The 560641-nt window shown below is 54.6% G+C and overlaps 6 protein-coding genes, 1 long non-coding RNA gene and 2 other non-coding genes across 29 annotated transcripts; 5 read left to right on the top strand and 4 right to left on the bottom strand.

Annotated features, from left to right (window-relative positions):
• Nucleotides 1-36333: 36333 nt before the first annotated feature.
• Nucleotides 36334-88529, top strand: KLHDC4 (kelch domain containing 4). 2 transcript variants are annotated; one of them, XM_045439941.1, is made up of 11 exons: nucleotides 36334-36516; nucleotides 40130-40221; nucleotides 44404-44482; nucleotides 45220-45318; nucleotides 58511-58647; nucleotides 77588-77680; nucleotides 80404-80563; nucleotides 83634-83709; nucleotides 85224-85432; nucleotides 85929-86331; nucleotides 88236-88529. In XM_045439941.1, exons 1-11 carry the CDS (start codon nucleotides 36418-36420, stop codon nucleotides 88427-88429), a joined length of 1641 nt encoding a protein of 546 aa, XP_045295897.1. In that variant the 5' UTR covers nucleotides 36334-36417; the 3' UTR covers nucleotides 88430-88529. The 2 variants fall into 2 exon arrangements, with proteins under 2 accessions (XP_045295897.1, XP_045295898.1); XM_045439942.1 differs by lacking the exon at nucleotides 77588-77680.
• Nucleotides 88530-96431: 7902 nt separating this feature from the next.
• JPH3 (junctophilin 3) lies at nucleotides 96432-262833 on the bottom strand. Of its 13 annotated transcripts, none has more exons than XM_045439936.1 (8): nucleotides 262816-262833; nucleotides 251882-251991; nucleotides 250395-250555; nucleotides 244495-244557; nucleotides 139090-139867; nucleotides 101889-102013; nucleotides 99522-100420; nucleotides 96432-97916 (listed from the first exon to the last, which is right to left on the bottom strand). In XM_045439936.1, the coding sequence occupies exons 3-8, from the start codon at nucleotides 250546-250548 to the stop codon at nucleotides 97836-97838; spliced, it is 2100 nt and encodes a 699-aa protein (XP_045295892.1). In that variant the 5' UTR covers nucleotides 250549-250555; nucleotides 251882-251991; nucleotides 262816-262833; the 3' UTR covers nucleotides 96432-97835. The 13 variants fall into 13 exon arrangements, with proteins under 13 accessions (XP_045295892.1, XP_045295888.1, XP_045295884.1 ...); XM_045439932.1 differs by lacking the exon at nucleotides 262816-262833 and adding an exon at nucleotides 256966-257327; XM_045439928.1 differs by lacking the exon at nucleotides 262816-262833 and adding an exon at nucleotides 252113-255404.
• On the bottom strand, nucleotides 191801-191885 carry TRNAW-CCA. Its single transcript has one exon. It is a non-coding gene; the product is annotated as a tRNA-Trp (tRNA).
• On the top strand, nucleotides 256111-313840 carry ZCCHC14 (zinc finger CCHC-type containing 14). 5 transcript variants are annotated; one of them, XR_006702061.1, is made up of 14 exons: nucleotides 256114-256736; nucleotides 279319-279442; nucleotides 290653-290726; nucleotides 299131-299202; nucleotides 301874-301983; nucleotides 302632-302726; nucleotides 302806-302860; nucleotides 303874-304153; nucleotides 305840-305931; nucleotides 306624-306751; nucleotides 307581-307721; nucleotides 307806-309278; nucleotides 309898-310343; nucleotides 310434-313840. XR_006702061.1 is itself a non-coding variant. In XM_045439925.1 (13 exons), exons 1-13 carry the CDS (start codon nucleotides 256167-256169, stop codon nucleotides 309951-309953), a joined length of 3270 nt encoding a protein of 1089 aa, XP_045295881.1. In that variant the 5' UTR covers nucleotides 256114-256166; the 3' UTR covers nucleotides 309954-313840. The 5 variants fall into 5 exon arrangements, 4 of the variants coding, with proteins under 4 accessions (XP_045295879.1, XP_045295878.1, XP_045295882.1 ...); XM_045439925.1 differs by having other exon boundaries at nucleotides 309898-313840; XM_045439922.1 differs by having other exon boundaries at nucleotides 256112-256736; nucleotides 307581-309278; nucleotides 309898-313840.
• A 1775-nt stretch (nucleotides 313841-315615) lies between these two features.
• MAP1LC3B (microtubule associated protein 1 light chain 3 beta) lies at nucleotides 315616-328460 on the bottom strand. The gene is made up of 4 exons (XM_045439943.1): nucleotides 328268-328460; nucleotides 321985-322040; nucleotides 318052-318158; nucleotides 315616-317412 (listed from the first exon to the last, which is right to left on the bottom strand). The coding sequence occupies exons 1-4, from the start codon at nucleotides 328305-328307 to the stop codon at nucleotides 317238-317240; spliced, it is 378 nt and encodes a 125-aa protein (XP_045295899.1). The 5' UTR covers nucleotides 328308-328460; the 3' UTR covers nucleotides 315616-317237.
• Nucleotides 328461-334771: 6311 nt separating this feature from the next.
• On the top strand, nucleotides 334772-380499 carry FBXO31 (F-box protein 31). Of its 4 annotated transcripts, XM_045439918.1 has the most exons (10): nucleotides 334772-335157; nucleotides 347945-348016; nucleotides 351042-351128; nucleotides 357915-357991; nucleotides 363094-363261; nucleotides 363922-363996; nucleotides 370474-370583; nucleotides 371590-371743; nucleotides 373032-373432; nucleotides 376102-380499. In XM_045439918.1, the coding sequence occupies exons 1-10, from the start codon at nucleotides 334809-334811 to the stop codon at nucleotides 376322-376324; spliced, it is 1716 nt and encodes a 571-aa protein (XP_045295874.1). In that variant the 5' UTR covers nucleotides 334772-334808; the 3' UTR covers nucleotides 376325-380499. The 4 variants fall into 4 exon arrangements, with proteins under 4 accessions (XP_045295874.1, XP_045295875.1, XP_045295876.1 ...); XM_045439919.1 differs by lacking the exon at nucleotides 351042-351128 and having other exon boundaries at nucleotides 334773-335157; XM_045439920.1 differs by lacking the exons at nucleotides 347945-348016; nucleotides 351042-351128 and having other exon boundaries at nucleotides 334773-335157.
• A 7333-nt stretch (nucleotides 380500-387832) lies between these two features.
• On the top strand, nucleotides 387833-402003 carry CE2H16orf95 (chromosome E2 C16orf95 homolog). The gene is made up of 7 exons (XM_045439917.1): nucleotides 387833-388033; nucleotides 389370-389421; nucleotides 389931-390068; nucleotides 395623-395769; nucleotides 396539-396575; nucleotides 399660-399870; nucleotides 401787-402003. Exons 3-7 carry the CDS (start codon nucleotides 389931-389933, stop codon nucleotides 401803-401805), a joined length of 552 nt encoding a protein of 183 aa, XP_045295873.1. The 5' UTR covers nucleotides 387833-388033; nucleotides 389370-389421; the 3' UTR covers nucleotides 401806-402003.
• Nucleotides 402004-478513: 76510 nt separating this feature from the next.
• Nucleotides 478514-478598, top strand: TRNAH-GUG. The gene has a single exon. It is a non-coding gene; the product is annotated as a tRNA-His (tRNA).
• A 62684-nt stretch (nucleotides 478599-541282) lies between these two features.
• LOC123577744 lies at nucleotides 541283-545962 on the bottom strand. The gene is made up of 2 exons (XR_006702060.1): nucleotides 544900-545962; nucleotides 541283-543390 (listed from the first exon to the last, which is right to left on the bottom strand). It is a non-coding gene; the product is annotated as an uncharacterized LOC123577744 (long non-coding RNA).
• Nucleotides 545963-560641: the final 14679 nt, after the last annotated feature.

Genomic DNA, 560641 nt, shown 5'->3' with positions numbered 1-560641 from the left:
GAAGCAGGAAACGGGCGCGGAGGCCGCCTGGTCTGTCCCCCGTGTCTTCAGTGCCGGTGGCCCCGCAGGCAGCAGGTTGTGGGAAGGGGAGCAGGATGCGCCAGGGACGTCAGACCCCCGGGGGGAGCCTGTCCTGACCCCCGCGGTGGCGGTGACGGCACAGCCAGGCGAGCGTGCCCGAAACGTGCGGCCTGCAAACAGTGCGAACCACTTCGCGGAGCCAGCAAGGTGCAAACCTTGGACAGGACGTGCCACTGTTTCACTGAAGGGGGGGGGGGGAGTGTACAAACGTATTTCCCTGAGGACAGAGCATCTCCGGGCGAGTCTTGTGGAGGTCAGTCACCTTGGGATCCTCTAGATCGGGAACCCCGGTACCTGGGGATGTGGCAGGAAAAGGGATTTTTGCTGTGTGCCCTTTTTTCCTTTTGTGTCTTGAATCGCAAGGACGACTCACTCGCTCACAAAAACGGTACTTTAAAATTTTTTTAATGTTTACTTTTGAGAGAGAGAGAGAGGGAGAGAGACAGCGAGTGGGGAGGGGCAGAGAGAGAGGGAGACACAGAATCCGAAGCAGGCTCCAGGCTCCGAGCTGTCAGCCCAGAGCCTGACGTGGGGCTTGAACCCACAGACTGTGAAATCATGACCTGAGCTGAAGTCGGACGCTCAACCGACTGAGCCACCCAGGCGCCCCACAGAAACAGTACTTTTTAAATTAGCTTTTACAAATCGCCAGGCCGTCTGGGACGTGCCGTGCCCCCAGGGTTTGTGCCCTTTTCGACATGGTTTTGCAGTGCACGCTGGGTGCTATGCTGCCTGGCATCCGCCTCGATCTTGCTGTGGGTTCTCCGTGTGGCCCGCCGACCGCAGGTCCCACCCCCCACGTGAGGACGGGGCATTGGCACCCCTTCCTCGCCAGCTCCCGCCGTGGGCTCCTCGCCCGTCGAGGGCTGGACCGTGATCCTCACGGGGCCCCAGTGTAATGCCGGGTAAGGGGCAAGGGACTCGTGAGAAACATGTCAGCAGTTACACATTTGCAGGGTCCCAGAAGTCACCGGCCGCCTGGAGCCATCCTCCTGCCTTCTGGGACCTGGTGCCTCAGCAGAGGCTCTGAGAGCCCATTAAGGGGCCAGGTGCGTCTGAGACATCAGTTGGTTGATGGTGCACCTCGGCCTCCGTCTGGACGAGGCCTCCTAGGGAGGAGGGTCAGGGGACCTCTCAGGACCTCACTACCGCCCCCAGGAGAGGGTTCTGAAACTCCCACTGGGATTATCTTTGGGGCGCCACACCCAGAGGCCGCACCTCCTGTCCCCGGGAGTCACCGGGGCAGACTCCTCCACCCTTTCCCTGCGGGGATTTCAGCCCTGACCCGGCTTGCTCCTGCAGGGCTGGGTCACTGGGATTTGATTTGATGTGATTTGATTTGATGGGCTTGTCAACATGACAAAGACAGCCCAAGGAACCAGCTGTGTCCCCAGGCTACTGTGAGTTAGGATCACAAAGGGCTGCACCGAGGCCATTTTACAGATGGCGAAACTGGGGCAGAGAGCGTGAGCACCGGAGTGGGAGCCCCTCAGTCTGCTGAGAGCATGAACCCCGTCAGGATTTTGTCCTCTCTACCAAACACAAACGATCTGATTGTTTTCGCTAATTACATGTTATTCACTAGGTGATATATGCAAATGTCCACGGCTCAAAGGGTCCCAGGTGTGTACAAAATCGCATGTCCTGCCCCCTCCCCGGTTCTCTTCCCGGGCTTCTGGGGTGGGGGGCGGGGAGGGGTGATAATGAACTGGTAGTGATTGATAAGGGAACACAGCACACCCCCTCCCCCCGCCCAGGGGAATATGTGAGATGCTCCTTGGACTCTCCCAGCTACCCCAGAACACAGGAAAGGGGTTTAAGGGCTTGCCATGGTGATGGGGGAGACTAAGGCAAATGAAAAATTAAATTCCCTTGCTGCCTACAGCCCACTGACGAGTCCTTGAAACCGGCAGTGACCTCCCTTTGGGAGCTCAGCTGCCTCCGTGATGACACTTTGCTGGGGGCAGAAGGGAATCTTAGCTTAACATCATCCAACCTCCCAACCTGAGGATCCTATAAGTCAACTTCTTTATCTCAACTGACCCAAGATACATGCTGGCAGTCCTACTCCAAGCTTATGGCCCCTGATATACATCGGAAGGTCTCGTGACTGAGGTTTTATTAAATGGTAATAAATGGCGTTTCCCTAGCAACAGCTAGCCCCTCAAGGTCCTGGAAACCTTGCTTCCAAAATTCCTTAGAGACTTACCCTATCCCTGGCCCACTCCCAACCTGAGGGGATATAATGAGTCACCCGTCACGACCCCAGGGCAGCTCTTCCCGCCCACGGGTCCTGTCCCCTGGGCTTTAATAAAATCACCTTTTTGCACCACGCATTCTTTCTTGGCCTTCTTGGCGTCAGCTCTGGTCCACACCCCCATCACCCCTAAACTTCATCAGTAATGGGCTTAAGCAGTGGGCTTAGATGGGCGCATTCGAGGGTACACGCAGAAAAAACTGGAAAGTGCTCTCACCTATGGAAGGCTGGAAGGAGAAGGGTGGGGACCACCCGAGTTGCTCTCTGGGAAAGGGGAGGCCTCACAAACCCCCGCAGGAAGTCGTCCAGGCCTGGGAAACCTCCAGAGCCCATTCTGGAAGGATAATGTGTGAGCTGTCACAAAGGGAGGTGACCACTGGGGCCGGAGGCTCTCTGGAAATACCCATCGGGCTGGCCTGGGTTTTTTGGGGGACCTGGGGGCCCGGGATCGGCTGGACTGGCAGAGCAGTGCAGGCGTCTGGTAAGGCTTCCTGGATCCTCGTGCCCCAAAGACGGAAAGACCGGCTGCGGGATGGTACGTTCGTGCCGCTGTGTGAGCCAGAGGCACCGCGCGCATCCCCGTCCGTGTTCGGGGCGCCGGCACCGGGGGCTCGGCCACAGGCTTCTGTCCTGAGCCCTGTTTGTTCACCGCCTCTACCCTCGACGCAAGTGAACATGTGCCAGGTTCCAGGAGCAAACACGTAAAGGACACAATGCAATGCCTGCTCCTCCCACCCCTTCAGGGTTCCCAGGACACATCTGCCACCCGCCTCCTTTTCCAAACTTTGTTGAACCGCCTCCCCCTTGCGTCCCGTCCTTGGTGGCCTTCTTCTTCTTTTTTTAATCTTTTAAGTTTATTTTATTTATTTTGAGAGAGAGAGAGAGGGAGAGGGAGAGAAAACAAGTGGGGGGAGGGGCCGAGAGAGGGAGAGAGAGGATCGGGGCTCAAACTCATGAACTGTGAGATCGTGACCTGAGCCGGGATCAGCAGGTTCAGCAGATTGCGGCACCCAGGTGCCCCCCGATGGCCTTCTTTTATTTCTAGAACATTCTGTGCCTGGGACACACCTCAGGGTTTCTGCACATGCTGTGTCCTCACTGAGCCACTCTTCCCTGCCTCCTCGCCTACTCACTGCCACTCCCCTCCCACCTGCGGGGCCTATTGTGGCTGCTCCCTGTACACAGAGCCCTCTCTCCACCCCTCGAGGTTGACGGGATCTTGTGAATTGCCTTTGGCTTCTTTTCCTTGCTCACCTGTAAGAACGTTTTCTGGAGATTCCTGGAGACACTTAACTGGAAGCGGGAGAGGGGGACGAGCTGTCCTGTCGGCCCTCCCGGGGTCTGAGAGGGTCCGGGCCCACCCCTCTCCAGCTATGCAACTCATTGCTCCCCTCTCAGAGCCTCAGTTTACCCACCTGTGATGTGGGTGTGCCAGGTGTATCCACCCGTCTCCTGGGTGGTAAGGGTTAAGGGAAGTGGCCCGTGCTGCATCCTTCCTCCCCCTGTCCACTCCAGGAACCCCTTCCCTTCCAGGAGCCCGAGGCCACTGCCAGCTGCAGGGGACACAGTGGCCCAGGGGCACACGCACACCCCTTCCCAGCACCTGCTTCAGGAGCGGTGTGCGCGTGGCTCGGTGAGCCCTGCGGGAGAAGCGCGGCGGCCCCGGGGAAGGCTCCTGGCAGAGGTGGTTCCCTTCCCCCGACGTGGCTGAGCACAGCAGGGCCGGGAGGCCAGCCCACACGCAGGGGGGGAGCCCAGGGGAGTGGAGGGTGGGGGGAGCCCTCCCTCTGGGCTCCAGTTGTGGTAGAAACCAACTGAGCTCCTCCTGAGGCTTCCCTGCTGGACGCGGCAGGGTCCCCAACCCAAGACCCCCGGGGGTGGCCTGCAGCACGCCGGCCATGCTGAGGGCACGAGGCAGGTGCACCGTCCTGTGTGAAAGCTCCCGCCGCCTCCAGGAGCCGCCCGGGATGACAGCGCTGGCGCCTGGCTCGGTCCCGGCTGCGGGAGTGGGCGCCGTCTGGCGTGGCCCAGGGGCCCCATCAGGCCTGGGTCTCGCCTTCCCAGGGTGGCTGCTGGCCGCTCCCCGCAGGGCTCCCCCAGACTTGCCCTTGGCCGGAGGGTCCACTTGCCTATCTGCAGGTGACCGGCGTCCGCTGCTGGCTGGACATGTGCCGAGGCCCGTCCGCCCCACCTTGGGACAATTCCTGCAGCCGTCCCAGCCCCAGGCTCCTGTGGGGTCGGCCGAGGCCTCTGTCATGACCGCACGCAGCCGGGTGTCCCCTCTGCCCAGTGGGGCCACCCCAGTCAGCCCCCACCTCACACCTCTGGCTCGGAGCCTGCCTTCGGGGAGACCACACCAGGCTGCGGGACAAAGGGGAGGTGGTCTGTCCCCTTGCCCCCTCTCTCCTCTCTGTCTTCACTAGAACTCTGGTTCCGTCGTGCCCGTGAGGAGTCCGAAGAAGCCCAGGGAGTCTGGGGGCTGATAAAACGGGGTTCCCAATACCACCCCCAGGGCAAAGCAGGAGGGCCGAGAACCCCTGGGCTCTCTGGACACTGGAGCTGGCCACTAGCTGACTCCTTTGGCCCCAGAGGAAACTGTCTCTCACCAAACGCGGGGAACTCAGGACCACCGCTGGGAACCTCCCAGACGACAGAACCCGCTTCCGCGGGCGTCCCGACACACGCGTTCCGCGAGGCCTGCGGGCCGGGGATCCGGGGGACCTCAGTGACTCTCGTGAGAGGAGCCACCCTCTGCCGTCCCAGCAATCGGGACTGTTTCAGCCCAGCTCTGCGTGGGCTTCTCACGGCTCCGCGGGCGGCGAAAACGCCGTGCAGAGACGTCTCCCCTGGGTCACCGTGCCTCCTGACCCCTCCCCGCCCCCTACTTTCTCTCCGTGGTCCTCATCGCTCTTGGCTAAGAGGACGCGAGGCGCCCACCATCCACGGCGTTCCTCATTTTCACGCTTTGCGCTGCGAAGGGGCGTAAACGAGTTCAGCCCCTCTGGAAACGTTCAGGCAGTGTTTCCCAGGGCCTGTGACTCAGCGGCCCCCCTCGTGGGTGTGTGTCCACCTGAGAGGCGTGTGCACACGCACCCCGGGGCGTGTGCGAGGATGTTGGCCGCCGTGCTGGTCCCAGCGACCCACACTGGGAACCGCCCGCAAGTCCGTGAATCCCGGAAAGGAGAAAGGTGGCCCCACGCTGGGGTAACAGACACTGGTGAGGGGGACGGGCCGTGGCCAAGCATGGCCACGTGGGGAGGTTCCACGGACCCGCGTCCGGGCGAGAGAAGGCTGCACCCAGACCCTCCTGCTGCCTGCTCCTGTTCTCGGGACGTCTGGAACTCGGGGCGTGATCAGTGAGTGTGCACGGCAGGTGGTAGTGATGCTTCGTGTCAGTGTCCTGGGGCCACAGGAACACGTCCACACAGACAGGGGCTTGAACAGCAGACATTTATCCCCTCGCTGTTCTGGAGGCCGAGGCGTCTGCAGGGCCGAGTGCCCCCCGAAGCTCCAGGGCGGGGTCCTTCCTGCCTCTTCCAGCTCCTGGCGGCTCCAGGTGTCCCTTGGCTGGTGGCCACGCCCCTCGAGTCCCCGCCTCTGTCTTCACGAGGTCTCTCCTGTGTGCGTCTGTGTCCAGATCGCCCTGTCCTCACGAGGACGGCAGCCACTGGATTTGTGGCCCACCCTTCTCCAGTATGGCCTCACTGGATCGCAGGTTCATCTGCAAAGCCCCTGTTTCCCAATGAGGCCACGTTCTGTGGTTCCAGTAGACGTGAACTGGGCAGGGGATGTCATTCACCTCTGCAGATGCTCAAAGCAGGGCTAAGACAGGCGAGTTCCGGAAGCAGCTTCGTGTGCAGGTGGCGTTCTGGTTCTGGTTCCATGGCAGCGACCTCGTGACAGCCATCGAGCCACGCACGCCGAGGATCTGAGCAGCGTACGGAGTGCACGTGACCCTTTCGTAACACGTTTACATTAACGAAGACGGTGGTGAGGACGCAAACAAGGACAATACAGACCTGTTCATTCCACGGCCACGAGCTCATCTCGTCGCCTTTCTGGGGCTGCTCTAACAAATGGTCCCCAAACCGGTGGCTTAGACAGAACTTTATCGTCTGGCAGTCCTGGAGACCAGAAGTCTGACACAGGGCTGCTGGGACTAACGTCCAGGTATCCGTAAAGCTGGTTCCTTCTGGAAGCCCTGTGTAGGATCCGTTTCTTGGCCTTCCCCAGCTTCTGGAAGGCACCTGCGTTCCTTGGCTTGTAGCCCCTCCTCCGTGTGCAAAGCCATCGGCGTGGCATCTTACTCCTCTGTGACCGACTGCCCCTCTCTTGTGAGGACACTGTGCCAGTGTGGATGCCCCAGGACCATCTCCGCCCCCTCAAGGTCCTGAACTGAATCACATCTGCAAAGTCCCTTTTGCTCTGTAACGTACTCACAACTTCCAGGGATTAGGATGTGGACATCCCGGGGGCTGTTAGTCTGCCGGCCTCTTACCTACCACGTGGCCTCAGACAGAGAAGGGGAGTCTGGATGGGTGAGCCACACCCAGGCCGAACCAGCAGCCCAAACTGACCCCCGAGCCCAAGGTGGGTCTTGGTGTTGAGGATATGTCACCCCACAAATCGTGGAGCCACCAAGGGCTTTAAAAGCCAGGATTTGGGGCACCTGGGTGGCTTGGTCAGTTAAGCGTCTGACTTCAGCTCAGATCTTGGTCTTGTGGTTTGTGGGTTTGAGCTCTGCGGCAGGCTCCGTGCTGACAGCTCAGAGCCTGGAGCCTGCTTCCGATTCTGGGTCTCCCTCTTTCTCTCTGCCCCTCCCCACTCACCCTTTGTCTCTCTCTATGTCAAAAATAAATAAACATTAAAAAAATTAAAAAAAAAAAAAAAAGAGGGGCGCCTGGGTGGCTCGGTCAGTTAAGCGTCGAACTTCGGCTCATGTCATGATCTCGCGGTTCGTGAGTTCGAGCCCCGCGTCGGGCTCTGTGCTGACGGCTCAGAGCCTGGAGCCTGCTTCACATTCTGCGTCTCCCTCTCTCTCTGCCCCTTTTCCCTGCTCACACGGTGTCTCTCTCTGTCTCTCAAAGATAAATGAACGGTAAACAATTTTCAAAAATTAAAAATAAAAGCCAGGATGCAGCATGGCGCTTGGTGGGACTGTTCCAGAACAGATTCAAACGCTGGACAAGGCCGTGGAGGGTTGGAGTGAAGCCTTTGCAAAGCGTGTAATGGTCCCTACGAGAAGACGAGAAGATATGTGATGTTGTGACGGCGAGAACATCCAGGGTCTCCTGCTTATAAATAAGTCTTTTTATTGGAACCGGGCCTCGGACTCGTCTTGACCCAGGGGCTCCCTGCCCCTCGGCACGGCTATGGGTGGAGTTGGCCTGGTGGAAAAGGCCGGGAAATGAATCCGCTATAAACAGACCTTTGCTTGAAAAGGGAGCCTGAGGAGGGGTGGCGTTTTTCCTCGTGTGCAACGGACCCTCCGGGAAGGGGCTCCGGGCAGGCCAACCCCCGCCCACCACAGACACTGTCCCCGTCAGGAGCTGCATTCCGCACGTGTGGTCAGGTGCATCAGCGAGACCGAGCAAGGTGCTTCTGTGCCCTCTGTGGAGAAAGGGTATGGCCCAAAGGTCTCTGTGTTCGCGCCCTCGGGCCGCGGTAACAAAGGACCGCAAACAGGAGGCGTAACCCCAGACAGAGCGTGTTGGCTCCTGCTCTGGAGGCAGAAGTCTGAGATGAAGGCGTCCACAGGGCCACCACCGCGCTCCCTCGGGAGGCTCCGGGGCGAGCCTTCCAGCCACCGTCGGCTGTGGTGGCTCCACGACCCTTGGCTCCCGGCCACGTCCTTCCACCCGTGGCCGCGGTCCTCCCGTGGCTCCTCCCGTGTTTCTGTGTCTCTGTGTGTGTTTCCTGTCTCTCTGATCAGGACGTCTCCTTGGATTTAGGGCCCATCTGAATCCAGAATCATCTCATCTTGAGATTCTTACCCGATTACACGGGCGATGTCCCCATTTTCAGATAAGGGTCGCATTCTGACGTCCCGAGTGGATGTGAACTTCTTCTCGGGAGGGCACCGGTCAAACCCCCGCCCCTCCCCCAGACTCCAGGGGACCCTTTGCCGACACCGACCCTGTCCTCTCCCCCAGAGTGAACACTTCCAAACTTGTCCACGAACATTCCCTGGCATTTGGTGAAATGTCCGCCGATGGGAGACGGGGCCCACCCAGAAACCGGAACCCGATGAGGCGTGTGTGTGGGGGGGGGAGCAGGGGGTGAAGCTGGGACGTCAGGAAACGTGACCACAAACCCCATCTAGACCAGGATCTTTAAACACTGGGGCCAGGTGACCCTCCCTGCAAACAGCCGCCAACGGGTGGTGGATAAAGCACACGGTCCCGGCCAGCGAGGAGGAGGAGGAGGCTGAGGACGAGACTGCGGGAGCCTCCTGTGCCCCAGACATGAGGGTGGCCTCCCGTGGGCTGACAAGTGTGGGAGCTCTAGGCTCCCTGCAGGGCTCACCTTGCTCCCCAAGTGACATTCCAGCAGCTTCCATTTCTGGATCAACATCGATCAGGTGATTTGGTTACAGAGCCACAGACCCACACAGAAACGGTGGGCCAGGCTGCCTCTGAGGGGGGCTCGTGTGCTGGACCACCTCGCGCTGTCACGGAGTGCCGGGTCCCACACCCCGCCCCAATGTCACACTTAAAATAAGCCCCCGGGTAAGCAAGGCCCCGGGGCGGGGGGTGGGGGGGCTGCCACCGGCAGGAGGCGGGAGCTCCGGCAAGTGGGGCAGAGCCGGCTCAGCTGGGGCTGCTCTGCCCCACCCCTCCCCGCACCTGTCGCCCCTCTTCACGCCGCGTGGGCCACACGTGCTCAGCGAGGCCTCTTTCTAAATGGACTTCTGACCCCGCAGAGTCACCCTCACCGCCGTTATCAGAGCGCAACGATCTCGCCCAGGTACTTTCCCTGTTCCGTCTGTAGAATAAACCGCTGGGAGCAGGGGGTCGGCGGGGGGAGCCCAGCGTGGAGCCGGCTCGAGGGGTGCGGATGGGCCTAACTCTTCCAGACGTGTGAGCGAGCGACCGTTCCGCCGTGGGGCCCTCGGCCTAGGGATGCCCGTCCAGCCACGCCCAGTGCTGTCCTGCTCTGTCCCGGCCCAGGCGCCTGTCACCCCAGAAGAGTCAGGGGTGCGGTTCCCATGCCACTGCCCTGTCCGTGGCTTGGAGTGGCTCGGCTCCTCTACAGTGGCTGTGGGCTGACCCGTGTCCCCCTGAAAGGTGGCCACGTCCTGACCCCCGATACCCGTGTATGGGGCCTTATTCGGAAATAGGGTCCTTGCAGGTGTCATCGAGTTCCGATGAACTCATGCTGGAGTAGGGTCGGGGCTCTGAGACACAGACCCCGAGGGCCGTGCGAGGTCAGGGGCAGAGGTGGAGGACGTGGCCACAGAAGAGGGTCACCTGGGGTCCCCAGGGGCTGGAAGAGGCAGGAAGGACCCCCCCCCCCCCCGGAGCCTTTGGAGGGAGTGTGGCCCTGCCATACCTTGCACTCAGACTCCGGCCTCCAGACTGGGAGAAAGTAATCTCTGTTGTTCTGAGCTGCCCTACCTGTGGCCCTTTGCCACAGTGGCCCCAGGACACTCCTGGAACGCTGCTCACTAGGTTCTGGAAAGCTGGTTGCCCCTTGCTTTAGCAGCTCTGCCGATCGGAGGGGGCCTCCCCGCGTTCTGGGGCTCCCTCAGCCCTGTGAGGTGCTGTGCTCGGAACGAGCCTGCCCTCGGCGTCCCCGTCACAGCCCTGGGGCCAGACAAGCTCCAGCTGCTTCCGTGATGAGGGATGAGGACCACGCTTCTCGTGGTCCATGGGCTCCGCGAGTCCCTGCTCGGTGCCGCCGTGGGATGTGGGGCTGCGGTGGCTGTCGGGAGGGGGCCGCACCTGTTGCTGCGTGGGCTGGAGGAAGCTGCGGGTTCCCACCCCCCCGAGCCGGCCTCTCCTCAGCAAACGGGTCTAGGAAGAACGCCACGCCGAGCCCGCCATCTCATGAGGTTGGAGGGTGCGGGGCATCTGTGTCCTGGGACCACTGCAAAAGTGACCACAGACTGGGGTCATAACAACAGAAATCTGTCCTCTGCCAGCTCTGGAGGCCAGAGTCCACAATGGAGGCGTCTCAGGGCCACGCTCCCTCCAAAGGCTCCGGGGGGTAGGTCCTTCCTGCCTCTCCCAGCTCTTGGTGGCCCCAGGCCCTTGGCCATGACCGAGTGCCTCCAGTCTCTGTCTTTGTCTCTAATATAATGAACTCCAGTCACTGGATTTGGGGCTGCTCTGATCCAGAATAACCTCACCTAAGCTTAACTAATCGCACCTGCAAAGACCCTCTTCCCAAATAAGGTTGCATCTGAGTTTCTGGTGGAGGGTACATTTTGGGAAGGGAGTCACTGTGTCACCCACAACCGGGGGCTACAGGTGACATTCGTAACCAGCTCCTCCTGGCGCATCTGTTCGCTGGGGTCACCAAGTCCCTCTTGAGCCCTGCACAACCCTGCGGGAGCCCATCGTGCGTGTGGACCAGCCCCCTGACCTTGTGGGGCCTGGCCCTCTCCTCATTTCCATGTGGGTGCCTTTTTCCAATGGGGATAATAATCTGTCCGGCAGGAGGATTAAGTGAGTGCCTGTATTCACAGGAGACAGCAGATGGCTGGTCAACTCGTTGATACAGTGGTTTTTGTAGGCGTCCGTGAGTCTGTCTCGGCTGGAGATGTGCTGACCCTTGCCCGCGGTGTCTTCAGCACGAGCCGCTGCTCAGAGGATGGGGGTGGGAAGTGGCAAAGACCGCCTGGCCCCAGGGCTCGCCCCCAAGTCCCCGGTGCTTCGCAAGGGTGAGGCGGGAGGGTTTCCTCGGGGAATTGGGTGCCGGGGCCTCAGGGACTCCCTGTCCTGCGTGTGCGCACTGCCCGTGCCCCCCTGAATCCAGCGCCTGTCACCTCGTGTAGACTGCTCCTGTCTGGGAGGGGATCGGGGCACCTGATGTTCCAGGGTCTGGGCTCAGCCTCAAGCATGAAGCCATCCCAGCCCCTTCTTCCCCGGTGTCTTTTTTTAAAGGATTGTTATTATTATCATTATTATTAATGTTTATTTTTGAGAGACAGAGAGACAGAGCACAACTGGGGGAGGGGCAGAGAGAGAGGGAGACACAGAATCCAAAGTAGGCTCCAGGCTCTGAGCCATCAGCACAGAGCCCGACGCAGGGCTCAAACCCACAGACCGCGAGATCGTGACCCGAGCCAAAGTCAGATGCTCAACTGACTGAGCCACCCAGGCGCCCCTAAAGGATTATTTTTTTTTAGTTGTGGTAAAATTTGCACAACATAAGTCCGACCACTTTATTTTTATTTATTTATTTATTTATTTATTTATTTTTCAACGTTTATTTATTTTTGGGACAGAGAGAGACAGAGCATGAACGGGGGAGGGGCAGAGAGAGAGGGAGACACAGAATCAGAAACAGGCTCCAGGCTCTGAGCCATCAGCCCAGAGCCTGACGCGGGGCTCGAACTCACGGACCGCGAGATCGTGACCTGGCTGAAGTCGGACGCCTAACCGACTGTGCCACCCAGGCGCCCCCCGACCACTTTAAAGTGTACGATTAGGTGGCATTTAGTAAATTCACAGTTGTGTACAACCACCACCTCTGTCTGGTTCCAGAACATTGTCCTCCCCAAGAAACATGCCCCGTAGCCATCAGCAGTCATGCCCGTGCCCTACCCCAGCCTGGGCAACACCGTCTAGTTCCTGTCTCCGTGGACCCGCCTGTCCTCGACACTTCATAGAATCCGATAGCATGCGGCCTCCGGTGACTGGCTTGTGTCACTGACCATGTTTTCGAGGTGGATCCCTGCGAATGCCAGCACTTTGTTCCTCTTCATGGCTGCATAGTGGTCCACGGTGCGGGTCTGCTGTCTTTTGGTCCATTTGTCCATGGACGGACATTGTCGTTTCCACTCTTAGCCGCTGTGAACAGCGCTGGTTTGAACACCAACTTTCCCCTCTTTGGGGTACACACCGGGGAGTGGAATCGCTGACTCATCCGACTTTCCTTTGACCCGACGGAAGGTTTCAACCCCCTCTCGGTGCCGGCTCACCTGAGCTGCTTCCTCAAGGCTCCCCCAGCCCATGACTTGCTGGGGAGGGCCTCATTCCCAGGCTAGCGGCCCGCGGTCAGTGGGGTGCAGGGCATCCTTGCTGAAGCACAGACCGGTGCCTCAGAGGTGATCCCCAGAGGCGACTCGGGATCACAGACCCTGTGTGAAATGACGCTGGATTGTGTAGCGAGAAGCTTCCGCCCCCATCAGGTGTGGACCCCCGTGATTTTCCTTCTCTCTGTCCATAGACCTGGTTCCCATCCTTTGACACTCAGAGAACCTGCTGGACCCCTGATGTGGTATTTTGTTACATTGTATTTGTTTTTACGCTTACCTTGGATTTGTGGCTGGTTTTCCCATTAGGTGAGTCTATTTAAAGAGAGATAGTGAGTACGAGAACAGTGATGGGGAGACCACGAGACGAAAGGTTTGAGACACCCCGGGCATCAGTCATACGGGACCAGGAGGCGGAGACGTGGGTGTTGCCTCAGCCTCCCTCTTCCTTTCCCTGTCTTCCTTCCTTTCCTTCTTTCTATAAAATTAAACACAATGAAGCAAGGCACTTGGTGAGTTCAGACAAACACATACACTTGGTAAACCAACACCCCATGAAGATAGAAAATGTTACTAGAAAGTGTTCTGGAGCACAGATTCCTGGTCAGACCTGCGGGATTCCGGTTTGGCAAAGCTTGGGCAGAATCCTGGGGTCCGGAGTTTAAGGGGCTCCTGGAAGGAGCCATGGGGGAGCCAGCTGGGAGGTGCCGGGTTGGGGTCAGGGTCTGAAAGCCCAACCTGGAACTCGTTCCCGGGTCCCGTCCCTCCCTCCTCGCCGGCCATGCTGTCTTCTGCCCCAGCCCCCTCGAGGGTGCATCCTTGGCCAGGTGGGCAGTGTGATGTCACTTGAGCAGGTGCACATCGTGACTTAGGGAGCTGGGCCCTGCCTGAGGCGCCACAGAGGGTGCACAAGGGACAGCTGGGGGCTGGCTGGACCCACTGACGCTTTATTTTCAAACAATTTGCATCCACATTTAAAAATGAGGGAATAGCAGATTTAAAAAAAAAAAAAACACCAAATTTCTGACTTCTCTTTAAAAAAAAAAAAAAAATTCAAAAATGTAGCAGTTTGAGGCTCTCAGTCTGCAGGCGCCGGAAGAGGCTGGAGCCTCCTGGCAGCTGCCCCGTCTCTCTAAGCCGCCCAGGCGCCGAACCATTGCCTCCACCTGCCCGTTCAAGTCCCTTCTCTTCTGGTCTGGCCCCTGGAGGCATGTGAGATTTCAACTCCTGCCCATATAAAAACCATCCCCAAGAAAACAGCAATCCGTGCAAGGCCACCGGGTTGATGAAACCCTAGGTTGTGTAACACGCGGCCCGGGTCCAAGCATCCCTTGTGGCCCCGGGCCCTCCTGGAGCCAGCAGCACAGAGACTGTGGGAGTAAAAGGTCCGGAGAGAAAGGGCGAGGGCAGGGGGATGCACCGGCTGCTTTCGGACGGTTTGCCCAGTGGGTCTGGGATCACAAGTGAACAGCCCAGGGGCCAAGGGCAGACGTGAGAAGCAGAAGGAACGGACGACAGCTCCTTTTGCCTCCAAGCCGGTTTCTCACGGGGGGCTGTGGACATCTGGGGCCAGGTCCTTCTTCGTGGATGTCTGTGTTAGGGGGCCCGACCTGTGCTTTGAAGGATGTTGGACAGTACCGCTGACCTGGACCCTCTAGAAGCCAGTAGCCGCCCCCCCTCCCCCCGCAAACTGCGATGAACAGAATGTCTCCAGACACCGCCAAGCGTCCTCCTGCTTGAGAACCAAGCCATTCGGGGGCCCGGCCGTTGACCAGAGCTGGCCTGGGGGGCGGGTGGCCTCTTTGCCGTCCCGGCCGGGGGCAGTGTCCCCGTTTGCACATTCCCGCTCTGACACAGTGACCCCAAGGCTGCGTCCTATCAACAGGCACGTGGCGGCACCTCACTCCCAGATCCCCTGCCCTCCCCGCCCCCCATCGGTGACTCACAGCCCCAGGTGAGGGCGGGGCAGTGTCAGAGCAACTGCTGGGAGCATCTGGCCAACCGCGACCCAACCGCCACCTCCACTTACGCAAGTGCCAGCCTGCGCGGAGAAGGCTGAGCGCCTTCTGTTGGGAAAGAAACCCCCGGGGCACGTTTGTTCGTTTCCTCGCCTCAGTGAACCCGGGAGCCAGGTGGACGCACCGACAGCCGCTCCGGCTGTCCTCACTCCACCCCTCATGCAAAACGGCTGATGCAAGAGGTTCCAGGATTGCTCTGCTCCCCGCAACTGGGAAATGCCACTTGAGGGGGAAGCAGGCCTGCAAACCGCAGGTGACTTGTTAAAAAAAAAAAAACCACCGCCAGCTTGTGGCAGAAGGGACCTAGTGGGGCTCTGCGGAGGGGGGGACTCGAGAGGGTCCCACAAAAACGGGACAAACGCTGTGGGCACAGAAGGCAGAAAGGAAAGTGAGTGCCCATGTCTTCCCACACCCACTGCGAGAGCCCGGTGGGGGGTGGGGGTGGGGCCTGCGACGAGGGACAATGGCCCCTAGAGGGACAGGAACGCATCCCCATTCTTCACAGGCCTGAGCAATGGGAGTTTTCTGGCCAGGGCTGCGGGGAGGCTCTGAGGCCTGGAACGCAGTTGGGGGAGGTGTGGGCGCATGGCGGCTGCCGACCAGGGGGCCCGGCGGCCTTGACACTGTGTTTGCCCAGCACCCTCCTCTCTGTGCTCAGCTTCACGTTGAGTAGGGGCTCGCCACCCCCAGGAGGAGGAGACGGTGACAGCGGTCAGGAAGCTGTGCCCTTTCTCGCAGGGTTTCACGTCACCACACAGACGACATTCAGGGCTGGTAATTCTCGGGGGTGGGGCGCAGGGCCTTTGCATCACTGATGCACGATGTTGGGCAGATCCGCCTGCCAGGTGCCCTGGTACCCCCTCTCCATACTGACAACCAAAAATGTCATCGAATGTCCCCAAGTGTCCCCTGGGGGGCACAGTTGACCCCAGTTGAGTGCCAGCCCCAGGGCCCCCATGCTGAGCGAATCCCCAGGAATTGTCCTCCCCTCCTCCTGTCCCTCCAGCCCCCAGCTCTGCCTTGGGCCCACCACGCCCACGCCTCCCTGTCCCTCGCCTCCTTGCAGGCCTCCCCGCCTCCACTTCTGTCCCACCTCTGCCGGGCTGGGCTCCAGGGAAGGCCTCTCACCTCAAGGTCCACAGGAACCGGGAACCCCCCCACCCCCCGCCCACTGTCCAGGGTGAACACAGAATCTCAAAACCGGAGGTTCATCTGGGTCCCCTCAGAGGTCTGCTGGGAGACCCCCAGGGTGGGAGAGAGGCCCCTGCTCAGGCATCCAGAACAGGGGTCTCCCTCCCGAAACTCAGGAGATTCATTCATCCACCGTGCGGGGTTCCACGAGTGGCTGCGTTGTTTGTGCCGAGGGAGCCACAGTCGGTGGAGACAAAGTGGAGAGGCAGACATGTTGGTGGGGGTGCCTAGGGACCGGAGCAGGGGTTGTGCGGCAGGGGGGAGACTTCGCCTGCCCTGAGGACGGTGTGGGGATGTAGAGCCCAGGGGTCTTCTGGGTCAGTAGATGCAAATCTCCAAGAGGAACTTGGGGTGAGGGACGTTCCTGCTAAACAGGCCCGACCAGACTCTTGCTGAAGTCGGCCTTGTGCCCTGGGGGACTGGGGGTGGGGGAACGCGATTGGCACCGAGGTGAGGTGACCAGATGTCCAACGTGGGGCTTCTGGCCTAACTGACTCAGCCGGGTTCCTGCTGAAACTGGCTCTTGAGGATGTGCCCCAGGCTGAGGCCTCCTCGAAAAGGTGCTCAGAGGAGCCCCGCTGGGCCGTGGTCAAGGAATCTTTGTCACAGCACGCGGGCACCATGGGGTCGTCTCTTGCCCTTGTTACACAGGAGGAAGCGGGGACGCAGAAAGCCCTGTCACTGGCCCAGGGCCCCCAGCACGTGGCCCGGCGGGCACTGGAGGCCAGCACAGCCACGCCAGACCCCCTGGGTTACCCCGGGCTGGAGTCTGGTGAGGGGGGCGAAGGGGCGAGCTTCTCCTTCCTGCTGCACAGATGGCCCCTGCCCCCATCGGACCCCAAAGCATGGGATACAGTGGACAACTGTCTTTGGCGGGGGGGGGGGGGGGGGTGTCCTGAGGTTCCTTCTGTCGGGGTTTTTCTGAGGCCGAGGGAGGACCGAGCCCTCACCGGTTGTGGAAGCCAGTTTGTTTCCCCTCTAATTCCACACCAGTGGGGTCCCAGTGGGACAGGCGGCCCCCGTGGAGCCGAGGAACTGGGCACCCAGACGAGGGGCCCTGGGGCCGCAGGAGTAGGAGCAGGGACGCCCACGCCAGGGGCCCCGGAGATTCCCGTGGCCGTGGGCGGGGCCGCCTGCCGAGTGCCCCTCGGCCCTCGGGAAGGGGACGGGGGCACATCCCTCCCTGGCCTCACTGTCCTTCCAGCACAGGCCTCCAGGCTCCCACAGTAGTACTCCCACTGGCCAAATCCGAGCGGCGGCCAGGGGGCAACAGGGCGGGCAGCTGCAGAGGGGATCCTGGAGGGGCCATGGGCGGCGGCCGCACAGATCCTCTCAGGCCTGGGCAGAGCAGGCTGGATTCCAGTGTCAGGTGGCTCCAGGCGGGCTGGGGTCACCGGGGAAGAGGCGGGAGACGCACATCCGCTTGGAGCAGAGGCGGCCAAGGATTAGAGGGGCGGGTGTGGGTGCTTGGTTCCGGATCAGGGCCCCTGTGATCATCCCCAGCAGCAGACTTCAAAAGAGCTCTTGTAGGGCCGCACAGGGCTGGACAAGCCCAGGAGGTGGGGTCAAGTCCCGATCAGAGAGCTGCAGAGCCTTGCTGGCACCTCCGCGGGCACCCTGCTCTGTGCTCTCCTGGCACCTGGAGCTGCTTCTGTCCAAATCCCTACTTGGCTGAGCTCCCCAGCCCCCAAGTAGGCTGGCACAAGGAAGGGGCCCCAGTGTGACTGACTGAGCGATGGACAGCCATATATAGACGTGGTGAGGAACAGCGATGGAGCACCCATCCGAAATGGACGCTTTCTACCACCTTCTGTTGGTAGTAAGGCCTCCATGCGGGGCTGTCATGTACACTTGCACAGTTTGTACACTGCACAAAGGCACATGGTGCTGGCCCATGCTCTGTGTGCATCCTGTGTACCCTCATCCGGGCGTCCTCCAGCTGGGAGACGGGGCATCTGCTTCTTTGCACAGAATGCCATCCACGGTGCCCACCCAGAGGAAGTGCTGCTGAACAGTGTATCCCCCGAAAGGGGAAGAGTTTTTCGTTCCCACCAAGCCACCTGCTCTAGCAATCGCCATGTAACAAATCAGCCCCAAAGTTCATGGCTTAAGACAATTCGTTATGACGGCTCCTGGCTCTGGGCCCTTGGGCTCGACTGGACGGTCCTTGCTTGGGGTCTCACACACAGCTGCGATCAGAGGACGGCTGGGTCTAGAGTCCTCGCACTGCCTCTGGGTCCACACGTCTGCCCCCTGCGCGGGACGGCTGGAACCGCGAGGGCTGCTCAGGCATCTCTCTCCACGCAGCCTGCCCACGGGACTGGCGCGAGGAACCCCACAGCCCGCCGGTCTCGCCGTGGTGGGACTGGTCACGTGGGGATTCTGGGCTCCAAGGACAACCCTTCCGAGAGACGGGAAGTGGAAGCCGCCGGCCAGAGCCGGCACCGTGTTGGGGTCGCAGACCCTACCCCCTGCTGCGAGGACCGAGGAAGGCTTTGTGGGTCCCTTGTGGACCCCGCACTGCACCACATGACCAGGTGGCGGGACCCAGCACTCGGAGCTGGAGGGACCCCGCGATGGATAAACCCCAGCCCTGCTTTCCGAGAGCCCCCGGCCTTGCCGGGCAGAAGAGTGTTTGTGGGCCGACCACAGGATCACACCCGGAGTGCGTCATCCTGTGAGGGGCCTGGCGGTCTGTGGCGGGAACCCCGTGGAGAATGAAGCGTCTGTCCTCCCTCTGGGGAAGCTGGGCTCCCCGCGCCTGTGTGGTCGGCCGGGGTGGGCTCTGGGCACTTGGGCTCGACCTCCCGCCTTCCCACGTGTCAAGGGAGGGCATGGCCGCGAGCTGCCTCCCGTGTGCGAGGCAGAGACGAGGTTCTGCGGCAGAGGAGGCTGGAGCCTCGGGGCGCCGCGGAGGTCAGCGTGTGACAGCGGCCGGTGCCGTGCAGAGCGGAGGATCAACACTGCCCGCGGTAGGGACGCGGGGCCCCCAGGTCTGGGGGATGGGCCTCCATCACCGGGAAGGTCCCCCTCCTGTCGACGTGTTGCTGCCCACGACCCCAAACAGGCAGCTGTGCTGTTTGCTGGAAGGTTCTCGGACTGAGAGGAGACAGCCACGAGAAGGTAGACTTCTGTCCTCTTAGACGTTTGGCCACCGGGGGTGTTGGGGTGTTGGGGGCCCCGCCTCCTCATCCACTGACGCAACTGGGGACTTTCCCAGGGGGCCACACGGACCCGGGAGCGGAAGATGCACACCCTGGCAGTCGCTAAGCTGTGACCTCCCGGGTCACACCTGGGGAAACCTCCGGACGTCTCCCTGCTTCCTGCTTGTTTCCAGGCCAGGCCGACCCGACCCGGGGCAGGCAGCCAGGGCATGCTGCCCCGTTTTCCTGTCGCAAGGCCCTGGCCTCGGGATCTGCCCAGGTGGGGAGTGGGCCTGTGACAGGTCCTTTCTCAAAGCTCTCATTTGAAAGGCAAAGAGGCCCGCGGGCCTTCCCTCCTGTTGGGCGGGAAGCAACTTGAGGCGGTTAGTCTGGCAAACAGTAGAGAAACCTGAAGCTGACAGTGAGGTACAGCCGTCCGGCCTCTCCCCTGCAGCCGGGGAGGGGTGAGCCCAAGCAGCCGGCCTTCTGCAGGACACGGGCTACGGGGTGAGCCTCCTCCCTCTGAGGGTCACCGGGGCACATGCGCAAGGCTGCGTTTCGGAGGAAGAGCGAGGTTCTAGATAATACATCACTAGGGAGCTGGGTGTGGCTTCCCTTTCAAGTTTGGTTCCGTGTTTTGGGAGCACCCTGGGGTTGTTACATGTTCCCACCAACCTGGGTTTAAAGCAACAGGAACGATGGGGCACCTACGTGGCTCAGTCGGTCGAGCGTCCGACCTCGGCTCACCGAAGTTTGTGGGTTCGAGCCCGGCGCTGGGCTCTGTGCTGACAGCTCGGAGCCTGGAGCCTGCTTCGGATTCTGGGTCTCCCTCCCTCTCTGCCCCTCCCCGGCTTGTGCTCTGTCTCTATCTCTCAAAAATGAATAAATGTTAAAAAAAAATTAAAAAAAATAAAATAAAGCAACAGAAATGAGGCACCAGAGGCTGGGCAGGGTGTGGGCAGGATCCTTCTGACCCTGAGCCGGATCCTTCAAGCTCCTCTGGAGACATGGCAGCCAGAGGACGTGTGCGGATGCGGGAAGAGATCGGTCTTAGAGAACGAACTCATGTTGTGGAGGCCGGCAGGGGCCAAGAGCCGCAGGGGGGCTGACAGCTGGGGCCCCGGGAACAACCCATGTGTCAGTTTCAGTTCAAAGGCCATCAAGCAGGAAGAAACCTCTCTTACTCCGAGGAGGGCCAACCTTCTGTTCCCTTCAGGCCTTCAACTGATTGGATGAGGCCCGCCCTCCTTACAGAAAAGCAAGTGCTTTTTAAAAAAATTTTTCGTTTAATATTTATTTATTTTGGACAGAGAGAGAGACAGAGCATGAGCAGGGGAGGGGCAGAGAGAGAGGGAGACCCAGAATCCGAAGCAGCTCCAGGCTCCGAGCTGTCAGCACAGAGCCTGACGCAGGGCTCGAAACCACAGACCGTGAGATCATGACCTGAGCCGAAGTTGGACGCTCAACCGACTGAGCCACCCAGGCGCCCTGAAAACCCAGTGCTTTACTCTATCGATTTAAACATTAATCTCATCCAAAACGGTCTTCCCAGAAACACTCAGAATAATGTTTGACCAAACACCAGTTGGCACAGGAACTTTTTCACCCACGTCTTGCTTCTTCTAGGTCCTGGCGGCTCCAGGAATCCCTGGGCTCGTGGTCACAGCCCTCCAGTCTCTGCCTCTATCCTCACATGACCTGTGTCCCCATGCCCCAAATCTCACTCTCCTATCTCTTTCAAGGAGGCCCGGTCTTGGATTCTGTAATCTAATCACATCTGCAAAGACCTATTTCCAAATAAGGTCGCGTTCACAGGGCGCAGGGGTGAGGACTCTTTTTAGGGGATGCTTTTCAACTCACTGCTTCACACTGGATAAAGGTGGCCCTACCCCCAACCACTCGTGCCTTTGAAGATGCAGGGAGGCCCCTTTGAAGACCAGCGGAGCCTGGCAGGAAGCCGCCACAGGCCAAGGAACAGCAGGGATCACTGGCCGCCACAAGCTTGAGAAAGGGTCCTCCCTAGAGCCTTCAGAGGGAGCCCAGCCCCAGAAACCCCTGGATTTTGGACTTTCGGCTTCCAGAGCTGTGAGACAGTTCTGTGTTTCAAACCCCCACTTTGTGGCCATTTGTAATGGTGGCCCCAGGACCCTCGCACACCCTGTTGGTTCTTATTTCTAATATATTTCTAATACATTGCCACTGTGCACCCACCTGCTTGTTCTGTATTTTCCTTACCATTTGTTTCTGCCATCTCCACCGCATCCTTGGCTGTGGCCCTCCCTCCATGTCCAGAGCCAGCAGCAGGGGGCCTTCCCAGCTCCCTCTGACTCTGACTCCCGCCCCCTGTTGTAAGGATCCCGTGATGGGCCAGTGTGATAGCCCAGGATGGTCTCTCACTTCAAGACTCCCACTTAGCCCCATCTGCGAAGTCCGCTTTGCCCCCAGACAATGTCACGTAGCCACAGATTCCTTCTGGGAATTGGGACACGGTTACCCTGTTGACCCCGTCACCATCCTTCCCTCAGCCCACGGGGGGGGGGGGGGGGCGGGCACAGTGCTCTCTCTCTAGAAGGTGGCTTCCCCCTTCATGTTACCACCCTGCTCACCACCTGCCAGCAGCTCCCATGGTGCTTAGGACAAAATCCAAACCCCTCCCCGTGCTGGCAGCCCCAGAGGAGGGGGCCCTGCCTCTTCACCCACCCTCGTCTACACCAGAGCAGCCCCTAACAGCCAGATCTCTCCGTCATCAGGCCCTCTCCCGAACGAACCCCCGTCCTCCCTGTTTCGTTCATTCACACGCCTGTCTTATTCCAAACCATCTGAGATTCCTGTCTGCCTCCTCCAGAAACCGGGTTCCGCGGCCAAGGGTCCCGTGAGCCTAGACAAGGCCCAGCACATGGCAGGCACTCGACAAATACTTGTAAAACGAGCGAGGCATTCCGGCAGCCGCTAAGGAGTTAAAGCCAGCCCTGTCGTCTGTGTCTTGGCATGGGATTGCTGTCCAGTTCCCGGCCAGTTATTCAGACACACAAAGCGCTCTTGGCCGCGGCTGGAGGAAACAGAGGGCACAGTGTGCTGTGGGGACGCCCGGGGCTCCGGGCTCTGGGGTGCTCATGGTGCTACTTGAACAGATGAAGTTCCCTCCAACGGTAACGAAATGACAGTGAATCAAGGAGCCGTGCTCGTCCGCTGGGCCTCCTCCGCTCCTGATCTGGAAATCTGGCTTATTTGACCCGCCACTTCCAAATCCGAGTTGGGCCTTGGCCGTGGGCTGCACGGGATACCATTCGTGGGCAGGGTGCCTCCGCTTGGCTGAGCTTTGCAAGCGTGAGATAAATGATAGCCTGTTTCTTGGCAGCAAGGGACGGTCCGTCCCTTCTGGGCGGGAGAGCCTCGGGGAGCCAGGAAGGTGGTGATGTTCAGAGACAAACAGCAGCCAAGCCCAGGAGGCAGAAAGCGCAGCCGGGCCTCAGCACGTCCGCCCTCCCGGCCCCGCACGGCAGGGTCGACCTCCGCTCGTTAATTCCAAGCTGCGCTTGTTAATTACAGGATCTACAGTTATCTCGGGAGCCTTAGAGCATTGCCCGATTTTGCCCAGGGCTGGAAAGATGTGTCCGCTAGCCAAGCAGACAGAAGGCCGGCGAAGCAAGAGTCTTCTCTGGGCTCCTAAAAAATGGCACACCTAATGTGACCTAACCCCTGTTAGTGCCAGAGGGAGGAGCCCTCTGGAGACCCCGGAGACCCCAGAGAACAGAGCGAAGAGGTCTGAAGCAAACACCCGGGGAGGGGGTAATGGAGGGTCTGAGGAGGCCACAGGGTCGCATGGAGCCTCTGCGGCTGGGGCCGTGGGCTGGCGGCTGCTGTAGGGAGCCCACCATCAGAAGCCTCCCCGCCCACAGCACCATTCACACAAGCCGTGTCAGGTCACACTTTGTCCAGTGAATTTCTGCATCCTTGTTAAGCGCGTGTTTGGATCAGGCAATGTAGAGTCATAGCAACCGCTGACTGTCTCGGGGGTGGAGGGACCTCGCGCGGCCGCTTGAGCCTCGTGTCCACGGGGCAGCACTCCCTTTGCCCCATACCCGGGCCTTTGGCCCTGGATGCCCGGGGCGTATCCCGTCCCCCTCTTCTGGGTTTGTTTGTTGAAACCTGCAGGATCCTGTGTGTTAATTCCCAAGGAATGAAGCACTTAGAGGGACCCAAGAATTGCCAGGCTCTTACTCCAACGGATTAATGGCTTCCCCAACACGATTAAACAAGTCTGGAGAGATGCTTTCCACCAACCTGACCTCCCTTCTGGTCTTTGGTTCGTGCTGTCATTTTTCAAGAGTTTGCCAAAGATTTCAGGCGGCGTGTGAGAGTCTTGGTTCAGAAGTCAGGGAAACTGCCAAGTGCAGACTCGCAGGCCATTCCGACAGCACCTCCCCTCAGCAAAGAACACCAGCAGCTCTGAGTTGCTCTGTGCCCCAAAGAGTCATTCGTCTTTTGTTTTGTTTTCAAATGAAAATGATACACAATAGCTAGTCCCCCATTTAAATTTTAGAATCAGCTGGTCAGTCTGTGAGTGCGCACACACGTACACACAGAAAGCCCTCTGCGATTTTGTTGGGGTGCTGTTGAATCTTTAGGTTGTTTGTGGGAAGATGGAAACCTTTCTCGCATTGAGTCTTTCCTCGTTACTCAGACCGATCCCTCCATATGCAGAACTACGTAGTTTTCTCCTCAGTGGTGCTTCATAGTCTCTAGTGTAGAGGCCTTGCACACCTCTGGCTCAGTCTTTTCCTAGGCATTTGGTGTTTTTTGATGCTCTTATAAATGGTAACTTTAAAGATTTTTTAAAGTTGTATTTGTTTGTTGCTAGTATAGACATATAAAACAACAACCAGTTTTGTATATTGATCTTGTATCCAGCAACCTAGCTAATTTTACCTCTTACTTTGAATAGGTTATTGGTAAATGCCTTTGGATTTTTACTCACCCACTATGTTGTGGGTGAGTAATGACAGTTTATCTCTTTCTCAAACCTTATGTCTTTTCTTTCTTTCTTCTTCCTTTCTTTCTTCTTTCTTTCTTTCTTTCTTTCTTTCTTTCTTTCCTTCTTCTTACCTCCTTCCCTCATCACAAAGTCTATGAAGGATTTTGGAGAGATGGCCGTGGCAGAATAGTGTTTGGATATTACAAAGGCTCCACGTAAAAGCAGATAGTACAACTAAAAACAAAAACAAAACTTTCAGGGACTCTCGTGAATGTACAGTGGAGTTTTCCAGAGGCCACAGGACATGCTCAGCCCAACAGATTAAATGCACAAGCACATCTAAGAATTCCATCAGTTGTCTATGAAGCCAGACAGTAAGACATTTGCAAAAACATAGAACAGAGCTCGGCTTCTCACTAAATGTGGTCACTTTTTATTAAAAAGAAATATAGTTGCTTTTCATTAAAAATAGGTGGTTTATGGTAACAGGTAATAACATTATTCTTGCTATTTAAAATGAATGAATAATGGGGTGCCTGGGTGGCTCAGCTGGATAAGTGTCTGACTTCAGCTCAGGTCATGAGCTCCCAGTTTGTGGAATTGAGCCCCACGTCGGGCTCTGTGCTGACACCTCAGAGCCCGGAGCCTGCTTCAGATTCTGTGTCTCCCTCTTTCATGGCCCCTCCCCTGCTTGTGCTGTCTCAAAAATAAATATTAAACAAATGTTTTTTGAAATGTCATGAAGCTGAGCCCCTAAACCCATAATCTCACTAGTGTGCTTGTAAGAGGAAATTTGTATCCACAGAGACGCTGGGATGTACATAGACGAAGGAAGGACCAGGTGAGGCCACCAGGGGAAGGCCAGCCAAGGACAGACCTGTCAGGAAACCAACGCTACCCACGTCTTGACCGCAGCCTTCCAGCCTCCAGCACTGGGAGAGAATGAGCATCTGTGGGCTGAGGCCCCATGCTGCGGTACTTGGCCGTGGCCGTCCAACAGACTCATACGGGGCGGGGGGTGGGCGCATCCTCCAAGGCCACAATGGCCGCATAGGCCCTGCCTGCACGTGGGGGCTGCAGGACCCCAGTGTGTCCCATAAACCAAGTCACCTGCCCAGTGGGTGCCGCTAGCAGGGGCCCCGTGGTGGACAGAGAGCAGCAGGGGCAGGGACATTTGGCCCAAGGGGACAGGAACCAGAGCCCACAGTGGGAAGAGTATCCGCCAAGCTACGGAGGCTTGCTTTTCTTTTTTTTGGTTTAAAGTAACTTCATTTGGGGGAGCAGTTTTCGGTTCACAGCAGAATGGAGCGGCAGGTGCAGAGAATCCCCACGCAGCCGTGCCCCCTCACACCTGCGGCCTCCCCACACGCAGTCCTGCACCACCGCGGTGCCCCTGCTGCTGTCAGGAGCCTGCACGGACACGTCACCGGTGCCCCGGGCACCCCATGTGCTACCAAGTTTATTCTCTCTCCGGGCTGAGTGCTGCCTGCTAGGAAGGTGTTTGTTCCGGCCTCACTGTCCAGCGTAGATGGAGGTGTGATGGACGTGGAGGTGGCCACAGGGAGAGCCGGAGGGGACGGCGGGCTCAGGGTCCAGGTACAGAATCTCCCTGGGCTGACGGGACCCAGCGGCCTAAGCAAGTCTGGTCAGTCTGGTCGGCCTCCCTGCACACCCGGGTTCTGGCAGCCGCCTACATCCCCCAGCCAGAGCTCAGTTTCTTTGTGCTGAGTTCCCTGATTTGCAAAATAAAGCGGGGGTATTCTGCAAGCCCAGCGTGCGGGGTGGGGGAGGAGGGGAACCAATGGCGCTCGGTCTAGAATGAACTGTGTCTCCGCAGGACCGGGGAGAGCTGGGAGCCGGCCTAGCCTGGCCGGGACAGGGACCAGAGGCCAGCTCCCTTCACCCCAGCGCCCGGCAGGGCTACGAGAGCTCACACCGGCAGCGAGTACCCTGCACCGGGGGCTCCTCCAGGACCTCACCCTGGTCACCCTCCCCAAGCTCTGCTCTCAAATCCGCAGGCTCTGCGGTCCGGTCGGTGACCCTGGGACCCTGCAGGGATTCCCATGCTTCTCCGAGCTGGTGTTGCTCAGCAGAAAGGAGGGGACTGGGGTCAGGAGGGTGTCGTTTCTCCAGTTCTGGCCACAGGGCTGGGTGATGCTGGGTGAGGGGACTCAGAGCTGCCCCCACAGTGGCATGTCCACGGATGGCCCCGCCGGGCATCCGCTTTTCCTGCGGACGCTGGTTCAGAGCAGCGGTGCCCCTCAGGTCCCAGCATAGCTCAGAGCCCTCAACGCTCTGGCCCCGAGTCACCGTGGTGACAAAACATGATGAGCCAGCCCTTCTGGCTCCTGTGTGCCCAGTGGCCCCCGAGCAGGAGAAACAAACACTCACTGTCCCCCTTGGCGCACTTCTGGGAGACATTTTGACTTCTGCACCTTACCCGGGGTTTGTTTTGAGTTTTCTGAGCTGAACCCGATGATTCGGGGGCAGTCGGACAAAGGCATCGGGGTGACTGGGACACAGGCCTTAAAGAGGGTCTGGCCTCAGTAAAGAGCCCATGCTGCCAGCCTCTGCCTGCAAGTGAGTCTCAAATGTCGTGTGTCAGCACTTTGTGGGATTTGGGGAAGAATCTGGGAGGCGGGGAGCAGAGCACAGGGGCTCTGTAGGTAGATGCTTTGAAACGCTATTCCGGGCATCCTGGGGGTCCGAAAAGGCCACAGTCATGGGGGTGAGGGGGCTCTGTCTAAATAACGAAACTCCCAAAGAGGCTTTAATCCCTACTTCTACCCCAGATTCTAGACGATTCTCATCCTAGAGGACTCTGCGTCTCTATTTCTCAGCAATGTGCAGCACTGCGGTCTGGTTTTTACTAAGTGGTGAATGACTGATACTTAGAATCTCCAGAGCAAGGCAACTGGACTGCTAAGGAGGTAGGTGGTTCCCTAAAAGGATGCACAAAGGTTATGTGGGGAGGGGGGAGGGAGAATGTCAAATGGATGCCCCCAGACATCTTCACCTGTAGCCCAAAGGCACCTAGGAGAGTCTGGGGATTACCACTCGTGGGTGTTTTCTCCCCAGAGCAGATGCCCTATGCTGGGTGGGACGGCTCAGGGTCTGGACTCTGAGAAGTGAGTTGTATCAAAATGCAGCGTCGTATCCCGCACGGGCTCCTGAATGAGACCAGACAAAGCACATTTGTGGAAAAGCCAGCAAAATCCACATGAAGCCTGGAGTTTAGCTAATAGTCACGCCCCACTGTGGGTTTCTCTGTCTTGACCAACCCCTCATCAGCATGGAAGATGAACACACCAGAGCTCTCGGAACTGTCTTTGCAACTTTTCTGCAAATCTAAAATTATTCCAAAAGGAAAGCGAATATGTCTGATTAAAAACACAAAGCAAAAAAAAAAAAAAAAAAAAAATCAAGTGACCACAGGTGAAAGTGCTAGGGGCCTGGGGCAGGTGGAGTGGCAGGCAGGTGGGCAGAGGGCGGAAGGTGCCGGAAAGCCCACCACAAGGCCGCTGGAGGAGGGCCTGTGGCTCTCTGCAGGAATCTTGGCCGTCAGGGCGGCGCTCCAGCGCACCGCGGCGCTTTGATGGCGGAGATGTTGGAGGTCAGGACCATGGGACCAACGGCCTTTGCCCTGAGCCCTTGGCCATCACTCTCCTCAGCTGTCAGGATGCTTTCTGCACACGGTTTGCTTTCAGGACAGTTGAGCAAACAGTAGTTTATGGGTTTCCATAGACACCGGGCCATGGTGACACCAGAGAGCGCAAACATCCTGGGACCTGGTTGGAGTCCTTTCCCCCAGACTCCACCTGGGTCCCAGGGCTGCCTGAGGTTCTATTGCCTCCCTCAGTTAATCCCGTGAAACTATTGTTGTTAAGCCTGCACCGAAGCCCCTCTTAAAACACAAAGGAAAACAAAAATGCAGCGTCTAACACATTATTCATCTGGGAGGACAGAGTGAATTCAGACAAGACACTCTGCCCCGCCAGCTTCCCCCCTACCCCCGTCCCCTCACCGCCAGCCTGCAGGTGCGGTCCCCGTCCACACCAAGGCCCTCTGGCATGAGCGCCACGGCAGGCCGTGTCTGTGCCCAGGAAGGCTGCAGGACACCTGACTTTGCGTGCAATGCCGGCATGCACGAGGGGATGATGCAATTTCCCCCGCATGTGGCCGTCCACGTAGCAGCACTGCCCTCTAGTGGCTGTGACTTTGCCAGCCCGGGACTCATGACCAACTTTGAAGCCCTGTCCTATCAGCCCCCGGGAGCCTGGGGAAACTGAGGCCAGGCTGGCTCCAGTCGCGTGCGACCCAGGCCACCGCCACCCCGCAAGTGCCTTTAAAGGCTGCTGGGTTGTGAGGTGTGGGTGATGGGGTGACGCTCCCCTCCCAGGCTCCTTTGTCATTGTTGTGCGCACTGTGTCCACGGTCCCATGGCCCTGGGCCTGGCCGAGGACCATGGGAGCTGGTGGCCCACTAGGACCACGGCCTGCTCGTCACCTCCAAGGAAGCTCTATCTGCCGTGGCTGCTGTATCTGAGCTGACCTTCCGTCACTCGGCCCTTTTTGCCCATGTCCTTGGCCCAGAACAGAGTCAGGTTGTGTCTGTGCTATGGCGCCCGGGCCGCAGACCAGAGTGGTCTGATGCCGGAGAGGAAATGAGACACCGCCTTCTACTTTCAAGAACGCTGGCACAAGAATTTCGGACCCCTGTGATTTCCCCGTGGGGATGGGAGGGGTCAGGTGGGGTCAAGGGTCAGAACTGGGGAGGGATGCCCAATTCAGAGTCCCTGGTAATTTTATTTTATTTTATTTTATTTTTAAAGATTATTTATTTTGAGAAGGGAGGGCATGTGAGCAGGAGAGGGACAGAGAAAGAGGGAGAGAGAGAGACAGGATCCCAAGTAGGCTCTACGCTGTCGGTCCAGAGCCTGAGGTGGGACTCAGACGTACGAACCAGGAGATCGTGACCTGAGCCAAAATCAAGAGTCAGACCTTAGCTGACTGAGGCACCCAGGTGCCCCAGTCCCTGGCTTTTTAAAGTGTGGTGACGCTTTTCTCTTTTTCGTTTGTTTCTTTATTTTTTGTTATTATGCTTATTAATGTAAATCAATGTGAACACTGCATGTGTGCCCGTGGGCAGAGCCGCTTTTCCCTGAGAGGGGTCATCAGCGCCCCCTGCTGGCCCCGAAGCCCGGCAGCGGGAATTTCCTCATCCGGCCGGGACTCAGGGGCATCCTGGAGACTGGCCTTGACAGCCAGGAAGCGATCTTTAAGACTCGAGGACGACAATGGGCCGGTGAGCAGCTTGTAAGGGCACCTTGCCTGCTCCCGTGAGAGCCTGTGGTGTGTGTCCCCTCACCCTGCTTTCCGGGAGGTGGGCCCTGGCTGCCGAGACCCCACCCCCTGCGGTCTGACTCCCAGCACTGGTCTTAAAGGCTTTTGCTACTTTTTTTTTTTTTTTTTTGAAGGTATTAAATAAATACACCCCGCCAGTATTTGGTGATTGTCGGTGTTCTGGATTTTGGCCGTTGTAATAGGGGTGAGATGGTGTCTTTTTGTTTTACTTTGCATTTCCAGGGTGACATCTGGCCGGGAGCAATCTACCTTAATTATAAACCCATTAGCTAACTGCCTCTTGGTAGAGAGGGGATATTTGAGAGACTAGGACATCGGGCACATTTTGAGGGCAAGTGAGGGGCCCGGGGGGAGTGGAGGCAAGCGGGACTGGGGCACCTGGGTGGCTCAGTCGGTTAAGCGTCTGACTCTTGATTTTGGCTCGGGTCATGATCTCACGCAACTTCACGGCAGCGTCACTGGCGTTGGGGTTTTGCCCTGGAGCAGCTTCACCCATTTCCCAGAAGAACCTACTTTGTGTTTTTGTCTTCAGTGTTAACTGACTCCTGTTCCTGCCCCCCTCTGCCCAAGAGAGGGCTTCCTCCCCAGGGAGCTGACCGCAGATCCGGTAAGGGGGGTAAGGGGCCGTAGAGGATCAGAATTAAAGGTTTGCAATGAGACCATCAAGCCTCATGCGGTCAGAGTCCATCCATAAGGAAGACAGGATTTGCGTCTTTCTCAAAATTCACCAGAATGGCTTGTCTCTCATCCCAGAAACTGTACATTTATCCATCAGTCCTATGTTCCTCTGCCGGACCTTTCTAAATCTTCACTCTCATCTCGGCGGGGTTTTCAAATGTGTGTGGTTCTTACTCTTTGGAAACGGATGATCCGTGTGTAGCGTCGCGTGCTGTCCTAAAACGCTTGCGCACGGAGACACTCCCCTTGTCTGTGCTAGATAGCGCTCTCTGCATCCCTTGTCAGCCCCTCGGGGACTTCATTCATTCATTGTTTACGCATTATTTGTTAGCATGTAACGAACGGTGTGACCTCTCTGGGGGTCCAAAAGTGAACCAGACATGGTGGAAGGGAGATTAAAATCTAGGGCAAGAGAGCAACGGCACACGTGTCATTCCAACACAATGCGTTTCCAGTGTATTCTCAGGACCATTAGAGGAAGTGCATTAGCGGGAAAATCTTGATTTACCTGGAAATCAGATACTATGAACGTTATTCCTGGCGTGTTATTGAAAACCTGGGCAACACTTAACCAACTCACCAGTCTCGGATTGTCTGAAAACGATCCGGCCCTCAGAGTCTGATGTGGTAGTCTTTCTCGCACACACTTTCTATAAATTGCATCATTCACAAGCATGTTCAAGAGGAGAATATGAGTGAGTTCTGTACCCAGAATGCGGTTTCACTACTGCTTCTGCAAAGGGTCAGCACCTTCAGAAGCTAAGAGCCACGTGGTTGCACAGTGACGGGAAAGCCCTTCTTGAGAAGCAGGCATTTTTAGCAGCGTGATGTAACTTCATGGCCGGGCATCTGGGACTTAAGGGGCTGCCACTAGTAACCTTCAGTGTAAGAGCACGGCCCGTGGCTTTACTGCAACCTGCTCGCGGACTCATTGCCATCCGTGCGACGTGCAAGGTTGCTTCCGCATCCAGCATGGCTCCCAGCTTCTGTTCCCTTTTCGGCATTATTTTCCGGGTTTTGGTGTTGCCTTCTCCCCAGTTTTTGTATCTGACAACCTCCGCACTGTCCTTGATCTTCATGTGATGCCTCTGAGATCCAGTGACAAAGAGGGACATGGCAACAGCAAGAGTGAGGGGGGTCCTGTGCAAGGAGCCGAGCAGATGAGGGAAATGGCAACACAGATTTTTGTTCATCATCGGTCGGCAGGAAAGTCCCACAAATGCTGAGAGTGGCTGCACGTGGGAGGGAAGCCTGTGGGCGGCCTTGAAGTTTCCTTCTTAGCCTTGTCTGTATTTTCCTGATTACATCCTGAAAACTACGATTTAAAACAGGAAGCTAGGCTGCAGTGTGGTAGATTGTGTTAACTAACGGACCAGTTGTCCATTCCAAGCAACCGAGAATGCTGGGCAAACGTCGAAACGAGTCTTCTCAAAGACATTGCAAAATGAACGAGGAGCAAAGTGTTACCAAATCAGCATCGAACAGAAACTAGAAGCAAAAACATTGGGTAGAAACTAGATTCTGCAAATGGCTTTTGATTCCAGGCATGAGCAAGTCTTGCCATGTTTGGCCTCAGTTTTGACAGCCTCAAAGGGCAGGGGAAAAAAGTCATCAAGCCCAAGGCTGACCCAGGTGGCACCTAAAACAAGTTAGAGGATCTCAGATTAAGCTGAGTTTCCTCAGAGTGAGCAACCCTGCCCCCCCCCCCAATGCTTTGGGGACCACAAGGACGTCACCTCAGTGCTGAGCAGGTGGGGAGGCAACGATCCTGAGGTGTTATAACCATATCCCTGCCCATCCTTGGATTTTTCAGCCTACATTTGCGTGGCCTGGGTTGTCAGAAAGAACTTAGGCTACGAATCTGGGCTCGGGATGTTGTGAACCAGCAGCGCCATGGTCCTCTGGCAGAAGCTAAGGCAATTCCCCTCTGGAGAAAGACGCTTTCGCTGAAATCTTTCAAAGGATACACACAAGCTGTGCTCTGAAGAAAATGAGCAGCATTACTGCAGCACAAACTGATTAATATACGTACTTTAAGGAAATAGAAGACAAGCTTTAAAATATCTGCAGAGAACAGAAAGCTATACACGTGACCTAGCGGCTTTGAGGAAAGAAATAGAACTTTGAGAATACACTAATCGTAATTAAAAATTATACGGACAGGTCAGATGGATTTGATGGAGCCGAGCAAAGAACCCATGAACTAGTAGATAAACCAGAAAGAATGATCCAGAATGTGGTACAAAGAGACAAAGAAATGGAAAATGTGGACAGGAGTTAAGAGACCGGAAACAAGGACTGGGAAAGGGGTGGCATGTGGTTAGCTGGAGCTCCAGGACAAGAGGAGCGAGAACAGACAGCATCCTCTGAAGAGAAAATGAGAGAGAAGTTTCTGGACACAATAAAGCCTCCGTCCCCAGCTTCAGGAAGACTACCGAACCCCAGGCAAGAGAAATAAAGAATTAGTATCTAAATATATCTTAGCGAAACTGCAGGATAATAAGGATGAAGATAAGATCATAAAAGCAGGTAGAGGGGGAAAAAACTTTCCAGAAAGATCTTTGGAAAATCTCTAAGTCTTTAGAAACTAAATAGCACACTTCTAAGTAACCCAGGGGTCTAAGAAGAGATCAAAAGACCAATTAGGCAGTATCTTGAACTGAATGGAAGTCAAACCATAACGCATTACAATTTGTAAGATGCACCTGAACCGTCATCAAAAGGAGACCGAGAACTCTTAAAGATTTCAAATAAATGGATTAAATTACAAAAAAAGGAGAAAAGGTCCCCAAATACTTGGAAATTGAGCAGCACATTTTAACCCCAGAGAGGAGAGAATTTTGCTGTCAGCCTCGATGGAGCAAGGAGACTGGGTCTACCCCTCCCCTTCAGGCTTCTAGAAAACCGGACAAATGTACACAGCAACGGGTTGATTTCACTCTCACCCCTTTCTCTCCTAACCCCTTCCTCCAACCCTCCTTATTCCTTGCTTCACTTCACAAAGCATTTGAGGAACATCTATGTTTCTCCGTCTTGTTAGAACCAAACTTCCTGGGGCGCCTGGGTGGCGCAGTCGGTTAAGCGTCCGACTTCAGTCAGGTCACGATCTCGCAGTCCAGCCAGGTCACGATCTCGCAGTCCGTGAGTTCGAGCCCTGCGTCAGGCTCTGGGCAGATGGCTCAGGGCCTGGAGCCTGTTTCTGATTCTGTGTCTCCCTACCTCTCTGCCCCTCCCCCGTTCATGCTCTGTCTCTCTCTGTCCCAAAAATAAATAAACGTTGAAAAAAAAAAAAAAAACTTCCTGGAAGCTGGTGGGCGTGACTTCTGTTTTGTATCTCCTATTCTGGTACAATGTTCACGCGCTGCAGTCCAGTTAATGTTGTTACATGAAATGATTGTCAGCCAGCTCTATTTCATGCTGTCATTTCACAGCACACAGAATCTCTTAAGTTTGCATTTTGCGAAAATTTCTAAGTTTTTTTGTTATTTCGCTTGATTCTCCCAAGACTTTTGTGTAGTAAGTGGGCTAGTTTAATATTCTCATTTTTCCCAGATGGGAAACATGCAAAGAACCACAACACCCATACCGCACTTGGGAGAGCTTTCCAACAACACCGATTATTTGCAACGAGGGTAATGAGGTCGAGCCATTGTTAATCAGTTTTCTCTTCTGGGTTTCAACTTGAAGACAGCAGAGGGCGCCTGTCCACACAAAAGATACACTCTAGCCATTAACGTTATATTAGATGTAAGATAACCCATTAAAGTTTAAAAAGTATGATTTCACTAAAATAGGACTATGTAGTTAATCTTGTCACCATTTTAGGATTCTGATCTCATTTTAAATGTTCTAGCCTCTCTGTGTCTGGGTAATGAGAATTTCAACCTCACGTAAATCACCATGACAAATATCGTCCAAGCACCTTCCAACTTGGCTTCAAGATTCTTTCGGATAATAAAAGCATTAAGCCCTACATCGACCAGACCCTTCTAAATCTTAAAAGGGAATATGCTCTCCCTTTCTCAGCCTTCAAGAGGGGAACACTGTAATGAATTTCCTACAGATGCGCTGGGACTCAAGGGTCATTTGGCTTCAAGTGCATTGCCTCAAGGTCACCCGATATTCTTAGAAAAGTACGAAAGGATTAGGTATGTTGTTAAAGTCATATTGCACTAGAAGGAAAGTGGGGCAATAGTAAGGACTTGGCCCTTTGTAGCTCATTGTTGGAGGTGATTATGTCTGGAGGCTCAGGAGCCAGCTCACTGTGAGATGCTGTAGCTCTTTTCGGATATACTTCTGTTTTTTCCCCCTTTTATCACACATGGTCTCCTAATCACCTACAGGCAGCGCTGGACGCAGTTCCAGCCGGAATCCTTCTCGACCTCTTCTTCCCATAGTTTCCCCAAACTTCATTTTTCTTTTTTTTTTTTTTTTAAATTTTTTTTTTTCAACGTTTATTTATTTTTGGGACAGAGAGAGACAGAGCATGAACGGGGGTGGGGCAGAGAGAGAGGGAGACACAGAATCGGAAACAGGCTCCAGGCTCCGAGCCATCAGCCCAGAGCCTGACGCGGGGCTCGAACTCACGGACCGCAAGATCGTGACCTGGCTGAAGTCGGACGCTTAACCGACTGCGCCACCCAGGCGCCCCATTCATTTTTCTTTTTAAATAAGTAGGTTTATGGACAAGGGTTGGGGTTGGTTGGAAAAGCATTTATCCCTGCCTTTTTGGTGATGAGTAATTGATCGGATCTGTTAATCTACCTGGGTGGCTTAGTCGGTTGAGCATCCAACTTTGGCTCAGGTCATGGTCTCACGGTTCACGATTCCAAGCCCCACAATGAGCTTGCTACCATCAGCACAGGGCCTGCTTTGGGTCCTCTGCCCCCCTCTCTCTCTGCCCCTCCCCGCTCATGGTCTCTCTCTCAAAAATAAATAAACATAAAAAAAAAAATAAACCAGTTTTACTAGCAAAAAGGGGTTTATTCAGCAATGGCAGAGGAATTGCAATTCAGGACACACAAGCTATGGCAAAACCGTATTTTATGGCGGAGGAAGCTGGGAGGGGTTGTTTTGAACAAAAGCCCATAGAAGAAAACCAGGAATCCAGGGTGATGATGACTTCTCACTGGCTGAGTTGCCGGGGTGGTCTATTTCTCGCAGAAAATACAAGTGTACATCTTTCCCTATGGGGCCTGTAACTGATGATCCTTTCCTCTTGATGATTCTTCTATCGGGGCCTATAATTGAGAATTCTTCCTGTAACTGACCTTGAGTGGTGTGGCTCCCCCGTCTAGCCTCCCCACTCCATTTTAGTGAGGTTTCCTTTTATTAATTTTCACAGATCCAAGGTAATTTCTTTGAGGCTGATCCCTGTGGCAGTTCACTGGCACAATAAGCAACGAGATCATTTCTTGACTTATGCTTTCTTTTTGCCAAATACTTGCTTGCTTTTGTCATTAATTTGCTCTATTTCCTTGATCACGAGCCCAAAAGATGGCATTTCCTTCTCTCTAAATTTATTTATTTTGAGGTGGGGAGGGGGAGAGAGAGAGAGAGAGAGAATGAATATCCCATGCAGGCTCTGAGCTGTCAGCACAGAGCCAGACATGGGGCTGGAACTCATGAACCCTGAGAGCATGACCTGAGCAGAAATCAAGAGTCAGATGCTTAATGGACTGAGCCACGTAGGAGCCCCAAAGATGGCATTTTCTAAGTAATGGTAAGAATTTTCATTGAACCCTGTCCAAGCCATAGTATTCCATGCCCTACAAATAAATTTCCCATTTATACGGGTATTTCAGTCCAATCCTAGAGCACAATTTCCTAGCAGGCAGTTTCAGTTTCTCAGGCTTGCTGAGCTGACTGCTCTTGGAGGGGGATCATCAGCCCTCCCCTACGGCTGAAGCAGCAAGTCCTCTATCGCGGGACATCTGAGGAAACTCGGTGGACAGCGGAGGGCAGGACGCGTTTCCTCGTTCAGCACGAGATCCTCAGCACCTAACCCCGTGCGGGAGGAGGGACTGTCTTCCCCGGAAATCCTTGCAAATGTATGAACATTTGCCTGGGGAGGGAAGTCGAAGTTATAATTAAACCCGCAAAAGGGTCCGTCCGAGGTTAGGAGCAAAACGTGGCTCCCGTCCCGAGTCACCCAACCGGGTCACTCTGCGAGGCTAAGTAATTTGGCCGCATCCAGTAAACACTCGCAGCCCAGGCCAGCTCGCTCGGCGGGGCCTCAGGGGGAGGGCAGGCGGGTCCTCCCACGGCCGGGCCGGCAGCTTTCCACCCAGGCGCCCCCCAGCCCGAGGGCGCCCAGCCTGTCCCCAGAGCCCCAGCGCCCAGGCTCCGGGAGTTTCGGCCGCCGGCCGGAAGCACGCGCGCAACGCGCCGGAAGTGACGCTTCCCCGCGCCCGCCCCCGCGAGTGCGTATTTTCGGTGCGCCGCGCCGCGCCGCGCTCTGCTTCGCTGCCCGCCCCTCTGGGAGTCCTGGTTCCACCTCGGACGGGCGCGATGGGCAAGAAGGGCAAGAAGGAGAAGAAGGGCCGCGGAGCGGAGAAGACGGCCGCCAAGATGGAGAAGAAGGTGTCCAAGCGCTCGCGGAAGGAGGAGGTGAGCGGGGCCGGCGGCCAGGCCCGGCGCCTTCTCCACGCGAGCCACCCGCCCCCTCCGTGCGCGCTGCTGGGGGGGTCCCGGGTCCCGGGTCCCGTCGGGCTTCCCTCGGCCGGGAGGCGAGAGGACCAGGCGAGGGCCTCCGCTTCTGAGCCTTGCCTTTCTTCCTTAAAAGTAGGGTGCATGCCCCTCACAGCCGCCCGGAGCCGTGAGCGTCAGTGGGAGCAAGTGCAACTGTGGGGATTCCAGAACGGTTGTTGGCAACAGTGCTGCCTTTTCTCTCCCGCTCTCTACTTCTCTTTGTCTCTCTCTCTCTGTCTCTGTCTCTGTCTCTCTCTCTCTCTCTCTCTCTCTCTCTCTCTCTCAAGCTCTCTCCTTTCTTTCTCTCTCCCTCTGGCCTCTCGCTGTATCTCCCTCTGTCTCCGCGCCGCCGGGTCTGCGAATGGATCAGTACTGAACTTAGCCTTGAGTATTCTGAGTATTCTGCTTTCCGTCGGCGGTTGCACACGGACTTCCCGACCTGGGTGATCTACGGTGGTTTGTGACAGTTTGCCGTGTGCCGGGTGCTCTGCTGCCTGGGCTCCGGTCCTCCCAACCGAGTGAGGCAGGCAGCTTTGGCATGCCCACCGGACAGTTAGGAAATCAGCAGCTAACAAGTTACAGAGCTGGGAAGCAGCACGGGGCTGTAATCTGACCAGATGTTCCCATTCCAGGGCTCTTAACCACGTTGCCCTTTTTCTTCCCGAGCCTTTCACGTCTCTGCTCTCTCCTCTGCCAGACAGTGGGATTGGGCTTTGATGCTCTCAGGCTCTTCACCGGTTAAGTCCTTGGGTCCTGCATCCACAGGTCCGGGTCTGAATCTCATCTTTTCCACAACGAGCCGGAAGACCTCAGAGGAGCATGGCCTGCCTGCGCAGCGTCTGTGCCTCAGTTTCTCGCGCGTGAAGTAGGGCTAGTGGCCGCGTGTGCCTGGGTAGGGTTGTGCACAGAAAGACGGTTAGTTTTGGGGGAATCTTTAGACCGGTGCTTGGCACGTAGTGGGCACTCGGTAACTGTTAACAGGTGTTCACTCATCGTCACACCTCTCTGCAGTGCCCAGTACTTAGATGGCTGTAGCAGCGGCTCCCCGGTGCAGAGAACCCGTCGGGCCTGGGGCCTGGGACTCTGCATGTTGCCTCCACTCATCCTCACAACAGACCTTCAGGATCACTGGTCATCTGATTAGGTCAGGCCCACAGAGGATAACCTCCCTTTCTTAAAGCCAGCTGTGTCATATAACGTAACCTCATGAGAGTGCGTCCCGTCCTTTCCTGGCGGGGGACTGAGGGGGGATCTTGGGGACAGCTTGGAATTCTGCCTGCCACAGAACTTGTGTCTCACATACCCGGTGGACAACTCCACTTGGGTGTCACGCAGATTCCTCCCCCTTCCACGCTGTCGGTATTGAAGCCCTTCTGCCTCCAGGAAGATAATTTCTCAGGTGAATGACATTGGACCAGGAGCCCTGAAGTGATTGTGACGCCCAACACTCCCTTCTCCACCCAGGTGTCTGTAAAGTTCCAGCGGGTCAGTTGTCTTGCGTAGCTAACACAGCGGTTTTGCGTTAGGGTTGTAGCCTTTAGGCCGCTGCTCACATAAAGTGGCAGGATAATGGGTGTTTTCGTGGGCCGCGTGAGGGTGAGAATTGGTAGAACCCCTCTGAATCCTAATTTGTCCTCGCGGAGAAAATTGGAAGGTGCCACGTGCGGTTACACACTGGAAGGCTTGCCTTGGAAAAACTCCCCAGCTGCACGAAGATGGGAACAAACGTGGCGCTAGGAGTATTGTTTGTGAAGACAGAACATTGGGATTGGCCCAGGCGTTGAGCAGCACGGTGGGTAGAGAAGCAGGGCGGAGTCGGAGCTCTGCCACGGCGGAAGCGAAGGGATTCAGCCTATCAGGCTGTGGCAGTGTTGAGCAGAAGGCAGGTGGCAAGAGAATACGCAGTACGACGTCAGTGGCGTGGAGGAATGACATGGGTCACTTAGGGAGATGTTTGTGTGGTGAAAGTATAAAGAAGGGCTCGATAGTAAGGCGCCCTCTGTTCCAGGTAGTGGCCGCTTCCTGGGGGCCCAGGGGTGCACGGTGGGGAGGCGGAGGGCTGCGGGTGGCTGTTCAGGCCAAGGACAGTGGCGTTCTGACGAAAGGAGCTGAGAGAAAGCCCTTGGAGCTTAGAGTGAGGAGGTGGGGTGGGAAATGAAGTGGGCAGAATGGTCTGGAAGTGTTTTTTTGTTTTTTTAATTTTTCTTTTTCGTTAATGCTTATTCACTTTTTAAGAGACAGAGACAGAGAGTGAGCAGGGCAGGGGGCAGAGAGAGAGGGAGACACAGAATCGGAAGCAGGCTCCAGGCTCTGAGCTGTGAGCGCAGAGCCTGACGTGGGATTCGAACCCACGAACCGTGAGATCATGACTTGAGCTGAAGTCGGACGCTTAACCGACTGAGTCACCCACACGCCCCTGGAAGCGTGTTCAAGCGCAGGAAGGACATCTGCCTACATTGCGGGATGAGGGCTGTGGGATGGGGAGGGAGAGAAGCGGGGAAGGAGGCGGGGACACATCTCAGATCCCAGCACAAGCAAGGTGAGGACAGTGAGCTTTCAAGAAGAGACAAGGACAGAAGGTAACTTTCCCCCGACACACCGGGGGTGTGCAATCACTAGTGAATGCAGGGATGCAGACTCTGGACTGGGAGGAGGAAGACCAGGATCCAGGGCCGCCCGGCTGTGCAGGTCAGTTGGCACCTTGACTTCCAAGTCTGTTTCTGCAGTTGTGAAAATAAACCCAGATTGGCTGCAGGTGATAATTGCAGAACCCCTGCCTGCAGGCGCCGTTCTGAACAGACTGACTGGTCTTACTTGGAGCTTATCGTGTTGGTGGAAAGGAGGAGGAAACAAATAAATGAGCGAGGGAAGTCTCAGAGCCTGCTGTGCAGACAGCGGAGCGTGCTGGCGGGCGGCCCCGGCCTGGCTTTCTGAGAAGCGGTGGAAAGTGCTGGCAGGAAGTCAGGGCCGGCTTGTCTGAATGGAGGGGAGGGCCCTCTGTGCGGAGTGTGAGGGTGTGAGGTGGGGTGCCGTGTGCAGCGTGCACACTAAGTATACTTGCGAGAAAACCGCCTCTAAGGTCGAGCTCTGAGTACTTTTGCAAATGTCAGATTCTGTGTCTTTAAAATGGGAGGAACACATTCATATTCTCAGATGTGACTGGCCCCCGGTCAGGGCAGACAGTGGGAAAGGTGGCCCAGGACTGACGGGCGCCTGGGGGCTCAGTCGGTTGAGCATCCGACTCTTGATTTAGGCTCCGGTCATGATCTCACAGTTGTGAGATCGAGCCCCGTGTGTCTCCCTCTCTGCCCCTCCCTCCCTCCCTCCCTCTCTCTCTCTCTCTCTCTCTCTCAATCTCCCCCTCCCCCCCTCCCTCCCTCCCTCTCTCCCCCCTCCCTCCCTCTCTCCCCCCTCCCCCTCCCCCTCTCTCCCCCTCCCCCCCCCTCTCCCTGTCTCTCTCTCTCTTAAAATAAATAAGCCTTAAGAAGAGTTTAAGAGCATGTCTCAGGTGTGACTGCTTATCTGCCTTTAGGAAGACCTGGAGGCTCTCCTCGCCCACTTCCAGGCCCTGGACGCCACAAAGACTCAGGTCGTGGAGACCCCGTGCCCCCCGCCTTCTCCAAGGTAAGTGAGCCAGGGCTCTTCGTTCTGGCTTCTGACGGTTTGTATACATTGGACAAGCACTTTAAGTTGGCGCCATGTTGGGGTGCCAGGGTGGCTCAGTCTGCTAAGCATCCGACTTCGGCTCGGGTCATGATCTCACGGTTTGTGAGTTCGAGCCCCGCGTCGGGCTCTGTGCTGTCCTCGTGGAGTCCACCTAGGATCCTCTGTCTCCCTCTCTGCCCCTCCCCCGCTTGTGCCTTCTCAAAAATAAACGTTTAAGAAAATAAGTAAGGGATGCCTGGGTGGCTCAGTCGGTTAAGGGGCCGACTTCGGCTCAGGTCATGATCTCGCGGTCCGTGAGTTCGAGCCCCGCGTCGGGCTCTGTGCTGACAGCTCAGAGCCTGGAGCCTGTTTTGGATTCTGTCTCCCTCTCTCTGACCCTCCCCCGTTCATGCTTTGTCTCTCTCTGTCTCAAAAATAAATAAACGTTAAAAAAAAAAAAAAATTAAAAAAAAAAAAAAGAAAATAAGTAAAGTGGCACCGTGTTGTCATGAATAACCAGGCACGTGGGATGTTTTCATCATGAAAACCCATTCCCGTTCCGGATAAGCTCCCACACAACGGTTTTTGACTTTTCTTCTGAAGAACGGGACTGAGGCTCTTCTGCCCGGTTGTCACAAGCAACATGAAGCTGGGTCCCCCAGCTCAGCTGCTCGGTGGGACCGTGCCGTTTGAGAGCTCTCCAGCTGGTCGCGGCTCTTGGACTAGAGTGTTACCCCAGCGAGCTCTCCGGTTCTTAAAACGTTTCAAAGCTGTGTGTCACAGGCACAGACCCCCAAATCCGTCTTCTGTTGCTGTTTGTTCCTGACGGCAAGTGGGACTTTCGGACGTCAATGTGTGTACGTCATTTTGAAAGAATTTGTGAATTACGTGAGGGACTCCGGTCTCGTAGGGTTTCAGGTACCTCTCGGATGAGCCGGGATGAGCAGGCTTTGGTTTTCCTCTGACTTCTTCCTCTTCTGTGCCAATCCCTGTCCCCTCGGCGTCCGAATTCGGGTTGTGTTATGATTTGATTTAGGGTTCCGCTCGCTGCCGACAGAGTAGGCGGAAAACATTGTCTGCGTTGAGCTGGGAACCGGGAAAGGCCAGGTGACCCTAGAAAAGGTCCCGCCTTGTTCAGAGAAGGGGAGAGATGCGTCAACTTCACAAGCACCCGAGAATGGTTGAGAAATGATTTGCTTGTTTTCCGTCAGGATCAAAACTACCCTTCCTCGCACTGTGGTTGCAACTGAGATGAGTTTTACCAGGGCTGTCGTCGGCCTGAGAGTGGAGGCCTGGGGGCCAGCTCTTCCGGAAGGGAGGTGCAGGTGACGGCTCTGACGCTCAGATCCCACCTGCCTGGGACACGGGGTTTAGTCCTCGGCTCCTCCGAGGTGGGGGGATGGCTCACCTGGCCCCGAGCAGAACGGCGTGACGCGGACGGCTACCCAGCAGCCCCCAGGGTTGCGGCTTGTTCCTGTCTTCGCGTGAGAAACGACGTTAGGAGTCCAGCTTGCTTTCCCGCGTATCGGCACGTTCCACGTGTGGTAGACGTGCGTTTTCCTTTGAATCGTTAAAGCAGAGGAGTCCTGGGAGTCCAAGGCTTCGTGTGCACAGCACCCAGGGGGAAGCCACTTTGAACGTGGATGGATTTTTCGTCCCCCTTTTGCTGACACTTTCAAACTTTTCCTCAAGTGATGTCGTCCCAAGAGCCAGGCTTAATGTTAGGATATAATTTGGAATGTTAGTGCTTCCCTGGTCCGCTGGGAACATTTTCTGGCAGAAGGGAGTGGTGCTTGGAGCTGAGATAGGAGGTCTTCCGGTCGGCAACCCCAGCGGCTTGTCACCTCCTCCTTCTCCATCATGTTCTAGGAAACACCGTGCAAACTACGGAGTTTCGTGAGCGCGTGTGCCCGCAGGGGTTTGCTGTGCTGTAGTTTAAGGGGGAAGGAAGGGCCATACACTCCTTTCCCTCAGAGCCGCAGCGCTCCGGACGCAGGCCCCAGGAGGCGGACGCGGCCCGGGGTGTGTGCCAGCGACCCTGTGACACTCCGGGCCTGCCCTGGGTGTTCTTTCCTGGGGGTGCTTGTTACTTTTCCACAGGGAAAAAAAAATTTTTTTTTTTTTTTTTTTAAGTTAGAGAGAGTGTGAGAGCGAGAATCTCAAGCAGGCTCCGTGCTGTCGGCGCAGAGCCTGACTTGGGCCTTGGTCGCACAAAGCGTGAGATCACGACCTGGGCCAAGCTCAAGAATCGGACGCTCAGCCACTGAGCCCCCCGGGCGCCCCCACCACAGAAAAGTGTAGTAGGTTAAGTGAAGAAAAGATTCTGCGTTAAAGAGCTTTGGGAACAACTGGTTTCCTTTTGAGATTAAAAAAAAATCGTTGTGAAACATAGCTAATGTGAAAGTTTCCATTTCCACCATTTTTAGCTCTACAGCTCACTGAGGTGACTTCCATTCACGGTGCTGCGCAATAATCCATTTCCGGAAATTTCCATCACCCCCGATGGGAGCACTGGACCTATTAGCAGTCACTCCCGTCCCCCTCCTCTCTGCCCATGGTGGCCTCCACTTTCTGGTTTTTTGGTTTGCCTGTTCTGGATGTTTCATACAAGTGCAATCAGTCTGTCCCTGTGCGTCTGGCTTCTCTCGCTCACTTAGCACAACGTCCTCGAGGCCCACCCACGCTGTCGCGGGAATCTGAGCTGCTTTCCTTTCGGAGAGCAGTAGTGTTCGATTCCGTGGAGGCACAGCATTGTGTGTGTCCGGTCAGCTCGTGACAGACTCTGCCATTGTTCACACCTCTTGGCTGTCGTGAGTGATCATGTATGAACGTCGCCATACAGGGGTCTGGGCGAGCCTGTTCTCGGTCTTCTTGGGCACATACCAAGGGGCGGAGTTGCTGGGTCCTGTGGTGATTTCGTGTTTAATTGTGAGGCCGTTTGCCACAGCAGTAGCACTATTTTAACACTGGTTTCTTTCCTGCAAACTTTCTCAGCGTCTAAAATGTTTTGTGGGGGCGCCTGGGTGGCGCAGTCGGTTAAGCGTCCGACTTCAGCCAGGTCACGATCTCGCGGTCCGTGAGTTCGAGCCCCGCATCAGGCTCTGGGCTGATGGCTCAGAGCCTGGAGCCTGTTTCCGATTCTGTGTCTCCCTCTCTCTCTGCCCCTCCCCCGTTCATGCTCTGTCTCTCTCTGTCCCAAAAATAAATAAACGTTGAAAAAAAAAAAATTTTAAATGTTTTGTGGACAGTAAATCCCTGAGGGAAGATAGAGTTGCCTCATTTCTCCAACTTATTTGACCTTGAAACCTTTGTTTTCCTTGATGAACTCCTTCGGAATTAGGTTGCCGTACGCACCCTGGGGACCCCGCTCGTGGGGATTTTGAGAGAAGCATTTTCCGCTGATGGTTCGTCCTGTCCTCTCACCCCCGTCACTGTGCTTCAGTATTTCCTACTGAGATGGTCTGGGGTGTTTACAGATTCCTTACCGCTGCTCCTTTGTTTTCAGGTGTAACGTAAGCACAAAGTTACTGACATTTAAATTTTTTGAATGTTTTAATTTGTTTTTGAGAGAGAGACAGAGACAGAGCTAACAGGGCAGGGGCAGAGAGAGAGGGCGAGAGAGAATCCCAAGCAGGCTCCACACTGTCAGCACGGAGCCCATTGTGAGTCTCAAACTCAAAAGCTGTGAGACCATGAGCTGAGCCGAAATCAAGAGTTGGGCGTCTAATGGACTGAGCCATCCAGGAGCCCCTTATTTGTATTTTTTCAGGTGGAAGGAGATACCGTATTGAAATGCTCAAACCCTGGACTTTTTAGAACGGTTTTGATTGTGATTCAAGGGCATAGACCCTTACGGTGTAGGTCTGCTCTGGAAATTTGGGCACTGAGGCGGGAGCTCCTAGACTTCTCACTGCCTGATGGTCTTTAGCCAAGTGCTATGTGAGTCACACAGGTCCAGGGCTGTCCTGGGAGACTGGTGTTGTGGCCGTGAGGTGGCATTTAAGGGTTGGGGCCTTCGCTTCCATTCAGAGTGCCGGGCTTCTCTTCCGCGGGATTTCGGGGAGGCGATAAAGGCCTCTGATGGGAAGGGAGGCGGGCTCTCAGCGGGGCTCTGCGTGGCCAGATTGCGCGCTGACCGGCCCCTGCTTCTGTCTCATGTAGGTTGCACGCCTCCTTGTCTGCACATCCTGACAAAGATGAATTAATCCTTTTCGGAGGTGAATATTTCAATGGCCAAAAAGTAAAGTATATATTTTTTTCTTTTCCCCTCAAATTTCCATGGGTCTCCTTTTGAGCAAAATTAATTTAAAGCAGCGATATCAAACACGCACCGGTCCCGCCTCATGTGCTTACGGGGCTGGCACGTGACCTTGTCCTGGACCAGCCACCAGGACCCTCTAGTGACCTCTAGGGTCACTCCTCGTATTGCCTGCTTGAGCTAGACCGGCACCCTGCTCACTCGGGCTGACGTTCGTGCCCGTGAGGCGTTTCCAGGGTTGTTTCCTACCCCTACCAGTGGGGTAGGAAAGTGCTCGTAAATTGTAGAGCTAATTTTCATTTCTGAGCGGGCCAAAAAGACCTGTATTTCAGAGTTGAGTATAAACAGTTAGAAAAGCAGGAGTTCCCCTTCCCTCCGTGCTGAGGACCCCTGTGAGTCTGACTTAACCTGTTCATCTTCCACTCTGAATTTTCATGCATTTTAAAAACGAGGCTTGACTTGAAGAGAAAGACCACTTGGGAGCAGCAAGGGATCTTGGTATCTTAGGCCCTAGTAGGGATGGTGGGAAGTCTTTTTCTTTGTTATTATCCCAAAGGCTCCCAAGGGACCAGCCCCAGGCCTCCTGCATCGGTGTGATTTGCATGGCTTTACGAAACCCGTTTCCCGGGGACAGCTAGTGATCGAGATCTCATGTTCCACCTACCGTCGCTTGTGTCGAGGCGTCCTTCGTGACACTAAATCCCTCTTCTTTTTCGCAGACATCTGTGTATAATGAACTCTACACCTACAGTATCAGGAAGGACGCCTGGACCAAAGTGGAGATCCCCAATCCGCCCCCGAGACGCTGTGCTCACCAGGTATGTTGGCATCGACCGTCAGCCCTCCCTCCTTCCCTGGGAGGGCCCTGTTATGTGCTTGGTGAGTTTGTAAGTGACAGGCCGCCCGGCACGGAGAGGCCGGGACCTGCACAGGGTCCTTGCTGGCCGTTCCTAACTTGGACTCGTGCCTGAGCTGCTTCCCTCACGATACGGGGCTGGACGCCTTCTGCAGGCGGCCTGAAGGTCGTGTGAAGAAATCCAGGCAAAGATGCCTAGTGCCGTGCTTGGCGTGTAGCGGCCACTTGGCGAAACGTCCTCCGTTCGAGCGAGAGGCTCCCGTGGGCCCAAGTCCTGGTGGCGAGAGAGAGGGATTCCTCAGGAGAAGCGGAACGTTCAGATGGTTGTTGGGGGACCAGATGGGTCGTAGCCAGAGGCAGCTAAGGCTAATGAAGTCAGCGTGCTGTCGGCTAGTTTCTGCTCACCCTAGGGGACCTCCAGGTGCTGTGACTCCACAGGGACAGACTCTCGGTCTTGCTCGTTATCATAGCCCCGTGCTCTGAGCAGCGTCAGGGCACAAAAAATAATTTGGGCGACACTTTTCCGGCGTGGAGAAGGATGCTTGTGTGAGTCTGCCGTGGTGAGAGTAAACCCCGTGCACGGGACGTGGGGGTCCCTTTTCTGGTTCTTGGCTTACAGGGAGCCTGCTGACCTGGGATTGAGTCGGGAGGAGGGCCTGCCTGCTGGGACTGCACGATCATCTTGTGCACGTAGAGACTTGAGGGCGTTTGGACTGGTGTGTCTTGTGAAAAGAAGAATGTACTTGGAGGGTTAATGGTCAGATCTCAGTAAGCTTGGGTTTTAGTACGTAACGGAGCTTGAGGAGTTTGATGCGTTCGCTGGAGCCGCCCCAGTTCCTGAGAATGCACCAGGCCTCCAGGCTGCGGAGTAGTCCTGTCCTGTCCCGGCCGTGGTCTCCCCAAGCCCCCAGCCCTCCCAGATGGCTCATCGGATTCCTGCACCCCAAGAGCACTCACGTTCTGATGGAGCGGTCCCATGCATGCCATGTCATGTGATGCGGGCTCGGGCTTCTTTGAAGTGTCTTTTTTTAAAAAATTGTTTTATTTTATTTTTATTTTTTAATTTTTGTTTATATTTTTTTAAAGTTTATTTTTTTATTTTATTTTTTTTTTTTTAATTTTTTTTTCAACGTTTATTTATTTTTGGGACAGAGAGAGACAGAGCATGAACGGGGGAGGGGCAGAGAGAGAGGGAGACACAGAATCGGAAACAGGCTCCAGGCTCTGAGCCATCAGCCCAGAGCCTGACGCGGGGCTCGAACTCACGGACCGCGAGATCGTGACCTGGCTGAAGTCGGACGCTTAACCGACTGCGCCACCCAGGCGCCCCTAAAGTTTATTTTTGAGACAGAGAGAGACAGAGCATGAACGGGGGAGGGGCAGAGAGAGAGGGAGACACAGAATCTGAAACAGGCTCCAGGCTCTGAACTGAGCCACCCAGGTGCCCCTAGGGAGTTTATTTTCTTATCCATTTTACTCACAGTTACTAACTATGTCCTTGAAGAATTAGGGTCGCAAAAGTCTTTGAGACGCTTAAATTCAGTTATTTTGCCAGGGTGCTCAGCAGGTTCTGATTCGTATGCCTTTCTTAGGAGGGATTAATAATATCCTTGCAGTTAAGGTTAGTTTGCTGTTTTCTCTGAATTTCACAATGAATCAGCAACGGGAAACAGAAAATTTGTTGTAAGGTCTTTTGCCTAAAGTTCCCTATAGTCCAAATTCTACTACATTAAATTCTGAGACATAGAACTTTCCTTCTGGAGCACCTGGGTGGCTTAGTTGGTTGAGCATCTGACCCTTGATTTCGGCTCAGGTCATGCTCCCAGGGTCGTGGGACCCAGGGTCTCCCTCCCTGTCTCCTCCTCTTCCCCTCTCCCCCTCTCTGCCACCCTCCCTCTCTCCCCCTCTTTCCCACCCTCGCCTCCCCCTCTCCCCCTCTCTCTCACCCTTTCTCCCTCCCTCTCCCCCTCTCTGCCACCCTCCCCCTCTCCCCCTCTTTCCCACCCTTGCCTCCCCTCTCCCCTTCTCCCACCCTCTCTCTCCCTCCCTCTTTCCCCTGCTCATGCTGTCTCTCTTTCTCAAATTAAAAAAACAACAAAAGAAACCCAAAACTTTTTACAGACTAATATGTTGGAAGTCACATTTTTTTTATCTTCTCTTTAACTGGGACTAAGAGAGTAGAAACGAAAGCTTATACGTACACCATTCTTTCTTTTCTCCTAGATTCTGGAGTTTTGGGGGGTGAGGTTTATTTTAGTGTGTAATTGAAGAGTTTAAATGGCTTTTTTAAGAGAATGCAGCCCATTGAGGGAGAGGGAAGGGCTGTAGCGCCTGCTGAACGTGTGGCCGGATGTGTGCAGGCTTCAGCTGCTCCGTTTCCCTGGAGAGAGAAGGGAGCATCCACACCCCTCCGCCTGGACCCTTGAGGACGCCGCCACCCGCGGGAGTGCGCCGTGGAGAAGTGGGGGAGGGTGACGAGGACGCGGCATTCGTGACATCATGTCTCCTTGATGGTTTCTCCCGAAGTAGTAACTAAGTCAAATGCATGTGAGACCAAAGGCATTCTCTCCTAAAACAGAGAACGGCTTGTGGCTGGATACACGTCACCCGTGTTCTCACTGGCCTGGTGCCTTAACGAGCAGGAGTGGTCTACGGAGAAGGGTTGGTCTATAGAAAATGCCCCCGAGGGCGCCTGGGTGGCGCAGTCGGTTAAGCGTCCGACTTCAGCCAGGTCACGATCTCACGGTCTGTGAGTTCGAGCCCCGCGTCGGGCTCTGGGCTGATGGCTCAGAGCCTGGAGACTGTTTCCGATTCTGTGTCTCCCTCTCTCTCTGCCCCTCCCCCGTTCATGCTCTGTCTCTCTCTGTCCCAAAAATAAATAAACGTTGAAAAAAAAAAAAAAAAAAAAAAAAAAAAAAAAGAAAATGCCCCTGCAATATCCACGATGGTCCATGTGAGCTGCAGAAAGTGTTAGCCTCCATCTAAATAATGGCTGCACTCCGGCCCATCTGAGCAGGCATGCAGGGGTCCTGGACGGCTCCCCCAGGAAATACGAGGCGTCTTTTACGCTCCAGGCACCCTCTGGGGCTTGGATATGGCGACCAAAGAGACAAATTTGCTTTTCCCGAAGACGTCCCGTGGTTTGTGTCTTCTCTGGTCCTGATGGCATCATGCTCTTTTAGGACTCAGCTTTCACGAAGCTGAAGCATGATGCTGGTGTCCGGTCCATTTCGAGTCTGTTAGTTTGGATTCCGATGGGCTTTTTTTTTTTTTTTTTTTGGCATTTGGAGGGAGACTGGGGAAACATGACTTTCTTCCAGTTAATGCAACAACAAATAGACCCAAGTGCCTGGGAGGCACACGGCCTTGTGGGACAGGTCAGAAAGTGGTGCTGTCCTGCCTCTTCCACGCGGTCACTGGGCGGCGCTTTGTCCTCGTGAGGTGCGGTTGTCCGTTTCAACGGTTATTCAAACCCACTGTGTGTACGTGTGTGTGACTATGCATACGCTTAAAGTTGTTTTATTATGGAAACTGGTCTGGATCACTCGGCAGAAGAACCAAGTGGCCCTCGGAGATCTTGGAAGGACGGAGGTTTATTTTACACTGGTGGGCTCAGAGAAGAGATCATTCTCCAGATATCTGAGCACTGAATGCAGGCGGGAAGGGTAATTTATAGCGCCCTCTTCCGCATTCGTGACGGCTTTTGCCCGCGTGCGGCAAACGGGGCAGGAAGAACCCAGAAGAGGAGTTTCTCGAAGCTGGGAATTAGAGCTTCAGTCCCATCGGCCACCGTAGGGTGCGGAACTTGACTTATTTTCCCAGCAGTAGTATTTTGGCGCCTGAGGCAAGCGGGGTGGGAACGAGAATCTGGAAGGGCAGTCTTCAGGCAGGGACGGAAATTCCCTTATCAGTCCTGCTGGCCATCATATAACAGATTTTTCCCTAACAGTTTGAACTTTATTGCTCTATATCCCAGATATAAAAATAATCACTCAGGGGGGCGCCTGTGTGGCTCTGCTGGTTAAGTGGCCGACTTAGGCCCGGGTCCTGATCTCACGGTTCATGAGTTCGAGCCCCGTGTCGGGCTGTGTGCTGACAGCTCAGAGCCTAGAGCCTGCTTCGGAATCTGTGTCTCCCTCTCTCTGTGCCCTCCCCTCCCACTCATGCTCTGTCTCTTTCTCAAAAACAAGTAAACATTAAAAAACAAAAAAATTTTGGGGGGGCGCCTGGGTGGCTCAGTGGGTTAAGTATCTGACTTCGGCTCAGGTTGTGATCTCACAGTTGGTGGGTTCGAGCCCTGCATCGGGCTCTGTGCTGACAGCTCGGAGCCTAGAGCCTGCTTCCGGCCTCCACCCCGGTGACCTCGCTCCCCTGTCCCGTCCAGCCAGGCCTCTCCTCTGAGCTGTCGGGTAGTCGAGCTCCTGCCTTGATGTCTTCTCCAGGAAGAGTCCTTACCTTAAGATACCTATCATAGGAAGTAATTTCGTTCGTGCTTAGACTTTTTTTTTTTTTTTTTAAAGGTTTTTAATTTTTTTTTTTTCAACGTTTATTTATTTTTGGGACAGAGAGAGATAGAGCATGAACGGGGGAGGGGCAGAGAGAGAGGGAGACACAGAATCGGAAACAGGCTCCAGGCTCTGAGCCATCAGCCCAGAGCCTGACACGGGGCTCGAACTCACGGACCGCAAGATCGTGACCTGGCTGAAGTCGGACGCTTAACCGACTGCGCCACCCAGGCGCCCCTCGTGCTTAGACTTTTAAAAAAGGAAATTTTGGGGGCAGCTGGAGGGTTCGGTCGGTTGAGCGTCCGACTTTGGCTCAGGTCACGATCTCAATGGTTCGTGAGTCCCAGCCCTACATCGGGTTCACTGCTGTCAAAGCACAGCCCACTTTGGATCCTCTGTCCCCCTCTCTCTGCCTCTCCCCTGCTTATGCGTGCTCACTCTCTCAAAAATAAACATTTGAATTAAAAAAAAGAAAGAAGAAGAAGGTAAACTCTCTGAGACCTCTTTATTGGGCCTGAACCTATTATTTTTGTGTAACGTTTTCAGGGGAGTGTGCATTTTGCAGGTATCTTTTAGGAAATACTTCTCTTTTTCCTTACGCTGCAGGACATCTTAGAGCTACTGTGTGTTTATTCTGAGATCAGTGACCTTGATAAAAATACATTTTTGGAGGAAATTTAGTATGGGTCAGTAACCTGGCCTAGATCCCTTCCTTACTGCGTTCCCTTCCATTCGCTTAACAGCTGCAAAATAGAATCCGAAACAGACTCTAGGCTCTGAGCTGTCAGCACAGAGCCCGACGCGGGGCTCGAACCCCCCAACTGCGAGATCACGACCCAAGCCAAAGTCGGTTGCCTAACCGACTAAGCCATCCAGGGGACCCGAAGAAACTAGACTTCTTTTTTTTTTTTTTTTTTTTTTTTTTTTGCAACTAGACTTTCAAAACCTACCTTATCGAAGGTGTGTTTTTATAGCGGCATGTGACTTCCTTGCTGTGCGTTTTGACACATGCCTGCAAACTAGCTTCCACAGACGCGACTGGTAAGATGCTTTCCTTTACACACCATCAGTAATGCTGCACAACAGCGCCTCCGGATGTGCAGTCATGTGCTGCTTTTGCAGAAGGGGAAAAGATGAATTTATTTTACCCTAAATTCCATTTTCTTCATCTTCAGGGGTGGCAAGTAAAGGGAGATTTTTTTAATCCTGTATTTCTTAAGAACCTAAAAAAAGCAGTTTAGTAGGAAGTGCAGATGTGATTTATCGTAATTTATCTTTAACTGATAGATTTTAAAGGCTTCTCTCCGGGATACTGGTTTGTGTTGCTGTGGATCCGAGGTGCTGAGCCCTGGGTACAGAGCCCCGGGTGGTAGCTGACATTGCCGTGAGCAGTGCGCGTGTGACTTGCCCTTTGCTTGATTTCTTTGACTTGAATTTCCTAATTTTATTGGATGACTGGGCTTGTGTTTGGTGGTTAAAGTGCCTTCCAATCTTTAAAAGATGGCCCTGGTTTGAAGTTGGTAGGAAAGTAATTTGCCTAGTGCTTCTCATTTAGCAGTTTTGAAATCATTCTTGTATTTGTTTATTTTTTTTGAGAGAGAGAGAAAAGAAGGAGCTCCTGTGCACAAGTGGAGGAGGGGCACAGAGGATCCGAAGCAGGCTCTGCTCTGACAGCAGACAGCCCGACCCGGGGCACGAGTCCATGAACTTTGAGATCGTGACCTGAGCCAAAGTTAGATGCTCAACTGACTGAGCCACCCAGGCGCCCCTTTTCTTAAAAGAAGGTAGAAAAAGTTCTTGGTGACTCAGAAATCTCAATACGAGATCCCATACAGGAGTTGTGTTTAGTTCAAGTAGATCTGTATCGTCTTTCCTGTTTTCTTGACGTTGGGTTCATTGATTTTCTTTTTTTCTCAATTTATACATTGTCTAAACGTATATTTTTTTCCCTTTTTAAAATGTTTATTTCGTGAGAGAGAGAGAGAGCATGAGCTGGGGAAAGGGCAGAGAGAGAGGGAGAAAGAGCATCCCAAGCAGGTTCTGTGCCGTCAGCACAGAGCCCTATGCAGGGCTCCTTCCCACGAACTGTAAGATCATGACCTGAGTCGAGGTCAGGAGTCTGATGCTCAACCGACTGAGTTAGGCGCCCAGGCGGTTGTTACTTTCTAATTGGTGTATTTGTCCATTACATCTCATGTGGTTATCGATGTGGCAGTCAATGATGGCTTTGATGCTGCTGTTTTCTACTTGTCCCATCTGTTCTGTATTCCTTTTTCTCTCTTTCCTGCTGCTCTTGGGTTGATTGTATTTTAAGATGCCTTTTTTATCTTCTCTGTTGGCTTCTTTGTTGCTCTTTCTTTCTGCCTTGTTTCCATGGTTGCTCTAGGGTTGCACTTACATCGTCTCCCTTCCAGCGACTTTGTGCCCCTCCTCATAAACTGTCAGAACCGTACAGGAGAACATCCACATTTTCTCCTTCTGTCCTTTGTGCTGTTGTCCCCACGATACAATGTGATTGGTTTTGCTTTAAGCAGCTATTACGTAAAGCAGTCTTAAAAGGAGAGAGAAAAATATCTCCTGTTGATGTACGAATTGACTGTTTCCGGGATACTTCGTTCCTCTGTGTTTTCACTCGCTAATGTTCTCCTTCGGCCTAAAACTTGGTTTACTGTTTCTTGAAGTGCAGGTCGGCTGGCATCAGCTTTTTTCCATCTTTTTTTCTAAGTGAAAATGTCTTCATTTTACATTCATTTTACAGTATATTTTTGCTAGATACACAGTTCTAGCCTGACAGCGCTTCAAAGCTGTTCCGTTTTCGGGCTTACATTGCTCTAACGAGAGGTGAGTGGTCGTTTTTATCTTTGTTCTCCTATATGTGACGGGTCTGTTTTCTCCTGTAAGGCTGCTTAAATGATTTTCTGTTTACCTTTGGCGTTTTAGCAGTTTGATTTTGAGGCACCTGCTCATTTTTCGGGAATCCAGTTATGTGTATGTTACACTGTTTCATATCGTCCAGCAGGCAAGGAGTCTTTACTTCTTTCTCCTCCTTCTTCTTCTTTCTTCTTTCTTCTTCTTCTTCTTCTTCTTCTTCTTCTTCTTCTTCTTCTTCTTCTTCTTCTTCTTCCTTCTTCTTCTTCCTTCTTCTTCTTCTTCTTCTTCTTCTTCTTCTTCTTCTTTCTTCTTTCTTCTTCCTCTTTTTCTTCTTTCTTCTTCCTCTTTTTCTTCTTCTTCCTTCTTCTTCTTCTTCTTCTTCTTCTTCTTTCTTCTTCTTTTTTCTTCTTCTTCTTCTTCTTCTTCTTCTTTCTTCTTTCTTCTTCTTCTTCTTCTTCTTCTTCTTCTTTCTTCTTCTTCCTTCTTCTTCTTCTTTCTTCTTCTTTCTTCCTCTTCTTCTTTCTTCTTCTTCTTTCTTCTTCTTCTTCTTCTTCTTCTTCTTCTTCTTTCTTCTTCTTCTTCTTCTTCTTCTTCTTCTTCTTCTTCTTCTTTCTTCTTCTTCTTTCTTCCTCTTCTTTCTTCTTCTTTCTTCTTCTTTCTTCTTTCTTCTTCTTTCTTCCTCTTCTTCTTCTTCTTCTTCTTCTTCTTCTTTCTTCTTCTTTCTTCTTCTTCTTCTTCTTCTTCTTCTTCTTCTTCTTCTTCTTTTTCTTTCTTTCTTTCTTTCTTTCTATCTTTCTTTTCTTTTCTTTTCTTTTCTTTTCTTTCTTTCTTTCTTTCTTTCTTTCTTTCTCTCTCTCTCTCTCTCTCTCTCTCTCTCTCTTTCTTTCTTTCTTCTTCCAGTCTTTTTTGTGTTTGGCTTCATTTCGGAAGTTTCTGTTGCCCGTTACGGTATACGTGCTGTGTACCTGTTTACTTCTTGTTTTACCAATGCTGTTTCTGACACACTGAGTTGTTCAGGTCTGATTGCTGTTCTCCCGTCTAGTTATCACATTCATATTTTCCTTTAAATCTTCGGGCGTATTTATAACTCTTCTCCAGTCCTCATGTGCTAGGTCTCTCATCTCAGGTCTGGGTCTCTTTCTGCCGACCTTTCTTCTGATGGGGCACATCTTCCCCCTAGCAACGTACGGTTAGGTGCCGGTCGGGTGGTGCTCCTGGCCGTCAGCAGCACCTGGCTAGATTTGTGAATGCTGCCTGTTGGATTTTGTTGTCTTCTCTCAGTGAATGATGAGTTTTGTCCTTGCAGGTGGTTCAGTCACTTGCAGATCATTGGGATCCTTTTGAGGCTTTCCCTTGGGATGGCTTAGCTCTAGGGTGTGGTCTTTCTGGGGTCTCCACTGAATGCCCTGGGTGTTCAGTGACACCTTCCACTCGGTCTAGTTGGAACTTGCTGGTTTCTGCACCAGCGCAACCTGGCCCTGGTGGGTGCTGACCCCGCCCCCGTGGTCTGGCCCCGCCCCCTGTGCAGCAGAGTGCTGAAAGGCTCCGGCAGGACTCCTGACTCCTGCGTGGATGGACGTCCAGGGTACGCACTCTCCATATCCTGCCCTGGCAAATTCTAGCAGTCCTCAGCCAGCGTCCCTGAACTCTGACCTCTGTCTCCTCAGCTCGGTAAGGCCACCTGCTCCGTTGGGCTCCTTTCTCTGCATCAGATGCAGGAACCGCCTCCAGCATTGAAGGGCCCACCCCACCCGTGCTCCTCCTGTTGTCCGATGGTAGTTGCTCCACGGATCTTGTCCGGTTTTGTCCGTGTTGGCAGAGGGAGGACTAGAGTGCGGCAGGGGTTCCCTCCTGCTCACAAGTGCGGGTTTTATGCCTCTCTCCTTAGGGTTAGCCTTCTCTTGACTAGTATGTTAACTTTTCTCTAGGCGTTCACGGTCGCTGGGGAGTAGGTCAGATGAAGCTCAAGGTCACTGACCGTGGACCCACCTTCCTACTGTCGCCGGGGTTCTCCCTGGGCCAGGCCTGCTGCTGCAGTGGAGTGGGGGGTGGGGTGTGGATGGTGAGCTCCTCCTCAGTCGTTGTCTCCTTCCTGGGGAGTGACTTTTTAAAAAAATTTTTTATGCATGAGTGGGGGAGGGGCAGAGAGAGGGGGAGACACAGAGTCCGAAGCAGCTCCAGGCTCAGAGCTGTCAGCACAGAACCCGACGCGGGGCTCGAATTCACAAACCGCGAGATCATGACCTGAGCCGAAGTTGGACACTCCGAAGTCGGAGCCACCCAGGCTTCTGAGTGACTTCGTTTTTATTTTTTTATGTATATTTTTTAATTTTTTTTTTTAATTCTTTTAATGTATTTTATTTTATTTTATTTTTGAGACAGAGAGAGACAGAGCATGAGCAGGGGAGGGGCATTGAGAGGGGGAGACACAGAATCTGGAGTGGGCTCCAGGCTCTGAGCTGTCAGCACAGAGCCTGACACAGGTCTCGAACTCACAGACTGTGAGATCATGACCTGAGCTGAAGTCGGACGCTCAATGGACTGAGTCACCCAGGCGCCTCATGACTTCGTTTTTAAAGAAAGCTTCCCAAAACTGATCATGTAAATAGTATTCATTGTCAAAAAAAAGACAAGAATTAAAAAGGGAAGTAAGTCCATTGTCCATTCTTCCGGAACTATTTCATATATTTGTATCTCTAAACACGTCCTTCTTCTTATTGTACGTTGGTATTTCTTATTAGCTGGAACATACACAAATCCGTGCGAGTGCACGTGTGCGCATGCGCGCGCGCGCACGCGCGCGTGGGTGTACGATGGCCTTCTGTAACGTGATGTCTCGGGACCCCATTATATTGCGTAGCTTGACTGTACCACCTGACCTCACTAAACTCCAAAAATCATCACATCTGCTTTCATGCCGTGAAATGATCAGTTTGTTTCCCGTAGACGGACTGGTGTTTTAGAGTGACGGGAAACTGACCTGTCCCGAGAGGGGAGGATCTGTGCAGAGACAGTGCATTCAAAACTGGTTACTAACGGGAGCGGAGAGGGCCGTGCTGCCCTAATATGCCACCGGGACCCTCCAGCTAGTCTAGCCAGGAGTGGCATCGGTGACGGAGCCACGTCCTGCCGTGTCCGAAGTGCCGGGCAGGGCCGAGAGCCCGCACTGCAGCGGAAGCCCTGGGGTGCTCAGAGGACAGTGCTTCCTGAGAACTGTGCAACCCACCCAGCGTGCACTCTTTCATGGAGGTTTGTGAGGGCCGGAAGCGCCTGCCCGGGTGCCCCCACCCCACCCACTTCCTGCCGCTGTGGTGACCGCTTCTGAGCTCTCTGGCCAGAGGACCCCTGTCGTGTTCCCGTCTCCCGCCCCCTGGTGTGAAGGACACGCCTGCGTTGTCTGCTTCGTTGCCTGGCACCCGTGGCTGGTGATCCCAGGGTGGGCCAGCGCGGCATCTGGTCTGTGCCGGCTGTTGCCCGAGTGAGCACCGCAGCCCGGGTTTGTGGGATGCTTGCAGAGGTTTTCGCCGTGGGGTCTGTCCCCTCAGACACGCGGTTTACGGGTCGCCGTAGCACCGGCCAGATGGCGACTGTCCACGAAACGGTGCCGTCGGCCGGGGGGTGTGTGTCACGGAGCGGGATGTCACGGGAGGCGGACTTGCAGCCACTGGGCGGCCTGTGAGGTGTGTGGCTGTGGTGGGGGTGGGTTCAGGCGATCGTGAACCACACGGGCGGTTCCCGTGTGTCCTGTGAGCCCCGGGTCTTCAGCCAGATCCTGGGCCAGGCATTCTGCAATGGGGTCCAGGCGCAGAGCCTGTGTGTCCTCAGGGTGACGAGGTTGGCGGGCTCTGGAGTTCTGGGCGGTGGTTCCGCTTTGATTTGTGTCGCCCTTCAGTCCGCACTGACGCTCCTGTTTGGAGAAGAGTTCTGCTTCCCCAAAATGTCCAGCCCGAAGCTCCAGAGCCCTGGACTAGATAGTCTAGAAATTGCCTTTAGAATTCTCCAAATCCAGGCTTCCTGTATTTGCATCTGTAAAGGTCTTTTTACGTGGAGTAGCATTCTCTCCTGTTTTGGCTTTCTGACATCCGTTTCCTTACGCGGTGCTTTGCCTTTTCGGGAAGGGCCTTTTTAATCACGTGCTTTGACTTGCTTTTTCCCCTCTGGTGGGGGTCTAGCACGGCGATCCCCGGCCTGGCGTCCAGAGCAGTGTCCTCACCCCCTGGAGATCGGTCTCAGTGGTGACGGGGAATTGTACCGCGTGCTCGCTTTAGGAGCCCCAGGACGGCTTGGAAAAGTCGTGTGTTTTCGCGCTTGTGTTTCTGGGGTGCTGGCTGTTCTTGCTTTATTTTCTTTTTCTTTTTTCTTTTTTTTAAGTTTATTTATTTATCTTGAAAGAGAGACGGCACGAATGGGGAAGGGACAGAGAGAGGGAGAGACAAAGAATCCCACGTGGGCTCTGCGCTGGCAGATCCCACGATGTGGGGCTCGAACCCGTGAACCGTTGAGATCGTGACCTGAGCCGAAACCAAGAGTCGGACACTTAACCGACCGAGCCCCCCCAGGCGCCCCTCTTGCTTCATTTTCATTCAGTGAGCGAGTAACCTTGGGTAGTGATGTGAGCCCCGGAGCTCCCGTCCTCACTCGCCTCCGCCTCACATGGGCCCGTTGGTTCACGAGATGTCCCCGTGGACTGTTGTTCTGAGAGCTCGGATACCCTGCTAGGCCCTGCAATACTCTGAAGTGTGCTCACGTCGGCCTGAGAAGCTTCGCGCTGCGAGGTGCCTGGTCGGCACAGCTCCCTCCTTTCCTGCGCCCACTGGTGTGAGCGTGCCAGGGCTCCTGGGCGTGCGGCCCAAGGGCACTTCCCTGCTTTTGCTTGCCGTTACTGTTGTGCTTATGTCTTTTATTTTTAACGCTTTTTAAAAAAAATTTTTTTTTTAACGTTTATTTATTTTTGAGACCGAGAGAGACAGAGCATGAGTGGGGGGAGGGTCAGAGAGAGAGGGAGACACAGAATCGGAAGCAGGCTCCAGGCTCCGAGCCATCAGCCCAGAGCCCGACGCGGGGCTCGAACTCACGGACCGCGAGATCGTGACCTGGCTGAAGTTGGACGCTTAACCGACTGCGCCACCCAGGCGCCCCTTAAAGATGAGTATGTAAACGTTACATACCACATGTGTGTTAGTGCAGTGTCAGGCGTGCGTGCCAGATAGCCAGGGAAGGGATTAACGAGGACAGGCATTTATACATACAAATATGTTAATATTTAATAAAAAGGAAGCCCTCTGTCAGTTTGTGTTAGATCTGACGTAAGCTTCTGACATAATTTTTTTTTTTTTTTTTCAACGTTTATTTATTTTTGGGACAGAGAGAGACAGAGCATGAACGGGGGAGGGGCAGAGAGAGAGGGAGACACAGAATCGGAAACAGGCTCCAGGCTCTGAGCCGTCAGCCCAGAGCCTGACGCGGGGCTCGAACTCACGGACCGTGAGATCGTGACCTGGCTGAAGTCGGACGCTTAACTGACTGCACCACCCAGGCGCCCCGGTTCTGACGTAATTTTGTCCATTTTAACGAGATGCGAGGTCATCTAGATATATTTTGCAACCTAGGAGTCCGTGGAAGCTTATTTGCCGGATGCAGGAGGTTTGAGGAATTTCCCCCTCAGACGCAGGGGAAGGTGGTGGCCGAGTGCGGGCGCCGGCCGCGGCTGCCGGGTGCACTGCTCTGGTGGACCTCGCGGACGCGGAGCCGGCCCTGACCTCTGCCTTCTTCCCGCAGGCTGTGGTGGTGCCCCAAGGTGGGGGTCAGCTGTGGATCTTCGGAGGGGAGTTTGCCTCTCCCGACGGAGAGCAGTTCTACCACTACAAGGATCTCTGGGTCCTGCATTTGGCCACCAAGACTTGGGAGCAAGTAAGGTAAGGTGCCGGGTGATGGGCCCGACCTCTGGCCTTGGCCGCTGTCCTGTGCCGGCGTTCCGCATGCGCAGTGACGCGGTCAGATCCCCGGGCTCCGCAGAGCACGATGTCAGAGCCCTGGGAGACCAGCCCCGCGGCCACCGAAGTGAAGGCAGAGCTTGTCTTTCCTCTCGCTCCTTCTCAACACCTGCCCGGCCCCGGACTCTGTTGAGGGTGTTGCAGGGGCCAGCGCCGCGTCCCTGCTTGCCGTCCTGTCCGCCCTCGGCGGCGCCTGCATGTGTCATTTGGGGCGCAGCTCTCATCCTGGGCCGTCGGAGGCAGCTCTGGGTTTCAGCTTGCTGCTGTTTCCCCCAAGGGCGTGCTCTGTCTGGGTCAAGTTGACATAGCAGAGCTGGAAAGAGGAGAGGAAAGCGGGCAGAGCCTTCCTGATGTTCTCAATAAACCAGGCTCTGCTCTCAATAAACCAGGCTCTGCCGTCGTCGGTGCTAGATTTCTGCCCCCGTCGGTGACGATGACGACGTGAGTGTCACGTCGTACTGCACGTTCTCCGCCAGTCAGAGCTGGAGCTGCATGTCGCAAGAATGACAGCGGAACGACGTGGAAAGTAGTGTTAGTTGGCTTTATCCTTCGGAGGTGCACGTGCCCAGTTACTGGGGCTGTGCACAGTCCAGGTGCGGGGTTCTGTCTCTGTCAGAGCAGCAGACCGGAGCTTCCTCAGCGGCCGGGGCTGGCGCCGGATTGCAGGGTTTGGGCGTGGGGCCGCACCCTTCTCAGGTCCTAGGCCCAAGGGAGGGTCTGTCACTCTGTCACTCTGGAGGCTGTGCTCACTCATGTGATGATGAGCCTCCTAGGAGGCTGTCGGGCCCGGCTCCCACCAGCTCCGACCAGCGTGGGGCCTGGGCGCTGATCCCGCGGAGGCCGCCGTGCCAGTTCAAGTGTAGACCGCAAGCCCCGCTAACCCTGCTGCAGGAGACGTGATCACTGGAGCGCCTCTGCGCACTTCACCCACCACCAACTTCGTTTCCTTTCTCTTACTTGCTTTGGGAAAGGATCCTGGTCTTGGTGGGCACAGCAGTCCAGTGGTTTTCGTATGAAAAATGGATTTTGTTACGTATTTGTTGAAAGTTCGTCTTTTAGCCTCCATTTCAAAGTATTTAGGCCCAGAGCACGCGCTCTTTGTCGCCTCTCTCGCTTTGCTTGTGTACTTTTAAAAACCCACTCGTTATTTGTTGCCTGTCCGTGTCTGGCGAATTGATTCAAGACATCTTCTTAGCATTTTTGTCCGTTTGAGTAGTTTTTTGTCCGTAATAATGGCCGGCCAGGGGACAGCGACGGGCTCCACAAGCACCCACGGCTCTCTGGCCGCGGCTCAGCGGGGCCCGTGCTGCCGGCGGTGCCGCCCCGAGCCGTTCGCTGGTGCGCACACCTCCCCGTGGCCCTCAGACTCTCCCGGTTGTGTGGCACGTGCCGCGGGTGTCTGTCACACGGAAGCGGGGGGGCACCGTGGACGTAGGGCCGCTAGGGGATGCGCCCTCGGAGGGGCTTGCCGTTGGCCGCCGTTGCCTTGATGCGGCCCGGGGCCCGCTGTCACCCCAGCACGCATGCACAGCATTCACGGCCTCTGTCCCGTGTTGGAAGTGGTCACTGAGAAAGCGGTCCCTCGGTGCTTGAACGCTTGCCGAAGTACGCAGTGTGTCGTAGAGCCTGTTCGGAACTAGCGGGAAACCGCGGAGGTGAGGCTTCCGGGCTTTAGTCTGGGTGGAGTGATGGGGCGGGAAAAGAGCATGTGCTTTCCTTTCCTTTGCGTCTAAGTTGTCCCTTTTCCGGCCTTCCTTCTGGGTGAGGACCTCAGCTCCGGTGGGTGAGGGACAGAGCGCCGCTGCGAACGGTCCTCGGGCCACGTGCAGGCATCCTCTGACTAGAAGGTGCAGCCCGTGGGCACAGACCTGGGAGTCACGAGGTGGAGGGTTGTCGCCAGCTCTGCCCCTGATTCTGTTTGCGAGGAGACTTAAATGACCAGCGGGCTTCTGGGCTCTGTTGCTTCGCGCGTTGATCGTAAGGAGGTGTCTTCTGTCTCGAGCCTGCTGGTGGAGCAGAAAGTCCCAAGTGGTGTCACAAGACAGTACCTGGTGACAGATGTCCATTTCCTCATCTTTGTTGTCCCCTACTCTTTTTTCTGATTAGATGGCAGAGCGCCAGAGACAGGTACTTGCTTTAATTATCTCTTTTTCAGATTTTCATTTAAGTTTTAGTTAACACATAGTGTAGTATTGGTTCCAGGAGTAGAATTCATCACTCACATACGGCACCCAGTGCTCATTGCTTCACGTGCCCTCCACCCCCACCCACCCCCTCCATCAGCCCTCAGCTTGTTCTTTATCGTTCAGAGTCTCTCGTGGTTTGCTTCCCTTGATACGTGCTGTCCCGTACGTTCCTGTGTTTTGTTAAATTCCACATAGGAGTGAAACACGTATGGTATCTTTCTCTCGCTGACGTGACTTCGCTCAGCATAACATCCTCCGGCTCCATCCATGTTGTTGCAAGTGGCGAGATTTCCTTCTTTTTGGTCTGTGAATAACGTTCCGTTGTCTATACATCTTCTTTATCCGTTTGTCAGTCAGTGGGCATTTGGGCTCTTTCCGTATCTTGGCTATTGTAGAGAATGCTGCTGTAAACATCAGGGTGCATGTGTCCCCTTGAGTTTGCATTTTTGTATCCTTTGGGTAAATACCTAGCAGGGCAGTTGCTGGGTTGTAGGGTAGTTCTAGTTTTAAATTTTTGAGAAATTTCCATACCGTTGCCCAGAGCGGCCGCACCAGTTTGCATTCCCACCAGCGAGGCAAGAGGGTTCCCCTTTCTCCACATCTGCACCAACATCTGTTGTTTCCTGAGTGGTTGGTTTCCACGATTCTGACAGGTGTGAGGTGGTATCTCAGTGTGTTTTGATTTGTATTTCCCTGATGATGAGTGATGCTGAGCATCTTTTCATGTGTCTGTGAGCCACCTGGATGTCTTCTTTGGAGAAGTGTCTGTTCAGGTCTTCTGCCCATTTCCTCGTGGATTACTTGTTTTGGGGGTGTTGAGTTTGGTAAGTTCTTTATCGATTTTGGACACGAACTCTTTATCAGGTAGCAAACATCCTCTCCCATTCCGACGGTCGCCCCTTAGTTTTGCTGGTTGTTTCCTTCACCGTGCAGGAGCTCTTTATCTTGATGAGGTCCCAGTACGTTTTTGCTCGAGTTTGCCCTGCCTCTGGCGTGTCGTCTCCCACCCTTAATCATCTCGGGCGCTGAGCCCCAGCCTTCCCAAAACTCTCGGTGCCTCGGCCCTCGGGGTGCGGCCCCGCCACCCACCCCGCCTGCCCCCGGGGTTGTCCCGAGACCAGTGAGGAAAGTGAGCAGGCGCGCCTGCAGACGGGTGTCCCGCCGCACCGGGAGCCGCGAGACGTGCGAAGTTTTTTGTGTGGGAGGCGGTGCCCCGAGGGCAGCCCGCGCTTCCTGTAAAGTGGCGAGCGGCATGACGGGAAACCGCGCCCAGGACGGGAGAAGGCGAGCCGCAGCTGGTGTCGCCTGCACCGTCCCTCCGCTGTCGCTTCGGCCCCGAGTGCACTGATGGGAGCGTGCCCCGGAGAAACGCTCCCTCTCGTTTTACGCGGAAACATCCGTGGAAAGCCCACGAAGCAGAACAGCACGTGCCTGAGAGGAAAGCCCGGGGCGTGTGCGCGCGCCCGTGCCCGCCAAGCGCGCTGGAGAACCTGTGCGCGCGCGGCCGGAGGTCCGGTGGGTCCGGGTGCTGTGCTGGCTCGCCGCCCCTCGCACCTGTTCAGCACCCCTCCGTTGCGCTCCCGCGGCCTGGGTCTTCTCCCCTCACGCATTTCTGGTGCATTTTCCTCACGTGAGTTCCAGAACCCGATTTTCAGGTTGTGTTTTTAAACATTCCAGTGGGACTTTGGTTGGGTTGCTTGCGTTTGTAGACTGCACTCCGGGAGAGTCGCCATCTCTCCGGTCTTGTCTTTCTGATCAGGAGGTCGTCCTTCTTGCCAGGTAGGCTTAATTCTCACCCTTCGGTAACATTGAGGTGCCTGGAAGGAGGGCTGCGGAGTCAGAGGGCACTTGTGTCTCTGAGCCCCTCACCTGGCGTCTGTTGCCCCACAGAGACTCCACCCGGCCCTCCGTCTCCGTCCCTGTCCCCGGCCATTTGCTGACGGTCCTCCCCCTCAGGGGCGGCAGTTCCCGCTGCCGCGGGGCGGTTTCCTGTCCTTACTGGCACTCGGGGAGGTTCCTCGGAGAAGGGTTGAGGCGGTCCCAGCAAGAGTCGGTGGTGTCGTGGCTGGGAGCCCTGGCAGCCTGGGGACGCGGCCCAGAGCTAATGCCTCTGTTCTTGACTCTTGGGCTTTCCTGCACCAGCGAGCACCCCGGGAGCTTCACAAACATGCCTCCCTGCCCTCACCCCAGACATCGAGTCTGGTTCAGAGCAGGTTTAAAACGGGGCTCAGGGGCGCCTGGGTGGCGCAGTCGGTTAAGCGTCTGACTTCAGCCAGGTCACGATCTCGCGGTCTGTGAGTTCGAGCCCCGCGTCAGGCTCTGGGTTGATGGCTCAGAGCCTGGAGCCTGTTTCCGATTCTGTGTCTCCCTCTCTCTCTGACCCTCCCCTGTTCATGCTCTGTCTCTCTCTGTCCCAAAAATAAATAAACATTGAAAAAAAAATTAAAAAAAAAAAAAAAAAACGGGGCTCAGGAATCTGCATTGTATTTAACCTCTACCCACCCCACTCAGTGACCCTGACGGCAGCGGGAGCCCCACTTACTTGTCCACTGGTCTCGGTCTCATGCCAGTTTTGAGCCTTGTTCACTGATGTGAGAACGCCTGCTGCCCTTTCGTAAGCAAGAGAGCTCGTTTAGATTCCTTAGATCCTCAACAAGTAAGGTCGTGTAGATAGTGCTTTTGTAATTGCACTGATTGTGGCAAAATGGAAGCACCACCCTGTTTCCTGGTGGGGCTGTGCTGGCCCGAGGGGCTGGGACATGCACCGCTGGCTCAAGCCTGCCATCCGTGGGCTTAGGCTGCGGCCGCTGCTCCTTGCTGCTCCTTGTGACGGGGTGTGGTCCCCGCCCTGGCGCAGTGGCTGCCGTTGGAAGAGGGCCGCTGTCCTCTGTGGTCTTGTCTTGCTGATCTATAAGAAGAGTAGGGAGAGGCATTCAAAACGCAGACTGAGCGTACTGTTTCTGGGGAAGGTCTCCGAGCTCAGGAGAACCCACGGGGCTGTGGGTTCGTATCGCTCAGGAGGAACAGGCAGAGCCCGCCGTGAGCTTGACTCTTCCAGGACTGGCCCGGCACCGTGCATTCATCTTTCAGTAAACGTTTCCCACTGCCGTGCGGGTAGTTTTACAGTCGGGAAGGCCTCGAGAGAAGGGTTGTGCGTTGGTAAAGGCCAGCATCAGCTGTACTAAATCGGCACGTAGATTTAGTCCCTCTCTCTTGGCTGCCAAACAGATTTCTCTGGTGGAAGGGCGGGGCGGATTCCCTCTCGCTGCCTGGTCGCTTCTCATTTCTTAACACAGCAAGCGTGTCCCACCCACCCTGGCATGCATGGGCCCGTCAGGGGAAAACGACTTCAGCTCGCCAGCGGGAAAAGTCAGGGCCTGCGGAGGGGGGCCAGGGAAGAGCCGCTCTTCTGAGATCTGAAGTCAGGTCACCGGAAGGGGGGACTTGATCCACCTGTGCCTGCGTGTGTCCCTGTTTCACAGCCCTGGACGCTTAGCGTGGCCCTGAGTCGCATCACACCGCATGCCTCGTTCTGCCACCCGGAGCTGTGTGACGTGAGCGGGTGCAGCCACTGCCCCGAGTAGTGTCGCAGTGCCCGGGTGGGTGTGACAGGTACCAAATGCAGTCCCCAGCGCCTGCGCCCTGTCCGGTGCCGTGCCTGGTGGGGAGCACCTCTGCAGCCACCAGAGTTACTGCAGGGTGGCCTCTCCACGTGGTGCTGATGGCCGAAAAGGGACCAGATGCCAGTTTGGTTTCTGTGAAAGCACTTTATTAAAAAGTAAACTCTGATGGGTGTACGTGGTCCTGGGCAGCTCAGTGAATTTTACAAAGGCAAACGCACCTGTGCGCTCAGATGCAGAAGAGAGTTCTCCCCGTCCCTCCAGCCCCCGTGTACCCCTTGCGGTCACTCCCCTGTGCCCGCCCTGAGCGCAGATGAGGTTTGTTTTGAACGTCCCGTAAACGGACTCTTGCCTCAGCGTTCGCACTGAGCACTGTTTTTGTGAGATTTGTCTGTGTTGCCTGTGGTCATGGTGTATTTGTCTTGGGGCTGTTTAATCTGTGCTGGAAATGGGACACCGCGTCCGGTCGGCGGCGGGCATCGCAGAGTCACCGGTTCCACGGTTATTGCAAGGGCAGGGGTGCCGCTGTCAGCATTCCCGGTGAGCGTGCGCACTCCTGTCGAGTGTGCGTCCAAGCGGAGTGAGGCCACGGGGCTGTGAGGCGTGTGTGCGTTCAGCCCTGGCATGCCCTGGCAAGCCGTCCTGCGTGCTGCTGGTACCGACTGGCCCAGCCCGTGGCCCCCCAGGTGAGCTCCAGCTGTTGCGCCGGGGCCGGGGCCGGGCATTCTCCGTCTCCGCTGGGGCCTCTGGGGCCCGTGTGACGCCAGACAGACCCTCAGCGGTCTTCTGTCGTCTCCACTTACGTTCTGGGTTGCAGCGACCGATGCTGGCTTGACATCACAGCGGTTTGAGAGCGAGAGGAGAGGTCAGGGGGTTACTGCGTCAGGAAGGCTGAAGTGCAGAGCCGGCACTGGCCGGCTGCCTCTGTGACGCTGCGCGTGCGCGCGAGTGACCAGCCTGCACGCGCGTGCTGAGATTTCCTTCGGTCTCCGTCTTCGCCGGGAGGCCCCAGCACAGCTGCCCTGGGTTTTTCTCCCTTGATGGGGGCTGCTGGTTCGGTCGATAGATTCTGACAGCGTTGGGTTTGTTTTTTCTAGAAAACGCAGTGTTTCCCCCTTCCCCAGCCGCATCTCCTCCAGGGGCAGGGACGGGGGCTGGTGTGTGTTCACATGCGGGTGCACCTGTGTGAAATTGAGGGCAGGTCACTCGTGGTGCAGGGCCCGTGTCGCGTTTAACGGCAGAAGAGAGGTGGAGGGGCCGCGATCGAGCAGTCGCCTCCTCCCCCCGGATCGTGGAAGGCTTGTCAGGTTCCTGGCCGGAGCAGACTCTCCAGAGACCGCGACCCACCGGACGGTTAGCGCCCTGGTCCGCTCAGGCGGCGGGCACGAGTGGCAACGGACCGGGGTTTTTCCCTGCAGAGGCCGACCTCACCACCCTGGAGGCTGGAAGTCCGCAGGTTCGCGGACGGGTGACGGCCTGCTTCCTGGGTCGCAGATAGCCACCTGCGTGTGGTGTCTTCCTGTGGCCTTTGCTCGTGGAGAGAGTTCTCTTCCTCCTCTCCAAAGGTTGAGGTTCCCATCGTGGGGCCCCACGCTCATGACCTCCTCGAACTCTCATCACTTCCCAGCGGCCTCTGCTCCCATCTGTTGCATCAGGGGTCAGGGTTCAACACAGGAATGGGGGGCAGGGGCGCAGACAGCCCATCACGGCTGGTGCGTGGTGTTTGCAGAGATCAGTGTGTATGAGGGTCTCCTCAGGTCAGCGTGATGGAAATTGGCCACCCCTTTGGTGGAGACGCCAGACCGGCGTGGGTCAGCAGGCAGGGCATTTGGGGACGGCCAGAGGACACCTCACACGGCCAGGCCGAGAGACGGGGGAGGTTCTGGGGCTCGGGGGCTGCCGTGGGGGAGGGGTGCGCCCTGAGCCTGCCTCTCGTCCCCGCACCCCGTTTCCCGTGGGCACTCCCTGCGCTGGGGGGCTTCTCCGCGGGAGCGAGCAGAGCAGGGGCTGGGGGAAGAGGAATGGCCGGGGCCACCGCACAGAGCCCTCGGGTGCTCTCGTCCCTTCCCCTGCCACAGCGGGTCGGGTCCACCTGCCACACTCAAGAGGCATTTCTAGAGGCCACCGCTGCCTTCCTCCGTACCACCAGGAGGCACGGTTGGGCACGGGGACAAAGATTTTGGTGCCTTCTCCGTCTGTTTCTGGATCTGGTGCCGCCATAGCCAGTTACCTGTGACTCAAAGACCACGCACAGGGAGGCCAGGCTGCTCACAGACTCTGCCTTTCCGGGTGCCGCCCGAGTACCGTGAAGTCACCCTCTCACAGCGTGAAGTTCCCCGGCCTTCCGCGTGTTCACAGACTGGTGCGGCCATCACTGCTGTCTCGGTTTAGAGCCTTGCCACCTCCCCCCAGAAGATGCTTCGTTCCCTCCATCCCCGGCCACCTCCAGCCTGCCTCTGTCAGAGCCACAGGCCCACGGCCTTTGCGCCCTTTGCGCCCTTTGCGCCCTTGTCACCGACTCTTCACTTCACACAGCCTTTAAGGTCATTCTGTATCAGTAGATGCTCCATACTGCGGATGGGTCACATTTGGTTCACCCATCCATTCGCTGATGGATATTTGGGTTGTTTCCACTTTTCCATCTCTGAGCAGTGCTGCCAGGAACGTTTGTGTACAACTAATATATTTTTATAGGCATCAGAGCAGTTAGGAGAGGCAATAAAAATTGGTTGAATGAAAAAATACACAGAAGCGTGTAAGAGAATGTGTATGTGCACATGTGCGCACGCACACTGTTTTCTCTTGATTTGAGAAAGGAGCCAGCATTTGGCCCTCAGCGAAACTCACACACTCCCTGTGTCTGTGTTCATGCGGTGTCTAAGAAAAACAAGCATCCCGGGGAAGAAGAATCGTTAGCAGAGGGGTCAGAGTTATTTGTCTGATCCTGTTGGAAGGACAGTGACGAGTCAGCTGAAATCAGACCACGCCTCATAACTTTAAAGTGTGAATTTGGGGACGTGAAACGCAGGTGAAAGTGGACACGCGCGTCCTGCCCTCCAGGTTCTGTGGTGAGCCGTGGGGCTCGTGGTCTGGGGGCTCCCTGGCCTCCCCCACAGCTGTGAGTGGAGCCAGTACCTGGAGAAGTGGGAGCAAGAGTGTGGGCAGACCCCCTGCTCCTTTCCTGCTGACTCACCATCACTCTACTGTCACCGTGCTTGGGGAGGAAGGGAGTCTGACACACACACACAGAGGGTGGGAGACTTTAAAACTGTCATTAGGTAAGTGGTCAGGTTTTGGTGCAAAGATTCCTGTCGTGCTCAGACTTCCAGCTTCATTCAGGATAGTTCAGCGTCTGAATCTGTGGTTGCAAGTGTGAGTTCTGGGGCCCGACTGTCTCATTTTCGTTCTGGCTCTGCCACTGACTAGCCTGGTGTGTTTCCTGACTTCCAGGTCTTGATGTTCTCATCTGTAAAATGGGATTAAAGATAGTATCTGCCAGGGTCTCCTGGGTGGCTCGGTCGGCTAAGTGTCTGACTTCGGCACAGGTCATGATCTCACGGTTTGTGGGTTCGAGCCCCGTGTCGGGCTCTGTGCTGACAGCGTGGAGCCTGGAGCCTGTTTTGGGTTGTGTGTCTCCCTTCCTCTCTGCCCCTCCCCTGGACGTGCTCGTGTGCGTGCATGCGCGCTCTCTCTCTCTCAAATATAAACAAACATTTAAAAAATTAAGAAAAGGTAACATCTGCTCATCTGGTCGATGTGAGGAACGAAAACCTGTAAGAGGAGCGCACCTAGTGGAGGATGGACGCCCACAGATAGTCGTTTTATTATCAGCCGTAGTGAAGTGAAACAAGGATGCAGCCCGATAGGCTGCCGGGGTTCTAGAGACTGCCACTTGTTTTTCCATACAGCGCGATTCAAGACCGTTAGACTTACTAAGCCCAAAATTTGTTGATCGGTTGAGTTGATCCGTGGAAAAGTGGGGCCGAATTCCAAAGGTACGTTGTTTGAAATGAAAAGGGAAATGCAATTGTACATGCTTCCTGCCCAGGCCGTGCTGCAGCCATTCTTGGGGAGGGGACCTTTTCTGTTCTGAGGATGCACCACTGGACTGAGTTCCCTGTTGGGTCCTCCTGTGTGACCTTGAATCTCAGGGATTAAGAGAGAAGTGGTTCCTTTGCTCACTAAATGTCTCCGGGCCGGCTGGCACGGGACCGTAGTGTGTAGTTTCGTCAGGTGTCAGCTTTCAGAGAGCTCACGGAAGCATTTGCGTACCAAGCGCTCAACACTGCGCGCTGAGCCGTGGAGCTAGCTGACGCTTCTGCATCTTCTGTAAATGTCCCCACAGAGGGGCCCGGGTGATGCCGAGTGGCACCTTGCCCTGTTGGAATGCCATTCTGCACGTAGCTCCAGTGCGCTTAAAAGCACTCACTCCCACAACGTTACACATGTATCTTTGTGCCACATATAGATCTGGCTGAGTAGGACTTGTTAATTTTCTAAGACTCCGTATTTAGGAGTGACGGCAATTGGAAAGAGCCTGTTGGGGATTCAGATATAAACAGGCTTTTTTGGTTGGCTTTATTTTTCTAAAGGGGTATATGGAGTCTTTTTATAGAAAATTTTTCCCGTTTTGGTTACCAAACAGTGATACTTGGCTGCTGCCAGAAAAAGGGAATTGAGTCTTTCGTGCCTGGCTCACCAGAGGACAGAACACCCTTCAGATTCGTGGACAGGAAGCACAGGAGGCCCTTAACCTGGAGCATCTTGGCCACGGGGAGGCGTGTAACGACGGCCTTTAGCCTCCCGGAGCATTCGGGCTCTCCTGCGTAACTTTTCTTGAAGTGGGATCAGAAGCGACCATGCTAGTTTAGTTGTTGAACCTGTTCCCCAGATTGTACTTTGAAAGAATTATATCAGAAGATTCCTCAAAAGGGAATTGGCTTGTTGCCAGCATGCATGGTGTTTTTCTTCTTACCCGGCCTCTCTAATGTGCAGTTTTGCGGCGTGGTCTCCTCGGCAGCTGGCACGGAGGGACGGAGTGTGGCCAGCCCCCAGGGCACCGCTGCCGCCGTGCAGAGCAGAGTGCCAGTTGAGGTCGGCGCCCAGCAATTGCGTGAACCTGTGGCGGGCCCAGACGCTCCTTCTGAGTCTTGCTCGTTTGGTACTTTTATCATGAATTTGGAGAAGAAAACGTGCTTACTAAATTTGTGGGTGATACAAAGCCGGGCGGGAGAGCAAATAAATTGGTTGACGAATCCAGCATCCAAAATTACCTTCGTGGGCCAAATCCAGCAAGATGTCATTGAAGTGGGAGAAGCGTCCCTCGTAGGTTGCATGCAAATACAGGGTTAAGAGAGCTGGCTGAAAACAGCTGTCCTTGCTAGTAGAAGAGGGATTTAGTAACTTGTAATCCTGGGCGGCATCAGCATGTGCTAGGCTGCCCAGAGGCCAGTGCTTAAAGGTTGGGTGACAGGACGTGGCGTCCGAGGACGGGTATCGCGTACCTTCGGTTGACTTGCTGCCACTGAGGAGGTGGTCCTTTTGAGTGACACGCTTTGGGTGGACGTTCCGAAACTGAGGGCCTTAGGGGAGAGAAACCAGGTGATGAAGCATTTGAGGAAAGGTGAGGAGAATGGAATTGGATCTGGGTTGGAAGAGGGAAGACCCTGGGGGTCCTCACAGCCATGTGTGACGAGCTGTTCACCAGGAATTTGCCAAGGAGGAGGCATTTGGTTGGGTAGTTCGAGCTCCGTTTTCTTCTGAGAGTCTGTGTGTGGATGTATTTTTTCAGGGCACCTGGTTTTGGGGGTAGCTCTGTAGAGTGCACAAGAGGAAATGAAACTAACGCGTTATAGAAAGAGTGCTGCGCGGCGTGGTTCGGGTTGTGGCCCTCCCCTGCAGCCGGGACTCGTTGGGGTCTTTGTGGAAGGTGGACTTGACGGAGGGCCGGGCCCTGAGAGCTGCCGAGGCAGCATGCGGGGAGCAGAGGCGCCTGGAGTACTTGGCTCCCATGTAGGAGTCGAGGCTTGTAATCCATAGGAATCTAGGAGGCGTGCCCAGATGCGTCGGCTCCTTTTAGAGCAGGTTGCTTGTTTTCTTGCTGTTGAGTTTTAAGACTTGTTTGTAGATTTTGGTCCTTTTTTGGATGTATCTTCTGAAAATACTTTTTCCCAGGCTGTGGCTTCTGATTCTCTTGATACTGTCTTTTGCAGAGCGGAAGGTTTAAATTTCAGTAAAGTCCAGCAAATCTGTTGCTTTACAGTTAGGTCTGTGATCCGTTTTTGTGAAGGATGTAAGGTCTGTGTCTAGATTAATTTTTTGGCACGTGGGTGTCGAGTAACTAGCACCGTGTGGTGGAGGGGCCGTCTTTGCGCCATTGTATTGCCTTTGCTCTTTTGCCAGAGATCAGTTGACCGTATTCGTGGGGATCTAATCCTGGGCTTTCTGTTTTGTCCCATCGATCTCTTTGCTTAATCTTTTTCCAACATCACACTGACTTGACTACTATGGCTTTGCGGGAAGTCTTGAGGTCAGATAGGTCTGTCTTCCCACTTTGTTCTTAAATATGGTGTTGGTGGTTCTGCATCTTTTTATCTCTCTCCATATAAACTTTGCAGTTAGTTTGTCCTTGCTGCTGGCATTGTGATTGTGATTGCATTGAAACCATTGATCAAGTTGGCAAGAACTGACGTCTTGAAATACTGAGTCTTTCTATCCGTGAACACAGAACGTTCCTCTGTTTATTTAGTTGTTTGATTTTTGTCCATCATAGTTTTGTGGTTTTCCCCAAACAGATCTTGTATATATTGTTATATTTACACTAAGTATTTCATTTCTGGGATGTTAATATAAGTAGTATTGTTTTTAATTGCAAATTTCATTTGTTCATTGCTGGTATCTAGGAGAGCAGTTGACTTTTATGTATTAACCTTGCTGCCTACAGCCTTGCTATAATCACTTATTGGTTCCAGGAAGTTTCTTGTCAGTTCTTTCAGATTTTCTACATAGATCATGTCAATTGCAAACAAAGACAGTTTTCTGTCTTCCTTCCCAATATTTATACCTTTTATTGCCTTTTCTTGCCTTGTTGCATTACCAAGGACTTCTACGACAATGTTGAAAGGGATGGTGAGAGGGGACATCTTGCTCTATACCTGACCTTAGCAGAAAGGCTTTCAGTTTCTCATTATTGTGTAGGATATTAGCCGTAGGTTTTTTGTAGACCTTTATCAAGTTCAGAAAGTTCCCCTCTGTTCCTAGTTTACTGAGAGAGTTTGTCATGAATGGTTGTTAGATTTTGACAAATAGTTTTTCTGCTTCTATCAGTATGATCCTGTGATTTTTCTTAATTAGTCTTGATATGATGGCTTATGTTAACTGATTTTAGAATGTGGAACTTGCCTTGTTGTAAACCCGGGATAAATCCCACTTGGTCATGGTATATAATTACTTTCATACTTTTTTTGACTCGATTTGTTAATATTGAGGGTTTTTACATCTCTGTTCCTGAAAGATACTGGTCTGTAGACTTTTTTTCGTGATGTCTTTGGTTTGGGTGTAGGGTAGTGCTGGATAGAGGACAGAAGCTATGTTTTGAAAGAGATTGTAGAGGATTGGTACAATTTTTTCCCTTAAATATTTGGTAGAATTCACCAATGAATGCCTCTGGGCCTGGTGCTTTCTGTTTTGGAAGATTATTAATATCTTTAATAGATGCAGGCCTGTTCAGATTGTCCACTTTTTAATGTGGAGTTTGGTAAATTCTGTCTTTTAAGGAATTAGTCCACCTTTTCCAGGTTATCGAATCTGTGGGCATGGAGTTGTTCGTGGTATTGCTTTTTTTGTTACTAATGTTTTTAATTTCTGTGGGATCTGTAGTGATGTCCCCTCTTTCATTTCTGATATTAGTAATTTGTGTTCTCTCCCTTTTTTCTTAGCTTGGCTAGAGGCTTATCAATGTTATCAGTCTTTTCAAAGACCTAGCTTTTGGTTTTGTTGATTTTTCTCTATTTTCAAAAATATTAATTTCTGCTCTAATTCCCTTTTTTAAGTATGTATTTATTTTGAGAGAGAGAGAAAGCGAGCGAGCAGGGAGAGGGAGAGAGTCTGAAGCAGGCTCCTTGCTGTCAGCATGGACCCTGGGATGTGGATGGAGCTCATTCCCACGAATCGTGAGATCATGACCTGAGCTGAAATCAAGAGTTGGATGTTTGGGGTACCAGGGTGTTCAGTTGGTTGAGTGTCCGTCTGACTGTGGCTCAGGTCATAGCCTCGCCGGTTGTGAGCTTGAGCCCCACATTGGGCTCGCTGCTATCAGCGTGGAGCCTGCTTTGGATCCTCTGTCTCCCTCTCTCTCTCTGTCCCTCCCTCACTCCTGCATGCTCGCTTGTGCTCTCTCAAAAATAAACATTTTTTTTTTAAAGGTAAAAAAAAAAAAAAGTTGGACGTTTGACTGAGCCACCCAGGTACTGCTGTGCTCTCTTATTATGTCTTCTTTTCTGTTTTGGGTTTAGTTTCCTCTTCTTTTTTCCAGTTTCCTGTGGTGGAAAATTAGATTATTGGCTTTAAATCCTTCTCTTCTAATATGTGCATTCAATCCTATACATTTCACTGTATCCCACAAATTTTGATAAATTGTATTTTTATTTTCATTTGGTTCAAAATATTTAAAATTTTCTCCTTATTTCTTCTTTGACCCACATGTTGTTTATAAATATGTTGTTTAATCTGTGTATTTTGTATTTCCCATCTATCTTTTTTTTTTTTTTTAAGTTTATTTATTTACTTTGAGCGAGAGTACGAGGCGGGGAGGTGCAGAGGCAGAGAGAGAGGGAGAATCTTAAGCAGGCTTTGCACTGTCAGCATGGAGCCTGATGTGGGGCTCGAACTCACAAGACTGTGAGACCACGACCTGAGGCGAAATCAAGAGTCAGACGCTTAACCTACTAAGCCACCCGGGCGCCCCTCCTGGCTCTCTTTCTGTTACTGGTTTCTAGTTTATTCTCACTGTGCTCTAAAAGCAGAAATTGTATGATTTCTGTTCTTTTCAATTTGTTAATGGTGTGTTTTCTGGCCCAGAATATGGTCTGTCATGGTGAGTGTTCTGTGTGAGCTTGAGAAGAATGTGTATTCTGCCCCTTCTTGGATGAAGTAGTCTGTAGATGGCCGTTATATCCAGTTGATTGATGGTGTTGTTGAGTTCGGCTCTGTCCTTGTAGATTTTTGCTGCTGTATCCAGTTTTGAGACAGGGGCGTTGAATTTTCTAACTGTGATAGCAGATGTCTCTTTTCTCCTTGCAATTCTGTTAATTTTTGCCTCACGTAGTTTGATGCTCTGTTGTCGGGTGTGTACATGTTAAGAACTGTTATGCCTTGTTAGAGAACTGACCCCTTTATGGTTATGTAATGGCAGTTTAAGTCCCGGGTGACTTTCCTTGTTTTGAAGTCTGCTCTGTCTGAAATGTAGTTACTCCTACTTTTCTTTGATTAGTTGTCAGCGAATCGAAGCTAATTATTAGTTCTCCTTGTGTTTACTTTTCATCTGCAGGTGTCTTTATGTTTAAAGTGGGTTACTTGTGGACAGCACATAGCTGGGTCTTGTGTTTTGATCTACTCTGACAACCTCTGTCATTTAATTGGTGTATTTAGAACATTAACGTTGAAAATGATTATTGATACGTTAGATTAATATCTACTGTATTTGTTACTGTTTTCTATTTGTTGCCCTTATTCCTTGTTCTTCTGTTTGTCTTTGACTTTTTTTGTTGTTTTTTTGTAGTTTTAATGCAGCATGTTATAAGATCCCAGTTTTTCTCCTTTCTTAGCATCAGTTATTTTTTTGCTACTTTTAGTGGCTTGCATTGACAGCTAGCTAATCTGAGTCCAATTTCAGATAACATTGTACCACTTCGTGAGTAGTGTGGATACCTTGAAATAGCAAAATAGTCCTAATTCCTTCTGTCGGCCCCTCCCTGTATGACTGCTGTCTTTCATTTCACTGACACCTACTCGTGCGTGAGAACGTGTGTGTGTGTGTGTGTGTGTGTGTGTGTAGTGAGGGACACACAGTCAAATACATTAGTGCTCCTGTTGTGAACAAATTGTTACTCGTTAGTTCAGTGAAGAATAAGAAAAATGAAATGTTTTTATTTTGACTTCACTAATTTCTTCATTTGTCTTCCTTCCTTCATGTAGATTCGAGTTTTTGACCCATATATGTATATATATATATATATATATATTTTTTTTTTTTTTTTTTTTTTTTTTCCTCTAAAAGACTTTAACATTTCTTGCAAGGCAGGTCTGCTGGGCCAGGTCCCTTAAGTTTGGTTCATTGGAGAAAATTTTCTTTCTCCTTTACTTTTGAAGGCTGATTTTGTGGAGCACAGAGTTCTCTCCCTGCTTTGAATATTTCTCTCCACTCTTCTTGCTGGCTCGGTTTCTGAGCAGGAGTTGGATGTAATTCTTATCTTTGTTTCTCGATAGGTAAGGCGTACTGTCCTGCGGCTTCTTCCAGGATTTTTCCTTTGTCTTTGGTTTTCTGCAACTTGAAAATGACACGTCTAGGTATCGTTTCCTGGCACCCGTCCTGCTCAGTGTTCTCCTGCCTTCCTGCATCTGTAGTTTGATGTCAGAGTTTAGTTTGGGGAAATTCTCATTGTTTCCTGTTTTTCTTCCATTCCTCTGTCTTCTCTTTCTGGCATTGCCGCTGTGCTTCTGTTACACCTTGTAGCGTAAGTGGCCCACGGTCCTCGGATATCCTGTTCTGTTTTTTGTTGTTTTTTTTTTCCCCCAGGCTTACTTCTCCTTGGTCTTTGGTTTTTGAGCTCTGTGTTGCCGTGTCCTGTGGCTCCAGGCTCTTAAACACGTCCAGCCTGCTCTCGAGCCCCTTGGAGGCGTGCTAGGTGGCCTTTGTTTCTGTTGCTGGTTTGATCTCTCTTTGTGGTTCTTTCTCAGGATTTCCGTCTCGCTCCTGACCTTGCCCGCCTATCCTGCTTGGTGTCTGCTTCAGCTGTTGCAGCCCTTAGCGCATGAATCACAGCTGGTAAATTCCTGGTCTCATAATTCCGGCGCCCCTGTCTGCTTCTGGTGCTTGCTGGGAACCTTCAGACTGTGCTTTTTGCCTTTTGGGGTGCTTTGTGTTTCTCACTAGCAGGACGTGATGGGCTGCTGTCCGTAGGTCAGGCCTGTGGCAGCGAGGCGCTGGAAGGGGCCCTCTCCAGCCCTGTGATGAGGTCTGTGTCCTTTGTGGAGCCCGGGCCGCTGCTCACTGCACAGGCCCGCCGCTTCTTGGGCGGGCCGGCATGCCCAGAGGGAGTTGGATTTGGGCAAACTCCCAGAGGGAGTTTGGAGTTTGGGAGTTGGATTTCCTCCAGGTCGACTTGGCTCTGATTGTACTCCCGCAGGGTACAGGGTGGGCTCCCCTTAGCTGGGTTTCCCTGAAGGCAGGCCTCGTTCAGGCACACTTCAGTGGTCCCTTCTCCCCTTCCTTGCCAGGAGCACGAGGGCATGTGTCTGGGATGTTTCCTGTGGGAACCCGCTCGAACTCCTAGGAGTACATCTCACAGTACCTTGGGGGCCCTGTCACTGGGTCGCGCTGGAGGTTTTCACTCTCTGAGCTGCTGCCCTGAGCCTCTGGCAGTTTGTCCAGGCTTTCCTGTCAAGCTGTGGTTCCTGCAGTTTCTGTTCATGAGCCTCTGCTTCTGGAAGTGTGACTTCCTGTACGCACCTGTCTGTCACTAATTTGGGGGCCACCAGTTTGACCTGCGTCCCTCCCTCTGTGGGAGTCTAAGAAGAGTTCTTGACTTTCCCAGTTACTTGTTGGGACACACTGGTGACTTCTAAGTCCCTTCCATGCCAAGCCAGAACTCAGAAGTCCCTTCTATTGGTTATTTATTGATACGTATTTTTTTATTTCAGTTTTAATGAGATAGAATCATGTTCAATAAAATGCCTGCCTTTTAGGTGGACGGTTAGAGGAGTTTCAGCTAATACACACACCTGCGTAACCACTACCACACCCGGGACAGACAAGGTGATCCTCACTCCAGAAGGTTCTCTCCTGCCCGCTTGCCGTCATTCCCCTTGTAATCTTTGGCCCCAGGCAGCTACTGTCATCACCATAGATTGATTTTGCCTGTTTAAGAATCTCCTACGTAGAAGCAGAATCATACAGTACGTGCCCTTCTGATGCCGCTTCTGTCGAGCGTGACGTTTACGAGACCTGTGCGTACCGTGTGTATCCTGCTTGTTGCCGACAGTCCTTCATCATGAGGATGTACCGCACTTTGACTCTATTCCCCCGTTGAAGCATCTCTTCGCTGCTTCCGGTTTTTTGACGGTGATGAATAAAACTTCTCTAAACGTGTGTGTGTGTGTGTGTGTGTGTGTCTGTCTGTCTTTCTGTGCCCTTGTGTTGTCACATCTGAGTCAGTATGTGGTGTCCTGTTGCTGGGCTGTGTGCCGGGAGCGTCTCACGGTGTGAGGAACAGTCCCGTGGTCGTGCTGTCTTACACCTGCTCGGCTTCGGTCCCGCCGTTTGCTTAGGGCCGCTGGCGGTGTTCTGCACGGGATGCGCTGAGCTTTGGGCTTGTTGACCGAAGACCGATGAGCGATGTACTCACCGTCTCTTTCTGTTTTTATTTCAATATTCTGCCCCAGTCTTTTGCCTATAATTTTATTGGGTTTATTTTACTCATGAGATAGTAAGAATTCTTTGTTTTCTGGACGCAAGCCATTGGTCAGGTGCGTGTTTGCAGAAATCTGCCTCCCCTTTGTCACTTGCTGTTTGATTGTACAGTGGTTTGTTTTGAAGAGCTGAGGTTTGCTGTCTTAATGGAGTCCGGTTTCTGTGTCCAAGTCCCTGCTGTCTCTGAGAAATCCTCACTCCAAGGTCGTGGGGCCTGGCTGTCCACATTTACAGCAGCTAGCTGGACTCGGGATGGCCTTGGTAGCCTGTGGTCCAATTAAATTGTACTCAGTAAGTGCTTGTGAAACACAAGTTGGTGTAAAAAGTGCTCTCTCTTTTTTCTTTTTTTTTTTTTTTTTCCATTTTAGGGCAACAGGAGGCCCTTCAGGTCGGAGTGGACATCGGATGGTAGCCTGGAAGAGACAGTTAATACTTTTCGGTGGCTTCCACGAGAGTACAAGGTTGGTCCCGATAGGAGGACCTCTCTGTTTCCTGAAGCAGAAAGGACTGGGTTTTTTGTGGGAAGAACCATTCTGAATACTCCTGGAAAATGCTGCCCATCCCCCAAAACCAGAGCCAGCTTCATGGATATGCAGCCGAGGCAGCCTTGAAATTCTCAATAGTTACTGAACCAGGGGCTCTGTGTTTTTATTTTACGCCATGCCATGCAAATGGTATGGCCAGACCTGTCTACCACAGGATTCTCAGCCTGGCACAGAATCCCCTGGGGGGCTTGTTAAAACTCTGATTTCCGAGCCCCACCCTCTGGTGGCTGACTCAGTAGGCCTGGGACAGGGTCTGCAAATTCGCAGGTGATGGTGATGTGGCTGGCCAGGGGGGCCCACAGCGAGAGCCTGTGTTCTGCAGTGGTGTCTAAACAGGGGCCTGTGTTGTGGCTGCATTGCTACGAGCTGCCACGTTCATTGTATCCCACGTGTATGCACTCCAGGTCGGGCCAGCAGGTTCCCTGATGGTTGAGAGCCTGTCGCCCACATGGTAGCCTCTGGAACGTCCTTAGTTCGGTCCCGAGAAACAAGACGCGTGGTGACAGGTTAGTGTGCCTGTCACCATCCTAATATGGTACTGTGTTGTGTCGACATCCGTCTGGGCTGTTGTCATGCCTGGTGAAGGCCATTCCTCTGAGTGGACCCCACGTGGAGGAGGGTGGATAGGGGTGTCTCTCTGGCCGTGTTTTACGCTTCCCTCTCCTAATCCTTCAAGAAATAATCAGTTTATTAGTTGTCATGGCACCGCTAACAGTTTTGTCACACTGTGGGTCCATTTGCACAATTTTTTTCTGGTAACTCCTGGCTCCTAAAGAAGTTGTTGTACATGGATACAAAGGGGGAGGTGAGTTAGGCCGAGTCTTGTTGTTTTTCATACCCCTCTCACCCTGGTCTTAGTTGAGGCGTTGTGGTGTAGATTTGGCTCAATTAAAGTTGCAGTTTCTCTTTGTGAAGAAAGGTATTTTATTAATTGACAAGGGGATATCAATTCTTACATGCTTTAGGAGAGGATTTTGAAAGCACAGTTGAAGTTAAACAGGGATGATTCTGTGTTGTTAAAGGTGTAACTCGGGTGTAGTCGCACTTTAATAGTATGTCTCAAAGACCATACTGTTGGCAGGCAGGTCGTGGTCCCATGTCCCGGATGAGGAAACCAGGTGAACGAATGCCCAGTGGATTGTGGCCTCCACGAAAGATCACTCATTTCCAGGGGGCCGCTTCCCGCCCTGCAGGTGTTCGGTTGATGATAGCCATTTTGGATGAGGAAGCCCCGACTGTTTTTAAAAGTTTATTCCTAAGGGATTGTTACCTATTATTTAGACTTCACACTTTTTTTTTTTTTTTTTTTAAACAGCCCCAAAACGGTTGGGGAGACCAACACAGGCCTTGCTCCTTGGAACTGATAGGTTATGGTGTATGTGCCGCTGAAGCACACACAGGTTATAAAGTGGATCAAGTTGTACGATGGTTGTGATTTGCAGCTTTTCCAAAATCAGAACTGTTCTCAAAGTATTACCTGTTAATCTTGCTTAAAATTATGAAGGTTTCAAACACACAGGACAACAAGAGATACAAGTAAAGAAACCTTCCATATTAAACAAGTTAGTTGGGCTTTTTAAAACCAAATAACGGTTGATATTTGTGTGCGGGATAGAATTTTTTTAGTGCACACCTGCAGTGTGAAATCCGAGGAGACGGGAGAATGTAACGAAGTCTTTTTAGAACTGAACACCTCCAAGTTCCTCAGTTCATGTATGAAAAGCCATCCTACAGAAGGCGCATCTCTGGGTGCCAGTCAGGGAGGCCACCCTGCAGGCGACTGGTCCCGTGTCCCACGCTGTGTGCAGCGTTCAAGTGAGCGGCGCAGCAAACCGGCCTTGTGCTGGCCCATCCGTGTGCTGGCTGCAGGGGGCCGGACTTGGGTTAGCTCTAGTAGGAGAGACAAAACTGCTCAGACTGTGGTAGAATTTCCCACCTGAAGCCTGGCTGTCTGTTTTGAGTACCTGGGGAGCACCTCTTCCTCTTCCCGTGTAATTCTGACCCGAGGCCCCTTGGCTTTGCCCCGGCTGTCCGTGAAATGGTACCAGGAGGCGGCATTCCCCCCTCGACTCGGGCCGGGCTGCTGCCGCCCCACGCACGGGGCCCCTTCTCGAGGCCCTCTGCATTTGAGTCCTTCGCAACTTAAGTCCCAGGGCCGCGTGCCCCCTTGCCGCTGTCCCGCTGCGGGGCGCCAGGGCCATGCCTCTGGCTTGTCAGTCTCCGCAACGCTCAGCTCAGCCCAGCTCGGCTTCCTGTCCGGCTCGGGGTCTCTTCACGGCCCTGACCCAGCTGCAGGAATCTCCGTTCTGAGGGTTCACTTGAATCTCTAATTCATGAGCTTAAGCTTATACACATGGTAACCTGATGCAATTACTTGTGAGACTGTGGTTTTGTAAACTGTGTAAGGAAGTATCACTTGCAGATTAGAAAGGCTTTCAGATCCAGGCAAATTAATGAATTTCTGTAAGCTAGCGTTATCTCTAGTTTCCAGATACAAACTCACATCTGCCTCCAGCCCTTTCATGTGGATTTCAACTTTCAACTGGGAACTTGTTTCAGATGGTACAAAGTTTACCTCGAAGTTAATCAGGTTCATATTTTAATGTTACTGCCTTTTTGTGTCACCATGTTATAACCAGAGATTACATCTACTACAATGACGTGTACGCCTTTGACCTGGACACGTTCACGTGGAGTAGACTGTGCCCTTCGGGGACTGGGCCCACCCCCAGATCGGGCTGCCAGATGTCTGTCACTCCCCAGGGCAGCATTGTCATCTACGGGGGCTACTCGAAGCAGGTAAGATGCGGCATGGATGGAAATAGACATACTCTGTTGTATTGCCTTTTTCACTTTCACCAAGAATGAAAACTTCCAAACAGGATTGCATGTTGGCTCAGTAGAAACGCTTTTTATTAGAGTAGAAATGGATGTGTGTTAATCTCCCCTGTGAACATACCAAGATTTTTGCAGCCTTATTATGTTCTAACCCATATGCCCTGAAAACGCGGGAGTGTGAATAATTCCGTATTGGGATGAGCCGCGTGGCGGGGCAGGGTCTTGATTCCTAACCACAGACCCCAAGTGCTATGGGGGGCTCGTGTGTAGAACAGGCCACTTCTTCCAGCCGTGCAGACACGCGGAAGTAAATGTTCTTGCACACCTGTCTGGGTGCCCTACGCCAGGGTGGCTCCTGCTGGCTCTGGGGTGTGTCGTCCACGCAGGGGCCACTCGCAGCGGCTGCAGCCTCCAGGCGGTATCGCTCCAGCTTGTACGCGTCAGTGAGCCCCAGAGGGATAAGGTCGTGTGTCCCTGCAGGCTCTTTCTTAGCCTCCGTATTTTGAAATTTTCCGCGACGTGACTGAAGAGTCAGCGAGCACTTACTGTACCCCCACCTGGATCCTTCTGGAGTCCCTGCTCTGCTGTCCCTGCTTCTGTGGTCGTTCACATCTGTGCTGCTCTCCACCCATATTTCTGGGCGTGTTTGAGAGAAAAGCACAGGCATCGCTTCAGCCTGCTTTCGAGATCCGTCCCCGTTGCATGTTTTAGCTGCTTTCGCTTCTTGGCGCCCAGCAGTTTTCCACTAGGACACCCCGGTTGGTTTCTCTAATTTCTGTTTGCAGACCCAGGGCTGTTTTCAGTTTCTGACCGTTACGAACCAAGCTGCGATGCGCATTCTCGTGCAGGCCACCGTCTGGCTCTACGTTCTCATTTCTCAGGAGGGACCCAGGAGTGATTCTGCTTGGGTCCCAGGGTGCAGTGTCACACCCCTTCCCGCAGTGGTTGCCCCACACCCTTGCCAGCCCTTGATCCCACCGGAGTTTTTTATTCTTGGCCTTGCTGGTGGATGTGTGGGGTCTCATTGGGATTTAAAAAAATAATCATCTTTATTTATTTTTGAGACTGAGCGCGAGTGGGGGAGGGGCAGGGAGAGGGGGAGAGAGAGCACCCCAGGCAGGCTCCGTGCTGTCAGCATAGAGCCTGACGCGGGGCTCGATCCCACAAACTGTGAGATCATGACCTGAGCTATCCCCTAGTTTTCATTTCCTGAGATTCAGGCTGCTCCCCACAATGTGGCCCATACGGAGCCTCCCTGGCCTTAGGATCTCCAGGGCACATGTCCAGTCCCGGGACAGCGGGATCGTGGGCTTTGTTTTCCAGAAGGAAACTAGCTCTCTGTCTCCAGTGAACACATGCCCGTGGCTGAGAGGAAAAGAAGCGTGTGTGTGTGTGTCTCCTGGTTCTGTCTGCCGGGTGGGCCCGGAGGTAAAGGCGCCCGGCGGCCGCGAGCACTGCCGGTGCCCAGATCTTGGCTTCTGACCCCACCTCTGGGGACAGGACCCGGGGCTCCTTGGGGAAATGGCTGAGTCTGGGGCTGGGGGTGTACAGGGCGAGGCTGGAGCATTTTGTCCAACCGGAGGAAGCACTTATGGGAAACCCTCACCGATGGGGTGCGTCAGAGGGACAGAGGAGCCGCTGGAAGGGTTTCCTATGGCCAAGGCTGGAACCAGGTTCCAGCAACCAAGTGAGTAAAGTGGATTGGATTGTAGCTCACAGTGTGACGTCAGAGTCCGTGAGTCTGTACGTTTAGATGCAAATGATTGAAAGCATAAATAGGTCGGGGAAAAGGGACAAGTCCCTGTGCAGAGTTCCACATAAATTGCGTAGCCACTCTGCCCTTGAGCTCTGGAGTATGACTCCCCACCGTACGTGGGGCTGTGCAGAGTGATGTCCTTCCAGGGAGGACTGTGGAGAGCTGGGCTGGGGTGGGGGGCGGTGACCTGACAGCCCTGTGGCCAAGGTCAGCAGCAGTGATAAGTCACAGTGACAGCATGCACCCCCGGTGTGATGGGTGAGAAGGGGCCACAACCCAGAACCCCATGTCCAGTCGTGAGAGAAGGTCAGACAAGTGTCCGTAGAGGGACAGCTGACCTGCACCTCACAGCCGCTGAAGGTCATCAGAGGGCGGGGCCTCTGGGCTCGTGACGACCACATGTGACACGGGGCCTTGGAACAGAGAAGGGACACTGGGGGAAACTGAGGAGATCTTAATCCACTGTGGACTTCCATTAATAAGGCTTAATCAGCATTTCATCCTTAATTAGCGGCAGATGTAACACACGGAGGGCGTTATTAGTAGGGAAACTGGGTGCTCAATTTGTCTGTAAACGTAAAACTCACCTGAAATTAAAATTTGTTAGAAATAGGGAGTTAAAGGGTAGATACAAAGATGAAATTAACGTTACCAAGCTTTCCCCGCAGGAAAGCCATTTTGCTGCACAGTTTTCCAGACACTGTAACCTGTAGGTAGGCGCAGGTGCCGCGTGAGCCCCGCAGGGCACCGCCGCAGAGAGTCCGGGGCCGGCCGGCTTCTGCTTAGAGCGTTAATTCGGTTCTTGCAGTGAAGCCTGAGCACACAAATTGGAACGTGAGGGGGTCGGGGATGTGGGGGTTGCCGATGGAAGATGGCTTTGTTACGGCCTCGGGAGAAGTCCCCATGGGCTCCGGTACAACCCCCCTGCCTAGACCAGGCTGGCTGCAGAGGCCATGGACTCGCCGGCAACAGAGTGCTGGAATGTTCCTGGCACGATGGCAGTCTTTAGGGCGGTGGGTTTTTTAATTTAAAATCTATTCTGAACAGTTAATAACTGATACCAACATTTTTTATTCTGTCTGCTCGGTGAGGTCAGAATTGACCTGGTCGTGGTTCATACTTTCTTTGAAGCTGCTGCAAAGGAAGGCTCCCGAGCCCTCCCCTGCCCCACCCGGCCTCCCAGCGAGAAGCGAGACCACTTGCCTGAGGGGACCGTGTGGGGCATTGTGGGTGGCGCCTGGCCAGTTCTTACGAGACTCCCGGTTCCTTCTGCAGAGAGTCAAGAAGGACGTGGACAGAGGCACGCAGCATTCCGACATGTTCCTGCTGCAGCCTGTGGATGGAAGGGAAGGTGCGTACACTGGGTGGAGAGTGGGTCCCGGCGGCCAGTGGTCTGCGGGGTCCTGCCCGAAAGCCTTGCCCGCCCCGTGGCTGGGGGATGGGGAAGAGAGGGTGGCGACAGGCCCCTGCACACTGGGCTGGGGTGTGGGTGTGTCCTCGCCTGAGCGGGCAGACCAGGCGTTCTGTGAGTAACCCTCGGTGACCGTCTATACAGCAGGGACAGCCGGAATATTCACCCTCTGGGGTGGTTGGGACGGCCTGATCTAAAAGCTCAAGCCAGGAGCCGGTGTCGAGCCAGGAGCCCCCCTGCTTGAGAGGGCGGGAGCCACTCGTTCCCTTGTGCTCGCCCAAGAGCACGCGGCTGCTAGGGTGTGGGCTTTGGGAAGGGTTTCACGGGTCCGGGAAAGTGAGAAAGGCGGTGGCCTGTTTGTGAGTCTTGGGACGAGCGGGCTGGGCTAGACCCAGAAGATCGGGTCTGGTGCCCGGTCTGCTCCGGGCCCTGCAGCAGGGCCTCCCCTCCCTGTGAGGCCGCCGTCCACTGTGGAAGGACGGGACCGCTCCGCGTGACCCTAGCCTCCACTAAGCCGGGCACTTCTCAGGAAGCCAGCCACACCACCCTGCAGTGACCGAGGAGGGCGCCTGCCTTTTCCCCAGCGGGAACCGAGGTCTGGTGCTGAGAGGTAACTTGCCCGGTTTACATGAGTGAACTGGAGCCGGAACCTACTGTGTTCCCGGCGGTGGGACCCCGCTGCTCAGCCCCTGCATCCGGCGTTGGGCCCGGATGGGCCCGGTGGGCTGACACACGCTTGAGCCTGTGTCCTGCAACCCAGGAAAGTATCTTCCCTGACTGTGTGCAGGGCCCTCGGGAGGTTTTCCTCCTCTCTTTCCTTCAAGCAGTAAAATGCTGGCCGTGACGGGTTGATCTTGTGGCCCAGCAGTGGGTGCCCCCCGACCCCCGGGCTGTGTGCTGAGGCTGGCACACCATGGCCATTTGTCGCTTCCGTTAAGCTTTTCTTAAACGTTCACTGTAGGAAAAAATCGCTGTTCCTTTCTCTAGACGCGGCGGGAGGACGTTCCCCCACGCCTCGCCCTAGGTCACGTCTTGAGGGTTTTACCATGTGAATCTGGCAGGTGCCGAGAGACGAGCGCGGTGTGGAGGTCTCCTGGGGAGAGCTGGGGCATCTGCGGCTCTGAGCAACGGCCCTGGGACAGCGGTCCTCACTGCGGGGAGGGCACGGCGTGAGGGTCTCCTGGCACGCGCCCCGTGCGCCAAGCTGGGAAGCGCTCGGCGGAGGTGGTGTCAGCGGGGCCCTGGGGACACCGCGCAGGACCTTCAGGGCAAGGGTCAACCTCTGGGGCGCGTTGAACCGTGTCAGGTGTCTGCAGAGGGATCAAAATCCGTAAACTCGGTGCGCTTTCGCCTGCAGTCCTGTGTTTCCACTCGTGTGCCGGTCACCGGAGGCTGGGGGACGCTGGGGGTGCCCGTGGCCAGAGCTCGCTTACCCCATGTCCTCTCTCCGACAGGCAAGTGGGGATGGACGCGTATTAACCCTGCGGGAGCCAAGCCCACCCCGAGGTCTGGCTTTTCGGTGGCTGTGACCCCGAATCATCAGACGCTGCTGTTTGGGGGCGTGTGTGACGAGGAAGAGGAGGAGAGCCTGGAGGGGGACTTCCTCAATGACCTGCACTTCTATGACGCCACCAGGAACCGCTGGTTTGCGGGGCAGCTGAAGGTAGAGCCGTGCTCCCGAGCACGTGCCAGGGCGGTCGTACGTCAGACACGCAGCCCTGTTGTGCTCCCCACCGCCCCACTTCCCCGTCCCTCTGTGGGGCTCTCAGTGTCTTTGCCGTCATTGTGGGCAGGGGCAGGCCGTCCGGCACTCGGGTCCCCCTGGGACTTCAGGTCTAGAGGAGTTGTTGGCGCCAGAGGCCTTGAGGCCTCAGGAGGTGGCCCACTCGGCCAGAGACCCCTCCCTGGTTGGAGAGCTTTGGCTCCTCTGCTGGGGATCAGGCAGATGTGCGGCTGGGGTCTGGACTCGTGGCCCCCCTGCCCTTTGCCCTGAGGGGTCCCAACAGGTAGAGACTCTGTGCGCGCAGCCTGAACGGGCAGATTAGGGCAGGGGGCTTCCGCCACGTGGCCCAGTCGCCCTTGCACCCCACGTCGCTCGAGGATGCTGCCCGCTCACCACCGGCCGCCCCTGAAGTGCACGGCCTTGCTTTTTCCGACAGGGACCTAAGTCAGAGAAGAGGAAGCGGAGGAGGGGCAGAAAAGCAGAGCCCGAAGGTGCCGACAAGCAGGAGCGCGGGGGGGCCGGTGCCCAGGAGCCCCTGGAGGTGGTCAGAGAGGTGGTCGCAGAGGACGGGACCGTGGTCACCATTAAACAGGTTCTTGCCGCCCCGGTCCCGGCGGGACAGCCACAGTCCGAGGAGGAGGACAGCCCTGACGAAGCCGGTGGCCCCGTGGTGGAGCCCAGTCCCCGCTCCAACGCCATGCTGGCCGTGAAGCACGGGCGGCTCTACCTGTACGGGGGCATGTTTGAGGCAGGGGACCGTCAGGTCACCCTCAGTGACCTGTACTGCCTGGATCTCCACAAGATGCAGGAGTGGACGGCCTTGGTGGAGGTGGACCCAGGTGAGCTGGGGTGGAGAGAAGATCTCTGCAGGTTGGGGCGGGAGCCCCATGAAAGCGGCTCTGTCCCATCTGTCCACGAGGGCCCACTCAGATCTGCCCTGTGCCACGGAGCCTGCAGTGAGCGAGCCCCACGTGCCCTCACCCGTGGCCACTCCCGGAGGGTGGGCCCTGGTCACGGCGAGGCGCCCCCTCCTGCGTACGTCCGCCCCTGCTCTGGGAGCTGAGGGGGTGGCCGCTTGCTTTGCGTGGGGGCGGGGGGGCGGGGCTCAGGCCCGTCCCAGTGCTTCTCGGGGGTGCGTCGTAGCAAAACCGATCTCACAGAGCCTCCTCGTCCGATGTCCGCAGCCTCTGTGAGCACGCGAGGGCAGACCAGGCATCTGGGGGACACCTTCCGGGGGAACCTCCAGGCCGCCTCTGCTCTGACCCGCACTGCTCAGTCCCTCGTGTCCACGTTGTACACAGGTGGCTGCTGGATGCCAGCCACCACTCCTTTCTTGGCCACTGGACACTGAACAGAGCTTGAGTCCACGCTTTTAGAGAAAGGCGCCGCGTGGCCCTGCGAGGTTCCTTAGTTTTCCAGAGAGGCTAGGTTAGAGCAGGGGCTGCAGGGTGAGACCGGGGCGTGGGTCTCGTACCTTTGCCTCTGCTCTCCATCCCCTCCTCTCCCCTCTCCGTCGTCCTCCCTCACCTCTGCTCTCAGTCAGTCTCCCCTCGCCTCTGCTCTCCATCCTCTCCCCTCACCTCTGCTCTCAGTTCTCTCCCTTCGCCTCTGCTCTCCTTCATCCCCCTCTCGCCTCTGCTCTCAGCCTCCCCTCGCCTCTGCTCTCTGTCGTCTCCCCTCGTCTCTACTCTCCGTTGTCTCCCCTCGCCTCCGCTCTCAGTTCTCTCCTCGCCTCTGCTTTCCTTTGTCCCCCCCTCGCCTCTGCTCTCAGTCTCCCCTCGCCTCTGCTCCCCATCCTCTCCCCTCCCCTCTGTGTTCTCTCCCCTTGCCTCCGCTCTGTCAGCCTCCCCTCGCCTCTGCTCTCCGTCGTCTCCCCTCGCCTCTGCTCTCCGTCGTCTCCCCTCGCCTCTGCTCTCCGTCGTCTCCCCTCGCCTCTGCTCTGCGTCGTCTCCCCTCGCCTCTGCTCTCCGTCGTCTCCCCTCGCCTCTGCTCTCCGTCGTCTCCCCTCGCCTCTGCTCTGCGTCGTCTCCCCTCGCCTCTGCTCTCCGTCGTCTCCCCTCGCCTCTGCTCTCCGTCGTCTCCCCTCGCCTCTGCTCTCCGTCGTCTCCCCTCGCCTCTGCTCTGCGTCGTCTCCCCTCGCCTCTGCTCTGCGTCGTCTCCCCTCGCCTCTGCTCTCCGTCGTCTCCCCTCGCCTCTGCTCTCCGTCGTCTCCCCTCGCCTCTGCTCTGCGTCGTCTCCCCTCGCCTCTGCTCTCCGTCGTCTCCCCTCGCCTCTGCTCTCCGTCGTCTCCCCTCGCCTCTGCTCTGCGTCGTCTCCCCTCGCCTCTGCTCTGCGTCGTCTCCCCTCGCCTCTGCTCTCTGTCGTCTCCTCTCGCCTCTGCTCAGAACTGGAGAAAACAACGTGTTTCCTTCCAGTGTCCAGAGGTACTGGGGCATAGGCTCACTTTGACAGCATGATTATTTAAAAAACAAATTTTTTTTTTAACGTTTATTTTGTTTTTGAGACAGAAATAGCGTGAGCAGGGGAGGGGCAAAGAGACACAGAATCCGAAGCAGGCTCCAGGCTACTAGCTGTCAGCACAGAGCCTGATGTGGGGCTTAAACTCACGAGCGTGAGATCATGACCTGAGCCGAAGTCGGATGCTCGACCGACTGAGCCCCCCGGGCGCCCCAGGGTGTGCTTCTTGATGAGAGGCTGGAAACTCCCTGCACTGAAGTTTTGAACGTTCGCTTTTGCTTTAAAGGAGCTCAGGAGTGGCTGGAGGAGACGGAGTCAGAAGAAGACAGTGACGAGGACGCCGAGGGCGCAAGTGACGACGAGGACAGTGGCGACAGCGGCGGGGAGGCTGGGGGTGAGTGTGGTGCGCATGCCGGCGCCGGGCGGCAGGAGACCCACGGCAGAGCAGCTCCGGAGCCAAGCACCCCCTGCCGGACCTAGAGCTCAGGGGTCGCTTTGCTCCCAAAGCCCCGATTTTTGCTGGTAATGAGAGACTTTCATGCTTCAGTAAAGTTCTATTAAAACGTGGCTTTACTTCGTAGACGTCCTCTCAAGGCGAGCCTAAGTTTTTGCGAGAACATTTGTATTTCGAGTACGTTTGGGCCGCGCCGGGTCGCTTTCTTTGATTGAGTGAAGAGCGCACTCGCTACATGGTTTCTGTAACTCCGGTGCTCACCCGGTTAGCCAGTGAGCTGTGGCCTCTGCGGCTGCCTGCCCGCCCTGCCTGCCTCCCCCTCTTCCCCACGGAAGAGCCCACGACCCTCGGTGGCACCTGCCCGGCTCGCCCTGGATGACGCTGGGCCCCACGCCCAGGCCATTGCCATCTGAAGACGGGGAGTGCCCCCCGCGCTGCAGGGCAAACTGCGTGGTGTGGCTCCTTCCGCGGTGGTGTCGTGGGCCGTGACGACGTAGAGCAGAGCTGCGGCAGGGGCGGTGTCGTGGAGGGCGAGGTCCCCGCGCTGCCGGCGGCGCCGTGAATACGAGGCAGAGAAGGCGCCTTATGCTTTGCGGGCGATCTCCCTTCCGCCGGACAAGGAGCCGGGGGGTTCCCACGTGGCGGTGCGTCGTCAGGCCGGAGGCCCCCGCTGTGATTTCCGGAACTTCTCGGTCGCAGCCCACCGGCCACCTTTCCATGCTTCGTGTCTCTGCCTGACTCTGAAGTAAAGTTCCGGTCGACTCTGTGGCTGTCGTGCCACCGGCTTTGCTCGGGGGTCTGTGAGCCCATGGACCCGACTCAGAGCCGCTCTGTTAGCATTTCCTGGGAAGAGATGGTGGGGCCACCCCTGCTCCTTTCCCGGTCAGCCCGGTCAGCCAGGTTGTCCTCGGCAAAGTGACCGGAGGAGGGGAAGCCAGAGGGCAGGGACTCCGCTGTCTGCACGCGGTGTCGCCATCCAGCGCCTCTGGAGCGAGAGTCCGTCGCGGGGGAGGCCTGCGGACTGCTCGCACGCCGTCTGGGGCCTGCTCCAGGGTTGATGGCCAGAGACCAGGTTTCATTGGTATAATTGGGGTCAGATGTGAGGCTTTGAATTCCTACTTGGTGCATTTTTTATCTTCAATATTTGCAGTAACGAGAAGGTAGTATTTTAGTGTCTAGTAACAGGATCAGCATCCCATTTGTGTCCTGGACCAGGCCATCCTGTTCATTGCTGGGACGCTCACAGACCAGTGTGGGAATGCCCCGGGTGGTGGAGCAGGGCCCGTCCGAGGAAGGCTTTCATGGAAGGAGGAGGGCTGACGTGCCCCAGCAGCAGCCCTCGCCCCACCTCGCCTCCTCACGGTGCCCGGTGCAACCGCTCTCGTCGGACTTGCACGCTGCTCTGTAGCAGGACCCGCAGGGGTGTGCTCTCACCAGCAGCTCAGAAGTGGGAAGCCTGCCTCTGGGGGGTGCCCACCGGAGCCCCGGCCATCGGAGAGAGGCCAGTGTGGCTGTCGGGCAGCACGGCACCCCTTGGCCAACGGGGGCTGGGTTTGCTAGAAAAGCTGGCACTCTGGCTCGGGTGGCGTATCGGTGGCACCCCTCTTGGCTGCCGGGGCGGTCTGGGCCTTCCTTGGACACTCTGGGTGGAATCTGGCTGGAGGATTCTCAGGTAGGGCTGGCGGAACGCCACGGCTGGTGCACGGACCTCCCGGGTCCTCCCGGGGCCCACGCTGCCCGCTCCTGGGACGTGCCCTCCAGCCCCCACCGTGCAGCTGCTGCTCTCCTGGCCGCTGCGTTAGGAGGAGGTTGTCGGAAAGGCTTGCCGGCTCTGCCTCAGGTTTCTGTTTCAGAGGCCGGTGTCTCATCGTCCTGGTTGAGGTGACACGGCAGGTTTGAGGGAAGAGGATGTTTTTGAATCCAACAGATTTCCCCGAAGAAGAAACCCCTTATACAGACAAGTCTGTTTCGCTGTCGTGTCCGTAGGGTTGTTGCTAGAAGCTCGGTTTGAGTTCACACGGGTGAACAGCTGCTCTCGCCTCTGCTGCCTCCTTGCTGTGATGGAGACACCGGGTAAGGTGCACCTTAGACGTTGAGCAGCAGGAGAGGGAAAGGATGCGTTCTAGGGCCGCGAGAGCCCCCAGGAGCGGGACCAGCACACCCCAGCTCTCTGTTGGCGACTGGTGTGCCCAGCTGGATGTTCTGGACCCCTGAGGGCCACCACGGGCACGAGTGGCCCGTCGGAAGCCAGGGGCCTCCATTGCCGGTGGTGCTGGAGCCGGAACAGCTGGAAACGGCTGTATTCGGGTCAGCGAGGGCCCCGCGATCATACACCTGTATCGTCTGCTCCTTGGTGGGCTGAGCTGTTGGTAAGCCCCGCACCACCCACCCCCTTCTCTTAGGCTGCGTCAGCTGGCCACGCCCCCCCCGCTCCCCCCCCCCCCCCCCCCCCCCCCGACTTGGCAGAGCTGCGTGGGCGGGGTCAGTGGGGGTTTGAGTGTGAGGAGTTCTCCATGTCCTCAAGTCCCAGGAGCGGTGGTGGTGCTCTGGGTCCTGCTGCCAGAGGGTAGTTGGTCAGAGGTGGGAGGTTTCTGGCCTTGGGTTGAATTGAACAAAAACCAAGGAAACCACCAATTAAGCCCGGAAATCCTCATCATTCAAAGCGCTTTCTGTTTGTTTCTAAGAGGCACAGTAGTGGTATTTATTGTAGTTTAACATGTTGTGGGTTTTTTGTTCTGTTTTGCTTTTTGTTTGTAAACCAAGTCGTACAAGCGAGGAGTCAGTGGCCGGCTGACAGGTTCATTGAAGGGCCAGAGGCTGGCCAGGCCCTGCCGGTGACAGATGATCTCCGCAGGGCCGTCCCTTGGGGCTAGAGGGACCCTCAGGCAGCCCCCCCGGGGGAGGTGAGGCTCGAGCTCAGGTTCAGAGCAGGTGACACAAGTGAGGTCACACTTGGGAACCAGCCCCCCCAAGTGTGTTGGGTTGAGGAGGTGGTGACACGGTGTTGCTCGGGAGCTGCAGAGGGGGCAGCCGCTCCCTAGCACGGGGGGGGGGGGGGTGGTTGGCTTCGGCTCGAGGGAGCATGAGATTCGTCTGTCCACTGCTAAGTTGCATGAGCACTGGGCTTTCTAGTAACTGCTCTTTTCCTGGATGTTTGAAAGCGGGAAGCAAGCTGTGTGCAGGCCTTTGGTCACCAGAGACCAGTGTTGTCTTACTTGGCCCAGGGAGCTCCTGAGTAGTAGGCCACAGGCACCTTCGTTGCTGTCTTGGGAGAGAGCTTTAGCAGTGCCGGGTTCCAGCTGGGTCTGGTCACCCACCGGCGGTGTGACCGCAGTGTGACCACGGTGTCCCGTGGGCAGCCGAGGCACCAACCAGCACAGCCAGGGGCCAAGGATATAAGCCGTCGGCGCGTGGGGAGCGCCACGGGCGCATCCGGTGCTGGGCCTGGTTTGCTGGTGTCGAGCGGGTGTGGGGCTGGGGCCTGTCGTCGTCCTCTGGACCGGACCTGAGCTGGGGTGTGGAGCTCAGGAGCCCTGTGCCTGAGTGTGGGGGCGGGCCTGGGAAGGCCCAGGTGTGTGTGTGGGGGGGGGGGGGGGGGGGATCCGGGGGTGGGGGAAACTCCAGTCGGAAAGAAAGGCCGGGGAAGCTCCCCACAAGAAGCGTGGATGTTGAAGGTTAAGAAAATCAAAACAGGTGGAATAAAACTATGCCGTGAGGCCCTGGTCAGCTAGCATGGGGGGGGGGGGCTGGGGGAGGTGGGGCTGCGCCCCACCCCTGCCCACAGCGCTCTCCCGCCAGAGCTCGGCCCCGAGCGGGATTTGCGTTTATCCATCTCAGAGTTTGGGCAGGAGAAGGACGCCGTGATAAAGACCCTGGCTTGTGAGGAGACGATGCAGAGAACCCACAGTTGTCAAACGATGATGTTTATTACTAAAAGGAGCAAAACGTTTTCAAACCTGGACAGCGGCCTTTGCTTTCAGAGAGCGAAATACAGAATAGTGGTAGGACTCAAACTGTTACATTCATTAAAGAAAAGTATTGAATTTTCATCTTGTAAGTAACCAAGCTATTTTTTCCAGCTAAAAGATAAAATGGCGAGGTAACATTTTTAGCTGCTTCGTCAGTAAGAAGAATCAGAACATAGTCGACATTCCCTTTTCGTCAATGCACAAATGATTGCACTGTGTTAACAAACAGTTTACATGCACCAGGGGAAAAGGTGGAAGAAAGAAAATGCAGATCGAGACCGGTTTCGGTTAGAACTCGCGAAAAGGCATCTGTGTCAGGGTCAGCGGCCTGCTGTCTGGCGTGAGGGCCGGGTTTCACACGCTGCTCACCCGGGCGGTGAGGGCGGTGTTTCTGTCAGGCTACATTACACCGGGTGGGCTTTCTTTGGACGTGGCGAATGGGGCACATAGGCAGGGTCGGCCGGAGAGGACGGTGGGGTTCAGCGGAGTGCACGGGACGCACCAGCGGCTCAGCGCTCATGGGCGAGCGCCGAGGGCTGGCCACCAGCCGCGGGTGTAGGGGCGGGAGAAGCAGGCCACGCCGCCCTGGTGGTGGCAGTGACCGTGCTGGCCAGCGCAGGGCCCACTCGGGGGTCGTGGGGCGCGCCCGCAGACCGGTCTCCTCCCTGAACCTGCCTCCCGCGGGGCAGCCCGGGCTGGGTGGACTGGAGACCAGCCCCCTTCCTGCCCTTTCCCGCCTTCCACAGGCCGCTGGCGGGCGTGCCTGTCCCTGAGCCACGCTCGGCTGCGTGGTGCGCCCCGCGGGGAGCCGATCGTGGTTGGGGAGGGAGACGCGGTTGAGGAGTGTCTGGTGGAAGGCCCTTCGTCTGTGACGTGTGTCCTCACGCGGGAAGCAGTGGGAGACGGGAACTCCGATCTTAAGGGACTAGCAGTCCTCACGCGTGCTCGAGCAGCTCGGGTGCCCATCTCTGTCCGACCTTCGATGCAGGCGTGGGGTGAGTCGCCGCGGCAGGTGCTACCGGCAAGGTGGAGGGGAGTGAGGGCCCGGCCGGGACCCGTCTCGCCATCCCCTGGGGCCTCCTGCCTCTCTGGGTTGGGGCTGCCGCGGTCCTCGTGGCACCAGCTGGAGGCCGCACGGCCAGAGGCCCGCACGCGCGTCTGTGGGGGCGGCGGGGAGGGCGTATGCACACACGGCGGGGGGGAGTGTTAGGGGCGGACGGAGATGAGGTAGGTGTGAGGTGTGCCGCTCCCCGCCGTCCCCGAAGCCCCAGGCGCGGGCCGCCGCACCCAGACCCGCCCTGGACTGCTCGCGGCCACATGTGGGTCTGCCCCTCCTGGCAGGGCTGCCTGCCCCTCTGAGGCCGAGGAACAGGCTGGAACGTGTCTGCCCACGTGTGCGTCAGGCCCCCTCCGCGTGGGTTCTCGGGCAGAGGCGCCCTCGGTTCCTGGCTCGCAGCCTCCGGGGGTGGAGAGCACGTGGCCGTCCCGCCGCGAGGTGCTTCTGCGCCCTTGGGGGCTTTCGCGGTCTGAGCGCCACCCGCGTGCAGCGCCTCCAGGTGCCCGCGCGTCCCCCGCCCTCTTCCGCAGCCTTCCGGTGACGGCCACCTGTGCTTCCCACAGCTTTCAGACCATCCCGGCGTATGGGAACATGGTAAAAATACAGCTTCGCAGTTTTGTTTTTCAACGAAGGCAACTGCACTTTTTCTTTTAAGGCTGAATTAGCGACACTTCTCAGGGACAGATCTTGAGGACACTTGGGGACGGGTCATTTTTCTAGTCTCTGCTTACGGACGGTATCGCGTGACACACGGTTCCCCAGGCAGGGAACAAAACTAAGAGAAACCTTGGTTTTCCGACAAGCGCACTTCACCCTTCTTCCCGTTTCTTGTCTGGAATCACTTTGACGCTTTACTGACACGAGCAGGTCCTGTCCAGGCAAGACCCAATGGAAACGTGAGACATCGTCGGCGGTCCTCAGTGCCGTCCGTTAATTGTAGGGTCCGCAGCACGTGCAGCTACGGACATAGAGGCCTTAAAATCTCGTAGGCACCTTGAAGTTTCTGAGACTGAAGGCAAGAAAACCTGGAAGACGAGACCTCTTTGAGCCGGAGAAAGCGGGGTTACTGATGCCGAGTGGAGGCCGGCCCTCCCCTCTCCTCCGTCTTCAGAGGTGTCGTCCTGTGCGTGTGGGGGCGAAGCGAGCACCTCTCCCGGAGGAGGCCGCTTTGGGCACCCGTCGTCCACCTACAGGTGTGAGATGCACCTCGGAGGGGACCCCTGCCCGCAGCGGCAGCACTGGTGCGGAGTCAGGGGGAGATGAGAGCAAGGTGGCCGAGATCCCATCTGAAAAATGTGAACACCACTTTATTTCCGTTAGTCCCCCAGATGTTCATCTGGGTCAAGCCCGTGATGCGTCTGCTCGGGGCCCTTGCTCACGTCATCTGGCTTTAAGTGGGGCGGCCGTGGAACCTACCGTCCAGACCGGGACTTGTGGATGGTACAAGAGGGAGCATTTCTAGGGCCAGGTTGGGACGTCAGGGGTTGGGTGCCCTGGGCCCCCAGCCTGGCACCGAGGGGCGTCCGGCCCGTGCTCTTCCTGCCCCGCTGGGGAGCCCGTCATCCTACAGTGTACGTGTTTGCTCAGCGCCTGTGTGGCAGTTGCAACACGGGAGTTCGTGGTCTGGTAAACGTGGTCGTGGACTTCTCGGGAGAGTGGTTTTGGCAGCAGGCATCGCACTGCCGTAGCTACCCGCAGGTTTTCCACGTCGACATCCTCTTTGCAAGTTCGCGGGCTCGTGTGTCACATCCCTGCTCTGTGCCTTTAGGAATCCTGGGTGCTGTTGATCAGGGAGCTTGGAAGAATGGATCGTTCTTCACGTGCCCGAAGTCACCCGAGCGCTTCGGGCATCAAGCACGTGCCCGGAAGCACAAGTAACCCAGTGTGCAAGTTTCCTCACGTTGGTGAAGGCGGACTGTGGGCACAGACGAGTCGCCTGAGGACCCTGGGGTGGGGGGTGGGGTGGAGGGTGTGAGTGCAGGTTTCCCAGCCTCGGGAGGGCAGCGCGAGGGGCGTGTGGAGCGGTGCCTCTCGGCCCCACCTACCCACAGGCCCTGGCTCAGCATCCCTGGCAATCATCTCTCTGCCTCTGGCTTTCACGTCCAGAGCGTGGAAGCAGCTGTCAGGGGAGGAAGGGACTCTCACGAGGTGGCTCTGGGACTAATTAAAACTTGTCACTTTGTACCCCCCTGGGGGCCAGCCCTCACCCACACGTCCCTCGTGGCCTGGTGTTGCTGTGTGTGCACGTCCACCGGGAGCGCGCGGGAGGAGGTCGGCTGCTCTGGCCCCGGCCCGGGACTGGCACAGCCGCTGGGAAAAGCTGGGCCTCTGGGCCGGTAGGACGAGCCCAGCCCGCCAGGTGAGCAGGAGCACTCCCCCGTGCTGAGCTGTCCCGCTCCTTAATTGGCTTCTAGACTCTCTCAGACCCAGAGCGGTGGTCTCGGTGGGATCCCTGGGATCCCTTGGGTGTGCAGTCTGGTTTTCACACCTGTGGTAGCAGGGGCCAGACGTGTGAGGGGACACGAGCCAGTCACCTGTGCGGGAGCCCCGGGCATGAAACCACTCTTGGCTTTCACTGGGCCACACACACTTCCCTCATCTCCTCCCAGGGCGGCACGTGCGTGTGTAACCTGCGGTCCGAGGTACCGTTTGGTGTCGTGCGGTTCCCGGAACGTACAAAAGGCTGTGGTCTTTACAAAGAGGTGCAAACAGTTAGAAACCACATGTCCCACATGGAGGGTTCTGAGCTGCAAGGAGCAGGAATCTTTATTTGGTTCACTTCAGGTCTGCAGCAACCACTCGATATTAAAAAAGAACGGAGAGTAAGATGTACAAAAGATGTAATATCCCTTTAGAAAGTAACGGCAGCAGAAACGCATTTCTTACGGACCCTCCCTCTCCTGTGCCCCACTCCCCGAAAAGACCCCAAACTAAGCCAAACTGTGAGAAGAAATGGGGAGAGAGAATGTAGAACGGAAAAAATAAAACTGGATTTAACTGGAACATGCTCTAATCTTTAGTTTATTTCTGGTTAAAAATATAGCAATCCAGTGCAGTGTAGTAAAGAAATCTGCTTGAAAGGTAGCAGAGAAACAGCTAAACATAAGCAAAGCAAGGCAGAGTCCATAGCGGGGCTGTGCCCAGGACGGCTGTGGAAGCTCACGGTCAGGGCCGTCCCGGGCGTGAGCGCAGGGGCCGGGGTATGGACGTGGCCATGCCCCACAGACACGTCCATACGCCCTGGCCGGGGCTGGCTCCAGCGCTAGGACCTCGGGGCGCCCGCACATTCTGGAACCTTGTTCTCTCGTTTGGATGATGGTGCAACATTGGTCGAGAAGGCAGAGTTGTGTCTTTTGGGGGAGAGGGGGCAGCAGCGAGTGCTCAGGGGTTTTGCAGCCACTGGGTTTTCACCCACATTCCTGTCCTGGGCCCAGACCAGCTCCGGGGTATGAACGAGGCATCTGGAAAGAGTGTGCATATCTGTGGGGGAAGTGGAGGCCGGCACAGGACAGAGACGTGAAAACCCATGTGCCCGGGGACCGCGAGAGGGAATGACGTCGCCGCGGGCCAGGTCACTGCCACGGACGTCTGACAGGGACAGGGGAGCCGGGATACACATCCTGCATGCCAAGTGGAGAAAGGCCACACACTCGGAGCCGGCCGTGGCAGCTAGGTGGCCCCACGGCACTCCCTGCCCTCTGTCCCGTCCGCACCACTGCTGCTGGGGGTGTGGGACGAAGGGGGGAGTGGTGGGGGAGGGGGCAGACCGGGGGGAAGGAGGACCTTGCTTTCAGACTCCATGGGGAGAGGCGGCAGATCCCTGCTTCCTCAGGTACACGGCACAGACTCAAAACAGGAAGCGGCCCTGGCTGCTGCCTGCTGGGAAGGCGCGCCCACTCCTCCCCACCCCCCCCCGCCCACCACACGCCCCTACTTGTCACCCGCTATTCTAGGACCCAGGGGAGCGGCTCAGGTAACAGACTTCCCGCATTCAGCCTCACAGCACAGCTGGACGCGCTGGGGTCTTCCTCCGGCCACCTCCTTTTCCAGTCCCAGATGGAGTGTGATGGCAGCGAGGACGGTGACCGTTTTGTTTTTTGGCCATTGATTTGCCGGGGTCCCTTTCCTTTCCACACCAAGCTGGAGGGTCGGCGTGCTGGCCTCCTTCTGCCATGCCACACAGCATCGTGTTATACAAGCAAAGAATTTTGGCTAAAATCCAAAAAACATTACCCAGAAAAAAAGGCAAACTGTGAGTAATACCCAATCACATTGTTCTGTGAAAAGTCTCAGAGGTGGTTGTCCGGCCGTCTGAGTTACCATCCTTTCCTTTCTGTCGTTTTTTTTTTTTTTTTTAACGTCCCCCTTTTGTACATCGACCACTGTTTTTGCTCACGCGACGTCTCCTCAGATGAAAAAGTTAATAAACAAGATGGCGACTCCGATGTTGAGCAAGATCACCATGGCCACCAGGATGGGGGCCGAGCCCTGCAACAGGACAGGAGAGGTGAGCCCGCGCCCAGCCTGCCCCTGTCCCCCCAAACCAGGAGCTCCCAGAGGACGACCGAAGTCTGGGAGAGGGTCCTCCTGCTCCCCGGGCTGCAGCGACTGGGCCCGGAATGCCCGGTGCCGACCTCCCTCCCAGCACGCCAGGTCGCTTTAAGTCAGCGTCCCCACACCAGTATTAACCTTCGTCCCCAGCCCCGCAACTGGGACGAGAGAACCCCGGCCCGGGATTTCAGATGTGGCCCACCCAGAAGCCCCAGCATTCAGCCCGAGAGCCCACACCACCCGGCAACGTCCGAGCCCTCGAGTGATCCTTTAAGCACACGCTCCTCAGCAACCGCCTCCTTCCCCGTCGCCGCTCAAGCTCTGTGCTAAGTGTTGTCCCTGCCCGGCCACCGGCCGCCTCCAGGCCTTTCCTGCCCCTGGAGCAGAGGTTCGGGTGAGCTGGGCATCCAGGTCTCAGCCTCCCCTTCCTGGGCCCGGCTCTCCTTGGAGCCTCCACGGTGATGGGTGCAGAGACCAGGGTATCGGACAGGGCACCGCGCTGACCCCAAGAGGACCTCGGAGGACACAGGACACCGGCTGTCTCAACGGAATAAATACAGGTGCCCGGCTGGAGGCCAGCCACTGGCTGGCACCTCACCCCAAGGGAGCTTCATTGGGAAGCACCAACGTGGTGAAGGAGGCCAAATCTGGAACCTCCTCCCACATCCCTTCCCCGGCCGTCATCTGGCTTGAAAAGTAACCACACGCACGCTGCACACGCTCCACATACAGATGCGTGCAGATGGTCCTGGCTGCTGGGACAGGGAACAGAGCAGCGAGCCCACGGGTGCTCCCAGTGCCGACCACAGGGCTGCTGTCTGGGGGGACCTGGGTGCGGGAAGGCAGGAGCACTAAGGAACCAGCCTGCTCACAAGATGCTCACGGTGGTCTCGGGGAGCACCTGTCCACAGAAAGCGTCTCTCTCAAGGAGCACGGGGCCCTGACCCGCCAGATGGTGTACCTCCTCCAGGGGCCGGCGGTGGACACAGACCCTGCCTCGCAGCAGGGTCCCAGAAGTGTCCCCGTGGGGCAGGTACGTGGCACTCGGCCAGGTGATCAGGCCCTGAGGGACTGGGGCTGTAGGTCCTGGCACAGAGACACACGGGGCATCAGTCCCGGGGTGGGTCTGAGAAGCCGGGGGAGGGGCAGGACACGTCTGCTCACAGGTAGAGGGTCCCAGGAAGTCCCTCCTGGGGGTGGGCCCACCCCGGCACCACGCAGTCCAGGCGCCTCCACGCTGCCTGCCGTGGGAGGAAGCAGGCGCGAGCCCCGGCCTCCTTACCAGAGCAGGGGCTGACCTTCCTGGACCGCGGGGGAGCCTAGGTGAGGATGGGGCTCCCGGGCTGCCTGGTTGGTTTGGGCGCCTCCAGAACCGCCCACGCACCTTGGCGGCCGGGGTCAGGCCTGGGGTCAGCCCTCTCTGAGACCTAAAGGGAGGGGGACCCCGTCGCCCGCCCCGGGGCTCCTGGAGGGAAGGAGCCAGCCGTCGGCTGGAGGCGGCCACGTGCTGACCGCGGGCCCAGGGCCGGCGCCGCCACTCACCGTGCTGGGTTTGAGCTCGTCCCCGTCCTCTCCGTCCGACTCCAGCGCTACCGGGGAGGACTTCTGGGGCGGGGAGAAGGCCAGGTCCCAGCGCAGCAGCCGCGGCTCAGCCCGCTCTCCCAGCCGCAGGCTCTCCAGCCTCTGCACCGCGGGCTCCGTGCACGAGGCCGGCCTGGCGCCGTCCTTGCTCTGGGGCTTGGACCGCAGCCTCTGCGCCCCGAAGCCCCGCTCCTCGGGGCGGTGGTCCTCGCCCAGGCCCCGGCAGGCGCCGCCCCTGCTGGAGCGCCTCTTCTGGGGGTGCGCCTCCTGCGCGCACGCGTCCATCCGCCGCAGCGGTTTCATCTCCGTCTCGTAGTTGCTCAACTTCTCCTCCTCCAGCTCCAGCAGCTTGGCGCCCGCCGAGCCGGGGTTGCCGGTCCGGTGGTGGGAAGTCCAGGAGAAGGTGGGGGGCGACTCCGTCCGCCGCTCCCGGGACTTGGGGTTGCCGGGCTGCCTGTGGCCCGAGCTCCGGGAGCGGAAGTCGTCTGCGGGTTGACCGCTGCGGAGGGCGCCGCCACGGACGCCCCTGGAGCTGCCGGCCTTCTCCTCGCCCCAGCTGTTGCGGGCATAGTCCCCTCCCCGGCCCTCCAGGAGCATCTGGATGTCCCCGCCTCGCTCCTCGTCCACAGAGACCTGCCGGGAGAAGTGGGCAACCTTGTTCCGTGAGGCAGGGGCCGGGGGCGGGGTGGCCGTGGGGCTGGCGGGGAAGCTCTGCAGGGGGCTGTCGTCGGGGGTCAGGTCCGAGGGGGTGGTGCCTTTGCGGTACAGCTCGGGGCTCTCCTGCTGCAGGGGCGTCCCCGTGGAGGCCACCTCGATGTCACTGCTGGAAATCGGGTGCTTCGGCCGCTGGTACTCGAGCCCTTTATGTGGGGGCAGGAAGCACACAGAGGTTGGGTTACTCGGACCCTCTGTGCCTCGTGAGGCCTGACCTCACCAGAGGGCTGTGGGGGAGCAAGACGGGGCCTGGGTCCAGGGCGACAGGCAACGGGGCACTCTCCACTGGGGGGTGGGCGCCACAGTTCTGGGAGCCCCGGACCCGACACCCACCGGGAGGGTGACCAGGTCTGGAAGGGCAGTGGCACGCAGAGATTCCGGTCCTGCCTCCTGGCTACAGGAGAGACCCAAGGCTCAGCAGGCGAGGGTGCCAGGCAAGGGCGAGGCCGGCCGGCTCCAGGCTTAGGCCGCACCTCCGACAGGTCCCTCCCGAAGGTGGAAGGAAGCCTCTCGTGCTAGGTGACCTTCTCCAGGGCCTCACGGCCTCCCTGGGTGCAGCGCGACAGGAGTGGTCTTCTCTCCAACTCCGTGCCAGAGTCTCTGAGCCTGGGCGGGAGGGGCCGCAGGGCACACAGCCCCCCACGGTCTGGTGGGGCTGGGCCCAGTCCCCATGCTGTCGGCCGCAGGCACAGTGGCCCCAGTCTCCTTTCTGGGGATTTGGAGGTGGGGCCAGCGGGCAGAACGAGGCAGAGCTGCAGCCACCTGACAGGGTGTCTCTTCCACAGAGGGTGACCGAGGGAGGCCCTACGGGGTCCTGGAGGCAGGGTCGGGGGTCCTCAGACCCGTGAGCACTGGGGTATGGAGTCAGCCCCCACCCCCTAGTCCGTGCATACCCCATCCATCACGTGACAGTGGGGCCAGGAAATGCTTCTGTGGCCGGGCACACGGGGCTGGGGCCACAGTGCACCGCCCAAGCGTAGGGTTCTGAAGCACCACACGGAGAGCCAACGCCTGCATGGGGGTCCCTAGAGCACCCTAGGACAGGACGCAGCGATCGAGACCCTGCCCTGCCCTGCCTGCGTTCAGGGTGTCCTCAGGGCAAAGGTCCTGCACCTCTAAGCCCAGGGGCCGGGTGAGCCCGGACACCAGGCCCAATGGACTCCACACAGCAGAGGGAGGCTGCCGGCTTCCCGAGGGACAGAGAAGGTCACGCGTCTGGCTGACACGCAGTGACTTCCAGCTTCTCCCGGAGGACAGGGCGGGAGCTCCCCTCACTGTTCTAGAGCCCCTCCGTCTGCCTCGACCCGCCTCCACGGGTCACACGGGGCGGTTCACAGCTCGTTAATACTGAAGCCCTACTTCCTCAACTGCCCTAGCAACGCTCCTACCTTCCTAGCAGCCACCTGGTCGGACCGAGTAGGTTCCAGAAGAAAGTTCTAGAACAACAGGAGTGGGAAGGGCAGGGAGAACAGGCAGACGGTGACCTCCGGGGAAGGCATCAGTAGCGCACTGAGACGCGGACACGGAACGTGCAGAAGCCTCACACCCTGACCGGCACGTCCGAGGCGTGTGCCGCGGCCCCACACCTATGCCCCTCGGGGAACGCACACTCACCGTTTTCCCGGTGCTGGAAGGAAGGGGAGAACTCTTTGGCAGTGATCCTGGCGACGCGCGCCTCCTCCTGGGCCTTCTGCGCTGCCGTGAGGGCGGCCTCAGCCTTGGCCCGGGAGTGCGACGTCCTGGCAGGGAGAGGCAGGGAGGGCAGTAAGGGCTTCAGAAGCAAGACGGGGAGGGCCATGGCCTCCGATCTCACGTATTCATTCGTTCACTCAGCAAACAGTGCCCCCCGCGTGGCCGGCGCCTTCGGGCACAGAGCACATCCCGGCGAGGGCAGGGCCTGGCCTGAAGCAGCGGTCAGCCTGCCTCAATGAGCCCCGGGCCCTGCTGCGGGAAGCTCCCCTCCTTCCCTGCGTCGTGTCCACATCCTAGATAGGGGCCCGAGCACACAGCCGACTCGGCTCTGGGCCTCCAGAGAGCAGCAGCTTGGCGAATGCCGGGCTGCCCGGGAAGGAATCAGAGGAGAGTTGTGCCCAGCCACACGTGTGCGCTGAGCAACTGGCTGGCCGGGCTCGGGGGCAGGGCCAGGCGGCTGTCAGGAGCAGGTCTGAGGGCAGAAAGAACAAAGCACACCTTCCCCTTCCCCAGGCCTGGCTCCGGGCCCAGGGAGGGCACCGGCTGGCCATTCTGGAGACCGCGTCGGAGCCAGACCTGCCTCCCAAGACAGCACCAACCTGGCAGCCGCCAGAGAAGCCCCCGCACGCTGCTGCCCCACCGCCCGGCCCTGCGTGCACCTGGCCTCCCTCTTCCCATCACCGGCACCTTCTGGGCTCTGAGGAGGGAGCCCCGGGGAGCCGAGGCTGGGTGTACCGTGGCAGGCCCCGGGACCACCCTGACCCTCGGCAGTCACCGCAGCCCATCGTCCCAGCCATCCTCTGGCACCTTCTGGAAGCACAATCACTAGCCCTCGATGTGTGGAAGAGACCAGATCAGAGAGTTTGAGAAACTTCTCTACGTCTGTATGAATTATGGTTTCCAGCTACTGAGAGAGAGCTGGTTTCCCACAGGCTCCGCCCAGAGGGGAGGCTCAGCTCCCATCAGCTCTAAACCTGGGGGTGACCGTCATGTGGAGCACAGGCACAGCCCTTCTGTGGAGGAGCTGAATTGCCCGGGGAGTCAAACGGACTCAGGCAGCACTGATTTCAGCCTCTAGGCACAGGCCTGACGTGGGGACTCCAGCAAAGGGGGTTTGCACTCAGGTGCGTGAACCTTCCATGCGCGCACACGTGCTGACAGCCCACACCGGACAATGCCACAGCCCAGCGTGGTTGCAGGGGCGGTGACGGGCCCCCAGCTGAGCTTGAGGACAGCGCCTTGTAGCTGTGAGCAGGACCTTCCCACCCAGCCGTCCCAGCGGCTCGGATTCAGGCCTGCACGGGGTCTCGGCGGCCGATCCCAAAGGAGACCCTCTTCCCTCGTAAAACAGGGCAGGATAACACCAGGGGTCCACGCGTCTCACCTGCCTCGTGTCCTGGCTCCGGGGCACTGCTTCCCAACCCCAGAGAAACCAACACACCGTGGCCTGTCCCCAGGACAGGCAGCCTGTTATCAGTAACAGATGAGTTGACAAATGATCACTGCTACCTGGGGACCTGTTCCCCACATGCCAGGGGCTTCCAGAAGCCCCAGAGAAGCCGTTTCTGCCACACGCTGCCCAGCAACCCTGACATGGGGCCTTCACATGGGCCCCCGTGTCCCCTGAAACAGAGACAGGCGCCTCAACACAGACGGAGAGAGGAGGCCCGGCCCCGGGAGAGAGAGGCGCTCTTGCCGATGGAGTGTTCTCGACGCCCCCCTCCCCGGAAGCAGAGCAGCCCCTGAGCCTGGCTCTGGGGAAATGATACAGCTTTTCCACAGAATGTTCCACGGGCTGATCTGGGATAATGACCATGTCATTAAGCTGTAACTCCAACCACACCGTTCACCCGTGTAAGACCTACGATGCAGTGGTTTTCAGCATCTTTATGGTCATTTTTAGGACACCTTCAGCGCCTCGAGACCCCGTGTCCTTCGTCATCAGTCACCCCCTCCCCACAGCCCGAGGTACCCACCCCACCGCTTCCCCCTCACCGGGCGGACCTGCTCTGGGTCCTCCCCACCCAACTGACTGTTCTGTAACTTATTTTAACTGAAGTGAAGTTCACATGACGAAACAGGTGCACAGCTGCGGCACTGTGTTCACTGAGCTGTGTGTCCACCATTTCCGCCTGGCTCCAGGACGCGTCCGTCACAGAGGGGTCCGGGCCTGTCCCACGGAGCACCGGCACAGCCCTTCTGTCACTCCCGCCCCCGCCTTGCCCCAGCGTGGGCAGTTCTGAGCCACCTGCTGGTGTGGACAAAGCACCCGCCACGGTCTCAGGGCCCGACAGCTTGTGGCTGCTGCATGCGACACTGGGTGTGGCCCTTACCCTGGGACCCGGGGTCATCGTCCGGCAAAGGAGCGTGAATTGTGGGACCCGAGCAGGCGACGGCCACCCTCGCCTCTCAGACACCCTCGTGCAACAAGTCTGGGAAGGCCTGGCCCTCGGGTGCATGGCAGGGCTGCCATCGGTGACAGAATGCTGAAAAGGGAGTATGTTATGGGGCCTGTAAACCGAGCCCCAGAGACAGTCATGTGAGGGGGCACAGGGGCTCCCAGACCCACCGGGAGGCACAGTGAAGTTTGGAAAGACTGAGGACAATGGCCGGGCCGATTCGTGGCTGCAGTCCCACGGACGGTGATACCGCTCACCGGGCCTGGCCCCCGGTACCTTCTAGTAAAAGGCCGACAGATAGGTTTGGGCACAAGGAGCCCGAACAAAGGAGAGCAGCTGAGCTGACAGTAACACACAGTACGTACCTGAGGGCTTGAGCTCCCTGGAGGCCAAGGCAAGCAGGGAACCGCAAGGATGCCATCTGGGGCACACGTCAGACAAAAACCCGTGGCTCGGCAAGGGCCAGGCTTGGGGCCTGGAAGAAGTTGCTCAGCCTCACAAGTTTAGGTTCGCACAAAGAGTTCGGGTCCCACAAAGAATTCGGCCAAACAACCAGAAGGGGCTGGAAGGACCCAAAGACCAGCAGCGGGAGTCTGGAACGGGGCTCCGTGCTATTCCACAGTAGCTCTTCCTCTTCCTCCAAGTTGAACTTGGACCTTAGGGCAGGCACACACCCCCTGCCCAGACTCCTCCCCGAGAACGTGGGAACGTCCTCTCCGACCTGATGCTCTCCGTTCCTAACAGTTACTGTTGCCGACCAGACAAATGTGGGTGGTCGTGGAGCCCACACAGCTCTGGACCAACAGATGGGACCAGCCACCCAGCAGAAACGGGTTACCGAGTGTGGCCACTAGAGGAAAGGCCACGGGAGGTAATGGGCAGCTACAGATGGTTGTTGAGGAGGAGAGGTTAGAGCCTTCGGAGCTACAGCCAAGCACAGCGTGATGGATTGGACGAGGCGGCTCACAGGCTGAGGTCGCAGGAAAACAAGAGTGAGGTTTTGTGTTGCTTAAAGCAGCGAGTTTGGGGGCCCCTCATTCCGAGGAGCAGCGTGCACGTGTGATCATACAGGCATCCTGCTCGAAGGACTCCACTTAAATACCCCCAAGAGTCGGGCTAACGGGGCACTGTTTGTAGGCGTTTCTGCACACACGTGCCCCGGCGACGCGCATGTAAACGTGGGTGCCTCCACCTGGGGTCCTGTGTCCCCAGTGGACGTGCGGCCTGGCCACAGCAGCCTCTCCCAGGCCGGGGGGGAGGGGGCTTGTCTGAAAAGCCAACAAGACTGCTGCTCTCTTCCGTTCCTGTCCCAGACCTTGGGAAGTCAAGTCACCCCCTCCCCCCCTCCCGGTGAGACCAGTGTGCCTCCAGGCAGGGCCGGTGGACACAGCATCTGCGGGCAGCGTCCACGCCTCACTCCTGTGGCCTGAGCCCCAGTGGACGGTGAGAGCCTGTCACTGCTTTCAGACTGCCCCGTGGGCGCCCGACCTCCAGGCCAGCATGGTGGGGTGCGGCCCCGTGACCCTGTGGACAGGGCCTCGCCCCCACCTCTGACCCTCCCGTGGCGGGCACACTCCCGGAGAGGAGGACACGTTGCGTCCCCGGCCCAGCACACGGCAGCCCTGGAGGGGCCACTGTTTGGTTTCCACCTCTCCGCTTAGTAAAAATACCACAAACGTTAATTCACCAACACTGTACGTGTATTTACATATATACGTTCACACATATAGAAGAAGAATCAGCCGTGCCAGCCCTAAAATAAAATCGAATCGAGAAGAGTGAGCGCGTTTAATAGAGAAGACCTCCCAGCGCATCACGAGGCTCGATGTTCCATGTGACCCTCGGGGCTGGGCTGGCCAGTCTGTCTCAGGGGGAGTAGTGAGAGCGACGCCCCAGGCCCCCACCCCCACAAGCAGGGCAGGGACCTGGAGAGCAGGCGGGAAGGAAGCGGGGTCCCCTCCCAATGCGCGACACCACCTCGCGTTGACCGCACGGGAAGGGCGTGGGGCAGACCGCGCAGACAGGACGCGGGATAGGCAGTGCAGGAGGGACATGGCGGGGGCGGGGGGGGGGGGACGCAGGGTAGGCAGCCTCGGGGGCTGCTTAAGACAAGGCGGCAGAATACGGTGACGTGACGTAGGGAGACCAGCCCGTGCCCGTCCCAACCGCCCAACCAGTTCCGCCGCTAGCGCCTGGACTGGACTGGCTTCCCGCCCCCACCCCCGTCCGTCCACAACCTGCGAATGTGACCGTATTGGGAAATGGGTCCTTTGTGAGGCGTGACACAGCCAGAGAGCCTGACTGCCCCAGAGTGTCGGCCTCGGAGGGTCTGGGCCCAGGCCCGGAAATCTACGTTGCTGGTCCCCGCTCAGGACCACCACGCCCAAGGCTAGAGCCCTCCAGCTGCCCCCGACCACAGTCCGCACCCCTGTGTGCCTTCTGCATCCAGCCCTCCCGGACGGCCCCCCGTCTTCTGGGCCCCTGCACCCGATCCAGACCCCACAGACAGCGGCCCCCTCCCACACCCTGGAACAGGGGCCTCCTGCCCCAGTGCCACCCCAGACCCGAAGAGGTGGGCCTGTGTCACCCTGTGATCGGCTCCCCTGCCCTCAGGTCTCCAGCCTCGCCAGACCCTCCCACCCAAATCAGAATTTGCCCGTCTTCACAGCACCCTGTTCCTGGTTACCCGAGGGCAGGTCTACTCGAAACGTAGGCCTCAGCGCTCAGGTCCCTGTGGGACATAGCTGCTGGGCACCCAGCTGTCACCAGTGCTGGTAACTGAGGGTCTCTGGTGGGACCAAGGGGCACCCAGGGAGGGTCCTTGCTGAGCATGCACAGGTGGGCCAAGGGGCCCCGTGCTGGAGGGACTCCCCCTTCACCAGCCCTTGATTCATTCCCAGCTGGCAGACACCCTGGCCTGAGGTCAGGGGACTTCCACAGAGGACTTGTTTGCACATCTGTGACAGAGGAGGAAACTGAGGCACAGAGGTGTGGGCTTTCGCATGCTTCACTGGTCTGGCCTGATGACACAAGTTCTCTTCCAGCTCAGAAAGGTGCCAGGAGTCTCTGGTAAGTGACTCAGGCCACCACCTTCCCAGGACATCTGCTTTGGGAAGGGCTTTGTAGGGGACGAACAGCATCCCCCGCCCTCAGATTCACATCCGTCTGGGACCTGGGACCTTGACTTTATCTGGAAGCGGGGTCTCTGAGAGGTACTTAGTTCAGTACTTAGTTGTGGGAGGGCCTAAATCCCCTGACTGGTGTCCTTACAAGTCGAGGGGACACAGACGCAGTGGAGGCAGCCACGGGGGCAGAGATGGAGGGGTGGGGCCACCAGACTCTGGAAGAGGCGGGAAGGACCCTCCCCTAGAGCCTTCCGAGGGCATGTGGCCCTGTGGCACCGGGACTTGGACTCCAGCTGGCAGAGGGCACATTCCTGTCGTTCAGAGGCTCCAGCTTATGATCCTTTGTCAGGGCAGCCCCAGGACACTGCTTCGGGCCAGGGGCACGGCCCAGGGGCACCGCTATAGGGCTGTAGCTGAAAGTGGTGCAAGACGCCGTCCTGGGCCACGTGAAGGAGCGTCTTTCCCAAGTGGAGACACGCTTTGGGCACATTTAGGAAGGCAGGCTGCCGGGCCACCGAGTCCCTCCTCTCCAGTGACCCCCCCCCCCCAAAAGCCGCAGGGCAATCGTGGGGAGCCTGGCCTCAGTGCAGAGGACACCTCTGTGACACTAGGGCACCTGCCCGGCGCCACACCTTCCCCTCCCACTGGGGGTGTCCACGTGCGTGATACCCCCACAGCCTATGGACAGAGGACACTGGCCTTGCCCTCGAGCTCACACAGCCTTCCTTCCCAGCAGTCTGCGAGGCGGACCCGGACGGCTCACGTGGAGATGGCATCTGGACACTGTAACTGTCACCTGCCCCGGTTTCGTGTAGCACACAGTTCACCCTCTTACGATCTGGGGCCTGGAGCGCATTCAGAGGGCTATGCGGCCACCGCCACTAGCTGTGGAACATCTCCACTCCCCCAAGAACCCCCGTCCCCGTCAGCGGTCACCCCCTCCCGTGATCAGGGTCCTGCGCCACACGGGCACCCAGCTCAGGTTCAGGGTCCGGGCCACGCACGCTCCACAGCTCACGTGTGTGCGGGTCACTGTTCAGCCCGTGGCCCGGCGGCAGAAGACGCCTTCCCTCTACCCGGGTCGTGGAGCAGAACCGGTGTGCAGCCCGCCCCGCGTGGGGCCCGGGCAGAGCCGCGAGCAGGCACTGGCAGGTCAAAGCCAGGATGCAGGTGTGGACGCTTACAGAACCATTACTTCCCAGGGGGCACGCTGGTGCCATTATCCTGTGTCTACGGTCGCTCACCTGCCGGGAGCTGCCTTCTGGCCCAGGCCACTGGGTCGTCCACCCGGCGCTGAGGAGGCCCCTCCTGCGGCCGAGGACACACCTCCCTCCCAAAAGGCCCCACTCCGCGCAGCTCCCCCCACCCCACGTTCCCATCGGGGGAGGGGCAGGAGCCGGTGCTCAGGGCACCCCGCGTGTGACTGTGCCCCACCACCGCCCGGGGGCTGGGCTGGCTTGAGCGTTTTCAAGTGAGAGCAGCCACGGCACCACCCGGGAGCTGGTTAGAAATGCGGGTTCTCAGGCCCCACCGACGTGCAGAATCACAGGAACCCAGCTCGGGAAAGGCCAAGCTGCCCCGGAGACCAGGACTCCATCCACGGTCAGTCAGGGGTGCCGGGAAGATGGGGCCTCCCCAGAGACCAGCACAGGGAGTCCTGGGTGTGGGTTACAGGCCTGGGCTCAGGGCCTGACCCCCTGCCTCTGTCCCCAAGCCCCGGCAGACCCCAGCTTCCCCGCGGGGGACCGTGGAGACCCCAGCACTAAAGCAGCAGGGAGCCCTGGACGGCAGCCCCACCCAACTGCGGGGAGGGGGCTATAGCTTGGAGGCAGCCCTGCTCCCTCTCCCAGCCCCTTCCCTGCTGCCCTCAGAATGCCCCACCCCTGCCCCTGGCCGGGGCCCGTGGACCTCTAGGCGCAGAGCTGACCCCCGCTACCAGGGGCCAGGCCCACCCAAGGGGAGGGGGTGCCTGGGTGGCTCATCCATTGAGCGTCTGCCTCTCGACCTGGGCTCAGGTCATGATCTCAGGTTCGTGAGATGGAACGAGCCCCCCCATCGCGCTCCGGGTGACAGTGTGGAGCCTGCTCCGCACTCTCTGCCCCTCCCCTGCTGGTGCTCTCTCAAAATAAACAAACATGAAAGACATAGGAGCAAGCTGCTTCAGTCAGAGGGGCCCCGGGTTGTGGCGGTGCTGGGTCCTCGCGTGGGGTCCCTCCCATCTACAGTGGAACGTCCCTTCCTGGCATAACCCCGAGGCTGATTACAGGAACCACATGGGCAACCTCGAAAGCAAATTAGGATTCAGGCCGGGGCTGCTCCCCCCACCCAGGGCAGGCATCTCCCAGCAGTCCCGGACTGCACTCTGCCCAGGGGCTTCTGGCCACAGTCCGGGAACCCTGTGTTCGGCCACCCCGACCAGCCATCAGAGTCCTCGGACAAGCTGAGAGCCAGGCGCCTTCCCCGGGCGTGCGGGTGTGCGTTTCCTCCCCGGCAGAAGCTCGTGGGGAACCCTGGCCACGTCTGTAGGTCCCAAAAGCACCGTAGACACCCGCCTAAAGGAACCGCTCGCCCTGCCTGTGCCCGGCCCCCGCCAGGATGGGACACACCAGCCGGAGGCCAGCACTCACCCGTGCTGCCCGCAGCGGGGTCCCGGGACCTGGAGCATCGGCATCACTTGGAGACAAACTCTCAGGCCCCCCCAGCCCGGCGGAGTCAGCAAGGCTGACCCAGTGCTCCCTGCTGTACCTCAGTCCCCATTAGGCTGCCAGCTGGGGGCACACGGGGGGGCCGGTGTTCCCTCAAACCTAGAAGGCGGGGCGGGGGAGCTTCCCTGAGACGGAGAATACAAACCGCCCGTGAGGATACACTGTCAAGGTGCAGCCGACAAGCCCTGTTAGTTCTGGGGACCCGCCTCTGGGGCCGGGGGGTGCAGGGGGCGCAGCAGGGCGGTGTATGGAAGGCAGGCACCCAGCGTGGGGGGGCCGCGCCTGCAGGAACACGCGGGGTGGAGGGAAGTCATCACGCTAATTCGATTTCTAGCAGCCCTCCCCTCGTCCAACAGAGAAACCCTCCCCCAGAGGTCCCTCCTTCCCTGGGGGAGGAGCCACCTGGTGGGGGGCGGGGGGCCAGGCGCTCTGTTCGGGGCTGCCAAACACAGCCCTGGGGCTCTTCTGGGAGCTGGGAGCCTGAGCCAGGGCCCCCAGCCCTGCGCCCCACGGGAAACATGCCACCCTGGGCACTGGCGGTCCACCATTTGTCACACGTGCTGTGTCACTGCATCATACGGGCCACCAGCCCTGAAGCCCAGCAGACAGGCTGGGAGTTCTCAGGTGTGCCAGCAGGGTGGGGGATCGGCGGGATTTTTAAGAGCTACTCAAGTCAAACACCAACTCGGAGCCGGATGGTATAATCTGAAAGCAAAGCGCCCCTCGCTGTATTTTAAGGGGGTTTTCTACCAGAGCCAGGATCTGGGGCAGGGGGAGGTCTCTGTGGAGCCTGAACCCCGCCGGGGTCTCTGCAAAGCAGATGTCACCTGGTCAGATACTGGAGCAGCCTGCAAAGCCAGAGAACATTCTAGATCAAGCCACAACAGCGGGCTTCTCTTTTGCCACATCTCTCCCTACCCCCATTTTTTTTTTCCTATTAAAAAGATCCTCGAAGAGAAAAATGCAAACTAATGAAGGAAATAGTGCCCGGTGCATCAGCCAGGTCGAGCAAGGCTGACTCACAAAGGCAGCCAGACACCAACGGGGGTCAAGGAGTGTTGTCGGAGACGGACGTCCAGCCGCCAGCGCTCCGGCTGCTGGCGGTCTGGGGACGGGGCTGAGGAGACCTGGGGTCAGGAGTGGCCTTTGCCTGACACCGAGACCCTGCCCCACGTGGGGGTGGGTGGGCTGGGGGCCGTGTCAATGTCCTGGGGAGAACAGCCGTGTTCTCTCCCAGCTCTGGGGGCCCGAAGTCACAACCGCGGTGCCGCAGGGCTGCTGGGGGACTCCGGTGTTGCTGTAATCCTCGGTGCTTGTAGACCTGGGTCCTTGTACACAGACATGCCACTCCCATCTCGGCTTCCATTCTCCCTGGCCTTCCCGTCTCTCCCTACGGACACCTGTCACTGCGTTCAGGGCCCACATCATCTAGGATGACCTCATCTGGCGATCCTTACCTTAATTACAGCCGCAGTCACGTTCCTTTATTCCAAATAAGGGTACAGTCTGAGGCCCGCCGTCCCACCTGCTACAGGGTGTGAGCGCTCTGCCCTTCGTGAACCTCCAACCCAGGCCAGGTTCACCCCAGGAAGTGGTCCTGACCCCGCCATACGCCCCCAGCGCCCCAGCTTCCTAGGATGACCGGGTCTGGCTTCTTGAGCCTCAGTTTCCCTCATCCGTAAGAAGAGACAGAATAAGGATCCTCGAAGGATCTCTCCAGAGGGTCAGGAAAACGGTGCACGGCCTGGTGGTTCTTGTTAGCGGGTATTTTGTGGGTTGTGTAGCACTAACAAGATACAGCTTGTACACCACAACGCTCCGCTGCCCGGAGGGGACAGCCCAGCGGTTTTCGATGCCACCAGCCCCATTAGCTAGTTTCACGATTCTGCCCTTAGAAGCAAGCTCACGCCCCGGCTCCCCAAGCTGTTTTCATTGCGGTGTTGAAAGTACGTCTCTTGGGCAGGAGCTGAGGACAAGAGGGCTGGGCTGGGCCGGCAGGTGGGGACACGACGTGCGCGGGAGGGCAGGACCCGGTGACGCCCGCTCCCCACTCCCCCACAGCACCCAGGCTGCCTCTCAACTTGCATTAGGGAGCTCCTGTTGGAGTAAAAGAAACTCTTTGCTACGAAAACAGAACTCTAGAAAGCCACCCTCCCGGAACGGCTAAGACAGAAGTGGTACAGACACACCCCAGGCACACAAGTGCCCCCACAGGCCACCAGCCTCCCCCCGACCAGGACGAGCGGGTCTGGTGACCTCAACGACCACAGGCTGGCACCAGAGACTCAAAGCACAGGGCGGGCCCTGCCCTGAGGAGGTAGCACTTTTGATGGCGACGACTGGCCTGGACAGAACCTCAGAGCGGCAGGTGGCAGCAGCATTCTGGGGTGGACACGGGCATCCCCGAGCTGCGGGTGACCGGGGGGGGGAGGTGGGCACGGCCAGGGGAAGAGTTCCAGGATGAAGGAACAGCAGGTGCAAAGGCCCAGGGGCAGGGGAGGCTTCGCAGGTCAGAAACAAGGAGGTGAAGTCCGGAGGGAGCGGGCGGTGTGGAAGCAGGCCTGAGGATCGCAGGTTTCAAACGTCCCCATCTACTCACGTCCCACAGGTAGCCACTCTGACTTCCAGTACGTTCTTCGGCGGCTCACTGTCCTTGTACTTAAAAGCACCCGTGCCTTATTTTCGAAATATGAACGAGGCCATACTCTGTTTTCTCCCGTCAGTTGTTTTTGCCGCTAATATGTCACGGACACCTGCTTACAAGTTTACGAAGGTATTTCTCATGGCTTTTAGCGCCTGCGTAACAGCGTGCCAAATGGCCAAGCAGCAACCTTCACACGGTCACGCGCGTCAGAAACTCCGAATGCAGACGTTTGCACGCCACTTGGTTCTGCCTTTTGCCTTTTCGTTGTTGGTTTTTTGTTTTGTTTTTTCTTTTTTTTAACCCAACACTGTATCCTGGAGACTGTTCCACACCAGCAAACACAGAGCTCTCTTGTTCTCTTTAGCGGGTTTTGTGCCGAAATCGAGCCCGCCCCTGCCGATCGACGCGGTCTGATGGCATCTCTGCACATTGGGTATTTCACACGCAAATCCACCTTCCAGGACACGCTTCCAGACTGCCTGCTTCCACACATCTGCGCTAATTTTAGGCAGACTGTCGATTTTTAAGAAATCTTTCCCAAGCGGACAGGTGAAACACCGCATTGTTTTAATTCGCGTTCTGGTTATTCGGAGCGAGGCGGGGTGCTTCCTCGGTAATTTGTGGGAGTTTACAAAGAAACTGGCAGGCTGCCACCGCCGACCCCATTTCACAGGTGAGAAAACCGAGGCTCCCGTAGGCAAGTCCGGCCTGGGGGCACAGCGGGCGCACTGACCGTCCGCGGGTGGAAGCCCAGAGAACAGGCCCATCGGGCCCAGCCTTCCTGCCGGGGGTGGGGGGGTGGGGAGGGGCTCATCCCAGTTGCCATGGCAACCCGCAGGCTCCTCTCCTCAGGCACCCGCTTTCTCAAGGAGCTGATTTTCCAGCATCATCTTGCCCTTCTCTCCGCCACCCCTCCCTGCCGCGGTCTATGTTTAGACGGAGCGCCCCCTCTTCTCCTCCCTCACCCCACACCCAAGCCCCCACGCGCCAGGAATAGCAGGCAAACCGCCACCCTGCGAGTAGCCTACACACCCATTGAGCAAGTGGAAAGAGGGCTAATTTGGGTGCCGCACCTCCACCCGCGGGCGGGCGCACCGGCCGGGGACGGGGCAGCGCTGTGTGGGGGAGGGGAAGGAGCCAGGCAGAGGCCCCGGCACATCCTGACCCCAGGGAGAGCCAAGTGGTGGGTGTGATCTTCCTCGGGCACAAAAGGCTGGGCTGGGCTGGGGAGGCCCCCCCCCCCCGACGGGACACACACATTTACCTAAAGGCCAGCTGGGGAAGCTCACGTCCGTGTCCTCTGTGGTTTGCCGACTCGACGTCCTGCCTGAAACCTCCTCTTTGGAAGAACCCCGTCGCGTTCAGTTAGGAAAGGAACCCGTCCGGACCGGGCCTAGGACCGCTGGCCTCGGTGGGTCGGAGAGGAAGGGCGCGCGCTCCAGAAAGCTCGGCAGGGCAGCACCGGGCGGGGGCCCAGCACGGTTCCCTCTGGGACCACGTCAACGGGGCAGCAAAGCGGAGGACACATCAGCCGTCACCGGCAGGAGACCCAGTGCAGGTGAAAGGTGGGCCTGGCGGTCAGTCTGCCCCTCCTGCCAGCGGGCAGGCCACCGGGAGGGCAACTCTCCGTGCGCTGATCTGCCACCGTCCGATGGGGCCGAACAAGGGGCTCCTGCCACGTGGCCCACCAGATGTGCCATGAGCCCCTCGGCTCAGGGTGGCCCTGAGCAGCCACGCCCTCCAGGCCCCCACTGGGGCAGCGGGTTATGGTGGAACGGGAGCTCCCTCACCAGCACAACCTGGTCACCGTCGTGGATGACGACGAGGATGCCAGGGGCCGGAGAGGCCAAGGGCTGGCAGCTGAGCGCCCGTCCCACGGGAGTCGAGACCACAGTTACGTGCCACGACGGCTGGGGTTGGGAACTGCGAGAAGGCCACGCTGAGCCCCGGATCCCCCGGTGCGGGGCCCTCCTAGGTGTGGGGTGGGGTGACCGCGCCGTCCGCCATCCCGTGAAACCTGTCCCGGATACCGCCTCGCCACTCTCTGGTGACCGTTATGCTGCCTGACTCAGGAAGAGCCCCAGTTAAATCCCACCAGCCCCTCAATCTCTGACCAAATAGCTCTCCTGGCAAGGTCCTCCTGGCCTGGTCCCCTCTCACTCTCCACCCTGCTGAGAAGCTCCCAGAGCCACGGGGACTTCGAGCTCAGTTTGTATTCCTGGTCAGCACGTGAGCTCCACGAGACCGTGGACCGTCGTCCCCTGCACCCAGAACGGTGGCTGGCACGGGGCAGGCCGCGGCACGGGCATTTGTTAAACTGACACATCAGGACACTTCTGCAGTTTTCCAGGAACGCCTCCTACCCGCAGGCCGTCGAAACAGCACGCCCGACCAGCGGCAGGCAGCGCGGGTGCACGGGGCCACCGGAAGGAAGGTCAGTGCGTGGAAAGGAGGAGACGACAGCATAAGCAAAGGCCAGGCGCCTCCTGGCGGGGGCGGGCAGACGCTCGCCTGTGCTCCCCCCACTTGGGTCCTGGTGCCTGCACAGCGGTGTTCACAGGTAGAATCAAGGAGCGTGTGTTTGCGGAACAAATGAAGTCAGGCCAGGCCCTAGGGGACCCTTGGCAGCATGGATGCCAGTCGGGGCCGTGCCCTGTGCTCTCACCTCTGCCCCCTGGAGCTTCCCCGTTAGCCTGCTTCTCCCAGGATCTCAGTTCTGGAACAGAGAGGCAAAGGTGCTATCTTTCCAGAACTTTCCCCCCAGGCCACTGCCCCTGCTGCCGGTTATCCCGCAACAGCCTCCCACCCGTGCCCGTCCAGACCCCTCCTTAGGGCCTGCCCTCCTTTCTGCGGGAGGCAGGGAGGGAGGGAGGGAGGCAGGCCAGTCTCCATCAGGGCCTTCCAGCAGCCAGGGGCTGCAGGGGTGGGCTCGGCTCGCTACCGACCCGCTGTGTCTGCAGCCCCGTGAGCTGGCCCCGCAGCAGTTCCCAGGCAGGTGGCTGGGCTCCCCGTGCAGCCGGACACTCCAGCCTCTCTGGGCCCAGAGCCCCGAAACCGCGGGGATCCGGGGAGCGTGCACACAGCCCTGCGGACAGGCCCTGGCGGTGTGGGCCGCTGCTGTTCTGGCTACAGCCCGGCCTCCTCTCCTCCCCGAGCCCACCCAGAGCCTTCGCCCCGGGCCACAGGCTGCAGCGGGACCACCACACTTTACTGAAAAGAACACCGAGGCACCGGACGTCCCACGACCCGCCCGAGGGGGAGACTGAGGCAGCGCGGGTCTGACCCCGGGGCCCGCTCTTCCCCATGATGATAGAGCACGTGTCAGGGCACCAGCGTTAGCCCCAAGGGACCCAAGTCCCCCTTTCTCCAGCCCCTCCCGAGTCAGGCGAGGAGGACATCGACCTCACCCGTCCACCCCTCCCGGCAGGTGGGCATCCCGGGTCCCAAACGGGTCACCCACCCACCTGACCTGGCAGGAGACGCCGGGAGCGGCCCGGGTTCCCTGAAGTCCTCCCCCAAGAAGCTGGGAGAGGTTTCAGCGCTGGTGTGCAGGCCTCCGAAGGCAGGAGGTAACCTCACGGGACCCGGACGGGATTAACGACGTGTTTGTCAAGTGCCTGCAGCTCCCCAGAGACCAGGTCTAGGCAAGTGCAGGCAGCCGGCGGGAGGAGCACGGGCTCGGTGGCTGGGGTCCCGGCCTCAAGGTGGAGGAGGGAGGGGGGTGGCCTCTGGAGCCCAGCCGCGGTCGGCAGCAGTGAGCACGTGACGGCCGGGCCACGAAAGGACCCCTCGGAGACCGACCATCCGGCCTAGAGGCCAGGGGCCTTGCTTCGTGGCAGAGGAAGAAGACGGGGCCTGACAGGTGAGCGTCACCCGGACCCCAGTCCACAACAGTGCCCCAGACACACGGCCGGCGGTGCCCCCCCAGCTTTACAGAGGAGGAAGCCGTCTGCCAGGAGGGATGTCGAGCCACATGTCGGGGGCACCCTGTGCCCCGCAATCCCTGGCCCCAGCCCTCTCTTCCGGCAGGATCTGCAGCGAGGGGCGGAAGGCCCAGCTTCCGAGAGCAGCGTTCAGGCGCCAGAAGCAGCAGGTCGGGGGTGGGGACACCGGGAGGACTTCCTGGAGGAAGCGCGGCAGGAGAAGAGGGCAGGGAGCAAAGGTCAGAGGTAGCCAGGGTGCTCTGGTGTCAGGTGCACAGTCCAAGACAGGGCACCCCGAGACCAGAGGGACGGAGCCTGGAAACCACACTTACGGACCAGGCCAGCGGGCCGCTACGGCCCAGGGGGCAAATGGGGCCCAAGGCCTGGATCCAGGGAGCAGTCTGGGCTCTGTATTTTAAGGGGCTGCAGAAAAGAGGTGGCTGTGTGACAGAGGCCCTGAGCCAGCAAAGCCCGAGAGGCATGCTGTCCCGTTCTCGACGGAAAGCGTGCGCACCTGCTCGAGGGGACTCTGGGGACCGGGGCCTAACCTCTTCATCTTTGAGGCTCCGAGACCCCTCAGCCGTCACCGTCGAGAACCAAAACCAGGTCTCCTGATGCCAGGCCCTGCCCGCGAGCCCGTCCTGTGCCCCCCATCTGCCCCAGGCCTCCAAAGATCGGAGGAGGGACCCACACACCCCCGACTTCAGCCCGGGGGGCCACTCTGCCTTCTTTCTGGGGTGAGGGGGACAGGCAGACAGCAAACGGAGGGATTTGAGATCAGATGTGACCTTCTCATCCTGCCACTGCTCAGCGGCTGACCTGGGGCCCCGCAGTGGGATGAGTGGTGACTCCAAAAAGGTTATGTCCCTGTCCCAGCGCCCAGAACCTGGGAACGTGACTATTTGGGAAGGGGGTCGTTGCAGACATGATTACATTAGGGGTGCTGGGTAGAAGACCATCCTGGACCATGGGGCGGGCTCCAGGTGCCATCAGGAGTGTCCCCAGAAGAGAGACAAAGGGGAAGGAGGCACAGAGGAGGGTGTGGCAGCCGGAGACGGCGTGAGCCCACGGTGCTTGGCTGCACTGGACGTGACGGAGGTGACAGGGACACACAGCCCGTCAGGGGCACACGCGGGCTGCGGCCAGACCACCCGGGCCCAATCCCAGCCGAGCCTCTGAGGGCCACGGTCCTCCTCGCCTCGGTTTCCCCACCCGTAGAATGGGAACACAGAGCCTCCTGCCTCCCAGGGTCACTGGGACAGTCGGGTGAGGATCACCACAGGGCACACTCACTTTAAAAATGATTGTTTATGGGGCACCTGGGGGGCTCAGTCGGTTGGGCGCCCGACTTCAGCTCAGGTCACGATCTCGCACTTCGTGGGTTCGAGCCCCGCGTCGGTCTCTGTGCTAACAGCTCGGAGCCGGGAGCCTGCTTCAGATTCTGTAACTCCCTCTCTCTTTCCCTCCCCTGCTTGCACTCTGTCTTCCAAGAAACAATAAACGTTAAAAAAAATTTTTTTTAAATAAGTAAAAATGGTTTGTGTGCAAGTCCCACACACCTGGGCGTCCTGGTTTGTCTTCGCCAGCTGTGCACCAACACCGCAGGATGGCAGGCGGCCGCCCGGGGTCAGGAGTCTACAACACGACCCGACTTCAGTGCAAAGGACAGAGTCACAAGGACCAGGGTCCCCCCATGTGCAACGAACCACAACTCCCATCTCGCTGGCCTGACAGGAGTAAGGGCGTGTGGCCACCCCTGGGCTTGAGGACTGCAGTCCCTTCTGTCCTGCTCATTCAGGGACAGCCATCCACCCACTAGGTGGCCCTTGGGACATAGGCCCGTCCAGCGGCGGGGGCCGGGGCGTCTGTGACCACGGCTGCGGGGACCAGTCTCCGCCCCTCCCTTCACAAGAATGTGCTGGTTTGCTCTTCACTGTGCCTTCAGGGGGGTGGGGGGGGGCACCAAGCCAGACACCTGGGCCCAGAAGTGGGAGGGGACCCAGCCTGGCCTTGGCTGTGCACCCACGTGTCTACCTCCTCGTCTGAGGTCAGTGATGGGATGAGAGGGTCATACACGTGAGCAGCTGCGACAGGACAAGCATTACACGTGGCCAGGACGACCATCAGCAGACCGTCAGGGGCCTCACGGCCAGGACAGGGCGGGGTGGGGGGGGCACCAGGCCCCACGAGCAGGTGCTGAGGGTGGTCGAGGGCCTACACGGGGCGGGCACGTGCCAGGGCCGTCCCTCGTGTCGTCCCCACCACGCCCGGGAGCACAAGGGCTTGTTTTCAGGAAGTTTACATACCGGTAAAGATGTTGAATCGCTACACATTTTAAGTGAGAGAGCAGATCTGGAGAAGAGAAGTCAGGAGAGACGGGACCCCGGGAGATGCCAGGAGGTGTGGGGTCTCTGCCCAGATTGCCCAAAGCCCGTTCGGGGCACTCTCCTCCCCAGGCACCGGGGACCCCGGCAGTGACCTGGGCCCCTGTGTCTTCACCTGCCCCCACTCCCTGCTGCGCCCCAGCCACCCTCAGGCTGGGGAGAGAGGTGCCGTCCAGGGCCGGGGAGAGATTATCTTCAGGCTTTAAATTCTTCAGCATTTCCTGAAAACAAGGGGGTCCCCTGGCGTAAACACAGCACAATCAGTGCTAGGACACAGCACACGTGTCCCTAAAGATCACCGTGCCGTGCAAGCTCCCACAGCAAAACCCGTGGGGCTTGTGGGGGAAACAGAGTTGGGGCACAAAACTCAAACACCGTGAGGGACACGTACAGACAGGAGCCTGATAAAGCTAGTCGGTTTCTAGTACATTCCGCGGTCACACGCATAAGGATCACGATGAACGCGGCCCTGGGCGGGTGGCCGTGGCAGGTGCTGGGGGGAGGGAGGCTCTCCAGCTCGGGGTGCACCCTGTCCGTTCACCCCGTGCTCCTGGCAGATGAAATCATGTGTAAAACACACAATTGACATGCAAACTGCCCCCTAATCTCTAACAAAGCTGTGGCACAAAAGCCACCTTGAAACTGTCCCACCACCTGGTCCGCAGACAGGATCACGCCTCACCTAATTGTCCCCTTTGTTCCCAGCGGCACAGCGTGACAGCAAGGCTGCTGAGCGCGGGGCCGGGAGGCTGGCAGGGCCTGAGGTGGGGCCCAGAGGCTGCAGAGGCCTGCCCTCACGTGACCCTGCCGGCGGCCGAGCCATCGTGGGTCCCAGGGCTGCCGTGAGGGCGGTTCCAGAGGGTCCCTCGGGTGGCAGGTGATAAAGGTCTGAGCAGCTTTTTTATGTAGGGACAAGTGGGGGAGGACCATCCAGCCGCCCCTGACCCCAAACCCTCAGCGAGTCTCGGCGGACTCGGAGCCCTGACCGGGGGCTGGCCGTGGAGGGGTCGAGGCTCACTTTCCACTGCTCTCCATTCATGTACCTCATAGGACCCTGACCCAAAACACCCCAAACAGAAGAGTCAGACACGGGAGACCAGGGTCTGACTCCACCAAAAACAGCCATAACCCAAGCCTGCTCGCTGATGGTCTCAAGAAGTCAGACACGACCCTGGCAAAACCAGGCGGCGGGGAATAAAATCCTCCTTTCTGTTTCATGGGGACCCAGTCTGCCATTGACAGAAATGACGGGCCCGCCAGGTCACAGGGTCCTCAAAGGTCCACGGGGCACCTCCCGGGCCAGGTGCTGCCCAAGGCGCCCCTGCCTCGACAACTGTGCTGTCCCAGTGCCGTGGGGAAGCTTAGTGGGGGGTGGCAGTCGGGCCCGTGGGCCCCCTGAGGGATGGTCCTCGATACATGAAGCCAGCTCCGGTTATCTGGAAACGTGACTTACAAATCATACCAGAGAGCCAGGCCCGCACTGTGCTCGCCCACGTGACTCCAGCCCGGTCACGGCCTGACTGGGGGTGCGACTCCGTGGAGCCGGGTAAACGCCTTTTCGCGCAGCCTGACTCCCCTGGCGGCACGAACGCGGAGGCTTCCGCTGCTGAAGCTGCGGGACCAGAGCGCCCGGCCGGGAAAACACATTTCACTGAGGCCAGTGACCTCCTCCCAGCAGAGCTGGTCGTGACCCCTGGTGGGCTGGGCATTCGGGGGGCGAGGGGCACTCTCTCCTCGGCCTTCAGGCCCCCAGACACCCAGCCCTCACCACAGCTGCCCCCAAACAGGGGCATCCCCCAGCCTGATTCCCAGAAAGCCAGTCCACACTCGGGGCCGAGGCCTCACTCCCTCCAGCGAGGATCCTGTCACCCACGGGTCCAGACGGCAGGCCCAGAAAACGGTGTGGAAAGCAGAGTAACGGCCCCAAGACTTCCACGCCCTAAGCCCTGGAACCCGTGAACATCCCCTCAGCCCAAGGATCTCCGCAGAAGGGATTTAGTCTGGGATTTTGAGGTGGGGAGAATGTTCTGGACTCTCCAGGGGGACCCTGTGACTCCACGAGGTTCTCATCGGAGGCAGGAGGTCAGAGCAGGAGTCGGGACAGAGGTTGGAGGGCACGCTGGCGCCCAGCTGTGCTGCGGTGACGGCCGAGGGGCCACGAGCCCAGGGCAAGGAGCGGTTGCTCCCCGGAGCCTCCGGAAGGAACCGGCCCTGCTCACACCTGAGCCAGGCTTCAGACCTCCGGAACGGCAAGAGTGTGCTTTTAGGACATTGAGCTCACAGGGGGCGCCTGGGCGGCTCAGTCCGTTGGGCGTCCAACTTCGGCTTAACGTCATGATCTCGCGGTTTGGGAGATTGAGCCCCGCATCGGGCTCTGTGCCGACGGCTCGGAGCCTGGAACCCGCTTCCGATTCTGTGTCTCCCTCTCTCTCTGCCCCTCCCCCAGCTTGTTCTGTCCAAAGTAAACATTAAAAAAAAAAAGACCAGGACCCCGTGGTTCAGGGAGGTGACGGGAGGCGTGAGAGCTTCGTGTCTGGGAAGAGGTGCCCGGGCTGGAGACCTGCCGGGAGGGTGCGGCTTCCTCTCCGAGGGGAGGGCTGTCGTGAGGACCAGAGTGTGGACGGGTCCCGACTCGCGTGGCCACCAGGCACCACGGGACAGCGGCGGGGGCCGCAGTGCCCGGTTCTGCCCGAGGACAAGCTGACATCACAGACCCTCGGGGGTCCTGGGCACGAGGGGAGGGCAGGCCTGATCAGCCTGGCCACCTCTGGCACAGAGTCTGGGAGGGAGTCTCGGGCACCCCTAGCTCTGCCTCTGCTCCGGCTGCGCGGGTCCACCCTCCCCGCAGACACCCAGCTGCCCACCTGCGGGGACACTGCAGCACGTACTCGGGGAAAGGCCCACCGCCCTGTACAGGCTCCGGGAGCCCTGCCTCGGGGGGGCGGGGGGATGTGACGCTAACCAGACAGCCACCGTCTCCGGCCTCCACCACAGCCCGGGGATGGGTCCGTCATGAGCTCCTCTACAGACTGGGAAACTGAGGCTCAGATAGGCGATGGCACCTTCCCAGAGCAGTGAGTGGAGCCCCAGGGCCTGAGCTCACTCCTGCCTCCTGGAGGCCCGGAAGCCTTCTCCCCCTAAGCAGAGAGGGCGGCCTAGAAGGGGGACGGGCAGGGGGCCTGCTTACCCTGTACCCCCACGGCCGGAACACAGCACCGTCCGAGAACTGACCTACCCTTACGGGTGTCCACAGACCTCCAGGGGTCCGGATGGAGCGGTGCTGGGACTTCAGGGAAGGTAGGGAAAATGGGGCCTCCAGGGGGGACGTCCAGCCAGAGCGCCCCAGCGGGCAGGGTGGTGGCAGGACTGCCAGAGCTGTGGGGCCCGTCCTCTTGTGGGCGGGAAGCACAGAGTCCGCCTCTCGGGAACCTGACGGTGGCCGGGGAGGAGGGGAGCGCGTGGGGCAGGACGGGGGCCCCAGCAGGGCCCGGGCAGGCGAGGAGGCCGGGCCCACGGTGGGGCTCCTACCCAGACCGGAAGCCGAGATTTAACAGAGAGCCGCAAACCACCAGCGCTCACCCAGGAGGACGGCCGCCGTCAGAGACAGAAAACTAGCGTTGGCGAGAACGAGGAGCCCGGCTCCCTGTCGGCAGGAACAGAACGTGGCGTGGCTGCCGTGTCCTCAAGGAAGGGGGCCCAGAACTACGGCGGGTCCCGGCCGTCCTGCTTCGGGCGCATCCCCGCAGGATCGGGGGGCCTTGAGGAGAGCCGAACGGGGTAAACTTCATGCCACGTATACGCTACGACACTGAACTTTGGACACCACCGCCACAGGCACCGAGGGCCAGAGAGGGGAGCTCGCTCTAGAGAGATCTGCCCTGAACCACCCCCCGCCGACAGCCAAGTGGAGACACATACGCTCCCCCCCACCCCCGCATACTGATCCCTGTCAATCGGGGCCCCTCCCCCGAGCCCCGACCTGGCCTCCAAATTTCCTCGACCCAGGGCCCTGGGCAGCCACACCGGTTGTGGACGGTGGCCAGCGCCCCCCGAGAAGCCACCCCAGACGCAGGGCGGGCCGCCTCAGGCCTTGGCCATAGGCGCCGCGGTGTTGACACAGGTCACGGTGACAGAGATCCTGTTGTCTCCCGGCCAAGCCGCCTGCTGACCAGGTAACAAACAGGTGCTCAGCCAGAAGGGCAGGAACCCGGGGCCACAGCAGGGAGCAGACATGAAGCTCCAGACCCGCCTGCCGATGGCGGTTTGGGGTTCAGGTCCAGACCCCCGAGCAGGCGGCGTGAGGTAGGATGAGGTTTGGGAAGAATGGCCCCCTCCGCCCTGTCAATTCCCCAGGTGGAGACAGAGACAGGATCCCTGTCCAAACACCTGGGGCTCTTCCCGAAGGCAGAGAACACAGAATTCTCCCCCCGGGGGCTCTGTGCGTGGGGTTCAAATCCCAGCCCGGCCCATCAGGAGGGTCTGTGACCTCGGGAAGTCACGCTCGCTGTCCGGCCCTTGCTCATCATGTGCTAAGTATTAGCTGAGCACCTGCCCAGTGCCAGGGTCGCGCCAGGCCCCGAGACACAGCCTCACGCACAGGCAGCCTCAGCGGCGTGGGGCGGGTGGGCAAGACCAAGCGGGCCACACTGCCTTGCGGAGACGGGGCCAGCACAGCCCCCAGGCGCTCAGGGAAGGCGGTGCCTGCACTTAATCTCGCCTCCTAGGAGGCGAGCCCAGCGGAGTGTGGACCCAGGACCCTGGCCAGTGCTAGGCCGTTAAATACTTTCCCCGCCACCCAGAAGATTCTGACACAGGCAAAAGAGGAAATGAAAAATCAAACAGAAGTGGAGGGTGCCCGGCCCGCAGGGAGACGGAGCCTCAGCGGCAAAGTTCCTCTGCGAGGGCCTGAGCAGGAGCCAGTCTGGTGGCCTCCGTGTGACAGAAGAGCTGCCAACTGAGGTCCCCCCCCCCCCCCGCCACATGTGGGACAAAATCTTCCAGGAGAAGGCAGAGCAGGGCCACCACAAGTGACCGAGTCCCATCTAGCCCAGAGCACCACCCCTCGGAGCCCCGAGGCTCACGGCTGACACCGGCCCCGGCCGAGGTGACCGCCAGCAACCCATGAGACACGCCCTCCAGGTGCTTGCAACAAAGAGCCGCTTGTCTGCGGGGACGAGGCTTTCCAGACTCGGCGGGAATCTACCGCGAGTCTTTGCCAGGTGAGCAGCGATCATGCGTGGTCACCCTGGGGCTGGGCGGAGCAGCGGTCAGAACCCACGGGAACAGCATCTGTGTGCAGAGATGGGACCCAGAGCCTGGCCGGCTGGAGAACTGTTGGGTTTGATTCAGGTTCACACCAGCCTGCAGGATCCCGCGGTGAAAACCGTGATGCTGACTAGTGCGATCCCCGAGGGCTTCCCGGTGGCAGGGACGTGCTGAGCATTCCACGAACATCCCCCTGTCCCGTTCTGCTGCCCCAGGAGTGGTGCCTGACATACAGAGGAGGAAACTGAGGCTCTGGCCCTGCGGCCCACCATGCTCCTCACATGCGGTCAACGGCATAAGAACTGCTTCCTTCCTGTCCCTGCTGCGCGGAGAAGCAAAGTCCTGACTTCAGGGGGCTCACAGTCCCAACAAGTTAAAAACTCTCGCGCCTCAAGACACACGCCCACACAGAGGGCTCACAGAAAGGGAGCGGCCGACTCCCTCTTCAGGGTCGGGGTTGAGTTCCGAGAGGTGCATCTGAACCGCGTCTCGAGGGTTGTAGAGGAGCTCACTGGGCTGAAGGAAGGGCATTCCAGGAAGGAACAGAATGTGCGGAGGGAAAGGCTGCCCAGAGGGTGGTGGGGCACCAGTGCAGGACGTCCGCCAGGGGGTGGTAGGATCCGAGGCCAAAATTCAAGGGGGGCTGCGTTTGGGTGGAGAGTCTGGACCTTTTCCCGGAGAGCAGACTCCTCCTCTTACAACTGATGCGCCCATCTGCGGACTGCAGAGATGACCAGATGGGAGACACTGACGACGTGCAGGTGAGCTCCCCCAGCAGAGGTGGCTGTCATCCCCCCTCTGCACCAGCACAGACCTTCCACGCAGCTGGGCCCATCCCCCACTCAGGTCCCAGACCCCCGAGACAGGCCGCCACCGTGGTTTCCAGCTCATCTCCTGGTGGTCATTCTGGACCTCTATGGCCATTTGGCGGCCAGGCTGACAACCTGAAAATGCCCGGTGGGGCTGGACCCCGACTGCCTGAGCTCTCTGTTCCCCGAAACCCTCCTCTTCCCAGAGTGCCAGCAGCAGGTGGCTGGCCCCTTGGAGAGGAGCGGGCCCCACAGACCCTGCCGTGGGGCCTGGCCCCGTAGGTCACCGTGTCAAACCTGGGAGCCAGGACACCGTAGCATCAGAACAGGCTGGAGGCCCACAGACTGGCCCGAGATAGACTGAAGAAAAGCAGTGCTGGCCGGGGGACTTGCTCCAGAGCCCCGGGCACAGGGTCCCACCCGCCAGCACGGCCCCCTCCTCTGCCTGCCCGGGTCACAGCACGCGGACTCTGACGCCGTGCGGGGCTGGCTGGGCCCGACTCCATCCAAACAACGCAGGGCTCCAGAGGGACCGGCGGTCGCGGCCCGCCTGGAGACGAGCCGGTGCACGGAGGCGCCTCCTCCCTCCGGTGCCCTGGGGGACCGGCCAGCGGCCTCGAGACCCCCCAGCAGCCTCCCCGAGGGCTGGGCTGGCACCAGGATGAACTTCAGCTTAACCAGGTGCTCCTGAAACGGGGCAGACGGCGGCCACAACCGACCCCCGACGTCACCGAGACACGACGGCCCTTCTGTGCCCACTGTCCTCGGAGCACGTCCACCTGGGGAGCGTTCTCGCGGAAACAAGCAAACAGCATTGGTACCCGGTGAAGCCTCCTGGTCTACCCGTTCCGGCAGATCCACGGCACAGAGGGACAGGTCAAGCCCACCCTGGATGCGCTCAGCAAAACCCCAACTTTGGAAAATTCTCCAGAACTTGGTTTGCCCAAATAAACACGCTGCCAGGAGGGAGCCTGTCGCGGACACGAGACCCGGGAGGCAGATCAACCGGTGACCACAGCTGGAGCGGTGTCTGTGCTTAAATCAGGATTAAAATAACTAATGAAAAAGCGAGGTAGTAGGAGGGCTTGGCTGGATTTTTAAGGCTATTAGATATTGGTGCTATTTTTTCAGAGGGGAGGCTATTAAGCTTAGATTTCTAATTATTTTTATCTTCTTCAATGTTTATCGAGAGCGAGCGTGAGCAGGGGAGGGGCAGAGAGAGAATCCCAAGCAGGTTCCACGCTGTGAGCACAGAGCCCAACTGGGGGCTTGATCACATGACCCTGGGAATCATGACCTGAGCCAAAGTCAAGAGCTGGACGCGTGGGTGCCTGGGTGGTTCAACTGGTTGGGATTCTCTCTGCCCCTCCCCTGCTCGCACTCTCTCTCTCAAAATGAGTAACCAAAAAGAGAGTCGGACGCTTAACCGACTGCGCCACCCAGGCGCCCCTACCACGAAGTTTTTAAAAGAAGAAGTGTTCCTAATTGGCGGTGACTCCCTTCCAGGTGAGGACAAGGACCTCAGGGCCTTTGATCCTCAACACTGGCTCTCCGGGTTGCCATGGGCATCTGGGGGTGGGTCATTTCATTCCAGCTCCTGCTCCGGGAACGTGTGGCTTGTGCCACCCCAGCCACAGGGACCGCCAGGCCCTTGGGAAGAAGGGGTCGGGTCCGTGGGCTGCAAGCCAGCCCTGCACGGCCACGCTGGACCCGGTGCCAACAGGGCAGGGAGGGAAATGGCTTCCTTTTAACTTTCCTTGTCACCCTGAGAAAATTCCTATTCAAGGCAGCTTTCAAAGCTGACAGGAGGGAGGACTCTGCCCAAGCCAAGGGCAGGTCCCATGTGCCCTGGGACCTGAGGGTGAGGCCTCCCCCACAGCAGAGAAGATGAGGGGCCGAGCACCCCAGCAATGGGGTAAAGGGGTCACAGCATGTGGACCTCCCATCCGAGGCTCTGGGAGCCCCGTCTGTAGGCACGGCCTCTCGCCGGCCACAAGGGGGAGGTGTCCTCCCGCCACGGGAGGCCCGGGGCGCAGAGCTGGGGCTTTAATATCTACACCCATTGGGGGCCCAGGGCTAGGGGCTCAAGGGAGGAGGGTGTGGGAGCCAGAGACACTAAGGGGAGATGGGAACAGAGGTCCTCTCGCCTCCCTGGCATGCTCACGACGTCCGGGGTGCTTGGGTGGCACCGGAGGGCAGGAAGGGGTCCGGGTCCCGAGCAGTTTCAGTCTCCTGCCCCGAGGGACCCACGCTGGGGAGGCCAAGTGATAACACCACTAGATGAGCTCAACAGGGCGGGGGGGAGGGAGGGACCGAGTCCCCCAGGCGACACCAGCAGAGACACTGTCCCCAGGCTCCCCAAGGAACACCGTGGGGGGTTGGACAACAAAGAACGCGGGCAGCACTCGCCAGGCCTCCAGCTCAGCTGGGGGGGTGGGGGAGGGAACGACTCCAACAAACAAACGTGGCTGACGGGGAGGAGTGAGCAAACGTTAAAGCCCCAGATCGCAGGCAGTTCTCCAGGGAAGATGCACAAATGGCCAAGTACATCGTTCTCTTGCCATCGGGGAAACATGAATCCAAATCCCACGGACCACGAGGCCGGCTGGGGGGGCATTCAGACAGACAATAACAGGAGAGTGTGAGCAGGGGAGGGGCAGAGAGAGATTCAGAGGATCCCAAGCAGGCTCCCTGCTCAGCCCAGAGCCCAAGCTGGGGCCTGATCACACGACCCTGGGGTCATGATCTGAGCCAAAATCAAGAGTCCGACGCTTGGGTACCTGGGTGGTTCAGCTGGTTGGGATGCTCTCTTCCTCCCTCTCTTCCCGGCAGGGACGGGAAGAAACCGAAACCCACTTGCACGGCCGGTCAGGACGTGGAATGGGGCCGTGGCTGTGTGGCCGGTCCCCAGAGAGTTAAACGTAGGACCGCCACATGACCGCTCCTAGGTACGCCCGTCCCCACAAACACCTGGCCGTGGGCGTTCACAGCAGCAGGATCCATCACAAAGGTGGAAACCAGCCGTGGACGAGTGGCTAAGCACACGCGGCGATCCACACACCGGAATGTCCCTCGGCCACAGAGGGTAACGAGGCTCTGACACCCACCACAATGTGAACGAGCCTTGAGGACGGGAGGCCAACGCATCTCGACAGGAAGACACGGACCGAGGCACTGCCGACTTTCATCACACACACGAGGAAACGGATCCCGGCACTGCTCCCTTCCGAAGTCTGGGCTGGGCTCGTTAGCACAGCGCCCCCGTCATGGACGAGTTCTCCCCCGCTCCGTGTCCCGTGGGGGGTCCATCCTCGACCACACACCCCCCCCCCCACGCTGGAGGTGCACCTGTGACCCAGCATGGTCACTCACAGCCTTTCCAGATCATTCTGACACGGGTGCTCCTTCCCTCTGGATTGAGAGCTGCAGGGTCAGAGGAACAGGGACCTGCCGGTCTTTCCCACCTCCTGCAGGGGACCTGCTAGACAAGGGGATGAACACAGAGAGGGACAGAGCCCTGACGTCATCTGAACCCCTGGATCCAGCCGTGCCTGACAGCAGGCCATGGAACAAGAGCCGCACAGCCCCTTTCCTCTTGAACCAGTTTGAGTTGGGATTCTGTCGTTTGCCGTGGAGTCCTGGTTCCGACACCAAGTCCCGCCTTACAGACATACGTCTGCAGGAACCACTGTGGCCAGAATCACTCTTCAAAGTCTCCCAGAGCAAACGTTTCGGAGCTCTGGTCACGCAGACCCTTCCACAGCAGAGGCTAAGGTCGGCGACGTGCTCATGCAGCGAGGGGTTCCCATTTCCCGTCCTGTCCCTTCTATCCACCACCGCCCCTCCCCCCGAGCTGGTGGAGGCTTGCACGTTCAAGGGGTGGGCCCTCCCTGGATACCAGCCGTGCTGGGTGCCCCAGTGCCTGGCAGAGCCCACTGGTGGGACCTGGGAGGGGCAGGGGAGGCCCAGGTCACAGCCCAGGGGGATTTGGCAGTGGGGGCGCTGAGCACAAAGGCTGAAGTTCAAGTAGAAGGAGCAGCGGGGGGGGCGGGGGGGGAGGGCGGGAAGGGTTTGGAGCACAGTGGCATCTGTGAGCCACGGCAGGTTCTGTCTGTAACTGAGATCAACCCCCTTCTGTCTCGCCAAGCCTTTGGTGAACTTCCATCACACCACACGCCTCGGGTAGGTGGTTTTTCATGGAAAACTCCAGGAAAGCTGAAGCAGGGCCCATGAGAACACAGACCCAGAGAAGAAAGGAAAGTTTTGGAGGGGGGCAAGGGGGCAGTTCTGACCCCAGTTCTCTGGAGGCAGGTGGATTCCAAGGACAGCAGCTGTGATTTACCGACGCCCCCGAGCAAAAGAAACAGCGTCCATGAGCCGGGGAAGAGCCTAGCTGTGGTGTAGCCACACAGAGTACAGTGGGTTGGATGGGGACCCCCAGATTCACATCCCCCTGGAGTTTCAGCATGACCTCACTCGGGACAGGGTCTTTGCAGACCTGATTAGGGGGAGGTCAGATTGAGTTAGGGTGCCCCTAAACCTGATGACCTGTCCTTGTAAGAGGGAACACTGACACAGGGAGAGGGCAAGTGAGGACACAAGCAGAGGTTGGAGGGATGCGGCCACAGCCAAGAAACACCAGCAGCTGGAAGAGGCAGAAGGATCCTCCCTGGAGCCTCCGGAGGGGGGCGTGTCCCCACCCACACCTCGATTTCAGACTTCTGCCCCCAGAGCTGGGAGAGAATAGACAGACTCCTGTTGGTTCAAGCCTCCCAGTGAGGGGCACGTGGTCACGGTAGCCCCAGGGCACTCACACAAGGAAGGGTCGGGAATGTTCCCGAAAAAGAACCAACAGTCCAACGTGGCTGGAGCTCAGCAGAAACACTCCTTTCTTCCTTCAAGAACCACTCTCGGAGTGTCTGGGTGGCTCAGTGGTTAAGCATCCGACTTTGGCTCTGGTCATGATCTCGCAGTTCATGAGGTCAAGGCCCGTGTCGGGCTCTGTGCTGAGTGCTCAGAGCCTGGAGCCTGCTTCGGATTCTGTGTCCCCCTCTCTGTCCCTCCCCTGCTCATGCTCTCTCAAAAAGTAAAGATTAAAAAAAAAAAAAAAAAAAAAAAAAAGAACCACTCACGGATGCCGTATCAGTCAGCTACAGTGCTGCGTAACAATCCTTTCCCAAAAGGAGGGGACTTGATCGTTCTCACCCGTGCACCTGGGTCTTCCTGGCATTGCTCATCCCCAGGTCACACGGTCATGTGCTGGCAGGGGCACAAGAGGGGTGGGGTGGGGGCGCTAGATACCCCTCCCACCCCATGCTGCTGACCAAAGCACGTGGCCTAGCCTCCAACAGGAGGGACCCCAGAGTCATACGGCAAAGGGCATGGTCAGTTGCAGGCAGGGGGGGCGGGGCTTGGAATCAGGAACAAATGTGCAGTTTGCCCCAAGTGCCTACTGGGTTCCAGGCTGGACTGAAATAAGCTTCGATAAAACAAAACTCTCCAGGTCTGACTAGTGTAGACACGGCTGTCCAAGCGCTGGGTGTGTGCGCCACTCAGGTGGGGAAACCGAGGCTCGGGGCCTGCCGAGGGTCAAGGGCAGAGGAGTTCTCTGTCCCTCTCCCTGCCTGCTCTGGCATGTCGAGGGAAGGAGAACAGGTGTCCCTGGTTTTTCCTTGGGACCCGGCAGGCACCTGCTTGTTACAACCCGTTTTACAGAGCTGAAACACAGGCCCCGGGAGCCTGGCCTGAGGCTGCAGACAGCAGGGCCACGCGCCCTTTCTCCCGAAGAACCGGGCTCCCGCTGCAATAGGACGGCCGGGGGGCAAGTTTAGGGGGAATACCCAGACTCACCAAGTCTGGGGACAGATCACCAAGACCGACCTGACGTCCCTTTCCCAGGGCCTCATAAAAGGCACCGGGCTCTCTCGAGAGGAGGTGAACTCGGGGGAAGGCAGGTTAAACGGCCCCCAGGACACCCAGCCCCGGGCTCGCCTGGACTCGGCCACCATGGGGCTGGCTTCCTGTCTCCCGCGTCACCCAAGCTGCCAGTGGCAGAGTCCCAGGCTCCGTGCGTTCGGTCAAGTGGCACAAGTGGAGCAAAGCGGGCAACGAGCCCAATCACGTCCGACAGCCCATGTCCCGACCCTACGTGCGAGGGTACGACACCACAGGGCGAGGTGCAGGGTGGAGGTGCGGGCAGGGGCCGGCTCCCCAGGTCCCCAGCACCTGCCAGGCACACAGACAGAACGCACTGGACACAGGCCCGAGCTCGAGCCCCCGCACCTCTGGGATGGAACCCAAGGTTTGCAGGTGCACGCGGCCAACCCTGACCCGGCCCCTTCCCGGGATCTGGCACCCCACTCCCCAGTCTCTCTGGTTTCCACGTCGGGAGGCCAGGGCCAGAACAGATGGCTCTCGCCCACCCGAAGGCCTCTCCTAGCAGGTGGCCGGCCCTCCCCCGGCAGCAGGAAGCTCGTGTACCCTGCAGAGAGAGCCCAGCTCCGCAGGGACGGGGAGAGCTGGCCGCCCGGTGGGGTGGGAAGGGGACAGGCGTGACCACTCTGGAGAGGGACCGCAGGTGACGCACCCCGCCCTCAGGCAGAGGTCTCCACACACACGGTGGCTTTAACGCACACTCACGGTCTGACTGTAGAGGGCAGAAACCAGAGTCTCAGTGGGTGCAAGTCACAGCGTGGGCAGGGCTGGTTCCTTCCAGAGGCTGGGGGGACATGGGGGGGGTAGCTCTGTGACCCCGTGCACTCGTCCTGTGGGGACCTAATCTTGCATGACCCCCTCCTCTCAAAATCCTTGGCCACACCTGCCACGGAAGGTCGCGTACCCACCGGGCCCAGGGGACTGGGAGGACGGGGTCTCTGGGACACGGTCAGCCTGCGGCAGAGGGAAACCACTGGATGACGGCCACCCCCCGGGGTAAATCAGGGCAGCCTTCCCACCAGGCCACCTGGCAGCACCACCACCAACTTGAAACGCACGCGGCTCCCAGCCGGCAGCGGCTGCTCCGGGAGGCTACACCGCAGGAATGTGCAAGCCGGCAGCCCAGCGGGCGGGCAGGAGGGCGACCACAGCTCCTGCAGCCGCGTCTGCAAGACGGGGCGATCAGACGCACCCCCAACACTCTATTCACAGAGTCCGGGGTGGACCGGCACGGTGCATCCGTGTTCCCCAATATCGTGTAGCCGTTAGAGAAACACACAGGTCTGGACACCCTGAAACGGAAAGACGTCCTTGACAGAAGGAGTAGAAAAGACAAACCAGAGAACGCCGCGGAGGGCGCGGTCCCATGCCCGTAACGGGAAACCACGAGGGGGTGATATCCGCGTCTGCATGCAGTCGGAGAGAAGCCTGACAAAAATGTGCACGGTCCCCTCGTCCACGGTTTCAGTGAGCCCGTCGACCGAGGTCTGGAAGCAGAGGATCCCCTTCTGACGTGTGGTCAGGGGTCCGTGGTGGCCTAAGGCTTTGTCACATACCCCTGTCATTCGGAGCACTTGGCCTCCTCTGGGGGCATTTCAGCATCCACGTCACGAGAAGGGGACAAGAGGTCCTGAGAGAGACCACGTTCACGTGACTTTTACAGTGTTGCTGCGGATGTTCTGTTTTATCGTTCGTCTCTGCCTTAGCCTGACTCGTAAACTGAACTTCCTCGTAGGTGTGACGTCCAGGAAGACACGGGGCGTGGACAGGGTTGGGTCGGGTTGGCTCCTATCCACGGTCTCAGGCATCCACTGCGGGTCTTGGGAACGGACCCCCTGTGGCTGGTCGGTTGGGGGTGGGGGGTCGCTCTAATTCCCTCTAAGGAGATGAACCGGTCTGGGCATGACAGTTACATTATGCCAATCCGTTTTACGGTTTTAATATTTTTTTTGTGGAGGTATCACCTTCATAAAAAATAACGTTAAAAAAAGAACACCCCCCCCCCCCGGCCCCCAACTTCAGATCCTGGAAAGTTTTGTCTCCTTCAAGAAGGAAACATGCCTCAGGTAATCTCCTGGCGGAGGACTCCGCCTCCCTGCCCGCATGCTGTACCGACCCCTCAGGAACGGCCTAGAGCAGGTCCCGATCTCACAGAGGCTGGGAAGCCAGGGCGCACGGCGGAGGGCGCCGAGGCCCCGGTGCAGACACACCAGCTCGCTGGGCATACAGCGGGCGCTCAAGCAGGGGCTGGGGAGTTGGGAGCCCCTCCCAGAACAGGCCTCCCTGAGGTTTTGTACACCAAGTCCTCCCTGTCCTAGCGACCACGGTCTATTTAGAGAGCATTTTGCAGAAGCCAGCCAGCCCCCCATATCCACAAGTGGGGGGTCCCAGAATGCGGCCCAGGCCCGAAGGGGCAATAGCCTGGCAGTGCATCTAGTCCTGACCGTGCCGCTGCCCGGCTCGGAGACCTGGGCACCCCACCCTCAGCATCGGGGCGGCTCTCGGCTATGCCGTCCACGTGGCTCACCTCCCCAGCTCCCGTCTGCCCGACGGAAGGATCTGGACAGTGGTGAGCAGGGAGCCCCGTCTACCTGAGTGTGGGAGGGGGACAGCCGTTTGCATGTCAAGAATGGCCTCGGCCACCTAAGTGCCCGGTCAGGGTCCCTCCCATCTCCCCCCACCCACGATTCTCACTCAGCCAAGCGTCACACCACTCGGACCCCAGCTGATGGCCAGCACGCGCACCGGTCTGCCCCAATGACCCAGCCAGCTCAGTGCCCAGGAACAGGCGTCCTCAGCCACCCAGCCACCTCACCCCCAGGGCGTCCCAGCACGGCCCCGTGTCCTGCCCACACGCCCAGGCCCAGCTGGGGCTGCTCCCGCGGGAGCCAGAGTCCCCCTCAAACGGCACAGCTGCCCCACACCCCCCGGGAAGCTGCCACCTCCCAGCGCCAGAGGAAGCTGTCCCCAACGATGAGAGCAGGTGGGCCCCAAGCAGCCACACATTCATCCAAAGCACGGCTGTTACAGATGCCATGTGACTGAGCCACACACACGGTTCCAGGCACCAGGGATCCAGGGATCAGACCACACCTGGCCGCGACGTTATGTTCCAACAGAACAAGATAAAACTTCAAAGACTTGGTGCCCCCTTTGACAGCTCTCCTCCACTGCCAGAGGCAGCGGCCAGGGACACCGGCTCACGACCACCACCCAGGTGCGGGCTCTCCCTCCCCAGGCGAGGGGTGCCCCCTCCCCGCCCTCGCCTAGTGGTCACAGCTGGGGGCTCACAGCGCTCGCCCTGCCGCCTTCTCCAGCACCATCCACCAGCCCCGGCCGCTGGGAGGTGTCCTGGGGCCACCACAGGGCAGGAGGCGGACCGGCCCACCCCCAGCTCGGTTTCTACCAGCTCTTTCCTGCTGGGGGGGGGGGGGGGTGGGCGGGATCGCTGCACGACACAGGGCAGCTGCTGGACACTCACGTGTGGCGGCCTTCGGGCCAGGCGTCCTGCACACCGTCTTCCTGACTAGCGGGGACGGGTTTCGTTTTCACCACAGGCTGGTCCCTGGGAAGACCAGCCCCTCTGGTGAGATCACAGCTGGCACGTCCCATGTCCTGGGCCAGGACACTGCCAGGAGCACCGGGATGGACTGGTTATGCCTGGGGTGGTCACCGGGAGGGTGGAAGGAGGGAGGCAGGCACAGAAGAGACAGACCTGCCATCCCGTTGAGGACGCTCCAGGGGAGCGCCCGAGCATATGAGGACGGGAGGCGTCTATGCTATGGGCGGTCAGAACACACATGCTGGAAACAGTTCCCAGGGGGCGCTCAGGGGTGTCCCATTGGTGACAGGGTGGCATCCATCCATCACGGACCCTGTCACCAGCACGCACAACTGGGCAGACATAACTTGACAGGAAGTCCCAGGCGAAGGACAGCAGCGCCTTCCGCTCAGACCTCGGCAGCCCAGACAGACCCACCTGGGACCCTCCAACGCCTCTGCCCTGCGGGCCTCCTGTCAGAAGCGCTGGAGGCTCCCAGCATCCCCCGGGGGCTCATGAAGAATGAATGCAGGCTCGGGCCCCACCCGGACCCCCCGAATCAGCAGCTCTGGGGTGGGACCCGGCCGTGCGAGTTTTACACACCACCAGGTGCTGGCGACACTGGGCGTGGCCTGGAAAGCTTTGAAGAGCGGAGCCAAGGCGGCACCTGACAAGGTCCCCGCATCTCTGGGTGGCTGGCCTCAGGGTGACTGGGGGTCCCAGGCGATCCCCTGTACAGAGGTGGGGGCTGAGATGCGGCTGCAGACACGCCCCCACCCCCACAGCCCCCTTGGCTGTATGACCCAGAGACCGGGACCACGGGTCAGAATGCCACCCCCACCACGTTTCCCAGGAAAGCCTGTGTGCCTGTCCCCTCCCTCCACAGCTGCCCCCCCCCCAGAGCTGACCCCCGCGCCCCCCGGGGAGGGTCCTGGGCACCCCGATGAGGACCCGGCCAGGGCCCAAGGAGGGAGCGGTGGCCCCTCTCTGTTCCTACTGTCTCGGCCTGGCCGTCTCTTGGCTGTGACAGTGACCAGGGTCCTCCTGGGTTTAGCCACGCCACAGCCGCCGAGGCCACTTTCACGCTCCAGTGGAGGGCGGGCCTTGGGGCTTCTGGGACGCTGACCCAGCTTTCGTGTGGGCTGCGCTGTCCAAGCAGAGTTAGAAAAAAAGAGGGAACTGGCCTGTCAGCCCATTGAGACAATGCAGGAAGCAGGGCTTCATCCTGCACCTCGAAGGGAGGCTTCTTATCCCAGACCCTCTTGCAGGGATAGAGGACGTGGTCACCCCTGCCTCCAGTGGGTGGCCCTGGACACCAAGAGGCCCACACAGCTCAGTCACGGCGCAAATGTGCAGACACACCCACTCCCCCCCCCCCCCCCCCGCCGAGAGGTCTTGGGGTCAGAGGGGAAGGGGAGGGGCTGGCACGGTCCGGGGGAGGGTAACAGTGCCGTGCACCAGCCCCACGCAGGCTGAGGGCACCGTGCGTCACTGCATCCCCTCCCTCAACGGGGAACCCAGCCCAGAGAGGGGAAGCATCTTCCCCAGGCTGCTCAGCAGTGATGGGCCTGAGCCAGACCAGGGTCCATACACTCCCTGAGCTGGCACCCAGGTTCTCAGACCTTCGCTGCAGGCAGGGGCCATTAGTCCCACTTCACAGACGAGGAAACCGAGGCTCAGAGGTTGAAACCAGCCCCAAGCGGAGCTCCTCAGGCGTGTGGACTCTGAGCTCTGCCCACAACACGGGCTCAACTCCTTCATGGGACCCAGAGCCCCATTTCTGTGGGATTTGTCAGAAAACCACCCCGTGTCCCATGTCCTCAGTCCCGAGGAAGTTCTCCTGGTCGCTAGACTTTAAAGTCATTTCTGCAGACTCTCCCGCGTCCTCACGCTACCTCACGGACCCTGGGCCGAGAACTAAGCCACAGGCCAGAGACGAGCTGCCGTGAGGGGACCCCGGGTCCTCGACGACGCTGTCCCCCAGCCCTGTAACTACCTCTCATCCGCGGAGGTCAACGAAATAAACCAAATGCAAAAGGTGAAGGAATGAACGACAGACAGGAAGGCAGGAGATACAGCCAGATGCCAGCCAGAGTCTGGATGGCGCAGCAGACCGGGGCTCGTGACGCCGGCTTCCTCTTACGATCTGTGTTCCAATTTTTCTATACGAGCGACTGTCACATTTATACTGGAAGAAATAACTATGAAACCTAATTTCATCTTAACCCCCCAGGGGAGTGGTCATAAATGCTCCTTCTGTTTCTTTCCAGGCCTGAACGTACCTGGGGGGAGGCGAGAGGGGGCGAACAGCCATCTTGGACCTCGGTGCTCAGGCAGGGACTCCGCTTTTCTCTTGGCTTCTTAGAAAGGATTTCGTTTCCCTCTAAAACCTGGGATGTTGGGAGCAGTACATATTCTGGCAATAAACGACACCTACCAGTTTTGTTCGCACTGCTCAAAGCTCATTGAAAACTAGAACCACACGCACTAAAACCTTAATTAGCAAAGTTGGGAAGTTTTCCTGCCCCCGGCCAGGAACACAGAATCATCCAGAAAGACGCTGGGGTCTGTCCTCCCAGAAGCCTCCTGCCCAGGCAGCCGGGCAGCTCCATCCCTGAGCACCTCGGGGTAAGACCCCCAGGTCCCACGCCGACCCAGGAAAGCACACACAGGAGAGGAAGCTCTCAGGTACCTCAAATCAGGAATGGTTTCTTTAGAACCCAGGCACGTGGCCTCCGGGGGGGGGGGGGTCTTGGCTTTCAACAGGGGCCACTTCCTCCCAGCTGCGAGTGGTCCCTGCCGTCCACGGCCTCGCCGCTCACGCACCTACATCTGCAGCTCCCAGGGAGCCAGGCCCTGAGCCCCTTCTCCAGCTCTGAAGCCCCCACCCTGCACCAACACCAAAGCCACCTTGAATTCCAACGTGGCACCTGCCAACAGCCAACTCGAAACCGATGTTAAGTGCCCGCCAGCCCTGCGGAACCCCGAACTCAGTAAGGGCCGCGTCTCACAACAGCCTTTGCCCACAGCACCAAGTCTTGCACGGACCCCTTTCCAGGCGCCCCCAGCCAGTCCCTGCAGTTAGGACTGTGTCCTGGGGCCCATGGACAGCCAAGACAGCTTCCTCCCTCCCCCATGTCCCTGCAGGGCTAGGCCCACAGCCTGGGGACATCACACTTTTGTCTCCCCAGAACAGCCCACCTCCTTTATCCCTCAACACCTCTCCTTGAACACCAGCACTCAAAACAGATAAAGGAGACGCTGTCCTGTCGGATGGAAGGCCGCAGGGCCCAGAACCTCCTCAGATCATCCACTGCCTTGCGGCCCCCCACCTCCCCGAGAACCTCCGAGGAGCCCCGAGCTTTTGTGTCCCCCCCCCCCACCCCAAACCTCCAAGGAGTCCCGAGTTCTTGCATGCCCCGCCCCACCTCCAGAGAACCTATGAGGAGCCCCCGGTTCTTGCGCTCCCCCCCCCACCTCCCTGAGAACTCCGAGGAATCCCAAGTTCTGTGTCCCCCCCCACATCCCCCACCCGAGAACCTCCGAGGAGCCCCGAATTCCTGCGCCGAGAACCTCCGAGGAACCCCGAGTACCTCCGAGGAACCCCGAGTTCTTGTGCCCTCCCCGAGAACCGCCGAGGAACCCCGAGTTCCTGCGCACAGCCTCCCCACCCGAGAACCACCAATGAACCCCGAGTTCCCGCGCACCGCCTCCCCGAGAACCTCTGAGGAGCCCCGAGTTCTTGCGCACAGCCTCCCCACCCGAGGAACCCCGAGTTTCCGTGCACAGGCTCCCCAAGAACCTCCGAGGAGCCCCGAGTTCCTGCGCCGAGAACCTCCGAGGAGCCCCGAGTTCCTGTGCTGAGAACCTCCGAGGAACCCCGAGTTCTTGTGCCCTCCCTGAGAACCACCGAGGAACCCCAAGTTCCTGCGCACCACCTCCCCGAGAACCTTCGAGGAGCCCCGAGTTCCTGTGCCGAGAACCTCCGAGGAACCCCGAGTACCTCCGAGGAACCCCGAGTTCTTGTGCCCTCCCCGAGAACCGCCGAGGAACCCCGAGTTCTTGTGCCCTCCCCGAGAACCGCCGAGGAACCCCGAGTTCCTGTGCACAGCCTCCCCACCCGAGAACCGCCAAGGAACCCCGAGTTCCCGCGCACAGCCTCCCCGAGAACCTCCGAGGAGCCCCGAGTTCCTGCGCCGAGAACCTCCGAGGAGCCCCGAGTTCTTGCGCACAGCCTCCCCACCCGAGAGCCGCCGAGGAACCCCGAGTTCCCGCGCACAGCCTCCCCGAGAACCTGCGAGGAGCCCCGAGTGCCAGTGGGCACAGTCCAGAAACCAGCGCCGCGCCCCGAGCGGCCCAGGCCCCGCCGTCCTGCACGCCCGCGCCCCTCCTACCTGGAGGCCGCGATCTCCGCCTTCTGCTTGGCGATGGTGGCGGCCCGCTCGGCGGCCTCCACGGCGCGGTCCACCTTCTCGCGGATCTTGCTGGCGCGCAGCGGGATGAGGTTCTTGCGCTTGCCGCTCACGAGGACGTTCTGCTTGTACTTGCCCTCCTCCTTGGTGCCGTCGGGGAACGTCATGCAGCCGTAGCCGTGCCGCCGGTTGCCGGCCCACTCGCCCTCGTACTTGAGCCCGTCCGAGCGCTGGCTCACCCCGAAGCCCGAGCGCTTGTCGCTCTTCCACTCGCCCACGTAGGTCTCGGTGGTGGTGGCGTCGATGTCGTCCTCGATGACCGCCAGCTCGGCCTCGCCCTCGCCCAGGCTGATGGTGGAGTGGATGTCGCTGGCGGTGGAGCTGACGGTGCTCATGCCGGCCTCGCTGCGGAACGAGCTCTGCTTGCTGCGCTGGCTGGCCAGGCTGCTCTTGGACTCGGACTTGCGCAGCTTCAGGCCGCTCAGCAGCGAGCGCCGGAACAGCCCCTTCTTCTTGCTCTTGAGGCTGTCGGAGTCGCTGTGCGCCACGAGCACGAAGCCCCCTCGGGACACGGCCGGGCTGCCGGCCGCCGCCGGGGACGCGTCGGGGTGCAGCGCCGCGCCGTTGGTGTGCTCGCTGCGCAGGGAGTTGATGGACGTCCTCAGGGGCGAGCGGATGACGGCCGCCATGCCGTAGGGGACGCTCTGCCGCACACCGTAGCCCTGGCGCATGCCGCCGGCCCACTGGCCCTGGTAGGTCCCTGCGGAGACAGCGGAGAGAGGGGTGAGCCCCCCGCAGGACCACGGGGGTCGGAGGGGGACACTGTGGGTTGCCTGAGACATCTTGGCACGGTTCGCGTTGAGGCAGACGGACCGCCGATGGCGCAGAACCCTGGAGCCCTGCTTCCTACAGCTGCACCTCGAGCTCTTACAAGTTGGGGAGGGAGAAGGGGGGTGGCCGAGTCTCACACAGAGTCAGCTGTGAACTACAGAGCTCTCCCCGCACAGGGACAAAGGCCCAACCCTGAGAAGACAGGGAGAGGACGCAGCCAAGGAGAGGGAAGCACGTTAGCGAGTGACCCCAACAGTCGTGGGGTCCGGGAGTCCAGCTACAGGGACACAGGTCCAGGCCACAAACCCAGTACGAGCAGGTGGGGGGGGGGGCGGGGGGGGGTAGCAAGGGTTTGGAAGAGAATTGGGAACATTAAGGTATTGCGATCCGCAGACCAGACGTCCCCAAAAGAATCAAAAGCAGAAGCTCCAAAGAAGCATTTGCACACCCACGTTCACAGCAGTGTTATTCAGATGGCCAGCAGGTGGGAACAACCTGAGGGTCCATCCGTGGATGGACAGATAACGTAGGGTCTATCCGTACAGTGGAATATTATCCAGCCGTTAAACTCTGCCACCCGCTACAGCAGGGATGAACCGTGACGACTTTACGCTCAGTGAAACGAGCCAGTCACAGAAGGACAAATACCGCAATCACATTTACACTACGCCCTTCCAGTAGTCAAGTTCACAGACAGAAGAACGGCAGGTGCCGGGGGTGGGGGTGGGGGTGGGGGCGGAGGGAGGAACAGGAAGTTGTTGAATGGGGTCAGTTTCTATTCGGGGTGACAGAGAAGTTTTGAACGTAGACAGAGGTGACGGTGGCACAACATTGTCAATGTAACGTGACTGACCTGTGCGCTTGAAGAGGGATCAAAATTGCAGATTTTATTATATATGTAATATCCTAACAGAAGAGGATAAAAAGGAAAAATAAAGCGGCAAAACCAGGCTCGTGTTGCTCTACTTACTGGTCGTGTGATGGGAACCTCTCTGACCCTCAGTCTCCTCATCGATAGAGGGGGGGATGAAAACCCTAGGGTTCCTAGAGTCACTGCCAGGCCTCAGCTAGGCACCACTGAGGGGCTCCCGACCCTGGAAGGGCTTCTCCGTGAAAATGGGGGTGGGGGCTGTTCCCCTTCCTCTCCCAACTCACTGTTACAGGAGCAACATACAGGTTTTATCTGCCCCATAGTTTTCATAAAAAAACTGGAAGAGCCAACATTTCAAAATCAAGGGGTTGCCACATGAAAACTCAGTTCTGGTTTCTCCTAAAAAAAAAATTACAGGATCTGGCAAACCTGGATCTTGGTCCTCTAGACAGGGCATCCCTAAAGGACGTCAGCCATCGACCTGCCACCACCCACCACGGTCACCCACAGCCCCCAAGTCAGAACAGGTCCTGACCCTCCAAGGGCTCATCTGAGACCTTACAGGCGCAGCCTGCCCTTACTTAATCCCCACCCACCCGTCCAGATCCCACCCATCCAGCCCAGCTGGAGCCCCCTCCCAACACCTAGGCTACCCCAGCCCACGGAGCCGACCGCACAGGACGTCCGGCATTCCACAGGCGGACTCTGGAGAGTGCCTGGGTGCTTCCACGTTTGCAGGACACATCCGCCTGCTGAACCAGGCTGCCAGCTCCCCAGAGAGTAAGGGCCTTGTATTCTAGACCCGTTATTCTCATGACTCATGCCCGGGGGTGGGGGAAGAGATGTAGCCGGGACAAAGGACCAGGGAGCCTTTTGCTCCAGCAGACAGCAGCCTGTCCATTTAAAAAGTGCCCCACAACACAGGTGCTTTCTAGAAGCAGGGCACGGTTCTTGGGAGCCTATCCTATGGGGCGGGCCGAGGGAGGGCGGCCTCAGCTGCACATGCACTTTGGCCTGATCCCATGGAACTCATCCCACCCGGCGGGGAGGGCCTCTGTACCCCCACCCGGGTCAGTCATCTGGGAACCGCAAAGCCGGGTGGGGGTGCACCCCGCTGGGGGAAGCAGCCCCGGGCCCACGGCCTCAACTCGGGGAAATACAGTGCAGCAAGGGCTCTCCCCTCCTCCCACCCCTGCCCCAACCAAGAGCTCTCCCTGCCTCCGGCTGGCTGCAGGGGGTACCTTGTCCTCCGGAGGGTAGGATATGGGTTTTATCCACGTGCCCCATGGCGTCCACCGCACCCCTCCCACAGTCAAGTCAACCTGGCTGTAAGCAGGGGGTGAGAAGGACAAAGGCGGTGGCTGACTCTGTGCCACCCAGCACGCCAGGGTGGCCCACACTGAGACAGAGCCCACGGCTTCCACCGACCCAAGGCCGTGAGGAGGACACCGGCAGCAGGCTCAGTGGTCCCGGCGGCTCCTTCCCTGAGGGTGGGGCAAGCAGGCCCTTGAAGGCCTGTGCGCAGTCCAAGCTGCGAGGGTCCACACCCACATCCAAGGAAGGTTCCTTGGCCAGAGTGTGCAGTTTTGCTGGACCTGCGTTTTTTAAATTTTTTTTCTTTTTTCTTTTCTCTTTTTTTTTTTCTTCTTTTTTTTTCTTTCAACGTTTATTTTTTTTGGGACAGAGAGAGACAGAGCATGAACAGGGGAGGGGCAGAGAGAGAGGGAGACACAGAATCGGAAACAGGCTCCAGGCTCTGAGCCATCAGCCCAGAGCCTGACGCGGGGCTCGAACTCCCGGACCGCGAGATCGTGACCTGGCTGAAGTCGGACGCTTAACTGACTGCGCCACCCAGGCGCCCCATAGGACCTGCGTTTTTTAACAGTATTTATTTTGAGGGAGACAGAGACAGCACAAGTGGGGGAGGGAGGGGGAGGGGGAGGGGGGGAGAGAATTCCAAGCAGGCTCTGCACGGTCAGCACAGAGCACGGGGCTCAAATCCATGAACCACGAGATCATGACCTGAGCTGAAGTTGGACGCTCAGCTGACTGAGCCACCCAGGTGCCCCTCTATCTGCATGTTTGCCCCCAGCGGGAACTCTTCTACAAGGCTGCAGTGGACATCGGCAAGAAACTGGATTTCAACATCAAGGAAACACCACAGCCCAGCTCTGCTAGGACCGGTCTGGGAGCACAGCCTCCTCCCTTCCCCACAAAGGGCTGACGGAATCAAGAGAACAGACCCAGGTCAGCTCAGCCGCCAGAGAGGCCGTGGGGAGGCTCCCACCCCCCACCCCTTGCCCTCCCCAGCCTCTCTGCCCAGAGTCCTCAGCCCTCTCCCTCCTTGCCGGGGCTGGCAGGGTGGGGGCAGGGGAGACAAAGGGTTCAAGCCCCTCCCAACATTTGAATCCAATCAGTTATTTGCAAAACCCTTAATCCAGTGTTTTGTTTTATACCCCAAGCAGCCTGTGTGTGAGAAGGCAGGAGCCAACATACCCAGTACAACGGGAAGACCAAGGGACTCTGACAGGTATTGTCCCTGCAGGATGCTGTGAGGGCCCCAGAGCAGGGGAAACTTCCTGTGTGCACCTCCACCCTGACCCTGGGCCACCGGTCACAGAAAGACTCAGGCGCAGATGGACAGCTGGGGGCATGCCTACTTCTCTCCAGGCAAGCTCAGTAAGGCAGAGCACCCTCGAGTAGACTCCGCCTTCACCCACCTCACCTGCCTATCCTGATGAAGATAATGGGCTGGCCCCTCCATCCCCATCACCTGGAACTTGGAATCAGGAGAGCTGAGGGGACTGCAGGTGAAGAGGCAAACCTCCCTGATCCTTGCCTGGGAAATGCCATCTAGAACCGGCAAGACTTGCAGGGAAGAGCCAACAGGACAAGGCTGTGGGACCTGGGACTGCCTTACACTTGAGCAGCATCAGCATCCCCCGAGGAGCAGGATAAAACCCCCTGAATTTGAGTCAGGTGGTGCAGCCTGAGCTTCTGCATTCCTAACAAGCCCCCAGGTGACCCTGCCGCTGCATCTGGAACCCCATGGAGGCTCCATACCTGGCTTGGCATGCCATCCAAATTCCGAAAGCCAGAGCCCAGGCAATCCCCAACCCCCAGCTTCTGGCACCTTGGGCCGGGCGGACAGTCAGCTCTTGCCGAGTTCTATGTGGCTCCCTAGAGCTCCACACATCTCTCACAGGCTTTTATTTTCCCATCTGAAGCCCCTGCCCATCAGCTGACACTCTTGCAAAGCACTTGTCACACAACCCAGAGGACCACCCTGGTGGAAAATGCAGTCTCCACCACAGGCCGGCCTCTAGGGCTGGACATCAGCGGAGATGCCCTCCTGAGCGCACCCTGAGAGCATGCCCTGGGCGGGGACAGATCTTCCTGGGGGCACACCCAGGGGACCAGCTGGGAGCCCCAGGGTCAAAGGAAGGAGAGGAAGGAACAACATTTGCTGTGAAGTCAGGACTCATTGTGCCTATTTGACAGAAGACTGAGGCTTGGGAGCAAAAGAGCCATCCGATGTTACTGACAAGAGGGGGATTTGAACCCAGCTGGAGCTGATCTCAAAGCCTGCCTGCCTGCCTGGAGGGCCTCAGGCCTGCAGGTGGCTGAACCCCCCTCTCCTTAGCCCCACACCACACCTGCCTACCCAGGGGCCAGTGCCACAGCCCAGCTCCTATTCTCCCCTCCAGAAGCCTCCCACTCCACCTGCACTGGCCCTCCTCCCAGAGGTCCACTACCCCCAGTGTGCACAGGGTGCAGCCCTTCCCCTCCCCCATCGCAGGTGACTGGATCCCAGAATGTGGCCAAACGCCAACTCCCTCCGGGACACTGGGCTGGGAGGGGAGAAAGCCTGAGTGATCGCTTCCTGCCCAGAGAAGGAAAGAAGGGCCAGAGAAGCAGCTCCCTCAGAGAGGGGGACACAGTTGATTCTCCAACGCTGGCTCCACCAGAACACCCCTCGTTCCTCCCAGTGAGCCCAGGGGTCCCCAAAACACCCAGAACCCCTCTCCTTGGGGTCCGTGTGCCCCCAGACCCCTGCACCAATAGGCCTGGGGTGTCAGGCCTGGCATGAGAGCCCCGTGTTGAACAGGCATCTCCCTGGGAGGAACAGACGGCATTCACAGAGCTCCAGGCCCCTTTTCCTCAGGTGCACAGGATGCCCTGTGTCCCCACATTCGTGCCCGGTGGGGTAGGGGGGGAGATGCGTGGAGGCCCCTCCTTCCCCAAACCCCATCTCACCAGCAGGGGGATACACTGGGAAGTCAGGTTGTACCCCGAACTTTTGCTTCCTGCTTCACCCACAAAGTGGGTTTCCCAGAGTTTCTGGAAACAATAGCAGAATGCACTGCACCCTGAGTAAAAACCACCACCCCAGCAATTCCACATGTCCACACGTCCACGTCTGGGCCCAACCCAGAATCTCCAAGGCAGGCAGGACTCGGAAATGAGTGCCGCCCACATGTCACTTTAGATGAAAGCCACCTGTTGTGCTCGTATTATGTGTGTGTGTGTGTGTGTGTGTGTGTGTGTGTGTGTGTGTGTGTGTGTGTGTAGAAAGCCACAATCCCAGGCCCTAACTGACCTACTGAATCAGGCTGGCCAGAGGAGACCACGTGATGTGCAGTGGTTGGGGCACTTCCTGTGATAGAGGAGGACCCAGGGGTGAAGAAACTCGTCCAAGGACACCCAGCTCATAACCAACCGGGTCAGGGCAGCAGCACCACAGCACAGGCAGGCATACTAGACTCTGGAACCTTCTTTCACAACATACCCTGGACCTCCTTCCATTTCAAAAATATTTCGAGACAGAGTGTGTATGTGACCAGGGGTGGGGGAGGGGGCAGAGAGAGATGGGGAGAGAGAAACCTAAGCAGGCTCCGTGCTGTCAGCACAGAGCCCAACACAGGGCTTGATCTTACAAACCGGGAGATCGTGACCCGAGCTGAAATCAAGAGTCGGGTGCTTAACCGACTGAGCCACCAGGAGCCCCTCTTTCCACCTTTTCTACATTAGTGAGGACAGCCAGCCCAAAACCCGAACATTCCACAACATAGAAGTTACAAGCCAAGCTTCTGTGGGTACTTAGGTCATTCCTCATTTTTGATAGCTTCTCTTTGTACACAAGTTATAGCCTCAGGATAGATTCCTAGAATGCATTTGCTCAAAGGGAAGTTTCTTTTTACTTAGGGCTTTTGATAAATTGCCCATGGAGAAGTCCACGTAAGAGTGACCATCTCTCTCCATCGTCACCAACACCAGGAAGGATTTTTTTAATAAGTTGTTTTATTGCTGAGTTTTTAAAAATATTAGAGAAAGAGTGTGTGCGCGCAAGCCAGGGAGGGGCAGAGAGAGAGGGAGGGAGGGAGGGAGGGAGAAAGCCCAAACAGGCTCCACACTATCAGTGTAGACCACAACGTGGGGCTCGAACTCACGAACGTGAGATCATGACCTGAGCCGAAGTTGGATGCGTAGCCGACCGAACCACTTAGGCGCCCCAGGATGTATTTTAAAAAATCAGTTTTAGCTGGGCTCTGACGAGCTACAGCTACTGACTAGCACGTGTTCTGGATTCCGGGGAAACAACTCATCCCACATGGTGAGGTCCTACCCACCCCTCTCCCACCCTCCCCAGGACCTTAGAAGGTAACCGTATTGGGAGACCTGGCGTTCGCAGAGAGGATTAAGGTAAAACGGGGTTAGGCGAGGAAACACGAAAAGATCCTCAGCATCACGGGTCATCAGAGAAACGCAGATCAAACCCACAGCGAGACCTCGCCTCACGCCACTAGGACGGCCACGATCAACACAAGAAACGGCGTGGGGACCGCGCACCGTCGGTGGGAACGTGAAACGGAGCGGCCCCGTGGAGAAAAGCACTGCAGCCCCGCCTCCAGACCCGTGGGAACGGACGGCAGGGTCTCCAGGACCTTCATGCAGCGTGCTCACGGCAGCGCTACTCACAGCGGCCAAGACGTGGAGGCAACCCAAGGGTCCACGGACAGATCAAGAAAAGGTGGTCTGTCCACACAATGGAACATTTTCCAGCCTTAAGAGGAGGGAACCCCGACAGCAGCTAGGGCACAGATGAGCCCTCGGGACACTGTGCTAATAGCCAGATACAGAAAGATAATTACCGTACGATTCCACTTACGGGAGATACTTCGGGTAGTTAAAATTCAAGACCGAAAGTAGGACGGCAGGTGCCAGGGCCTGGAGGGGAGTGGTTAATGCGTGCCGGGGCTCATTGTTACAAGACCAGCTTTCTGGAAGGGGGGTGCTGGGAAGAGCTGTGCACAGCACTCAGGATGTTTGACACGAGTGAACTGTGCACTTAAAAATGGTCGAGATGGTAAATTTTGGGGGTTTTATCATGATGAAAAACACGCAGCTGTTCATCTGGGCCCTAATACGATAGGACCGATGTTCCTCTAAGAAGTGGGGGGCTCGTGGAGGGATCAGTTATGCGCCCGACCTCAGCTAGGGTCACGATCTCCCAGTTCGTGAGTTTGAGCCCCACATCAGGCTCTGTGCTGACAGCTCGGAGCCTGGAGCCTGCTTGTAATTCTGTCTCTCTCTCTCTCTCTCTCTCTGCCCCTCCCCTGCTCACGCTGTCTCTCTTGCTTGCTCTCAAAAGTAACAAAAAACCAGGGAAGCGAAACCAGGGGCGTGTGCAGAGGAGAACACCCAGATGAAGAGGCAGGAAGGGGGGGCACCTGCAAGCCCAGGAGAGCAGCCACAGAAGAACCCAGCCCTGGCACCTTGACCTTGTACCTCCAGCCTCAGAACTGGGACAGAATAAAGGTCTAGTGGTTAAGCCTCCCAGTGTGTGACATTTGGTTACGGTGGCCCCGCAAGCCAATAGAACATTCTCAGTCTCTAACCAGGTGACAGAACTGTAGAAGTTAGGAGGATAAACCAAGAGAAAGGATAAAAACCAGATTGCCAAGAACATATAAACGCTCGTGGGGCAGGACACAAAAGTTCCTGGAGAAACAGAACCAGAAGATCACAGCCGGGGGACACCGGGCAGAGACAAGCCGGGGGCTAAGTGTGGGACCAGACACAGGACATCTAGGAGGAAGACCACGTTCTGAGCAGAGACCCTGCCCCCGTTCCCGGACGATCCAGGCACGGGCAGGTACACAGACACATGCAGGCAGGAGGAGAGAAGTCCTCTGAAGAGGTCGAGTCCGGCCAGTCTGCTTCTTGGGACCTTTAATAAACGAACAGCCAAGGGTCATCAGACATTTGGAAGAAGCTGCCAGGAGGCAAAGGGACCCAAACATACAAATAAGTGACAGGGAAGGGGGAAACGGGAGAGAATCATGGAAAATGCAGGGTACAGCAGGCATCAGGGAGGCCAGAAAAAAGTAAAGCCATGAAGAGAAAACACTGTATCCATAAAGTGCAAACACAACACACACACACACACACACACACACAGAAAAGTCAGATTAAACGAGCAAGCTCCAGGAAATTAAAAGTGCGATGACCAAAATAAGAATTTTGGAAGAGAGTTGGAAGACAAAGTCAAGAAAATCAGAAACTGGAAAAGAAGAGGCAGGCAAAGTAGTGGGGAACGGAAGAAAATGAGAGTTGTGTAGGCTAAGCCAGAGGCCCCGCGTCTCTATGTTAGGAGTTCCGGAAAAGCAACGGAGGAAAGTTACCAAAGACACAGGATAGGAAGGCATCTGGGACTGAAGGGTCCAGGCTGAAGGGGCTCAGGACACCAGCACGAAGAAGGAAAAGAACTCCTACCAAGACCCGGCACTGTGGAATTTCAGACCACCCCACCCTCAACATACACCCTAGAGTGAAGACCCCAAACACTTGGACGGGGGCACGACCCCGCATGAAGGGCTGAGAATCAGAACGGGAAGAGCCTTCTCAACAGCAACAGTGAAACCCAGCAGTCAGGGAAAGTCACCCCCCCCCCCGCCCCCAAACCCTGGACTTCAGTCTAGAATCCTGTAAACGACCCATTCCTCAGCATAGCCCCAACAACCAGCTTTCAGGCAGCCTTCCTTAGGAAGATACTACAGGACGAATGCCACCAAATCAAGGGAGTAAACCGGGAAAAAGCAAGACCCAGCCAACAAGAAGGGCAAAGGGGACTTCCAGGAAGCAGAGGGAAGGAGGGAACATCTACAGGACTTGTAAAAACCAGAGGAAAAGCTATAAAACGTAGATCACATAGAACGTGTGGCTGCATATAGGTGTAGACCGGTAGGGAATCTGGAGGCTTCGTTCATGGGAACAGCTGCACGGAGAGGTATTCTCTGGACCCTTTGGAAGGCAGGGAAAGAACGAGTGATCTAAGAACTACGCGGCCGCAGAGAGGTGGCAATTAGACAGTCCGGTGCCCTGTGAGGACAGACGCGGGGGGAGCACAGGGACTCCGAACGCACCAACTAGCTCCACGAGCGTCAGTCTTGTATTAAGAACCCAGAACATGGGGTTCACGAATATGGGACCTGACGGCGGAAAGCTTAAGAAGGGGAATGGGGTCCCGAAGACTGAAGATTCCTCGTCAACCACAGCAACAAGTCCACACAGGACGGCTGCGAGCGTGAAGAAAACAGGAAGCACAGTTAGCTCAAATTTGTGGGCAGGTGGGAAAGGGGGGGTGGTTCTGTGGACTTTTGTTCCAAGCAGGTTTTTTTTAATGTTCCTTTGTTTGAGGGGGGAGGGGCAGAGAGAGAGGCACAGAATCCGAAGCAGGCTCCAGGCTCCAACCTGTCAGCACAGGGCCCGACGCAGGGTGGGAACCCTCAAACCCGGAGATCGCGACAAGAGCCCAAGTCAGACACTCAACCGACAGAGCCACCCAGGCACCCCTGCTCGAAGCAGGATTTTGTTTTGGGCACGAATGGATACCTTCAACTGTGGGCACAGATGATCTTGATAAAGGTCATGAGCCGGGGAGGGGCAGAGAGGGAGAGCGAGAGGATCCCAAGCAGGCTCCACGCTGGCAGCACAGAGCCCAGCATGGGGCTGGATCTCAGGAACTGGGAGATCATGACCTGAGCTGAAATCAAGAGATGCTTAATGAACGGAGACACCAAGGCACCCTAACGGTGAAACATTTTGGAGGGGGAAGACAGGGGAGGAGCTTCCGTAAGAAGATTCTTCAGCAGCCCAGGTACCCTCCCTGCTCGGGCTGCCTAGGCTCAGGGAGGCTTCAGGGCCTGTGGAGGTGCCGACGCGAAGCCCCACTCCCCACGGAAGATGCCAGCCTGGTGAGCGCCCGGACCGCACTTAGAAGGCTGCTAAGGAAAGCCGGGAAGAGGCCACGAAGCCCCAGGCCGGTGGGCTCCTCGGGATGGAGGGGAGACGCTTCCCTGAGAGGTCAGACACAGCGTGCAGAGTGGAGGCCGGAAGCGGAGCCGGGAGGCCCCAGCAGCCCGTGCAGGACGCCAGGCAGGAAGCGCCCAGAGGAGAGCGGCAGGCAGTTCCCGCCCCGGAGAGACCGACCCAGGCGCCGGCGGTGCTTCTGGCCTCGTGTTGGGGGGAGAGGGGGACAGGAAGAGCCATCCAGGCGTGCCCCCTCCACGGCCCTGGGGGTGCCCCTCTGCTCCCCACACATGTTCATCCTGGGAAGGGCTTATAAACTTAACCGTTTATCGAACCACTTATAGAAAAAGCAGGAGGTACACAGATTTGCCGTATGGCCCCCTCACGGCGCCCTTCACACCATTTTGTCACCTCGCAATGCATTTGTTCCGATCACTGGGCCCACGTTGACCCACGTAGAATCCATAGCTCACAGCGGGGGTCCCTCTCGCTGCTGGCCAGATGTACGTGTATCCACCATCACGGCACCCTACAGAGTCGTCACACGGCCCCGGAATCCTGCGTTCCGCCTAGTCCCCTCTCCCCCCAACGCTGGGCAGCACGGACCCCCTCCCCATCGCCAGAGCATCACCCTTCCAGGGGGCCAGCTGGGGTCGTGCACGATGAAGCCCTTCCGGGCCTGCCTCTTGCATGCAGCCCCCGGCCCGTGAGGCGTCCGGCTGTCCGGGGGCTGCGGGCTGCGGTGCCGTCACCCACCCCCTGGTGAAGGGCAGTGTCTGTCATTGCTTCCAAGTTTCAGCAGTTACGAGTAACGGGAAAGCACTTGCTCACAGAAGGAAACAAACCTCATCTCCGAATAAGGGATATGCCTTTAAGGTCCAGGATCTGTCACGTTCACGAAGACGTCCCCGGATCCGTTGCCTTCTCGGTTCAGGGGCACGTGGGTAACCCTGCTGGGGAGCCTGGCAGTCCAGAGCCTCGACCACGGCGTCTGAAGGGCAGCGGAGCACACACGATAGATTCTGGGCTTCACAAGGGCCCAAGGGGGTTGAGAGAGACGGACGCTTTTCCAAGGCCACACAGCAGGAAGAAGGGAGAGATCCGAGGCTCCCTACGCGGCTGTCCTCAGAGCCGGAAGGAACCTCCATCCCCCCGTGGTCCCCGTCACAGGGGACGTCCACACTCCCGGAGGTCAGCAGGGCAAACGTTAGGTATTAGCTGGTTGGTAGACCCCAGCCAGATGGCCCCACGTGGTTCCTTCCGAGCCACACTCCCTGGGGACACCAACTCCGCTCACACCATCCTGACCTCGCGGAGAGGGCAGAGGCACCTTAGGCGCACTGTGAGTCAGGTCCACCCCACGCCCAGGGCTTCTTCCACCGGGTGCCCAGAGTCACTTGCCCAGACTCCTGACGTTAAGGAGCCGAGCTAGGGCCCCGACCAGGTGTGCCCGATACCCGGGCCCACGTTCTGGGCAACGGTCTATCCTACTCCCTGAGAGAGAAGGGCGAAGTCAGCAACGAGGAATGCAGGCTCCGGCTCCAACCACCCACCGGCTCCCCGCCAAGGCCGGGTGCTTCTCAAGCCCACGGTGTGCACAGCCGCTCCTACAGGACGGCGGAGAGGCAGTTGGCAAGGGAATGCACCCCCGGGAAGCCCCCCAACACGGCAGTGGTATCCCCATCACACAAAAGGAGGCCGGCTGTTTCCTCTGATGCCCTGATGTCCAGCACGGCCCCTCCCTGGGGAACGGTTCACACACACAGGCTGACAAGACCTGGTTATCTCGCCCACCAGCCTCCAGCCCCACATCCTGCCGGGCCTCAGTGAGCAGGAACGCCCCTGCTCCCCAACCCTGATTCCTCCACCCCCGGCTGCCCCGCTCATTCTCCCCTGGGCACGAACAAGGGAGGCTGGCCGGAACCGGATGCAGCAGGAAGAAAGAACTACTCTGAATCCCACCATCTGGGGAGCACCTTGCCTGGACCCATACTCCCCTCCCTGCTCACCCAGAGAGGCGGCAGCTGCCAGAGGCCCACAAGGTTAGCCTGAGGTCAGGAGTTCACGGAAACGCTTGGGTGGGAGCCAGTGGGCGTGGGCAAAAAGGGAGGGATCAGCCCCTCTCAGGAAAGGGCTCATCGCCAGAGTGGTCAGACCAGGCAGGTCTGAGTGTGGCCCCATGAGCCCAGGGAGATCTCCGGCCTCTGAGCCTCACTGGTCCGCATCTGTGAAACAGGGACGAGAACAGCACCCTACGTGGTCATCATGGGGAATACACTGGTTAGTACTTCAAGATGGGGAGGGCACGGAGCAGTCACGCCGTTCATGTAAAATCCGTCAGGAGGTCTTGGTGGTTTGAGAGGCGACCAAGCACAGAGGCAGTGCTGGAGAGCTCTACATCGATAGTGGCTACTGTTTTGCCAACCCATAGTTCTCCTGGGAACTCAGAGATCCAGATTCCCAGGCCCCTAGACCCCCTGAAGCAGAGACCCTGGAACGTGCCACAGCCCCCAGGTGACTGATGCCGCTAAAAATCGAGAACGTTTTTCTATTAGAATCATCTGGAGAACTCTGAGGAGTTCTCACAGACACCCAGCCTACCCAGAGGCACAGACTCGGTGGGTGTGGGGGAGGCCTGGGCAGGAAAGCATTTTAAAAACCTCTTGAACGACTATTTTAGGGCTCTCAACGTCTCCTTTTTCACGTTATGTTGTTGGAGAACCAACGATCTCGGTGCTGAAAAGTCACTTACTGGTTAAGCTTCCATCGAACTTCAGACAGCAGCCTCCACGGCACACTTCCCCAGAAGATCTCCACCCTCCCATGGATCACTTCGCAGGATCAGGACGTCATACACACGCCAGAAGTACAGCAGGGCCATTGCTAAGGGCCCACGTGAAGACGAGACTTGTGACAGGGCTTGAACCCTCACCCCAGGCAGACACGCACCCTCAGCCAGAAACAAGAGCTGTAACCCCCAGAGACCACCTCTAAGCCCCAGGGAGACCTCCACAGGCCTTAGCTTCCAGAGGTCTGGGCTAGAGAACCTGAAGCAGGGGGAGGACCAAAGCCTCTGTGTGGGGCTACCCGTTCCAAGGGCCGAACAGAGGTGAGGGAGAAGTGGGACCAGGACTCCCACCGAACCCCCTGGGGACAAGTCTAGCTCCACTACCAACCATGAGGCTGGGGAAATTACTTACCTTCCGTTTGCACGTCTGTAAGATGGTGACAGTAGTACCTAACCCAGTGGGACTTCAGCAAGAACAGGGACCGAACACGAAAACCGAAGACGATCCGAGAGAAGAGTGAAGAAGGAGCCCGGGGTGTTTGTATCCTGTGGAAGCCCCCGCCTGCCTGCTAAAGCCCCAGGGAGGGCCCCACCTGCCTGTTATAAACCCACGGAGGCCCCACCTGCCTGCTAGAGCCCCACGGAGGCCTCACGTGTCTGCTATAGCCCCACAGAAGTCCCATCTGCCCGCTATAGCCTTACAGAGGCCTTACGTGGCTGTTACAGCCCCACAGAGCCCCCCACCTGCCTGCAACAGCCCCAGGGAGGACCCCACCTGCGTGCTATAACCCCACAGGGCCCCATGTGCCTGTTACAACCCCACGGAGGCCCCACGTGTCTGTTACAACCCCACGGAGGCCCCCCACCTGCCTGCTATAGCCCCAGGGGGGACCCCACGTGCCTGTTACAGCTCCACGGAGGCCCCCACCTGACTGCCATAGCCCCAGGGAGGCCCCCACCTGCCTGCTATAGCCCCACGGAGGCCCCTACCTTCCTGCTATAGCCCCAGGAAGGACCCCACCTGCCTGCTATAGCCCCACGGAGGCCCCTACCTGCCTGCTATAGCCCCAAAAGGACCCCACCTGCCTGCTATAACCCCACAGAGGCCCCACATGCCTGTTACAACCCCACAGAGGCCCCACGTGCCTGTTACAGCTCCACGGAGGCCCCCACCTGACTTCCATAGCCCCAGGGAGGCCCCTACCTGCCTGCTATAAACCCATGGAGGCCCTACGTGCCTGTCACAGCCCCATGGAGGTCCCATGCGCCTGTCACAGCCCCACGGAGGTCCCACGTGCCTGTTACAGCCCCACGGAGGCTCCTCACCTGCCTGCTATAGCCCAACAGAGGCCCCCACCTGCCTGCTATAGCCCCAGGGAGGACCCCACCTGCCTGCTATAACCCCACAGGCCCCACGTGCCTGTTACAGCCCCACAGAGGCCCCACGTGCCTGTTATAACCCCATGGAGGCTCCCACCTGCCTGCTATAGCCCCACAGAGGTCCCACGTGCCCGTTACAGTCCCATGGAGACCCCACGGAAGCCCCCACCTGCCGGCTATAGCCCCATGGAGGCCCTACATGCCTGTTACAGCCCCATGGAGACCCCATGGAGGCCCCCACCTGCCTGTTACAGTCCTACAGAGGCCCTATGTGCCTGTTACACCCCCACGGAGGCCCCACGTGCCTGCTACAGCCCCACAGAGGCCCCCACCTGCCAGCTATAGCCCCACGGAGACCCCACGTGCCTGCTATAGCCCCACGCAGGCCCGCAACTGCCTGTTATAGCCCCATGGAGGCCCCACGTGCCTGGTACAACCACATGGAGGCCCTTACCTTCCTACTATGAAGGGCCCCGAGGCCCAGGTGCCTGCCATCTCCTCCTGGGGGTCCCTGCAAGTGCCTGCCATCTTTTCGCCGGGGTCCCCCAGAGTCAGCCCTCCCAGAGAAAAAGAGATTGATCAGTGGTTGGGGCTACCTCCTACAGCAACATCATTTCCTTTTCCACGACCCTTCCCTAAATCACAGCGTCATGGGCACCGCTCTGCTATCTATGAAGCTTCCTTCAGGCCCCTCTCCACACCCCTAGGCCTCAGTTCTGCAGCGTGGAGAGACGACCCTTCCCCTCGTTCACCCAACCAGTCTGCTAAGTACCCACCACGTGCCAAGATGGAAACCATGCCAAAAACAAAGAACCCCTTGGATCTGAGACTCAGAGGGAGAGACATTAGGTGGCCACCACCGGTACGCAGAGGACTGGAGCAGGGCTTTGGATGGAGGCAGAGGGGCAGAAACGTGGTCGGGACCACCTCCGGTGGGGGGTGGGGGTGGGGGGTGGGCACTGAGCGCTTCCGTGCCCGGAATGACGGCCATCTCCATCCCTGTTAGGGTTCTCTCCAAACACAAACTCTGCCAAGTCCAGGAATAGATCCACCCCCCAGGGGGGAGGCTGGTAAGGACTTCTCAGCTTCCAGAAGATTCTTTTTAAAAATAAGTGGGAACGTCCGTTGGTGCAGACACTTTGGAAAACAATCTGGCAGTTCCTCAAATGACCATATGACCTGGCAATTCCACCCTTAGGTACGGACCCAGGAGAAATGAAAACACCTGCCCCCCACACACCTGCGCACAAGTGTTCACAGCAGCAGCAGGTTCCAACAGCCAAAGGTGGAGGGAAACAACATACCCATCAGCAGAGGGCTGGCTGAGCCGGATGGGGTCTGTCCACGCCCTGGAAAGCTCATGAGTCTTAAGGAGGAGCAGAGCTCGGGCACATGTTAGCGGATGGACCCAGAAAGCATCCCAGAGCCTGAAGGGCATGTATCATGTATGATGCCTGTAGGTGAAATGTCCAGAAGATGCAAATCCAGAGACAGAGGAGTTTCGGAGGCCACCAACGGGACAGTGGGGGGGGGGGGGCTAGGGAAAGGACAGTGGGGTACAAGGTTCCTCTGGGGGGATGGCACACGGCCCTGTGAACACACTAGAAACCACTGAATTGTGCACCCGGAGCAGGTGCGCTGTGTGGCACGTGAACTAAGCCTGCACTTGGGTTAGCAGAGCCCCAGTAAGGAGGGGGCCGAGGCGTGCAGCAGCCCAGCCTTCCTTTGCCCTGGGAAGGGGGGTGACGGCCATCACCTCCACTTCCCATAATTGCCAGTAACCACCCTCCTGGATCCCCCTGTTTGCCGGGCTCCCCAGAGGGCTCCTGCCCTGTGGCCCAGGGGGTCCCACGGCTGTTTCTGAGTGGTGTCCAAACCTCCACAGAACCGTGCGGGGGAAGAATGCTCCGGTCAGGACTCCCCAGGCGACAGAGGGGGACAGTACGATTTCAGACGTTACAGCTGCTCCCAAGGAGCAGGGTGGGAGCAGGGGCCCCCAACTTGGGGTGTGCAGACTCCCAGGGGGGCCACAGAAAGAAGCAAGAGTCGTGGGGAAAGAAATGACATCCTTATTTTCACTGGCCTCTACTTGAGATTTAGACAGGCAGCAAATCACAGCAGTCGGTCGCCAAACCCGTGATCTTGTCACCAATAGAAACGGCACGTCCCGGGAGAGTGGTTGCAAACATCTGGGATATGGTTACACCCCAGGCCTGCCCCCGCCGGAGCAGGGCCAGAGTGCTCAGGAGGACCCTCACACCCACCCTACTGGTGCCAGCACTGTGCCAAGGACACATGGGGCCCAAGTCCCCACTGACCCCATGGATGCCAGCTCCAGGCTCATGCCGGGAGGGACGCCGGGGCTGTGCAGGTGTCTCCAGACAGAGCGGCGCTGACAAAAGACCTGGAGGGCAGAGGGGAAGCAGGAGGGGCTGAGCGGTGACCGGCACAGAACACTCCACCTACACCTCCCTGATGACTCAGTGTCCACGGGGCTAGGCCTGTGAGGGGCACACACTCCCTCCCTGCCACTCCCCTGCCAGGGTCTTCCTCTGACCTCAAGCCCTAGGGGACCTGGGGTAACAGTGAGTCACCCAACACGACTCTGGGCCCCCAGAAGCCTTGACACCCCTGGGAGGTAGCCCACAGGGCATGTCTGGGGAGGGGACGGGTCACTGGCTCAACCTCTTCCAGCCCCACCTGACTCCGGCTCCCCGCAGGGACTGGCCTGCGGCCTGATACAGGCTTACTCTCTCTGGGAGTCCCCTCCCTCACCTAGCTCTTCCGTCAGGGCCCAGGGCCCAGTTCCTCAGGAAAGCTGGCCAGACCCCACCCCAGTCCCAGATGCCTGTCACAGCCCAGGCTGACAGGCCCTTGAGCTGGGGTTCTCCCGAAACTACTCGGCTCAGCCATCAGCCAGAGTCCTTGAGGCTCGGAGAGGAAGAGCGGAGGGGACGCCGCTCTGAGACCCTCCCCAAACTGCCCACCCAAGGCTCTAACGCCTGCTCACACCGCAGTTCCCACGGGAGGGTCTGCCCTCCCTGCAACGAGGAGCAAACTGGAACGGCCTCAGGGCTGGAGGGCTCGACACCCCGAAGGAGTTCCGGATGCTTCTGCAGGAACCCCTCCCCTCTGGCTGCTGTGAGCTGGAGGCAAGGGTCTGCTGGCCTTCCTGAGGGGGACTCGGAAGCCCCCAGTGCCAAGCCCCGAGACCTCTCAAGCTCAGACACCCTGGCTCCAGCTTGCCTGGCTGGGGTCCCCAGCCTGGGGTTCTGCACCCCCACACATGTGGGGTGTCCCCAGCCCAGGGCTCTGTTCCATCGGCTGGTGGAGGCAGGGTCCGCATTGTCCCCCCTCCACTCGGGGCCAAACGGGAACTAGCTGGAGGGGGCTGAGCCCCGGCAACCGGGGCTGGAGATCTTCGCTCACGGGCGCCACCTCCAAGCCCCCCACGTCCGGGGAGCTCAATCCCATTTAAGGCTCTGGCTCCCCACAGTCCTGACAGGCAGGCGCAGGGCTGGAGACCGAGGCAGGGTGCCTGCCCGGGGCGCTGGGGGCTGCGTGTGGCCCCCTCCCTCTGAGCAGCAGGACAGCAAGCTCCAGGGGGTTGATGCTCAGACTCAACAGAAAGGTGCGTAAGGCGCAGGGTTGCTGGGCGCCAGTGAGCGCGAGGCGGCTGCTTGAAAACAAAGGGCCAGGGAGAAGTAGCAGGTGCACCTGACCGCAGGAAGGGACGCGTCCCTCCTCCCTCTGCCCTGCCTGTGGCCTCCCTGCTCCTCCCTCTCCCTGTCTCTCCCTCCCTGTCTGTCTCTCCCTCTCCCTCTCTGTCTTCCTCCTTCTGTCTCTGTCCTTCTGTCTCTGTCTCTCCCTCTCCCCCTCTCCATCTCTGCCTCTCCTCTGTCTCCGTCTCTCTCTCTCTGTCTCTGTCTTTCCCTCCCTGTCTGTCCAATGTCTGGCACATTCCTGCACCCCCCCCCACCCCCTCCCCCCCCGCCAGTCCTGCTCAGGCCTCCAGCTAACAGGACACTCTGTGCTTGTGAACACTTCATGGCCACTGTCACCAGGGCCGCCTCCAGCCCCGTGAAAACCCTGACCTCTGCTATATTTCTGCCGCATTCTCTTGGGGATCCACAATTAATTTCCTCCAGATTGGGCCCCACACCGCAGACACAGCCACTCAGCCCCCACGCTGTCTGGGTGATGTGGGATCCCCAGGGAGCCTCCAGGCAAGGCTGCGGGCTGGGCCCTTCATCCCCAGAATGTTTATCTCCTGTTTGTCCTAACAGGTTGGTTCTGTGCAGACCCAAAGGGTCAGGCTGTGGCCTCCACAGCCAGGGAAGGCCCGACCACCCGCCTGGCGCGGCCCCTCGAGTCTGGCATAGCCACAGCCATGCTGGCTCCCGCGCTTCCCAGGGCGGCCCTGCTCCCCCTCCCTGCACTTAAAACCCATGGAGCCTCTGTGACCTCGCCCTGCCATCCTCTGGGCATGTGGGGAAGTCCCTCCCCCACAGGCTTTCCCACACCCGCCAGGTCTCACTGTCAGCCCTGGTTCAGCTCCCTCCATCCCGTCAGCAGTAAAGGGGGACCTATGTGACAGGCGCATGGACACGGCCCCCTCAGCCAGTCCAACGGTCCCACGCTGCCCTGGGGCTATTTGCTGCTATCCCCGGGGCCGGCTCATCGCCAGGCACACAGTAAGTGCTCAATAAGTACCTGTGTGGGTCCCAGCTACCCTGCAGACACCACGGCTGCCTAACTGCAGCCCATCAAAGCCTGCGCTGCAGGAACTGGACAGGATCCCCTGACCTCCTAGCCGGTGGGCAGTGGCCCGAGTCAACATTCACTCAACACCTACTGTGTGCCCGGCACCGTGCTAGGTCCGCAACAGGCAAGGGAAAGGCATCCGCAGTTTATTTCAAGGAATCCACCATCCAATGGGAGAGGCAGCCGGCAAGCGGGGAATCCCGGGGGGTCAGGAGTAGACGCTGGGGCTTACGTCACTGTGGTGTCTACAATACATTAAAACGTTTACAACTCAACAATAAAAAGACAACCCGAAGCGAGCGAGGGCCCGAACAGACGTGTCTCCAAAGACATCCCAGCGGCCAGTGAGCACGTGAAAAGATGTCCGACGTCACTAATCCTTAAGGAAATGCAGATCCAGACCGCAGGGAGACGTCCCTTCACACCTGCTAGGAGGCTGCGATCACGGGGTGACAGTGACACGTGCGACAGAGATGTGGCGTGGCCGGAACCCGCAACACGGCTGGCGGGATGCAGAATGGGGCAGCAGCTGCTTGTGAGGTTCATCACGGGGCCGCCGTAGGACCCAGAGGACCCGGCAACCCCACCCCTGGGCACAGAAAGCGGTGTCCACACGAAAGCTTACACGAGAGTGTTGGCGGCCGCACCGTTCACAACGGCCCAAATGTCCACCGACCGATGAACAGACAAGCAAATGTGGCCACGCCAGGGAACATCACTGGGTCTTGGAAAGGAACAGAACCTGGCGCGGGCTCTGGCGTGGGCCCCTGGACGCATCGGAAACACCGTGCTGAGGGACAGGCCAGCCACAGGGGCCCCTTGGTGACGCCGTCCACCCCAAGGGTCCAGACCCAGCAAATCCAGGGACAGAGAGCGGACCGGCGGTTGTGGAGGGCGGGACGGCTTAACGCACCAGGGGTTTCTTTCTTGGGTGACAAAAACGTTCTAGAACAGGCGGTGCGGAGCCACGCAGCCCCGTGAACGCACCACAACCCACCGAACTATACGCTTCAAAAGGTAAATTTTAAGCAAAACCACGTCACGACGGCATCATTCATCCGCTCTCGGGGTGCAGGCTTGATACGGAACAACCTCGGGGGCATAATGACAAGCGGGGAAAAGGTGACGGCAGAGCGGGGGCCACGATCCACCGCTGGGGACTTCCACAGGTGTAAACAACCACGTGACGTGACGGCAGCTCGCTCACGGAGCATCTGCGTGCAGCAGGCAGGCGCACACAAACCTTCACCTGGTCTCCCATCCAGCCTCCGGGAGCCCCCAAGGCGGGGCTCGTGACCAAGGACCTGACGGCTGGGCTCAGTCCCACCTCGTGTGATTCCCTTGCTTCTGGAATCCAAACCTTCCAAGTGACTCGGGGAAGTCACTCCATCCCCCAGCCTTCGTTTCCTTGTCTGTGAAATGGCCTCGTGGGGTGGTGGGGCCATAAGGTGACCTACTGGCTGCAAGGGGTGAACACAGGGCTGGGACAACAGTCCACGTCCTGTCTCTGTTCCTGCTGTCCTCCGCACCCCCACCCCTCAGGGCCACCTGCCTCTCGGCCCGTCTACATCCTCCACACCGTCCTCCTTCTCAGGCCCGATTCTGATCCTGGCGCTTCTCGCCTCCAGGGCCACTCTCTCCTGACTTTGTGCCACCTCCCAGCGGACGGTGCCCCCATTCCGATCAGATGCACAACCCCCTGCTCCCTCCACCCTCACCCAGCACGCAGCCTCTCACACCACACACCTTCCACACCAATTCCTGCCCCCAGACGCCGTCCCGGGCACCGCGCACCTGCCCAGCCACTGCCCCCACCCAGACCCAGGCCATCATCTCCCCTCCCCTGGACACGAGCACCCTCTGGGGGTCCCCAGCTTCCACTCTGGTCCCCATTTCCTTCCCCACCCAGCAGCCAGAGTCATTACCCAAAGACACCATCACAAACAGCAAGGGCCCAGCAGTTGTATCGCAGAGAGACCAAGGCTCACGTTCACATAAGAACCTCTCCGTGAGAGTCTGCAGGCGCTGTGTCCATCATAGCCCCGAAAGGGAAACGCCCCGGATGCCCCTGAACCGTGATGGGTACGGAAGCCATGGTCCAAGCACAAGCTCACCCCGGACACCGGTCAGCAGTGAAGAGGAACGAAGTCTGGGCGCACACAACGAGCTGGATGGGTCTCCCGAGAACCGCAGTGAGTGAAAAAAGCCAGTCCCCGTAGGTTGCATACCCCACGATTCCGTGTATAGAACATTCCGGAAATGAGAAAATGACAAGATGGGGAGCAGAGGAGTGGGTGCCAGGGATGAGAGGGGGGAGGGTGCGGCTCTGAAGGGGTGGCAGGCCGGGGGGTGGAGGGGTCCCGGCTGCTGAAACCCAGTGTCCATGTTGATATCCCGGCCTCAAGGCTGCGTGGTCCTTCCGTCAGGTGTTACTTTGGGGAGGCAGGGTGGAGGGCACAACCGCGGGAGTCTAGGGGCATCTTGAAATTAAAACGTAATTATTCAAAAGCAGGAACACCACGGGGTGCTGCTGACCTGCCTAAACCCTTCAGCGCCCTTCCTGCCCTTCCTGCCGTGGCCTGGAATATGTGCTCACACCCTCCCTCCTCTCACCCGCTTCCTCCAGTTCAGAACCACACCTGTTCCAGCCTCAGGGCCCTTGCCCTGCTGTTCTCCCTTCACACACCGCCCCCCCTGTCCCCTGCCCCCACTGCTCTTGGAGGGACTGTCATCCATGCATCAGCCAACCAGGATTTCTGCAGCTTTCCCTGCTACAAGGCCACAGGGAGGAACCCCCTCAGAGACTCCAGCGCATGGGGAGGGGGACAGGACAGCCACAGAGGCCAGTAATTACAGTGCCCGGGAGTACGCACGCACAGAGGCCCAGAGGCACTCTGGGGGTCTGAGGAGGGGTGCCCCGCACCATCCTCCCCAAAGTGCGTTTCAACCACAGCTCCCCAGATCCACCCACAGGGAGCCAGGCCTCGGAACTCACCAGCGAGCAACCAGCTGGCTGGGGGCGGGGCCCCAGAAAGGTCACGCACGGTCCCCAGGTGGACAGTGGGGCGCCAGCTCGCGGCCCCTCGAGGACCAAGAAAGCCTGTGCTGGCTTATCATACAGGCCTCCCAGGGAGGCCCCCACCTGGTGCTCCTGGGAACACCCCACTGAAAATCCCTCCCGGGCTCCTTACGGTGAGACCTCCCCTCAGCCACCTTCAGAGGCTCCTTTCCTGCCCTTGTTTGTCCCCAACCCACAGAGGCGGACGGGGAGCAGCGGGTGATTCTCAGGTCTGGTCCTCAGGACCCCTGCCCTGGATGGCCCCAGATGTGTGCCCTGGGCTAGATTCCCTCCTGGGGAGTCTATCCAGGGGCCCTGGGTGGGAGGTTTGAAGCGGACCACAAGATGTTGAGACCGTGCCAGCACCCCAACTTCCTAGGACTCGCTGGGCCTCAGTTTCCCCTGCAGAATGGAGGAGTCATGCCTTCCTCCCAGAGGGACCGAGTGAAAGAAGGCACAGGTGGCTCCCAGCTCATGGCCAGACTGCTGACACCAGGCCTGTGGACCTGGTGGGGAGGGCGCGGGATGAAGTTCTAGGGATCACATGCTGCCTGGTGGGGCAGATGGCCGAGTCCCGGCAGGACAAACTCAGGACTCTGAGGCCTTGAAGAGAGAAGGGGTGTGTTCAGGGGAGGGGAGGTGGGGAGGCCAGCTCTGCCCCCTCCAGCCTTTTCTCTGTACCCACAGGTCAGAGCCTGCTGGCTCGGGCCTTCCTCCCGTGTCCCACCTGCCGTGTGCAGTGATGGTCACGTCTGTGTGTCTGGGCACCTGTGGAGAACGGGAGGGCTCCTATCCTGGGGTCCACAGAGAAGTCTCAGGGAGTCCATGAACCCCCACAAGTACCGACAAAATGCCACATGTGTGCAGGCCCTGCGTGTGTCCTGGGAGAGGACCCTCAGCCTCGCCATGCTCTCGGAGGAACCCGGGAGAACCCACAAGTTTATGAAATGCTGAGCGAAGGGTCACCGAAGGCCGGGGTTCAGGAGACCGGGCCATCCTTCCCTACCTCTGCATGACTGTGAGACCGCGGGCACCTCCCTGGGCCTCAGCGTCCTCAACGGGAGAGCCAGGGGGTGGCCGAGATGACCGTCCCGTCAGGAGGCGCCCTCAGCGGTGGCCGAGATGACCGTCCCGTCAAGAGGCGCCCTCAGCGGGTGCTGCAGACTGCTCTAGTGTGCCCCCTCCCCTCACCGGCCCTGTGACCTCGCCAAGCCCGGCCATCCTATGAGCATCCCTTCTCCTGTCTTACGTGGGAGCACACGCCCTGCTTCACGGCACTACTTTAAAAACTAGAAGGATGGGGCGCCTGGGTGGCGCAGTCGGTTAAGCGTCCGACTTCAGCCAGGTCACGATCTCGCGGTTCGTGAGTTCGAGCCCCGCGTCGGGCTCTGGGCTGATGGCTCAGAGCCTGGAGCCTGTTTCCGATTCTGTGTCTCCCTCTCTCTCTGCCCCTCCCCCGTTCATGATCTGTCTCTCTCTGTCCCAAAAATAAAATAAACGTTGAAAAAAAAATTAAAAAAAAAATAAATAAAAACTAGAAGGAGCGACGTTGGGGCGCCTGGGTGGCTCAGTCGGCTAAGCATCCGACTCTTGGTTTCGGCTCAGGTTCGCAGGATCAAGCCCCACGTTGGGTTCTGCGTGGACAGTGCGGAGCTTGCTTGGGATTCCCTCTCTCCCTCCCTCTCTGCCTCCCCATGCTCTCTCATGCTTTCTTTCTCAGAATAAATAAGCTTAAAAAAATAAAATAAACAAAGGAGCAAGGACTCTGGGAAGGCACACAGGCCAGTACCCAGAACAAAGCGGACGTTCAAAAACTGAGAGTGTCCTTCTTGCAGAGGAATCTCCACGGCTCTGGGGCTCGACGTGAGCATGTTTGTGCTTCGGAGCACTTTCAAACTGAAGTCCGTGAGACCCTGTAGCGGGTTGGCCAGTGTCCCCCAGACAGACACGTCCACACCCTAACCTCAGTGCCTGTGAATGCGTGCTCACACGGGTAAAGGGTCCCTGTAGGTGCAATGAAGTTAAGGATCTCGAGAGACCGACCTGGATTTGGGCTGGGCCCTAAATCCAGGGACCGGCGTGGCCGTAAGGAAGGAGGAGGAGAGGGCAGAGACAGGAGGGGCTGCATGGCGACAGGCCGGCACACGGCAGCTCTCCTCCTTGCTGTAACATGGGCACGATGCTTAAAAATCTGCAAGTCTATTTGATTTTTTTTTTTTTAACGAAGCACAACATGTACTTCATGAGCCACTTGACCCGGAGTTTGAAGAACTGTCCAGAGCAGCGGCTCTCGGCCCTGACGGCTCCCATCACGTTCCTGGGCCAGGAGGCCACCCTCCCAGAGCCAGGCTGCTGTGGTGCCAGGCAGAACCCCAGCAAGGCTCTTCACGGCCACCCTCTCAGTGATGCCCTGGACGAGTGGCCCCCCCACCTCAGCTACACATTAGGATCTCCGGGACAGTTTTAAAAGAATCCCAATCCCAGACCACCTCAGTCGGCATCTCTGGGTGGGGCCCAGGCATCAGCATTTTCCCAAGCAGCCAGATACCATGTGCAGCAGAGATTAGGAGCCAGATTAGGAGCTCCCGCATGCGAGCCATCTGGGCGTCTTGCACACATGCAGCTTCAGGCCCTGGAGACCCCCGTGCAGGGGTGGGGAAGAGGGACCAAGATTCCAGGGGTGGGAGAGAGGGGCCAAGATTCTGCATTTCTAAGGGGATGAGCTCAAGGGGACCATCCCAGGGATTCTGCTGTGCACCTGGGGTTAAGGAGCACCAGCCTTGGGGCGCCTGGGTGGCTCAGTGGGTTGAGCGTCCAACTTCAGCTCAGGTCATGATCTCACGGCTCATGAGTTTGAGCCCCGCGTTGAGCTCTGTGCTGACAGCTCAGAGCCTGGAGCCTGTTTTGGATTCTGTGTCTCACCTTTCTCTCTGCCCCTCCCCCACTTAGGATCCTGTGTCTCCCTCTTTCTCTCTGTCCCTCCCCCACTCACACTCTCTCTCTCAAAAATAAATGGACATTAAATAAAGAAGCACCAGCCTCCAGCCGTGCTTCTAAAGGTGCAGTCCCCAGACCAGCAGCAGCAGCACCCAATGAAACTTGTTAGAAATGGACATGATCAGACAGCATCTCCGGCCAGAAATGCAGGGGTGAGGCAACAATCTGCTTTCTGCACCTTCTGGGTGATTCTGACGCAGAGTCAAGTTTGCAAAGCACTGGCCTTGAGTAGCAACAGTGGGGGACCAGCAGCCTGCCCAGCCAGCAGCGCAGATGACCCTGGGTGTTTCCAGAGGCCTCCAGGAGCACCAGGGAGCTCCCCTGGGTCATCCCCGGGAAGGTGGGAGCCGGCACATGTTGACAAGGAGTGTCATGATTCCATCACAGAGAACATGCCTCCTGCAGGGTCAACAGACTTGGGGCAAAAATCCCCTTCCCACCATCGGAGCTCAGCGGACCCCTCCCCTGGGATGCCTCTGCTGCTCAAGGACACAGACGTCCCCCTTCCCTTCTCAGAACCCTCACCTGCAGTGTTTCCATCAGTCCCCAAACTCTGGAATGAGAAACCCCTGATTATTGTACACATTTTTGTCTCACATCCAGACTTTTTGGTACAAGTCACATCCCCCTGTTTCTTGTACATTCCTGCAAGCTATGTTTGGCACACTGGCTGCTACTGACTGAATGTCTGTGTCCCCTAAATTCAGAGGTTATAAATGAGATGGTGTTAGAAGGTGGGACCTTCAGGGGTGGTGAGGTTATGGGGGTGGGGCCCTCATGAATGGGATCAGTGTCCTGATAAAGGAGCCCCCAATCGGCCAACATCTTGATCTCAAACTTCCCAGCCTCCAGAGCTGGGAGAAACACACACTGTCATTTAGAAGCACCGCCCACCCCCCGCCCCCCCGACCTGTGGTAATTTGCAACAGCTCGAACAGACGAAGACACAGTCAGACTCAGCAACTATTTCCAGGTTGATTCACTGAAGGTCGACCTGAACTGTTCTGTCTTTGCACCTCGAACGTAGTAGGGGCTCAGTAAATGCTTCTCAACAACCCAACAAATCGAGCCAAGGCAACCGTAGCGGTAAAGAGAGTTACGACACGGGTAGATAAAGGGCTGCTTGTTTTTCTGCATCTGTTCCAGCACTTTGGAACCCTGCTCACTACACAGCGCTCCAGCCGTGTCCTCCAGCCATGGCCGCATCGCAGCCTCACATCATGAGAACACCCTTGGGACGGATTCACTTCACTCTATGCCATCCGCCTCACTCATGGGAAACACTGGCAGGGCCTCTTACCAGCAATGACAGCACCAAGAGCAAAACAAACCCCATCAGGGACTTGTAACAGTGATGCCTTCAGAGAATTTTCAGTGAGGCTGGCCTTTCAGTGAGGCAGGAGGGTCTCAGGGAACATTTTCCCTTTAACTATCAATGCCCGGGTGTAAGTTCTTGTAATGAGATGGACGTGTGGCAGGATGGTGAGTGAAATTACCCCGTATACGGCCTTGGCACACTTCATTCACTCCACAAACAGCATGCTGGCACCATTGTAGTCACTGGACACACAGTGGTGACCAGCACGGACCCACCCCTCCCTGCGTGAAGCTCACACTCTAACAGAACCTTCTGTGGCGGTGGACACATTCCGCATGGTCCATGAGAGCCGCCAGATCTGTGTTGCTTCAAACACTTGGAATGTGGCTGCTGAGATTGAGGCGCTGAATATCTAACTTCCATTTCATCATAATTAATTGAAATAGCCATATGTGGCCAGCAGCCACTGTGCTGGGCAGGGTTGTTCTAGATGAGTACTCCAGTGGTGCTCATTTAAGGAGGAAGGTGGCCCAGTAGTCTTTCACGGGTTGGTACAGACAAGACCATTCCTTTGCCTGCCTCTGGTGCACCTATAACCATGCACAGTCCGTGAGAACTGAGACACACACAACCTGAGGTAGAGATGAACCTCAGACTCAGAGCACCTTGTACAAGTCTTACCAAAGACCTCACCTGGACCCGCCCCGCTAGCCAGGAGATGCTCTCTCAGGTCACCAGCAGACACCTGGAGGCCCCCAACTTTTTTGGAAAACAGAACAGTATCGAGATGCAAACAGCCAATGCCCCGGTGGTGGTATTCCTTGGAGTGTGGCCCCCAGACACCAACGGGCAAACTTCTCATGGCCAAATGTGCTGGACGGGTCAGGGCCAGGCAGTCACTGGCCGGGAGGCTCAGTTGGGCACCCTGGTTGTTCGAGGTGGTGTGGGGGAGGAAGGAGAGCAAAGCCATGGCGGCGTGTGTGTGGCGCTCTCCAAGGTGCTGAAGAGACCGGCCGCTCCCCTATCCTATGCAAAGACTCGGTGGACCCAGAAAACCCCCTGGTCTGATGCCTAGAGCCTGTTTGAAGCACAGCCAGGACCCCAGGCGGCCCTTGCCTTCACCCACCACGTGCCTCACACAAGCCAGGAGACTACAAATTGGCGAAGTGGCTGGTCTAAGAGAGGGTGACCACTGTGGAAATTCCAAACACACATCGCCCCCTGTGGATCCCACGAATCCACATATCCTGTGATATGTGGTCATCAAAGGACACTGTGAGTGTTACATCCACAGCCATCAGCCCATAATCGATAGCCAGCTGTCCTTACGGTTGTGCAGGCCCGGGGGGAAACCGGGGAGGGAAAACAGCGCCGAAGAGACGCAGCAGAGGCTCCTGGCCCTGCCCGACAGCTGTGTTAACTGTTTCCGTCAGCCAGGGCTGCTCACTAACTACCTGGTGGGGCAGCTATTTCCAGAGGGTGCTGACCCTGGCCTCCTTGCCAGCTTGGGTAGAGCTCCTGATATAAAGCGCCCAACTCTGGCTCCAGGGCTATGTTGGGTGAGGGGTGCTCAGTAACACTTCTTCCTCAGCTATTATTGGCAACAAAGAACTAGTTATTTGCTTTTTCTTCCTGCTTTCACCTCCTGGAGCCTCTTCCCTTGCCAAAGTGGCTGAACCAGAATCTCTGAGGAGATGCTTTTATCTCCAATAGCTGAGTGCTTCTTTTGTTTCTGAAACGAACTCCCATTGGCCTATGTCTGGTGTCCCCGACCTGCTTCCTCCCTAACCTGGGACCTGGCACTGGGATTTTCTTTTTTAAAAAGTTTGCCTTCACATATTCATGGCCTAGCATCAAAAATATGCCCAATGGTCGTTTATTTTGATTGGATATGGGCTTCTTCCCCCTTAAAAGGGGGCATGAACTGCATAAACATGTGTTTAAAGTGGAAACAGCCTCCCGCTCCATCTGTAACCTGAGCCTCGTCGTGTAAGGCTGGCACTCTCCCCGCACAGGCACAGGGGCTCCTGGAGCAGGAGTCGGGAGGGGTTTGGAGGGTACACGTGGCTGTGTTTTGGGGGACGGGGTGGAAACATCTCCGGGTGACAGGTGTATTGTGCGTGTGTGTGCGCACAGGCGCAGAGGGCCTGGGATTCTGACTGTGGGCGTGTGTGATTTGTGTGGGCCGAGGGATCTGGGCCAGTGAACGGAATCTGCATTTGAGGGGGGAGGCCTGGTACGTGAGATGACTCACATCTTTCGGGCTGTGGGAGGGTTTATTTGTGGGGGTAACTTTGGTCCGAGGGGTCCTGTGTACATGGCACCAGGAGGAAATGTTTACCTGTGTGGCCAAGCGCAGGGGTGTAGAGAAGTGGAGAAGGGGCAGCGCGTGCAGGCGGGGCAGCGGGGGGAACACCCGGGTGGGTGCCTGTGCCTTTGCCTACAGCTCCTGGCTGCCGCGCCCAGAGGAGAAGCAGGGTGCGGAGGAAGAGGAAGGAGCGAGGAGGTAGTTTTGCACAAGGGAGTTTAGAGAACGTGTTCCACACAAAACCACAGGCTCTGGAATTGCTGTCCTGAGTGCGAATCCTGATGCCGCCCTGCACCCACCAGCCAAATCATCTCATCTCTCCACGCCTCTGCTTCCCAGTGTGGGAAATGGGAAGGACAAGAAAATCAACCCTGCATCAACCCAGGTACGGGAATGAAGTGCTAACATCCTGCAAACACTGGCCACACGGCTGGCACACGGTAAGTGTTTAATATCGCCACTTATCATCATTTTCGTTATTACCATGATCACACCTGGCTATCGGTCCTGGTGACGGTCACTGTAAGCGACGCTCATTGCACGTGTGCTGTGATAAAAGAATAGTGATAAGTAAAAGTCAATGCTCACTACATCCCTGGCACAGCCACACACGCCACCTCAATTAATCCCCACCTACTTCACAGATATTATTACCAGCCCTTCATACAGATGAAGAAACAGAGGCTCAGAGAAGTCAAGTAGCTTGTCTGAGCTCACAAAGCCCAAATGGCTGCAACTCTATACAGCATGTGCTCGTGCCGCCCCGTGCCCCCAGGGCCTCACCCTCTCCACAGGGTCACCCCACAGACCGCAGAAGTCACTCAGCCCACGTCCGCAGAAAACGCCTGCCTTGCACTTGGGGGAGGATAAACCTGGAAGGGGAGGAGTTGGCAGAAGCGGCCCCAGTTGAAATGGAGTCCATACCAATTCCAGCCAAATGTAGAATATGTTTGCCATGAGTGCATCATTCATGAAAATCGCCGTTTCCCCAAGTCAGCACTGGAACCTGTGCTGAGGTTCAGGAGCTGTGCTGATACCTGCCCCATATTCCCACCCCTTGTGCAAAGGAAACGTCAGACTGGAGTCGGGACCGTGAACTCATTAAGCCTCCGCCTGCCCTCCCTGGAAGCATGAGCCGCCACGCCCACCGGCATCCAGACCCAGAGCTGCGACACCCCCACTTTGGTTCTGCTGGCCTGACGGACTGCTAGAGGGCACACATTCTCCACAGTCACTTCCTTCCTGATGAGAAGCACAGACCGTGTTGCAGAAAGGTGGCCCCAGATGTCTGGCCTGATTATCCCAGGCCAAAAGGGTCAATTCGATTTTCCATCATGCCATATCACCAACCAGAAGGGAGCAGTCAGCCCTGGCGTCCTGTGCCTGTAAGGCTGCCTCGGTTGGCCTACAGGTGGTGTAATGTGGGGACACATCAAGGTTCCAACCATGACTCTGCTGCCACAGGCTGGGGGGCTCTGGCCTGTCCCATGGGCCCCTGGGTCTCTCTGGCGTCATCTGTAAAATGGACATGGTCCCCCCTCTCCACCGTGGGAGACTCCAGCGGGGCAATGTGGAGGGAGGGAAGTGCTTTAGGGAGCAGAATCCTGTGTCGCTGACTGGATAGGGGATAGAGATCCAAGAACACTGACCAATGGAAGGAAGCATTTCTCACATCAACATATTGAACCCTAAACTCATGGCCAGCCACAGCATCGGATCCTCTCCCCCTCCTCGCACCCCCCCCCCCACCCGGTAAACACAATGGAATCATCACCTTTCCCTGTAAAGTGGAAGCTCTCTGAGGACAACAATTCTTGTCTGCTTCACTCGCGGCTGGTTTCCCAGAGCCCAGAGCACCCGCTCATAGCAAGTGCTCAGTAGATATCTGTTGAACGGAGAACAGATTTCTGTGGGCCACCCAAGATGTCTGGGGAAGCTGGGCAGCCTAGAGAGCTGGACCTCACTCTTAGATATTCCAGGGAGTTCCACAGAGACAGGGGCTTGGCTCCTCTCCTCCCCAGGCTCCCATGTGAGGCCTAGAAACCGCTTTCCTGGCTCAGGCACAGCTGGGAACACCTCTGGAGGGACTGATCCGCAGAGCAGCATGGGCAGAGCCCCCAGGGTGACAACTACCCTTGGGCTCCCAAAGAGCCCAGCTGGGAGCGCCAGGCTGCTGAGCCGCCCACCTCAGCCACCCACATCTGCTGCCCAAGCCTCGCCGTGTGCACGCGTGCGCGCACACACACGCGCGCGCACACACACGCACGCATGCACACACACGGCCTAGAACCCAGAGAGGGCTGTCTGCTCGGTCCAGCCCCTGCACTCCAGGGTCCAGGAGGCTCTCCAACCTGCTCCATGAAAACAACAACAGCAAAGAGGCCGCCTGGGACGGGGCTGGGCACGGCTTTGACAGGCAGGAGCATTATATAATTAACTGCCCCCCACGCCTCCTCCCCTTTGAGTAATGATGAACCCTGCCTCTCAGTTGCATAAGCCAAAATAATAATTACTCTCCAGCCCTCCATCACTCCTGGATGTGGCCAGGGAGCAGGTGTCTAGTGCCTGCTTCCTAAGATGTGGAGGCAGCAATCAGGCAGGGAGAAGACCACACATCCGTTCAAGATTTCCATGCCCAGCAGAAGCACACAAGTCACTGCTGCGCCCCACGCCTTTCCCAGGCATCCATGCCTGAAAAATTAGCAAGCCGCCAAGAGGGAGGCACAGAGCCACTTCTGAGGATAAGCTCCCAGGTGGGGGAAGGGGGCATCTGGAGAGCAGGCTTGTTCGGGGTCTGGCTTCCAGGAACAGAAAATGCTCCATGCCTGTCGGATGCAAGGAGGAGTGGACACCGGAGTGTCCGGGACAGGGGCACAGCTGCAAAGGAGCCCTGGCCGAGGCTCCCTGCACGGAAACCATCTTACAGCCAGGACAGGCGGGCGGGCTCAGCCCTGAATGTGGTGGCATGTTAGAATGAAGGCACAGAGCATTCCCTAAACTAACGGCGAAAATGATTCAGCCACTGGAAGGCGAGATTCCTGGGCCTCCTCCTCCCTCCCTCCAGCAGCCTCTCTGGCTGCGCTAGCCCGCGTCCAACCACCTAGAAGTTTATTGCCGTGTTGTGTTGCTTTGGGTTTGTGCTCCTCTCCCAATCGCTCCCTTTCCATTGGCTTGGGTTCATGAGGACTAAGGGAGGCCTCTCGGCACCGCAGGAAAACAAGCGGCAGAGCTGGGGCCCGACTCCCGGAGGCCAGCACTGAGGGAGCTCTGCCAACAAGGGGGAGGGGCCCTCTCCCAGCTCCCCTCTGCCCTTGGTGGGTCCCAGAGGAGGCCGTGAGCCCAGGGCCCAGGGCGAGTCTGGCCTTTCCAGCAGGTCTCTGGCCTGCGCTTGGATGATGCACTGACCCTCTACTCAGCTCCACGGCTCCAGGGCTGGCTCTGCTCCTGGAAAGCCCCCAATACCCTTCCCCTGGCACAGGGGCGCTGTCCCCCCACCAGGCCATGGGGCAACCTGTAGCCAGGGCAACTGTGGCCTCCAGGAAGCCCCAGGAAATGCCCCCGGTGCTCACGGGCCCCCCCCCCCCCTGCTGGAGGGAGAAGCTCAACTTCCCCAGAGGTAAACAGAAGAGGCAAGAGAAGAAGGTCCCTCCTCCTCCTCCCCTCAGCCCCTAGCCCGGCCTCCCCCCACCCCCCCCCCACCCCCGGGCGGCACCTACCTCCATCTGAGTAGGTCTCCGTGCCATAGCCGTCCTGCAGGCCGTTGCTCCAGGTCCCTTCGTACTTGGCCCCGTTGCCCGTGCACTCCCGCACCCCGTAGCGCCCCTTAAATCCGTGCGTCCACTCGCCCTTGTACACCCACTTCCCCTTGCTCTCCAGGCCGATGCCGTGGCGCTTGCCCTGCGCCCAAGTGCCCTGGTACGTGTTGCCGCTGGGCCAGGTGTAGACGCCCAGCACCTCGAAGCCGTGGCTCCACGAGCCGGTGTATTCGCCTTGGCCCTTGGGGCCGGTGCAGACGCCATGGCCGTGCGCCTTGCCGTCCTCCCAGCCTCCACAGTAGGACCCTCCATCGTCAAAATTAAACCTACCCCCACTGGACATGCATGTAACTCGGTTTGCAAATCCCGCAAACGGTGAAAAAAAAAAAAAAAAAAAACCAAGGCGATCAACAAACCGGATTCTTGGTTGGCTGGCTGGCTGGTTTTGTTTTGCTTTTTTTTTTTTTTTTTTTTTTTTTTTTTTTTTTAAGGAAGAATAGAGAAAGCGAAAAAACACAGCGAGCAGATCCCGGGCGGCGGGAGGCCGCGGCGCCGGCTTCGGCGGAATTTAAGTCAATTGGGGGCGATTATTCCTTTTCGAGCTGCGCCGCGGAGCCTGACCAGCGTCTCGCGCTCCCGCTGGAGACAGGACCGGAGGGGAGGAGGGAGGGGGAGGGGAGGGGAGGGGGAGGGAGGGGGCAGGAGCAGGAGCGTCTGGTGCAAACGGCTCCACCTCAGCGGCAAGTGCCCCTCGGAGGCGAGCCCGCCGGGCTGGCCGCGCAGGCCGGGGCGGAGACGGCGGGCGGCTCAGGCCCGGGGCGCAGCCCCCCACCTGCGGCTGCCGCGCTGCGGGCGCCCGAGGGCGGCGGCGGGGCCCGCGGGCGGCGGCGGCACGGGCGGCGGCGCGGGCGGCTGCACCATATTGGGGGCCGCGGGCCGGGCCGGGCGGCGGCGGCGGCGGCGGCGACGGCGGCGGCGGCAGCAGCAGCAATGCGGCGGGGCGGGCGGGCGGGCGGGCGGCGGCGGCGGCGTGCGCTCCGGGCCTGGTTCGCGCGCTCGGGCCGGCGCGGCGCGCGCGCCCGCACCACACCCGCGCCCCCGACCCGCGCGCCCCCGGCCCACACCCTGCCGGCGCGCCCCGCACCCCACCGGCGCTCCCTCACCCCCACCCCCGATCCGCTCCCCTCCTGCGCCCGCGCGCCCCCGTCCCGGCTCCCGGGCTCCCCGGCTCCCCGGCTCGCGAGTCGCCCTTGCGCGCCCCCGACCGGGTCCTCCGCCCGCGCACCTCCCCACCCGCCCCCGACCCAGTCCGCTGCCCGAGCGTCTCCCACCCGCGCGCCCCCGCACCAGCTTCCCACCGGCGCGCCCGCCCCACCCAACCCCGACCCGCGCGCGCCCGAACCGGCCCCCTGTCCCCGGCGCGCGGGCGATCTGGAGAGGGGCGCTGCGGCGCCGGGGCGGAGAGCGCAGGGCGCGGGCAGGGACCCCCGGCGCCCGCCCTCCCGCACCCCCTACGCGGCGCTCCCGCCCGCCCCGCTTCCCCCTTGCCGGGCCGGCCTGGAAATTGGGGTCCAGACAGGTCGCCCCAGCACCCCCCCCCCCGCGCTTTCCCGGGACTTAGATTTAAAGGGACAGGAACTGCGTAACGGGAAGGCGCCCAGCACCCAGGGCGCTCTCTGCCCCCTCCCGGGAGTCGGGAGGTGAAGCCTGGCAGAGCAGGCCTGGGGCGTTCTGGGGTGCCCTTCGCGTTTCCTCTCTCCCACCCTGCACCTCGCCCCTGGCGCCTGGCTTCTATCTGCGACACCTGTCCCTGGCTTCACTGGAGAGGCTCTTGGCAGACCACAGGTGGTTGGTTTCCCCTAGGACAAATAATCCATCCTTCTTCCTTACAGACAGTTTGGGGGCCACATGTGGGAGGAGGGGAGGCAGCTGCCCCAGAAAACATGTAGTTGATGAATGTCCCCTCCCCATAAATTAACAGAAAGTCGAGCCACACGCATGTCTGGGAGTAAAGACACCCAAATACCGTCCCTTCCCAGCTCCCTGGCCAACAGGTAGCCCCCAACTCCGGGAGCGGTTGCGCTTTGGGGGAGCAAAGTAGGATCGTCACTAGGGCGTTACTTTCTCCACAGATACTCCCCCCACCTCCACCCCCAAGCGATGGTGTCTGATTCCTGGATCCGAGTATCCTGGGACCAATTTAAAATGCATTTCCTGGACCATAAATCTGCAGGCAGGAGCCGGGTTCCCAGCTCCCCCGGAACGTGTGCGGCAAACGGCAGCGCCGCTGCCCGAGTGCTGCGGGGGGGAGGGGGGAGATTGCACGGGGTCTGGGCTAATTGCAGTGCGCCCGAGACTCCGCCGGCAGGGAGACAGAAACTGCCAGCCAGGCGGTGGAGCCGGAGATGTAGCCCACGGAAGAGGCGTGATTTGAAGCCTTCCAATCAGCCGGGGGCCCAGCTCACACCTTCTCCTGCCTGCATTGGTCCCATCTTTGGCTAAACAGGCTCCTGCTGGAAAACTAGCCGCCCCCCCCCCCCCCAAGACTCCCAGCGTTCAAGCTCAAGTTTCTGTCTTGCCCTGGGCACCAAAGCCCCACACCCCACCTAAAGCTCTAAGGGCCTGGCCTTCAGAGCAGTCCCCTCCTCATCCACCCCACAAGCAGAAGGGCATTTAGGGAGTTTCCAGTTTTGCTTTGTGATTTGCAATTACAATGATTCAATGCGCCTCTGGTTGCTGTCTGCCTCCCTTGCTACCTGGAAGGTTTCTCTAGATGCCTAGGGGTGGAATTGTTGGGTAGAGCACATCTTGGGCTTAAAGGGGTTGGAGCTGGTCCCTTCTCTCCCTGCTGTGCCTTCCCCTTCTGGCTCTCCCAGCCCTGGCCACCCGTTGGTTATTACCAGACTTCCTACTATGTTTCTATTTATTTTCTTTTGTTAATCTAAATGGAAAGAGGCAGTGTCTCGGGGCTGTTTGGTGTAAATGAAAAATTACATATTGTGAACGTGTAGACAAACAGGCTGCAGACGTTCAGGTTCAAAGGATGCCTGGGTGGCTCAGTTGGTTAAGCATCTGACTCTTGATTTTGGCTCAGGTCATGATCTCACAGTTCATGAGATCAAGCCCCAGGCGTGTGCTCTCTCTGTCTCTCTCTCTCTCTGTCTCTCTCTCTCAATAAATAAATAAATAACTTAAATAACTTAATAACTTAAATAAATAACTTAAGAAAAAAAAGAAAAAGATTAAGGCTCAAATCCTGCCGCCAGGGCTGGCCAGCTGTGTGGTTTGGGCAGTCACTTAATACTGCTGAGCTCAGTTTTGTCATCTGTAAAATGGGCAGGTACTAGTTCCCATACGGTTGCCATGAGGATTCAAGGACCTGACCCCCAGCACGTAGTAAGCAATGAAGAAGGAAACGGTGGTGCTATTAAGGAGTCCAGCCCCTCCTTGAAGGTTGTGGATTCCCACCTGGGGGCCCAACCTTGTGCCTGCTCCCTCCAAACCTCGTTGACATCAAATTGCTGTCCCCTTGTACACTCTGCACTTGCTTTCTTCCATTTTATTTCCAAACCGGTTTTTGCTGATTCAGCAGCCCTTCCTCGCATAAGCAGTGGATTGCAACTGAGATCTTGTTGGAAACGGTGACTGGTTTCAAGCAATTACTGGTCGGCATCTTATGCCTCTGGCTCATGCATACCCTTCCCCCCAGCAATTCCAACAGACCCTGTTTCTGACCTCCCCTAACTACCACCCCTCCCTCCTCTCCCAGGCGTGGTCACGTTTAGCTCCAGCAGTGATGGACTTTATATTCTCTGAAATGCAGATCCTAGAGGCATTCCTTTTGTGCAATTTGGAAATCATTCCCCCATAAAGTACGGCCGGTGGTATTGATTTCATTTTGGAGGAAACTCTCTAAGGCTATAAACACAGTACCACCCAGCAATTTCAAAACAAAATCCAGAAATAAAAACAAAAGCCATAGCACCATGCAGAATTTCACAGCTCTGTGCACCAGGCTCTGGGATGAGGACCTTGCCTTAGTGACCTCGCGGGCACTCCTCAGGTGACCTGGGCTTCTGGACTCACCTTTCAGAAAGACCGACTTGGGGACTGCCTCTGTGAACTGCCTGGCTGAAGGGAACAGAGCGACCGAGCAGGATTGCTACCCAAGCTGACTAGTCTTCCAGCCTGGAAGCTTCCTGGCTTTCTGGCACATGCCCTGCCTTTCCCCTGCCTGCTCCCTCTCCCCGCGGCCACAAGTTTTCCGATTTCAGATCCGGAAAGGCTCCTGGGCTCCCCATCTTAAAGGCCCCCCCCCCCCGCTTCCGTCCACAGAAGCCTGTTTCGTTCCCTCAACGAACTGAGCTGCGACAGACCTTAGTTTGTCTTTTTGGCTGTGCCCATGTTCGCCAGGACCCTGGGATGCCCCGTTCTGTGTGCTCTCGACTCTCCTCCCGCTGATGAGTTCAGCCCAAGTGACACAGCGTCACTTGGAAGGTCAGGTACATGGCAACACGGCCTCTGCCCTGTGCTTGAGGGGCTGGTGCTTGAAACCGTGGAAGCCCGTGCAGCCCACGGAGGGGCACCCAGGGAGAGAAACGGGGCTTCCGGGCCAGCTGGACCCCAGCCCACAGCCGGCACCGCTGATGGCTGTGTCAGAATACCAGATCACCAGCTCCAGGCCGGTCACCCCAGCTGTGGCCACACCGAGCAGGGACCTCACCCACGGGGCTTTCCTCGTCATGCCTGGTCGTAATTGCAGTTTTTAAAAATTTTTGTTTAAGATTATTTATTTTGAGAGAGAAAGAGAGAGAGATCAAGCATGGGAGGGGCAGAGAGAGAGAGAGGGACAGAGAGAATCCCAAGCACAGAACCTGAGGGCTCCAACTCTCGAGCCATGAGATCATGACCTGAGCTGAAATCGAGTCAGATGCTCCACCGACGGAGCCACCTGGGCACCCCATAACTGCAGTGTTTAAAACTTGAGGTACAATGCCATGCAACACGGTATTAGTCTCGGGCGTACGACGTAACGATTTGACGTATGTACCCATAGGACGGCCAGTAAGTCTAGTTAACGCTCATTGCCACACATAGTTAATGGCATTTCACTTTCTTAGGATGAGAGCTTTTCAGATCTATTCTCTTGGCAACTTTGAAATATGACAGTATTTTTAACTACGGCCATGATGCTGTTCATTAGATCTCTGTGACCTATTTCTTTTGGAGCTGGAAGTCTGTGCCTCTCGAGTCCGTTCACCCATTCAGCCCACCCCCCACCCACACCTCAGGCAACCACCAATCGGTTCTCTGTATCTATGAGATGAGTTTGTTTTGTTTTGTTTTGTTTTTGGATTCCACATAGAGGCGAGATCATATGGTACTTGTCCTTCTCTGTCTGGCTTATCTCACGGAGCAAGATGCCCTCAAGGTCCATCTATGTTGTCACAAATGGCAAGATGTCCTCTTTATGGCTTAGTAATATTCCATTATAGACATGAACCACATTTTCTTTATCCACTCATCCCTCAGTGGACACTCGTCTCCATCATAACTTCAATTTCTGAACAGAATAAATGATTGCTATTATGTTAAGCCAGGCAGAGGGCATGCAAACTACAGCTCAGGGGCCAAAGGCTGGTCTTCAGAGACCAGGTGTGATTGGAACCCAGCCATGACCATCCGCAAACACACGGCGACAGCTGCTTTCACACTACAGCGGCAAAGTTGAATAGTTTCGACTGACACCACATGGCCCATAAAGCCTAAAATACTCCCCACCTTTTCCTTTAGAGGAGAAGCGCGCAGAGCCCTGTGTCCTTGTCTGCTCAGGCTGCCGTAACAGACTGCCACAGGCTGAGCGGCTTCAGTAATGGGAATGTATTTCTCGAAGCTCTGGAGGCTGGAAACCGAGCTCAGGTTCGGGGAGGAGCCCTCCTCCTGGCTTGCAGGTGACTGGCTGCCCGCTCACTGTGTCCTCACATGGCAGTGGGGTGGGAAGGGAGAGAATGAGAAAACTCTCTGGTGACTCTTCTTATAAGGACACTAATCCAATGGGATCAGGGTCCCACCCTTATGACCTCATTGAGCCTCTGGTACTTCCGTACCCCAAATACAGCCTTGCTAGACGTTAGGGCTTCGATACATGAATTGAAGGCACGAGCATTCAGTCCGTAACACCCTGTTTTAAGCCACTAACTTTTGGGGTGGTTTGTTACGGAGCAGTGGCACCCAGACCAGTGCTTCTGTGCTTCTGGCACATGGCTCTGTGCCCCTCCCTCCTCATCTGTAAAATGGCACCAACGCCTGTTCCTACTGTGCGGGGAGGGCTGGGGCAAAGAATGACACGGCTCAGCCCACGTGAGTAAGGTGGTTTGGGGTCCCTACTGCCTCACTGGTCCCCAATAACTCACAGCTGTTATTCCTTGCCCCCTCAGGGGTGGTCATTCCCAGGAATGGAGATGACCCCATGGGTGCTGGGCCCCCTGTCCTCCTCCCAAACCACCTGATTGTAGGACTTCACCTGCCCATACTTGTATGGCCAAGTGTGCCCTACCATACAAGATGGCGGTCACTTGGAGGCACCCATGAGATTGTGCTGGGGCTCCCGATTCTCCCCAGACCAGAGGCAGAAAACGATGCCAGTCCTGGGTGGGAGGGGGACCTTGAATGCCTTATTTCATCTGAGTCCTGGCATGGGATCCAGTCCTTTGGGATCCAGACTCTGACCATCTCTTTCTTCCTAAAGATGGGGAAACTGAGGGTCAGGCAGGTAAAGCGAGTTGGCCCACGGTGACATAGAGCTAGCAAGTGCCATCGTCGGGGCTTGACCCCAGAAGAGCCAGGTGAACTTTGAAGGGAATGTCCTCCTGGGGTGCTGCCCGCTGCCAGCACCTGGCCCTCTGGGCAGGCATCCCATCCCCAGGGATGGATCCAGGTGGACATGATACAGAAGAATCCTTTGTTCTTGATTAGTTGATGACCACCTCCAGAGTCGAAAGTCTACTAAGGAGAAAAGTTGAGAAACCTAGTCTGAGCTTTGCAATTGTAGTCTCAGACCCCTGCTGGGAGAGTCTTTCTTTTTTTTTTCTTTATGCTGCCCGCCCCGCATCTTAGTCCCCCCCGGCAATGCAGTGGTAACAGTGGCTAACAGGGGTGCTAACAGAGTGCCAGTGGTTAATTCATTTATTCCTCATGACAACTCCAAGGCGATGTTGTTACCCCCACGTTTCAGATGAAGAAACTGAGGCAGAGGGCAGGTAAATGCCTTGCCCAAGATCCGCAAGTCAATTCTCCAGGAATCGGTTCTCCAAGCTAGGCATTCCAATTCCAGCTGTTTCCAGACTCATCCAAACTAACGGTCCTCCCAGCTGGAGTGCCAGGAACCCGGATCCCCGGCCATTCTCCCAGCTGGGCTCAGTGCCCCCAAAACCCGACCTCCTCCAAGACACGTCCGCTGTAGGGTGGGCGCCACTTTACAGGTGAGGAGCCAGAGGTTAGGGCCAACGAGCGAACCTGCAGCAAGCAGCGGTCCGGGTTCCCAGCAGACGTGTGGCCACCTGCTGACCTGTGACGTCCCCCCCCCCCCACAGCCACTGGAATGATGGCATCAGGAGCAGCAGCAGTAGTGCTCTGTCACTGCAGCCGCTGCTCTCTCTGCCTGCCCCCCCCCCCCCATGCAGGTGACAAGCACAGGGGCGATAATAGCACCGCCCACTTCAAGATACAGAGCGTTTCCCTCCGGTACCTCCTACAGTATCCGCCCCCACCCCCGCCCCCCCCAGGGAACAGCTATGCTGACTTATATCACCATAGATTAGTTCCTGTCCTTGGACCCCATATCCGTGGACTCATACATTTGTGTCTTGCTTCTCTCGTTCAACATTATATCTCGGATTCATCTGATGGGCTCTGGGTAACAGCACTTTGTTCTTTGCAGTGCTGTATAGGATTCCATTGCACGAATATACTACAGTTCCTTTCTCTCTTCTCCTGTGGATAGAATCCGAGCTTCCAGCCTGGGGGTTGTCTTGAGCGGAGCTGGTCTGAGCACTGTTGTATGTGTGTCTTCTGGCAGACACCCATCTCCCCTGGGCATATGCCTAGGAGTGAATTTCCCGGGGCCTAGCCTAGGCGTATATTTCATTTTTAGAATTCTGTTCTCCAAAGTGGTCAGGTCAGTTTGCAGCCCCCTCCCCCACCCCCAACAGATGGTGAGGATTCCAGCTGCTTCCTGTCCGCACCAACACTTGGTGATATCAGCCTTTAAAAGTTTAGCCAATGTAGTGTGCCTTAGTGGTATACCATTGTGATTCTAATTTGAGTTTCTGAAACACTTTGTAAATTAATTAGGCTTGTTTTTTTACGTATAGCTCACTACTTAATTTCAATTTAACAGATAGGAACGTATCTTTTCTCATTTCTTATTTGCTGTATTAATTTTTACAGTCTCCTTCTGAGAGTATCACATGCCACTGATTTTCTATTTAGATTACTAATGTAAAGTTTTCTTTGAAGATAAATCCATCCAAGTTTTTAAAAAAAGAAAGGAGGTGAGGGGAGATCCACTTAGAGAGAAATAGTATGCAACGAATAGGCCAGCACGGATGGGAACATGGCAGTTGTTGAAGACATAGAGACCTCTCCAACCCTGGAGGTAGAGTAGAGACCTCCCCAACCTTGGGGGTAGAGACCTCCCCAACCTTGAGGGTAGAGACCTCCCCAACCTTGGGGGTAGAGTAGAGACCTCTCCAGCCTTGGGGGTAGAGTAGAGATCTCTCCAGCCTTGGGGGTAGAGGTGAAAGCAGGCTCTAGACAGAAGCCAGGGGCTGAAAAGTCAGAACCCAAGTGTCTCCCTCGTCCTGGGCCCCCCGTCCCTGCTCTTGCCTGACTGCTCTCTGTGTCTGCTCTCCACAGTCTGCACACTCTGCTCTTTCCTTTGCTCGCAGTCCCTGACAGTCAATAAACTGGACTCTATAGATCCAGATTCCTGGTGAGACTCAGCTAGGGTCAGCTTGAGTCAGGCACCATTTCTGACCATAAGCCGTGGTCAGGGAGTGGGGGCTTGCCTTGCGATGGCAAGCAAAGGACATGGTTGGCCTTTCTAGCACAAGTGGAGGAAGCACATTCCGAGGCAAAAATTGGGATGTTCCATTGATGGGACAGATGATTTGGAATTAAGAATGGAAGAGCTTTGAAAAATGGTAGGCGTAATTATACTTCTTTATTTACCAAGATCTACAACTGTCTATGATGCCAGGGAGCACTGTCCTGGCCATTCAATTTCTAATGAAAAAGAGAGAGGTGGGGGAGGAAGAAGGAAGAGGAAAATGAGGATAATACAGAAGTCATATGGATGGATTAGCAAGAAGAAAAGGGAGGCTGTGATGAGGAAGGTGGTGATGATGAGGAGGATGGTGACAGTAATGATGATGATGATGGTGGTGATGGTGGTGGTGCTGGTGATGGTGATGATGATGGTGATGATGGTGGTGATGGTGGTGATGATGTTGATGATGGTGGTGGTGATGATGATGGTGGTGGTGATGATGATGATGGTGGTGATGATGTTGATGGTGATGGTGGTGATGATGTTGATGGTGGTGGTGGTGGTGATGGTGATGATGGTGGTGGTGGTGATGGTGATATTGATGGTGGTGGTGGTGGTGATGGTGGTGATGGTGGTGGTGGTGGTGATGGTGATGATGATGGTGGTGATGGTGATGATGGTGGTGGTGATGGTGATGGTGGTGATGGTGATAGTGATGGTGATGATGGTGGTGATGGTGGTGATGGTGGTGATGGTGATAGTGATGGTGATGATGGTGGTGATGGTGATGATGGTGGTGATGATGGTGATGATGGTGATAGTGATGGTGATGATGGTGGTGATGGTGGTGGTGATGGTAATGATGGTGATAGTGATGGTGATGATGGTGATGATGGTGGTGATGGTGGTGATGGTGGTGGTGATGGTGATGATGGTGGTGATGGTGGTGATGATGGTGGTGATGATGGTGGTGATGGTGATAGTGATGGTGATGATGGTGATGATGGTGGTGATGATGGTGGTGATGGTGGTGATGGTGATAGTGATGGTGATGATGGTGGTGATAGTGGTGGTGATGGTGATGATAGTGGTGATGGTGGTGATGGTGGTGATGATGGTGGTGATGGTGGTGATGATGGTGATGATGGTGATGGTGATGATGATGATGGTGATGGTGATGATGATGGTGATAATAGTGGTGATGAGGAGGAGGACGGTAGTGATGATGGTGATGATGATGACTAATTTTCACATTTTTGTGCCTGGCTCTGTATTGAGCACTTTACATTCACTATCACATTTCATCCTAAAACAACTTTATGAGGCTGCTACTGTTATTATCCCCATTTTACAGATGGGGAAACCTGAGGCTTAGACAGGTCAAGTCACTTGCCCAAGTAGAAACGAACCCAAGCAGCTGCCAGCAGAGTACGGCATGTAACAACCATGTTCCTCTGTCTCAAGTGCATCAACATCCCCTCACTGGGGAAGATGACCTGTTGTCTGTGGTTGAGCCACATATTTGTATAATTTAATAAATGGTTAGACAGCAAATGTCCACGAGCAGTCAACCACCCAGGCCCACGAACTGAACATTATTCACACCCAAAACCCATTTTGTGCCCCTCCCCAGTCATAACCCTCTCCTGCTGTGGGACGGAACCATCCATCCGAATTCACACGATCATCCTTTTTTCCCTTCTGTTGTTACCACCTGTGACTCTGTATCCTGAAACACTGTAGTTTCATTTTGCCTCTTGTTGAATTTTATGCGACTGGAATTGGACTAGACTCATACGTTTTTGCCCGAAATTATGCTCGAGGCTCATCCGCGTGGTTGTGTGTCTCTGGGGTCCTTTGTCCCCTTGGCTGTACAATATTCCATGGTCTGGATGTCCATTCCACTGTTATTGGACACTTGGGTTGTTTCCAGTTCGGGGCCATAGTCTGTGTGTTCTGAAATGTGTGCACAGGAACACTCACTGCTCTCAGGACTCACCATAAACCCCCCTCTCCAGGGATCCCCGCCCAGCAGGTGCCTCCTCTCTGAGCTGCAGTAGGACCTGTGCTCCCCCCATTACAGCATATGTCACTCTGCCAGGTAGCTATCTTTTGATTCAAGGCCTCATCCACTCACGTGGGACGGGGAGGCGTGCGGCCCAGTGGGACCCTGTTGGGTTCCTCTCCTCCCCACCCAGCGCCCAGCACAACGTCCGGCACTAGGAATCTGATCATAGAATTTCGAGTAAATGGTGAACGAAAAAACCAATAAATGAATGAACAGTCAGCGTTCCCCTAACGTTTGTTGAATCGGAGCAGGTCACAGAAGTGAATGGTAGAGCCCGGAGGCGCTGTTAAGATGCAAGGCCGTGGCTGTTTCCGATCTGCATCTTGACCTTGTTGGACACCCGCTGATATCACCGACATGGCACTTGGGGACGTAGTCCACAGTGGAGGAGCGGGGAGGTGGCAGAGGCCTCACTCTCTCCCTGCTCAGCAGATGATGTGTCGGACATAAAGACATCCAGAAAAGCGCTTCCCGGCCGGAGTGCTCTCCTCTGCTTCCCAGGGCTAATAAGTGGGATCAGACCTCCTCGGAATGAGGCGGCTAGCGGTTCCCCATGCCCCTTCCTTACCCACCGCGTATCCGAGCCGCCCATCCCCAGAAAATGAGTGAGCTGGGTGGCGGCAGGCGTCTTCACCGAAAAGGAAGATGAAAGTTGTAGAGTCTGAGCGAGGGCTGTGGGCAGGGGGCTGAGCTCCCATGGGTTAGGGGTGTCTCTGAAGGTCCAAGGCAGCGTGGAGAGGCTCAGAGGCTGGGGATATGCACCCAGAAGTCACAGTAGCGGATTGGAGCCCCGGCCAGTGTAGACCACACACAGGCCTGGTCAGGGGCATTCACGACTGTCCTGTTAATGACAGAGACCGCTGGCCTGCAGATGACGTCCAGCCTCCTCCACACGGTTTACAAGGCCTCCCTGACCGGCGCCTGCCAACCCCTCTGCCTCCCCGCTCTCCCTCCTCTACTTCACCCTGCCTAGGCTGGCTCTGCCCTCACTGTTTCTGCTCCCCTGCGTGCCACAGCTTAGTAACTGCTTCTTCCAGGAAGCCTGCCTGACTCCCGCCCTGTCCAAGCCCAGGACAGGTGCTCCCAGACCTTCTGAGTCATAGCACCGGGCTCAGTGTATGGCCCAGGCTTGTTTCCCTAGCACCATTCTCTGTGAATGACTTACAACAGGCACTGTGGCCACGGCATTCACACCCTATCCCAGCTCTGTCTGTTTATAACAGGTGCTCAGTATACGTTCTGGGTGACTGAATGAATACGGTGATCGAGTATTTGCAGAGCATCAGAGAATGACTCAGAGGTAACCAGGTGTGGGGACAGATTCTGCCCTCTTCCAGCCTTGTCCCCCAACTTTGCCTTCCTGAGAGGCGAGCCAGGAGGGCCTCCCTCTCCACCGCTTGAGTGGCTACTTTCTGAACAGAAAGCCTCAACGGATAGAAGGTTGCTCGGCATCCATTACCCCCCACTCCGGCGAAAGCGTTCACGCCTCCCCCCAGTTCTCAGCCTCACTCTTAGTAGGTCTCCACCCAGGTGCTGATGACCTCTTTTACCCCCTGGGCCACGCAGAACCGGAAGCCAGCCTATGTTTGAACCTGGCCACTTACTGATGCACAGAAGCTAACAATCCCCTTTCTGGTTACATCACTTGGAGCTGGGTTTCCTTTCCTTGCAAAGGGGGTGTGTGTGTTTTTTTTAAATAGTTTTATTGAGATGTGATTCACATGCCACGTAACACACACATTTAAAGTGTATAAATCAGTGTTTTTAGTATAATCATAAAGTTGGGAACTACCGCCACAGGGTGATGTTACCGTCTCGTCACCCCAAAGAGAAACCTCAAGTTCCTGGCGGTCACTCCCCGTCGCCCACCCCCCAGCCCTGGGAAAGCACGGATTGGCTTTCAGTCTCTATGGATGTGCTAGCTCTGGACATTTCATCAAAACAGAATCATCCAAGAGGATGTCGGACATCTCTCACCCGGCACAATGTCCTCAAGGTTCATCCATGTTGTGGCAGGTGTCAGAACTCCCCGTCTTTTCACGTCTGAGTAATGCCCCACTGTGCAGACGGGGCACATTTTGTCCGTCTGTTGCTCAGCTGCTGGGCATTTGGGTTGCTTCCACCTTGGGTTCCGGTGGATAAAGCTGCCTTGAACGCGTGTGTTCAAGTCTTCATGTGCGTTCTCATTTCTCGTGGGTGCAAACCTCAGAATGAAATTGCCGGGTCGTGTGGTGACTGTATCACCTTCTGAGGGGCCCCCAAACCACGTTCTGGACCAGCTGCCCCACCACCCAGGCCTAGTGACACAGAGCCTCTTTGCAGGTGTTTGTTGGACATTCGCATGTCTTCTGGAGAGATACTCATTCAAACCCCTTTCCTTTTTGCAGCTCGTGCTTTTATTATGAGTTGTAGGAGCTCTTTGTATATTCTGGATACAAACCCCTTCTCACATGGATGATTTGCAAAAAATGTCTTCCTTTCTGGGACTTTGATTTTGGTCACATCCAGTGTCACTTGTGCTGCTGGGGTCGTTGCTAAAGAGTCTGAACACACCCACCTTCTGTGAGAGGACTGCTCACCCCTGCCCTCTGTCCTCTCAGCGAGGCAGCCTGGCCTCCCAGTGACAACCTGAGGAGGGGGTGTGTCTGAGCCCATCACATCGGAGTCACCTGCTCCCGCAAACAGTGTGTTCTCAGAGGAAGCATCTCAGGCACCCGGAATGACCAGATTCTGAGCCACACCCCCCACGGTGGCTGGAGCTGATGGACATTCGAGGGCTTCCCGAAGGAAGGGCAGGAAGGGAGCAGTGGCAGGAAGCCGGACAACCACAGAGCATGGGCGCCAGTCACACTCTACCCCTCTGGGGGCTGACGGGCCTGGAGCTTGCTGACTCACGGGCTCTCCCGGCCCATTACCGCCCGTGAGCTCCATCCATCCCAGAGAACACGGGGCCTCAAGCTAGCGCTAGCGGGAGCCAGTGTCTGCCCTCTGCCACCTGAAGAGTGGAGCAGATCGGACACTTCCTGTGCCCCGCTCCCTCCCCACCCACCTTCCTGCCTCCAAAACACAGACCTGTCACCCCGACCACTCAACATGCATTCGAGAAGCTGAAGGCTAGGGCCAGGGATACAGAGAGCAGAGCAGGCGTGGTCTGGGTCCACGTGGCCAGAAAGCGATCACACTCGAGGCTCCACACACCCTGATGACAAATGGCAGTGAGGTCTGGGTAGTAAGGAGTCGTGTCCGTTGAGGAGCCCCCCCACTTGGGTAGTAAGGAGTCAAGGGCACACAACTGTAAGGGAGCCTTGGCGTTGACCTGGCGGGGGGTGGCGACAATCCCTCCGTCTATGAAGAGGCATTACTCCGGAACTGTGCACAACCCCACGTGGGAGGGCCCCCAGAAAAGGAAGCAGACACCCCAGCGTGGGAGGCGCAGAGCCTCCGTGCTCGCTGAGCTGGCTGTCACAACCTCACTTCGCCCTGCAGCGGGGCCTCGGCTTTGGGGGCACGAGACAAGGCTCCCTTGTGGAAAGGGCTGGGGACCCTTGAACTATAGCATCTTCTCTGCAGAGCAGATGTTAACAATGGGCTCGGTCCCTGTGTTAGCCGTCACACTCACTACCCACGTTCTAGGGAATGTGGAAAACCACACACAAGAAATGAGAACCACTCCCCCAGGGCCCAGCAGTCACACAGGTAACGATTTATTTCCTTCAGGTTGTTTTCTTCGCTGCGCAGTGAACACGCATCTACTCTACAAACTCAGCGTCACGTGGAAAAGGCCGCTTTGAACTTCGCTTTTTCTTCAGGTAGCAGTAAGTCCCGGACATTTCCCTGTTTCATTAAGTTGTCTTCTACAGCCCAGCTTAATAGCTGCTGGTGTCCGTCTGTGGCCGTTAATAATAGCAAACGTTCACACGTGTGTGGTGTTTCTATTGTGCTTTTGAGGCCTTGGCTTACCTCGTGCTCATGTGTTCTCAGTGCTTTTCATATACCAGCTCATTTAACCCACACAGCACCTGCGTGAGCTAAGTATCCTATTAGGACCCATTTTACAGAGGAGGAGGTTGAGGCGCAGAGAGGTAAAGCCGTTTGCCCAGGATCACACAGCCGCTAAGCGGCGGGGGCCAGGATCTGAGCCCAGGCGTCTGGTTCCAGAGTCTACACTGGGCACGAACGGGGCAGGGATGGCCCCGGGGAGGAGGGGCGGGCTCTCTCCTCTTTGGAGCTCTGGAAGGCATCCTGACGGGGGGCAGGAGGGCCGGCTGACTGCGCGCCCAGCGTATCACCGATGCTAGGCTGTCTGTGCCCACGGTTCCCGGGAGCCTGCGGTGGGGAAGGTGGTTGCACCTGTCTGTGTGGCCACATGCGCCCTCTGGCACCTGTGAGAAGTGCTGGAAACCCCTTTACCACGGAGCTGCTGTTAGCTTCAGCAGCATTAGCTGCAGTAATGATTCCCGACCCCTCTGGTCTCAAGCATCACGTTCCAGAATGCCCTAGGCTGCCGATCGTGATGCTGGCCTGTGTTGCCTCAGACAGGGGCTTCGCTGGTCGCGGAAACCAGCAACTCCAGGGGCAGCCACAACAGCAAGGGCCTCGGCTGGCAGAACAGACCCTCCTTCCCCTGGGAAGCCACATAAGCCCCTGAGGTTCTGGGACTTTGTAAGGAGGCAGGAAGAAGGGAAGAAGGCATAGGCTGCAGGCCGGTATGGAAGGGTGTTCGTGTGTCCTTGTGGGTCCCCCAAACTGGACAGTAGGACCCCCAGTTCTATAGACAGAGTGCATCCCCCCCTGGCCAGCCCCCAGCACTGGAGACGCACCGTCCTGCCCTCGGGCATAGATAACACGGCTCACACAGTGGGGCTGCTGGGGGGCTTGGGGGTGGAGAATGGTCTGCTGACTGTCTGACCCGAATTGCTAACCCTGCCCTGTCCTAGGTGGACGACTCCGGCCTCCTCAACGTTCGTGGGCCCCGGAGAGCCACTGCCCAGGTTGCTGTGAATGGGACACACCCACAGTAAGAGCCGTGTCACCAGATCAAATATTTCCACGTGTGCCCTCTGCTCGCTTCTGTTGAATAGATTCGGAAACGTACAAGGGCCAGGTCAAGGGCATTTTGCAAACCTGCTGCTGTCGTCGGACAGTCCCCTTTGTCACGGCGCTGCTCAACCCTCCACAGCACCAGAGTCACCTGGACTCTGGTTAAACGGCGGCACTGGTTCAGCAGGACTGGGTGGGGCCTGGCACTCTGCATTTCTGATGCGCTGGTCCAGGGGCACCCTCTCAGCTGTAGGGGTCGCCCGGGCGCACATGGGCTCTCTGCCACCGTCCTCCTGCAGGAAGCCTGGTGCCCCTGGGGCCCCACAGACCACAGCCCCAGGCAGGGTGTTAATGTCGCCATGGGGGGCTAGAGAAGACTGGTTCTTGGCACAGCTCCCGCCAGCCCCAAGGAGCCTGAACCTCTGCCATTAGCCGCCGGTCCAGCCGGGCTGTTTATGCAGCCAATTTCAGCGAATCTAATCCACCCCGAGAGGATGGGAGAGACCAGCTCTCTGCACCAAGGCCAGGCGGCGGGCGTCCAGCCCCGCACGCGGCGGGGCCTACAGGCTTCCTGCAGCAGCTAGCAGGTCCGGAGAGGATGGCGGGCCGAGGGAGACCCCGTCTGGACGGGAGCGGCCGTGCAGCGCGGAAGCCGGCTCTCTCGGCCGCACACCCCGGCAACGGGGAACCAACCGGAGACGGAGACCCAAGAGTAGATGCCGTTTCCCTTCTACCCCGCCAGGCTGCAAGCGCCCGTTCCTTGCACCGGGGTCGGGGGAGGCCAGAGGCAAACGGACAAACAAGCAGATAGCTTGAATCCTGGCACAAGTTGGGCGGAGGGCACAAAAAGAGCGTTTTGCTTTCCATACAGCCACACGAAATTGCCGATTTGGGCCATTTTTGTGCTCCCGAAGGGCCGTTTCGCGCAGTTCGGTGTTAATCCCAAGAACAAATTCAGCGTTATTTTTACAGTCCCCCCCGCCCCCTCCCTCGGAACACGCAAAGCTGGTATATTTGTACGCAATCACATATTTCGCACATATTGCTACCAACAGGTGCCGGGTGCTCTGTGTCCCTCTGTCCCTCTGACAGCTGAGAAATTCTGGACGAAGCTCTGGGGACTTTAGGGAGCCAGGGCTCCTGTTTCTTCTTTCCAGCATCAGAGCGCTGCTGTGCCTCGTGGTATGCTTCTCAGAGCCACACGCCGGTGAGGGGCTAACATGGGGGAGAGGCCCCGGGGTGGGGGGCACTGGCGTCTGTCCGTGTCGGCGGGAGCCCCTCCTCTTCCGCTTTTCTCTCCCACCGAGATGCTGAGGGTCAGCCCCGGGAAAGACCAGCAGGTGGGGTGGGGAGGGAAGCCAGAAGGAGGGCTCCTCGCCCCCTGAGAATGCTAACCCAGGGTGGGGTGGAGCCCTCCTGTTCCAGGAGACAAAAGCACCAATATGCTAACACGTGGCCAGATTCCCGACTCACCTGGCCCCAGCCTTCCAGAATCTGGAGGTGAGAACTTCCCAGGGGTCGCTGTGCTGTGGCCACGCTGGAGGGACAGGGGGGACCCCCGCCAAAGTTGGGTTCGGACGTCAAGAGTGATGAGGTGCACACACGCTCAGAGGGCGGGAACAGGTTGTCACTCCTGTGATGGGGCTTTCTGGGGAGACCCAGGCAGCCCCCGAATTGCTGCAAAAGGGCTGGAAAGAGCAAGGGAAGGAGACGGGCCTGGGGCCTTACTGCGGCTGGAGGGTGGGGCTAGTCCCCCAGGAGAGGAGCAGCCGGGGCGGGACGTGGGGCACAGGGAGAGGGGATAGGGCTCGGCGGCCTCCAGCGGCGCAGAGTCTAAGATCGAATCAGATGCCACCGCACGTGGGCACAACTGCGAGACACTCGGTCACACGCATACCCACGTGCACGTATGACGCACGGGGAGGGTGATGACCCCTGGGAGTCTCGGCGCATCAGCAACTGTGGGGGTGAATTCAACCCACCTCTCCAGAGCACCCCCAGAGCGGCTCCATTGTCAACACGCACCCCAGATCCAAATTACGAAGAGCTCAGCACGTACCAGACGCCTGTGTACCCAGATCGAACAAATGCTAATTTTGTTCTTATTTGCTTTGAGTGTTTTTTGAGGGGATCGAAGTTAGAGTCGAAGCACTCTCTCTCCTCCTCTCTTTATCTCCCCCCTCTCTCTCCCTCCCTCTCTCTCTTGCTCCCTCCCTCTCTTGCTCCCTCCCTACCTCTCCCTCCCTCTCCCCCTCTCTCCGCCCCCCCCCCCCCACCATCACTCACTCTGGGAAGCCAGCTGTCATGTTGGGAGCTGCCCTATGGAGACACATAGCAAGGAGTAAAGGCCTCAGTGAACAGCCAGCGAGGACCTGAGGCCTGCCAACAACCACGGTTAGCTGGGAAGTGGACCCTTGTGCCAAGTTAGAGCCCCACGTGACCTCCTGACCACCGCCAAGGGAGACGCCGGGAGCCAGAAACACCAGGCAGCTCCCAGATTCCTGACCCACCAAAACCATGAGCTAATGCATGTGTGTTAAGTCCTTGAGTTTGGGAGTGTTTGTTACAAGGCAACAGCTGACTCACACTCGGGGACGGGGTGTAGGACACGGGCGGATTCTGGCATCCCCCTGGCTCCACCACCAGCAGTCTCCAGGTATGTCTTCCTCATACTGTCCTGGTGTCAGAGTGTGATGACCCAGGAGTCACCAGTGCGGCCCCCTGACCCAGCATGCTGAGCCGTACCCGGGACAACCGACCCCAGGAGCACGTCTGTGTGAGCACCCACGGCAAACGCCCCCTCCCGGTCCTATTTGTTCAGCCACTGCCCTCCAGCCCACCGTCTGCCCTCCAGGGACTATATTGCCACGGAACAAACTCAGACCTGCAGCTCAGTCACCTGGCTGAGCTTCCTTCCCAGTATCACAGAATCCAGCAATCCTTGCCACAAAAAGCGTTTTAAAATTTTTCCCCATAGCAAGAGATTTTGGAATCAGGCAGACCTGGGTTTCTTTTTTGTTTGTTTTAATGTTTTTAAATTCGTTTTCTTTATTTTTGAGAGGCTGAGAGAGACAGAGCGCGAGTCGGGGAGGGGCAGAGAGAGAGGGAGACACAGAATCCAAAGCAGGCTCCAGGCCCTGAGCTGTCAGCCCAGAGCCCGACGCGGGGCTTGAACCCACGGACCTTGAGATCATGACCTGAGCTGGAGTCAGATGCTCAACCGACTGAGCCACCCAGGCGCCCCCAGAGCTGGGTTTCCAATCTCCTCCCACCACGCTGCCTCCGGGCTCACTCCCCTCATCTGGAGAGTGGGCTCAATAATCAATCCTGTCTCCAGGACGGTGAGAGAATTGAGGTCCAAGAGCAGGGCCAGCGCTTAGCAGAGAGCGTGCTGTGCGGGTATCGTCACTGTATTAATAAGATGACAGGAGGCGGTTGGGGCCAGCCCCTGAGGAGGGCTGGCCTGTGGCTGCCATGGGTGGAAGGTGGTAGGGTGGGGCAGAGAAGTGCTCCGGAGCAGGGACGGTCCCTGCTATGTCCCACCTGGGCCTTCTTTGGGCTCCATATGGAACTGTGCTGCCTCCTACCCGCTGCTAATGCTGTTTTTTCTTTCCTTTTTTATCGAGATAAAATTCACACAACATCAAATTAACTGTTTAAAGTGAACAATCCAGTGGCATTTAGCACATGCACAGAGCCGTTGTAACTGTTACCACAATGCAGTTCCAGAACATTCCATCACCCAAATGGATGTTCCACCCTCTCTAGCCCCTGGCAACCATGACTCTACTTTCTGTCTACACATTTGCGTCTTTGGACGTTTCGTTTAAGAGGAATCCTGCTCTGTGTGACCTTCTATGGCTGGCTTCTTCCCTCCGGAAGACGTTTCCCAGTGCGTCCGCGTTGCGGCCTGTGTCAGAGGGACATGGCGCTGTTCGGGTAGGCCACCTTCGTTTACCCGTTCCTCGGCGGACGGACATCTGGTTGTTTGCACGTTGCGACTATTAGGAATAACGCCGCTGTGACCACGACGCACAGATTTCCGTGCGGACCTGTGGCTTCAGTTCTCCCGGGGAGACGCCTGGGTGTGGACTCACTGGGTCTGTTTGCTTTCGAGGACACCCACCCCCGCCCACCGGCCCCCTCCGTGCCCTCAGAGCACAGTGCTTTCATGCCTGCACGCTGTCCAGGAGTCACTTTCCACGTGACGTTGGGGCAAGGTCTAGACAGAAGTCTGCGAGCCCCAGGTGAGCAGGGAGGGGCTTGCTCACCCCGCGCCCAGGCCTGGTGCACGAAGACACCCAGCGAGCAGCTGCAAAGGTGAGAATGGAGCGCGGGTGTGAGCCGCCGGGCCACCAAAGCTGCTGCCGGGAAGCCCGAGAATCCGGGAGCAGGGCCACCCGGCAGGTGTGGTGCACGCTTGGTGTGGCACCGGGGAGGCTGAAACGCTGCGGGTGTCCGCACAGGGGCGGCCCTCAGAGAGCGGGCGACAGGGTGGAGGGCCTCCACCACGTCCTCCCACCACTGTGGTTAGAACGAACTCAGTTCTGCTTCCGGAACCCAGTCTAAGACGGGAAGCTGTGCCCTCTGGTCCAGCTGAGGACTAGCCTCGCCATTATGAGGAATGACTAATCACCTAGACTCACCCAGGATTAACTAACCAGAATCAAGAGGCCTTCCCAAGGCTGCTGCTCCAGGCACAGCCACGTTCTGGTTCTGTGGGGTTGCAAGCTGCTGCATCACCTCTGGAAGACGCGGGTCAGGCTGGGACCAGGGGAGGCGAGCAAGGCACCAAGGGGGCACAGGTCAAGAGGCGCCCGCACTCAGGGTCCCACGGTGCAAGCTTACACCTAGAGGGGATCACCCCTCGTCCTGGTGGCCCTGGTCCTGATTGTAGAGAACTCTCCTGTGTACACATGTGCACACGCATGTGTGAGGATGTACATGTGTGTGCTTGTACGTGTATATGCAGACACGTGTACGTGTATTGTAGACTGTGTGTTTGCATGTTTTTGTTTGTGTGGGTGCATGCACATGCATCTGTACATATGTGTGTGTGTACATGGGTATGTGAGTATATGTGTGTTGGTGTTGGTGTGTGTTGTGTGCATGTGTGTGTACATATGTATACATGGGTGTGTAGGTGAGTATATTATGTTAGGGTGTGCATGTGCATATGTGTGCGTGTGCATGAATGAACTGTGCGTGTGTGTGTGCATGTGCATGAGTGAAGTGTGAATGTATGTGTACGTGTGTGTGCATGAGTGAATTGTGCATGTGTGTGCATGTGCATGAGTAAACCATGTGTGTATGAGTGAACTGTGCATGTGTATATGTGTGTGTGCATGTGCATGAGTGAACTGTGTGTATATGTGTGTGTGCATGAATGAAATGTGTATGTGTGTGCATGAGTGAACTGTGTGTGTATGTGTGTGCAAAAAGTGAACTGTGCGTATATGTGTGTGTGCATGAGTGAAGTGTGTGTATAAGTGTGTGTGCATGAGTGAAGTGTGCATGTATGTGTGCATGTGCATGAGTGAACTGTGTGTGTACGTGTATGTGTGTGCATAAGTGAACTGTGCATGTGTGTATGTGCTTGCACACCTCACAATACTATTGAGCATCTATCACAGGCCCAACATCATCCTCAGGGCCTTACATTTATTAGCCCACTTAGTCTGCACAACTCTTTAAGGTAAGTCTTACCATTATCCCCATTTTGCAGATGGGGAAACTGAGGCCCAGAGAGGCAAAGTGGTTTTCCTCAAGCCACACAGCTGGTAGATGTGGGACCAGGACACAAGAGCAGACAGCCTGACTCTGGAACCCACATTCTGAACCCCTGGGGCACGTATTTGAAGACATAAATCTATTTTTCCCTTCTGAGCTATACGTCAGTGATGATCTTTCCTTTTTTCTGGCTCCTTTGCAGCCCAGATGAGTAAGAAATCCCAGAGTGTATCTGGTGCGTATGCTCACTCGACAACCGAGAGGAAGGACTCCAGGGAGACAGTTCACACAGCCCTAAGAGACAGGTATGGATCCAGACCCTCCCGGAGCCCGGCGGTCCCAGAGGAGAGGCGGACCCCACGTGTCCGCCGACTGCAGGACCACCTCTGGCCCAGCCTGCACAAGCTTCGTCCTTTCTCTGACGACGGCCGTCAGGACGAGCTCTGTCACTCTCAGGTGAGCCTCTGCCCATGGCACACGGAGCCGTGCCCACTCCCCGCGGCGGCTCCTGCCTGGCCGCTCATTCTTCTGGAGAGTGGGTCCCCTTCTCTCCTCGCCACATGCTTGGGTGGGAAAGAAAAAGGCCAGGAGAGACCTGGAGGCTGGGAGCGGGGCCTCTGGCGCGTATATTTAGCCGGGTGGAGGAGCGAGGCAGCCTCCTTCCTGGCTTCAGGCCTCCTCTGCCTGCCAGGGTCGGGTCATGAGACCGGAGGAGGACGTCGCCTGTGGTGACAGCTGCCCGCGCTCCCCCCATTTGGCCGCCAGACAGGCTGGCCTTGGCCAGAAATTATATGTTTTGAAGCTGTTCCTGAACCAGAAGCCCCAGGACAGTGCCGTTTTTGTTGTCGTTTGAATTCTCCTTGAAACCAATTTGCCTTTCCCCCCTGCTTTGATTTTTAAAAACGTGTTTCATTATGTAATGTATATGCATTGTAGAAAAATGGGAAAATATAGATAAGCATGATGAAGAACGTAAAACCTCCCGACTGCACTGCCCAGGGAGGAAATGAGCCGCCCTGATCATGCACACGGCGGTGGCCGACCCGAGCGGGAAGCCAGACGCGCTAAGGCTCCATGATCCGCACCCAAGTTCAAACAGGTGAAACTACCCCACGGCACCAGAAGCTGGGGTGGTGGCCCAGCGGGGAGGCTGCGCGTCTGTGCTTGTCTGACTTACAACTTGTGGGCTTTTCCACGAGCACGCTCAATCACACCTTGACCAAATAGAGGCTTACCGTTTCTGTTCCCAGGGATCGCCACTATTCCCCTCTGCGGTGTCTCCTTACAGACCTTCTCGCGTGCGTATCGGCGTGTTTTTTTCTCATGGAAATATGCCATCTGCCTGCCTCCCATGTCTTCGCTGGTCAGACTGCGAGTGCGCACGCGTGCAGTCCCACCACGAGCCCCCTGAGCAGGTCCCCTGGGACGTCAAGGGAGGGCAAGAGCCAGCGGGCAGCCACAGGAACCTCTCGTTCGTCAGCTTGCCCTTTCCACCTCACCTAGGGCAGACCTCTTTCCCAATCAAGAAATCACACCTGTGCCTGGATATAAGGGAGCCTCAAATCCGGGGAAACGCCTAGTATGGGACCCTCCAAATGGTTTTGGGCCAACATGAATACACAAGTGTTTTGGATGTCCATGAAATAGTCACAGGAATGCTTATAAAATTTTAATTAAATTAGAAGTGCATTTTTATTTTTTTATTTTAAAACATTTTTTAATGTTTGTATTTGAGAGAAGGGGAAACAGAGGATCCGAATCAGGCTACAGGTTCCAAGCTGACAGCTCAGAGCCTGACGTGGGGCTGAGTCAATTCACCAACCAAGAGATCATGACCTGAGCCGAAGTCGGATGCTCAACCGACTGAACCACGCAGGCGCCCCTTAGGAAGGCAGTTTTGGAATCCTTAGTGAGATCGCATAGAACATGTGTTGGAGGCTGGCGAATTGTCCAGGGCACGGTTCCCTCTTACTCCTGGGGACACAGGCTGACCCCATTTCCCAGCCTCCCTGGCAGGTAGCACGGGCACTCAACAGTTTGCCCGGTGGAAATCGGGCAGTCAGATCGTGCGTGGCTCCAGGCCTGGCCTCAGAAACCTCCCACGTCCAGCTTTCCCCAGCCTGTAGACCATCTGCTGTCTGGACACCCCAGGGGACAGTGGGCCCACTGCACGAAGGGCCCTGGGCCTCTGAAGGCCACCCACCAAACACCCGACTACGACTAATCTGAGAAAAGGACGAACTCACATGAACGTCTCAAGGGCTCCATGCGGTCCTTGACCAGCAATAACTCAACACGTTAACTTAGAGGTAACGTTTGTTCCACTCACAGTTTGTGAGTCAATTTTATTCAGATTCATTGCACGTGTGGTCGACATCGGCGTGTTCGTCAAGAGCCGCTTCCTGAGCTGTCATCCTCGGTTTCCCAAGATGCCATCTCGTTCTCACCTCGAGGTGTGAGGTTGGGATCCATCCCAGATGCTGTTGATAATCGCTTCGCCAGGACACACGTCTCCCCCGACAATGTATCGGGGCGGGGCTCTCCCAAGTGGACTTGTGGGTTTCGCCGGTCTTCACAACCTAAGCGCTTAACATGTTCCTCTTCAAAGAGATCTCTGGAAGGCTTATTCACTGTGACACCTACCCTTGGGAGGTCCTCCCTACAGGAAGATTTGCTAAATCCCTGTGAATTGCTCGTGTCCTTTTTCATCGCTTCCCTCCTGTCACCCCCATGAGGGCCCGTGTCTAGCCTCACTGGAGGTCGTTTCAGAAGAAGGTGTGTTTTCCAAATAAGCTGCCTGGTTCAAAGTAATATAATTGTAAGACTGACCTACAATGACATAATTGTTAGGTGACTATTTTTAGCCTGATGTGTTTTATATGTATTATTATTCATTTTTTTAGTTCGGAAATTTTCATATAAAAAGTGGAGTGAAGTGCACAATGGCCACTCGTGTGCCCACCACACTTGGGACAATCAAATACCATCTGCCTTCCAGAAAAAGAGGGAATCCTTCTCCGAGCCAGTTCAAGAAGAAGCCACTAAGTAACTCAGGTTCAGGAGGGAAACGCTCCTTTCCCTCTTGCTTTGTCCTGCAAAATGTGCAGCTCGGGGCTTAGCCAACTTTTCCTACGAAGGGCCAGGCAGTAAATATTTTCGGTTTTGCAGACACGGTCTCTGCTGCACCTGCTGGGCTCCAGGGTCGCAGAACCAAAGCAGCCCGAAGGAAACGAACAGGCGTGGCTGTGTTCCAATAAAACTTTATTCACAAACTTGGCAGTCGCGTGATTTGACCTCTGGGCCGTAGTTTGCCAACCCCGATATAGCTCATCTAAACTTAGAGAAACGGGGGCACCCGGGTGGCTCAGTCGGTCAAGTCTCCGACTTCGGCTCAGGTCACGATCTCACAGTGCGTGGGTCCGAGCCCCCGCGTCGGGCTCTGTGCTGACAGCTTGGAGCCCGGAGCCTGCTTCGGATTCTGTGTCCCTCTCTCTCTGCCCTCCTCCTGCTCATGCTCTCTCAAAAATAAATATACTGTTTAAAAAAAAAAAAGTGTAAACTTAGAGAAACAGAAGTGTCCACCTCCATCCAGCTGCTCCAACCATCAGTGAAAAAAAGACCCCACAGCCACGGGCATGAGCATTAGACCCTGCTGTGGTTTGAATCCTGCCTCGGAGCTTAAACAGTGGCATGCGCCTGGGCCCGTTACTAAGTCCTCCAAGCCTGGTTGGTGAACCGTCCCTGCCTCTGGGGAGAGTTGCAGCGTGCCAACCTGACCAGGGGTCAGGGGGCACAGCCCAGTGGCTGACGTGTGAATACCCGGGGGCCACTGGCATTAAAGCAGGGGATGATGGCAGGTAGCGGAGTGCTTCTGAGCACCGGAGGCGGCAGCTCGGGAGGGAGGCAGAGGTAATTAATAAGTCAGGCCCGCTGGGGGCAGCAGGGAATTGAGTTGAGAGCAGGTAGGAGGAAGCGGACGGAGGAAAGGAGGGCTGCTGGTCCTTCTCTGTGTGAGCAGCTCTTCTTTCTGAGGACATCTCTCCACTCGATGTGCTGTCCACACTGGCAGGGACGAGGTGACTTTAATTATAGCCCCCCAGGTGCAGGTGGGCTGATCACTGTGACAAACAGCTCCTTCCAGAGACTTCCGACTCGGCCCCCAGGGGAAGCAGCACCCACTGCATCGGGCAATCTACCAGGCCTTAGGGGCGCTAGCTAGGGCAGGTCAGCCAAATGGCCCACTCAGTGCCCCTCCCCCGTGATGGCACCAGCGTCCAAGCCTGAGTGGGTAGAGACCACAGTGGTCACCCAAACTGGGATCTCCCGGGCCATCGGTGCCCCCGAGAGCCGTAGACAATCAGGTGGACCTGGCTTCTTCCCGGGAGAGGAGGCAGACGGGAACCGGGGCACAGGCCACAGGCTGGGGAGGGGGGGCAGGGCCACACCAAGGCCTGCTTCCGGCACGAGGCAGCAGATGGCTGTGGGACGAGGCAGTCCCTCAACCACTCAGTGTGGTGGTTGTTACCAGTACTGATGGGAAGCCGAAGAGGTCAGAGGTTAGAGGCCACGACAAGGATGCTCAGGGGTCGGTAGGGAAATACCGGAGACAGAGATTTCAGAGTGCACATCATAGAAACCTCGAACTTGGCAATTAATGTGGCCTCAAGGGGGCCTGAGTTTGCGTCCCGGGCCCAGTGGGACCCTCCCGGTCCCCACTGTGGGTCTCGCCCCAAGAAACGATCTGCACCCAACTTCCCGTGCCATCCTCTGACCCCACTTCACCCATCCTCCTCTGAACCGTGGTCCTTCTGGTCGCCAGTAATCCCGCCCCCGGGGCTGAGCCGGCCTGCCCCACCCACAAGGCGGCGCGTCCGCCCGGTAAGAAAAGATCCCGTCCCGGCTGGGGACGCGGCTCCAGAGAGACACAGCCACACTGGCGGCGGCGTGGACGGTGTTCAGATGCCTGCAAGCCACAGCCACCCCCCCGGGGGCTCTGTGTCCCCAGTGGGTCTGTCTCTGTCGCTGGACAGCTTCTGTGCCAAGGCCTCTCCCTGAGGGACGAGCCGCCCCCCGTAGCCCGACGTGAGGACTCGAGTCCGAGGAGAACCAGCAGGGGGTTTTCCTTTGGTGGCCTTGGCTGTGAAGTCCCCTGAGCAAGTCCAGGCTGAGAGCAACAAGCACGTTATTATCCCTTGTCAGGAAAGGTGCCTTTGTGAAGGAGGGGAGGCTGACGGGGGTCACAGAGGCTGTGGGGTCCTTCCAGAGGACGCCCGGTTCTCTCTGACTTTGTGTCCCACGCCCTCCAGCCTGCCAAGAAGTGCGCAGCAGCACCCATTGTACAGATGCCTTTCAGTGTCAGGAACTCACCCGCAGCCAGCCCTGGGACTGGGACGAAGGCTCCGGCAGCCCAGGAGGCCCATCGGGGACAAGTGAGGTCGAGGAAGGGGGTGGTTATAAACTGGATGTGAGCAAGGGCTCCTGCCGTTGGGATCTCCAGCCTCCCTGGGGCCTCACCTTGGGGTCACTTCTGGCTCATTTGTGCCCTGAGAGAGGGGCACCTGCTCTGGGGCTCACCCTACATGACAGGAAGAACAGGCCATGACTCTTGTGTTTCCAGATCCTTCTCTGGCCACCTGCAGTCTTTGTCAGTGGAAAGGAACAGTATAGAGTCAATTTTCCTCCTGGGGTTCATTATGTCACTGTGGTCGGCTGGATAATAGCCTGGCACCACGCCCACGTCCCAATCCCTGCACTGTGGATATGTGACCTCGCAGGGCAAAGGGCGTGTGCCCAAGGGACTGAGGATCCGGATGTGGGAGGTGAGCCTTATAAAAGGGAGGCCAAGGGGGGTCTGACTGCAGGAGAGGCAGACGGCAGCACGGTGGGGACGCAGGGAGAGCAGAGGCCATGTGGTCCGGGGCCACGAGGCGAGCAGCGCGGACACCTCGGCAGCTGGAAGATACAAGGAAACAGTCCCCCCGGAGCCGCCAGGAGAAGCCAGTCCTGCAGGCACTTGGACCAGCGAGGCCACCCCTGACTTCCGACTTCCAGCCTGCCGGAGAATGAGCTGTGTGGTTCTGAGCCACCAAGTCCATGGGCGCACACCGCAGCAGCCACGGACGCCCACACAGCCACCTACCCGCCACTCTCACAAGGCAGCGGAGGTTTTGGTGGGTTTGGGCTCCAAATGCTGGGGTTCTCCTCAAGTCCCCCCCAGGAGCTACTCGGGTCAGAGCCCCGGTGCTGTCGGGACATGCGGGTCCCGCTAATGGTGAGTGGTGCTGTTGTCCTCACCGCTAAACTATCTCAGTATCACCAGCCCCAAGACCCGAGTCCCCCAACCCCCTCCCATCTACAAAGTTAGCGGCCCAACGTGACCTCTTTAAATGGAGCTAAATGCCCAGCATCACGGCCACGGCGCAGATGGCCTCTCCAAGTCACCAGGCCACATCTGGCCATCTGCAGGATGGTCCACAAGGTGGCCTGCTCGGTGCTGCCTTCCCCACTCTCCTCCGGGCAGAACGGACCCCTCCCAGCTTTTCCAGAGCACACAGGGGTCCCCATAACACTGCCCTGGCTTGGGCCGGGGTCAGAGCACAGGCAGGTGAGGATCACATCCTGGTTGGGTCTGGGGGACGGGCAGTGTGGAGCAAAGAGAGGTCCTGGGGGGCAGTCAGTCCTGGGTCCACAGCCTGGCCACTCTGCCCCTGGCATTTCCTCCTTCGTAGGGGAGAGAAGGATACCGGCCTCTCGAGGACTCCGTGGAGGCCACACAAGGGTGAGGTGCAGGCCTGGCCCAACTCGGCCACCCCAGCGGGCAGGTGACAAACTAGTCCCCGCTGCCTCTGCAGCCACAGTTTCTGAGCTTAGACTCCAACATTTTCACGGCGTCAATGAGCGAGTGAATTGACCAAATGCACACCGAGTGTAGGTTGTTGAACAAAAAGTTACTTAGATGAAACCGAGGAAACAGAATCTCACTGCTTTGGGCAAGTTCCTGACTTGGTTGAGATGGAAATGTCTGGGGCTTCCTGGGAGCTGTCCCTTCTCCCTCCTGCCACTGGGAGGCCCAAGGGCTCCACGGAAGCCGGGAGGTCCCCAGCGGACACGTGCACTGGCCAGGGCGGCCAGCTTCCAGGGACCAGGCATTCCTCGGCTCCAGAGTATAAACACATTCCACGCGGCCTCCGGGAAGGCCACAGGCCCCGTGAGCCGACCGGGAGGGTTGCTGTCCAAAGACACTGTGTACCTGGGCCCGCTTCCCGAGAGCTGGGAGAGCCCAGAACGTCACCAGGGTGACCCCGTGCTCCTGCTGATGGGTAAACTGAGACCAGGACGGCCAGTGACCTGCCCAAGGCCATTAGGGAATTGGGGGCAGAGTCCAAGCCCCTGCCACTGAGCAGAGCCTGGTTTCCACCAGACTCTGCCCTGTTTGAACAAGAGGCACAGAGCTCAGGCGGGGACGAGGGCCTCCTCTGTGGGCACAGCGGTGATCACTGCCCGTCACCCACTGCCTTCATGCTGAAGCCGCGGCCCCCGCTGACCAGAGCCCATTTGGAACCCCTCCATGCTTCTGTCCAAGTGGCACCTGCCCACCGGCAGCCTCGGTGTTCTTTGCAGTCGCAGCAGCCACAGCCCCTTCCTCTGTTCCAAGGCATTTCTCCACGGCAAAGGCAACTTCTAGAACTTTCTGTGAGTGGCTGAATACCAAGGAGCTGTTTCAGTCCCACCTTCCCCGACAAGCAAAAGCTGGGCTTTGGCGAGACGTGAGCATATGGGACTGCCACTCAGGGCTGGACAACATTCCGGCCAGGCCTCTGTGGAGTTCCCTAGAAACAACAAACCTAGTCAAGGCTGCCCCCCGCCTCTGGACCTGCGTGGGGAATTTGTACCGACAGTCCTTTGTGGGAGACTCCTGACACCAGAGAAGCAGAACAGCTCAGGGGGCAGAGCTGTGGCCACGGGCAACAAATCCCACCGTTGACTCTAGGCCAGATGCCGCCTCGAGACACTGCTGACCCCCCAGACGCCAGTCTTCCCGGGCTGCCCACACCCCTGCGGCCGGCACCCCTCCCCACCAGCGTCCACCTGGCTAGAAATGAAAAACCTGCGTCCACGCAAAGACTTGTACCAGAATGTCCACGGCAACATTACTCACAGCGGCCAAAAGGTGGAACCAACCCAAATGACCACTGACTGCTGAGTCAATGGTCCAATGAACCAAGCGTGAGCCACACCTTAGTCCACACACTGGAATATTAATCGGCCAAAAACAGGAATGAAGTCCTGACGCGGGCCATGCGTGGGGGAAACATTCTGTCCAGTGAAGACAACACAATCGGGGGTGATTGCATTTATGCAGGAACAGAGGGTAAATCGGGGGCTGCGTGGGCCAGGCGGAATGGGGGCTTGTGGATGTTACTGAGGCCACACAGGGTTTCTTTTCAGGGTGATGAAAATGCCCTAAAACTGACCGTGGTGATGGTCGCACAGCCCTGTGAGAACGCTACCGCCACCAGACTGACATTCGACACAGATGAGTTGCGCGGTCTGTGACTTGTATCTCAATAAAGCTGTAAACACAGCGGACGTTAACAGAGGGCAAGGACCTTGGGGTTACTGGACCTGTCAGACACTTCTGGAATCTTTAGTTACACAGCTTTGTGGGACCAGCCATCTCTGTGGAAGCTGAACACGTGCACCCGACGGTGGACATCCACAGCAACACAGACGGGGACGGCCTTAACCTGGAGCCACTGGCTGTGCATCGACAGCAGGATGATTAGTAAATGTGGTGTAGCCGTACGACGGAATACTATGCAGCAGTGAACAGGAACGAACCAGAACTGCACACGGCAGGGCTGCATCTCATGTCACAGCATCTGCGTGCGGTCTCCTTTCATTTGTGCAAACCTCAGAAACCAGTCGTCCGTGTTGGAGGGCACACTGATGCTTACGCGTGGGGGGTCGGGGGACAGGGTCAAGGGGGACAGGAAAGGGGGCTCAGGGGGCTGGTGATGTTCTATTCCTTGATCTGGATGCTGTCCCATGAGTGTGTTTGTTCTGAGAAGCCAACGCACATCACGTGGAGGATATGCATGCTTTTTGCCAGTACGTCGTATCTCAATAAAAGGTCTGCTGATAAAAATATGTTTCAGAGTTAATGCAAGGAGACGAGCCAAGTGTCCATCAACCGAAGAATGGATACACAAGGTCTGGGAACGACAGAATGTTATTTGTCAGTAAAAAGGAACAATGTGCTGACCCTTCTGCCACAACAGGGAGGGGCCTGGAAAACTTAACGCGAATATGCTGGCCACATCCTGTATGAGTTCATCCACATGAGCGGCGCCAGGGGGTGGGGCACATCCAGAGACACAGAGCAGGGTCGTGGTGGCCGGGGGCTGGGGAGGGGAATGGGGAGTGCCTGCTGATGGGGACGGGGTTTCTTTCTAGGGTGATGAAAAGTTCTGCAAGTACATAGTGGTGACAGTTGTCACAACTCCCAAGAAGGTGCTAATCGCCACTGAATGCACACTTTATTTTTAATGTTTATTTATTTTCAGAGAGACAAAGAGAGAGAGCACACGAGCAGGGGAGGAGCAGAGGAAGAGGGAGAGAGAGAGAGACACATTCCCAAGCAGGCTCCTGGCTGTCAGCACAGAGCCGGATGTGGGGCTCGAACCCAAGAGCTGAGTCGTGACCTGAGCTGAAACCAAGAGCCAGACACTCAACCTACTGAGCCACCCAGGCACCCCCGAAGGCACACTTTAAGCGGGTGTGTAAGAAAGTAAGTGGGACCATCAAGTAGGAGCTGGGACTTGCAGTCAGCACGCCCCGTCGATGGTCCCTGAGTGTGTGCTTCGCGTCCTTGCTACGTGCAAGTTCCAGGGCGAGCCCGTGTCCTACTTCGTTTTCAAAACCATCCTAGGGAGTAACCACTGTCATCGCGCCCATGTCACAGATGAGGAACCAGACGCCCCGAGAGGCCGTGCTTCCCGTCCAGCCGGGCGAGCAGCAGAATGGGGCCTGTCCGAGGCCACGCCTGCAGGCAGGGGGGCAGAACTCGTACTCACGGCTGGCCTGACGTGGCCCTTAGGTGAGGTGTTTGTGGGGGAGAGCACGGTGGGAGGGGACGGCCTCACTTCAGCGACGCCCGTGGCAGGACCGAGGGAAGGCTGGCCCCTGTAGATGTGGCTCCCGGGCGCCTTTCCACACGTCAGGCCTCCCGGGGCCCGCGGCTTTACCCACTGGGTTCTCACAGCCACACAGTATGCTCTCCCTTGACAGCTGAGGACACAGCGACCGGCGTCAGAGTGTGGATTTGAACCCAGGAAGCCGGGCTCCAGAGCCGCCTGCCCGAGACTGCCTCCCCACAGGTAGCCTGGGCACTGAATGTGCCCCCCGGGGATGGCAGAGTCGGCTGGGAACCCTCTCCCGGGTGGCAGGTTGCATAACGGGAGAGAGAGGTCGCGCTGGCAGGCTCACGGTGCATGCGTGGAACACAAGGCCCCACGGTCTCCCAGAGGGGTGGTAAGTGCCCAGGCGCGGACGCTTCCCACCGCGGGCAAAGCCGGCGGCTGCCCCGGGGAGGCCACCACCCCGCCCTGCAGGGCTGGACACAGCTGCCGGCGCAGAGCAGAGCAGGTGCCCAGCTGGCCCCGGTCTACACTTGGCTCCCGCAGCAGGGGAGCAAAATGGAGCCCAGGGCTGAGGCCACAGCAAGAGGTGGCCAGCAGGGCAAGGGCTGGCCTCGGACGCGGCAGGCTTATCCATGTCCAGGCTGATGCCCGTTAAAGAGGAATCTGCCCTAACACAATTGGGCCTTCCTGGCCCCCACGGGCTTCATTTACTCATTTGACAAATGTGTACTGGGCACTGTGATGTTCGATTTTATGTGTCAAGGTGCCTGGGCCATGGCGCCCAGGTATTTATTCAGTCAAACCTTATTCTGGATATTTTTAGAGGAGACTAGCATTTAAACCGGTGGATTGAGGAAAGAAGGTTGCCCTCCATAATGAGGGTGGGCCTCATCCGATCAGTTGAAGGCCTATAGCGAGAACAAAAGATTGACCTCCTCCAAGTAAGACGGAGTTGTGCCAGCACACAACACACCAGAACTGCAGCACCAACTGTCTCTGGGCCCCCAGCCTGGGCCAGGCCACCCTGCAGATTCCGGAATGCCAGCCTCCATAATCGTGAGAGCCAAGTCCTTCTTAAATGTATATACGTGTGTGAGGGTACCTGGGGGCTCAGTCGGTTGAGCATCCGACTTCAGCTCAGGTCATGATCTTGCAGTTCATGAGTTGGAGCCCTGCATCAGGCTCTGCGCTGACAGTGTGGAGCCTGGAGCCTGTTTTGGATTCTGTGTCTCCCTCTCTCTCTGCCTCTCCCCTGCTCATGCTCCCTCCTCTCAAAAACAAATTAACGTTAAAATATTTTTTTAAAATATACATGCGCGTGTGTGTGCATATACACAGATATATAAATACACAAAATGTAAGTATATATTGGAAGGATTTATAAGTATATATATGTGTACACGTGGATATAATGTGTATATACATAAACCTACATTGGTTACGTAATGTTAATTCTGTGTCTCTGACAAATACAGGTGCCTACTGTGTGGCAGGTCTGGAGCTCCCAGCGGGGACACAGCCCAAGGCCTCGGTCTGCCGTTCTGTTACAGAGCAGCAGCTGTGACATGCCCTCCAGAACGCTGGGACTTCACGGGGCAACACAGGTACGGGGTTTTGCAAGGCTCTGCCTGCTCCTGAGAGCAAGCCGGTCCACCAGAACAGACGCTCCTCTTGGACAGCTGCAGGACCCTGACCAGAGGACTTCATGTCCTCGGTTTCTAGTTCCTTGTCTGTGAAATGGACTAATGACAGTGTTACCCCCTGGGTGGTGATCCCGACGACTGGACAAAACTTAATGCATATAAAGGGAGTTGTGCTCGGCCCCCCACGGGCGCTCAGTAAACCTCTGGATATGGTTCTCAGGTCGAGCCAGGGACCGGACTGCATCACAATCACCCGGGAGCTTGTCTAAAAAGGCAGGTGGCTGGGCCACTCTGATTCACCAGATCTTCCTCTCTGGGTGGAGGAACCCAGGATCTGCCTTTGAAGCACACCTGTCTCTAGCTAGCAGATGTGGGAGCGCTGGCCCATCACAGAGGGGCATCGCAGGACCCTGTGCAGGCAGACAGCGCTGTGCCTTCTCTAGACAGGGAGGGCCACGTCCAGACCTCACCTCCCTGGGCTGAGTGAGTTACCCTGGAGCTGGGCTCTCAGCCACCAAGAAAAATTGCCTGATAATGAGCTACCTCATTACCTTGCAGACTGCCACCCCCCTCGGCCACCATCTGCCATCTCACCTGTCCCTGGCATAGCCCCATCCTCCCGCTGCAGGAAGGGGGAGCCCATACTGCCTCGAGCCTCCTGTCTCCAAACCATGCCTGCATCCTGCTCCCATGGGGGGCTTTGTGCTGAGGCCAAGGCTGCGGGACAGACGCGAGCTGGGGGCCATGGGGGAAGCTGGCACGTCCTCACACAGTGCTGGAGTTTGTTTTACACAGGCGACAGAGTTTCCCAGCACAAAATTCAAGAGGCACACAGGGCGCCCATCCTGTCTCCATGCCTTCCTTCCTTCGTCTTTCCCACCAGGGCCCCAGGTCCATCCAGGGCACCAAGGTCCCTGCTGAAAACCCCCATGTCCCAGCCCTCCCTGCAGCGGGGTTGGGCTGTGGGACCCAGCACTGCTGACTGCACATGCATGTCAGGAAGAGGCTTCTGGAAAAGCCCTTCCCACTCAGTGGCTTCTGCACTTTGCACCACCCTCCTTCCTATGTGGAGGCCACGGCAGCCGGTGGTGTGGCCACTGTTGCAGCCACGAAGGCGGGAGCTGGATGAGGTCGCTGTTGAATGTGGAGCTGCGGCTGCAGCCAGGTCACCCACATCTGCTCAGCTCTGGGTCCCGTGCTGGAACATGCTTATCCACTGTGCCTGAGACTGGTTCTGTTCCCTGCAGTGTGCACATGCGGTTCCCAACCGGCTCAGCAATAAGCGGGGGGGTCTTCTCCGCCCTGTCACAGGACCCAGCCTCCCCAGAGGCAAACAGTATGACCAGTCTCTTGGGGTCATCCCAGAAATCTAGATGCACACACAAGCCCGTGTCATTACAGGTTGCTGTTCTCCCCCGAGTGTGGCACATGGCACACAGATCTGCACTCTACAGGGGCGCCCAGACCCTCCCAGACCACGCTACGGGAGATGTGCGTGCTTCGTGTGTGACATCATCTGAGGTGATGTAACCAGAACCCCCACCCATGGACAACCAGGCTGTCTCCAAGCATTCCAGGCACGCACTTTGGCAATGACTTCTAAAGGTACTATGCAGCCAGATGGCTAAAGCTCTGATGGAAACACAGAGGTAGCCTGTGACAAACAGGCTGGGAGGCAGCCAGAAGGCTGGCAAGGAAAGCACCTTTTCTGTTTCCCTCCTCCAACCAAAGGCCTGGCTCCCAGGATATATGGCTCCACCCCCAGGAGGCCTGGCCCCCCACCCAGGAGACCTGGCCCCACCCCCAGGAGGCCTGGCTCCACCCCCAGAAGGCCCAGTCCCACCCCCAGGAGGCCTGGCTCCACCCCCAGAAGGCCCAGTCCCACCCCCAGGAGGCCTGGCTCCACCCCCAGGAGGCCCAGTCCCACCCCCAGCAGGCTTGGCTCCACCCCAGGAGGCCCAGCCCCACCCCCAGGAGGCCTAGCTCCACCCCCAGGAGGCCTGGCTCCACCCCAGGAAGCCCAGCCCCACCCCCAGGAGGCCTGGCTCCACCCCAGAAGGCCCAGTCCCACCCCCAGGAGGCCTGGCTCCACCCCCAGAAGGCCCAGTCCCACCCCCAGGAGGCCTGGCTCCACCCCCAAGAGGCCCAGTCCCACCCCCAGGAGGCCTGGCTCCACCCCCAGGAGGCCTGGCCCCACCCCCAGGAGGCCTGGCCCCACCCCCAGGAGGCCTAGCTCCACCCCCCAGAAGGCCCAGTCCCATCCTCAGGAGGCCCAGTCCCATCCTCAGGAGGCCTGGCCCCACCCCCAGGAGGCCTAGCTCCACCCTCAGGAGGCCTGGCCCCACCCCCAGGAGGCCTAGCTCCACCCCCCAGAAGGCCCAGTCCCATCCTCAGGAGGCCCAGTCCCATCCTCAGGAGGCCTGGCTCCACCCCCAGAAGGCCCAGTCCCACCCCCAGGAGGCCTGGCTCCACCCCCAGGAGGCCCAGTCCCACCCCCAGGAGGCCTGGTTCCACCCCCAGAAGGCCCAGTCCCACCCCCAGGAGGCCTGGCTCCACCCCCAGGAGGCCCAGTCCCATCCTCAGGAGGCCTGGCCCCACCCCCAGGAGGCCTAGCTCCACCCCTAGGAGGCCTGGCTCCACCCCCAGGAGACCTGGCCCCATCCCCAGGAGGCCTGGCTCCACCCCCAGGAGGCCCAGTCCCACCCCCAGCAGGCTTGGCTCCACCCCAGGAGGCCCGGCCCCACCCCCAGGAGGCCTAGCTCCACCCCCAGGAGGCCCAGTCCCATCCTCAGGAGGCCTGGCCCCACCCCCAGGAGGCCTAGCTCCACCCCTAGGAGGCCTGGCCCCACCCCCAGGAGACCTGGCCCCACCCCCAGGAGGCCTGGCTCCACCCTCAGGAGGCCTGGCTCCACCCCCAGGAGGCCTGACTCCACCCCTGGCTCTTCATGCTCCTTTAGAACCTGCTTCTCCCTCTGTTAGCGTTTCTCCTGCCCAGCCCTTCCTCTGGTCATCACACTGGGCCCAGCCCTCATTGTCTAATTCCAGGACCGCTGTTACCGCCTCCAGCCTGTCTCCTAGCCCCTCTCCCACCCCCTTCTCCCTCCCAGTATGTCACTCACCCCTGCTTAAAGCCGCCTAGGGGCTTGTTGCCCCCAGGGGCAAGGACTACCCGAGGGCAGGTCTTACAGCACACTGTCAAGCCTGCCACCTCTGCACATTCACCCCTTCCCCTCATTTCCGGTGGGATGTCAACACCCCTCCCCTCCTCTGGTCCGCCACCCCTCCCACCAGGGCAGACTCTCGTCCTGATTCTAGGAGTCGACTGCCCTCTGCACACTTCACCGGCACCACTCCCTTATCTTCCCTGACTCCATCTCGGGAGGTCAGAAGACTGCTGCTCCCATCTGACAGAAGAGGAGACTGAGGGCTGTCCCCTGGGCTCTGCACACAGGCTTTGAAAGTGTGTACATGAGGTGGGCAAGGAGATAGAGAGGCTAGAAAATTCCCAGTTTCCATAGCAACGGACAGGCGGCAGCACTGTGAACAGAGAGGACCGAGGGGGTTGTCCCAGGAGCAGAATAAATCCTGAGATTTCAGGACAGAAGGGACCTTCAATCCCCCCACCCCAGGGCTTCTCCACAGGGTGTGAGATCCCTGCAGGCATGCGGGGCCATCACTTGGGTTGGGTGGGAGGTGCTACTGGCATCTAGTGGACAGAGACTGGGATACCGTGTAACAGCCTTCGGGGTGCAGGGAGGCCCCGCAGCAGCGTTACCCAGCCCAGAACCTCAACTGTGCGGAGGCTGAGAACCCCTGATGCACTTCAAGCCCTGTTCCCGGGTTTGAATCTACTCTGTGACATCTTCCCACCCTGTCCAGAGCTTGTTTCAGTCTTTGCTTAACTGCTTCCAGTGACGGAGGGCTCACTACCTATGGGAGCACCCGGTCCATGGTGAGGGGCTCAACATCAGCGCCAGAGCTGGCAGGACATCCAAAGAAACAAGTTGCACATCGTTCTCCACGGCGGAAAGGCGGCCCTGGGCTCGCACTGAAGGCTTCAAGAGGAACGAGCCCCCAGCAAGCTAAGACCCCTGCTTCTGTCCTCAGATTCCCCAAGGAAGAGGGTCCTCCAGCAACCGGGGGTCTAGGAGGAATTCAGAGGGTCCTGCAGTTTCCCGGCCCAGGTCTCTCAGCCTGTGGCTGGAGGTTGGAAACGGGGATAGGCAAGAAGGAGGCAGGACATCTGCATTTCCAGAAGTAAAATTAAGTGTCTGAAACACTGACGCCTTGTGTGACATGCATGTTGAAGTATTTAGGGAGAAATGTACGTACTCTGGAATGTGTCAAAAAATAAGAGAATGCATGGGTAGGAGTGGTCAGACGGACCCGCGTTCAAGTTCACGAGCTTGAGGAGTGATGTCGCCCTGCCGACCCTTGGTTTTCTCATCTGTAAAGCGGGGATGATCACAGCACCTGCCTGGAAGGTTGGAGGTGAGGACAGCGTTACTCTGAGATGCCCTGACTCTGGCTGACATGACTCCCTCTGAGGTCTCCGTGGACAGCAAAGTTCCCTCCCGGCTAACCCTGCTGAGGCTGGGGGCTGCACGTATCAGTTAAAGATTGGTGAGAGAAAGGTGTAATTTCTTCTTCCCATCTGAGTTTACAGACCCCTGAGTCTCTCCGTGAACCCCAGAGGAATCCCTGTTCCAGTGGGAATCAGGCCTCACTGCTGGGCTGCCGGGGACTCTTGGCCCTCCCGAACAGTGGGAATTATGAAACTTTGAGAGCCCAGGTGGCGGTGGGGATGTCCAGGCTGTTGGAAGCAATGGCCTCTGCCCCGCACCCCACCCCACCCCAGTCCCAGCCTGGAAACCCTCGGGGTCACAGGCCGACTCTGTGCTTTCAGCTCTGCCTGGAGGGGAGACAGGACCAGGCCAGAGCAGAGGACAGGACTGGCAGGCACTTGGACCCTGAGCCTGCAGCTGAGGAGGAGCTAGGCTGTCTCTGTGCCCACCATGTCCCCGGGGCCCAGCCGGCCAGGAAGGCCACTCCGGGCCAGGCCCCTCCAGTCACCAACCATTACACTCATTTTCCAGGAAGTGGAGGCAGGATGGGGAAATACTGGCCGGCCGGCAGGCGGAGATGGTACCCAGCTGTGAGTAAGCGGCCGCTGGCCTGGGAGGCTGGGTGTGAGGGGCATGGCCCAAAGCTGGTTGGCAAGTCAGCGTGTGTGGGAAGGGACATGGCCCACTTAGCCCAGCCACCACCCCCCGGGCAGAGTGGAAACGTGAGGGCATTTCAGGCAAGGGGAACGGCCTGGGCGCAGGCAGGACGGCGGCGGTCAGCAGTAAGGTCTGAACCGTGGACCCGGGAGGGCGAGCCCTTCCTGGAGGCGGCAAGCTCGGAGCTGGTGGAGTCTGGCTCTGGGATCCAAAGCCTGCCTCTGGCTGTGCGGCCTTGGGCGAGTTGCATAACCGCTCTGTCTTTTTCAATGCTATGGGGATCATAAGAGCATCTTGTCGTAAGAGCTCTTGCGGGGAGACAATGCAACACAGTGAGCGAGGAAGGAGCGTTAGCCCCTCTGGGCCTCGGTCTACCCTTCTGGAACAGGGACGGAGGACTCTGTCCTGCCTTACAGGACTGTCTAGATCCGACGTGACGCCCTCCTCTTATCCAGAAACGGAGTTCGGCTCCCTTCCTTGCTGCTGAGCCGTCCTACCCTCTTTTTAAAGCCTGTTGGCTTCATTTTTGTGCAGGAATCTTAAAGAAAAGCTGAGTGCAGACAGAGGGCGGAAGCGGCCCCTTCCCAGCAGAGGGCCACCCTGCGTCTCCTTTCCCAGTCAGGGTGGCTTGAGTCTGCGTCTGTCACACACTGAGCACACGCAGGCAGCCTGCCTTCTAGTCCCATCCACCGAATGTCGGTAAGAGTCTGTCCACACTATTTCGTAATCCTGGTAAACACTGCTTTTCCTTGCAACGTTTATTTATGTATTTATTGCCAAATAGCTAGTTTTCTCGTGGTAAGAACCGTACGTAGCCATTGCAAAATATCCAGAAGTGAAAAGCTGTAATGAAGAGAGAGACGAAGAAAAGATCAACCTTAACCCTAATATCTAGGGGTTGTCACTGATAACCTTTTGCTACTCACTAGGCCAGACTGTGAATTTTATTTTATTTATTTATTTTTAATGTCTATTTATTTTGAGAGAGACAGAGACAAAATGTGAGTGGGTTAGGAGCAGAGAGAGAGGGAGATACAGAATCCGAAGCAGGCTCCAGGCTCTGAGCTGTCAGCACAGAGCCCGACGCAGGGCTCAAATTCACAAGCTGTGAGATCATGCCCTGAGCCGAAGTCGGACGCTCAACTGACTGAGCCACCCAGGCGCCCCCAGACTGTGAATTTCAAAAACCATCTCTGTATAAATTTGTTTGCTTATTTACAAACCTAAGATCATATCTACATACGTGTTGCTGTTATATTTTTCACTTTAAACATACGTAGGTGTGTATAAATACATCAAATATACCTACATATGTATATATGCCTATATTCATACAACGTCATTTGGTTGTATAGTCTCACCCCCACCCCCACCGAGAGAGGAGAGCAAAGACACGAAAATACATCACATTTAGGAGTTCTGGATATACTCATATACACTTTTTTTTTTAAGCTCATTTATTTATTTAGAGAGAAAGAGAGAGAGAGAGCGAGAGAGCAGGGGAGGGGCAGAGAGAGGGAATCTCAAGCAGGCTCTATGCTGTCAGTGCAGAGCCCGAAATGGGGCCCAAACCCACAAACTGTGAGATCATGACCTGAGTCGAGATTAAGAGTCTGATGCTCAACCAACTGAGCCTCCCAGGCGCCCCTCATGTACGTTTTTTAAATGTTTATTTATTTTTGAGAGAGAGAGGGGAGGGGGAGGGAGGAGGGAGAGAGGGAGACACAGCATCCGGAAGCAGGCTCCGGGCTCTGAGCTGTCAGCACAGGGCTCGAACTCAAGAACCGCGAAATCACGACCCCATGACCCGAGCCCAAGTCGGACGCCCAACTGACTGAGCCACCCAGGTGCCCCCCTCATATACATTTTTAAATGCTGTAGCTGCATGTCTGGGGACCCGGACCGGCTGCTCTGCTGGCCCTGCACCGCGAGGGGGGCCCCTCCCTCCTCCCCCAAGGCGGGCAGGGGCTGCGTTCCCGGAAGGCTGGGGCCGCTGGCTTCGGCAGCCTTTGTCACCCACCGTAAGCCCCACACGCACCTTCACAAACCGACCCTCCGCTACGTTCTCTGAACGTGCCCATCCGTTTCCATTTGCTCTCCAAGTGTGCAACTGCGTTCAAGCACGTCTCTGCTGGGTGACAGGGGGGCGGATTCCCGCTTTTCACAATGATCGTGAAACACGTGTGCTCTCCCTTGGGGGTGTCTTTGAGACGGATTCTGGGAGGTCAAATCGCTGGGTCTCGGAGGGCGTGTGCTAACATCTCTAGCCGCCTCTGTGGACGGTCCCCGGATGTTCTGTCTGGAGCACGCAGCACTGTTCACGTTACTGTCCCCTGTTGTTGGACGTGTCCACCGCCTCCGATATTTTCCGGGGTGAAGAATGCCGACAAGAACATCTGCTCGTGGGAAGTGGCTTTTGCGTCTGGGACTGCTCTCTGGCCGGCCTGGCTTTACCCAGGTGGCTACAGAGAAGATGCCCAGGGACCCTGAGGCCCGTGTTTGACCGGTGGTTTGAAACAGCCACCCCACCAAAGTTTAAACTGGAGTGACAGATCTGATATGAGTAACCACGTCATTTTGTGGTCTGTGTGTCCCGACATGGACAGTATGGCACCCCACCAGGCGCCCAGCAGGGGGCCTTACACAAATATCGAACGTTAAAAAAGGCAACAAAAGGCAAACCTGAACGTCTCTCCCCCGGGGCTCCTATTCCTGCTACGAGTGGAAGCGAACACTTCCGGCCGCAAAGGGTGGTTCAGCGGGCTGGACCGTGCAGCCCCGAGACCTGGCCCCCAGGGCCGCTGTCGGTGTCCCCCCCCACCCCTGCCCCGCCGGCTGGACTCCAGCCCCCTGTCCACTCCTGCCTGCACATGCTGCTGCCCGAGGGGCCATGGTGAGTCCCCATCTTCGCATGAATGGATTTTAAGGTCTCTGAAACTGGATCTCTGACACGTGTTGTCAGAAAATCACACGACACCACCACCCCCGCCCCCCCACCATGTGCCATTCGCTCTACCCCAACTTCCGTAGCCTTCTGGTTGGATTCAGTGCCTCCAGAGTGCTCATGTCCCACTCGGGAACCTCACAGCATCTGTTCGTCCATTTCCAAAGCTCCTCTATTGGAACCTCTGTGTTCTCTTAAATCCTCGGGTTTTAACCCACAAACCACGTGGGCGCTTTATGTGTGAATCCCATACTCGGGTGGACTTTCTTCTCTCGGCCCTCTGGTGACGCCCTCCCCGCCCGAGTGCTTGCTCCCCCAGGTCTGCCCTTTCTGCCTGCCCAGCCAGCCGCCAGCGCCCCTGCTGAGGGGGGCCACCTCCCGGGGGGGAGGGGGATCAAGGAGCTGCCGTGCCCACCCCCGCTCTGCTCGGAGCAGTGCCCAGTACCCACAGAAGTGATTCAGTGTTTACTGAGCACCTGCCCAGTGTGCGGGACACCGGTGTCCAGTTTCGTCCCTAGCACGGCCCTGTGAGCCTGCTGTCACTAGCCCCTTCTATAGATGAGAAAGCTGAGGCTCAGGGCTGAAGTCCCTGCTCGGCCAGTGGCAGACCCAGGACTCCCCACCGTGCTCAGTCTGGAGCAGCACTCAGGTGTGTGCTCAGAGCACGCATGGGCCAGGGACGGGGGACACACAGGGACACGTGCGCACGAACGTGCTGGCTGAGGGATCTGCGTGCAGCTTCTGAGCAGAGGCCTGGGCTGAGCCTGGGTGGGAACCGCCTGCTCCCCCTGCCCCAGAGGTGCCCCCCTGGCCCACGATCGGCGGCCGCCGGGCCAGGGAGCCAGCCTGCGTGTCAGGGCTGTGGTGAGCCAGGAGGCTCCTTCCCAGTCCTGGGCATGCCCTCCGCACCAGCGCCCTGGGGCCGCCAGAGCAAAGCAGCGCAGGCCGCAGGCCTTAGAACAACAGAAGTCCGTTCTCTCCCATTCCCGAGGCCACAAGTCCGAGATCAAGGGTGAGCAGAGCCACAGTCCCTCTGGAGGAGGAGCCTTCCCGTCTCTTCTGGTTTCTCACCAGCAGCCCAGGACGTCCCTCCATTCTGTACCTCTGTTGTCACGTGGCCTCTCTGGCGTGCGTGTCTGTCTCTGTGTCCCTTCCCATAAGGACACCTGACACTGAGGACTTAAAGCTCATGCTACTCCGTCCAACATGCCCTCAGCTTAACCTGACGACCTCTCCAAAGACCGTATTTCCAAATAAGGCCACATCCACAGGTAACGGTTAGGACCTCCTTTGGGGGGACACAATTCAACCCATCACACCTTCCAATAAAGCAGAGGGGTCCCAGTGCCTTTGCAGGGCAAAGGATGTGCATTGCTGAGCACTGGGATGCGCTGCCTGTCCCTGAAACACACAGGCACGAAGAGAATAGGGGCTAATGACAGATGAAGGTACAGAGTGATAAGTGTGAATCCCAGAGGGGGCTCAGGGTCAGCTGACCCTGGGGGGGGAGGGGGAGCTTACAGGCAGACCGTGCAGGGTGTGGGATGTGGGCACTGATTCAGAGTGAGGCGCTTCCCACTGGGCATGCACCTGTCCTGTCTCAGGGACACGAGCTCCAGAGGGAGCCCTGACCTGCTCTGCTCACGGCTGTTCACGGCCCCCAGCACAAGGCAAGTCCCCATGAACACGTGGCACCTACAGGGATGAATTCCCTGCTGTGGAAGGAAAAGCTTCAGGGGCAGGAGACCTCCTGCCTCAGTTTCCCCAGCTTGAACGCAGGGGGTTGGCCGGGGACCCTGACATCCTTCTGCAAACTGCCTAGGCATCGCCACCTGCTGGATGGCCCAGGCAGCGCACGTGGTAGGAACCTTCCTATAAACCTGGGGGACACAAGGTCCTCCTGCCTGGGTCCCGTCACTGTGTTCCTCTGTCAAAGGCGACTCCTACAGAGGCCAGCGACCCTGTTCCGCGTGTGGCCCCCTCCTGGCCCCAGCTGGCACAGTGGCCTGTGCCCATTAATGGAGGCCTGGGTGATGGCCCAGGACTCACCGGCATTGGGGGGCCACTTAGGGTTTCACACCTGTGACCCCGAGACTCAGCCCACCTTAGTACCTACTCATACACCCACAGTGAGACACTGCTCACACTCATCACAAGGCACACATGTTCCTACTCGCACTTCCTTTCACATATATTCACACGCTCATACATGCACACTCAACCTCACACAGTCGCACACATACATTCCGACACACCCACATACTCAAACACACCCACTCACACTCACCCATATATATGCCCACGCGTTCACTCACACACTGCTCCACACCAACACTCACCCGCGCTCACGTGTACCTCCTGTCACCTGTGCACCTCTGTCCCTGCACGCTCACTCGCACTGACACGTACATCGCGTCGCCTCTGCTCACACACACCTCCCTGTCCCCCACGCTCCCGCCCTGGCCCGTGCAGAGGGCGCTCCCTGAGGGGGGGAGGGGGGAATCGCACTGCAAACAGCTCCCGGGAGACCCTGGACCACCTTTTCTGGGCATCCTTTCAAACTTCATGCCAGGGGCGCCACATCTGCCATTCAGCCTTTTGACTCACTGTGTTCGGACGCCTATCAGCTTTAGTTCATTCAGGGTAACGGCTCCAGTATCACGTTGTACGAATTTACCATAACTTAGCGAGTGATTCGTCCCCCTGCCGACTGACCTTCCAGGCCGCTGGCTATTGGAAACAAGTGAACGTTGGTGGGTGTGTCTTTGAGCATTTGGGAGCATTTTTCTGCGGCCTGGCCTCAAAAGAGGACTGCTGGGTCATCACAGGGGCCTGGCTTCCCCTCTGCCGGGTGCTGCGCGCAGGGACTCCCCCTGCAGCAGGGCGTCAGACGCCCACTTCCCCCGTCCTCACCGCGCCTGGTGTGGTCAGGAGCTTTCCGCTTGCTAAGCTGCCGGGCACGGAAAGGCATCACACTGTGACGTGACTTGTGTATTTCCGTGGACCGGCGAGCCCCGCGGTGTGCACGCGCACGTGGACCACGCACGTTCTCTCTTCGACTCGCCTTGCTGGCTTGTGCCCTTTGCTCGTCTTTCCATCGCGTTCCTTGTCCTCTCCTCACAGATTTTCAGAAGCTCTTCAGATGTGCATGTTCCTCTTTCACTGGTTATTTATACCGCAAGCACCTTCTAATCTGTGACTTGTGTTTTCACTGTTTCTTACGGCCTTTCTAACAGAAAATTTTGCATTTTTAATGCCAAAGCCATCAATATTTTCTTCCACAGTTTGGGAATCTTGTTAAAGAATTCCTCTTCGGGTGCCTGGGTGGCTGGCTCAGTCTGTTGAGCATCTGACTCTTGATTTCAGCTCAGGTCGTGATCCCAGGGTCGTGGGATCGAGCCCTGCATCAGGCTCTGTGCTGAGTGTGGAGAGTGCTTGGGATTCTCTCTCCCTCTGCCCCCCTCCCCAGCTCTCTCTCTCTCTCTTTCTCTCTCAAATGAAAAAATAAATTCCTTCTCGACCATGAAGTCATGAGGATACAGCTTTTGCCCCGAAGTTGTGCACAGTTTGCACTTGGCGGTCATAGGCCACTATCGTTCAAGGCAGGCTGCCATCAGAGTCAGACTGCTCTTTACCCTGCTTCCCAGCCCAGCCTCCCCCTGGCTCCCTTCTGCCCTCCCTGCCCCATCCCTCCTCACGTCCTCCCTCGAGCCTGCCCCCCCCCCCCCAATTCTCCATCTACAGAGCAGAACAGCTCTCCCCAGGCCGCTGTCACAGAGACGGGCCAGCACAGAGGCTCGGGCACTTGCTCACTGTACCATTTGGGCCGCGTTCTTGGCCTGCCACAAACACGCGCCACAAAACGTGATGCAGACGCTGCACAAACACCCGCTCGGATGGCCGCCACCGCACAGCGTAACCCAAACCACCCTGCCTGTCCACACTCTATCCTTGTCCACCCTGCTCTCCGCCCAAGGAGCTGACCTGTACTTTCTGCAAAAACAGCCATCCTTGCTGTCTGGCTTCTGGTGGCCCCCAGGGTGCCCTGGTGCGACAGGAGCCTGAAGGTGCAGAAGGAGGTCTGAGTGTTTCCCCTTCCAGATCCCTTCCCCCAGGGTCGCCTCGAGCCGGCTGTCCCTCACCTGAAGCTCACGCGCCTCAAGGCTGTGGCTCCACGCGCTCCCCCAAGGGCCAGCACCACTCACCTCCAGGTGCTCTGTGCCCCTGTCCACGCAGAATAACCACGTTACCCTCGTGGGCCCCCTTCTGCCCGCGTCGCTGTAAATCACACCCTGTAAACGTCTCCTCGAGCTGTCCTGCTCTGGGTGTGCGAAAGCCGCCTCCCTCCTTCAGAAACCCCGGGAAAAGTCAGAAAGGCACCAGCAGGTTCCAAGGACAATTTCGCAGGCGATGACGGTGGAGACAGGACGTCATAAAGATGTATGGTCATGGGCAACCTGCCACCAGAAGGTCAAACTGTCTCTTCCTTGCAGCGGCTGGGCCCTGAGCTCTGATGAAAGCAGCAAGGTGGGGGAAGGGGAGGGGTCAGTGGGAGGGCGTGGCCACAGGCCCAGGCTTTTCTCCAGCACTTTATCAAGGTCAGAGGAGGCAGCCTCTGCCCGCCCCCCCAACCTGCCCGCTGGAAAGTTAAACTCCATCAGAGAGCAGTGACAGCTGCCAATTAGAGATAGAGGGGACAGCGGGAAGGGCACACGCTTTGAAGTCGGGCCTGCCTCGGCCGAGTGCCCAGCCCGGCTGTTTTTTAGTTGGGTGGTTTGGGTAGGTCCCTTGGCCTCTCTGAGCCAGGTTTCCTGGCCCGGGAAGCAAGGGCAGCAATCCTGCCCTTGTAGAATCATACAGATGTGTGTGTGAGCCATTCAACCATGGCAAGTCCTTAGTGACTGTTAGCCCCCCCCAGCCGCAGTTGGGAACACTCCTGATTAACACAAAAGACAGCATTGCTAAAGATGCTCTCTGAACATAAGAAAAACGTGCATCCGTTTCAATGTTGAAACTACTGACCATTGACCTCTACCACTGGGTTGATGGATGAGGACACCGAGGCCCAGAGAAGGTGAGTAGCTTGCCTGAGGTCACACAGCAGTAGCAGAAATGGTCTGCAGCACAGGACTTCTGAACTGTTTTCAGTCTTGTGCTGTGGCAGACGGATCCTAGGGTGACTGGCAATGAACCACGCCCTGCGTGATCCCCTCCCCTCAAGTGTGGGCAAGATCTGTGACGCGCTTCTAACCAACAGACTGTGGGATGCCACTCCCAGGATCTCATTTCGTTACATAAGGCTCTGTCTCAGCAGACGGAGGGAGAGACTCTCCTGCGGACCTCGCAGCAGTAAACAGCCATGCCAGGGAATGCCCACGGGGAGGGCCGCGAGGCAGGACCTGACCGTGGCCTCCAGGTGAGATCCAGAGATGAAGTGAGGTCCTCGGGGCTTCAGCCACAAGGATTAAAATACTGCCAACAAAGTGAGTGAGCTTGGAATCAGTCTTCCCGGCTGACCCTCCAGATGAGAGCACAGCCCAGCGACACGGTGACGGCAGCCTGGGAAGTCTGGAGCGGAGACCCAGCACAGCCAAGCCTGGATTCCTGACCCTCGATAACTGGGTGTTTGAAACCACTCAACTGGTGGTAATTTATTATGCAGCAGAGAAAACGGACCCGTTTCCTTCTGAGTCCTCTTAAACATCCCACCTTCCCGGGGCGCCTGGGGGGCTCAGTCAGTTACATGTCCGGCTCTTGATTTTGGCTCAGGTCATGGTCTCACCGTTCGTGAGTTTGAGCCCCACATTGGGCTCCTTGCTGACAGCATAGAGACTGCTTGGGATTCTCTCTCTCCCCCACTCTCTGCCCCTCCCCCACTCGTTCTCTCCTTTCCTCTTTCAAAATAAATCAATAAACTTAAAAAAGAAAAATCTCACCTTTCCCACTTGCAGCAGGCAGTGAGCCCTTAATCTCTCCTTTGCCATCATTTATGTTCGGAGCCCTTGGCTCTGGGCTGGCCCGGGTCAGTGCAAGTGTCATGGCCTCCCAGGCGCTGTCACAGTAGACACCCCTGGCTTGCAACAGGCTCACGGTGCTCACCGTAAACACTGCACCTCGGGGCTCCTTGCAGCCACGTGACTGAGTTCGGGCCAGGAGTTGGAGCAGAGGTGATGGTGCGGCTCCTGAGTGGCCCCTTCAAGCCTGGGCAGTGCCCTCTCTCGCACTGGGGCACAGCCAGAGGCCAGCCCGCTCGGTTTTGTGCCCTAGTGAGGGCCAGGCCCCACTTCATCCTGCCTACGGCTGGGAGCCAGCCCTCTGCTCCCCACCTGTCTGGAGACACCATCAGCTGAGGACAGGGTCCTTGTCCACAGTCATGTACTGTGGGTTCCTGCGTACAGACCAGGCCCAGCCCTCGCCCTTGCTCCAGACACCCCCACAGGGCCGTTACAGCCTCCGAGCTCCCTGCAGGGTCGGCTGAGACCCGTGAATGAGGCTGAATGAGGGCGCAGATGTCCCCTCTGCCTGGCAGTGCCTGGGGACCCCTTCTGGGGAATAAGAACAACACTGGGAGACTCGGAGAGTGATCATGAGGAGGTACCTGAACCGCACCGGCTTGCCTTTGATGTGACAGAGGCAGAAAGAAACCTCACGTCTGCTGCTCTGGTTTTCTCTGTTGGAGTTAATACACCAGGCCACACACATGCACGGGCAGCCGGCCCAGAGTCCCTGTCACCACGTGCACCTTCAAGGTTCCTGCACCCAGAGGGCCATGCTTTTCTCACATTTGCACTAAGACATCTCATGGAAAGGCTCGTGCCCCACACGCCGCATGGCCTTGAACACTCGAGGGAGAAGACGAGGAGGGCCCCCGCCTGCCAAGGGCACGATCAGCACAGGGTTGGGAAGGCAGGTGAAGCTGGTCACAGCACGAACAGGTGGCCAGGAGAGTAGGAAGTCCTTACGTGCAACTTCCTACAGAAACGCATCTCGACCAGGAAGCAGGCGGTTCACGCAGGACCACTGCGGGCCTGCAGCGGTAGGGGGTTTACAGAGAGCACGCAGCGGGTCTGAGTGGGTCTCGGCTCGGATGAACCCGGCGGCCGTTAAGAGGCCCTGGACAATGCGACGCACGCCAGCGTGTTCAGGATTCTGCTCCTCTGAAAGACCTTGATGTTAGGGATCAGGCACCAAGTTATTACCAATAAATGTATTTTACACTGGTTACACAAACAGATACATAAAACGGGGCGACGCTGGGGCGATTTCTGCAACACTGCTAAGCGCGCACCACGGCCAGCAGGTGCAGAGGGCGCCTGATCTTGAGCACCTGCAACAGGACGAAGTGAATGGGGCCAGCGTGTCTGATCGCCACCTGCTTGCTGGGCACCAGGCCTCGGGAGGGAAGAAGCATTGTTCTGTACCTGGCGGGCCCCTCGGGCTCCCGTGTTCGCAGAGGTACTCCGTGAACGGGGATGGTCCCTGAGCTAGGGGGCGCCTCTGAGAAGCTGCCTGTCTGAACCGAATAGACCAGAACCGGCTCCGGTTCCGTGGACAGCGGTCTCGGGCTCCTCCCTGGTCTTGGGTGTCCGTTCTTGCCATTTCTGTGAACCTGAAGCTTGGGCGTGTTCGCAGCTCCAAAGGTCAGTGCTGTGGCTATTGTTCGGAGGATGCCTTTGGCTCCTGCAGCCACGCTGCCCTCAGCAGCGGAAAAGCCTGGGAGTTAATATCACCCCAGGCAGCCCTTCACCAAGATGTGGGCATCCTGTGTGGCCTCCTTCCCTCCTGTCCTGCCTCCCCCACACCCGTGCCTGTTTCTCCAGGGGACGGGCACTCCTAGTAATCACCTGCAAACAGATCTTCAGGTTAGGTTCTGCTTCTGGGCAACTTGTACCAAGAGAAAAGATCCAGGTAAGCATCCAGGATGTCCACACAAGAGGGGGCAGCTCTGTGCAGTTATAAAAAATCCCAGCAGCAGCAGCAGCTACTGATTTGGGGACACCTTGACAATACATCGTTGAGTGAAAAAAGCAAGGCGCCTAGAGCGGATACAGGATCCCTATTTCTTGAAAGGGGAAGGCAGTACTTCTATGGTATGTGTTTGCATCTCCATCCAGAACACCAGCAGAAATTAAGATGCTGACAAAAGTGCCTAGGTCAGTGAGGGGCACAAGGGTGCGCGTGCGACTGTCTACAGGGTTAGATCACTGAGTCACGTGCGTTTCCACCAGCCCAGAAGGTAACATACAGATCCCTGGGCCCCACTGACCAAGGAGCCCGGGTGAGGAGCCAGCCTCCTGAAAGGCTCCACAGCTGGCCAATGCTCCGCCAGCCATGGGGATGCTGTTCTGGATGATTTCATCAAGAGGTTTGAACAAAACCCAACCACTAGCCAGCAGCTGAACACCCAGGTGGTGCTGTTTTCCGGGACACACGCCAGCCCGCGCTGGAAACGCGACTGAAAGCCTCCTTTCATTCCCGGTGACCCCCCGATGGCGCGTGTGAGCTGGGGGCTCCCGGCTGGAAATCAACCGCCTTCGCTGGCCCCCGTGGCCCCTTCAAGCCCAGGGCTTGCGCCACATCCCTGTTGCCGCGGTAACAGCAGACACAATGGTTTCTGCGGAGTTCGGATCTATAAATAATTTCTACATCAGTCGTTGTGGCGTGAACGGGGTGGGCTCGGCAGGGCGGTTCGTGGTGGTGGCGGCCGGGTCGTCATTTGCGGGACACGGCCACGCTCGGGAAGCCAGGTCGCAGCCTGCCAGTCTGTCTGAAGCCCTGTTCTCTCCAGCTGGGCAAGGACAGCCTTGCCCCATCCCGCAGGCTTTCTGCTTCCGAGAACAGACCTGGGACTGTTCCATCCCATCCGTGAACCCCAGGGATGTTCAGACCCCAACGGGCTGCACCACGGCAGGGTGGCGGTGTGTGTGTTAAAAATCCGTTCCGGTGATTCGGGGACTGAGGAAGGCTCAGGGGAGCACCCGCATGGATCTCAGTGTCTCTGAGCTGGCAAGGACGATACGTCTTTCATGTCTGCCTTGTGCCGGGGGAGCTCTGGCGGAACAAGGGGACTGGGGTCTGCGGGTGTGGGTTCTAGTCTGTCTGGCTCCCTCTGTGCCGGAAGCAACGCTGTCCGCGTTTTGAGGATGCTCTTCCCCACCAGCCCTCTTTTTATTTATTTATTTATTTATTTTTTATTTTTTATAACAGCGTTGCCAGGGAAGGGCTCACGTTCACAAACCAGGGCTGAGGAGGTGGGTTTTTGGTTAAGTCGTTTGAAAATCAAGCCGATTCAAGACCTTTGCTCTGTGATGAGAGTGAGCTCCGCAGCGGCACACCTACAGGTCCCGGGCACGTGGCCTGCCGCGTGGTGTAGCGGCAGGGCGCTGCACTGACACACCCTGGGCAGGTGCACGACGGCGTGTTCCCGGGTGCGGTTCTGCGTCTGAGGCGCCTGCTGTCTGATGCGCCGGCATGCGTGTGCCAAGGCACGTTCCATGGGCGTGCGGGAGCGCCGTTCCGCGCAGCTCTGTTTACTACAGTGAAGACCGGGAAGGGGCTCATGTCTCTCTGGAGCTAGGAGCGGATAAATCCAGCTTGGTGCCCATATACCAACAAGCAGCACACAGTTAGAGGAAAGGAAGGCGGGGGGGGGGGGGGGGTTGTCTGTCCAAGACACATGGAGGGCACCTGGCGGGCTCAGTCGGTGGGGCCTCCGACTTTAGCTCAGGTCATGATCTCACAGTTTGTGAGTTCGAGCCCGGAGTCGGGCTCTGTGCTGACAGCTCGGAGCCTGGAGCCCGCTAAGGATTCCGTGTCTCCCTCTCTCTCTGCCCCTCCCTTGCTCACACTTTGTCTGTTTCTCAAAAATAAATAAATGTAAAAAAAAAAAAATTAAGAACAAGACACGTGGATGCTTCTGTTCCTCTAAGAAGAAATGCGTAGTGTATTGTCAACACACACCTGTGTATGTGCACACACAGGTGCAGACACACATCCTACCTGTGCACGTACACACATGCTTGTGCATAGAGGCTACTTCTGAAAACAGACACAAGAAACATGACTTGGCTTAGCTCTGGAAAGGCGGGTCTGGTACCCTGAAGGTTTGTGGTAGAAGAAGGTCTTTTCCTTGCATACCTCTCTGCAGTGTTTGGGTTTTGTTTTGTCATTTGCATACATTAACTTTCCAATTAAAAAAAAAAAAAGATGAATGGAAGAAAAAGAAAGAGAGTAGTAGGGGAGGCAGGAATCTTCATTTTGGCTTTCAGGGGTGTGTGGCTGGGAGGGCAGAGGACAGGGGCCCCAGCACGGTTTCAATCTGGGTTTCAATCTGGGACCCAGCACGGGCAATGAAACTGCGAATCAGGTCTGAGAGTGTTTTTCTCGGCCTGTGTCAGCCCCTGGGCTGTTAGTAAAAGCTTCCTGGAGGGCAAAGAGCAAACTGTGAATTGTTTTCCCCCCTGACTGAGTGGAGTGGGGGCTGGGGCTTCAGATTCTGGAGAAGCTGAGTGAAGGGAAGCAAGTGGTCTCCACACGGCCGCACCAGGCACCCCCCTGCCCCAGCGCAGCCGCGGCCCACGGGCCTGCACGCTGACCTAGTGCCGGCGAATGAATGAAGGGAATGAGGAAGCGTGTCCCTCACACTTCTAAAGTGAATGCAGGTCCCAGGTAGTCGGGCCTCAAGAATTAGTGTCTCTCTGACCCACCGGGCTCGTGGCGAGGGAGAACTCACGTCAGCGGTGAAGGCCCGAGGGCCAGAGTCGCCGGACACGGAAAACATGGGAAGGAACGCTCTTTACATGGAAGGGCAAACTTCCAAAATGCTTTTGCGTCTCCAGGAAAAAAAGATGGGAAGAGGGGTGGGGTTGGTTGGGACTTGGGCTCGGGGGTGTGGACCTCGTGGATATAAGATCTCCATGCTCCTCGGCCGCAGTGGTGCCGGGACAGGCGGGAATGACCATGACTCAGGGTCCTCGTGCTACAAAGGATGTCCCCGGGTCTCAGGTGATTTCCCAGGAGGCAAGAGCAGTTTCCCAAACATCAGGAACATGGTTTTAAAATGCAGATATTGGGAGCGCCTGGGCGGCTCAGTCGGTGGAGCGCCCAACTTCGGCTCAGGTCATGATCTCGCGGTCTGTGGGTTCAAGCCCCACATCGGGCTCTGCGCTGACAGCTCGGAGCCCGGAGCCTGCTTCGGATTCTGGGTCTCTCTCTCTCTGCCCCTCCCCCGCTCGCACTCTGTGTGTGTCTCTCTCTCAAAAATAAACTTAAAAAAAATGCAAACATTGGGCCCCACCATCCGAGAGGCAGATTCTCAGGTGGGGCTCAGGAAGCTGTGTTTGAAGGGCCACGAGTGACTGAACCCCCAGGCTAGCACACCAGGGCTCATGCACCCCAAGGCGTTCACAGGATAATCTGCTGGCAGCACACGAAGAAACCATCATCCTTTCCACTCTGATTCATCTCATCTCTTTGAGGCTTCTCACTCATGTTGGATAACGTGCATACGCCAGCAGCGTAGCACAGACCCTTGCCTTCTAAATGATGAAGGGACAGCGGCCAGCCCTTACGCTGCCCTCACGCTGCCTGCCCTGCGCCAAGCCTCTCCCAGACACACGCTCCCTTACCCCACACAACTCGGCGAGATGTTACTACCCCTGCTGTGGACAGAACCGTGGCCCCACCCACATGTCAAAGCCCTAACCCCCAAAATGGTTGAATTTGCAGCAAGGTAATGACAAAGATGAGATGAGGTCCTACGGGGAGCCCTGACCCGAGAGGATCAGCGTCCTCATCAGAAGAGATGTCACAGAGCATGCTTGCTCCCTCCATCGTGGGGGGACACGATGAGAGGGCGGAGGCCTGTAAGCCAGAGTCCTCCCCAGAAACCTTGATCTTGGACTTCTGGCCTCTAGAACGGTGAGACAAAGTCCGCTATTTAAATCACCCAGGGTGTGGTACTTTGTTAAGGCAGCCATGGACGCGAGCAGCCCCCATTGTGCAGGTGGGGAAACGGGGGTATGAGGAGGTCAAGGAGCGTGGCCAGGACAGCAGGCTGGGGGTGTGGGGGGGGTTGGGACTTGCATCCAGGGAGTGTGGGTGAGGAGCCCAGGCTTTTAATTATATATAGTGGAGTATGCTCTCTCTCCTTTCTAATATTTATTTACTTATTTTGAGAGAGAGAGAGAGAGAGAGAGGCAGGGGTGGGGGGGAGAGAGAGAGAGAGAGAGAGAGAGAGAGAATCCCAAGCAGGCTCCTTGCTGTTAGCACAGAGCCTGATGTGGGGCTCGAACCCACGAACCAGGAGACCACGACCTGAGCGGAAACGAAGAGTCAGACGCCTAACAGACTGAGCCACCCAGGTTGACGTTCCTTTTTTTTTTTTAACCTCATATTGGAATATGTTAGAAAAAGTCTAGAAACTACCAGATTAGAAAGAAAGCATGTGAGAATCTGTACTACGCAGAATACCCTCCCCCAGTGACGCCCACATCCCAGGCTCCGGAACCTGTGAATATTTACCTCACTTGGCAAGACAAACCCTGTAGATGTGACGAAGGATGTCAAGGCGAGGAGACTGTTCTGGATGATTCAGGCAAGCCCTAAATGCAACCCCCATTGTCCATATGAGAGGCAGGCAGGGGGGTGAGATGGGGCCGCTGGCCAGGAAGATGGGGGCAGTGCACAGGCCAGGGAGCGTGGCACCTCCAGAAAGTGGGGAAAGCAAGGGAAGGAATTTTTCTCTAGAGCCTCCGGGAGAACCAAGGGCCTGCGGACCATTCTAGACTTGTGACCTCTGGAACTCTACAACAAGTGTGCAGTTTCCAGTCACTAGGTGGGTGGTAACTCGTGACGATGGCAGTGGGAAACTCTTTAGAGTAAAGTCTGCAGATTTTGGGGGAGGTTATCGAGGAGAGCACACGGTTGGAGAAGGTGATTCTCAGCATGGAGCTGTGGCCTCTCGGTATGCTGGCCTGCGTACCTGCTCTTTGGCAATGTGACCGCAAATCTGCAAAGGACTTTGGCCCACACATCGCGGCGGACGTGATGTGCAACCTTTGACCTCAGTCTCAAGGGCCCCTGTGGTCCCTGTTCCCGCCCTCTCCGACGGCCGCGAGGAGACCCAACCTGCCTGTGGAGGATGAAGCAAGGCCACGCAAGCAACATCACCCATCGTGGCCGCCCCCGTCTCTGACCACGCAGATCACTACAGCCACGTGAGGGGTCCCACACCGCCCCACAGGAGAATTACCCACTGCGCCCAGCCCAAACTGCCCTGCCTGAGGATAAGGAACACGCAAATGGTGGAACCAGATCCCACTCTGCCTCTTCCGCCCCCATAGCCGCCCTCGCTCCTCTTAGGTTCAATAACAACGCCTGAGTGAACGCCCTTTCAACCCGTCCGTCTTGACCACGACTCTCGAAGGTAGTTAATCGCAGTATCACCATTTTACAGTGAAGAAATTGAGGCGGAGAGAGGTTAACGGTCCTGCCCGAGATCCAAAAGCCAGTGAGAGGAGGGAGTGGGCTCTGAACCCAGATTTATCTAACACGGGACCCACTGTCACCACGGCTTCTTGCTAGTTGCTCCACTCACTCGTTCATCCAAGACAAGTTTATCGAGAGTCTTCTATGTCCAGTGCTTGGAAAGATGAACAAAAGAGACGCGGTCCCTCTGTGAATAGCTATTCAAATAAAGAGCCGCCGTCCATAGTGATCCTGGGCCTTGTGTTCCCTTCAGTGATGACCGTGGGGTGAATGTGACAGTGGCCGTTTGTTCCGAGTATAAACTAGGATTGTGCTCAGCTGTAACAGAAAACCTACCCCCATGGCTTGTCCAGCTGAGGTCTAATTTTTCTCAGAAGACCCTGAAGACAAGAGTCCTGGGTCAACACAGCACCAGCGTGGCATCATCTGTGTCCTTCTGCTATGCTGTCCATTCCCGTCGTGGGGTTGACAGCCACGGGCTTGGCTTCTGCCAAGCTCGTTGAGGTCACATGCCCACTCCTGGCCTGATCCCCGTGGCTGGAGAGACAGTGCCTTACAAGTGGAGCACGGGCTTCCTTTACGGACAGAGGATGGGTTTTCCAGACAAGGGGGAAGCCAGGAGCGGGGCAGGGGAGTTACAGGTTGTGTTTCCCAACAATATCTCCCAACCACATGCTCTTTTTATAGTAGGATTTTTCCACTCATCCCAAAAGAAGCGTGGACTAGATCTCTTTCCCTTGAGTTGGAGTGGACTTGTGACAATGGTGGGAGTGACTCTATCCCATATTTGGTGCAGGGTCATAAAGGTGATGTACCTTCCACCTGGTTCTCTTGGGATGCCTGCTCTTGGAAGCCAGCCACCGTGGAGAAGTCACATGTAAGTGCCTGAGTGAGGTCCCATCAGCCCTGTGAGTGAGAGAACCTTCAGCCGATCCTGGCTCCCAGGGGCTGAATCACCCTCAGGTGCTGAGCTGCCTCACGTGAATTCACATGGAGCACAGATGTGCTGTCCCTGCCCAGTCCTGCTCGGGTCACAGATCTGTCACCATAACGCATGCTTTTGTCTTTCTTCTGGTCACTGGGTTTGGGATAGTTTGTTAGGCGGCAGCATAAGCAGAACAAGACGTGAGGATGTGCATGTTCAACCAGATCCTCCCTTCTGGGGAGGTGAGGGTGAGAGGGCAACAGGTAGACGGAAACAGCAGCAGAAAGGTACAGAGACGCTTGCTGGCAGCTGAGCAAGGTCATCGGGTCTGGGTGTGCCTGTTCCTCGCAAACACGAAGGAATCCAAGCGGACCATTTGGTGGCAAGCTAGCTGTACTGGAAGAAACCCAGAGATGGTAGTTCTGGGAGCAGTAGAGGGCGAAGCAAGGGATCCGTGAGGCCAGCACCAGGAAAAGCTTGCTCCCCACCCGGTCGTGCCTCCTCTCCAACCAGGTGGAACCAGACCCACCCCCATTCTTGCTCCAGCTTTGGCCTTTGGCAGAACCCAGTCTGGGGACAGGTGGCTCTGTGATGGGCTCTGTTCTTCCGCCTCTTGTCTAAGTCATGCTGCTCACTTTCCATTCCCTTGGCTCTAGATTTGGGTTTAATCACTGGGCATTGCCTTGTTGAACTCTTTTATCATTTCCGATTATTTCTTTTCTGTAGATTCAAGTTTTTAATAATCGTGTCGTCTGAGAGTAATGATGGCTTTGTTTCTTGCTTTCCAACCTTGATAGTTTTTACTACTTTTCTCACTCCCCTATGCTGGTCACTCCCACCATACAACATCGAACAGAAACAAGAGTCGTCTTTGCCTCGTCCCTGCTTTTAAAGACATGCCTCGAATGTGCACCGTGAAGAATTATATTTACTATAGCATTTTGGTAGGTGTGCTTTATCATATAAGAAAGTTTTTTTTGTTTTGTTTTTTTTAAGTAGGCACCATGCCCAAGGTGGGGCTTGAACTCATGACCCTGAGATTAAGAGTCATGTGCTCCACCAACTGAACCACTAAAGCTGCTGTTTTCTTTGCAGGAGGATTTGAGTTGACTGATCAATACCATCATTGGTTATAGGACTGTTCAGACTTTCTGCTTCTTTGTGAGTCGGTTTTGGCTGATATGTTTTTCCAACAATTTTTCCATTCCCCGATTGCTGCCTGAATTGGGAGGAGACTCCTTGACTGGCCAGCTCTAGGGCACAGTTCTGCCTCCTGAATCTGAAGATGGCGTCTCTGAGTTGTCCCCAACCCTCCTCGGAACCCCAGTCTCCTCTCTGCATATGTTGGCATCTGTATCGGGAGGATTCGGGCTGCAGGTAGCAGAATATTTGACTAAATACGGCTTGAACAACAGAGTGTTTTTATATTTAGTGGCCTACTATTTAGGCCAGAGTCAGGCAGCTTCGGGGGACAATACTGCCACTGAGGAGTCCGCCCCTTTCTTTCTGCCCCTGCACGCCATGCCTGGCACATTGGTCTACACGCACAACATGACAGGTGCTATATAGTTGTAGGCATCAGAGCATCTCGTGCTTGGTGAGACTTTTTACAGGGGAGGAAAGCACCCCCACCCCAGGCCCTGTGGGCCACGGCCAGGCCCCTCCCTTCCACCTCCACCGTGGGTGCCCAGACCCGAGGCCAGGAACGGGAGGGGCTGCGGGGCAGAAAACCGTGTCTGACACAGCATCTCTGAGACGGACTGTCCCACCTGACCCCTCCTGACCCCTCTGGCCTGCCGCCACCCAGGCCAGTCTGCCAGAAAGTACTAGAACCTGTGATGTGCTGGTTAATGGTTAACAACAGGCTCTCTGCGTGGAGGGAAGCCCTCCTATGAAGGGTTGCTGATTCCCAGGGTGTAAATACTCCCACTGGGTTGATTTCAAGCTACCAATCAGTGTCACTGACTGCAGAGCTGGGAAGAGATGTGCACAAGCCAGTGCCAGAGCACCCCTCCCCAAAACCCAGCTGGATCCTACGATTTTGAGCTGGCTTCTGCCCTGGCCAGAGAGTAACGATTAAGGCATCGAAGGGGCTGCCCTCAGACAAATGAGAGACCACACGTTGAATACCTACTATGGGCTAGTCACGTACAAAACACTCTCTTGATTCCTTGAAACTGCCCATCTGCTCGATGAGGACACAGATGCAGAGAGGTTAAGGTACATGGGGACTCATGGAATTGGATCCGAAGCCGGGCTTGTCCCATCCGTGTCCTTCCATCCCAGACAAAGGCCAGATTCGGAACCCATCCAGCTAGTTCTCATCCAGCACCTACCACGTGCTGGGGGTAGTGCTCTTACAGGGGAGCACCGTTCGTAATGGCCCAGGACGTGGGGGATCCATCAAGCGACAAATGGATAAACCAAGTGTGGTCTGTCAGAGCAGTGGAGTAGCATTCAGCCACAACAAGGAAGGAGGTCCTGACAGGCTACGGTGGGGACGAGCCCCTGGGACACGATGCCGAGTGACAGCGGCCAGTCGAAAAGGACCGGCTGTTCCAGGATTCCACTTACGTGCAGTGTCCAGAAGGGGTGCATCTACAGAGACAGAAAGCAGATCTGCTGTTGCCAGGGGCTGAGGGCAGGGGGTGGGGAGTGACTGCTGCCGGAAACGGGGCTTCTTTCGGGGGTGACGAAAACGTTCGGGAAGTAGGTAGTGACGATGGCTGCGCGACTGTCTGACTATCCTAAAAAGCACTGAATTGTAAACGAACGAAGGGCAGGATTAACTGAAAAGAAATTCTCCGACCCCCTCCCCCACCCCCACCCCCCCTCCCAGGCTGAGGCCCGCTACAAAGCTGTCGTGATCACCGAGCCGGACGTGCCTAGTCGCCCAGGTTCTGGGCTAAGGAAGCACTTCACACGCATCTTTCCCACGAAGTACTCTCAACCACCTTACAGGTGGGTGACATTCTTAACCCCATTTCACGGGTGGGAAAACCGAGGCTCAGAGAGAAATTAAGCAACTGGCTTGATAGCACACAGGCAGTTGACAGCAGAGCCAGGACTCCAATCCGGGTCTCTCTGGCTTCAAAGTCTGTGTTCCCAACACTTCACTGCCTTAAAGTGAGGTCAGGGTTGCCGGGGGATCCTTCTTTCCTCCTTCCAGGATGTTCCTTCCGGTGACTCCACAGCTCACGAGGCTGCTTAGCCTAGAAGCAGCCTCCCACCCCCACGCCCCCACCTTCTCAGCAGGAAGGACCGAGTGTTGGAAGGAAGGGCCGTCTGTTGCCAGAAAGCCTGTGCTAAGGTGACCAGGTATCTGCTCCGACACTCAGTTCAGTGGCCGTGTGACCCCGGTAAGCCTCATCCCATCTCTCAGCCTCATTTTGCTTACCTTAAAACATGAGGGACCCCAAACATCAGTGGCCCTCAATAGGGGCACTGCTGCCCCCTATGGAGCATTCTGGAAATTTGCAGGGGATCCATGAGTGGGACAGTCCCCCAAGAACCTCCTCCACTTCCCAGTGCCCCACCAGACCGCCATGTAGATGAACAATCCTCCTGCAGTTTGTGGGTCTAGAACCTGCCTCCATTTTCTGTCTGTCTGTCTTTCACAGAGCTGTCAAGACGCTGGGTCATCTGGGACTGCAACTACCACGTGGTCAAGGGGAAACTGTCACCTCCATTTGGGCTTTGCCGAGAGTTGCTCACCGTTTCGGAAAATCACATTGCCAGCAGCAATGCCTTCGTGGTGTTTGAGCCTCTGTGGGACACACCTGTGTCACCGACATTCTCTCTGTGGTGCGAGCCTCTGGCCATTACGTTGTCTAGTGTGGTCAGACCCAAACATTTACCTTCGAGGTCCATGTTGTTTTATTTTAGATGACTTTTCCTTTATGTTACGGTTAAGGCCTCATATTGATTTTTTTTTTTTTTTTTTTGCAACTGGTGTGTAGATAGATTACATTTTCTATGAATTTCATTTCAGAATAAGAAAGGGAGCATGAAAAAAAAAATAGGTCTGGGGGCCACTGAGCTATGTCTGATTTCTTCAGATCCCTTCCAGCTTTTAAATCATTAAACCTGACCTCAGAACACTTTTTCCAGAATTCTAATAAAACCAAGTGCCTGGTGCTTTTTAAACATTTCCAAAAACATCACCGCATCACAGTGGCCCAAGTGCACCCAGAAGCTGACTTCAATTAACTGCCCTCGTGGACTCTGAGAGGCTGGCTGTCTTCCGTCCCCTGGCTGAAAACCACCCACCCCATCTGCAACCTGTGCTCACAGCCCATTTGACTCGTCTATTGGCTTTTCGCCCCAAGAAAGAAAAAAGCCAATACCCCAAACTCAAAATCTTTCTTATGCCATTTCTTTGTGCTTGGACAAGTCGGTGCTTTACTGGAATGTTTACTGAAAGAGCAAAATAAAATAAAAAATAGAGCTCCAAGGCAGTCTTTGGTGACAAATTTTGCTGTGCTTGAGTGAGTTCATGCCATGTGACATTCCTTCCTATTAATTATTTCTCTCAGGCTTATCTCCCCTCATCTCTTCTCGAGCTTATTATGTTTTAGCGGCAGCTAGCACAACGGCTTGGGTACCGCCTTTCCCATCTGCGTGGAACAGAATGTTCGCAACGGCCGGTGTCAGGGACGCCACGCAGAACCGGCAGATGTGGCAGGGAGCGGGGAAAAAAGCAAAAATGAGGAGGTGAAGAGCGGAATCGACCGAAGCCAGGCGGGGGACAGACTGCAGTGAGGGGATACCCTGTGTTGAATAGCGCCCCCCAACATCCGCCTCTCCCTGAGACCTCAGAATGTAGCCTTCTTTGGAAACAGGGTATTTGCAGGTGTATAGTTAGGCTGGATCGGGGTGTGCCCTAAAGCGGGCCCTCGTCTTGTAAAAAGAGGACAGGACACAGACACAGAGTGGAGGCCAGGTGGCAACAGAGGCAGAAATTGGAGAGACGCGGCCACCAGCCCAGGGACGCCTGGAGCCCCAGGAGCTGGAAGAAGCAGGAAGGACACACCCCTGATGCCTCCTGTGGGAGCCCGGCCCTGGCCACACCGTGATTTCAGACCCCAGCCTCTAGGACCAGGAAAATACATTTCTAGTGTCTGAAGCCCTCAGCTGGTGGCAATTTGTGTGGCAGCCACAGGAAACCCATCCAGGGCTCAGGCTGGAAAACCAGGAAGGTAAGTATCACGGACTGCATGTCTGTGTCTCTCCCAACTCTTATGTCAAAACCCCACCCCCCATGTGACGGTGTGAGGAGGCGGGGCCTTCAGGAAGGAGTCAGCAGGGGGCCGGCTGCCCCAGCTCTGCCCCCTCCCCCCCCCCTTGAGGTCACCAGGGCCCCACCATGCCGCACTCTGCCTCCATAACTAGGGGAAACAAATGTGGTGTTTATAAGCACTCCCCACCCCAGTTCGTGGTATTTTATGGTGGCAGCCCGAGAGACTAAGATAATAAGTAGGCTGGTCCCTGTCCCCTCCACCTAGCCATCAACTGCAAAGTTGAATTTGAGAACATGAGGGGCGTGTGGGGTGGAGGAAGGACCTGCCGGCCTCGTGCCTTGCTGGAAGATGGGTGCTAAAGCTGATTCCCTGAGCCCTGGGTGTTACGTCAGCCCCAACTGGTTGAGCCCCTTCCGTCTCCCCACGGGGGATCCTTGACAGCAACAGAGGCTGGCATTTACTGCATTCTTACCATGATCCTGGCACTGATCGGTGAAAATATGAATACTGACATCTGTATTTGATTGATAATTCTATTAATAAGTAGATATGTATATTCTATATTTTGTCCTCAAAACAAGACACCTGTAAGTTGTAAGACACACTGTTCTGTTCTATACTCTTTCGAATGAAAGACACGACCAGTTCAACACGTCCTCAGCTGCAAACACATCCCCATTTTAGAGACGTTAATACGTGAATCCTCGAATCAATGAAACGTGGTATTATTGTCGCCCCTACTTTATGGCTGAGACAATCGCGTCTAAGGTCACACCACTAGTAAAGAGCAGAGCCAGATGAAAGCCGTTGGACGGTTGGCTCTCCGGCCACACTGCATCTCCCACAAGGAATACTACCAACTCTACAGCTGACTGTCTTAGGCTGAGTCTCCTGGCCATCACTCAGTATCCATTCTCTCTCTTCTTTAGCACTACAAACCTTGAGTTTCAGTGGGCACATGGTCACTGGCTAAGAACTACATTTCCCAGCCTCCCTAGCAGCTAGCTGGGGCCATGTGACTAAGTTCCGGCCAATGGGATATAAGCAGAAGACATGAGTAAACCTTCTGGACCTTGTCCTTACAAGGAAGAGGGGGTGCCCTTTACCTCCTGTTTCTTCCCTCTTTGCCCTGGCTGGAATGCAGGCGCACTGGCAGGAGCTGGAGCAGCTGTCTTAGATCTCAGCATAGAAACTACATATTGGGGTTGGCAGAGAAACAAGATAATGATTTTTATTTTTTAAGATTTTATTTAAAAAATTTTTTTTAATGTTCATTTAGTTTTGAGAGAGAGAGAGAGAGAGAGAGAGAGAGGGGAAGTGCGAGCAGGGGAGGGGCAGAGAGACAGGGAGATGCAGAATCCGAAGCAGCTCCAGGCTCTGAGCCATCAGCACAGAGTCTGACGCAGGGCCTGAACTCACTGACCGTGAGATCATGACCTGAGCTGAGGTTGGACGCTTCTCCGACTGAGCCACCCGGATGCCCCTGAGATTTTATTTTTAAGTGATCTCTACACCCAACGTGGGGCTCGAAGTCACAACCCTGAGATCAAGCGTTGCATGCTCTACAGACTGAGCCAGCCAGTTGCCCCGACGGAGAAACAAGATAGAAACATACAAGAGCACCTAGAGTTGTCATATTAGCCTGAATTGTTTCGTCTTGGGCAGTTGTGAAAGGAAAAAACTTCTCCCTTGTTTAAACCGCCGCTATTTTGGCCCCCATTCTAGCAGCCAAGAGGCAATCCTAATTACTACAGGCCATTACATGCCAGCTGCTGTCCCTGAGGCTCAGTCCTGGCCCTCCAGGAGTTTCGTGCTCACTAAGTGAGCGTGTAGACAAAACACCAAACACAACGCTAAGCACAGAGCAGGCCCTGGAAAAAAGTCAGGTCCTCACACAGGTGAGACACAGGTACCTCAGGTATCAGTTCGCATATCTTGGCGTTCTGCTTTCTCCAAATCCTACCAAAGTATGGTAGGAAAAACTCTGTTTTTTCTGGGTTCCTCTCCCCAGCGACCCGCCACATACACCTTAACAAAGAAATCGCTTTCTTGGTAGGGAGAGCAATTCATAAGGGAGCTGCGGACCTGCCTGTATATTCCAGAACGGTTCCCTGTTTCATCCAACGGCCGCATCCCAATTTTCCTTCCTGAGCCACCGCTGGCCCACTCCCTGTGGTCCTGACCAGGCCGTCTTTGTACCCATCCTTCGCCAGGCCGGAGCGTGGCTCGCGACTGAGCCTAAGCAGCCAGGACTCCTCACCCCTCCGGCCACAACAACCACATAGAGAGAAGACTCATGCCCGAGCGGAATTAACCTGCATCTTGACTACGAACGGATGCTGGGTGTTGGCGGAGGGCAGATCTGGCACTCCTCAGCTGAGAGTTTGAGCTGTAGGGATCATGAAATCTACTGCCGCTGCTACGGCGATGCAACAAAATACCCCAAACCTACTGACAGAAGTCAACCGTTTACTACACTTATGGATTTGGTGGGTCAAGACTAAACACGGTGTGGGCCTTGCTTCTCCACAACTTCCGGGGCCTCGACTGCAAGTCTCAAAAGCTGGAGTCCGGAGTTAACTGCAGGCCCAGCCTAGCTCCTGTCGGCGGGGCCCTCAGGTCCTTTCCACACGGGCCTCTTTCTGTGGTCTCCCCTCGAAAGCCAGCCTGGTACAGGCTTCCGTACAGCATGGTTGCTGCTTGCCAAGGGCGAGTGTCCCCAAAGAGAGCAAGCCAGCTGGAAGCTGCATGACTCTTAAGACCTAGTCTCCGGAATCACATGTAACTTCCACCACTTTCTACTGGTTGTGGAAGTTCAAAGGGAAGTTCAAGGTCAAGAGGAGGGGCCATAAACCCTACCTCCTGCTGGAAGTGTGTTAACGTCACATTTTATTTTACTTACTTTTTAAATGTTTATTTATTTTTGAGAGAGAGAATGAGACAGAGAGTGAGCAGGGGAGGGGCAGAGAGAGAGGGAGACAGAGAATCCCAAGCAGGCTCCATGCTGACAGCAGAGAGCCCGACGCGAGGCTTGTACTCACAAACTGTGAGATCATGACCTGAGCTGAAGTTGGACGCTTAACTGCTTAACCCACTGAGCCACCTGGGGGCCCTTAATGTCACATTTTATGAGGGCATGTGGGATGGGATGTGTGCCTGGGTATCTACAAAACGAGGACGACACAGAGCAAAGCAGAGCAGAGAGAAGGAGAGCCCCTGGATCCAGCTGTGCCTGAAGCTGGACTCACGGGGAGATTGTCTTTTCCAGTCAGTGAGCCAATGAACATTATTTTTGCTTTAGAGATTCACACTGAATCTCCATCATTTGCAGCCAAGAGAGTACCAAGTAACATACAGACAGGAAGCACTAAAATGCTTGGCTAAGGCAGGACTCCAGCCGTCAGCAGCATGAAGGACTAGCTGGTGCTTTGAAATGACATGTTTTCCTCTGCTCTTGGCTAACCAAAGTCCCCCGGCCAGCATCCCCAGTACGAATTTGCCACTCCCTTTAGAGGGCAAGAATGATGACAGTCAGTTTTTTTGTTTGGCTTGGGTTTAAGCAGCCAAAATGTTCCCTTTTGCCACGAGTGCAATGCAGGCTAGCATCTGGAAAGTGCTATCCAAATGACCCAGATCAAGGTGACTGTCAGCACAAGAGAGAGCAACCCCGGGGCCTGGAACATTCCTCCAGGCTGGTCGGTCCTGCAGGGAGATGCCAGGCCTCGGGCGGAGAGTGACAGCACTGTAGCCGGCGTCTATCCTGTGCCAAGCACTGGTGTTCGCCCACCTTACTCCCAATCTTTACAGGAATCCTGCAAGGGAGGGCTCGTGTTACAAAGGAGGAAACTGAGGCAGAGAGAAGCCACACAACTTGCCCAAGATCCACACCAGGAAGCTGTGAAGACAGACATGTGGTTTTCTGACTGCAGAGCCCGAATTCTTTCATGCCAAGCTGGTGGGGCTGGGAGGAAACCGGGGCAGGGCCTTCTAGGCGAGGTGGACCGCATGCTTGACTCTGTGTGGGGAGAGAAGGCCAGCGAGCCTGTCCCGTGGCCAGAACAAGGAGGGGAGGGGCCCATCACGGCAGCAGATGCTGGCGACTGGGCTCGCGGGTGGTCAGCAGAGAGGCAAGGACTGGCGTCCTGCCAAGGCCATCCTTTGGTGACCTTTGTGTAAGTCGAGGCCTGGCCACTCTGCGCAGGGTTTCGGTTGCTGGTTAGTGGCTGTGGACTGGCTCCCGCTTGCCAGCCTCTCTGTTTGGTACTTGGCTGGGCAGACAGAAGTGAGTCACACCCCGGTCCTGCCTGAGCACCCCCCCTCCTTCCGCCTCGGGCGTGGGCTGCCCGCCAATCCAAAAGAAGCAATGTGTGGCCTGAGGGGTCAAGATCTGGGAGGTGAAGGAGCCCCAGGATAGGAGCTCCTGCTGTGACACCCGCGAGCTTTCCAGGGTGGGCCCTGGCGGGGGCCCTCGTCTTCATGGACCTGGTCCCGCTACACAGGACTGGCTGTGCCTCCAGTGAGCCACCTGGCCCTGTGCAAGTTCTTTCCTTTCCAGCTCTCAGTCGCTCATGTGCAAAATGGAGCAAACGGGCCCGCACAGCACCCTGACCTCCTCTCCCCCCAGGCGGTTGTTGATCCCACTCCTGGATCCTGGGCGCCGTGTGGCTCCTGTCTGAGCCTTAATCTGTTATCCACCTTCCCTTTCTGTTCTGTAAACTAGACCGTCTCCACCCAGTAACCCCCTCCCCTGAACCCCGGCCAGCAAGAGTCGATTTCTGTTGCTTGCAACCCCAAAATCCTGGGTGACAGACTGACCCAGCTGGGCATCACGCCCAGCCCCGCGTGGCCTGCCCCACACAACTGCCAACGTTCCGAACGGGTGCAGCCTCGCCTCAAAGCCTGCAAAACGCTTTACCCGCTTGTGGTGGTGGCCGGAGCCCATGCAGTCTCCAGAGCCAGGCAAAAGGGACACGTGGGGGGGGGGGGGCACGGACCCGACGGAGGAAGTGTGGCCTGGAAGCACCCTCACAGTCTGAGCGGGGCGCTTTCCAGAAGCGGGGCGTGGCCTCCTGTGTCAGAGCTGCTGGGGAAGGCAAGGCAGGAAGTGATTAATGCCGGCTGTGGGTGTGACAGCCGCCGCGGCTCATTGTTAGAGCAGAGCAAATGCAGCCCCCCTGCCCGCGCCCATGCCTGCTGCCCGCCCAGCCCTGCCCTGCGTCGAGTCCCCCTCCTCCCCTGGGGTGTACAAATCCACTGTGCCAGGCACTTAAAAATAGCATCCTACCCAAAACGTAGGCATGAGACGGAACTCCAGAAAAGGAGAAAGCCTCTCCTCTCTTGCCTCGGAGCACGTGGACTGTGAGCGAGCTGTGCCTGGCGCTGACAAGGGGCCTCTCTCCGAGCCTTCTGTTCCGCGTGGGGAAGGGAAAGCCCCAGCCCAAAGCCAGCGCAGCGAGTCAACGGGACTGCTGCGCGGGGCATCACCCCTCGGACCCGGGGCCTCTCCGCACCCCGGCCACGAAGGAGCCCCTCGTCTCCGACCTTCCTCCCTAGAAGGTCACTGGAGACTGGCTGTGACCTTGACCTCTCCATCCAGCTTCTGCCCTGTAGGGTCAGTGACCCACTTGAATGGATTTCCTGCCATACGTTTTCTTTTGCAGCATTGTTGATAATAGCAGGAAACCAGAAGGAGCTAAAATGTCCAAAACTGGAGGTCGATTAAGTTAATTATGGCAAAGGCACCAAAGAGAACCACGTGACCTGTAAGAAGGCATCTTTCAGAACGCCATGCTTTTTGGAGGCTGAGACGCTGTCATTTGTCACACAGATCGCCTATTTCATAACCCCCTTCAGGGGAGAAAAAGAGAGAAGTAGCTGGGATGTTTCTTTTGACAACGATTCTAAAACACATCCCTATTTCAGAAACATCAAAGTGTGGGAAAATATGCAACATGGTAAAATGTAATGATTTACAGGAAATGGTCTTGATACATTTTTAAGTTTAAAAGAAGTGGGTTAAGCAACATCATGCCGGGTCTTAAGAAAAACTAGCACGCGTATACAGACACAGGCTGTGCTCATTCAGCAGTGATCTGAGCCCACGAGACACACACGCACACGTAGAAACAGGCTGGAGGACACCTAACGAAAGCCAGCAGCGCGTGTCTCCGGGGACTGGGGCTGTGAACACTTTGGGGTTTCTTCTCCCTCGACGTTTTCTGTACTTTCCGATCTTTCGATTTCATAGTCAGGTGACTGAAATAGCAGTGGCTCCTGCTTCCGATCTCCCCTCCGTGTGTCCGGAGTCACCTGTGCTGAACACCCTCCAACGGGGACCCTTTCTGCTCTCACGACCACCTGTGGAGGCAGGAACCTTGCCACCACCGTTCTGCTGGCTGGGAAATCGAGACTCCGACTGGGCAGTTTTCCTGTGGCCGCACAGCCTCTACACGATGGAGCCCGGTCCAAGCTCCGGTCACACGATTCCAGAGCGGAGGCCCTTCAGCGTCTTCTGTGGACACTAAGCTCACCATGGGCCCTCCTTGTCAGTGCCACAGGGCATCGAAGGACAGCGCCACCTCTGTGCTCGCCAGGAGGGGAAGCCTTGATGTGGAGCCCAGAAAGGGCCCCTCGTGTCTACCCAAAGTCTAGAGCTGGGGCTCCCAGCCCCCTGGGTCCTGAGCCACGTGTGTGTTTTGTGACATAAATGAGCACAATCAGGCTGAGAGAACCAAGACTGAGACCACCAGCCCAGCTGACCCAGCCCCTCTCCAGGCAGACAGAGGAAACGGATGTTTCCACAGCACCGTGCAAGGATGCTTTGGCAAGCCCCCCTACATCCCCTTTATAGTGTCTTCTCGTTCTGCTGAAAGGAGTCTCCAGCTTCCTCAAGAGAGAAACACTCCTGACATCATTTCTTCTTCGCTGGGCAGCCAAGGGAGCTGCTGGGATCCCTCCAAGCAGGGGGTGGGGTAGCGTGTCCGTTTGCCGGAACTCAGCTGAGAATCTTCTCTCTAGGAGACCCCGAGAAACTGTTCCAAACAAACAGAAAGGCTGCTGGGGAAGCTGGTGGCCGGGAACACAGGGCGGCCGGTGCAGCCCTGGGGAGAAGGATGGAGACAGAAAATCCCACTGTCGCTGGTACCGGGCCTCGCCGCCAGCCGCGGAGCTCCTCGAGGCGCCAGGCTGTGTCTCCACGGCGACAACGCCAGTGAGCAGGGCTGTCCCATTGTCCAGGCTGGCAAAGCTGAGGCTCAGACACGTGAAGGGACAGCCTCACAGCCAGAACGCAGCCTGGGCTCCGAACGCTGCTCTCTCAACTCTTCAACGTCCCTCGGATCTCAGACCCCCGCGGGAATGCTGTGGAAGCCAGAAACTCTGCCTTAAAAAGTGCATGTCAGCTTTTCACGCAAAATGTGGTGGATACATTCAGGGGGGTCAAGCTCTCCTTGAAGGCCTTTGGTAAGAGTCTTTGTCGACTGTCCAAACACATTCACTTCCACCCTGCACCCCTGCGCCAGTGCAGTCTTTAGGGGAAGGCGAGGGAAGGGTGCTGGTCTCCACCTCCTACCGCAGCCTCCAAGGAGGGGGAGAACCCGGGGCTGCGTTTTCCCTGTAGCGACCCTGTGCACGCGGGACCAGGACTCTGTGCACGGTGGGGGAGCCAGACCTGTCTCCCCCTAGCAGTTCTGGCTATTGGGAGCTCCAGTCCCACCCCATTTTTAAACTTGTAAGACTCGTGTCCGACTTTGGGCCTCCAGGACAGTGAGATAAAAGCGTGTGTTGTCTCAAGCCACCGAGTTTGTGGGCATTTGTTATGGCAGCCACAGGAAGCTAAGGCACCCGCCCAGAAGCAAACATTTGAGGCTGCTTTCCCTGTTTCCCCACACAAAGCAAGAGCAAACCCACAGACTTGGAAGGCACCCCCCCAACAGGAAAACGTAGGCTCTCCTTCCAGAGAATGTCAAGAGGTCAGGCGGCCACCAGGAGGTTAATTCGCTCCATCTGAACCTGCCACGGCTACTCCCCGACGGCTGTGAGAAACGGCCACTGCTCACGGGTGCCGGCCACACGCACACCGCCGTACCCACGGTCCCCGAGCCACACGGCAGCCCACCATGCAGATTGGAAAAGTGAGGTGCGGGGAGACTGAGTGGTGCGCCTGGGGCCACACAGCCAAGAACCACGGCTCCCGGGTCTCCGGGCTCTTCCAGCTTGCTCTCGTTTCCGACACAGCCGACTGTTAATGAGCCCAGACACGATGAAGGGGGTGCCGGCACGGTCGCCGCAGGACTGGGGCAGCACACGGGCCCGTGTCCGTGCTGGGGAAGCACAGTGCTGTGTGCATGCACGTGAGCCAGAGGCTGAGAAGGTTGTCGTGGAGGTGTGACCCCTCAGTTATCCGTGGCGACGGGCCAGCGATGGGTGAATCAGTCCAGGGGTGCCCCCGCCCACTACAGACGGCCCCTCCAACCTCGCCTCTCAGCCAACTTCCCAGAGAGGCTGACGGGACTGGGAAGCAACACGTCCCCTCCCTCGCTCCCGGAGAACTAGCCGCGGGGTGGCCGGGAAGGGAGAAAGTGCACCCAGGGGCTGCAGAGTCCTTCCCGGCGACGAGGAGCTTAACCCGGCAGACCTGGCCTCCGGACAATGCGGGAACCTGGCCTGGTTGTATCTGCCCAGCTGTGAAATGACTGATTACGGAGCACGTACCTGATCAAAAGCTGGCTCTAGTGGAAGGTGATGCCCAGTGCGTTTATGATAAAGGGTGACAACAACCCCACCCACACCTCACGTAACGTGGCAGCGTGGTCCGTTGGAGACATAATTGGGGTCGGACAGATCTCAGTTAGAGTGTACCACAGGTGACCTGAGCCTCACCATCCTCATCTGCAAAGAGACCCCTGATTTTGTTCCAGTTTCTACACACTCTGTACATGTATGGGCTTCAGGAGAGGCAGGCTCCAGTCCCAGAAGGCATATCTTGATTGATCAAGGGCCATTACGATGACTCCAGCCCTCTTGTCTGTGGTTAGTTTCAGTGGATATATGACACAACCTAGCCAATGAGCAGAGGGGCTTCAGTGAAAGACTTTTTTCCCCCTGAAACTTGATACGCAAAGAAAGATAATCTTTCTCCTTCTGTTGGAAGCTGGATGTGATGCCTGGAACAGCTGCAGCCACTTGTTAGCCTGAGGAGAACCAGCCTAAGGTCAAGGCTAACACCCTGAGGAGGGCGCAATGTATAGACAGAAAGAGGCTGGGTCCTCAGTGGTGTCCATGAGACAGTGCATGAACCAATTCTGGATCCTTCATGTCTCAGGACTTTCTGACCTGCTAGTTAGCAGGTTACATGGATAACATCACATGTAATGTCAGAACCATGAGTGGATGTGAACAGAACACGTTATCGTAAAATGTTATCATACATTTAATACAGAAAAACTTGGCCAAACACAGTTGATCAAAAATCTGAAGACTTTGTTGGGCACCCAGGTGGCTCAGTCGGTTAAGCGTCCGACTTCAGCTCAGGTCACGATCTCACGGTCAGCGGGTTCGAGCCCCACGTCGGGCTCTGTGCTGTCAGCTTGGAGCCTGGAGCCTGTTTCGGATTCTGTGTCTCCCTCTCTCTCTACCCCTCCCCCACTCACCCTCTGTCTCTTTCTCTCAAAAATAAAAAACATTAAAAACATCTGAAGGGGGCGCCTGGGTGGCGCAGTCGGTTAAGCATCCGACTTCAGCCAGGTCACGATCTCGCGGTCCGGGAGTCCGAGCCCCGCGTCAGGCTCTGGGCTGATGGCTCAGAGCCTGGAGCCTGTTTCCGATTCTGTGTCTCCCTCTCTCTCTGCCCCTCCCCCGTTCATGCTCTGTCTCTCTCTGTCCCCAAAAAAATAAACGTTGTTTTTAAAAAAAAAAAAAATCTGAAGAAGTTGTGAATCATACCAACTATTTTCTATGTTAGGAATCAGCCTCCAAAGGCAGGTTGATAAGTGAACTGGCTGGATGACCCCTGATGGTCCCTTTACCTCCTTTTTCATCTGCTGATGAAGAAGTTAACCTCACATGACCACCACATTCTCTTCAGATCAAGTCTTTCCTGTCCTGGGATTCAGGCTATGTTATAAGGAAACATTACCAATATTTTGGGAAAAAATTCCACTCTGCAAGCAGTAGGTCAGAAACATAATTACACACAATAAATCATCCCTGATAGACAAGATTCTGTCCTCACTGGAGAAATGAGCACGGACCCACAATCTCTACAGAGGAAAAGGCAGAGCTCTAGAAGAAGCACTGCAAAAACTTATTTGGGAAGTCGCCAACGACCATCAGCAAACACTTAGCGAGTGCCTTCTGTATACAAGGCATCCATCTAGAGCTGGAAACTCAAAATGACAAAAACGTATCAGACCGGTCGGTCCCTATTCTCAGGGAGCTTATAGTTTAATTAAGGTGCCAACAGACGTGTGCCAACAGGACTGAACTTCCCTTGGGACACGCTGGCATGGCCTTACCGTATTTCACAGCCAGGGATGGTTCTGAGAGTTCCGTACAGATGTCCACGTGGAAAGCTGTCCCTGCGTAAGAAAGAGGAAGTCTCAGTGCCAAGGAGCCAATGCATGAAAAGAATCACACGTGTGACCTATGGACCAGTGGCTTCAAAAAACGGTCAGCTTCAGAAACCACTCTTCAGACAGAATCTAAAGCTGAAGTCAAATACACATTACACATACGAGCAAACACAACCGCGCACCAGAGCTGCCGTGGTTAACATGTGAGGGCAAGGCCTCCACTCGGTCAGGAAACATCCAATGCGACTAGGGTCACACAGTGGACCGGACGTGGGATCTGTCCTTGCAGGTGGTGTGCAGAGGGCAGGTGGCCTCTCTGAACCACAGTCTCTTCATCTGCGAAAGGAGAATCGAAGGAAATAATGCAAAGCACACAGCCTCCGGCAGGTCTCCACGAGCATGAGCTCCGTGACTCCAAGGTCACCTGAGCCGTGTTGAAGAGATGCCCTATGATGACCTTCCTCACCCACAGGGTTGTCATCTCTATTCAGCCTCCATTTGCAGCCATTCCAGGGGGGACAGGGCGGCAGGACTGGGGGTCAGGAAACCTTGGTTCTAGCCCTGCTCCGCCCGCATCCGCTCAGCTCTCCTTCCTCAAGGCTCAGTCGCCTCCTTTGCCAGGTGAGGATAACGATCTATTGATCTCAAAGGCATGTCACAAGGGTTAAATGAGGCGTGAAAGTGCTTTGTCCCCTGGCATTTCTTTCGGCCTTCCCTCCTCTGGTGCCAAAACCTTTAGCTTGGCTGGGCTTGGCAGGAGGCACAGTGAGCTCCCAAATGCAAGGCTGAGCTCTGTCACTTGCTAGCTGTCTGTCCTTTAAAAGTGACTTGCCACTCTGTGTCCTGCGCACGGAGCCCACCGCAGCTGTGATGATTGACCGCAGCTGGGACGATATGCTGCCATTTTTGTTCTCTATCGTGGAAATGGCTTGGGCCAACCTGGGGGTTGTCTGTGCTGCAAACACACACGCACCCAGTCAGCTCAAGGGCACTCATTCGGCAGCAAGAGCTTGTTCAGAGTCCAGATGACGTGGATACCGCTCACCCCGGCCATTTCCGATGTTTACAGCAACGCATGTGTTGCGGGACTCCTGTCTTCAGCAGACCACAGGATGGAGATGCTCCTACAGATGTTGGCAGCCACCACGTCTTGAGCACCTGCTAAGCAGGCTCTCATCTAATTCTCCAGCTGCCTCTTCAAGTAGGTACCTTTTACCTCCATCTTGCAGAGGAAGGGGGACACGGGGCAAGCTGGGGGTGAGAGCCAGGATTGGAATCTGCTCACTCTGACTTCTGGAGTGTCTGCCCTCAACCTCTCTGGTCCACCGGAGGGGAGATGGGTCTGGGAAGGCCCCTGCGGGCAAACCACCATATCGGCTAAGAAGGCATTCAGCAGCAGGTGGCAGAGGGCCCAACTCACTTGAACAAACGTGGGTTTATTTTTCAAACAAGAAGCTTGTGCCTGGGTGGTGGTGCCAGGCACAAGGTCTGGGTGAGTCTCCCTCGGGTGTGTCATCACAAGGGAACAAGGCCTCCACCACCGTGGCTGTGCTGTGTTCCAGAATGCTCTGATGGGGAGGGCAAAGAGGATTGCCTGACCCATTTCCCCTCTGCGAGAGAAGTCACTTTCCAGAAACCCCTCGTCAGGCTTTGACTTGAGTCTTACTGGCCAGAAATGGATCACAAGGTTATTCCTGGATACAAGGGAAGCCAGGCATGGGAAAGTGTTGTTTTCCAACCTTCGTAGCCGGCGGGAGAACAACTGGGAAGGGCTTTCTGGTAGTTCACCAGCCATGCTGCACATCTACCAAGAGGCTGTCCCCAGCCCTGCCTTGGAGACCAGGTCCGTATTGTGTAGCTGTCGTAACAGAGCACCACAGACGGGGAGCCGGGACACGGGGGTAGAGCTTCCAACAGCAGAAATGTGCTCTCTCACAGCTCTGGAGGCCAGAAGCTCAAAGTCAAGGTGTTGCAGGGCCCTGCTCCCTCCGAAGGCTCTACGGGAGGGTCCTTCTTGCCCATCCCAGCTCCCGGGGGCTCCGGGCGTCCCCAAGTCTTTGCCCCTAGCTTCACATGGCCTCTCCCGTGTGTCTCCTCTTCCTAGAAGGACACCAGTCCTTGGGTTAGGACCCACCCAAATGCCCTCACTCAACCTGATTACATCTGCAAAGACACTACTTCCAAATAAGGTCACATTCACAGGTACTGGGTGTTAGGGCTCCAAGACACGTTTTAGGGGGACACAGTTTAACCACTAACAGAGACCCGTGTCTGCCTTTGGTCTTCTTTGCGAGGGAAGGTAAAGGACCACACCTGTTCCCTTTAGAGGGACAAAGATGCCTTCTTCCAAGATTAGACCCTCCCCCCACACCTCTGCTCCCATGGCCTTGGGCCAGCCTTGCCTGAGTAGGGCCTTTCTGACCCCCCCTGCTCCTTCCTCACACCCCCTCTCCATCAGAGGCCCTCCAGAGTCCTCTGCTGCAGGCACTGACCTCTCCTCCTCCTGGGTTTTCTGGGACACAGGAGTCCCAGAGCCTGCCAGAGACAAAATGGTTTTCAAGCCCCTGAACTGCCCTGCTCAGCACGGACCTTAACCCCCACCCGAAACCTAGCACTTGCCATCCACGTGGCCTCTCAACGCTCAGGGCTCCTGGGGTTACCTTTCCAGGCAAGGCTCCGCTCTGGCAGCGGGCACCTGTGCCCGGGTGAAGTGCCTGTGTGGCCGGAGCTGTGCGAGCTCCTTCTCTAGTCCTCACTTTTGTGACAGGATGAGGAAAGGGCACTTGGAAGAGCTGCCCTGGGTCATGCAGCTTAGCGACATGGGGGTGGGGTCAAGTGCAACAGGCGTTACACTTGACGGTCATAACAACCCAACTGCTAACGTTTATTGAGCACCTGCTACAAGCCACATGCTTCATGCCCGCTGCCTCCAAGTCTATGAGTAGGAGCTCTTGGGAGGGGGAAGTGACTTGCCCAAAGCTAGGTGCACCTAGAGAAAAAACTTTGCCGCTTGCTTTTTTTTTTGGGGGGGGGGCAGGCAGGATGCAATTTTCCAGGATGTTACCCCAAAGGGGGAATTCATTATGTTAATTATGTTAAATACCAGGATTCCTCCTTGTCCTACGAACCTATAAAACACCAGGATAAAATGTGGTTAGACCCACCAATCTCCCTCGTCTTCAGTAACTGCTTAAGCACAAGAAGAGGGGACATATGTCTGATTTCCATCAACCTCTGAAGCCACCAAGGACACCCCAAGCCCCATTCATTTGGTGTCGCTATGTCTCACGCAAGGGCCTGAAATTCTCATGGGTGGGTGGGAGGGTGCGGCAGGAGGGAGAATGGGATTATCCAATCCCACGTCTCCAATTTCCCTCCCCATTCTTAGCGTCCCTGCCCCCAGACCTTCAACAAAAGCAGAGGTAGATTAATTTGTACTGCTGTATAACCAGTCACCACAAACTTAGAGGCTTAAAACAATACCCATGTATCATCTGGAAGTTCTGTGGGCCAGAAATCTGAACAGACCCATCGGAATCTCTGCTCAGAGTCTAACGGGCAGAAGTCAAGGTTTTGGTGGCTGGGTTCTTGCCTGTGGCAGAATCTACCTCCTTGAGGCTACAGGTCTGAGGTCTCTGTGTCCTACTGGCTATAGGTCAGGACCACCTTTTTCTTCCTTCCCATGTGGCCCTGTTTTATAAGCAGCAATGATACCATATGTCTTCCTGACGCTTCTAACGCTGCTGACACCCCTTCTGCCAGCCCCCAGAGGAAACTCTCTACTTTTAAGGCTCACCTGATTATGCCAGGCCCACCCAGATAATCTCTGTGTGTCAAGGTCACCTGACTTGGGACTTTACATCTGCAAAATCTCTTCACTTAGATTAGTGTTTAGATAAGCAAAGACTGGGAATTCTGCCTACCCTGGGAGGTCTGACAGGGACATTAGCTGCAAGAGAGCCCCCTCCCCCATCTCTAGGCAGGGGAGACACCACCTTCCTCCTTCTCTGGTATGAAATGGGCCCTCTTTAAGCACCGAGGAATCTGTAGAAATTCACCTCTTACTCTGAAGGAAAAAACGTAACAAGAGACCTGGCCTCCAAGGGGAAGCCCTAATATTCATACTGAACAAACTTGTTTTCTACTGGCTGTGGGGCAGGCCATCTATTCACATTTGGAAGAATTGGCCATCAGATTTCTTTTTCCTTTTTTTCAGGGCATTTTCAAGTGACAATCTGTCAATGCTTTTCAAGACTGATTCTCAGAATGAAGTGTGATGAGTTTCCTAATACAGCGACTCGTTATTGCTGGGTGTAGATGACCCCAACAGCAGCATAAGGGGCCCAAGCTCTGAGCACGCAGGCTGCGGGGGGCTCCAGACAGCTCTGCTTTTCCCTCACTGTTCTGGGTTGAGTGATGTCCCCCCAAAATTCATGTCTACCTGGCACCTATGAATGTGACGTTATTTGGAAATAGGGTCTTTGCAGATGTAATCAAATGAGGTCACACTGGACCGGGTGGGCCTCGAACCCAATGCCTGGGGTCTTTGTCAGAAGAGGTAGACACAGAACTGGACACAGAGATAGGAAGGCAACCACCTGAAGATGGAGGCAGAGGCTGGAGTGATGTGGCTACAGCCAAGGAGCACCAAGGATTGCCAGCAGCGACCAGAAGCTGGGAGAGAGGCCTGGGATATATTCTTAACCAGAACCTTAAGAAGGAGCCTACCTTGCCCCCCTGCCCCCTGGATTCCAAACTTCTAATCTCCGGGGCCATGAGAGGATAGATGCTGTAGTTATAAGCCACGAAGTTTGTGATAATTTATCTACGGCAGCAATAGGAAACTAACACACCCACTGTGTGTGCGTGTGTGTGTGTGTGTGTGTGTGTGTGTGCTTTAAATCTAATCCCTGACCACCTACAAACCTCACCCTATTTTATTATACCACCTACCTTCACTCATTTACTTTCTGCCTGGCCTTAAAGCATTTTAATTTGCAACCCCTGGTGTAATTGATACATTTAATAAAACTGGGTTTCAAAAGCAAATACCTCATACTGTGCATAAGAATAAACTCCAAATGGTTCAGGGACCTGAACATTAAAAAAAAAAAAATGAAACCATATACATAACACAAGAGAACACAGATTAATTTGTTTATAACCTGGGTGTAGGGAGGGGTCTTCTAACCACCACTTAAAATCCAGATGCAAAAAATGATCACAAAAATACACTTTTTTTCAAGGTAAAAACACAATAAATGAAGTCAAAGGCAACTGACAAACTGGGACAGAATATTTTCAACATAAACCACAGATAAAGGGCTTTTATAGCTCTAATATATAAAGAACTCTTAGGAATTGACAGAAACAAAGACCCAAAACCTGATAGAAAAATGTGCAGAAAACATGAACAGGCAATTCATTAAAAAAAGAGAGGAAGATACAAAAATGGTATCCACATCTGTTCTCCAATCCTGCCAGACACTCTGAGGCCCGTGCTGTAACTTAATAAATCTGTTTCTGCTCAAACCAGACATAGTAGACTCTTCTGTCTGCAGTACGGACTGTTTCCAGATGTCAATCCACCTTGAAGCACAAAGACTTCCTGGCCTACAGTGTCTCCAAAAACTATTTACACAGACTGTGGAGGCAGCTTTAAAAGAGGAGTTCACATGTATATTTTCAAGCAATCATAGTTTTATCACAACAGGAGCTGGCCTTCTGGGGTGAGCGCCTTGAAGGAGGAAGCTTTACTGGGCTGGGTGAGCTCTGGTGTGTTTGTTTAAAAAGAATCCTCCCCTATTTCAGAGTTACACCTTGTCACCCAAACAATACGTTACCTGCCTTTGAAATGTGTTTTTCACCCCGACTTGAGTCTGGGTGTGTTCTGTATCTCGAGACTTCAAGCCAGGCGGTGAAGCCTTGATTGGGATGGCACTGGGAAGCAATCCAGTTCCTCCGCTTTAGCCCTGCTCGTACTTCTCGGAAACACATGGGGGATCTGGAGGAGGCAGGTCGGGTTTCAGCCTGGTGCAAGGTCCAGGATAAGCAGAACTGCCTTCTGAAACTCAGCCAGCAGAACAGAAATAATCTGAATGTCCAGCAATAGGGGATTAGTAGAAAATTTTGCGGTACGCCCAAACAAAGGGATTCTGGGCTGCCCTTGAAAACCAGGACTTGGAAGAGAGTCCGTGACAGGCGAAGACATCTGGGATATGTTGTTAAGTGGAAAGAAGAGATCGCAAAATGTGGAGAACAGCCCTATTTTTGTGGAGAGTAGACTGCTCCTGTAAAAATAGGTGTGCATAAATACATATGAATACAACAGTGTCTAGGAAGATGTACTTTCAAATGTTGACGTTGGTTATGACTGAGAAGTGAGATTCTTTGTGAGCTCTATATCATTTTCTAGTGAGATATAATCTCTGTACAAGGGGCATGCATTACCTCATGAACAGGCAAAACAATATATATGTATATTATTGATTACTTATATATATAAAATTCATAACTTACTTGCTTTAAAATAGTCCAGAAGAATTATGTACATATGCTAGAGCAGGGTGGGGGAAACAGATGAACCAGGAACGGCAAAATGTCACCGTTGAGGAAGCTGGGCAGTAGGGACGCAGGGAATCACTACACTAGTCGACTGACTCTTGGGTATGCTTGGAAATTTCCATGGTGGAAAGAGAAAACGCACAAAACCAGAAGCAGCAGTGAATTAATTGTGGTGTGGGAAACGAACAAATGTGAAAACTGAACAGACATACGACACAAATAAGGCTTAGGACTCGTCGAGAACCCATGAGCCCCGGATGGTGCCTCAGCTTCCCCATCTGTAACAGGGAGGATCCCGGTCAAGGTGTAGGCCTGTGATACGGACTTAACTGATTATTTTGGTGGTTGCTATCGTTCGGTCCAAAGCAGCACACGGGAAGCCTGACAGCAAAACGTCTCCACGAGGTGCACACAAGGGTCACACGGGAGCTGGTGAAATGTGGCGTCCAAGACCCCACCCCCAGGGAGTCTGGATCCGTACCCGGGGTCAGGCCGAGGAACCACCATCTCAAATAAGAGCCCAGGTAATTCCCGCCGTGGCAACGGCACCTAGCCCAAGGCCACAGACACCTAAGAAAGCAAGTCTGCCCTGGAGGAAAATGTGTGTCTGTGCAGAATCAGCACCAGGCATTGTTTGGGACAACTGCCCGTTTACGACTCCAGGTGGACTTTGTGGGAGGCCACAGCTAAGGAAAACTGGCATGCGGCAGATAACAGATAATGGCTGGAGCCTCTGGTTTGCAGAAATAACGAATAAACAAGTTACCTTTATGCTTTCCTCCGGGAGGGGCAGATCCTGGGCAACTGACTCAGGTCAGAATCTGGTTCCAACGCGTACAAACTTGCATGGCCCTGGGCCCACGGTGACCTTTCCATCTGTAAAACGTGAACAGTGACAGCAGTTCAGAAGCAGGCTCACAGAGCTGTGGCCATCACGAGAGGCTATCAGGGGCTGAGGCACCGAGCAATGATGCCATCAGTGAGATCAGGGACCTACTTCGTAAGGCCGGCACGGAAGGGGTTTGGGGTCCCTTTGTTTTCTGTGTCAGAAACACAGGGCCTTGGATAAAGGAAAAACGCACATCAGCACGTGTCTCCAGCTGGAGACCAGGCACACGCCTCGACAGACCCTGAAGGGAAGGTAAAGTGGCGGAACCAGGAGGGAGCCTGGGTGTACTTCTGCCCCACTGTTCAAGGACTTCTCCTGCTGATGGGACTCGCGACCTGCACTCTGTTTTCATTTTCCTGCCACAACATGGCCTCCAGGCTCCTCCCCTAGGCTTGGGTTCTACGCGAGAACGGAGAAGCGGGTCGATGGGGGCCGGGCGCTGGACTTGGAGTCCAGGTGGCCGAGCTCTCGCCTCAGCCGCATTCCAGGACCGCGGCAACTCCGTATCCCTTCAGACACAGGAAGTCATCCCAGGCACAGCCCATCCTCATTGCAAAATCGCTTCTCTGGGGCATTTGGGGTGAATCCCAAGTCTCTCTCTCTCTTTCTCAACAATAGTATTAATTTATACTCCACTCCAGTCCTTTGGAAAACATAGGCAGACATATTGTTTCGCCCTAGACCGCAAGCTGCCGAGGGCAGGGCCCACTGTACTGTCGGTCCCTGGCCCGAGTTAGGCACGTGGCAGGTATGTTCACGCCTGGGAGTGAGTTTTGCTGTCCACACAGCGTTGTGCCGGGAATCTCTTCTCATCTGAACACACGGCCTGCTTTCCTTTTACCTACAGCCCCTTTGATCACGTGGAAGAACGCCCTACCCTCTGACTTACAATGAGCTCCCCTCCCCAGCCTCCTCCCACAGATCCTCAGGCCCTCCACTCTGTAGAAGGTGGAGAAACATTCAAGTCCCACCTGAAGTCAGGGAAAGGGACCAGCTCCCAACAGTTTGGGGCTGGAGGCTGTTTTAGGGAAGGAGCCCTGGGCAGCAGCTGGCTGAGAAAACCACAGCCGCACGGCCAGCCCCAAGAGATAGCATTTCTAGCATTCAGAGGCACTGGCAGGTCACCGTCCACTTTAGCCTCCAGGAGGCTCCTGGCTGTTTCCTGGGAAGGGAACTGTGTGCTGATAGAAAGCTCCCACAGATGGGCGGCCATCGGCTTCCAGAACAGGAGTCCAGGCGTCTGTTCCTTAAAGTCGAGGAGCTGGGTGTCATTCTTCTTGGAGGCCCCCAAACCCTTTGTGGGGTGTGCTCCCGCAGGGTAGTGGTTTAGTCTCCACTGAGCTGGAGTACGGCTGAGGGGAAATGAGACTTGTAAGACTGTCCTGGAGTGGCCACAGCAAACAGCTTGGGGCTTAACACGACGGAAGTGTTCTCCCGCAGTCAGAAGTCCAAAGTCAAGGTGTCCCACGGCTACACTCCCTCCAGAGGCTGCAGGGGAAGATCTTTCCTGCCTCTTCTAGCTCCTGGTGACTCCAGGCGACCCCTGGCTCCAAATCTCTGCTTCTGTCTTCACATGGCCTTCTCCACCGGGAGTCTCTGCTTGCTCTTTTCTGTCTATTACAAGGACACCCTAATCCATAAGCTGTCCAGTACACACATTAAATAGCAAACGGCAGAGCAAAAAAGGGACAAGAAGGCGGTCAGGGGCTGGGGGACCTCGATCGTTACTTGTGGTTCAATTTCCCCAGCTGTCCAGGGCCGGTTAGCATCTCTGCTAGCTGCCGGGAGTAGGATTCCTGGTTTCCTTTTATAGATGAGGAAACTGAGGCTTGGAATGGTTGGGTGAAGGGCCAAGGTCACAGAGCTGGCCAGAGCTGGGACTGGAACGAAGGTCAGCTTGACACCACAGCTTGGAGGTTTCACGCCCTGGTGGGGCTGCCCTGGAGGAACCTCAGCGCCATAAGGTCCCAAGATCTTTCTGCTCCAAGGAACCTAATTAACCAATAGGAGGCAAACGTGTTGACTTGCCCTGATTTCCATATTATTTTACTTTCTCCTATCGTAGCTTTTGGAATGTGCCTACTTCCCTGGAATGACTTGAAAAGGTGAGGTCAGAGTGAACAAGGATTGATGTGGTTACTTGTAGACAGTAGACTGTACCGGGGAAGTGAGGCAGGGAGACCCAACGGGGACCAGCCTCACCCCTCCTGCCTATGTGGATTTTCAACTGCCTGGGACTGCCACCTGGATGCCTGCTCCTCCCTTCACTGACCAGGAACACCGTGGTGGCTCTGGGAAATTTTGCCCAAGGCGTGGAGAGGGGTCAGGGAGCGGGAAGCACATTTTCCTTCTCTCCCTAGAGTGGCTCTGCAAAGTCTGTCCAGCCTTGAGGTCCCAAGGCTGGCGAATGTCTTGCTAGGAAGTTCCCAGCACCTTGGACCACGTCCTGCAGAAATGCATGCATTTATTCAGTGCCTTGCTCTTGTGTGCTGCCCAGAACCAGGATGTAGGCTCCACAGGGCGGGCAGGGCAGGGCCTCAGAGCCTGGCACGCACAGATGAGTCGTAGGTCGCCAGAAGTCAAAAGACGGCACCCAGGGGGAAGGGCAGGGAGAATGGACCACTGCTGCGGGGCCGGGCCTGCCGCTGTAGGACTCACGGGGGTCGGGTGCCCCGGCCTCCCCTCCACCTGCGGTGGGGGCCGCGCACAGGCCAGGAGGGGAGGGGGCGTTGCTCGTGCCCCGGGGGTCCTCGCGCGCTGACAGCCGGCTGACTTAACAATGGCCGCATCTGGCGAGGTCTGCGGAGAGAGCTGCTCCCTTCTCACCCCAAGGCGGGCCGGCCGGCTCGCAAGGGCGGGCGCAGGCCGTCTGCGAGCTCGCGACCTTCTCGCGAGCCCCCTCCCGCTCCCCGGGGCGGTGAGGGTTACCCTCGGTTTCCAAGGAGGCGCCCGGGGCTCAGAGAGGCCAAGCGACTCGGCCAAGGTCACACAGCCTCGCTGAGGGAAAACCGCGTCACGGCTCAGGTCTCCGGAGCCCCCGCTCCAGCAGCTTTTCGGAGATACTCTCTTCCTCCCTACGGCGACGCCCGGGAGTCAAGCGGGAAGGTCGGACGCCCGGCTTTCACCTCAAACAATACTGCGCGCTGATCTGCGGGAACAAAAGCGACCAGGAATCCGCCCCGGGTTTTCCGCCGCGCCGCCCCTCCGGTCGTCGCGGGGCGGGACGGGGCGGCTCCAGCGTGATCGACAGCCCCGGGGAGGCGTGGACGGGGCGGGGGCTAATCGGATTGGGGACCCGGAACAATCACGGGCCGAGAAGGGGCAGCCCGAGCCAATCAGCGGGAGGGGCGGGCCTGGCCGGCGCGGCTGTCGCGAGAGGCGGCCACCCCGCCCACTTGCGCCTCGTCCCGGCGCCCGTCAGCAGCGAACGCGGCCGCGCTCGGCCCGGATCCGTCCGCGGACCGGGGAGGCCGAAGCGCGAGGCCGAGCGAGTGCCGGCGCAGATCCCTCCGCCGCCGCTGCCGCTGCGCCCGCGAGTCCCTGCGCGCCCCGCGCCCGCCCGCCGCTCCCGACGCGCCCGCCCTCCCGCCCGCCGCCCGCGGCCTCCGACCCGGCAACGGCCGGCCGGCCCAGGCGCGGCGGCGGCGGCGGCGGCGGCGGCGAAGGAGGAGGCGGAGGAGGAGAAGGAGGAGGAGGCATGGCCCGGGCGGCTCCGGCGGGGGGCGGCCCGCAGTGACAGACCCTGCGGCGCGGGGGGAGATGGGGGCGGCCGCCTCCCGGGCGACGACGACGACGACGACGAGGAGCGGCCGCCGCCGCCGCCGCGCACCGGCCGCCGCTGGGGACGGGCGCGGGCCAGGAGCCCGCCCGTGAGCGGGGGGCCCGCGGCCGCTCGCCGCCCCCGGCCGCCCCGGCCGCCCCGGGCCCCCCCGGCGCCTCGCGCGCGCCCTCCCGCCGGCCCCTGGCGGGGGTCCCGCCCGCGCCGCGCGCCCCCGGCCCCGGCGCGGCCCGCGGCGCCCGCCCGCCCTCGCCCGGCCCCGGCCCGCGCGCCCCCGGCCCCGGCGCGCCCCGGGCCCCCGCGCCCCCCGCCCGCGCCCGCCCGCGCCCCCGGCCCCGGCCGGCGGCCCCCGGCCCCGGGGCGCGGCGCGGCGCGGGCGGCAGCATGGTGGAGAAGCGCTGCCCGCTGCAGAGGGACGGCGTGTACCGCTGGTTCTCGGAGCTGCCGTCGCCGCAGCGCGTGGAGTTCCTGTGCGGCCTGCTGGACCTGTGCATCCCGCTCGAGCTGCGCTTCCTCGGCTCGTGCCTCGAGGACCTGGCCCGCAAGGACTACCACTCGCTGCGCGACTCGGAGATCAAGGCCAACAACCCGGCCGACCTGGGCAGCCTCACCAACCTGACGGACGAGGTGGTGCGCAGCAAGCTCCTGGTGTCGCTGGCGCTGCTGGGCTCGGAGCAGCGCGAGGCGGCGGGCGTGCTGTACCGCACGCTCACGCACATCGACTCCATCATCCACAACTACGGGCTGCAGCTCAACGAGGGCCGCACGGGCGATGAGTTCCTGCTGCTCTTCACCATGGCCTCCAACCACCCGGCCTTCAGCTTCCACCAGAAGCAGGTGCTGCGCCAGGAGCTCACGCAGATCCAGAGCAGCCTGAGCAGCGGCGGCGGCGGCGGCGGCGGCGGGGGCCACGGCGGCAAGAGCGCGCTGCCCACCTGCCCGGCCTGCCACAAGGTGCGCGCCCTCAGCCTCTCCCCACCCCACTACCCCCCTCCGCCAGGGCCCCTCGTGGGCGGTCGCACCCGCCTGGCGCGCAGAGGTCGCCGGGGAGCCCCCTGGGTTGCGGGCCGGCGTGTGCGGTCAGAGTTCGCGGCCCCTTTGTGCCTTTCTCTCACGTCTGCGGCTGGACACGCGAGAACGCTTTTGTCCCCTTCATCGTTCCGTTGGGCGACAGGGGTTATACCTTGTGTCGCCTTGGTTTCTCCAAAATCTGGTGTTTATTAGCAGGAAAGGAAGCCGCGGTCGAGGGGGAGATGGGCACGCTGCGGGGAGTCCCCGCGGCCTAGGTGTCCTTTCCCCCGTGGGGTGGTGGCTGTCCCGCGGGGCCTTGGACGCCTGTGAGACGGCTGTTTCCTGGAGGTCCGCCTGCCTTTGTCGGGGCAGATCTTCCCGAGTCCCCCAGGGTGTTGGTCTCCTAAGGAATGTGAGGTTAACGTCTCGTCTCCAAGCTAAGCAGGAAGGGCATCGTGGTCATTCCCTCAGAAACGTGAACTTTCCTCTACATGTTTCAAAACTATGTAAACACCAAGCGTTCGGGGCTCCAGCTCCTTTTTCCCAGCCCCCTGGGACCCAGTGCCAAAGCGGTGCAGAGAGAGGAAGGGTTTCTCTGTGACCCAGGGTGGTGTGTGTGGATATCACCCTGGGACTCTCCCTGGAGAGGTTGCTGTCGGCTCGAGTGCTGCCCGGTGCCTTCTGCACGGGGTCTGAGCTGTTCTCACCTAACACTCCTGTGCTCTCTGCTCTGCTGGTGGTGGTGTTCCACTGTCTCTCAACCCCGGATTGTGGCTTATTTTTCTTCCGTGTTCTTCTGTAAGATGTGGTTGTGGTGCCTCTGTTGGCTTTAAGTCTTATCTGTTTTTGGTGGCGTTGATCTGAGACTGTGGTTTTTTTCCTAAATGTGTGTTCAAGTGACTCTGAATCGCATGATGTGCACTGGGCAGGAAAACGGTGTTTCAGCTACAACAAAGGGAAAGCGCTGTGGTCGTCCGTAGGGGGGCTCGGTAGGCTCTTGGGGTGCCGGTGGCATGTCACCTGTTTGTGGGATTTCAGTCCCTTGTGGTCAGTTCCACATGCTGTTGCCTTCTCTTTGGGTGCGGTGCACCAGCGTCTGGGGCTGTTTGTCCAGGCATATTCAGCTCTTGAAGGGGATTCTTTTGTGTGTGCAGACTCATCACTTGTCAGAAGCGGAAGATGGCGATGATGGTTTTGGTGGGGCAGGCGCTAGCCCTGCAATGAAAATACGCTCTCGAAGAGAGCCTTTCTGTCTGGTGAGAAACTCCTCTGATGACATGAAGGGCTAGTCTGCCCCCACCCCTGCCCACACACGGCCAGCTGGCCAGCTGTGTGACCTTGGCCAGAACCCTCCCTCCTCCTGGTGTTTCCCTGCTGGAGTAGAGGTAGCTTACCTGCCTCCTGGGCTTGTCGGGGGGCTACGTGAGGTCACACTTGACGTGCCCACAGCATGTGCAGGGAGTGCAGACTTAAGCCAGGCACGCTGTTATGGAGTGAAATACTTCTGTCTTGTGTTTTGTTTCGTTTTGTTTTTAATGTTTATTTATTTTGAGAGAGAGAGAATCCAAGCAGGCTCTGCACTGTCAGCGCAGGGCTCAGTGCACGGCTTGAACTCATGAACCATGAGATCATGGGCCTGAGCCAAAATCAAGAGTCAGACCCTTAACCCACTGAGCCACCCAGGCGCCCCAAGTTTGAGTTTGAGTTCATGTTTTCTAAATTAATTTTTAAGTAGTTGCTTGGAGCTTTGATCCATGGGAAATTGATCAATAATGAGGTTATGGTGAGTAACTTTACGGCTGTTGCTTTCACATTTCCGAACAACCACGGTGCCTCGTTTTCCCCACCTCCCCTATGTCACTGCTAAACTAATTTCAAGCACATTCATCTAACTTTCTGTTAAAGTTAAGGCCCGATGCACCCTTTGCTGCTTGGAGTCGGCCTCTGTGGTGAAATGGAACATTTGAGCGTTTTGCCTTCTTGGGGTCTCTGAATCTAACATTTTCTGTCGTCCCGGGAGAGCAGCCCTGGTAAGGCTCCACCTGCCTTTCTTTTGTCAGCAGTTGTATTTTGCTCTGAACCCTTTCGAAAGAAAGACGTGGGTTTGGTTTTTTCTTTACCTTCTGTAAAGTAGCAGTTCTTATAAGTATGTCTTCTGATACAGTCACCTTGTTGTTTAACAGTCCTCATTGCTCGGAGGACAAGCAGAAGGCGCTTAAGAGTGTGAGTGAGGTAAAATCGACATTTTCACATTCGGGAAGGAAGGGCAAAGCCGGCGGCAGACTGCGGTGGCTTTGCGTGCCCAGTGGCCGACAGGTGCCATGGGTGTGCTGGTCTGCGGTTCCTCCTGAGCTGGTGCTGGGGGTCGGCGGGACTCACACTCTCTTCCTGTTTAAGTGTGAAGCCATGGTTGTGGGAAAAGTTTAATTTTACGCTTCGCAGTCTTTCCTTTACATAAGATGATGATGTGTTATGGTATATGCTTATTTTTTCAAGTAACAGCTTTTTGAGATTTAATTTAAAAATCATAAAATTTCACTGCTTCGAAGTGTACGCTTAAAAATAGTTTCTAATACACTTACGCAGTCGTGCACCCATTGCTGCTCTCTGCTTCCAGAACGGTTTCATCACCTCCTGAAGGAGCCCCGCACCTTTGTCGGCAGTCCCTGCCCACCCCCCAACCCCCCCCCCCCCCCCCAAACGCCCTACCTCCTCCTCTGCTTGGGCAGCCTGTGCTTGTCCCGGCCGTGTCGTACGAACACAGTCCTCCAATGTGTGGCCTTCTGTGGCGGGCCTCCTTCACTTAGCACCACTTGTCAGAGTTTATTCCTGTTGAAGCATGTGTCCGTGCCTCACTGCTTTTTCAGGGTTGAATACTATCTGTTGTGTGGATAGACCCATTTTGTTTATCGGCTCATCGGTTGATGGGCACTTGGGTGGTTGCACGTGCTCATTCTTAGCTCGGGGCTAATAGGCTCTTGTTTTAATCCCTTACACCTAACGCTTCACAAGTCGTCTCTGAAGCACTGTCCACGTGTGGCTGTCCCGAGGGACCTCGCTGTCTCCATCCAAGCCCGCCCGGTGGGTGCTTAGGCACCTTGCATGGCGCCCCTCTTGGGAGCTGCTGTTGAAGGTGGCTGAGAGCACGCTGCCCCGAGCCCCGGGCCTGGTGCTGTCGGGCCAGTGTGGTGGTCCAGAGCCGGCGGAAGCCTCCCCTCTAGCCGGACCGGGCGGGGGAAAGCTGCCTCCCCACCCTGGTGTTTCGGAATCCTCCTGGCGAAGATCACAGCCGGACGACTTGCGTGACGTTGAGATTTCCAGCGGGTGCCGAGCCTTGTCGGCGTGCTTGGTGCGGGAGTGCGGTGGTGGTCTTCCTTCGGGCGTGTGTCCTGGGGTTTGCACCCAAGAGCGCTAGGGAAGGCACGGTGGACACCGGCTGCACGCAAATACTGCTCATACCGTCTCGCCTCAGGCAGGCACCAGCTGGCTGTGTTTCATCGCTTCCCTAAGCTGCTGAAAATCGTTGTAGTTCGGAGGTGGAGCATTGGTAGTTGGTGCCCTGGTTACCTTGTGAGGTGTGAGTGGCCGCCTCCGGTCTCTCTAACCTGACGCTCTGCCCGCTGTAGAGGATCTGGCATTCCACGGGAAGGGAGTGAGTCTGTCCAGAGCAGCTGCTCTTATCCCTGATGTTAAGGAGGAGCCGTGACCTGAAGGCACAGTGGTGGCTCCCGTTCTGCACTTGGCTCCGGGCGCTGATGGGGGTCTGAGCCCCGCATCTGAGCTCAGTCTGGCCGCCTGCACCACTTCGTCTGTTACTTCGTGTTTGGCCAGCTCTCAGAGGCCCGAGGACTGCCTTCTTTTTCCAGTGAGCGCACGCGACGGTCATTGAGACATCCCGGGAGGCAGTTTTACTTTGTGGCGGTGGTGTAGTTACTCATTGAAAACGCGCATCCGACCACATCTGCTTGGAGCTGCCGTGGTCCCGCCGTTGTGCGGTAGGGTGACCCGAACCGCGGGGCCTTTGGTTACTGTCCTTCGACCACCCCCCCCCCCCCCGCCCCACGTTGGGGCTGTTGACTGTCAACTGTCATGTGCACAAGTTCATGTTCCCTGCGTCCAGCTCCACAAACCTTCGTGCTGCCGCTGTAGTTGGTGTAGAGTTTGATTTGCGTTTGTAATGAGTAATGTGGAGGTACTTACATGCGCTACAGCACGGTTACAGGCACTCGTCAACATCTGCCTTATTTCTGCGGTTTTGGAAGTTCGCTAGTTACTTGGGCCTCATTTTACCCATGTCTGATTTTCTCTTCAGTTCTGCGTATTTCGTCCCCCCTCCTTTTGGACTGAGGACGTTTTGGATTAATCTATTTTTTTCCTACCAACCAGGTTGTATGAGTCTTACATTTTTAAAGGCAAGCTAGTAGAAGGTACGTTTTTGTTTGTTTGTTAAATTGGTGGCTGCTGACCTCCCAGAGACTGTGAGTCAAAATTTCTGTGATGTCTCGGGGAAATAGTTTATTTGAGTATTGTTTTTCTGCCTTGGATGGATTACATTTCAGAAAAAAGATCCTTGGGACGTTTCTCTTTTTTTGAGAAACCACCTTTCAGGACACCAGTTCTCTCATTAGTTTACGAGCCGCCTGACAAGTTTACAGGTCGAGGGTTTCTGATTCCCGACGCCAACCTGCTGCAGGCAGTGCAGACAGCAAGGGCGACTCCCCCCCGGTCCCCACGAGGTCTTGTGTGTGGAGAGACCCGTTGCGTCGCAGAGCTACTTCCTGTCACAGTGAAAAAGCGTAATCAGGAGCTTAATAAACTAGGTTAGTTCTTTTTTTTATTGCGGCTGGAGTTGATTCAGTCACTCTCTTGAATGGATGGTATAAAATAGGCTAATTCTGAAGCAGTTTGTTTTGTTCTGAGTTATAAGGCCTCAGGTGGTGTAGAGGGAAGACAAAGGCGGACCGAGTATCTTTCGTATGATTGATGCTCTGGCAGCCACTCCGATCTGTGATCAGGCTGTACGGGGTGGGCCTCGGCCTGCCAGTGCGGCCCCCAGGAGAAGCGCAGGCCTGAGGCCCTGACTCTAAACTGGGGGTGGGGGTGGGCACTTGGGTGTCAGAGACCCTTTGGACTAAGCATCTCGCCTGGAAGCGTGTTTGGGATTTCAGGTGGGTGTTTCTCGGGTGCATAGAAAAATCACGAGCCCCCAAAATGTCTTGTGTGCGTCCTTACCGTTCCTTACTTTTCCTTCAGGTCCTGAGGCAGAGCGTCTCTCTCCGTCACGGGCCCTCTCACGGGCTCGTCCCTCAGTCTCTGTTGTGGTCACATCTTTCTGTTTCCTCCGGGAGGGTGTTAGCTCAGGTGTCTGAACTTTGTCCTTTCCTGCCCTTCCCACTTCCCCCCAAGTCCCCCGCCTCGGTCTTTGACCTCCTCTGTTTCTCCACTCGGCACATCAGTGTTGTCACGGGCCTCTTACCTGTCTTGGAAACAGCAGAACCCCTTCCTTCCGCGTTGTCCACTGTCTGTCCCTTCGTTACCAAGTCCTCCCCCAGCCCACCTCGTTCCTACTTGCCGGGGGTGTCCGTTTTTAACAACTTGCTGTGTATCCTTCTGACGTTTTAACGCACTTGTAAGCACATGCACATTTTTCTAAAACCTTCTATGCACACATCTACAGACAGGATCTTCCCACAGGTGCTGCACCTTGCCCGGCCCCCCAGACGATACAGACTGGAGCCAGCTCACCTTCCGCTGCCACCTCGGCCTCCTGGAACCTGGCTTTTGCCTCCATCCTTTTTGGCGAAATCTATTTTTATTAAAGGGAACTCCATAAACTTAAAAAAATTTAAATAGAACACAAAACCAGAGGTGCAAACTGAAAAGACAAAAGTGAAACATCTCCCTCCTCCTCCACACATGGGAGAAGGACACACAGGGCAGTTCGAGGTGTGGGCCGCGTTCTCTCCTTTACCTGCGTGTAGATACTTGTTATTTCGCACGTAAGAAAAACGAGACTTCTTACCTTTTTCCTAGTATCCAGTTCTGTCTCTTTCTTTGTTCCTTGTAGAAACTTCCAGAGGAACTTGCTGTGTATTTACAAGTAGGTAACTGGTGCCTTGCTCCGCACACAGGTCTGTGCCTTGCTTTCTTCCCCCTGGCAGCTCTTCTGGACATGCAGTCCACATCAGGCCACGGGGCGTCTTCGTTCTGGTTCCGTGGGTCCCCAGGGAGGGCATTTGGTTCCCATGCCACTATCATAAACAATCCAGTCATTTACATGTTACACATGACACGAGTGCGGCCTTTCGTGTTTGGATGCGTGTGTACCCGGGGACTAGAAACCTGGAAATGGGACTGCTGGTAGGCCACGGGGTGTGTGCCTCTGTGTGAGTGCAGGCAACTGCCCCAGTCCGTCTTCTGGAACCCGGGGTGGCATGTGCGAGCGTCTGTTTGCACACCTCCCAGCGGCAGAGGGGGCGGGGGTCATGGCTGGGGGGCAGCATCTCTGAGGGTGGGGTGGGTTCGTTCTCATGGGTGAGCCCCCTCATGGGTGAGGTTGAACATTAAAAAACATCTTTTTTTTAATGTTTATTTTTGAGAGAGACAGAGCTGGGCAGAGCGTGAGCAGGGGAGGGGCAGAGAGAGGGAGACAGACTCTGAAGCAGGCTTCAGGCTCTGCAGGGACAGCTCAGAGCCTGTCTCTCCCCCACCCCTGCCCCCACTCCTCCTCCGCTCACTCTTTGTCTCTCTTAAAATAAATAAACTTTTAAAAAAAAGAGCATTTTATTTTTGGCAAGCTTTCCATATCCTTTGCCCTTTTCTGCCGAGTTGTTGATCTTTATTGTTAGGAGCTCTTTAAGTTTCAAGGAAGTTGTCCTTTTGTCTTTAGTCGAAGTGGCAAGTATTTGTTTTCCTGGGTTTTTTTTCTTGCCTGTTGACTTTGCCATGCAGTTTCTTTTTAGCGCTCTTTTTATCAATCTTGTGTGGCGACTGGCCTTTGTGTCATCAGTAGAAATGCTTTATACTTTCTGCATTGTACACATCATCACGCCCGCGATGGATTACGGCCATGGGCCTGTGATGCCGTGTACCTTCCCTGTGGTGCCTTCTGGTACAGAACTCGCGCAGTTTCTCCTCTTACATTTAACAGAGCCATCTGGAATTTATTTGGGGTAAGGTATGGAGCTAGTTTTATATTTTCCAGATGAAAACCCAGTTGCCCCAGTGCCATTTGTTGAATGATGCCATCATGCTGCCCTCCCCATGTATATGTGGGGTGACTTCTAAAGTCTGTGTATTCAGTTTCATTGATGTCTTTATCTGGATGGGCTCTTATTTGAAGGATTCGCTGCATGCTTTTCAGTCCTTATCTTTCTTATCTTCCAGGGGAGGGTGCTTCCTTTTTTTTTTTTTTTTTAAGGCAAATATGGTTGTGGAGGTGCTTCCCTTGGATGCTGGCTTAAAGGCTCCTGGGCTGGCTGAGCATCCTGCTGAGAATCTCCGCCTCCATTCATTCTCGCAGTGCACTCCCTTCTTCCTGCTTCTCTCAGCGTTTTCAGTCTCTCGGCTTTCCTGCCCTTTTGATGATGGTATTCTCACTGATGAATTCAAAATCTGCATGCCCAGCCAGATCTGAGCTCCAGCTGGAGGTCCCAGGTAGCTCAGTATGCCCAAAGGTAAGCTCCCTCTAACTGTCCTTGACTGCCTCACCCCGGCCCCGATACCCCCAGCCAGAAGTCCATGCCTCTCCTGTCGTTGGCCTTCTCTGGTCTCCCACCAGTCAGTGACCAAGTCCTCAGCATCCTCGTGGGTTTCTGCTCTGTTGACACTGCAGTCCAAGTCAGTGTTTGCCCTGCCTGTCTGTCCCTCTCCCTCTCTTTCTTCCCGCCACACTTGACACGATGGTCCCATCTATGGCACACTTCTGTGCAGGCGCACTTAGATTTGGGGCCATTTGCCAGGGAGCCCGGGCATAGATTAAAATAGTCTTCAGGGATCAAGCACAACCCCTAGGCTCGTGGAGCTCCACTCCTTCCCCTGAGTCAAGATGGCATGTTGGCACGCAAGTGAGTGATTATCTCCCTTTAGAATTAAGCTGATGTCACTGTTTAAAGTCTGCAAGAAATAACTCGTAGCTGTGTTTTTTAATTACATTATCCTGAAACTTTGGTACCTTAACTTTTCCTAGAAATCACAGTGACATGTCTAACTTCTCACCTTGGCCGGGGTCTAATCTACTATGGCAACCCATCTCCGTGACCTGGGTCTAGTCTATTGTGACAACCCATCTTCATGACCAGGGTCTACTCTGCTGTGACAACCCATCCCACTGACTGGGTCTCATCTACTGTGACAACCTGTCCCCCTGACCCCACTCTTAGCCTCTAACAACAGGCGCCATGGTGAGATGCCGATAGGATTGTTATTCTCTGGCGTGCAGGTCTTAGCGTGGCGTGCGTCAGCGTTTGTGATCTGCCTACTGCCTGTCTGCACTCACCTCTGTCTACACTCGAGGTTCCTTATGTTTACTGCAATCCCTCTTTCCCCTGAACCTTCGTAGGTACTGACCTCTCAGACAGGACACCTGGTACCTGGGACTCCCCAGCCCCCAGTTCTTGGCTTACACTTACAAGCCTTCTATGGCTTCCTTCTGTCCTATATCTTTTACTATATTAAAGTGTGTTTCTTTAAATTTCCATCACCAGACTTTGACTTATTGGAGGGCAGAGACCGTCTCTTTCAGTCCAGAACCTTGTGGTCCCTGCCACCCCACAGGGGCTGTGTCCTGAGCATCTGTGAAATCTGAGTGGGAGGGAGGTGTTGGATGTTGATGAAAGCTCACCCTAGGGGCCGCTGGGTGGCTCAGTCGGTTAAGCGTCTGACTTCACCTCAGGTCATGATCTTGTGGTTCGTGGGTTCGAGCCACACATCAGGTTCTGCACCGACAGCGCAAAGCCTGCTTTGGATTCTCTGTCTCCCTCTCTGTGTGCTCTCCCCTTTCAAAAATAAACATTAAACCAAAAAAGATGGGGTGCCTGGCGCAGTCAGTCAAGGTCTGACTTCAGCTCAGGTCATGATCTCACGGTTCGTGGGTTTGAGCCCCGCTTCAGGCTCTGTGCTGACAGCTCATAGCCTGGATGGAGCTTGCTTTGAATTCCCCTCCCCCGCCCTCTCTCCCCCCCCTCTGCCCCTCTCCCACTGGTGCTTCTTGATCTCTCTCTCTCAAAAATAAACATTAAAAAAAAAAAAAAAAAAGCCACCCTAGTGAAAACGTTTTTTCCTTAGTGCTTTTCTGTGGTCCTGTCAGTGACACCTGTTACCAAATCGTACTCTTCCTTGGTTGCTTTTGTTCATTGGTTGTTTCTCTCATACACCACGTAGCTGTAGGTTTCTAGTGGATTTTAACGTCAGCGTTCTACTTTATTCTTCAAAAGCTGGCACGCGAATGCTTCCAATGGGAGCCCCTCTCTGCACATGGTAGTTTGGGTGATGCCACCCCAGGGCAGAGCCAGGTGTATGGACCAGTCTGCTGAGCGCTTGTTGGTGCTGTGTAGACCTGCCTCCTGTGAGTCTCGTGTCAGAGTGGTGGTGGGAGCTTTGCAAGGCTGCTGTTTACAAAAGTGTAAATCGCGGAGAGCCCGCCGTTTTTGTTTGGTGTAGAGTGGCGATAAACTAATAACCGTTCGTCTTGCCAATTAAAGTTTCGTTTGCATTTTCTATACTTTAAACATTGACATCAGATTCATTAGGAGGGAGCGTTATAGAGTCGTTGTCTTAATTATTTGGGACTTTTATATAAAAGCTTCAGTAGAATTACTGGAAGGAAATGTATCCTCAGGTTTCATACTGATTCACAGTGAATCTAATTAAAGCATGTATATGTAGGAACTTCTGGAAACTTAGTCTAGACGAGAAAAAAATAACTTTGTAAAAGGAGGAGAATTAATTTACGGGGAAGGGGATCCCTTCTCCCATGTCTTTTGGGCATTTCAACAGGATGTGGAGTCTTGGGGGCACTGTTGACAGCCCGGCTGTGCCGCGCTAACAGAGTCCATGAGCCCTGTCGTAGGCACCGGGCTGGAGTCACGCGCCCTGCCGTGCGCTGTGAGATCCGGGGTGTGGTCTGGGGTCTCTTGGCCCCGCAGCCCCCCCCCCCCCCCCGCCGGCGGGCTCATCCCTGCAGGGCACCTTTGCTCGCCGGAGGGCACCCGTGGGGGCGGTTGTTCGAGCTCACGAAGGCGTGAGGCCCGTGACCTGGTACGCGTTCGTGTTGGTGGCGAGGAGGCTGGTTTACCAGTCAAATGACCTTCTTGCTGAATTCTCAATACAGAGACGGCGGACGGAGCAGGTGGTGGGAGGGAATGCCACTTGCCGTGTGCAGGCACTGCTCCAAGCGCCCCGAACCTATTCACTTAGCCCTCGTGACTGCTCCGCCACTGTCCCCGTTTCAGCGGTGACAAAACAGACGCAAACAGGTTAAGTGTAAGTAATTTGCCAAAGAGGACATAAGGGGCTATTTTTATTATGTGAAGCCAAAATTATATCTTAAAACGGCCTTACTTTATTATTAAAAGTCCGGGGGGAAAGCGGAAGATTGTGTGGGGTTGGTGGGGGGGAGGGGGGGCTGTCCCAGCCCCTGCGGGTGTCGCCCGCGGCTCTCCGGGGCCTTGTTGGCGCCACCAGTTCACCGCTGTGCACGCAGGGCCCTGCGTCCACCTGTTCACGGGAGAACTTCATCTGGAGAAAGGCGCGGAAGGCACCCTGTCAGGGTTTCGGTAAATGTGGGAAGCTCTGTAGCGCATACCTGTCGAGGTATAGAAGTTCCCGTCACCGCCTCTTGGGGTCACTTGTCCCCTTCGGCACCCCCCAGCCTCCCCCTCCTCCTCCCCGCCTCCCACCTTTAAATCTGTTTCCCCCGGTCCTGGTTGGTGTCGCCTGTGCTAAACCTTCGTCAGAGCGGGACCGTAGAGTTCCGTTTGAGCCCCCGGCGAGCCTTGTGGCATTATCTGCGGTGGTGGGTCCAGGGAACACCCTGGGCAGGATGCTGCACTGGAGTGGGTGCCGCCCGCTTGCCCAGATGTCGGGGTCGCGCTCTCGTATGGCAGCCAGTTACCTTCTCTGCCCTTCGTGCTGTGGTTGTCCTGTGTATTACCTCTGCACTAGCTGTAAGCCCCGCAGTGTGAGACTGCTTTTTGCTTTAATACGATGTATTTTTAAAAATTAAGAAGAAAATGTTATTTTATGTTTGCCCACATATTTGCTCTTTCCGCTGCTTTTCATTACTCACTAAAGAGCCGGCTTGGGGGCGCCTGCGTGTCTGTCAGTGAAGCGTCCGACTGCGGCTCAGGTCATGATCTCACCATCCCGACTTTGAGCCCCGCGTCGGACTCTGTGCTGACAGCTTAGAGTCTGGAGCCTGCTTCGGATTCTGTCTCCCTCTCTCTCTGCCCCTCTCCTGCTCGCTCGCTCTCTCTCTCTCTCTCTCTCTCTCTCTCGCAAAAGTAAATTAACATTAAAAAAAAAAAAGCCTGCTTGTTATTGTGTCCCTTCAGTCTGGAAAATTCCTTCAGCATTTTCTGGAGTGGGTCTGCACGTTCGAAATTTCCTTAGTTTTCGTGCCTGCAAGAGTGTCTTGCTTCTGCCTGTGTTGCTGCAGGGACCCGTCACCAGATGTAGGAGTCCCTGCTGACCGTCTCGCTCCAGCATTTAAGGAAGGGGAGGCCTGTGCAGTATGGGGGCAGCCCAGCGTTGCTCTCTTCAGTTTATCCTGTTCGGTGCTCTCTGAACTTCTTGGAGCTGTAAATTCATGTCTTTTACTAAATTGGGGAAATCGTCAGTCATAATTTCTCCATCGTTTTTTGTGTCTCGGTATCTCAGTATCCCTTTTGGGACTCCAACTGTAGGTACATTAAGTCTCCTATTCCACAGGTGCTAGAAACTTTTGTCTTTTCTTTTCCAGTCTTTTTCTCTCTCTGTGTTTCAGGCTGGACACTTTCAGTTGATCTGTCTTGAAATTCTGCAAGTCTTCTGTTAATTCCAAACTGCTGTAAAGCTCATCCAATAGATTTTTTAAAGTTTATTTATTAGAGTGAGAGAGGGAAAGAGAGAATCCCAAGCAGGCTCCATGCTGCCAACACAGAGCCCAATGTGGGGCTTGAACCCACGAACTGTGAGATTGTGACCTGAGCTGAAATCAAGGGTCAGAGCCACAAAGTGCCCCAAGCTCATCTAATGGATTTTTAAATTCAGAAATAGCATTTTTTTATTTTAGAATTACTACTTGGATTCTTTTTTATGATTTTAAGTCTTAATTTTTTTAGAGCAGTTTTAGGTTCACAGAAAACTTGAATATTGTAATCACCTGAAGTCAGCGGTTTACATCAAGGCTCCTTCTTGGTGTTGTACAGGTTGTGGTTTGGACAAGCACATAAGGACAGGTGTCCACCATGACATCACACAGAGCGGTCTCGCTGTCCTTGACAGCCCTCCGGGCTCTGCCTGCGCACCTCCCTGCCTCCAGCCCCTCGTCTTTCCCTGCGTCCATAGCTTTGCCTTTTTCAGAATGTCATCTGGCTGGAGTCACACCGTATGTAGACTTTTCAGATAACATTTCATTTTCCTTCATGCCTTTTCATGACTTGACAGCTCTTTTTATTGCTGAGTAATATTCCATTGTGTGGTGCACACAGTTTATGCATTCACCTCCTGTGGGACACCTTAGTTGCTGCCTGAATTTTCATATTTTAAGAGTTTCCATTTCTCTCCTGAGATATTCTTTGGTTCTTATGTCACATACATTTTCCTTTATGTTCTGAGCCTTGTAACAACAGCCACTTAATGCTTCTTGGCTCTGATTCCAGCGTGTGATTCCTCTTGGGCTTGGCCTCCTTTTTCTCTTTGTATTGGATCTTGTTCTTGTTTCTTTACGTATCTCGTGCTTACAGATTGCCCCTTGGGTTTTGCAAGTGAGACCCTGTACAAGCTCTGGGTTTTGCTTGGTCGTCCTGCAGAGTATCGTGTTGTTGTTGTGTTTGTTTTAGCAGGCACTACATTTGGCCGGACCCAAACCCCAGAACTCTCTTCCTTTGCTGGCCAGCAGCCCCAACCTCTGGTTGTGTGGTCTTAGCTTGGCTCCTTGGGGCCTGCGTGCCTAATTCAGGGCTCACGCAGAGGTGCGGGCAGAATTTATATGCAGGACTAGATGTCTCCCCTTCTTGGACACTCTTCTGTCACAGTCTTCTCCCTCACTCAGCGCTGTCATATTTTACCAGATCTCAGGCTCATCAGGGCGGTAGGACTGAGGAGTGCTGTCTGAGCTGTGGCTGCTGCTTTTTCTGATGAGGACTGGGCCCAGGGGACATGAAGCACACCTGGTACCAATCCCTTTTTCTAAGTGTAGACCTTTAGTTTCTTTTGGTCGTGTTCAGTTTATTGGTTTTTATACTTTGTTCGGAGTTACGGTTCTTGGCAAGAAGGTTGGTCCAAATACTCCGTCCTTACTGAACGTAGAACCAAATGTTGTGTTAAGTATGGGCCACGTAGTGCAGGGAGCATTGATTCTCTCTAAGGAGGTGTGGCTGGGAAGGAGGGTTTTACAGTAGTGGTGACATTTGTCCTTACAAAGAATGAGGTTCTGTGTGGAGGAGAAACCGATGAGATGATGAGATAAGAAGGTCGTTTGAGAACGTTAAGTGGGTGATCGTGAGGCATCCTGGCCCCGAGTAGGTGCTGAGGAACAGAGCCAGGCGCCCTGGGCATCTGGAGCTCGCCCCCCCCCCCCCCCCCACCATCGTCAAGCGGCTCCTAGGGGCAGATACCATTTACCTGTTGATGGAGGATCTGCTGTATCTGTTGTAGGAGGTCAGTCTGGAATTTCTTGGCCTCTGTGTCTTTTCTGTTCAATCCAGTTGAGCCGCTTCTGGTCTGACCTTTCCCTGCATGGCTAACCATAGGGGTCTGGTCTCTGACTGTCTGAGCACCTCTGTCTTGCTGTTAATAGGCATCCAGTCAAGACTCCTTAAGTGGAATTTGTGGCTTCTATAGAAATAAAACCCAAGGGCGTGTTTTACCCACACCTTCTGGACCTTTGATACACTCTTCTTCTCGTCCAGATGCTCCTTGCTCATTTCCAGCTTGTTTCAGTGCTTGTCCTTTCCCGTCCTGGACGCCTGCATGCTCTGTAACCTAACTCCTGCCGTGGCCGGTATCTCCCGGGGGTCACCAGGCAACCGTTTTAACGTGCTGACTGCTCTCGACGGTTCGTCTCAGCAGGTGAATGTTACATTGGGAACCAAAATGGTCCTTGTGGCACAGCTTACCTGTTACTGCCAGACACTGAGACGGTTTCTCAGAGAAAACCCCGATATTTAAACATCGTTCTGGCCCAAACACACATGCACAGTGACCGTAGCGTGTATAGGATGCACCTGATGTCAGAAGTCTGAAGGCACAGAGGTGGCCTTCTGCGGTGGGTGCCTCACCTGTCGCCCTTCCGGAGGCGGCTCAGTGCACACGAGGGGGGACGACGACCGCTGCTCCCCGTTTTCGATCCCACACAGGTCACACGACTTAAGTTTTTCCGGAAGTGGGGGGGTGCTGTCTTCCTGAACGCATTGTTTGAGATTCCCACGCAGCGTTGCCTTGGAGTTTACAAAGATTGGGTGTTCCCGGGCGGCCGTGCCCTTTAAACTCCCGCTTGTAAAAGTGCGTCTGTGTGCTCCCTCGAGGTCGGTCGCCTGTTGCTCCTTCTAGCTTCGCGCCTTTCTCCAGCGACCGCTGAGTTCTTTCACTCCCCTCCCGCACCTTGGGTTTGCCACCTGTTCCCTGGAGAAGACACCAAGCCTGCTGGCACTGCGTTTCAGGTGCAGTCAGACTAGGAGGCCAGGGGTGTGGCCATTCAGACGGAAGCCCTGGTGCCACGCCTGCACAAAATTGTGCTGTTTGTTGAGCACCTGCAGTGTGACAGGCTCCATTAGAGCCACTGTCTAGGTCCTCGCTGCCGCCGAGGGTGCGGATCGGGCACTACTTTAACCTGCTGTGCAGGTGTGTGTGGCTGGAGATCCCGTCTTTAGCAGCTGGGGCTCTTGACTTGGGACCCAGGCTGAGTCTGCACTGCAGAGCCTCCCTGGCGGGGGTTCCGGACGCCAGGAGCCGTTCGTACTTGACCTGCCCCCTCGGGTTCTAGTTCATTGGCCTGCGGTGGGAGCCCTGGGATCCGAATTTGTAAGAGCTGCTTGGGTGTGCAGGGCAAGGGCTGGGCGGGCTGTTAGAGTCTGGCCTGCTCTGCAGGCTGCTGGCGGGACTTGGCCTTACGGTCACTTTGCCGGGACCCCTCTAGCCGAGGGCTCGGTTTGGTACCTTTCACTGAGATTTTGAACAGTCATCTTTTTTTTCTCTCTCATTTTTAATGAGTACAGCTGCAGGGTAAGACATTTTAAAAAGGAACGTTTTTATGTGGAAAACAGTTTCTGGTTAGCATTGGCTTTCACTTGGCCTAAGTCAGCAAATAGCTTTCACTATTAAACTATCTACTTTCTTTTTCTGGTTTTGAGAGACGCATAATTACTATTTTAGTAAAATGCTTACAAATCACTTTGCTTTTTGATTTTATGTATTTTTTCCCATTGAGTTAGGAGTATTTAGCAGATGGTATTCTTTCCGGTGTGGAGGTGAGTTGCTTGGAAGATAGACTGGAAATCAATGACTCGGTGTGTAGAGCCTGTGGAACTAACTCGCGCCTGTCCCCGAGGGCCCGGCCCTGCTGCCCCTTGGCGTTAGGAAGCTTCAGGCGTGAAGGCCTTTCTGCCTCGGGGCTCCACACTTCTGTTCCTGTGCCTGGAAGGCCCTTCCTCCGCTTGGTGTGGCTCCTTCTCCAGTTCCGGCCTCAGCCGCGGGGTTCGCGTCCTCCCTTGGAATTGGCTTAGGTGTTGCCTGGTCTGTCCCCCATGCCCGCTCCCCTGGCAGCGTCTGCCCCACCTGTCATGGCCCCTCAGCGCCTCTGAGAGTAGGAGACAGCCTTTCAGGGGTGAGCTGCGGGGTTTGGTTTTCAGAAGCTGCTTCTGTTTTACTGTTATGTTCCCGTCCTGTAGGAGGTTAACTTCCGCTGAGACTTCGTGGCTTCTAACTCGTTTCTAGTTCTGAGAGTAACCGTTCTTTGCAGAAAAACTGGGAAACAGAAAAATGTTTTTTTAAAAATCGCCCAAAGATGATAAACACTATAGCATTATGGTACATTTTTCTTCTTTCTTTAATGCCTGTCTGTGTGCGTGCACCCTTGACAAGTTATGCATTCCTGTGCCTTTTGTTTTCTGAAGTTATTTTTTAAAGACTGCATAATATTTAACCATGTAGATCTGTATTTACACGTGTAGATATTAACCTTGCTGGGTATTTGTTATTTATATATGTATTTTTTGTTCGTTATTTATTTATTTTTGAGGATTTTATTTGGGTATTTGTTTATTTTAAGTTTATTTCTTTATTTTGAGAGCACATGCAAGTGTGAGAGGGGTAGAGAGAGCGTGAGAGAGAGGAGCCCAAGCAGGCTCTGTGCCGTCAGTGCAGAGCCCGACGCGGGTCTCCATCCCGTGAACCAAGTGAACTACGAGATCACAACCTGGGCCGAAATCAAGAGTCGGACGCTCAACCAACGGAGCCCCCCAGAGAGGCTTTATTTTTATGGGACGCCTGGGTGGCTCCGTCCGTTGAGCATCCATCTGTTTCTGCTGAGGTCACGATCCCAGGGTCATGGGATCAAGCCCTCCCCCGCATTGGGCTCCTCGCTGAGCATGGAACTTGCTTAAGATTCTCTCTCCCTGTGCCCCTCCCTGCTCACTCACACTCTCAAAAAAAAAAAAAAAAGATTTTATTTTTATGTGATCTCTACACCCCGTGTGTGGCTTGAACTCAGAATCCTGAGGTCAAGAGTCACACCACCCACTGTGCAAGGCACCCCTTTCCTGCTCTTCTAAAGCTAAGACAGACTTCCTCGCACACAGACGTATGACTGTGTCACCGACTGTGTTCTTAGGAGAGGGAACTCCCAGAGGGATTGGTAGATCTGGAGGTCCTGTCCCGGCGTGATGCATGGTGGCTACATCCACTGCTACTGGGGGCTGAGTTTGCTCCCATCGTAACACTGGGAGCATTGGCCCTGAAGAGCATGTCACGGAGCTGTGGTTCAGGCGACACATAATCGTGTCAGCTGTCATGTGCTAGTTGTAGAGCAAGTGGTCACTTGTCACGGAGAAGTCCGGTTTTGAAAAGTGGCACGCGTGTTTGCAGAAGGGAGCCCGCCGATTCCAGCGCAGGGGCACAGGGACCGGTGGCCGTCTGGAGCCCGTCCCCGGGCACCGCGGGCACAGACGGTGCAGTCGATTTGCCCTTGGGGAGAATCACCCTCACGGAAGAGGTTTTCTTTCTGCCAGGACCTCCGAGGTGTCTCTTCCGGGTGTTCTCACAGAGCTGGTCTCTGCCAGGGCACTTGTGCTGCTGGCTTCCCGCTTCCCGCTTCCCGACCGGACCAGCCGCCTCAGTGACGGTAGCGGCGGACATTGTGTTGCATATTGACTGTTTGCCCAGCCGCTACTTGAAATTCTCACAAAACCCCAGTGAGGTAGGCACCGTTAATCCCCACTTGGCGCCTGGGGAGACTGGACCTGAGCGAGTTGGATCTTGGCCGCCGTCACAGCCAGCAGGGGCTGCTGGAACCAGTGCTGTGGCCTCCGCGAGCGGGCTCTGCTGTCTCCGGGTGTGACCCGCGCTGGGACTGCCCCCTACTGGTCCACTGACCTTGGGGAGAGTCGTGATGGGCACCGGTCGCTTCTGCTGTTCAAGAGAAGGGTGGAGTAGATTGGGGTGGATGCAAGCAGATTGCATCCACGGTCAGAACGGTGTACAGGGTGCTCATAATTCTAGTCGTTTCCGTTCCTTTATTCTCCGTGGCCTCTTGCCGTGTGTCACATCTCAGGCATTCCACGCACACCTGCGTCTTAAGCTGGAGTCCCGTCTTCACCACCCCTTCACGGCACAGCCTGGCTCACCGGCCTCTCGTTGATGGCTCTGTACACACGCTTCATCATCACCTACTTCCCGGCCCCACGGTACGAGCACCGAATCGCTGTGCCTTGCTACTGCGAGTGTCACTGCCGTGGAGGACCTTGTAGAGAAGCAGTTTTGAGTGTGCTCGCGTGCAACTGAGGGCCAAGTTGGGAACTTCCAACTTCATGGTGAGGGAAGGCCATCGTCTTTTGTAGGAGTTCCCCAGGAGGGTCTCTGGGGGGTCTCACCGTCGAAGACCACTGCTTTCTGGAGAAAGGGGGCTCTCTGTCGCCTGCGGCAGCCCCTTCAGTGTCTTACCCTGGTGACCGAAGATTCGTTTACATTACAGCACAACTAGGACACCGAGCCTTCAGTTTCTCCACATATTAACGACCGCTTTACCTGGTTTTTCTGAGAAGCTCCCTCCCTCCCTGCCATGTCGAACGTTCGAGTGCTTGCTGCGGGCCCCGCCCTCTGCCCGGCTTTGTCTCGTCCGATGACTTTGAACGATCTTTAATGAAATCGATTTTTTAAAAATTAAAACTCTCTCCTGAAAGTTGTGGTTCCGGTCCATGAATATTAAAGTGCGTTTTCAACACCACGTTTCAGGCCACCTGTGTTCTGCAGGGTCGGTCTCCTCGGAGGCCGGCGCCGAGGAAACCCTTGAGAGCAGGGAGCATGTGCACCGGCAGGAGCCGCGCCACCAGCCCGTGCGCGCCCTTTGGCATCTCTGTCCCTCCCTCTCGGAAGGGGACGCGGGGTTCACGTGATGTAGTCTGTGCGGTGCTGGGGTTCCTCTTTACAGCCCACCTGGAGAGGTTGTCGGGCCTTTGGGTGTTCTGACCGTCCTGAAATACTCTGGTGGCGTCAGCATCGCCTGCGAGAAGTGCAGAGGCTCGGGCCCCACCTGACCTTCTGAGTCACAGCTTGAGTTTCAGACGCCAGAAGCATTTTGCACGTGGAAGTTTGGGGACAGGGGCCTCGTCTCTGTTTAGGCGGCAGTGCCGGTGGGAGGCTGGCGCCCAGAGCCGGGGCCTTGGCCCGTTACCGGGGCCACATCTTGCCCGGAGGAGCCCCCGGGCGGACTGTGTGCCCCGGGGTCCGGTTTCATTCACACGTACGGCCCTGGCGGCCCTTGGTTAGACCTGGCAAAACACCCGCGCGACTGCGTGGTACGGAGCTTAGCATGCGGACCTGCCCTTTGAACTAGAGGTGCTTTTTGGGCTCGGTTCATCCTGCTTTTGTTAAGACTGGATGAGGCGGCCCTGTTTCAGGGGTCCTCGTCAAGTGTCTGGGCCGCGTCGGGTGCTGTGTGAAACGCAGAGGACATGGCAGTGAACGGGACACACGGGAAGTCCCTCCTTCGCTGAGCTGTGACAGGTCCTCACGGAGAGGTGTAGATGTGACAGCAGCGAGGGGGCGGGGGCACCCTAGGCCCCTCCCCGGTAGCCACAGCGGGCTGAGCGGAGGCGGGGAGCGGGTGATGCCACGGTCCCCTGTAGGTTGTGGCGGGGGGCTGTCTGGGTGGGACGTGAGGAGCCGGTCCAGGAGCTCAGCGAGTGAGGGGCCTCGTGGAAAGGGCCGAGGCTTGTGCTTGGAGAGTGCTTCTCGTGGCTCCTGTGGCCGCAGCAGGAGGCAACATTTGGAACCGATCAGGTCTTTATTCTCGTGTCCATCAGGCTCATGACTGGGGCTCCACTTGTGAGCGTGAGTCAGAGAGCATCTGAGTTGAGCTGCGGAGGTCACATGGGGCAAATTAACTTCACCAAAAATAACCCAAACACAGCATTTCTGGGAAATGCAGGCGAAGAGAGCTTTCAATGTAAACAAAAGAGCAAATTCAAGATAAAGGCCTGGTTGGAAAAAGTGAACATTTGGAAAACTAGGAAGAAACGTTCTGAAAGCACAGGGAGGCGAACAAAGATTTCTTTTCCGCTGGTTATGATTTTACAGTTTTCTTTCTTGTGTTTATATTGTTGGCGGGCGTGGTTGCTTATGTTGGTGGTTGGCATTCCGGGGTAACTCCTGGGCTCTCCCCCTCCCGTCCCCCTCCCCCTGGGGCCGTGGTGCACAGACCCACCCCATCAGCTCACCCAGCCACCCGCCCACGGAAGGAGCTTTGTCTTCTGCCTGGGTGTCCTCCTCCTGCTTCTTCCTGCTCCTCCTCCCCCTCCTCCTCTTCCTCCTCCTGCTCCTCGCAAGGGCTGACCAGACAACCGGCCTACCGTGCTTCGGACTCTGGCTGCGGTGCCTGGCATGACCAGGGTCCCGGCCCCCCTCTGGACACGCTGATGGGACAGGGGGTGGGCGCACGTGTCCTTGCCAGGCCCAGAGGTTAGCGCACACCGGGGTTGAGACCCCCGGGCCCAGGTGCCCGAAGCTGTGCTCGCAGAGGCGTCCCGGCTGTGGTGCTGTTGTCCCGTCCCTGCCCCTGCCCCTGCCCCTGCCCCTTCCCCACAGAGGCTGAGTCTGGAGGCCACCTTTCTCTTTGTGGCTGTCGAGGATGCTTCAGGGTGGGTGGTGGTGTGCGTGCGGGGTCTCGGTGTGTGTGTGTGTCCGCCTGTGCGGGAGAGGTTCGTCACCAACCAGCCGGCAAGGTTGGCGCCTCTGGTTGGTCGTTCGGACGGCTGAGCCTCCCTGTCATCAGGACGAGGACTTGATGCACTTAGCAGGGTAGCCCAGGGGACGTGGAGGCGCACTCGCCTCAGGCCAGATAGCACACAAGCTGTCGTGCGTTGGGTTTATTGTAAGACTTAAAAGGTGAACCTCCTGAGTTGCTTCCCAAAGTAATATTTGCTGTTTGGAACTAAAAATCTTGCTCCGCAAATAATTTTTTAACTGTTGGTTCTGTTATCTTATTCAATATGAGAGAAGTTCCTTTCTAGAATATTCAGACCAATGGATGAAACTTTGCCAAATCTAAGGGAAATAATCCAATTTAGTTAAATTACAAATAAAAGCAATTTAAAATTTTAACGGTCTTGATAACATCTTGGTAAGTGTTACCAAAAGACTTGGCTCTTTGGAGGAGTACTGGGTAGTCAGGATTTATTTCCGTGAGTTCCGTGAACTTCCAAATGAACTAGACCGTGCAGGGTTGCTTTTCTTGCGTGGCGTCTCCCGTGTGCATGGGGAGGCCTCCTGCAGGGGCTTCGGCAGCCCGCCGGGCACACGGCCATGTGGCGTCCACTGTCCTGCGGGCGTGGTGGCATCTCCGTCCTGTCCTGGTGGCTCTCTGCCTGCGGTGGGCTCACGGTGTCCTCCGGTGGGCGCCCCCTGGCCTCCCGCTGGTGAAGCCAACTAATGAAACGAGGGGCCGGCGACTCCAGGGGAGGATGGGGACCAGGGGTCCTGCTCCTCTTCTCCCCCAAACCTCCCCCTGCCCTGTGTGTGGAGCGTAGTGTTTCCCACCCTTTAAAACTCACACCTCTCTCCATACACTTGAAAATCTCAACTTTATTATCCTTTGAGATTTTGACACGTCCTAAATTGTGACTCTGAACAAGTCAAGTACTGGTCACCTCCTCTTCCGAATCCTACAAGTACTACGTGTGTTTTGGCTGTAAATTTTCAGGTACTGACACTCGTTACGGGGTGGGGGCGGGGGGAAAGTTCTTGTCCCCGCCCCAGGTGCCCAGGGTCCCCTCCTGCCTCCGGCACATTCGCACAGAGCCCCCTCCCCGTGGGCAGGGGCTGGAGGGGAGGGGAAGCCCGAGCTCAGTTCCCTGCGGAGCTGCCGCCACGGTGCCCACGGTGCCACGGCCGCCTGTGCGCCTGCCGTCCTTCGTCTGGTCGGGTCTCTATCCACAGCTGCTTCAGAGGCTTTCTGTTTTCACTCCTACAGGCGCCGCGGCTGTGAGTGCCGCCCCCCGCCCCCAGCCCCCCGTACTTTTCTCAGGAGTAGGTGCTTTGTGCAAGTAATTCCTAGAAGTAGGATCGTAATGTGATGCTAGAATATGTGCCCCACAGAGATCCAGTTGTATTTCCTTCTTTACTGTTCTGTTCAGAGTATTTTATCATTTACTCAAGATTTTACGGGACAGAGTTGAGTCCTGCTGTGTAATTAATTTTACAGGGAGCTGTATGACTTGAAGAAATAAAATACAAGGTTCTCCTCAGGTAGAGGTGTGTAATTCATGAAGCGTGGCTGACGTGGTTCCCGGGCAGGCGACTGAACCGCTGGCACAGGCCCAAGCTCCCACGTGTACTTGCAGGTGCCCAGGCTGCCGCTGCATCGCAGCGGTGCGTGGGACACGGGCAGCGTCTTCTTTCGCGGGAAGTGCGTGTTAGTACGCTACTGTAGGAGTGGTGTTTTCAAGAAGCTTTATATCCGTCTCCTCTAGAAGGTGTACATATGTGTGCTTTTATATATATGTTTTGTATACACTTTTGAAACTACAATGAACATAAATGACTTTCAGGTGACAGTGAACAGTCATTCCACATGAACCAAATGGGAGAAAATATGACTTCTTTGTCCTCCCAGGTAACTCCAAGAACCGAGGCTCCCGTCAGCAGCGTGAGTAATAGTTTGGAGAACGCACTACACACATCAGCACATTCCACGGAGGAGTCGCTGCCCAAGAGGACTGTGGGGAAACACTCCAAAGGTGAGTCTATGTCTGCGAGGGGCCCAAGGAAGAAGGCGCACTGGAGTGTGCAAAACAGATCTGTGTCATGGTGTCCGGTTAAATACTTTTCTCCTCCTTTGTAAACATCTTAGTTAAGGTGCATTGTTTTTCTGAATTCTCTGAGCAACATACGAACATATATATCTTGGCTGTAAAAATCTCAAATATTGATGTTTATTAAGGGGAAAAATGAAAGTTGCTGCACCCTCCTCCCTGCCCCCACACCAAAACAAGTCCTAAATCGTAGAGCGGCACTACCCTATAGAACATTCTACAGAGATCATGTACCATTCTCCATCTGCACTCACTCAGTGGCCACCAGCCACATGTGCCTTTTGGGCACTTGAAATGTGCCTCATGCAACCGAGGACCTGAAAGTTCATCATTCATTTATTATTATTACTATTTTTTTTTAATTTTTAACCTTTATTGATTTTTGAGACAGAGAGAGCATGAATGGGGGAGGTTCAGAGAGAGAGGGAGACACAGAATCTGAAACAGGCTCCAGGCTCTGAGCTGTCAGCACAGAGCCCGACGTGGGGCTCGAACTCACGGACTGTGAAATCATGACCTGAGCCGAAGTCAGACGTTCAACCGACTGAGCCATCCAGGCGCCCCTATTATTATTATTTATGATGTTTACTCATTTTTGATCGCTAGAGAGAGAAAGAGAGACAGACAGCGTGAGTGAGGGAGGGTCAGAGAGAGTGGGAGACCCAGAATCCAAAGCAGGCTCCAGGCTCCGAGCCGTCAGCACAGAGCCCGACGTGGGGCTCGAACCCACGAACCGTGAGATCGTGACCTGAGCCAAAGTCAGATGCTTAACCAACTGAGCCAGGCGCCCCCCGAAAGTTTATCTTTATTTCATTTCCATTGCAACCGCGATGGCTCAGTGTGGAGAGCGGCCGCTGTATTGGACAGCGCCATTCTGGAGAGGACAGAGGGCACGTCTCAGACGAAGCTGAGTGTCCTTGGTTCCTGCACCAGCTGGACAGTCCCAGAGTTGTGCTTACTATACATTTGGCAGGCTGAGTGGCGGTGTGGGGACTGACAGGAGGCGAGTGAGGTGATGTGTAGGACGGGGACTTGTGATGAAGAGGCCCAGGACACTTAAGGCCACCCGCTGCTTCCCTCACTCGCCTTTTGCCCCTTTTGTTTGTATCTCAGGCACAGTGTTCCTCACGGATGTTTAATAAATCGGGTTTTTTTGTTTTGTTTTGTTTTGTTTAAATGTTTATTTATTTTGAGAAGGGGGAGGGACAGAGAGAGGGGGACAGAGAATCCCAAGCAGGCTCTGCACTGTCAGCACAGAGCCCCATGTGGGGCTTGAACCCACGAATTGGGAGATCGTGACTGGAGCCGAAATCACAAGTTGGACATTCAACCAACTGGGCCACCCAGGTACCCCAATAAATACTTTGTTTTTAAAATAAAACCCTCAAGGGCGCCTGGGTGGCTCAGTTGGTTGACGCTGCGACTTTATCTGAGGTTACGATTTAACGGTTCTTGAGTTCAAGTCCCGCATCAGGCTTTGCGCTGACAGCACGGAGCCTGCTTAGGATTCTCTGTCTCCCTCTCTCTCTGACCCTACCCTGCTCATGCGTTCTCTCTCGCAAAATAAATAAACATTAAAAAAATTTTTTTAACAAAAAAATAAAATAAAGCCCCATTCTGACAAAATCACAAGAGCCACCCATCCCTAACTTACGTCATATGTGCCAGAAATAGCCACGTCCTAACTGCTCTACCACGTTTGTGTGTGTAGATAGGTTCAGGTGTTAAAACAGCACGTCCTCATAGCAGCCCTGGGAGGACGGTCCGCTCCTGGATGAGGCTGTTGTTCTGAAGACGCAGCAGGGCCTTGCCTCCAGGGTGGATAGTTGTCACTCAGTTGTAAGGACTTTTCCCTCCAGAACTGCTCTCGTCCTTTTTCCTTGTCGTGTCGTCCTGGGAGAAGTGCCTTCCGATGAGGTGGTGTTTCCTTTGTCCCTCCGCTGTCCAGCATGGACCTGGGCCCTGCACCGTCCCAATACAGAGGGATGGCTTCTTCTTTCCCATTGTGCTTTTTCCTTGAGGCATAATTGTCAAGACCCCTCATTCCTGTGTTTTAAATATAATTGGAAGATCTATGCTCCCTGGCCTTCCCTTGTCCGCGTGCTGTGGCGCACCGAGAGCCCACGGATGAGCTGGTGTTAGCATTGGTGGAGTGAAGCATGTAAGCCAGGCCTCCTTGACTGTCCACTGCATTCTCCATTCGGGGGTCCTACGTAATATGTTTCTTCTACCCAGAAATTGGGGGACAGTGAAGTTGGTTTTCACAGTCACACTTCTTGTGATGCTCCTGGCAAAACCCGAAGTCAGTGTGTTATTACTGTAGGGTTTTCTCTCTGTCTTTTCTGCATTCTACTTGTGTTTTGACTTTTCTCTACTTCCTTGGAAGTCCCTAGCGATAAAAGAGGTCAGACTTTCACGTCTGTTTTGTATGAAAGTTCAGAGGCAGCTGGAAACTGACTGCGGTCCCCAGATTGTGTTCAGGGTGGTGGTCTGCAAAGTTGGTGTTGAGAATGATCGTGTCCTTTTTCCCCGTGCCCCGTATCATGAAGACCTTCAAGTACCGGGGTAAGGAGCACAGGACAGCAGTTTGCGCATGTGGCTTCAGCAGTGGGTAGTGGGCCACGTGTTCCTGATGGGGCCTTGAATTGCTCAGGGCTGCCATGCGTTTCCCCTAAACCCACACATCGCGGTTCATTGTTACCGAGACTTAGGGAAACAGTTCTAAAGTACAAGGTGAGATTGGAATTACTTTTTTTTTTTTTTTTCAACGTTTATTTATTTTTGGGACAGAGAGAGACAGAGCATGAACGGGGGAGGGGCAGAGAGAGAGAGAGAGGGAGACACAGAATCGGAAACAGGCTCCAGGCTCTGAGCCATCAGCCCAGAGCCCGACGCGGGGCTCGAACTCACGGACCGCGAGATCGTGACCTGGCTGAAGTCGGACGCTTAACCGACTGCGCCACCCAGGCGCCCCTGGAATTACTTTTAACGATACTCTCGGTGAAGGAAGTCCTGTAACTTGGTTCTCTTGGTTGGAATAATTATTTTAAAAAATTATCCTTGTATGAGGCTGAACATCACCGTAAACTTAATTACACTGCAGGCCATTTGCCAGAGGTTCTAAAACCTGGTCTCAAGACCCCTTTGCATTCTTAAACTTAAGGATTCCAAAGAGTTTTTGTTTATGTAGTGTATACATATAGGTATTTATCATATTATAAGTTAAAACTGGGATTTTTTAAATTATTGTTATTTTTTTTTACTTAAATAGATGCTTTGTGTTGGGTGCCCCTGAGGATTTTGTGTTTGTCCCGTAGCAACATTATGACGGAAGCAAACGTAAAATTTGAACTCCAAAAGTCTCATCCTTTTGGCGACACAAATCCCGCCGCAGAGAATTAGAGCAGGAATTCTAATAAGCAGCGTGATAATGAAACCCAAATTCTAAAACACCAGTAGTAGGTTACTGTTTTGGGGCTGCACTGGGGACTCAAAGGTGCTTTTGGAGGTGAGGCGTTTTGATCATTTTAATTTCTCTGTTGACTCTTTTCAACATTTTATTAAGACTTTGAAACATCCAGTGAAGTTGAGAATTTTACAGCAAGTACTTACCATCCAGATTCTACGATTTCATTTTACCTGCTGCTTCCCTTATCTGCCCATCTCCCCACCCACGAGGACATTGCATTTCTTTTTCAGACGTGGCATTGTTTGGTGCATTTCCAAGTAAGCTGTTCTTTTGACTCTTTCCCTGTGCTTTCTCGCGTTGTTAATTATTTTTGGAAAACTGGTTGCTTACATTCCTCAGCCAATGATTCTCACTTGAACCACAGAACAGAGTTATCCGGGTGGCTGTTTCTCATCCCCTAAAGAAAGTCTGACTCGGAGACATAGGAGTCAAGCTGATCCATCCCAAGTGGCTTCCTTAAGACAGCGGGGCTCAGCTGTCTGAGTCCCCATGGAGAGAAGCTACAGGGATGACAGTGGACATCTTTACCTTTTCAGCCCTTACCTTGAGTTACTATTGACCCACTTCACGGGGGGGGGCGTGCGAACCTTGCGGTGTGCTCAGTGGTGTTTGCAGCGTGCTCAGTACCGAAGCCACTCGTGCTGGCCTGTATCAGTTGTTCAAAGTGTAGGGCGTTGTTTAGTCTCTCGATGTCCTGTTGATGGCATGAAGTCAGCCATGGTGACGTCAGAACTTGCTACGAGTGAGGGGCTGTCCCCCAGCCAGCTGTGAGACATTTTCCAGGACGCCACTTAGCCCCCCGACATGTCCCGCGGGCTGTGGTTGTGTGTGTCCCGTGCACGCACGCCCACCGCATGCCCCCAGCCCTGCTTCAGGAAGAGCAGGGGATTCTCTGCGACCTTCTGAGCAACCCCCTCTCTGAAGCTGCGCTCGTGAGAGGTGACGACAGGTCAGCTCTTCTCTTCTCTTCTCTTGGTATCTGACCCCCCAGCTCTGTCTTCTCCTGGTTTCTTTCCATTTTTAAGTGGTGGGCCATCGTGCACACAAAAGTGATGGTGTGCGTGCTCCACGGGTCTCCCGGTAACACGCTTCCCACTCCTCCTCTTACCTGTGTTTGTTTCCTTTCAAATTCCTCCTCGTCCACTCCTGAGAGGCCGGCGCGGCCCGGGCCCCTCTGTCGCCCATTCCCGCTCTGTCTGAGCCTCTTCTGTTGATCTGTTGATGACTTTCAGATCTGAGAGTTCAGCTGAGACCCTTGCTCGAGACCCCAGATCCCTGTGAATATTTTCCCCAAGGTGGCCTGCTGGTGCCTCTACCCATGTGCCCAGACGGACCTGTCACTTCCGTTGGCACCCCTGCGATGAGTTTCCCGCAGACGTGATTGGTGCTGACCTTCAGGCGTCCCTGTTCCGCACGAGGGGCTCAGCCTCACAGCCCTGGCGTGGCCCCAGGGGGCCATCACGGAGTCGTCTTCCTGTCACTGTGGCCACCATCCCCTCTGCCGCCTGTGGGTTCTCCTGCCTAGTCCATCCCCGAGCAGGGACCTGCTCTGTGGCTGGGCCACAGTCCTCCCATTTAGGAAGCATGTCATGGCATGCACGGTGGCAGCTGCTGTCACAGCATTGACCGCCAGGCGCCATCCTCAAAATGTGTGCACCTAGTTGATATCGCAGTCCCGTGAAATGGGAATAGGTGTTCCTTTCGTTCAGGGATTGAGTATCTGCCCAAGGGCTCTGAGCTGGAAAGAGACGTTTCAGACTGAGCCCATGTGGCAGCAGATCCCATGGGCTTACCTTGACCTGCCTGGAGGAGGCCTATCTTGGGGCTTGTGGGCTTGCCTTGTCTGTGCCTGTGTCTCCCTGTGACGTTTACTCATGTCCCTGCTCTGGTCTCGTCACTCCTCCGAGTTCCTGGCTCCAGCCACGAGCAAACTTGTGCAGACGCCATTCTCTGTCCTTCCTGGACCTTGGTCATTCTGTCCCTCTGCCCAGATGGGCTCCTCCCTTTGAAGTCCAGCTCAGACATTACTGCTTTGAACTTTGTAATGTTTATGTCACTCGTGGTTAGTGCTGTGCCTGGTACATACTAAGGCTGAATAGAATGTTTGCCTTAATATACAAATAAGTGAAATTCCTCGGGCCCTTAGATCAAGTGCCATATCACTAACCATTGAAATGGAATATGTGCATGTTTATTTCCAATTTTTGCTACTTGAGAAATCTTTTTTATCAGCTTTACATTTTTTAGATCATGCCATGCATCACTCTTGTTTTTATTTCAGTTTCTGGAGACCTAACAAATTTAATACAAGGTAGCTAAGATGATAAAAGGAAAAAAAAAAAAGAAAAACAAATTATGGAGTTTTTAACTATAACATGATATGTCCCTAGAAAAGGTGTCAGAAAGGAGGCTCAGTTTAATCAACATAGTAGTGAATGCTAAGATTTTAACAACAGCCAGAGAAGTGCTTCTAAAAATGATCCCCATTAACACAGACAACCAAACGGAAGGGAGAAAGTCGATATTTGAGGAACATTGTTATTCAGCTGAGGCTTTGAAGAATACAGTTTGTCAGTTTTCAAGTGAAAAACTAAATTCCAGTGATAAAAATTTCAGCGGGATGCATCTTAAATGTTATTCTGGTTCTGTTTTCTTTAAGTGGGAAGCCGTGGGGTCCGTTGTATAGGACTCAAAAGGGGATGTTTGTGAGGGGTGGGGAGAGGGTGATTTTTCATCTTTTCCCACAGTCATAAATGATGCTTTCCTGACTGTAGTTGCTCGTAGCATAGTTTTGGTAAGTCGTGAAGGGGTTTCCCGTGTGGGACATGTAGAAATTAAACTGTTAGGGGGGCCGGGGTGGCTCAGTCAGTGGAGCATCCGACTTTGCCTCAGGTCATGATCTCACGGTCCACGAGTTCGAGCTCCGAGCTCCGCATCGGACTAGCTGCTTTCAGTGCCCAGTCCGCTTTGGATCCTCTGCCCTCCCCACCTCTGCCCCCCCCCCCCCCACTTGCTCTCTTTCTCTAGAAAATAAACATTTAAAAAAAAAAATGAAAGAAATTAAACTGTTTGACCAAAGATACCTTGAAATCAAGTAAAAGATCTATGGCCGAAAAGTTCCAACTACCCACTTTTTTCCAGGAGAGTTTAGGGTCGAAAGAGGGAAAGTTTCAAAAGAGCGACTCATTCTTGGAACACACTAAAGCCGTTATCTCTAGTTGTCTGATTTATAAGTATGATGTGACAGTGCTCGAAAATCACCTGAAGATGCTTGGCAGCAAAGGTGACCCTTCGAGCGTGGCAGCTTTAACTAGGAGCCCCCAGGGCTGCCATCGAGACAGTGTGTCCCTGGTCCTGGCTTTGTGGCTGCCGGCTGCGAGGCCTTTGGGTCTGGCTCAGTCTGGACCGTCTGTGACTTTTTGCCAGCCCCGCCCTCATCCAGATGCCCAGTCCTGCCTCGGGACGCTGGAGCCCGTGCCTGGGGGGGCCGGCGGTGCCCTTGTTCTCTTCCACACGAGCCCCCTCCCTCCTTTTCCAGTTACTTGAGTGTATCGGTTTTTGAAATTAGGTATCGATCCAGTTACAAAAGTGGTAGTTCAGTGCAAGTAGATGTTTTATCGAAGGCCGAAGGCCGCCTTGTGGTCTGACTTGCAGGACTGACAGAGGATTCCTCATGTACGTCTTGAGTGAGAAAAGAAGGAAAGTTAGAACAAACAGAATTTTAGGAGCACGCACATCTGCCTGTGCTTTCTCAGCTCAGTGTGAGCGAGCAGGCTGGTCTAGACTCGGGTGCCCTTGCCCTCGCCCCACGGGTCCTCTGCGGGCGCGCCTGTGTGCCGTGCAGACCCCAGCCCGTTTCTCCGCAGCCCCGTCCACCTCTCGAGTGCTCCTGTGGCCTCGGCCTTGCAGTCTCGGCGTCTTTGTGGGCAGTGCAGATCCCACCCCCTCGTGGCGGGTTGACCTCTAGCCCCTGAGATTTAGCCACGTTTGCTTGCACTCTTCAGAAGGTCGTGAGACTTCCCGTCTGCCTGGCAGATGACCGTCTGCGGGACTGACCGGGCAGACGCGAGGGACAGGGTCACTTTACCAGTCGAGCAGCGTATCATGACTAGATGTTTGTGTGTATGTGGGAGTGAGTACCCTCTAAAACCATGAGATTTAGGAAAAACTACTCCTCATTCCCCCACCAAGCACAACAGTCCCTGTCAGTTTCGGTAACTTAGTCTTTCTTCTACATTTTAAACAGCTAAAGCCACGTTACACGTGCAGTTTGTGAACTCTTAGTTAATTTGACAAGTGTCTGTTCGTGTTTTCGTTTCCGTGATCATGGTCTTTAATCTGAGCTCCAAAATTGACAGCATGTTTAGCCATCTTTGAAGCCTAATTAAACGTCCCCTACCCCCGCCCCACATCAGCCACCTTCGCCCCCACGCCTGTCGCAAGGCCCCGCGTGGCCGCAGGTGCCTTCTCAGGGAGAATCCCACCGCAGGCGGATTCCGGGAGCAGAGCTCGGCTGCCCGCAGGTGGGGTGGTGGCGCCGGCCTAGGGCCCTTGCTCCCGCCGCCCAGCCTGCAGCCCCGGAGTTCCAGAAGCCTCTGTTATTTGCGAGCAGCTGAATAACGTCCATCTGCTTTCCACGTTGTCCTGTCCAGATATGAGTCACTTCCGCTTTCAGGCCAGATGGGGTTTTCTCTTTTTACTTTTCTGCATAAATCCAAATATTAAATCTTGGAACATTTAGGTGCACGTTGCTGTCCTGTGGCCAGGGAGAATGCTGACTGCATTTTTCTGTGTTCATTGACTTCGTATGTTCTCTTGTTTGAAAAGGGGGAAGTTCTGGGTAAGAGTGATGTCATGTGGGTAAGTTTTAAAAAATACTGATCGGGAAAACAGAAAAGCTGTTTATTTGCTGACATTCTGACTGAGGAAGCCAGACAGGAACAGCATGCGATTTCACTGAGTGAAAATAAGGAGGTGTGCAACCTCAAAATGTGTTTTCTTTGTTTTGCCAGAAAGGAAATAAACGCTTTTTTGTTTTTTGGGTTTTTTTTTTTTTAGAGTAATTCCTTCCTGTAAGGTGCTATTTTAAGCTTAAAATACTCCAAACCGAATAGGTTCTAGAATCTCCCAAGGTGCATATCGACCCTGATGCAACTTTACAAAGTGAGGGAGGCCTAGGAGAGAACACTTCAGCAAGTGGAAGGTCTTTCCAGCAACAGCCCATAACCTTGGAGTGCAGGGACCCGCCTCTTGTGTTTTCTGCTCTGTGCCCAGCCCCTGGAGTTTGACCTTGCGCACAGCAGGAACCTGACAGGACATGTTGGTGAATGAACAATTGTTGGTTTTAGAGCAAGGATCGCACATTTTTTCTGCTCAGATCCAGATAGTAAATATTTTTGGCTTTAGGAAGCGTAGGGTTTCTGGCGCAACTACTGGGCTCTGCTGTAGTGGGGTGGAAAGCAGCCACCGACGATATGTAAACAAATGGCATGGCTGTGTGCCGGCAGAGCCATTTACATAGGCCTGGGGCAGCCTCTAGTCCGCCAGCCCTGCTCAGAACAGCGTTGCCCACTAGAACCCTCAACGGTGACCATGAATGTTCTGTGTCTCTGCCGCACGGTATGGCAGCCACTGGCCACATCTGGCTGTTGAGCACTTAGAATGTGATTAGTGCGACCGAAGAATTGGATTTTTAATTTTATTCAGTTGTAATTAATACAAATTTAAGTGGTCACATGTGGTTAGTGGCAACAGCATCGGGCACCGCAGGGGTTAGAAGCCTCCCCAGAGCAAGTTGCACAGAGCAGTTTGTTGTTCTCTGGGAGGTCTGTTCACAGTAAGGGAAGAAAGAGTTCTGTGGCCCAAAAAACTGGGGAATTGTTAATAAGAACTGATTTATTCATTGCAGGACTGCTCAGAGCCTTTGATGTGCTTATGTACACGGACAGTTTCTTGAATTTTTCTCCTCCAAGCTTTTTTTTTTTTTAATGTGTATTTATTTATTTTGAGAGAAAGAGGATGGCAGAGGGAGGGAGGGGGAGAGAGAGAGAGAGAGAGAGAGAGGGAGGGAGGGAGAACCCCAAGTAGACTCTGCACTCAGCGCAGAGATCATGACCTGAGCCGAAAGCAAGAGTCGGACCCTTAACTGAGCCACCACAGCGCCCCTTCCTCCAGGCTGTTTGACTGTGAAGCTTTCTGGGCGTGCCCGTGAACACCTTCGGGCACTGGTGTTCTTGGAGAAGACCTCAGAAGACCGTTCGTGTGGCAGTCCGGGACATTGGGCGTCCGCAGGACGTGGAGCGTAATCGTTTCAGAAGTTGACGTCAAGTGTTTTATGTTGCACAGCGAGATTTTAAAGCTCTGTAGAGATCCCCATAGTCCACTGCCAAGGCATGTCTAGGAATAGCGAGCAGCGAAATGGGGGAAGGGGCGTACGACCCGCACATGTTGAAGCTCTGTATCTGTCACGGTCTTGCCTGACTAGCCACAGGGTGGATGACTAGACTGTCCCCATCTGCAAGAAACATACACTGGAGGAAGTAGTTACAGGAGCGCTTGAGGAACTTTGCTATTTGAATCGGAAATAGGACTTACGGCCCTTCGTGTGGTTTGGGAGTTTGCAAACTGCATCATGTTTGTAAATGCCTGTTTTATCTTCAACACGTATTTGTGCTCAGATATTTGCATTTTACAGACTTAATTTGCATCTTCAAACTTAAGCTTAAGTGCTGGGAACCTGATTGTACCATTTTAAAATGTTTTTAAGTTTTTCTTTCTTAATGTTTATTCATTGTTGAGAGAGGGAGAGAGATTGAGCGTGAGTGGAGGGGAGGGGCAGAGAGGGACACACAGAATCCAAAGCAGGCTCCAGGCTCCGGGCTGTCAGCACAGAGCCCGATGCGGGGATTAAACTCGGGAAGGGCGAGATCATGACCTGAGCCGAAGTCAGACGCTTAACCGACTGAGCCACCCAGGTGCCCCTGTACCATTTTAGTTTTGAGGAGAAGGAGAAGGCACCCCTGTAAGTGGCAGGGAGGGGCGGGACTGATGTCCGCAGGAAGTTCTCATGGTGCTTCTGTCTCTCCTCTGCCACTGTCCGTCTGTGTGGCCGCGGCCTCTGACAGGCCCTCTCTGGTCTTCCGAGGCTAGGCACCTTCGTCACTTCCTCCGTAACCGCTGCCTTGAACCCCTCCGGCCTGGCCCTGGCCCTGGCCCAGAAGGATATCCGTGTCTGTTGATGAAGAGACCCAGATGGGACTGTCTGGGCACTGGTGTCTGAGACGGTCACAGCCGAAAACAAGGCGCATTGGTTTTTCAGAAATCAGAACAGATCAGAGCTGGTCCTTAGTCATAATTAGAGGCTGTGCTCTTGCGCATTCAAGTCAGCTTAAGTACCGTTCTCTTCCTTTTCTAGGATTTGAATTTTTGCCTGTTTTTTTCTGTTCCGCTTTTCAATTCACCGCTATTCTTGCGTGTGACTGCTCTGCCCCCCCTCAGTTCCTCTTCCCAGGCGAGCACGCCGCAGAGGAGAGTGGACTGCGCTGGCCTCAAAAGCCTCATTTTGAAAATTACTGAAATACCAAATGCTAACTAATATGTACTTCAAGTGTTATTTCATTTTTATAATTTTGTCTGTTGTTGTTGTTGTTGTCTTTTGCTTTTACAGTGAGTGTTGAAAAGATAGACCTGAAGGGATTGTCACACACAAAAAATGAAAGAAATGTTGAATGTTCCTTTGAGGTAAGATGTCATGTTTCGTTTTGTTTTTTTTTCCCCCTTTTCTCCTCTGAGGGATAGGATGAAAACCTTTGGCGTGATCAGATACTTTGATTTATCTAAAGGGAAGATGGGCCTTAGAGCCAAGCACCGTGCCAGTGTCGTGGGGGGGCAGAAAGCCAGGCGTGGGCCGCGGGCGGGCCGACTCCAGCCTGTGCGGCTGTGCCCCCCACAACCGGGCCTCGGCAGCCCGAGTGCTAAGCGTCGTCTAGACTGCTGTGCTCAGCTGCTGCTGGCTGCTCACCAGAGTTGGCTGAAGCAGAGACTCCGTGTGAAAATTGAGACACGCTGTGTATTAGGATTGGAGGCACACAGTAACGGTGGTTCGGTGGCCTCAGAGTGTGCCAGGAGGCAAGCTGGGGAGGTCCTTCGGGGCCTGGGCTCTCCCAGCCGACTGCTTTGATCCCCTGGGGTGCAACCCCGAGCCTCACGGTCCAGCGTGGCAGCCAGGGCTCCAGTCGTCACATTTTCATTCCAGGTAGCAAGAAGGGGAAGGGAAAGTTTACTTTTCTCTTTCTTTTAAGGAACATTCCTAAAGCAGCCACAGGTACTTCTGTTTCTGTTTTGTTGACCCAAACTGAGTTTCTTGGTCCCACTTAGCTGCAGAAAAGGCTGGGAAATGTATTCTGGTGGCCATGTCCCCACGGTTCTGTTTCTTACCCGCCATGTTGTGTGAGGTTCTCCTTTGACCATGTGCCTGAATACTGATTGACAAGGAAACCTGCTTCCTGCATCCTTGTGGGGAGTGTTCTCAGGAATCAAAGCTTCTGGTTAGTATCTAGTATGCATGCTGTGTGTGGTTCGCTAATTTTTCAGCAGCTGCATTGAAATACTTGAAATACTTTTACCACTAAAAAATAAAATCTTCTTTTGATTTGGGAGATACACTGCATTATGGGGATCCGTTGCTCCTGTTCTGCTATGCGTGTGTCTTCGAATATACGGGAAAGACTTGCCTAAGGTTTTGGAGGTTGTCAAAACTTGGGACTGGCACCCACGTCTCAGCAACGGGAGAACCTTGGAATCCTGAAATCTTTAAGGCCTCAAAGGGGCGGGACTTAGCAGGTCCCTGGGACCCTGAGCACGTTTCCTGTCCCTCGTGCTCTGCGCCTCTCTGCCATCTCTCCCCTAGGGGTCCCCCGCCTCCGTGGGGTGGAGCCGTTCTGGGCTAGGGGGCCCCACTCAGCCCATCTAGTCATGCTAGGCTTCGATCTGCCCCCGTCCTTGGGCCCACGACCTGGGCTTGTGGGAGGTGTGGTGACTGTGTCCGACACGATGCCCACACCTTCTCTCTGAAGACACGAGCTTTGGTGAAATACACACTTAGCCTCTTGTGGCCCCTTGGAGGAGGGAGTGATGGTCAGGGGTAGGGAGGCAGCGGGCTGGCAAGAATGGGGACGCAGTGCCCTGAGTCCCCTGCAGGTGAGCGGCACGACTCCGAGAGGAGCCTGGAGCCCCGGCCTCGTGGCCACGGGCAGCTCCGAGCTGGCGGCACCGGACCTGGGAGCGTCGCCCAGTGTGGATGCCGTCACACGGGTGAGGTGTGTAGTTGAAGACGTTTCTATCCCAGTGCGTAAGCTGAAGTGTTTTAGCACTTAACGCAGAAGCTTCGGTTTCTGAAGAGCTCCCTCCTCCTGATGTGAGAACTGGTGAAAGTATTCCTGTGTTCGGGAAAGTGATAATCCTCCAGTAACCCGGAAGTCCAAACTGGTTTTTCTTTTGGGGTGCTGACTTGATATCCTTAAGGACTTCACAGCCCAAACTGTCTTTGAAGGCACAAAGGAAGGACATAGTCACCATGAAAAAAATATTATTTACAAAACACTTTGCGCAGCTTAAACTGTGTGCTTGTTCTGTGCTGGGCTTAGAGGGGTGCTGCTGATGGCTGCCGTTTATGCGTCAGCTTGGGGACTCCTGTCCCGCAAGGAAGTGAGGCCACCTGGGGGCTGTGTACAGTTGGGCATATAACTGGGAACTCTGCTAACAGCGTGTGGGTGGCCTGGGGACAGCAGTGAACCTGCCTTGGCTTACCCTTCTATCATCTGGAACGACCCCCCCCCCCCCCAATATAAGCCCCAGTGGATTTTTCCATTTTAGAAATCAACAAGCCAGCCCTCAAGTGTGTATCGAAAGAACAGTAGCGTAGTCCAGGCAATTTTGAAAAGAAGACGGTTGGAAGCCACACACTCCTGACTTTAGGACTTGCTACTAGACCCCAGGGGTGCCGGTTTGAGGGGGTCACCACAAGGTGGGGGGGCGTCCTCAGCTCTGAGTCCATGGTTAGACTCACAGGTAAACGGCCAATTGGCAGGCAGGCTGTTCAGTGAAGAAAGGATGATCTTTCTTTCTTTCTTTCTCTCTCTCTCTCCCTCCCTCCTTCCCTCCCTCCCTCTCTCTCTCTCTCCCTCCCTCTCTCTCTCTCTGTTTTTCTCTCTTTCTCTTCTCTTCTCGATGTTTATTTTTGAGAGAGAGAGAGAGCAAGTGAGTGTGAGCGGGGAAAGGGCAGAGAGAGAGAGAGAGAGAGGGAGGCCACAGAATCTGAAGCCGGCTCCAGGTTCCAAGCTGTCAGCACAGAGCCCACCATGGGGCTTGAACCCATGAACTGTGAGATCATGACCTAAGCCAAAGTTGGATGCTTAAATCAACTGAGCCACCCAGGTGCACCAAGGATGGTCTTTTCAACAAACAGTTCCCGAGCGAGCACCTATATGCAAAAATAGGAACCTTGACCAAACCTCACACCTTATACAAGATTACTTCAGAACTGGTCATAGTCTTAAACGCACGGCCTAAAATTATGAGTGTGGAAGAAAGCGTACAAGGCTGTATGGCGAGGCAGATTTCTTCACCACAGCACCAAGAACATGATCCATAAAAGACAAAATAAATACATTGGACTTGCTCAGGATGTCAAACTTGGTCCCCAGAAGGCACCTTGAGTGCCACCTGGGTGGCTCAGTCAGTTAAGCATCTGACTCTTCGTTTCGGCTCAGGTCATGATCTCACAGTTCCGTGAGTTCGAGCCCCACATCAGGCTCTGTGCTGACAGCTCAGGGCCTGGAGCCTGCTTCAGATTCTGTGTCTCCCTCTCTCTCTGCCCCTCCCCTGTGCGTGCGCTCTCTCTCTCTCTCTCTCTCTCTCTCTCTCTCAAAAATAAACATTTAAAAATTAAAAAAAAAAAAAAGGCGCCTTGAGGAGGTGCAAAGACAGACCACACACCAGGAGAAGGTGGTTGCAAGTTACATATTTGGTAGAGTTTTTATTTAGAGTTTGTAAAGAACTCTCCAAACTCAGTGATAAGAAAACAACCCAATAAAAAACGAGCCAAAGATGTGAACAGACACGTGAGCAGAGGACGTGTTTGGAGGACGAATGTCCCACGTGAGCACATACTCCGTCTGTCTCACTAGTCGTTAGGAGAACGTCAGGTAGACCCCTAGTGAGGCTCTGCGTGCCCACGTGGTGGCCGCAGCTGGGGACCGTCCCCGCACTGGTGGGGCGTGTGCACAGGGCTGCAGTGTCTTTACAAGGTATCTGGTAGTTCTCTACAAAGTTAAATATTTCCCTGAAGTCTGACCCCTCAGTTCTTCTCCAAGGTGTTGATCCGCAGGAAATGAAAGCATTTGTTCCCACAGAGGTTTGTACAGGAACGTTCACGACAGCTTTATGTGTACCAGTCCGAATATCCGTCCACAGGAGGGTGTGGGCCTACCCGGAGTGGAAAGGACTGAGCTGTTGCTACACCAGCAATGTGGAGAATGTGCAAATAATGACACTGTGTACAAAAAGCCAGAGCCCTCGCCAGAAAAGAGTGTATTCTGTCCGAGCCCACTTGCAAAAGGTTGTAGGAGGTGGACACTAACTACAGTGACGCAGGAGCAGCCTCCTCAGGAAAGGAGGAGGAAGCTTCTAGAGGTGACGGGTGTGTTCATTGTATCCACAGGAGTGATGGTTTCCTGGGCATAAATGCGTGCCCAAAATTACCGAGTTTTACACCCTTTAGATAGGTGCAGTTCATCGTCTGTTATAACTCAGTAAAACTTTTTTTAAAAAGCTACCTGAGGATTAAGCCTTTCCTTTTGCCCACAGAACCCTAACTAATGAAAATTAAATTGTCCGTTAAGTGTGGCATCTCTTGTACGGAAATAAACAGCTCCTGTTCTGGGACTACAGCAGGGAGAACACTTCTAGGGGCGTCCTCCGCGCGTGGCGGCGGGCCTGTGTGCTGGCAGCAGAGGGGACGCGGGGAAGCCTTCCTCCTGCCAGCCTTCCCGGGTCCGGGAGGGGTCCGCGGCCCCTGCCCACCGTCTTCGCAGTCCTGTTTATCTCCAGCTTTAATTTGTACATATCCCTGTTTTCCAGGAGACAGATGAAAGGTGTCTTTTATAGGAGGGCCCGTGTAGCCGGATCGAGATGCCGTCAGTATGTAAACCTGTACTACAGGTTGCACTTTGCGCTTCCTGTTCTTTTCCATGGAGTTGGTTGTGTCTTTTGCGGAAGTTGCCATTGCTAGTCACTGGTTACTGAGGAGAGCAGATCAGGAGGCAGGAAGCAAGCGACTGGAAATCCCAAGTTCGTACGTAACCACGTACGTGGGAAACGTCCGCATTTACCAGCTTTCTCCCTCTCACTGTTAAGACACTGGAATCACTGAACCTTTTTTTAATGAAAAGATTTTCTTGTTAGATGTGAGGATAGAGAGGGGGAAAAAAGACCAAAAGATGACCCAACCCCTTGAAATACTTACTGGACTGTAGGATTTTAATTGACTTAAAAAGAACTGTGGAACACATTTAATGAAAAAAAACATTCTTTTTGTGCCATTCTTTCCCAGGAATCCAGGCATTACGTTTATTTTAGTGCTAGATCTTTTCTTTGGAAGTTTTATTTTTTCATTTCAAAATAATCTTGACTTCTCTGAGTATCATCTCAGCGTTGGCAAAGATGAGTCTTGACCACTATGTTTTGAATTAAGTTTCTGTTTCTATCAACTCTGTGTGCAGAGTGTGGAGACTCCAGTAATTGTGCGTCCACGGCCAGGAGCAGCAGGGAACAGCGTGTCTCAGTGTGTGCCACAGTGGCTGCTGGGAGTAGTGTGACTGTGTGAGGGTTGCTGAGCCTGGAGCCACGTGGTACATGCTCAGGGCTTTCCCTGGAATTGTCTCTGTTTGTGTGCCGGTTTGGTTCCTGCTTAAGGAGCGGTGCCTAGAAGTGGCTTCACCCTAGGAGTCCCCCAGTCGTCCGAAACCCCTCATCGCACTCAGTCCCGGCACCCCGTTGCTTCCATCTCTGAGCTGCGACTCTGCTACCGTGTGGAGCGGCGGTCCTTGGTGGGCACGCGGCTCTCCCCTCACCACCACTTGCCTCCCTCCATGCAGGCACCATTGCCTGTTCTCGGGTCTTATGTCATCCTTTGTCTGCTGGCTTCTGAGGGCGCTCCGGAGGTACAGTGTGTGAGGTCTGTATGCTCCTGGCGTGGTACTGAGAACACTCACTTGGCGGCTGGACATCATTCTTCCTTAGGAAATGGGGAGCACTCCTGTCTCACTGGTGCTTTTCAGGGTTTCCTCAGTCCTGGGTGTTTGCCCACTCCTCACCCATGCTTGGCCGTGGGTCTGTTCTCATCATTGTGCTGGGACTGCATGGACCCTTTTAACCTGAAAACTCACATCCATCATTTGGGGGCCTCGTCCTGAATCCTCCCTTTTGATTTCCTCCACTCTGCTTTTCTCTGTTTTCTTGCTTTGGAACTCCTGCTGTCTGCATTTTGGATCTCGAGACTGGTTCTTTCTTTTATATTTTTCTCTGTTTTCTTTCCCTTTGGTATTTCGGTCCACTTTATGGAAGACTGAATCATCTCCCCTCTCTTCAATGGAATTTTTCACTCCTGTCCTGTTTCCATTTCAAGGAACGCTTTTTCTCTGGCCGTTCTTTTTTCATAGCATCCTGTTCTTGGCTATGCTTTCTTCTGTAGTTCAATGAGAATAGTAATGATTGTTTTTAGTTTTTTAAAACTGTTTTCTTCTTCGCACATGGCCTTTGTTTCTACCAGGCCTACTTGGGCTCTCCAAGGCCTGGTGCTAGATGTTCTAGTGCTGGGCCCGCCTGCTCACGTCCGGGCTGTGGCAGGGCCTCTGGCTGAGGTGCTGTGGGCGACACAGGGACGTCGGGGATGGAGCTGAGAAGTAAGTCAGGGGACCGAGACATAATGTGACATAGTCTGTCTGTTTTGTGCACATTTTGCGTTTTGTTTATTCTTGGGGTATCTTACAGTCTGTCTTAGTAGCTCTTTGAATAGGTACAAGCGACAGGAAAATATCGTGCCATAATTTGTCTGGCAAGTTTTTTCCTTGGTGGTACGTAAGATAATGGGGTAGCTTACAATTGGTGCCACCTTGAGTTTGACGGGACATGTGTCTAGCACGTGGCATGCCATGAGGCTGTTCTGTGTCCATGCCCCTCCCGGGGCCTGTCCCCTCCTCTCGTGCAGGGGTTTGGGCCCGCGGGGAAGGCTGAGGGTGAGCGTGAAGGAAGCTGTGTCAGCTGTAGAGCATGGTGGTGCCGAGGCCAGCCTGGAAGTGAGCCCTTGCTTTCTGTCTGCCTTAGGCTGAATTATCAGCTCCGTTGGGAAGTAAATGGAAATGTATCAGGAGCTGACACCTGCAGTGATTTTGCCTGTTTAAAGCACACGACTTCTGGGGCAGCAGATTGTCTGTTTCAACATAACGTGATCTGTCCATGCTGCGCTTGTTGCTTGGGCGTTGGATTTCGTGTTTCGTGGGGTCTAAGATGCATTCACGGATGTGAACGTGAACAGAAGGAGGCAGACTCCGACTGGACTCAGTCCTCCCTGGTCTGAGAGGCACGAGGAGAAGAGAGATCCTCCACCCCGTGATGCACTTTGACAGACGCGGGACGTCAGCAGTGCTTTGCGTCCAGCGTCTAAGGACCAGAGCGTTCCTGCCTCTGGTCGTGGATGGTGCTGGTATTTCATGGGCAGCAGCTTGCTCCAAACGTGTGGCCGGTGTCGTGAGAGTTGTTTGTCTCACGCAGGAGCGGGTTAGTTAAGTGCACCTTGTGGGGTCCATCTGGGCGGCGAGGCACATTGGTTCAGAGAGCACCAGCGTGGGACGCGGAGAGGCCGCTGCGCGCCGGAGCTCCGAGGTCAGGGGAGGAGCCCCTTTCCTCAGTTGGCTTGTGTCTCGTGGGAGCTTGGTGAGACGGCCACCTTCATATTTGTCACGGCAGCTGTGGGGATGGAAGGGACTCGTGTGGATTTTGGCGGAGGAAAGGGGACGTGGGGGGCCGTCAGCAACCACAGTGGGCTGTTTCTTAGAAGGTGCTGGCAGGAGGGGGGAGCAGAGGGGGGCCACCCAAACCGCCACGCTCTGTCTACTCCATCGCTGGAAACATAATGCGTTCTTTTTCGTCACTTTACTTCTGGGCTTGAAACCCTCCAGTGGCTTCTTCTGGATCTGAGGGCAAAATCCCTGCTTCATGGTCTAACCCCTCTTGTCGTGGCCCTGCCCGCCTCACCCCTCACACCCGTGCGCCTCTTCCTGTGGTGGACATGCTACTTCCCAGTTCAGGCACCTGAGTGCTGCTCCCCACCCCCGCCCGCCTCCTCCCACCCCCACTCACCCCCACCTCCTCCCACCTCCATTCACCCCCGCCCCTTCTCACCCCCCCCCCCAACTTGTTGGTGGTGCCCACAGGTGGTCAGGAAACACTGGAAAAATGGGAGGGAGGTGACACAGCCCTCCCCCCAGGGCGCATGCAGTCCGTCTCGGGAGACCCGCTTTGACCCCGGGATGAAATACAACCTCCCACCCCTCGTGTGCGGGTGAGTAAGTGCAGTGTGGACAGTCTTGGGCACACGCGGCACTGTAGAGCTTCTTCCAGAAAGCCCTTTCTGGTGCTTTCTACCCAGCCCGTGGCCCCAGCGCTCTGCTAGTTCTGACTGGCCCGGGCCTGTTCTGTCAGGTCCCTGAGGGCAGGGGCCTTGTCTCCTTCTGACCTAAGAGGAGGTGCACTTGAGGACGGTGGGCGCTGGCATACACGGCCGGTCGTAAGGGTCAGCGACTGCGTGCGAGTTTGTGGAGCCAGCCTCAGACTCCATGCTTGCGAGTAATTGGTGATATTTGAATAATTGCACACAACAGGAAGTTAAGCCTCAAGGGACTTGAGCCAGGTGAGCTTTCCTCTCACGAGTCAGGGGATGTGTAACTACCCCATTCACAAGGTCCACCACACTTCGGGCTCATCACGCTCACTGCACCTGTGCCCACGAAGATTCCCCGGACAGGTGCGTTGTGAGTCACACATGTGGCGTCTGTTTTTAAGGTTTGTTTGTTTGTTTGTTTTCAAGGTCTTGTGGTCTGATTCTTCAGTAACATCAGTAACCAAATCTTCCTCTGAAGTGACTGAATTTATGTCAAAGGTAAGGTGATTAAGGGCTCTTCAAAAATTAAAAGGCTCTTGATAACACTGCAGAGTGATTTCAGTGGATTGCTTCCTTCAGCTGGCAGAGCAAGTAATTGGTGCATGGCCATAAAAGCCTGGTCCCCGGTGCCGCGATCCGATCTCCCTGCAGTTGTGGAGAGCACGAAGACGCAGGGCGCTGTGGCCTGCACAGGCAGCTGAGGGGTGTTTGGTGTGGTTACTCTGCAGCGGAGGCTCAGAGAGACTCCACCTGGTTCCACCTGGGTCTGTCGTACATACTGGATTTTCCAGTTGTTTCAACAGCTGTCACCTGAACAAAAGGTTCCAGTACTAACTAAACGCCACTTGACATGTGTACATACGTAGGCACGTGTGTGCCTTTATGGCTAAGACGTGTTCGGAGTCCACTGGCCCGGGTCAGAGTGGTGAACCCCTGTCTTTAGCCAAAGCAGGTGCATCTTAATGAGTCCCCTTATTTCATGGAGTGACGTATGTACGGTGTCTCCGAAGCGAGTGTTACGTTTTTCACTATAAAGTCAAGGACGTAATCCTGTAGGAGAAAATCCAGGTGATGGGTCCTGTTTTAAAAGCTCAGACAGAAGTTGTTTGCTGGCGCCTTTCCTCCTGGCCTGTGAGCCATGCTTTCTGGGATCACTGCCCCTCCCCCTGGATGCACTTTCCTCTGTCACACTGAGAACGCTACATTTCCTCTCCTGTGTGCCTGGCCTCTCGATTGGTACGAAATCCATCGCTCTGGCCTGTGGTGATGCAGGCGGGAACTTGGACCCGCTGGGTGGGCGCAGTGCTGCTTGTCTGCTGGACTTTGGGCTCCCTGGCCTCCTTGGGGATCTGGTTTATTGCCTTTTGTTAATTCTGGAGGATTCTCACCCATGATCTCTTCACATGTTTCTTCTGCCCCATCCTTTCTCTGGCCCTGGGATGTCCGCTCCATGCACCTGGACCTTGGACATTGTCCACAGCCCTTGGGTGCTCTGTTTGTTTTTCTTGCTCTTTCCGCTGTGTGTTTCAGTTGGACGGTTTCTGTTGCCCTGTTTTCAAGTTCCCTGGGGCTTCTCCTCACCTCTGCCCAGGCTGCTCCTGAGGCTAGTTAATGTGCCGAGTTCTTCATCTCTGGGACCGTGGTTTTCTGTTTCCCTGGGTTTTTTTTGTTTCTTCTAGCTTTTCTGTTTGACACGTCTTCTACTGAAGTTTCCATCTCTCTGCCGTGATTTCCCGTTTGTTCATGTGTGTTGTCTGTGTTCTCACTAAATCCTTCAGTATGTTAATCATGGTTATTTTGTAATCCTGTCTGATAGTTCCAGCATCTGGGTTATCTCTGAGTCTGGCTCTGATGATTAGCTTGACCATAGTTTTTTTTCCCTCTTATTTTTTCCCCCGTATCTTGCAATTTTTGACTGAATGATAGACATCGTGCTTAGAAAATGTAGAAACCGAGGGAAGCCATGTATCTGCTTGGGAATGGGCGCCCTGCCGCTGCTCTCAGGCCCTTGGGGGGGTCCTCGCATTGGTCCAGTCAGGAGTTGAGCTGGGTTTGGGTTTTGTTGCTGCTGTGGGCTTGTGTACCCTGTGGGCTTCTGGTCCCTCACTGCACCTGGAGCCGGGGGAGGGGCCTGCAGTGTCAGAGGTTCCTGTCAGTGGTCCGACTTCATTCTTAGCCCTCAGTAGTCCTCTGTGTCCATGGCCCGGAGGGGCTCTCCCTGAACCGGAGGGGAGACTGCGGTCACTTGTTGCTTGGTAACAGACGTAGGGGTGAGGTGTTCTCCATCCCCTTGGTCCGGCCTCAGTCCCAGGCACGGGGCCCTGGGGGGCTTTCTCGGCATCCCTGCCCCTTTCTTCCCCAACACTGGCTGATCCCGGCTTTGTCCTGGCGTAGCATCCTCTGCCCAAGAGGGTTTTTGCTTTTTCGTCAGGGCCAGAGGGTCGTGCGCGTACTACCTTCCCCACAGAAGCAGGGCTTCTCTGCCTGTGGCCTCATGCCAAGCAGACTCCCTCCCCTCCTGTAGAGGCAGGAGGGTATTGCTTCCGCCTCATCCCTAAGGCTTAAGGGCTTTTGTCTCGGATTTGGAGAAGGCTCCAGGGAGAGGCATTGAGGGTTCCTGCCAGGCCCCCAGGGGTAGCCAGCCCCCACCTCTGCCACCCTGGGGACTCTCTCCAGTCTCCTGTGGAAGCAAGCTTGGGAAGGAGGGCACACTCCCCTGGTGTCTGGGGCTCTCGCCTGACTCATGTTTGGCCCACACTCAGCCTGCGGGAAGTGTCCCGTCTTCTGACCTCTTCTGCCTGCTGGCGTGGTGGCCCCCTCTTCCTTGTGCTCTGCCACAGAGATGGGTCATGTGTTTTGTCTCTCCTTGGAGGGGCAGGTCCCTCTCGAAATTCAGTTCACATAGTGACCTCGCAACTTAGTTCTCTGATGGGCTCACGGGAAGGAGATTGTGTAGATGACCAAGCTTTTTCCTGAAGCTGTGCTGGGAGTGATGTTCTCTTGTGGCTTTCCCATCCCGAGTGGAAGTAAAATCCCAGAGATCTGAGACAAGGGTGGGCTCTAGTGTCCCACAGATGTCAGCACCCAGGACCTACCCAGTTCTCGACCGCAGGGGTTCCCGTGTCAAGTGAATTTGGACAGACCTCCGATGCTTTTCTGTCTCTTTCAGTTACCTCAGCTGTACCCTGAAGAAAATCTGGAGAAATTCATTCCTTGCTTGGCCGGCCCAGATTCCTTTTACGTAGAGCGAAGCCACATGGATCTGGAAGCGGACCTGAGGTAATGCGCCACTGTGCCCCTGCACCCGCGGGCCTGGGGTGCTGCCCCGTGGTGCCTGCCCGTGGGCCTTGTGGCGTGGCCAGGGCCGAGCGAGTGCACACCTGAGCCTCGTGGTCACCCCAGCAGCTCTTGAGGGGACATGTTGTGTTCAGCAGTCTGGGTCTCTGTTTTGCCTCCATGGATTTTCCTCCCTTATGGAGAATTGAAAGGCATGCTTTTGAAGATACGAGTAAAGGAATTTCATAGTATATGTCACTGTTGAGTGTGATTTTGACAGTTTGATGAAATGAGGTCCCATAGTGGAAAGTTGAGACTGTTGCAGGGCAAAACAGGGCCCGATGAAGTCCCCCGGCCGGCGTCCCCCAGCCGCAGAGCGCGCCCTGGCTTGGTCAGTGTGCGGAGTGGGCAGGCCTGTTGCCTGGGTCCGGGCCCGGAGACCCAGCCCCTGCGACGGAGGTGGCCCCGGGGGGTGGTAAGAGTCGTAACAGGGGTCCAGCTGAATTGAAGCAGAAAGAGTGCGGGCTGTGGTGCTTTTGTTCACCTCACTCTAGTGTGTGTTTCTCTTCATTGGAAATTAAAATTTGTCTCCCAGTGAGTTTTTGGGAATACCGCCTTAATGCTGATAAAACCACTTTGTTTAATTTTTAGGTATTTGACTTCATTACCTTCTCATGTATTGAAAAATGACCACATTAAGAAATTTTTCAGCACTTCATCTCCCACCCAACAGCTTCAAAGTCCAAGTGAGTTTGTGAAATGTGATTAAATACACAAAACCGTTTTATTGTGTGTACACTTTCTGACATTTATTGTAACTTACAGGTCCTGGCACCCCTTCCCTTTCCAAAGTGGGCACCGTGATGGGCGTGTCTGGAAGGTGAGACGTTCCTGGGTAACCAGCACGTTTCAGGTCAGGGTGGAGCTTCTGCTGATGATGTGTAAAGACTTGTTCCCAGAGTGAAGTCATTTTTGGAGTTGGTCTCGAATAATGCTGTGAGAGGATTGGATACAGATGCTCTGGTTTATGACTTCTCCACATAGAGAAACAAGTGGTTTTCTGAGCCACTGGAGCCGGAATTCACAAGGACCCTGTATCGCAAATGCCAGTCTCCGGGCCCCGCACATTCTAGGAAACCAGAATTTCAGGGAATCTTCCTTTTTATAAGCAACCAGGGAGCGATTGTGGCCGTGAGGTGGCACAGCCAGTGCTCCAAGGATCCTCTGTCAGCACGAGGCCCGACAGCAACTGTCGCAGTGCTCAGGGGACAAACAGGCCATTAAAATGGGCCCGTGTCACAGTCACACAGGTGCACAGATGGTGTGACGATGCCGTCAGGTAACGAGGCCCGTGGAAGTGCTGCCCTCTTCCCCTCCGCGTGGCACAGAGGGAGCACCCGATACACGTGTGCATTTGCGGTCTGGTGTGACTGGGGCCAGGGCAGAAAGCCGAATGCAGAGCGCTCCTCTCAGCCCGCTGCTGGGACTCGGTCAGAAAACACGCCTTCAGTTGTTAAAGATGTAGGAGTCCGTTCTGTCATGTATGACAGAAGTAACAAATGAGACAGTGAAACCAAAAGTCTGGCGGTGACACACACGAACACACATACGTGTGCATACGCTCCAGCGTGAGCATACGAATGCACCTGTCTACGCACAGATGCGTGTACTCACGCACACCCTACAGATACAGAAGCGTGTGCACATATGTGTACGTGTGCACAGCTACGGACGCCTTCACGGTGGTGGTGTCGGGGAGGGGCGGTGGCAAAAAAGGGCTCTGATGTCGGCAGGGGCTGGGCCTCCCGTGCAGTCCAGCCTGTCGGAGCTGGCCCCCGTGCCCCCCTCTCTCTCTCGTCCAAGGCAGCAACCACCTGTCTGCTGTCCCCACAGGCCCGTGTGTGGCGTGGCCGGCATCCCCTCCTCTCAGAGCGGCGCCCAGCACCACATGCAGCACTCGGCCAGCGCGGCCGCCTTGCCCCACTGCTCCCACGCGGGGGGTGCCGGCTCAGCCCTGGCCTACCGGGCCCAGATGGACACGTCGCCCGCCATCCTGATGCCCTCCAGTCTGCAGACCCCTCAGACCCAGGAGCAGAATGGGATCTTAGACTGGCTTAGGAAACTGCGCTTGCACAAGTATTACCCCGTCTTCAAACAGCTCACGATGGAGAAGGTACGTGGGTGACCCACAGGCAACGTAGTCTTCCTCTGAGCTCGTTCCTAGCGGGCTTGAGTTGGGTGTCTTGCCATCCATGCTGTGGAAGTCACACGGCCTGGTATTTGACACCTGCGGGTGTGTGCCCCAAGTCCTGCACGCTCACTGGAGGGGGGTGGTGGGTTTGGATTTGAAGTCTCCCTGCAGCCAAAGCAAAAACTGGAACAGGACTGGTTGTAAACATGTTTTTTTAAAGCTAACTGTGGTCTCCGCAGGTTAGATACTCCGTGCAATTTGAAGGACATCGTATCCCCCAGCGTCCCTGCCATTGGCAGGAATGGGGAATTTCTGGTGCGCACGCTCCCTTCCGGTGCAGGAAGGGCCCATTTTACAGGGGTCCCGAATGCTTGGACCCAAGGGAACAACCCACTGATGATCTGGCTCGATTGAGGGTCATAGAACCAAAAGGAATAGATCAGTTTTGTGTCTTTCGAGCAGTTCTACATAGGGATAGTTTTTTACAATTTTTAGAATTTTGGTGAGCATTTTTTCGTTCTAGAAGATTCTGAAGTTTCTCTAAGTCTTGGTGTCTTGGCGATAAAACTAAATGAGGCCTGTGGCAGTGTTTGAACTGACTCCCCCTGCTGGGTGCAGTCACTCGGTGCTTTTAGCTCTGTAAAAATTTCATGTGTCCAAAAATCTGCAATTGAACCTAGAAATCAAGCTTTTAGTACCTAATAAAAGACGGCTCTTAAGTATACAGTAAAACCTGGGATTGCGAGTAACTTGTTCCTGTTCTGCAAGTGTTTTGCAAGACGAGCAAACATTTCTAATAAATTTTAACTTGATAAACGAGCAATGTCTTGCACTATGAGTCGTACGTGATGCTGAACGTCACATGATCACAACTGAGCCAGTGGTTCTTGAAATTCACTTCGATATGAGTACTTTGATTACAAGCATGTTTCTGGAATGAATTATGCTCACAAACCAAGATTTTACTGTATTTGTAATACCCTTGGCTTACGATTCATAACTCTTGAAAACCACATTTTTGCCAGCCTTGCCTCATGGTCAATTTAAAATGTTACAATGTAGGAGTTGAATTTTAGCCATAAACATCACCAGTGACATTACGGAACCAGAGTGTTGTGTTTTCTTGGTGTCAGACCTCCCGTTAGCTAGCCATTCGATTCAGATGACATCTGCTCTGCTCTTCGGGATCACTTGCTTCAGGACAAAGTGGCTTTGTCCCTAAAGTGGTGGTGTTTGAGACAAAAGCGCTGTTAAAAGAACAGTCCCTGTCCGCAGGAGAATAAATGGCTTGCATTTGAGGGGGTAGATCCCAGGACAGGAGGGGGACACTTCCACCGGTCCAGTCTCTGGAGAAGTGGAAACTGAGGGCATTTTCTTTACTTGCCTGTCGTGGACCTTCCAGGTGCCCCGGCTTCTGCAGGCGGCGAGTGGAGGCCCTGGGGGACACGGCCTGTGAGCCTCATGTGTAGAGTGACCGTTTTGTATTTTGAACAAGGGACACCATATCGTTTAGCAAGTGACCTCATGTTCCCAAGGATTTCATTGTCCAGTTAGGTTTGATCCATTTACCTCTCCTACTGGTAGAATGCATTTATTAAGTTATGTCTCAGGTTCTTTGTTTTCAGAGTTGATTCTCAATAACTTTGTAATTTCTTTCTTCTATGGAAGTTTCTGAGCCTTACTGAGGAAGATCTAAATAAATTTGAATCCCTCACCATGGGAGCAAAGAAAAAACTCAAGACTCAGCTAGAGCTGGAGAAGTAAGTGTGCAGCTGCAGAATGTGTGTGTTTATTTTCATTTCTAACATACGGGGGGGGGGTGTCTCCTGATCAGATGGGGGCCCCCAAATGTGGGATGACGATCAGGTGGAAACCTAGGCGTTGAAAGAATTCACCTGAGGCAGAACAAAGGAGATAGAAGTCTACTGAATGCACCAGGGAGCAGGGGCAGGACAGAGGAGAGACTGCCAAGAGGTGGGAGGGGAGGGGGCTCTTCCTAAAGGCGGAAGATGAGGAAGGACGGCGACGCCTGGAATTCTCCCATTTTTGCTAACTGTGCCTGGTTGTAAGGAGCACGCTGGTCAGTTGGGGCCAGTGGATATTTCGGGGTGGGTCCGGGCCTGGCTGTCTTCGATCCACATTACGTCGCCCAAGCCTATTCTCCTAAAAGCGGCCTCTAGCTGAACGGGTACCAGCACTTACAGTTAAATGCCATTGATTGGATTATTTTGATTGCTTATCAAAGCTTCATTAATGCTTTTAAAATTCTACAGATGTGGTTTTGGTGTGCCAGGCAAGGCCCTTGGCTGTGAATCTGACCAGCCACAGTGCCTCGTTTTCCACACCTGGGGACATGTGCGGGGCAGTCACCCCTGTAAGGAATCTGCACGAAAGCAGTTCCTCCGCAGAGGACCTGAGCGCTCACTTGCTCGCACCCTTCCTTGCCACACAGGGAGAAGTCAGAGAAACGGTGCCTGAACCCTGCAGCTCCACCCCCGGTCACCGGCAGCGGAGTGGCTCGCGTCCCCCCGACCAGCCACGTGGGTCCCGTGCAGACCGTGCGAGGCGCCCACGCTGCAGGTAGGTGTGGGCGGACGGATGGGCACGGGTGGCCGTGATGCAAGATCTCGGGCCCTTCCTTTTGAGAATCATTAGATCACACACCCCACCCTATTGCCATTTGCATAATTTTAGTCTATACAGTTACTTCTCATTATTTTGGCTTTTACGGTCTCCACCGCTAGAAAATAGAAGGGGCGTTTGGGTTAGAAGCTGGAGGCTCGCCTGAAGGTGTTGGGGCAAAAGAAGCAGAGCCAGAAGCTGCCTGGCAAGAGGGAAAGAGAAGGAAATCCCCAAAATAGATGAAGATACTCTTCTTCCCCAAGCGGGTGCAGAGAGGTCATGTTTAGGTCCTCGGCCCGAACTGCCCAGCCTGCCTGACCGCAGCCTCCCTCTCGGGGGACCTCTTCAGACGGGGTGGAGGACGCCTGCGATGGCCGCCCCTCGTATGGACAGTAACAGCCAAGAAGAAAAACATGCCCGTATGGCTTTTAAGTGGTTATTTGACTACAAAGCTGTCACGTCCCTTGGTCTTGTAAAACAGGGTGTCGGGTGTCCCTCGGTGTTGTGGATCTCACTTAACGTAGCACCATGGTGGCTGGGGGACCCTTCTCCCTTCTCAGGCGTTTGAGTAGGGAGGCACAGCGGCCCCCGGCCCCACGCACACATCTGTGAGTAACTCGCTGTGGGCCCTCGGCAGTCCGTGTTCTCCGAACGTCAGGGTCCTGTCTGAAGTGGGGTGACGGCACCCGCCTCACGGGGGCAGCGCGACGGGTGTGCCTGGAGCGGGGCGGGGAGGGTGTGATAGCCGCCGGCCGGCGCGACCCGTGTGGGCCCCCCTTTTCCGCAGCGCTGCGGGTGGAAGTGGAGCAGCCCCCTCACCAGACGGCCCGGGAAGGCAGCTCCTCCGAGTGCTCCAGCTCCTCGCCCAGCCCGATGGGGGTGCAGGCCCGGGAAGAGAGCTCGGACAGCGCCGAGGAGAACGACAGACGTAAGGACGCCCGGCGTGCCGAGCGCTCTGCTGGCCCTGCGCTGGCCCGGGGCGGCGCGCTGACCGCTCTGTCCCCGTCTCTAGGTGTGGAGATTCACTTGGAGGGCTCGGACAAGGAGAAGCCCGTCATGCTCCTGAACCACTTCGCTTCAAGCTCTGCCAGGCCCACGGCCCAGGTTCTCCCCGTGCAGAACGAGGCGGGCTCCGGTCCATCGGGCCACCACGCCCTGCCCCCCCAGATGATGGCTGCGGCCTCACACCTGGCGCCCATCCGGATGCTGAATTCCGTGCACAAGTCGGAGAGGGGGGGCGCGGACATGAAGCTCCTCCCGCCTTCCGTGCACTCGCTGCTGTCTCTCGAAGAACGGAGTAAGCTCTCGGGACCAAGAGGCGGCATCAAAGTGGACAAGAACTTCGGCCACGCTGTGATCGACGCGGCCCCCACGCCCGGCCCCCAGCAGCCCCTGCAGGTCCTCTCCGCGCTTGCCGAGAGCAGCGCCGTGTCACCCACCGTCTCCTTTGGTCCCCGCGCCAAAGTCGTGCACACGTCCGCGCTGGACAGAGTCCTGAAGCCGGCCCCGCAGCCCGCCCCGGGCGGGGAGACCAGCACCGCTGCTGCGGGCACGTCCAGCACCGTCTTCCACGTGGCTCGGCCCCCCATCAAACTCCTGGTGTCTTCATCCGTCCCCGCGGATTCTGCCATTTCCGGGCAAACTCCCTGTTCTAATAACGTGCAAATAAGCGTGCCCCCTGCAATAATAAACCCCCGGACTGCCCTGTACACCGCCAACACCAAAGCTGCCTTCTCTGCGATGAGCAGTGTGCCCGTGGGGCCCCTGCAGGGCGGCTTCTGTGCGAACAGCAACACTGCCTCCTCCAGCAGCCACCCCTCCACGTCCTTCGCCAGCATGGCCACCGTGCCCAGCTGCCCGGCCCCCAGCTCCAGCCCCGCGCTCTCCTCGGCCCCCGAAAGCAGTTTCTACAGCGGCGGCGGCGGCTCCGGCTCCCCCGGGAACATTCCCGCCTCCGCCCAGAACCACCACCACCACCACCACCATCAGCAGCAGTCGGCGCCCCAGCAGCCCGCGCCCGCGCCGCCCCCGGGCTGCGTCGTGTGCACGTCGTGCGGGTGCAGCGGCAGCTGTGGCTCCAGCGGCCTGACCGTCAGCTACGCCAACTACTTCCAGCACCCGTTCTCGGGGCCGTCCGTCTTCCCCTTCCCCTTCCTGCCCTTCAGCCCCGTGTGCGGCAGCGGCTACGTGGGCGCCCAGCAGTACGGCGGCGGCGCCTTCCCCGTGGTGCACTCACCCTATGGCGGCGGCGTGCCCCCCGAGCCCGTGCTGGGCGGCCAGTCGGCCTTCGCCGTGCCGCCCGTGCAGAGCTTCATGGCGGGCGCGGCGGGCGTGTACCAGGCGCCGGGGCTGGTGGGCGGCAGCGGCGGCGGCGGCGGTGGCCCGGGCCATAAGAAGAGTGGCAACTTGTCGTGTTACAACTGCGGGGCCACGGGGCACCGCGCTCAGGACTGCAAGCAGCCGTCCATGGACTTCAATCGGCAAGGTAAAGGCGGGCGGCCACGGGGCGGACTGAGCCGCCCCCGAGGGCTTACTCCTTAGGGAATCTTGCAGGCTTGTTTTTGGAAGCGAACACTAATGTTTCAAATGCTCTTTGGAGAAGCATGGGATTCTCCATAGGCCGTGAAGCCCCTGGAAGGGTTACTTTGTCTTTGAGACTGTTGATTTCAGCCTGCTCCTTCTTCTAGAAGGGCCTAGCTGGCCGGGGACGGGTCGTCTGGCCCGGTGGGATTTCCTGCCATGCAGCGGATGGGAGCACGGAGGGGGGGATTCAGGGTTGAGCTGATAACCGAGGGTGTGGCGTGTGAGTCTAGATGCTGCAGGTCCTAGGCCTGTGGTGCCGGTCAGGCCACCCCTGCCCCCGTCCCGGCTCCTGGTCAACAGAGGACTGGGCTGGTGACCAGCCAGGGGACCCCTGGTCTGTGCTGATGCACTCGTAGAGTCTAGTTTCGGGGGTGGGGAGAAGAGGTAGTCCAGGTATCCAGCACCGCATCTTGAGCAGTATCTCCAGAAAGAACTTTGGACAGCTTGGTTGTTTGTGCTAACTGTGCAGTGATTCAAATTTGATCTCTTTCCCCCCCCCTCCCCCCCCCCCCCACTTCTAGGTACTTTTAGGTTGAAATATGCCCCTCCAGCAGAAAGTCTGGACTCCACAGACTGATATTTTCCTCTGGCAACAGAACACTATTAAGCCATGGAGACATAAGGAAATTAAATACAAGACCGAGAAGTCTAGTTGCTGTTGAGCTTAATATTTTTAATCCAAAGGTGCTTTACTTTACTAGACTGGATAGAAAACCTAGTGTAGGAGTGCATCAAACTCAGTTTTATTGCCAAAATCCTAGATTGGAGCTTGACGTCAGGACTCGCCTGGTCGGCGTCTCCACCGTGGTCGCGATGCAGAGACCTCCGTCTCCCGAGGAGCATCGCCATCCTCGGTCCTTCCAGGCTCACATGTAATTCCAGGGCAGCTACGCAAGATCGGACTCGAGTACTGAGGGTCGGAGTTCCCTGCGTGGCGTTCCACCAGTCGGACTCTGGTCACCCCTGGGTGAGGGAAAATGTCGCCTCTGTTTTGTTCTGTTTTTGTTTTGTTCTGTTCCTTGAGTGGTTAGACACTAATCTCTCTGGGCTTTTTAAGGATTGCACTACAGAAGAATGTAAACTGATGCCAGTCTCTGCGGTTTTGGGAGACAGACTCCCTGAGACCAGTCAGTGCAAGACACTCGGAGAATCTGCGTTTAAGGAGTTGGCACCAGCAGGCCGCGTGACTTGGTACACGACAAAGATGTCAGCGTCTCCTTCCCTCCTTAAAACACTTGCAGCAGTTTCAGGTTTTTCTTTTCCTTTTTTTTTTTTTTTCTGCGAATACATTTAAACTACATTATTAAATAGAAATAGTTACTCGCAACAACTTAATATCTTAAGGGTCCAAGTCCCAGAGAATCCCTAGTTGTCAGAGCTTTGAGAATCCTTCCTCCCCAGCCCGTCAGTAGCGTGGAGTCTTGGTCGTCTCCCACCGCGACGGAGCTCTCGCAGGGACACGGTAACCGCCCGGCCTTCGTGGGCTGGCTCCGAGGGACGCTACGACACCCTTAGCAAAGTTGGCAAGTTCTTTTATGTCACACGGATCTCCCGAGGCCCCCAAGGCTGACTGCTAACGGATTCACACTGGAGACAGACATTTCAACAATGATACAGTCCTGTAACTTAGGAGCAAAAGATTCGAAACGTTCTCCTGTCCACTTCTTTTGTATTAGGCTGTGTATTAATGGTTAGTTCCGTGAGAAGTTACCTGGAAAACTACAATAGAAAGTGGTAAGACTCTGAAAGAGGCCGCACCAACAGGACAGAGCCACAAGATCTGCACAAGTGTGGTTTTATCCAACGTGGGAAAGAAATCCTCCCCACACAGCTCTCGGTGTCACCCCATTGCAATGAAAGTTGCTTGGTCTGAAATGTAGGGACTTAAATCTTCAAAGCTAAAGGGAGTTTTCTGCTCAAATAACAATATTACTTTAAACACTAAAGCCTTCCATATTAAAATACTGATTGGTTAGGCCTTGCCCAGGGATTTTGCAGTGGAGTATGTATTAAAAAAAAAAAAATCATAATACTCAGACCGTTCTTAAAATGGGACAATCAGCCTCATGCCGAATTGGTGTAAATCAAAACAATACCCTAGAATTTGAGGCACTGTGATGTGAGGCTTCAAATTTTATGATCCGTTTCCTGGCTGCAGAGAAACTAAAGCAGAGTTGTTACATTTTTTAATGAAAGGCTTTTAGTAGTTTTTTAGCGTTTTATTTTAGTAGAGTTTCATTTCTATGCAATGCAGAATGGACAGACCTCTGTACGCGTCTGTCTTCCCAGTGCACAGTATTACGTACGGTTTTGAAGCAATGGTGATGCTTACGGCAACTTTTTTGGGGGAATGTGACATTGATCTCTTAATTGTAAACACTACAAAATGTCAAAATAACGAGAACTGACACAACTTTGCCTTAAAGAGTACGAGCCTGGAACTTGTCATATGATGTTAGAGGAAGACTTGGGAGTGTCCACTGATGTTTACGATTTTAATATTTCTGAAGGCCGTTATGGTGGCCTGGACATGTGCTGAAAGCCAAACTTTTAAATTTTTTGGTTTTTTAAAAAAAAAAAAAAAGAAATATTTTAAATAAATCCTATTTCAACACGGTGAAATTGTTGAAAACTGTCTCATAACAAGAGGAAAAAAAATCATATTTAGGGTTTTTGTTTTAGTGGTCAGTATTGGGGAATGAAAGTGTCTGTTGTTACCCTTAGGACTATTTTGATAAATATTAGAAGTTAGCGTTCCATATAACAAGAAGTTGAAACAAGATCTTTGATTTGAAGTATGACATTCAAATTGAGGTAAATGAGTCCAGACATTGTGCGGCTGTGTTCCAGTCATCAAAGGTCTTAGAAAAATCCCCAGTGTCTTTGGAAGTGCATGTGCGGTGTGATGTCTCCAGTGAGGCCATTCCAAGGTGAGAATTGTGAAACGTAAATGTGACATACACGGGACATAAAGCATTCAGCTGCCGATCTGTGCGATCTCTCCCCAAGTGAATTTCCACACTTGGACTTGGGAATGTTTGCTGGCAGTATTATCTCCGATGAATTTCTCTCCAAAAGCAACCAAAGTCGTTAAGCCTAAAGAGCGTTTTGCATTTCCTCAGATGTCCTCATCTTCTTAGAAACACAGATCCGACTAACCCTTTCAACTACGTAGTCATTTTCGTGAAACCATGGGCTCAGTTTCCAAATGCTGTAGCAACCAGGTAGGTGTGGCATGGCCACTTGGCTGTGTGTGGTCTCTCGTATATCGAAGTTTCTCACCCCATTTTTTTGTCTTCAAGAATGGGGGAAGTGGAATGTACAGGTTGAAGTAGAATACAATGTCGAGGCAAAACAACTATTTAAATTTTTTTTTGAGCCAAACATCCAATTTTCTACCTTCTTTTCTAATTTTTATTTCAAAAGTACTGAAAATTGGGAAGTGTTTAAATGTTAAAACTCGTAATTGCTAAAGAGCACTGAGGAAATGGGAGCTAGCACTTACAATAAAGACAAAATTATTTTCTTCAAAGCAGGTACGTGATTGGGTATTTTGAAAAAAACAACCAACCAGCATCATCTATAATCTCCAGAAGATCACAGGAGTCAGCTTGTGAATATGGTAGCTAGTAGGTTCGGTGTTTTAATTCACTATTTAGAAGTCACTGTAGCTAGTTTGCACTACGCTGTGTGTGGAGGTGCGGGGGCGGCAGCTCAGCCCAGCGTCACACACGCGGCCCGGTGGGAGCACCGGCAGATCTGATCAATCGGGATCTGACCGAGAGGCTTGCTCTGGGCCCACTCCAGTGTCCCTGGAGAGCGCTCGCCCAGTGGAATCAGGTTGCACCCTCCTCACTCCTTGTCATTTTGTACTCTTCCTGCTTCTGTGGTGGGTTATTTGATGCCTTGCTAGTTTTACATACTGGTTACTGATGGCGTACGAATTGAGTCTTAAGGATGGTAAGGGAAGCCGTGTCTTTCCCAGAGGATGGGCCTGTGGAACCTGAGCGGGCGGACCTCCTTTCCACAGTGCAGACGACTCCCCAAAGAATGAGTCAGGTGACGTTTAAAACCATGGGTTCTGAAGAGGCTCAATTTGCAAAGTCCCGAGGTTCTGAATGAAAAAGTCTTTAATCAGTACTCTCGAAACCACACACTTGCTGGTTGAGGCCCAAGGTCGACTTTGCTACGCCGTTCCAGGTGGAGGGGAGCTCAGTGCGTCATCAGTGTCCTCAGTCAGTCCCGGGTATCGTAACAAGCCCCTCACATGCATTAAGTTCTCACATGCACAAGGATGAAGGCTTTGGTACTGAAACCGAAGACTTCGTGTACTCAAGAATCTTCACAGCTTATATTGGACAGATTTTCTTTTTAGGAATGAAGGAAAATTCTCCCATTTTTGAGCCATTCTTTTATGTCAATTCTACAAATTGCATGTAACTTTATAAATATTTTTAAAAGATATAGTTTTGTAAATATTTAATATTCTGCTAATTTGATTTTGAATTGTAAATGTTAAGTATTCTGTTTTTGAAGTTTTTATGTTTTATTATACTTTGTTAAAAAGGAAAAATTGTACATTTTTAGAATGTTTTTATGAGTAAATTTAATGTACTGAAAATAAAAATTAAAAAAAATGTTTCATTTTATTAGGCCTTTGTTTCATAGAAAATGGAGCACACATCTTTTTGAATAAATCGAAATTCTTGATCTCCAAACTAGGGAGTCAAACCTTGCCTTCTCAATTTGACAAGAGATACGTGGTCTTAAATCCATTTAAAATTTTTTTAAGTTTTTCTGTAAGTTTTGTAACGTTTATTCATTTCTGAGACAGAGACTGACTGTGAGTGGGCGAGGGGCAGAGAGAAAGAGGGAGACACAGAATCCGAAGCAGGCTCCAGGCTCCCAGGCAGGGCTCGAACTCCCAAACCGTGAGACCATGACCTGAGCCGGAGTCAGACGCCCAACCGAGCCACCCAGCTGCCCAAATCCATTTTCTAAAAACTGGTTTTCTTTTTGAGAGAGAACTTGTGAACAGGGGAGAGGGTCAAGGGCAAAAGAATCCCAAGGAGGTTCCATGCTCAGCGTGGACCGTGGACCCCATCGTGGGGCTCAATCCGACCCTGGGATCATGACCCGAGCTGAAATCAAGAGTCAGATGCTCAACTGACTAAGCTACCCAGGTGCCCCTTAAGTCCATTGTCTATCATTTCCCACTTTTTAAAAACATCCTTGCCTTGAACAGAAAAGTTACTCTTGATTTGGGGTTTAAAGAGGTTCCATAAGAAATCAAGATTGGCAGGAACAGACAGATGTCGAGGATACTTGAGACTTTTGTAAACGTGTGATTTACACACGGCACGAACGTGTCCTGGCATTTAAAGCTCTGTCCTCTCTGGATTTGGGACAGTGGCGGTCTAGTGAGCACAAGCTGGCCCGGGACCGCACCGCCCCGAGCAGTGCCACACTCCCCAGCAGAGGTCCCCAGGGCCTCTTGGTCTCGTCGGGCCTGAGGCTGCCCGGAGAAAGGTGCGCACGTGGCTCGGGGCATCAGGGCCCCCGTCAGGAGAGACCACTGGCCCATCCTTGTAGCTGGCGGCAGCCTCCCCAATTCGCTGTTCGGAAGAGAGAGGGGCCTCTGAAGGGGGATGTGCGCACCTGAGCAGCACAATCGCGGAAGCAGAGCATTTCCTCAGCTCGCTCCCCAGGTTCTTCCACAAGCCTCTGAGGTGCCTGCTTCCAACTGGGAATGGGTGGAGGTTTTCCAGGGCGTAGTGCTGGCCACTGCTTGGCTGCAGTCTGTACCACCTTTCCCTGATGAAGCATGAGGTGCCCGTAAACCACGAAACGTCTTCTCGACCAGGCAGCGCATACTCAACACCTTCTGTGGGGTACTTTTTCATTTAGAGTGGCAGGGTTCCAAGTGTTTATTCCCACAAAACACCCGGGTCCCACATCCATCCGTACACTTTGTGGCCGGCCTTTTAGTTCTCAGGAGACTCCTGTTTGGTAAAGACAAGACGAGCTGGCAGAACCTGGACTGAGGTGAGAGAGGTGCCTCGGACAAGGCAGAGCCCTTCAGAGGTGGGCACCCCTCTGCCCGCTCCCGGCCCCCCACCCCCCCGCAGCGAAACCAGCCTTGGTGCCGTCAGGAAGGAAATTCCCCGCCTGGCACGGGATAGCGCGGACGCTATACCACTGCAAGTATCGGATACCGATCCATTAAACTGAACTCGGCGACGGGTTTTAGTTGTGCCTTTATTCACCTTAGTTCATTAAAAATGTACTTGGCTTAGAGATCCTATAGTGACCACCCACTAATGTGGGGTAGAAGTCGCGCCCTTCCCACATGGTATTTTTTAAAAAGCTGAATTTCTTCTAGGAATCTTATCACACAGGAGTTACAAGAATGTCAGGTATAATGATGTGTACAATCTAAACAAGACAGGCTGATGAAGAATTTACATAATGTAAAAATACACATATTCAAAGTTAGCCACGTGGACAGATGCATGCAGTGGGAATGGTCGGAAGGCTGGGGAGTCAAGCGCCCCTATGCAGCAACATTCCTCCCCCCCCCCCCCCATTAATAAGTAACTTCCACTAACAGGTCCGGGTATTCCACACACGTCTAAATACACAAAGGTGAAACGTAACCTGCTTGTTACATGTACAGTCTGAAGGTGACTGTGATCTTTCTGTTACTCCCACAAAAATAGTGAATAGTGAGCCCATGCAGGTAGTACGAAGCATTGGTGGTTCTAGTTGAACTCGGAAAATGTTTAATTTTTGACATTAATATCCATGAAGAGTGTATGTCTCCTTTGTTACTGTTTTTTTCACAACTGACATGCACTTTGAGCAGAGGAACCAGGACGGTTCTGACCTACAGTGACAACTGAAATACTCTTAAGAATGGGGGAACTTTTTCATAACAGAGCCACACACAACATAAAACATGGATCATCTACAGCTTTAGGCTGAAAGGTAGAGGGAGTGCATCTGAATTTTAATGCTTTAGTTTCCATGTTCTGTAGTTTCTACCACTGACCTAAGGAACAAAACTGCTTCAACAGCTTGTTTCTCTACCAAAGCAGATGGCAGTTTGACCTCTCAGAGAATATGCAAACCAGAAGAAATGTCACATTTTTCTTCCCTGGGCCCTTTGAGAAACTAGACCAAAATTTTAAATTATTCAAGGTTCTTATTGAGCAGTGGTGCTTTACTGTCTAGAGAAGCAAACGAACCCCCCCCCCCAATGGCACTGCACAGGCATGGACTTGGGGCACACTACACTAGGAGTCGAGAACCTTGAGCAGCAGTTCAGAGTTTTCTTATCCACCTCAATTTTTCCTGCTTTTTGCCCACTATTATGGCCAATGTGGGCGGGCGGGAAGGGGGCTATGCTTGACAACTTATGCTTTCCAAGATCCTCTTAAAGAGAGTTCTCTAGTTGAGTGGAAACTCTTCTACAAAAAGTTGGCTGGTTCTGTGAACCTAGAAAAGAATTTCTCTCTGAATGCTTATGTTGCAAGTTCCTCATAGGGAAAGAGCATTAGAATAATGTGAAGGTCTATTTTGTCGGCAACTTAGAATGCAAAGTATTTTATTTTTAAACTTCTAAATTTGAAAACAAAACAGCCTAGGTTAAATAATGGTTTTTCCAAAGCTGAATGTGCTCACGTGGAGCTCCATTTTTCTGCTTGTAGCACAAAACAACTTCCTACAACTCCTAGGCAGGAACACTACTGTTTTTGATGGTCTGTGATTGGATGAATGGATCAATCTCAGTTGGTAATATCCCTTTTTTTTCCTTGGTAAGGGCTTAAAAAAATTCTAGAACAGATGCATTTTTCTAGTCTTACACAGACACTTTGATTCCAAATGTCTCCTGAGAGGCATATACCATATACAGGAACCCGTCTTCGTCCTTCTCACGTTCATACACTTCAGAAATCGGCGTGGACACACTCACCATGCTGTGTCCATTGACTAACAGGAAGAACGCCTGATTAGCGTTGAGCTGTAAGCGCCTCCTATTGAAAGAAAAATAATGTGAAGAGATACTGAACCAATACCCGGGGTGTGTGAAAATCTCACCCACCCCCCACTGACACACAAGTACAAAGATTTTGTACATGCTGCTTCTGGCAAAATAAAATGTATGCCTACTGATGATTACTCTCAAAGCTTCTCATAAAGTACAGGACATTTCCTAGGATTACACTGACAAAGGACATATTAGTGGTAACACTTGACAGATTATTCTTACTATATTCCTGAGGCCAGTCTTAAACTAGCATGCTCTCTGAAGAGCCATTAGTGTCTAGTATGAGAAATACTTCAAAATATAGTTTATATTACCATTGTACCAAGTCTGCATTCTTTTACTAATTTTGCTGTACAAAACTTGTAATTTTTCTGATCAAGAGACAACATCTATACTAGATGTTATGGTGAAAGAATCAGAAGGACAGCAGATCCAACAGGGAAGAGAGAAGAACTCAGAAAGGAAATGTCTTTAGGTTTTATTGAGCTTGTGGAGATCTTAATCAAAACTAAAGATAAAAATGTGAAACAAAACACAACAACAACAACAACAAAACTAAAGATTTATCTAAGTCTGATAAAGAATGAGAAGCTACCCAAAGAAACAGAAAAAAGTGATTATATACCTAATGATCTTGATGAGCTCACTCATGTTGACGTGATCAGGTACAAGGAACTTGGTTTTGTCCAGTACAGGAAGTTGCTTCTCACCCTTGTATCGTTCTATGATCACCTAAAAAAATAGCCAGAAAAGAGATTTTGAGATCAGCTATGAAGAACAGACAAAATACCTCCTATGTTGTAACTGGCACATACCTAAACGGGGTCTGAAATAGAAACAGCACATTTGTTAGTTTCCTCATAGTGCTCTTGTGAAGAGTGATCGTTTATCAGCTGACACTCTGTCCCTTACAGAATATGGCACACACAATACACAGTGGATGCCTCCAAGAGGTGAGCTATGTATTCTTTTTACTTGGAACCATGAAAATATACTAACTAGTCAGAAAAAAAAATACTAAGAACAGAGGCTAGGTGCCAGCTTAAAGTGTAAAGCTCTGAATCTGTCAATTACACCACCACCATTTCCTCTGAAATATGTAAGATCTTTTTTAATTAGATGTACTTCTACAACAACTTTTTTATAAAATTTTTTTTCAACATTTATTTATTTTTGGGACAGAGAGAGACAGAGCATGAACAGGGGAGGGGCAGAGAGAGAGGGAGACACAGAATCGGAAACAGGCTCCAGGCTCTGAGCCATCAGCCCAGAGCCCGACGCGGGGCTCGAACTCACGGACCGTGAGATCGTGACCTGGCTGAAGTCGGACGCTTAACCGACTGCGCCACCCAGGCGCCCCAACAACAACTTTTTTAATGTTTTTATTTATTTTTGACAGAGAGAGAGAGAGAGAGAAAGACAATGAACACAAGCAGGGGAGGGACAGAGAGAGAAACAGAATCTGAAGCAGGCTCCAGATTCCAAGCCATCTGCACAGAGCCTGACTCAGGGCACAAACTCATGAACTGTGAGATCACGACCTTAACCAAAGTCAGACATTTAACCAACTGAGCCACTCAGGGGCCCCGTACCTTTTTTCTTTTTTTTTCTTTTTAAGTTTATTTTGAGACAGCTCTCATGAGCAGGGGAGGGGCAGAGAGAGAGAATCCTAAGCAGGCCCCACATTGGGAGTCCACACGCACAACACAGGGCTCAATCCCAGCAACCATGAGATCATGACACAAGCTGAAATGAGTCAGACACTTAACCGACTGAGCCACCCAGGCGCCCCTGAAGTGTGGAAGTTTTTTGTTATGGTAATACACTCATGTTTTTTTCATACTAGACCTGTTTCTCTACTTGACATGGAAAAAGTCTTAAGTAAATACCTGACAAGTAGAGACAATGATTCACTGGTTCTGGAAACACATTTTGTGCAGAAAGACTTGAAGATTCTTTCATATTGACAAAATATTCCCTATATTTCTTTAAAGAGTTAAAAAAAATTTTTTTAACGTTTGCTTTTGAAAGAGCGTGAGCAGGGGAGAGGCAAAGAGAGAGGGAGACATAGACTCTGAAACAGGCTCCAAGCTGTCAGCACAGAGCCCAACGCGGGGTTTGAACCCATAAACTGTGAGGTCATGACCTGAGCTAAAGTTGGACACTTAACTGACTGAGCCACCCAGGTGCCCCTCTTTAATGAGTTTTAAAAGTCAAGAACCTTTGTGGGTTTGAGCCCCGGGTCAGGCTCTGTGCCGACAGCTCAGAGTCTGGAGCCTGCTTTGGATTCTGTCTCCCTCTCTCTCTGCCCCTCTCCGGCTAGTGCTCCATCTGTCTAAAAAATAAATTAAAAATGTTAAAAAAAAAATTTAAAAAGTCAATAGCTTTACATCATGAACTGAAAAAAATCCATCAGCTCCTTGCCATACTTCCTTTCCATAGAGGAAAAACAGTTTTTCCCCTAGTTCTACGCCACTACAAAAGCAAAACAGCCATACCCTGCCACAACGAGAAGCTGAGAGACAGGAATGGGAATCTTTACATAATGTTTCTTCAGAAAAGGGGAAGAGACTTGTCTGTATATGGCTCCGCTGTAAGGGAGCCCACGTGAGGTTCTGTGTAAGGCCAAATCAAACTGTTATCACCTTCCTTGATAAGATCTAGAACTTTTATCCACAGGGTGTGTTCACAACATTATCCACAGGAAAGAATCAGTAGATAGAGTACACTTGCCTGGGTTTGACTAGTAGCAGAGATCAGAAGCAAGGCAGAAATCTTACATTCCTGGTCCAAGAAGAGGCAGAAGCACTGGAGGAAAAACTTAAGACCTTAGAACCCTTCCCTTAGAGGAGGACACAGCAGCAGCCTGGGGACACGGGACAGGATGGCCTTGGGCACCTCCTGCTCTCTCTCAGGTGCTCAGGCTGCCCTGCGGGGAGAGGAGCTGTTCGAGCTGCTCCTGACTCGCCCGCACTGGCCATCCCCACGAGAACCATCACCTACAAATGACTGGTTTCCTTGTCCCTTCTTTTTCCTTTTTCCTGTACCCTTCTAATCTGGGAGAGAAGGTGTGTGAGTCATGGGGTAAGGCGTCTGGCTGCATCTGAGGAGTGCCCTCCCGAGTGCTGCACTTAGGCGGCCCCTGTGGGCAGAAGCGTGGAGGACACAGCCGCCCTCAAGGAGTGGAGACCAGACTGCGGGTGGAGCTGCTTCTGCCTTCCGCCCTTCCGTCCGATTCTCAACAAGCAGTGCCTGTGACAGTGGTCCTCAGACTTGTTCAGGGGATCACAAGCACGAACGGGGAAATGTAAGTACATGATTTCTGCAAAAACCCAGAAAGGACTGCTAACATACGCAGATATCTGCATTTCAAAAGGAGGCCGTGGACCAAACCCTGGCAGACTACTGGGCTGTTTGTTTCCAACAGCTAGCACCTGCTAGCAGATAAAACAGCAGGTATTCAAAGCGAAGATAACCTTACAGTTAAAGAAATCCCCAGGCCACATGTTGACTAAGTACCAGGACAGACTGAAATTTCTAAGCAGGCCAAGGAAAGACTGTTTTTCAATGTAGGACCCCACAGTTGGGAAACTGCTGGGCAGACCCGTCTTCTCTTTTCTGTGTACCTTACAGCCCCACCTCCCTGGATCTTTTCTCTCCCCTCAGTTTGGCATGAGGTCACATGTCACAAAGCCAAACACGAAAGCTGCCACAGAGCTTTTAACAGTGGAGTTTCTCAGGGGTCTATAGAATTTGTAGAAGGTGACAACCACGTAGACAGAATTACGCAAATCTTTCCAACAACTACATGGGATGGGATTCTCTTCCCATTTTACAGATAAAGACGTAGCAGCACCTTTCAGAATTTTAGTAACTAGCTCAAAATCGCTTAGTAACCTTGAACCTAAGGCCTGAACTCAGCCTCTGTCTGAAACCAGGAGTTCCTCTTACCCACTAGACCTTGTGCCTCAGGCAGAAACCTTTTCTAGGGTCTGCCAGCAAAGGATTTGGGGCAGAGGATGTGGGTTCCTGGGCACACCAAAAAGCATCTGAGGCACCTACACGTGACAAGAAAGAGCAGTGTTTTTCCTCCATTTCCTGCGAAGAAGCCAAATACAAGAGACTTCTCTGGGGCGTCAAAAGACATCCTGGAATGTGCAGTCACGTTTAAATCCTGAGGACTACTGATTTTCCAACCGCAGTACTCAGCTTCCTTTAGCAGACAGTGGATACTTCCTTCCACTAATAAAAGACTACCAGTTCTAGCCCCTCTATTCATTTCCCCCAAATAAATATATTTGACTTGTGAAGTGTGTAACATTAAGGTAGCAAACTCAGACTCAGGAGGAAACAATGGGGTTAGATGAAAAAACTGTGTATTAAGTGATCTATCTCAATTCTAGGTCATGAAGCTGACACTGGGGGCTATTGGTCAGGATTTTTGTAGAAACCCCTGTCACATGGTTGCACACAGCAGTGTTGTACCAAAGTACTTAAGCAGTGCTCCCGTCTGCATACATTATTGATGACTGAAACACAGATGCTGGAGACTACCTACTGGGATTTTCGTAGGATGCTGCTCTCGGATAAGTCGGACATCTTCTACTCTTTGTTCTGCAATGAAAGGAAAAGACACAGGCATTATTAAGGGTGACAATGCAGCTTCTTTCCTGCATTTTCACTGGTGGTTTCCATATGTGAATTCACCTATCCCTAGCTGTGGCAGAGTAGAGCAGTAAGGGTATCTTTCCTGGAACTCAGAAGAACCAAACACTGGCATTTCATATCTGGTAAACTGACATGTAAGGCCAAATGCAACTTCCATGTAAACCAACATGCAATTACACGGCTATAGCAGGTGGAATAGCCTAAGACCAAGAGTACAGAATTCCTAGTTTCAAGGGTTTGGGACCCCAGGCTCAGTCAAATACAATCAGCAGACTGACTGCACGGTATTAACAATCTTTCCTCCAAGGACTCCCACCACCTGTCAATTTTTGTGCATTTTCCATAGTTTAAGTTGGTACAGAAATCCATGATCAACCATAGGCTCTCCAATACAATTTTCCCTTATCACTTCCTGCTTTTCAATGATATAGTCCTTAAAAGGAAAGAAAATGCCCAAAATAGATATGGATAAAAGGAATTTCCTATTTGACTTTTCAACAGTTTCACTCAGTGCCCACCCCTCCCTTTACCTAAAAGTTCAAAGCACAAAGTCTACTGTTGAATACTAGTTTTTTGACAATCTCTATTCTCCCCCTTAATATAATCACTTATGTAAATGATCAATATCATGGGCTTCCTGAAAAATCCTGGTGACTTTGAAAAAAAGATGCTATGACCTATATAAATGTATATACTACTATTACCAACTTTTTTTGAATTTCAAAAAAATTTACTAAAATGACTGAAATAATTCCCATGTTCAAATTATGAACGTTTAGGTTCTATTTCTCTTTTCCCACCCAAAATTTCTAAAACAGCTTCTAAGATAAATCACTAAATATAAACACGTCCACTATAAAGACTGCAAATTTAGTGCTTTGTCACTTACATATAACACCCAGTGCTCACCCCAAGTACCCTCCTTAATGCCCATTGCCCATTTAGCCCAACCCCGACCTGACGCCCCTCTAGCAACTCTCATTTTGTTTTCTGTATTTAAATCTCTTATGATTTGCCTGTTTATCTTATTCATCCATCCCTTCCTCTATGTTAACCTGTCTTGTTTCTTAGGTACTGTTAATAGTAAGCTTAACCTAGTGGTTCCCGTCTATAATATTCTGACAGACGTATCTGGTCCAAAACCCTTGGAATTTTCTAAACAAGAATAGTGATATTGATAAGGGCATCTTTTGTTTCTCCATAACAAACTCCAAACAACCATGTCTGAGGTTTGTGTTAATGTGGTGATTTTTGGAAAGCTCCTAAGGATGGGAGACTGGCTGCCAGGGGAAAGAACAGTGACTTGAGGTTTGAAACTTTCAGACCTACCCCAACAACCAGGGAGGGGAAAGGTATTCGGAGGATGAACTAATCATTAATGGCCAATGATTTAACCAGTCAGGCCCATGTAATTAAATCTCCGTAAATATCCAAAAGGATGGGGCTCAGAACTTCTGGGTGCTGGGAGAATACCAAACTCCCCGGGGACAAAAGCTCCTGCACTCAGGACTCTTCCAGAACTCACCCCAGTACTTTTCATGAGGCTGTTCTTTTGTGTACTTTAATATCCTTTGTAATAATCCAGTAATCTAGTAAATAAACAGCTTTCCTGCAAGCCACTCCAGCAATTTAATTAAACACGGTTGGTGGGGGGCGGTTCTGGGAACCTCTGATTTCCAGCCAGTGGTCAGAAGCACAGATTAACAAGCTGCACTTGGAATTAGTGTTTGGGTGTGGTGGGGAGGGGCAATATTTTGGGACTTAACTCTTATCAACTTGTTGGATCTGAAGCTATCACCAGGTAAAGAGTTAGTACTGAGTTAAACTGTAGGACAGCCACCAATCAGTTGAGCATCCGACTCCCGATCTTGAGTTCAAACCCCACACTGGGTATAGGGCTGCTTGGGTGGCTCAGTTGGTTGAGCACTATTCTTGATCTCTGCTCAGGTCATGATCTCATGGTTTGTGAAATCGAGCCCTGACTGGGCCCAGTGCTGACGGCGTGGAGCCTGCTTGGGATTCTCTCCCTCCCCCTTCTCCCTGCCCCTCCTCCCCTGCTCATGTTCTCTCTCTCTCAAAATAAATAAACTTAAAAAAAGAAAGAAACCCACTTTGTGTATAGAGATGACTATAAAACAATTTTTTTTTTTTTTTTAATTTTAGGACAGCCAGCTGAATTCAGTTCAATGTGTGGAAAAGCCACACCTCCAGGGTCCAAAGTGAAGCAGTGATTAGAATAGTGAGAGTGGAGGAGACACAGGAGGAGGATTTTCTCCCTGGCATCATCTTTTAAATCCTTCTCTATTTCTGATTCCCCTTCAATGCCTCTCTCAGCTTCGAGCCCTGTCCCTGTCTGTCTTACCCCAGGAAAAGGTGCTCTACCATATAGACTTAGCCATCAACCCTCTTCACGACAAAAACCTCCATTCTGTCAGAGAAGATTCTTCCAGAGGTTAGAGGAAATCACAATTAATTCACTCTAGCAAATGAATGATAATTCTTTAATTTACCCTGGAATATGTTTCACATTTAAAGAGTTATCCTAATACATGTAAAAGTTTAATTGGAAACATTCAGACAGAAGGGGGAGATTTTTTTTTTTAATACAAGGAAACAGGTTTGTTTTGGCAAGTGGAAAAGGAAAAAAATACAATAAAAATAGGCTCTAACTATGAGACTTTAAAGTCAGAAATCAGAATTTTTATACTGCAGTATCAAAAGTTTCTTTATCTTGATTTAGCCCCAAAGTATGGCCCAAACGACAAAAATGATTCTTTTTACTAAAGGTGGGAAAATCAAAGTATGAAGGTGAGTGACTTCCTTAAGGTGAAAACACTTAGTACTGGGGAACTGGGGGGCTCAGGTGGTTAAGCTCCCAACTCTTGGTGTCGGCTCAGGTCATGATCTCACGGTTTGTGAGCTTGAGCCCCACATCGGGCTCCACGCTAACAGTGTGAAGCCTGCTTGAGATTCTCTCTCAAAAATAAACTTAAAAAAAAGAAAAAGAAAACACATAGTGTTGAAGTCTCCTAGAAATGTCTTAAGTGTCTTGAGCAGTTGCAGTGAAAACGCAGGGGTGAGCTGGAGTAACACAGCAAATATGGTACATGCCTGTGCCTCACTCTTTTAAGTGGACAGCTATTTTCAGAGACTAACAGTAGATTTAACAAAAACATTACCAACACCACAGATAAAGGCACATATGAGCAATTCTTTTACTCAAGTATTTTTTTAATGTTGTAGTGATCTGTTTATCATTTGTCTTCAACAGAGTGCCCCCGGCAGTCAGGAACCTGCCTCTAGTCATCTTTGTATTCCCCCAGGGCTCAGGCTTGTACACAGAAAATGATAATAAACAAATTTAATAAACAAATTAAAGTTGTAAAATGGAAATAAATACTACTCCAAATGCATATCCAGATAAACTTCCCCAGATTCCTCTCCTCCTGTTTCTAAGACCCTTATAAGCCTTGCAAACAAACAAAAACGGAGAATAGGAGTCTAAAGTGTCTTAGTTTACCAATGTATTTGCAAAGTTGCTTTGAGACTACTGAAGGCATTTGAAATAAAACTATTTCATTGAGTGAAATGGAAGCATAATAAATATTGCCCCCAATCTGTCTATAAATCCTAAGTAAGTGTGATAGATATTCGATCCCTCAACGACTGGTACAGCTTCAGTTCATGGAGTGCTACCTGCGTTTTGCCATATACCTTGCTCTACAGGTCTGCCTTTTAGAGTAGTTATTCTAGACCAACACATACACGTCCCCTGACACATGCAAACTTTTCCACTATTAACGGAGAAGCTTAAGCCTGCTCACCGCTAAATCGCAGAACAGTGTCATTAAATAAACTGGGGCAACCCCAGGGGCTAAAGCAAAACTTTTACATCTGAGAAGACCAAATCCAGAATTTTTTGCTCAAATACAATTCTGGAAGCTCACGTTTCCACCTATGTGCAAAGGCACCCTATGCCTTTCGACTCCGTGTTGGCCCATCTCCTGTACTGGAAACGACGGCGGCCTCCGGGAGGACGGAAAACACAGGGCGGAAGACAGAGTGCAAGTCCAGACGCTGCCACTAGGTGGATCACGATCGTCACCTCCGTGGGCCCCACCCAGTTTCTTCAGCTACAAAAGGAAGGGGTTGTTCTGGATGAACCTGAGGGTTGCTTCAACCCTCTGCATCCTGGTAGAAGGTATGAGCAGCGCTCTATTCAGTTCTGAATTAGCCTGAACTCACTCACGTGGCAAGAGAGAGAACTGCTCGAGCTCGCTGGGGCTGGTCTGAGTGCGTGAAGAGGTTCTCACCGAAGAATTAACGTCTCTCATCTACTGGGCTACAAATCAAGTGAAAATTGTCAGCCCCGGAGCCAGGAAGGGCAGTCGCCGCTACATGGCACTCGATATTTTTCTGCGAAAATGACTATTAAAGGGATCTTTTAAAAAGGGGCCAGATTCCAGGTGAATTCCCTCTAATTCATCAGAACACATTAATCTCACTTTCCTTACTCTTACCACCTACTCTTGTTCAGATTTTTCTAGAGTAACCTAAAAATACTCGAAGCAAAAGGAAAGTAACTATAGTTTCAGCTATGGGAAAATAAGCATCTTTCCCACACCAATGTCCCCAGTTAACTTTTTTTCTTTTTGAAGCCAGCTCTATGTCCAACGTGGGGGGGGGGGGTTTGAACCTACGACCCCAAGATCAAGACCCACACCGCTCTATCCACTGCGCCGGCCAGCCACCCCCCCCCCCCCCCCCGTTAGCTTCAAAATAAATGCAAGAGTCGGTGTGGACGGAAGCCCGATACTCGAGGGAATCTGCTTCCAACGCTGCTCTCGGGGCTGCAGAACAGCTCGCGAAGGTCGTGAGCGAGAAAATCCCCGCCGGGAAAGGCACGTCTAAATCCTGCTAACGGACACGCCGCCTCTGCAGACGGAGCCACGGCCTGGCGGGCGCTTCCCCGAGCGCGGAGCGCGGCTTCGCAGGGGCAGGAGCTCACGACTGTCCATAACGACAGCCACAGACCCAGGCGCGCCGCTCGCCTCCCGGAGAGCTGCGGGCCCTCTACGGAGGGCAGACCCTGCGGAGGAGGCCCGCGGGGCACACGCACGAGCCCCGCGGCGGCCCCCTCTGCCCGCACGGCCGCGGCCGCTGCCAACAGCCCCAAGAACACACGGCCGGGGGGCCACGTCGTCGGCGCGGGATGTGCTGGCCTCGGGGAGCACCCGTCGGTTCCGCGTCCCCATTGCCGCGGGGGCGCGAGCCGCTGGCCCCCTCTCCCGCCGCGAACGGGGTCAGGACGCGCCGCCACGCCCGGTCTCCGCCGCCCGCCTCCGGGGCCCTACACGGCCCACAGCCCCACCGTCGAGGGGGACCCGACGTTTGTAAGCGACCACGTGTGATCGGCCTCACCTGGACGAGATTCACTCGCACGCTAATGCCACCCCTTCAAAGGACCTGTCGCAGACGGGCCTCCGAGCCGGCCGCCCCCGCGGGCATGACACTTCACAGTCGGGGTGGCGACCCCTCCCCTCCACCACCCCACCCCCCCCCCCCCCCCCCCCCCGCCCCGCACCGGAGGGCTGCTGCACAACGGTGCCCGCGGCCGGGCCGCCGCCGCCGCCGCCGCGAAGGGCCAAGAGGTGATTCAGCAGCTCCGCGCCGGCGCGTCCCGCCCGGTGTCCCTCCCCCCAGGCCCCGGCCAGCCCCGACGCCCCCCGGCCCCCGGCCCTCCTCGGCCTTCCCTCGGCCCCTCCGCCAGCTCCCGCCTCGGCCGCCGCCGACTCTGGCCGCCCGGGGTCCGCGCCTCAGCCCCTTGGCGGGCCCGGGCCCCCTCGGCCCGACGTCAGCCCCCGGGCCCCGGCCCTCCGTCGGCCCTCCAGGCCCCGTCCCCCTCAGCTCTCCAGGTCCCGACGCCTCTCAGGCCCCGGCCCTCCTCGGCCTCCCTCAGACCTGCATCAGCCCCCGACCCTCCGTCGGCCCTCCGGGGTCCGACCCCCTCAGCCCCCGAGCCCCCGCCCCGCTGTCAGCCCCCGGGCACCGGCTCGGACCCCCCTCACCCCCCGGCCCTCCGTCAGCCCCCGCCGCCGACTCTGGCCGCCCTAGGTCCCCACGCTCCCCGTCTCAGCCCCTCCGCGGGCCCGGCCCCCCGCCGCGGCACCCACCGAAGGTGCGGCGCTGCTTGAAGGTCTTCTCCGACGGCATGGCGCGGGAGGCGAGGCGGAGGGTCCCGGCTGTTCCAGACGGCGGCGGCGGCGGAGACTCCGACTGTGGCGACAGCGACTTCCCTTGTGTCTCTTCAGGCCGCAGCCGCGTCAGGTGACCGGTGCGGCGTCCCAGGGGGCGGGGCCAGGGCCGGCCGCCGTAGCCGCCATGGCGGGCGTGGCGGAAGCGGGGCCGCGCGCGCAGCGGAAAGCCCTCCGTGCGCAGGCGCGCGTGCCGGGCGGGGTGTGGAGGACCGGGCGCGCTCGCGAGAGGGGGCGCGCGTCTTGGCCCCGTACCCCCGCGTCAGAGCGTCTCCCGCGCCGAAGTCCCGCGGGGCCCAGCTTCTCCGACTGAGCCCGCCTCGCTTGGTGCCGCGTCTCTGACAAAGTTCTGACCCGAAAATGCAGTCGCTCCGTGCACCCGCCGCTGCGCCAGGGGTCTGGGGTCCAGACCAGGCACCTGTCGGTGTCGAGCGCTTAGGGAACTGGCCCCGGGGAGGAAGGGCCCTTTGCGCCGCCGCGCGCCCCCGCGAGCCCGGGAGCCCTGTGTGAACGCGCAGTGACCGCTGAGGGCGCCGGGCGCGGGTGAGGGCCTGCGGGGCGCGGGTTGCCCGCGCGTGCCCACGCCTGCGGGACCTGCACGGGTGCGCACAGCGCTGCAGTCGGCATCTCGTACTTTGAACGCTTCTCGCATCTCCGGGCTTCTCTCCTGTTTGAGTTTGGGGAAGCCTTTCTTAAGTGCGCGTTTGGTGGAGTGGACTGTGCTGCATACGTTACTATGCAAACGCATAAAACATACTAAAATCTGTTCCTCCATGTGGTCTTGATGTAGCTGGGATTGCTTTCCTTTCGGAAAAGCCAAACATGGCGCAGATCCTTGTATAGTTCTTTCCCAAGCCCAGGGCAGCAATGTTAGTTGAAGCTCTTCATTCCAGCTGCTGTTTACTAGACAACAGGGTATTTGGGCATGCGTCGCTTTCTGCCCCAGGTTTTTTCTCCTTTGTCATAGTCCTTTACCTTGAAAAACCTCTGAATAAACACCACTTAAACATTCTATCTGGTTTCCAAAGTTCCAAAGGAAGGCTTCAAGCTCCAAGTGTACTATCTTGGCTGCTTTGTATTTATTCTGTGAAAAATGGAGAAAGAAATCCAGTAAGCGTTTGTTATGTACCTACCTACTGCCAAAAGCGTAGTGATCGGGGTTGAAGTCTTAAAAGAGTGTGTGGACTGTATGCTGCTTTTCTTGAATGTTTTTTCTTTCTTTCTTTTTTTTTTTTTTTTAAATATTGACTGGTGAGTTGCTTTCTTGGCTTAATTGCTATTTTGTAAGAAATGGACTTTTTGTTCTCTTGCTGGACAACTGTTCCCAAATGCAAGAGGGAAAAAAAAATCAATATCTGGCATATGGAGGTGGGGGAAGGGAAGGAGAGTTTCATATTTCCCTAGTCCCTTAGGCATCCATAAAGCTTTACCAAATTACCCCAGGCCTTGAGTTTGCAGCCACAGGGATAGACTTCAAGGGCCCAGCTACTGATGCTTCAGGATCACTCTGTGATTTTCAAGTACTGAAGTCCACATTTACAGTGACTGCTTAAGTCTTCCCTAACCTTGAATTCCTTCTTGCAGCTAAAACCACATCTCGCTACGTGTGCCTCAGAAAATCATCCATGGCAGTGGGCACGGAAAGGTGTCTCATAAGCATCGTCTCGATGTAAGAATACCATATTCATATAATTAATATTAAGTCATATCTAAAATTTACTGATTTATTTTAACATACTGATAATGTAACCTAGTGTAACTTTAGAAAACAAGTGTGCTTGAGTATATGTGAAAAATTTCATGTGCCCTCAGATTGCGGCTTAAAAGTTTGATGTAGGGGCGCCTGGGTGGCTCAGTCGGTTAAGCATCCGACTTCAGCCCAGGTCACGATCTCGCGGTCAGAGAGTTCGAGCCCCAAGTCGGGCTCGGGGCTGATGGCTCAGAGCCTGGAGCCTGCTTCCGATTCTGTGTCTCCCTCTCTCTCTGCCCCTCCCCCGTTCATGCTGTGTCTCTTTCTGTCTCAAAAATAAATAAAAATGTTAAAAAAAAAAAAAAAGTTTGATGTAGTGACCAATTTTCCGAGTGGTAAGTTAATATTCATGAATTATATTATGCTAGTTAATATAATCATAGTATGATTTATTTTTAAAAGAATAATATAAATATTACCGTTTCTTGAGATAATCCAAATAAAGTGTAAAAACTAGAACACATGTTTCATTTAAATTTATTCAATGCTTTCTCCAGGAATCTCATGGTGCTTTTAAATTATAGAATTATTCTAGCAAGCCAGATGGTGTCAGTTTTAAATAACTCCGACCCTATTCCTTTTTCTATGACATGAAATGACCATAATTGTGGAGGAAATAAGGTCACCGCTAAAAAATTGAACATGATGCCGCCAGCATTAGTGATGTAACGTGGCTGTAAGTCATGCCGTCCGGCTATTTCTAAGAATCTGTTAAATGAGGCATGAAACATTAACCGCAGGGTAGGAGACCTTGTTTTTGCCACACACAACATGGAGGACGAGTCACACCAAGAAGTTGTTCAGCACCTCAGGCCTGCCCGTCCCGTCCCACCTCTCCTCTTTCTGATTGGAAGAGATACTCCGGCCTGGAGGATGTCTGGGCACTCATTGGCCAGTTGTCCTATCATTCCCGGGTCATCTCTTTGCTCTTTGGAACAAGTAAACAAACAAGTATTGCTCAAGAGAAGCCCCGGAGCTATTCTCAGAAAGGATTTAGTCAGGAGGATTTTGGAGTTGACCCTCAATGGATCGCAGTGTTTAGGAGTGTCTTCGCTGGCTCCCGGGAGCTGCTGTCAGCAGCCGCCGGAGGCACCGCGTGCAGCGTGCTTCCTCTTCCCGGGAAGCTGTCTGTGACAGACAACTTCAGAAATCAGCAAGCGAGTGCATGCAGGAAAGCCATCATAAATCACTCTCATGATCTAACATTATTTCTTTTTCTTTTTTTTTTTTTTAATTTTTTTTTTTCAACGTTTATTTATTTTTGGGACAGAGAGAGACAGAGCATGAACAGGGGAGGGGCAGAGAGAGAGGGAGACACAGAATCGGAAACAGGCTCCAGGCTCTGAGCCATCAGCCCAGAGCCCGACGCGGGGCTCGAACTCACGGACCGCGAGATCGTGACCTGGCTGAAGTCGGACGCTTAACCGACTGCGCCACCCAGGCGCCCCTAACATTATTTCTGAAAGGGCCATGGACAGCTGATTCGGCGCTCCACGGGTTTTTTGTTTGATTATTCGTAAATTCTGAAGGATTGCTGTTTTTCCAGCTTTTGCCCATATATGGGACTCTTAAGGGAGGCATCTGTTGAGAGTCTATGCGCCCTCTTATTTTAAACTGTGAACCTTTTGTTTGGCCTTTGAATATTTCCCCTTTCTATCACTTTGTTTCTTCTGAGCAGGGGAGTAAGATTCCATTTTCAAATCTGGATTGTGAGAACCAGCGTGGGTAAAGCTAACACTTTATTTAGGTCCAAGAAATACTACTTTCTAGGACTTCTGGGCCAACCATTTTTTTTAAATGTTTATTTATTTTTGAGAGAGAGAGAGAGAGAGAGAGAGAGAGAGAGTGAGCGGGGGGAGGGGAGGAGAGAGAGAGGGAGACACAGAATTCGAAATTAGGCTCCAGGCTCTGAGCTGTCAGCACAGAGCCAAATGCAGGGCTCGAACTTATAAGCAGTGATACCATGACCTGAGCCAAAGTCCTAAGCTTAACTGACTGAGACACCCAGGCTCCCCCTGGGGCAACCAATGAAAACAATAATCCTGCTCTGTAATCTACTTATCTCCTTAGATGTTATCAGTTCTCTATAACAAACTCATAATATAACTCATTACTATAGTCTCATCCCAGTGTTAAAACAAATGATCTATTTTATCTGTTTTTTTTCTCATTTTGATATGAACATGTCCTCCTTAGTGTTCTTTGTATGGGATACATTTCTGTATAAGGGATGATGAAAGTGTTCACGACATACAAAACTTTTCCTGTTCAATGTGTAATAGTTATCTGCTATCCACAGCCTTTCCTCTTGGGTTCCTTTCTGCCAACAGGGGTTACCCAAGCTCCCACAGCCAAATGTTTCTTTCTATTCTGGTTAGCACTAATTCAGTCCTTGCACATGTTGGGGTGGCTTATCGTATACAACCTTCTGTTAGTCCTGCCCTCAAGGATACACGGATATAGCTAGGCCTTCCTAACTGTCCAGTTACCGAATCCACACTCTAAACAGAATAGTTTCACCATTCTTCTAAAGATGGGAATTTAACAAAATTATTTTGTTCGTTAGTACAACTCTAAGCTCCTCTAGGAGAAAATTGCCTATGGGAAGGGGTAGATAGATTTAGAAAAAAAACAACAACAACACTAAATGTAACAGTGGCAAAGATTATGCCTTAGAAGCTGTGGAGCCATGCCAAACATAGCACGTAGGCTAGTCAGGCATTCTGCAAAAGTTTATCACGTATTTCTGCTTGCTGAAATACTTCCTACCTTGGATCATAATGGTGACCCACCAGGTTTCTCTAAATCTGTGTGGTTCCTGTTTCTTTTTAGTCTTGTAGCCAGTTTTTTTATTTTTTCACTCAAGACACATTTAGTAAACATTCACTGCGTGATGATGTGTGTTGGTGTATATATCACATGACAAGGGATACATCTAGGGAGATTGGTACAAAAGGAAGCAAGTGTTTATGATAAAACAATGTGATGGTGCTCCTTCCTAGGAGATGGCATTTGGGGACAAGTTTGGGGGGGGGGGTTGGCTCTTTAATGGCACAGACAGAAGAGATGGGTCTTCCTGGCAGAGGAGACAGCTTGAGCAAAGTCAGAGATGTTAACTAGGCTGGTGAGCTTTGAATTATCAGAGGGCTCCCCCTAAGAGCTGGGTGTGGGCACAGGCTGCAAGGCCAGACCAGGATTTACGCATGGTGTGGTAAGGAATCATTGGGGCCATTAAATACCTTTACATAGGTGAGTGCCACAGTGAGTCTGCTTTGGCTCATGTGTTACTATTTGAAAGAATAGAGTTGTGATGCCAGCATGGAGACTGGTCTGAAAAGCAGTCTAGATGGAAAGGCCAGTTGGGTGTTGTTTTTCAGTTGCAGGTACCCAAGGTTTGAACCATGACTTACTGTTTAGTTATTTTTGTTAGAAGATGCACTTCCTCTATTATCAGATTCCAGGGACCAGGGGAGGCAGCCCTCTTTCTGGCCTTGAGACTGCTCTACAGAGGTGATAGTGAACAGTCAGGAATTGTGGAAACTGGCAGGGTCATTAGTTTTCTACCTGACTAGCAAGACCTCAAGCTCCCCCAGAAACAGTGGGGTGGCCAGGGGATTCTTGGCGTCCCTTAAGACCCTGGGCAGTCCCAGCAGGGTTCGCAGCTTTGTTGTAGAGCGGTTCCTGTAACCACACCCACACCCCCGGGGCCTGACTCTGGAAACAACTAATAACTACAGTTTCTTGTTGTTGTGAGCTATTTAAGGTAAGCCACTGTCACGGGAAGGCTTTGCATATTCTCTCCAGTTGGGCCCCGCCTTCTAGAACACACGTGCCCTGGAGCACAGTAAACAAGGTAACTAAGGGCGGAACCACAAGACCAGTTTGGACAATGCAGGAGTCGGTGTTTGATTCAGCAGCTAGCAAGATTTCCCCTTTCATTGCGATAAAGGAAGAAATGAGTAAATGTCAATTTTTAGATGAAAGGAGGCTGATTGGCACAATCGGGGTTCTATTTGGTTTACGTGGGCGGTTTGGGGTGCTAGACAAGTTTGCACCGATCCCCCTGGCCACCTTATCAGGCCTCAGGCCGTCCTAGGGTAATTCTTGGAGTCATGGTGGTGTGTGTTGTGGGGATTCTGGAGGGTCCCTGGGGCCGTCCACGGCGGTGGGGGTGGGGTCCTCAGGGCCGTCTTGGGGGGTTCTCATGGGTCTGGGGAACCTCCCGGGGACCTCGGGCCGTCTTGGGTTCTGAGGGTAACCTCCGGGGGGGTCCTCAGGCTGTCTTGGGGGGTTCTGGATGGGGACCTCCGGGGGAGTCCTCGAACATCTTGGGGGGATTCTCCGGCCTTCCTCGCAGCTGCGGTCAAGCCACCCGGCATTCCACGGCGCCGCCACCCCTGTTAGCGCAGTGGGGAGGGCGTGAGCCCATACTCTGGTGGTGGCGAGTTGGGTCCTCAAGCACGTCCTCAGTCGGGACGCGGCTACCATCGCCCGATGTTAAGTGGCATTGTTTTCCCGTGCCCGGTCCGGGCGCGGGACCTGGGCGTCAGGTCCCGGCTGGGCCGCGGGGGCCTGAATCGCTCACCGCTCGGTGGGCGGGGTCGGGCGGCGCGGGGGCGGGGCCCGTCGTGCTCCCGGGGGCGGGGCCCGGCCGACCGGCGGCGCGTGCGCACGGGCGGCGGCGGCGCCGCGGCCGTCCCTCGCGCCGGCATGGCGGTGTGCGCTCGCCTCTGCGGCGTGGGCCCGTCGCGGGGATGCCGGCGACGCCAGCAGCGCCGGGGCCCGGCTGAGACCGCGGCGGCTGACAGCGAGCCGGACACGGACCCCGAGGAGGAGCGCATCGAGGCGGGCGCGGCGGCGCTGGCCGGGGCGGGGGGCGGCCGGGGCGCGGGCCCCTCGCCGCCCCCGCGCTGCTCCCTGCTGGAGCTGCCGCCGGAGCTGCTGGTGGAGATCTTCGCCTCGCTGCCCGGCACCGACCTGCCCAGCCTGGCCCAGGTCTGCACCAAGTTCCGGCGCATCCTGCACACCGACACCATCTGGAGAAGGCGCTGCCGGGAGGGTGAGCGCGCCGGGGGCGGGGGTCCTGGCGGGCGGGGGTCCTGGCGGGCGGGGGTCCCCCCGGGGGAGGGTCCCGGCCGGGCGGGGGGCGGTGACTCCGGGGCTGTCTCCCACACTGCCGGGGCGCGGAGTCTGGGAGAGGTGGAGTCCCCGCAGGGCCGCGGAGCCGCGCTCTACACGCCCTGGGGGCCCTGAGCAGGGGTGGACGGGTCCGCTGGCCTCAGGGACAGGACGGTTGACTGTGCTGGGGTTGGGGCTGGGTTCAGGCCAGGGAGTAAGCTGACGCATGTGGGCATCGGCCTCGGTCCCCAGGCCTCGGGGGGCGGAGCTGAGCAGAGCGAAGGGGGTGAAGTCGAACGGTTTGGGGAAGCAGCCCGAGCCGGGGAGTGTGGAGGGTCTCCTTAGGGGCGGGTCTGTGGAGGGGCAGGTGGAGCGAGGGTTGAGTTCCCTCTCTTGGATGCTGGTGGCAGTAATGACGGTGGCGAATAGTTAGTTTTGTAACAAATCCCAGGAGGAAGGGTTTACTTAATCCAGAGTTCCAGAGTCTCTGGACAACGTTTGAACGTTGACAAATGCCAGGTGTTCAGTGAGGTGTCGTGTTTTGGTAAAAAAGGATAGGTGAGAAAAAGATCCAGACAATGCAGAATGGCAGAAGGAAGAAATTAAAAATCATCAGAGATCCCTCCCATCAAAGATAACCCATTCTTACAATTTTGGAAAACGTCTCTCCGTATGCACATGTAGAGTCCTGTACACATTTTTACTTAGATGGGATCGTACCATGTATATTCTTCTAGAGACAGTTTAGTACAGAAAAAGCTTCGTGGTATGTCTCTGCGTGCATGTGCCACAGACTAGTTAGTCCCTTACCGGTCGACTTCTGAGTGTGCCGTTTTTCCTGGTCCTAAACAGTGCTTGTCAGGGCTGCTTTTAAGCAGATACGGTAGCAATTTATATGTCCATGTGTCTGCGATTGTCTTGTTAGGGTGCACGTCCTCACAGCACGTTTGTGGGTAGTGGAGTGTAACACACTGATGGCACATAGACACCCACTGCCCAGCCGTTGGAATTTGCACCCCCTCCCACCCCAGAGGGTGCCTGAGAAGACCTCTTTCCCCAGATTCCACCCCCACCCCTCCCCCCAACAAGGGGGTCAGTCAGTCATATCTCTGCGGTAATGTTCAGTGGTCAGGGCTCTGGATTTTTACTCAGCGGTTCAGGCTCTATTTATATGCTGTGAGATCTTGGACATGCTGCTTCGCCTTCCCAGGTATTTGGGAAATGCTGCTCCCTTAGGGTCACGTTGAGGGTTAAATGAGATGATGCATGTGAAACTCTCACCCCCTAAATGGTAATGTTCTATTATGGGGCCTCTTGGCCATTGTATTTCATGTCTTGTGATTCCTTATTGGTGTGTTTTTGTTTTTGTCTCTTAAGACAGTCTATTTTTGTAAGGACAAATTTGTAAGAACTCTCCAAGTATTAGCAGTATTCACCTTTTGTCTTGTATGTGGCAAGTGCATTTCTTTTGAGATTTTAAAGTAGAGGCAAAGAAAGTTCCCCTTTCTCTTTCTCTCTGAACTCTGTCTTTTCATTTGTTTTGCTTTTTGTACGCCTTTAAGACCCAGATAGGTCACAGGGGTTCCATTGTGCTTTGAGAAGTTTGTCCATCCGTCAGCCAAACCAGTGTGGTGCTTTCCGATGGGTTTGTCTCTGGGGAATTGTAATGTGGCTAGCTCAACTCTAGAAACAGAGAGTAGCGAAGACTTTTGTGTAATCAAAAACTCAAAGGTATGCCACAGAGCAAAACTCACTGAGGATAGAGTTCAGGGTGAATTGCTAGAGTCGCTAATGGAAATATAGGAAGTCCTGATGCGGTTGTAGAAGGTAGTTGGGACAGAGAGAGGACTATGCAGTCCCTTCCTGCTGGGGCGCTTCTCAGTTCAGCTTTCCTGGGACAGCAGACCATGTGGTAGAAGGAAGGCTAACTGGGAAAGTTCTCATTTTGAGAAATTTAAAAAAAAAAAAAAAAGATAAAAATGGTAAAACAGGGGGTGTCCGGTGGCTCAGTCGGTTGAGCGTCTGACTTCGGCTCAGGTCGTGATCTCACAGTCTGTGGGTTCAAGCCCCGCATTGGGCTCTGTGCTGACAGCTCAGAGCCTGGAGCCTGCTTCGGATTCTGTGTCTCCCTCTCTCTCTGCCCTTCCCCTGCTCACGCTCTGTCTCTCTCTGTCTCAAAAAAAAAATAAATAAATCAAATGGAAAAACAGGCATATTCCTAGTCACCCCCCAATAAATGTTAATTCTTTTGTTATATTTGCTTTTTTTTTTTTTTTTTTTTTTAATTTTTTTTTTTTCAACGTTTATTTATTTTTGGGACAGAGAGAGACAGAGCATGAACGGGGGAGGGGCAGAGAGAGAGGGAGACACAGAATCGGAAACAGGCTCCAGGCTCTGAGCCATCAGCCCAGAGCCCGACGCGGGCCTTGAACTCACAGACCGCGAGATCGTGACCTGGCTGAAGTCGGACGCTTAACCGACTGCGCCACCCAGGCGCCCCATGTTATATTTGCTTTTGATTCCTCTACCTTTGTAATTTTTTTTTTGATTGTTTAAATGTTTATTTATTTAGTTATTTTGAGAGAGAGCAGTGGAGGGGCAGATAGAGAGGGAGACAGAATCCCAAGCAGCCTCTGTACCATCAGCACAGAGCCAGACGTGGGGCTTGATCTCAGGAACTGTGAGATCATGACCTGAGCCAAAACCACGAGTCAGATGATCAACCCAAGGGATTGAACCACCCAGGCACCTCTTGACCTTTTTTAACAGAAAACATCTCAGCTGATACTCAAAGTCGTCCCTTCTGGCCAGCACTGCCCTTTCTACTCCAAGAAGCAGGCACTGTCATAGGCTTAATTTACTAGTGTATATAGGACATATACATCTGTATATAGCGTATGCTAGGACATTGTCCCCAAATGTAACATTTGTGGTGGTTTAGTTTTTGGAAATATATCATCTGTGAATATCGTACATCTGCTTTTCTTCCCCTTGTGAACTTCTGTTTTTAAGTTCTGTCCACGTGAATACATTTAATTTTGGTTCACTCTTTTCAAATGCTGTGTGGTGGTTCATCATTTGGAGAGACCACACTTTGTCGCTTCTCTTATTTTTATTTCTTTTATTCTATATAGCATACAGTGAACAACACGTTTCCTTGAATGCAGATAACATACACGCAGAAGTAGTGTTGCTGGGGCAGTGGCTGTGCGATTTGCACTTTTGCTAGGTACTGCCCAGTTATTTCTGGGCTTGATTTTAGCTGCTTTCACACCTGTCACTAGAGCATGGACAGGTTAAGTCGCAAAAGATGAAATACAAATGTTCATTATGCATCATTACAAAGTTGCAGTCATTTCTGGTCCAGCTATTTTAAGTTATCTCGTTTAATCCAGTATCTGCCGAATTCTTTCTAATCTGAAAGATCCATTTTTTAAAAGTTTATTTATTGGGGCGCCTGGGTGGCGCAGTCGGTTAAGCGTCCGACTTCAGCCAGGTCACGATCTCGCGGTCCGTGGGTTCGAGCCCCACGTCGGGCTCTGGGCTGATGGCTCAGAGCCTGGAGCCTGTTTCCGATTCTGTGTCTCCCTCTCTCTCTGCCCCTCCCCCGTTCATGCTCTGTCTCTCTCTGTCCCCAAAATAAATAGACGTTGAAAAAAAAATTTTTTTTTACGTTTATTTATTTATTTTGAGACAGAGTATGTGAACTGGTGAGGGGCAAAGAGTAAGAGAGAGAGAGAGAGAGAGAGGAGAGAATCCCGCACAGGCTCTGCACGGTCAGTGCAGAGCCCCTGTGGGGCTCAGTCTCACGACCGTAAGATCATGACCTGAGCCAAGATCAGAAGTTGGGTGCATAACTAACTGAGCCACCCAGGCACCCCTGAACAATGCATTTTTATTTATTTTAATTTGCATGTGCCTGATAACTAGTAAGGATGCACATGTAAAAAAATAATTATTGGCAGTTTGGATTTCTCTTGTTTGCCTATCCTTTTTGCCCATTTTCTCCCCTATTATTTTTCTTGACTATTTTGTGGGTTTAATTTATTTCACCTGGATCGATTTCTGTTTACTATATTGGAAAACATTTTCGTGTAGTATATAGTCATTTGCAATTTAACTTCATTTATAATAACTTCTGTGAAAGTTACATGTTAATCAAATTCATGAATTTTGGGTTTAAGTAATGATTTTCATCTCAAGGTTATGAAGATGGTTGGCAGCTGGGTCTTTGATTTCAGTAGTTCATTCTGGTAGCTTGAATTGCAAGCTCATTTATGTCAAACATTGGACTGTTGGCAATCCTATATGGGATACCTAGATGTGTCATAGCGTTAGTCTAATTGTGATTGAAATACATATACACGTATAAGAATAGTCATGTCTGAGACAGGCCTGATTTCACTTCTCTCAATTCCCAAAGTTCTTCTTTCCTGAACTAGACATTTGGTTAAGGTGAGCGTTCATAAGGCCAAAGTGCCAGGTCTATTTAGGTAAAAACCAAAGTGCTCCCAGCCTTGGTGATCAGGAGGCTGGATCTCAGGCTGGCTGAGAAGGTGAGTTGTCCTTGCCCCCTCAGGTTTTGTGAATGGAACCTCCAGGTCTGGTCCAGCCCTGACAGGAGTTTAATGGTGCCTCCATTTTTTAGTGTCTTGGGTGGGTGAGACTAATTAGTGAATTTACATGTTTACATGTTTGCTTTCTATCTTTTGATTGGATTTTCCAGAACAGAAAACAACCCACAAAAATGGGAGTGGGGAAGAGGATACCATACACCTGTGTTTTCTTGCTTTACAGGATTTAGGGCCATGATGGACTTTCAGGGTGCAGACAATGCGTGCGTGTTTAAAATGACAGGATGATTTTGCAAGGGGGGAGGGTCGGGGGGTAGCACTGGGAACTGAAAACAAGGTAGCTCTCTGTAATGTTTGGTGAGACGTTCACAATTTCCAGTGTCCTAGCAATAAATCAGTTACTTGTATAGAACTTTGGCTTTTCTAGTCTGTTGCTTATTGGAGCCGTTGGATCAAATATTTTCTAGTGGTATTTCTCTGGGCAGGTGAAAGAAGGTTGGTAGGGAGAAGCCAAGTCTGAGCTCCTAATTTTGGGGTTCGCACATAACAACTGGCTGGCTTACAGGAATGGGATCAAACCAAGCCCGGCCTCCAGGGCGGGTGCAGGCCAGGGCCAGGGTAAACACTTTTTGATGCATCATCAGTCCTTAGGCTGCAGGCCTCCTGCAGTAACTTACGTGTGGGGCTATAAATAAGTCATCACTTCTCGGAGTTCTGAGGGTGAAGCCAAGTGCGTTATTTTGCCTTTGACCCTGACGAGGCTTTTCTTGGTTAATACTTCACCATTTAGTTGGTGAATTTAGAGGTCCACATTCACACCCTAGTTCTTAATCAGAATAATCAAATAATAACAAAAGACAGATTTAGAATGCGTGTGTTTTTCCCCTCCCACACTGAGCTGTAAATATTCAGACATAAGGATTTCATATCATTCAGCTCAGTACCTGCTGGTGTCAGGTTTTGAATTTAAGATATATATGTTATATATATGTATAATAAGATATATAATACATATAGAATATATATAGTTAAGATATATATATTATATATGTATGTATAATTTGCCCATTTCTTCCTTTGATGGTAAGTTTTTTTTGACACATAGAATGATATTTGGGTAATATTTTGATCTGTGGTAAGTCTAAAGTGGGTTTAGATTCTGTCCTGATTAGAAATAATCCGTTTCCAATAATGTATGATCTTTTTGACAGAAATGGGAAATTAAAAACCAATATTTAATTCTGGTTTTGCAATCAGAAGAAAATGCTATTTCTGTCCTATCTGATATGCTGATGCAAAATATGAGCAACGTGGCTTTTGTTAAATACGGTTAAAATTGGAAGGTCATCTTAGGAAGAGGTGAAATGGGCAAGCTGTACGTTACAAGGCTGGCTTCAGGGATATTTTATGATTACTTGTAAAGCAGATCCTAGCCCACTAGTTTTGGTGGTGGGATGGGCAGGTCAGTGAACTGTTCCTGTAATAGAAACGCACGTGTCTTAACCGCGAGAAGGGGAGGCCAGCCCCCCTCCGGTACATGCAGCAGGATTTCAAAATTTGAGGGGAAACCTTTATCTTTTTTTCCTGCTTTACCAATTGAAAGGACTATAGTCCTCTGTGTTTTTGCAAGTTGAATCTCATATGGTGCTTTACAGAGAAACCTTTGCCTTCTAGTTAGCAAAGCAGAAAAGGGTATAGGACAGTGGTGCATCACAGGGGAACATTTTTTAGACTTCGTCTTTTTGACCTTAAAAAAGTAAGCTAGAAAGTGAACCTGGTACCCAGAAAGCATCGAATAAAGATGTCCCCCGACCATATTTAATTGGATAGACACTGGTACCTTGCCAAAAAGAATCGATTGGTTGTTAGAAGTCCAGGCACTGCCATTTTTACTGTTGCCCTGTGTTTATAAAATGAGTGTGTAACACGTGTGAGGCTCTGACTTTGTCTTTCTGGCTGGAAAGGGCTTGCAAACACAAGGGTGTCTTTGGGACTTTGCAGAGGAACGAGCGTCCTCTGCAAAGAAGGCCCTTTCCCCAAGGCTGGCGGGGTTTGGAACTCATGAGTCAGCGTCCTCTGCCAGCGACACCATCACTGTCCACCCGGTGGCGATGGAGAGGCTCGGGAACTTGAGCTGGCCAGGCCTGTGTGTGGAGTGTTAGTGGAGGAGCAGGGACGTGTCAGAAACACTAGACAAGGTCCGGGGAGGGGTGGCAGTGACTGCCCCGTCAGGCTCACGGGCTTCTCTCCTGGTCTGCTCCGTGGGCGGCGGGGCAGGGAGTGTGGGTGTCTGAGGGTGACAGATGGGCCTTCCCAGGAGTGGGTGTCACTTGGCCAGCAGGTGGGTGCCTGTCGTGGGAGGCGGACTGGGGTCAGAGTCCTTAGCCCGTTGGCACTGAGATTGCTTATCTTTACATGGACTGAACTGGTTGAGAGCAAGTCACATGAGTCATAGGCGGTGTCGGCCGTCCTGGGGAAGCGTTTGTTTAAGCGTCCCGAATAGTCCAGGTGTTTAATAAGAGACACCTGTGGGCTGTGTCCATGTTTTGGGTTTTACAGTCTTTCCATCCTAAGATGAGCTGGCTGCAGAGTTTTTCCAGATCTGCTACATTATTAAAGAGAGAGAGAGAGAGAGAGGCGTTTCATGCAGTTACAGTAATAGCTGAGCGAAGCGGGGCCCTGGTCAGTGGTCTGTCGCTGGAGAGGTGATCCCGGATACTGGCACAGAGCAGCGGTGTCGGGAAACCCGGGGACTGGGTGCCCAACTCCCCTGTCCTGCCTGGTGGAGATCCCCCCTCCCACCAGCCCCAGCCCCCAACTTCGTTTTTAGCCTCAAGTCAAACTTGGAGCCATACTTTATTAAGGAGGGTATTTCACTCCTAATTGAGTGCACACAAAAATCAGTCTTACCAATCAAGCCATCTTAGAGTTTTATTTAGAGAACCCTGCAGCGTGCGGCAGGTAGGAAGGAAACCAGCATCGTCTGGTCCACCTTCCGGCCCTTCTCCCTGCTTGTCCAGTGACATGTCTGGTCACCCGGTCCTTTCCTCCTGCCTCTGCCTCACCTGGTGGTGCAGTGGCCTCCCTGGAGCCTCCGCCTGCATTTCCAGGCACGTCTCTGCTGGCGCCCCCACGGGTTAATGGTCCTCTGTGGAGGCTCTGTCTTTGCTGCTTTTCTACCTAGAATCTTCCATGCCTTTTTTTTTTTTTTTTTTTTTTTGGTGCTGCCTGTGGCCTCCCATCACTGCTGCCGTCCAACTCCCTCCAGGGCTGGGGGACAACTTCCCTTTCCAGATTTGTCTTGTGTGCCCATCGGCTCGCTGCGGTAGCGTCTGAGTGTGGTGCTGTCACAGCGTGAATGGGGACGAGGAGGCTGGGTCCCTCCGTGGCCGCCTCTGGCACTGATGTGGCACACGGAAGAATGGCGCTCCCGTCCTTGGTCCCCTTCTGCTCTGATGTGTGTGCTGATCTGTCATGGCTGGCACAGGGACTGTGTCTGTTAATCACCTTCCCTTCCAGGGAACGGGCCTCTCAAGAAGCAGAAGTGTGTCTGCTGGTTTCTGCAGGGGTGAGGGAGAGAGAGAACGCTTCTAGCCCACTCTCTCCCTCCCATAGAGACTGACCAGAGTGCCGTGTGGATGGGGAGTTTTTGGGAAACCCCATCCTACGGCCCGGAGTTCGTTGGAGAGGGAATGCGTGGTGAGCACTTGGCAGCCCCTGGCAGTTGGGTCACAAGAGGCTGCCGCTTGTGTTGGCTTGACTTGGGCCAAATCACTGGGCGGTTTTTTCTCTCGGGCAAAACATTTTTCAAATAGCTTTTTGGTAAAAAAAAAAATTAAAAAAAAAAAAATTTTTTTTTTTTTTTTCAACGTTTATTTATTTTTGGGACAGAGAGACACAGCACATGAACGGGGGAGGGGCAGAAAGAGAGGGAGACACAGAATCGGAAACAGGCTCCAGGCTCTGAGCCATCAGCCCAGAGCCCGACGCGGGGCTCGAACTCACGGACCGCGAGATCGTGACCTGGCTGAAGTCGGACGCTCAACCGACTGCGCCACCCAGGCGCCCCAAAAACAAAAAAAATTTTTTTCTGTTTATTTTATTTTTGAGAGAGAGAGAGAGAGTGTGGGAGGGGCAGAGAGAGGGGGAGACACAGAATCCGAAGCAGGCTCCAGGCTCTGAGCTGTCAGCACAGAGTATGACGCGGGGCTTGAACCCACGAACTGTGAGATCACGGCCTGAGCCGAAGTCGGACGCTCAACCGATGGAGCCCCCCAGGCGCTGTGGAAATTTTCCAGTTGGAATATTTGAAGTGGCCGTTTACTTTTTTTTTACTGTGGTGAACGTACACATGGAACAAAAACTTCCACTTGGGCTGTTTGTAAATGCACAAGTCTGTGGCGCTGAGCACTTTCACATCGTTGTGCAGCCATCGCCCCTGTCCGTCTCCAGGACTTTCCCTTCTTGCTCAGCTGTGCCTCTGTCCCCATCTCTAGCTCCCCGTTTCCTCCCCCAGCCCTGGCAGCCAGCGTTCTTCTGTCTGTCTCTCTGAATCAAATACCCCAGGGAATCCTGCAGTATTTGTTTTCTGGGGACCAGCTTGTTTCACGGAGCATAAGGTCCCCAAGGTTTATCCATGTTACAGCAGGTGACAGAGTTTACTTCCTTTCTAAGGCTGAATAATATCCCGTTGTGTGGATGGCCCACTTACCTGCCTTCTGGATATTGTGAATAGTGCTGCTGGGAGCGTGGGTGCAGGGGCCCCTCCTTCAGCTCTTTTGGGGATGTATCCCAGATGGAGAATGAGAGCAGGTCATATGGTAGTTCTGTGTGCCCGTACTTTTCCACATTTTGTAAATTTCCTCAAGCCCAGCTCACCCGTTTTTCTCCCCCTCCCCACCTCTGTTTTTTTTTTTTAATTTAATTTTTATTTTTTATTTTGTGGCCATCATTGGAGTAGACACTCTCAAAAAAAGAGTCTCTTAAGCTATTTTATATAATAGATAAGCAAGGAAACCCTTTTTTGTAAAAAAGTTTTTTGTTTAAGTCATCTCTGTACCTGACGTGGGGCTTGAACTCATGACCGCGAGATCAAGAGTCACATGCTTCACCAACTGAGCCAGCCGGATGCCCCAGCAAGGAGACTTGAATCGCCAGCCTTCCACCCCAAATGCAGTGCTTGAAAAGCAGCCGGAGGCATCCTGGTTTGGTGTGCTAGCTTTCAGTCATCTGGGACAGGGTCTGTGCCAAAGGATGGAGGTCACACTTGGTAGTTTTTCTAGAAGCAAGGGTACATGGTGCTGGCCAGTCTGCAGGCCCTAAAGGTATTTTATTTTATTTATTTAGTTTTTTAAATTTATTTTTGAGAGACAGAGCACAAGTGGGGGAGGGGCAGAGACAGAAAGAGGCACAGAATCAGCCGCAGACTCCAGGCTCTGAGCTGTCAGCACAGAGCCCGACGCGGGGCTCGAACCCACTCGAACCTTGAGATCACGACCTGAGCCAAAGTCAGATGCCCAACCGACTGAGCCACCCAGGCGCCCCCCTAAAGCTATTTTAAGGGCAGTTTCCCCTCATGACTTTTGGAAGGTTTCTGGAACAATCAGAGGATGTGGCGTTGTTCTTATTCCCTATTCAAGAGAAAGATTTTCCATCAGGTGGAAAATAATCAAACATTTCTCCGAGGGACGGTTAGGTCAGAATGGCATTATTCTGCCTTGGTGGATTTGTTAGGACCTTTAGGGAACATTAAGAAAACCCCGCTAAGGATTGCTGTATTTATTAGCACTGCACCCTAATTTTGCTTTTCTTCTGATTGCTGGTGGGGTTTTTGTGGACACTTACTGCTTGTGCAGCTTCGTAGCCCGTGCGATGCCAGCCAGCAGTGCTGTGCCCTCACGCAGCGCACAGAAAGCTGGTGATGTGGCCGTTGTGGCTGCAGTCCTTGGAGCCATTCGGGAGGTTGGTTCCTGTCGCGACGGAGTGTGGGTTGGACTCTGACGCAAAAGCCATGTCAAGTCACTAGCCTTCGGCGACCTGGGCCCAGGGAGCAGCATCAGTGCCTCACGGAGGCCTGGCCGTTGACTTCCCGCTCTCACATCTGTGCCCTGTATCTGACCCTTGGCACCGAGGGTGCCAGTGCGTGTATCATAGAAGCGTGCGGTTCACGGAGGACCACTGCCACCCCCGCCCCCTGCAGTCACACCACTTGGCCAAGGAGGCGGTAAGAGACTCCTCATTGTCCGTCACCGCATGCACTGGTGGCCTGCTGAAGCCGGGAAGGAGCTGTCCTTTCAAAACCACACAGCAAACAAACCGAAGCAGCAATCTTGTGCGGTGGCAACTTTGAAGTGCATGGTTTGCACAAGAGAAAGCCAGTGTGTCTGGAGAGCCAGACACAGCAGTGACCGCTGACCGGTGACTCTCGGGAGGAGCCGCTTGGCTGCGATGGGCATCACAGAGCGGACAGGAAGTGGTGAAGGCCGCGTACGTGGAGCAGAGCCCTTCTCAGTGACTGTGGGGTGGACTGGTTGCTTCAGTTTGTTCTGCCGCCCGGGTGGCCTGTGCGGGTGTGGACAAGCCGTGCTGTCTCAGGTTCCATGCAGGTGTGGCTGAGTCCCTGCCCCAGGCTCACGGAGGGCTCCCAGGCCCTCAGCCTGCGTCAGCCTCCAGATGCAGGCCTCCAGTCCTCGCTCTCCAGCCAGCAGGATACCCTGCATGCTTTGTGCTTTTTTGGCTTGATAACGAGCAAGGCTGTGATTTTTGTCTTAGTCTTCAACGTCGCGTCTGTTCGTCAGCAGAGGAGGTAGGGAGAAGCAGGGTCCCGGGCAGGCCTGAGCCGCCAGCCCCCAGGTAGCTTCTCCGTGCTGCGTGCATCTCGAGCTTTACTTTGGGTACCGTTGAAGTGCTACCAGCTCGTAGAGGCATTTGGGCCAGTATCATCCATTCTGTTGAAAAGACCAGACCGGACCTCTGGAGGATCGGGGCCGGGGGTGGGGGGCAGCACGTTGCCACTGCCGGTCCCACTGTGTCGATCCACGTTCCAGATGGCCTGCTGAGACGCCAGCCTTGCCCAGCCTTGACGGGCCTTCCTGTGCCAGGGGCACAGGCCCAGAGGCGTGCCGTGAAGCCCCAGCTGGACGCTTGCAGTGAGTGTGAGCACGGGGAGAGTCCTGTGGTGATGCGTGAGGGCCCGGGTGGGGGGCCATGCTTGCCACCCTGAGGCGCCCCGTCCGGGCTGCAGTTCCAGGTCCCGCAGCGCGAGCTCTGCTCCGCGGTGCCAGCCTCAGGCCTCTCTGCGCGTGTTTCCTCCGCACTGATGTGGACGGGGTAGTAGCAGCAGCAGTCTCGGGCCTGCCGGCAGGGTTGGCCACACTGACGCCTGGCCCGAGCAACGGTTGGTACCGGGCAGGTGTGGTTATTGTTAGCTTGGCCAGTGGGCAAGTCTGGATCCGCGGTGATTGGCTCAGGACCGTGCTTTCCTTTCAAAGCCCTGCTGGGACCCGGTCACCTGAGGTTTCAGCTGGGAAGTGCTGGGGCGTGACTTGGAAAAGCGGGGCTGTGGTGGGGCGGGGCAGGGAAAGGGAGAAGGAAGCAGGAGGGTTCCAAGGATCCCTGTCGCTGGCTGGGGTCTAGGTGGCCTGGTGCCAAAGAGACATGCGTGTGCAGCTCTTCTTCCAGGATCTTGCCCGGGACTCTGATCACAGGCCTGTGGCTTTAGTAGAACCAGCAGTGTGGCGAGCCACAGCAGGGGTTCAGGGGGCCTTGGTGGAACCCTGACACCAAGGACCATCTCATTTCCTGGGAACGTGTTGTTTCCTGACCACTGAGCGTGTGCCGCACCCCGTCACGAGCTGGGCGTTGTCCGATTTTGGGTTTGTGCCGTGAGGCTTCTGGAGCTCATCGGAGTGGACAGTGCGGATTGTCCTTTCGTCAGGTGTGGTCTGAACCCAGGATAAAGGCTTCACTGGTGAGTGCGGGTGCTGTGTGCAGAAGTCCCACAAAACCTCCCCAGCAGGGGACAGACACACACTTGGAAGACGGGGCCAAGGTTTCAGCGCACCTCCCCATACTCCGTCCCCCGCCCTCCATCAATCTGTTTGTGTCGTTTCATGATTTCTTGACCATGATCTCCACAAATGTTTCTTGTTGCAGAGTATGGCGTTTGCGAGAACCTGCGGAAGCTGGACATCACGGGCGTGTCTTGTAGAGACGTCTATGCCAAGCGTAAGTTAACCTGTTGCTACCCACTGTCACCTTAGTTCCAGAGCCAGACGCAGAGTGAGCACCCATGATAGGAACACGAAGAATTTGACCCACAGCCCACGGGGCCCTTCTCAGACACCTCCTCAGGGTTGTAGCTGGCGTGGTAGCGCTAAAACCAAGGGGCTCTTTTCTCTGTTTCTGGGCGTCTCACCCTTACTTTTCAGCCCGTCAAGGAGAATGGTGTCTTTTATTAGGTGTCAAGGGCCGTTAGCTCTGAGAAACATGGCTGCCCTGGAAACTCTGGGTGTTTCCAGAAGTGTCCCTTCCTCTGGATCCTGGGCCCACAGCCTGAGGGGACAGGTGGACAGCAGCTCCATGGTGAGGTGTGGCCGCTCCCGCAGGCTCCCTCGGCCGGTGGGGCTGGGCTGCCTTGGAGCGCACCGTCCCCCAGCCCTACCCAGGCTCCCCCTTCTCGGGCTCCTTCTGCCTTGCAGTGTCCTGTCGCCATGATGAGCCCCCCGGACCCCCCCATTTCTTGTTCTCTGCTCCCTTGCTTTCCAGAGTCATGAGTGTGTTCACGGTCCCCCCAGCCCCAATACCTTTCCTTGGGCCTCTTGGTGTGCGAAGGCCTGTGTTCACACCGTCACGGCCCGGGAGCCGCGGATCAGCGCCGACCCGCAGAGGGCAGCCCGCAGGTCCACTGCCCGGCCGCCGCCTGGAGCTGGGGATTGGAGAGCGCAGGGACGATGGTGACCCAGTTCTCTTTGGCCTAAAGTTGACTTGTTCACCGCTCTGAAAAGGACCTTAAGTTTTCATCTCTAACCATCTTGGTAGATTTGGGTTTTCCTTCTTTTGAAATGTTCTCCGTTGAAAGCACGGCAGGTGGTCTCCTCCCTGAATGCCTTGCCTGCCAGCTGGGGCCGCACTCTGTGCGGGGACACCTTCGACTCTGGTCAGAGAAGGAGGCCGGTCACGGAGAGCCGGCCGAAGCCCTGGCAGCCCCTCCAGGCTCTGGGCCGCGCAGGCTCCTGCCTCTTTCCCTGTCCTTCCTGTTAGCAGGTCTGTCACTCAGGGTCTCTCTCTGGGATGCCCCTCCTCACGGGGAGTGTGGGGTCGCCACATAGGATGGGCTCTGAGGGAGACCCTGGTGGGGCTCTGTCCCTGCAGGCTGATGTCGTCGTCCGGCGGGTGCCTCGCCCATCAGAGGCTCTGTCCCCACACGTGGCGCGTGTTCTGATGCGGGCTTGCTCACACCGGGGAGCCCTCCTGTCGGAGGCTGGGGTTCTTCACGGACCTTCCTCTGAGGAGCCAGCGTGCTCACGACACACGCAGCTTGTGGGGGTCAGCGGTGCCCTCCCACCTGCCGCGCACCTCTGGGGGCCTCTGCCCTGCCGCGCCCAGCACCCCGCTTCCCCGCCCCCCGCCCCCCCGCCTTCCTCCGGGCCTTGGGCTTCCCCTTCGCCCTCTGCTGCTGCACCCAGGTCGGCAGCTGCCCCTGCTCCCGTCTTTGCCCCTAGACCCCGTGCGAGGCCGGCTGCTTGGGACCCGCCAGCTCCCCCTTCCCTGGGCTTCTCTGCATTCTGCTCATGCCGCTGCTCCACGTTCTGCCATCTCTCCAGGGGCCGTGGGTCTGCGGGACCCAAGTGGTCAAGTGTCCTGAATGCCGGATTCCTTCCTGTCCTCTCCTCTCAGCAGCCAGAGCAATGCTGCTTTGCATCCTGCAAAGCCCAGACTCCAGAGGCAGAAAGCCAGTTCTGCCCCCCTCCCTGCCCCCGCTCTGTTCTGTGGGTGTGCACGTGGCCCTGGCTCCACTCTGGTTCCTCCGTGGTTTCCCAGAGCTCGTGTCTTAAATCTAGCCAGAGCGTGGATGTCAGATTGGTGTTGAAGCAGAGGCACATGCCCCACAACGGTCTCCATGTGCGTGCACAGAGGACAGAGATGTCCTGGCTTTTCTGGACCATCAGCTGGTTTCTAGGAGTGTCCACTACGTCAAGTTTTTATCATCTGACTGCTTGAGTTTGTTAGGTCGTTTGACAGTGTCATCTGAAAGCAGCTTGAAGGGAGAAGTTTGCCTTCAAGTAAGCACTCAAACTTGTCCTCGGGAGTGTAGGCATTCAAAACAGCATCTGGAGGAAGGCAGGTTCCTCTGCCCACCGGGGGTGGCTGCAGATGTGGGAATTAAGGCCTCCTTAGAGCTCGACTTGGCCCTGCTGTCCCGTGGAGCACAGGTGGGCAGCGACTGAGCAGTGGGTGGTACGGCTGGGGTAAGCCAGGGGTGGGCGACCGAGAGGGGACAGGGTAAGGTGAACATGCTCCTGTGCACGTCTGGAGTGCCGGGGGTGTGGACAGGCACACGCGGACATCTGGAGATTTCTTTTCACTGCTGAGTCTTGACCCGTAAATGGTTGCAAACTCCGGGGAATGATTCATAGTCCCTTCTTCAGGGTCCCGAAGTGTTGAATCTGCTCCTGTCAAAGCCAGCTTCGGTCTTCATATACATGGTGCGGGAACTGTCTTTGTGAACTTGCTCCGAGAGCCTTACCCAGGAGGGAATCGCTTAGCTTCTGGGATGGGTGCTGGGAGAAAATGGATGCTGGTGCCTGGTGTAGAGGAGGTCTGAGTTAGGGGGCGGGCAGACATTGCCCTTAATCAGACACAAAACACACGCGGCAAAGGTCAAGGGAAACACCAGGTGTGCACCAGGCAAGGGAGAGATCTGACTTGAGCACAGGGGTTCCCTAAACGGGCTCCCCAGGGTCCCCCAGCGCTGGCCCTGGCTCTCCCACCTCCGTGCTCCCTTGATCTGTGGTGGTCGAGAGAGGAGGCTCCCGAGCTTGCCCACCATCAGGAGTTTCTGGTGTTACTCCTTCGGTTGAAGGAAGATAGGTCACCCCTGGCAGATGCCATGGCCTCCTGAGGTTCTGGGGGCCGAGTGTGTAACAGGAAACGTCCGTGGCCAGTGCGGGAGAGGGTGTTGTCACGAAAAGTGTTCATACCCTCGTGGGAGCAGAACCATCTTTACCCTTTCCCTGCTGTGTCTGTTCAGGTATAAACCCTCGCGTCAAGTCGGGACGCTTCATGAAAATTCTTCCCGATTACGAGCACATGGAGTACAGAGATGTTTACACCTGCCGTACGTACCTCCTGCTGCCTCTGGCTTTTGTGGGCAAGCACGGCCGAAAAGCTGCATGGAGAGGGACCTCTAACTCTGGGCACGAGGACTGCTTGGGTCTTAAGAGCGAGCTGCCCTCCTTGGCTTTTGCTGTTTTCTTGCTGTTCTCCGTGGCTTGACCACAGCCGAGGCCACACCTGAGCCGTGGCCCGTGTCAGCTGCACACACGGGCTGGGATTCTGCGGCAGCTTTGGGGTTTTTGGGTTGTAGCAGCAAGATCGCTCTGTTGATGCACGTTTTCATATTTGTTGTTTATTGAAGCTGAAGAGAGAGGACAGGGTAGAAGCCTTGAAACACTTCTGTTCCAAAATTAAACGTAAACGGTTTGCTCCGAGACTTCATTAGTCACGTTGTAATAGCTTGCGTGAATTTTTTTTTTTTCAAATTTTTTTTTTAACGTTTATTCATTTTTGAGACAGAGAGAGACAGAGCATGAACAGGGGAGGGGCAGAGAGAGAGGGAGACACAGAATCTGAAACAGGCTCCAGGCTTGGAGCGGTCAGCATAGAGCCCGATGTGGGGCTCAAACTCCCAGACCGCGAGATCATGACCTGAGCTGAAGTCGGACGCTTAACTGACTGAGCCACCCAGGCGCCCCTAGCTTGCGTGAATTAAAAAGAAATCCTACGATGTACCCCTGCTGGACAGAAGTGTGTAGAAACAGTTGGTTAATTAGAATCTGATTCCTCTCTTGATTGGCATCACTCGAGTCTGGAAATTTCCATAAGCCCTGTTCCAGGTGATTAATGCCACCTCAGCTCTTCGTAAGGTTGAGCTGAGATGCAGGGTGAGTGTCTGTGGTCGAGAAGACATTAAACGTACCTGCTTGCGCTAAAAGGTGTCTTCACGTTCCTAGAAGCACAGGGCACCGCTCTGTCCTGTTACGCCCACCCTTCTGAGCCTCCGCGTGTCTGTGTCTCATGCCTGGATCAGGCCCCCTCTGGAGTCTCGTGTCTAACAGACCCTATGGGAACAGAGGGAGAAGTGTTGCTTCTGGGACTGCTCCTCATCCCGTCAGACTGGACGCGCAGCTGACACGTGCTCGCTGGTCCTGTGGCGCTTAGGGACCATCCTGGGTCTAGTTAGTGTGCCCCAGGGTACGTGTGCGCTCGTGCTCAGCTCCTGTGACAAGGGGGCTTGTCAGGAGTGTGTGTGAGCAGGCACGAGGAGCCGGGTGGGCCACCTGGGGGGGTCCAGTGGGTCAAGTCTGAAGTCCAAAGGCGTGAATTGTGTTCTCTGAACCCTCTTGCCCTCTTGGAAGGTTCCTCTAGAACAGTGTGCTGTGGAGTGACCCACCCTCCTGCTTAGTGGTCAGTGAGCAAAGGTAGAACGTTGAGCTGTGCTGACAGGAACCGCCTGTGTGCAGGACCGTAGAGCTTCATCACGTCATATGTCTGTCACGGATCCTTCTGGCATCACAGTCCATCTGGGGCTTATACCGTAGGGCTAGGATGGAATTCTGACCCACTGTGGGCAGTACCTAGAGTGTGTCCTTTTGTCCCCCGTGGCGGGCAGGAGTGTTCTGTGACTGTCGGGATGTGTCACAGTCCATCTAGGCGTTTCACCCACAAGCTGTGCTCTCCCCTCCCCCCTCCCCCCCCCCCCCCCCCCCCCCCCCCCAAGCTCGTAGCTGACAGCTTTGTAACAGGCCTGTTTTAATCAGACACCACCCACTGCTGTCCTCTCTAAGGTTTGGGTATTGTTTAAAAATACAGTGGGCATTATAGAAACCTTGGACGACCCAGAAAATACAATGACAACAACAACTTGTGAGTATTGGTTGCATTTTTCTGGGGACATACTTAACGCTGCGAGCACTCTTGTCTCCACGGTCTGTTAGAACATCAGGAAAGAAGTTCACGTGCGTGAAGAAAGGAAACCAGTTTCAACCCGAATTTGAGGCCTGTATGCCCAGGCCGTCGGTATTCCAGGGCTCCTGGTGTGTTCTTGGAGAGGGCAACTCAGGATGCAGCATTTTTGACGTTGGCCAGATCCTCTGGAAATGTCTGCGTGGCGACTGGCTCGTGAGGACCTTGGGACCCGGCACTGTTTCTTTCTCTCTCACCAGTTTGCCCTGTTCCTGGAGCTCTTGGCACCCGGTGTTCCCTGGTCTCTTGAAGTCCTCTGGGCCAGGTTCTGCCGGGCCGGAAACGGTCAGCAGCCTCCGCGTAAGACGCTGTCCTGGGGAGGCGCACGTCAGCCCACCTCATGGTGCTGGGCGTCGAGGGCCTCTGTGGCCCCCACGAGCGGCTTGGGCCGTGTCGGTTGTGCTTGTTTCTATGTCAGGCCGCATGTTATTGTCATCGCCTGAGACTCTTGGTGGTCTGTGTCCGTGAGGCGTTGGCGGCATCGTGGGGGATGCATCGTTAACGACGTAGCTGACGCATGTCCCTATGTGTGAATTGATGGTGACCAGTGACCAGAGGACTCAGGGTTGTGAGGCGTCCGTCTGGAGTCCCAGCGATGCTCCACGGCTCTGGTAGGTACAGGGGCTCCTCCGGGACGAGGTGCACGAGTCGCTTTTAACCCTCGACGTAGATGACACGGTGTTTGGCCGCACAGGTGCACCTGATGGGAAGGTTCCTCCAGAGTCCCCTCTGCCTGGTGGAGCCAAGAACACGTGGGGTTCCCGAGGAGGGGGAGACCCTGGCAGTATAAAGACGGAAGGCGCGCCTAGAATGGGCAGGGAGGCCCCGGCGGGAAGTGGGTCTGAGGGAGGGAGGCAGCCTGCACGTCGCCCGGCCGGATTCTGAGAGCCTCGTCTCGTTCTGCATGCTGAGTGCGTATCCTGCAGCTTCGCTCGGTTCCTTTATTCTGACGCGTTTTTGACGCAGCCTTTGGGGATTTCTACATGCTCTGCCGTGTCATCTGCAGACAGTGACAGTTCTTCTTCTTCTTTTTCAATTTGGACGTCTGTTCTTTCTTTCTCTTGCCCGACTGCTGCAGCCGGGACTTCCAGGACTGTGTCGAATACGGGCGGCGAGAGTGAGCGTCCCTGCCTTGTTCCTGATCTTAGAGGAAAAGCTCTCAGCTTTTCCCCACTGAGTATGATGCTAGCTGGGGGTGTTCTTGTATGTGGCCTTTATCATGTCGAGCTGTGTTCACTTTATACCCATCTCGTTGAGAGGTTTTTGTTTTTTTTTAATCATCGGTACATGTTGAATTTTAACAGATGCTCTTTCTGCATTTATTGAGATGACATGATTTCATTTAGTTAATGTGATTGTTACCCCATTGATTTGTGGATGTTGAACCATCTCTGCCTCCCTGAAATAAATCCCACTTGATTGTGGTTAATGGTCCTTTTAATGTGTTGTTGAATGTGATTTGCTAGTATTTTGTTGAGGGTTTTTGCATCTTGGTTCATCACGGATGTTGGCCTGTAGTTTTCTCGTGGCCTCCTCGTCTAGATTTGGTATCAGGGTCATGCTGGCCTTGGGGAATGAGTTTGGACGTGTCCCCTCCTCTGATTTTGTTTTAACAACCAGAAGCTACCAGCAAGTGGCAGCGGTTACATCAGTTGCATTTATGCTAATCTTTTCACAAGTCTGAGTCTGAGGACCACCCACTGGCTGAAACCCCTGTTCTGCAGCAGCAGACGTGATGGTTCCAGAGCAGCTTTATGGCCTGGCTGGTGGAGGGCCATCGCGGCTGCACCCGGGACAGCCAGCTCCCAGCTCACGCTGTGCCGAGGAGAGCCGGATCTTTTGGGCCTCGTGTGCCAAGAGTTTCCCGCTGGGCCTGTTAAGTGGCCTTTCTGTTGGCGGATGAGAGTTAGCGGGCACGGACTAGCACGGGGCATTTTCCCGTTAGTGCTTAGCCGAGAGGTCCCTTCACCTCAGATTATCTCACTCATTTCCATTTCGGAGGGTGGGGTGTCTCAGAGCCGGGAATGTTTTTCTGAACACAGCCGCACTGACCTCGGGGACCAGCGGTTGGAACAGCCTCTGAGCTGCCTCATTTGGCTGAATACCAGTGTTCTGGCAGGCCTGAGTCCTGCCTCGTGGGGCTGGAGCAGCGGCGTTTCCTCCGTCATCCCGAATAGTGCAGTTATCTCATGTCGAGGCTCTCTACCCACGAACTGAGGCCGTGGCCTGGTGCTCGTGACAGGAAAGCACCCGAAGCGTCTAGAACAGTCCGCTGGACTCTCGGGTCTCACGCCCGCTGCTGGGGCCACACCAGTCTCTGTAACCTGATCCCGCCCACCTCTCCTGACCAGTGGCCACCGGCTGTTTGGAAACGCTGGGGAGGGCTCTGTGAGCTGGGGGTCTTCCGGGTGAGAAGCCCCGAGGTCTGCTCAGTGCCCTGGGCCAGGACATCTCGGCCCAGACCCTCCTTCTGTCCACACAGGGTCAGGGTGAGGGCCGCGTGGGAACGTGCGGGGAAGTGGGCGAGCCAGTGCCCGCTCCTTGTATGGCGGCCCTGGGCGTTAGTTGGAGGCTAACTCCGAACGTGGCTCCCCTCCTGGGGGCACCCTGGGCTCATTGAGGCTTTCAGGTCACCTCTGCTAGACTCCGTTCTGGTGGCTCCACTTTTTTAAACACACAACATAAAACACAGACTTTACCTTTACGTTGTGAAATGGCTTGCCTGCTTAGAAGTTAGCGTGCTCGCAGTTGGGCTGAGGGTGTTGGTCTCGTCTCTCTCTTGGACCATCTTGGGGGCCATCCCAGGCCTGTGAGCCAGTGTTGTGTCAGCAGAAGCCACAAGGAGAACAATGATTTTTCTCACACGTGCAGAGATTATAAGAGGGTTCTGCCACTCCAGGCAGACAGCTGGGAGGCAGTGTTTTAATTTCAGAGAGCTGTAGCTGTCATTTTTTATTATTTATTTTTTTTAGAGAGAGAGTGTGTGTGTGGAAGGGGCAGAGGGAGGGAGAGAGAGAACCTCAAACAGGCCCCGTGCTCAGTGTGGAGCCTGATGTAGAGCTCGATCTCACCACCCTGATCATGACCTGAGCCGAAACAAGAATCCGACACTCAACCGACCGAGCCCCCCAGGTGCCCCCAGAGCTGCGGCTTTTAAAGGAAAAGAGGGAGGTCTCCTTTCAAAGTTGCTAAGAGTCTTGTGTGGTCTTTGAGTGGTCCAGGAGCTGTGTGGTCATAGACTGATTTGGAAAGAACAGACTGTTGCTTGCAGTCAAGTTGGGGACCAGGGGAGGGGGATACGAGAGGAGAGGGTCATGCTGAATGGGCCCATTGACTTTATTCTCCCGTGTTTTATCATGAAAATTAAAAAGTCTACAAAAAGGATCATAGAGCAAACACCCGCTTGCCATCACCTGATTCTACAACCGTCTGTGGTGCTTTACTATCTCACAGCTTTCCATCCACCCATCTCTCCATCATCCTGCTCGATTGATGCATTTCAGAGTAAGTGGCAGATGCTGTCATATTTCACCCCTGAACCCTTGAGTATATACGTCAGTCTGCAGCTCATTTGTTTATGGTTCCTGGTCCTGCTGATTACTGCTTGTGTGTTAAACACAAAACCTATCCGGGTGTGACCATAAATTAGCCAGACCGACTTTACTGTGCGTCTTGTAAACCGACTCAGAAGACAGCACACGGGATGAATGGCAGGTGTCTGGGAGACAGTAAAGGCTCATTTAGAAACCTGTGTTAACAGGCTGGAACCTCGGGTGACAGCGGGTAGCTGCCCGCCAGCTGTCTGCATACTTCAAAGGCCTGGGCTGCTTCTGGCCTCACTTTCCTCCTCCCTGCACTCCAGACACAGTGGAGACCTGAGAGCTGCCAGCCCGTCTCCAGGTCCCGCTGGCTCTGCTGGCTGGGTCTTGCTTCCCGCAGAATGATGTGATCGTGCCGTCCAGCCCATCCCTGCCTCCCGCTGTGCATCAGCCTGGGTTCTCCAGACAAACAGAGCCATTCCTTTATGTGAAGAAATTTGTTGTAAGGAATTGGATCCCACAGTGAATGTAGGTTGAGAAGTCCCAAGGTCTGCCATCAGTGAGTCACCTGGGAGGCATGGTGGCCCTGGGACCAGCTCCCAGAGGAGCTGAGGGTGTAGTTGAAGTCTGAAATCTGGCAGGCTTGAGACCTTGGAGGAGCCCATGTTTCCTTTCATGTCCCAAGTTAGAAAGACTGATGTCCCAGTTCACGGGGTCAGGCAGGTGTCCCCTCCTTGTGGAAAAGCCTTTCTTTCCAGGCTGTCCACTGATTGGATGAGGCCCACCCAGTTGGGGTCGGTGGTTGGTTTTACTCAGTGTGCGGATTTAAATGCTAACCTTGTCTGGAAACACCCTCTCAGATGCACCTGCTGTAAATGTGTTGTCGTGGGTCACACGTGGGCACCTGTTGCCCAGACAAGACAGCGTGCAGTTGACTCTGGTGGGAATTTTAGCCTAGCTGCTTTATGGACACGTCTCGCGTACAGATGCCAGTGTCCCCTCTGCCGTGTCCCCAGGAGGGAGGTGTCCCAGTCTTTGACTCCCCCGCTGATGGGAGGCTCCCCACTTTACAGGGGTGCTCCCTCTGTGTCTTTCAAGGCAGCAGTCACCGGCACTGATCACTTAGAGGCTAGGTTTCAGAATGGTCCAGTTGTCTGTTTTGTTAAGGGTTCGAAAGACATTTCATTCTTAGAATTCTCTAGAAACTTTTGCAAAGATCTGCTTGGGTCCACATTTGCGCACGAGGCTCTGTTAGTTACCAGCATCAGGCGCTTCCTCCCGGGTGACGGTGAAGCACAGCCTGGCCGGCTCCGGCGTGACAGCTCTCTCTCTTCCCGCAGTGCTCCACCGCTACAGACACATCCTGGGGCTGTGGCAGCCAGACATCGGGCCCTACGGAGGACTGCTGAACGTGGTGGTGAGTCCGAGCCCGCGGCGCTGGGCCCTGGTGCGGGTGGGACTGAGGCCCTAGTGGTCTTCTCCCCGAGGCGCCGCCCGGTGGTCACAGGGAGCCCCCTTAGGTGACTCGCGATTTTGTAAATGACCAAAGGTTCTCACTGCGACCTTGGACTTCGTGGTGAGGAGCCACAGGGTGTCCTCCCTCCCTCATCCTGGTCCCCGCCTGCGGACATCTCGGCCATTGTGTTCATGCCAGCAGGACACGCTAGTTTTGGGTTGTGCACTCACTTCTTGTCCTAAATCAGGGGCCCCTTGGAGCCGTAAACAGTCACCCTCTGACCCTGGCGGCCCCATCTTTGTGCCCTGAGGCGCGCCCCAGCTGTGACTCGTTATGCGGACGTTTTATCGTTCCCCTAACGCTCGCGGGTGCCTGTCCCATGAATAAGACGCAGTTCAGTGGCCAGGACGGCGGGCTGGGGTGCAGTGTCCTGGTGAGTCACCTGGGAAGCATGGTGGCCCTGGGACCAGGCGGGCCTGGTGCCGACTGGAAGCCTCAGCAGAGTCGGGAAGTGGGGTTCACCCACCATAGTAACACTGGGGTCAGGCCAGGGTCCTTGATGGATGGGAAAACCAGCGGTGGGCACTTTGGGGGAAACTGTATTTCCACAATCTGCGAGCCTCTCCCCACAAATCCTGTATTACTCGCTGTCTTAGCTTCCGGGGGCCAAATTACCAAACTACCACCAGTGGATTCTGTCACTCATCTGGAAGCCTGACGTCCTCAGTATTAACCAGGCTGAGACCAGGGTGTCGTGGGGTCGCCGCTCTCCCTCTGAAGGCTCTGGGGGAGGGTCCTCCCTGCCTCTTCCCAGCTGCGAGGCCCAGGTGTCCCTTGACTGTGGCTGCACCCCTGCAGCCTCTGCCCCCGACCCCACACGGCCTCTTCCCTCTGTGTGTCTCAGACCTAGTCTGCCTCCCTCTCTCGGGAATGCAGTGATTGCATTGAGGGCCCGGGTGAGCCCCAGCCATCTCTTCTTAAGATCTTCAACTTCACGTTTGTAAAATCCTCATTTTGCAATATAGGGTGGTGACGTTCATGGGTTCCGGGGACTTCTTTGGGGGCTACTGTTTAGCGGTCATGATTACAAGGAGGAAGAGGCCTTTACGGGGGGGAGATGTGGCCAACAGCACCCATCGCGGTGATCCCCGTTAGCTAACTGGCAGTGGGACTCTGACCTCAGGCCCCTCCTGGTTTCACTTGATGGACTTAGCCTCCCTTCTGTGGATCCTTGCCAAAAATACACAACCTGAATGTGATCATGGGCACCCCTTCACACAGACCCTCCTGGGGGCCAGGCCCCAGAAGAACTGCCTTCTGCCTGCTGAGTGCCCGGCTCACCGTAGGCACGAAGGGATGATGAGCTGAGGCCTGTGCTCCTGGGGACAAAGGGGACCAGAGCCGGCAGAAGAGGACCAAAGGGGACAGCTTGCCCAGTGGGGGTGCGTGCAGGTGCTTGGTTGTGCCAGTAGCCTGATCCTGTCTCCTGACAGCTTCTCCCCGCCAGACCATAGTGTTTCTTGTTTCAGCCGCCTAGACTTCCTGATTCTGTCTGTCCTCCCTTTTTCCGTCTCCTGCATGCCGGTTCTTTTCCCTGTGGAGGCGGACACTGTCGCTCAATACTGAGGAGCTGGGTGATTCTCTTCCCTCTGACGTGGTCAGGCAGGTCAGGCGGTCGGGGGGTCTCGTAGAGGCGTGCTTAGCTCTGTGTCTAAGTCCTGGTGCTGGGACACCCCTGTCCGTGTCCCGGGGGTTCCTGGAGGCCCCCATCTCTGCTGCTTGCAGCTGGGACATCTCGAGACCTGTCCGACCCGGGGGTTGTCCAGCGTGTGCCCAGCCTGTCCCGGGCTCGGTGTTCAGCCGGAGCGCGTGCCCCTCAGCAGATCCCGGGGGTCTTTCTCCACACAGCTCCCTCCTTTCTGGGACTCTGACCCCCGTGCTCCAGCACGCCAGCCACCTCGAAGACCAGTCTCTGTTTTCTCTGTTTGCCTGGGCCCCTCTCTGCTCTGGGGTCTGGCAGGTGCCTCTGGCAGGAATCCAGAGCGTGGCCAGGGGTTACAGCCCCTCGCTGCGTGTTGGCCGTGGTCGCATTTCTGTTCACAGCAGCCCCCGTTATTCCACCGTGGCCAGGATACAAGTCTGGCTTTGTTTCTTGTGCTTCTGGTGAGGTTTTTCCCTCTTCCTTGTCTTGTAGAATACATGAGGAGGCAAAGTTACTTTAAAGTCTGTGACCTCCAGTTCACTTTACAGACTTTTTCCTCTGGATTTTCAGGCATGGCCTGGCGTTGCCCGCACCCGTGGCCGTGGCTGCTGCTCTCCCCAGGAGGGTCCCTGGCCTCTGGCCTGGGTTCATAGCCAGCAGAGCACTTGGCTCTGACCAGGTTGTCACCTGAGGGAGCCTAGGCACCTCCTCTCCAGGGCCTGTATTCCCAGCAGGGCACAGATACCGCTGAAGCCTCTCCTGGCTGGTTGGCCTCTCAGCAGCCACTTTCTGCTTGACTTCTCCATCTCCCGGCCTCACGGGTTAGGATCCGGAAGGTCCTCAAGGGCAGAGCTATGCACACTTTGGGATCCTGCCCTAGAGCCGTGGCTTCCATGGCAGCCTTGGGGGCTCCACCACCCCACCACCCTCTGCCAGGAGTAGTCAGGGGCCTGGGACCCAGGGGTGGGAGGCCCTGCCCCCTTTGGCTCACCTGTCCCTTCTTTTCAGGACCTTGGTCCTTGTCTTGGGGCCCCTGGTGTCTTCAGGCAGCATTCGAACTGCTGTGTGTGCAGACTTCCCAGCTGGTGTCTGCAGGAGGGGCTGTTTGTCGTAAGCACCCTGGTCCTAAGCAGGAGGAAAGTCTTTATTTTTTTAAAAAAAATGTTTATTTACTTATTTATTAAAAAAATTTTTTTTAGTGTTTATTTATTTGTGAGAGAGAAAGCCAGACAGACAGAGTGTGCGCGGGGGAGGGGCAGAGTAAGAGGGAGACACAGAATCTGAAGCAGGCTCCAGGCTCTGAGCTGTCCGCACGCAGTCCGATGCAGGGCTCGAACTCGCGAACCGTGAAATCATGATCTGAGCTGAAGTCAGACACTTAACTAGGGCCACCCAGGCGCCCCTAAATGTTTATTTATTTTTGAGAGAGAAGGAGAGACAGAACATGAATGGGGAAAGGCCAGAGGGAGAGGGGGACACAGAACCTGAAGCAGGCTCCAGGCTCCCAGCTGTCAGCACAGAGCCCGACACGGGGCTCGAACTCACAGACTGTGAGATCATGATGTGAGCCGAAGTTGGACGCTCAGCCGACTGAGCCACCCAGGCGCCCCAGGAGGAAAGTCTTGTAGCTTCATTTTTACGTGCTGCTCCGTCGCTTGCCTGTCCTGGTTTGAATAGTAGCTGCTCAGTTCTAGTGCTTTACAGGCATCTGTATCGTGGGATGCGGCGCTTTGCTGGGTCTCCAGCGTGGCTGTCCTCCCTCCTCGGGCTCGCCATGTGCTCTTAGCAGAAGCCCCAGGGCTGGGGGTGTGCAGGTGCCTGACCCCCGTGTCACTGCCGCTGGTGCTCCAGTGTGAATGGAGTCTGGTGCCCTTTGGGGAGCGCCCGTGTTCTGATCTTGCTTCCCCCTCTGCTTGCACACGCTCTTGGTGAGTCCACGGGCCCGGCCACAAGTGCGTGGTAGTAACAGACGGCACATTGGGGCCCTGTGTAGCCTTGGCGTGGGCTCTTCGGAGCCTGGCTCAGCTGAGTCACCTGGGGGCCCAAAGAGCTCTGTCACTCTGTGGTTTGCTCACCAGGTGGGGGTTGGACAGGGATAAATATTGCTTCATATTCTTTACGATGCAGTGGAAACATCCATTAAGAAACATGCTTTATATTTATGTTCAACATCACTGGGGAAAGCCTTGCATTTAGAACGTTCCTTCCAGGACAAGCCAGTCTGCTCCCCAGCGTGGGCAGACTGGTTTCCTTTCTTTAGGCGGGGAGGGTGATAATTGTTTTTCTTCCTGGCAGTGAGTAATAGAGTAAAAAAGAAATTGCAGCTTCTGAAAGGAGGGGGTAATGAGGGGAGAATGGAGCCATGACAAAACAGTGTTGGCTTGCCCTTGTCAGACCGGTTTGCCACAGGAATGATGGGAGCGCACCTAAGCTCCTTGCCCGGGACACCCCTCCCCCACCCCCAGTCCAGTCCCTGTCTGTCTGCCACCACTTTGCATGCACCAAAGAGCCACGGCAGCGTGCACACCCACGGTTATCATGCATGTTGCACAGCCACAGCATCTGTCTTCTCAGTTTCTGATTTTCAGGCATTTTATTTTTTTATGTTTAGCTTTTTAAAGTTTATTTTGAAAAAGAGTGCGTGTGCGTGAACGGGGGAGGGGCAGGGAGAGGGAGAGAGAGAATTCCAAGCAGGTTCTGTGCTGTCAGTGCAGAGCCTGATGGGGAGCTCGAACCCATGAACCGTGAGATCGTGACCTGAGCCGAAACCAAGAGTCGGACGCTTAACCGACTGAGCCACCTGGGCACCCCAAGATTTCATTCTTTTTTTTACGGCTGAGTAGTATTCCACTGTGTACCCACTACGTCTTTATCCATTCATCTGTTGACGGACAGTTAGGCTGTTTCCATATCTTGGCTACTGTAGATAATGGTGCAGGTATGTGTTTATTTTCAGCCTCGTTGAGGTGTAATTGACAAAGTTGTGGGCTACGTGAGGAATACATCTTGGTGATATTTGTGTTCTTTGTGCAAGGATTCCTGCCATCTAGTGACGAGTACGTCCTCCGCTTCCCATTTCTATCCGTTCTTTTCTGAGTGAGAACACTTAAGGTCTACTCTTTTAGAAGATTCAGTCACCATGTTTATGAAAAGTAACTACTTTTTAAACAACAAGCACTTGGTAGGTGGGCCATGCTCATCCTGATGCCCTAGACTGTATGTTCCCGGGCCCCAAGATTCTGGGCGGGGCTGCGGTGTGGGGACGAGGGTGGTCCTCGAGGGCAGTGTGGGGTGGAGACCTTCTGCCTCAGCCCCTCAGCCTAAATCTCACGTGGACTTGTGCCCTTCCTCCTCACCACAGGTGGACGGCTTGTTCATCATTGGCTGGATGTACCTGCCTCCCCACGACCCTCATGTGGACGACCCCATGCGATTCAAGCCCTTGTTCAGGGTCCACCTGATGGAGAGAAAGTCTGCCACGGTGGAGTGCATGTATGGCCACAGAGGGCCCCACAATGGCCACATCCAGGTGAGCGCCCGGGGCTCCCTTACATACGGTAGCCGAGTGCAGGCGAGGGGCTGGGCTCCTCTGTCGCCCCTGGTCCCAGTGGCAGCGGGGGTGCGGTGTTGGCTGAGCTGGCCGTGGGGTTCCCAGCTGTAGGCCCGTGTGCACAGAGCAGCAGACAGGGGAGGAAGCGGGGGGCTCAGCCCCGCCCCTGGGGTGTGTTCCCGACGTGATGGTGCTGTGATGTAGCCCCTCAGAGACTCACTCGCTGGGACCTGCCAGGGATTCTGTGTTCGGTCAGAACCGTCCTTTTTGCCATGGTTCCTCACCGCTCCCAGGTTTCCTCTTTGAAAGAGTATCAACTTGGAATAAAACACTCTGCTCTCTGATAATGGTTTGGCGAACCGCCACCCCAGTGAGCCCGTGTGAAACAGCAGCCCCTTAGCTGTGCTGTGACGTGTCGCCTTGGAAAAGCCTCCCAGATGCACTGTCCTCTGAGGAGGAGGTGCGCGTCCAGGCAGCCCTGAGCTCCCTTCTTGGGACTGGCCACGATTCGGCGGCTCTTGGGCTTCCGTACGCGTGTGCGGGGTGTCCGTGCCGGAGAGGCTGATCGCGCTGCCCCGGCTGCCTGCCCGGCGTGCCGTGACTGACCCGTTCCCCTCTCCTTTGTCGTGAACCCTCAAGATTGTGAAGAAGGACGAGTTCTCCACCAAGTGCAACCAGACGGACCACCACAGGATGTCTGGCGGGAGGCAGGAGGTGAGCCTGAACCCCTCCGTTCGTGGGTTGACGTTGCCAGCGTGCCCCCTGTGAGAGGGTCGTCTCCCCTGCCCCGTCCGTCGGAAAGGGCACCGTGTGTGCGGGTACACGGCCACGGGCTTTCGTTACCCGCCACCCCTGAGAACAGGCGGAGCGAAGAGAAGTAGTTTTCTCTGAGCCGCTCCCCTTTGCCCCTTTGGCGAGAGAGTCCAGGTGGTGTTGGAGATTCTTCTCGCGTGTGCATGCGTGGGGAGACCAGACGGCATTTCTGGAGCCTCTGTGTTCTCCCGGCAGACGGGCCTCGTGGCTGACATTTCCACGTCATGGCCACACAGAGGGGAGGCCTGTCTCCGAGCTTCACTCGTGAGTTTCTTTGGACTTCCTTTTATTTGCACAAGTAATTTCATATTGCCTTTGAGTTTCTGTGTTCTGAGGACCTAAGTCACACTGCCACTTCAAAACATCCTAAGGAAAACTTGAATTTTTAAAGTGTCGGATGCTCCCTGAACTGATGGTTATTGGTTGGGCCTGCGTTTCTCGGTCAGGTTCTGAGTCCGGTCGCTTCCCTGTTAGCCCGAGAAGTGCAGGGAGGTTGAACCTAAGCGCACACGTATGCGCGTCTTCGTGTAAAGAGTGCACGCACATGCTCACTGGAATCCCTTGAAGGCGGAGGAGGTCCCTGTTTCCTCAAATATGTGGCACGTGATGGAAACGCTCTCTTCTTTCACACCAGTGTCACCGACGATTGCACGTACGTCGCACGCACAACACGCAGGTGTTGCTGTAGTTCACGTTTCAGCAGAAGACGTCCACATGTTTCCCGAGAGTAGACACTCCTCAGTTGTCGAGACTGTAAAGGGACCGTGCGGTGTGTTTCTGGAAGGACATATGCTGGGGTCGGGAAAAGTTCTTGGTCGCCGCCTTCTGTGTGTGGGCTCGCCGATTGGGAAGTGGAATGTATAACTTCGATTGTAAAAGCAGTGACACCAGTCCTTTGTGCATGGAAACTAGGAACGAGTGCGTGTGAGGCAGGAGCACGGCCTTGCTGGTCTCCTGGCCCTGGGGTCCTTTTGCGTTTCCCTTAGCGTGACCTCAGCTGAGGCTGAGGTGAGGGGCTCCCCGTGGCTCCTTCTCTGAACGTTAGGAAACATCCTTGCTTCTTTTTCTGCTTGATGTTTCTAATTGACTCGTAGCAGCTTATCGTCTGGGGAAATGAATCCTTCAAGGTGTGAGTTGCGAGTCATTTCTTATTCATTATTTTGTCTTTTGGTTTGATTTATAGGGTCTTTTTCTCCAGGAGTTTTTTTAATGTTTATGTGTTTTTAACTTTTATGTAGTCAGAGGCACCTCTCTTTCCCCTGCCCGGCCCATCCGAGAGGATGGGCAGACCATCCCCCGTGCAGAGCAGAGGGCCGCGCCCTGTCCCCAGGCAGACCGTCCCTGGGCAGAGCGGCGGGACCTCAAGGTCCCCAGTGAGCCAGCCTGGAGTTGCTGTGGTGGGAGAGCTTGCCGTCTGGCCCTGTGGTCACTTTGTCCATCTTAGCTGCTCTGCTCTCTGCCGCTTGTCTCTGTCTCCCCTCAGCTATGTGGGGATGGGGTTCTCCTGTGGATTTGTGTGTCAGCCGGTGATGTCTTCACTTTCTCGTTCAGTCTTTTGGATCCAGAGGATGGCTCCAGGCTCCAGGGAGAGAGGACAGGCCGTCGGGGGGACATCGCCATGTGTCCTGATAGCTCTGAGCACTGAGGCGAAGGGCTGAGCCCCGGACTCTGGCTACCCTGTGCTCTAATGGCTGATGGTCATTTAAAAATCTGGGCCCTGGGGCGCTTCGGTAGCTCCGTCAGTTGAGCGTCCGGCTTCGGCTCAGGTTAGCATCTCACAGTTCGTGGGTTCGAGCCCTGCATCGGGCTCTGTGCTGACGGCTGGGAGCCTGGAGCCTGCTTCGGATTCTGTGTCTCCCTCTCTCTCTGCCCCTCCCCTGCTTGTGTTGTCTCTTTCTCTCTCTCTCTCAAAAATATTAAATAAACATATGAAAAATAAAATTCTGGGCCCAGAGGGTACTTCCCAGGGGATTGAGAGTTCCTGGCAGCCAAGAGGGCTAGCAGGGGACCATGGCAGCAAATGCAGTCTTCCCCGGGGACGGGGGAGTCCTCACGCCCCCAGGGGCCAGCCTGGCACCCTGCTCTCCTTCGTTCTCTGTGGCACCACAAGAGCCCGTGAGGGGTGCCGGGCGGCTGGGCTGTCTGGGAAGTGCTGCCCCCAGGTGCCCCGTGGGTTTCTGGCTCATACACTGCAGGTGCCCCGTGGGTCTCTGGCTCATACACCGAGTCTTGCTCACCAGCCCTTCCGCTTCTCCCACCCAGCTCCAGGCCCGGGGTTTCCGTCCGCCGTGTGCACCTCTGAATGCCAAGTTCAGACATGAGTCAGGCCACGATGCCCTCAGCCTGCTCCTCATGGCATGCCCCGGGGGACCTGTGCGTGCTCCACAAACCGCAGCCCCTCTCCTGGGTTCTGTGAGCAGGGCAGGCTCCTGGGCCCACGCAGACTTGCCTCCTCTGGCCTCCGTCACTAGATGACAGCCAGGCCCAGCTGCCGTCTTCCCTGCCCACCCTCTGCCTGTCCAGCCCCCAGCCTGAGGTTTCTGGAAATCGGGGCTGCGAGGAGGAGCAGAGATGGGGAAGAGAGGAGGGAGGCAGGATGGGCAGGCCCCACCCCTGAGATGCTGTGGGTGTCCGTCATCCCTCCCGACCAGGCCTCGCTCCTGGCGCTCTGTCGTGTGGAGAGGTTCTCGTGCTACATTTCTGAAAGGGACGCAAGATGCTTTTGCTTTGCTTTTTTTTTTTTTTTTTTTTTTTTTTGTCTTTTGTACTTTTTCACCTGAGCATTGAAATGTCACCTTCTGATCATCAAACACGAATTCATTGGAGCCCCACGCAGGTTCAGCCCCTGTGCTTGTCCTGTGTTATCCCTTCATGTTCTCCAAATTGTTTTTTTATGTAATTACAATCTAACTCTATCTAATTTGGGTCTTATTTTTTTTTTTTTTAAAGCTATTTAGCTGTTCCAGAAATACTTCCCAGTCTCATTAGAATTGTTTACAAACTTCAGTTTGACCGCAACATCCCATCTGTCACCTGAGGTCATTGACTCTATGAGAGTGATCCTCTCTCTCGCAGTCAGGCATGGGGTCTGTGCTCAGGTGTTTGTGTTTCCCCACTGCCCTCCTGACCACGTGCTCAACTGACTTGCTCTCTGAGAGCCTCAGTCCTTACCTGTGAAATGGGGCCATGCAGTTACCCGCAGAACCCACATGAGTTGGAGGGCTGAGTAGGGCACAGCATGTGAAAGTCTTAGCACCAGGCCTGGCCACGGCCGCCTGGGAGAGACGCCAGGCTTCTTCCTGGAACTGAACTGCCTGAACTCTGTGCAAAAACCTTACCTGGTTTTTGGACCATACAGTTGTGGGATTGCCAGGTAAAAGGCCCTGAAGATGTTCCAGATTCTTGTTACGTGTCGTCAGTTTGCTGGTTCATGTTCACAACCCACCAGGGCGGGTAAGCCCCCTGCTTCCTGTGCTCCTCCCGGCCTTGACGGTGGCCCTGGTGGAAGCAAGGCCAGGGAGCACGTGGACTTTGGATGAGGTCTGATTCTGCCACCTACTCCTGGTGTCATAGGAAAGGTTTCCAAAGGCCCACACCTCTGTAGGATGGGGAAGATGCTAGCACCTGTCTCCTGGGCTGCTGCGAAGATGAACACGATGGTTATATGGCGCCAGCACGTGGTGAGCAAGCTCTGGGAAATATTGTTCTTGTCTTCTGTGTTCCGGGCTCCTGTGTTTTCCTTGTGCATGCACCTCTCATGAGATAATTGCATAATAAACATATTTCAAAGGCCTTTGTTCTGAGTAATTGGGCCCGGTTGCTATTTCTAATGACTCTGACCTTTTCATGCAAAGTAAATAAGATTACGACTCCTCACAAGCCATCTTCCGTGGTATTTAGTTCAAGTCTGATTATTCACCATGGTAACATTCAAGTCCTTGCTCATTTATACTTCAATTCCATTTTTATCTGTTGCTTATCGGTTTGAGTTTTTGAGGGCCTTTCCTCCATGAGTTCAGCAATTTGAGTGGAAGCTTTTGACTTTGGTAAAGTATAATTTGTCAAGTGTTTTTTTTTTTCCTCCCATATTTATTTATATTTGAGAGTAAGAGAGAGAGCGAGACAGTGTGTGAGTGGGGGGAGGGGCAGAAAGAGGGGGACACAGACTCCCAAGCAGACTCAAGACTCTGAACTGTCAGCACAGAGCCCGATGTGGGGCTCAAACCCACAAGCTGTGAGATCTTGACCTGAGCCAAAGTTGGATGCCCAACCAACTGAGCCACCCAGGTGCCCCAGTTTTCTTTTTTTTTTAATGTTTATTTATTTTGGGAGAAGAGAAAATGAGTGGGGGAGGGGCAGAAAGAGAGGGGGACAGAGGGTTCGAAGCAGTCTCAGCACTGACAGCAGTGATCCTGGTGTGGGGCTTGAACTCACAAACTGTGAGATCATGAGCCGGAGTTGGACTCTTAAGTGACTGAGCCAACCGGGCGCCCTGGGACAGGCAGTGTTTATTAAGATACAGAAAAATAACCGTAAAAGAAAAACCTTCACAAATTAGGGGCACCTGGGTGGCTCAGCCGGTTACGTGTCCAACTTCGGCTCAGGTCATGATCTGGAGGTTCGTGTGTTCAAGCCCTGCTTCGGACTCTGCATTGAAGGCTCAGAGTCTGGAGCCTGCTTCGGTTTCTGTATCTCCTTCTCTCTCTCTCTGCCCCTCCCCCACTTGTGTGCACGTGTGCGCGTGCTCTCTTTCACTCAAAAACAAACTTAAAAAAACAAAAAACATTGCCTATCCCTAAGTTACAAAGATTCTGGCTCTTTTCAGAAGCATGGTAGCTTCATGCTATGTTTGGGTCTGTGGCCCATCCAGAATTATTTCTTGTGTGTGGTGTGAGGCCGGGATCGTGGTTCCTTTTCTCCACATGGCTGTCCAGTTGCTTGAGCATCATTTGTGAAAGAGACTTTTTTTTTTTTTCCTATTGTGTGGCTTGGACATATATGTCAAAAATCAGCCGACCAGCTAAATGGGTCTGTTTCTGGGCTCTCCGTTTCATTTCATCGATGTTTTTGTCAGTCCCGATGCTCCTACCACCATCTTGATCACTTTGGTTTTCTCTTTAAGTCATAATGTGAGCTGGTGGAGGTCCTCCAACTTTGTTGTTTTGAAAGATGGCTTTGGATGTTGTAGGTTCTTTTCATTTCCGTATGAATTTCAGAATCGGCTTGTCATTTTCTACAGAAATCTTGGTGGGACTGTGACTGTCATGGCGCTGAGTCTATAGATGGATTCGGAGAGAATTGCTGGCTTGGTCTGCGTCCTCCCGGCTGCAGGCACCCCTGTCACGGAGGCTCATTCGCACCCTCTCGGTGCTGTGGTTGTCGGAGCAGGGGCCACACACGTGTTTCCTAACGTGTGATCCCGGGTCTTTGTTGTTTGAGGCTGCTGCAAATAGGATGTAAAAGTTCGTTTTCCAGTTTTGTGCTCCTGATATAGACACTTCCAGTTGATTTGTACATACTGAGCTTGTGGTGGGTGCTTCAGTCACTGTGGCTCGAGGTTAGGCAGTGATGTGTTAAAGCAACTGACGGATTATAGCTCTTCTGCATTTTTTTGTTGTTGTTGTTAAATCTCTCTTGCTTCTGTTTGTAAAGCTAATTTTAGACGGTCATTAAAAATGCTACATTGAATTCAGAACTCAGAGCTGGGGATTAGGTTAAATACACACCACGAAGTTATTAAGCACTAAATATCCTTCACATGGTTTGATTCCACAATGAATTACTGAGTTTTGAGGACACATGTTTATAGAACCTCCCTTCTTGCAAATAAACTTTTGGAACGTATAACGTAGCTATGAAGGCACCTCCATTCTCCTCCGGCCACACCTATCTCGTTCTTCATCGGCAGCTGGTGAAAGCAGCTCGAGCCAGTGTGACCAGCACGGGGTTTAGCGACAAGAGTCCTGCAGCCCAGAAGCCTGAGGACTAGGCTTGGATTAGACACCATATCCCATGGCGGCCACGGAAGCGAGGCTTATGTGGCTGCTGCCTGGGAGCTCCGGACGTGGGCTGTGGCCCCAGCCTTGCCTGAAGGGAGACCCCACGGTCCCTCTTGTTTCCTGAAGTTTGGGAAAGTGGGGGCCAGAGCCTCTTACTTTTCATTGGTGACTCACCCCCCAGGAGGGAGGCCGGGTCCCGGGAGACCACAGTATGGCAGCCCCTGTCTCTGGCCAGCCGAATCTCCATCCCGTCCACCCCAGTGGGACTGTGGTGCAGGCGTGCCCCAGCTGTAAGGTGCTGCATGCATCCGCTCAGTGCCACAGGGAATGGCCTTACGTGTGAGTCATGGTGGTTTTCATGACCGTGTTCTCTTGGAAGGAATTCCGCACGTGGCTGAGGGAAGAATGGGGGCGGACACTGGAGGACATTTTCCACGAGCACATGCAGGAGCTCATCCTGATGAAGTTTATCTACACTAGTCAGTACGAGTAAGTGCATCCTCCTCCGTGGGCACTGTGAGCGCCGCCCTGCCGTGTGGGTACTGGGCGCGGTCCCTCTCTGTGGGTACTGGGCGCGGTCCCTCTCCGTGGGCACTGTGAGCGCAGCCTTGCTTTGTGGGTACTGGGCACAGTCCCTCTCTGTGGGTACTGGGCGCGGTCCCTCTCTGTGGGTACGGAGCTCAATCCCTCTCTGTGGGTACTGTGAGTGCAGCCCTGCTGTGTGGGTACTGAGCACACTCTGTCCCTGTGCACACTGAGTGCAGCTCCCTTTGTGGGTACTGTGAGCCTAGTCCCCCTTCATGGTTACTGAGTGCAGCTCCCTCTGTGGGTGGTGTGCATACAGACCCTCTCTTGGTAGGTACTGTGAGCATAGTCTCTCCCGGAGTACTGTGAGTACAGTTTCTATCCTCCCCACCGTGCCTTACGTTGGTGTCTGTTTTCTGTCTGCTTTGTCGCCAGCATCCAGCAGCGGCGTGCTCTGACAAGCCTGGCCCGTGTGCCAAAGCCTCAGGGCGTTTCCCCACGTCTGCTGGGGGAGGCCTCCGCCTCTCTTAGCTGCTCTCCCTGCCTTCGCCTCTGCCCCTGGGCCCTGTCCCCGGGTCCCACGTAAACAACCCCTGGTGCAGCGAACGCCCCCTCCGCAGTCTCGGGTCCCTGTGCCGGGATGACAGAGCAGGAGTGGCATCCCCTCCCCCTCTGCAGAGAGCTCTACCCGCCACAGCTGCCCTACGGTGCCCGGTAGAGCGTAAGCCCTGGTAGAATCCGATGCGGTGTGACGTGTGCCCTGCTTGTGTTTTGAGGGGGCGACGACTGTGGCTGAGTAACGCGGCGTGCCTCCTGCCCCCCACTGGCCTGGGAGGACCCTAACCGGGCTGTACCGGGCCGCCCTGCCCTGCCAGCCCTCCGTCACCAGGCAGGGAGGTGTGTGAGCTCTGTACTCTGCCTCCCCGTCCCCCCACCCGAGCTGCTCTCAAGCCACCTGTTCCCCCCACAGCAACTGCCTGACGTACCGCCGCATCTACCTCCCGCCCAGCCACCCGGACGACCTCATCAGACCCGGCCTCTTCAAAGGCACCTATGGCAGCCACGGCCTAGAGATCGTCATGCTCAGCTTCCACGGGAAGCGGGCCAGGGGCACGAAGATCACGGTGAGTCTGGCGCCACCCTGGCTACTCACCGTGGGCCCTGGAGCCGTGGCTTTGCCGGGGATGCAGATTGTCAGGCCTAGCCAGACCCACTGAAGCAGGATTTGCATTTCACAAGACCTCTAGGGGATTGGGAGCGTTTCTCAGGTGGCCTTACCCCATGGCACCCGGTCCTGGCCACACGCCAGAGTCCCTGGAGATGTTGAGAAAACACTGATGTCGGGCCCTAGAGATTCTGATCCATGGAGGGCGACCTGGGTGCGTGGCTCCAGGAGTTCCCAGGTGACGGTAGGGTGCTGCCACATCGGAGCCCCCTGCGTTATTACACGGGCTCCCACCGCCCGTCCTGACCTCAGCAGCTGGTGCACACAGTCGGAGGATTGTTGAGCTGAAGGTGGCGGGGGGCGGGTCTTAAACAAATCAGCCCTCTGTCCCTGCCTCATCGACACCGGTCACACCGTGCTCACCTGTCATTTGCATAGCCAGGGCGCCTTTCTGGCAGGTGCACCGAAGCGTCCCGGGGAGGAATGCCTCTTCCTAGTTCTCACAAAGCCTTCTTCTTGAATCCTGGTCGGCCAGGGCCCCTGTGCTCTGGGAAGGCTCCTTGTGAGCAGAGCGCAGCCCTGGGGTCCCGTGCGGAGCTGCAGGGCCTGGAGGAGCTCCTGGGTTCAGGCTCAGGAGCGTTTGCGTCCCGGGCAGACAGATCTGGGCTGGCGCTCAGGCCAGGAGGGTCTGTGCACTTCTCTAAACCCCAGTTTTTTTTTATCTTATTTTATTTTCTTCTATTTAGAGAGGGAGATGGTCAGAGGCAGAGAAAGGAGACTCTTAAGCAGGCTCCACTCTGAGCATGGTGCCCAATGTGGGGCTTGATCTCACGACCGTGAGATTGTGACTCGAGCAGAAATCAAGAGACGCTTAACCAACTGAGCCACCCAGGTGCCCCATCTAAGCCCCAGTCTTAGCCCCTCCAGACTGGGAAGGTTTTTACACCTGGAGGTCTCAAGCACACATGAGCCACTGTGCCAGGGGCCTGTGCACCTCACAAGGTCACTCGGATGCTGTCAGGTCCGTGTTTTCAAAGACCCCTTCACAGATGGGTTGCCTGCCGTAGGCACTTAGTTTTTACGGGCATCTAAGACGTTCTTACTTCGTAAGGAGTTGCTGCTAAGTCAGTGGGAATGCTGGAGTGAGCTCCTTTGGCCAGAGGCGGGCTGTGCTCTGAGCTGGAAACCGTGCAGCGTGTCTGTGCCGGTCTCTGAGCCCCGCTGACGGCCGCCCGCTCGCTCCTCAGGGTGACCCCAACATCCCTGCTGGGCAGCAGACGGTGGAGATCGACCTCATGCACCGCATCCAGCTGCCCGACGTGGAGAGCCTCCGCAGCTTCAACGAGCTGTCCCGCATCGTCCTGGAGGTTCGGGAGCAGGTGCGCCAGGAGCAACAGCAGCAGGAGGACGGGGCCGAGGACGGCGAGGGCCGCGCCCCGCAGAGCCCCCGCGAGCCCCAGCGGGGCCCTGCCCAGCCCAGCGTGGAGCTGCCTGCCGAGAAGGGCGGGGGGCCCGTGGACGGAGAGGCCGCGGCCGCAGCGGCGCCTGCACCCGAGCAGCCGGCCCAGTCCGGGCAGGGGCAGCCGTTCGTGTTGCCTGTGGGCGTGAGCTCGCGGAACGAGGACTACCCCCGCACCTGCAGGATGTGGTAAGGATGCCAGGGCGGCCGCGACAGGCCTTCCGGAGAGCCCCCCTGCCCAGCCAGCGTGGACGCGGGCTGTGGGGCCAGCGCAGGGCTCGCTGCATTGGGCGGGGAACCTCCGACAACTCTCTCTGGGTTCCAGCTCGGGCCCGAGTGGGCAGCGTCCTTCCCTGGGCTGCACGGCCACATCTCAGACTTCGGGGGCTCCTGACCTCTCACCCCTGGGGAGCCTCAAAGGGGGCTTATTAGAACCGCCGGGCGTGAGGCCTCCTCTCAGATGCCTGCCATTGCACAGTCAGTCAGGGGAAGGGTAGACAGCTGAGTCTACCGGCGGTGGCGAAGGTAGCCGGTGAGGAGGGGGCCCTCCCCAACCTGTGTCTCTAGAAGCCGGCTTGAGTTCACCTGGTATCCTTGCCGGTGAGGCCTGTTGGGGGTCTCCCTCCGTCTCCTGCTGGACATACTCCAGCGTCAGTCCTTCATTTCTTCCTGTGGATTCCCTCCCAACTCAGAAAGCACGTGTAAAGGGCTGGTGGTGCGCTGTCCTCCCCACAGAGGCTGGGAGGTCCCTGATGCAGGGCTGGCTTCCTGCTTCTTGACTCATGTTCTTAGGGTTTTGTCTCAGGCCTCTCCCTTCATCCGCCCCGGGCCCAGCCCTGGAGGACGCGTGAGGAGACCCTCGCCCCAGCCCTAACCTCCAGGGCTTTTGGAGCTGAGGTGACCTAAAAGGACAGACTTGGGTCCTCAGTCACATTGGCCGCATCCCCAGCCGGCAGCCACGGGTGTGTTGGGCTCTGCAGGTCTAGAATGTTCCATCATTGCAGGAAGTTCTCCTGGACCGTCGCCCTAGGGGACGTGTTGAGGGAATGACCCGTCTCGTGGCATCATAGCCGCTTGGCTTCCACGTGTGTCCAGTTATGTGCAGAGGTCTGTTGCCTTGACCCCTGGGCCCTATGACTGGCCCTTCACATGCCCACTAGAGTGTGGACAGGGCACTGAGCTCCCCGAGGAGGACTGAGGTGTCTGCATGGGCTGAGCGCCCAGTGCCCCACACCTGCAAGCAATTCTCCATGGTGCCAGCCGGTGTCTGCCACTCGACTGGGTCCTGACACTGTGCACCCAGGATGATGTCAGACCCTGCAAGACTGCCCCGCCCCCTCAGCCACCTGTTACCAGTCCAGTTTGTCTCCATGCTTCCGACCAGCCAGCTGTAGGTCGGGGATTCTGCGACCCCCTCCTCATGTTCAATGAACGTGCTGGGGCGGCTCACGGAAGTCAGGGAAACACTACATTCACCATCTTGCTGAAGGCGGTGACAAAGGACATAGATGGACAGCCACACGACGAGATGTGTGGGACCCTGACCCGCCCTGGGACTGGGGTGGACGTGTTCCCCCACCTGGGAGCTCCCTGAACCCCATACTGTGGGTTGTTCTGGAGGTTTCCTCCCGTAGGCCTGGTCAGTCATTAGCTCCGTTTGTAGCCCTCTCCCCTCTCTGGGGGATCGCGGAGCAGCCGGGGATTCCAGGCTTCTGATCCACCTGCCATCCGGGAGCCACCTCAGTCACCTCGTAGTGTTCTTATCCCCTCGGAATTTACGTGGGTTTCAGGAGCCCAGCGCCAGGAACCTGAGCAGAGATCAGCGTGTGTTCTGTTGTCTCCCACTGGGAAAATCAATTCCATTTCTTCATGCTGCTCAGTTGTCACCAAAGTGGCTGAATTTGGGTTTTCCTGGAGGAGGCATGCAAATCGCGTTCCGGTAGGATTTCGACTGATGTGAATTTATCAAAGGTCATGAAATAGGGCTCTGCTGTCCTTAGGAAATGGAAAACTCGTAGTGTTTTGTGGCTCAGCCGTGGCTCCCCAGGGCGCTCTGAGGCCAGCCCTGCGGTGGACACGCAGGACCTGCTGAATATTGGGCTCTGTGACCTGGGAGGGGCGTGCTGCGGTCCCTCCTGTTCGGTTCTTGTGTCGCCGCACCAATTCAGGACCTGGCCTCCCTGTGGCCTCTGGTGCTGCTTTTCCACGTGAGGTTTTCCCCATACACCCTCCTGTGCACACCCTCAGGCACAGGCCTGCTCTCCACTCCCGCCCAGGGGAGCCTTGGTGTGGTGGGTGGAGGTGGGGGTCCCAGGAGATGGGCCGAGCCCCCATCCCTATTACCTATCTGTAGGAGCCCCGAATTCTTGGCAAGAAAGACGTAAACGTAGCTTAGTCTGACCCCGGTCTTGAAACTTGAAACTTGGCCTTATGGAAATCTGGAAGTTCTGCCTGCTGGGTTCGTGACAGTAAGTCTTTATTGATTGTATTTGAATCGTTGACGTGCTAACATAAGCATCCCTGGAATTAAGGCTGGTTACCTGGGCCAGCTTTGTGAAGGTGTCCTTTGGGACAGCTGTACGTGGTTGGAGACCCTCTTCCTTTAGCCGGGTGAGCCCAACCGTCGGCCCGTGGTTTGGTGCATTGGGCAGTTAGGGTTGCTAGGTGGTCCGGGCAAGACGGGCTCTCGTGGGCCTTGAGGCCTGCGGCTTCCTGCTGGCGGGAGGAGGGGCTGGCAGGGGCGCGGGGGGCGGGCGTTGCAACAGCCCAGGCGGACAGGGCAGGACTGGGGCCCGGTGCACTCCTTCTGGGTCCCTCTCATTCCCTCCCCATGCACTTTTCCTCTTGTCTTTGTTCAGTTTTTACGGCACGGGCCTCATCGCCGGCCACGGCTTCACCAGCCCTGAGCGCACTCCTGGAGTCTTTATCCTGTTCGACGAGGACCGCTTCGGGTTCATCTGGCTGGAGCTGAAATCCTTCAGCCTGTACAGCAGGGTGCGGGCCACCTTCCGGAACGCAGAGGCGCCGTCCCCACAGGCTTTCGAGGAGATGCTGAAGAACATCCAGTCCCTGACCTCCTGACGGGCCACTTCGTGTGGGGCGGCTCCCGGGGCCCCGGACCCTGCCGCCCGGGACAGGAAGCAGCATGCACTTTGGAGATTCGGCCTTCTGACCAGAACACCCACCTCGTAGGAGTCTCGGCCCAGCCACCCCAAAACTCTGTACAGAGTGTGCGACGTATGCCCGTGTCCTCATCAGTAGCTCATGGGAAGGCTGACTGAGCTTGTCTCACAGAAAGAATGACCCAGGACAGAACTGATGGAGAGGGCTGGCTGCACAGTTTTGTGAACAACTCAGCTGGAGAAACTGGGTTTGTCCTTGGCCTGCTGAACGTTTTTTGGGTCAGGCAAAGCGACCCTGGGGGCTAACGATCAGGATCATGTGTGAGGCGAGTGACCGTGGCTGCGGTCTGGCAAGGGTCTGGGGCGAGGGCCTCTGTGAGGTGAGCGTTCTACAGCCTGGGTGGGGCACAGTGTGTGCAGTGAGGGAGCTCCAGGGGGTCGGGTGTATCAGGCCAGGACCCTGGACTGAATTCCTGTGTCTTTACTAACCTGCTTGGATTTTGGACAGAAGCATTTCACCTCTGATGGGCTTGTGAATCAGCGCAGTGGGGTTAGTGATATGGGTCAGTAGGAAACGTCATGGTGGGCCTTTGGGCAGCTTGGAGGCCCTGGCCTCTCTCCAGCTTTAGAATCAAGACCTTTGCTGCAGCCAATTCGAGGCAGGGCATTTGTTTGCACACCCCCCCATCCACCTCCTGCACATGCTCTGGTGTCAGAACCCTGAGCTGAGCCACTTGTCCCAGAACCTTCTTCAGAATTCTGCAGGGCCACATCTGAACCAGCCCTGCCTTTTCCCATTTGCTTAGTATACACAGGTGCTGTTCTCGGAAGTGTTAAAGCAGCAGAGTGGTTGCACAAGATGACTTTGGAGCCCCTTTGTGGGTAACAGGGCAGCTTTCTAGAAAAGTCACCCCATACATGTGGAATGCACTTTGGAGACCAGGGCATCTCGGGCTCCTCCAGTGTGGAGACCCTGAGCACGGACGCTTCTGCCGGTGGTGTGCCCGTGTCCCATGGACACCTGCGTTTGGGGACCCACTGTTGTAAGGTCTCTGCTGATCTTAGTGTCTCCTGAAGAACAGAGCCCTGAATGCACGTAGACCCCCAAGAATTAGCTCCTGCTCCGCTTCCAGCCTGCAGAGAGCTGTCACCATGCTCCCCTTCCATGGCAGGCGCTCCACCAGGGCGGGGGGCAGACTTCGTCCCCCTGTCTGTGGCTCGTCCCTGCTGGGTGGACTGTGCTGAGCCCTTGTGCTGGGGGCAAGGGACCCCAGGGAAGGGGGCAGCTTTGTGGTGCCTTCATGTAGAGACCAACCTGAGATGTCCCATGAAACATGTCCTGTTTTCCTGACGAATTTCTCCCTGACTGGCCTTGTTTTTTTTTTTTTTAAATAAAAATCCCTATTGCTGTAGCTTCAGTACATTTGGCAACTTTGAACTTCCTTTGCTTCCCAGAATCATAGAATTGATAAGCTCTGGGGCACGGCCCCTAAAAGGCAGACTTTCTAGGAGGTTCTGTCCAGACTCTGATGCGGGAAGGAGGCAAGTGGAGAAGGCGGGGTGGCGGGGGGGGGGTGGTGGTCCCTCCTGGCTGTCTGTCGGAGATGCCGAGCTCGCCCCTCACATGCTTCTGGTAGGACCTGGAGTCAGGCTGAGGCGTGGTCTGTGTTCGTGTTTTCCGCAGGACCAAGCAAGCCTCCAAGCGTTCCCATCCCTGCCCCTTGTGGCTGCTCCCGCATGGCAGTAACCATGTCCGTGAAGCCTCGGGCAGGACGAGGCAAGGCCCGCTGGGTGTGTGGCCGCTGTGTGTCCCACTTTGCCCGAGCCTGGGGCTCGCTCGGAGGCTCATTCTGAGGCTTTTCCACCTGGGCCTCCCCTCATCCTTGAAACCTATTTGGATCGAAGATGAACCTTTCTGTTGAAAAACCAGTCTCAAACCCAGACTGTGGGACTTGCCTCTGGAGCGTGGGCCTTTTGACGTGGTTTCCACTGGCAGTGGCTGTTGGCTGCATTCGCACCGTCCCGTCTCTGGTGTCAGACGGGGGCCTGTGGGGCCGAAGGGTGGGCAGCGGCCTGGGTAATGCCAGGCGGGGTCCGTGGCGGTGGATGGTGAGAGTGTGTCACCTGCGCAGCCGGGGGCCCAGACTACGTGTTGTTTCCCACTTGGCGTATCCGTGGCTGGTTCTGGTTTCCAGTTTGTAGGTGAGTGTGCAGGGTCCGTGCAAACCAGTCCCAGCAGGCGCCCCTTCCGGCAGAGTGCGCACCCCACTTGTCAGGGCGGCTTCCAGCCCGTTAATTTGTTGCAGGTGAGGATTCAACAAGGCTGAAGTTGTGGTTGGAAGCCTAAAGGCAGCTGGGGTTTTGATAAAGCAGGTCCCAAAAAGGAACCTGAATGGCCCAATTTAGGGGCTGTCTACGCCCTTGTGGAGCTTGACTGGGGGAAGGTGGCAGGTGGATCCGGGTTGGTCTTTGGACGTTTTCCGCCGGTTGATGTCACCTTTACTCACCACCGAGCTGCCGTGACACCGGGGACGTCTGTTGTGCTTTATGGTGGCAGGAGCCTCAGGTGTGTCTGTGCACACCTGGGCATGTGCTGTTCTGGACTTGACCCGGAAGCACGTGATTGGAGGTTTCAGATGTGAGTCTTTGGGTTCCTCTGTGTTGGGGCTGAAGGTTCCCTGCATAAGGCTGCTGCAAATGGCCTTGATTTCTTCCCTGTGCGAATCGGGCCTGGCGGTCTCTCTGGTTACGCTGGCCCACCCAGCTTAGACTTGCAGTGTCTGCCGCTGGGGAGCAGGTTTGGAGGCCTTGTGTGTGAGGCGGGAGTTCCAGAATCCTCCCTCCCACGGTCCAGACGGGGCCTCGCTTCCTGGCCTCACCCCTCAGTCCCTCTGTCTGGGCAGCTGGCTCCCTGTGGCTGTTGCTCAGGGTCACAGCCACCCGCCGCTCCCTCCTTCCCTCCCTCCCCTCTTGTCCTGATCCAGGCGGCTTGGGTGGGTGCCTGTACCCCCGGCGTTCCTTCTGGCCAAGGCGGAGGGCGGGAGGGCTGCCACGGTGGCCTACGGTTAGGAGCAGGCCGGGCCTGCGTTCCCACTTCATATGGAACAGACTTCGAGCCGGAGCCGCCATGGCAGACTTCCTCTTTCCCTGAGAACCTGGCGTGGTTTACTGCTGGGGCCCAGTCGGGCAAGGCCCCTCCGTCAGCCAGCTGATCCTCTGTGCTCGACGGTTGCCATGTTCGGGGCTGGATTTCTATCTGTGGGCTGTCCGGGTGTCTCGCCCTGCTGAGGTGTAGTCACCTTGTAGTGCTCGTGAGCGGTGATGCAGAAGAACCTGTCCAGTCCCTTTACTTGGCAACTCAGTCACAGGATTCCTGGGATTTCTGAGCCCCTCGTGCCCACGGTGTCTGCTGTGTTGAGGACGAGCGCCCCGTGTAGACTCAGTGCTTTGAGGAGGCTGTCCTGCAGTGTGAGAACCTTTCACCCCGTCTTCTGCCTTCGTGCTCCAAGTGCTAGGAATGCTTATGGGAATGTTCTCGTGCAGCCCTCCCTGGCTTGAGGCTAGCGTGCCCCAGTCCGTGGCCAATCCCAGTGCTAACATACGCTGACGTCCCTGTCTTTATGTTTGGGAGATCTGGAATGTCACCTGGCTACACGTTCTCAGAAGCGTTGAGTGAGTAGAGAAAGCCATGACGCTGTTGGTTTGCCCGAAGCTGTGCACAGGGACGAGACGGTGCCAAAGTACCGAGTGCTCGGGGGCGTGGGCGACCAGCGGCAGCACCGAGGCTTGGTCCTTTGTGTGCTCACAGGGAGACCAACCAAACCTAGGAAGGGCTCCGAGCCCGTGCTTTTTTAGTCTGATTTTACTTTTGGTTGTTATTTGAGATCACATAGCCTACTTGGAGAAGAAGCACATTTATGCTGCTTGATCTTGAAGTCCCACGCCCTGACAGCCACCGGTGAGGTGTGGGGAGTCGCTGTCCCCCCCAGGCATCTGCTCTGGTGTAGGGTGGGCTGGAGCAGGGGCCATGCAGGGCCATGCCCCGAGGAGCCACTGCTGTGAGCCTGCGCCCAGCGTTGTCACCGGATGGGACCTTGTGGGGCTGTTTCTCCATAAACCAGTTTTTGAAACCTTGTTGTGTGCTTTGTAATTGTTTCTTTTGGGATGTGATCCAGAGCCATAAACAATATGAGGTGGGGGGCTGACAGCCAAAGGAGGGGGCTGGATCCTGGTGGGGTTGGGGGGCCCTCTGGGAGCCTCTCACATCAGGACTTAACTGAGTTTTGGTTTCTCTGTCGTGGAATGAAGCGGTAAGTAATCCCTTGGAACCCAGACCACGGTAGGTCTCTGGATCCCTCCTGACCTTGGCTTGATATACGGCCCCATCCCCGAGCGGTGGCCCAGAAGGAGTGGGGGCCACTGTGGGATTTTCTTAGACTAAATTCAAAAAGCGTTTGGTTTTTCTGAGAACAGGATAAGATTGGCTGACTAGAAGAGGGCTGGGGCTGTGCTCTGTGGTGGGCGCACAGCTGAGGATCTCATTTTCGGGTTTGTTTTTTTCTGTTTGTGAAAGTTATCTTGTGAACAGTGCAAGAATTTAATACAGAAGAACCTTCTGTTCCCACTCGGGCAGGAGCACTCCCCTCCTCTATCTGGGCACTGGCTTAGGCCCACTGGTCCCCTGGAGGAGGGCTGGCTGGTCCTTCCCCCGCAGGAGGCTGTGGCTGGCAGGGCCCTGGCCAAGCACCGTGTGTGTGTCATGTATCTCCCTGTGCTCCCTCCTGGGGCCCTCTGTAGCCTGGCCTCTGCTGGGGGATTTAGGGTGGCTGCATGCATGTGTGACACCAGCCAGCATGACTTGAAAATCCATGAGTGCTGGAAGGCTGTCTTCCCAGCACCTGGTTTTTGGAAACCGGGCTGCAGGGGCCAGATGCTCTGCACACGTGGAGGGCAGCGCCTGCAGCCCCTTCCTCCACCCATAGGCCCTTGTGTGGATGTCCAGCTCTGGGAGGAACAGGTGTTTCTTGGGGAGCAGAACCAGAGGGAAGGAGGTAGTGGACTGCCCTCATGTGTTGGGGGGCCCTGGAGGGAGGTCTCAGAAGCAGACCCAGCCTTCCCTTCCCAGACGGTCTTGCTGTCCTGCAGTGACTCAGCCACAGACCCAAGATCTTTATGGGGACCAGCCCCACTGCTGACTCAGCACCTCCTGACTCCTAGGGCTGCTCTGTCCCCAGACCCTAGCTGCTTGTTTGGAGCTGGCTGGGTGCTCAGTCTCCCATGTGTGGGGGCATGGGGTTCTGTGCTGGGGCCATCCGATGCTGTAGGGCATTGAACATCCTCCCTGATCTCCCCATCATGGCAACCCCAAATGCCTGCAGACATGGCCGGTGTCTCCTGTGGGTCGTCACCTTGTGGGGAACCATGGGGTCAGTACCTGCACCTCCATGCTCCACACGTGGTGCTGAACGTTGCAGACACAGCAGTGAACAAGCGGCAGGGTCTCAAGCCTGCACAGGTCACAGCACAAGATGGTCCCCCAAACGGGCCTCGGGGCCTCCCTTGGACACCCGGGGGTACCCTATCAGAGTGTGGTCTGTCCCCTGTGCGGTGGAGTGTCAAGGTCAACACGGAAGCAGGCATATGGACTGTGGTGCCTGGCTTGGGTGATGCCTGGCCCGGTACCTATAGGGCCTAGTCTGTGGGTGAAGTGCTGTGTCCTCGCCCGTCTCCCTCGACCCAGGAGGGACGTCACTCCCGGACCTTCGGCAGGGGCCCGGGAGCTGGGTCTCTGGTGCTCTAGAGTTTTGGCTTCTCCCGGTACCGGTGCTACCGTCCCTGGCACCCTTGTCCTGGCCCCTGGTGGTCAGGAGAAGGCGAGGGCCATTGTCGGCAGTAGTGCTGCCTGCCGTTGGGCCCGTGGGGTGGCCGGGTGTGCAGCTCAGCACCACCAGGAGTTTAGGGAGGGAGATGCCTGCCCAGCCCCGGGATGCTGAACCACGGCCTCTGGGGAGAGGGTTTGAGCATCCATAGCTTCCCAACCCCGCTAAGGGTTCTGGTGCTGCGTGCAGCACACCTATTCCGTGGCTGCCCTCCATGCTGTGTAACAACTATCTCCTTTCCCCGTATCTTTTGGGAAGAGGGCTCAGAAGAACATGTTTTTAACAAATAGCTGTCCCTCGCTCTTTGGTGACAGATGGTTGAGCTGTCCTTTTTCCTTTTCTTGGTTAGGTTCGTTGTGATTTATGTGAATGTTCAGCGTGTGCACGCAGCTGTGAACAAGCACCACGATTGGGATAGAGTCCTACTCCCCTTTCCAAGCCGCGGTCGCTGGTTGGCCTGCATCCCGTGGCTCTGCCTTTCTCAGAACGTCAAGTTTCCAGAATAGAGCCACAGCATGCAGCGTGCCAGTCTGGCTTCTTTCACCATCTCCCTCCAAGGAGCCTTCTTAGACTCTTTTCTAATACTCCCCGTGACCTTTGAATACCATAGATAACACCGTGTGCATTACGTGCGGGTCTGTGTCTCTATGCACATGCGTGTGCTTGCATTCACACAGACACAGGTCACGTGGTGTCCCAGGGACAGAGGGAGGCCTGGGTCTTGCACTCAGAGCCCCCAGGAGCCCTGGCTGCCAAGCTGAGAAGGGACTGCTGGTGGAGGTGGGAGGCATTGCGCGGGAGGCTGCCGTGGGGATTTGGGTTAGAACAGGCCTGGCCTGGGAAGTAGATCTGATTTGTCGTCTGGGTGTGCTGCTGGGCCGGATGCGGTCTCGGGAGTCCCACCTGTTAGTGACTCGGCCCTGAGGCCCACCTCAGCAGAGCGCCGTGACCACTCTGTGGACAGCAGGTGCCCAGACACTGGCTCAGGGATGCTGTCATCTCCACCAGGGAGCCCTAAGCCTGCAGGGGATGGGCAGGTCAGCCCCTCTGCAGATTGTCATTCAGAGAGCTGCTGCTGGGCACCCCTGTGGACCAGAGGCCAGTGAGTACCTAGACCCAATTCCTGTTGTCTCCTCAGGCTCCTTCCAAGACCTGGGATGGGGACAGAGGCTACGGAGCCCAGGTAGATGGCCCTTATCACCATGGAGCTTCTCTGCCCTGCTGCCAACATCCCATAGTTCTGTTGGGACGCAGGCTCCCAGAGCGCCATGGGCATGGGGAGACCTGGTGTGGAGCCCATCCCAGAGGATGCTCTGATCTCATGGAAAGCACTAGGACATGGGTACTTGGTGCTGGGCTGAGACAGTGACAGGCATCTGGAAATGAACAAACTCTCTGTGAGCCTGGTTGTCTGGCTTGGGCTGCGTCCCTCTTATGGCACTCTGATGATGGTAAGGGTGGTGGTGGTGGCATCTCAGCAGAGTGCAGGACACGGTGAGGGAGAAGGAAAGGGAGACCAAGGTGCTGAGGGTACACAGCTCACTGAAGAGAGAGCTCCAGAATGGTGTGGTTGGAGAGGCAGGGACAGTCAGGGGTGACAATGGAGCCTGCGACCCCACAAGGGAGGGTAAGGATGTGGGGCAGCAGACTTGTACAGAATGATGCCCACCAGTGGGGCTGGTCACATGCAGGGCCCCAATCTGAGTGAAAAAGTGAGTTCTGCCTCCAGGGAGCCATTAACACAACATACTGCAAGAGTCTGTGGTACCTGGCATGACCTTGACCCAGACTAGGCTGAGAAGGGTTACTTCAAGAGACCCCAAAGTGTTCCTAATGAGGGATGTGAGCGTGTGACTCTTGATCTTGGAGTTGTGAGTTCGAGCCCCACTTTGGGTGTAGAGATTACTTAAAAAAGAAAAAAAAAAGTTTAGGGGTAGCTGGGTAGCTCAGTCGGTTAAGCGTCCGAATCTTGATCTCAGGGTCCTGAGTGCAAGCCCTGTGTTGGGTTCTGCACTGGATGCGAAGCCTACTTAAAAAGTTTGAAAAAAATATTTTTAAATCTTGTTTTTACCCAACCCACGGGCTTAGCTTTGTAGAACCCCTTTCCTGAGCCTGTCATGGGTCAGTCAGGCAAGGTTATCCTGTGATAGCAAACTTCAAAACAAAATCACAACTTCTGGGTTAGCAACAATACAGGCTTTTGTAGTCACAAGGTTCTCAAAGATACGGACGTGGATAAGCCAAGAGGAGTGGGAGGTGGCAGTACCCCAGCCACAGCCCTGGCGGCAGCGCTCTGGTGGTCCTGAGGACAGTGTCCTTCCTGCTGGGTGGCCTCTCCCTTGTTCTGTCTGCCCACTGGGGTGGGCGTGTGACCTGCCCCTTTGGGCCCTCTGTCTTGGCAGCCAGCTCTGTCATGTCACACGGGCATCCCCACTTGGCCCCACCCCTGCTTGTAACTGTGGGTCAGGTCCTCGTCTGGAGTAGAGGACAGGCCCTTTTCTCTAACTACTAGAGGAGGTCCAGATCTTTGGGAAACCCGGTTTGGAACAAGGGACCGTGCGAGAACGTGGACCGTGCCTGCTGGTGTTTGGAGATGCGTCACTCCTCTTGCCTGAGCCCCGGCAAGGCTGTGGTTGCCCTCCTTCACTTGTTCTACACCTGCCCAGGGCTCGTCGGTTTGGAAAGCTTTGTTGGTGCTCACTTAGCCCTGTGCTGTTGCAGCCTGCCCCTCCCCTCCCCCCCCCATGCAGGAGTGGCTGGGGAGAGTCCCCTCTGCCACCAGCTCTCTGAGGGCACAGCTGGCCCTGGACCCAGGCTCTGTGCCAGATGCAGGCGGCACGAGGCTTCGTGACCATCTGAAAGAGCCCCTCCAGGCTGCAAGGGATGGTCACAGGGGTGGCAGGAGGGGCCTGTCCTGGCTGATTTCCCTAAAAGCCACTCCTGAGCTAGGACCTGCAGGTATATTATTGGGGAGATGACCTGGGATAGGGTATGGGGAGGTGAGAAGCAAGGGGCATTGCAAAGGGCATCATCAAGGGAGGGGGGCAGCAATGTGGGCAGCTGGGGTCCGGTCCTGCAGGGAAGCTGGGGGGCAGTATGCAACATGCCCCAAGCTGTCCCACCTGCGGGCACGAAAGCTCAGATACTTATCCACGTTCCCTGTCATTGCTGAGGGCTGCTCCCAGGGGCATTAATCCTGACACTCCTGGCCTGCCCCCAGACAGGGGTCTGGAGACTCTTTGGTGGCTGGGTGTCATTTCCAGGCAGTTACAGGAGCTGACAGCCATGGACATGTGGGTGCTATGGGGGTGGGGAGGAAGAGACACACAGATGCTGGCCATGGCTGCCTCAGTGGCCCAGCACTTCTCCATCCCCTTCAAGCCAGGCCAGACTGTTCCCTCTGGTCTGGTGGCTCCTGTTAGCTCGGTGTGCTCCTATGCAGGTCATATAAGGTCGGGAGTGGGGACGGGCCCAGGGGACAGTGCAGGTGGAACACAGGCCCACTCATGCTCTCAGTCAGGGATCCTCGGTTGGTGACCGCACTGCACAACTACCCCAGGATTCTGGGACATAGAGGTCTCTCTCTGTTCCTCCTCCTCCTCCTACCTGGGGGTTTTGGAAACAAAAGCCAAACCGAGAAATGTTTAATGGTCGCAGGCTTCTCTGGTCTGACTTCTCTCCTCTGAGGCAGTGGCAATGAGCCAAGCTCTGCCTTAAGTGGGTAGGGAAAGGGAGAATACAGGGAGCTGCCACACTTCTGTAAAGACAGGCTGACCTGCCCGGGAGGCTTACACCGTGTCTGGTCTTAAATCTCCTCTTCTCCAACGTCCTGTGGATTGGTTCTATGGCTCTCACTATTTTACAGATGACACCCAGGCTCGGAGAAGTGAGGCGAGCCGCCTGATAACACACAGGCAGGGCCAGAGTTGGGAACAAGCTCCTGTGACTGAGCACTCAGGGCAGAGTGGGCAAGGACTGCTTGGATCGCTGTGTGGTGATGGATTTGCTTTCCTGGATTGCAGTCGTCCGTGTGCAGTCACTACAGTGACACATGCAGTGCACCCACTGCATGCTGTGGGGTCTGGCTTCTTCTACACTGTTGTGGGTTGCGGTTGTGTAGTATTCGTCATTGTGTAGTGTTGTGGTTTCTTTCATCTTTTCTCCTGCGAGTGGACATCTGTGGCATTTCTGGTTTGAAGCTGTTAAAAGTTGCTTTGGCTGGGTTTGTGTGTGCCTTCTGGTGGACTAAGTTCTTATTTCTTTGGAGTGTACACCTGGGCAAGGAACTGTTTAGTTACAGGCTATTCATTCAGATGTTTAGGTTTTGTAAATATAGCCAAACGGTTTGCCAATAGTTATTTCAATTTTGTGAGCAATGTATGAGGGTTCCACCTGCCACATCCTCAATAAAGCTGGCATTTGTTAGACCTTCTTGCCACTCCTGGGGAGGGGGAGGTGATGGGGGCAGGGATGAGCTCTTCTTGACATGAAACAGCAAGACAGTGTGCCAGAGCTTCCAGAAGGCATGAGCCTGCCTTCTATGCTGCAGTGATATTCCTGTCGGCTCAGAAGGAGAATGGAGACTCCAAGGCAGGCAGGCAGAGACAAGAGAGCTGTAAATAAAGTGCTACTTTAGTAGTGAGATTCCTGGACAATTTGGTCATGAGCTATTAATAAAGAGACTTAGTGACATTACTTACACAACACGCAGGGGTGATGTTTGAACTATGTGGCAGCTAATATGGCAGGGGCTCTGCCCAGTGAGCTTGGATGCCGGCCAAACAGCATACATGTGAGCCCTGGCTGGAAGTTCAGCCCTGTTCATAGGTTCTGACCCTAACAGTTCAGCAGCGGAGCCAAGAAACCTGAGCAGTGCCCGGGCGCATCCTGTTCGCTCCACGGCTAGGAGGCAGCCCATCGGGGTGCCGCCCATCAGGGTTACTTACTCGTGTTGGTTTGGGCAAACACTGGATTAACGGAGAATATTACAGTCGGCATGAAAATACTAAAAGGTGGGGGTAAACTCGTTTGCAAGAGTTGGAAACTGGAGTCTGGGATAAAGCAGAACAACACGGAGAGGCAGACCTCATCCGGTCTGTAAAGACGCGCGGCCGGTCTCGCGTCCAGCGACCGCGCATAGCGCGGGGACTCGGGGCCACGCAGGCCGGCACCGTCGGGACCGCAGCGTCCAGGCTTGGGCCGGCTAGGCGGCCACCACGTGAGATGCAGTGCGCACCGCTCCGTCGGAACTTGAGAGAGGCAACCGGCGGCCTGAGGGCGCCACGAGTTACGCCCGCCCGGCGGCCACTGCCTTCTCACCATCCAGCGCCGGAGACCCGGGCAGAGATTCTGAGCCCCGCTCATGCCCGGGAATCCAGCTACGCTCCGCCTCGGTCCGACCTGTCGACCCTACGTCCTCGAGCCCGTGCCGCCAGGGACCAATCAGCCGTCAGATGAGGGCACATACCTAGAAGACGGCGTGTGATTGGCTGAGCTTGGGCCAGTCAGCGGCGCCGTCGGGCCGGAAGAGCGGGACCGGGAGAGGCCGGCGGGCGGAAGGGGCGGGACCTGGGGGTGGGCGGGCCCGTGCGCGGCGTGCGTGTGCTCGTTGGCTGCAGGGAGGAGCCGCACGCGTGGGAGCCGGCCGTGGTGTCGTCAGCCGCCTCACGATGGTCACCGCTCCCTCCCACCCCGTCACCCTGTCACAGCCGCGGCGGGCACTTCCGGGCGCCCCGGGTGTCCGTTGGGTCTGTCAGCACGCACTCCCCGGAGCGCGTCGCGGCAGGCAGGTGCGTGCCTGAGCCCCTCACGCCGGGCCGCGGACACCGCACCCGGGGCAGCCCCAGCCCCGCCGCCAGGCGCCCGGGCCCCACGTCACCCCGGCCCAGCGGTAGCTTGTGTCCCGTAGGCAGGGCAGAGGGCAGTCTGCGCTGACGGGAGCTCCGGGGGGCGGGTTACTGTTCCACCGGCTGAGAACGGAGGGCAGCTCTTCAGACACGGGTGTATCCAGATGCTCAGGGACTGTGGTCGGGGACTGCTTTGTCCATCTGTCAGCTCCGCTTGCTTGCGGGCCGGCTTCCCTCCTGGAGCCGAGACCTGAGGCTTCCAGCCTCCACACAAAAGGACATTCTTTTTCCCCTAAATTTTGGCCCCCAGTCCCCAAATGAGTTTCTCTGGGCTGACTTGGGTAATGACCCCCTTCTGAGCCAACGTCCTCAGAGAGCTGGGCCTCAGCGTCTGGGCTGGGGGGCTGAGCGGTGGGGGCGGAGACAGGGGTGGCCCCTTAAGGAACTAGCGATGCAGTCATTACCAGCAGGGGGAGGATGCGCGCAGGGGCCGCATCCCGTGTTTTCTGGCGGCAGCTGGGTGTGCTGAGAGAGCTCAATGACCCGAAGCTGTTGCTGTAATAAGATAGCAGTAGTGGTGGTGATCACGGTAAAAATGAAACCCCAAAACGCCGTGTCACTCCTACGGTTTCCATGCTACAGAATTGCCCTCTGCCCCCCCCCGCCCCCATCACTGTCAGGGAAAAGTAGCTTTGCTGTGTGTTCCATTCATGCCCACTGGAGACCCCATATGGCATTCTAGCAGCTTGTTGCAGGGGTAGGGGGGACAATGGGGAAGGGTAACACGGTCTGTGTAGCCCCAAATGCTTTTGTCATCCCAGAGACAGAGCATTCAGGTTATGCTGGAAGGACTTTCATTTAATGGACAGGTTTGACTGTCTTTTCCCCAGGTAGAAGCTTGGGGATGTCCTAGGTGTGGTGGTTGGCAGCTCCAGGGCTTGGGAAGTTCTCAGCAGGTTGGAGCTTGCTTTCTTTCCTGAAGGGCTTAGCACAAGTTTAGCTGGAGCGTGCGTGAAGCAACTAGGTTTGGGAACACGGGATTTTACACGAGCCTGGCATTCAGAGACCCCCTAGATGTCAGCATGTGAGCGTGCATACACCTGATTCTGTTGTCAGCCCCTACACCCTCTTAGTCTCAGAAGGATGACCCCTCCCTCCCTGGGGTTTAATGACAAGAGTCAGTTTCAAGAAATCTGGCCCAGGTCGTCGCCCAACAGCCCTGTCTCCCAATGTACCCAAAGCCCAGAACTTTCTAAGCCTTCCTGTTCTTGTTTTCTAGGAAGAGCACATTTCAAATCTTTGGGAAAGAAGTGTGCCTCATAGATTATTCGGTAAGGAAAGCAAACACTCAGGGTCTTTGCCCCAACTCCGACATGCCCGTGGGTTGGGGAGAGTGGAGAATGTGGGTGCATCCAAAAGCCACACCTCATGAGGCTGTGTCAGACTTGGGGCCCATCACCCGGCCCCTCGTATCTCTATGTAGGGTCACCCACTGCCTCCCCCACCCCTGACATAACCGCAAAAAGAGCAGCCCCCATTGTAGTTGATTGTACTTCCCCAGCCATGCACACGGCAATGTGACCCTAAATGGCCGGGGATCCTCACGACCTGGTCTGCAAACTCTGCTGGTCTCTGTCTAGATGACTCTGGAGGGTGAGCCGTGGTAGCCTGCCTCTTTTTGAGGTGCAGAAGGAGCTGAGGCCCCTGTTCCCTGCCCTTGGACACCCTGCCTCAACCCTGGCTCTCTCTGAGCGTTGATGGACTATTCCAGAGAGTTCCTCGGCTCACATCGCCAAACGTAACAGCATGTTTAATTCTGTCTTTTCTGGCTCATGCTCAGATGTGTCCCGTCCCCAGCGCTGTTCGAGAGCCCATCTGCTGTGAGTGCCAGGCCAGGTTCGGGGGCTGCCTGCCCGTGCCCAGGGTCAAGGCTGCCCTGCCTTACTGGGTCCCTTTGTCTCTGAGACCCCGAAAGCAGGTAGGTGACTTGAGCCAGGTTTCTTCACCTGAGTCCAGGGTGAACTTAAGGGGACCAGTCACATCTCAGCATCATAGATATTACATGAGTGATGTTTTACAATTTCTGGGAGACAGTTGGTGTTTTTCTTTAAATCGGGATTTTTATTTTAAACCAGATTTATGGAGTTAAGATTGACACGCGATAACCACACATGTGTGAAGTGGGCAGTTTGCTAAATCGCTACATAGATACACACTGTGGAACCACCCCCGTCGTTGAGTTAATGTACATACACACACAACCCTGAAGGGTTTCCTTGTGCCCTTTGCAACTGCACCCAGCCTTCGCTGCCCCACCATCCCTGGCAACTGCTGGTCTGTTTCTGTTGCTGGCGGCCAGTCTGCGTTTCCTTGGATTTTATATAAATGGAGTCGTGTGGTGGGTACTCTGGCTTCCTTCCCTTAGCGTAATTATTTTTGAGTTTCATCCACGTGGTCGCTGAGGAGTACTGGAGAGTGCTCTGTCACCTGAATCAGCCACAGTGTAGCCTCTCGCCCCCTGAAGGACATTGGCATCATTTCCAGCAGTTTTGTCTGTTAGCAGTAAGGCTGCTGTGAACGTTTGTGTACAAGTCTTTGTGTGAACGTGCCTTCATTTCTCTTGGGCGAGTTGTTGGATCATGCCGTAGGGGTATGTGTAACTTTTTAAGAAACTGGCAACTGTTTTCCAAAAATGGTTGTGTCATTTGACATTCCCACCAGCATTGTATAGAGTTCCAGTCCCTCCACGTTTTCATTGACATTGGTTTGGTCAGTCTTTTAAATTTTAGCCATCTTAATAGGTGGCTAAATTCCACTACTTAATTCCATAGTAAGTAGTGATGCCAAGGGTCTCCTCCGTATGCTTTCGTCATCTGCACATCTTACTTTAAAAAAAAACTTTTTTTTTTTTTTTTAATGTTTATTCGTTTTTGAGAGACAGAGAGAGAGCATAAGCAGGGGTGGGGCAGAGAGAGAGGGAGACATGGAATCCAAAGCAGGCTCCAGGCTCTGAGCTCCGAGCTGTCAGCACAGAGTCCGACATGGGGCTCGAATCCACGACCTGTGAGATCATGGCCTGAGCCGAAGTCGGACGCTTAACTGATGGAGCCACCCAGGTGCCCCTGCCATCTGCGCATCTTACTTGATACGTAGATGTCTCTCCAGATATTTTGCCCATTTACAAAAATTGGGTTGTTTGCTTTTTTTTTTTTTTTTTTTTTACTATTGAGTTGTGAGAATTCTTTATGTATTCTGGATATATACTTTCTTTATGAAATAGTTAATTTGCAAATATTTTCTCCGTGTTCTTGACTTGTTCTTTTATTCTCTTCTCAGTATCTTTCACAGAGCATAAGTTTTAAATTTTGACGAAGTGTAGTTTGTCAGTTTGATCTTTTCTGGATCTTGTTTAGGTGCACCCTCCCCCCCTACCCCTCCCCCCTCTACCCCAGTACCCTCTCCCCCTCCATCCCTGCCAGCACAGCAGTGGCACATGCATTCTAAGCATTTCTAAGAAATCTTTGCCTAAGCCAATATTGGAAAGGTTTCTCCTGTGTTTTTTTTTTTTTTTCTAGAAGTTTTATAGTTTATAGTTTGTGTTTAGGTTTGTGATCCATTTTAAGTTGATTTTTTTTCCTATGGCTTGAAGGTCATTTTTTACTTATTTATTACAAGATTTTTTTTAAAATGTTTATTTTTGAGAGAGAGAGAGAGAGAGAGAGAGAGAGAATGAGCAGGGGAGGAGCAGAGAGAGAGGGATACACAGAGTCCAAAGCAGGCTCCAGGCTCTAAGCTGTCGGCACAGAGCCCGACGTGGGGCTCGAACTCACAGACCATGAGATCATGACCTGAGCTGAAGTTGGATGCTTAACTGACTGAGCCACCCAGGCACCCCGCCTCATTGCTACTTTTTAAGGATACTACTGACTTTTGTGTTTTGATCTTGTATCCCACAATATTGCATTACCTCCTTTATTCTAGTGGATCTTTTTGTAGATTCAGATTTTCTACATAGAAGATCATGCCATCTGCAGAGAGAGAGGATTTCCTTCCTTCCTGTCCAGTTTGGATGCCTTTTATTTCTTTTTCTTGCCTTATCCCCTGACTAGAACTTCTAGTACATTGATGAACGCAGTGGGGAGACAAGACACCCTTGTTTTCTTCCTCATCTCAGGGGAACAGCATTCGGGTTTTCACCATTAAGTGTGATGTTAGCTGTTGGTTTAGATGCCCTGTGTCAGGCTGAGGAAGTTCCTGTCTATTCCTAATTTGCTCAGAGTTTGTATCCAGAATGAATGTTGGGTACTATCTATGTCTATCGAAATGATAATTTTTTGGGGGGGTTGTTAATATTGTTACATTGATGGACTTTCAAAAGTTAAACTGTTCCCTAGGAGAAACCCCATGTAATCATGATGTATTGTTCTCCTGATATATTTGATTAGAATTTGATTAGAATATTGATCTGCCTTTTCCTTGTTTGCCTTTGTACTAGGGTAATGCTGGCCATGTAGAATAAGTTGAGACGTAGTCTCTCATTTCAAATTTCTGGAAGACTCTGTGTGGAATTGGTATTATTTCTTCCTTTAGGGTTTGGTGGGATTTACCAGTGAAGCCATATGGGGCTAGAAGTTTCTTTGTGGGAGGGTTTTTAACTGCAAACAATTTCTTTCATGGATATAGAGTTATTTATCTGTCTCTTGCTTAGTGAGCTTTAAGGATTCTGTCCATTGTATCCTTGTCAAATTTATTGGCATAATGTTATTCATAATATTCTCTAATTACCCTTGTAATATCAGTAGAATCTTTAGTGAGGCCATCTCTCATTTCTTGTTTTTTAGTAGATTCTTAAACAGGTCAGTGGCCTCAAGGTCACTGAGTCACATTGTTCTAGGCAGTGATGATGGCCTCAGTCCCTCCTGTTGGCCATTGTATCATTTGAAAGTTGGGCAGGGTAGGTATGATTGTACTCCTTTAAAGGATGGGAAAACTGAGGTCCAGAGAGGGACAGGGGCTTTTCTAAGGTCACAGGGTCAGTCCACAGCCGATGAGGGATTAGAGTCCATGACTCTCTCCACTGAGTTATGCTGCTGGGCGTCGGGGAGGAGGTGGCCCTAAGCAGGGTGGAAGGAGTGCAGAGGCCAAGGTGCCCAGCCTGTCTCCTATCTTCCAGCTCGTCTCCCTGCCTCCATCCGTTCTAGCTCTGGCTGTCCATTTTCTGATCTGAAGCTCCATGAGCTTTTATAATTTATTTTCCTAAGTTTTTAAATTTATTTTGAGAGAGAGAGAAAATGGAGGGGTGGAGAGAGAGAGAGAGAGAGAGAAAATCCTAAGCAGGCTCTGTGCTGTCAGTGTGGAGCCAGACACAAGAGTTGATCCCACAAACTGTGAGATCATGACCCCATCAAAATCAAGAGTTAGATGCTCAACCGACTGAGGCACCCTGGCACCCCCACCACCTAAGAGCTTTTAAAACTGTACATCTGGTCCTGTTGCTCCCCCATAGCCCCTCATTTCTGAGTATGGACCACAGTCCCTGATGGAGTTCCTGGGGTCCTTCCTGACCTTGCTGCCCACCCCCCACCCCCCTAGGCTCCAGCCTCCTTTCCATTCACCCAGCAGGCTCCTGTTCCGGCAGGGGGCGGTGTTAGGTGCAAGTAACAGAGAGCTGACCCATAGTGGGTTCAACCAGGGTCTTTGGTAGAGAGAGGATTCTTCTAGGATTGGTTTTATGGCTGGATAATGTGTTTAAAGATCCAGATTCTTTTTACCCTTTACTCCTAGTGTTGGTACTTCCAGCTTGCGTGTTTTGAGATGGAGGCCATGGGTCTCCTCCTTACACCATGATACACGTGGCACAAAGGAAGTCTTTATGATGTCCTCCTTTTCTCGGGGGGGGGGGGTGGTGGGGTGGCGGGGAGGGTGCATGGAAGGCTTACTGTCTCGTTCTCTTTTCTTATCCAGGGTAAAAAATTCCCAGAAGCCCCAGCCAACTTGTCTTTGATCTTTTTGTTCTCACCCCCAGACACATTGCTGGCAAAGCCCTGCCTGGCTGAGGCTGGTCCCTTGGGACTCGGCACTTGGTCCCTTGAGCAAAGTTGGGTTCTTTTAACAAGGGGTGGGTGGTGCGGAATGACCGCGGCAGAGGCCACCCACAGGGTCTGCCCAGGGAGTTTGTGCTGTCCACATCTGGAGGGCTCTCAAGTGCATGCTCGGGGGTGGGTGGGCACAAGTGTCCCGAGTGTGCTCGTCCTGCTGGGCAGCACCCTGGTGGCAAGCGGGAGGGGTTCTCCAGAACCTGTTCCATCTCCTCCTTTGGATGAGCCTGCGACTCCTCAGCCCTCCCCTGCGGGGTCCTCTTTGCTTCGTCTCACGTTGCACACGTGCTCTGTGGGGCCCTCCGTGGCCTCAGGAAGTTGGCAGGGTCCACTCAGAGGTAGGTTTTAGTGTCTTTTATAATGTGCGACATGAGCACATGGTGGGGACTTCCAGAGGTACAAAGGGGTACAGTGAAGATCATGCCCCCCTGCCCGTGCCTCCTCCAAGGCTTCCCCACGTGGTCTGCAGATGAGCTGTGAGTGTGCTCCTTCACAGGCGACATGTCACCGATGCCCAAATGCCTGGTTTGAGACAGCATTGTCATTGCACAGGTGTCCAAGGGGCTCTGCTGGGCGCCACGGCCTCACCTGTCCCTGATCTTGGGGCTGGCGTGCCGGCCCTGGCTGCTGTCACTTCCTGTTCTCTGGGCCTGACCGAGGTCCAGGGGTGGGCTCCACGCTGTCCCTCTGCTGCAAGGAACTGGGGTCGCAGGGCAAAGGGCAGGGCTGTGGGAGGGTGCAGAACGCAGTGAGGGCGTGGCCCCCCACAACTCAGGCACAGGCAGGAGGACACATAGGTTCTCCGTGGAAACCACGCACGGCAGCTGCTGTGCCTGCACGCTGCATTTCTCACTCACCATCCCCTCTCTGCACTCGTTCACGTCAGGACGGGAAGGTCCACCTCGCTCTTTCCAAAGGCTGCCCCATTCCCTGCGGTCCCTGTGTCCCACCTTTATCGTCCCTTACAGATGGCATTCGTGCTGTTGGGCCCCAACAGCCAGTGCTGATGCCGGCCGCCTTTAAGAGCGTCGTTTTGCAGACGCACGTGTGTCCGAGAGTGGCATTGTTGAATCAGACACTGTCCCGTTTTGGACTCTGACCTCTGTTTTAAGAAATCTGGCAGAGCCCCCTTTATAGCCAAGACCGCTGACGCTCCGAGGGGCTAAATGTTGTGCCCAGGGGCCACTCCTGGTGGCCTCCGAGCTCAGGGCAGAGCCATGCCTCCTGACTGCAGCCCACATGTCCCGCCGTGGCACCCTGCGTCGTGGCACTGCAGAGATGCAGGCGGTCCCCTGGGACTGTGCTCCCTCGGCTGGGTGGTTGGGGTGTGCTTGTGTGGGGGTACAGAAGAAGAACTTCCCAGGGCCCTGTTCCAGCGTGAAGGTTTCTGGGGCACTATCCCTTTGGACCTTGTCTTCCCTTCCTCTCTGTTAGATCCCAAAGATGGTCCAGTTTTATACCCCCAAAACCACCAAGGCATGCCCCTGTCCATGCCACCGTTTTGGGGGCCGCCTCCCGATGCCTAGGGATCAGGCTGTGATGCCCTACTGGGTGCCCCAGGTCCTGAGGCCTCACACGAAGGTAAGAGGGAGGCTCATGGCAGCGAGGCCCGAGAGGGACCCGGAGATGGGGTGGAGGGTACCGGGTTCTCTCCCCACAGTGGCCTCCATTCATCCAGGGTCTCCTGGAAGGCACAGCAAAGGCAGTAGAGTGCAGGCGGGGGGTGGGGGGGGGTGTGCAGGGGAGGGGCAGGCTCCGTGTCCTGGGGGGTGCCCGGAGGGCGGGTCACGCTGCCCTCTGAAGGGGACAGCATTGCTGCTGCCATCTTTCCTGCCGCCTCTCCTGCCCTCCTCCTCTCTTGCCCCTCCCCCCCCTCCCTCACCTGGCCTCACCTCCTGCTCCAGCTCTGTGGGCATCCCAGCAGGAGCATGGAGGAGCCGGGAAGGACCATTGTTCTGAGTTGCTGTCCTCACTCTTCAGCTCTATCTGGCCCTCTCGGGGGCTCTGGGTTCCAGGCCAGCCCCCGCTGGGGTGGTTGGCCAGGCCCAGTCCTCCTCAGCCCCACGGCATTTCAGGTGTCCTGGGTGGTCAATAGAAGCTTCCTTTCTGCCTCCACCCACTTTCCAGTTGCTGGTTTGCTGTCATCAAATAGCAAACTGTCCCTAGAATTCAGACTCAGAGGCCTTTTAAAAGGAGACCTGAGCTTGGTCCTGAAGCTGTGTCCTGAGCTGGCTTGCGTCCTGAGCTGCTCACAGCCCTTTCCTGGTTTCTAGGCCACATCACTGGGCCCACCCTTCTGGTAGATCACTAGGCCAGGCCTGATACATTTGCCCACATTCTTTTCTTTTAGGTGGTGAAAAGGCAGCAGAGTTTTAAAGGCATGCAAGGTAACAGCGCGTACGTGCGTCTCATCCCCTCCCGCTCCCCAAGGGAGGTGGGGTCTTATGGTGGGGATGGGGAGACTTCTCTCCTCCCCACGTCTGTAAAACAGACATGGCTGTGTGGCATACACTCTGCCTTTTCGCCCCCTTCTCTTGCCAGACATCACTAGTCACCCCCCATTTCCCACCGAACCCAGAGAGCCTTAGACTCTATCAGTCCATCTGCAGTGGCTCTCAAGATGCAGCCAGTTTGCAGCCTGGAGTTAGATGGTATCTGAAGTGTATTTTCTTTTAAGCTCTAACCTTCTATGGTTCATGACATAGTGTGTGTGGGGGGCGGGTGGGTATATACACACATACATACGTGTACGCGCGGCTCCTATACGTATTTATTAACGACGTGGCGCCTGTACCTCCATTTCCATGTGCCGGACACACCATATGCTCATGACGTGATATTTAGACACGTATTCCTCTTGCGGTGTGTTTATACATTTGTATATTTGAGACCTAGTGCGTGTATCGTCACACATTTATGGAGGCTGTAGTACGTGCCACGTACTCATCTGTTCATGATGCAGTAGATACTCGCAATGGGGCGTGTGCATATATTTGTGTGTTTGTGACCCGCTGTGTCATTCATTCCCTTCAGCACACGAGGAGACGGCATCTCCATCCCCACCGGTGCATTCTTTGTCCCTCAAACAAGTGGGCTGGATTGTTCTGGAAGGCGTTTTCTGGCGCTGACGGCTAACATTTATGCCTCCTCCGTGTTGCCCGTGAGCGAAGCAGCAGGCACGCTTTGTGGCTTGTGTCAGGTCCTCCCCGTGCCCAGCCGTGCCCCTGCTCTGCTCTGCGTGGGAGCACCCTGGCCACAATCTGTGCAGGAGGGAATGGATGGATGCCGGGCTGGGGCTGGGTTCTTGGGATGGGCAGGCGATTTGAGCAGCCTGCCAGAGCCCAGGGGCACAGGTCTGGCTGGGAGAGTGCCAGGATGAGTGGCCACCAGCCAGCACACCCACCTCTTAATGCTACAGAAATACATGTCTTCCCCGGTAATAAAAGTAACACAATTAGGAGCGGCACAAATCTACACAGCCTTTGTGTGGGCCTCTATCAAATTATTTTTTATTGAGATATAATTGACACATAACATTATATTCATTTCAGGAGCGCAGCGTAACAATTTGGTATTTAGATATATTGCAAAATAGCCAACTCAAGAAGTCTAGTTAACATCTGTCACCTCACACAGTTACAGATTTCTTTTCTTGTGATGAGAGCTTTTAAGATCTATCTTCTTAGCAACTTACAAATATGCAGTGAAGTATTACCAACTGTACTCATGATGCCGTAGATTGGATCCCCAGGACTTACTTATGTTATTACTAGAAGTTCGTACTTTTTGACTCCCCATTCCTCACATCCGTCAGCTTTGTGATGCACATACTCTCTAGTCCAGCGAGCCCACGTCTGGGTGATGTCTCGTAGACACCCCCACCGCATGTCTGTCCTCGGCAAGGTATCCAAAGCAGCTGAAGTGTCTCTCAGTAGGAGGATGGACATAAAAGCAGGGGGTATATTTGAAATGTGGCACCTGCCACGGACAGCCTGTGGCCCTTAGGAATGATGGGAGGGGCCCCAGGCACGTGGCTGTGTGGAGAAACTAAGTTGCTGCAGTCCACGCTGTAGGACCCCAAGCGTGTGCATTTGAAAAGCTAAAGCCCTGTTTGGGTGAGGACAAGGGTTAGGTGGTGTGTGTCTAGGCTGAGTCGCGTGTAACACACGGGGGGTGGGGGGTGGGGGGGCAGGAAGACAGGTAAAGAACCAAGAGCAAGCAATACATTGGCTCAAGCTTCAGGGAAAAGAGCCAGAAATCACTTTATGAAAGAAAACCCACAGTAGCAGGACAAGAACAGTTTGAGAAAGTGCTCTTTTAACTGTATAATCACATGTTTATGGGTTTATTCTTATTGGTTGTTTTTGGCTGTGAATACTTGGCAATTTCAAGAGTAGCTAAAAGCTGTTTATTGTTGAATCATGCATCAATTTGATATGTTTTCAAAAACCAGTATTTTAGTCCAGTCATTGTTGACAGTTCAGGCAGTTTATAGGGATCTTGTGCCAAGCCTTAAACCCATTCAGGCCAGAGGGTGTTCCCAGGACAGGATTGAGAGCCCGGGTCCCACCGGTCCCAGGACAGGATTGAGAACACGGGTCCCACCGGTGCCGGGACAGGCGGGATCTGTTGCCCCTTCAGCTTCATATACAGTGATTTAAAAATATTTTCCTTGGCGTCAAATCCGGATTATTTCCATTTTAAAGAGAAAGTCTGCCTTTCTCCTCTTGTGTTTTCCTTGTGAAGAGGGGGCTCCTCTGGTGTTCTTCTCCATGCTTTCGCGGTAGGATTTTTTAACAAAACACATTTATTGTATTTTATATTAATCATGCTGTTACATATCGGTATAGTTAGAGTAGTAATGTAGTATATAGTACAGTATAGCATATAAATAAAGTGTAATTTGTAGTAGCATGTCAGTAGTGTGATAAAACATAAACAAGATGTGACATCAGAAGGGTCACAGGATGACCAAAGCAGGTCTCAGAAAAGCTCACGTTGGGGCAACAGCAGCCCAGGAGCCCTACCTGGGGTCACGGATTCAGACACTCAGACACAGCCCGTGTTTCCATTGCTAAGTTGCAGTCATTATCAGCCTCTTGCCAGTCTGGTTTCATCTGGGCTTCACCACTTGTTTTCCTCTGAAAACAAAGATTAACGCGAAGCACATGCCACCTGGATTCTGTCTCCTTTCGTCCATAACCGTAACCGTGCCCTCACGTGGCCGTGAGAGGTAAAGACTCCAGAAACGCTGGCAGGAGCCCCACGGTCAACCCCGAAAGAAGTGAACGGCACGGTCCCATTCACCTCCATGAGCGTCGGTCGGCGTCCACACTCATGGGGCTGGGACCAGCCTTGCTGGGGCACCTGGAGTCCCCGCCCTCGGTTCCAGAGGGTTCTCCTGCAAGCGGTGTGCAGACTCGGCGTGCCACCTTCACGCTGCCCTGGGCCTGACTCGCTTTCTCGCCTAGAATCCCCGCTGGACTTGCGCTCCCGGTACCACCGCTGGCGGGTCTGCTGTGATGGGAGCCTCTTCCTCAAGTGGCGGCAGCTCCAGGCCCTTCACCACCAGGAGCCACCGGCCCTGGGGAGGGGAGAGAGCCCCCCGGCCCCCATCCTGCCCCTCGGCCTCAGCCTCCTCACCCTGCTGCAGGCCGTCGTGAGGGTCGTGGTGGCCATTCGGTGAGCAGGCACAGGGTGGGGGCACTGGGGGTCCTGGGCCCGTCTCCCTCCCGGGCTGTTTTGGTCGGCGGCCTCGGGATCAGTTGAACCGAGAATGTGGGAGACCTTGGCTGTGGTTCCGTGAGAGGGTGAGGAATGGGGTGGCGGGATTACCACGCTGCTGCTCCTACCGTCCGCACCACACACTTGATGGAACGGCAGTCCAGGTGCGTCAGAGCTGACGGCGGGGGGCTGGGCACCTCGGGGCTCTTCCCTGTTTCCAAGTCCTGTGGCAGCCTGCCACTGGTTCTAGCTTGCGCACATCTCTGTCCTGTCAGGGTTGCAAGTGGACCTTGGAGCCCACTCGCCCAGCCAGCCCTCTGGGGTAGAAGCACCCCTTCAGGTCTGGGGACCTGCGGCCTCTCCCCCAGCCCAGGCCCATCCATCGAGGCTCCATTTTGGGAAGCCTTCTCCCCAACCTCGAACCCACTAGCCTCACGCAGGCCTTGCGTTTGTCACCTAGAACCCCACCCAGTCCCTCCCCCATGAGGCCTCCAGGATGACACCTCCCCGAGCGGACAGGAAGGGGCTGCTTCCTTTAGTCTCTGAAATAGCTCCCCCCCCATCCCCGTTTACCTTCCCACGCAGGCTCTTCCATCACACCTGTGTACATCCATGCAGGTGCCCACACACGTGTGAATAGAAGATCTGCAAAGCTGTGGCAGCATGTCAGTGTGTGCAGTTCAAACCTACATATGTTGACTTGTTGGCTCTTTACTCGTCTGTCTTCTCCATGTAGGAGGAATATTCTAGAAAATGTCCAGTATCTGACACGGTTGTAGGTGTCTTCTGTCCAGTTTTCTGGTTGTTCATAGGAGGTTAGCTCTCTGTCTCTCGTCCTGGCCAGAGGTGGAAGGCCGTCCCCCTGCATCCTGTAGGCCGCTCCCCTGGTGTTGGGTCCTGGTGTTGCCTCTGCCCCTGTGGTTACAAATGATGCCACGAGGCACATCTTCAAACAAGCGCCTGCCCAGACGTGGGTTGCATCCTCTGTGGGTCAAGTGCTCTCGGGAAGGGGGCTGGGGCAGGGGTCCGTGAGCTTTGTGTGATCGGTGAACACGAGTAGGGCTCCTGACATCGTGCCGTGGTTTCTTCTTTGCTTTTCGCAAAGATTTGTTTCTTTTTTAATCTTTGCCAACGTGATATCAAAGTAGGTAGGGCTCCCCCGTGCCCGCTCTGGGAAGAGCAAAGAAGGAAGCTTGGGTGTAGATGACGAGTGAGGTGGATGGGCAGGGCAGGCTCAAGGGGATGCGCTGAAGGTGTTGTAGGAGGCATTTGCCTCTGAACCAGGCTCTTAGGGCAGGGGCACAGGTCCCAGCCAGCTGTTCGGGAGAAGTATCTTGTCTGGCCGGGGTGTCTGTGGGGTGCCCTGGGAGATCCCCACAGACTACATGAGTGGCTTATCTCAGGAGAAGCTGCCGGCTGTCCGTGAGCTGGCCTGGCAGAGGTTTGCTGTGGAGGCCTTGGGAGAGGGGGAGCATGGGGCCTTCCCAGCAGGGACCCTGGAAGGGCCGTGACAGACAGGCAGGTCCCTTCTAGACGGGGCTGCCACAGCCTCCTCGCATTGGCTTCCATGCATAGCTCTGCAAGGCTGGACTTCCCTTTCCTACCCAAGGGAGAGAGTGGGCTCTGGGGGCCGAGTGCCCATCCACCCCAGGGCCCGCAGCTGCAAGGTGTCCTGGCATCACCTCACTGCACCCTTTCCTGCCTGGGCTCCTCGGGAACCAAGTGCACCAGTGATCTGAATGGCACCCCTCCCTCTGCTGTTAGGGTGTCCCCGCCTTCCAGCCCATGGAGGCTTCCTTAGAGGTCCTGCCCAGGCACTGTGGGCTCAGCGTGGGCCACCGTTCCTAGTAACTGCCTTTCTCTTTGCTTTCCAGCCAGTTGTTTTGGGTTTGAACTTGGAATCTTCAGCTACTGTTGAGAACATCCGCGAACATGTCAATTGTAATCAAGTCAGGAGGAGTCTGTGATGGCCCGCATTGTCTCAGGTCATATAATTCACACCCAGGGTTGAATCCAAGCTGTTTATCATCCGGGAGGCTGTGGATGCTGGTGAGACCCTGAATGCGGCCAATAAATGTTATTTGTGAGACTGCACAGTGGCCCCTTCTTGAACGAGGGCATCTGGTTCTCCTTTGTGGGGGAGGGGCTGTTCTCCATTTTGGGTCCCTGTGAGAGGGAGGCCGCCTATACCCTGGCCAGCGGGCCCACCAGATGAGGGCCGGGAAGTGGCTTTAGCACCTCTTTAGGGTGGCTCATGCTTTAAGTAGTGTAAAATTATAGGAGTTGAGTTTTTAAACTGAGATATCACTCACATCCCATAGACTGCACCTTTTAAAGTATGATTCAGTGGATTTTGGTGTATTTATGAGGTGGTGCAGCCCTCACCACTGTCTAGTTCTAGACCTTTGTCGTCGCCCCAGAAAGAACCCCGCACATATGATCCATCACTCCTCCCTCCCTTCCCTCCCAGCGTCTGGCAGCCATTCACCTACTCTGTGACTTTTCCTGTTCTGGATGTTTCACGTGAACAGGGGCCTGTAATGTGCGGGCCTTCTGCGTCGGCCTGTTGCACTCAGTGCAGGGTCTCCAGGGCGCACGTGTCTTGTAGCCGGGGATGCCGCGTCCTTCTCTGGCTGAGTGATGTTCTGTTATGTGGATGCAGCGGGGCTGGATGGACCTGGGGTGGTTTTCGCTTGTCGGCTTTACTCTGAATGTTTGTTTCCGTGTGGACACCTTTTCCTTTCTCTCTGGTGGGCACCTGGGGACGCCGGGTGGAGCAGCAGCTCTGTTCAGGGCTCTGTGGGGCTGCCGCAGTCCTCCACAGCAGGGCCCTGCCCTGTCGTGCTTCATATTTATTCCTGCCGGCCAGGCCGACACACTCGGATTTCTCCACACCCTTGCGGACACTTGTTACTTACTGTCCATTGTTTGGGTGATAGCCGTCCCCGTGGGTGTGGAGCACCGATGACTGGTGACATTGAGCATCTCTACGTGTTCTCATTGGCCATTCGTGTCTGCTTAGGAGAGAGGTCTGTTGAGACTCCTTGCCTGTGTTTTAATTGGATCATCCTTTGTTTTTCATTGTTGTTGAGTTTGTGTTCTGGATGTGCTCTAGGTAGTAGGTCCTTATCAGGTGTATCATTTGCAAGGATTTTCCCTCTCTTGGTGATGTCCTTTGAAGTCCAAAAGTTTTTAATTTCAATGAAATCCATTTTTCTGTTTCCTTAGGTTGCTTATGCTTTAGGTCAGATGGTCATACGTCAGAACCCACTGCTTAGTCCAGTGTCACAAAAATTTACCTATGATTTCTCGTAAGAGACTGACGGTTCAGCTTGTACATTCAGGTGTTTGATTTATTTTGAGTTGGTTTTGTAACTTTTGTTTATGGTGTGGGCGCGTGCATATGGTGTGGGGTGTGTGTATATGGTGCTCTTTGTATGTGGATATCCAGTTCCATAAACCATTTTTGAAATGATAAAATTATAGAAACGGAGAACAGACTAGTGGTTTCCAGGGGGTCGGGGAGGGCTATAGGTGCCACTGTCTAAGGACAACATGAGGCATTTTTGTGGTGATGGAAATATCCCGTATCTTGACTCTTGTCATGTTTTGGTTGTGATGTTATGCTATGGTTTTGTAAGATGTTCTCAGCTGGGGCGGACTGGATGAGGGGTATCATGGGATCTCTCTTTATTACTTCTTGTCAGTCATGTGAGTCTGTGATGATCTCAAAATAAAAGTTTAATTAAAAAAGCAGTACAGGGGCGCCTGGGTGGCACAGTCGGTTAAGCGTCCGACTTCAGCCAGGTCACAATCTCGCGGTCCGTGAGTTCGAGCCCTGCGTGGGCTCTGGGCTGATGGCTCGGAGCCTGGAGCCTGTTTCCGATTCTGTGTCTCCCTCTCTCTCTGCCCCTCCCCCATTCATGCTCTGTCTCTCTCTGTCCCAAAAATAAACGTTGGAAAAAAAAAAAAAAAAAAAAAGCAGTACAGTTTGCTTTGGAAGATTTTGAAAATACAGAAAAGCACGGAGAGGAAAGTGGGACCCACTGAACCCCCCACCCTGAGCTGGCCTGTGTGGCAGGAAAGAATGGACAGATTCCCACAGTAAGTAGACTCGGGCACGTGTGGACTGGGGTGTCCACCTTAGTGATGGCAGGAAGAGATGGGGATCTAGTCTGAAGAGGACAGAGCATGACCAGGCTCCTGTTGGGGCCAGGGACTGGCCCTGTGGGGCATTTGGGGCACACCCTTCCCTGTGAGCATGGGTCATCCTGGAGGGCCTCCAGGCTTCCCCCAGGGGCAGAGCGGTGTTCTCCTGGGCACATCTTCACTGGCCCAAGGGCCAGTGAACCATCATTCACTCAACAGCAAATATCTGTCGGTGTTACTACTGTCAGGCATGGTCAGGGGCGATCCTAGGAAGATGTGCCCAATCCCCAGGCTGCCCTTTGGCTGATGGGATATTGTAACACAGGGATAGTTGCATAATGAGCATGGGGGTGGGGGTGCCAGAGTTGCTCTTGGCATCCTGTCCACATTCCCATGTTGCTCCAGGGACCAGCAGTCCCTGACTGGGGTCTCTCTGGCTGCGGGAGCCGTGCAGGCAGACTGGGCGTCCTGGGGAGTGATGCCCCTGGGGGCAGCCCTCAGCACGTGATGGGTGGGAGTTGTGAATGCGCACCCAACCTCCTCCCCCTTGAATGGGACAGCTCTGAGTGGTGTTCTGTAAGGTCTCCTGGAGGTCCTAACGGGACTGAACCTCGCTGCCCTCCGTGGTCACCTTGGTAATGCGCTTTGTCCTGGCTGCTCACTTCTGCTCACTTCCTTGTTCCCTCACAGGCCTCCCTGGATCACCTCTCAGTAAAGCATGTGCAGTCAATCCTTGCCTCAGGCTCTGCTTTTGGAGGAAACTAAGAGAAGACAAGGCATGCCAGCCTGGTCTTGAAGTCAGGGAAGGTTACTGGGAGAAGGTGGTCTGAGCTGAGACTTGAAGGCGAGTTCAGTTATCCTGGCGATGAAGGGTGAGGACAGAGTGTACAGGCACAGGTGCACAATGTGGGCCTGCCCAGGACAGAGTCTGGAGCATTCTGTCTACATAGGAGCCTCATGCTTAGGAGGGGCAATGACAGGAGATGTAGTAAGGACCAGATGGCAGGAGGCCTTGGCAGTTTTTAAAAGATCACAAGTGTGTGGGGGCACCTGGGTGGCTCAGTTGGTTCATGGGTTCGAGCCCTGCATCAAGCTCTGTGCTGACAACTCAGAGCCTGGAGCCTGCTTCAGATTCTGTGTCTCCCCCTCTCTCTGCTGCTCCCCTGCTCGCTCGCTCTCTCAAAAATAAATAAACATTAAAAAATAATAATGATAAACATTAGAAAAAAAAAAGAGAATCCCAAGTGTGTCAGACTTGTGTTTGGGAAAAGCCAGCTTGGCTGAAGCAAGTTGAGTGGAAAGGAGGGTGAGAGTGGGCTTGGAGGCCTGCTCAAGGCAGCGGCAGAGATGCTGATGGGGATGCCTGGACGCCTGTGGTGGTGGCAGTGGTTTTGTTCCAGGTGGAAGAGTATCTGATCCCAGAAATCCCCCAGACACACTCCACGAGTGAGGCGCACTTTTCGGGAAAGCAGACACCTTGGAGGGCTGGTGCACACCAGCCCTGCTCTGTGGTCATCACTGACCTGAGCCCCGGCACCTGCCTGCCCCACGGGAGCAGCCACGAGAAGGTGTGATCTGGAAGTCTCCCCTCTGGAAACCTCTCTGCGAAGCTGGAGAAGTCAGAGGAGGTCAGCACAGAGGTCAGTCAGGGGAGGTGGGCCCAGCGGTAGTTCAGGCCACCTGTGTGACCTACAGCTGCTTCCTCTGGGCGAGGCCCTGAAATCTTCGATTTTCCAGGCACAGTGTTTGTTGTTCCAGGGAGTTTAAGGAGTTTAGGGAAGGACGCTCCTGTGGTCCATGGCTCCTCAGACTCAAGTCAGGGAGCCCAGAGAAAGTGCTTCCTCTGCCTCCCCCTGCCCCTGCCCCCCCACCCCCTTCCCCCTGCCCATGCCTCCTCCTCTCTCAAACCCCCTCCCTCCTTCCCCCACCCCTCCCCCTCCCCCCAGCCTCCCCTACCCCCTCCCACCCCACTCCCACTGTCCTCTCCTCTTCCATCTCTCTCATACCATTTACTGAGCAGTTACCATGCAGCCCAGCCCCGCTCACTAGAACTTTCTGCAATGATAGCATGTTCCAGATGTGCACTGTTTAGTACAGCAGCCCACAAGCCACATGTGGCTGTTGAGGACTTGAGATATGGTCACTGCAACTGATGACCTAAATTTTAGTTTAATTCACTTAAATTTAACTTTTAATAGTCATCTGTGCCCAGCAGCCATCATGTTGGACAGCAAAGATGTAGCCCTGTGACTGCTGCCTTTGACCTGTCCTCCCTGGCCAGCCGACAGAGCCACAGACCTAAGCCTTCATGGCCTTCTAGAATGTTCCCTGAGCCTGGTTACAACATTTACTTTAGATATGCTGGTCTGCTTCTCACCTTCCTAGTCTCATTACTGCTGTGAGGGAAAAGGCAGCAGGCTCCCAGAGCCCTATTTCCATGTCAAGTGCTCAGTAGGTCCCAGCGATGCTAATGGCTCATGACGGCCTGCCAGGTGGAGTGAGCACTCACCCCTGGTACAGCTGTGGAGCCCTGGGCTCGACAGAGAGGTGATCTGCCTCCCTGCTCATGCCACACAGAGCTAGGCCAGCTCTCAGGGACCTCATGGCCTGCAGGCTGTTCTCAACGGGGATGGTGTCTCTGGTTTTCTGGGAGGAAGCCTGTGTGGTGCCCACTCAGGGACCAAGGACCCCACGCCACTGCTGTGCATGAAAGCAGCCACGTCCAACTCAAATGAAACTGAAGAGCTCCTCAACGTTTATCACGGGTGACATCCCTCCACCCCTCCTGAGGCTGTGGTCTGCGCCCCTTTCCCTGTCCCAGGCCTCAGTCCCAGGGTGGTGGCGGGTGATGCGGAGGCTGGGGGGCAGAACAGCGAGCTTTCCAGGACTGGGGACGTGCACAGAGTGAGGGGAGCACAGGGGACAATGGGGCAAGCCTATGACAAGGTCTTAGGAGGCTTCCTGTAGTGGGGACACTGAAATGGAGAAAAACAGGATGCAGCAAGCAGAGAGGAAAACAATTCCTGGGAAAACGTCTGGCTTTGTGGAATGCAGATGAGCCCCCCCCCCTCCGCCCCCCCTGCAGGACTTCTGAGACTAGAAAGGATCCTGCAAGAGAATCTCTTTCAACCCGAGGGAAATTCCCTAAATTCCCTTTCCAGGAAAGGTCCTTTACAGTCAACTGAGAACTGTTTCTTTGCTGTGAACCCATTTCTTCTGGCTTCCAGAACAATGGTCAGCATATTCCTGCTGGCAGAGCTTCCTGTGTTTGATGGGTCTCTCCCAGCCCTGGACGGAGCAGAGCCTGCTGCCATGCTCTTGTGTCGGGTGTGGGATGGCTGGCTTCCCAGTTGTCGGCTCACCCCCGGAGGGTGATGATGCCCCAGCCAGGAAACGGTAGCCTTAGGGGAGCCGTCTGGGTCGTCTCTTCAGCTGCAGAATCCACGGAACGAGTGCCGTGGCTGGACAGTCGGACAGTGTCCGGGCTTCAGAAAACACTGATTGGAGGACCGGCAGCCAGACTCTGATTGGGGCTCCTTCACGTGGCGAGTGGTTCTGGGGGAGGGTTGTTTTTTTCCCCAAAGAACTCAGCAAGTAGGCCCTTTGTCATCCATTACTTATTCAGTAGCCACCTGCTGACTACAGCTGTCTTGAAGTATTGAATAGCGTATTAACTTATGTAAGTCTTCCGGAAGGTTCTTACGGTCCAAGCCAGACCCACGTCTGTGGCTGCACCTCTGATGAGGGAGGCGGGGGTGCAGACCTCTTTCTGGGCAGTGATGCCCCCTGCTTTACACTGGCTCTGGCACTAGGGGGACAAGAGTGTGGGCTCTGGGGAGGACTTGTGATGGCCTCAGGCCTGTTTTGCAGATGGGGAAGCTGAGCCTCAGAGAGGCTAATTCTTGTTGGTCACACAGCTGGTGAGAGGCAGAGCCAGGATTCAGTAACTGAGCCGCACTGCCACCCATTTGTGTCAGATGTACAACCTGGGAGGGAGGTATTGCCCTTAAATGTGTTTCAAATGAGAAGCTTCAAGCTCACAGAGGGAGAGTAACTTGTTTAGGGTCACACAGCTCTAAGTGGCAGAGCTGGGATGCAAAACGTCTTCTGACCCCGGTTCTCTTTTCAACGTTTATTTATTTTTGGGACAGAGAGAGACAGAGCATGAACGGGGAGGGGCAGAGAGAGAGGGAGACACAGAATCGGAAACAGGCTCCAGGCTCTGAGCCATCAGCCCAGAGCCTGACGCGGGGCTCGAACTCACGGACCGCGAGATCGTGACCTGGCTGAAGTCGGACGCTTAACCGACTGCGCCACCCAGGTGCCCCTACCCCGGTTCTCTTAATGTGGTCCCAATTCCAGAAGGTCCCTCTGAGTGAACTTTGCTGCCGATGGTACACCAGCTCTGCACACCCTGGGCGTCTGATAGCACTGTGCTGGGCTGTTGCTGGGCAGCGGTGAGGGACCTCCAGTCGCACAGCCCTTGCTGGGCGTTGTGTGTCTGGGGACTGATACTGCTTGCGGGATCGTCCCTTTCTACCTACTGGACCAAGTTTATCAAGTCAGTATTTTGTATGCCTGGCACTGAACACAGAACTTGGCACATGACGTGGTAGTCAGGAGCCGTTGTGTTGGATGAATGAGGGAGTGGGTGCATGAATTACAGAGCTCCAGCTGTGTGCCAGGACACATCACACTCTTGTCTGGAAATGACCCGTTGATAGGCCCAGTGCCCAGGAGCTGGGTGCTTGTGTGGCCTTGGGAGGCCAGTTTGCATCGGAGGGACTGGGGAAGGGTCTTGTGGGGGCCACGTGTCCCACCTCTGCACATAACCCCACCCTGCACCTGCTCCAGGCTCCTGTCTGGCTTCCTGGGGCCTGTGAGCCTCCCTGGGACCGCTGTGTATTGCCTCTCACCTGGGAGAAGGTGAGATCCCCAGGGGCTCGGCCAGGCCACTGTGGCTGGTGGAGGCCCTGGTCCTGGCCTGGCCCCACCCTCAGAGAGCTCTCCGTTCCCATGTGCTGAGCCCTGGGTGCTGGCAGGGCCTCTGGGGACACCTAGCCCAACCACTTCCTTCGTCGATGGGGATGTGGAGGCCAGAGAGGGCAGTGCCGTGTCCAAAGCCACATGGCAAGCTGGTGGCAGGTGCGAGACTTGAACTTGGCTCTCTTGCCTTCCATCCAGGTCACCTCCCTGTCAATAAACTGCCCGCCTCCAGGCGGCTCCAAGTCACTTTGCTGTAGGGGTGCTCACTGTGTCCTCTCCATCCCTTCCCGCTGCAGGAATGCCCACTGGGCTTTGTATCACGGGGATCAGTCTTGTGGCCTGGGCACTGTGGCCACACGGAAGCCATGTGGGTCCCTGAGGAGAGAGCTCTGCAGTCAGCGAGGGGCGCAGGTGTGGGGCTTTCCTCTGCTGCCCCAGCAGCTCTCTCCGCGCTTGGCGCACAGTAGGTGTTTCGTAAGGACTTGTTGATTCTGGGGTCCCCTGTGTCTCTGCTGGGTGACCCGCTGGTGGGTCGGGGCTGGGAGCCTCAGGAGCGATGGGACCTGCCTGCATTCGCTCTTGCCTTTTCCAGAGCCTTGCCTTTTCCAGAGCAGCCATGTGTGAGAAAACCGCAAACCTCAGGGTTGATCCAGGAGCAGTGGAAGGTTTGACATCCCACATTTGAGGGGGGGACTTCCAGGAATGGTGGCACACCCGCTCCCTGTTCTCAGTTGGAGAGCATGGGGTGGGCCGGGAGCCACAGCCTCTTCTGCGATGCCGGGGTTTGCCCCTCACTCACCAGCATCATGGGCTTTGTGGGGGACCGAGGGTGACTTGGCAGGTTGGGCGGGTTGCCTCTGGGGTGCAAATCCTACTCTCTCACTTGTGTGTGCTCCACTGGTTCAGCCACTTCCTGCGCCCTCTCGTGACCCTCCTCTCTGTCCTGGTCCTAGTGACGCAGGCTCCCACTCCTCCCTTCCTCCTCTCTCCTCCCTCCTCCCTCCTCCTTCCTCCCTCCTCCCTCTTCTCTTCTCCCTCCCTCCTCTCTTCTGCCCTCCTATCTCTTTCCTCCTCTCTCCTCCCTCCTCCCTCCCCTTCCCTGCCTCTTCCCTCCTCCCTCCTCCTCCCTCCCTCCTCCTTCCTCCTCCCTCCCTCCACCCTCCTCCTCCCTCCCTCCTCTCTACTCCTTCCCTCCCCCTGCCTCCCTCCTCCCTCCTCCCTCCCATCCTCCTGCCCACCCTCCTCTTTCCTACCCTATCTCCCTCCCTCCTTCCTTTCTTCCTTCTGGAAACCATTTTGCATATAAAAATAGGTATACGAGTCTGAAAATGTGTAAAAAGATGAAGATTTTTAAAAAATATAAACACAGTGCCTCATTGAACTTCTTTGTTCTGTGTTTCCTGACCTAGAGTCTTGACAGATTGGGGCACAGTGTTTTGGGCAAGACTGCTTCCTAGGCAGGGCTGCGAGCTCCCTGTGGCATCTTACCAGGAGGCTCCTGGTCCTGGTGGTCTCACTCTTCATTTGCTGTGACTGACCAGGAAGCCCAGAGGGGCTGGCCTGATTGGGCAGAGCCCCATCTAGTGGCCTTAGCATCTCTTGACAACCAGGGACTAGACCCATTATTTCTCTGGGGGAACGTTTTACAATATGTGGATTTAGAAATTATAAAATTATGTCCTTGTGTCCCCAGGACCCTGTTTAATTCTTATAATTCTCACACTTACTTCTTGAATGCTAATATTATTGCTATCCTATTGTTGCAGAAAAGGGAACTGATACCCAGAGAGGGTCTCCTGTGGTTGCACAGGGCCATGCATGGCCACATTGGGGCTGGATAGGATGCCACAGGGCTACACGGGACCATACAGAACCAGGATCTGTCCCAGGATGCTATTTCTTTTCTTTTTTAACAACTTATTTTTTTAATTAATTTTTTTAACTTTCTGTTTAAGTTTATTTATTTTGAGAGAGACAGAGAGCATGAGCAAGGGAGGGGCAGAGAGAGAGGGAGAGAGAGAATCCTGAGCAGGCTCCACACTGTCAGCACAGAGCTCAGTTGTGGGGCTTGAACTCATGAACCATGAGATCATGACCTGAGCCGAAACCAGTAGTCAGACGCTTAACAGATTGAGCCACCCAGGCACCCCTTGAAAAAATTTTTGTTAAGTAAACTCTCCATCCAACATGGGGCTCGAACTCACAACCTTGAGATCAAGAGTCGCACGCTCCACTGAGTCAACCAGGCACCCTGGATATGCTGACGCTTCTTTGCCTATGTGTTGCTTCTCTCTTGCTAGAATTTTCCAGATAGCAGTTTGTACCAAAATGGGTTCCATGGAACACTTAGCATGGTTGCTACTCTTGGAGGATTCCACCGTTAGATACCTTTGCGACTGTTCTGTGTGCTTGTGTCTGAATGGAGCCATGCATACAGGTTTACTGTAGGAGTGTTGGTTGTGTTTGTGAGTCGTGTGTGGTATTCGGCGGGGGATGCATTCTCCACCCTGCACTGCACGCACAACATGCTGTTTCCGGGAGTGCCGTGTGGGTGTGAGCCAACAGCGGTGTTTGAGTTTGTTTCTTGCCCGCACCTGCGCTGGGCACTGTTCCTCCTGTGGATAGTCGGTCCACAACCCCAGCTGTCCCTTCCACTATCTCACGTGGTTCCAGCTAAGGACAGCTGACGGTGGCAGTCAGCGTATTAAAAAACAAAACAGAAGGGGCGCCTGGGTGGCGCAGTCGGCTAAGCGTCCGACTTCAGCCAGGTCACCATCTCGTGGTCCGTGAGTTCGAGCCCCGTGTCAGGCTCTGGGCTGATGGTACGGAGGCTGCTTGGGATTCTGTCTCCCTCTCTATCTGCCCCTCCACTGCTCTCTCTCAAAATAACTAAATAAATAAACATTTAAACAATCAAAAAAAAAATTACAAAGGTAGAGGAATCAAAAGCAAATATAACATGGGGCGCCTGGGTGGCGCAGTCGGTTAAGCGTCCGACTTCAGCCAGGTCACGATCTCGCGGTCTGTGAGTTCAAGCCCCGTGTCAGGCTCTGGGCTGATGGCTCAGAGCCTGGAGCCTGTTTCCGATTCTGTGTCTCCCTCTCTCTCTGCCCCTCCCCTGTTCATGCTCTGTCTCTCTCTGTCCCAAAAATAAATAAACGTTGAAAAAAAAATTAAAACAAAACAAAACAAAACAGAAGAGCAATGGATCTTTAACTGGAATGTCCTTGGACTCCAATGTGCTGTAAGAGTGTATTTCTATTAGGGGGCACAATATGGTGGGGGCTGAGGTCATGGACATGGACAAATAAATTCTCGGTTGGGTGGTGGCAGGGCTAGGAAGGCGAAGCAGAGTAGAGGGATGGTGGCGATGGGGGAGACCCTGCAGAGGGAGAGAGTGCTGGGCAGAGGGCAGCAGTGCAAAGGCCCTGAAGGTGGACACGTGGTGAGTGCGCAGAAAGCAGGAGCCCGGTGTGGCTGGAGTGGAGAGAGAAGCAGTCAGCCTCCAGGAGTGGGGGCCGGGAGGTCAGCTCCAGGCCAGCACCACAGGAAAATCTTCAGCTTTTTTTCTGGGTTGGGGAAGCCCTTGGAAGCCCCTGCACAGAGTCGCTGATCAGGCTGGGATTCTAACATGCTCCCTCTGGTGGCTGTGCTGAGAATTGGCCGTGGAGGGCGGAGGGCCCCCTGCCACCCAGCAATGAGCCTGGACCTGGGGAAGTCTGTGTCTCAAGCATGACGATGACAAGATTGGCTGATGGATGGGCCAGAGGTGGGAGAGCAGGAGAGGAGGCACCTGGGAACCTGACGCTGACAAGCACACACACGCTCCAGGCTGTCCTGGCCACCGGGAGTTCTAGATCACAGAATTACGGGCCACATGCCATGTAGGAAGAGTCAGTGTCCTGGACTTGAAGACCATGATACTTTGGTGTTCCTCTGTGACCGAACGTGTGCCGTAGCAATAGAAGTAGGTCTGGTGTCACTTAGACCTGCTGGTTGTGTGCCTTGGGTTGATTAGGTCACCTCCTTGAGCCTTGCTGTCCACATCAGAGAAATGGGCATGATGTCATTACTTTGCAAGGGCCTGGCAGGCAGAGAGACTCAGTAACCAGTGTGCCCCCTCCCCCTGTCTCCCCCGCTTGTTCTTCTTCAACCTGCTGGCTTGTGCTCTGCCTTCTAGTTATTTTAAACATGGACTCTGAGCTGGATGATCTGGTTTGAAATCTGGTTCCACAGCTTCCTGTGCATTCAGTCTATGCCTCAGTTTCCTCATCTGTAAAATGGAGGTAAAAATAGTAAAAAAAAATTATGGTTGTTTTGGAGATTAAATGAGTTAACAATTATAAAGCAGTTTCAACAGTGCCTGGCAGGTGATGCTAAGGGGGTGTTTGTTAAATAAAAACAAATAACTGTCATGATAAAAACACTCAGCAGGGTTACCTGAGTGGCTCAGTTGGTTGAGCGTCCAACTTTTGATTTCAGCTCAGGTTATGATCTCACGTGGGTTCGAGCCCTGCATTGGGCTCCGTGCTGGGTGTGGACCCTGCTTGGGATCTTCTGTCTCCCTCTCTGCCCCTCCCCCACTCACTCACACTCTCTCTCTCTCTCAAAAAAAAAAAAAAAAAAAAAACAAAAAACAAAAAACAAAAACAACCACTCAGCAGACTAGGAGTACAAGGAAACTATCTCAACATAGTAGAATCATGAATAAAAAACTCACAGTCAACATCATAGTTACTGGGGAGAGAATGAAAGCTTTTCCTTTGGCAAGGATGCCTGCTTTCACTTTTTTAAAAAAATTTTTTGGTGATGTTTATTTATTTTTGACAGAGAGAGAGAGAGAGAGTGAGCATGAGTGGGGGGAGGGGCAGAGAGAGAGGGAGACACAGAATCTGAAGCAGGCTCCAGGCTCTGAGCTGTCAGTACAGAGCCTGACTCGGGGCTCGAACTCACAAACTGTGAGATCATGACCTGAGCCGAAGTCAGGCGCTTAACCAACTGAGCCACCCAGGCGCCCCTTCACCACTTCTACTCAGTGTATTAATAAGAAGCCTGGTAAATTTACCTGTGTTCACAGATAATATGATCTTATCTGTAGGATGTCCTAAAGATTTCACAAAAGCTGTTAAAACTGAAAAATGCATTGAGCAAAGTAGCAGGATGCAAAATCAACACCCCAAAATCAGGTACATTTCTGTACACTAACAAGGAACAATCCAAAAAGGAAGTCAATAATATAATTCCATTCAAAATATAAACTACTTAGAAATAAAACATAACCAAGGAGGGGAAAAATTTGTATGCTGAAAACTATCATTGCTGAAAGAAATTAAAGAAGATACAAGTTAACAGAAAGACATCCCATGTTCATGGACTGAAAAACAATATTCTTAAGATGTCAGTACTACCCAAAGTGATTCAACACGATTCCTATCTAAATCCCTGTGAAGTCTTTTGCAGAAATGGAAAACCCATCCTAAAATTCACATGGAATCCCAAGGGACCCTTAATAGTTTCAATTGGAGAAGAGGAAAATGTTCTGGAGATGATGGTGGTGCTCAGTGGCACATTAGGTGTGTATTTAATGCCTCTGAAGGGTAAACTTAAAAATGGTTAAGGTGGTAAGGTTTATGTTTGTGTATTTTGCCACAAACATACACACACACAAAGAAATGAAAACAACTGCGTTGTTGGTATTTATCATTGGTGGGTCATTTGCTCTGTGTGCCACAGTTGTCTTGAGCTCTGAGTGTTGTGGTCGTAGGTAATCTGATGGATGGGATCTAAGAGCACGCTGGTGGAGTTGGCTAATCTCTGGGACAGGGGCATCCTGTTAACGTGCTCTACACGTTTTATGAGGTGCCTACTATGTGCTAGGGGACGTGCCAGCCCCTCATGTGGTTCCAACACCCACTGTGAGGCCTCTTAATTGGCCTCAAACATAGCTGTGGTCTTCCTGAGTTCCTGAACAAGTCTGGGTAATGAGGTGTCTCAGTCTCAGTATTTGTTTAATGCTTTATTCATGGGAGCAAAACAGTGGTAACGTTCATTTCAGGGGAACTTTAATGATGTATGTGTCTGGTGAAGTCCCCAGCTCCTGACCCTGAGGTGCTAGATATGTTTGGGGCCATGTGAAATGTTTTGCGTCACTTGCAAGAAAGAAGAAAGAGGTGCTGGTTTTTCCTCAGGAAAAGAAGAGGTATTTTGCAGCCAAACCTTGTTCTCCTGTGAAACATTTGTCAGAGACTGTAGAAAGCAAACACATGGAAATTTCCAATGCTTCTCCTAAAGGAAGGAGTTGGGACTCTTCACAACAGAACAGTGGTCCTGTTCCCCCATTTGCTAATCTGTTCATCAATCCAGCCACCCACCCACCTCTCCATTCCTCCATTCACCTATCCACCAGCTCATCCATTCTTCCTTCCATCCATCTGTCCATTTATCTATCCATCTGTCTATCCATCCATCTATCCATTCACACATTCATCCTCTAATCTACACATCTACCTGTCTATCCACCCACTCATCTGTTCATCCTTCCATCTATCTATCCATTTATCCATCTATTGGTCCATCCATCCATCCATCCATCCATCCATCCATCCATCCATCCTTTCTTCTAACCATCCACCTACCCAGCCATTACAGGACTAGGACTGTTCTATTTGACCTTCCTCTGGGTCAACGTGTGTATCTAGGCAGCTGGGTGAGGCCAGTGACTTCACTTTTCTGAGTTTCTGTTTCTTCACCTGCCAAATGAGACTATGTTGGTGACACACTTAGCCCTGTGCCTGGCCTACATCGAGCAAGTGTTCAATACATGTAGCCATAGCCATCATCATCAATAATAGGATACTCCGAAATAGGTACTGATACCTCCCATTTTACAGAGGAGGAAACTGAGGTTGAGCGCTGTGGCTCTTTTGCCTCTCAGAATGCACATGTGAAATGTGCAGGAGCCAGGCTGGACCCTGGAACTGCCCTTTGCTGCCTGAGTGACTGTGACTTCTTTTAGATCCGTGGGGGTCCCTGAGGGCCAGGTTCCATGGGCTGGCCTGGCAGGAAGCCAGATGCTGTGATTTTCTGCTTCCGGAAACAGTGAAAAGATTAACAACAAAACGATTATCACTTCGTTTATTTTCCTACTAAAATAGCTCCTTTCCTTACCTGTCTCCTCAAATCATCCTTACAGAGTGTGCTTGGGGTTCTTGGGCTCCTCTCTTGTTTCTGTCATCCCAGGTGAGACGGGAGCTGAGTACAGCCCGGTCCAGCACAGACCTTTGCTTGTGCAATCTCAGATTCTCCCTTCATAAGTAAAATCGAAGACCACCTGAAACGAACGTGGGGCTGCTTTGATTCTTGGTCGAATTTCTGAAATGCACACAGGGCCTGCATCTGTGAATGCGCCGAGATGATTACCCGGCCAGCGGGAACACTCACCATCAGGTGCCAGCCTTCCCGAGACTGCTGGCCCCTGCTGTCCACCCTGATTGATGGCAGACACGTGGTAGTGCATCACAGGAATATGTGGGTGCCCCCGCCTGTGCTTCCAGATGGTGTCCTTGGGAGCACACCTCCGTGGGTCATGGCAGCCAGCCTTCGTGGCACCCAGTGGTCCTACCTCCTGGAATTCACACCCTTGTGTGGTCCTCTCCCTCATTGCACTAGGCTTGGTGTGTGTGACTATTGGACTTTGCTGTGTCACTTCCAAGATTAGGTCATAAAAGATACTGTGGCTTCTATCTGGGTGCCTCTCCCTCCCTCTCTCCCTCCTCCTTCACCTTGTCTCAGGTGAGCTGTCCCTGGACTCCTGACTCTCAGAAACTGTGTGATAATAGACACTTGCTGTTTTTTTTTTTTTAATGTTTTATTTATTTTATTTTATTTATTTATTATTTATTTTTTAAAATTTCTTTTTAATGTTTATTTATTTTTGAGAGGGAGAGACAGAGCATGAGCAGGGGAGGGGCAGAGAGAGAGGGAGACACGGAATCGGAAGCAGGCTCCAGGCTCTGAGCTGTCAGCACAGAGCCCGACACGGGGCTCGAACTTACACACTGCGAGATCATGACCTGAACTGAAGTCAGACGCTTAACCGACTGAGCCACCCAGGTGCCCCTGTTTTATTTATTTTAGAGAAAGGGAGAGAGCACACACAAGCGGGGGAGGGGCAGAGAGGGAGGGAGGGAGAAGATCCCATGCAGACTTCCCGCTGGCAGCACAGAGCCTGATGTGGGGCTCGAACTCCTGAACTGGGAGATCATGACCTGAGCTGAAACAGAGTTGGATGCTTAAGCGACTGAGCCACCCAGGGGCTCCAACACTTGCTGTTTTAAACTGCTAAGTTTTAGGGAGTTTGTTACGCAGCACTAGGTAACTAATACACCTGTCCTGTTTCTGCAGGACAGTGCCTTGTATGTAGTGAGAGCCAGTTCTCTCACTTACCACTCACCCCGCATGGGAAAACGATGAAATGCATGCTCAGGACTGTGAGAACATGCATTTAACAAATGAGCTGGAGGGGCGCCTGGGTGGGTCAGTCGGTTGAGCGTCCGACTTCAGCTCAGGTCACAATCTTGCGGTTTGCGGGTTCGAGCCCTGTGTCGGGCTCTGTGCTGACAGCTCAGAGCCTGGAGCCTGCTTCGGATTCTGTGCCTTGCCCCCGCTCATGCTCTGTCTCTCAAAAATAAATAAACATTAAAAAAAATAAAAAGATGAGCTGGCGGGCCAGGCCGCCTTTGCTGCAGTTCGTTGATGACTAACAGAATGTTTTGCTCTTCTACAATGGAAAAGGGGAAGGGAAGTGGACTGACAGTTTCTGAGCGCCAACAGTAGTAATAGTAACTCCCTCTGCCTGCTCCACAGACTTCTAAACATGCATGATCTTAATTCATCCTGACTTGCCCAGGTGAGGCAACTGAGGGTCCCAGAGCTGCAGGGACCTGCCCAAGGTCACATAGCCAGGCAGCGAGCAAGTGTGGGCTCAGCCCCGGTATGTCTCTTGGCAAGGGGGACAAATAACAGATTGAACAGCTATGAAAGGGGCAGGATCTCAGAGCTAACAGGCACTGAGGCTCCACAGACTGCGACCATGTTCTCAAGAACGTAAAATTGAGACACAGAGGCACAAGCACCTTTGGTGCTTCTCTGGCGGATGGGCCTCTGCAGGCAGTGGCGGAGAAGCCGAGCAGAAAGCAGGATGCACACAGTCCGGGGACTCTGCAGCTGGCTGCCACAGAAACTGTGGGAGCCAACCGGGGGGCAGTGGGGCAGGGGACAGCAGGCAGGGCATGCGGTGCCCAGCACGCCAGCCTCAGAGACCCCCCGGCCTTTCCCCAGTCATGCCCCGGTCTCCCCCTCATCCTCTTTCTGCAGCTGTTTTCTCTTAAGTTGGGTCATGTTTCCTGGGTGCAAGATGAAAAACGGGTAATTCTTTTGATCAACGTCTCAGTTAAAGATCTTTCCTTGGGCTTTATTTACTGCCTTTAGCCCAGAGTTTGTTATTCTGTTAGCCTTGTTAGATAATATTAATATTAATATTAGTAATAGTAATATTATTTAATATTAGATTTACTAGATTCATAGTAATCTTCAGGTGTCAAGGCAGGTTGGAGAGTATTTGTGGGCTAGTTTGCTGTAGAGTTTGCAGGTGGTTTATACATTCCTCTTAGGATCTTCCCAAGGTTAGACACAGCAGTACAAATGTTCATCACAGGAAATAATGTGCATTACAGATGTAGGGAGGAGGGATAAAAATGTCCTTTTCTCAACATAAGCTGTGGTTGGCTTACTTTTCCTGACTGCCATTGCTAACGAGACTGTCTCACTTACAAGCCCTGGGAGGGAGACGGAGTTCCTGGAGGTGGAATCATTTATAGATTATATTCCAGACCAGGCCTTAAAGACACAAAGCGAGCTGGCAGTTAACCCTCTTCTTCTTGAGCACCACATGGAAAGTCTACATTCAGCTTTTTGAGATTCTGTGCTTTGGAAGAACCCCTAACTGTCGTACAAAGAATGAGTTGTGTGCTGCTGACTCATTCCTTCAACGGGTATCTCGCAGCGTTAGCACACGTCAGGACTGGGCTCCATATTGCGCACGTGCGATCTCACTTAGTTCTCTCCCTGACCCTGTGTGGGGAACCGTCCACCGTGCTTGGATTGTCAGAGTGATGTGACTAACCGTTTCCTCCAGCCCCTACCTTTTTCTTGTACGTCTTACTGAGTACATACGTTACAAATCGATAATACGTTGTTACTATATTTTTATTAAGCAGCTAATGACACTTTGGTTGGCTGTCCTAGGGTTTAGATATGCGTCCTCCATTTTCAGTCTCCTTGCAAATAAGGACTCCCACCTTCTGTGCTGTTGGTTTCGTATGTTTCTTTTACATAGGCTATAAATCCACCGGCCTTTGCTTTAGACACTCGGTATTTTGGAATGATTAAGAAGGTCTTCCTTTTGTGTGAACGGTTTCCAGAGTTCTTCATTTCTCTGTGTACATCCAAGTTTCCGTCTTGTTTTATATTCCTTGTTCCTGAAAAGCTTAGCTTTAATATCTTGTAGCAGGGATCTTCTGTAATTAATTATCTCAGATTTTATTTTTCTGGAAAAAAATTTAAACTTTGCTTTCATTTATAAGAGGTGTTTTTTGCTGGAGGTAGAATTCTGTGTCACCTGTTGTTTTCTGTCTCAGTGCTTCATTGTCCTCTGGACCACATAGTTCCTGATGGCAAGTCTGTTGTTGTTCTTATATTTCCTTAATTTCCCTGGGCTGCCTTAATGATTTTCTCTTTCTCTTTCAGGATTTTGACTACGATATGTCTGTCTGTTTTTTTTTTCCCCCTAGTAAATAATCCTGCTTGGAGTTCTCTGACCTTTTTGGATTTGTGACTTGATATCTTTCATTATTTTTGTAAAATGCTCAGCTGTCACCTCTTCACATATACCTTTTACATCATTGTGACTCTCTTCTGGGGTTTCAGTTACAAGTATGTTAAATTATTTATATTGTCCCAGGTGCATTTAAAACTGCTCATTGTCGTCATGGTCATTGACCCCCTCCCTACCCCCTTCCTGCTTCGCTTCCTCTTTGTGTTAAGAGTTTGGAAAACTTCTATCAACCTGTCTTCACCAGTTCTTTTTCCAGCTGCAAGAGCCTAGTGCTGATCTCAGTGAAGACACTCTCAGTCTTGGGTACCATGTGCTTTCCTTCATGAAACTCACCTCCTCTGTTTCCACTGTCTCGGGCACAACTGTCCTGAACTAATGACCGTTCACGTATCACTGCTGCTGTTTCTACTTCCCCTCCCCCTCCTTCCCCTTCTGTTGTAGAAGATGGGAAGGGAAAATCTGGTACTTATTACTCTGTTATTGCCAGAAGCATCTTTTTACTTAAAGGTTATTTCCTGTAGACAGCACGTCACTAGTTTCCTACTTACTTGGATCAGAAGACTGTGGTTTTCCTGGCTCTAGGTCAACATTGAGAACAGTATCAGATACATCCTTTGGCCGTGTAGTCGCAGCCGCAGGACTTGGTGTTTCTGAGATGGAAAGGGGGTGATACTTGCCTGGTGCCCTGTTGGGGACACAGGTGCATGCAGACTTGGCTTCTCATTCCGGCCGGGCAGAGTAGTGGCTTCTCTGAACCCTGGTTTCCTCATATATAAAAAGGGAATGACAGGTGATTGTCACAAGGCTTAAATGCACGATCCCTTTCACCCTCTTGCCTTTACTGAAAGGCCTGGCACACAGTAGCTGCTTATTTAATGCTTTCTAGACTCCTGATTGCTTATTGAGATAAACGAATAACAAATAGATCGTCCTAAACCATTCATTCCATTCCTTAAGATCCTCTATCTGGAAAACTATCCTTGGTCTGCCTATAGATTTTACTCCTCTCCTCACTTAGTATAGTGTTTGTTTTCTCAGTGAGTTTTTCCAAGTTAATTGGAACACATTGATTTATGCAGTTGCCATCCCCCCAAATGCCATTCGCACCTTTCTTCTCCTCTTGATATAAACATTCAGTTTAGGAGACCTGTTAGGAGTCAGGGAGACAACTGTTTCTTGCCAGCTTGGTTGCCGTGTGCCCTTGGACAACCTTTCGCCTTCCCTGAGCCTCAGTGTCTTTGTCTGTAAAAAATGGACAAGTGACCTCATTACTCAAGCCAGACATGGAGTTGGCTCTCAGATACCCTTTATCCTCCGCTCTGTCTTGTCTTTTAGCCCTTCCCCTCACCGCGGTTCCATGGATGTGGGCAGGGGCTGCAGCCAGCCCTCAAGTGCCAGCAGGGAGGAAAGGGAGCACACACAGCTTTTTCTGGCTCTCCGCTCGACATTAGCTATTACTTGGATCTCTTCTTTCCTACCCAGATAAGCTTTTAAGTCACTTTCTCTATTTACCTCATTGTCCTGAAAAGAGAGTGGATTATCTACTTTGGAACACACAAGAATTGCAAGATTCTGCCTCTCCACACTCTGATGTCTCTTTAGAGATGAAGGTGCTATGGGGAAGCGACTACCTGTGGTCCCTGAGCCTCTCCTGTCCCTCATCTCCAAGTTATGAGAGTCTAATCCACATCAAGAGGACAAATGCCAGCTGCCCGGCACTGGCTGCAGAGGGCGGTAGTCCTTTGCAACGCTCCGGGAAGGCAGTGGCTGGGGAAAGGACCTCCTGTCCCCGTTACTTGGTGCAGTAAATAGGTCTTCTGTTACCTGTGACTTAGACAGTGGTCCATGGGCCAGAACAGCAGCCTGCCTGGGTGCTTCCCTGAAGCACAGAAACAGCCTGCCCCCGGACCCACTGGATCAGAACCTGCAACTTAAAAGACCCCAGGTGATGCGTGTGCACGTGAAAGTCTCTGAGAGGCACTGTCTGCAGGGTCAGTGAGGAGCAGCTGGGGCAACAAAGGCAGCAGGTTTGTGTCATTCAGTGTAGCCCAGAGCCGTCAGGTGGAAGGGACAGAAGGCTTGTGGGGCCTGTGGAAAGGTGGCCTGAGCTGGGGACACCTCCGTGCCCATCAGGGCTGTGATCCATGTACACTCCCTGTATGGGGTTGTGTGTTCACTTTCTGATAGCGTACTTTGAAATGCCAGGTCAAGCCCAGCTGATCAGTTTTTCTGTTTTTGTTATCGTGTCTCGGAATCTGTTGGAAAGTTCAGTGTTGGGAAGACTCACCCCTCTGTTCTCTTTTAGGGACTGACATTTTTAGCTCTTATATCGAGCCTCTTTCTCCATTTTGAGTTAACTTCTGTGTAAGAGGTAAGATAGGGGTCCAGATTCATTCTTTTTCATGTGAACAGGCTTTGATTTCCTTGTTCAAAGGGTCTCTCTACTTCTCATATGGGAAATAGACTGTAGGGGCGAAAAGGAAGCGGGCAGACGAATTTCCCGCTGATATGTGATCATCTGTCTAAGAAAAGGCACGCCAGATACCAACTAATAGAGTTGGAGGAAATGATTGGAGGGCCACCGTGTGGCAACCGTCTTATCATCACTGATTTAGGCGAGGTTGTTAGTACGCTGAAGCTGTCTCCGGGTGGGTGGAAGTTTTCTTGAGTAACAGAATATTTACGTGGTCTCAAAGAACCTACCCACTAGAAACTGATCACAAAGGATAAAGGACTTTATAATGAAGAAACCTGGTCAATGCCATCTTGGTGGGAATGTCACCGTTAACAGACAGGTACGCGCAGTGGGCCTCCTGACACTGTGCCCTGGGCAGGAACACCTCTCACTTTCCAGAGCTCCTGCCTGGAATGCTTACCCTTGGTCTCATTAGGACAAAGTGTCAGACAAACCCAAACCAAAGGGCATGCTATGCAAGACCAGGGCTGACAAAGATCAGGAAGACTGAGGAATGTTGCTGATGAGGGGAGGGCTGGAGACACAGGGCACGGTCTGGGACTGTCTTGGGTATGAAGGACGCTGTCAGGACACGACACTTGTAGGTTAGTGATGTGTGTTGCAGTGGATTTCTGGTTGTGAGGTGCTGTGCTGAGTACCAGAGCTGAGAAAGAGAGTGTCCTTGTTTCAAGGACATACACACCCCACTGAGGGGTCAGGGGGCCATCGTGTCTGCATGACAGCTCACTCCTAAATGGCTCTAAAAACAAACACAGAGACAAAAGCATAAGACAAACGTGGGAAAATGTGAACATTGGTGGCATCCGGGTTAAGGCATGTGGGGATTTTTTATACTTTTCTGAATTTACTGGAAGTCTGAAATTGCATCAAACTAAGAAGTCAAAAACAGGAAGACAGAATCTTTCCCACCTTGAAAAACACACAGCACACCTGAGACTGTCAGTAAGCGTCACTGACAGGGCATTTGATGCATCGGTGCCGCCCTGTGGCCTCGTGGCACGGCCCGCTCCCTTCCTCCGGCCCCAGCATCCCCGGCACGGCCATCAGATGACTCTTAATTCAGCACCAGGCAACTGCCTTCCCTCTCGGCATCCCCTGCCTGTGGGCCTCCCGCCGGCCCCCCTGGGGGTGTGCTGCCTTCCTAGCTGCTCCCCAAAACAGCCACTGCTGTGGCGTCTGTCCTGGGTGTCACATAGTTCCGTCTTCACGTCGACCGGCTCCTCTTTCTGTTGCACAGGCGAGAAGATGGGCTCAGAGAGGTGAGAGGACAGCCAGGGCTTGACAGCGGGTCTGTCCAGCTTTGCGCATGAACAGTCTGCCTTTCTCCCTGTGTCTTGCTGTCTCGATCACTTGATGGTCATTGGTCTTTGTGGGCAGGGCCCTCGTCCTGCTCTCTTCCCTGACACGTCCCGAGGACCTGACTCAGTGCCTGCCCCGTGACGGGAACTCACCAAATACCTTCTGGATGAAGGACCATCGTGGGGGCTTAGCACACTCCATACATGGGCTTTGGGTTTGAATGTGGGCTCCAGTTCTGGTTCTGCTGACCTTGGACAAGCTAATCGGCGTCCTCTCGAACACGCCTTCCAGATCTACAGAATGCAGATTCTGTTCTTACCCCGGGGGGCGGTGGTGAAGAGCTGATGGCACAATACACATCAAGTGCCTGTCACAGCAGCTGGCACTGCATAGACGCTCAGTCCATATTGAATGAATAAATGAAGGTTTCAAGTGGCCTGTGTCTCTGGGGAACCCCAGCTCCTCCTCTGTGGAGGGATCTTACCTGAAAACCTTAACTTACTGTAATAAACTTTGTGTGGGACTAAATTAGCCATGTTTTCATTTGTGTGTTTCTGGGGTCCCCCACTGTCCTGTAAATGCTGGGCAGGTGGGGGCCCTGCGTCCTCAGTTAGGCTGGACCCCCAGCATGCCCACAGCTGTGGTTCAGGGCAGGCAGGTCTGCTTGCTGCTTGACTTACCTCGTTTTGCTTCATCACACATTTATTGGGGCCTCTCCCTCCTGCTGGGTCCTGTGGTGAACGCTGAGCACCTGCCCCGTGCCCCTGATTCTTTCCCTGGGGCCCCCACGGACGGGCTGCCTCAGGCTGTCCTCCCTGGTGTTGGTTGTCTCCCGGCCCCAGGAGGCTCTGCGTCCTCTGGCTCATGGGCCCGTTTGGTAGCCGACCTTCAAAATACGCTGGTAGGCGTCCCTGGAAGCCCCTGTATTAGTGCAGCCCCGAAGCAGGTGAGTGAGCCCGGGGAGGCCAGTGCAGCCTCCTCTTCTTGTGAGCACCCGCGCCCACATTGTTTTCTCTCCCACGTGGGACTGAGGGGCTAAGGTGCTTAGCAGGTCTCAGGAACAGCCTGCTCGTGGGCACCTCCAAGCTGGACGCTTGCTGTCTCGTGCCTGCTGCCCAGGAGGTGGCGCTGTCCCACCTTTATGGCCCCGCAGCGGGGGCGGAGCAGAGAGCAATCCACGTTTCCTCCCCAAAATGCTGCTTTAAGATGAGGGGGAAATTATGGGCATTTGGGTTGGTTATGGGGAAGAAGAAAAGAATCTTGAAAGTAAAATGAGTTAGAGCTTCCTTTCAGATTCTGTATCTGAGTTTTGAGTTCTGCTCATAGGAGAACTTGTCTTGCAGATTACAAGAGTTGTTTTTTTGTTTGTTTGTTCTTGTTTTTAGTTCTGCCTGGAAATCCCTCAGGAAAGGCTGGTGGAATGAGGACCTGATTCTGTTTTTCTGAGTGGTTGAGAAGGTGGGCTCTGGCCCGTGCCCCTTGCTCTGCGTCCCTGGGCAGGTTACAAGAGCCCTCTGGGCTCAGTTTCCTCACCCGAGAAGTGGAGATTAAAGTCCAGATGCCAGTGGGTGGTTGAGAAGTTGTGAGATGATGAATTTGAAGCCTTTAGCCCCATGCCCGTGAGGTAGGGAGCACTCACGTGGCTGGGTGGCTGTCCTGGTTGTGGCATCCCTAGAGATGGTGGACGCCTCTGACCCGCTCCCTTCACCCAGGGCCTTTGCTGGAGAACGCAGACCCTCCTTATCGGGACGGAGAAGGAGCCGGCGCTTACAGGGCTCCCAAGGATGCAAGGCCCAGTCCCCCCTCCCAGACCTGAGAGGAGGTGTGTGATGACCCTTCTGGATCTGGCCGAGGTCCTGGGGGGACACGGAGGGAGAGGAATCTGTTCCTCCTGTGTCGTTGGCATAGGCATCATGGACGAGCTGTGTGGAGACAGGGAGGCTTCAGGCCTGGCACGGGTTGAGCTGGGGGCAGTTTGGAGGGAAGGACAGGGGTGCAGGGTGAGTCCACGTGACCCTGGCTCTGGGTGGGACCTCCAGGAGTGACTTCTAAACCGTGACAGAGAAATCCCTCAGAGCTGGGGGACAAAACCACATTGCTTCAGCATTTGAGCTCCTGAAACATGGTGAGGAGTGGAGGTTCCTAGTGGTTTTCCCCCAAGCCTGGGAGTTCCAGCCTTAAGTTGTATGAAAGGGAAGGCACAATCCAATGCGGAGGATCTACTGTTCACGTCTCCCCTGCCCCTGCCCCCGGCCCCCTGCCATCTTTCACATCTTCCTTTTCTTCCAGCATGCCGTCTGGCCCCTCACTCAGGCACAAGCCTGGCCGGCCTGCCTCTCCCGACCTGGTGCCCGCCTCCCGGCCTCCCCTTCTTCCCCCTCCTGGCCTCGCCAGTGAGGCTGGAGTTGTCAGAGCCCATCCCGAACCTCCCAGGCTTCTACCTGGAGGGCTTCTAGCGTTTCCAAGACTGTCCCCTAAACTTGGTAAACAGACACGGGAACTCTGTGATTTCCCCCAGAACTCGGGTCAGCCAGTGGTGGTTGCCACTTTGAGGGGCTCTTTCCTTCTCTGTGCACATCACACGTGCACACCCGCACGTGCACACTCTCACATGCACACTCGGTCCAGACCTGGAGTCCCTCCCGAGGGGATTCTTTGCACGCTGGTGTTCAGCTTTCTGTTGAGGGGTGGGTGGCAGCTGGGGCTGCGTGTGATTTACTGTGGCAAGGACAGCGCTGAGGGTGTTTGGGCTCTGGGTGGGGAAGTCCCGGCTGCCTGGCTCTGTGCAGACGGGGACAGGCAGCATCCCTGCTGGTGAAAGCAAGTGGACCGTTCTTAGGCAAAGAGAGGGGCCATCTCTCCTCGCGGAACCGTCTTGTTGGAGTGTCAGCCCCACAGAAAACATTTTGGTTTCTACGCCCGGCACTGAAAAGCCATTAAGTGGAAAGGAAGCCTGAGCCCCTTCCCTCGGCGGCCACGCCAGCCGCGTCCCCAGGCACTGCACAGTGCGGCTTTTGTTCGGGGCCCGGAGTGTAGAGCCGGGCCGGCGGGTTGTCGGCGCACATTTCAAATTTCCTGCCTTTCGTCAGCTGTGCCACTAAGATGACAGTATGTAATCCGCGGCGTTTCCTTCCCTTCCCCTGCCCCCACCCCACTTGTGAAGCCGACTCACTTCCACCCCTCCGGCCGTAGTGAAAAGTGTGTTTATGATTTCTCTCTCCCGCGTGTGCAGTCACACAAAGGCCTCCTGAACGTGTCCAGGGGCCGTGCCTAGGAGGATTTGGCTGCCTGGGTTTTCGTTTAATGCAGGTATATATTTTCGTGTGTGTGCAAGTATTTATTAAAGTGTTGTAATATTTATTGTTTATTGTCAAGTTGGCTAACATACAGTGTGTGTAGTGTGCTCTTGGCTTCGAGAGTAGATTCCCATGATTCATCACTTCCATAAAGCACCCAGTGCTCATCCCAACAAGTGCCCTTCTCAATGCCATCACCCATTTTCCCCTCTACTCCACCCCCATCAACCCTCAGTTTGTACTCTGTATTAAGAGTCTCTATGATTTGCCTCCCTCCCTCTCTGTAACTTATTTTTCCCTCCCTTCCCCCATGGTCTTCTGTTAAGTTTCTCAAATTACACATATGAGTGAAAACATAGGGTATCTGTCTTTCTCTGAATGACTTATTTTGTTTAGCACAAGACCCTCCACTTCCATCTGCGTAGTTGCAAATGGCAAGATTTCATTCTTTTTGATTGCTGAGTAATACTCCATTGTGTATATATATACCACATCTTCTTTATCCATTCATCCATCGAGGGACACTTGGGCTCTTTACATACTTTGGCTATCATCGATAGTCCTGCTATAAACACTGGGGTGCATGTGCCCCTTCGAAACAGCACACCTATATCCCTTGGATAAATTCCTAGTAGTGCAATTGCTGGGTCGTAGGGTAGTTCTATTTTTAATTTTTTGAGGAACCTCCATACTGTTTTCCAGAGCGGCTGCACCAGTTTGCATTCCCACCAGCAAAGCAAGAGGGTTCCCGTTTCTCCACATCCTCACCAGCATCTGTTGTTTCCTGTGTTGTTAATGTTAGCCACTCTGACAGGTGTGAGGTGGTATCTCAGTGTGGTTTTGATTTGTATTTCCCTGATGATGAGTGATGTTGAGCATCTTTTCATGTGTTGGTTGGCCATCTGGATGTCTTCTTTAGAGAAGTGTCTATTCATGTCTTTTGCCCATTTCTTCACTGGGTTATTTGTTTTTTTGGGTGTGGAATTTGGTAAGTTCTTTATAGATTTTGGACACTAACCCTTTATCAGGTACGTTGTTTGCAAATATCTTCTCCCATTCCGTCAGTTGCCTATTAGTTTTGCTGATTGTTTCCTTCACTGTGCAGGTATCTTTTTGCTGACCTTCCATCCCAACCTCTCATGTCTTCAGCGAGAATCACACACATTTTATCGCCAGGGCTCGGGTCTCGTGGGGACGACTCCATGATGTGCTGTTGTGCTGCTGTGGGGCGGGGTCACCCTGCCGATGTTTTGAGTCAGGTGGTTTTTCTGTGCATTTGGGGAGTTTTCATTGTATTACAGAATGATTCGTCCTAGATGAGAGAATTCACCACCAGAATTTAAAGCTCACAGTTTTTTTTTTGTTGCCTAGTGACTTTGTGGAAGCAGCTGCTTAGCAAGATTACCTTTGTGGCATGGCAAACCCTAGAAGGCCCCCACGGCTTCATGTCTGCCCTTTCTGAGGATGCACGTCCATGTATGTCCACCGTTGTGTTTTTCTCAGTGCGCAAGAGCATCCCACATAACATTTTGTAGAAAGAAAGCGAGACCCTTCCACCCTTCCTTCCACAGGTGACACCTGCTCGTGTTTCAACTCTGGCTCCTTGGTTTGTGTAGCCCTGAAGGGGGTCTCACACCTAAGTGGGTTCTGAAGCCTGGGGAGACCCCTCGGGCTGTGAGATGGCTGGGCTTTGGTCCAACACTAACCTGTCTGTTGCTGAGAAGGCTTTTTGGCAGGTGCAGTCAACCTCTGAGTCAGGAGGCTTTGCATAACCTGGATGATCTGGGTGGGCCTCCTCCCATCGGGTGAGGGGCTGAAAAGCAAAATCTGAGGTTTCCTTGAGATGAAGAAATTCTGCCTCAAGACTGAAACATCAGCTCCTGCCTGAGTTTTCAGCCTTGCTGGGCCCCATCATCCTGTGAGCCAATTGCTTGAGGCAAATCTCTTTATGTATCCAGTCCACCCTCGAACAGCAGGGGGCTAGAGATGTGGACCCCTGTGTAGTTAAAAATCTGTGTATAGTTTCTGACTCCCCCAAAACTTTACTGCAATCGCGTATCGTTGGCCTGAATCCTCACCGAGAACACGCAACAGGTAACACGTCTTTTGTCTGTTATGTGTATTATGTGCTGTATTCTTATAGTCAGCTAGAGAAACAAAAGTGTTGTTAAGAAAATCGTAAGGAAAATACATTTACAGTCCTGTGCCATATTTTTTGGAAAAAATATACGTGTCAGTGGATGCATGTGGTTTGAATTTGTGCTGAGGGTCAACTGTATGTATCTCCTGTCAGTTCTGTGACTTTGGAGAGCTGCCCGACTGACCCTGGCTGAGGTGGGCAGGGCTTCAGGCTCGAACCTTGTAGGAGAACAGCAGTCTCAGGCTGCCAAGGGTCTGTGAAAACCAGAGATGAGCTGCTCTGTGCCTCTCTAGCACCATCTGGGAATCTTGAGTTGTCTTCCAACAAACCTGTGTGTTTGTGCTGGGGGGCTGGCGTGGGGGTGGTGATGCACAACACAGGCGTGCAAGACAGGTGTCACTGCACATGTGCTCCTTCGGCAGGCATGGCCACCTCAGAGGATACCAGGTACCACACCTGTGTTCCTGGCCATGGACAGAGGGGCCTGGGAAATGACACCCTGGCCAGTGGACTTCTGGGTAGACCCCAGAATTTCGGATGGACAAGGGCCAAATAAGTATTGGTGAGCACGAAATATAAGTTAGAGGCAGGTAGCATTGTGCCCACGATGAAACACAGACGTTCGTGCGGACTTGCTACTCCCCGCTGCCCCCCTCCCCTTCCGGCTCCTACCCGAGTGAGCTGGTTAGCCCTTCCAGGCTGCATGTGTAGGAGGGGGGCCAGATTAATGCCTACTCTGTGGTTCTAGGGAATGGACGTGTCAATGCTGGTGAGGCCCTCAGGAAAGCTCCCTCACTTTGAGACACCACGTAAAGTCACACATTTTCATTATTAAGATGACAGGTTCCTGCCTGTGACTGTTTGGAGTTAGGGCCAAGCTCCGGCTGTGTCACGCAAAAGCTCTGTGGCTTTAGGCCAGCTCCTTCACCTCTCTGAGCCTGGTGTGCAGAAGGGAGGGGAGGAGCCCATGCTGTCTCCTCGGCTTGCAGTAATGGGTAAGTTAAAAGATAGAAAACTGTCTGTATGCTCTGCCCAGCCCGTAGGAAGCCCCCCAAAGTCAGTTTGCCTGCCCTGCTGGGCACTGTTAGGGCCCAGCCTGGGTGAGGACAGAGTCAGGTGCCCGGTGTGCAGAATTGAAGGTGGTGCCCACCTGAGCAACACTTGCCTGGCCCCGAGAGTGAGTGCCGCCCGCCACCAGGTACCCAGGGCTCCTTGCTCCTTCACGCTCTTCCTGGCCGTCACTTTACCGTGAGTGTCATTCCAGCTTGCCAACTGCGGGACTCAGTCCATATCACAGAGATTGCAGCTTGCCCAGGTGCTCCCGGTTGTGTGAGTTCTTGGAAGGCAGTGGCCGCCCCTATTCATCTCATGCAGTTGCACATGGCACCTGGAACCCAGGAAGTGCTACATAAATGCTCACAAATGTGGACTGAGTGAGGGCGAGCAGGAGGCACGCAGTTAACGTGATGGAAGCTGCCGGCACCAACGGCACACTGGGAGGAGAGGCCGCGAAGCTTTCTGTGTCCTCTTGGAACGGGGAGCCTTGTTGGGAGGCCGAGTGCTGCTCAGGGTCGCCCTGAGACCAGATCTGGACCAAAGGTCACATATGGAATGGCTCCATTTATATGGAATGTCCGGAATAGGTAGGTCTACAGGGACGGAAAGCTGGGGGCTGCTGGGGCAGGAGGGAAGGGGGATGGGTGGTGACGGCAGTGTGCGGCGGCTTCCTTTGGGGTCTGGACGTGTCTTGGAAGTAGGTGAGGTGACGCCACTCAGTCATACGCTCGAAACATGGCAAAAATGGTAACTTGCATGTTATGTGTATTTTACCACACTTGTGTGCACGGACCCTGGGTGTGGCAGGCCTGGGAGTGTGGGACAGAAATGAGGTTCAGGCAGGAGGTCAGGCCGTCAGCCCGTGGGGCTGAAGGTGGGGTTGAACAACCAAACTACAGCAAGGGGCTCACGCACTGTGATGAACCCACTCGACCTTTATTTCTGCTTCTCTTTTTTCATCCGTCACCACCACCAGCTGCCACCTGGTGGGACATATGGCTCTGGAACCTTCTAACGGGACCACCTGCTTGGTTTGGGGGAGGAGCAGCTCCCAGAAGAAGACAGCGGAGTGTAGCTCGGATGGGGGGGGCGGGCAGCGTTTCAGAGCCACACGCCCCACATCATTGGTCAGCAGGTGCCTGGGTGCCAGGTCTCCACTGTCTTTTGCAGTAAATGTCTTTAGCAGTGTCACAGCTTTCCATGGGACCCGTCCATCTGTGTCTTCTTCAGACTTATTCGGAGCAACTATTCTCTCCTCCCCTCTGAAGCCTCCGGGATGCTTACAAAAGCCCGCACCAGCTGGCAGAGGTCACCAAAGACCCAGGAGCCCCACATGGGACTGCGTTTGGGGGGTGGAGAGGCACGTAGGACATGGCTCATCTGGGAAAGTCGTCACGCGTGGTGGAGTTTGGGATGGGGATAGTGGAGGTGCTTCATGCCGGGGCAAGGCAGTAGGTCTCCACAGCACGATCCCGATGGCCTGGCGCGTCCTTCAGAGACTTGGGCAATTTGCAGATGTCTGGGGGCCGCGTGGACCTGCGTTCGTGCTTGTCTGAGGCGATGGGATACACAGGTGTGCGGAGAGTGCTATGTGGGTGTGCAAGTCCGTAAGAGCCCGCTACATGATGGGTCCTGGTGGGCTTTCCGGCTGTGGGAACATCTGTTCAGGTTTTGACCGAGAGCCAGCAGGAGATCTTGCCTGATCCCCGAAGATAGTTTTACCTACTGTTTAGGAGAGAGATTGAGAGAGCTCTAAAACAAACAAACAAAAAACCCAACTTCAAACATGATTGCTGTCCTCGGGGACATTTCTTTCCCAACCTTAATTTTGGGATTAATTTGTTTTAGAAGTTCCTTGGCTGCTGTTCGAGTGTGTGTGTGTGTGAGGAAAAAAACACTAAGAAGAAAGTGTCTCGTTCTTCTGACTCCTGTTAGCGACCATCTCGTGTCTTCACTGTGAGGACAGCCGTGGTGAGGGCACCTCTCCCACCTCTGCATCTCCTTTGAAGCAGGCTTTGAAAGAACGCAAGGGAACCAGACCCCCCACCCACCCTGTTCCTGCAGTGGCTCCGTGCCAGGGTTGTCCTCAGCTGTGTGCTGGGGGTGCTTTATTGTCAACCAAAGTGATCTTGGTTAATAAAGATACAGAGGCAAAAGCTGGGAGCCCCCCGATTCCAGTTCCAGTCCGTTTATCGTCTGGACGTGATATCTCCCCGTTCCGAATGTTCCACCAGGTTCCCGCTGCTGGGGGTGGGCGGTCAGAGCAGTGCGGCTTTCTTCTCTGACTTCACTAATTTTAAGTTCTGGGTCACCAAATATTCCTTTTCTAATGATTCCTGAATTCTTGTCATCTAATTAGGGGCATTAGTCATCCATGGCGTTCTTTTTGTCTTGCTTTTTATTTGGGGGGGGGGAATCATTACTTTATAGATTATTTTATAGATTTTACAAGCCATGCAAGAATATACAGTCAACCGTTGAACAACACGGGTGTGAGCTGTGGGTCCACTTATATGCAGATTGTTTCAATAAATGCAGTACAGTAACTGTATTTTCTCTGTCTTATGACTTTCTTAATAACTTTTTCTTTCCTCTAAAAGGAAAGAAACAAACAAACTGTACTGGCAGGCTGTACTGTAAGAACGCAGCATATAATGCATATAACATACAGAATATGTGTTAATCAACTGTTTATGTCATCTGTAAGGCTTCTGGCCAACAGTAGGCTATTAGTAGGTAAGTTTTGGGGAGTCAAAAGTTATATGCAGATTTTTGACTGCATGGGGAGTCGGTGCCCCCAACCCCTTGTTCAAGGGTCCGTTGTAAAGATTCAAATGATTCTCAAGTTCAGAGCACACGGTGCTGTTCCTTGCCCCCCTCCCCCGGGAAACACCCTCAGGGGGTTGACATCTCCTTCCCGGTTCCTTCCCTGGCAGGGACAGTCGCTGGCAATCCGCACTGAGTGTATTGAATACTGCGATGCGTATTCATTGGTTCACCTAGCGTTTCTGAGTGCCTGCTGTGTGCCAGGTGTGCTATTAGGAGCTGCAGATTCACTGATGAGCAGAAATGGTCCCCTGTCGTCACACCACTCGTGTGCTGTGGGCACGTTTTGCTGGGCCTTCCGTCCCTCCCGCTTAACAAAACATGTAGGTGTTCTCTCCAAGGCCGGCCTTAGTCTGCCCTGTGCTCTTCGACGGCTACAGGTCACACTGAATTTTGATGGACATGAATTGAGTTCCAGTGGATTTGCCATTACGAAAAAAACAACAAAGGTCTTTCGTTTACATCTCATTGAACACCTGGGTGTTTCGTAAGATTTGGGTTCTTTGGATGGCAAGACACAACACAGTGACCTTCGATAGGTGAAACTCACATTTGAATCCTGTGTACAATTTCCAAAGCAGAGCCTTCAGGCAAGGGTCTTCCTGAGTCTTCACTTGCAACCTGGAAAGCAGGTACTGATATTTCTGCCATATTGCTGATGAGAGACCAAGGCCCAGAGAGGTCAAGAAAGTGGCCCAGGGTCACACAGCTCAGAAGTAGTAGGGGCCAAGCTTTGAATTCAGGCTTTGTGATGCTTATCTGAGAACTTTTCCTTCCTTCCTCCCTCCCTCCCTTCCTTCCTATGTTTAGTTGTTTTTGAGAGACAGAGAGAGACAGAGACAGACAAACATGAGTAGGGGAGGGGCAGAGAGAGGGAGACACAGGATCCGAAGCAGGCTCCAGGCTCCGAGCTGTCAGCACAGAGCCCGACGCGGGGCTCAAACTCACAAGCCGTGAGATCATGACCTGAGCTGAAGTCGGCCGCCCAACCGACTGAGCCACCCAGGCGCCCCAAGAACTTTACATTTCAGCAACGTCTGGCATTCGGCTTCTGTGCTCAAGGTTTGCTCTCTGCCCCACCTGAGTCCCATGAAGAACAAGTACAGGCACAGCTCCAAACTCTGACCAGAAGTGGGGCCTTTGCTCCTTACATCCGGTGGCTGGTTTCATACCTTAAACAAGGACCTTTTTTTTGTTCCAGGGGTGCTAAGCCCACTGCTTTGAAACGTTACGATATCACGGTATGAACAGTTTCCAAACCTCCCTCGCCGGCAGCTCACAGGGCCCTGACACCTGGGGAAGGGAAGACTGTTCCAGAGGAGGGAAGGCATCCTTTGAGTGATTTCATCAGGCACATGTCACTCTGCCTGAATCATCTTTCTGGAAGGTGCACATGTTTCAATAGCACAAAGCAGGGGTCCATCAGCTGTGAGAGCTCTTGGCATGTTGCCGTTTTAAAATTTAAGTACATGGCGTGTCCTACATGGACGTGGCCTTCCAGCTTCTTAAGGTAAGGTTTAAAATGTGTTTTCACACTGTAATCCCTGGGGCACAGGAAAGGCTGTTTGTTTCATCCTTGGGCCTCCAGGAAAGCTGGCCCAGACCGGAGGCGGGAAATTCGCCCGAGCCCTGAGCTCTCCTCGGCACTACATGAGCTGTCTTCAGAGGGGTCGTCCTCTGGAGAGGCATGAGCCGAGTGACTAAGCAGACACAGTGCTGCCGGCCTCTCTGTCCTGAGGCTGGAGGCTTTAGCGCCGGCCTCTGTTTTGAGGCAGTGAGCCCCACTGGGCTGTTGGGGTTGACATCAGAGTGTTATAAAAGCGTCTGCTTTTATGAGTGCTCCGTGCCAGCAGAGGCAGGGCAGCTGATGTGGCAGTGTCCCTAGTCCTGCTGTGTGTGGCTCTGAGCCCTTTACCCACTAGCCTTGCTCCTACCCTAGGAGGGGGGTGCCATTATTATGCACCGAGATGTTAAGTAACTTGCTCAGGGTCCCAGTGAGGAGGAGGGTCAGGCTGGGACTCAGACCCAGGCCAGCGGTTCCCCTGTCTTCCCCGTTCCAAGGGAAGGGCCCAGAGTGGCTCTGGACTGTCTGCCTAGTCAGAGCATGCCAAGGTAACATAGATGGAGGTGCTTCTGAGGAGTTGGCAGCCGGACACGGGAGCCAGTCCATCTAGACCTAATGACGGTGTGCGGTGGGGTAACAGTAGCTGCACTAGGGCCAGGGGAGTGCCGGGAGGAGGAAGACATCAGGGAAGTTTTCTCTGGGGGGTCGGCAGCGGGAGGACGGGGTGGTGCCAGGAAGAGGCGATGATGGGGTGCTCTCAGGGTCAAGAGAATGCACATGCAGTGCCTTCTGGGAAACTCTCTGGTCAGTGTGGGGGACTGAGAGAGTGGGCAGAGCAGAGGCAGAGAGCAGCCTGTACTTGGTTAGCTTGGCCTGGGCAAGGTCTTTATCAGAACCTCTCAAAAAAGCAGGCCACGTGAGTGGTTCCACTGGGCCTGGTCGCTTAGTGGCTTAGTGTGTCTAGGTGGCGAATGGGGCTGGGGTCCCTGCTGGAACTTGTAGGACGTAGGCCTCTTTTTCTGCAAAACCAGTGGCCCTCACCTGCTCACTGTAAAATGCCACGGACAGAGCCCTCCCGATGGCTCAGGATCTGTTGTGTGGCCCAGCCGGTTTCATCATCTCCCCATGAGGGCCCAGGAGCCCTAAGTAAGCCCTGCCCCCACCCCCGGGACCCAGGTCAGGGGCAGGTTCTAGACCCTCATCCATCACCGTGTGACTGCCAGCTGCTGCAGGATGTGAGCAGGTTCCAGCTGGTTCCATCCCTCTGGCAGCAGACAAACTTTCCTTGCATTTTTGTTCCGTGGCCCCAGCCCAGGGCAGCACGCGGAAGGGCCAGAGCCAGAGCTGGGGTGCGGAGCTGATGCTGAAGGTGCCCCTTGGCCAGCTGGGTTCAGGGGGCTCTGCCCCGGAGGAGGCAAAGACGTTTGGAGCTAGAGGGGCTGTGTGCCGTTTGGAAAGGTGCAGAATGCTTCCATAATTACTTCCACACGTGGGGCCCTCTCTCCCTCACCTGACCGCCTGTCGGCTTCCTCCTCCCGCCAGACTCGGGTGCTCCGCTGGCTGTCTCCTGCCCTGCGTGTCCTCAGCCCTGCCCGCGCCTGGCTGGGGCTTGCAGTGAGCTCTGAGGACACCTTGAGAGTGATTTCTCATGATTACGTCCTTCTTTTCTTGTTTGTTTTCAAGCATTTTTCTTTAATAACCACATGCTATCCAAAATAGCATCCTTTCAACAAGTAATCAACATTTAAGATATTATGAGTGTCATGGACTGAATGTGTGTGTCCCCCAAATCCCTGCATTGAAGCCCTCGCTCCCAGTATGATGGTGTTTGGAGATGATCGGGTCTTTGGGGAGGTGATTAGATGCGGTCATTGGTCAGGACCCCCGTGATGGGATCAGTGACCTTATAAGAAGAAGGAGAGACCTGTGTGGGATCATTTTATTGTACCCCTGAAACTAATATGACACTGAATCTTAATTATACTTAAAAGAGTCCTCCCTACCACCCGAGGACACAGCAAGCAGTCAGGAAACACCACTAGTCAGGGTTCCTTGGTTTTTAGACACGTACCACACACCACTGTGTCTTTGCAGAGCAGGCCGAGGACAGAAACCTCAAGCAGTGTGATGAGTTCAAGCTAATCTTGAGGCCTGTGACTATTTCAGTGTATTTTCATACCTGAGGAGGTGAAGTTAGTTTCAGAAACTTCCCTCATCAGAGAGAAAGAAACAGTGGTTAGTCTTTAAGTCCTTAGTCTCTTCTGCTTGCTCAGAGGGACCTTGCTTTTTTTTTTTCCCTCTAGAAGTTTATTATGTATTTTAATAGCAAAAAATATTACATTGGAACAACGGGGAAATATTGAAAGCATATCATAAAACTACTAACTTGTCCTCAGAGGCACATTTGCGCACACGTGGATTAGTAGTTTGTATAAAATGTATAATGTAACTGCATTGTTTTCGATACTAATGAAATACATCAGCCACTGAAGCACTTTTTTTTTTTTTTAAAAAAAGAGCTTAGTCCTTTATGTGAACTCACTTTACCCCAGTTTATAAATTTGGAAAGCAAGAAAGTGGGAAAATATAAGAAGAGGGAAAAAGAGTTAAAACATACTTATTCCAGTGATGTAATGCCACTGAGTTATAACATCTTCCTTGGAATGAGAGATTTCTCCTTGTACATTGAGTTTTCTTTCTGTTTATTTATTAATTTGTTCAACAAATATTTGAGTCAGATCCTGAGCTAGGAACTGGGGAAACCACGGAGAATAAAACCAATGTGGTCCCTGCTCGCACAAGGCTCCGGCTCCAGTGGGGGAGACAAATAAATATTGTAGAACCACAGTGTGGTTAGAATTACAAGGGGAAGTGCAGGTGCATGGGAGTTTGTAAAAAGGGGGGCCTGAACCAGGAGCGGGTGGTGTCTGGCTGAGGGAGGTCGTCCCTGGGAATTTTGCTTTTGCTAAGGCCTGGTGTGGGAAGGAGTTGGCCAGGTGGAAAATAGGCGGGCAAGAATGTTGCAGGCAGCGGGAACAGCATGTGCAAAGGCCCTGGGGCCAGAAGGAGCATGAGGACTTGGACCCAGGTCCGTGCCCTGGGTGTGAACTGGCAGGGGACACCCTCTGTGGGCGATCCCAGGTAGAAAGGAGCATCGTCCCCACTGGGCCGCCCACGATTGCCTGTTGTCTGTTCCCATCCCAGAAAGTGGACCTGGAGCCGGGGTCTGCAGGACGCTCCTGAGAGTTGCAGGGAGGGAGGGCCTCTTCTCTGAACGCCAAGTCCATGGGGCACAGCTCTTTCCCCACTTGGCAGGGTCCCAGCTCTTTGTTTCTGTTGCACTTGGCAGCTTCTGCTGCTGTAGATTTAGCTCGGTGATTGTGGCACACTCTGTATCTGTTCCACCCAGCATCCTTCCTACCAGGACTGACTTAGTCCAGAGCGCCCAGCGCCAGACCGTCGGTGTCAGGGGTCAGCGAATTGCAACTGAGGGCCAATGCCTCCTTGTGAAATAATTTTTTTTAATGTTTATTTATTTTTGAGAGAGAAAGAGAGAGCACTAGTGGGGGAGGGACAGGAAGAGAGGGAGAGGAGGGATCCAGAGTGGGCTCTGAGCTGACAGCAGAGAGCCTGATGCAGGGTTCGAATTCATGAACCGAACTGTAAGATCATGACCTGAGCTGAAGTCGGACTGGCTGAGCCACCTAGGCACCCTTAAAGTTTTTTCTTTTTTAATGTTTATTTTTTGAGAGAGAGAGGGAGGGAGAGAGAGGCAGACAGAGACGGAGACAGAGGATCCAAAGTGGGTGTTGCACTGACAGCAGAGAGCCTGATGCGGGTCTTGAACTCAGGAACCATGAGATCATGACCTGAGCTGAAGTCGGACGCTCAACCGATGGAGCCAGCCAGGCGCCCCTGTTTGAATAAAGTTTTATTGGAACACAGCTGCACACATTCACTGATGGGATTGTCTGTGTCAGACTGGAGTAGTTATGGAAGCGACCACATGGTTCGCAGAGCCAAAGATGTTGACTACCTGGTCCTTTGTGGCAAAAGTTCACCAGCCCCAAGTCCAGGTCAGTCCTGATGCCCCTGTGTCTTCATTCCCCAGTTTCCACTGCAGCCGGTGGGGGGCCTAGGTTGTGGAAGGTCGAACAAATCGTTGCAGCTTCTCTGACCTGTAAACATTTTATGTACGTTTGTTTCACCGAATAGTCACAACAGCCCCTGAAGTAGGAGCTCCTGAGGAAAAGGAAGAACAGAGAGGTCCAGTAACCCACCTGGGATCACACAGCTTGATGGCTCCTGAGTCTGGGCCTGGTGGGAGAGGGCAGGGGGAAGGTGGCTGTATGGATTCCTTCAGATCTCAGATCCTAATTGGCATCTAGGCCCCTATTCCTGCCCCTTCACATGAAGCAGGAAGGAGGGGCTGAGCTTGTGGACTGGTGTCCACCTGCCGGCACTGAAATCCCAGTTTCACTGCTGACTGAGCCCCAGCCTCCCCGTCTAAGGGGAAAATAGCATAGTAACTGATAATAGGGGGAAGTGCTGGGCACATAATAGATGCTCAATAAAACTAGCTGTGATCACTCAAAACCAGCCTTTGCCCGAGGGAAAACAGGCGTAAACTCAGCCATTCGGTGAGTCAGTTATTAGAAAGGAACCAGGAGGAAGAAGTAAACACCACTGTATGGAATCCAGTCTGGGGCCAGACCCTTGGCACGTGAGGGCTTTATCTGGCTCAGTCTTGATGAGAGGCGCTTTGTTATCCCCGTCTTGCTGATGGGGGGAGTGAGGCCGGGAGAGGAACCCTGTCCAGCTCCCCACAGCCCGTCCCCCATAGCCCCCAGCTGGCGAGCAAGTCCATGGAGCCCTTACTTGTTCTCTGTGCCCACGTGACGTTTGCAGCCCCAGCCCTGGACCGTGGCTGTGACTCTGCAGAGAGTTGGAAAGCTAGGCCTGAGCAGCTTGCCTGGGACCACAGGGAGAGTTTAAAACGGGGCCTGGATTCGTGCTCTGAGCAGCCAGGTTTACGGTCTGAGGCCAAGGCTGCTCGCTCAGACCTCATTTTTTTGGCCTATGAATTTCTAGTGAGTCAGTTAAAAAACCAGTGGATCCATTTAAGTGAAAATACTTAGAGGCAGGGAGTTTACTCAGTGACCTTTTTTTCTTTTCTTTTCTTTTTTTACTATTGAAATTAATTAAAAAATAATTTTGGACATCCCAAGTGGCCATCTGTTTTCATGAGACCACGTGGGGTCCACCTTCAGGTATTTTTTTTTTGGACGCACAAATTAAGATTTGTAACTTTCCCTTGGGGAAATATACATATGTATTTTACATATACGTTTATCTCTCCACATAGGAGATGTGTGAATATACATGTATGTATATATAAATGTATATGTATAAATATGTATGCAAATTATCTTGAAGTTTCTTAAAACATTTTTTTTTTAATGTTTATTTATTTTTGAGAGAGAGAGACAGAGACAGAATGTGAGCAGGGAAGGGGCAGAGAGGGAGGGAGACACAGAATCCAAAGCAGGTTCCAGGCTCTGAGCTGTCAGCACAGAGCCTGATGTGGGGCTCAAACTCACAAACCATGAGATTATGACCTGAGCTAAAGTCTGACGTTAACCGACTGAGCCAGTCAGGTGCCCCTAAGGTTGTTTCTAAGCTAGTTTGTACTGTGTTTAGAAATCGCTGAATGTCAAGGACAGTAATACTGGTTTAATGCTCTTCAGTCACAGCCTCCAACTGACATCAGGACTGATTTGAACTTTCAGGTCATTTCTTTGTTTAAAACTTTCCCTCCACCTCTTATATAAGGGTGTGTATTCACGAAAGCTTCCAGCCTTGAGCTGCCAAGTACAACCCCATTAAGGTGTGATGTGTTTCTTTCTAATGTATGTATATTTTTATGTGCTCCAAGTTAATGCATGCAAATGCAATTTTATATTCTGCCTTTTTTTTTTTTTTTTTTGCCTGAAATTGTATGGTAAGTGTTTCCCCAGGTATTACACAGTGCTTATGTTATTTTTGGTGGCCACATAGTATTTCGTCCATTGGCTACTGAGGTTAACGAACCTTGAGGCTATTCTGGACTTTTCAATATTACTAATGAAACACGGCCGTGAACAGCAATGCGCAAACATCTTGCCCCTGAACACCCAGTCAGAGCAGGCACCGCCTCTTAGTTGCTGCCACACTGTCCCGGCCGTCTCCTTTCTGCTTTTCTCTTGCTTACTGTGTGTCCCCCTCTAGAGCGGAGCTGCTGGGGAGCAGGTCCTGTGGACCCCAGACCTTTGGGGTGCCCTCGGCCAGCTATCTCCTGTCCCGGGCAGGAGCCCACCTCCAGGCGTGTGGAAACTGCTCAGTTTTCCGTAAATCTCAGACTGCTCGAAAGAACAAAGTCTCTTAATTAAAAAAATTATTTTTCCTGGTCTGTGCAGGATTTTAGACAGAAACGAGCCAGTTCAGATCTCAAACAAAGGGGGCGTTAATGGGAGGGCAGCTTATCTAAGGTGTTTGCAACCCTTTGGCCCAGGGGAAGCCGGACGAGTGTGTGGAACTCTCCGCTCTCCCCGAACTCGTGGCGGTGCAGTCTGCTCGCGGCTCCCGCACGAGGAAGCAGGCCCAGGAGTGTCAGGAGACGCAGGGCCTTGTTCACCTGACTGTAGGTGTCTGTCCTGTCTCCCGCCCCTTAGATCCAGAGACCTTGTCTTCGGGAATCTCGGCTACGCTGGTTTCTTTTTTTCCCCTGTGTGCGTGAAATGCTTTGCACCAAAGGAAAATTATACAGTGTAAACATTTACTCAGAAAAATGGTTTGCAGTGTTACCTCCCTGGAGAACTTGGCTGAGAATGAAAGCCTGGTACATGCGCCTGCCGGCCGAGGACAGGAAATGGAATCCTTTGCTCAATATATTTCCAGCTTTTATGAGGCAGCTTTAGTGGAGATGTGTCAACTTCTCGCCTGAAGCCCGCACTGGAAAGAACCCTACTCTGCAGAGCCAGACAAAGGCCCTGGGCACAGAGAAGGGTTGAGAAGATTGGCGCCAGGGGTCTTGGTCACTGGGCACAGTGCTGGGCCTCGTCTGCCGGGAGGCTGTGCCCTCCAGTCTTTGCCCACCAGGCTTGGTGGCCTCTCGCGGGAGCTCCTGCCAAGTGTGGGGTTTGGGACAGACAGGGAGCAGCCCCTGCTTGTGTCTCTGTCCTGCAGCCCCGAGTGGAATGGGAAGGAGGCAGAGAAGGTCAGGAGGCTGAAATGCAGGAGTGTGGTCCCTTCGGGGACCAGGGAAGATGACAGAACTCATGGAATTGGCACTGAGGCCCAGGAGACCTGGGTCGTTAATCTGTCATCCAGCACAGGCTTATTATTGAATGGTTTTTGCATAATACATTTGTCCAACGTACGTTTATCGAGCACCTACTGTGTGTGGAGCATGAATGCACCCAGATCCCCGCCTGTGTGGGGTGGAGTCTGGTGATTGATGATGGCTCACACGGAGATGGGCTCATGTGTGTATTCACTCATTTATCTCCACACACAGTTTGGCAAATGTTGGGGAAAGGGGATGGGAGGAGAGTGGCATCCGTCAGAGGAAGGAGGGGACTTTGAGTGCAAGCTGGGGAGGAGGTGGGCGAGCAGCTGGGCTCCCCGGCACCTCCAGGCCTCCCCGCAGTGCTCGGCTCAGGGTCTGCTCACTGTGTCCACCAGCACCCCCTCGCCCTCCTCATTACTGTTTCTCCAAATGTCTGGGTTCGAATCCCCGCTGCACCATGTTTGGGAGGGCACTTAGCAGCACCTCCTGCGCCCTGGGCTTCCTCATCTGCAAATGCAGGGATGATGGTGCTTATTGGCGTGCGGCCCCTAGAGGGCGCCCAGCGGAGGCTCAGCCTCCAAGCAGGGCTGGACACGCGAGGAAGGGCTGCCTTGGGGCGCCGTCCCCACTGTGGGTCCCTCAGGGGAGTTCAGGGAGGCTTGACCTTCCTTCTTAGCACTTTGTGGTGCGAAGGCTGAAAGACAAGCTGGGTGAAACCCAGCGGGGAAGATGGGACCCTCCCCAGGAGAGGGTAGTCTCCCTCCGTGAGATGCACGAAGGCACAAATGAGGATCAAGTGTCCCACCTAAGTGAAACTCTGAGGAGGACGAGGACGGGCTGCTGTTTGCCTTCTGTCTGTGTGGTGGATTGTATCAATAAACAGTGGGCAATTAGCTTGCTCGTTTTCTGCACCAAGCCATTGGGGCTGGTCTGCAGGCTCCCTTGCCTTGTTTCTGGAAAACGGAGAAGAAAGCAGTGGTTGGAGTTGCTTTTCCTCTTGGGATTTTCAAATAAAATCAGAGACTAATCCCTCGTCTAATACCAATTTAGGAAGGGCTGGGTTAGAATGTAGTCACCTCCATTTATGAACACCAGTTAATATTTCTTTATAGAAAGCTATACTATTTTCAGAAGCATTTCAGACAAACATCCTAAGAAGACTTAGGAGGCTCAGATTGTTTACCTTGGACCTGAATCTTATTTCTAATTAACCAAGTCTTCAACAGTCCATCAGAGAATGCAGTTACCTGCCAGATTTCACACCTAGGGGGAAAAATATTCCCAATAAAATTTCCCTTAAAAAAATCCACTCGCTTTTACCACTAAGACGTTCTCAACATATTTAAATCAATCCCTCTCCATGAACACACAGAAAACTAATGTTCTAGATCCCAAGCATGCTTTGTGGGCCCCAGATTTCAGGGAGGCTGTTTAATTCAACATTAAGTTTTTAGCAGACGCTAAAGCAGGGACCCTGCAAAGACGGCAGGCAGGCTGGCCACGTGGGCGCAGCCGGCCCGGGTTTTCCGTGCGGCACACACACGTCTAGGACTCCATGCTTTCTGTTCCGTTGTTTCACTTCACTTCACAGACGCAACTCCTTATGGAGAGTAAAGCTTTCCTTTTCTGTGTTCACAAAGAGGCCGTGGGTCTCCCTTGCCTCCCGTCCAGCGTCCAGCACTGCTGAGCTCACTTCGAGGTCCGGGGCCAGACCTCTGTGCTCCTGGGGGGGGGGGGCGCTTCCTGGGGGGGCCTCAGTGCTGCTTTGTTTTACTGTTCCCTCCCCTCCGTGGGGCTGGGTGCCTGTGAAGCTCTTGCCAAGCATTTGTTGAATGAAATGGTATTTGTTGAATACATATGATAGCTTGCTTTACCAACAGTTTCCTAGATTTTAGCTATAAAGGTTCTCAGAATTTTTGATCATCTGTTCTTCCTAGAGGCACACCCACCCCCACCCCCCCCACCCCCCCACAGCCCCACCCCCCACCCACCCACCCCTACCCACCCCCAGCCTATGGATTGTCATAGATCAGTAAGCAGAAACTTAGCCTGTTTACTTTCGATGTAGCTTGTAGGTTGGCCTGAAAAAACAAAAGCAGAAAAGCTCATGTTGGTGAATTAAATTCTTGAAGTCTGTCTCATGTGGTTTGGTGGAGCCAGGCATGTTTGTGAGGAAGGGCGTGACGTTGCAGAAAAAGCCCAGATCTTGACCTCAGCACTGCCAAGCGGTGCGGCCTTGGGAAAGTCTCTCACCCTCTCTGGCCCTCAGTCCCCGTTTGTGAGATGGTGGGATTGGCCTTGATGCCCTCAGCAGTCCCAGCATGTCTCACACTTGGGCCGCCGCAGGGAGGATGGCTCCTCAGGTTTGAGACTCAGAACCGCACGTGGGCTCCCCTGTCTCCGCGAGGCTGGTGACAACGAAAGCAGGACAGGAGGGTTCGCAGCGATCTGGAAGATTGGCCAGTAACCTACTGGTTTTCTTTTGCTGGCTCATTTGGGGAAAGTTCTTTTTATATTTACTTTTCTGTTTCCCTTGCAACCCTCTGTCTGTTGAATAATTTTGTTATTTATTTTGGTTTAAGATCTGAGAGAGGAAATATTTACTTTAGTATTTACCTATTTTCAGAAAAAAATTTTGACTGACTTAAACTGAAAATACAAAGCATAAAAACGACTAATTCAGAATAAAAGGCAAAAGGGCGGAGAATAAAGATGTAGAGATACAAATTGTATTTAAAAAATCTAAGGGTTGGGGGTGCCTGGGCGGCTCAGTCGGTTGAGTGTCCGACTTCAGCTCAGGTCACGATCTCGTGGTTTGTGAGTTCGAGCCCCGCGTCGGGCTCTGTGCTGACAGCTCAGAGCCTGGAGCCTGCTTTGGATTCTGTGTCTCTCTGTCTCTCTGCCCATCCCCCGCTTGTGCTCTGTCTCTCTCTGTCTCTAAAAAATAAATAAATGTAAAAGAAAATAAAAAAAATAAATAAAAAATCTAAGGGCTCCTGGGTGGCTTAGTTGGTTAAGCGACCAACTCTTGATTTTGGCTCAGGTCGTGGTCTCATGATTAGCGAGTTCAAGCCCTGCATTGGGCCTCTGGGCTGACAGTTCGGAGCCTGCTTGGGAATTCGTCTCTCTCTCTGCCCCTCCCCTGCTCATGTGCACTCTCTCTCTCTCAAAATAAAGAAACTTAAAGAATACATAAAAAATCTAGACCGAGGTATGCTCTAGCAGCTAAGCATACAAATGAGCTCTGAGCTTCTAGCAGGCAAGGCAAAACCAAAATTAGGAGAACATTATTATCAATATTAAACATAGGGAAGCAGAAATCCAGTAGGGGTTGATAGCCCTAAGTTCTTTGACCAAGATGAGCCCTTAAAAGTTCCTGGAACATTCTTTATCCCTCCCTGAAAGAAAGATTTTGTGAGTTGGGAATCTTTTGCTGAAGTTCACATCCAGGAGGCTGAAAGTTACCTCCCCTTCCAGGTGGTCAAGAAATACTAAAGTTTGCTGGCTAACATGTAGATAATATTTATTTCAGGAATTAAGAACTGATAAACATAAGTAAATTTACCAAGAGAGAGTGTGTGATGGGGGGGGGGGGGAACCCAAAACAAAAAACCATTGGGTGGACATCAAGAGAACCTGGGTTTGAATCACAGCTCTATGTGTCTTAGGGGAGGCGCCATAGTCTCTCTGGGCCTCAGTGTCTTCACCTGTAAAATGAGAGGGTTAAAACTCATTTCCTTTGAGATCTTTTGTGTGACTCTTGTCACACACAAGATCTCTTGTTCTACTTGTGTGACTATAATAGGTTATCAGGAGGGGACGGCTTTGTCTTCTGCAACCAGACCTGCTTAAGATACAACCCTTGTGTATCAGAATTCACCTTGAGACCTTCGTGTTCAAGTCCTTGGAGAGCAAAATGACCCCCCTCTAATCTAACCTCTTGAAAGAGAAAAGACCTTTTCTCATCATGTAGGGTTTTTCCAGCAGAAGCGCATCTCTGTGACCTGAGGCTGAATGTTTGGCTGCAGGTGAAACATGCCTGGTGCGGACAGGCGGGCCGGCAGCTTTCTTGGGCTCACACCGAGCTGTCGCGAGGCGGACACACTGCAAAGATGTTTTTCCAAGAAATTGTCCCCGAGAAAAAACGTTGCCACTTTCACTGGGGGAAAATGGTTTCAAATATTGGCTTTGTTTTTATGGAAAATGGTGAAAAGTTTGAGGGAAAACCACAAAACCCTTTGCTTTTATTGAAACCACAAAAATTGATTAATTTTTTTTTTTAAAAGCCCAGTTTTTTGCTGAGGGCTGAACTTTCTTCTTTGAAAGGCTCTACTTTACTTTTCTGTTTTTGAAATATCTCCTGAGAGCCTCATGAAAGGTCTTTCTGTTTGCTTGGCTGAGCCGAGTGCTGGCCTTCCGAAGCTGCACACGGAAGGGTAATTTTTTTGTGCCCAAGCATTGCCTTTTGGGGATGTCTTCATGCTCAGATGTCCAGACACTCCCCGAGTCTTCCCAGGTCCCCAGAGGGCCCTGGTGCTCGCGAGGCAGCTGAGCGCTCCCCGGTGCTCAATTAAACCATTGAACCTGACTTTACTTCCTGGCTCGTTCTGCATTGCCGCCACTTCCTGCACAAACGGAAAACCGTGTGCGTAGATGTTGCCTTTGCCTGTGGGGAGCTCAAAAGCTGACCTCATAAGTTAATTGGTCCCCCACCTGGTGGCTGGCATGGGCTGTTCCTGGGCAGGAGACAAGCTGTCTGTCCCAGGTGAAACCTGCCTTTCCCTCTGCCCACAACGGACACACCGCCAGCCAGGCCAGGGTGCTGCTACCTTCACACGGCATTTAGTTTTCCTTAGCAAAGGCAGCTGGGGAATTCTCCGGTGCCACCAAGAGGCACTTGGTTTCTGGCCACCAGAACAGAGTTGGTCTTAAAGCCGGTTGGAAGGTGCAGGAAAGCGAGGCCTCCGGCGGGATCTTTAGGGGACCCTTCACCCAGCTCCGAGGGGGGCGTCCAGACCCCATGTGCCGAAGGGCAGGTTTACGGCCAAGACATGTCTGTGTGGGGTTCCGCCTTCCTGGCCCATGTGTGGGTGTGCCCTCTCTGTGGAAGGGAAATCCCATTCCCGGAGCCTGACCGCCGGATTCCTACCCCACTTGCCCGCTGTGTCTGCCAGGCAGGCTCGGCACACCTTCTGGGCCTTGGCTCCTGCCTGTGTCGGACGGGGCAGGGCCAGGACCAGCTGCGTGGATTTGTTGTGAGGGTCGAATAGAACAGTGCCAGGCACACAGGAAGGACTGCGTGTTACCACTTACATGCTATAGAAATTCTTAATCCCACCTCCCACCCCTGCTGCCAAGTCTGAGCCTCACTTCGTTTTGCAAATGAAGATACCACAGCGTGACAGAACTCAGGACACATTTAAGGAAGCGATTACTAGTAACCTCCCACTATCCTAATGCAGCCGTTATGTACAGCTGGCGCGTTTTACTTCTCTGTGACCACCACCAGCGATCAACCGCATCTGAGCGACAGTTCCGTGAGCGCCGTACCCCTCTCCAGGTGGGTATCGGCCCGCCAGGGCGACCTGAGTGACGGCAAGGGGAGCCCACCCGAGGCCAGCGAGCAGAGCTGCAGGAACTGGAGCCTTGACTTTAAATCCTCTGGGCTCGCTCAGCATGCTGTCTTTCTGTTCCTCGTGTGTGGGTTTCAAGCCAAGAGAGGTGCACTGTGTGAAGGAGGAGGAAGAGGTTTCCTTCTGGAGCGCTGCTGTGCTCTGCCTTCCCCGCAGGTGAACCCAGGGAGGTCCAGTCCCTAGTCCACCTGGACAGTCTCTCTGGCTGCACAGAGGCAGGGAGGGATGCATAGGAGCCCGCCCTCACCGGGGTGTGTGTGACAGTGTGTGACATCTCGGGGAATCCTGGCCCTGGCCCAGGAAGAGGACTCCAGAGTGCTCTCCCTTTCTTCCTCTGAAGTCACTTAAGCCCTGAAAGGACCCCCAGAGACTGGATCTCCTCCCAGAGGCTCCCCCCTCCCCCCCCCCATCTGGGACTATTATTATTCAAAACACAGCCTGCCAGTTTGTCTCTGGGTGAGGAGGGTGCCCTGGCAGGCCAACACTGCTCTGCTGATCAGTGACCTGGAATTTCATTAGCTCTAAATTTAATGTAAATATTGTGTGATCATGGGCTCGGGTGCAGTTTGGAACAAGCCTCCCTTTTGCTCTCTTATCTGATTACCTTTTAAGAAAGCACCTCATTGTTCAGATTCAAGAATAACAAGTTTCCCCACATCCAGTCCCCACAAACCCTTCATTTTCCTTCCCTCTTTCTGTCCTGTTTAGCATCGTCTAATTACAGAAGCATGTCTGTAAGCGCCTTGCACATCTGATAATCAGATTTTCCCTTGTCCCCAACTCTCCCTCCATCTGCTTTCCCACCCCCCCCCCCCCCCCCCCCCCCCCCCCCCCCGCCAACTCTGCCACATCTGGAACGGTCCCTGGCCACTCCATGCCCAACTGACTGCTGAACTATTTCCAAATCACATCTCCCCTTTCCGGTCCTGGCCGCCTGACATGCTCAGCCATAAAATACTCAGCTCCCAACTTCTGGTCCTCTCTGATTCCTCTTGGTTCAGATGGCAGGCGTGGAGCTGAGCCATTGTCTCATTCCATCCATTCGGATTTGGTCGTGTCAGAGTACAGTTAGCAGAAGGCAGAATCATGCCCCTCCTGTGCAGATAAAGTGAACCCATGCACGAGATTTTATTTAGGTCACTGATAAGCTAGTAGGACAGTGAAGCCTGTTGGGAGGAGAATGTGCAGGACAGATGTGCATGTCGGCGATCAGGAGACTGATGCGGAGCACCCACAGGCACGCGCCTCTTTATGTCTACAGGGAAGAGCATGTGTGTTTGGAGCCATCTTCCCAACAGGGCGAGCGAGCTGTGGCTCCCGGGACATAGTTTGTTTGCACGTCCTTGGGCGAGGATCTGCAGTGACCCCCGTGTTCTCCAATGGGCAGGGCTGTCGCCTCCTCGGGGCACAGGCGACGGGGGACTGGCCACCCTGCCTGCTTCCTGCCTCCCAGCCCAGTGCCTGTTTCACTGTCATTGGTTCCAGTGACACCCGCTAATCCTTTTGGCCTATTTCAAGGTGTCCCACAGCTTTTCTGCACACGTTTTGTTTAAATCTACTCCGACTATCCACCTGGAATAGTTGCACTTTCCAAACCTCATTTCAGGAGAAGCCGAGGTGAGCATGGGCAGCAGAGGAGGGGAGTCTCACTAGTTCAACGTAAATCTTCCAAAAATGACACTTCAGTCCAGGAAATTCTTGGCTCAGAGTTCTTCCGTGGCTTCCCTATCGTTTGTGTGATAATTTCCAGATAGTCCCATGTGACATTTAAGCTTTTCCACAACCTGGCCACGATACATGTTTAAATCTTCAAAAACATTTGTTAAAATAATACAAGGCAACGGCAAAAAATTCAGAGATTTCAGAAGCACAGAAAGTGAAGTTCCTCAGCTTCCTTCTCCCAGACCTTTAGCGCAGACACAAAAAGACATAACTGGTGGACGGCCGTCAACTCTTGCCTGAGGGTCAGTCTGAAGTTTACTGGAAAATTGTGTAAGCATGTCACGACCAGAAATGCCCATTTCTTCTCAGAAGGAGGTTTGTGAATGACATCGTATTAAGAAGGTTCTGTCCAGAACCAGGTTTGGGGAAATTTTTCATGATCATTTCTCTAGAAATTTTCTTGACGTGTAAAATCACATTTATGTTTATACCTACATCCGTGTAGTTTTAAGCGTAAATGGTACCATTTTCTACCCATGCTGCTTTTGCAATGCTGTTTTTTTTTTCCACCTAAATTATGCGTCCCAGCCATTGTTAGGTGTGGACTATATCTGAGGCATCGTACAGCTGTGTCTGCATCAGACCAGGCGTGTCTGCTCACCTTGTCCCACCAAGCAGTCACTGACCAGATGCACTGGGATTTATTTAACTACCGCACGTTGTTCTGGTCTGCTCTCCTGCTATGCGAATTCCCCCACCAGAGCCGGATCAATCCAGTGTCTTTCCTTATAAACATCTAAACCACCCCTGCTGACGTATCTTCCCATTTGGTGTACTAGTGTGGAAAATCAGGCACCACCCAGGCAGAGGACGGTACCTCGCGTGGGGTGGCTGTCCCTGTACGGGTGCACACTGCCTGGCCTCTGCCAGTCCGCCAGTCCCGTCCATATGTCCCTATCCCATCCTTTAAGGTCCATCCTTTAGGATAGGGCCATCCTTTAAGGTCCAGGTCAGTTTGGATTGTCTTGGGAAGCCGTGCTTGATGACAGCTGTCAAAGGATGATTTTCAAAGAGTTAAAACCATGTCGAATATCTGTTGACAACTCGTTAGTCAAGGAGATGGTAAGAAGTGAATGCTGTGTACGTGCTCATATACACCATGTGCTCCTGGGACACAGGGTTTCTGTCCCTGTCCGCTTTCCCTTCCTCTCCCCAACTTCTGTCCGTAAATAACTCTGTGCCACTGGCCTTCCGATAGGTGCCGAGAGGTCAGCGGTGAGTAGAGCAGAGACAGTCTCTGCCTGTTGGCACTTCTGGGTCACATGAAAAGGACACGTATAAATGTAACATTGCAGGTGGAGAGCAGTGTCCCAAAGGGGAAGCACAGAGTGCTGGGGGGCAGTAGCAGGGCTTTAACGGGGGGGGGGGAGGGCACCTGTCTTTGTCAGTAACTTCAGTAGGAGATTTAGAGGGTGAGTGGGGGAGGAGTGGTCACCTGGCCACGTGGCAGCAAGGAGACAGTGAGGGCAGGCTGGGGAGGTCATGCAGGCCCTGGCGGCCGCCATCACAGGTTCGGATCTGATTGGATGTTCGACAGGAGCATAATTAACAAAGTAGCAGCATCGCCTATCTGGGCTGTGTTTGCAGGGTGTCGTATGAGAGGCGATAGACGGTAGTGGCGAAAAGCGGGAACTCTCGAGGCCCATCGTGGGTTCAGACTGGCCGCATCGCCTACTGACTGTGTGACCTCCCTGTGTCTTTGATTCCCCATCAGTACGTTGGCAGTGTAACAGGAGCGGCCACGTTGGAATGTGTGGCTGTGAGTTAACCTTGCCAAGTTCCCCGAGCCCCTCCCTACCCGTGGTGCCCCCTGCATGGGCTGTCGCCCCGTCTTATCACACAGCTTTCCTCACAAGGGCTCACAGAAGCAGGTTTGAAGTTGTGTCTTAACAGGCAGAGCGTGTGTGTGGGGGGCCCACTGATTTATCGTGATAACTGCTCGGCACCCCTCCTCCACCCGTCTCTGTGGTTGCTGCCTCCTGCATCCCACAGTCTGTGTGCTGAGTCTTGTGTTTCAGCTGTGGTGTGGGGACCGGATATTAGTCATCTGGTGGGGATGTGGCTAAATATAAGATAAATATTGTTCTCCGTGCTGCTGAGTTTCCCAGGCCCCAGGACAGGACACCATGGGTGGTGCTGAAGCCATGGCGAGTTTTGGATTCTGGAGCATAGAGCTTTGGGAGGACGATGGAGGTGCCCTGGGCAAGAGCCAGGCTTGAGAACGGAGGCTCTGGGGGTTCAGCTCGCGGAGACAGGACTCAGGTGGACACTTACACCCTTCCAGCGGCTCACCTGAAACCTCGCTGCACCCTGAGCCCCCATCCACACCACTGGCTTCTCGGCCTAAAGCCTTTCACAGTGGCACCTATCGCCGCTACTGTGAGAACCGACAACTGAGATTCCTCCTGTGTCTTCCCAGCATTGCCCAGCACCCTCCCCTCACTACCACGCCCTTGCCCTCTTCTGGCTCACTCGAGGCCCCCTCCTCACTCCCCAGCAGCCTTGTCCCTCCCATCCTGGGACCTTTGCTTGAGCTCTTTCCTCTGCCTGAGGGCTTTTTCTCCATCATTTGCCAGGTTAACTTCTACAGTGTCTAGATTTTAACTCACATGATCTAAACTCATTTTTATTTATTTATTTAAAAAAAAATTTTTTTTTTTCCAACGTTTATTTATTTTTGGGACAGAGAGAGACAGAGCATGAACAGGGGAGGGGCAGAGAGAGAGGGAGACACAGAATCGGAAACAGGCTCCAGGCTCCGAGCCATCAGCCCAGAGCCCGACGCGGGGCTCGAACTCACAGACCGCGAGATCGTGACCTGGCTGAAGTCGGACGCTTAACCGACTGCGCCACCCAGGCGCCCCTAAACTCATTTTTAGATCCCAGGTCGGTTCCCCTCACGTTACGGAGTTCTGTTTTCACCCCGGCCTTTTCTGTCGGCGCTGCTGGAGTTGAAATTCCCTCAGTGTGCTTGTTAAACTCCCATCTCCCTCTCTCGTTGGGATAATGGTGTCTCGTGGGCAGAGACCAGGTCTCTTTTATTGATCGTGGTATCCCCCACTCCCCCCGCTCGCCCGCCACCACCTAGCACCATGCCTGGCGCACAGCAGTTTCTCAGTGTGTTTTTGTTGACCGACCACATGTGGGGATGCCTTCCAGGAAGGGAACAAGGACCAGGGTGGAGCCTTTTTGTGTGACCCTCCCTGGCCATGATTACTTGGGCCAGGGGATGGACACTGGGCTGCAGGCTGGCCGGATTCTCTCACTTAGCAACTTGGGCTTTGGAGACGCTGCCGTCTGGGGGTGGCTTGAATGGTGACTTGTGAGCCATGGGGCCTTCATATCCTGCTGTGCACACAGAGACCCAGAGAAGGAGGGCCTGGAGTGGAGACGTAGAAGACCCTACACAAGGATGTGAGAAGCATGTACGAGTAACTTAGTTGGGGGGCAGAGAGGCAAGTGACGGACACAGACTGGGCCTGAGGGCATGTGCCCTCCGTTCTGAAGGCTCATGTTCCTGGTCCCGGTCGTCTGAGCCCTGAGTGTCTTGTGAGCTGCCTGTCACCTGAAACAAGTCTCTCTCTTTGGCTCAGTCCGTTTCTGTCCCCTGCAACTCCCTGGAGTGCAGTTCTGCTTTCCTCTTCTGCACGGCAGCCAGCAACGTGAGAGTCGGCTTTCTCCCTGAAATGCACGCCCAGGGCTCCAGACAGGGGTTTGCAGAACTCCATAAAGAGGCAGACCAGCCCAGAAGGGCAGGGCCTCCACACACATTCCACCCAGGAATGGTAGGGACCCCGTGGAACTGCACAGACCTCCTTCCCGGTCCCGCCAGAGCCAGGATGCCAGGCTGGCCCCTTGAGCTTTTATTGGGGCTGACTTTCCATTCGGACCCTCTCGACTGCTCCCAGCTTCCCTGCAGGATGGCGCTGGCCGCCCCTCAACACTTACACCTTATAAACCAGCGCTGTGACCCGCCTGGAGCTGCTCACGTGGGGCGGTGCACGGCCCCTGGTAACGGAGAGTAAATAACTCGGCAATGTTTCCTCGCACGTTTCCAGCTTTTGTTTGGTCTCAGAAGAAATGAAACAACTAAGTTAATGGTGCTCTTTAATCTTCTGCTCCAGTGGCTTTCTTTACAAGGTGTTATACAGAGTCTGTGTAAATCCAAACCCTGCAGTGGGGTCAGTGTTGCCCAGCAGGTGCTGGGTGGGTTCAGGGGAAGACGTGCCCACCCCTCCGTCCCCGGCCTCCTGCTCGTTTCCCAGCCAGGTGGCTTCATGGCCGGCTGCTTGGACCCTTTCTTCCCGCACATGCTGTTCCTGCCCCAGCTCGACTGAAATTAGGTGAAAATGGGGGTTTGTGGAAAGGATGAAATCCAAGCCATGGAGAGGGCAGGAGTGACCTGGGCCTCTGTGTCCGCTCGGCCAGGGGAGCAGGAGAAGTGTCTTTCCCTCACATCCTTTTCTCTCTGCTCTCCTCTTCCTCTCCTCTCCTCTCCTCTTCCTCTCTCTCTCTCTCTCTCTCTCTCTCTCTCTCTCTCAAACCGCTTCCTCCACACGGGGGCACAAGAGACAGCACCTGCTCGTTCGTCTCAGGCCCCCAGAGGCCATGGCCATTCATGCACGAGAGGGACCTCTGCTCCTTCTCCCTGCCGAATGTAGTGTCTGTCAGGGAAGCACACTGACTGGGTCTCGGGATCTCCCCTGGGCCAATCAGCCATGGCCGTGGAGGTGGACTCCTGGAACAGAGGAAGGATGCCCTGGAGGCAGGCCTAGAGACCCCACCATGTGCCCCTGACATGGTCCTGCGGTGCCCTGGGCCCTGGGGCCTCAAGGAGACGAACCCACAGCATGTCTGGCTGACCCCTCAGCAGCTCAGGGACCCCAGGGACCCCAGCGCCCCCTGGACATGAGGGCAGGGACCAAGAGCCCAAAGGTGGTAAAGAACTTTCCATACCCTCCTCTCTGCCTTCCTGGACCCCATTACTGCCAGCCCTGCCCATAGTGCAGAGGATGGGTTCCTAGGATTATCTGTGAAAGTGCCCAGGGGTCCATACGGCCTCGTATTGGCCTGATGTGTTCATCTCTGAGCCCTGCTGTAGGAGTTGTCCTTGTCCCCCACTGCACCCCGTGTGTGGTCTCTCTGATACGCACACTGCCAGCCTGCATACTTTTTTTTTTTTTAATTTTTTTTTCAACGTTTATTTTTATTTTTGGGACAGAGAGAGACAGAGCATGAACGGGGGAGGGGCAGAGAGAGAGGGAGACACAGAATGGGAAACAGGCTCCAGGCTCTGAGCCGTCAGCCCAGAGCCCGACGCGGGGCTCGAACTCATGGACCGCGAGATCGTGACCTGGCTGAAGTCGGACACTTAACCGACTGCGCCACCCAGGCACCCCAACTTTTGTTTTTTTTAAAGTTGATTTATTTCTTTTTGAGAGCAGGGGAGGGGCAGAGAGAGAGAGAGAGAGGGAGAGAGAGAGAGTCCCAAGTAGGCTCCACACTCAGTGCGGAGCCCAACGCAGGGCTCCATCCCACGATCACGAGATCATGACCTGAGCCAAAGCCAAGTTGGTTGCTTAACCACTAAGCCACCTGGATGCTCCATGACCTACATGCTTTTATCTGCAATGCCAAAATGCCAAAAGATTGGGCCACCGAAACATTTTTCCTAAGATTGCTGCTGACTAATTGGGTGGGAGACTTGACACGAATGTTGTGAGTCTATTCGTGTCTTTATTGATTTCACTTAGTGGTTTGTATGTCTTGTTGAACAAGTATCAATGTTCTCGATCAGCGGTGCTGTCCCAGACGGGCCAGAGTGTTAAGACAATACCTGGTGTATAACTCCCTGCCTTTCTAAAATCTTCAACACTCAGAGCTCTGAAACACATCCGCCCCAGAGGCTGGTGCTAGCCTGTGTCATCTGCATAGTGCCAGAAACATCACACGGGGTAGAGGTTGACCAGTTCTCCCAGGGCGGCTGGGACACTGCAGTAAGACGGAGGAAGCCTAGGGCCAAGGAATCCTCCCACTTACATTAGCTCTTAGCATTACATGGCCTAGGGGGTCAGATGTTTGCCGCCCCCTCTGATGCTTGGGCCCCGTCATAGCCTCACCTCACAGATAAAAAGCTGGGGCTGGGGAGGTGGTGGGGAAGCAGCATTGCCATGAACAACCAAGCAACAAAGCACTTCTGGTCGCCATGCCACCTGCTGAGCCGCGCCCCAGGGTCTGCTCGTTCATCACGTGCTCGCTGGGCTTCACCTGAACCCCTTCAAGGGTCATGGAATCATGCTAGCATTTCATGTGCCAGTGTGGTGCTCGGGAATTTGTACATGTTCCCTAATCCGCTTCTCCCTACCATCCTAGGAAGTGGGTGATCACGTTATTCCCATTCAACAGCAGGAAACTGAGGCACAGAGAGGTTAGGTGACTTGCCTGGGGTCACACGGCCAGGAGGTGAGGAAGCCTTGATTAGAGGTCTTCGGTTTTGCCTCAGGGTCTGTAAGCTCATCTCTTTTACTGAATTGCCTCAGAGTGTGGAACGAAACACCTGTGTAGACAAGCCCCCTGCCATGTTTCCCCACAGCATTTCAGCCTCCAAAGCACCCTCACGAGGTAAACACAATGGGAAGGCGTTATCCGGTGTCACAGTGGCTCAGACAGGTCGAGGTAGGCAAAAGGACACACTGATAGTGGGGGGGGGTGCTGTCCCCCCACACTTCTGGGGGTCATGGAATCAGATTTAGGGGAGCTGGAAGCAAAGAATGCCTCCTGTGATTACAATGACCGTATGTGTGTGCTTGGTGGAGAGAGGCTGGTCTCGTGCTTGGCCGACCACGGGCGGGTGTCTCACACAAGCTGGGGTTTGCTAGCACCAAACCTCACTGCAGCTCACATCACAAAATGAGCCAAGAGGACCCTCAATGACAGAACACACCGTTGCTCGTAAGCAGTCTTGCCCCAAACCTCCAACCTGAGCTGGGTCAGGCCTCCTGATCCAACCACCTGTTTACAGGAAACCCAAGGGACAGAAGAACAGATGAAATGACACCCCGGGGAGTGTGACTGACCAGACCCAGACGGTGGGAAACATCAGTGACGAGCCTCCTGGGTTGTTCAGGCAGCCTCTCTGTCCGCCACTCTTAATCTCCATGCAGACGTGTGCTCCCAGGGCAAGTTACCTTGCCTCTCGGTGCCTCCGTTTCTCTACACATGTATCTGCAGATACGTGCACACACATACACGCACACATATACATATCTGTGTGTGAGAGAGAAAATACTGAGATGTCACATCAGATGAGTGTACTTTGTGGCCCTTATTTGGATTCTGATACGAATTGTTAAAAAAATGACAGGGGCGCCTGGGTGGCGCAGTCGGTTAAGCGTCCGACTTCAGCCAGGTCACGATCTCGCGGTCCGTGAGTTCGAGCCCCGCGTCGGGCTCTGGGCTGATGGCTCAGAGCCTGGAGCCTGTTTCCGATTCTGTGTCTCCCTCTCTCTCTGCCCCTCCCCCGTTCATGCTCTGTCTCTCTCTGTCTCAAAAATAAATAAAAATAAACGTTAAAAAAAAAAAATGACATAACATCATGAGGAATTAGAAACGTGAATGCTGACTGGCTCTTTGATGAGATAGAACAATTGACGTTTTCTAGGTGGGACAATGGTGCTCGACTCTGGATGAACAGGGTCGCCGGGAAACGAGATGGGGCAGGACTTGATCATTTTGGAAGCTGGAAGCCGAGTGACGGGTACTTCAGGGTTAATCGTACCTTCTTTCTGTTTTTGCGTGCGTTTGAATTTTTCCATAACAGAAAGTAAAGGAAAGAGTATGTTTACTTGCCTAGAGCAATACTGCTTTTGAAAACAATTCAAGCAATATAAAAGCTAAGTGAAACATACAGGTTCCTCATTCTTCCAGTTGTGCCCTGTCCAGGTCACCACTGGCTCCAAGTGTGTTGTGTATTCCTCTAGACTGTCCAGCGCCTGCACAAACAGTCCCACGTATTTATACTTTTCTACACAAATTGGATAATGCCACACACACAGGTCTGCAACCTGCTTTTTTTCTGCTCAGCAGTGTATCATGGCCCGTGCTTCGTGCTCCAGCCCCATTTCTTTCCCTGTAACCACACAGAATTGCTTTTTTGTATGGCCGTCCCATCGCCTGTTTAACAATCCCCTTTGGGTAGGTTGCCCTGTGAGTCCTGTGTTCCAATGACTATGCTTGCACACGTGTCTCCACGTGTTCATGTGAGGATTTGTGCAGGATGAATTTCTAGCAGGAGAATCATGGGACCCGGGCTGCCCAAATGTCCCCCAAAGGTTGTCCTCTGCCCACAGAAAGGCGGTGGCTTATGTCTCTGCTTTTGCCTTGTGAGTGCTCTTGACTCCCTCTTCTCCTGGCTCACGGAAGCATGTACCTGCATTTTGAGGGAATTTGGAAAATACTGAAAGAAGAAAGTAAACCAGATTTCCAGAGTCTGTCCCTCTTGCTGTTTATTTACGTCGTTTCCAGATCTGCGCAATTGGAAGTCACGCTGCAGCGGCCGTGACCATGACCATTGCTGTGCGTAAACCTCCAGCCATGTCTCCAGCTCAGTTCCTTAGGAGATAGGCAGTGGGAGTGATTGAGAGAAACCTTCTGGCTGATTTGAGGATTCTTGCTCTGTACCACCGTAACAAATAGGAGACCGCGTGTGCGTTTCGACCACTGCCGGCAGTGTCATGGTGGTTCCCGTCTTGACACATCTCGGCCAGGATCGCGTATTACCATTAAAGAACTTTTTCTCTGTTGCTCATTTGCCGGAACAGATTGGATTGTGCCCTTTCACTGTTTCTCCTTTTGTTGCTGATGCTCAGTCAGGGCTGTGAATTAATGACCAGTGTGGCCAGTGACACACGGCCTGACTTCAGGCTGCCTGGGCTCACATCCCAGGTACGCGTTATGGCTCACCTTTCCAGAGCTCTGGTTTCTCCTCTGCCAAGTGGGGTTGTCATTGTGTCTGCTATGAAATGAGGTAGTCCACGGGAAGCGCAGGGCCCAGCTCTGAGCACGGGGTGGGTGCTGAGCTGTGACGACCGTGACGCCGTGTGGGAGGGAACATGAGACTGGAGCCACGGAGCAGGGGACGCGGGGAGAGGGCGCAGCCTAACGGGAGATTAGATTCGATGTTTGAACTTAGGGTTGCCTGTGAGGTGCTGATGGTGGTGGGTGAGGTCCTCTCCTCCAGGGAGTGCTCCCCGAGGCCTTCCTGGCAGCAGCAGCAGCAGTGGAGCAGAGCCTGGAAGGGGCAGCACAGGGCAGCAGGAGAGTGGGGCCAGGTGGGAGCACCAAGCCCGTGATGGCTGTCACTGGCGGGGGGGGGGGGGGGTGGCGCACAGCGCAGGGCTGAGACAGGGACCGCTGTGCAGCAGAGTGAGCTCTGTCTCACGGGGCCATTTCATTTTGAGTAATTAGCACAGCTGGGGAAGGTTCATAATAGAAAATTGTGGGAAAGTACTTTCCAGCGAGGGGGGCGGAGGTGAGAATTTTCTGTTTTTCCAGTTCCTTTAACACTGACAGGAATAAGACTCATGAATGTTACACGTGCGTGTTTCTCAGGGAAGTTCGTGAGCGTAAATCATGAAGAGTGGGCAGTGGGAAAGCCACGTGGTGGCACTGTTAGCGGCAGGGTCGGGGTCCAGGACCAACATGCCGTCCCGGGGAGTCTCCTGGCAGCTAGACCCACCACGGAGATCGTCCTGCGGCCGGTGGCCTTCCCAGAAGGTACGGGCAGAGGCCACGCAGAGCTCTGAGGGGGAGGGCGGGGGTAGACCTGCTGGTTCTCACGGCACAGGGGCCTAGACGGCCCCATGGGCAGAGCGGGTGGCCTGATGGGTCCTGAGCATCTACCACCAGACCCACAGACGCTCTGGAGGCTCACTGAGGGTGGGCGTCTGGGAGCGAGGGGCTGTGGGCACGCCTCTCCATTAGGACGGTGCGGGGGTGAGAGGGCCAGCTGAGCTGGTCTCTGGTATTTAATGTGGTTCTGGACAAACTCCTTAACGTCTCCTAAAATGGGTATGGTAATGCCCACTCACAGTGATAGTAAGTCAACACGAGAATGTGCCATTCTGGGTGTCTAGGGATGCATAGCACACCATCCTCAAACACGAGACTTAGGACAGCAGCATTGTTTTAATTTAATTTTTTAAATGTTTATTTATATTTGAGAGAGAGAGAGTGCGCATGAGCACATGTGTGAGTCGGTGGGATGGGGGGGCGGGTGCAGAGAGAGACGGAGACAGAATCTGAAGCAGGCTCCAGGCTCTGAGCTGTCGACACAGAGCCTGACACAGGGCTCGAACCCATGAACTCTGAGATCATGACCTGAACCAAAGTTGGACACCCAACCAGCTGAGCCACCCAGGTGCCCCAAGACAGCAGTCTTGTATTGAGGCCCATGGTTCTGTGGGCCGGGGGTGGGCTGGGGCTCAGCTGGGGGGGCTCTTCTGTGTCTCACGGTCGTGCTCTGTGGTGGTGGCTGGACTAGGGCCGAGTAGCACTGTGACTCCCCGGCCTGGCTCTCTCCTTCTCCGGGGTCGCTTCCCCCAGCCCTCTCTCCAGCAGTAAGCCTGGCTGTCCTGCAGGAGACTCAGGGCTCCTGGAACCAGGTCTTCCTAACACCTGGGTCCGGCCAAGCCACGTGTCACCTCCTGCACCCTGTTGGCCGGGCGGTCACAGGCCCATCTGAGTCACAGAAATGGGCCCAAGCTCCAGCTGTCGTGTGCACAGGCTGGGGCAGAATGTTTAGCTCTCCTTGTGCAGGTGCTTTGTGCCAGGCTGACAAGCAGGTGCAGAGCAGCAGGACTGGAATTTGCCACACCTGTTCATGAGTGATTGCTTCTCGGAGGCCCCAGGCACCCTCCCATTGTTCCTGCCATGCCCCCAGGGCCACCCGACCTTCTCGTGAAGAAGCAACCAAGGGGTGACGTTTGGCAGAGCAGAGGCTCTGGGACCTGTCCCGTCCATTCTTAGCTACTGGTGCCCGTGGCTTGCTGGTTGCTAAATATTTTGAACCTCACTCTGCACGGTAATCTCTCTCTGTAGTAAGTGTTCAATAAGTGGGAACTTCTTTCATTATTACTATTTTTTTTTTTTTTTTTTTTTTTTGCTATTATTTTAAGAGGGGCAGGGTGCAGGGATTGTGCCTTTGAGAAAAAGACGATGTGCCGTCAGTCTCCAGAAAGTCAACATGATTCAGCTTTCCTTCTGGAACAAGCCCTAGTGGCCTGATAAGAAAATCAGTGCTTCCTACTTGACTCTGTCCTTGGTCAAGGGGATTAGGGCCCCACGCTGCGGACGGGGGAGAGGGCAGGCCGGCCTCCACACAGAAGGGACCTCTGTCCTGACGGCAGGCCCTCGTTTTCCCCTCTGCGACAGCATGTTCCTGGGCAGGCCGCGCTGCTCCAGACCTGGGCCTCGTCCCAGCCCTTGCAGCCTGCTTCCTGAGCTTGCTGACAGAGCTGTCTGTAGTGCCCGGGCCCGCATTCCAGGCGGCCTTGACTGGGAGGCCTTTCTCCCGGCCCAACTTCAACAAACACAGACAGACCACCACAATCCGACGTGGGGCTGGCACCACAGGCCTTGGCGGCAGGAGCAGATGTGGGCCTTCCGAGCAGCGCCAGCCCCGCCAGCAGGAGAAGGCAGCCTGGGGAGCGGCCGGCCCGCCGGGGGCCGCAGGGCTGGGGGCCGAGCGTGGAGCCGGGCCGTCTGGGGGCAGTGGCCTCTGCGGAGGCGGAGCGGGAGGGTCCCTCCTCTCCGGCCGGGGTGAAGCTGTGATGGTGGGGGACTCCCGGAATGTCGCGGGGCTCCCTGTCATTCCCGTGGCTGCGGCCCAAAAGCAACCTCTGGGCAGATGTGAAAGTCTGCTCTCTTTGTGTGAACGTGAAAATCTGCTCTCCGTGTGAACATGAATAATTCTTGGAAAACAGCTCATCTCTGTGTCCTGTTTGGAAAGGTAGGAGGCCTGAGAGATGCCAGCCGCCTGCTCCGTGAGGGCGCCAGGTCTGGAGCAGAGGAGGAGAGGCATCCGGGCCTTCCTTGGGAAGCCCACAAGAATGACACTGGTTTACAGAGCATGTCCTGTGGGCAACAGCTAATGCCTATAATACGTTCCCCAAGGCCTCACTCTTGGGCGGTTTTTATAAGGAAAATAACCTCACGATTTGGGGAGGATGCTTATGTCTTGTTCTTTATGGGACTTTACAACATTTGTTTGATCCACGTGCCCCACCCCAGCCGTGGCAGTGTCTGCCACGGTCCCACAGGCCTTGACTTGGCCTCAGTCCTTAACACAGCCTCTGTTTCTGGTCAGTCAGCTTGTGTGGAAACCCTCGTGCCATCTCGGACTCCTCAGTCCCACGTTCAGTACAGTTTATTCGTTTCGAGGAGAGCGAGTGAGCAGGGGAGGGGCAGAGATGGGGGGAGAGAGAATCCCAAGCAGGTTCCACACTGTCAGCACAGAGCCCCAGGTGGGGCTTGAGCCCACAAAGCCGTGAGACCTGAGATCATGACCTGGGCCAAAAGCAAGAGTCGGACGCTTAACCAGCTGAGCCCCCCAGGCGCCCTGCGGAGGAACATCTTAAGCATTGCGGTGTCCTCCCATGACGACGCCTGTCTGATGGGGTGGCGCCGCTCACAGGCCTCTCCCACACTGCGTGTCCCACCTTACCTACGGGAACGCTATCTCCGCCAGTGTGTGGCTCTGGGGTGGGGACCCGGGGTCCCCACCATCCTAATCCAGGACCTTGTCACTTAAGAGCACTGTCTGTACCACATTCCATTTGTTCTGTGATTATGCCAAAGGTGCTGAGTTGTTTTTGTTTTCATGGTATTTCTTGGTTTTAATTTGTTATAAAACAAATTAATTGGCTTTGAAGCACTAAGTTAACTTATTGTTAAATGGCGGTATTTTACTGGTTTAACTGATTGGTTTTAATAATGGTTTGTCCGTTACCACCCCTTGGGCAGGCCCCAGGTGCACGGTGGAAGGATGCTTGTGGAGATCTCCCGTGTCCCTTACCTTCTCCTCCTTGTCGCTGACCTGCCTCCGATTTTAGACTGAACCATCCTAACTGCTGTTCTCAGGCAGACTGCCCCCTCCTGGGCTTCAGGACTGGGCCGGTCTATTCAGAAATTTGGCAAGAAGAGGGTTAGGATGTAGCTGGGAAGCACAGGGGCTTGTGTTGTGCACTAACTCGTGTGTGGTATTTAAAACATTATAGAAATACTGGCGTGCTGTCGCAGTAGCTCCGAGAATCAGAGTGAAGTTGAGGGGAAAAAAGTTTATTTGTGTGATGCCTGTATCCTGGGGTTCCCTCGATGTGGGCACACCTCCAACTCCAGGACACGCGTGAGTGAAGTGATAAATTGCATGCGTTTGAGTTTTTGTAAACCAGACAAAACTGCAGTGTTGTCACTGTCTCTGGAGTGCTCCACAGTGCAGTGATGACAAGGCCGTGCTGTCTGCGGCCCCGTCAGCTTCGTCCCATGTATGGAGGGGCTTTGAAGTCAGACTCGGGCGGACCCAGGTTCAAGTCCCGCTTCTGCCGCGGGGCAGTTACCTCTGCAGGCCTCGGTTTCCCAGTCTGCGGTGGGATGATGATGTGGCCTGGGCGAGCTGACAGGAAGGGGAGACGGGGGTTCTGCTGAAAGGGCAAACTCCTGGTGAGAGAGCGCGTTCCCCTTACACACCACGACCCCTCTGTCAGCGCTTTGAGTTGACCAGGTGATCAGGTGCACAGAGCACCTTGAGTCCTGGGCTCTGTCTCCACAAGAAACCAAATGCCATGAGCGGTGGGCAGCTGTCCTGCTCCTCATTATTTCTTTCAGCGGGAAGGAGAAGTGGTTTGTGTCCAGACAGGGCTCCTGTCTTCGTCCACAGGTGCACGCTTCAGGACCGTGAGGTGACCGCTGTCAGAGTGGTCTGAAAAGGCACAAAATGGCTTCATTCTGGCTGAATTGCTGGTTTGGTAAAAACAGTAGCTGTGAAGTCCACACACATCAGGTTGGACTCGTCGGCTCTGCTCCTTACACACCGGTGACTCTGGGCAGGGCACCTCCCCAGTCTGAGCCTCCGTTTCCTTATCTGTGAAATGGGGATAAAAGTCCCTCCCTCAGAGGGTTCCCTGGAGGATTAGTGGAACCATGTGTGCACTGTACTTAGGGAGGTAGGGCATCAAGGCAGCTGCTAGGTCATTTTACCGTCAACAACCCGGCATCTCCATGAAGGGGAAATGAGAAGAAACATCTTGGTGAACTTGTAACAAAACGTGGAAGGAAACTTGGATGAGAGCCTCCTTGAGCAGCAAGAACTTTCCAGCATTGATAGCCTGGGTGGAAAAACTCCCCCGGAGGAGAAATTTGCATCCTCTCTAATGCTGTCTGGGGCTACAACTGGAGAGGAGGAGCAGGAGGAGGTGTTTTGAATGGGTGGATGCGAGCAATGACTAACATCTGCTGGGCAGTTTTTAGAAACACTTGAATTCCGTTACCTCACAGAATCCTAACAGTGACCAGATGAGGTGTGACCCCAGGGACTATGCTCTTCCTCTGTGCTTTGTTGCCATCTGGTTTTGCAGGAACACTGTCCAAACTGCATTTGGTTTGACTTGGCTGAGGACAGATAGTAGGGCCATCATATACAGGTGCTCAGGTTGTGCACTGCACAACCCTAGGGGCCCACATCACAGATATCATAGAAATGGATGTTTGCTACGATACTTTTCTGGCAGATGCTAGTAAAGTGACTTGTTCCAACAAAAAGTATATTATGACCATTTTCTGACAGATTGAAGAAGGGGCATAATTTTCTAATTCACACCAAAGTTCGGTATGGGCTAGTAGTGGCACATTTATTGGCTGGAGTCACCGCCTGCTTCACCTGCAGGGAGGGAGGCCACATTCCAATGGGGGAACTGGGATCGTTACATTTTCTCTACATCTGGTAGCAAAGTACCTACAATCAAGTTTGACCTTGTTGGCGGGCATCCACAAAAGGCAGGAAGTGTGGTGATTAAGAACAGGGCTTGCAGCCAGTTGGCCTGGGTTCCAGTCCTAGCTCTGCCACCTACTAGCTGTGTGTCTTTGGGCCACTTGCTTAAACTCTCTGTGCCTTAGCTTCCATACCTATAAGGTGGTGACAGTGAGGGTAGCCATCTCTCAGGGCTGTGGCGAGTCTTACATGAGTTAGTACACAGAAAGTATCTGGAGCAGCCCCCGGCCTGCGGTAAGCGGTAAGCGTTAGCTGATCGTATTGAAATGGCCGAAGGCCTTTCTTACAGAAGGGTGGTTTTGAGAACACGAGCTGACCCCCGTCTTCACAGACTGACCACCCCTCATCTGCCACCTGATCACATGTGAGTTCCTGCATTTTCACGGAGGAGGTGGGCCTACAACGGGGGGCAGCCTTTAGGAAAAGACCACGGTATTTGGCTGGCGCCCGTTTTGCAAAAGAGGATTGATTCAGTCCAGTTCGGGTCCTGCCACGACTGCCTAACGGTGTTGACTGCACATTTTTATTGCCGAGATTTTGCTGTAATTTTGTAGATGGAATTTCATAACGGGTTTTATGTATTCTATAGTGATCATTAAGTTTGCAGTATTTAAAAATAGATGTGTAAAAGATACACAGTACAGGCTATAAAACACCCACAAAGGGCATTAAAATGGGAATGAATCCATTCATTTGGGTTTCAGCTGAGTTTATCTTGTGTTTTAATTTTTTTTTTTTTTTTAATATCCAAAGAGCTGTAGAAATAGGTTATTGAGTAGGAAGTTGGCCAGGCCAGGGCTCTGTACCATGTGGGCACTTGTGAGCCCTGGCAGAGCCTTCGGAATTTGATCCTGATTGAAATGTAGTCATTTTTCCACCTGCAAAAACAGTTTTCTCCAGCAAACCTGGGGACGGGGAGAGGGTTTGTTCACTCCCACCCTCTCCGGCATGGATCTTTCACTTTCCATTAGGCTCAATGCCTTCACATCAATGCTTTTATGATGGAACCCTTGGAAAATATTCAACATGATTATTTGTGTTCCTAAACTTAAAAAAGTGTTTGCCGTGGTATTTCCCATCAGTCTGATGAAATGAGCCATGTGGAATTGAACTCAACATATTTGGGGTCTTGCAGAATGTCCGGGACCTGGTAGGACTTAGCAAACTCTGTGAAAGGTACAGATGAATATATTTTGGCTGGTGCATGTAGAGGGTGGACTTCTAGGTAGCAGATTGAAGACACTTGGTAGAGGCCACAGCGTGGCAGGCATGGGCCAGGACCTAAAGAGGAAGGGCCTAAAGAGGACATGGACGTGGACATGGACATGGGCCAGTCCTGGCATAAGTCCCAGGATTTCCCAGCTGTGGGAAAGTGACCAGGTCTCATAAGCTCTCTGAGCCCCAGCTTTCTCATCTACAAAATGGGAACAGTGATCTTACCTATGCCTCTGAAGGTTTCCGTAAGAATTAAACGAGCAAATGCAGATAGAACGTGTAAGATTAAATGTGCATGATCAGTGCTGTCAGTATGTGTCAGTTGTTGATAATAATGATGATATGGCGGTGATGATGGTGGCTGATGCTGATGATGACGATGATTGTGATGGTGGTGGTGGTGATGATTGTGATGGTGCTGCTGCTGCTGAGGGTGGTGATGGTGATGAGGGCAGTGATGGTGAAGATGATGTGATGATGCTGATGATGGTGATGATGATGGTAATGGTGATAATGGTGGTGATGAGGGTGATGATTGTGGTGACGATGGTGATGGTGATGATGATACTGATGGTGATGATGGTGATATGGATGGTGACGGTGATGGTGATTATGATAAACATTCTTTGCTGGTCTGGACACTTTGAATAGATGATTGTCTTCTAGGATGATTTGAAGGAACTCAGCAACTCCCACATGTTTACTTATCACTGAAATCCCACCATTGGTGAGTTGTCCATTGTGACTCAGCCATACACCTCCAGCATCCCCTAATTTATAATTTTTTCCTTTATAAGTTGTGTCTTTATCTGTTATTTAAGAAATCCTTCCCAAAATTCATAAAGCTATTCTATATTTTATTCTAAATATTGTAATACTTTACTTTTCGTATTTTCATATTTATCTATTTAGCACATCTGGAGTTTACTTTTGCCTATGAGATGAAGTAGGGTTTTCATCTCTGTTACTTTGTACAGTAAGGGAATTCTTCCATTGCTGTACGTCCAAGAAGTTCTTTAGTTCCTCTTTGTCAGAGTGATTTTCAGGGTACCGGGTCTCTTTCCACCCTCCGGGAGATGTACTTGACAGCAGGTGAGTTAGGAATTTATTATTTTATTTTAAGCTAAAGGAGTGTTTTCATAGATATGTCAGTATTCAAATTCACCATTAGAATATCCTTCCTTCCTTCCTTCCTTCCTTCCTTCCTTCCTTCCATCCATCCATCCATCCATCCATCCAACCTTTCATCCAGCCACTCATCTATTCATTCTAAGCTGCTTGTAAGTTGGTATGCTTTCTCAGTCTGGATATTCATGTCCGTGTTTGATTTTGGAAAAATTTTTGGTATTACTTTATGTAAAAGTGCTTCTCTCTCATTCTCTTTTTTCTTCTTTCAAAACATTATTAAATATTTGATGGAGCTTCTCATTCTGTCTTCTGTGTCTCTGAGCTCCCCTTTGTGGCTTCCACTTCTTAGTTTCCCTGTCTTGCATTCTATGTGACTGTGCAGCCCTTTCTTGTAATTTGCTAGTTTCTTCTTCGCTGGGCTTAATCTACTAGGCCAGCAGAACGGGGCTGGGCTAGTGTGGGCTGATGAGATGATGCATAAATGAAAAACTTCAGTGCAAACAAGAGCTTCGAGCCAGATAGGAAAGAGAGGGAAGCCGCACCCACTTCTTGGAATCCTGGAGAGAAGATTGCCTGGGGTCCCCTGTCACACATGTGATCGGAGCTGAGCCAGTCCCACTTGAGCTGGCATCCGGTTACCCTGGCGTTTTACAGGCTCGTGTGATGTTTGACATCATGTTCATATTCAGGTGTTTATTTTTTTATTTCCAGCTCTTCGGGATTTTCATGGAAAATTTTAAAAAGTGCTGGTTTAGAACATTTCTGTGTTTCAGTAGTGGGTTGTTCTTGGAAAACGTGTTGATGAAAGCACCTGGCTTGTATTCCAAACTGTGGAATGTTAGCATCAGAGATGTGTTGGGACCAAGGATTCCTGCTCAGTATGCATTTGTGCTCTAAGACCTTACATGTGTGCCCTAATGTGGAAAAGGCACAGGACTTCTGGGCTCCGATGTGTGACTTGTTTGGGTAGGTCCAACTCTCTGAGCCTCAGTTTCCTCATCTGTAGAATGGGGAGACTAATTGAGCTTTGACTACCTTCCAGGAGTCTACTGAGAGTCACATGATATAATAGACGTGAATGTGTGTTACAAACTGTAAGAGGTCTTAGATGCTTGCAAGTCATGTGTAGGTGAACTTTGGGGACCTTTCTTTCCGTCAGATGCTTGTGTTGTTGCTGGCTTTTTGTCCCAAATGGCCAGTGGAGGGAAGTGTCGAATGCTGGTAGGATTTGAAACTCCGTCAAGGGTTCCGTGTACTTTGTCAGTGGTAGGTTGTCTTTTACTATGCTTTGGCTGCAGTGAGCTCTGTTTCTTCTTGGGCTCTCCACACAGGCTAGGCTTCTCATTCATCACACAGGCTGGGCCTGTGTGAGAGTGGGCAAGATCCCGAGGTGCCCTACAAGTTATTTAATCGAATCCTACAGTTCCATGCGAATAGTTATAATGATATTAGCTGCCATTTGCTGAGTGTCCTTGAGTGCTAGTCACTTTACATATGTTAGCTGCCAAGTGGATACCATTACGTTGGAGATATCAATGACAAGGGACTTTTTGTAGGTTACGCAGTTTGGAAGTGGCAGAATCAGGAGTGAGATCCATGCTCTTTGACCCTGAAGTCCCCGTTCCCTTTAGGACCTCCTGGTGGTTCAGAGCTGGTTTCTGTTTTCAGCCAGTCAGGTAATCAGCAAACCAACCAACTGATGAACAACTTCCCACCCAACCGATAGCAACCAACCAGAAATTGGTTAATCAACTGTCCACCCATCCATCTAACCAACCAACCAACCAACCATTATTAACAACTACTCACCCAACAAATAACAACCAACCAGTAATTAACTAATCAACCAACCATTCACCCATCCATCTAACCAACCAACCAACCAACCAACCATTATTAACAACTACTCACCCAACCAATATCAACCAACCAATAAATAGGCGACCAACTAACCATCCATCCAAACAAACAACTAAACAACCACCTAGTGAGCAATCATCCATCCAGCCAATAACAATCAATCAGTAATTAGTGAGTCAACTAACCAACCAACCAACCAACCAACCAAGCAGGTACTCAACAACCAGCCTCCGACTAACCAATAGTGTGCATTGCTGTCAGTCACCTGCAGGGAGACAGCATACTGTCCCATCCTCAGGGGCCTGCTGGTCTATGGGAAAGTGAAGACCCTGTCCCGCTTCTCATACCACATTCTAAGTATTTGTTTAGCATCTGCCTCCTCTTTTGGACTGGAACTTGTCTAGCATGGGGACGGAGCCTGGGTCCTCCTTGTGCCCCTAGAGCCCAGTGCAGGGGCAGCACGTTGCTGGCTGGCATGGAGGGCGGGGGTGCTTGCTAAATGTTGTGCATGACATGGACCCACCCCCACAACACGGACCAACTCAGAACACTGTGGAACCAGTGGAGGAGCCTCAGTCAGATGCGGCCCAGGGGATCATACCCATCTTGGGATTTGTGTGAAAAGAAGGTTGGATGATCCTCTGGTCTGGAGAACTCCCTCCTAGGTGTAGCAGAACAAATGCTTGCCAGCATACTGCCTCCTGCTGAGTGTTCTCCCTGGGCTCCATTCTGGACCGGGGCACACCATGGTGGAAAGAGCCTTGGATTGGGGTCAGGGGTCTGGGCCCAGCTGAGCCACTAACACCTTGGGTGGCCTTGAACTGCTGGCCTCAGTCACCCTCCCTCCACCCCCGCTCCGTCATTTTATGGGCAAGGCCACTGAGGCCCCAAGACCCGAGTCCGCCCCTCTCCAAGCCCCTTCCAGGTCTGGCATTTCCAGTCTTTTCTGGCTCCTCATTAACAGAGTATTTTCCTTCTCCAGTCTGCATTCCAGCCTCCTCCCGTGGGCCCCGACCCCTGTAGCAGGGGAGTGGGCACCGTGTGAAACTCTCTGAAACGCTCACGGGGAACCTTGTCTCATCTCCCACCGAAGGGGCCAGAGGCTAACTGGCAGGCGCTCCGCATCCTGTATCAGCCCCGTAGACGTGCGCTCTGGGCCGGGGAGCCGAGCGCTGCCGGGAAACGCGCACTCGGCTGCTCCGTATCTGTTACAGGCCCCGCGGTTCACCGTCTGCTCGGAAATTGGGTAAGTGTTTTCTTACCCAAACTTGAGTAACCGCCGTTGAAATGTATGGTTGGAAAGTCTTGGCTCTCAGAACAGACCACACAGTGACTTGCCCAGTGAAACTCAATGCCCGGGGCTTACTCGGTTTTACCTACAACACCAGTGTAGGAAGAAATGGGTTTGGAGGGGCCGAGTGTCTTTCCATCCTTCTCCGAGGGGGTTCATTAGCTGGAGGAAGGCTGAGGGGTGTTGGTGCTGCTCTGTTCCCTGGCCTGGGCCTGGCTTCTGGCGTGGGGGTGGGAGGAAGGTCCCAGGGGGCTGCTGGGCCTTGGAGGCGGCCCTCCGGAGGGTTCCAGCCTCAGTGTTTTGTGCCACATTCTGGCAGGCGGCTTGACATCCAGTGCGGGCCCTGCTTAATCAGCCTCTCTCACCCGCACAGGCCAAGAAAAAGCTGTAAAGTCAGAAGGAACACTGGCATGTGTTCCGTGCCTCAGAACAGAGCAGATATTGTCCTGGCCTTCCAGGTCTCTGCGGCCCTCATTCTTGTTGACCACACAAATGGTTCCAATCAGTTTGCAGAGGCTCTCCGCGGTGTTTTAAGATGTTTGCTCATTACATTCCCGGGTCGATTACCCTCCGACCTTGAACGTCACCGTTCCACCCACCCTCTCTGGCGGACACAAAGGGGAAGGCTAGGCGTGAACTGGATGTGTGGGTGTGTGTGTGCACGTGGGTGTATGTGCCCGTGCACCCGCCTGCCTGTGTGGACCCTTGATAAATTTCCATTTCTGTGAGCTGAAGTGCCCCCCGAACAGCCGTCACACTTGCCGAGGAGACACCCAAGGAGAGGCCGTGGGGCGTCTGGGTTATGCGTGCGATGTTGGTGCGGATGGTTCTCTCCTTGGAGTGTGGGGAACATGGTCCAGTGTCCATCCACAGGATTGCATCTCACCTCCTGGGAGGCCCTTACCTGTTATGGGGCTCTGCCTACCTTTCCGCCCTGTCCCCCTGTCCCCAGGGGCTTGGAGGTATTCGTCTGAAACTCCTGTTTGGGGCTGACAATGTCTGCCATTCAACCTCTGTGAAGGACACGGGGCCTGAAAGCCATCAGGGACTTAGGGTGTTTTCCTCCTTCAGAGAGCGTCCGGTCCAAAGGCCCTTTGTGCCAAGCCTCCAGTGAGCAGATGAATAAAATAGGAAGGCCGAGGGTCTCGTCACTGCCGAACAAAGTTGGGTTTGTTGATACAGCATCAGCCTGGACTCGGAAATCGAGTCCCGCAACAGAGGACTTGGCTCCCCGCCCCCATGCTTGCAGGAAGAGCTGTCTGTGAGAGAAAACAGCCATTCTCAGTGGAACTTTGTAGATATGAGGCTCGAGTCCGATTTGTTTTTGCTGAGCCACAGAAGTAGGTCTGAAGAGTTCCTCCTGAGGGACACACAGAGCTGACACGTGCTGCAAGGTGACGGGCTGAGGGGCACAGGCTGAAGACCTCCGTGTTAATGTCTTTTTCTGGTCTTTAAGGCTTTTTTTTTTTTTTTTTTTTTTTTTTTTTTTTCTGCTGAGGAAAGGAAGGGTCAACCCTGCTTCCCTGCAGTGTGTTCAGCCGGGAGAATAGTGAGGGGTCGGAGGTGTTCCCTCTCTCCCTCCTGCCTCCCTCTTCGGCCCCCCGCCTGGACTCAGAGGGCTGAAGGCTTCACACAAAGGCTCCGAGGGCTCCAGCACAGGTGCCTGTGATGGGGGAAGCAAGGTCACAATTTCCACTGCATCTGTCACAGGTTGGGCTCTCTGAAACTAGATACCGAGACCCAGCTTGAGGAGGGTTGGGCAGAAGAAGTCAAATTAAATGCAGCCTCACAAAGCCGAGGCTGGGCTGTGGGCCGCTGGCAGTGGAGATGGCTAATCAGTGTGTCCGTGTTGGCCTAAGTGCCCAGGCCCTGGTGGCGTGGGCCAGGCAGCTCTCTGCGGCTGGGATGGGCCCCGAGGGGGCCGACAGCCAGCTGATGCACTCCCCACCATTGGCGCCCAGAACCTTCTAGACTAGCACTTCCCGGTGCTGCCCAGGACCCCAGGAATTCTGCTAAAGAAGGGCATGTGCATGGTTTCAAACGTCAAAGCTGTGTCTTTATAATTGAGATCAAGGAACAACCCAAAGTTGTCTGTCTGGGATTAGACTCAATGGGTTGCCCAATGGTGGGCATGTCCAGGGTAGGCTGTAGATGTTCCCCAACCATGGGACTTGGGGCCGTCACTGAGTCACTTTCTCCTTGACCAAACTCTGAGCTCTTTTCCACTGAGGACCCGTCCTTGGGCATGTCCTCAAGAGCCTAGTTTTAGCAAGAACCCTGCTAAGTCAGTCAAGCCAGTATCCCCCACCATGGGTATCTGACTGCCCCTGATAGATGACCAGATGTCTCAGCTCCACTGTCCCCTAGGGGGCCTAACCTCCTGGCCTGCCTTCTGTAAGAATCTGTCAGGTCAGCTTAGCCAGAGTCCCCCACCCTGATGTCCCCCCCTATTACTTTTCCATCTGCTGACCGCACCTGCTCCCTGGCTGTAAATTCTCCCTTTTCCTTGCTGAATTCAGAGTGCAGTCCAGTCTCTGCCCACCACCCCCCCCCCCATTAATCCCATTGTGGTGAGGGTACCCCTGTTGCGATGGTCCTGAAGAGTCCACCTTACCATTTTAACCAGGGGCATGGCCGCCTTTTCCTTGACATCCTCCTCCCTGTCCTTGTCACCGTCGCCACCACCCTCATCATCACCAGCTTCGTCACTGCCCTCATGGTCACAGGAAGATGGATTAGACCACCTCTGTGTGCGGAGGGTGGAGTGATCGCGGGGAGGGGACGTCCCAGCTCCCTCTGACAGGAGCTGTCTCACCTTGGAAGCCCTGTAGTGGCTGGGCAGGTGGCATGAATAATTGGGATCTGGAGCATAAGGAAATAGGGCACGTGAGTCTGTGATGAACTTCCTGAACATAACCAAATCCAGATTTTGGTAAAACGAGATGATGGCCAACGTGCGGGGCACATCCCAGGGCCCCCAGTGTGGCCTGGAGGCTTGTTTTCTTCAGATTCAGGAAATAAGATTTGTTGCTTTTCTTAGACAGGAAGACACAGAATGGCCATTTGTCAGCAGCGAGGCGGCCATGGGCTCTTGTGGGAAGGCTGTGGTTTTGGAATCAGACACGTTTAGGTTTGAGCGGCATATGTGCACCAATGGCCACGTCGGTCAACTTTTCCAAGCTCCAGTCCTGTCCTCTGAAAACAGCAGGCGCTGGTCCCTCCTGCCTCCCTGACCGCTCCCCCCCCCCCCCCCCCCCCCGAGGCCAACGGGGAGGCGCCGTGCAGGTAGGACTCGTTCACTGCAGGTGCGGTGCTCCCAGGTGGTTTCAGAGGGTGAGCTGCTGAGAGGAAGTGCCTCCTGCTCATGCCTTACACACCACACACCAACACAAGCTTACACACCAACCCTCACACTCACTCTCACACACTCATGCACGCTCATACTCCCACGTTCGCCACCCGCAGCACTCTCCTGCACACTCACGCACCCACACCCACACACGTACCCCCCACACTCACTCTCTTACACACTCACACATACCAGCACACACACACTCTCACAACTCACTCTCACATACACACTCGCTCACTCTTTCTCTCACACACCCCTGCAAACCCTACACCTCCTCCCCTCTGCCTGATCCCTGTATCTGGACCATCCATACGTGTCATCTGGGGAATTCTCTCTTCTCCTCCAGAAGATGCCTCATGATATCAGTTGAGGAGAATGAACTCAACCCAGTGGCTCTTGGGGGCCAGACTCTGACCCGATGGTCTGCTGGCTCTGGGCCCTTCTGAGTAAGTGGACCCACCCAGCATACCTTGCCTGCAGGCCACCCAGCGTTTCCCTCCCCTGCAGGAAGCCCGTGGGTGGGCTCCCTCCCAGTGGGCTGCCCCACAGGCGGTCCTCCCTGTCCCTGGGAGCCCTTTCTTGTGATGGGAGAGCCAGGCCGGGGGGAGGATGTCTTCTCTCACCCAAGGCTGCAGAGGACCCCAGCCTCTCTCCTGGGGGCTGGGTAAGCCAGCTCTGACTGGTCTCCTGCAGGCAGTGCTCAGCCTGGGAGCGCAGTCAGCTTGCTTGCTGTATTGCAAGCCCTCAATAAATGCGGCTGAGTAGATGTTTTTCCCAACTGAGTGGGCTTGTCCATACCTGGACCTCCCAAATTCTCGGGCATGAGGGGCTCGTCCGCTGATTTTGCCCAGTCTGTGTCCAGCTTTCCTTCATTCCTTGAAGAAATCACCTGGTCCTGGTGGGTACAAGACCCAGACTCAGCAGAAAGAGCTCTCTGTCCTTTCTGCCCACAGCAGTTGATTCGGAGGTGTCCTGTGACCAGACAAGTCCAGTGAGAGCCCTCAATGACGGTCTTTGGGAACACAGCAAAAGAGATGCCCTGTTGTCCTGGGTTTGCCAAACTGTGAGGATCTGAACACGAGAATTGGGACACTCTCGTGCAAGATCTTACCCGAAATGAAATGGGTGCGAAGACGGGCAGCAGAGGGAAGGAGAGAGAAGAAGCATGGAGACGCTGTCTGAGCCTTTGGTCCACGTTAACTGCAGCATGGAGAAATAGTTCCTGCCCCGATGGGTGTACGCCAGCTTGACGTGGGCCTCTGTGGTCTGTAACCTGAAGTGTTTTAACACAGGGTGCAGATTTAGGGATGCTTACAAATCTGCTTAAAATTGCTTGGAAAGTCAGATTTAAACCCAGGGCTTTATAATGATAGTGACACCAGTCACTATAGCTGGCATTCATGGAGGGCTTTTATGCCGGAAATTATACAAAGGGTTTTAAACATTTTTTCTGGAATAAGTCATTAAAACCACCCTGTTCCCATCTTCGTCGTCATCATCGTCATGATCACCATCATCATCACTGCTATGGGCTGAATGTTTGTGTCCTACCCCAAATCCATCCACTGAAGCCCAAATCTGCAATGTGCTGATGTTAGGAGGGGATTAATTAGTGTTGGATGAGGTTACGAGGGTGAGACCCCTGTAATGGGATCAGTATCCTTAGAAGAAGATGAAAACAGATTGAAATTGTCTCTCCCTACACCAAGTGAGGACACACAAGAAGGCAGCCACCTGCAGGCCAGGAAGAGGGCCCTTACCAACATCCTAACTATGTTGGCACTCGGATCTTGGACTTCCCAGCCTCCAGAACCACGAAGAATAAATGTCTGATGTTTAAGCCACTGAGTCTGTGGTATTTTGTTGTAGCAGTCCAAACTGGCTAAGACTGTCACCGTCACCATCATTATTAAAATCATCATCACCACCATCACCAGCAGCCTCATCACCATTATCACTGCCATCATCACCACCACCGTCATTGTCATTATCCTCACCATCATCTCATCTCCACCACCATCATGACCATCACCGTCATCATCACCATCACACCATCCTCGCCATCACGATCATCACCATCACTACCCCATCATCACCACTGTCACCATCACCACCATCATCATCATCACCACCACTGTCATTGCCATTATCCTCACCATCATCTCATCTCCACCACCAGCATGACCATCACCATCATCATCACCACCACCATCATTGTCATTATCCTCACCATCATCTCATCTCTACCACCATCATGACCATCACCATCATCATCACCATCACCACCATCCTCGCCAGTATGACCATCACCACCCCATCACCACCACCATCACCACCATCATCATCACCACCACTGTTATTGTCATTATCGTCACCATCATCCCATCTCCACCACCATCATGACCATCACCATCACCACCACCATCACCACCATCCTCGCCATCATGACCATCACCATCACTACCCCATCATCACCACTATCACCATCACCACCATCATCATCATCACCACCACTGTCATTGCCATTATCCTCACCATCATCTCATCTCCACCACCATCATGACCATCACCATCATCATCACCATCACCACCATCATCATCATCACCACCACCATCATTGTCATTATCCTCACCATCATCTCATCTCTACCACCATCATGACCATCACCATCATCATCACCATCACCGCCATCCTCGCCAGCATGACCATCACCACCCCATCACCACCACCATCACCACCACCATCATCATCATCACCACCACCGTCATTGTCATTATCCTCACCATCATCTCATCTCCACCACCATCATGACCATCACCATCACTACCCCATCATCACCATTATCATCATCATCATCATCATCATCACCATCACCATCACCACCATCATTACCATTACCATCATCATCACAATCATCACTACCATCATCTTCATGAGTTAAGTTTTGCATGTTCCCATAAACACACATTCTATTTCAACCCTCTGGTGGTGTCTTTAGCCCAGTGATGTCTCTTCACATTAGAGGGGGTAGCAGGAATGGGTTGGGGCACTGGGGTTAGGCTGCCCAGGTTCATGTATTGGGTATTAGCTGTGTCCCCTGGACAGGTGGTTTGGCTTCCCTAGGCCTTGGTGTCCTTGTCCATACGGTGGGAATGATAACAGGATCCTAGTCCCGGTGCAGATGTTGACTTTCACAATTATGAGGTCAGGTGTGCACACCTGTGCCTTTCCTTATTTCTTCACTATAATCAAACTTCTTTCTTGAGATTCCATTTCCACTGAGTGTGGGGAGATCCAGTCTGCCTATTCTAAGGGACTCAGTCACATCTGGTTAAAGACTGTGGGCTTGGAGGGTCAGTTTCCTCTGCATCCCATCTCCTTCTCTTACCCCCAGGAGTCTAAGTTCCTGCCAGAGCTTACGTGTCCTTCCAGCGTAAGTGGTGGGCACCTGGTCCGTGTGTCATTCTCTGTCGTCATTGTTTTTTTTCCCTAAATGTAGCTGCTGATGTATTTTAAAAATTGAGTTAACATTCGCATAACACAAAATTAACCACTTCAAAATGTTCAATTCAGTGGAATCTAGTATGTTCAGTGTTCTGCAACTGTCACCTCTATCTAGTCCCAAAACATTATTGTCGCCCCAAAGGAGACCCTTTCAGCAGTCACTCCTGATAGCCTCCTTTCTCCCCAGGCTCTGGCAACCACTAGTCTGCTTTCTGTCTCTGTGGACTTATTGATTCTGGATGTTTTATATAAATGGAATCATGTGGTTATTTGTGACCAGCTTTTGTCACTTAGCATAATGTTTCTTAGGCTCATCTGCGTTGTAGCATGGGTCAGTACTTTATTCCTTTTTATGGCTGACTAATGGTCCATTGTGTGGATAAGCCACATTTTATGTATCTATTTGTTTGCTAATGTTTCCACCTTGGAGCTACTGTGGATAATGCTCCCATGAACATTCTTTTACAACTTTTTGTTTCAGTTCTTTTTCGGTATATTCCTATGAGTGAATTGCTGGGTTATGTGGTACTTCTATGTTTAACTTTTTGATGGACTGCTAAAATTTTCCATAGTAACTCAGTCATTTTACATTCCCATCAGCAATGTACGAGGGTTCCAATTTCTCTGTATCTCCTGAGGTCTTTATGCATGCTCTATTTTGTAGCCATTTCAAATCCACATATCTGTGTTCAGTTGATTTCCTTAAGCCTTACTGGGTGTGTGAGCTCCTTGGGTTGCTGAGTGCAGTTTTACAGGTTGTGTATTGCACAATCCTAGGCACCATTCACATAATAATAAAGGGATATTTGTATATTATGTAAATACAATAATGTTTATATATTCTATAAAGTGGCGGCAAAGCGTCTTGGGGAATAAGGTATCTTTTTCAGATTTGCACAGGGGTGCCATGTGGGTGAGCCATGGTGTCAGATTCCCTAGAGCCTCAGCCCCACCTCCGCCCACTCCAGCTGTCCTGGAGCCTGCACCCCTAGCCACCACTTCATCTTGCCGTTCCAGCACTCCCATGACAATGATTGTCGTGTTGTGCTTCCCGCATATTTCCTTTAGCGCTTGGTTCATAGACCTGGTTAAAAGTTTGAGACAAGTTCCATCTTAATAGCCTTTGCTTAAAGAAGAAGTGCTTTTGAAACTTCATTAGTCTCTGTCTGATTGCCCTCAGGGCTGCAAGGGGAGAGCCAGACACAAATCCCTGGGGAACCGGCACATTCTCGGGCATGATCTGATTGGACTGTCTCAGCAGCCCTGCAGGCAGGAAGGGACTTTTGTGTTCCCTTTGCAGACCAGGAAGTGAGGCTCACAAGGTGAACTGGTTTGCTCAAAGCCTCCCAGTGAGGAATGCTGGTCCTAAGTAACATTTTCTGAGCGCCTCCTGTATGCTAGATGCCGTCGTAAGCCTCGGTCTCCCCTTCCCTTTTTCTGTGGTGAATATCGTCTCCACCCTACCTGTGGGGAATGTTAGGGCACTGAGGAGGTAGGCCTGGGGTCCCAGTGCGGTGGAGCGGAGGGCCCTATTCTCGTAGTATCGGAGCTGGTGGATGGCTCTTGGGAGGGTGGGACGTTGAGACACCACGGAGAGCATCATTTTGGAGGCTAAGCTTGGTGTCCAATGTCATTCAAGTTCAAGCGTGGAGCCTGGGCTTGGTGCCCGTATTGGAAGGACGGTGGCTGTTGATTCCCCAAGCGTTTGATGGGCGTCACCGACACGGAGGGAAGGATGCATCTGGTCTGGCTGATGAACCGGGATTCTTACTGGTTCTGAATTTTGTGGCAACATTGTCCTTTTCTTTTTTCTTTTTTAAAACTCTTTATTCGCGGGGCGCCTGGGTGGCTCAGTCGGTTGAGCGTCTGACTGTGGCTCAGGTCATGACCTCCTGGTTCGTGGGTTCAAGCCCCGCGTTGGGCTCTGTGCTGACAGCTCGGAGCCTGCTTCGGATTCTGTGTCTCCCTCTCTCTCTGCCCCTCCCCTGCTCATGCTCTGTCTCTCTCTGTCTCAAAAATAAATAAAAACATTAAAAAAAATTTTTTTAAATTTATTTATTTCAATTCAAGTTAGTTAACCTACAGTGTAGTGTTGGTTTCCAAAGTAGATTTCCGTGATTCATCACTTACGTACAACACCAGTGCTCATCCCACCATGTGCCCTTCTCGATGCCTATCCCCCACCTAGCCTATCCCCCACCCACCTCTCTCCATTAACCCTCAGTTTGTTCTCTGTCTTTGTGACTCTCTTCTGGTTTGCTTCCTTCTCTGCTTTTACTTTATTTTTCCTTTTTTATTACTGGAAGATTATACTCTGCAGCACTCTATGATCTGAGGCTTTTTACAGCAAATCCCTGCTCTTGGTTTCCAAGGGAGGGTGTGGGTGGGTATCTCTGAGGTCCGCTTAGTGAGGCCAACTCAGAGCTACAGGGATTGCTCACACTGGCCCTCCCCTGGCCCTTGAAGCAGCCCGGAAGTTAGGGATTAGGCCTGGGGTGTGGGGTACAGGTGAGTCAGGGTTCCACGCTCATGGTGCTTGCGTTCTTGTCTGGAGCAGGACAGTCAGGAAGGAGACAGAGTCGGCTTGGGAGTGATGGATGCCTGGTGGGAGCCAACAGGGCACAGCGATACAGATGACCGGGGTGCACACTTGCTTTGGATGGGAAAGGTGTCTCTGAGCAGACGGCCCTTGCTAGAAAACTTCTGCCTCAGGAAGGAGTCAGCATAGGACAGCCTGGAAGGGGAAGTCCCGGAACAGGGAACAGAATGTGCAAAACACTGTGACATGGGAAAGAGGCTTGACCAGTTAGCCCTGTTTTGCGCATGAGGAAACTGAGGCTCAGAGAGGTGAGGCAGTGAGGTCCAAGCTCAGACTTAGGTTTTTTGTTTCCACATCTGGGGCATCTGTGTGACCTTAGGATGCCTTGCTAATGGTGCGACCTGCAGGTTTTAAGGCCCACATGCAGCCCTCCTGTGGGCTGGGCCCACATGGTGGAGCCTGATAGGCATCCAGGTAACCAGGCCACTCCTCAGAGGGCACCAGGAAGTGGGGGGGGGGGGGACCTTCGGCTGCCACAGTGACTGGGAAGGGCTGCTGCGTTTACAGGCTGGGGCCACGAATGCACAGTGTCCCGCAGTTGGGGCAGCTCTGCAGTTGGGGACCGTCCCATCCACGACGGCAGGGTCCCGATGAGAGGCAGTGCGTTGGGGGTTTTACTCACAACGTCTGCCTCTGCAGCACACGTTTGCTGCACACTTGGAGGCTCAGAGGCTGCCTCGGGGTTTGCCAGCGCCCTGGCCGAGAACTCTCCAGAGGGAGGGCAACCACGAGCCCTGTGGTCAGGCTCCGATTTCCCGTTTCTGGGAGGACTTCTCCTTTGCCGGGTCTGCTTGGGTTTCTCTTCCATGCTGTTAAGATTCCTCAGGCTCCATAATTATTACCTCACTCTAGGTTCGGGACTAAACTGGCTGAGCAGTAGAATTGCGGTCCTGCAGTTTCCAGCAAATGTGAATTTTCTTCATTTTGCGCAGGGAGGATGTCTCCCCCTTCCCCGGACTGGGGCAGAGTCACGGTCATACTGCTCTGAGCTGGAGTCACATGGGCTGGGGTACGTTTTCTTCCTCAGCACAGGGTCCAGGGTGGAGGGCCACAGAGCTCGAACACAGATCACTTTTCCCTTATTACTTAAAAAAAGTAATAATTTAATTAATCAATTAATAAAACATTAACATACGCTAAAGCGGGTTTCTTTCAGTTGTGTGGTTCCATGAATGTTAGCACCCGTGTAGCTTTGTGTATCCATCAGGCCTGGAAGAGCCATGCCACCTCCAGCCTCCCTCACGCTGCCCCTTGTAGTCACCCCTTCCCTTATCACTAGCCCCTGCAAACCCCTGATCGGTAGCCCCTCATGAGAACTTTGTCTCCTCCAGGCTCTTAGGCCGGTGGTGTCATAGAGGGTGTGACCTTTAGAGCATGACTTCTTTCCGCTCAACGTCCTGCCTTGGAGATCAAATCAAGTTTGCTGTGTATATCAGCGGTTTATTCTTTTTCCTTTCTGAGTAGTATTCCTTATTTGAGTGGAGCGCATTTTTAAAAAAAAAATTTTTTTTTTTTCAACGTTTATTTATTTTTGGGACAGAGAGAGACAGAGCATGAACGGGGGAGGGGCAGAGAGAGAGGGAGACACAGAATCGGAAACAGGCTCCAGGCTCTGAGCCATCAGCCCAGAGCCTGACGCGGGGCTCCAACTCCCAGACCGCGAGATCGTGACCTGGCTGAAGTCGGACGCTTAACCGACTGCGCCACCCAGGCGCCCCTAAAAAAAAAATTTTTAATGTTTATTGTTTTTGAGAGAGAGAGAGGGCGAGAGAGCGAGAGCGAGAGCAAGCATGAGCTGGGGAGGGGCAGAGAGAGGGAGACGGAGAGGGAGACAGAGCCCAAGCAGGCTCTGAGCTCTCAGCACAGAGCCCGATGTGGGGCTCGATCTCATGAACCGTGAGATCATGACCTGAGCCCCAAATCAAGAGTAGGCTGTTCAACCTCCTGAGCCACCCAGGTGGCCCAGATGGAGCACATTCTGTTTGTCCATTCCGCAAGGAGCTGTTTCCGGTTTACGTTGATTATAGATAGACCATCTGTAAACATTTGTGTGCAGGTTATCTGCGTGAACACGTGCCTTTGTTTCTCTTGGGTAAAAGACAGGAGTGACGTTGCCAGTTCACATGGTGGGTGAATGTTCAAGTTGTTAAGAAACTGCCGAACTGTTTTCCAGAGTGGCTGCATCACTTCACACGCCCGCCGGTGACGGGCGAGAGCTCCCGCTTCCCCACACCCACACCGGCACCGGGCACCAGGCACCGTCAGTGTGTCAGGCTTTAACCATCCGCTGAGTGTGCAGACGCATCTCCCCCTGGTCCTGATTTGCATGTTCCTAATGGCTAATGGTGCTGGACATATTATCAGGTGTTTGTCATCCACGTACCTGCTGCGGTGAAGTGTCTGTTGAAGTCTTTTTGTTCATTTTTTTTTTTTCAACGTTTTTATTTATTTTTGGGACAGAGAGAGACAGAGCACGAACGGGGGAGGGACAGAGAGAGAGGGAGACACAGAATTGGAAACAGGCTCCAGGCTCTGAGCCATCAGCCCAGAGCCTGACGCGGGGCTCGAACTCACAGACCGCGAGATCGTGACCTGGCTGAAGTCGGACGCTTAACCGACTGCGCCACCCAGGTGCCCCTTTTTGTTCATTTTTAATTGGGTTATTTGTTTTCTTCCCATTGAGTTAAAAAAAAAAAAAAAACAACTCTGACCATTTGCAACAACATGGATGGGGTTAGAGAGTATGATGCTGAGTGAAATAAGTCAGGCAGAGAAAGACGAATACTCTATGATCTCGCGCCTGTGTGGGATTTATGAAAGAAAACAAACGAGCAGCGGTGGAAAAAGAGAGAGACAAACCAAGAAGCAGACTCCTAACTCCAGAGAACACACCGATGGTCACCAGAGGGGAGGTGGGGTGGGGGGGGGGAAATAGGTGATGGGGATAAAGGAGGGCCCCTGTCCTGATGGGCACCTGATGGGTTGTATGCAAGTGTTAAATCCTTATATCGTACCCCTGGAACTAATAATACCTTGTATGTTAGCTAACTGGAAATTAAATAGGAACTTAAAAAAAAATCTCTGAGTATAATTGACTTACAATGAATTGCATACATTTAAATCACACAATCTGATGTCTTGACATAATGCATCATCTATGAAACTGTCCCCACCGTCAAAGAAAATGACATCACATGATGTCACAGTCGTGTGACCAGGTCCTGCCTTCCTGCTGGGCATGGAAGCCTGCTTAAGATTCCCTCTCCCTGGGCCCTTCCCCTGCTCATGCTCACACGTTCTCTCTCTCTCAAAAGAAAAAGAAAATTAAAAAAAATAAAACAAAGACAATGACATCCGCGCCCTTGCCCTGGCTTCCCAGTGTCCTCTGCGATGCCTTGCACTCTGCCTTTACCCTGTTCTTAGGCAACTGCTGCCCTGCCTCTTGTCACATCTTGGGATGCACTTCCTACTTTCTGTTAATGTGCTCATTTCCTTCAACTGGTGTCCTTTGCTCAGCACGAGTATTTCAAGATCGGTGCGTGCCATAGCGTGTCTGGGTCGTTGAGTGGTGATCCAGCGGGTGGGTTCTGATGCGTGGTTCCTCTGCTGACAAATATTTGGGTCGTTTTCAGCTGCGGGCTGTTACAAGCAGAGCCGCTCTTGGCGTTGTCTCTGCATGGACGTTTGTTTTCCTTTCTCTCAGGCCAATACCTAGGAGTGGTTGGACCATACAGTAAATTAATGTTTATATTTTTAAGAAACTGCCAAGCTGTGTCTCAGAACGTGCGTCGCTGTGACCCCCACCAACCGTGCAGAGGGTTCCGGTTTCTCCACATCCTCACAATACTTGGTGTGGTCAGACTTTATGTTTTAGCCATGACGTGCATCGGAAAAGTTTTCTTTCTTTCTTTACAATTTGTATTGCCTTTTATTGCTTTGTCTTATTTGACCGCACTGGCTGACATTTCCAGGATGACGTTTAGTACCAGTGTTGAGAGTAGACATTTTTGCCTTATTTTCAGTTATAGGAGGAAAGTGTCCAGGCTTTCATGACTATGATGCTAACTGTAGGGTTTTTTTTTGTTTTTTTTTTTTTTTTTTTTTTTTTTTAGATTCCTTTTTTTCAGATTAAGGAAGTTCCCTTGTATTTCTGGTTTGCAGAGAGTTTTTAAAATTTTTTATTATTTTCTTAAGTTTATTTATTTAAGTAATCTCTACACCCAGTGTGGGGCTCGAACTCACGACCCCAGGATCAAGAGTCCCATGCTCTTCTGACTGAGCCAGCCAGGAGCCCCAAGAGTTTTTTTATTTTTATTTTTTAATTGGGAATAGGTATTGACTTTTGTCAAGTGATATGTTGCGTCGATTCATGTGATCGCAGGGCATTTCTGCTTCAGACTCTTAATATGATAGATTAGTTGATTTTTGAACAGTGAATTGGCCTTGTGTTCTCAGGATAAACTCCGCAAGGCTGCGGTGTGTTGGCCCTTCTGTGTATTGATAGATACAATTTCCTAGCGTTTTGTTAAGGATTTTTGTGTCTCTGGTGCAGGATATTGGTCTGTAGCTTTTTGTTTTTCCTTTTTAAATTTACACTGTCTTTGGTTTGGTATCAGGGTAATGCTGGCCTCATAAAATCATTGGTAATTGTTTTCTCCTCCTCTGTTTTCTGGAAGAAATGGCGTTGAAGAGTGCCACCTCTAAATGCCATGAAGAGTTCATCAGGGAGACTTCTTTCTTGAAAGGTCTTAAGCCATGAATGAAATTTTTAAAATAGTTATAAAACCATTCCTGTTAAATATTTCCTCTTGGGTGAATTTTGGTAGTTAATAGTCTTTGTGAGAATTTTCACTTTTATTGAAATGGTCAAATTTATTGGGCATAGAGTTTTTCTTTTTTTTTTTTTTTTTTTAAATTTTTTTTTCAACGTTTATTTATTTTTGGGACAGAGAGAGACAGAGCATGAATGGGGGAGGGGCAGAGAGAGGGAGACACAGAATCGGAAACAGGCTCCAGGCTCTGAGCCATCAGCCCAGAGCCCGACGCGGGGCTCGAACTCACGGACCGCGAGATCGTGACCTGGCTGAAGTCGGACGCTCAACCGACTGCGCCACCCAGGCGCCCCTGGGCATAGAGTTTTTCATGGTATTCCGTTATTATAGCTTTGATGTCGAGTATCTGTAGTGATGTGCTTTCTTGAGTTCCTGACATTAATAATTCATGACTTCTCTCTGCGTTTTCTTGTGGCTCTTGGTAGAGTTTTATAAATTTTATTATTTTGAAGAACCAGCTTTTCATTTTATTGATTTTCCCTATTATTTTTCTCTTCAACTCCATTGATTTCTGTTTCTTATTAATTTATTTTCTTCACTTTCTCTGGTTAATTTTGTTCTTGTTTTTCTAGTTCCTTACAGTGAGAGTTTAGATCATTGGCTTAAGCCCTTTCTTTTGTCCTCCAGGCATCGGACGGTGCGCACTTTTCTGCCAATACCGCTGTAGCGGATTCCACAGACATCACGTCATCCCGTCCTTCCATCCAATTAAAACTGCTTTCTAATTTCTCTGGAGAGTTCTTCTCTGACCCATGGGTTATTTAGATGTGTGTTAGTTTCCAAGTTTTTGGATATATTCCTGTTATCATTCTGTAATTGATTTCCAGTTTAATTTTATTATTATCAGAGGACATGCTCTGTATGATTTCAACTCTTAAATTTGTTAAGGCTTGTTTTAGGAGCTGGGAAACGGTCGTCAATCTCTGTGTTCCACGTGCACTGAAAAATAAAGTTAGTGTTGCTGTTGGTGGGTTTATTTTTTTTTATTTTATTTTTTTTAATTTTTTTTTTCAACATTTATTTATTTTTGCGACAGAGAGAGACAGAGCATGAACGGGCAAGGGGCAGAGAGAGAGGGAGACACAGAATCGGAAACAGGCTCCAGGCTCTGAGCCATCAGCCCAGAGCCCGATGCGGGGCTCGAACTCACGGACCGCGAGATCGTGACCTGGCTGAAGTCAGACGCTTAACCGACTGCGCCACCCAGGCGCCCCAACTGTTGGTGGGTTTATAAATCAGATGCAACTGTGGGCTGGTGTTCCTCCACTTTGCGTCCTTGCTGGTGGCAGTCTGTGTGTCAGCCCCGTCACAAGGAGAGCGGCGCCGAAGTCCTCTCCCATCATGTGGATGTAGCTGTTTCTTCCTGCAGCACTGTCACGCTTCATTGTTGTCCTGCAGGTGATACGCTCTTTCCCTCCCCCTCTCCCTCTTCCCCCCTCCCCCCCACCGCCGCTGCTTTCAAGATCTCTTCTTTGCCTTTTTTTTTTGGATGCACTTATGTTTATTTATACCTGAACTGACATTATTTTATTTATTTAAATTTAAATTTATTTATTTAAACTTATTTATTTAAATAATAAATTAAATAATTTATAATAATAATTACATAAATGAATGTAATATAATATAATATAATATAATATATATGATTATATATAATCATAGTATATATATAAGTTACATAAATTAAATAACTTATAATAATTAATTATTTTATTATATTTAGCTTATTAATTAATTTATTAATAAATTAAATAACAAATTAGATAAATAAATAGTGCAATAATGATTCAGGAGTAGACTCCAGTGATTCATCCCCTACATGTAACGCCCGGTGCTCACCCCATCAAGTGCCCTCCTCAATGCCCGTCACCCGTTTAGCCCATCCCCCCACCCCACACTCCCTCCAGCAACCCTCAGTTTGTTCTCTGCATTTAAGTCTTTTGTGTTTGGCCCTCTCCCTGTTTTTATATTATTTTTGCCCCATGCTTTGAGCATTTGATAACAATATAGCGAGTCATGGGTTTCTTTGAGTTTATCCTTTTTGGGATTCACTAAGTTTCTTGGATCTGTACGGTTTGCTAACAGATGAGACTTGTTAGCAGTTGTGCCTCAGAAGTTTTCCTGTGCTGCGTTCCTTCCCCTCCCCTCCTGGGGCTCCTAGGGCATGTGTGTCACACGGTCTGGGTCGGGTCCTTGGGTTCCTATTCATTTGGATTTTTTTTTTATTCTGTTTTAAAATTTTTGCCTCCTTTTCCTTTTGGTGTTTGGATTGGATGATCTCTATTCATCTATGTTCACATTTGAGGACTCATTCCTCGGGTGTCTCAGTTCTATTATTGAGCCCATCAGGGAGCTTTAACACTTTGGTTATTGTACCTTTGAGTTCTAAAATGTCAGTTCGGCTCTTCTATATGTTTTCTTTCTTTTCTGAGACTTCCTGTCTTTTCATTAACTTTAAGAGTGTTTGCCCTTATCTCGTAGAACATTTTTTTTTAGAAAGAGTATGCGAGCAGGGGAGGGGGGGCAGAGAGAGAGAGAGTGAGGGAGAGAATCCCAAGCAGGCTCTGCACTGTCAGCCTGACATGGGGCTCAAACTCATGAACCGTGACATCACAACCTGAGCCAAAATCAAGAGTCAGATGCTTAACCAGCTGAGCCACCCAGGCGCCCCATGAGAGAATCTTAAGCAGGTTCCACGCTCCATGTGGAGCCTGACGTGGGGCTTGATCCCATGACCCTGGGATTAGGACCTGAACTGAAATCAACAGTCACACGCTCAACCCACTGAGCCCCCCAGGCACCCATGGAGCATCTTTATTATAGCTGCTCCAAAGCCTTTTTCTGACCAGTCCAACCTCTGTCTATATTGATGTGGGGGCCTGACCCTTGTCTTTGCTGGTGCTGGATGAGATTTTCCTGTTCCTTCGTAATTTCTGAGTAATTTCCATCTGTATCCTCCTGAACGTTCTGAGTATTATATTGTGAGGTGTCAGGTCTTGTTTAAGTGACATGGAAAACTTTGCTAGTTTTGTTTTATCAGGTGATTGACCTGGTTGGGTTTAGGCAGCAAGTTCCCACCAGCCTCCCATGAGCTGTGATCCTAATGGCAGGTCAGTTTCCAAAGCCTCTGCCATGCAGGTCAGAGCTGCCCTGTGTGTGAACCGCCCAGTGGCCAGTCTGGAACCAGGGCAGCAATCACACTGAGTTCAATTCTCAGAGTCTTAGGCAGGCTGTTTAGGGTCAGATACATTCACATGCACGCAGCTTAGAGACAGGCCCAGGAGATCATGAGCAACTTGTAGGGGTGAACTCACAGTCCCCTTCCCACCCCATCCCCCCCGGCTTTCTGACTCCCATGGTATTTTCCAGTTCCCTAGGCTCCCTCTGGGCCCCCATTCAGAAGGCTGGTGCTTTAGTGCCTGTGCTGTGCAACACACTGTTCATCACTGTGCCCAGGGCTGGGCCAGGAGGCAGAGGACGGAGAGAGGAGAAGTGCCTGGGATTCACCCCATCTCCGGGACCACAGCTTTTCTGATCAGTGAGGAAGGTTCTGCTCCCTCTGAAGTTTGAGGGGCCCATGGGTCACTGCGGTGGCTGCTGTCGCTCCTAAGCCACGGGGCAGTCTGAGAACTGAGTGTAAGACAACAGAAGAAAACACAAAGAACAGTGGGATTCTCCTACTGTCTCCCTCGCCCACTGCGGTGCTGGTGCTCCTCCCTCTCTGTAATGGAGTTCCGATGCTCCCCTCTTTCTGAGATGGAGTGCTGGTGCTCCTCCTTGGCTGGTGTGGTGTGCTGGTGCTCCCCCCATCCTCCTGAGCTGGTACCTGTATGGTGCCCTCTTGATCATTCTGGCTCAGGGACCCCCCACGCATGTAAAATGTGGACCCTGTTTTGATTGTGCCCATAGTGCTGATCCACCCGTCCTGGTCATTGTGCACATGCCTTTGTCTCCCCTCTAGACCCTGAGTTCTTTGACAACTGGTTGTCAATTCACTGGTGTGCTCCTGGTGCTTAGTGCAGTGCCTGCACACAGTAAGTGCTTAATATGTGTTTAATTACTGACCAACACAGTAGTTAGAGAGATGAGTTCCCACGTCAGGAAACCTGAGTCGAGCTGCTCTGGGACTCCGAGAAGGCTTACTGCTGAGGATGGTCCTGAGGACGGACTTGCGGTTAAGGGAGTCTGACAGTGCTGTGCGGGTGCCTGGGGACCCCTCACTTCACGTGCAGAATGGTGTGTGCATTTTTGTTTGGATGGATCTCCCTTGCCGGAACTGTTTGTGGCACAGTGTTTGTGTGTCCACGGGGTCAGTACCTGCATTTTAACTCTCTCTCGTATTTTTGGGTGCCCCCCACCATGGTCCCCTCTGGCCTCTGGTCTTCTCAAGGTTTTGGGAAGTAATTTTCTTTTTCTTTCTTTCTTTCTTTCTTTCTTTCTTTCTTTCGTTCGTTCGTTCGTTCTTTCTTTCTTTCTTTCTTTCACTCTGTCAGTTTCTTTTTCTTTTTTTTCACATTTTTTGTTTTTTAATTTTATTTTTTAAAATTTACATCCAAATTAGTTAGCATATAGTGCAACAATGATTTCAGGAGTAGATTCCTTAGTGCCCCTTGCCCATTTAGCCCATCCCCCCTCCCACAACCCCTCCCGTAGCCCTCAGTTTGTTCTCCATATTTATGAGTCTCTTCTGTTTTGTCCCCTTCCCTGTTTTTATCTTATTTTTGTTTCCCTTCCCTTATGTTCATCTGTTTTGTCTCTTAAAGTCCTCATATGGGTGAATTCATATGATATTTGTCTTTCTCTGACTTACTTCGTTTAGCATAATACCCTCCAGTTCCATCCACATAGTTGCAAATGGCAAGATTTCATTCTTTTTGATTACCCAGTAATACTCCATTGTATATGTAAACCACATCTTCTTTATCCATTCGTCCATCGATGGACACTTGGGCTCTTTCCATACTTTGGCTGTTGTCGATAACACTGCTGTAAACATTGGGATGCATGTGCCCCTTCGAAACAGCACACCTGTATCCCATGGATAAATGCCTAGTAGTGCAATTGCTGGGTTGTAGGGTGAGAAGTAATTTTCTGGCAGAAATCCCGCTAACTGAAGGCTGCTAGGCTTCAAAGGGGGCCATTCTCTGTAGTAATTGCGCCGTAACTGGGGCCCCATTTCCAGCACATCTTCCTCAGTCACTATCTCAGTTGTAGGGATCTCGGAGAGGTAATAACCTGGAGGCTCGCCTCGTCTGGGTCCTGAAAGGCAGCCGCCAGCACAGGGATACCGAAGAGGCCTTGTCTCCACCCCGAATGGTGGGGATGGGGGCTCCCTTTACAAGACCTATGTAACCGACAGAAACAAAGAGGACGGGCATTCTGTCTGTTGAGGAGGGGCAGGAGCTAGTGCTGTCCCCGAGCGGTTACACAGGACTCGTGGTTTGCAAGTTGGACAGTCTCTACCGGTTAGCATGGCCCAGGCTCTCCTGTAGTTGGAAACATCCTGCACTGCTGGTGACTGAGGATGACAAGTGTCAATTTCTTTTTTTTTTTTTAATTTTTAAAAAATCTTTATTTATTTTTGAGAGAGAGCGAGAGCGAGAGAGAGTGCGCAAGTTGGGAAGAACAGAGAGAGAGGAAGACACAGAATCCGAAGCGGGCTCCAGGCTCCGAGCCGTCAGCACAGAGCCTGATGTGGGGCTCGAACTCACAGACCGCAAGATCATGACCTGAGCCGAAGTCGGACGCTTCACCGACTGAGCCACCCAGGAGCCCCTGTCTTTTTTATTTTTAATGTTTTTTTTTGGGGGGGGGAGAGAGAAAGAGAAAGAGAGAGAGAGAGAGAGAGAGAGAGAGACCTCCCATAAGCAGGGGAGAGGCAGAGAGAGAGAGGGAGAGAGAATGCTAATCAGGCTCTGTGCTGTCAGTGCAGAGCCCAGTACGGGGCTTGAACCCACAAACAGTACCATGACCTGAGCTGAAATCGAGTCAGACGCTCAACTGTCTGAGCCCCCCAGGTGCCCCACTAAGTGTCGGTTTCTTGCTGATGCAAAGGTGACTGTCGGTGGAGGTGGCTCCCCGGGACAGCTGCCCCTTGTGAGTTTGCTCAGCATCCAGGCTGCCTTGGTCTGGCGTCACTGGCGAATCAGCACGGGTGTCCATGCCTGGGGCTTGGCAGGGGAGCATCAAGGAGCCGACGTGATGTGCCTCCACTCTGTTTTATTGGCCAGCGCAGGCCTCGGGGCCACGTTCAATCAAGGCGGTCCTGGCTGGTTGGCAGTAGTGATGGCCACTGCAGGGCCCTGCCGACCAGAGGCCCGGGTTCAGTGTGGGCCCTCCCCCACGTGCGGGTTTTGTGTTGTTAACTGCACCTCGGTTCCTCATGGGAGGGCTCTGGTGGGGCTGAGTTACCAAGTGTGTGAGCCCTTAGCATGTCTGTTGAGCAGGTGAAGACAGCATGAAGGGAATTTGTTGGCTGTTAGGAAGGGTGGGTAGGGAGCTGGCTGAGAGGCCCCAGCCTCTCACCCATGTCTGCCCCTGAGGACTGGGGTACTGTCTCGGGGCTCAGCATGTGACACAGCCTTGTGACCTCAGAGTCCCTTCTCTGGACTCGTAGAGAAGCCCCGCGATGGCTGGGGTGGGGGATTGACAGCAGCCATGCCCCCTGTTGGGGAGCACTGTTCCCCGAAGGGCGGGTGGTGAGCTGGAGAGGGGTGTGTGACTGATAAGGGCACCAGACTGTGGGTTTTGCTCCACTCACGGGCCCACCTCCCATTGGTCATCTCCTCTCTGTCCACGCCTCCCACACGTAGATTCAAAGTGCGGCCTGCCGCTGAGACTGTGAAGGGGGTGGTTGGAGCCCAGCACAGACATGCACAGTGATGTGTGAGGTCGCGTAGGGGTGAGACCACGTGGGGCCTAGGCTTGGTGCTGTGGCCCCTCATCCCAGACCCACCCAGCCGTGCCTGCGGTCAGGGCTGGGGCCGATGGAGTGTCTCTCAGAATCCATGCTGTCAGGCCCACACCCAGCCCCTGCTGAGCCCAGGAGGGGAGGAAGTGTGTGCAGTCCCGCCTGCCCGCCAACGCCCGGCCCCGTGGTGTGGGTCAGACCTCCGTGCTGGGAGCGGGTAGGGGTGCTGGGGGAGGTCCTGGCAGCCTCCGAGCCCCCTGCCGCCAAATTGCATTCCAGGACATGAGAGATGTTCTCTCCAGCATGAGAAGTGGCCGGAGGAGGTTTAGTGGAAATGGGGGTCAGGCCCTGGGGCCGTCACTGAAGCGCAAGGCCTGGGGGACCCCGAGTCCCCGGGGGTGGGGTTTGGGAAGGGGGCCTTTTGGGAGCATTTGTTGAGCACTGACTCCGTTTAGAGCCACTTCCGAACTGCCAGTAGCAGCCGTGGGACCTCAGGCAAACTGGCGTCACTTTGAAACTCTATTTTCTCATCTGTGACACTCACCTGTGAAAGTGGCCGTAAAGCACAAAATGGAAAAGTGTGAGTGCTGAAGAAGGATTTGCGAGGAGCCCTTCCAACGTGCGGTGCAGTGACAGCTCTCCCTGCCCTCCTCTGTGTCCTTGGGGCTGTGGAGCTCTTGGATCACGGGGGCTCTACGGGCACTTGCATATGTCAGTTGTCATAGGCACCTGACACCCTGAAAGAAATCCAGTCTCACTTTGGCAGAACCCGTGGGATATGAAACCCAGCAGCCCTGGGCATGCAGCCAGTGGAAGGTACTTCTGGTTGTTGTTCCCAGTTCTGTGTATGTAGGCATTCATACCCCCATCCCCGGCCGTCCCTTCCCTGGGGCTGCCTGGGAGCATCCTTCAGCCAAGCTGGGCCCACCCTGCTCAATAACCAGGAGGTCTCAGAGGTATCCCCTTGGCCACGCTTTGGAGGTTTTGTCCCCATGGTTTCCCTTTTTCTTGTATGGCTCCCCGGCTGCCAGGCCGCACCGTGGGTGTGCAGGTGTGAGACCGGATCCAGCAGATATGCTTAGGGGGTGTGCTTGTCCTGCGCATTGAGCCAGGCCCAGTGCAGCATATGGAAGGGATAGAGAACCTGCCAAGTAGGGGCTTCCGTTCTGTTTGTGAACAAGCCCCATGTACAAGGGGCAGAACCTGTCACAGCTATGAGAGGCGGCAGGAGAGTAGGGGGACGGGCCCAGGAAACAGAGTCCAAATTCTGGTTTTGCACTTACTTGCTGTGTAACCTTGCAAGTGACCTAACCCCTTTGAGTCTGTTTCCTCATCTGTAAAATAGAAACAGGGCTACTTGTCTCACAGGCAAATTAAAACCACAGTGAGGTGTATGCAACTCTCACCTATCAGCTTAGTCAAGATCCAGAAATCGGTGCAGAAATCAGAGCCCTCCCCATAGTGGTGATCAGGTGCGAAAGTGGACATTTTCATACGCTGCTGCTTAGAGGGTGAATTGAGACCTCGTCTCACAAAGCGCTTTGCAAATACCAATTGAAATGCAAAACACACATGTCCCTCAATACAGCAATTCAAGTCCTAGAAATTTATCTTAACAGCATACTCACACATAGATGGGATGATTACAAAGATGTCAATTTTAGCGTTTATAGTAGCAAACAAATGGAAATGTGATAGATATCTGTCAGTGGGACACGTGTTGGGTCATTGATGGTTCTGTCACACGGTGGAGTATAATGTGGCTGTACAGTAGAAGGGGCGGGACTTCACATGCAGCTCTAAAATGATTTCCTGGCAGCAGACCCTTTGAGGGCGCTGTGCTCTGTCCCACGGGCACACTTCTGATTTGGGTGGACACTTCCCATGCATGCCTGCTGCGTCCCTCGTCAGGACCCCACACAACCTCACACCCTGCCTCGGGGACTCCTCCAAAGCTGCAGCCCGGAGGGGTGGGCAGGATTGACCCCCCCCCCCCGCCCCAGGAGATATCCCTCAACCCAGGGGTTGGGTGGGGGGCAGACCCTGCCACCTGTCACCTGGAGGAAAATTCAAGAAACTCAAAAATGTCCTCAGGAGCCCCTGGTGGGCGTCAGTCGCAGCTGCCCCCAGAGAGTCAGTGCAGTGCTCGGCTCGAGGGAGAGGCTCTGCTGGTGTTGCTGCACGGAGCAGTGTGGCCACGGGAGCTTGTTTTCGGCGTATGTTTCACGATCGTTTTCTGTTTACGGCCAGCGATGCAGGCCTGCCATTGGGGATAAGAATAAAGAGCTTCCTTTTAAGATACACTCACTTCAGTGTGAAAGGTAACGGGCGAAAGCAGCTAGGCACAAAGGGCCACGTAGTATGTGCTTCCGTGTATATGAAATGTCCGGAACAGGGAGCCCGCAGAGCCAGAGGGCAGAGCTGGGGGTGGGGGCCTGGGAGGGGAGAACAGGAGTGACAGCTCATGGCCTGGGGTTTCATTTCAGGGGGAAGGGGGAAGCTCGGGAACTAGGTCCAGGTGATGGTTACGCAGCATCGCGAATGCCCCCGATGCCACCGAAGCGTATGCTTTGGAATGGTAAACAGGGTTTATTTTACCTTTATTCCACAATCAAAACAACACCAGCAAACCGGCAGTGTGATCCCTGTGAGACGAGCGGGCAGTGGCCGGACCGGCAGCCCATCCCTGGCGGGCTCACCGCCCAGCACACCTCACACCGCCCTGCGGTTCCTAGCCCGACCCCCTTTGATCTCCTTTCACGGTCTTGTTGATGTTCCCAGATGGCAGCCCGAGTGGGGAGCCCTCCCTGTGAAGCCTGGTCTTGAAGGTTGGCCCTGCCTCGAGCCAAATGAAGGTCAAAGAAAACAAGACTTATTTGCAGAGAGAAGCCAAAACTATGTTTGCTGTAACATCAGGCATCAAATGGTGATGTGGCCCCCCCACCGTGGAAAAATACTTCCTTCTAGTTCCTTCTATTAATAACGGCGGTCAGCCCGTAAAAATTAATGTGTCAACTGCCTCAGAGCTGAGCTATCTCAGGGGCCTTTGATCGCGCCTCGTCGTGGCTGCGGGCCCTCAAAAATGTTTTCACTCCATATTTTCCCTTGATGGGTTTGCAGGAAGGTAATTAAATTATTAAAACTTTAATTGCCTTCCTGTATATAATTATCGCCTGTTAAAGGACACTTTTTATTCGCAGGCTGAAAAGCCCTATTTTTTTTTTTTTTCACTTTTTCTCTCCAGAAATGACCTTGCCATGTGTGTTTTGAACCATTAATATGTTGTGGGAATTTTTTTCTTTTTTGTCATTAATATTGGTCAGTTTGAAATGGTGCTTTTTGATTTTGAGGTTGAAGATGGACATTGTTCCCTTTCCCTCCTGGTCCCTGGAGTGTGCTTCACTCAGCCCCCCTACCGAAGGGCCAGTGGGCCACTGAGGAAGGTCATGGCAGACGGGCCACCTCTCAGGGGTTCCCAAAGCAAAGGGGTGTGCTCACATCTTGCCCGGGACTCTGTCCCCTTGGAGGTGTATGTATTTGTTTATAATTTTTTTAATGTTTATTTTATTTATTTTGAGAGAGAGAGAGTGAGCAGGGGAGGGGCAGAGATGAAGAGAGAGCGCAGAGCCTGATGCAGGGCTCAAACTCCCAAACTGCGAGATCATGACCTGAGCCGAAATCAGAAGTCAGATGTTTAAATGACTGAGCCGCCCAGGTTCCAGCCCCCCCGCCACCCCCGGGTGTGTTTTCAGATCGGCTCATTCAGAGAGGGGGCCTGACTCGGCCCTGGGTCTCACGGGAGCCAGGCAGTGGGGAGGAGAGCCGGGTGTGCTCTGGGGAGGGGGGGGGTCAAAGCGACATCGTGCCAGCGAAGGTTGACCTGCACGTAGAGATCTTTGCTCATGTTGCTTGTCCTCAGTGCTGCTCTCTCTCTTCCAACGATTTGTTCACGCAGTCCTTGCCGTCCTTGCGATCCTTTGCTGAGAGGAGCGGGCAGAGCAGGGTCACAGCATGTGCAGGGCCCCGCGGCTCTTCCAGGACACTGCTGCCCATCCTGGTGGCACCGGGGACCCCAGTCTGCGTGGCACGGTGCCCTCCCCTTTGTCACACCAGGCGCTTCCTTTTTATAGCAGCCGTTTCACCACACCTGCCCGGGGTCCTGGAACAGGATTCATGTCACGCGACCTGCCTGCAAACACAATTCCAAGGGCAAGGCCGTCACCCTTACATAAAGAAGAAATGAAAGGGAGGCTATTTATTCAAAATGCGTGTTTTGATATGTGAGTGCTCACCTGTGCCAGAAGTCGTGGCCCAGTAGTCAAATGTTCTAGCCTCCTCTCGTGACTAAAATCGGCTTTTACAGAAGATACTTGGTGGTGGATTGTTGAGCCCTCCTTTTCATGCCTTAGATTTTGAAATAAGGACTAAATGTACTTGCTTACAGCACAGAGACTTCCCGGGAGGGCGGCAGCCTTAGCAGGGGCCGCTGCGAGTGCCGTGTGGGTGGCTGGGACACCACGAGGCTCACCAGCCCTCGCCGTGTTTGGATGGACAACTTTTAGTGGGGCTACATGGTACATGCGTCTTTGGGAAATTGATGATATGTTAAAATCATTAAAGAAATGCTTTATATCTATACATAGGTATAGACAGAAAAGAGTCACATTCCAGGCTCAGAAAATTAGAAAATGGAATTTGAGCTCCATCGGTGTCAGGATTTGCACAGGATGTGGGGCATTTCCTGATTGAACGAGGCCATGTCGCCCATCGCACGATGCCAGCCATCCCGGCCTGGACACCATCTCCCATAATGCCAGGAGGGCCCCATCAGAGTGTCGGCCACATCGGGCCCGGGTTCCCGTGCCCACCAGGTGGTAGTTGTTGTGTGGAGAATCCCCAGGTGCAGAATCACGCAGTGCCAGGCATTTATGTTGTAGGAATTGAGATGAAAACACTCAATTTATCTCATGATTTTGTGGGTCAGGAATTGGGGGCGGTGCTTAGCTGGTTGGTTCTTCTGCCCTGCGTCACATCCAAGGAGGTCACCTGGTGACATTCAGCTAGTGGGAGGGCCGCTCTGTTGGTCCAAGGCACCTGCACTCACATGTCCGGTGCCTTCGTGGGGGTGGCTGGAAAGCTGGCACAGCTGGAACCGTCACCTGTAGGCGGTCTCCCCAGCGTGGCATTTCCAGTGATCAGATGAGCTCAGGGATCCTGGAGCGAGTGTCCATAGAGAAAACACAGGCAGGAAGGGTTTCTTACATCCAGCTTTTGGTACCCCGAATTCTCTGTTTTCCAACCAGGTCCCTAGGACTGGCCAGGATTCAGGAGGCAGGGATCAGACTGCCTCTCAGGAGGCAGAGGAGGGAAGACCACATTCATCCTTGACCATTCACGGCTCTTTCCTTTAGGCCTTTGTCTGTGGAACGTGGCTGACTTTGCTCAATATGGCCATTCAGGAGCAGGGTCACTGCAGAATAAAGAGACTGGCTAGTTCTCTGTAACAGAAGCACAGTTGCTCACATGCCTGCTTGTCAAACACAGCCCAGAGGCCTGCATGCACGCTGCTCTGTTACGAGCCGGCTGCTCTGGCCTGCTGTACCCTGCAGCCGTGCTGGGGGGCCGGCCTGGTGCCCAGTGAAGGCCTTGGTGCACACTGGCAGCTGCACGGGGTCCAGCCAGGTAGACAGAGAATGTGTCCGGCCCACGTCATGCTGCAGAAACCCATCCCACGTGGGTTTCCTCTCTCAGAAATCAGATGTGTCTGTGGTAGGGCAGTGGCCACCCAGGCGTCAGAACCGGGAGGCTCCAGCAGGGGCTGGGGAGGCTTGGGGTGCACAGGAGATGTTTTGCTTTCTAAACAGCTTTTTTGAGATAAAACTCACCTACCATATGACTTACCCACCGAAAGTGCATGAGTCGATGGGTTTTGGGGCAGATTCACAGTGTTTTGTCCCCCATCACCTCTGTCTCATTCTGGAACATTCTCCCCACCCCAAAATAAAGGCCTATATCCACGAGCAGTCCCTCCCCAGGCCCCCAGCAGCCAGGAATCTGCTTTCGATCTCAGGATTCTCATGTTCTGGATGTTTCATGTAAATGGCGTTGCACAACGCCTACCATTGTCACCGAGCACGATGTCCTCAAGGGTGTCCCCGTTGTAGTCAGAACTTCACCGCTGAGGCGGGTGGAGCGAGCGTCTGGTCTAGGTGGATCCTTCCCTGTGCCCCCGGACTTCGAAACACCCACACCTTCCTCTGAGCTGTTGGGGGAAGACCAACATCCAAACGAAATCCTCGTTATTTACTGCCCGGTCTCTGCTTAGGAAAGCCTGTGTCTGCCCCCCTCTCCCCTCTGTTTGAAATTCAGAACGAAGTGTTTGATTTTAGAGGATGTGGGACAAAAGGAAGAATTTGGCGAAATTTCATTCCCCCCCGCCCCCGTTGGTTTTCAATATGTTTTAAAGCAAGTAGAACACTAAGGAGGGTGTATTTCATACAAGTTGCTCTTTTTTTAAAAAAAAATTGATGTTTATTTTTGAGAGAGAGAGAGAGAGCGAGCGAGCATGAGCAGGGGAGGGGCAGAGAGAGGGAGACACAGAATCCCAAGCAGGCTCCAGGCTCCAAGCTGTCAGCACAGAGCCTGACGCAGGGCTCAAACTCACGAACCGTGGGATCGTGACTTGAGCCAAAGTCGGACGCTTAACCGACTGAGCCCCCAAGGTGCCCCCATAGAAGTTATTCTGAGGACTGGGAGGTCCTGTGACATCTCTCTATCCCCTTTCTCTTTTACACACGCACAGTCATGCACACATATAGGGTCTGTGTGCATGAAAGACACACACGTGCACACACACACACACACACACACACACACACACACACAGACCCTACGCACTGTCCAGCCCACGCATACATACAATTATGCAGCTAACAATCTAGGCCAGACTTGCAAGGCTCAGAGAGGCTCTGTGAGGGATGTTGTTGGCAGTAGGGTCACAGGGCCTGTGGCTGATTTTGTGTGGGGCCTCTGTGTGCTCTCAGCTCATGGCGAGGGTGACAACAGTGAAGGCCACCCACACCATTGCCCGAGTCTGTCACTCATGGCTCCGCTGCCATCTCCTGTCCCAGTGAGCAGCGTGATGAGTCCTGCCTCAGCAACGCCCTTGGAAGGGCCCTGGCCTCACAGAGGGGCCTCCTTTTCCGGGAAGACGATTTGTACCGCAGGCCTGGGGCTTCGGCTCCCGCTGTGAGCATGTGGGGTGGAAAAACATCTCACAATGGGAAACGGGCCGGACTCGGCCGGGAGAGAGGAAGTGTCCTCTGCAGGCCCATTTGGTCTCGGGGTATGATTTCAAAGGTCCCTGTTTTGAAATTATGAGACCACCAAAAAAGCATACCGGGGCCAAAAATGACTGTAAAAGGTAATAATTGTTAATAGCTTGGCGTCCGCCGAGTCATTTGAGCCGCCTGGTTTTGGCGGACATAAAGGACAACATTGTAAGCAAATAGGAGGGCCACAGCCGGGCCGTAAAACCGTTAACCACACCGTAACTAAATATTAAATGTGAGTTTTTAATTCAATTTATAGTTTAAATAAGGATTTTTGCACCGACTTAAAGGGCAGAGGGGATGCTCATAGGGCAGAGGGGATGCTCATGGTGCAGAGAGACAGTGCTCTTAGCACTCCACTGCGGTTGTAACTATGGCAGCGACCTTGACCTGCTGGACGATCCTGGGAGGTTCCAGGCATTTCCTGTGCACTTCAAGACATTTTTAGAAAATGTTTCACTATTTTATTTTTGAGAGACACAGAGCGCAAGTGGGGGAGGGGCAGAGAGAGAGGGAGACACGGAATTCAAAGCAGGCTCCAGGCTCTGAGCGGTCAGTACAGAGGCCAACGTGAGGCTTGAACTCATGAACCACGAGATCATGACCTGAGCCGAAGTCTAACGCTTAACCGACTGAGCCACCCAGGCGCCCCTGGACATTTTTAACAAGAGCCACACTGTCTGAGACTGGGGTGCCCACTCCTCCCGGGCCGGTCACCATTGCGGATCTGCTGGCAGAATGGTCCTCGCTGCCCTGCCATCGGCTCCCGGGGCTGGCCGCGTGGCCTCGGGATTGGCCGTCTGTCCTAGGTGGGCCCGCCAGGTGCCAGCTGAAGCCAAGCTTTCTTTTTACCTGGGTTTTTGCCCTGACCCTCAAGCTTCCCCAGCAGACCCCATGCGGTTCACTAGGGCAGGTTTTAAGGAGTTACAGGAACAAAGACTTTTCACTTAAGGTGTTGGCAGTGCACATGTGTTGGATTTCTTGGGGGCCTGGGAGGGATGGCGACCCGCTCTGATGGTCTTTGCACCCTTTGCAGCCCAACCAAGGATTATGAGGGTGGCCAGGTGTGCTGAACTTTAAATAACAGTGAAAGTCTTTTCTTTCTCTCCCATGAAAACTACACATTTGTAGTAGAAAATCTGGACAATTCACAACGTTACCTAAGAAAACAAAGATCCTGTGTGACCCCTACACTTAGTTCTTTTAGCATTTTGGTTTGCTTGCTTGCTTTCTGTTTTAAGCAGAGATACCCTTATTTCACAGCCTTGGTGGCTGTGTGGACTGCTACTGTCTGCACACACGGGACTGTGCTGACTGTCCGTGTGACGCTGGCTCCTTAGCGGTGGGAAGGGCGCTGTGGGGGACTGTTTCTAAGGACTGTTTCCTGGAGCTCTGGGCAGCTGCTCAGAGTCGCGTAGGGGGCACGCACTGAAGTCGGCTGTGAGCCCAGGTCACCCGTCGTCACACCTGCTGAGTCCTTAAATCCCTGGCGCGTCTAGGCTGGTCTGGCACCTAGTTATGTAGGTGCTGTGTGAATTTGTCCCTGAGGCTTCACAGGTGGACAGACAGGTGGGCGTCCGCGAGGGTGCATGAGCGGGAGCTCCAAGCTGGCCTCTGCAGGGAACCACAGCGGGGACTTATCGCTGCCTCTGGCCTTTGACAGCTGGACAGCAAAGGGGTGCTCATCTTGGGGGAAGCCCTCTGTCTAGAGAGTCCCTTCCACACCCCCCAGTCAGGGAGACTGGCCCTGCCTGTCTGCTCCTCCAGGGTAACCTCATCCTGTCCTGCTGGCTGTCCCTACCACTGCCTGAGGGAGCATGAGAAACCCTCCCACAGCACCCCCTCCCTGCCAGGGCTGTGGGACCCCTGCAGACCCTCCGGCCTGAGATCCTGTGTGCAGGATCCTGTCTCTGCTCTGTGCATGGACTTACCCCAGTCCTTTCTGTCCTATAATCAGAGAGTTGTGTTTGTATTTGGGGATAAATTAGTGAGGACAGGAGCAAAGAAGGCTCTCTGCTCAACTCTCAGCTCACTAGGAAACCAGTTCTCTGAAGGCAGAAAGCCCGGATTTGAATCTTGGCTCTGCTGTTCAGTAGCTGTGTGACCTTGCGTGACCTTGAGCAAGTCACGTACCCTCCCTGAGCCTCTGCTTTCTCATCTGTAAATTGGGGATGACAGTCGTGTCTACCTCCTAGGGTTGCTGTAGACACGTAGAACAGCTATCGTGGTGAAGCAACAGCTCCTCGTTAGTTAGTACAGATGACCTCTCAGCATTCATGTCGCTAATAGTCACACTGACTCATGCTGTTATTTAGTAGTGATGTCATTCTCCGGCTGTATTACTCTTTAGCATTGGTTGTACGTGATTCCTTCCCAGTATGGGTTCAAAATCAATTTCCAGGGAAGAAAGATGCCCCAAGTTTCATTTTTTGAATAGGTAATTCAAAATGCAGACATCAGAGAGAGTGTCCAGCTCTCGCTGTGATGTCCCTACCAGACCCTTAGCTCGGCCACGCTCCGTGCCCCCTGTGGCCAAGGCCCCTCCCCGGCCTGTTCCGCAGCCTTTCCCAGGCCTCGAGCATCCATAACTCCCTCTCCCAGGGTTTTGTGAAAACAGAAACCAGTGTTTTCCAACGAATGACTTTTTGAAATCTGTGACCCTCTGTCCAGAGCCGGGGGAATCTGTGTTCTCATTTTTTGTGCATAATATTGATTAGGAAGGTTCCAGGTGGAAAACTCCTAGGGGACAGCGAGCAGAGGGTAGGGTGCCCTCTGCATGGCCGTGCCCTCTGGATGCTAGAGTTTGGGCCAGATGCTTGCTGAACTGGCGGCTCTTGGGCGGGCTCCTGGGGTCCTGGCTCCCACCTCCTTCCCCAGCAGTCAGCTCTGTTCCCTCACCTTGGCTTTCTGCCTTTCCACGTGGGCAACATGCTTTTCCACGCCCGTACTTTTGGTGACGTGCAAGGATTTGAATCATACGCTCAGTCACCAGGGCATCTTCCTTTCACCTCCGAAATAGTCCTAACATTCCAGCTCCAAAATCGGTCTCAGATCTGTCCCTGTGTCTCTACCTGCACTGCCGCCAGTGATTCTAGCCTGGACCCACAGCCAGTCAGCCAGAGAAGCCAAGAGAGGGATTTATGAGCCCAGAACATATCGCCCTGGTCAGAATCTTTCCATGGCTTCCTCTTGCCCTTATGAGAAGGTCCAGATGCCTTTGGTTTCCCCAGCCCCATCCCTGTGCCCTGGCCTGGACTGCCAGCCTCCCCAGTGCTCTGGTCCTGGGACCCTCCACACACACCTGTCTCCTCTGCCTGGCGCACTGTTCCTGGCTCCTATCATGATGGTCTTGGTTCAGCTTCATGCTTCGGCTTCAAGGACACCTTTTTTGACGCCCTATCCAGGCTCACCCTCCCCTTTCTCTGTGTTTTCCTCTGCTGCTACCTCTGGCTCGGTTTCTAATCGGCACCAGTCATGCTTTGTGTTGTTGCAGTTTGTTTCTCTGATATCTGGCTCTCATCAGACTGTGAGCCCTGGAAAGGTGGGGACTTGGGTTTGGTCTACCGAAGCATCTTCAACAGCTAGCACATGACTTGGTGAATACTTGTTGAGTGAATGAATGAGGGAAAAAGGAGGAAGGAAGGAAGGGAGGGAGGAAGGAAGGAAGGGAGGGAGGTGAAAGAAGGAAGAGGAAGGTAGGAAGGAAAAGGGAGGAAAGAGGGAGGGAAGGAAAGAAGGAAAGAATATTTTCTGGAGGTTGCCCTCCTTTCGGGCTGATCTTTGGATTGGATTTTTGCTGCCCTGGCATTCTTGTGGAGGCGTTCTTACGGATACTCAAGAAAAAGGTCCTCACGTGTTTTGGGTGTTCCCGCCAGCACACATCCTGGCCCTAACCTCTTGCCTACAGTGAGTTTACCTGGACCTGTCGCGGGACTCCGCCAGCAGACTCCACGGACGTGGAGTCAGGCAGTACGTGTGGGAAGGGTTAGGGCACAGCGATGCCTGCAGCACATGGCACCAGTGGTCTGGGGGCTGCGTGTACCCCCACCATGGGGTTTGGGCTCCTGCCGTGCCTCCTTCCTAGAAAGCCCCCCGGACTTCTCAAACTCTGCTCTCCCAGTGTCCCCCGCCTTGCCAGGCTCAGCTGAAGCCCAGCACTCCGGAACACCGCCTGGACCCGCCACTCCCAGAACCCTACACGCCCACGTCTTGCCCATCTCGGTGATGGACAGTCCCAGCCCTTCCTGTGCTTGGGACGCCAGTGGACAAGTGTCTTTCTGCAAAGTGAACACCAGCCTTTGGACGAGACGTCATGTCTCATAGCGGTTGCACTCCGGGTGTCTGCCCAAGAGAAGGGAAAACAGGCCCACAAGCCTGTAGGCCGATGTTCTAACAGCGTTGTCTGTATATCCATTGATGGTGAGTGGGTACTGGCATCTGATCGGACAGTGGAATATTATTCAGTCCTGAAAGCGAGTGGAGTCCTGCTGCGTGCACAGCGTGGACGTGCCTCCAGGATGTGTGGAGTGAGAGAGGCAGACACAAATGCCACTCGCTGTACGAATCCTATTAATAGGAATGTTGGGAAGAGGCAGATTCGTAGAGACAGAAAGTAGCTGAGTGGTCACTCCAGGCTGGGGGAGGGAACCCGGGCGAGACTCTTAATGGGTACGAGGTATCTGTCTGGGGTGATGAAAATGTTCTGGAGTTAATAGTGGTGACGGCTGCACAATTTTGTGAAGATACTCAAAACCACTGAATTGCACACTTTAAAGGATCTTAATTTTAAAGAAGAATCCATTTTTTCCTTATTTTAGTCTCATTCCTACCCCTTTCCCCCTTCCCTGGTCTTTGCTGGGCACTGTTTGGACTGTAAGACTTTTGTTCTTTATTTTTTATTTTTATTTTTTTAAAAACGTTTTATTTTTGAGAGAGAGACAGAGTGCACACTGGGAGGGGCACAGAGAGAGGAGGACACAGAATCCGAAGCAGGCTCCAGGCTCCGAGCTGTCAGCATAGAGCCCGACGCGGGGCTCAAACCCACAAACCGTGAGATCATGACCTAAGCTGAAGTCGGACACCCAACTGACTGAGCCACCCAGGCGCCCCTTTTGTTCTTTATTTTTAAAAAAATTTTTAAGTTTATTTATTTATTCTGAGAGAGACAGAGACAGTGTGAATAGGGGAGGGGCAGAGAGAGAGGGAGAGAGAGAGACAATCCCAAGCAGGCTCCGCACCACAGCCTGACGTGGGACTCGAACTCCTAAAACCCTGAGATCATGACCTGAGCTGAAACTGAGAGTTGGACGCTTAAGCAACTGAGCCACCCAGGTGCCCCTGGACTGTAAGACTTTTGTTTTTGCGAATGAAATGTGCCCTAAGTGTTTGCTCAAGGCTGCCAAAGAGGTTCGAACCGAATTCTGTTAAGTCCAAGTCCCCGCCCAGGAGAGCGCTGTGAATGTCATAACAGGGGGCAGGCTTTTACAGCAGGTGCTGCTGGTGCAGGGGGCCCTGCCCACGGTCTCCCACCAGTGGGCGGGCAGGCGGACAGCCCAGGGAAGGGAAATTCTTCCCACCACCTACACCCAGTACCTTGCTGGTCCCTCCAGCAGGGCTAAGAGAAGGGGCCTGCAGGCTGCTTCTGCAGAGGGGAGCAGCGCATAGGTGGGATCTGGGTCCGGAGTCACCTGCGCCTCTCACCTCTGCAGAAGGCCCGTGACACCCTGGACTCCCTTCAGAAGCAGTGGAAAATGTAAATAGGGAGTCATGTTGACAGTCTTTTTTTTTTTTTTAATGTTTATTTTTGAGAGAGAGAGAGGCAGAGTGTGAGCAGGGGAGGGGCAGAGAGAGAGGGAGACACGGAATCCGAAGCAGGCTCCAGGCTCCGAGCTGTCGGCACAGAGCCCGACGCGGGGCTCGAACTCACAAAACGTGAGATCATGACCTGAGCTGAAGTCAGATGCTTAACTGACTGAACCCCCAGGCGCCCCTGCCTGTCTTGTTCAGATCCTCAGTTCCACCCTTTAGGAGCTTAAAGAAATCCCCCCGCCCCAGTTTGCCTTCTTCCAAATGGGGCTGCGCTGCACTGTGTTATGAGTTAAGGTGCGTTGAGCCCTTCTGATGGTGCTCTCTGGCCATAGGGGCTGTGACAGTATTCCCACGTAAAGGCCCTTGGACAATCAGAGAACAGAGGCTGGTGCCTGGGTGGCTCAGTCAGTTAAGCGTCTGACTTTGACTCAGGTCGTGATATCACAGTCCGTGAGTTCCAGCCCCGCGTCGGGCTCTGTGCTGACAGCTCAGAGTCTGGAGCCTGCTTCGGATTCTGTGTCTCCCTCTCCCTCCGCCCCTCTTCTGCTCATGCTCTTTCTCTCTCTCTCAAAACTAAATAAACATTAAAAAGAAATTAAAGAACAGAGAGCAGGGGCTGCGTGCAGATCCTTGTCTCCCTGGGATGGCGGTCAGTTGGACGCCTCTGGGTTGCCATAATTTCATTGCCTTCTGATCACTCAGCCATAAGCTCTGGAAGGGCTTAGAACTGGGGCCGGGAGACCCGGCATCCACCCCTGTGCTGTCCTGCCCGAGCGAGCGTGGTGGAGACAGGCTGCCCTGGTGTCTGGTGATGGTGGGGCTTAGAGAGGGACGCCCTCCAGTTTTCATATCAGATTAACATACTGGGGTGGGCGTGCACTCCCACAGCTCCACGGTCCAGGGGAAGTGAGCGGGCAGGAGCCTCACCGCCATCCACGCTCAGTAGCTGATCCTCCCGTCCCGAGAAGGTCATGCAGGTGGCTGCACAACGTGGCGTGTGAGGAAGCAGCTTTGCGTAAACAGCTGCGTCGAGCTATATCGATGAGGTACCTAACCTGAAATCAGTTTTAGGACATTTTCACCATCCAGTATGATCCCTCACACTGTTCACATTCAGTTAATGCTCCCGCCCTGGCAGCTGCTAATATCCACTTTCGTGTCTGTCTGGCATCCTGTAAGGCTGTCAGGATGCATCCACGCTGCAGCCTGTGTCTGCGCCTCATTCCCGGCATGACTGACGCTCGGCTGTGTGGGTGGACCGTGCGTGGTTATCCGCCGGCGGACACTGGGTTGTTCCAGACAACGGGTTCATGTTTTCTTCTCTTTCTTCTACCAAAGATAGCGTTAATTTGTATTCACATGTGATCATATGTGACCACACGCGTGTATATGTGTGTATATGCACGTGCATACCTGCACACACGTGTGCACGCTTATAAGTGCACGTGCACACACGCGCGCGTACACATGCACGTGTGTACACACACGTGTATATGTGTGCGTATACCTATACATTCGCACACAGGTGTCTATGTGTGTACACATGTGTATATGTGTGTGTATACCTGTACATTCACATGCAGGTGTGTATGTGCTTATACGTGTATAAGCGCACGTGTAGACGTGCGTACACACATGCACAGCGCACACACGTGTACACACACGTGTATATATGCGCACATGTACACGTGTGTGCATATGCATGTGTACACATGCATTATGTGTGCAGTCTGGACTGTGTATACCCATGTGTGTATGTGTGCACGTGTGTGTGTACACATGCATATCTATAGTCTTGCACCTTGCATGCTGTATCTAATACACATGTGACTGTTCTCTAAATCACTGTTCAACGTTGATTTTGTGCCACGTCTCCTACCTCTCTGCATGGCCCCTTGGCGAGCCAGCCCCTGCCCTGATTCCTGGGGGGAGGCCGCACAGCCTCCGTCCCACTCGCTGGTTGTGAGCACCACGCCGGGTAGTCCTGTCTTGACCCCACGCTCCAAGTAGATGGTGAGCCCCGGAGGAAGGAGCAGAACTCTGGCCCATGGACGGAGCTCAGGGGGCTTGTCTATTCTGAATTGAGGAAAATGCCCCCTCGCTCCCAAGCGTGTCCTCGAAAGCTTTCCCTGCCACTGGCTCTTGGCTTTTTCGGCAGGTGAAGGGGATGGGGCCTGTCTTCCAATTGGCGGGCCCTCCACCCTGCTCTCAGCCTCTTAGCCTGGCTGTGCTGCAGCCTCGTGGGGCTCCCTGAGAGTCGACTCATGGGCCGTCAGACCTCCGTGGACATGGCTTTGAGATGCTGCGCTTTCCGTTGGTTTGACTTTGGGGCCTGGGGGGCGCTAGAAACTCTCTGTGGGGCACGCGACAGAAACAGCCCCTTTGCCAGGCGTGCCTTAGGCTGGGTCATCACCATGGTAGGGACGAGGGCCATGACAATAGCTCCGTTTGCAAGCACTGGCCTTGTGCCGGGCGCTTCTGTAAGTGTTGTGTGTGGGCCAAGCTGGCTCTCCTATGTAGGGACCAGTGAGGAGGATGTTGGGGTGAACCTGTCGTTCAGGGAGGAAAACAGGGCACTCGGCTGTGCCCAGAGCTCCAGGCTCCTGCCCACTACGCTTTCTCCAGAGAGGGGGCTCCAGGCCCCTGAGGTCATAATTAGACTAGAGAGGAGGACAGTGTGCAGAGAGGCCATGCATGTGCCTGTCTGGTGCTCTGAGCACTTTGTGCCGACCCCGCAGAGCCGTGCGCTCCCATTTCATGGGCGGCACGAGCGAGGCCATGCATGTGCCTGTCTGGTGCTCTGAGCGCTTTGTGCAGACCCCGCAGAGCCGTGCGCTCCCATTTCATGGGCGGCACGAGCGAGGCCGGGCCAGGAGGAGCGGCGGAGGACACGCGCGCTTGGCACCGGCTAGAGGTCAGCAGTGCCCCATGAACACTGGGCTGCGGGGGTGGGGGGCAGCACAGCCCCCTGGAAAGCTCCGGTTCCTGCACGGGGCTCTGGTCAGCGAAGGGGCAGGCTCCTGCCCCTGCCCTCCTGGCCTCTGTCCTGGCCCAGGGCCCAACACTGCAGTCTGCTTTCCAGACAGGAAACATGAATCAAAATAACATGACATACTGCACCGTAATTAGCGCTGTAGCGTGAGGCCGAGCGGGGCCTTAATGAGGAGCAGGCCTCTGCAGCCAAACCTGCCAGCCGTGCCCCGTCCCTCCTCTCCTCCCCCCGCTCCTCAGGGGCAGAGGGCTGGGCAGATGGCAGGACAGACCGAGGGCCAGAGGGAGGGACATGGGGGGCCCTTTGTGCACATCGGTTTTGCTTTGTTTTCGACACAACTCGAATTCCTCGGATGCCTGGCTTGCTGTGGACTTGGCGAGGGTCTTGCGCTCTCTGGAGCCCATCTGCGGATTTTCCATGGAGGTCTCGGGCTGTGGAGGAAGGGGGCCTAGCAAGACCCTGCGGCCCCTTGCCTGTCCCCTCCGTCTCTGCTCTGTGCTGCGTCGCCGGGTGTCCTTGAGCCTCTGTGCCTGCCCTCGCCTGTCCGTGTCCCCATGTCGTCTTGTCACCTCTGTTCCCCCCGTGTTTCTTGCCTTCTCCCTGCCCCCCAGCTTCTTTCACATCAAAGACTCCTGACAGCAATGGAGCGGCATCCCCCTCGGAACTGTGCCCCCGGCCCTCCCTCCTGGAGACCCCCCAGAAGCTCCCCTCCTGGAGATGCCCTCGGCCCCCACCAGCCCCCCTCCCTGGCTGACCTCTGCTTCCCCGGTGGTCTTCCCCGTGGTCAGCTGGGTGAAAGGTCGCGGCTGCTGGAGGAGGGCCCGGGGTCTTTGAGGGCGTCTCACTGGGTGTTCTCCACGTGAGGGTCTCAGACCTCGAGGGACCCAGGGGTCTGTGGGCAGCTCCTCCCCTCACTTTCCATGTACCTTTAACACAATATTTGTGTGCCTTGTGGGAGCGAGGCACTTTCCCCTCCTCTCTGAGAGGCCGCGGAGTATTAGGTACAGGCCCGCGGGAGGCTTGCTGGCTGGTTTCTTCCCTGCTTTCCTCACTTGGCAACGGGAGCACGGCTCCTGATGATCAGACCGGGGCCAGCCCACTTAGCACCATGAGGCCTCAGTTTCTTTGTCTGCCAGATGGGAACAGTGTCGCGTTGACGCCCTGTTCAGTGGATGGTCCCTGTGACGCGTTTGCTGGGCTCAGGGCTGGCTGTGCCCACGCACATTAGCTCAGGGGACTGTTCCAACAGCCCTAGTGTGGACGAGGTGGCACTTTTAGGAATAAGAGGTCAGGCTCAAAGAGGTTGAGTAACTTGTCCAGAGTCTGCCACCATGAGTTTGTTTATTTGTTTATGGTCTCACCCAATATGTCCCGAGTGGTGGTACATTTTTGGGCAGTGTGCCAGACCCCATGGGCACCAGGGTGACTGGGGTGGCTCTGCTGTGTACCCTCCAGCCCCTTCAGTCCAGCGGGGCGCAGACTTACCACATCATCGCACAGGAAACAAACCTAAATTTTGGCACAGCACCGTGAGCCTGTCTGACCTGGCCCCGGGGGTGAGCCAGGTCTTCCCTGACCTCTTGGCCTTTGTGGTGAGGTTTGTTGAATGAAGAGGGGTTGAGAAATAAGAGAGGGAAGCAGCCCACGTGGCAGGACTGGCATGTGCAAAGACTCTGGGGTGAGACAGAGCCTTCTGTGCTTGTGGGACTGAGACAAGCTCTCAGGACTGGAGTTGGTAGTGAAACATGGCTGATCAAGGCTGGGGGGTGAGCGGCTGAGGGGCCAGAGGCGACCAGGAAGAGGTGGTCTTCCCAGGCCTTGCAGTGTGCAGCAGTATGAGGACAGTCTCCGGGTCGTTTCTAAAATGTGTGGCCAGTGGTGGATGCTGCGAATGCCTCGTCCGTGCCCCTGGCCCCTCAGTTCACCTGTGGCCCTGGCAGCCCAGGTCCAGGCAGCGGGCAGCCCCCACCTCAAACAGCTGCGTTTCTCTTCTTTTCTGCTTGAGAACATTCTTTGGCACCTGGGGGCTTGCTTCACTGTCCCCTGAGGGTAGCCTGGAAGTGAGGAGACGGGAGCGTCCTTGTAAGCGGAAGGGTGGGCAGCTAACTGCTCTCCAGGGGGCAGTTCTGTGCACAGGGCCACGTCATCTGCAGGGAGAGGCCCCTTTACTTCTTCCTTTCCAGTGTAGGTGCCTCTTTTTATATATATATATATGTATTTTTTTAATGTTTATTTATTTGTGAGAGAGAGACAGAGTGTGAGTGGGGGAGGAGCAGAGAGAGAGGGAGACACAGAATCCGAACCAGGCTCCAGGCTCTGAGCTGTCAGAACAGAGCCCGATACGGGGCTCGAGCTCACAAGCCGTGAGATCATGACCTGAGCTGAAGTCAGATGCTTACCGACTGAGCCACTCAGGCACTCCCAATATAGGTGCCTCTTTTTAGAAGTTTTTTCAGTGTATTTATTTTATTTTCAGAGAGAGAGAGGGAGAGGGAAAGAGAGAGAGAGAGAGACAGAGACAGACAGACACTCCCAGGCAGGCTCTACGCAGGCAGCACAGAGCCTGACGTGGGGCTCGAACCCACAAACTGTAAGAAGACAACCTGAGCCGAAATTGGACACTTAACCGACTGAGCCTCCCAGGTGCCCCCAGTTTACATGCCTCTTATTCCTTATTCTTGTCGCTTGGCCAGGACTTCCAGTACGATGTTGAGTAGCCATAGTGAAGGTGGGCATCTTTGTCTTGGTCTTAGGGGAAGGCTTTGGGTCTTCTCTCTGAGTCTCGTGTGGGCTGTGCATTTGTCATAAATGTCATTTATCATGTTGAGGAAGTTCCCTTCTGTTCCGAGTTTCTGGGTGTTTTTTCCTTTTGTTTTTTAATCATGAAAGGGTTGGGTTTTGTCAGATGCCTTTCTGTGTCCGCTGAGATGACCGCGTAGTCCCCCTGCCCTGCTCTGTCCCTGTGGTGATTACACGGACAGAGTTCTAGGTGTTGAGCCATCCCTGCATTCCTGGGATAAACCCCACTTGCTCACGGTGTGTGAGGCTTTTACTGTGCTCTTGGATCCTAGCTGCTGGCATTCTGTTGAGGACTTCTGCATTCATCAGGGACGTCGGCCCACAGTGCCCCCCCCCCACATTCTTCAGGGTGCCCCTAATTGGTTTGCATCCTTTCTTTGCCTGTTTCCTCACTTGTGGGTGCTGGACTCACCCCCCACCCCCACCCCAACAAACTACTTCCTCTCACGTCCTCACATCCAATCGGCTTTGGGAGCAGCAAGAACTCGGAGAAGCCAGGCTGATGTGCAACAATTTCATGCATAAAACCTAATTCTAAAAAATGACATCCAGGGGCGCCTGGGTGGCGCAGTCGGTTAAGCGTCCGACTTCAGCCAGGTCACGATCTCGCGGTCCGTGAGTTCGAGCCCCGCGTCGGGCTCTGGGCTGATGGCTCAGAGCCTGGAGCCTGTTTCTGATTCTATGTCTCCCTCTCTCTCTGCCCCTCCCCCGTTCATGCTCTGTCTCTCTCTGTCCCAAAAATAAATAAACGTTGAAAAAAAAAAAAAAGATTAAAAAAAAAATAAAAAATCACATCCAGAAAAGCAAGATCAAGAGAGCTTACTTTAAAAAAAAAAAAAAAGAAAGTTATTTTCCCTGAAAGTTTTATACACTTTCAGTATTTAAACATTTTCCCCACTTTGATTTTATTTTTTTCTTAGCATAAAGAGAAAATATAAAGCAGATATGCTTTTTTCCACCGTGTTCTAAAGAGATGCCTCCAACACCTGGAGACGGTTCCTGTGGGCAGCGTGGATGTTACTGTATCGTGCGTGTGCCATGAGAGTGGACAGGTGGGTGGGACAGGTGCGCTGGGCGGGGCGGGCGGGGGCAGAGGTGCCAACTGGCGTCTGTGTGGGAGGGACTTCAGGGTTTGAAGCTGGGTGACGAGGAGCCTGAGGCTGGTCCCTGGGGCTGTCCTCGATGTGCCCAGTCTCCGCTCACCCACCTGACTTGACCCAGGAGCCCTCTCCTTTCCTCTTGATGAGATCGCCGCCCACCGCAGGGAAGGAGGCCACCCTTTCTCTTCCGTTGGTCGGCTCTTGAGAAAGGTGGTACCACTGATTGTCTGTCATCCAGAGCTGACCCTGCCCCATGCGTGGATGGGCACGGAGGCATGTGGGGGAACCTGTCCTCTGCTTCCATACGCAATCCCTGCATTTTGTGGTGATTAAGAGCCTGGGTCTGAGAGCTAGCCAGTCCTGGGTTTGAATTCTGCCACTTAAATTGCTGGGGCAAGTCATTTACTGGCCTCGAGACTCCGTTTCCCCTTCTGTAAAATGGGCGAGGCAGAGAAGGCATGTTGGCTTCCTGGCACCGGGAAGCACACGGTTGGTGAACGTACTTATTGATCTGGCACACAGCCTCCAGGTGCCAGGAGACACCTGTGAACAGAGGGGGCATTTCATCATGGCAGGCAGGGACGGACGGAGTGAGCACGTCACATGATGTCAGCTGGCATCTGCTGTGGGGGCATTCAAGCAGGGCCAGGGAGAGGGTGGGGGGCGCGGTGCGGCTGGTTTGGCACTTGGGTGAGGGAAGGCCTCTGGGGTGAGATGGCTTAGGACCCAGAAGAAGAGAGAGCCTGAACTGGCTGACATCTTGGGGAAGGGCGTCCGGGCAGAGCAAGGAGTGACTATAAAGGCCCAGAGGCTGGAGGGGCGGGGTGTTGCGCCCTGAGGCCGTTGTGTGGCACATGCTGGATGCGGAGTGGGGGTGGCGGGCCTCGCTCTGGTGCTTGGACGCATCCCGAGAGACGTGCCGTTGGAGGGTGCTGGGCAGGGGGTGCTGGAGGACCCTCGACAGCACAAAGGGTCCCTCGGGACGTGGGGCCCACGGGGAGGGGCCCTCCGGGCTGCTGCAGAGGCCCCGCTGGCAGGTGGTTGAGAGCTGGTCCCGGGTGGAGGAGGAGGAGACACAGCATCTGTCCCGACCGGCAGAGGGGCCGGGTGTGAGTGCGGGGGGAGAAGAGGCTTAACGCACGGTACCTCGTGTCACTGTCAGGGCTCGGGACTGGTGGCCTGGAAGGTCAGCAGATGTCCCTGTGATGACTCTTACCTGTGAGGCTCCCACAGGCCGAGGACTCGGCTCTTTGTTGAGACACTGTGTTGGGCCAAGTGTGGCAAAGCAGGGTTTATGCCTGGTGGGGGTTTGTGCCCCTCCCTTCTTGGGTTAGAGGGTGTCCCTTCCAAAGGGAAGTCCTCAAGGGTCCTGTGGGGGTAATGGGCCAATCTGTCTAATTCTGCCCTCCCTGGGGCGGTCTGATTGCCCATTTAACCTCTGTGGGCGCTTAATTAAGGATGTTTAGTCTGGCATGCTGCGCTGCACTCATTAGGGTCAAGCTCATAGCCTTCCCTCCAGCCTGTCAGAGGCCCAGACAGACAGGCTTTCCGAGGCGTCCCCTGAGAGGAAGGGGAAATGGAAGGTTTCACTCAAGCGCTCCCAGCCCGCGGTGCGTGTGGGTGGGGTTGGGGAGGACGGCTGCCCCCAGATAGGGGCACGGTGCCCGGGGTGGGGCCAGGCCACTCAGATAAGGCCTGGCCATAGTGGTTCCCACCCTGCTCGTTCACAGAGGAGGCCCTCAGAATGAGGGGCTTGGTCCCCACTCTTAGCAAATCAAGGTATGAGACCGCCTCGTACAGGGGTTGGCTACCTCGCTGTAGAGGGCCAGCTTGTTAATATTTTAGGCTTTGCTGGCCTGGCGTGAAAGCAGACACGGATGACATGCGAGAGAACGGGCGTGGCTGTGTGACGTTGGCATTTTATTTACCGGAAGAGGCAGTGGGCCAGACCTGTCCTGGGGGCAGTAGTTTGCTGAGCCCAGCCCTCCGGAGTCCCCTGCCTCTGCAAACCTCAGGTCTTTCTGAAGGTCAAGGGTCATATTTACCGTAGCACTTATGTATTTTTTTAACCATTTAACTCAGAAGCTGAGAAATTGAGATACCGTTTTTGTTAGGTTCCTGCTGTTTGTTTTTCATTGTGTCCCTGATGAAGTTTTGGGGTGTTATGCTCCCAATGTCCTTGTCTCATCGGGTTGTCGCCGTGCAGTTTTGCACACTGCAGTGATATTAAGGAACCCACGTGCCGTGTTATAGAACTGTTTTATACCCCAGGTCTCCTGAGTTCTATTCTGGTAGCTTTCCACGGGTTATTACTGTATCAGTTAGGATGGGCCAGGCTTTGCTGCAGTAACAAATACACCCTGAAATTTTAGGCTGTCTCTGCTGTGACTCGGGGATCCTGGCTGCTGTCATCTGGTGGCTCCGCCCCTTGTCATGTGGCCCCATCATCACCGACAGGGCGGAAGAGAGAGCTGGGGTCCTGGCGGGTGTTTCCTAAGCAAGGTGTGGGGGTGACTTAGAACTCTACTGCCCATGCCCTGCTGGGCGGAAATCCATCCTGGGGCCCCCGCCAGCTGCAGGGGAGGCTTTGAGTGCAGACTTCGTGTGTGTCCCAGGAGGGGAATAGAATTTGCAGAATACGCAGTTGTGTTGTCTCCCCCTGCCCCTCCCTTCACTCACCTTTTCAGTGACATTTTATTCTGGGCTTTGTTCTAGGATGTGGGGGTGTGGCAGAGAAGAGTGAACCCCAAACTCAATGATAGAAATGAGCCCTACTTTCATGGGGGGGCACATTCTAGGGGATAGATAGGCAATCTGCAAATAAGTAAGCTACTGTAACAGATGTCTGCTGGGGACATGTGTTGTGGACCAAAAAGAGAACAGGTGGGAGATGGTGTTGGGGGTGGGGCAGCATTGCCTTTAAATACGGTGCTTGGTCTACAACCTCTCTGAGCAGGGGGCATTCAAGAAGTACTTTGAGAGAAGTTTGACAGGGAGCCACGTAGAAACTGGAGTAAGTGAATCTCAGCCAGGGCACACGGCCAGTGCAAAGGCCCTGAGGTAGAATGCTCCTGGACTGTTCGACGAACTGCAAGGACACCAGTGTGACTGAGGGTGGCTGGGGGGTGGGAGGGGGGGGTCAGGGAGCCACCAAAGGGCCAGTTGCCAAGAAGACTGAGGACTGTTCTCAAGACTTTTAGTCTGAGACCACAGCGGTTCACATGATTGCTGCCCTTGAACCCGCCCTGTCGTTTCTACCTCCTGGCTCCACCGCTGGCTGCTGGCCCCAGGTCCAGGAATCCCGTTTCCCGGAATCATTTCTAAAAGGAAAATGAGAAGGTGGGTGGAGTGTGTGTTGGGGACCGCAGTGCCACTTTACGGTGACGCGCACTGAATACCGAGGTGGTTGAGGGGTGGATCCTGGGAACCGTGGGGTCAGCGACCTACCCCCCAACTCTTGCTCGGGCTGGAGGTCCCATGGTTCAGACCTCAGCTCCAGTCCACTCCCTTAGTGGTCCACCATGGGGCCCGGGCCTGGTGAAAACACTGTGGGAAGGGGGCAGGCAGCAAATAATTAAATTGATGTCGACATTTATTGCTGTGAAGGCAGTAAACGCATCACATGGCTTCCTCATAAAAAGTCATAAGGCCTATTTACGGTGCCACATTATTTTTGTGGTAATCCAAACCAGCAGCATTCTCTGAACATGTTCAGCTGCGGTGAGGGGGGTGCACATCAAACCCTACCTCTCATGACGGGGGTGGAGGGAGCCTCGTTTGTTTGGATTCGTGTGTTTTATTGATTCAGGGCAAATGTCTTTTGGCTGTTACCCAAAAGGTCAAAAGCTGCAATCCTGGTGTTTTGTGGGCAAAAGGCAGGGATTCTCCCCATGGGCCATGGGACCCAGCAACTCTGAACCAACAGCGTCCCTTCGATTGTCCATGACACCATCTCACATTCTGAGGCCCCTTGTCAGCTTCCCCGAGATGCGATGTGCATGTGTGGGGCATGAGTTAGGACTGCTGCTTGGGAGAGCAAGTTGGCTACACGTATCAGACTATAAAAGTCACAAGTTGGCTACCCGTATCAGAATATAAAAGTCATGCACCTTTTGGGACCCAGCAGTTTCTTATCCAGGAATGGGCCCTGTGGATGCACTCACACGTGTGCTTGAGGCCCCCGAATACTGAAATGAATGTATTTCACTGAAATGTCCAAATGCATATGTGAAGTCAGCATTGAATGTGGAAACACTGAAATGCCGTAAACCACTGAAATGTCTATCGGTAGATAATTAGAGATAAGTAACGGTGTGTGTCTGTAAAGCGAGACTAGGTCACCGCTAAACAACAAGGGTGGTCTGAGCGCGGGCTCAGTGTGACCCTGAAGGTACAAGGTTGAAAAGTGAGGCACAGAAGGCTCTGTTAGAATAAACCCATTTGTCTAGATTTTTGGGAAACTATAATATTTATGCTGGTATGTACGTAGGACAGTTCCGGAATGATGCACAGGTAACTGTTAGAAGTGGCTGGAGGGGTGGCTGTCCCGGTCCCTGCTCCACACGGTCACCCAGGGACTCGGACCCCTTCCTGCAGGCTCTGTCCTTCCCTGCGTCCTCTGGGTCCGGCCATACCCGAGGGCAGAGCTGATAGAGGGTGTGCTTCTGGGCCCGCACCCGATCACAAGGCCACGCCTAACCACGCCCAGGAAACGGTCTCAAGGGGAAAATCTGGTGACCGACTTACCGGGGTCTGCTGCAGGTGACGCACAAATAGCATGACTGTCCTTCTTGGCCTCAGGGTCTGTGACTCTAATGCCGTGGCCTGAGGTGAGTCATTTCTCCTCTCTGGATCTCATCTTCTTCAAGGAAATAGTTGGAAAAGATACAAGGTGTTTGAACTTTTCTTGGTCCCACGTAACGTTTTTCAGCTGAAGTCCATCATAGAACCTGGTGTCAGAATAAAACAGCTACAGACGGGACGTGCAGGTGCTCACTCTTGTGCTCGTGGCCCCGCCTGGACCTTCTGGGGCCTGCGGACGGCGTGTGCAGGGCGTTGGTGGCCTGCAGGGCCCACAGTCGTGACGTGATCCAGCCACTCTCTGGACTCTTCAGGGAACCTTCAAAACTTTGCCGTGTTCTCATTTTGGAAAAATCTGAAGACATTTGAAACCAGGACCACTCGATTCTGCCCCCTGGCTGGCCCCGGGGTGTGCCTGCTCCCCGCTCGGAACCACCTGCCTGGCCCTCCAAACCTTACTCCACCACAATTTATTTTTTTACCGAGGGGAAATGTTTAGCATAATAAATCATGCGGTTCCAGCATTCCCTGAACCGTTTCCACGAAAAGGGGCTCCTTCGCCAGTCTTCGGATCAGTACCCGCTGTCGGCAGAAGCACCGGGCTGCCGTGGTGGCTCGCGGAGAAGGTCTTGCCTGGGGCTTCCCAAAGTCAGCGGAACCAAACAGGCACATCTGCTCTGATGAACTAGGAAAAGACTCAGGGACGAGTGGTGGGGGCGGTTCCAAACCGTGTTACAGATGTTTTAACGGTGATTTTGAAAGAGAATTCATATAACCCTGGCAATTTAGACATTAAAGTCTCAAGGCTCTAATGGGCCTAAAATAAATACGTACATATTTTCCACCAATTTAAAACATAATAATCCTAAACCCGGAACTCCGTTAGTCTCGTTTCTTGAGTTGGTTTGCTTCCTTACCAAATCCGAGTAGATTTAAAGAAGCAGGTCAGAGGACAGAAAACAGCCCCCAGCTCCCCACTTGAGCCAGGCCCTTTGACCTTCCACTTGAGGTGGATTCTAAACCAAAGTTTAGCTGCTTTAGAAACCAGTTAAGTCATCAACATCCTCTGGAAATGTACAAACCTGACAGTGTCTTATCCGCCCCCCCCCCCCACCCCAAGATGACGTAAGTAGTGAGACAGTCCCAAAGGCTTGGCTTGGGACCTTTGGGATTACAGTCTGGGAATGGGCTAAGGACTTCCCAGTCCTAGTATTCTCAAGCTCCCTTATTGACACAAGCCTCCATGAGCCCCATCGGGCTTGTCTTAAACCCAGGTGAGGCTGGACACTGTCCTTTGTTGACTGACCTACCTTTAGGTCTCCAGGGAGATGCCAGTTAAACAGGCAGAAGATGACCAGTCTCTTCCCAGGTCCCCCGAGACCCGACTTGTGATGCTGTGTCTCCTGGGCGTCTTGCATCATCTGTGTTGTCTGGGTTTGTGTGCAGAAGCCCCAGTGCATGCAGAGCTTGGACAGAGGTTTCAGCAAAGTGACGAGGCCGGCCCTGGCTGGGGAGGAAAGCGGCCCCCAGTTGGAGTCCCAGCTGTGCCTCTTATTATCTCTGTGAGCTGGGACGCAGCACAAAGAGGGACAGTGACAATAATCAGAGCTTTCATCCTGTATCTTCTATTATCTGTGAATCAGGTGGAAACGTTTTCGTATCACTCAGAAAAGGCAGAGATTTAATTCAGAGGGTCGGGGGCACTCAAAGCTGTCGGAGAACTAGAGGAGCGAGGGTCACATTGTCGCTCATGTCCACGTTTGCTGCCGATGTGTGGCAAACCAAGAGGTCGCAGGAACCTCGGGGAATTGCCACGGGTGGCCTCAGCCCACGCAGCTCCAAGGTGGGTGTTTGGCGGGAACCCCAGGCAGCGGCTGCAGAAGCTTGTCAGTGCCGAATCCCACGTGTCTGCCCACTAGTGCCCAGGGAGCAGTGCCCCCAGGCTGTCCTGTAGGGGGTGGGTGCGTGGGGGGCTCTCATTAGTGGAAAAGTCGTTCCCAGCCCTCCAGCCCCTGCAGGGTGAGGGCTGGGTGCTGAGTGGCCATCACCTATGGTCCTGAGCAATTAGCTTGACCACTGGCATTTGAAAACAAACCATAGAGCCACACGAGCAGGACCACAGTGGAGACACCGAATGGCTGGAATTGGGCTTCAGAGGCTTCGACATCAAATGTCAAAGTGCTGTTGGCGGTCAGAGACGTTGGCAGTCGGGCTTCGAGGCCAGCTTTGGGACCAGGAAAGTGCGGGAGCTGCGGTGGGCTCGCGGAAAGAGGACCTGTCTCATCTGGGGCTCAGACGCCCCCCTGACCCTGCTCAGCAGAGCCCCGCCCTGGATCCCCTTCCTCCTCCGACTTCCCTTTCCACACTTTGAACCGCACGCGAGCTCCTTTGCTGATGGTTTACCCTATAAAGTATCTTTTTCATAAAAAAAAAAAAAAATTTAACGTTTATTAATTTTTGAGAGACAGAGACAGAGCATGAGCGGGCAAGGGACAGAGAGAGGGGGAGACACAGAATCCGAAGCAGCCCCAGGCTCTTAGCTGTCAGCACAGAGCCCGACGTGGGGCTCGAACCCACAAACCAGGAGATCATGACCTGAGCCGAAGTCGGACGCTTAACCGACTGAGCCACCCAGGCGCCCCTGAAGTATCTTTTTCCTAGATAGAGTTTTTAGCTTTTGAGGGTAGGCAACATGTCCTCAAATCTTCAGACCCCACAAAGAGACGTTTCTTTAACATAACGTGAGAATAGGCGTTTACCAGAAAAAACGGGAAGGACAGGGAAGCACAAAGAACACAAAATCTTCCGTAACCCCACCTCCCAGAGTAATGTGCTGCTGGCACTTTGGTGGCCACACCTCTGCATTTCTCCAGTACTCACACATATGTAAATGTGGGATTATGTTAATGCATTAATAACCAGTCACTGGTCACCTGACGCCTGCGAGGCACTGGCCGTGTTCTTCATTTTTTTATAACAATCATAAAGACACTGATACACCGTGGGGACATGTGTCACCGGATCTTCCTCGTGGTCAGGCTCAGCACGTCCTCCTCCTCTGAGGGACCTGACGGAGCAGGAAACACCCCTTCCTGGCCCTCCATGCCAGGACTCATATTGGGACAGATACCCCCACCCCCACCCCAAGGGGACCTGTGGTTTTGCTCATTGGGTGAATCTGTGCAGTTAGCCCCTCCGTAAACCAGCTGAGCTAGAACATGTTCCCCAGTGAGCTTTATCAATAGTAAAATGGTCTGTCCACACATGCTGATCTCTGTATGGTCCATGCGTGGGGTCTGGAGACAGGGGCTTGTGAACTGACCCCTGGACATCTTGCTAAGTCTTTACACACCTTCTCTAATTAATCCTTGGGTAACAGAACGGTTGGCATTAAATAGTCATTCTTTTAGGGGATAAAGCTAACGCACAGAGAGGTTAGTCACCTGCCCTCGATCACACAGCCGGTACCTGGTGAAGTTGGGTTTCCCCAGCTCTGCCTTTCTTTCTTTCTTTCTTTCTTTCTTTCTTTCTTTCTTTCTTTCTTTCTTTCTTTCTTTCTTTCTTTCTTTCTTTCTTTCTTTCTTTCTTTCTTTCTTTCTTCTTCTTCTTCTTCTTCTTCTTCTTCTTCTTTTCTGTTTCTTTTCCTTTTTTTTTTTTTAACAGCCTTTTGAGCTGTAATTCACGCAGTCACTCATTCGACGGGTATGAGTTAGTGTTTTTGGCATACTCACGGATAGGTGCAACCATAACCATGGCCACTTTTAGAACATTTTCATCACCGCAGAGGAAGCCCTTTCTTCCTCTTTTCTCTTTCTTCCTCCACACCCCCAGCCTTAAGCGTGACTAATCGGCATTCTGACTCCATGCCTTCACGTCAGGCCATGCATGGTCTCTGTGTCTGGCATCTGTCCCCGAACATGATGTTTGCAAGGCCCATCTATCTTGTGGCCCAAATAGCTCTTCATTCCTTTTGTGGACGAATAGTATTCTGTTGTGCGGATTTCCACGTTTTGTTTATCCGTTTCTTAGCGGATGGACATCTGGGCTGTTTTCACCTTTTGTCTAGGGTGCATAGCTCTGCCTTTCTGGAAAGAAAGGCACCCTTCTAGTGGGTTGCGCCCTTCTAGTGGGTTGGTGGCTTCGAGTAAGGGCAACCCGGATGGCAGGGAGCCTGGGCTGCTCCTGCCTTCGCAGACAGGCCGATGACAGTCGCTTCCCCAACCTGCAAGTTAGGTTCAGGCCAGAGAGGGGTGCGGCTGGGCCCCTGGAGCCAGATGGCCAGAGCAGCCTCAGTCAGCTGAAGTCATTACTCCATCCAGGAGGGGGAGGAGGGGGGAGCTCAGAAGCAATAAAAATAGATGTCACAGCCCTCTCCTTCTCCAGGAAACCCAACTTGGAGGTGCAGTGCTATTGCCACAAGGGACAGGTCCTAAGTGATACTGTGCGGTGACACGGACCACAAGACAAGAGCTCTGGTTCCCTGTGAGTTCTGAGCACCTGAGTGACAGAAGGTCCTGGATGGGTTGGGAGAGGGGAGAAGACATTCCCTCCCACCCCAAAGAGACGTTAGTGCCTGCCGGGACCAATGATCCCAGAGAGAGGGGCCCTGGTGGGGAGCCTGACCCGGTACCCTGGGCCTTGAGGTTGAGCTGGAATTGGCGGCCGGTGTCCCAGAGGGGCTCTGGCCTCCACACGGGATTTGTGTGTTCCTGGAGTCTGTGGTGAATGGGAATTAGGGACCCATGTCGCCACTGTGACCCGTGTCGCCGGCGGGGCTTGCTGTGCTCAGCAGCGGGGGTGGCCAGGCAGGCTGTTTCTGGAAAAGTCACCCTGCTCATTACGGGCTTTGGGGGGGGTTGCTCCCAAGGGTCATCGTGGGTTTGTTTGCCTGTCTTAGGAGTTGAGGACAATGTGGCCCTTTTGCTGCTGGTTCAGCAAAAGAGAATCTCCGAGATGCTGTCGAGATGCTGCCAGGGGCAGTAGCAGATGTAGAAGCGGCAACCCAGGGTGGAGAAGGGACCGAGAACGCGGGCTGGAGAGAAGGAGGGCCCGGGTGTCCCGTGTGTGTGGGGACCGAGAACGCGGGCTGGAAAGGAGGAGGGCCCGGGTCTCCTGTGTGTGGACGTAGCTTGTGAACACAGAGGAACCAACCTGGCTGAAGTAACAGCACCACTGGCTGCCAGGTGGTCCTCCCTTTTCTCACACAGGGAGAGTGGACACGAGAGCGCTTAAGTAACCTGCTGGAGGTCACACAGTTGGTGGCAGAGGGTAGCTGAGAGCTCAGGCTGCTGGCCCACACGCCAGCTTCTGACCAACGCATTCTCCTGCAGACTCCCTGCAGTCGGGCTCCAGGCCCTGGCCAGGAACTCGTGCACTTGAGGGTTCAGGGAGGCGTAGGCGGGGAGGGCTCCCATGCTCCTCTGCTCCCCAAACACCTTTTGTTCTTTTTTTTTAAAAAATGGGGGTAAAACACACATAACACGCAATTTTCCATGATAGCCATTTTGAAGTGTGCAGCTCAGGGGCATGAAGTACACTCGTGTTGTGCGGCCATTCCCGCCATATGCCTCCAGAAGGCTTCCACCTTCCCAAACTGGAGCTCCGTCCCTCTCGGCCGCCCAGCCGCTGTCCCCAGCCCCTGGCATCCACCGTCTACTGTCTGTCCTGGTGAACTCGACTCTTCCAGTAAGCGGAGTCGTGTAGTATTTGTTGTTTCTGACGGACTTGTTTCACTGAGCATGATGATGTCCTCAGGGTTCATCCATGTTGTGGCTGGTGTCAGAATTTCCTTTCTTCAGGCCGAAAGATACTCCGCTGTGTGTAGAGACCACACTTTGCTCACCCGGTCATTACCCCGAAGGTTTTCCGTGTCTCTGTCCCAGACCACTTCAGTGAGCTGGGCAGACTGTGGTGTGTCTGCCAAAGAATTGTGTGGTTGTCTTTGAGCTATAGACACAATAAGGCCCCTGAACTCGTCTCTGTCCTAAGCCCAAAGCCTGTGAAAATGTGACTTAATGTGGTCAAAGGGACTTCTCAAATGTGATCCCTTTGGATCTTGGGATGGGGGACGATCCTGGATGATCCAGGCGGGACCAATGTGATCACAGAGTCCTTGCAAGGAGGGAGGGGGTGAGGAAAGAAGGGGATGGGGTCTGGAAGCACAGGTCAGAGTGCTGCCCTTGCTGGAGAAACCGCCAATGAGGGACCTGGGCGCCTCTAGAGGCTAGCAGGGCAAGCTCCAGAAGGAGCACGGTGCTGTTGACACCCAGACTTTAGGACCTGTGACCCCCAGACCTGGGGGGTGACTTTAGGACTTGTGACCCCACAGGTGGAGAGTGACTTTAGGACCTGTGACCCCCACGGCTGTGGGTGACTTTAGGACCTGTGACCCCCAGGGCTGTGGGTGACTTTAGGACCTGTGACCCCCCCAGAGCCATGGGTGACTTTAGGACCTGTGACCCCCAGGGCTGTGGGTGACGTTATGACCTGTGGCCCCCAGAGCTGGGGGGGTGACTTTAGGACATTTGGCCCCCAGACCTGGGGGGTGACTTTAGGACCTATGACCCCAGAGGTGGAGAGTGACTTTAGGACTTGTGACCCCCAGAGCTGTGGGTGACTTTAGGACCTGTGGCCCCCAGAGCTGGGGGTGACTTTAGGACCTGTAGCCCCCAGAACTGTGGGTGACTTTAGGACCTGTGGCCCCCAGAGGTGGAGAGTGACTTTAGGACTTGTGACCCCCAGGGCTGTGGGTAACTTTAGGACCTGTGACCCCCCCAGAGCTGTGGGTGACGTTAGGACCTGTGACCCCCAGAACTGGGGGGTGACTTTAGGACCTGTGACCCCCAGAGCTAGAGAGTGACTTTAGGACCTGTGACCCCCAGGGCTGTGGGTGACTTTAGGACTTGTGACCCCCAGAGCTGGGGGGTGACTTTAGGACCTGTGACCCCCAGGGCTGTGGGGTGACAAATATGTTTTAAGCCACACAGTTTGTGGTCATTTCTTACAGCAGCTGCGGGAACCGCATAGGCTCCTAAGTCTGCACAGTACATGCCCAGGCTTCCGGAAGCCTTCCTGAATGCCCATTAGGGGATCCCAGGGTGGGAACCGCACACGGAGGGCAGTGTGTGGCCCTGCAGCCTGCGGCATACGACATACACCCTCCTTTGCCTTCAGCGGCACGGGGCTCAGTGGGGTGGCAGCCGTGTGACGAAAGCACACAGGGCGCGTCCAGGGTCTGGTCCTCAGGAAGTCTCCTTCGGCCAGAGTGGGCCATTTATACTTCTAAGTAAACTTCCCAATTTCATCTACCCTTTCGAACTTGAGTGAGAAAGTTGTATGAAGGGGAAAAAACCATAAAAGTTGTACGTAGGACTCTGTAAAGACTTAAAATCTCCCTGTGGATGTGATTTCCCTTTTCTGTCCTCAACGCTTTTTATTTCTGTGTTCCCTTCTCTTTCATTGGTGATACTCGCCAGGGGTTCTTGTCTGTTTCTTCTTGTCCCTAACCGAGGAATCCAGAGGAATTCTTCCTTCCCAGTCTCAAGATGACTCATTAGAAACAAATAGAATCTCAACACGTGTTTTAATTGGGTTTGGGTTCTGTTTTTGGTGACCTGGGACTCCGCGGTGAAAACGGTCTCCTCTGCTGCCGCTTTCCTTCACCAAACCCGATGGCGGACGGTGCGTTTCAAGCAGGGCGCGTGGGCATGAAGCCCCAGCTTTAGTGCTTCCGTTTGTTTGTCGGTTACCCTGTTCGGGGAAGTTGAGATGGTGATGATGCGTCAGCCTGGGAGGGATCCGGCGCTCTGCTCCCGAGATGGCGTGGGCCAGCTCACGCTGCCCTCTGAGATGGAAGTTCAGAAGCCCAGGCTCCCAGAAGCCACTGTTGGCTGGGGTGCTGGGTTGATTTTCCCGGCCGGAGGTGATGGCACTGCTGTGTCTCCCCAGGTGGCTGGAGAGATGTGGCTGTGGCTCTCTGAGCCCGGGAGGAGCCTATGGGCTGACGCTGAGGAGGAGTGGGCTCTGTGTCCGGGAGATGGAGGAGCAACCGTGTGGTATCCAGAAGCTTCCACCGGCACCTTGCCCCAGCCTTGGTGTCTCATCCACGTCACACACTTTGTGTGTTCCCTGTCCGTGTTCCCTGGGCAGGGTGCTGGAGTTGAGGTAAAGGCCCCAACAACTCGCGTGTAAACAGTCAGCTGCTGGTGCCCCAGAGGGCAGAGAGGGCAGTCCTTGCCTACCCTTGGGAGAGGATTTCCAGGGGGTGCAGCTGGTTCTGGCACAGGCAGAATTTGGGCTCGAAATGCTCGGAGGCATGTTCAGCAAGACCGCCACAAAGGGCACTGGCTGAAAAGGCAAACTGAGGCAGGCATTCAGAGGCCACCTCCTGACCCGCAGCTGTCCTGGTGGTCAGGGGACCTGGAATGTGGGAGGGACAGCTCACCGAGGCTGGCGGGAGGGCCCTGGGTGCATGAAAGCCCCTGGCCTGCTCTCAGATGTCCCTGTGGCTGGCCTCAGGGCCAGGTCCCTGCTGGGTGTGAACTTTCCGTGTCACGGGGGGTTGGGGGTGGTGGTTGGGGAGAGCAGACCTCCCTGTGGGGTCTGGAACTCAGCCTTGGCCCACCTCTGTCCTAGAGGCCGGCCCACTGGGAGCAGCCGTGAAGCAAGGCCACGATGGGGGTGGTTCTGACCCCTGAGTGACCTGAGCTCTGACCCAGGAAGGGAGCGCTGTCCTCTCTGGCTGTCCCCCTTGACCCCCTGGTGCAGCCCAGTCTTGCAGACTCCTGTCTGCCTTGGTCCCCAGGATCCCTGGTGGGAATCAAGAGGCCAAAGGTGTCAGATCTTCTGAGACCAGTTTCTGCCTCTAGAAAAGGAGGGCTGTTGTGGGGGCTGGGTGGGCCTGGACATAGGGTTTGGGAAGGCCTGAGCTCTAGTTTCCCCGAGGGTTCCCTCTGAGACACAGAGGCTGAACAAGCTTCTCTGATAATGAAAATAAGCAGCCCCATTCCTGCTGTGGTTGAGAGGGGCCCAGCATCTCTCTCCACACTGCAATGACCAGACTGCACCTCAACAGACGTGGGTCCTGGCGGTGGCCCCAGAGCACGAGCCCGTTTGTGGCAGAGTGGATCCCGGCCCGGGAGGTTGTTTTAGGGAAGATCTTTTGGGTCCCTTTCTCCAGGACAGCTCGCTGAAGCCCATGGTGAGGGAGGGTGTGCGAGGACCCCCCAGAGGTGGCCTCATCTGGCGATAGGACTTGGCAGATGCAATTAAGTTCAGGATCTTGAGACGGGGCTGATCCTGGAGGACCCAGATGCAATCATGGATGTCATGGATGGAGGGAGAGGGACAATGATTTGGGGGGGGGTTGTAGACTGGAGGATGTGGCCGCCAGCTGAGGGGCTGGAAGGGGCGGGAAATGGATCTGCCCGGAGCCTCTGGAAGGAACCAGCCCCATCCACACCTTGACTCTGACCCAGGGAGACTTGGTTTGAACTCCTGGCTTGCAGAGCCACAGGGTGTTGTGAAGCCATTTGGTCTGTGGTGATTTGTCATAGCAGCCATGGGAGACGAGCCCCAGGGGACAGGCGGCCTTCGTGGGTGGGAGCAGGGAAGAGCAGGGCTGAGGAGACACACATGGCGCTCAGGGAGACCCTCTGAGCTAGTGTGGCCACCCTTCTCCATCTGGGGAAACAGGCCTGGGGGGAAGCAGCTTGCCCAAGATCGCACACCTGCTTGGGGACCAACCCCACATTTCCTTGTTAGTGCCCGACCCTATGTTTCCTCCAGCCCCTAAAGAAAACACATGTGACAGTCTGTGAGGGGCTCTTTGTCTAGAATCTTCCCCAGTGTCCTTCTCGGATCCTCAAGAACAGGGTCCGGCTTCCAGAGTTCACAGCCTCGGGGATGGAGAAAAGGAGAAACAGCCTCTGTCACTGCTCGCCCCAGAGCAGCCGGGCCACGTCACACCCTGACCCCCATCTGCAAACCTCACGGGGCCGTGGGTCCCAGGGTGGGGCCTGGAGTGAGGCCAGAGAGGCACCCAGAACACAAATCGAACGTGGGCCCACTCACAGGTGCTGACTCACATCGCGTGGCCCCGAGGGTGGCAGCGGCCTCGCTCCCCTCACCTCGTCGGCCCAGTTGGCTGCTCCCCCTGCAGCCAGTCCCACTGGGTGTGAGCAGACTCTTTGGGTCCTGTCAGTGGACTGGATCGCCCCGGTTCTGAGCCTGCTTCTGCACAGATCCTCCGGCCGTTCTCCCTTTAGGCTTCCGCGTGGCCCTGCGCTGTTGAGGGAGTGCTGAGTACTGGCGCGGTCCAGTCAAGAGGGACGGAGGCTGGACCGGGATAGGTCAATGGGAGGTGGAGGGGAAGGAGAGAGGACCGCGGAGGAGGGTCTGCAGACATCTGGTGCCCGCAGGCTTCAGCATGGCACGATGGTGGTGCTGAGGACAGAGTGGGGGCTGGGAGGACCTGGCACAGGTGCAGCGATGGGGCAGAGCCAGCCCCTTGGCTTGCGCGGTGCCGGACGGAGGAGGCGGGCGCCGGACGGAGGAGGCAGGTGCTGGGTGAGGCACGCATGAGAGCGCCTGCGGTACAGCTGAGTGCAGGGACCCTCACGTCATGCAGTGCTGCAGCGGGTGACACTTGGGCCAGCCTCTCTGGGGAGATTTTTCTGGAAATGACAGCTGGCACACCCTATTCTCAGCCATCCCCCTTGGACTGTTATCCCGGGACTGGATTTGTGCATGTCGTGGGTGTCACGTGGTCGTCTGCAGCCTTACAGGATGGGAAGCAGCCAGGGTGTCAGTTAATGACCTGTCATTCGAATCATGATCTGTCCGCACAGCAGAGGAACATGCAGCTTGGGACGAGAGAGGGCATCCCTTGTGTCCTGACTCAGGAGGGCTGGGTGACGGTGGTCGTGGTGGCGACAAACGTGGCATCCCCGCCACATGCTACCCTCTTCGCTTGTGGAGACTCACTTCTCTGAGATACGTTGTAAAGTGGGAAAACCTCGATGTGGAATTATTCCTGGATGACCAGCTACCTTTTGGTAGAAAAGCACTTTCCAGAATGGAGGTGGGAACAACTGGGGTGATTGGGGACCGGTGGGGAGAGAGTTTGCTGCTGGGTGCTTGGCTCTTTTTGCATTTTCTATCATGTAAGTAAGACTTGCACCCGTTCAAAACTAGTTAAAAGAAAGAAATCAAGTAAGGAGCATTGAATGCACTATTGCCTTGGAGGGAACCACGTGAGAAGCAGCTCAGGAAGCTGTGAGCCCAGCAGCCACTTTCCCATCCAAGCAGACTGTTTTCCCTTGAGTGGGATTAGCTGATGTTTGAAAAGGAAGAAGAAAGACACACACAGAGACAGAGACAGAGACACAGAGAGAGACAGAGAAGAAGAGAGGAAGAAGGAGAGAGGCAGAACATCCTTCGTGCACTCCATACGGCCCATAAGTCTTCAGCCCTCTGTTTTCCTGAGGACTTTTTAATGGGCTGTAACATGACATTTAACAGCGAGAGACTTGGTGCCAGAATTGTGAGCATTGGTATGACGGAAATACAGAGAGAATCCCTGCGGGCACGTTCTTCACTAACCGTGGCAGAAGGTACACCGTGGTAGCTGAGACACGGGGCTGTGGATGCTGGTTCCAATAGACTCACCAGCTGTGTGACCTTAGACCAGTTGCTCAACGGTCCTGGTCCCCTGTCTCTTCATTGGCAATGGGAAGAATAATAGTACCGTTCTCGGGGTTGCAGGGGGCACGCGGCCGCCGATGCTGACGCTGATGCTGTCATCAGACCCACCGCAGTGCTCACTCTGTGTCCCTGCAAGTGCGCTTCTGCACCTGCACTCAGTGCCCCTTGGACACAGTGTGAGAAGGGACACTCTGGCCTTGAGGCTCTCGTTGGGAGCTCAGTGCTTGCTGGTGGCCTCCTGTTGTGCACACACAGTCCCGTCCAGAGCGACGGCCCTTTCCCTGGCCCTCAGCTCACTTAGCAGCTTGTTGGCTTCCCTCTGGGTTCTTCACAGCTATGCTTGTGCACACGTTCTAAATATTTGCCTGGTGGAGCCCAAATTCTCTTGCCCTCCATCCCTGCTTACTCCTGGACGATCGCACAAGGGAGCTAATTAGCACCACATTTAATGGTAGCCTCCTCCTTGAACATGGGCCCACCCGAGCATGGAATCCTTTTGGGGCTGGGCTGTGTTCACTTCACTGATGGACACCAGAATCGATCCCTGGTTCACTTTACATCTGCAGCCCCACTGTTTCCATCCACACGGAGGGAGTTCTAGGGGATCCCGCTGCGAATGTTTTGTGTAGAAACGAAAAAAAAAATCTTCAAACTTGAAAGAGCAAATTGAGGTTAACAGTGGGTGATTTTTTTACTTTTTACTCATTTATTTTTTTCACTTAAATTCCAGCTAGTTAACATATAGTGTAATATTAGTTTCAGGCCTACAATACAGTGATTCAACACGTCCAAATGACACTAGGTGCTCACCATGACAGATGCCCTCCTTTGTCCCCATCAACTGTGTCCCCTGTCCCCCTATCCCACCTCCCCTCTGGTGACCATCAGTGTGTTCTCTGGAGTTAGGAGTCTGCTTCTTGGTTTGTCTCTCTTTTTTTTCCCCCTTTGCTCATTTGTTTCTTAAATTCCATGTGTGAGTGAGACCATATGGTATTGGTCTTTCTCTGACTTATTTCACTTAGTATAATATACTCTCGTTCCATCCGTGTTGTTGCAAAATGGCAAGATTTCATTCTTTTTTATGACTGAGTCGTATTCCATTCTTTATACACCACATCTTCTTTATCCATTCATCAGTCAGTGCACACAGGCTGCTTCCATAATGTGGCTGTTGTCGATAATGCTGCTGTAAACAATTGGGGATTGTTGGATACATGTATTGTATCCATTTTGTATCCAATTGTATCCAATTGAAGGATACATGTGTCCCTTCAAATGAGTATCTTTGTATTCTTTGGGTAAATACCCAGTAGTATGATTACTGGATCATAGGTAGTTCTATTTTTAAATGTTTGAGTAACCTCCACACTGTTCTACAGAGCAGCTGTCCCAGTTTGCATTCCCACTAACAGCACAAGAAGGTTCCCCTTTCTCCTCATCCTCGCCAACACTTGTTGTTTCTTGGTGACTTTTTTTTTAATGTTTAGAATATTACGTTCACCAACATACTATTTCTGTGGGTCAAGGAGCCCCAGGCATGTCTTGGAACTGAGATTTTTCTAGAGATTCCACATCTCCAGCACTGAAGGGGAAAACTGCCCTCCCTCTCCCCCCCGATCCCCATTGCAGCAGCCAGATGTGTTGGTTATCTATTGCTGTGTAACAAATTATCCCTAAAGCATAGCCACTTAATACAACCCCAAACATTTCCCGTCTCCCACAGTTTCCAAGGGAATTCGGAGCAGCTCAGCTCCTCCTCTGGTGCCTCCGGTTCAGGGTCTCTCAGGAGATGGTAATCGGGATGGTCGTCAGGGTGTCTGTGTCATGTGAAGGCCCAACCAGGGCTGGAGTCTGCCTCTGAGACAGCTTCTCGTGTGGCTGTGGTCAGGAAGCCTCAGTCCACTGCCACGTGAGTGTGGGCCCCTCCACGGCACTGGGCTTTTTAGATACTATATTATAGCGAATGCAGATTTGGAATTACATTTCAGATAATGGTTTATTTTATTTTGTTTTAGTAGTTTTGTTGGACTTTAGTATTTTACTTTAGTAGTTTGCTTGGACTTCAGTTCTGAAACCTGTCCTTCCCAGCTATGTGCAGCTGTCTGCTCAGACCTACTCAGTTCTTGTTTGAATTTGCAGCCTGGCCTCCCGTGACCCCTGGTGCCTGTCTGCACAGCTGGTGGGCTGCTGGTGCACGTGGCCGAGGGTGTGCACGAATTGTGTGTGTGGGGGGGGTGTCTCTGTGGCAGCATGTACACAGCGCAGGCCTCAAGATGCCTTTGCTTTCACCATCCTCTGGGCTTCGTGGTTCTATTTCCTGGACAGGCAGGGACGAGGGGAAATCCTGACCTTCTGCGCCACTCTCGTTTCCAGAATCCCCATTCAGCTTCTGGCCACGGAGCTGCTCATCCCCCCCCCCCCCCCCCCCGAGACCACAGCCCCCGGCCACTGGAGCCAGGGCTCCCCTGCAGGTTTCTGGCTCATGGCCATTAGCTGACCCCACCCCCAAATTGGATGTGCTGCCTGGTTTCCAAAGCCACACGCCTTGCCCATCAAGGGTTGGGGGGACGTCGAAGACTGAACCTGCCTTAGAGTGCATACGAGTGCCCTGGGGCTGTCGTGGCAGGTGGCCACAGACCGGAGGCTTCCAGCAGAGCTGGCTGCGGGGGTCACATTTTCTCTGCTCTGTCTCTGTGCTGTGATGGCCGCTCATCATAGCTGAGAACGCTAGTAGCCTCTTACTGTCGCCTCTGTTTGCTTGCCCTGATTTTCCTCTTGTACGAACGACTCTTAACTTTGGTGAACCGTCTTCCGGTGTTCCAACTCGCTGCTGTGACCCTGCTGGCTAGGATAGCTGTGGGGTGGGAACCCTGTGGGAGAGGCCCCCTCCATTTGGGCAGAAAACACACGGGAGGCTTTCTCCACTGGACGCCTCTGCACATACTGGTGCTTGATAGCATTTTCTTGAATGCTTGAAAATTCGGAAGGCCCGAAAATGTAAACTTCAAGAGTAAGTGTGGCCCCAGCTACAACCATTACAGGATCACCAGGATAAGGGTTCAGACATGTCAATGCAAATAAGTAGAAAGTCCTGTATTTCAGTTGAAAGGACCAGTTGCCACAGTATTAGATCAGGGTGAGTGGGCTCAATTGTGGAACAAGCTGCAAACTCCAAACGAATCAACAGCAAGTTGCTGGAATACTGCAACAGCCCTGATCACACTGGTAATGGTGGAGACCACTCTGTCTAGAGCATCATTCTCCAAAGTGTGTATTTGGTCCCCAAGGTGCTCGTGATACAAGTCCCAAGGTTAAATCAGCAGAGAAAATGTGACATCCCTGTGCCCCTCTTGGTGGTTCAAACCCATGGTGCTTGTTGGCACGGTAAAGTCACTGAGAAGTCCCACAGAAAACACTGGTAGATTTGTTCAGCCCCATGTTTGCCAAATGATTTGACCTTGGAGTCCTTCAGTAGGTGTGATGCCCACGGATGTTCTGTAGGACACTTTGCTATGGAACCCACTCTGGAGAATGCCTATCCGTAGGGAGGAGTCTTTGACGAGAGGTGTGGACCCAGTTGAAATGGTGGTTTGGGGCCAGGGTGTCCAGAGCCCAAAAGGCGGGGTGGGTTGGGACGCCTGAATGTAGGGTGGGAGCCTTGTGGGGATTTTGAGAAGGGAACCCGTGTCACCAAGTGGCTACAGGGCTTGGGTGTGAATTGGGGCCACACGAGAGAGTCGAGGGCCTCCCAAGGGGATCCATGCCTGGTCCGTGCCTCATATGGCCAGTGATGCTGTGCAGCGCTCGTCACTCCCAGTTACCTCCAGGTCCTGTGTCTGTGTCTGCCTGAGTCCTAGCGAGGGAACAGCTGGGAGATGAGTGTATGCTCGGGGCTGCCCGAGGTGGAGCGGGGTGAGGCCCAAAGGAAGCTGGAAAGTCCAGAGGCCAGGCCAGAGAGAGGCTCACTGCTCACACCCTCCGTCCTCGCTGGCAGGGACCCTGTAAACACCTTTGGGCCTGGCCCTTTGCAGTCAGGATGAGTACTGTGTGGACGCCTCCACCCAGCCCTCCATGCTGGGCGCGCGGCGGGGCATGGAACGTGCATGTTTTGGGAAGCAGCAGGGGCCTGTGACTTCCCCAGGGTCCCGGCGAGGGGCACGTCAGAGCCTGTGTGATGAAGGGCGGCCTGCAGGCCCCAGTCCCTGCTCAGCCAGAGCCCAAGTAAACATGGCTCCAGTGATCCCAGAGCAAACTAGCTTGAAAGAAGCCTAGAGAATGCTTCTAGCACCAACTTCCTCGGTTGGACAGTGGGGAAACTGAGGCTCAGAGTGGGGAAGGGATCTCTGGCAGCCGAGGTAGTTCTGGGACCCTGGGTCTGGGCCTTGATTCCGGGACTCCCTTGCCTGCCCCGAGGGTGCTCCAGAAGCCCAGCCCCCTGGGAGCAGAGTACCAGGAACCACAGCCTCCTTATGCCCGTGGGGTGATTTATGTTGTTGGGGGCAGGAAGGACAAGAGTTGTGTTACTTAGAATTCCCTCAGCTTAGAAAAGGAAAACACAGCCCTTCTTTCCTTCTACAGTCTTTAAAACACAAAACTTGATTCTTCTAGAAACGTGATTACCTTGCGTGATTTTCATTGTTCTGGCTTGGCCAGTAGACAGTTTAAAGGAAAAGATGAGCTACTTAAAATGTTTTGTTAATTAAAAAAAGGTTAGCATTTCAAAATGTTTTATTACAGACAATTCCACATGTCTACAAAAGTAGGAGGATGTTCTGGGAGCCTCTGCTACCCAACCGTGGCCACAACCAGCATTGGCGTTACTTCCTCTGCCCTCGCACTCGCTCCGCCAGCCGGGGCTGTCTTTTTCTTTGTGTTTTTGTTTGCTTGCTTGCTTGCTTATTTATTTATTTATTTTTGAGAAAGAGGGCGCAAGCGAGCGAGGGGCAGAGAGAGAGAGAGGTGGAGAGAGAGAGAAGCGGGGCTCACCCGAAGTGGGGCTCGAGATCACCAGATGTGGGACTCGGAGTCACAAACTGTGAGATCGTGATCTGAGCTGAAGTCAGATGCTTAACTATGAGCCACCCAGGCACCTGCTGCCGGGCTTATTTTGAAACAAATTCCCGATACTGTATCTTTTCATCTCTCACTAGGTCAGTATGTGTCTCTAAAAGATACATATCTGTGTATTTTTTAAATAAAAATTTTATGTTGAGTTAGTGGTAGATTTGCACACCTTGCAAGATATAAAACGAAGAGATGCCTTACACACTCGTGATCTCTTCTGTTAGACACAGCCTTGGTGTCATCATACCCAAAATGTTTAGCAGTCACTACTCGATTTCATCCAGTATGCACACAATGTTTACATCTCCTGAATGGCCTAGCGTCCCTCTTTTTAAGTGTTTGATTGCTTAACTTTAGTTAGCTAGTTGTCCAAGCTTGTCACGTGCATCCAGTCTGCCCCCAGTGTCTAGTTAATTAACGAATTGAAAAAGTTAACAGCTTTTATTGAGATATAATTGTCATACCACACGATTCACCCATTTAAAGTGTGCAATTCAGTGACTGTTTAAGTAGCTCTTAATTTAAGATGTGATAGGATCTCCACCCATTGTGGAAAATGCAGACAGTGCCAGCTTGTACAGTGTTGACATGAAAGCTTTGAGCTACCTTTCTCCAGTGAATCCCTCCTTTTGTTATGTTAGTTTAGCAACAATTAAAAATAAGACACGTGCAGAAGACAGAGGCCAAAGAGGAGGAAACGTTTATCCTGTACCCTGCATCGAGGCCAGACCACCAAATCTAGTTCAAATTCTTCCCCATTCCCGAAGTATTCTTTTCATTAAAAAAAAAAAAAAAAAAAAAAAAGTATGAGATTTTGAATATTTTGCACTTCGCAAACGCTAGCCCCCAAATGGCTGAAGACTCATTGCCAAATGCTCTTTGCTAGCTCTGTGAGCGGGACCCAAATGGCATCCAGGAACCTTATGAGGCCCCTGGGGCCCCCAACCAAGGTGTCCGTGGAGAGAGCTCAGGGGACCCACAGACTGGATGGAAAAACATCGCGTCTTTATTTTCCCCAACTGCTAACTGAAATTTAGCGTTTCCTTCCATTGTGGATAAAGGGAACAAGCCAGTAGCACTGACAGAGTCTGAGACTTGGTCATGAGCAAAATCACAGACATTTCCTCCTCGTGGGATGGTCTTGGCTGCTCAGCTATAATCTGAGCTCAGGGCTACTTTGAGTTAAAGGAGCCGTTAGGCTGTGAGATCTGTGTTCCTGACAAAGCACGTATGTGACTATATCACAGTTGAAAATAGTTTAATCACTGTAGTTCAACATAATTGTTTCCTTTGTAATCCTGCACACTTGATGTATTTAAAAACATTCTGAGAAGGGGCTCATTGGTTTTGTAAGACTTCCAAAGGGGTCTGAGTTCCCCCAAAGGTTAAGAACCTCCAGATTGGAAAGAAATTTTTTTTCTGAGTCACTGATGATTTACTCTCAAGTTTTAATTTTTAAAAATTCAGGACCCCTTTACAGAGCTCAGTTGCCTCCTGCTTCCCAGCCAAGCCTGTTCTCATTTTTCAGGGCCAAACATGAACCCGGCGCCAGGGTCCGGGGGAGAGAGGCAGCAGGAAGACAGATACTGGGATGTCTCTGTCGTGCGGGGAGCCGGGCAGGGCTGTTTTCAGTGGCTGCCTGCCCTTCCCTCAGATGCATATGCAGCTGCCTCTCCCAGTGCCGAGCCCGCCCTCCCAGAGGGATGGTTTCAGGAGACGGTCTATCTCCCCGTGCACGTGCCCTGGTGTCCTCGGAGGTGGGCTGGATTGAGGGGAGTGCAGCCCCCGGATGGGACGGAGGAGGCCCCGGCTCCCCCATGTTCTGGAAGTGATTTGCCCATTTTGCCCACCTCTTTGCTGCTGGGCAGGAGGCCCTGTGGGTGCTGGGGGCTTCTAGGGCAGCAGGTCAGTTCAGCACAGAGGGACAAGAGGTGGTGCGGTGTCCGCGTTCCGTGTCCGCCTCCTGTGTCCACCTCCCGTGTCTGCCTCCCGTGTCCACGTCCTGTGTCCGCCTCCTGTGTCCACCTCCCGTGTCTGCCTCCCGTGTCCACGTCCTGTGTCCGCCTCCTGTGTCCACCTCCCGTGTCTGCCTCCCGTGTCCACGTCCTGTGTCCGCCTCCTGTGTCCATGTCCTGTGTCCGCCTCCTGTGTCCGCATCCTGTGTCTGCCTCCTGTGTCCGCCTCCTCTGTCCGCGTCCTGTGTACGCGTCCTGTGTCCACGTCCTGTGTCCGTCTCCCATGTCCGCCTCCCGTTTCCGCGTCCCGTGTCCGCCTCCCGTGTCTGCCTCCCGTGTCCGCCTCCCGTGTCCACGTCCCGTGTCTGCCTCCTGTGTCCGCCTTCCGTGTCCGCGTCCCGTGTCTGCCTCCCGTGTCCGCCTCCCGTGTCCGCGTCCTGTGTCTGCCTCCCGTGTCCGCATCCCGTGTCCGCCTCCCGTGTCCGCCTCCCTTGTCTGCGTCCCCTGTCCGCCTCCCATGTCCGCGTCCCGTGTCCGCCTCCCGTGTCTGCATCCAGTGTCCGCCTCCCGTGTCCGTGTCCCGTGTCCGTGTCCCGTGTCCGTGTCCTGTGTCTGCTTTCGTGTCCGCCTCCCATGTCCGCTTCCCCTGTCCGCCTCCTGTGTCCGTGTCCTGTGTCCATGTCCCGTGTCCGCCTCCTGTGTCTGCCTCCCGTGTCCACGTCCCGTGTCCGCCTCCCGTGTCCGCGTCCTGTGTCTGCCTTTTGTGTCCACCTCCCATGTCCACGTCCCATGTCTGCGTCCCGTATCCGCCTCCCGTGTCTGCCTCCCGTGTCCACCTCCCGTGTCCATGTCCTGTCTCTGCCTCCTGTGTCCGCCTCCCATGTCCGTGTTCTGTGTCCGCGTCCTGTCTCTGCCTCCTGTGTTCGCCTCCTGTGTCCGCATCCTGTGTACATGTCCTTTGTCCGCCTCCAGTATCCGCCTCCTGTGTCCGCCTCCCGTGTCCACGTCCCGTGTCCGCCTCCCATGTCCACGTCCCGTGTCCGCGTCCCGTGTCCGCCTCCCGTGTCCGCCTCCCGTGTCTGCCTCCCGCGTCCGCGTCCCGTGTCCGCCTCCCACGTCCCGTGTCCGCGTCCCGTGTCTGTGTCCCGTGTCCGCCTCCCGTGTCTGTGTCCTGTGTCCACCTCCCGTGTCTGCGTCCTGTGTCTGCCTTTTGTGTCCGCCTCCCATGTCCGCGTCCCGTGTCCGTGTCCCGTGTCCGCCTCCCGTGTCTGCATCCCGTGTCCATGTCCTGTCTCTGCCTCCTGTGTCTGCCTCCCATGTCCGTGTTCTGTGTCCGTGTCCTGGCTCTGCCTCCTGTGTTCGCCTCCTGTGTCTGCATCCTGTGTCCATGTCCTTTGTCCGCCTCCAGTATCCGCCTCCTGTGTCCGCCTCCTGTGTCCACGTCCCATGTCCGCCTCCCATGTCCACGTCCCGTGTCCGCCTCCCGTGTCTGCCTCCCGTGTCCGCCTCTCGCATCTGCGTCCCGTGTCCGCCTCCCGCATCCTGTGTCCGCGTCCCGTGTCTGCGTCCCGTGTCCGCCTCCCGTGTCCGCGTCCCGTGTCCGCCTCCCGCCTCCCGTGTCCGCGTCTCTTGTCCGCCTCCCATGTCTGCGTCCTGTGTCCACGTCCTGTCTTCGCCTCCTGTGTCCGCCTCCTGTGTCCGCGTCCTGTGTCCACGTCCTGTGTCCACGTCCTGTGTCTGCCTCCTGTGTGCCCCCCATGGGGTCTCAGCAGCATAGCCAAGGGCACATGCAAGTTGGTATAGGCGAAAGCTGTCCCCCAGGCCTCCTGCCACGGGCCCCCAGTCCACGGTTTTTCTGTTACAGCATGACTGTTGATGTGCAAAAGGCTCCCTTTGGAGGCAGAGACTTAAGGAAGCCAAATTTATTTATTCATTTGCCAAATACTGAGCCTCAGGACATGGTGTCCAGCGCCAGGAATGTGTGGGTGAGAGAAGCAGGGGAGGCGTCTGTCTGGAGGAATGTAAAGTGAGTGGGAAGATGGACTATTGGAAAAGAAACGTCGCCATCAGAGGTGACGAGGCCCCAGAGGACAGGGCACCATGCTGGAAATTACTGGAAGGGAGCTGGCACAGCCTGGAAAACCTCTCTGGGCAGGTGACATCTGAGCTGTACTGGAGGGTGACAAGGACCCAGACACGAAGGGGAGAAGGAGGGATGAACATTGCAGACAGAGGGCAAAGCTTCTAGAAGGGCCCAAAGGTGAGAAAGGGACTCTGTGTGGGGAAAGGCCAGCATAGCTGCAGTGCAACGAGGGAGGTGGGCCGGGGTCAGGGGCCATAGGTCACGGGAGCTGGGCTTTGGAGGCCGGGGCCGAGTTTGCATTTCTCGGCTAAGTTCCAAGCAGGGTTGTGGCATTATCGCACGGCGTGCTGCCATGTTGGCATGGCCTGAGCTTCGGGATTCTTAGTGGTGCCGGCATCAGGCCTGCCGAGAGTGAGATGCCGCTAGGCACGGTTTTGCCTGGAATTACGCTGGGTGGAACCACCCACCATCCGTACTCTCATTCTGCAGCGCCCGCTGGCTGGGTAGCCAGCCAGCCTTCATACCCTTGATGCTCACCTTCCCAGGGCGTGCTGGTGACCGTCTGCAAGGACCCCACATTTCCCACCCGGCAGCCCCTCTCAGCCTGCCAGGGCACACCGGAGATGCTGGGGGTCCTTAGTGGGCGAGGGATGGGACTAGAGAATAGATAGCCCAGACTCCTCCGCCCGGCTCGGGGGTGGGCCCAGGCTGGTTCTGAGCCGTGTCCCCGAGGTCCCTGGCAGGACTGAGCCGCTCAAAGATAAAACAGGATTTCAAGATGCAGCAGCAGAGCATTAAACCACGTACCGTCCGGACAACCATACAGGATGCGCTGGGATCCCCTCCATCTTTTCATATAACAATTCTGCTTTCTTGTTTGTTTTTACTATTTTGCTTATTTTCATTTTCATTCTTCTTAGCCTAAGGGAGTTCCTCTGTGGTTTTTGTCAGGTGCCCCCAGAAACGCTGACGAGGCAGGTGTCCTGGGTTCGGAGGGCCCTCTCCCGGGCAGGTTTCTTCCGTGTCGCTAGCGCTGCTTGGGGGTGACGCCGGGTCACCCTGATGGCAGAACCCTCAGGAAGGTCCAGCTCAAGGGGTGGGTGTCGGTGAACCGCCCTCCTCCACCAGCTCTGTTTGGCGGGAGAGTCTGCCTGTCCTGGCGCCGGCCGTCCCGCCTCCGCACGGCTACATCTCGGTTCCTGGGTTTGAGCGAGGCTTACACATGCCTTTCTGATGGAAGGAAGTGGCTCACAGTGAAGGCAGCTTTTGGCCCAAAAGCCCAAGGCTGGAAACCCTCAGACACAGTTGGCACGTCCAGGGTTCCAACCACGTAATTCAGAGAAGACAACGTGATCCTCGGAAAGTGTTACTATAGTGCCCGCGGCCCGGTTTGGGGCTGTGCAGGAGGCCACGGAGCCGTGCGTGGCAGCCCAGAGGATGGAAGATCGTGACCAAAAGTAACGTCGGAGGGAATTAGGAGGGGAAAAACAGATCACCCGAGCAGAGCAGACGTAGCACGAACGCGGACGGGTTGGTAGCCCTGTGGAGACGGGCTGTGATGCGGGAGGAGAGTGGATGGCCAGCGGTCACCACTCCTGAAAGGGGTTTTATCCCTCCCCAGTGAGCTCCTCCCGGCCTCTTCTGGGGCTGGAATGGCAGCCAGGCTGGTTTCACAGGAGAGCTTTGACTGCCGGGTGACAAAGACACCAGAAACCGTGTCATGCCCCAGCCTCCTGCTTTGGTCTTTAGCTGCCCCGTTTAGCTCCCCTCTTGGCTCTGGCATATCCTCCCCGGACGCTTGTGTCCCTTGCTGCCTGTTGCCTGTGTCACGGTCAGTCCTGCCTCCTCCTTGACACCCGTGCTGGTGGCCTTTGCCGACTGCTCTGGAGCCTTCCCTTGTGCAAAGAGGCCATTCGTGCGTGGTGCCGGGACTCACTCCCACGTGCCTGTCTCGCCTGTGATGTCCTTCACTCGGCGATGCTGCGCCTCGAAGCGTGCAGCTGCATCACATCCTCTCGGGTTCCGCACCCCTCTGCCCACCAAAGGGAGACCCAGAGCTCGCCCGTCGTGTGCTGGTGCGACCTCGGGGACAACCGCTGTGCCTGACCCCCGAGGAGGGGAGGCCGAGGAGAGGGGCACAACGTGAGGGCTTTGAGCTGAGGAGTGGAAGGGGTTTGTGAGTTTTTTTAAGGAAGAGGCAGCAGGGGCTTGGGAGCAGACGTGCCTGGATTCAGATTCTGTCCATCTGTCTGTCTTCCCATCTATGAAAGGGGGCTAACAGCAGCACCTTCCTCTGTGTCTGCAGGACTGAAGGGGAAGGAGGGCTGGCGTCACAGTGCCAGGCACGGAGCAGGTGCCTTACATACCCCCTGCGCCCGGCGGTTACGTGGTGTTTGTGCTTCACGTGTGGCGAATGCCCAGTAAATTGCAGTAGTAACAATTATATTAATTATCGGTGATAGGTGGAGTATTTGCAGTTTGGCCTGCCCTGGGAAGTCTGGGTGAATGGTCCCGTGGCTCACCCCCATTTTGAGGTTAATTCCTGGGGAGCAGGGACCGATGAGGAGGAAGTGACAGGAGTGAGCCCAGCCCGCCAGTCCCCGCAAAACCTCCTCAGTGACAGGGGCTCTTCAGCCTGGTGGGGAGGCCTCGGCCCGGGGAGCGTTTCCTTCCATCCGTCTCTCGGAGACATTGCTTACCAATCAGGGCGTTGGGAAGGCGGGTGGGGAACAATGGAACACGTTGTCCTGCCGCCCGGCAGAGTTCACTCAGCGTGCAATCCTTGAGGCACGCGGAGCCCGCGGCACGGCCGCCAAGTGGGGAGGATCAATGGCCCCCTGTGTCAGGGAATTGGAAACAGATTGCGGGACGGGCCCCGGACAGGCACCCTGCCGTCGCCCTCCCACGTCCCCGCTGCCAGGCCGGCAAGGCCTGCGGGGGTCAGGTGGTCTCACCCGGGCGGGCGTGGGCACCGCCAGCGTGGCGTCCTTTCCCTCTCGTCTGCTTCCATGTTCCGATGCTTATGTACCAGAGGCTGCTTCCCATGGCACAGGGTTCAGCCTGGAGCCAGGGGCCAACAGGTAGGGGTCGGGGGGCAGTGAGCCTCGTCGTTGACCCACGATGTGCTTTGGCCCGGGTCTTAGGTCCTTATCTGCGATTTGGAATGAGGCATGGAGGCTGCCTTGTGCTGCATTGCAGAGATAGCGCGGGGCTGTCTCCCGAGAGGAGGCAGGGGGCCGGGGTGCTCGAAGGGAACAAATTCAGAGCAACTGTGGTCCGGTAGCCGCTGCACAGCTCAGTCACCCAGGAGTTCAAGTACCACTTCCCGGGCTCCCTGAGGGCTGCTCAGACTGGCGGGGGGCCGGGGGCTGAGGATGGAATGCAGACACCCTCCCTTGGTGATACCCGAGGCAGAGTGAGTTTGAGGGGCCGGATCGGCCTTTCGCTGCGGAGCTGAACTGTTGTAACGGTGTCAGCACGATTGTGTTTGCTCTGTGCGCTCCCTGCACTGTCCCCTTCCCTCCTTCCTCTTGCTGTCCATGTCGGGTGTGACTACGGCCTCATGCTGAGTATGACTCCATCCTGCAGGTGACTCCCGTCTTACAGGTGACCGCCATGTCTTACAGATGACCCGCATCCTACATTGGCCTCCCTGCCTCGGACTCTTCACCTGTCACCCAGGGGATTTAGCAGCCTTGCTTACGGGCTGGCTCTGTGACTGAGGAGTGAATATGTACAGCCCTGTGCATCACACCCCCTCATGGTTTTCCTGGTGCTGCTGTCCTTCCTTGGTGTCTGCTGGGCTCAGAAGCTCTCGGCAGACATTTTAACAGAGATGTAAAGACAGATTCAGAGAGACAGGTCCTGGAGCACTGGCTCCTCGCTTTGAGAAGCCTGTAGGGTGGCATGGTGGGCACGATGGAGGCAGAGAGGGGAACGCATGGGTGTCTGCTTCCTCAGGAGTGGGACCCTCTGGGACACGGATGGGGTGGCCCCCCGTGGCTGTAGGAAGTTGGTTCCCAGGTCCCTCACTTTTCAGAAGAGGAGTCAGCTTTTCTGCTGTGGAGTTTTAGACTGGTACGCTCTGTTTGTGATTAGCAGGAATTACTAGCATTTAATAGTGACGACGACAGGGCTGCTTGTGGGATGTGCCGGGCTCCAGGCGGATATTTCTGCAGGGCTGGGGTCTTAGTAAGCCATCCGAATGACCCCAAGTCAGGCTGTCAACACCATCCTGGTGGCCCAGTCACATGCAGTCCTGCGTGAAATGTACTGGCAACATCAGTGGTGCAGGCTTGACCGTAGAACCCCGGGACGGCCCACAGGGGCAAGTCCCCGCGCTCCTGAGAGTGTCTGGCCGACCTCCGATGTGGAGGGTGGAGGGAGGGGGGAATGAGGTCCGAGGCTCAAATGGACCCCCTCCTGGCTTGTGGTGGCCCGCTTGGATGGCACTGCCTACCTGGCTGGTCCCAGCTGCTGGAGGGAATTTGGAAGATTTGGGGGAAGGGGCCCCCTGAGGTTGGGCCCTGGGGTAAGGGCCCCGCTCGTCCAGGTCTAAGTGATAAGATGTTATATCAGTTATACAATTATAACAGTTTTAATTAGAACTCTGATGTTTATGACAGTAAGTAATATTCTTGTTATTTATTGGGCATGGTACCAGTTGGGAGTGGAGTCAGCCAAGAGCGGTAGAGACTGGAAAAATAGTGCCTAACAACAATGGACGTTGATTTCTCTTCTGCGTCTCAGGAGTCCTGGCACGGGCTGTGGGGGGCTGGTGGGCACGGCCACCGCACAGTCTTGGGGATCCAGGCCCTTCTGGCTTACCTCTCTGCCCTCCCGGGACGTGGCCCCTGTGGACCAGGATGGTGGCCATCATGTCCGAGTTCCAGGCCCTGGGGTGGAGGGGGGTGTTCTTTAGTTCCTCTGCCAGAGGGGCACCCTCCACATGGCTCTTAATTAGAAGGCCAGTTCACCTCGGTCAGGTCCACTCTGTGGGGCCCAGGGTCTGCGGGACTGCTTCATCCTGGGACACAGGTGACTCTGATCCCCTCACTCCTGGCGCCAGCCAGCGCCCTCGGCCAGCACAGAGCTGTCTCCGCCGTTCCCACGCTCCTGCCCGGCCTCCCTCTCCCTCTCTGTGACTCAGGCTCTTCTCTCCCTCACCTTCTCCCTCTCTCTCTGGTGTTTATGATTTGCTCTGCTGGAAAGTAGTGGCCCTGACCCTTCCCCACAGGGAAGAGGAGAGATCAGCGGGGGTTGGGGGGAGGGCCCTGGTAGAGGGAGGAGAGGTGACCACCCACCAGACAGGAAGGAATGTCCCTCCTCAGCCCCGGACTTGCTCCCTCTCCTGCGATGTGATGCGCGTACATTTGGTTATTTTCCTGAAGGGTGTGTGAGTCATGCTCGAAGCTCACCTTTGCCCCCTCCTCTGCCGGCCCCCTGCTGCCTGGAGGTCCAGCTCAGTTCAGCTGAGTGACTGTTTATTCAGCCCTTTCCACGTGAAGTATTTGGGACTATTTCCCTGGGAGAGTTTGCCAGAACAAATTAGGGGTCCAGAATGTCCAAGTGTTGTCAAGGTTCTTGAGACTGGTGGCCAATTTGCTTTCTGTTTTCATGGGGAGGGCAGGAGGCTGCTGTTTTTACCACATCCTCACCAGCACTGGGTATTGTGTGTTCATGTTTTACAAGATGTACCCTTTGGAGACCAGTTTGTCTCAGTTATCCTCCAAGATGAGGGGGCCGGGCTCTCCTAGGTCTTGGGCTGAGCAGGGCTCCTTGAAGGAAGGCAGGGGCGCTGAAGGGAAGGAAGGAGGGAAGATGGGGACTCTGTGCTCTGCTGGACAAAGTATAAACCGGTACAGACCTTTGGGAGCTCAAGCCGGTTCTTTCTGCTTGGACGGGTCAATCCTGTGCATCCTTGTACTCAGCACACCCCTCCCCTGACATGTCCGTCAGTCCCCAGAACCTATGAATGTGTTACCCTACACAAAAGGGACCATTCAGATGTGGTTGAGTGAAGGACCCTGAAGTGGGTACTTGGTCCTGGATGACCCCGGCCCCATGTCATCATGAGGGTCGCTGTAAGACACGCACCCAGGGGCCAGAGTTGGAGAAGGACTGTGGTGACAGAGGCAGAGTTGGAACGAAGGATGTGGCGTCTCTGGAAGCCGGAAGAGGCGAGAAGCAGGTTCTGGAGCCTGGAGCCTCCGGAACGAAGCAGCCCTGCCCCCACCTTGACTTGAGCCCGCTGAGGCCCGCTGTGCACCTGTGCGCTCCAGAGGAGGTTGGAGGCGTCAAGTTGTGCCATCTTGGTCACTGAGTGTGAGACCATGTGTTGCAGCCGCCGCAGGAATGGAATGTAGCCAGCGGCCTGTTTCTCTGCGTTTGCTGAGGTCAAACGGGGTGCTCGTGTTGGAGGGGGCGCTGGGGAGAGTGGTGAGAGCCCGGAGGTGGGAGGGCATGGCGTGGAGCAGGCGGCAGGGCTGGGAGACGGCAGACTGGCTGTGCACGGAGCGCTGTGGTGGGGGGAGCCCTAGTGCTGAGCAGGAGGACAAGGCGACACTGCGGCCCGTGATGAGGGCGGTGCACTTGGAGGGGAGGTGGAGTGGTGCCCGCAGGGGCCTGCGGCTTGGCTGCTGCTGGCGCTCGGTGCTTCAGCCCAGGTGCTGCTTCCCTGGCCGCGGCCCGTGTACCATGCGCTCAGGGTGGGTGCGCTTCTCCGTACGAATGTTGTCCTTCAATCAAAACGTTTACACATTTTTTTACAATCCACACGCACAAAACCGCGACATGCACGTTTCAAGAACAGCTTCAAGTCTGCAGATAACATGAAGCGCAGTCAAGTGCAGCCCGTGATGGAGGCCAGGAGCCGGGCGCAGGGACAGAGGGCGTTTGTGACTCCAGATCGAGGATGGTGTTGCACCAGGGACTGGGGGGGGGGGGCCCTGTCAGGTCCAGAGTGCGGGGGAGGGATGCTGCCCGCCCTTCTGTCCCAGAACCTTCAGGTTTGGCTACGAACACTCAGAGTACCGGGAGGAAGGCTCCGTATAGGGCGCAATGCTGTGAGTGTGGCTGGAGCTTGCCCCAGAAACCCCTCCCTGTCATGGGGACGGTGACCTGGCCTGAGTCCCTTGTCCCAGAGGGTCCGAAAGGGCCCCTTGAAGTCTTTAGCACCAGCTGAGTGCCAGAGAAGGGTCTGGGTTCCCTGCATAGGAGGTTTGTGTTGTGTCGGACGTGTTAGAGGCCTGGGCTATAGCAGGCAGACTGGAGCAGAGGAGCCCAGGGTGTCCGGGCCCCCACGTTGATGAGCCGGTCCCAGGCAGCCGGGTCCAGGTGGCCGCCCCCTTCCCGGGATTGCTGTGAGCTCAGGCCGGAGGCTCCAGGTCCAGTGTCCCCAGCCCCTGCTTTACCCTTGCCACGGCCACCTGCAGAGAGGGGCCGGGCCTCGTGCTCGGAAGATGACACCCTAGCCCACTCCAAACCGCCAGCCTCAGCACCGCCTGGGCCAGCCTTCCAGATAAACACAGCAGTGTTTCAAGACTCCGCGGGGAGGTGTTTGGGCCTGGAGTGGGGGAAGGTTTCGGGCCGCCCTCTGAGCCCAGCCAGGACCCTCCCGCTCCTGGGACAAAGTAAAGCCACAGACTCCCCTGCATCTTCCTGCTGTTTCCGGGTCTCGCAGCGGAAGGCGGCTCGGCCCCATGGAGGCCCTGGTCCCCTCCTGGAATGCGGGGTGTTGTGGAAAAATCGAGCCCCAAAGTGCTCACCGAGGGAACGCCAGAGTGCCCCTGGAAGGCAGCTGGTTCCATTGGCTCCCCCTTCCCACCCTCATACTCCCCAGCTTCTCTTTTCCCTCAAAAGAAAGAAATATCAAAGCCAGAGAGAACCCTACTTAGTCGAGAAAAATGACAGACCTGTAAGGGCACAGGACCACCAGGACCTTTACAGGCGCTCGTCTGTTTGCTGGTTAAAAGAAAGGCGGTCCCTGTGCTGAGGACCACACACAAGCACGTTTTAAGCGGCTGACTTTTGAGTACCTACAATTTACCAGATTTTTTTTTTTTTTTTTTTTTTTTTTTTTTTAACTGAGGCACAGCTTAAATATAATCAAGTGCTGTTGTGTGAAGCGTGCCGCCCGGTGAGTCACCGCATGGGGTGCCCCTGAGACACACAGAACTTGCCAGCACCCGCGGTGGGTCGGGGAGCCCTCGTCCCCCTTCCTGGTCCACACCCCTACCCCAGCTTACCACCGTCCCGACTGCTAGGCCCGTCGCTTTGCTGCCCGCGAACTTCATATCCGTGGAATCACACAGTGCGTCCTGTTCTGCGTCGGCTTCTTCCACGTGTCCTAAGTCCGACATCCATCCGTGTGGCGGGGTGTGGCGGGTCTGCCCTTGTCTTTTGCTGGACAGAATTCTGTTGTGAGAGCATGCCCCAGTGTGTTTGCACGTCCCCCTGCTGACACACATTGGGGTTACTTCCACTTTTTTGGACACTTTGAATAAAGCCTCCGCCAGCCTTCTTGTTCAGGTCCTTCGTTGTGTCAGTGCCACGGGAGCCCCATGGCATGCGTACGGTTGTTAACAGCCCCGTGTCATGGGTGGGGAAACCGAGGCACGACACACTTTAGTGCCTTGTCCAAAATCCCAAAGTAAGGAGCGGGGTTGGGATTCCAGCCAGACCCATGTGCTGGAGAGCCAAGCTCTTTGCAAAGGCACAGCGTTTCGGGAGCAAAGTGGCCAGAGACTCAGAGTCCAGGGTTGTGAAGCACGGGCAATTTATCTGCGCTGAGAGTCCCCCTCCTCCTCCTTGGCAGAGGGACGTCTGGCCCACTCCTCACTCCGCATCCTGTCTGTCCCCACCCAAGCCCAGCTGTGCCCCTGACAGCTGTATTCGATGTTCCGGGGAAATTCAGGCTCTCTCTCAGCTGCTGGGGAAAAGCCTTGCAAATCCTGTGACAAACAGCTCTGATCCCGTGTTTAATGTGGAGCCTGATGTCGGCAGCGGCGAGCGAGGGCGCTGGCTTTGGGAAACACGGTCGGTGCCAAGCCTGGAGCGTGCATCTGGCCCTCGCCAGGCAGCCAGCCCGCTGGTCCCCAGCTGAGCATGGCTGGAGGCTGGACAGCTTCACGGTGGCCTCCAGGCCGGGTCTGCTGACCCTGGGTGGACGTGAGCAGTAATGAGATGGCCACGTGAAACGCCAGCACGGCCCCCCTGAATGCGAGCCGGCTTGTTGTTTTCCGTTGTTCACAACTGGGGCTCATGGCCTGAGCCGTCTGCCCCACAGGTCCCTTATCTGAGTCCCTTATCTGAGACCCTGGGGGCCGGATCTGTTTCAGAATTCAGGATTTGTGGGATTTTAGAATGTTAAATCATTGCTTACATTGTATATCATTAACAGCCCTGTGGGGCTCTGTGCATTCTGGGTAACGAAACTCCCTCACTTTCTGTAGCACCCTGTGTGGGTTTGCAGCTGTGACCAGCCTCCCTACTCCAGTCAGGGACGGCCCTGTTTCTGAGTGGGTGTGCTGCAAACTGGGGAGGAGACTTGTGTGATTTCGGAGCTGCTGGTAGGGGTTGGGCCATGGCTTCTGACCACCGTGACCTGGAGGGGCTTATCTGTGCGAAGGGCTCAGAGCAAATACAGGGGACACACAGTCCATAATCACAGCGTGTGTGTGTGTGGGGGGGGGGGGGGCGGGGGTTGTCATTTTGATTTTGTTGTTATTTTGATCTGGTTTTTGCTCACGTGTCTGAAGCTCGGGGAGGGCTCTGTGGGGACCGCTCATGTGGCGTGGGGACCGCTGGGGAGGCTCGAGAGCTACAGGTATTGATGGCTGGGTTCTGGGGTCACCCTCGGGCTGTCTCTCCCATGTGTCTGGGGGGTAAAGCTGGCCGTTAACGGGGGGCCTCCACTGGGCTCTGTTGGCCCTGCCCCTGCACTGGGCCTTCCCTGTGGCTGCTTGGCCCTCCCAGCACGGGGGCAGCACACTAGTCATACGACGTGGAGGTGAGTGACTCCTGGTCTCGGTGGCCGTTTCCACCGTGCTTTGTGGGTGGAGATGGTCTCAGAGTTCCCCCCAGGCTCAAGAGGAGGGGACATCCTAGCACGGGGTGGGAGGAGTGTCGGCATCGCATCCGTGAGAGGAACATGGGATCAGTTGTGGTGGTCGTCGTAGAAAAATACGTGCCTGCCACACGACGCCCTCCGGGTCTCTCAGGCCCCTGCAGTCTGGACACCCCTCCTGCTGAGGCACAGACCGGCAGCGCTGCCTGTGGCAGCCCTGGCCACTCTGGTGGCCCATGGCCACCCCCGGTCTCGGGACCCTGGAGGCTAGAGACGCTTGCTGGTATCCTTATCATGGTGATCTTGAAAGTATTTAACTTTATATTTATAAACTAATATTAACTTTATATACTTTGTTTATTACGTACTTACGACACTTCCATATCTGTGTTATGTGTTTATGTTTTATTTATTTAAAACACATTTATTTTACACAATTAATGTATTTTTATTAATTACCTACAACAGTTTTTATATTCTACATGTACCATATTATATATAATAAACTCAGTCACATTTATGCATATAAAATATATTTGCTTATACATAAACATTTGGTAATGATTATAAAATTTACAACCTTAATTAGAGGTGATCCTCTAATAAAGGCTAGAAATTTATGATCATACTGGGAATGTCTGTCAAAATGTTGTTTTTTCACAAATAGTTTCAGGAGGAATCACACCTCTTCCAGGAGGAAAGATTTTCTGGGAGTAATTTTAGGGGCTATTTCTGGGGATATTTCAGCAGAAGTGGGAAGAGTTGCTGGCAGTGAAGTCTCCAGCTAGTGGGTTATTCTAGGTTAGAATGGTTAAGGAACACAAAAAAACAAAACAAAAACTTTTTGTTTAGGCTCATAGGTTGCCTAAATGCAAGGGAATGGACCGTCGAAGTTAAGTTTTTAAGAAGGCTGTGGGTACCCAGAGCTGAGGGGGGCTGGGGGATCAGGTGAGTGTGTGCATCTTAAGTCGGGGTGCACATCACCCCGAGGGTACACAGAACGGGAGAGAGAGTTACAACGTAAACACATTGGGCTTCGGTTTCTCCTAGATGCCAAGTATGTAACACATTTTCAATATTGAAACAAACATGGATATATTTTGGAGCAGAATATAGAATCTGTAATTTTTTAGAATAAAACAGAAGACTTCAAAGAAATTCCATCCTGGCAGCAGCCTGGCTTGGGGGAAAATCACGGATACCTCCCTTCCACCTCCTCCAAGGTCCTTGCTTGCTCTCTGCCATGGGGTGGGGGGGGGGGGTGCGGCTTGGGGGAAAAGCAGGAGAGGCCGTGTGCTAGCTGGGAGTTCCTGCTGTGCGCGAGCGCTCTGCAGTGCTGGTTCCTGGAGCTGGATGTGCTGAGGGAAGGGAGGGAGGGAGGAAGGAAGGAACAAAGAAGGAAGGAAAGGGAAGGGAAGGGAGGGAGGAAGGAAAGAGAGAAGGGAGGAGGAAGGAGACGAGAGGAGGGGTTGCTGCCTATCAGCCTCCCCGAGGAGCGGGAGCTCCCCCCACCTGGCCTCCACCCCCCAGCAGCACGTGGCTGCTGACCACAATTCCGAGTGTAAACACACAGTGACTTTCGAAGACTCACCGTGTTCTTTCTTCTCCAAGAAAAATTCAGACTATCTCATTAATAATGTCTACTGATTATGACAATATCTTGGGTATACAGTGTTGGATTAAATACATGCATTTCATTTATTTCTCTTTATTTCTTTAACACGTCCAGTAAAAAGCTCAGAATTATTTATGCGGCTTGCATTACGTTTTTACTGGGTGTGTTGGCTGGAGTATAAGGTAATAGACCTGACATAATGGACCACGGAACCCTGTCCTTCCTAAAACATCTGGAGTGGCTAGTTTGGGGCGCAACCGGCTACTGATAAGGTGTTTTAGGTAAAGTCTGTCTCTTTACTCACCTCCAAGCCAACATGGGCTCTCCCACGCGTCCGCCCTTTGGCTGGCTCCATCCTGCTGGGAGCGCCCCCTTCCCTTGGCGCTCCAAGGCAGACCACCCTTCAGCACACAGCACACGGCTCAGGTCTCTTTCCCGTCAAAACCATTCTTTGTCCCGCGTCCTCCACCCAGCTCCACAGAGGATCTCTCCTTGGAGGCCTTAGCAAGCTTGCTGTCTCGGTAATTAACGTGATAGATCAATAATCCACCCCTCCATATTCTTCATTCTCTTTTCTTACGTGCTTAAAAGCATCGGCATGGTGTGTTGTTTATGGGGAGACGGCTCAAAGCCTCTCATTGTTCAGGGGAGGCTCGGAGGGCCAGGTGCTTGCCCAGGCTCACGGGGGAAGTGAGCAGGGAGGCCAGACCCCGACGGAGGAGGCAGTGAGTGTGCCACACTCCTTCCCCACACCCTGTTCATTCAGCGCACGGGGCAGGAGAGCCCCATATTTTCACCACCGCACCACACCCCGTAGCAGAAACTACTGGTTAGCTGTGTCACCGTCCCCGCCAGTGCCTTTCTCCATCTACGAAGGCCTGCAGGGGCCAGATAGGTGCTTCCTCTGCCTCCCTTGAAGCCGGCGGTGGGTGGGTGGGTGGGTGGGGGAGTGATTCCATTCTGGTCAAGAAGCTGGAGGGAAGCCAGCAGAGAATTTCAGGGAAGAATTTTATTCTTTGATAAAAGAAAAGAAGTCATGTGAAGGGTCACGAGAAGAGATTCTTTTTTTTACTGTCTCGGTCCTGCCCCTGAATGCAGTTGAGGGTGACTGGTGTTGCAGCAGCCATCTAGGGACCAAGAGGTGATAATGTGAGGGAGAGAAGTTGAGGGTGCTGGAGCAGAGAGACGCAAAGGGCCTGGGCAAGGATGACATTATTGTGTTGCCAAGACAACCTCAGGACCACCTACTTAGGGACTTTTAAAAATATGATACAATTACGTGTTTTTATTGCTTAAAGCATCTTTATTTGAGCATTCTTTTCCTTGCACCAGAGTGCCTCCTAACTGATGACTCCACATTATCACAGAGAAAAAGAACCCACACAAGAAACAAAATACGTAGTATAAATTAATGCCTCCAGTAAAACAGAAAGTGACAGTCTCACCTTCCCAAGCACTGACCAAGCACTGAACAGTCCTACAGCTACAGCTTCCTGAGGCCAGGCCTGGTGGCACTGGACCAGCAGTGTCTCATTTAAGTGTCTTGACAACTCTGTGAGGTAGGCATGGAACCACCTTTACAGAAGAGAGAACCACGGCTCTGAGGGGCAAGGCCGTGTGTCCAGATCACGTGGCAGATATTGAGTGGTGGGAGCTGAGCTGGAGCCCCGACGGCCACAGCTGGCCTATCATGCTTCTGTGACCCGCTTTTCTTGTATGTCTGTTGTTTGTAATGAAGCTGGCATATACTCTCAGCCTAGTATTTCTCAAGGTAATACCAGCGAGGATGTGGAGGAAAAAAAGAAAGAAAGTGAGGGGAGAGAAAGGAGAGAGGGAGGAAGAGAGAAAGAAAGAAAGAAAGAAAGAAAGAAAGAAAGAGAAAAAGAGGAAAGAGAAGGAAAGAAAAAGGGAGGAAAGAAAGAGAAGAAAGAAAGAAAGAAAGAAAAAGAAAGAAAAAGAAAGGGAGAAAAGGAGAAGAAAGAAAGAAAAAGAAACAGAAGGAAAGAAAGAAAGAAAGGGAGGAAAGAAAGAAGAAAGGGAGGAAAGAAAGAAGAAAGAGGAAAGAAGAAAGAAAGGGAGGAAAGAAAGAGAAGGAAGGAAGAAAAGAAAAGAAAGAGAAAGAGAAAGCAAGAAGGAAGAGAGGAGACCTAACTTGCCCTCCGTCGAAGGACACGCCGCTGCCCGCTCCCAGGCAGGCTACTTACTGTTTATTTGGGGCTGCGTTAAAGATGTCAGTTGTTGTAAGTTTTTCTTTCCTGCAGGTAGGCATTTTCTAAATGGACACATCACAGTCTTGATCTCAAAGTAACACATGAAAGACATAAGAAAGAAAACACGTTCAGCAGGTTTATAGTCTTTCCCTTATGCCAATAAACAGAGGAGGCAAGAATGTAACCATAAAGACAAGGTGACCAACCTCCACACATAAAACGTGCTCATCAGAGGAGCAGAAAAGTGTTCGTGAGAAGGAATTTGGTTCTGCTCAAATTTAGTCTGGGAGAAACTTGTGGAATGAATCAGTCTTCTTGCCAGAGCAGAGATGGATTTGCTCTTCTGAGAATCCCCTAATCTTGCACAGCCTGTGGTCTCCGTAGAGACAGCGTTTTAGTGTTTTTTCCCCTGTGGGTACAGATGTCCCAAGAGCTACCTTCCCCAACATCTTTTGTCCCAAGTAGAATTACAGATGAATTTCTTCTAAACTCTCAAAATGAAAACAAACAAAAAGAGCCATGTATATAAAACATAAGAAATAGTTTGAGTTTTCTGTATTGTAGAATGAACACGACCTGATGCCAAAGTTCAGTGACGCTAAGGATGTTAAGCATTTTTAAGCTTTCGCTCTGTGACGTGCGTTGCATCCTTGCAAAAACCGTGTAAGTTGGTTCCAACGTTATGGCCATTTTACAGATGAGGAGAGTAAAGTTAGATCCCCTGCTTGAGGTCACAGAGCCAGGATTGGAAACACTTGCATTTAGTCTGAGGTCTGTCTGACTCTGGAGCCCTTTCCCTGACTGCTGGTTGTCTCAGAAACGAGGTTGTCTTGCGTTGGAGTCCCACAGGAGCAGACCCAGGACAGCGGTCAGGGACGCGGGTACCTTCGTTTCTCACGCACACCCCCAGGAATAGGATCGTTCACGGGTGGCCGCGTATTGCGTTTTGTAGAAATCGACAGGCAGGTAACCGGAATGGGGGCCCCATACATTCCCACGGTGCCGTGTTTCCATGGCAGTTGACGTCATCCGTCTTTTTGGATTTTAGCCACTCTGGCGGACGTGCGGGGTTATCTCAGTATTCACGTTTTCTCAGTGGAAAGTCATGTTCAGCACTTTTTCATATGCTTGTTGACCATTTACATCCTTCACAAGTTGCCTCTTCGAGGTTTTTGCTTGTTTTTTTTAATTGACTACTTTGTCTTTTTTTTTAAATTGATTTGTAGTTCTTTATATATTGAGTTCTTTCCCAGATACGTGTATTGCACACACACCCTCCCGTCTGTGGCTTATGGTTCTTCTTGTAAAGTCGTTACCTTTGCATGAACAGAGGTTTTAATTTTGACGAAGTTCAACTTATCAGTCTTTCTTTTTGGTTAGTGCTTTTTGTGTCCTGTGTAAGAAATCTTGGCTTCTGCACTGATATTTAAAGCAGCAGTCTGCGTTTTCCTTGAGGGTGTGAGTTCGGCTGTCATCCATGAAGGACAGAAGAGCTTGCTTATTCCCTGGCCCCGCATTCCCTCCTGGATTCTGTATTCGCTTCCTCAGAGGGAGAGCCACATAATGCGGGGCTCTGGGAAGGAGGCCTGTGTTTGTGGCTTTTGGATGAGTGGGTGAGGTTCCCACCTCCACTGGAAAGTAGATCCATGTGGATGAAAATTCCTTTGAAGGAAGGTTTTGCTTCATTTTCAGATATAAAAGCGGAAGGTGGTTCGGTTTCACTGGAAAAGTGTGTCTTTGAGCTACTGGACTTTTCAGACACTGTGTCTCTGTTTGTAAAATAAACAGTGAAACAAGGAAAGGAGAGAGTGAATTTTAATGGGATCGTCGCTGGGAGGGGCAACGAGTCTTTGTATTTCCCGCTGCGCAGAAGGGAGGGAAGGACGGGTCAAGCTGCCATCTTAGGAAACCAGCGGCTGATTTTGGATGGCAGCCGGCCCAAGACCCATTCCAGTGACAGCTTTTCCAAGAGAAAAGTTTGTGACATGAGAACCCAACATTCTTTAATCATAGAGATAAAGATAGTAAAGGACACGAAACAATTCCCTTCTGACTACAGAAGTGGCCATTTTTCCTTCTTAGTGACCTCGCCCTTAACCTTCAAAAGGGAAGACAGAAAATCAGGAAGGAGACGGTGGAAACCTTAGAGGCAATTCGCGTCTTTCCTTTCTGCCCTCCCTCCTTATTTCCCCCTTGTTTTGCCTTCCCTGCCTGCCCTGTTCTCTCTGGGTTACCTCCTTGGGCCTCCACGTCTCGGCTCACCGCTCCTTAAAGTGGGGGTAACAGTGGAGCATCTCCTGGGGCTGTTGGAGGGCTGGGTGAGCCGTCCTGGTGCTGTCCTTCCTGCTCCGTGCTTGCCCCAGGAGGGCTGGACGCTGCTGTGTCCTCTCTTCAGATGCCTTTTCAAGCCACACACCTTCACTGTTGGATTTGTGGGGAGCAGATTGATCCTTTGTCTTCGGGTTTTGCGGCTACTCAGTCGTGAGGCTGACGTGTGACCTGACATTCTTCTGTCTGATTCTCTGAGCTGCTTTTGATCTTTGGAAATGAACCAAAGCCGTCTGCTTATGACTCTGGCCAGCAGTCAAACTGCCCTCCAAGAAATACCAATTTCCAAAGACGGGAAAAGTGTGGAGAAGTGGCCGGGAGGTGGATGTCAACACCGTGTAGACAGAGGTGTGAGTAGGGTTCCCATTTAGGAAGTTAAGCAGATGAGAAAAATACTGTGTCTTTTCAGCTGCACTTTTGTGAAATGCTGTTAAAAAATCAAAACAGGGGCGCCTGGGTGGCGCAGTCGGTTAAGCGTCCGACTTCAGCCAGGTCACGATCTCGCGGTCCGTGAGTTCGAGCCCCGCGTCGGGCTCTGGGCTGATGGCTCAGAGCCTGGAGCCTGTTTCCGATTCTGTGTCTCCCTCTCTCTCTGCCCCTCCCCCGTTCATGCTCTGTCTCTCTCTGTCCCAAAAATAAATAAACGTTGAAAAAAAATAAAAAAAAAAATCAAAACAAAACAAAAACAAAACAGTGAAAAAGAAATGACAAATCTGGCCAGAACGTTTGTCTCAAATACTTTGTATCTGTGGCCCTTCTTGAGTACCAGTATTAATATTTTCAGTTTATAGATGAGGAAACTGAGCTCAGAAGTCATGTGACTTTCCTGAAGGAGCCACAGCCACGTTAGTATGGTGAGAAGGTGCTAAAATATGTTGTGATTTACTGAAATAAATCTAGAAACCAGATCTTTTGTAGTGTGACGTTTTCCGACCTACAAGCTCCCAGGATTAGACGTGGTCAGAGTCGGCTCGTTCGGCTTCTAGGAGTTTCGGGTTATCGTTGGGCTGGGGCAAGACCAGAGGCCAGAGCTGGGGCTGTGCAGATCTGTTGGGGCCCCACACTGTTCATATTTGGCCAATGACATCCTGATTTTCCCAGGGAGACCCTTTCTTGCAGTTGGGTTGGGCTGGCCATCCTCCATCATGTACCAGGTTTGAACACTTTCCCAAGACCTTTCAGTAACGACCGTTTACACCTGAGCATACGGGTCAGCTTGGGGATGGTCACACGACCCAGATCATCAGTCACAGCTGGCGTTATTGGGGATGTCATCGGCACAGAAGGGCAGAGCCACAGACAGTGGAAAAGACGGGGTCTCCACACCATGTAAGGCTCTGTCACTGACAGAGTCCTGGCCAACCCAGAGTTTGACTTGGATGGTGGAACTGAGGGTAGAAAGAACGCCACTCAGACATTCCTGTCGCTCTTCACCTTGTAATAACAAAGTTATTAAAATAAAATTTAAAGTGTTCAGATAATGCCACACTTCAGAGAAGATCCGGACGGCTTCCACCCCGGGAGTCCTGGCCGTGACTGTGGGAGAGCCCGCTGGGGCCCCGGTCTGGCTGTCCACTCCCTGGATGAGGGTCCAGTCCCCTTTCCGAAGCTGATTCTCAGCTGTGAAATGCAGACCACAGCACCGTGTGGAAAAAGCGCGAGGAATCTGGTGGCCCCGAGAGCTGTACAGATATTCGTGGGACCGATGACCCAGGGCCCAAGAGGCCTGACTGATATCACTGCCAGTGAAATAGTAGCAGTAACAGCACCTGCTACCAATGATCGATCACTTGCCTTATCAATGAGATCTGACTGCGTAACAGACCTCTGCCAGTGGAACAGTTTCAAACACCACCGTTTACTTACTCATGATTCTACAGCAGCTCGGGCTGGGCTCAGCTGGGAGGTCCTTCTGGTCCTGGAGGGGCTCGTTCAGCGTCTCTGGTTGTCTGCTGCATCAGCACGGGGTCCCTTGTCCTTCCGCAGGTGTCCTTGTCACCTGGCCCACTGGCGGTGAAGGTTCTGGGGGCAGGGCGCAAGACCCTTTGAGGGCTGCATTCAAAACTCCAGCACCCCTATTTCAGCTGCTCTCTGGGCCAAAGCCAGTTGCCGACCAGCCTGAATTCAAGGGCAGGGAAGCAGACTCCTCCTCACCGTGGAAAGCCGGGGCCACTCCTCCAGTGTACTGCTGCCCTCCATGCTTGTGGTGCACCTGAACTCATTCAGTCCTGCCACAATCCTTGCAGGCGGTTATATCACCTCGTCATCGTTATCGCCCCATGGTGATAGGGTGGAGTGTGACGTAGCTGTGAGGTCTCAGGGTTTTTAGGCGAGCCCTGGGAAGAAGGGGCCGAGACGTGAGCTCTATTACGATAGCTGAGCCTTGCACGCCTCCAGCCTGTGACATCCTGTGAATGACCAGCAGCCGTGATGGGCTGAGGGCTCGCTGTGACTCCTCACAACAGCGTCCCCAGTGCTGTGAAGGTGCCATCTCCATTTGCCAGAAGAGCAGACCGAGGCACAGACGGGTAGGTGGAGTGTCAGGGGCACACATCTAGGAGGAGACAAGGGTGAGACCGTCTGTGCTGAGTGTCTTTTGTGCGCCCTTGGGACCCGCCTCCACCTCCCTGCCCTGCTCCGGGGATCAGAGGCTGATTGGGTGGGCCGTACCAGTGGCTTCCTTACTCTCCACCTTCGGCTTGGGTTGGGCCACCAGGAGGCATGGCAGGGGCGGGGTGGGGGGGGGCGGTGGGAGGAGAGAGGTTGGGATATTTGTTCCCTCAGTTTTCTTCTGCGAAGCTCCTACCCCAGGCCCTGGCTTCCGTCAGGGGGCCCTCACTGTGCTGCTCCCTTCCCTGGGTTCTGGTACCTGCTCCCTCCCTTCCCTGCATGCCTGCTGCCTGGGGCTTCTGCACCACCCTCCTGGCTTCCTTCGATCCTGCCTACACCTTCTGCAGTTCCTCTGTTCAACTTTACTCAAGTTGCCTCTTTTTAACGTGCCTTCTGATTCTTGCTGGGACCCTGAGTGAAACACCACCTGACTCAGCACTCTCTCTATTTAATATGTATTGGAAGGATGGAAAGCCTGGAATACTAACAACAAAAGTGCTAGGTGATACCCCAAGCTGAGCTCCTTGAATGATGGGATCATGCCGGCCGGAGGCGGGACGGGCTGTTTCTGTCTGGAAGGACACCAAGCTTTGAATGCTATTTCTGTGTCATTTCCAAAGAGCTTGGATTGCATTTTAATTAATTTGCCTTGAAATTAAGACGCCTCACTTTTTTCTTGAGCTATAGGCTCAAACTTTCCGGCATATCGTATTGCAAGGAAATGCTTCCATAAATCAAAGTGAATGTGGCATTGGAGACTGAGAGAGGTAGATATTTATATGTGGGTGTTTTATATTCTACTCTTGTGCAAAACTGTAGATGTGTATTTTGCAAGAGGCAGTTTTCCAGACTGGCAGCCAGTAAGTCCTGAGGACGTTCTGAGTGTGCTCCCTCTACCTCCAAGTGATGTGCTGGCAGCCAGGCACCCCCGTTCACGCTGGGGTGTGGGTCAAGGAGATGGAAGTCCGGTCAGACCTGGGGTCCTCCATCCACTAGCTGTGTGACCGTGGGTGTGTCATCTAACCTGTGAGCCCGTGTGCTCGGGTGTGAGCCGAACCGAAGCCTCACACGGGTGTCAGTCCTCAGGCACCCCCTTCCCACTCCAGCCACCACTGGATGGTTCCTGGTTGGGATCTTGGCTGCTCTGGGGACCCCCGGACTCTCAGATCTGCACTTCTCCTGGAAGGAGCTGGAATAGCTCAGGGGCCCCCTGCAGAGCCGGATCGTGTTGTGGAACCGGTCGGGAAGTCGAATTTGCAGAGAGGATGTCTAGTGGAGGAGTATGTTCGAACTCGGGTTCGAATCCTGACTCCCTGTCTTGTTAGCGAAGCACCAGTGGGGATGCTTCCTTCCCCGGATGGTGGTTTGGGAACAGGAGTAGGTCTCTCAGAGTGGTGTTCGCCATGCCCCTGAAGCCCACAGCTGTCGTCAGCACCGGAAATGCTCCGAGCAGGCGCAGAAGCCAAACAAAAGGAGAAAAACGTGTGCTCACGCGCTCAGTGAATAGTTGCTGTGCTGCTGCGTAGTATGTTACGTGCTGTATGGAGCAAGCAGAGTAGAGTGACGAGTGACGTGAGCAGAGCCTCTGCCTTAGAAGAAAGACGTTTTACCAATGACACAGGCAGCTACAGTTACAGTTTTTAGTAAGGCTGGAAAGGAAACAAATAAGAAAGAAAATCGAGGGAAGGTTCCTCGTTTAGGGAGGGAGCGACCCAGAAAGGAAGTGGCATTTACGTAGGAGGCTGTGCTAGTTACGGTGACGGCAGCTGCTACGCAGGTGCCCCCGACCTCGGTGCCTAACACAGCACGTGTCTGTGCGTTGCTCACGTGCACTTGACCGTGGATTCAGCAGGCGTTCCCTACGTGGCGGTTCAGGAACACGGGCTCCTTTGATCTTGGGCTCAGCCATAATCATAATAAAGAGTTTGGTAAGGTTGTAGAATACAAGTTCAATATACAAAAATCAACCGTGTGTTCCTACACGAGCAATGAAGAATCTGAAAATGGAATTAAGAAAACAGTTCCACTAATGACAGCATCAGAAAGGATATAATACTCAGGACTGGGGCGAGCTAAGGAGTGCAAACCTCGTACCATGGAAACTGCAGAATATTGTCGAAAGATATTAAAGAGGACCAGAACACATGGAATGACACCCTGGGTTTATGTCCTGAACACGTATGAACAGACTCACCAGGTCATTGGATAACGTGGGGGATATTCAGCAACACGGTGTGTGTCTGATCATACGTACGCAGTGAGTACATATGAAAACTGCTTCTTCTGAGGTCATACGACAGCTTGGACGGATCAATGGTGCAGTTATATCTGAACATATAGAAATTTTTTATTTTTGTATTTTATATTATTAAAATGTATTTGTATTTTGCATTCCATATAAGTGTTATGTGCATGAAAGCTTCCTAAATCATATGAAGATGGGGCTTCCGTGATACAGTTTGTATCTGACCATGTAAACTCAGTGTATATGTATGAAAACTGTGTCCTACATTAAAAGACAGCTGGGGTTTCTGTTATACAACGTGCGTGCGCGTGTGAACGTGTGTATACAGTGTTTATGAAAGCTCCTTGCCTAGATCTTAGGCCAGTGGGGCTGCAGTATTTGGACATGTGTACATAATGTATGTGCATAGATACTTCCCAGATCTGGAGAGCAGAGGGGTTCAATGACTGTGTGTTTGTGAACCGCACAGCATAGGGCATATATAGTGTATCACTGAAACATATAGCGTTATCTTGTGCAATTTTCCCTCTCCCTGAATTTCTGACTGTTTTATTACAGTGGACAGTGGACTGTGAGGGCTGTGTGTTACTCTCCCAGGCTTTCTACATGTGTTATCCCAGTTAATCTTTTCCAAGAAACCTTTTTAGTTGCTCTTGTAGCACTCAAAGACTCAGAAAGGGTAGGTAAGTTGCCTAAGGTCACACAGCTAGTCATTGGCAGAGCTGAAACTTGAACAAAATTTGTCCGACCTGTGAGCCCTTGGCGCCTCTAGCTGGAAGGCTAGAGATGCTGTCACTGTGCTCCCTGCTCCCTGCTTGAGCCCCAGGGGAAGGGGAGGAGGCTGGCTGCATCTGCTCTATCCGTGGGGCCCAGACCCTGCACCCCCCTGCCGCTCCCTGACTGGCTACATATGAGGTGTCGGGCTGGGCCAGCAGGGTCTGTGCCGCCGGCTGGGTCCCAGCAGCACCTGGTGAAGCGCCAGGGCGGCCTGCAGGGTAACATCCTGGGACCACCGTGCAGACCTGGGCTTTTCCTCGGGCCACAGGGTGTCTGGGGAATGCTCTCTGTGAGCTTCCCTGGGGAGGACCATCTTCACAGACTCTCATGTGTGGAGGGAGAGGTGTGTTAAAACGGAACCAAACCAAAACCAAGAACCAAACTCCAAACAAGCATGGAGTTTCTTCCCAGTGTTCCTTCCTGTGAGTTCAACTCAGGAGGAGGGGACCCTGATGCCCCGCCTCCCAAAGGTGCTATTAGAAGGGGCAGAAGGTGGCACAGCACGCCGGGGTCCCCTCCTCCCGGTCGGCGGATCTCACAGCCCCGCCTGCGTGCGCGGCCCTGTGGGTCAGAGACACCTGACTGTGCATCTGGCTCCGCCACTGTCCTGGCGGGTAACCTGGCAAACCTCGTGGCGCCCACGAACCCAAGCATCGTCATCCGTGGCGTGGGGCTAATGGCTATTAGACGTGACAGCTGTCAGGAGCATCTAAGAGAATTCTGGGGTGACCTGGGAGGTTGGCACAAGGAGGATATTTGCTTAATAAATGCCTTCCCTTCTGAGTGGTTCGTAAATCTGCAAGAATAAATGTAAATGAACTTGGGGCCACGGGCCAGCCTCTCTGGGCTCCCTGTGTGGTGTTCTAGAATGGGGATTCTCCACCGGGGTTCTTTCCACGCAGCACTCAGCATTCCGTGGCAGTGTGGAAGGGTCGAGAGAGAATGGAGGAGTGGGTCTGTGGGCTCAGGGCTCCTCACTCCCAGCAGACCAGCTCTGTTTTAAAGATGGGTTTCATACCCTAGGAGGGATTTTATGGAAAACACGACCCTGCCCTGGGTGCTAGACGGAGGCTGCCGAGTTCACGTGTTTTGTGAGCGCGGAGTCTCTGAGGTCAGCCAGTGAACCGGGTGCAGGGTCTGGGTCACACCGAGGAGGAAGATCCGGTATTCGGATGTGGGCATGATGTCCAGTTTGCATCCTGTGTGCGAGCAGGCAGGGACTTCAGAAGTTCAGCGTGTGATGCTGCCTTTGCAGCAGGGTCCGCTGGAGTGAACAGTTCGGGAGTCCAGTGCGTAGTGAGAGGTGGGGTGGGTATTCCTCAGGATCAACCTGTTAGGGTTAGGGAGGGAAAAAGGAGTGTGAAGCTGAGGGAACTCAAGTCAAAATGCAGGAGGCCTGGCAGGTGCACCCTTACTGCGTCCCTGCTGGGTATTCCAGCTAAGGAATCGGCTCCGGGTTGCCAGTGGGTGTGGGGGTCACCCCGCCCTGAAGGGCACGCTGAATGGTGTCTGAGGGGAGTCTCAGGGCAGAGTCCTCCCAGGGATCTCTCAGCATACAGTGTACTCGGGTATGGGGTTAGTTCTGTGAGGCAGTGTGGAGAGCATCTCTGCTGGGTGCTGATGGGTCCCTAACAAGTCCCCAACATGTGGTGACGTCTCCTTTTTAACAGGGAGCAGCCTCAGCTCAGAGTCATAAGAAGGCAAACATAGCTGACTTTGAAAAGTTCTATTTCTGTTATCTGGCTTTAAAGAAAAATGATGTTGGTGTTTCCTTTATGGCAGAGGTGTGGTATTTCCTCTTAATTAAGTAAAAAGTGGGACTATTCAGAGAAAACCTCAAGTTACTCAGGCTAACGGCCTTGATGGTGAGTCTCTGGGGAACAGGCATTGGCACTGCAGACAGCCTCCTAATTACAGGGGAAGGAAGAGGTGCATTTATGGTGGAGAATCCAGGGGGCCCCCACCTTAGCCAAGTGGTCAAAACTCACATCACTGTCCCTAGGCCCCCGGTGCGATGTCCTGAGGGCACAGCACCACTTCTGGGCTGTTCCTGTCCCAAACGCATAGCCTGGATCAGATAGCAAGGAAACGTCAGACTGACCCAAACTGAGGGAAGTGTGACCAGACGGTTGGCTCA

The sequence above is a fragment of the Leopardus geoffroyi genome, chromosome E2 (genome assembly GCF_018350155.1).
Source record: "Leopardus geoffroyi isolate Oge1 chromosome E2, O.geoffroyi_Oge1_pat1.0, whole genome shotgun sequence".
Lineage (NCBI taxonomy): Eukaryota > Metazoa > Chordata > Mammalia > Carnivora > Felidae > Leopardus > Leopardus geoffroyi.
Note: the sequence above shows the minus strand (reverse complement) of the source record. Positions and strands in the feature narration are given on the sequence as shown.

Coding starts and splice junctions, on each gene's coding strand:
- CE2H16orf95 (XM_045439917.1), top strand. CDS start 389,931: ATGTGTCCCGTCCCCAGCGCTGTTCGAGAGCCCATCTGCTGTGAGTGC. Junction 390,069..395,622: donor CTCTGAGACCCCGAAAGCAG/GTAGGTGACTTG, acceptor CCTCTCTGTTAG/ATCCCAAAGATGGTCCAGTT. Junction 396,576..399,659: donor GAGTTTTAAAGGCATGCAAG/GTAACAGCGCGT, acceptor TTTCTCGCCTAG/AATCCCCGCTGGACTTGCGC.
- FBXO31 (XM_045439918.1), top strand. CDS start 334,809: ATGGCGGTGTGCGCTCGCCTCTGCGGCGTGGGCCCGTCGCGGGGATGC. Junction 363,997..370,473: donor TGTCTGGCGGGAGGCAGGAG/GTGAGCCTGAAC, acceptor TTCTCTTGGAAG/GAATTCCGCACGTGGCTGAG. Junction 370,584..371,589: donor ATCTACACTAGTCAGTACGA/GTAAGTGCATCC, acceptor TTCCCCCCACAG/CAACTGCCTGACGTACCGCC.
- ZCCHC14 (XM_045439922.1), top strand. CDS start 256,167: ATGGTGGAGAAGCGCTGCCCGCTGCAGAGGGACGGCGTGTACCGCTGG. Junction 290,727..299,130: donor ATGTTGAATGTTCCTTTGAG/GTAAGATGTCAT, acceptor TTTGTTTTCAAG/GTCTTGTGGTCTGATTCTTC. Junction 302,861..303,873: donor GTGATGGGCGTGTCTGGAAG/GTGAGACGTTCC, acceptor CTGTCCCCACAG/GCCCGTGTGTGGCGTGGCCG.
- MAP1LC3B (XM_045439943.1), bottom strand. CDS start 328,307: ATGCCGTCGGAGAAGACCTTCAAGCAGCGCCGCACCTTCG. Junction 322,041..328,267: donor CAAGCAGCGCCGCACCTTCG/GTGGGTGCCGCG, acceptor CTTTCATTGCAG/AACAAAGAGTAGAAGATGTC. Junction 317,413..318,051: donor GAGCTCATCAAGATCATTAG/GTATATAATCAC, acceptor TTCTTTCAATAG/GAGGCGCTTACAGCTCAACG.
- KLHDC4 (XM_045439941.1), top strand. CDS start 36,418: ATGGGCAAGAAGGGCAAGAAGGAGAAGAAGGGCCGCGGAGCGGAGAAG. Junction 58,648..77,587: donor AAGACTTGGGAGCAAGTAAG/GTAAGGTGCCGG, acceptor TTTCCATTTTAG/GGCAACAGGAGGCCCTTCAG. Junction 80,564..83,633: donor ACGGGGGCTACTCGAAGCAG/GTAAGATGCGGC, acceptor TTCCTTCTGCAG/AGAGTCAAGAAGGACGTGGA.
- JPH3 (XM_045439927.1), bottom strand. CDS start 172,832: ATGTCCAGTGGGGGTAGGTTTAATTTTGACGATGGAGGGTCCTACTGT. Junction 100,421..101,888: donor CTTCCAGCACCGGGAAAACG/GTGAGTGTGCGT, acceptor CCCCACATAAAG/GGCTCGAGTACCAGCGGCCG. Junction 97,917..99,521: donor ACGAGCTCAAACCCAGCACG/GTGAGTGGCGGC, acceptor GTCCTGTTGCAG/GGCTCGGCCCCCATCCTGGT.